The 576,716-nt window shown below is 38.0% G+C and overlaps 3 protein-coding genes and 1 long non-coding RNA gene across 5 annotated transcripts in view; all 4 read right to left on the bottom strand.

Annotated features, from left to right (window-relative positions):
* Positions 1 to 19,143: 19,143 nt before the first annotated feature.
* LOC145978232 (uncharacterized) lies at positions 19,144 to 29,944 on the bottom strand. 2 transcript variants are annotated; one of them, XM_083110707.1, is made up of 3 exons: positions 29,823 to 29,944; positions 22,759 to 22,896; positions 19,144 to 19,471 (listed from the first exon to the last, which is right to left on the bottom strand). In XM_083110707.1, the coding sequence occupies exons 2-3, from the start codon at positions 22,816 to 22,818 to the stop codon at positions 19,184 to 19,186; spliced, it is 348 nt and encodes a 115-aa protein (XP_082966833.1). In that variant the 5' UTR covers positions 22,819 to 22,896; positions 29,823 to 29,944; the 3' UTR covers positions 19,144 to 19,183. The 2 variants fall into 2 exon arrangements, with proteins under 2 accessions (XP_082966833.1, XP_082966834.1); XM_083110708.1 differs by having other exon boundaries at positions 29,898 to 29,940.
* Positions 29,945 to 69,837: 39,893 nt separating this feature from the next.
* LOC145978141 (uncharacterized) lies at positions 69,838 to 74,013 on the bottom strand. Its single transcript, XM_083110581.1, has 2 exons — positions 72,889 to 74,013; positions 69,838 to 69,915 (listed from the first exon to the last, which is right to left on the bottom strand). Exons 1-2 carry the CDS (start codon positions 74,011 to 74,013, stop codon positions 69,838 to 69,840), a joined length of 1,203 nt encoding a protein of 400 aa, XP_082966707.1.
* A 71,845-nt stretch (positions 74,014 to 145,858) lies between these two features.
* On the bottom strand, positions 145,859 to 562,694 carry LOC145978140 (cubilin-like). The gene is made up of 69 exons (XM_083110579.1): positions 562,639 to 562,694; positions 558,811 to 558,940; positions 554,213 to 554,362; positions 551,945 to 552,001; positions 543,909 to 544,049; positions 498,019 to 498,122; positions 496,345 to 496,492; positions 487,992 to 488,133; positions 484,008 to 484,108; positions 479,905 to 480,031; positions 476,573 to 476,800; positions 471,317 to 471,457; positions 468,494 to 468,678; positions 467,198 to 467,366; positions 455,002 to 455,186; positions 449,029 to 449,191; positions 448,300 to 448,490; positions 442,426 to 442,582; positions 439,648 to 439,880; positions 432,519 to 432,684; positions 429,152 to 429,383; positions 424,507 to 424,637; positions 420,339 to 420,525; positions 418,435 to 418,595; positions 411,401 to 411,582; positions 408,167 to 408,326; positions 400,376 to 400,563; positions 393,023 to 393,188; positions 386,057 to 386,238; positions 367,501 to 367,666; positions 360,162 to 360,346; positions 358,153 to 358,314; positions 350,449 to 350,563; positions 344,628 to 344,873; positions 341,809 to 341,916; positions 335,377 to 335,601; positions 333,817 to 334,001; positions 326,755 to 326,950; positions 321,348 to 321,548; positions 317,792 to 317,932; positions 316,618 to 316,823; positions 314,775 to 314,906; positions 305,552 to 305,760; positions 305,285 to 305,457; positions 301,841 to 302,056; positions 298,139 to 298,282; positions 295,974 to 296,152; positions 293,602 to 293,764; positions 285,942 to 286,142; positions 282,423 to 282,511; positions 260,904 to 261,080; positions 259,203 to 259,422; positions 255,573 to 255,757; positions 254,151 to 254,315; positions 249,020 to 249,182; positions 246,813 to 247,004; positions 238,149 to 238,272; positions 228,712 to 228,938; positions 221,448 to 221,674; positions 217,244 to 217,406; positions 210,705 to 210,913; positions 207,598 to 207,681; positions 204,073 to 204,223; positions 185,619 to 185,785; positions 181,777 to 181,939; positions 180,092 to 180,232; positions 176,182 to 176,282; positions 164,074 to 164,183; positions 145,859 to 146,193 (listed from the first exon to the last, which is right to left on the bottom strand). Exons 1-69 carry the CDS (start codon positions 562,692 to 562,694, stop codon positions 146,187 to 146,189), a joined length of 11,181 nt encoding a protein of 3,726 aa, XP_082966705.1. The 3' UTR covers positions 145,859 to 146,186.
* An 11,579-nt stretch (positions 562,695 to 574,273) lies between these two features.
* LOC145978070 (uncharacterized) overlaps positions 574,274 to 576,716 on the bottom strand; it is a 4,570-nt gene continuing 2,127 nt past the window's right edge. Inside the window, exons 2-4 of the long non-coding RNA XR_014440653.1 lie at positions 576,614 to 576,716; positions 576,055 to 576,181; positions 574,274 to 574,441 (exon numbers count right to left, since the gene is read on the bottom strand). The exon at positions 576,614 to 576,716 is cut by the window's right edge and continues 35 nt beyond it. This is a non-coding gene — a long non-coding RNA (uncharacterized LOC145978070). The remainder of the gene's footprint in view (positions 574,442 to 576,054; positions 576,182 to 576,613) is intronic.

Genomic DNA, 576,716 nt, shown 5'->3' with positions numbered 1-576,716 from the left:
ACTCAAATATTTAAATTGCTTCCCACAGTCTAGAACCCATTGAATCTCTGTTTTATTTCTCACACAAAAACAAATCAAACTCTGTAATTTGGCGGAATCTGGGCATCATATCATCAAGTACAGACTTGGATCTAATAAATCGGGATAGGCATCTTCTATCAAAATATGTTTGCATCTGAAATTAGAACAACTCTGAGTCACAATTTGCATGCCGCATCTGCATCTCACATTAAAAAATCCCCACTCCATGATTCTTCCCACACAGTCCAGGCCACAGTGTTTAAATTTGTGCCATATGAAGTACAGGACCATTTCATTCAGTCCAAACAACAAATGTCTAAAATCCTCATAGGTATATATTCTGTCATCCCTATTATGTTGGAAATAAAATCTGTCAAATGATGCCTCACACAACCCTGGAGGATCTGGAATTCATATCAAACATAAATCTGGTGTGCATATATAATCTGTCTGCAAAACAAGATGTAATGGATGGGTTTAAGAAAATGTTTATGGGTGATCACTTGTACTGGGACAGATCTGATTACAAACGCAATTATTCCTCACCAGACAAGCAATTTGTATATGCATACTCATATGATTATCTGGACACTATTGGGGGATCCAAAACTGAAAGTGCAAAGATCAAGTGGCTTTTACAAGATACAGATTTTTCAGAAAGCAGGCAATTCAAAAGGGTGTTTAAAAACCTGCACATTGTTCAGTTTGTTGGGGGGAATAATAGGAAAATACATGTGAGCCTTAGGGATCAGTTGAGACTCATGCTCCATTATAAGATAATACATCCAATTTTGTATAACATCTATAATATCAACGAGCCTGTAGTTCAATTTTTTAGTTTTTAATCTGTATGTTTTGCCTTTTCAAGCAATGGAGGATCCACCACAGTCCATAAAATTTGTTGAGATTGGAGCATCTAGAAAAAAATGGAAGAAAGTTCAGATATACCCCTTCATAAAAAAATTTGATCTCTATTTTGACGACAAAGTTGATATTGAGAAACTCAGGTCTCAACTCAAGCCAGAATTGAAAAAGAAGCTCTCAATGAAATATGGGAGGCCCATTGTGAAACAATATCAAAATGCATACAGATTAAATTTGTACGGTGAGAAATTCCTGCAATGTGTAACAAATGTGGGTCACACTTTTCTCCTCTCCGAATATTATGACATGATCCCAAACACAGAAACAGTCACATGGATCCATTTTGATAGTATCCCCACAGATGAGGATAGGAAAATCCTCAGAGAGAAATTTCCAAATTTAAAATATGTCACTGTGTATCACAGCTTGTGCTCACCAGAAGATATTTGTAATATTCCAGATTTCTGTAAAGATTTGAAGGATCTAGGTGTAAATGAATTATATTTGTACATGATGAATGAGTATCACATCAACCGTGAGGCCATGAGTCTCGGCATTACAGCAGAGGATTATGGAACCTATGGTGTCTGTGTTTAATGCAGTGCATTTTCTTACAGATGATTGTTTTTTCTTGGCTTATACTTAATATATGCAGCCATTCAATCTGGATGTGCCATAGCTCATGCCTTTGATCAGAACAAATATATAATCATGCAATATCAAGTTTCACCGCATTGCTTCAATCAATTACAATAGTTGTAAATTTGTGTCTCCTTATCAATTATGGACATGATGGATATAGAAGAGAGCATATTTATTGCTAAAAACAATGTTGAATCTCTGCTCGCATTGGATGTTTTAACCTATGATATAATGGAGCTCTGTCCTATTAGGTTTAAGATGTTTGCACAGATTGTAAATAAAATAAAATATGCAAAACTTGTAAGGGCAACAATTATAAGCACAAGATTGGATCAATTTAGAGAATTGAAAGACTTCACACAGAACATTGATATATTTTCATTCAGCCAAAATTCAAAAATTATATCCATTCCCATGTATCACCAGTATAGGTCAAATCATGGAATAATATATTACAACCCAACAAATATTATAAACACATCACCTCTTGCTCAAATATATCATGCAAAAGCTGAGATAGACCCGCTTGTAGAATGGCTTCACTTTTATGAACTTCCAGACAGTTTGGATTCTGTTTCAAATTTCAGGAACCTGAAACACATAAGCTTTGGGAGTTTTGTATGCAACCCAGTCAATATAATTTTTCCTACATTTGTAGACAATATATTGCACAGTCCCGAATTGTTGAAGCTCCAATTGCAGTATAATTTTTTTGTTTGATATGGAATCGTGGAAAAATGATTACTCCATGCCATCGCTTGGAATTATGATTTTATGCGGTGCGTGCCTTGTAATGGTACTTGTGATATTAATTGTATTAGAATGGGTGTGACAGAATCCAAGGACTTGACATGTTCCACAGCAATGCCGTACTACAAAATTAATGCTGATCTTAGAAACAACATATTCCCACTCAGGGAACTTGAAATTGTTAGCAAAAAAAATATTGTTAGCACGTCTCTGTGCAATTTTCCTATCCTATCTGTCAAGTGTGATGAGCAAATTAAAATACTCACCCAAAATGTTTCCAGGATACAATACCTGGAGCTTGGAATGGTGCAATTTTCTGAATTTAAAAAAATTGCAGAGATATCAGAATCAAAATACATACATTGTTACATAATTAACACAAACTCATCCCCAGATGACATATGCAGCAATGTTGATGTATTTGAGTTTGAGGTTGGGTCATACATTCCAAATTTAATAGGGTATTCTGTCACAAAAACAAACAATAAAATTTATTATCACAGAGTTGATATTTGTTTCAACCCAATCGACAATGGCCAAGTTCTAAGATTATTTTGCAATGCTTCTCCCGATTTGCTTATGGACTACAGTACAGAATGGATGCATTTTGATCTTGTTGGTGGTTACAAAACTATATACACTAACCTAAAATATTATCCAAACTTGAAATATATCACCATAGGATATAATCTGTATGATTTGAAAGATAAAATCACTTTAAGAGCTATCAATACAAGATACAAGAATGAGGTATTTTTGGGATTGATGTATAGGTTTGGGGTTTATTTTTGATTCTTTTGTAGCATGGATCCATTAACCCGAGCTATTGTTTATTCTTATGAGGATCGCCCTATTAGATTTTTATCTGAAATGCGTGGCATCGGAAGAGGTTTTGTTAGGAATGAAGACACAGAAGAGACATATGTTATGATTATCACAAAAAACAATTACTTCTTCAAGAAATGCACTCTGTCATATTTTAATATTGAACTTGGGGAAGTAATGAGAGTTACAATTTGCCCATCCGAATCTAATTTTTTGATAATAGATGGTCAGGAAGATATTGAATATGAGATTGGATGTGATAACATTAACAATTTTTCAATTGTAGATGCCCAGCAGAGATCCCAAAACACATTTTGAGTTGTATAATAGGAGAGGAATTAAATTAAAATCTTATAAGCCACTAAGGGGATATGGGACAAGAATAATAAGAAGAACAGACAGGAAATATTTTAAAACAAATTATGTAAAAATTTGCATTCAAAACCCAACAATTCACTATATTGGTGTTGAGTATTTCAACAACTGTGTATTTGTAGGTGAAACTATTCACCCGGGCAAGAGCCGTAAAATTATCATACCCAAGGGTATAAGATATATTGTTGTTAGGCTATATCTTGAATTCAGTGGAAATCACAACAATTACATTTATGCTTAATTCTTATTTTCTTGTAGATGAGCAAGTTTGTTAAATCTGAGGAGCTTAGCTATTTTGTTGATGAGTTTAATGATGTTGGGAAGAATAGTGTTGCAACAATAGAGATGAAAAACTAAATATGCTGACCAAGGCAGTAATTTATTTTATTAAAAAACATAAACTAACGTAACGTTTCAACCTTCTAGCAAGGTCTTCTTCAGACTCTGTATCAAGTACAAAAGTAACCAGATACAACAAGAAGGGTAATATATATACACATACATTACTCCCTCCAGACTATTTAGAAAGTTGTTTGGAACTTTCTAGCAGATGACTTTCACTTTCCATCTATAGTGATAGAAAACTATAGTGATAGAAAAGGGAGGTGACAAAATGATTCTGTTTTGCAGATATGTGGACGACTGTTTTGGCATATGGAAGGGAACGAAGAGGCAGCTTGACATTTTTGCCAAAGAAATTCAAGATGAAGAAAGAGGGATATTATTGGAACTTGAAATAGAAGAAGAAGACAAGTTAAGCTATCTAGATATATTGATGAAAAGGAAAAGAGGACAAGAAATTGAAACCGCTTGGCATCAGAAGAAGTGTGCAGCAGGGGTATTCTGCCACAAAAGAAGTGATGTAAGTGAGGTGACAAAAATAAATTTTATAAAGAATATGGAGGACAGAATCAAGAAAATATGCATGAAAGAATGTGAAAAGGAAGGCAAAATAAATAGCCTATGGAAACAGCTGGAAAAGAATGGCTATGAGAAGCAGGATAGACTGGACATAAACAGAAGAAGTAAGAAAACGGGCAGGGGAGAATTGGAAGAGAAAGAAAAAGAGGAGAGAAGGTTTGGAATAAGGAGTATGGGGAAGACCACAGAAAAGATATGCAAAGTGCTTAGGAAAGCAGGAATTAAAACTTACAGGAAGGGAGGGAGAAGCATCTTAGGAATAGCGAGGAATGCTAACAAGAAAAAGGAAAACAGAGAAGAGGAAGAAGAAGGGATTATCTACGAAGTAAAATGTAAAGAATGTCAGAGTGTGTACATAGGAGAAACGAAAAAAAGGCTGAAAGACAGGTTGAAACAACATAGGGATGATGTACGACTTAAGAGAGAGAGAAATGCAATATTTAAACACACGAGAGAAACAGGACATGACATAGAGTGGGATGAGGCTAAGCAGATAGGAAGGGAGAAGAGAATGCTAGTGAGAAAATGGAAGGAAGCCAAGGAAATAGAGAAGAAAGGCGAAGAAGACACAATGAACTGGAATGGGGGACTGAAGTTAAACAAAGAATGGAAGAAGATGTTGGAAAGAGTGGAAAGGACAAGAGAAAAAGAGGAGAGGAGAAGGAAGAAAAATGAAGGGAAAAGAGCGTGAGATTAAAAAGTCCAACCACATTCTATATGGAATTAATTGTGTTTAGCCTTTTAGGTGGAAGTATAGTTGGAAAGTGAAAGTCATCTGCTAGAAAGTTTCAAACAACTTTCTAAATAGTCTGGAGGGAGTAATGTTTGTGTATATATATTACCCTTCTTGTTGTATCTGGTTACTTTTGTACTTGATACAGAGTCTGAAGAAGACCTTGCTAGAAGGTTGAAACGTTACGTTAGTTTATGTTTTTTAATAAAATAAATTACTGCCTTGGTCAGCATATTTAGTTTTTCATAATCATGGAAACAAGGCTTAATGGAGTTATAACAATAGAGAGTATCGGATCTAGAGGAACACACATACAGTATTTAGATTTGGGTAAAATAGCACTTGAAGATTTGTGGCTCTATAATTGTTATTCTGGATATTAGGTTGGGTGTGAAATTGTTGACAATTATTTTTGCCCCGTTATTCTCACACACCTGTTTCCAAAATTTACAAAATCATGTATAAAAACTAAACTGTGGGGAACAACTGGCAAATTTTTAACTTTTAATTATATCCTGGATCATGATGAGTTTGTTCTGGAACAGACAAATTACCCGGGCCTGTCCAAGAACCCAGATGCTGTTAAATGGGTTCATTTTCCATACAAACCAGATCATGACAATATAATTAGGGTTCTCACATCATATCCAAATATTTCATTCCTAACTATAGGATGCAACAACATCTGCTCCCCCAATGATTTCAAAAGAAACATAAGTTTTGCAGACAATTTTGATGTAAGTTCTGACAGAAACGAGATATTTTTGTATCTAATGTCTTGTTTTAATGTAAATTTTTAATTTCTTGTAGAAATGCAGTATGATTATGCCGGAAACACATACACAATATACCCTATTGCAAAGGGGGGAAAAATAGTGAAGAGCTCAGAAAATTACAAAATTTGGCCTTGCAATCCAAGCTATACAGGATAATCACACAAATATTTCCAATCAATTTTGTTTGGCAATGTTGATGACTGTGCAGAAGAAGTATCTGTATGTTTATATGTGAAGTATTGCATGCTATATTCTCTATGGCATTTGGGGCATATTTTTGGGAGTATTCTGCTTTTATCTGGATTACAATTCTTTTGGTGCTTATCCCAATTGGGGCTGGATATATTCTTATTGCATTGATTACAATATTTTTGATTCGGCATTTTTGTTGTTGTTTATTATATAAAATTTCTTGGGGTCCAAATCAAAATTCTATGCTTAATAAAAAATATCAGTTGGGTTCAGCACTGTGCTTTGTATATTTAGTGTGTGTGTGTGTGTGTGTGTGTGTGTGTGTTAATATTTTTTGCTTTGGTATTTATATAAAATTTCTTGGGGATCAAATCAAAACTCTATACTTAATAAACCTATGACAGGTTGTATAAAGCTGATAGCCTACATGCACAAAAATAGAATAAGTACAGAAGCACTGCCCTAGCACAAATGCATGTGTAATACCATGTGTCATGTATAACAAATTAGGGCAGATATAAACCCTTTGTTCAATATATTACAAATATGTTTGATATGAATAATAAAAAATTCTGTATATTAAATCAAATAGATTTGTAATTCAATTTATATAAATTTGTAATATTTTTGTGTTTAAAAAAATATGAGGAGCACTGCAACAACACACCCTTACTCTTCAGCCACTCTCACAATACTGGCTGATATGTAATGCAAAATCTCTTTATATACCCTAAGCATGGATTAAAACATCTGAAACAATGAAGCAATCAGAATATAACACATCATCACATTACGTCATAATTAACCAACCAATCAGAAAACAACACATGCCTAATAATTTATTGCATAATATTGGATAATAATTTGTTGCACAGCATGATGCAAGAGCTCTTGCCTTATAATTTGTTGCATAATATTGGATAATAATTTGTTGCACAACATGATGCAATAGAAATAGCCCGACCCTGTGGCCGAGTGGTTAGCACATCGCGCTGCGACGCCAAGGGTCCCGGGTTCGTATCCCGGTCGGGCTTGGTTGTTTGTAAATGTCCATTCATCAATTTCATCATTTCATCACTCATCCCCATCTTCGCAAATTAGCCAAGAGGCACAAAACGCGAAGTAAAATAAACTAAATCAAATCACAAATCGCAATAGAAATAACCCAGAAGTATATGTGTGTGTGTGTGTGTATGGGTGTGTGTATATGTGTGTGTGTGTGTGTGTGTGTGTGGGTGTGGGTGTGGGTGGGTGTGGGTTTTATGAGCATCTTGGCTTAATTTCAAGTGTATCCAAAACAATATCAAAAGGGGCATATTTTTAACAAGCTTATGGACAACAATCTGGCAGGTGCAGATTTTGTAAGTGTAGGCAACTCAATCTGAGGGGGCTCATCATTTCACGGAAAATTCCCGAGGGCATTTTTACAAAAATCTTGGATTAGACAGAGTACCACACTTGAGCAAAAAGCTCATATGGGCATGTTGAGCTAGTTTTAAGTATAGGCAAATCTGCCTGGGGGGGCTCATCATTTCTCGGGTTTATAATATGGCCTTTTACACTACTATATATATATATATATTGCTAAGATTTCCTTTTTTTTGGTAGTTTTCTGTAACTTTCGTCTTTGTTCTAATTTAACTTATTAACAATAACTTTTAATTTATTTTCTGTTTAATATATTCAGGTTTTCTTATATAGATTATATTTTCTTATTTCCAATACTTTCTGAAACATTTAATTATCCTTCGAATCAGAATTTATGAGTTATCACAAAAAATGCAAGTGTCCGGTTTATTTTGTCCAGCAATGTATTAAACATTCGCAATTGCCATTTAAAAGATCCGTTTTAAAAGTTGTTCAAAGACAAAAATGATAATCGGGGATTATTTTAAGACTATAGTTTTTCCGGAGTTCTTTACTACGTTCATTTAAAAATTTTGTTTTTCTAAAATTTTCTGGAGGGGCTGTAACCCCATCAGCTCCCCCCCTGCGTATGCCAGTGGGTTCATGATGGTTTTGTATTATTTTTGGCCGGGACATAATGCAGGCTGGAGAAGAGAAACTTATTTTAGCTACGAAGAACGAGATTCTTCGAAGGGCAGCATCTTGTTTCTGTCAAATGCATGATATTCAACTTGACATCACGCAGAAAGCATTGTGGGAGAAATCGGGAAAACAGATTCGCATGTGTTATACTGATCGCAGGCACAACTGGCGGCTGACCTACATAGCTCCATCTGTCCACCAATCGTCTTCGGGGGGGGGGTGGCTTGATGGGTGTCAACGACCTCAGTTGCAAAGCAAAAGCTGCAGGGGTAACATCGCTCTCCCGTTACAACGTTGCCAAGCGCAAGTCTGTTTTTGTGAGTTGTTTTTATTAGCTTGTATGTACAGTGATTGGGTGTTTTGTGTACTATTGTACAACTTTTATCCCCAATAAACCTGAATTCTAGTGTACAAATGAAGAATTACAGTGTACACATGAAGAAGCCTCAACAGACTGATTTGGCCATGTGTACTAAAACTGAATCTGTCAGTCTTTTGTGTGTAAGCCTGCTAAAGATATAGTCTTCTTGATATTGTTATGGCTACACTTAAAACTAAGCCAAAAATGCTCATAAAACCCACACCCACACATATTTACTTCCGGTCCACTTCCGGTCTACTTCCGTTCCACTTCCGGTTTACTTCCGGTCCACTTCCGGTTTACTTCCGGTCTACTTCCGGTTTACTTGCCACACCTGTGGGTTTCTCCAATTGATAGCAAAGCCTAATTTCAACTACAGAAGAATTTATGATGACAATATGGGACTTTTTAATATGAAAAAACAAAGATTAAGTTTGATAAGCCTATTTATGTAGGGGCTGTGATATTAGAATTGGCCAAATTACACATGCTAAAGCTCTATTATGATGTGCTGAAGCCTTTTTATGGTGATCGTGTAAAACTGATGTACATGGACACAGATAGTTTTATCCTTGATATTCAGACAGAAGATGTTTATAAAGATATATCACATCCTGCATTGCTTAAATAATTTGATACTAGTGAACATACAAAAATTCAACCCCACAACAAAAAGGTGCCTGGCAAATTAAAAGATGAGACACTTGGTGATGTTATTGTAGGATTTGCTGGGTTAAGGGCCAAGATGTATAGTTTTGAAACATGTAGTGGTGCTGTTGCCAAAAAAGCCAAGGGCATTGGTAGAGTAACTGTGGACAAAGATCTCTAATTTAAAGATTATGAAGATTGTCTCAAATCACAGAGTTTAATCAGAACATCAGAATGCAGAATTCAGAGTGTGGATCACTTGTTGACTACAAATGTTGTAAGAAAAGTGGCTCTGGACCCACATGATGATAAGAGATGCATTTTATCATGTGGCATACATACTTTACCGTGGGGTCATTGTGATTTGAAAAGTGGCAAACAATGCCCAATTACAGAGCATGATTTGAAATAAATAAAACATGCCAATGAATTTATTTGGATTAAAAAAAAGCTATTATGGACTTGCCAACACCAGCACCCTCTTCTGATATACAATCTATGATATCTAAACTAAGTGGTTTGTTAATTATTCATCTGAACAGCATACTTACAGATGTTGATGATAAAACAGGTAAAACATTATACATATTTAATAATAATTTAAATCATTACCAATTACCTGTAGGTGGTCAATTACAATTTTTTACAACTCCCGAGGGTGATGTCAAGATTTCAGTAGGGAGAAATATTTATAGAATTAAGCACTCAAACATGGTTTCTGGCACTGTATATACTGTTTCTGCTGGTGACTGCTTATATATTGAGGTCCCGGGATCCTATGACAAGCTTATACCTTTTTTATAGAATTAAGAATTAGATATTTTATAATAAATAACCACTAAAACAAAAATGCCTAATGATATATTTGGCCATACAAGACATGAAGATCACAGTGATGAGATTCTGATGCTTGATGTCAGAGTAAAAAAATTAAGAAGTGATTTACAAGCTCTACAAACCACACTTAATGCCAGTCTTCAACTAGAGATTACAAATTTACAATCACAATGCATGGACCCTCTTCTTAAAATTGACTCAGAACTCAAATTGCTGCTTCAAAAATATACAGACTTGGCTACATTAGATAATTTTCAAAGTTTAGAGGAGGCCATAGCAGCTCTTCAAGCCAAATTTAAGACTCAGGCTACCAACTCTGAGCAATTGAAACAACAATTAGAAGAGCAGATTAATAATGTCCAGACACAGCTCCAAACAATTGTCAAAAGCATAAAATCACAAGAAGATTTTGATTTAGTAATTTCCACTCTAAAAGAACAGATTCGATCACTGGAGATTCCTAATCTAGACCCTCTGAACAATGCCATAGCTGAGGTTAAAGAAAAAATTGAGACACTTGAAAATTTATGAACAACCTACCATCTTCTGATGCTCTGAGTGCTATAACTCGCAGTGTTGCCAACATTAAGCTGCAACTTGAAACATATGAAGATTTTGGAAAAATTCAGAGTACCATAACTCACCTTGAGGGTACCATAGCAGCAGTACAAAGTGATCTGACAAATGTACAAGAAACTCTAGAATCTCGCTTGCCTGGTATTGTAGACACTTTTGTCAGTGTCCAACAACAAATCACCAAACTTGAAAACCTCAACACTGAATCTGAGCTATCTCATTTTCATCACTTGATCGATGATATCCAAACAAAACTTGAAATTTTACAACAATCAACACCTTCTCAGGCAGACATAACCCTGCTCCAAGATGCTATGCGTAGTGTGGCTGATGCTTCTGAATTAAATGATGTGAAATTGGCACTTGAATCTTTGCAGAATACTGTAGCAAATCTGCCTACATCACAGGAACTTAAAAATATTAAGAGAGCTGTGAATCGCATATTGAAATCAGAAGATATCAAGAATATCCAGACAGAGATCAAACAACTTACTCAGACAGTGGCCACTCTACCAACTAATCAACATATTAATGAACTGCATGCCCTGTTTGAGGATATCAGAAGACAAGTCCATGATCTTACTGCTCAAAATTCAAAATTAGCTGTTGTTGAAAATCTACAGCAAATTGTAGCCAACATCAAGCAACAGCTAGGGACCATGGAATCCAACCAAGCAAATGCTCTGTCTGTTTTTGCCACACAGCTTCAAGAGATTGTACAACAATACAAAATACTTGCTGTGGACATAAGAATCAAACCAGGTCACGATGAGATTGTTAGGACTATCAATGAGCACCTTGAATCTGTAATAAGCAGATTACTTACAGCAGAAAAAGAAATAAATGGCCTAATCGAGAATCCTAAGCATACAGTAATTCTTGAATTGTACAGTATCCCCAACAAAGAATATGATTCACCATTTACACCAGGTGGCAAAATATATATGCTGTCCCCTGCACAATTTTATTACCAGTTTTTTGTTGGGGGCACACTCAGACCAATCAAGATCAAATATTGGCTACAACCACAGGCTCACCACTACCCTACTCTATCAATAACTAATACTGACAACAAACCAAAGGTCACCGGTGTAGAGTTAGAGGATTTTACAGACCCCAATACATTAGAGACAACTTATGCTGATGATGGTTCTCTTGAATTTAAAATACAAATAGGAGACAAATTATATTTAGAAAATCCTGTAGTATCAGCTGCTGAACACCCCATAGTTGCAATATTCTTGTTTACATACTATGTCTAGACAAATTATTGTTGATGAGCTACACAAACCAGCCAGACATAATTAAAAGAGACTGCCAGTGGTTACAAAAGGAATAGATGATTTATGGCAGTGTGACTTGGTTGAGATGGCAAGTGGACAGCTGAAAAACTTAGACAAGATCAACAAAGGCTACAAGTATCTACTCACTGTCATAGACACATTTTCAAAATATGCCTGGGCTGTGCCACTCAAATCCAAGACTGGAGCATGTGTTACAGAAGCTTTCAGGACAATCATCAATCAGAGTGGAAGATCACCGCGCTATCCACAAACAGATAATGGCAAAGAATTCTATAATTCTGTGTTCCAACAATTTATTAAAAGCCAGTCAATACAACATTACTCGAGTTACAGTGATCTCAAGGCCTCTATTGTAGAAAGATTCAACAGAACCCTAAAAAATCATATGTATAAACAATTTACCCTTCAAGGTAATTAAAAAATGGCTTACAATCCTACCAGAACTTCTAGATAAATATAACAACTCAGTCCACACCACAATCAACATGAGGCCCTCTGATGTAACTTCATCTGATGAGCAGCAATTGATCAACACTGTTTACTATCCTAAATACCAGCCAACAACAAAAAAAGCTAAATACAAGGTTGGTGATCAAGTAAGAATCAGCAAATATAAGCACTTATTTAAAAGAGGTTTTACAAGAAACTGGAGTACTGAATTATTTACAGTGGATCAAGTTAAACCTGGGACCCGTAACACATATATAATAAAAGATCACCGAGGAGAAATTCTCAAAGGCAGGTTTTATGAAGAAGAACTCAGCAAAACTAAACAGCCTGACACATATATAAATATATTTATTATATATATATTATATTATATATTTATTTATATATATGTCAACAGCCTGACATATATATAAATAACCATGAAAAGGCCAATCATTGATGATCTTAAATTAAGAGATTATCTTGTAAAAAGATTTAAGGGATGGAAATCAGAGAACCGAGGAATCTATGAACAACACAAGCAAACAGAACAACCTATTATGGATGCTATTAGTGAATTAGGTAAAAATATCAAAACTGTTACAGAGCAAAATCAAAATTTGATCACTGAGCTTGTACCTGTAGCTGCTAGGAATATATTAGATTATCCAATCACCCCACTTTCTAGTATTCATACACCTAGTCCTGTTGCTCCTCGAAGAATTGAAGCTACTCAGGATCCTATTGAATTGGGTCTTCTTGCTCAAAAATATTTAAGCACACCTAAAGACAACAAAGATGAGGTTTTTGGTTTATATGCTTACACAGAGGTTGATGGTAGCATCATACATAGAATTGGCAATTTTAGGGTAACATTTATGGGAGATGATCTAATTGTATATTCAGAATCTCATCTTGGAGAAAGAGGTGCTTTTGTTAAGTATCCTGGCACACCTGGATTGTGGGAACTGATGACTAGGAAGAGACCTGGCAGCTATACAGATCAAGACTATGAGCACTACAAAGAAATATTAATAAAATCTGATGCTTTATACCAGAACAATGATCCCACACAAAAAAGAGTCAAGTCTAGCAGTGGAGCAAAATACAACAACTTAATCAAGCCCATATTGTCACAGATCAAGACAGGTAGTGGGATCAAACAGTACAACACCCTGCCTAAAGAATTTGTCTGGGTTGATGATGTCAGGAAACTTGTAGATAATTTCTGGTGATAGCTGGTGAAGAAAATGCCGGTAACCACAATTTTTAGAATGAAAAGGTTGGAATTATGGACATGATAAGCACCAAATTGTCTAACTTTATAGTTAATGACACTAAGGGCATTGGATATCTTATAAAAATTATTAATACTCTACCACCTAAATTTTGGAATATCTCTGAGGGTCGGGGGCTGGTTGATGACATCATAAACAAGCTGCCATTTGAGCTACACATACCAGGCTATCAGTATTGTGGTCCAGGCACCAAACTAGATCATAGACTAAACAGAGGTGAGCCTGGTGTTAATCCCCTAGATGCTGCTTGTAGAGACCATGACATAGCATACAACACACATTCTGATCTTGACAAGCGACATGTGGCAGACAAAAAATTAGAAGAGGCTGCATTTGGTAGATTTGTAAGCAAAGATGCTTCTTTGAGTGAGAGAATAGCAGCATTGGGGACCACCATAGCTATGAACACCAAACAAAAACTGGGGTGGGGGTTGTAATAAATTAATTAAATGAATTGCAATTTAATTGAACTAGTTAATCCCAGAATATGTATATAATAAACCAACAATGAAGGCCAAGGGTGTTATGTATCAGATACCTTATGCAGGTCTTAAATCTCTTAAAACTATTGATAGTCTTTTAACTAAAAAGCAGCGCAAGAAAAAAAAATATTGTCTTGCCAAGGGCCATGGTATGAAATTATTACTTAGTACCCCCAATTAAAAAAATTACAACAATCTAGAAAAAAATTGCATACAGTGGGCTTTATATTTAGTATCCCTGCTATCTTAGCAGCACTTGGTGCAGTTGGCAGCTTGGCTGGGGGATCAGCTGCTATAGCAAAAACAGTAATAGATGCCAAGAAGAATAAGGCAGAATTAGATGAACTGAAGCGCCATAATCTGGCCATAGAGAAACAAGGCAAAGGTCTTAAGAGAGCCATGAATAAGTTTAAAAAAACAAGAGCCGCTTACAAACCAAGATATTGAAGCTTTAATCAAACCACTGGGCATCAAAAATTTTAGAGGTGTGTACATGTCTGATTCTTTACCAGAACAACCAGTCAACAAAGAGTGTGGCATAGTTAATTTGGATAAGAACAAAAATCAGGGCACTCACTGGATCTGTTATCTTAAATATTTAAACAATGAGGCATTTGTGTTTGATTCATTTGGAGGTGAATTTAGAGAATTTAGTAAAATATCTAAAATCAACTAATCTTTATTACAATAATGACCGTCTTCAAAATTTCAAAGATGTTAATTGTGGACATCTGTGTTTATCTGTTCTTAGATATCTGTCTCAAAAAAATAAACCATCAATTGAAAAGCTTTGTGGTATCTAAAACATCATGGGAGTATTCCATCTCACCAGCCAAAATGCAATATTGAAGCTCAGATTACATGATGATATAGTTTATCCCAAAACAAAAGCTCTCAGAGCATTTTATGGCATGTACTTGATCCCTAATATTACACACCACAACAACACAATCACAGTTGGTGACCAAAAAATTGTAATCACTCCAGGGCAGTATAATCTGTCTACTCTAAATGCTCAGTTACCCAGAGGTATAGTGTTAACTCAAAATTCTGTCACTCACAGAGTAGAGATTGTGTCTGCTACAGAAACTGTAGATCTGGGTACTATAGGAGAGCTGTTAGGATTCCAGAACAACACAAAACTTGAACCAGCCATTAAACACACTGATATTAATATACCTAAATTCTTAGCTATAGAGACTCTGAATATTCACTGTAATGTGGCTGAGGGTATGATCACCAAATCAAATGGCATAGGCACTCACAAACAAACTGGCATCATTGCAACATTCAAGCCTAACTCTGAATTTATGGAGCCAATCATCTACACTCCATTACCAACATTATATTTTCCTGTGTGCCATAATAGAATAGATTATATTGAGTTGATGGTCACTAATGAAAAAGAAGAATTAGTTGATTTTGCTGGAGCCACAACAACTGCTATCATAGAAATTAATATTTAAATAAAAATACATACAAAAAAAATGGAAAATATTGAGAGTTATGAGCTACAATCATTCCCCCCAAACCGGAGGACCTTTGCAAATTTAAATCAAGCCAACACAGAGATTGAGGTTGACCTTGATGTAGGAGATGGCTTTATACACCCTCACAGAGCAGACCTGTACATCAAATTTGATGTTGTCAAGCTCGATGGTACAGATTATCCAGCTAACTCAAATATAAGATTTTAGACAATTTTGTGCCACATCTGTTCTCTGAAATTGAGATCAGAAAACATGGTGTTGTTATAAACAGAGTAGATTACCCTGGTATTACCTCTACAGCTTTGGCCACACTAAAATTATCCAAGACCGAGGCCTCATACTACAAAATAGGTGGATTTGAGGCTGGTGATAAAATAATATCTAAAAGTCACACATTGCTGTTCCCCATGCGCCTGTTGCCAGGATTCTTCTTAGATTATAAAGATATTATGTGGAAGGGTGGTTTAAGAATTACAGTTAGAAGAGCTGCCAAAGATAATAATGCTTTGATGAGGTACAGTTCGTTAAACTCTACTGGGGCAGCTCTGCCTAATACCCTACCTGATGAGGGCAAATGTCTTATTCAGACTATGGAGCTAAGAATTCCAGTTGTTGAATATGAAGCTAGTTATGCTCTTAAATACAAAGTAGATATACTAAAAAATCCACAGGTGTCTTTACAATTTTATACATATCAATGTGTGCAGAAGCCTGCCACTGGTAGCTATTATGAATTTGATGCTACAAACTCATTCTCCAGTATACAATATGACATGCCAGATTTTGTGGTGGTACTGTTTCAGACTGGAAGACACAATAATCAAGAAAAAAATTCAAGTAAATTTGATAGCTGCAACATCAAAAACATATATCTTAAAAATGGCAGAAATGAGGTGTTTCCTAGAGAAAATTATAATTTAAACATGTCCAAGGATGATTTTCTTAAATTATATGAGGCATTTACAGCATACAAAAGGGTCACAACTGGCAATACTGACATGTATTACTCACCAGATAAATTCAAAACACAGAGACCCATGTTTGTCATCAACACCTCAAAAAGGAAACAAGTTGTGGTTAATGACAGAACAAACATTAAAATTATCTGTGAATTCCATGATACACTCCCTGATGACACCATATGTAGTGTTATTCTTATAGGTGAAAAATCATATGTTTATGATGTAAGAAATGAGAGAGTCACAGAGCAATTCTAGAAAACCTCTGCATAATGCATTGTCTTAGTACTAGATATACAAGTTGAGCCTGGTGTCCAATTAAAATATTCGGGTTAACATATTAATACTCTGAACTTAAACCGGAAGTAAACCGGAAGTGGACCGGAAGTAAATATGTGTGGGTGTGGGTGGGTGTGGGTTTTATGAGCATTTTTGGCTTAGTTTTAAGTGTAGCCATAACAATATCAAGAAGACTATATCTTTAGCAGGATTACAGACAACAGACTGACAGATTCAGCTTTTGCATACATGGCCAAATCAGTCTGTTGAGGCTTCTTCATTTGTACACTGTAATTCTTCATTTGTACACTAGAATTCAGGATTCTTGGGACTTGACAGCATAGCACACTTGGGGCAATTGACCCATATGGGCATCTTGACATAGTTTTAAGTATAGCCAAATCGGTCTGTTGAGGCTTCTTCATTTGTACACTAGAATTCGGATTCTTGGGGTTTGACAGCATAGCACACTTGGGGCAATTGACCCATATGGGCATCTTGACATAGTTTTAAGTATAGCCAAATCTGTCTGTTTGTTCATATGAGCTCTTCATTTGTTGCACCAGTAATACCACAAATACCACTACTAAGAGCAGGACTCTTACACTGGCTTTGTCCGAAATGTTAAAAGAGAAGCTTGAAGTATGGTCTTGTCGGAAGTGATGTCACCTAGTGCATCGGAAGTGACGTCATAAGCCCAGTCTAGTTGGCTGCACTTTTTGATACTCGGTGCAGTGCAGGCGTATCCAGTGCCAAGGGTGGTGCAAGGAAATGACGTTCAACCAAGTAGACGTAATGCGGTGTTCAGGTTCAGAATATTCAACAGATGCCTGTCTGCTGCTTTAAATGGTCATTTGATTAGTTAGCACGCACCACGTGACCATACACCAAACATACACCGGTCCGGAAGGTAGTGCAGGCGGTGCAGACACCAAATACACTACTTGACTCGAAAATAACTTTGTCAACGAACTAGACGACTCAGTGTTGCACCGTGCAACCAACTAGACGCTTCGGTGCAAACAGAGTCAAAGCGAGTCAAAAAGTGCAGCCAACTAGACGGGGCTATCGAGTCCGTACCGGTCAGCACACGAGCTTGCAGACTTCTGTACTCGTTATTCACTTGTTTGAAATCGTGGAAAGAAAGTCAGCCAGATGTTGGTTGTAATTCTTCTAATGTGTGGAATGCTAATTCTAATTCTAATTCTTCTAAAATGCTAAGTGATTTATATCGCGAAAAACAAGTGTTTAAAACACAGGAAAAATAAGGCGTTCTTTGCTTTATCTTCCGTTCGTATTTGGCGCTGCAGTCGAAGTGCAATCCGAAAGATTTTGGCTTCCAGTCCAAGAGACTGAACTGCGAGACCGTTCTAAGAAGTATGTTTGTTTCAAGTACGGGTTTGCACCTTTCGGACACGGCCACTGTTTGTCAGGAAGTTTACAGACTAGCCTTTATATTTTTAAAGCGTTGTGTTTGTCTGTGCAGGTCGCTTTACAACCGTTCACTATTAACCTTTGCCAAGGGGTTCTTCACGACCCCATTTTATCTTTAAATGAGGATTTTTCCTCGTATATATTGAAGGGTGTCGACGCATCCACAAAATTTTAATTAATTCTTTATTTTTATCTACTTCTTTAAGAAATTCCGTTGTTCATGAAAAAGGTACATTTCTCGTAAGGGACAGACAGCTGAAACTCGCTAGTTCATTTAATTTGAATATTAGTACTTACGTAGTCTGCATTGAGAAACATTGCTGAAGGTGGTGTCTCGCTTATTTCACGGAAATAAACTCTATTTGCGACATATCGAGTAAGTTTTCTTCGTTTCTTTTTGCCTTCGGTAACACACAAAATGGCGGTCACAGTTTCACTACCGTACTCGGCATGCAGTGTTTCCAACCCAACTGCACCCAAAATTACCTACATAGCCCCACAAACCATTGACGCATAGCCCCACGAACCATTGACACATAGCCCCACAAACCATTTGCGGAAACGTACCTTCTTCAGTTACAAAAACACATGTTTGGAAACACTGACCGGGATTACGTCATCACACACAGGCTACATCCACCTGGAAGTAAATGGTTGCAAGAGCTTTCGTGCATCGGTCACACATTTATATCGGAAAATAGATGATTTAACTGCAAAATTCAATGAACGATGCGAGAAAACACTTCCCCGAACTTCCAGAAGTATAAAGAAACTGCATTCGGTAAGTAATTTCTCCTGTAAATTTGATGAAGTCTGTCCGAGAAATTTACCATGAAAAATATAGTGATATAACTACTTCAAAAGTATTGGGTTACAATACAAAACGAGAGTTTTATAATATTCTCGTTTATTTACAGCACGGTCAAACTTACAGGCATTCATCCATATATTTCAATCTTGAAATCCAAGCCTCGTCCAAAACGTGACACCGCCACAAACTCAAAAGACCTTGGCGTTATACTCATTTGCTGAACATATCCGCCTGTGTCCTCTTCCATCTGGTCTATCACATGTACGACTTTTATGACATCACGTGAGGCAGCATATGCTACGTTACAGTACACATATCCCGAGTAGCTCCAATCAGATTTACAGGTGTTGTCGGTTTTTAACAGCTCCCCGTTGCCATTATCACCGGCCAGAATATCGTTGTAGCCTTTCCTTAACTGTAAAAAAAAAAAAAAAAAAAAAATAGAAGCTGCCATACATATATTCAGGGTGGTATTTGGTATTATGGGGGTTGGCTGGAAATTCACTCTCTGATTTCTAATCTTTTGCCTCTCGAGGGAGTACAGTAGGATCCATGAGTATTACCGTGCAAATTGTCCATCACCATGTTCGTGCACTTTATTTGACCCAATAAGAGCTTTAAGAATGAAATGAAAACTCAAAACAATCTGTTGATAACTTCTGCCCCAGCATACATAAAAATCCCTCACTTAAAAACACACAGGATGTAAGAGAAAAAAATAATGAAAATAGTCATGGAGAATTTGCACTGTAATACTCATGGATCCCACTGTACCTTTAATTATATATAGTTATTATATATTATTATTAGTTCTGAGACATTTGCTTCAGATCTGCCCACCACCCCCAACATATGTTTCTAGATTCATTCCTGATGGTTGAAGACGCACTACGAAGCCAGACACACTGGGTTCGAATCTTGAGGCATGGGGAACTATACAGGGTGTGTCAAAAGTAATAGCGCAAATATATGAAATATTGATTTTTATTATAGGAGATGTTAATAGTCGTACCTTTTGTAACAGGTAAAAGCACGATAATAGAAGCAAAAAAGTCTGAGTAAACATGGTCTGCAAACGAGCCGTTTTCGAGATAATCGTGAATGTGTGATTACAAGCCGCCACTGACTTCATTGTTTGTCCGCATACTCTTCGTTGCTGTAAGGTTCCATTTTCACTACACAGTACAGCACAACTGACGTGACTCCCACAGTACGATTAGACTGTGTACTGATTGTATCCATCCTGTTTGATTACAACGCCACCTCTCGGAAATGTTCTGTTTTGTAAACAGGAGCAAACCTCGGAACGCGCAAGGAGTAAAGCACTAGGTGTTTACAAAATGCAATCAATGACGGCTTGTAACCACACATTCGCACACATTATTAGCATTTTACCAACTAGGACGACGTTTGCAAACAATGAAGTCAGTGGCGGCTTGTAATCACACATTCGAGATTATCTCGAAAACGGTTCGTTTGCAGACCCATGTTTACTGAGATTTCTTTGCTTCTATTATCGTGTACTTTCACCTATGTCAGTTTGCGCTATTACTTATGAGTCACCCTGTATATATAGTTCAATGGTTTGCCCTAACATTTATTTAGTTTGTTTTTCGTCATCATCGTGATTAATCTCTACATTTAGAAAATCAATGTAAAATAATCATAATTGAAATGGTAATATTAAGAAGAATTGAAATGGTAACATTAGGGGAAGGTGAGGGAATGGCGCTCAGCGGGCAATGGCGCTCACCCCTCTGTAGTCGTTACGGAGGGTGTTATTGAAGAGTAACCTGTGCTGACATCTAGAACCCAGTACTACGAGGCACCAAACAAAAGGCGGCACATGTGGAGTTGACTTTTAAGAAGCAGGGTGCGAAAAACGTATTCGTCATATTTTGTTATAAAATTGGGAAGGAAAAAAGTGCAAGGTAAGTAGACGGAACGTTTAAGCTAGAGTCTTGAAAATTTTACAGATATAATAATAGTATTTCCTGTTTATTTCTTAATTATTATAAAGTTAAAATTTGAGGCTCTTCATGAGACGAGAAACAAAGCACATAATATGGCGCCTATCGGGTAATGACGCTCACGCTGTTTGTGATGGGAACATGAAGGGTGCAAAGACGTTTCTCATAATAAGCGTCCATTGTGTGCATTTTTGTGCAAAATTGTGCTCAATTTAATTTGTATCTGCATATTAATAAATATAAGTACTTAAAGATATAGTTTCTGTATAGTACAAAAATGGTATTGATTTACTGTTAGGATGATTACTGAGTGCCATTACCCTACCATAAGGGCAATTGCGCTCACACGCACATCGTTACTTTTTGACGTTTACAGAGATAACTATTAACGACAGGGAGCAAAGTAATACGCAGAGATGTACTACAAACATTGCTTTTTCAGGCCCACATTTTCTTTTTGTTTCACTGCGTACAGTTTTTGAGATTTTTAAAATTTCCCTTAGGTGGTCGCAATTCCCCCACTTTCCCCTAAGAAAAAATGTTAGTTTCTCATTGCAGCAAGAAAAGTATAACTAATAACATGATATGAAAGTAAAGACTAAGAATTCTTTTTACGTTGTAATACAGTTCGCAGGTTCGATTCTCATATTGAAGTTTAGTTCGGGTCTCTCTATAGTTCAGATTAACATATCTGACCAGTAGTTTTTGTGGTAAATTTCTCGTATCGGACAAACGGCTGAAATTTGCTAGTTCTTTTAATTTCAATATTCGTATTATGCATTCAGAAACATTGTTGAAGGTGGCATTTCGCTTATTTCACGGAAATAAGCTCTATTTGCGACATATCGAGTAAGTTTACTTCGTTTCTTTTTGCCTTCGGTAACACGCAAAATGGCGGTCTCAGTTTCACTACCATACTCGGCATGCAGTGTTTCCACCCCACTGCACCCAAAAATACCTACGTAGCCCCACAAACCATTGACGCATAGCCCCACGAACCATTGATACAGAGCCCCACGAGCCATTTCCAGTAAGGTTAGGTTAGGTAGGGTCATGTTTAGGTTACAATAGTTAATATTTGGTTTAGAAAAAAATGCGTAGCCCCACACACCATTCTCGCATAGCCCCACGAACCATTGACACATAGCCTCACGAACCATTGACACATAGCCCCCCAAACCATTTCCGGAAAGGTACTTTCTTCAGTTACAAAAACACGTGTTTGGAAACACTGACCGGCATTGACCGTGAATACGTCATCACACACAGGCAACATCCGGCTGGAAGGAAATGGATGTAACAGCTTCCGTGAATCTGTCACACATTTATATCGAAAAATAGATGTTTTACCGGCAAAATTCAGTCAACGATTCGAGAAATCACTTCCCCGAACTTACACAATTATAAAGAAACTGCATTCGGTAAGTAATTTCTCCTGTAAATTTGAAGAAATCCGTTTGTCCGATACGAGAAATTTACCGTTTTGGTAATATTTATGCAATCTGTATGGGACGTTCTGTACATATACATTATGATTATATATGTGCATACGAAATTCACAATACGATGCTTGCCAAACTTTTGCCAAGAAAACTTACATTCTGACATAACCAGTGTAGAATTTATGAACCATTAATGAATTATCTTTTAGTTTATTTCCAAAGAAAATATTATCTAACTATAACTATTTCAATAAGTTTTTACCTTGTAGAAAGGACTTTCTTGAACTTACCTTCCTAGGCGAAGATAGAGAGCAACACACAAGAAGCAAAATTATAACTTTCAACTTCATGGTATTTAGAAGATCAAGGAAATAATTCCAAATTGTTATTCCAAGCGCAAATCACACAAAATATTCGTCTTAAAAATCCTATAATATAGAAGTAAATATTAATTCACCTGCAGTCAGGAGTTGAAATAAGGAAATAAAGACGACACTTCAATCAATTTTTAATTGGCTTAATGAAGCATTTCAGAAAACATACATGAATCAAATGGGTTATCACTCTATCTGGCAATTTGTGTGCGCCAATAACGATTTTTTGTGAATAATTTTAGAAAAATATATGAAATTACAATTTTGCAAAGTTAAACTCAAGTGTGTTTATTCCTAGGTCCTTAATATTAAAAAACGCCCCCCCTCCCAAAAAAAACCTCAAAGAAATCGGTATTTATGTTTGGATGGAATATACTTTATTACTTTATACATCCCCTTTATCATCAAATAGTAAATTATGAAATGCATTATTAGTGTTATTAGTTAAGATCAAAAGTAAATTTCATATAAAATTATGAAACTTGTTGTTTTCCTTCATAGTTTGCTTCATATAATATATAATCAGTAATATTATAATACAAGAAAATCAATTTGCTGTTATATACGTAATAAATCAGATAAGCTTTAAGTGATATACGAGTTGCAGCAAATGTTTATAAATTATTTTTAATGCGATGAATGTAAGAAATATTCGAAGAAATGACAGAAAACAAAGAAATTAATGTGCGAAAAGTTCACACGTATACCAACCGCGTTACTCTGGGACGCGTATACCAATGAAGGGGTAATGTAGATTGTTTTTGATTGTTTGATTTTGTGTTTTAAGTCCAGTTTATGTACAGTAAGGCTAATCGGGACTGGACCTACACTTTAAAGTAGGATCCGAACCACTATGTGCCTCCACCGGAAACCGAACCCGGGGGTAGCTTTTAATCAGAATGGGTGAAATAAAACTTAATTTCATGACGTGACAACCCTTTGAGATTCCAAGCTTGTCAATATATTCTTTTGGGTGACAAGAGGTTAGTTAGTGCATGAAGGCCCATCGTCATCTAACCTCCTAGACCATGGATGGATGTCAGTCTATGGACATTTTCACTCTTGACTGGAAATTCTACAGTGTGGGCCAGAAGGAACTAGTCATTGAAACTTTGCTGTGTTTTTGTAATATTTAAGCAATCTGAATGAAACCTTCTGTATATATACATTATGGAATAGGATTACATGTGTGCATTCGAATTTCACTTTACGATTATGTTTTGTTATACCGGGTGGCCAGAATTAGTTACTCAACTCAGAGCCCTACTGTAGCCTGTTTGAGGCATCGTAGAACTCTGAAATTTGGTGAATCCACTATGCAGTCAATGAGGAAGAGGATGGCGATATATATAAAAAATAGTTCTATTTTCCGCCACCAGGTTGAAATGTGGCGCTGTACTGCCATGATGGGTTGTAGTAATGACGTAAACTGCTCCAATTGGTTATGGATTTGCCTTTACCTTGCAATCTTGCAATAAACGAGAGATTATTTTCTCGCAACTTCCAGTCACTAACAAATATCTTTCTAATTAATAACTCAGCTAAATCACTTAACGTGATATTCAATATTCATTAATACAGCGCGACATTTCAACCTGGTGGCGGAAAATTGATCTATTTTTTTTTATCGCCATCCTCTTCCCCAACCGAACCTGTGGTCATATGACAGTTCTTGTCTCCGGCCGGATAGTAGTATTTCTACCCTTCACTGCACGCCGCCACCTCTGCACAGCAATCACTGAATTCCAAGACTCGCAGCGTGCCACAATCAAGTGCTTGGTTATAGTTGGTTATAGTACTGAGCAAGACATTATCGTATTGTAAAATTCGTATGCACATATGTAATCCTATTCCATAATGTATATGTAGAGAAAGTTTCATTCAGATTGCTTAAATATTACAAAAACTACAGCAGACCAAGTACGTACATGCCAGCATAGGCGTAACTTGACGGGGAAAGGGATAGCACTTGCCCCCCCCCCAAACTTTTCAGGTTACTAAATTTCAAAATTAAGGATGCTTTTCTTAACCCTCCTCGGACCTGAGAAGCAAGGTATTGAAGAATATATTTTATGATTTGGCTTAGCAAAAGAGTTCTAGACTTTTTACGGGATGGAAAACTTGTCTATCCTGGCTCCCGAAGTCTCAAGTTTAATTCTGCCCCCGATAGTTAAGCCCTAAGTTTGAATCTGCCCCTGAAAGTTAAGTCGCAAGTTTGATCCTGCCTCCGAAAGTTAAGTCTCAAGTTTGATTCTGCTCCCGAAAGTTAAGTACCAAGTTTGATTCTGCCCCTGAAAATTAAGTTCCAAGTTTGATTCTGCCCCTTAAAGTTTAGTCGCAAGTTTGATTCTGCCCCTGAAAGTTAAGTCGCAAGTTTGATTCTGCCCCTGAAAGTTAAGTTCCAAGTTTGGTTCTGCCCCTTAAAGTTTAGTCGCAAGTTTGATTCTGCCTCCGAAAGTTAAGTTCCAAGTTTGATTCTGCCCCTGAAAGTTAAGTTCCAAGTTTGATTCTGCCCAGGGACGGCGACAGGGGTGGGCACGGGTGGGCAAGCGCCCACCCAAAAATTTCTGTGCCCACCCGATTGCCCACCCAATCAAATTCAGTAAGTACATATACTTGGGGATATAGGAATGATTCAATAAATAAGTGTATTCTGGTGTCCATAACATGTACATTTTACTTGTGAATATTATCTATGCTAGAAATGTTCACATATTATCATACCATATAAAGCCAATTTTCTCATTAGAAAGTGAAAGTAATTACTAGAGCTATTGAAACAAAAACTGTAATCAAATTAGTACTTCCATGATTAAAAGCATCTAGTAGGCTTAGGAGGCTCAAAATTATGCAGGGTATGATCAAGATTAGATCAGAATTTAGGGTAAACTTGAAGACTGCAGCTCCGCGCCATCACTAGGAAAGACTGCTTTGAAAAGTACCACATAATGAAAAAATTAGGTACTTCGGATGTGGTAAAAAATATAATAATAAAACATACCATGTAACTTGGCAAGAAGTTATAACTGAAACTGGGTAGAGGGGATTGGAGTGAGGTCTTGGTGCTGTAAGCTTCGGGTCTCCACATACGTACATAAATCCCAGCCTGGGTATGGTTAAAATAATCTCCAAATAAACAAATAAAAACACCATCTTAGCGTTACTTCTGCAGCAACACAATAAATTATTTCGACTTTTTAATTATTATTATTATTATTATTAGAATAATTTAATCAAGAAGACTTAGATGGACAGGCCATGTGACACGAATGGCAGAGGAAAGAATAGTTTACAGGATTCTTGTTGGGAAACCTGATGGTAAGAAGGAAGGCCAAGACGAAGATGGAGGGAATACGTTGAGATGGACCTAAAAGAAATCTGTAAGGTTAAGAAAGATTGGATTGATCTTGCACCGGATAGAAACAGATCGAAGCCTTGTGTTTCTGCAGCCATAAACCTTCTGGTTTAAGTATGCTAGAGAGTATAGTATAGTTTTGATTAGCTCTGCATGGAAATTCCAGAAGTGTCCTTTCTTATTTCATTACAATTTTTATATACCTGTCATCTTCAATTATAAATATGGCATGCGAAATATCAAATTTATATTCGTTCTACTAATAAGAACGAATCGCAATAATCACTACAATACCGAAGTTATGTATGTAAAAAGCTACATAATTATTCAATTGCTAATGAGTGGCTTATCATATTTAGAAATCCTCTTTCGATACACAAATTTTACCACACGAATCAGCCGAAAATGTCGACAGAATCTGTAGATGTAGCTGAAGTAAAGAAAAAAGTTATGTCACGAAGTATCCAGAAGATGATTTTGTTAGTTTGTTTTTAAGCCCACTTTTATGCTAAGATGGGCTAATCGGGACGAAGTCTACAGTTTAACGTCTAGTCCGAACCAGTGTGCATTGTGCTTCCACCAGGAGAGGCGGGAGTCTAACACATGACCTCTTCATTATAATGCGACAGCGTTATGCCATTGGGGGAAAAATATACAGAAAGAACTCTCACCAAACGTGTCATTTTATCACCACAGAGGATGCGTCCATTCTAAGAGGGTGATTGCCTGAGACAAATTGAGACTTTCGGAAAACAGTCATTGTTCACGGAATTAGCTGCCTTGATCCACCAATGAAACGATGTGCAATTGAAACTACCACCTCAACTTTCTAAGAGGTACGACGTAATGGAACTCCATTTTTGGAAGAGTAAGTCGTGGTTGATATATTTTATTTTAAGTCATTTCAATTGTGATTAGATGAAAGTAACGAAGGGGCGAAAACAAATACATTCTGACACTCAAAATACAAACCCTCATAAATTATTACTTTGACAGTGGTTCCAGACTCCAGAGACTAGTTGCCCTGAAAGCATAAAGTTTCCAGTATGCTGCACAGGTTGACATTCTAGTGTATTCGAAATGGTCAAGCCATACAACCCAAGTCATCTATATAAAATAGATGAATTATTACTCTTACGGTGATGAACTTCGATGAATCCCTTGTGTCCTAAATCATTTTGTTGCCTCAAAAAATATGTTCATGTAACCATACGTGTGTTGCTTCTCCCGCATTAGTAACATGACAGTTCAGAAAACGAATAGCAACTTAGCTATTAATCTCTTCAATTCTGAACAGATTTTTCAATCTTACTTGTTTATTACTTATGAGTGATATTTTGTCAAAATAGTCTTTTATTAGCCTAGGAATACTTCATGGACAATGAACAAAGAATTTGTTTTCCGTGTGTGTTTTAAATCATTCCTAATAAGATGTTCATTTTAATCCAAACATTCAGTGGCGGCGGTTAGTAGGAGCGGGAAGTGGGGGATGCAGTTCCCCCACCACATTTTGCCACTTTTTGTCCCCACACTATGGCCTCTTTATGCTAAGCCTTTTCTACCAAGAAAAAGTATATTGTCCTTACCCCTCAAATGTTGGCACCCAATCGCCGCTACTACAAACATTCAGATAGATTTTTCAGTTGTACAAACCTTATAAGCTAAGAAAAGTGACCCCTAAGGAGTAAGAAAACTCTTTCAGTGAAGAACTCAAACGATGAAAATACTATGCTCAAGAACATGCATTTAAATTACGAGAAACTTCACGATTGTCTACCATCGCACTTTCTATCACTGTTGCTCCGGCTCCCGTGGAGGAGTGGTTAGCACATCGCGCTACGACGCCAGGGGTCCTGGGTTCGAATCCCGGCCTGGGCATGGATGTTTGGGAGTGAGTGTCCATTCATCAATTTCAGCATGTCATCACTCATCCCCATCTTCGCAAATGAGCCAAAAGTGGCACAAAAAGCGAAGTAAAATAAAGCAAATCAATCAACCAGTCAAATCAATCTATCACTGTCGCCGAATACATAAAACCAAGTATGTCTTGTATTTGCAACACACGCTTAAGGCGAAGAGGGACAATTACGCATCAGGCATGCATTTATTCCAATATCGTCGGAATGAGCAATGCTACTAAAAAGATCTCCGCCAGAAATGAAGAGTATGAATTTCTCCCCATGTGGCAAGTGGAAGCGGTTTTGCTAAGTTGATTATTAAGCCTTATACGATTTTTGAAAAATATGAGGAATTAGTATTTACCGAATCCCATGTATTCCTTATGGGACATCAACTTCAACTTCAAGTTACGGCTCATCAAATGGGAGTTTCGACTTTTCCTACTATTATGACATAGTTCAACGTGTCCTTTTTCCGTCCAAGTACTTTTCTACGTCATTGGATGTTTGATATTCCCGAGATAACGAATAAAATAATGGTCCCATAAGCCTAGTGCATTTCTCCTTGCCTCCTACGGCCATCCTGGCAGTGTTGCCAAACCTGATGTGCATAATAGAGCTAAATTTCACCATTAATATAGCTAAAGAGGACTTTCAAGGATTTCAAGGACTAGATTAACGAAGGCTGCATAAAGTGCCTACTAGGGTAATTTTAGTTGTCAGAGGGGTGGGGGTGATGGCAATTTATTCTCAGTTTTCACCGCCTAGATTTGGCGGCATCACCCATCTCAATAATCCAATGATGTTAATATAAAATCGAAAATAAAGGGTTCCCGGATAACAAAATTGTCATCTTCATCTTAGCCACAGCGCTATATATAAAAATACATGGGGAGGAAAGAAGAGGTGGGTGACGCAGCCTATAGCTATACGAATATCACGTCACGTGCAAAATGTACACTCATGGCAAAAGTTGCTATTTATGGGCCGGAGCCAGTGGTGGCATCATAGTGGGGCAGAGGGCGGGTGCCACAGTTCACAGTCAAACGAGTGCACGAAAGAGCCAGATCTGGCTCCAAAAGAGCGAAGTTGGCAACAGTGATCAGCAGCTGCCCCAGCGAGAATGACCTAGGGGAAATTGTCCCTCCTCGCCTTAAACCTAATTCACATTTATTTCACTGTATTAACATGCATAGAATGTATGGCTGCACAGGCTAAACACTTCCTTGAAATAATTGTGTCCATCAGAGACAAAGCGAAAGGAAATGGAACAAGATGGGAGGATATATTAGAAAATAATAAAGAGGAAACCCGGATAAGGAAAGGGAAAATAAGTAAGAAGAGAATTGGGAGTGTAAGAGAGAGGGGATACATACGTCTTACATACACGTATACCTATAAATGGTCTTACATTTATACTGCCCACCCTAATCTATCAATATGGCGCTTCTGCCCACCCAGTCGAAAATTTCTGGCGCCGTCCCTGATTCTGCCCCTGAAAGTTAAGTTCCAAGTTTGATTCTGCCCCTGAAAGTTAAGTCGCAAGTTTGATTCTGTCCCTGAAAAGTTTAGTCCCAAGTTTGATTCTCGTGAAAGTTAAGTCCCAAGTTTGATTTTGCCCCTCCAAAGTTAGGCCCGCAAGTTACGCCCATGCATGCCAGATTCATCGCTGGTCGTCAATTGTTACTCATGCAAATGTGGTAACTGTTCGGTTCATAATAACTCACCAATGTTACTTCAACAGCTATGAAGATATGAAGTGAGGTGCCATTAGAAAATAAAATATTTAGTGAGAAGTTTGCCAGGCACTCAGTACAAGCAGGAACCTTCTACTCTCGTTTACAGACAAATCGTTCTAAGCGGAAAAATGTTCTGCCTCCTCTATTTATAATTCACATTGGGAACATTTTGCAATCTTTAGCTTGACCATGAAAATGAACGGGAAGCAAATTATATCATCTGTGACGTTCATCTGGTATCTTTTTTCGATTGTGAACTTCAGAGCACTGGAGGATGTATTGAAGAGAGAATAGTTAATAATAGCGGAATGGAACTGGCAGCTGGATTTCCTGTCTAACAATTCTCCACGTGCAAGAGGAAAAAATTCTCACTCTTCCATTGAATATCTGTTTTCCAAGGAGAGCCCTTCAACGCTAGTATGTGCATGCCTTTGTGCATAAGCAGACAGAATCACGTAACCGTCCATTGCTTATGGCTTTTGATGGATGTTAGAGGGGTTGGGGGGGGGGATTCCATTCTCTAGTGGCAGTTACGGTATGTGATTTTCAGTAGGTGGTTGTATTATGTACTGGGACTGACAATATTTTTTTCGTCGTGTTGCATGTTCATGTCTGCTTGTATTTGTGTTCAGTTTCTCAAAGAGATATGCAGGCTGCTTGTTGCCTAGTACTTTATGTGCTAAAGTTAGTAATTGGTATTTTGCGAAATTCTTGGTGTTAAGGGGAGGAGATACAGTTACGCACCAATTGTACATTTACTTCAATATCGCCCGAATGGACACTGCTACTAAAAATAAACCCTGGGTGTATCCAAGAGTATGAATTTCTCTCCATGTTGCAAGTGGAAGCGTTTTTTTAATGTTGATTATTAAGCTGGATACGATGTTTGAAGAATATGATAATAAAAATTTTCCTTACGGGGAATCAACTTCAACATCAAATTACGGCTAATCAAATGGAAGTTTCGACTTCTCCGCTGGTGAAATGCATCTTCCAGTTAACATATTTTTCTGTTCCATCGGAAGTTTTATATTCCCAAGAGAACGAATCAAATCATACTCCCATATGATCAATGCTTTTCTCCTTGCCTCCTCGAAGTGTTGCCAAACCTGATGCGCATAAAAGAACTAAAGTTCATCTTAAATGGAGTTACAACGGACTTTCATGGAGCTAGATTTACGAGGGCTGCATGAAGTGCCTCCTAGGATAATGTTAGTTGTCAAGGGGTGGGTGCTGCTATTATCGTTAACTCTAAATTGATGACAATTTATTCTTAGTTTTCAATATCTAGATCCGGCGGCATCGCCCATCTCAATAATCCACCGATGGTCGTATGAAATCGAAAGTAAAGGACTCCCTGACAACAATATTATGTCAATTTCACGTCAAACATGGCGATATAAAGAAGTAGCTGGAGAGATAAGAGGGAGTGGGGCGACGCAGCCAATATAACAATATCACGTCACGTGCAAAATGTATAATTATGTGGGCCGGAACCAGTAATGGCATCATAGTGGGGCACGGGGGTGGACGTCCCAATTCACAGCCGAACGAGTGGACCAAAGAGCCAGATCTGGCTCCAAGAGAGCTAAGTTGGCACACTGCCACGGACGGAAGAGCTTGAGAAGAGTGCCGTGGAGACTGCATCGCATGCCCTTAAGCCAATTCAAACTGAACAAGTATTTCGAAATGTGGTTCTTCATTTTTTCAGCTTGTAAATGAATCTTATGTAGCTTTTTTGGCCTATTAGTTATGCAGGCTCTTGCATTGTAAGCAACTGTGGCTCCGTAGGTTAATCGTGATAAAACTAGACTCTCGCCCAATACCTTTTTTAACCTCAATGCCTACAATATTCTTTAAATGATGTAAGGCTCGAAGAGATTTGTTGTTTTGTTTTTTTATCTGCGCTGAAATATGATCTGACCATTCTATGTGGGGATCCATGACAAAACCAAGGTTTTTATTAGCACTCTCTAAATTTAATGGGTGGTTATTTGGGGAGAATCATATGATCTGAGTTTTGGTTAGCTTTTTTATCAGAAATTTCGTTCCTATTATGACAAATTTTGACTTAGTTGGGTTTAATTTTAGTAAGTAGTATGTGCCCAGTCACTTATGGGGTTCAGGTCGTTTTGTAGTTGTGATGCTGCATTTGAGAACTCTTGTATCCTTGTGTGTATGTATATCTGTATCATCAGCATATTGGTGATACTGCGCATGCGAGAGGCTCTTACGTAAGTCCAATACATAAATGGAGAAAGGGAGAGGTCCAAGAATGCTTCCTTGCGGAACTCCATTTCGAATGTTTAACCACCCAGAGGAACAGTTATTTTTGCCTCTGATTTGAACACGCTGCCTCCTTCCAGAAAGGTACGATGCAAATCAATCATTGGTTATGCCTAGGGGTGTGCGGGATCCCGAAAAGTCGGGACCGAAATCGGCAAAAAAAATTTACCGTCCCTATCCCGACTTCGGGAAATGAATTCCCGACTTTTCGGGATCCCGAGCAGTTGGGAAATACCGAATTGTAATTTTAAAAAGTCGTTAATTCTAGGCATTTTGTGGAATGTAAATGTCTGGGACTTATTGGAAATTATTAGTTTTTATTACAAAAATGCAAAAACAACCACTTAAGGTGAAAATGACGTGTAGAATTGGAGATTTCCACAGCTTCGGGAAATTTCCCGTCTGACTACCATGCTAAAGGTCCCGGGTTCGATCCCCGGCCGGTTCAAATCCGAGAACTTTTCTAACGGTGGAAGCGGCCCCGGCGCCTACCCAGCGTCGAATAACATTGGGTACCTGGGAAACCCTGGGGGGTAAAGGCATTCAGGGGCGTGATGCTGATCACATCACCCCCACTCACGACCGGATCAAGAAAGTGTGGGGCGTTACCCCCACACCCCCTATACGCCTTCATGGCGTGGTGCTAAGCACAGGGGAACACTTTACCTTTTTTTAAAGTCTCAACTTTAAACGGCTGTACAGTCGTAAATACTTCTTTCCACGCACCAATTATTTTTATATTCACAATTAGGATCACATAATCTTCATAATTAAAGAAAAAAATTTGAAAATTCGAGGGTGTAGAATAGGGTACCCGACCCGTTCGCCATTGCAACTGAAGAGTCATTAAGTGATCCGCCACTGATGACTGATGCCGATGCCTGAGATTCATTGGATGCATGAGGAACATCTGTAGAATCGACAGAACACGCACTGGGCTTATCAACGGCACTTGCCTCACTTTTTTCCTGATTACATTCTGTATAAAAAAAGAACTGATTTTCGGAACCTTCTTCAGAAATGCTTCCTGCTTTTCACTTTTTGTATTGTGACCCACTGAATCTTACTCTTTGATCACTCATAATGAGCGTAATGACGTTTTAAACTTACCCCAACAAACACACGTCGGACACTGACACACGCGAGACGAGACACACCACCTAGTTCTTGAATAACCTCGAGCAACTAACAGTAGAATAGTACAATGCGAAACCCCTTTAATAATGCTTGCGCAGGCAGTTTAATTCTCAACAATTCAACGCGAATCACATGCTTTTGATATGCGGCCAATGCCGGTAGTAGATTACAACACACAAAAATTTGCCGTTGCGTAGATACCAATTTTCGTTTCGTCTCCCTCTCTCTTAGTATCACGTGTTCTACCCTGCTCGAAAACCTTCGCTATTGTTGCCATATTGTCATTCCATTCTTGGACACACTTGCGGAAACATCATTGAAAACAATTGACTAGCGCTCCAGCTCGCGGTTCACACCGTTCGGCAGGGACGGTAATGTGGCAATATAGCACGGCGTAGTGGTTGCTTCTTTTATGCAGTGCATGTTCATTGGCTAGCTAGTAACTAGTGTTGCCAACTGTAATAATGAAGCACTATTTCTGTCACGGATGGGGAAAGGCAGGTAAAATGACGGTGAGTTTTGTTGGATTGGAAGCACCATATTTTTATTTTATACTAAGTATTTTACCGGTTTGACGTTGTGTGCGTGTATTGCGTGTGTGTATGTGAAAGTGTGTGTTTGTTAATGAACGTTAAATTCCATAATGCCTCCAGTTCTGTCAAAGTTGAAATCAAAAACCTTGCATAGCCAAGCTCGGGAAATTCTAAGCAACGTGCACGAGTTCATGAAGGAGGAAGACAGTGAAGGTGTTAGCATCCCAATACAGCATTTTGGCAAGAGAGCAGCGGCTGCGACTGGAGTTCCTGAACGAACAATCAGGGCTATCATGAACGAAAGACAATCTCTTGAGATGTCAGAAGGCCCCTCCACATCATTCCACACTCCCGGGAAAGAACGACAAAGACCAGCGACCAAATCGTCAGTGGACGCTTTCGATGAAAACGTTATCCGTAGGCACATATAGGACTACGCTCTGCTTGAAAATGAAGTGCCGACATTGAAAAAATTGCATGTCAAATTACAGGCGGACATACATTTTGCGGGAAGTCAAGAGAGTTTGCTGCGAAAGATGGGATTTAGGTGGAGGAAGAGGAGGCTGTCATTTTTGCTGCTTAATGCGATGCATATTGTTTTCTGTGTTAAAATTGCCATGCTTTGATGGGTGACCAAGTTCATAACAGGGCCGGCGGAAGGGGAGAGCGAACCGTGCCACCGGCCAGGGCGGCAAAATTTGAAGAGAAGAAAAAAATAAGCCTATTGAAAACTGTGGTTGAGCGAGATATTATTCTTTTGCGCTTAATAGTATTGAAATAGCATAAGAAGCCTCATTATTTATTTTATATTTTGATGTTTTACTTAGGAATATATTGATTTTCAATTTCCCGGTGCTGCGTAATGGTCGGGAGGGGGGGGGGGGTTCGAAATGGAGCGGCATCTACCGTCACCGCCCAGGGAGGCAAAATGACTAGCGTCAGCCCTGGTTCATAGCAAAAGAAAAAGCCGCGCAGCTTATCGTCTAGAGTCGTTTTCACGTTCAGAAGACACAACGGCGCTTATGGAGAAACCGCACAGTGTTGCCAATACAGCGCTAGCTCATGTCGCCGGGAAATGATGACCTTCCTTCACAATGAAGGTGTTACATATTTTGTATATATAATGATAATTATATGTAATTATTAATATTAATATTATACTGTGAACGTTACAGTTACCCTTTTTACTATGATCCATTGCGATCACTACACACGCTAGTGTAATGCACGAATATGACACTTCAGAAATCACTTAAAAAAGTAAAAATCACTGAGAGCTCACACAACTGAAAACACTTTTTCGGGAGAGGGAAAAAGTCTAAACAGACCAAAGCAGATCTCTCACTCAAGTAAGGGGAACCTGGCACATGGGTTAGATTAAGTTGCAACCCAAACAAACAAATGAGTTATGGCCCACGTGAACTGATAAGACGTGAATGACTCAAGCAAGGCATGTCATATTTCTATCTTGAAGCCCCATATTTTGTGACGTGTTGGAAAGCCTTTCAAGGGTTAATATGGTGTCTATGAATTTATGTATACGTTCGAAACTGAAAGGTGATCTTCATTTCAGTATTAATGTCGACAGTAATGTAAACGAAAACAACGTGTATTTGCGACAGCACTAATGTTGATCACAACAGCAGCATTGGAAATAATTGTCAATTATTAAATTTAAGTAATTTCAATTCTATTATAGCAAACAGCATGAAGTTCATATTTTTACTGAATGGAAATAAAATAACTTGAAAACTTGGTGGTGATTAGCCGGAATGCTGCGGTGAGTCAGCTCAAGATGGCCAGACAACGTCTCCTTACTTCGCGCGCGGTTCGGGTTAAAAAGAAACTCCAAATGCATGGAAGTAATATTTCTGGAAACCTTTGAATGGTTATAAAAAATAATTTCATTATTTTCTCCACAACTTTGTCGCTGGAAGTTTTTACTTGGAATTACAGAACAAAAAATGGCCAGCGACGACATTTTCTACTGCACGAATATAAAAAATCTGCACATACTTTATTTGAATATTTTTTAATGCAAATATGCTTTAAAGTATTGATAAATTCTGAGTACCACCGTCACCTATGACAATTAAAAAACAGTGTCAATTTTTTTCATAATGAAAGCTTCAATTTTACGGCATGTTTCAACGTTAGGAATGAAAACAATGTAAAAATTGTGTTTTCACAGAAAATTTGCGTTTTTAATTTATCTAAAATTATGTAAGCAAGTTACCAGTTTTTTGTGTTCACCATCGTATTCTCTACAAAATTTCCTGCAAAACTGCAGGTACCGATTTTACTTAAGCTAAATTTGTAAATCCAGAAATTTGACAACTGCGCGCTCGTATTTCCCATAAGAAAAACCGCGCAGCTTATCTTCTAGTGGCAGTATATGTTGTCATTGTTTTGGAAGCCGGCATTGTTTGTAAATGTAGAACAAAGGCAACCGACTTTCGCCGATCACAGAGAGGAAATAATAATACTGCTTGAGGAGGAGTGTTGTGGTCCAATTGTCGTGGTTTAACACATTGGCATGTTGTTATCTGCCGTTGCAGTCCCGTACCAGTGTATACGGGTTTTAGGAGTGAACAGTTAGAACGCCACCAGTGCATTAATGCAATGAAAAATAATATTTTTTTTATTTTGTTTGAAATCACTCAAATAAGGAATCGTATGAAGAAGTCTTCTTTGCAGCATTTTTGGTAATTTTACGTATGTGTTAGTTCATATTTTGCGATTTTTAGTCCATATGTATGTAGCTACATACAGAGCCACTTGTTAGTACATATTAATCCTAGTCCTGGTATAATGCATGACGTTTAAAACTCAACGTTAGATAGACCTGAATTCTCTAATTTCCTTGTTGTACGTAACAGCTGTATATCGGCGCACTGCAGCGATTTTTCTATCTGCTCTATTAGCAACACTGCTTCTTTAGTTCTGTCGCGCATCGCACGGCAGAAATATCTGTGCTGGACTCTAACAAGAAACGGCGTTCCTGGAACGCAGCCAAGCTGGTGTTGTCTTTCAAAAGCAAGCGGCAGGCTCCACGTTCTTGCAGCAATCGCCGACCCGGCTCAGCACAATACTGTACATTCGAAACAACAACGTCGGTAATTAAAACAACAAATTAGTAAACTAGTTCCGAGGCCTGCTAGCCTATATCTCTTAAGAAATATTCTTCGTTAACTTATATTTACAATACAACTACATTAAGTCATTCCATTCGTGTGTCCGGAGGAAAAAAGAGGCAATCCAAGAATTAGGTATTCCATATAAACTTAAAACAAACAATCGTGCCGCCCCTACTAAAGTGCCGCTCTAGGCCCAGGTCTATGAGGCCTATTGGGAAATCCGAGCCTGCTAATTGCGAAGACGAGGATGAGTGATATGATTAAATTAATGTAGGGACTACAAAGTAGAGCCATGCCCAGGCCGGTTTTAGAACCAGGGGCCTCTGTTGTTGCAACGCGATATGTTAACCGTTCCGCAAACAAGATGCATCGCTTTTTTTAATGATATAACGATAAAACTTTCAATTACTTTTTTTTAAAAATTTTATTGATTTTGCACATTTTCTTAAGAAAAAGTAGTAATACGATTTGAATAGTACAAATATTCCAAAATAATACATTTTTGTTTTTACTTCCCAGAAGTCTCAGCGTTGCTTCAAGACTTCAACAAGGCTGACTAAGGACACAGAGAAGAATCGAATTCCAGATTGGTCTTCACAACGTCTCCTAAGAAGCCAATGAAATAGGAGAAGAGACAGCAGCACCTGGCGAGAGGAGAACTGTACAAGCAGTAGGTGAGAATCCTTTTTACTATTTATATACAGTAACGGGGAAACGGGGCATGGTATCTCCTAGCCAGGAAAATTGATGCAAAGCACCTCCCACCTGTCCCATGGCTACTGTGTTAAACCATAATAGCATCACCTCCGAGTAGCCTCAAGACCCGAGAAAGCATACTCCCACCTAAATTTTCACTTTAGAGCTGTTTGTATAATTTCACCTATCATTCAGTGTGCAGTCAAACCGGATAGGATGGAAATGAGTTTCTATATACTTCTGAGATCATAGGAGATAAGGACGGCATCTCCAAAATAAATGTCGCTTCAACAAAGAAGATAAAAAATGGATAAGAAGATTCTAAAGACAATACCGAGACCAGAACGATATTTTAAAAATAATGACGAGACCGAGAGTACAAGATAGAGATGTCTGTAAAATTGAGACTAGAACAAGACTTACTCGACACTTCAGTAAACTACACTAGATTCGTGAAAATCCTACCCTAAATCCAAACTGCTTTGCAGTTCGATATAATGTGTGGATTAGATACTATATCACATGATGTTTAATGTTTATACTGCTATTTTTTTGTTTCAATAAGCGTATATTATTTCGACACCCGAAAGATGGGTGGGTATAGAAAGAGATGTTCAAAATCATTGTCTGCAGAGGATCCCTTCGATTGTAGATTTTCACCTTCTACCTATCTTTCACATTTCAAAACTATATCTAAAGCATAGTTTTGGAGCTTAGAGAAGGAAGCTAGCAGGGACTATAATCTCTTCCGCTACTTTGGATGGGTGGGGTAAGTCAACAATTTTGTAGTTGTGAAAACCAGCGTAAATATAAATCTCATTAGTTGACATTTTCACATTAGTTAGATACTTGGGAGGACTGGTGTCGTATTGCATTTTGCATTTGGAGCGCAATTGGCCAAAGCATTTCAAGATGGAGGATGAATGGTCATGAGTTTGGTGTTTCCAAATTCTATGTAGCAGATAAACATCTTAGAGCACCAGTCCAGATTTGCATTTGAGGGAAATGGATTGATGTGTTTCAAATTGACCGACTTTAATTAAATGTCTCGCGACAAAACTTTTATACTTGGCGCGGTTTATGCCAGTAGATTGAAACAAGTGGTAACAATTGAGGACTAAAATTGGTAAACGATGTAAGTGCCAAAAAAATTCAAACCCTGTTTTCCACGTTAAACTGTGAAATGTGCCATGCTTTATAATGTGGTAAACGTGAAAAGTGGCTGGTAGCCCTCTAAGTAGTTCAAAAGGGCGCGTAAAGAGGTCGCTAGTGTGAACGTCTCTGCGGGCTGATTTGGTGAACGATGGAGGTGCCGAGCGAGGTTACTGAAATTCACTAACAATAAATTGAAAAAAAAAATGTTATTATTTCAGGTACCAAAATAGGTTTCACGTTGAGGGTGAGTGAAAATCGTTGTAAGTGCCAGATATGTGGAAAAACAGATTTTTTGCGATTTTTCAACACTTTCGCCTTTGGCGCTTACAACGTTTACCACTTTTAGTCCTCAATTACTGCCATATGCTTCGTTCTTAACAGTGTGGAAGATAACTGGAGGGTACTCTGATGTGAAGCTTCCACTTCCAGTTGTATTTAACTCTAGTTCTTAATAAATAACATCACAGCATAGGTTATTTGTGTCTTCCCTTGTACCTTTCAGAGGCAACGCAGTGACCAAATGCTGCACTTTGCAAGTGGGACCAACACGACGGGTTGGTAAGTACATGTATTTTATATTCTCTGTCCTTATGATAACATAATGTCGATACAAGACACTCAGCATATCAGTGGTGAAACGAGAATCACTCACATCCCTCCAAAATAAATTACACATGCGATTACCTTACATACGTTGACCTCATTTTGGCAACTCTTAAAATCCAACAAACTTCAAAGTTAATTTCTTTCTCCTTTTGTTGAACATTACCATTACCAAGGTTAAACCTACGTAGCATCACTATATTCTGGGATTTTATTTAGTATGATATATTTAAATGTATGTTGTGAATGTCTCTTCTGTGGTTGTATCTTCCCATACTTTTCAAGGCTAATTCGTAAAAAAATGTTATATTTGGCAGCTAATTAAAAATGTCTAATTCAATATTTTAGACATTAGAGGTGAATATACAACTCACGTCTCGTGATGTATTTCATATTTCTGCACTTAATGGTCAACTTGATATTATTGTATTGGTGACGTGCCCAGAGGCGTTCGTTTGGGGATAAATATTTTAATGCTCAACTTTCCTAAACTAGTATTAGATACATGAAAATATTGAAATGATAAGTGACACCCCTTACGAAGTTTGTGCAAACCATTATCTGTAACCAGTTACCTTTTTGAGAAATTCTAAATGAAAATAGCTACTTTTAAAAGTAGCAGTAACAGAGTTGCTTTTTTGCCATATGATTAGTTTAGCGGAAAAACTACATTTGGCAACTATGTGTCTTTTCTGGATGCTAAGGTGAAAATATTTTCGTGGAACTGCTTAATACAAAGAAGCTAGCGTTACGATCTATCTAAGGTTTGTCGGTCGAGGGCTGTTTATTGGAGACCTGAATGGGATTATCTGCCTTAGTTCTTCTTAGATAATTTCACGTTCACCCATAATGGACGACGAGACTGTGGAAGAGTAAATTAGATTTTCAAATGAATATGACTATTCACCTTGTTCATACCAAAGTACCCCACTTACGATGCAACTTAGAGGAAAGGTAAGGGCACTAAAGGGAGGAGGTTACTTGGCTGCTGTTCTCCTTCTGTGGTTCCTGGATAGAGCCTCGGTGCAGGTCGAGGTGCTGGGTGCCGGTCCGCTGGCCGGCCTGAGGTGGCGTTCCTATGGACAGGCCCTGGATTGGCTACCACGACTTCTGGTGGTATAGTCGGTAGGGCGTCTGACTGCCACGAAGGAAACCCGGGTTCGATTCCCAGGGTTGATGATCTAAGGTCGAAAGTGGCTCTGGGGCTCACCCAGCCTCAAATCAATCGGTGCCTGGAGGCAACCCTGGGGGTTAGAGGCGGACGCAGCGTGGTGATGTTCACATCATCTCCAAACACTCGGAATCCAGTGAATTCGTTGCGGTCTTCCACTGGTCTAACTCTGTCTCGGGAGTCTCTGGAGCAAGCAAACGAAAATAAGTTCTCTGTGCAAGTAGGAGTCGAGAGGGCTAGTTCCATGAACGTGAGTGGGGATGAGAAGCCAACTCTCTTTCTCCTCTTCTTTACCGTTATGGACATCCTTGCTCCACATATTCCAGAGACAAAGTGTACTTGTGATCACTGCACTGACGTACGCAGAGGGGTGGCTGACGGGGTTACAGCCCTCTACGAAATTTTGAGAAAATCAATATTTTATAATGAAAGCAGTGAAGAATTCGGAGAAATGCAACCCTTAACGTGACCCCAGATTGCGATTTTTGAAACTAGAAAGTTCTAAATATATGAAATATCTTATTGTGCATATCGTCTCCCTAGAAAGCAGGCATGTACAGTCACCAGCAATAAAAATGAGACAACTAGATTCTGAAATACAATTTAAACACATTTTGTCATCGAGTTTTTCTTCTCTTCTGAGCCTGGGCTTCGCAGATAGCCTGGAATATACGCCTCTGCCTGCGGCACAAGTTTTAAATATACCACTAAAAGGAAAAAAAAACTTCTAACTGGTCACTTCATCACAACTTTTGGATTGTGAAACTGAAACATTGACCAGTTTCTTCCTTTTTTTGTTTAAAATGTCAGTTTTTTTCCTTCCTCTATGTCAATTTTATTTAAGCTATTTTCCACTCAGCTTTGATAATGAACACAATGGGCTGAATCCTGTGGTGGAGTGGTTAGCACAGCACTCTACAAGGCCAGGGGTCCCAGGTTCGAATTGCAGCTTGTACATGGGTGTTCTTTGTGAGTGTTCCTTTATAATTTAACACTCATTCTCACATTCACAATTAGTTAAAAATGGCAGAAAAGCGACGCTAAATAACAAAATCAACGAAATGTATCGAACCGAAGGGACGCGACGAGCTGCACGTTTGGCTCAGATTCCCAATGGCGTGTATTGTGCCGCCTGACACTTGATTTCCCATGCGCGGTAAATGCTTACTATTTATAGACTAAATGGGCCTGTGTCGCTTGTCACTTCGGTGTGAACCACTGCTATCGCGCGTCGCTTCGGTTTGAAACCTTACTAAGAGCCGTTCTTTTCACCACAACACAAGACGCAGATAAGCGATCAACATGCTTGTAACAAAATACAAGTCGTACAAATCCTTTCCGGGTACCAATCCTTTTTCGTTCTGCTTGTATCCACAGGTTTCGTCTTCGGAAAACTACGAAGTGATACTTCACTCAATAAATTTGTTCCCGATCGAACTGTGCAACCATATGCTATGCAGCTGACACGCTATTTCCTTGTAAAAGAATCTCCACTTTACCGTTTCATATTATCGTCCATAGCACCGTAAGCGTAACCGGATGTTCCAGGGGAGCGAGATGAGTGCTCATGCTCCGCAGTAGTTCCGCCTTTAAGGCGAGGAGGGACAATTTCCCCTAGGTCTTTCTCGCTGGGGCAGCTGCTGATCACTGTTGCCAACTTCGCTCCTTTGGAGCCAGATCTGGCTCTTTCGTGCACTCGTTTGACTGTGAACTGTGGAACCCGCCCTCTGCCCCACTATGATGCCACCACTGGCTCCGGCCCATAAAGACCAACTTTTGCCATGAGTGTACATTTTGCACGTGACGTGATATTCGTATAGCTATAGACTGCGTCACCCACGTCTTCTTTCCTCCCCATGTATTTTTATATATAGCGCTGTGGCTAAGATGAAGATGACAATTTTGTTATCCGGGAACCCTTTATTTTCGATTTTTTATTAACATCATTGGATTATTGAGATGGGTGATGCCGCCAAGTCTAGGGGGTGAAAACTAAGAATAAATTGCCATCACTTTAAAGCTAACGGTAATAGCAGCGCCCCCACCCCTCTGACAACTAAAATTACTTTATGCAGCCTTCGTTAATCTAGCTCCTTGAAAGTCCTCTTTAGCTATATTAATGGTGAAATTTAGCTCTATTATGCACATCAGGTTTGGCAACACTGCCAGGATGGCCGTAGGATGCAAAGAGAAATGCACTAGGCTTATGGCACCATTATTTTATTCGTTCTATCGGGAATATCAAACATCCGATGACGTAGAAACGCACATGGACGGAAAAAGGACAGGTTGAACTATGTGATAGTAGTAGGAAATGTCGAAACTCCCATTTGATGAGCCATAACTTGAAGTTGAAGTTGATGTCCCATAAGGAATACATGGGATTCGGTAAATACTTATTAATGATATTTTTCAAACATCGTGTCTAGCTTACTAATCAACTTGAAAAACAGTTTCCACTTACAACATGGAGGGAAATTCATATTCTCTTGCATACTAAAGTCTTTTTTAAATAGCAGTGCCCAATCAGACGATATTGAAATAAATGCACAACTGGTGCGTAATTGTCCCTCTTCGCCTTAACACCGTCTATATTCAGTGCTTCGGCTATCTAAATGGTCGCCAACGCTTCTAAGGGACTTGTGTTGAGCGCTGTCCACATGTGTTTGCGATTGTCACTTCTCATACTTCATCATGGGCTCCCCGATGGCACAGTGGTACCCGATGGAGGCACCTAGTGGTTCGGATCCCACTTTAAACTGTAGGTCCAGTTCCGATTAGCCTTACTGTGCATAAAGTGAACTTAAAACACCAAATCAATCAATCATACTTCATCATATCACCATTCAGAGATGTATCCTTTTTTCTGGAATATAAGTTAAGTTCGTGTTTATGGGGGTGTGGAGCCAAAGTGACCATACATTGGACCTTCGTTAAGGAAATAATTTAGGGGGCGTTGAGGAAATTTTGTGTGTAGGGGGCGGAGTAGTGGGGAGGTGTGGATAAATCAGTCGCCATTCAACCTAATCTTCGCAATTAGCAAAAAGGGACAAGAGACGCGAAGTAAAATAAATCAACTTATTCATTAAATATCGTGGACATGATATCTCGCCGATATCACGACATGGACAAAAATATATCGTATCGTCTGCCACGATATATCGCGATACCTAATTTCTGATATCGTCCATCCCTAATTAGAACACACCCCAAAATTCCGGATAATGGTAGAAACCAAGAGACAGTATATGGTGTAAGGTTGCTTTAAGGGATAAGGTATGAAGAATTTTATCGCCAAACGAAGGCAATTGATGTGTGTAAAGGTAAGGAAACTAAAGTGCTGTGCTTTGCACCTCACCATGAAGGCGTATAGGGACAATGATGTGATCAGCTCACTCCCCTGGCCGCTTCTACCCCCCAGAGTTTTCTCCAGGTACTCACTTTGTACGACGGTGGGTGGGCACCGAAGCCGCTTGAACAGGTGTGCAAAAAATCCCGGTTCTTCCCCGCCGGGGATCGAACCCGGCTCTCTCGCATGGTAGTCAGGCGCCCTAACAACTTTTTTCTTCATTAAATGAAATAGCCCTATGCGGAAGTATTCAACATTATTCTCACGACTTTCACTCATATCAATTGGACTATTTTCACGATTTTTCTCATGACAGACAAACACAAATACCCATGCCTTACCCGTGACTAGATCCCGGAACCCCTGTAACGACTGAGCCACCGCGGCTGTGTGTACAACAATTAAACCAGAAGGTAGCAATAATGAGAATAGCAAAGTATCTGTTAAGAATGGTATTCATGGCAATAAATCTACGAAAATTCCAGAGTAACAACATCTTTTAGCTATAGCTATAAAGTTTTATTCGTTAATATCCTGCCAGAAATATGGCCAACCATCTCCAATTTGGAAAGAGGATTTACCTAACTACAAACACTTCGTCGGATAAAGAAACAAGGTACGAATTTCTTGATTTTAGTGTCCCCAATTATATGCAGGATTGTTTTCGGAGGGGTGTGGAATTTTAAATGTGGACATTGCATAGCAGCTTTCTAGGGGAGGGGCAGGATACACAATGTAATATTTCCTGTCATTTTTAATCTTAGTTTTAAAAGTTGTTCAAAGACAAAAACTGGTAATCGGTTGTCATTTTGTGGGTGGGGATTGCATGCACTACTTGGATAACACTAAGCCTTGTTTTCATGTTATAAAAAAAGACACTGCAGTTGCTGACCAAGGCAGTTTCATTATACACTCATTTGATTTGGTTCTTGTTATTTAACGTCGCTTTTCTGTTAATTCTGGCCAATCGCGACCATGAGGATGAGACCATGATGAAACTAGTAGATGTTATAACACTGACCAGCTGTTCGCTTTTTGTGTTTAGAACTAAATTACAATATTTAGCACTAACTTGTATATATTTAGAACTAATTTATATTATTTAAACTAAATAAACTATTTTGTATGATTATGAGTTTTATAAATATACGAATATTAATTTATGAATAGTGTACAAGGGATGAGGAGACAGGTGAGTGGAGAAGGTTACGCAATTTAGAACTGCACAATTTGTATTCATGTCCAGATATTATTAGAATGATTAAATCAAGAAGACTTAGGTGGGCAGGCCTTGTGGTACGAATGAGAGAGGAAAGAAGAGTTTACAGGATTCTTGTTGGGAAACCTGATGGTAAGAGATCTGTAGGAAGGCCAAGACGAAGATGGACCTAAAGGAAATCGGTAAGGATGGAAAAGACTGGATTGATCTTGCTCAGATGGAGCGCTTGTGTTGCTGCAGCTATGAACCTTCGGGTTTAAGAATGCTAGACCGTTAGTTTTTTTTGTTAGTTAGGCACATTGTAAATTGCTATTTCAGTATTATTTTCCACGAACACATTTTTTCCTTTCAGCAAAGGTAGGGCCCCACCCGTAAAGAAGTTTCTGGTTTCGCCCGTCTTGGCAGCCCAGAGGAGTGATTGCACACGCTGGAACATCTCTGGACAACAATTACGAAGCTTACCTTCAATGCCAAAGCATAGATACGGTAAGTGACATGTGTCTGCATGTACATTGTAATAACAGACGCACATTTTGAGGGAGTGCTGCAACTTGGCGTATGTGTTAACCCTACCTTAGCCGTGACTAACGTTAAACTTATACTTATCTGAGGGGGGACGGATCACAGACGCAGACTTTTTTTCATCACTGAAATTTTAAACAAATATTTTTTTATCGAATCAATATTATTTTCTTCTTTTTGTAAGTTTGGTTATTTATTAATTATAATAATTACAAAAAGCACCATAATTAATAAAATATAATAATCAGTTATTGAATGAGTGTCATACATGTTTTAACATTCACTAAAACTTGCAAAGACCATATAAATTTTTCATCAGAGCATTTTTGTTTATTTAGGTGCAGTTACATATTAATTGTAATAATTACAAAAAATACCACCATTACCAACCAATTGTACACCGTCACTGGCATGAGTGTCTCGAATGACAATTTTCAGTTGAAAAATCTAGAAGCTAGAGGTGGTGGGCGTGACAACCCCCCTTCCCCATCAGGTAAGCTAAGGTTAAGTGAAAGTGTTTCATAACATGTTAATATACGCCAACATGTTAATAGAGCCTCCTCGATGCCGTAGTGGTAACGTCATGTCTTCTAAGCTTGGTCTCCACTCTAATACCCTAAGCAGTTGCGATTAGCCTATCTGAGCATAAAGTGGACCTCAAACAAATTATGATCTTGTTTATTGTTTATGTGTTTATTTAGTGCCTACATAATGAAATCAAAATAAAGTCACACGGAACTGGATTTCTAGTAGGAATGTCCTAGTTGGCGCTGAACTAACTTTCTAGGTAGCAATCATGGCCGCCTGGCTGACTGCCTTGGAGGAATAGGACATGTTCTAATTGCTACTTGCTTTCCTCGATTGGATTCTGTGGAACAGCCAATCAGAGCAAAGTTTCGCCATGTGAAGATAATCTGTGAGTATGCAAAGGAGCGCTTTTGTCTGTGGTTTCCGAGTGTTACTCCAGCAATGTATAACGTATACAGCATGAAAGGCGCGTTGAGTTACACCATCTATGCTGAGTGCACGGTGTTTACATTTGAAACAACTAAAATATTCTTCCATACGTGTACAATAAACGTTGTAAAGTATGTATTTAAGCAGCGCCATTGTTTTGTACCTAATAACGTTTTATACGAAACGTTATTCCTCGCGGTTGAATAGTTATCGGCTTTTAAAAATGTGAAGTGATAGATTGTGTACATCTCACGCGGCCGCCTTTACAACTTCCCTCGTATGGGAACAAAAGTCTATCGACAAGTACGCTGATAAGTATCGTGTGAGGCGAAAACTAGCAAATTGGTAGCCAGTCCAGCGCCAACTAGGGCATACCTACTGGAAATCCAGTTCCGTGTGATGCGGGCTTTACAGGAATCTCTTACCTCAGATTGTTACATGATTTAGCATTTACTTACTATGTTAAGCAGCAGTGCGTCAAATAATTTTTGTCTACACTAATGCAACTCTTTCGAAAACAAACAGCTACGCTTTTCTAGTCAGAATTAAGGTTTTGACGCTGCTCAAGGGATTGGTTACCCAGGATTGCCGCCCCTCTTAGGATCCTAGAGGGAAAAGCTCCCTGTAGAAAGTTGACTGAAGAAGTGACGGACTATAAGACACCAGAAAGGGCCTCCCCGATGGCGCAGTGGTAGCGTCATTGCCTTGTAATCAAGGGGTCCCGGGTTCGATTCCCGGTGGAGGCACATAGTGGTTCGGATCCCACTTTAAACTGTAGGTCCAGTCCCAATTAGCCTTACTCTGCATAAAGTGGACTTAAAACACCAATCCAATTCAATATAACACACCAATTTTTTTTAGTTTTTACTTCTGGGCGCTTTTTTAAATATTATTTTATTATTATTATATATATATATCTTTTTTTTTGAAAATTTAGTTGCACCTTGGATTGGATGGCGTTCAACGACCGTTGAAAATATGATCGTGACCGTTTTTAAAGTGGTAACGGCCATGATATAGTTGCCCTAATTAATGTAATAGGAATGATTCAGTTTTAAACAATATATTTATGTCATGAGCAAGTGTAATTTATAATAATTATTTATCTTTATGCATAATAAAATATTCAAATTTACAAAAACGGTTGTGTACCATTTTCTAAACTAAGAAGCAGGCTGTTAAATCTTTAACGGCATGCATAATTTTTGGAATAAGTGGTGCGCTTTTGTGTACATTAACAAATATTTTTCAACATGATTTTGAAGTGTTAGAGAAAGCGTTTTTGGGTAAACTGGCTACAGGAACGTTCATCTGCATCTGCATACGTAAGGGCAACAGGAGATAGGGTGAGTACTGAGGAATACTGTACTATGCAATAGACACACAAACGTTGTGTTTATAGTATTTTCTTGCAATTTTTACTGTCAAGAATTGTTCCCTCTCAGCGGTGTTCAGAAGTATTGACGCCAATATTCTTTGTAGCGACGAAGATTTGAATATAAGTTAAGATTCGTCACAGTGTGGGCTTTTTGTTAGCTAAGGCAATTACGTTAACTATCTCTAATGGAGACTATCTTTTACTTCTCTGTTCACCCAGTTTAGGCTAGAAATTTACTGTTGTGTGGTTAAAAGCTTTTCAGTCTATTTCATAACGTCAGTGGTTTCGTAAATAAGACTTTCGGCGCTCTAATTATTTTATGTCGCCTTAAAAACATGAAATTTTTACGTCAAAATAAAATATCTCTAGAAGTGTGAAGACGACCCTCGTATACCAAGCCCTAAATACCACTCGTTTCTCTAATATATTCTGATAATGAGGCTTTGGAAGGAATATGAACTGCTTACTAGTTGCTTTCCCTCTGTCATGCGGTATATTCCACACTTGCTGAATTGAAGTCTTCACATTGGCTTAATCTGTGCACGTTGTGGTCAGTGGAATGTGCTCTTCTGGCTAGCGAGTCTACCAACAGTGTAGAGCGTGAGCAAGAGTGTAAGCGATAGGTGCAGGGTTGAGATGACGTCAGCAGCGCGCTTGTTGATTGGCTGTTTCTGGAGTCATGACTCGTTCCCAAGCTGACAATGCACAACAGCCACAGATGTTATCAAAATAATCCCGCCTTAATTTCTTTCTTCCTTGAAAGTACGCTTTGTAATATCATGAGGAGGTTGTGTTGAGACGATAGAAGTCTCGATCGTATCTCAAAATTAGAGTTGGGACCGAGACTGCGAACAATTGGTTGATTTGGTTTATTTTACTTCGCTCTTCTGCCACTTTTGGCTAATCGCGAAGATGACGATGGGCGATGATATGATGAAATCGACTCACAAAGAACACCCATGCTCAGGCCGGGATTCGAAACCGTCTCCCACGGCGTCGTAGTGCGTTGTGTCACTCCGTCACGAAGGTAGGCGCAAATCGAGCCGAGAACGAAATTAAACCCTTCGAGGCTTATTTGAGGAGAGAAGAACGAAGGGTCAGAACAGACTGAACTAATTCTCCGAGTGGTTGTACAGTCACGGACACTTCTGGGTTGCAACAAAGCAATGGAATCGGAGTCCAGAAGTGTCCATGACTGTACATGAATCTGGGTTATTGTTTAAGCTGAAGGTAAACGGATTTTTTTAGACGAGAATGAGGACGATGCAACCGTTTGCAACTCGAGACGTGACGAGATGACCATCCTGATTCACGAGACGAGACGAGACTGCGATAAGTCTCATCTCATCTTGTATAGATGTTGCCCACACCATTATGCCAGCCATAGTCACAATATTAGTTGTTCACCGAAAGAAGAAAAGAAGACGAAGAGAAGAAGAGAGAAGAAATTAGTACTTTAGTATTTCTATCACTGCCTAGTCAGGGCGTAACGGCATGTTTGTTTTGTCCTCTTTCTTTCGAATATCACCCAGGTGCTTTTCGACAGAAACAGTCTTTGATACCAGACAATACCATACTAACTAACTAACTCACTAGCCTTCTTGAACCCGAAGGTTCATGGCTGCAGCAACACAGGCCCTCCATCTGTCGCTAGCCCAGGCCCGTAGCTAGAATTGATCTTCAGGGGGGCTTTGTAATCCAAGTCAATTTTTCAAAAATGTAAAATCTATTTCATGAAGGTAAATTATGTGTGCCCTATTACAACGGCTGGGGATACGTCGGGGTGACCCCCCGACTATTCCAATCCTGGTTGAAAATCTCCATGCTTAGAGGTGACGAAGGAAAGCGTGGGAGGGAGACCGGCAGTCGGTAGGTAAGCCAAATCATGGGCTGTTACGCACCGGAATTTTTTTTTATTATTAAATTATGTGTGCGGCGAAGTGGGGGGGGGGGGGTCGTAAAGTTACATAAAATGTATAAATATCATACAAATACTACATTTTTGTACATCTTGAAGTGTTAATTGACAGATACTAAAATCATCCCTTACACACTCCATACTATTTTCGATGATACAGATATTTATATCACACAAAAAATGCACAATATTCTATCAGAGTACCTCCCCTTCGTTTCCAAAAATTGGGAACTGTTGACCGTTGATGTAGATGGGAAGGGAATTTGCATGATGACTTCAAAGTCACAGATTTCTGTCTGTGAAGTCGCAACGGGGACATAGCTCCCGCATGAACGAATTTACAAAGTCTAGATAATCTTCTAAATACTTGCAGCTACTTAGACTTCAGCTCATAAACAAGATGAGCGAATATAATAGTAATAGCAATAGCTGTTGTTCATGTTCTGTGGATTTATCCTTATCCTTAAAGTTGTGAGCTGTCTAAATTTTCACTCTTCACTGCAAACAAATTATACAAAATAGTTTTACCTAATGTCAAAGGGGATTGATGGAATTGCCAGGGGTGGCTGACGGCAGTTCCACGGGAGGTCTGGCTACGGGTCTGTCCTATCCTGAGCAAGATCTATATACTCTTTTCCATCCCTACCAATTTCCTTTAGGTCCATCTCTACATTATCCCTCCATCTTCGTCTTGGTCTTCCTACTGGTCCCTTACCATCATGTTTCCCAACAAGAATCCTGTAAACTCTTCTTTGCTCTTCCATTCGTGCCACATGGCCTGCCCACCTAAGTCTTCATTTTGACAATACCATACGCGGTAATTAATTTATTTTTATATTTTTCAATTAATTTAATCAATGCATCTTTTAGTATTTGTGGAAGATACTATTTAATATTTTGATTTTCTGAAAAAGGAATTGTATGCAGTCTTTTGTGAGGTTAAGTTGCCAGATGTTTCCATTCTGTTCAGAGCTCCACAATAACTTATTTGAACGTATGCACATTATACTACTTAGTTTTACCGAATTTCCTCAGAAACGATAATACAATTCGTAAATACATTTTTGCATAATTCCAATTTAGAATTCTTAATACTTTGTTCGAAGAGGAATTTCCTGTCGAGGCTGAGGGCTGCTTTTATGCACTTTCCTTACCATATGAAACTAAATTCTACATTTACGCAGAAAAGACACGTTACACACTGTGAGATTGGAGCCAAGAACAAACATGTATTTATTTTCCTGATTAGGCAGAAAATCAAGTCTGTGGTGTGACTCATATTTAATGCCTTCCAAAAATAGCTCTCACTAAGAGTTCCTAAGAATGAACAAATAAACTCTGAAGCTCCTACTTCAAGGAAGAACTAGAAAAAGTCGACGTGGGAACGTAAAAGAAAAATTAAATTACTCGAAAACTGGAGCAATAAAATTCATACACTTTTTCAACTTTATTTAGTGAATTTAATTGCAATAAATGTAGTGAAAATTATTTTGCAATGCTATTAATATTTTTTTTTTCAAAAAAGAAATACCTTATTTATTGAAAGTGTTTGTATCCCCATCTCTTGACAAAATTCAAACTAATCAAACTAAATGTACGGAGAAAGTTTTATATTTATTGAAAGCCTCATTATGCTAGACAAAATTTTAAGTTTCTTGTTCAGTTTTACGAAATACATTGCATGTACTAATATAATTGCTAGGAAAGAGAAGAGAAACCAATAAGGAAAAAATGTTACCAATCTGATATTTTCGTAAATGATCGTTGAATGCAGGGGGTGCTCGTTGCTATGTGAAGTACGTATGCATTACGTCATCTGGGAGGATCGGGTTTGACGGTGCTCATTGCTATGTGCAGTAAGTTTGGTGCGGGGTACATTTAGCTACTAACACGTCGCAAAAATCGGAACAAACAGGTTATTGATTTTGTCGCATTCGATATATTTTTATTGTATTATTTCTCTTGAAATGAGATTGTTTTGTTCATTCCACCTATAATCATGCCTAATTGTGCAGTAACAAGCTGTGAGAATTATACAAAAAAGTAAAGGAAGTGATATAAAATATCATAGATTTCCAGCTGATACTCGTGTAAGTAAACAGTGGATTCGCGCTTATGAACGAGAACATAATATTAATATTAAAAATGCGAGAGTGTGCAGTGCCCATTTTTGTAAAGAAGACTATGTGCGAGATCTAAGAGCAGAACTTCTGTGTTTGCCAACAAAGAAAGTACTGAAGCCAACTGCAGTGCCATCACTAAAATTACACCATATTACTTCAGTGCAAAATAATAGAGAATGTGGTGTAGCAAATTCTCCTGAACCTTCCTCTTCAAAACATGAATCATTTTTAGGATGTGCTGATAAAGACTGTGGAGATGTACGCTACGAAAGGTGTGAAGTTAGGAAGCCTTCCTTAAATAAGCTAAATACTATGTCGCCGGAAAAAATAAAAATAGACGTAGGTACAGAAACTGCTAGCAATGTTTCCTTGTTGGAAAACACTATTCATCGCTTACAGAAGAACAACACACGTTTACATAAAGAAATTAATAAGTTAAAGATTAAGAACAAGCTCTTGCAACTTGCTTTAACCAAAAAAAACTAAACAAGTTCAAAATCTTCAACATAACCTAACCGACAATGTAACAAGAAAACTCACGAATATCTTGGGGAAAGTGTGTAATCAAGAGATTATCACCCTGCAATCTAAACTTGGGCCAAATTACGAATTCAAAGGACATAATTAATTCTTCAGAGAATAGTTTTTCTATTAACTCTGTCCATTTAATTGATAATCATTAATTAGATTTAACTTGATGTTCACTGACATTAGGGTAATAATGTTGATAATTATATTTCTCCCTTGTACATGTGACGTTTAGAACAGGTTAAGATAATATATCTGAAGCATAAATGAAAATATAGCAAATAAGTTACAAGAAATCACAATGAAGGACTGTACAAGGGTATGAATCGTTAAATAGTAAAATTTCATTTTTGGACTTTGTCTTGGATTTTTCCTATTACATTTCCAAATACATTTTAGTCGTCTATAACCAGGAAAAAATATTCTATATGCCGAGCTCGTGGCACAAGTATACAGTACGTCAACTACACTACAAAGAACTTACTGTTTTAAAGAAAATTTTCCACGAAAGGAGAGTATGACATCCATTGTTTACACTGACTAGAAAGGTACAAAATCATCCACATTATATTTGTGAAATATTAAATTGAACGAAGTAGTAAAACTTCATTAATGGGCATTATATTTATTTCATACAATGCTCAATATCGTGTACATAATGTTATAAAACCGGAATATACATTTTATTCAAGAAGTGTAATTTCCTTTACTGTCGTTAGAAGGCAATTACGTGACATTTTACTATCTTGTCTTCGCGATTAGCCCAAAGAGGCAGAAAAGCGGAGTGAAACAAATAAACAAAATAAATCTATGAAACGATTATTTATTTCCTTTTTAACTCTTTCATTCATGCAATTCTTCTTTAGCATGTTAAAATTATAGTATACTATGATTATAGAATGAAGACACGGTAAATGAGAACATGCGCAACTATCTTTGTAACACATCGATCAGAAAGTTTAAAAAGTATGGATTTTCACAATACGTTTGCGAGTTTTCAATTATGTTACTACTAGTGCCTCCCCGATGGCGCAATGGTAGCGTCGTTGCCTTGTAATCAAGGAATCCCGGGTTCAATACCCGGTGGAGGGACATAGTAGTTCGGATCCCACTTTAAACTGTAGATCCAGTCCCGATTAGCCTTTCTGTGCATAAAGTGGACTTGTTGAAACACCAACTCAATCAATCAGTCATGTTACTAATCATTAAAGGAATGCCTCAACACCATCCCGAAGTTTCGATATTTAATAATTCCCCCTCCTCAAAGTAATAAAACACTTTCCCTCTCTGAACCTCGCATAAAAATTATAGCGGCCGTTTGCTTCGGCCAAGCCCCGAACGAACATAACCGAAGGGACACCGAGCATAACCGATCCTCCCACAAGACGTCACGCGCTCGTGCATGATCGGCAATTTTCGGATGGCGCTACCTTATATAAAGTTACCTTGCGTTGAATGCTGTGGATATACTAGATCCACCAAAGGCATTTGAAATCCTGGTGTGGGAGCAGTGGCGCTAGTGTCGCTAGTTAAAGTCACGAGGAAGCCTGTATTTCGCTCTCACATTACTAGAGACATGAAGTTTTCGATTTAACGACAGCACCGAAAATTTGAAGAAAGCATAATAAAATGTTACAAATGTATTAGGGTAGGTACGTTAAGGAGACAAAATTCCGGTGTTTCGGAATCTCGAATTATCACGAATTATGCCATTTTGTTTTAGAATAACCCCGAATTTTGCACTTTAACGCGAGGAAAGCCCCGAAATATGCAATATATAAACTGACACAGTACCGATCTTCAAACCGCGAAATCCCGCAGTGCGAGAGACGGAGAGGTGCAAGACTTTAGGGGGTACTTGCATTTTGCATGTATGGTCTTTATACTGAATATATTTAAAGGTGAAAAGATTTGGTCTTCATTTTAGGTTGACTAGTAGTTCTTTGGTTAGTAACTTTTGTTTAATGTTCCATACTATTAACTAAATATTAAGATTTTCTTCCTAACTCTGCAGTAATTTGCTCCAGTTGAATTGTTCTCTCCTCAAAACAGCTCTCAAAGATAACTTATCAAAGTTTCATCTGCATATAATTGTATGAGAAGTACTGTACAACTTGAAATTGCTAGAATACTAGATTATTATTAATATTACATATGCTTTGATACTACATATTTATGTACATATTTCGAACTTTGAGATTACATAAACATCCGGGATCTAGTTATGATATACAAGGCACTGAGCATTGACTAATTGTATGTGCAAGGGGAATTTGTAACAGTTAGTCTAAAATCGGGAATGTTTGGCGTTTCGATCGATTGATTTTGAAAATATATAACTGTCAGTATTGATTGATAACATATTTCTTAGTGTTTGTGCTGCATTAAGTAGTGTTCTTTCGAGAGTCTACTCTATTTTCTTGTGGTAGCGATTCCCAATAGAACATAGCCGTGGAAACTCAATCGTTAGGGCGTCGGGCTACCATGCGAGAGACCCAGGTTCGAACACGGATTTTCTATGTGGGCCGGAACCAGTAATTGCTTCATAGAGGGCAGGGGGACGGTGGTGTCACACTCGATTGACTGGGACGGTGTCACAGTTCACAGTCAATCGAGTGCACGAAAGAGCCAAATATGGCTCCAAAAGAGCTAAGTTGGCAACAGTGCTCCCCAGCTGCCTCAGAGAGAAGGACCTCGGCAAAATTGTCACTATTTCCATTAAGGTCAAACTTTTAGTGGCATCCACCCCAGTTTTTAAGCCTGACCTATGACTGATTGATTTAGTTGTTGGTGCCTGTTATTAACATTGCCTGCAGGTAAAAGTCACAATTCTGGACTTTTGGAAGGTCTACTATATCATAATTACACCAATTGGTCGTGGACCTCTCCGATAGCGTAGTGGTAACGCCGTCGCCTTGTAATCAAGGGGTTCGATACCCGGTGGAGGCACATATTGGTTCGGATCCTACTTTATACTGTTGGTTCAGTCCCGATTAGCCTATCTGTACATAACGTGGACTTAAAACAACAAATCAATCAATCAACCAATTGGTGGTGGTGTGTTTTAAACTTGGCATGACTATCAATAAACTATAGACAATAAAAACTATCAAGAAGTTCTAAATTCTTGGTACTTGAAGCGACTTTACTTTCATTAAACTATACATGAATTGCCATTTATATTAGACTGTGCTTCGGTTTTTGTTATTCTGTGGGCTTTCACTCATAACACAAGTCTCTACCAACATTCCAGTGATAAAAAAATGTATAGAAAATATAGATGGGGGAAATACTTTTCCTGGTTTGAAAATAAATAATGATATAAAAGTTGGGAAAGAAAATGAACAGACAGGAGAAATTCCCTGGCTTCATCCCCTTTCCGTCTTATAGTAATGCATGCCACATCTTCTTCAATATTCAAATGGCATATTTCTAATTCTTGTTATGTTTTCTATTTGAGGAAAATTCCACGTTAACACTATAACTCCGCCAATCCGAAACTTCCGTGGAAGAGAATCGTATCCAAACATACCACAGAATGTACGAAGCATACATCCCAAGAGAAGCATGACAGCTGTCTACGCAGACGACACAGCGATTTTCATCATCAGCGTCAACGCTCCATACTGCGAGATGTGCATGGAGCGATATCTACAGCAATGGGAAAAGTGGACAACGCAATGGCGCATCCAAGTCAACGCAGAGAAGAGCACAGCAGTCTTCTTCACCTGGGGCCCGTCAAGCATCTGAGCGACGCTTTCTGAGCAAGATTTCGCTCGTTGAGCAGACAGATCATTTACTTCACGCTGTTTGCTCACTGAATAAACTGTGATCAATGTGGCTGCGTCGAGTAGACAAGATTTCGGTGTTTGAAAAGCTGTTAATTATGGAAATAGAATAGTTGATGTGAACAAAACTGTCGAAATTTTCAATTTCACACCCTTCAACATCTTTCCAAAACTACGCTTTATATATTATTTAACACATGTATTTATTATTTGGAATAATCAACACTTTTCCCAATACTGGTCTAAGATCTCCACGCTACAACAGGTGACGGAGGAACAGTGTGGGAGGGAGAACAGCAGTCGGTAGGTAAGCCAAAGCCCTCAAGGGCTGTCGCGCTGCGGGTTATTATTAATCAACACTTTCATTTTAATACAATTACAAAAACTGGAATATTAGATCACCTTCTGTTACTTGAACTTCCTCTCTAACTGCTCTCTAATTACGCTATATTGCAAGCCGTTCATCATAAATATTTCCTCGTTCGTCGCCTCGCCACGCCACTCGCGGCTCGCCACCCTCATACATTTTTCCACTTCTTCCCTTTGCTTCACGAGATCGAAGCAAAAAAAAAAAAACGCTGTATTCTGGCATGATTGTGTGGCTCAAACATGTGGCGAGCAAGGTTAAAGTTCGATCAGCGATCAAGTGAGCAGCGCTCGCGGAGCAACGCCTATTTGGCCGTCAAGTAGCTGAGCGATCATGTTGCTCGCTGAGCGCTCAGATACTTGACGCGCCCCTGAAGAAAGAAACATTTCCGCCCGCGGCTAAGATTAAACCAAAGAACAATACCCCTACAGAACTCTACACGTTACCTCGGAGTCATACTGGACAAAGGGAACAAGGGATCCTGGGAAGCCTCTACCCACTACTACAAAGCCAGGTACTTCACTCCACACCCGAGTAGCACTCTACAAGATACTTATTCACACTTTCATCACATATGCGTGTGTAGCATGGGGACACGCTGCAGACAGATTCGCCAGAAACACTCAAATCCACGACGACCTGGCATGGGAACTCTGCTCGAGTTCATGATGAGGGAGAGAACAAAATTTTGGGCCTTCCAACTCACCACCAAAATCCCACGATCAATTTTCTTGGTCAGGCCAGAAGAACATACAGGACGCTTAGACTACACTAAAAGTAGATATTCAAAGTGAAGCAGTGTCGCGCCTGGTCAGTACTTGGATGGGTGACCGTTCTACACTAGGGATGGCCAGATCCGGATCCTGGCGGATCCGGTTGGTTCCGGATCCTAAAATTTTTCGGATCCGGAATTTTCAGATCCGGTACTTTCGGATCCGGATCCGGAATTTTCGGATCCGGATCCGTTTTGCCATCCTTCATGCGCTTCTTTGGAAAGTAAGAATGTGCTTATAACATATTGTTACCTGCTAATATACATATATATATATATATATAATATACATACATACACACATATATATATATAGTGTGTGTACGCGCGTGCGCGATTTGTAATTAATTAATACACTTACAAGGGAGGTCTAAGTCTCCCCCTCCGATTTCCATGAAACTTGGCAGGTGTATAGAGGCCCCCCCTTCAAATGTCAAGATGAGGAGAAATTGAAGTGGGGATCTGACCCCGAAACCACGTAAATATGGCATAGGAAGAAACAGGGGGCATAGGGCCTCTCTATACACCTGTCAAATTCCATAGAAATCGGAGGGGGACACAGGGGTAAGATGATCCCCACGTCAATTTGTACTAATCTTGATATTTGAGGCGGGTTTTGCCCCCTAAAACAGTTTTTTAGCCGAAACAAAAAAAACACGTATTTCTTCCTTTGGGCCCCTCTATACACCTGCAAAGTTTCATGGAAATCGGAGGGGGACACAGGGGTCAGATCCTTACTTCAATTTGTCCTCATCTTTTCATTTGAGGGGAATTTGCCCCCTAAAACAGTTTTTAGCTGAAACAAAAAAACACGTATTTCTTCCTTTGGGCCCCTCTATACACCTACCACGTTTCATGGAAATCGGAAGGGAACACAGGGGTCAGATCCCCACTTCAATTTGTCCTCATCTTGACATTTGAGTGGGTTTTGCCCCTAAAACAGTTTTTTAGCTGAAACAAAAAAAACACGTATTTCTTCCATTGGGCCCCACTATACACCTGCCAAGTTTCATGGAAATCGGAGGGGGACACATAGGTCAAATGCACACTTAAATTTGTCCTCATATTGACATTTGAGGCGGGGTTGCCCCCTAGAACAGGTTTTTAGCCCAAACAAAAAAACACGTATTTCTTCATTTGGGTCCGTTTATACACACACCTGCCAAGTTTCATGGAAATCGGAGGGGGACACAGGGGTCAGATCCCCACTTCAATTTGTCCTCATCTTGACAATTGAGTGGGTTTTGCCCCTAAAACAGTTTTTTAGCTGAAACAAAAAAAACACGTATTTCTTCCATTGGGCCCCACTATACACCTGCCAAGTTTCATGGAAATCGGAGGGGGACACATAGGTCAAATGCACACTTAAATTTGTCCTCATATTGACATTTGACGCGGGGTTGCCCCCTAAAACAGTTTTTTAGCCGAAACAAAAAAAAACACATATTTCTTCATTTGGGCCCGTTTATACACACACCTGCCAAGTATCATGGGAATCGGATGGGGACACATAGGTCAAATGCACACTTAAATTTGTCCTCATATTGACAGTTTTTTAGCCGAGACAAAAAAAAACACGTATTTCTTCCTTTGGGCCCCACTATACGCCTGCCAAGTTTCATGGAAATCGGAGGAGGATACTTAGATAACCTCCCTTGTTAGTCTTACACTTTGTAATTATATAACACTGCATCGTATAATGTTTTATTTTAATTTGTAAAACTGTAACTGTAGAACAATTGTATAATTTTTGTATAACATTTCTATCTTGTTATATGTGTTAAAGGTTTCATCCTGGAATTGAATGTCTCACATTTATGTATGTTTTCATTTCCAATACATTAGAATGAATACATATTCGTTTCAATGGCATTTACAAAATCACCTCTGACATTTTATGTTAAACAAGTGAGATTATTTTTGTGCACGAGTGTGTTAGCCGATGCCTAGCAAAGTATTTTAGGAACAACACTTGAAAAAAAATTATTGTAGGACTAACTAATGAAAAATTTCTTTGTAATCTAAGATCATAATACCTTTTAAGGTGTGGTAATATTATAATGGGATTGAGATACGAAACTCTCGGATCCGGATCCAAATAATCCGAAACTTTCAGACCCTGATCCGGATCCGTAACTTTTGGATCCGGATCCGGATCCGGATCCGTTTGGCCATCCCTATTCTACACCAGAAGACTTAGTCTTCACCAAGAACTTCTAGAACTTCCACATTCAACTTTCACCCCACTTAACACCCTGATCTAAGTAACCCTCTAGCTAAATATACCTCATCAACTCAGCCAGAAACAGCTAACCCCTTACCCAAAACAAATCATATAGCTCCACCACAAGGAAAAAAACCTTCCATCAGAAGCGTTCACGCACCTTCCCTGCCGTTATCTGTGCTCGAGGCAGTGTTGCCAGGTCAGACTTGAAAAAATCGGGAGATTGTTCCTTGGGAAACCAGAAGATCTGCTACAAAATCCGATGATCTAATGAACGAAGTTCTCGGGGGCGGAGGGGCTGCATAGGCATGCGCACTGGGGGGCAAGGGGACGTCAGCAGATTTCTCCCAGCGAGGGGGAAACAATGTATTTTTATCAGGTGGGTAAAAGGCATATTACTCCGTAATAATGTTGCTCTCTCAGAAAACACCACTTGAGTTTGAAATTATCACGTTCCTACATCCTTATTATAAAAATGGATGAAACTTACTGTGACTGAAATCAACTCATACCTCTGAAATAATAGGTACTTTTATGTCGACATTAAGGGGAGGGGGGGTGCGACCATCCTTGCACTTCCTTCTGGACGTCCATGCCGCTATATAATTTTGTAGAAAATTAAGTATTTAAGTACAGAATAGTATATTAAGGATAGAAAATTAAGTATTTTCAAGCCGATGAAAGTTGGAAGCAACTACGGAGGAGAGGGGGTGCATTATTTCCTTTGTAATTGAACTATGCCGCTTCGTTCTCTAGCAAAGTTCTTGTTATTAACACTCACATGCTTTATTCGTCAGTTATGCTGCCTCTATGTTGCTGCATTTAATATATATACATTATATAACTAACTCTCTAGCCTTCTTAAACCCGAAGGTTCATGGCTGCAGCAACACAGGCCTTTCATCTGTCCCTATCTTGAGCAATATCTACATACTCTTTTCCATTTCTACCGATTACCTTTAGGTCCATCTCAACGTTGTCCCTCCATCTTCGTCTTGGCCTTCCTACAGGTCTCTTACCATCAGGTTTCCCAACAAGAATCCTGTAAACTCTTCTTCCTCTCCCATTCGTGCCACATGGCCTGCCCACCTAAGTCTTCTTGATTTAATTATTCTAATAATATCTGGACATTAATACAAATTATGTGGCTCTAAATTATGTAACCTTCTCCACTCACCTGTCTCCTCATCCCTTTTAGGTCCAAATATTTTTCCAAGGATCTTATTTTCAAATACTCTCAATATATGTTTCTCTTTCAATGTAAGGGACCAAGTTTCACACTCATATAATACTACAGGTAAAATTACTGTTTTGTATATTTTAACTTTTAGTTTCTTAGATATTAAACGAGAAGACAAAAGTTTATGAAGAGAGAAGTAACATGCATTTCCTGAATTAAACCTACTTTTTATTTCCTCTTTAATATAATTTTTATTTGTTAATATTACTCCTAAGTATATGAATTTCGAAACTGGTTCAAATGAGTTGTTATCAATAATTAGATGTTGATTATTACCTAACACCTGGTTTCGGCCTGTAAGCATATATTTAGTTTTCTCTTTGTTCCAAACCTATCTCTTTAGCAGTTTTTAAAAATATTTTACCATTATTCTTAATTGTATTCATATCATCCTCTAATAAGTCTACATCATCTGCGCTAACAACTGAGTCACACCGTTTAATTTTAGTCCTTCGTTAGTTTCTTTTACCTTATATATACATTTACACACGCCTAAAATTACACTAAGGGAATTTTCGATGGTTCCTGACGCTATTTACGCCCCTGTTTTGTACCCACCAATACAATAAAACAGTGAGATGGAATGACGTTTTTCTTTACCGACTGAACATTTATCAAAGCTCTTGCCCCCCTAATCCACTCTACCTCTCCCCTCCATGTTCAAGTAAGATGAGTAGGCCGTTCGAGGTTACATAGCAATAGTTTATTAAGGAATTCTCCCGAGAAATCAATAAGTCTGGCAACACTGACGTGGCCACCCTGAAAAGCTCCTTCCCCTTGCCCTTTTCCCCACCCGCCAGCACGATGAGGTTATGTGCAGGTTTCTTTCCTTGTGGTTCCTCTATACCTATTCCAAGTCCCCTCAGGGGAATGCCTACCATTAGGTTAATCTTTTCGCAGCACACCTGCTGTTACCTTTATACCTTACATTTCTTTAAGCACTACTGTATCTAGTAGTATTAAATCTTATTACCCATCTTGCGCCCCCTCCGCAAAATATTACCAAAGGCCCCCCTCTAGTTACACACACACCACACACACACATATATGTAATGTCTGTGTGTGCAATTCTTGATCTCATGTTGACAAACTCATATACGAGGGCCTACATGGTGATTCAAAAGTTCGGTAACACCCCTTATAAAAAGTAAAGGAGTTAGGCTTAATGTTTATAACGTCGGGCTGGACTCGCGGTGATTGGTTGCTTGGTTATCGTGGAGGATTCGCCTGCAGCAGTGTTAACACTTTTGGCGCTGCTCCCGTTTTTCAGCTTGTGAGGTTTAAACTTTGATTCCAGCAACGTTTCTGCTGGCGATCGCGCTGACGTGACTCGAACCATGTCCCAATTTTATTTCAAATTACCAGGCAAGCAGCTTAGTACAATCGAGGGTGTTTTAATAAGAAAATTCTTATTCTGGAGAACATGACTAATAAATTACTTTGGTTTCTTGTTAAGATGACACGATTCCACGTGTGGTGTTCGTATAATAACAGGTATCCCTTGAGAGACCTGTTAAGCAACTGACGAACTTTAACCTAAATTTCATTAACGGTAGCTAGTGGAGGCTTTGGTAGTCTTATGATTCACTGCAATGATAACAGTTCAGGCAACCTTTGAACCACACATTTAGTCACAAAGAACACCGCTTGTGGCATAGCCACAACCAAACATGAACATTTCACTGTACATAAAACACACAAAAGAGATATAGAAAAGGATTCTGTACTTACATATCAGCCTATTGGACATTATATCTTTCATACCTGCGGGCCACACACACTATTTCACACTCAATAGCCACATCTTGACACCTGGCCATTTTTGGGGTATACACCACTAAAAATTATGAACTTCATACTTCCTTGGAGTGATAAAGGCAGTTTGGGAGTGATGGGTGAGCTTTGCTGGCTTTTCTTGTATGGATGGCTGAAAACAACATGGATATTGACTGATCTTCCATTGATGCTGCTATGGCGTCAGTTTTGATAACCATGCAGCCTGGGCTTTCGCTTTTGATGAGGGATGCAAAACTCGGCACATTGCCGAAATTTGCACTGGGATCCTTGGATGCTGTTGGACACAATATCCCACTTGGTCACACATACTTAGGTCCATACTTAACTATATATGGACCTTAGGTCCCTGTTTCCCATGTAAATCCTTTGTTGACGGCACACACGGCCATTAACACACTGGATTTTGCCAGCAACTTCACACCTGACCTGCTTTCAGGTGGGTTTAGAACACAAGTGACCTGGCACGCCAAGCTCAACACATAATAGGCCATCTGAAAGTCCCCTCTTTGACATCACACCCTTGAAGGCTTCTCATTGGCCAGCTGGAGTCATCTGAGACTTTTTCCTTGTCTGTGAGAGTTCCAATTTCTCCCACCAGATGGCAGAGTTATTAATTGCTTGAAAAGTGTAAACAAAAGTGTTTTTCCACGTTTTCTGGCTTAATTGTGCCAGATAATTGCAAATGAATTTACTTTTCGTAAATTAGGCATTATTTTACCTATGGATAAGTGAAGTGTTATCTTTGATTTTCAATAAAAGATAAAGGCTTTAATAAATATGTGATTTGGAGCACATGGTTTTCGGTATTCAAGATGGCTACTGCCAGCCTAAAAATTGTTGTTTCTTTATAAATAAAGTACTTCTACCCCTCCCATGAGTGTAACAAATGGTTTGTAAACATCATCCATGATTCTAATTGGGTGTGTGTGTGTGTGTGTGTGTGTGTGTGTGCGTTGGTTTACCCGTGTAAACGAGGACTTCCATGTGTTAACACATCAGCAGTCCGAGGACATTTTTTGCCGACCGTAGATGCGAGGACGTCCTCGGATCGTCTCGACAATATATTCAAGCATCCCAATACTTTCTCAGTCTGTGGTCCTTTTCCCAGGCGTGGCTCGGAACGTAGGTCTGGTGCCTGTAGCGATATACACACTCACACAAATGTCCCTATATTAACGGTCTGTAGGCATAAGTAACACATCTCGGATTTCACACTCGGCTCTCCTCAAGGTTACGAAAGCCCGCCAAGGGTCCGGGGCGAGAGGGGGTGAAGTCCTCGGACTGAATGTCGCGTGCTCGTCACAGTACTTCTCTACCGCCCCCACCTCCTCTCCACGCAGGGGATAAAGACCTCCAAGGGTGCACCGTGGACATGTGTTTACTATAATTTCGCCTCGCTTCTGGGAAGAAAGCTTCCACCGAGTCCATGCCCTTTCAGGTTTGCCTTTTGGTCATGTCGACGAAACCACTAAGAATGAGAATTTTCCAGTTTTACTTCTCTTTGTAATCTGTACCATGATTTTTAAAATCATTTTCCCTTTTATACCCTTCTTTGTTTTTCTTTGCTTTTCACTCAGACGCATATGAATTATTCAATTGGATGACACACCAAAGAGGACAAAAACATTCATAACTTACCAGTGGTTTCAACGCTTGATTCGTAGCTCATTAGGGGCGTAACTGCAGGATGGATGGAATGACAAGAGTCCGGGGTCGTGATATGAAGTGAGCCAACCCGCTTTTCTCTCGCTATTTATGTTTCTTTCTTCCCTCCCTTCCTTCCAATAAACCATTTTTAACCATTCAATTAAATACATAGCGCATGAGTTCTAATACCTTACAGAGGAAAATCATTTTCCTACATCCAGTTTTCCGGAAAATTGAAATTAATTAATATAATCTATTTTTGGATATATTATATTTTCAGTAATGTATTTTTCATATGCGTGGCATAGAAATCAATTCAGAACATCTCTTTTGCACGTAAGTGTTGAAAATTCAACGATCTTTCAATTTGCGAACAATTTGTACAAATCAATTGGGGACCTATCTTGAAACATTGGCAGGGGTCTCTAAGTTTGTAGTTAAGCCTCTGTAACTCGTACACTGTACACTTCCATTTCTTCGTGTTCTATATCGTTTTCGTGTTTAGGATTTAATTGTTCTTACTATTCTGCCGACAAATCAGGAAGCCAAAAGCATATATTTTTAGTAATTCTAAAAATTACGCCCTACTGTGACAGTAGATGCTAAACAAGTTGCAGCAGCATTTACAAGGTAAACGCGATACTCCACAGGCCTTTATCAATCGGAAATATCAATATTTAACTCTCATTTCAGATAGACAGACGAGCAGGTCGATATATTATATCCTATTGTAGAAAGTGATACTATTTTTAGTTCATAGAATGTTATCTCTGTATCTGTAATTGATTCCGTTATTTACCTGAAAGAAGGATCGGGCGTGCCAACGAGGACATGTTATCTAATGAAGATTATCAAGGGTCAATCGAGAATATACGAATATATAATGCATCATGTTCGTGTTCAGGAGGTGTTTCAGTATTCTAAATTTCAAAATCAGAAAAGTAATAGTTTCCGCGATATTCAAACGTTAAAAATAACAGTTGTTGATTTTCGGGGGGGGGGGCGTCATCGGCCTTGGTGAGCGAGAAAGGTGAGAGAGAAATGTTATAGGAGAGCTAAGCTACATTGTGTTCTACAAATACGCAACTATACCATACTAACTGAAATATTCATATTTGTTCGATACCATGTGTAAAGATCAGCGCTCGTACTGGAAAATTGTTAGGTGAGAGAAGTTGTTCTAGCCTTGGGGGTATTCTTTGCATAAAATATTCTATTGAGGAGGGGAATACAACTCCCCGAATACACTTAGAGCATTGGTAAAGATATAATAGCAAACACATTTATATTTATATACGTATATGGATATACACTAACACAGGGTGTCGGTGTGAAACACCGACATCCTTCTACAGCATGTAAACGACATCAATGTGAACGAAATTTTTCGATAACATTTTGTTCGTTGAGGTCTTATTTTGACAGTACGAGCCCTCAAAATATACCACTTTTATCCTGTATGCTTACAGCCATGAATCACATGCCGATGCCACTAACATTTTTTCTATTGTAAAACGACAAAATGTTTAATACGCTACTGACAGACAAGGAAGGATAGCCTCCAGGATATGAATATCTCTTAATAAAACTTATAAAATATGTAACGTAAAGGTATCAAACACGTTAAGCAACGTACGTGAATTGAACGAAATTTAAAATCAGGAATGTCGTTCTGTCAGATTCTCTGCTACCAACAGTCAACAAGGGGGTCCAATAAGGAAAAAAACAGGGAAAGCTGGAACAAATTTTATTATCTTCATAAAATGGTTCTTAACAATATATTAATTTTGCACATCTGTACCAGCCCAGATTTGGCCGCCATCTTGGAAATTGGCCCTCAAAATAAGTTTTTTTTTCCAAATATCTAACTTGGAAAGCATTTAGAGCAAAAGAGGTTATAACAAAAATTAATCTACATACAAATCTCTATAAAAAGGTTCTGTGCATTTTTCTTCTAGGATGCGCTGTTTGGGTGCTAGATGAGCTAGAAATTTTAAGTATTTTTTTCCGCCCCGATTTGGAAGTGCGGAGCTCGTGGAAACATGTTTTACATGAAGTTTTGTGGTAATTCTCTTCTATAATACTAGATTTTTTACAGGGCCTCCCCGATGGCGCAGTGGTAGCGTCGTCGCCTTGTAATCAAGAGGTCCCGGGTTCGATACCCGGTGGAGGCACAAGTGGTTCGGATCCCACTTTAAACTGTAGGTCCAGTCCCGATTAGCCTAACTGTGCATAAAGTGGACTTAAAACAACATATCAATCAATCAATCACTAGATTTTTTACATTTGTTCTTTCTCATAGAATGTCATTTATGGGTTCAATTGCTTTTATCACTGCATGCAGTACTTACAGGATATAGTTTAGCGTCCCTGAGTGCAGGAGATAATATATTTTGTCAAAAATAGAAGATAACTTCAAAGGAACATGTTGACTTGGTCCGAAAAGGTTATTTCACAATAAAACGCCCTTGTAATCAAGGGGTTCTGTATTCAATGCCCGGTGGAGGCACATTTCTCAGTGGTTTGGAGCCCACTATAAACTGTAGGTCCAGTCCCGATTGTCTATTTGTGCATAAAGTAAACTTAAAACAACAATTCAAACCACAATAACACGATCAGAAAAGGTTTGGTCTGGGATCTTGTCAGATATGACGATGGAGCCGTCCGTGATGCGCTCCAAGAACAGTTGTGGGGATGGCAGAGGAATGATCAACTCAATGCTAACTAAGTGGATTTTTGGCATGTCTACTAGTTCACAGATAGGCAATTGGGAAACTGTTTGGGAAACCTGATGGTAAGAGACCAGTAGGAAGGCCAAGACGAAGATGGAGGGATAACGTTGCGATGGACCTAAAGGAAATCGGTAAGGATGGGAAAGATTGATCTTGCCCAGGATAGAGACAGATAGAAGGCTTGTGTTGCTGCAGCCATAAACCTTCGGGTTTAAGAAGGCTAGAGAGTTAGTTAGTTAGTTAGTTACCAGTTCACAGATAAAATGGATGAGCTGCATGTCGATGCACGAAAGTCTCGTACATAAAGAGATAAACAAGACTCTCAGTTCTTTTGTCAGTGATTCTCATCTTAGCCACCATTCCCTGCTTTTGATTGATTGTTTTGATTGCATTTGAGTTTTAAGTCCACTTTATACACAATATGGCTAATCGGGACTGGATTAAAGTGGGATTCGAACAACTATGTGCCTCCACTGGGTATCGAACCGGGGACCCCTTGATTACAAGGCGACAACATTACCACTACGCCATCGGGGATCCCTGCTTTTGATTGTATAAAGCCAATAGTTACAAGATTAATAGGGAATAAGAAAACCAATCCTTCCAATGCTCATGATGTTGGAATGTCTTCAATGTTGAGCATTTGGCAAATGTCAAGGTTGAACAAAATGAGAGAGATTCACAGAAGCGATCACTTCTGAAGTAAAAATCAGAGATGCGTTGTATCCAGTTTTAATTTAAATAATATTTTACTAAAAAATCAAGATCAATTCAGAGAAAACTTTAAGTACAAACTTGCCCCGTACCCCTTATAGCTGATGAGGTAAGGATGTGGAAAACGAAGAAGTCTTATCTTTATGATCTCTGTGTAGCACTCTCTGAAAGTATCACATCAGACAAGAAACTGCATAGTCTAAGCTTCTTCGCATTATATTCTGTAAAAGCCTTAAAAGGGGCCTTGTAGCTGTAGGGAAATTGGGCTAAAGTGTTCAATGATCTGTGAACCTTGCAATATATTCATGTGTTCAAAATCCGACACTGTTCTATCCTCTCTGTCCTGGGAATCTCTGGAGCAAGGTCGTGTATTACAGTAGAGTAGGGAAGAAAGCGAGTGGGCGGAGCGAAGCAGTACACGCTCCTGTAAACGGCTAGTCCTTTCAGTTATTTTCCCACGCCACGCAACCCCGTTTCCTCTCACGTGTTCATTCGTCGAGCCCTCTCGAGTTACTACTTGCGCAGAGACTTGTTTTCATTCGCTGGCTCCATAGATTCCCGGGACAGAGTATAGAAGAGACGGAAGCTGCACGTGTCTTTTGGAAACTAATCTTAAGAGATAAATGCAACTTTTCGAAGCAAGCTGCACGTGTCGCTCCAACTGCGCCGTGTTCTCAATACCGTGCATCGTAGCACGTCTGTTGTTCGCGCTTGCACGGGGAATGTTTTATTATAGACTAAAGGGGGACATGTCATCATCACTTCGGTTTGAAATCCCTGGGTAGATTATGGTCTCTAACTTTTGCTTCGATCTGAAAGCTCACGACAACTGTGATGATATTTTTCATATTTCTTACAAGAATTCTTGCTGGTAAAAGACAAGGGATGGTTTGGTTTCTAACAGTAGCAAGAAATACAGACATTATATTCATTTGTTTTGTATTAAATACTATAAAATTATTGTTTACGAGTGATTAATATACATCTATTACCACTTGAAAATACATTTTCAAGAAAGTCCTTAGAACATTTAGAATAGGTATATTAGTACCTATGCAAGTTACAGTGCAAAAACGTTTCCTTGTCTTTCTCTCTTGCAAAGTGGAGTGAGGAAAAAAAAGTAAAATTTCTCTCTCATCTAGCACCTAAAAGGCGCATCCTAGAAGAAAAATGCACAGAACCTTTTTGTAGAGAATTTTATGTAGATTAATTTTTCTCATAACCTCTTTTGCTATGCAATGCTTTCCAAGTGAGATAGATATTTGCAAAAAACCTATTTTGGGCGCCATTTTTTCAAGATGGCGGCCAAATCCGGGTTGTAGAGGCGTGAAAAATTAATATGTTGTTAAGAACCCTTTCAGGAAAGCAATAAAATTTGTTCCAGTTTTCCCTGATTTCTTTTCTTATTGGACCCCAAAATCATCCCTTGTTAACTGGCCTATGATCCCGCTTCATGTCTTTAGTATGTTGGCAACGATGAATCTGCAGGGCATGGTTACATATACCTACACAAGATAAGAATATTATGTTTTTCGAGGGCTGGTGGACCTGAAATAGGTCCTAAAGTAGCAATAGTTATTACGGAAATTTTTTGTCTTGATATCCTCTACACGCAGCCAAATTTCGTTGATGGTTGAAGGGAAATTGAAAGGGGATAATAATTACGCAATATTAATAACTAGTGTGCAGATTTTTGCCCATTTGCCTTTTCTATTCTTCTATAGCATAACGTAGGCTTCAATGTTTTAAGTTCGTTTCATGGCGTTTCTAGTTCAAGAACGCATTTTCATCCTGCCCATAATTGCCTATTATTTTTTTTAGGTTAGTGCCTATTTTGCTTGACCGTGCCTGAAATGCCTATTCTGCAATTTCTGCTTACTTCGGCATCCCCCCCCCCTTTGACTTACCCTGCATTGTAGAAGGCAAGCCTTTGTTTAATTTGAACTGACTGAAATCTGATATTCGACAGATTTGAGGGAATGTCAGATCTTTGCAAATTCCAAATGTCGCTTAATCAGGGTAAGCAAACTGGAAATAGGTTGTTGACTCGTACTCCGACAAAACGAAGCTGGCCCACCACTTCTTCTCCTGTTTTATTTCAAGTGAAAGCTTGTAGGAGTCAAAGTACTCCTTTGTTTTGTTGTGCTTGTAAAAGGATATAAGGTGGCTGCGCTTCAAATTTGTGAAGATATCCTTGGTTTCAAAATACCAAAGGACTAGGCGGCCCAAGGTTCCGCGTGCGATTCCTGTACTCGGTATTTCAGCAATTTCATTTAATAATCCTCCATCCTCATCGTCGCGATTCAGTAAAATGGCGGAAAGTAACGTAAGATAAGAAGCATATGAAATAACGGTTCACAAAGAGTGACAATTTTTTAAAGGCAGAATTTTTAGCCAATTTTAGTGCAATTTTTAATTTTTAATTTTAGGATGCCTTTTAAGTGCCTACTTCAGTACTTTTTAAGTGTATTTTCATCCTTTTGGGCGCCTATTTGCCTGCCTATTTGAGATATTTCTAGTGCCTACATATCCGCACCCTATTAATAATTATGTGAGTTTTAGTGTATAATTTTACGAAGAATTGAAGGTGTATACATATTCATTTTTCAAAATATAAGGGCCTCGCGCTTCCTAACAGCGGCCCTGGCATCGGGCACTGATGTAAGTCAGCCATGTCAAGCTCGCAACCCGCAGCATCTCTTGATGCGGCTCGCCTTGGTCCTACCTACATTTCATGCATAGAGGACTATATATACCGGTACAATTGAAGTTACCCTTTTTTTCCCTCCTAAAACAAGCGTCGACTCATCGAAACTTCACCAGATTAACATATTTCCCTACATTCTTGCATTCCATTAAAAGGGGAAGGAGGCTGCCTATTAAGCAAGTTTATTGACAGGTTGGTTCTGAAGTATAGAAATATGTTGCCGGCTGGTGGAGACGAGCATGGATACTTTCTGTCGCCAACGAGTCAATTGCGAAGGTTTTGCCTTGAAGAAAATTCAGTTTCTGGAAAAGTTTCACACAACCTTGCCGCTGCGTAATACTTGTGGTAGTAAGAAAATGACTATAGAAGAGGAATGTAGAATTTTTCAAACGAAATAGGAGATTGCGTATTTTTGTTGTGAAAAGTGTTGATATTTTGTTTCCTGATAACGTGTATTCACTCAAAAATATTTCTTTGTTACGAAATAAAGTTTTCGACCGCCTTGGTGGAGTGGTTATGTTATCACAGTGCCGCGGTGCGACTCGACTCTCAAGTTCGAATCCCGGCCTGGATATGTGTGTTCTTTGTGAGTGCCCTTTCTTCCATTTCATCATATTGTCACGCATCATTGCCGTCGCCGTTAGACAAAAGTGACACAAAAGCGATGCTAGATAACAAAAATCGAAATAAAATAAAAGGTTAAAATATCAGAATTACAGATGAGGAGAGGATTGGTCACTTAACAAGCTATGTCAAAACGAAGAATTGAAATCATAATTTTATGGTTTTGTTGCGTTTTTGCTTCAAATAGATGAAAGTATGAACGTCTGTGGGCTTGCTCAGTTAGCTGTATTTACTCGTGGATGCGAGTCTCATCTCAGTGTGACAGAATAACTGCTTGTCATGATTTCCCTCCGTGACACAACAGAAATATTTATATTGACGTAGAGATCATTTAGCAAAGATACAGTATTCCTTTATCTAAGTTACTTACTTACTGGTCGGCGCTACAGTCCATGTAGGTCCTTGGCCTTCCTGACTACCTCCCTCCATTTGTCTCGATCCTCTGCTTTTCTTCTCCATCCCTTGACTTCTAATCTTCTTAAGTCCTCCTCCACGTCCTCTATCCATCGTTTCCTGGGCCTACCTCTTCTCCTTCTCCCTTCCGGTTTTCCATTGAATATTTTCTTGACAACCCGTGCTTCTTCCATCCTCTGAACATGCCCAGCCCATCGTATTCTACCCTGTTTGATCTTCACTACAATATCTGGCTGGTTAAATAATTCCTGTACTTCCATATTTGTTCTCATTCTCCATCCCTCTTTATCTCTTACCGCTCCAAATATCCTTCTCAATATTTTCCTTTCCCACCTTAACAACCAATCTTCCTCTCTTACCGACATCACCCAACTTTCTGAACCATACATTACTATGGGTCTTAATATTGTTGTATATATTTTAATTTTTGTGTTCCTACTAACATTTTTAGATTTAAACACATTTTGCAAAGAAAAGTAGCATCGATTTCCACTTGTTATCCTTTCCTGTATTTCTGTAGCTGTCTTGTTATCTGCTGTTATTATTGAGCCCAAATATTTAAAGGCTTCCACCCTTTCATATTCTTTTCCATTTATTATTATGTAAGGTTCTCTTCTGCCTCTTTCTGGATTTCCCATCTTCATATATTTTGTTTTATTTGTGTTCACTTCCAGTCCTAGTTCTTGAGCTTTCTCTTCTAATACTTGATAACTCTCTTCCATAGCTTGCTTACTCCTTGCTATTAAAGCTACATCATCTGCATATGCTACTATTTGTGTTTGTCTATTTAATATTGTTCCTCCAGGGTTGATTGGTAGTTGTCGGATTACTTTTTCCAATGCTAAATTAAATAGTATTGTAGAAAGTAAATCTCCCTGTCTCAGTCCTTTCTCTACTTTAAACATGTTTGTCATTTCCTGTTCTACTCTGACTTTACATTCCGTTGTCTTCATTGTCATTTTTGTCAGTCTTATCAATTTCCTTAGGATCCCAAACTCTTTCATTATACTATAGAACTTATTTCTTTCCAAGCTGTCGTATGCTTGTTTAAAATCGACATATAGTTGGTGAAGTTCTTTTTTATACTCATAGAACTTCTCCAACACTTGACGCAGTAAAAATATCTGGTCCATCGTGGAGCGATTTTTTCTAAATCCTGCTTGGTAATCTCCCATGATTCTTTCCATCCAATCTTCCAATCGTGTTGCTAAAATTTTACCAAATACTTTATAAGTTCCATCCAGTAGCGTTATTCCGCGGTAGTTTTCACATTTAGCTTTATCCCCTTTCTTATGTATCGGGCATATTATTCCTACTGTCCAGTCTCTGGGCATTTCTTCTTTTATCCAAACTTCTTCTATCACTTCATATATGGCCTTCTTCACTCTTTCTCCACCATATTTCAACAGCTCCGATTCTATGCCATCTTCTCCTGGCGCTTTATTATTCTTTAGAGACTTTATTGCATCTTTTACTTCCTTTAAAGTTGGTATTATCTCTTCCTCCTCTTCCTCACTTATTTCTTCCTCTTCATCACTTTTCCCCTCTTCTTTATCCTCCTCATTGGTTCCGTTAAGTAGTTCGCAGAAATACTCCTGCCATCTTTCCATCATCTTTCTTTTGTCTCCAATGAGGTTTCCTTCTTTATCCTTGTAGAAAACCGCTCTAGGTTGGTATCCTTTCTTCAGATCTCTTGTTCTCTCATAAAACTTTCGTATCTCATTTCTATCTTTCATTTCATCTAACTCTTCTATTTTATTTCTCTCAAACTGTCTTTTCTTAGCTCTACATGTCTTATCTGCTTCTCTCCTCCTTTCTCTATATTCTTCCACTACCTGTCTTGTTCTCCGTTGAAGCATCCTTTTTCTGGCATCGTTTCTCTCCTGTATTAATATTGAGCATTCTTCATCAAACCACTGTTCTCTCTTCTTGTTTTGTTTCTTTCCCAATGTATCCTCTGCTGCCTTACCTATTACTGTTTTTAGTATTTCCCACTTACATTCTAGTTCTCCTTTCTCCCATATATCCTTTTTGGTTTCTAGTGCCTCCATAAGTTTTTCTTGGTATTCCTCTCTTACTCTGGAATTCCTGAGTTCCTCTACATTATGTTTCATGTTCTTATTTTCCTTTTTTGATCTTTTCACATCAATTTTCTGTCTATATTTGATTCTCACTAGACGGTGGTCTGTGTCACCATCAGCACCTCTACAACTACTGATCTCCATAATATCTGTGGCATGTCTCCTGTCTATTATAACATGATCTATTTGGTTTTTTGTGCGGCCGTCTGGAGACACCCAGGTCTCCTTTTTTATGTCTTTTCGTGGAAGCCAAGTACTTTTAATTACCATTTCCTTACTGCTTGCAAAGTCTATCAATCTCATTCCGTTATCATTGCTTACTTCATGCAGGCTTTCTTTGCCAATTATGCTTCTGTACATCTCTTCTCTTCCTATTTTGGCGTTTAAGTCCCCTAATATGATTTTTACATCGTGTCTTTGTACATGATTTATTTCTTCTTCTAATTTTGAGTAAAAAGCATCTTTCTCCTCCTCCTCTGCTTCTTCTGTGGGGGCATACACACAAAACATTGTGATATTGAAGAATTTTGCTCTAACTCTGACTGAGCACATCCTATCATTAATTGCTGTAAAGTTAATAATACTTGGTTTAATAGACTTTTGGATTAGGAAACCTGTACCATTATTACCAGTTTCTCCTCCACTATACATCAGTATATGTTTTCCAGACGTTATCATTCCTTGTCCTTTCCAGCGTGTTTCTTGTAATGCTAACACTTTCACTCCATATTTTTCTATTTCTTCTCTTATTTCTCTCAGCTTTCCTGGTCTCTTCAATGTTCTTACATTCCAGGTTGCGAGCATTATATCGGTTTTCCTTCTCATTAACCTTTTCTTTCGCCGGGTCGTCAACATATTATCCAATCTCCTCCGAGGCAATCTTGTGGTATCCGTAACAAGTTCTTTTGACGGGGTAGGGGAGTTAACCCTACGCCCAACCCCCAACCTGGAGGACCAGGATTTATTTAGGGTTTACTCCCCTAGGTAGGTTGGTGTTGCTTTGCCTTCGGAGCCCTTCCTACCCCTTGGTTTTCTGTCAGGGTATCCTTCCCTTAGCCTTTGGGGATCCCTCCCCTCCCTGCAAGGCAGTAGGGGCTGTGCTTATTTAATGGCGGCACTTCTTCGCCATGTCACAGTGCTGTCTTTGGGCATTTCTGGGTTTTAATGGGAGTGATCCTGCCACAGATCACTCCCTCCAGACCCTGGTAGCACTGCCGCCTCGGTCCGGGACTGCTTATTTGGTTATTCGCAGCTAACCATCATATCTGATGGCCATTCGCTATCCGCCACCTGCGACCCGCCCAGTAGCTGAGGCCCGCCCTGGGTTTATCTAAGTTAGTAACATATATATTTTATAATTTACACATACAAGTTATAAGTAACTTAAAACTTGATTAATTTGATTGTTTATCGATTTGCTTTATTTTACTTCGCTTTTTGCTTTTGGTTAAACACGAAGATGGGGATGAGCGATGATATAATGAAAGGGACTCTCACAAAAACATTGATGCCCAGGCCGAGATTCGAACACAGGACTCCCAGCGTCGTAGCGCGCTGTGCTAACCACTCTGTCACCGAGATCGGCATTGATGAATTTGAAAACAGGGTTCAAGGCTTCTAAGGGGAATTTTCTTATTCGCTAATTCCTTTTCCTTTGATGGTGTGTGTGAAAGTCCGACCTTGAAATGGAACTTTTTTAAATACAACGCAACTCCGCATTGAGAGAGAAATATCATCACAAGGTTAGCGTTTCCAGATTTTTCTTTATCTCCCAGAGCAGCATCCTCGAATAAGTCATTTTGATGCTGGAATTTTAGTGATGTTGGAAGCATTTTCCTTTGTGAACACCTGTTCTCCATTATGAAGATAAATGAAAGAGTCCAACGATCAACAATGACTAATACACATTTGTTGTCTGCATTAAGAATTTTCTACTGACAAAAAAAAATTAAAAAAAATAGTACGGACATTGGGACATTGAGAATCTGGTTTCTAAAACAGTGTGGGACATGAAACTAGAATTGTCCCCCCCCCCAGTTTTTATTATTTTTTTTTTGTGTTTTCAGCAATTGTAACCGATGTACGCTTGAAACAAACATGTAAAATACTTTCACTAACTGCCAAAATATACTTCAGTTTGATTTTATTTCATAAAATATATAACCCCACACCCCTATACGCCTTCATAGCGTGGTTCAAAGCACGGGGGAGCACTTTACTTTTTTTCCTTTTTATTATATATAAGAACTAAAATTAAAATATTTTTCATTACAATTACATACGTGCGTAATTATGGAGTCATTCAGTTCTAATCAGGGTTATTTGTGAAGGCGGATGAGGAGGAATTTTTTCTTCTGGTTGTTGCGTCCTCCTCCGGTGCTAATTTTTAGCACCTGAGGGTGGGGACTCTCTATATATTTTATATAATATACCGATGCTGGAACAGTAATCACTAGAATCCTCCCGCCTGGGCCAACCTCCAAGATATGCGGCCCTACTTACAAACTGAATTTGACATGGTTGATGTAAGTGAAAGCTTCTTTCCTCTTTTGTTCGTGGATTCGCCTCTGGCCTCACCCTCGCCATCCCTGTCGAAGCAAACAATGTGTTACCCTCGACAAGGGTGAAATCCGAAAAGCAACACACATTGGCCTGGCTTTACGATGGGGGCTTCGCACAACAATTGCGCTCAACATACCAGAAGAGTTTTCCCAACGAGCCTAGTATTCCAAGGTCTGTGGACCACCCATCCATGTTGATTCAAAAAGTATGTCACCCATGCCAACGGCCAGGCACGTATCCAGAGGGGGGCTTAGGGGGCTCGAGCCCCCCCCGAAAGTTTTAGGTTTACACTAGATAAAATGAGGTTTTTTGTTTCTTGTGGTGCGAAATAAAATAATGTGATAATAATTTAAGGAGAGAAATAATTATCGAGGCAAGATGGAGAATGTTCCGTAACCCTGTTATTGATAATCGCACGTATCCAAGATGGGGCAAAGGGGGCTCGACCCTCTCCCCAGGAAATTTTTCACTTTACGTTAGTTAAAATTAGGTTTTTGGCTTCTTGAATAATGTGAAAATAATTTAAGGAGAGAAATAATTATCGAAGCAAGACTGAGAATGTTTTATACCCCTATTATTGTTAATATCACGTATCCAAGGTGGGGATGAGATGGCTCGAGCCCCCCCCCCCTCAGGAAATTTTTCAATTTACACTAGATAAAATTAGATTTTTGGCGTCTTGAATAATGTGAAGATAATAAATTTATAAATTTGAGAGAAATAATTATCGAGACAAGACGGAGAGTGTTCTATAACCCTATTATTGTCAATAGCACGTATCCAAGGTGGGAAACAGGAGGCTCGAGCCCCCCTTCAGGTAATGTTTCTGTTTACGCTTGATAAAATTAGGATTTTGGCTTCTTGAATAATGTGATGATAATTTGGGAGAAATAATTATCGAGACAAGACGGAGAATGTTCTATAATCCTGTCATTGTTAATAGCACGTATCCAAGGTGGGGTTGAGGTGGCTCGAGCCCCCCCCCCCCCAGGATTTATTTTTATTTTTCACTAGATAAAATTAGGTTTTTGGCTTTTTGAATAATGTGATGATGATTTAAAGAGATAGACAATTATCGAGGCAAGACGGAGAATGTTCTTTAACCCTGTTGCTGATAATATTGCACGTAAACTTTTCTTGCGCTTTCGGTGTTGTTGAAGCGCACTTGAGCACTATGTAGAAACTTGTCACCATTTGGAAGCTGCACAACAAAGGTAGCGCCACACGTAGGGCGATTCGTTGTAATTTCTAATCTCTGGAAGACGGGAGAGGCTACGTTCTTCAATGAGAGAAGAAGTCAACTACTGGCAATATTAACGAATCATTTTATCTGCGGAACGTTCTAGAATATAATTAGGATATAAATACGTGGATTCAGTTTTTCGGTTCATCTCTACAAAGAATCGATTAATGATGAAGACATTGACGACAGTAGAACTAGTTCGGCCCTCGACTAGTTCGGGTCGAGGGCCGAAAAGATCAAGGCGCCTCTCTCTCTCTCTCTAAAGTGAATATTTCAGCAGTACCGGATATTGGAGTGGTTTATTAAAACAGAAATAAGCTGCATAGATCAACTGAAAATCAAAGTTTTGAGTGATGATTTAGTTTTGCCAGAACTAAATTTCGTATATGCAGTCCGAGAATTTCATGGTATAAAAAAATACTTTTGTTTAAGCCTACTGGGTTCAAAACACATTCAAACATTTAACTACCATAAAGAGACAGCCACAAATTTTATGAATGTCGAGAAGAGAAAGCAAGAAGATGTTCCATATGTAGACATTCTAGGCGGAAATTGTAGGCTCTACCAGGACCCGAATCAGGGCTCTACCAACTGAGCCACCTAGCCATCCTTCACTTCAACCGATTTCTCGTTAAAATGTCTACATAGTACATGTCCTGCGTATATCAAATCGTAAGGTGTTGCCTGTATAGTGAAAAAGCACAGAAAATATAGGAGAGAGAAGAAAACTGAGGAGCATTCCCACCGATTTAGGAGAATTTTTTTCTTCTGTGGTTAACAAGAGCTACTACTTCAAGGTGACAATGACAGTGGCCTAATAAGGGAGATTTCACACCGTGCCACCTGAGGATTTCACATGTCGAAATTAGGTTTTTGCGGCCTTTTGTGTCGCTGCGGTGTGAAACGTTGCTGTTGATTGGCCCATTCCAATCGACATGTATCGCGTGTTCCTTTCGGTCTGAAACCTTCCAAGTAAATCTTAAAAATCCAAGTCACAAGGATGGAATATTAGGGCCTTGTTAAGGTTAGGTGTGAAGGCAGGCAGACGACAGCACCCTAAAGCAGGCACGTATCCAGGAATTCCTTTCGGGGGGGCTCAACATCATTTTTTTAAGGGGTATAGTAAGAACCTCACAATTGTATGGTCAAGACCAGTGGTGGCAATTGGGTTTCAAAACCGGGGGGGGGGGGGTGCGGAGGGCGTTGGTAGACAAGGCTTAACATTAAGAGGCCATAATGATGAGGCAAGAAAATAAAAAATGGGGAGCAACTATCCCTTATTAATTCGTCGCCACTGTAAGGCTGTCATTTTAATCAGAACGTGATATCGGAACATTGTTTACCACTCGACTCCTCTGTTTCCATGCATTAACATTGTGTGCCGGAACCATCTCAGTAGGTGTGTTTGTCCGTTTCTTCTCAGGCATAAAAACATCTATGGTGTCTTTTAGTGTTTTTACGAAGCAGTTAACATGCACGGGATGGACAATCCACTCGACAATGCGAGATTCAAATTGTGGGCTGCGAACTGGACGCAGACAGCTCTGGAATATTTCTCTCTGATTCGAGCCTGAACACCACTAACGTGTCTTGACCTTCCTTATTTGCAGCTCTTATAAAAGCCGAAACCCACCAAATTGTTCAGATTCAGGCTTTAGAACTCACAAGTGTTCAAAAATGCCTGTCACAGCTTCCACGAAACAAAGGAAGTCTTCTTGAATACAGGTGGATCACGAAACAATTAATGCACAGTGAAAACTCTTCCGTTCCCAACACATCTAATGTTTCGTCTCCCAGTGTGATCAAATGCTTACTCATTTATTTCCAGTGACGTGCCCAAGGGAGGTTTGGTGAAGTCATAACCCCATTTGACCCAGTACATAGCGTAAGTTTTGTTAATTTTGTTCCTCTTGAACAAAGACAGGAAAAAAATAGCAAAATCAGGACTGACCACCAAAAATACGTAGTATGCGTAACCCCTCTCCCTTCCGAAAATCCTGGGCATGCCTCTCTTTATCTCGGACACATTTCTTAAAATCAACTCACCAGACGTTTTTATCCGTATTGGAGATTGAAGTAAGATGCATTCTTCCTGTAGGTTTGGATATGATCCTTCAGGGTGCTGTCGTCTGCCTGCCTTCACACCTAACCTTAACAAGGCCTTAATTTTCCATCCTTGTGACTTGGATATTCAAGACTTAAGAAGGTTTCAGACCGAAGGGACACGCGATACATGTCGTTTGAAATGGGCCAATCAACAGCAACGTTTCACACCGTAGCGACACAAAAGGCCGCACAAACCTAATCTTCAGGCGACACGGTGTGAAATCTCCCTTATTAGGCCACTGTCATGGTCACCTCGAAGTAGTAGCTCTTGTTGACCACAGAAAAAATTCTTCTCAACAGGTAAGAATGCTCCTCAGTTTTCTTCTCTCTCCTATATTTTCTGTGCTTGTTCACTATACAGGCAACACCTTACGACTTGATATACACAAGACATGTACTATGTAGACATTTTAAAGAAAAATCGGTTGAAGTCAAGGATGTCTAGGTGGCTCAGTTGGTAGAGCCTTGATTCGGGTCTTGGTAGAGCCTGCAATTTCCGCCTAAAATGTATATATATGCAACATCTTCTTGCTTTTTCTTCTCGACATTCATAAAATTTTCGGCTGTCTCTTTATGGTAATTAAGTGTTTGAATGTGTTTCGAACCCAGTAGGCTTAAACAAAAGTATTTTTTATACCATGAAATTCTCTGACTTTCAGTTGATCTATGCAGCTTATTTCTGTTTTAATAAACCACTCCAACACCCGGTACTGCTGAAATATTTACTTTAGAGAGAGAGTGAGGGGGGGTGGGGGAAGCTTGATATCTTCGGCCCTCGAACCGAACTAGCACTACACTGAGGCCCCGGAAGTTCTGCTGTCGTCAATGTCTTCATTCTCGAATCACTATATCTTATAAAGCAACCAGGCGACGCTGACTGATCTGATCACCAATCGACTGTATAAATTGTCACACTTACCTTTGAAATCTCATTAACAGATTCTTTGTACAGATCAACCGAAAACTTAAATCCGCGTATTTATATCCTCATTATATTCTAGAACGTTCCGCAGATAAAACGATTCGTTAATATTGCCAGTAGTTCACTCCTTCTCTCATTCAAGAACGTACCCTCTCCCCCCTTCCAGAGATTAGAAATTACAACGAATCGGCCTTCGTGTGGCGTTACCTTTGTTGGGCAGCTTACAAATGCTGACAAGTCTCTACATAGTGCTCAAGTGCGCTGCGACAACACCGAAAGTGCAAGAAAAGTTTACGTTCAATATTATCAACAACAGGGTTATAGAACATTTTCGTCTTGCCTCGATAATTCTCCTTAAATCATCGTCACATTATTCAAAAAGCCAAAAACCTAATTTTATCTAGTGTAAAATAAAAAAAATTCCTGGGGAGGCTCGAGCCACCTCAACCCCACCTTGGATACGTGCTATTAACAATAACAGGGTTATAGGACATTCTCCATCTTGTCTTGATAATTATTTCTCCCAAATTATCATCACATTATTCAAGAAGCCAAAATCCTAATTTTATCTAGTGTAAACAGAAAACATTCCTGAAGGGGGCTCGAGTCTCCTGATTCCCACCTTGGATACGTGCTATTGACAATAATAAGGTTATAGAAAACGCTCCGTCTTGTCTCAATAATTATTTCTCTCAGATTTATAAATGTATTATCTTCACATTATTCAAGACTTCATAAATCTAATTTTATCTAGTGTAAATTGAAAAAATTCCTGAGGGGGGGGGGGGTCGAGCCACCTCATCCCCACCTTGGATACGTGCTATTAACCATAACAGAGGTATAAAACATGCTCCGTCTTGCCTCGATAATTATTTCTCTCCTTACATTATTTTCACATTATTCAAGAAGCCAAAAACCTAATTCTATCTAACGTAAACTGAAAAATTTCCTGGGGAGAGGGTCGAGCCCCCCGTGTCCCATCTTGGATACGTGCTATTATCAATAACAGTGTTACGGAACATTCTGCGTCTTACCTCGATAATTATTTCTCTCCTTAAATTATTGTCACAATATTTTATTTCACACCACAAGAAACCAAAAACTTCATTTTATCTAGTGTAAACCTAAAACTTTCGGGGGGGGGGCTCGAGCCCCCTAAGCCCCCCCTCTGGATACGTGCCTGCCCTAAAGGATCATATCGAAACCTGTAGGAAGAACGCATCTACTTCAATCTCCAAAACGGAATGATAAAAACTTCTCGTGAGTTGATTTTAAAAGAATGTGTCCGAGATAAAGAGTGGCGTGCCCAGGATTTTCGGAAGGGAGAGGGGTTACGGATACTATTTTTGGTGGTCAGTCCTGATTTTGCCATTTTTTCCTGTCTTTCACTGGAGATAAATGAATAAGCATTTGATCATACTGGGAGACGAAACATTAGATGTGTTGGGAACGGAAGGGTTTTCACTGTGCATTAACTGTTTCGTGATCCAGCTGTATTCGAGAAGACTTCCTTTGTTTCGTGCCGATATGACAAGACAGCGGAAGCTGTGACAGGCATTTTTGAACCCTTGTCAGTGCTAAGGCCTGAATCTGAACAATTTGGTAGGTTTCGGCTTTTATAAGAGCTGCAAACATGGGAGAACAAGACACGTTAGTGGTGTTCAGGCTCGAATCAGAGATACATATTCGAGAGCTGTCTTCGTCCAGCTGGCAGCCCACAATTTGAATCTCACGTTGTCGAGTGGACTGTCCATCCCGTGCTTGTGTAACAGCTTCGTAAAAACACTCAAAGACACCATAGATGTTTTTATGCCTGATGAGAAGAAATGGACAGACACACATACTGAGATGGTTCCGGCACACAATGTTAATGCATGGAAACAGAGGAGTCGAGTGGTAAAAAATGTTCCGATTTCACGTTCTGATTAAATTGACAGCCTCACAGTGGCGACGATTTAAGGGATAGTTGCTCCCCATTTTTTTGCCTCAACATTATGGCCTCTTAATGTTAAGCCTTGTTTACCAAGAGAAAGTAAACTTTCCTCGCACCGCCCTCTGCCCCCCCCCCTACCTGTTTTGGAACCCAATTGCCACCACATACAATTGTGAGGTTCTTACTATACCCCTTAAAAAAATGGTGTTGACCCCCCCCCCGAAAGGAATTCCTGGATACATGCCTGCCAACGGCCATACCACGCATAATGAACGGTCGGAAGAAGGCAAAAACATGACTGAATATAATTCCAGTGGATATGGTTTTGTTTTATTTTATTTTTACCTACAAAGGATGTTGCGAGGGAAGTTTTCAAATTTCTTCTTCTTGCACAAGTATAGATTTTGAATCGTTTCTATAATCAGCATAAGCAGGAAAACTAAATAGGCAACGGTCATATTCGTTCTACTATCAACTAACAGCATCTCAGAAACAAACCACACCTACAAAGATGAAATTTAGTATACTGATTTATTAACAAATTAGTAGTCCGTTGGGATATAAAAGAATTGTAGCTTCCATCGTCTGTCCATAAGGGACAATAATATATCTTACATGATCTATTTGTAATGGCACGAAAATTCATTAAATTCAGAACTTGTATTTTTTCAAATATAAAATTGTCTGCCATTACTTTTCCTTGAAAGATCTCTCCTTGAAACTCTGTTCTTCACACACCCTATACGCCTTCATGGTGTGGTGCAAAGCACAGGGGAGCACTTTACTTTTTTTTTTTTTACTTTTATTCAAGGTGTCCGATGAGAAGAAAATCCCTTCTTATGGACCATTGTCTGAGAACCAATGACAGATCTTAAATTAAGCCTTCATTTTACACTCTCATTCTGTCTTCTTGAAACTGGTTTACGCTAAGAGAAAGTAATTTCCTATTACTTATAGCCCCTACACATGGATTGTCCGCTATTCATGTCCAATGATACGATAATGTGAATTCAATTTTCCCAAGTTGTAGTAACTATTGCAAACACTGTGATGCTAGTTGCGTCAGCTTACGAAGTCCCCCCCCCACTCGCTCCCCAATTCTTAAATCAATAACCGGACCGATGCCAGAAGGCATAATGTCATGTAATCAAATATTCGGAAGCATATTAAGATAATATGATGTAAGGTGTCTAAGACAAAGTAACCATTTATTGTATTAAGGGTAATTCAAATAATACAAAGAAAGAAGATACCTATTTGAGTATCTGAGGCTCAAAGGGTGATCGATATGATTGGATTGTAACAAGCCACCAAGGTAATTAAAGTGACTAAGAGAAAGGTTCAATTAAATTTTGGTAGTTCAACATTAAAATTGTAAAGAGGACTAACAGTTTTCAAACCACATGAACCAGTGGCTAAGTCAGGAATAAATTACCAGAGCGGCCAAGAGAGGACCAGAACGGCAAGTGAAGGAGAGGAGGCACAAAAAATATAGTAAAAAGTCTATTTGTTTTGGCTTCTCTACCCTCATGCAGGACTGTGGGATATGTGTAAATAAATCCCCCGTGCATTGCAACGTGCCCCAGACGCACATGAGACAGAGGATAGGTCTCCACATATTCTCGGCCATAGCCACAGTGGACATTTTTGCTCCATAGAATTTATTATTTATTTGAATTTAATCTTTCCATATTTTCACAATTGTATTTAATATGCTTCCACTGTTTTTAGTGCAACAACAACATGACATCCATTTCAAACTAGCTATTTTTTACTTCATTTGGAAGGAACTGCATATCCATTAGGTGGACCGAAAGGTAACTGATGCGAACGATAGACGGGAGGGGAGGGAAGGGGGTCTGAATACATTTTTCCATGGAATTGAAACGTGGAAATCAGACATATTAGCCGATCTATTTTGATTTCCGGGGAGTTCAAGGCAAATAATACATAAAAACATACTCCGGTTAAGGTTCACCATCATTATTATTGTACGTGTAGGAACAAATAAATATATAACGGTATTATTTGTTTCAACAATAATAGGGCAAGTAATGCATATTAACTTGATATGAGTCACAAACATTTGTATTGTGAGAGCAGCGAGCAAAGCGATAACAATATTAATGTATTGCTGTACTAATACTTTCAAAGTAATAGGAGGTTCCCTTACAAAGGTTTGTATTGCGAGAGGAGTAAGCACAAGCAAATTTGCTGAATTTAAAGTACATTACTGATCTGCTATCATATCTACATCAAATACCGAGCTTCCAATCTATGGTAGCAATTACATCCACGGTTTTCTTAAAGTTACTTTGATCTACGCTGCGAGTTTTGAGTCAGGAAAAGTGTGTGTGGGGGTGGGGAGAGGAGGTAGACGTGTGTCTGGCGCTTTGTGGCCAACCCTGGCCACCCCTTAGCGTTGCCACTGATATGAACACTACGCCACCCCTCCCAAACACACTTATCGCTCACCGAGAATACACATACTTAACATGCTATCATTACGCATCGTTCATGCACCAGCAAAGTAGCAAATACAGTTAAGAAGTGTAATTTTACATCACAAATTGCACAAGGAACGTTTCTCCAAAAGCAAATAAAATACCAGAGCATTTCATCCAAAATTATCCATCGGTTGTCCAATCTATCAAAATATCGCTCTTGTGCAACTGCTACGACAGATGAGGAGCCATCGAGCAATGTGGGCATGTTTGGCCGAAGCAAAGAACTGTTGTACAATACTACTGCAACAACACTGATCACATTGCTTTTCAGTTAGCCAACTATTCCTCTTTCTCAGTTTGGGATTAGTGGAAACATATTCAGTAGACTTAGTTACGTGCTATTTAAATATTTAAAATAAGCGTGAGACAGGATGGAACGAATTCGAAATCCGGATTCCATTCAAAATCCGGATTACCTCCGAAATCCGGATTTTATCCCAAATCCGGATTTTCCGTTTTTACTATCCTGATTCCGGATTTTGAAATATCCGGATTGGGCCATTCCTACTTCAAACACGTTCCTCACATAATTGCACACAAACAGATTCAAAAGCCCTCTCAGAAGTTTTTATGTAGTACTTCATTGCTACATTGACGTTACGTCTGGTGGCAGCTCTATCTTGTTACTGTATCCTATTCTTAATGTACAAAACCGTCAAAACCCATCAATCTTTAATCCTCGAACACTTGTGACAATAGAGTAAAGTTGATATCAAACCAAAGATCCTATTTGCCTCTGCTCCGTGCTCAGCTTGTCTACCACGCTACTTTCAAAGAAGCTAAACCGAAAAACACCTCACACGTAAATCCCACAAACTTATAAATTTCAAGATTTGAAGTAATCTCAAGTTGTAAGTCTGGTAATTTCCAGTTTAATGAGGTAATTTTAGTCTACGTTTTTCTACTCGTAAATGGTGAAATATAACGAAAACCCGTTGATAGGTTATTTTTTTAGTAAATATAAAATTTCTTGAATTGAAAGAACTCTGTATTATCACATTCTTTGATACACATATTTTTCTTTCTCCTGCCAATTTATTTTTTGTAGACAACAATCAGAATTAATTCCCATCATCGATCGTTATGAAAGTAGTCGAAAACTCGAACTGATTGATTCAGGCTATATTGATTACTCACAACTTCTAAAGGCGCAAACAAAAACTGTCTGATGAATGACCTATCAGATATTAGATTCTTATGATAACAACTAACGTCATTGTTTATAAGAAGGTTTCAGAACTAAGTTACGACTTGTCACTTCTTCATCAGAATCTCAGACTATATTTTGCGGCTGTTACATGCGGAAACTTCAACTAGTTTCTTTACATTAAAGTATACCTCGAATCAGTTGATTAAAATTGGGCAGTCAACAAGATTGTTTTTTAAACGAGTTTGGTTTAAATTAGAGTTTAAACCAATGTTTGAATAAAGCTCTTTTTTAACCAATGTTCCTTATTTTTTGTTTTTTCAATACAATTAAGAGAAAGGAAAATGATGGAAATAAATCTTCACTTAAATAATAATAAACTGAGACTAGACTGAGTGGGATAAATTCAAAAAATAATCTGATGAACAAAAGGGAGTAAGCGCAATGGTACTTACAGTCACTGCCGTACGCAGAGGGGGCTGAAGGGGCTACATCCACCTCCGAAATTTTGAAAAATCAACAATTCAAATAAAAGCACTAAAACAGGGTAGGGTGTATACCAAAATAACAGATCATAAAGTTTTGGCATTTTCATGATTTTTTTTCCTTTTTTTTAACATTTATTTAATCGCCCTCTACTTACGTACAGTTGGAAATAAATGTACCTGTATTGTGATTTTATAAAAGATTTGTACAAATATTCAATTATATCAAATGCCAGTACAGGTATATGACAATGTCACTATTCTGTAGAAAATAGCAAAAATTCCTGACTACAAGAATAATTTCTTCTTGACTTTCTTGACCTACTTGTTAATTCCTTGACTTTTTCTTGATTTTCTTGACATTATTGACTGGTAGAACCACGTAAAAACTCGGGAAAAGCCAGAGTGGTAAATGCAAGCCCCATAAAATGACCCCCAGTTGCCATTTTTTATAACATTGGGTTCTAAGTTAAGAAAATATTTCAAATTCTCCTTTCCATGTATTATGATATTAATACATCATACTCGCTATTTTCAATCTGTTATTTACTGATTTCAATACGCAAATACATAATAACAAATATAATAGTAATAACACGACAAATTATAAGGTGTTCTATGTCCCCACGGGCCCCTACAAGTTTGCGCCACTGAAAGCATCCAGTTATTGATTTCCAGCCCCTCCCGAAAAAAAATCCTGCGTACGCCAGTGCTTATAGTACATTTAGACCATTCGTTGTTTCAAAATGAGGGTTTACCTCTCTCCCCTTCTAAGCTACCCATTTTCGAATCAAAGTTTGTTACTAATTTATGTTCCAAGCAAACTTCGAATAAGAAAAAGTACTGTAGTTCCATTGCTTCACAAACGTCTGAAGTCCGTGCGTTATTTTTTAAAAAATAGTTTGCATTGTTTCTAAATGATCAAAACAATATACAACATAAATTTGAAAATTATAATATAAAATTTGTACAGGTTTGATTATTTTTCCGCCTCCGTTACGATGTCATGAGTGTAGCAGGCTTCGACGCCAGAGGTTCTCTGTCATGTTGGAATCCTGGGGGAGGTATTGGATTTGTGTCTATTTAATGATGTTTTTCATCGCGTCATCATTCATCCTCAGCTTGCGATTATCCCAGTCCTTTTTCGCTTGAAGCGGGCGACAAAGGCAGTGGAAGGATGGTTGGCAAAGGGACAAGGTTACTGATGACAGTTTTATGAGGGTCGCGTCAGCCCCAGGTTTCCATTGCCGAAATACTATATACAACACCTTTGCTGTTTCCTGCGTGCGCTTGCTGTCATGGTCATCAATCATGAACCTGATTTCCTGCATTTGCAATATATCATAATATTATATAAAGAAAAAACAATTTGAAAGCTCATTCAGTACACAATTGAATCGTTTATTTAAAAAACCGCCTATCGACCACTTTTGGCCAAAACGACATTTTTACAGTTTCAATTAGCCCTTACCAAGATGCATCATTTGATGTAGAAACCGCTCATATAACCGCATCCGTAACGAAGGTAAGTGGCCTTGAAATATCCGTTTACTGCAGAAACCCCTCAGGTGCCGCAACAAAGAGGCTTTTTACAGTAAAGATGTAACTCAGTTGGTACCAACTGATTCAATCGCACGTTCCGTACAGTTGGCAATACTACGTACATTGTATCCAAGAACAAGTGTTCTCCTGTGGAGTGGTGTGTTTAACATTGTCGTGAATTCAGTGGCGTGCCCAAGGGGAAGGGGAGGGGGGTTGGTGGAGGTCATGCCCCCTTTGGCCCAGCATTCAAGAATAAAAGAACATCAAAAGCAGGAAAAGATGGCAAAATGAAGGCTGGCGACTAAACAAATGTATACGTAAACCCCTCCCCCTTTAAAAATCCTGAGCACGCTACTGCGTGAATTGTTGCCTGACAAAGTTCATCTTCAGCTAAATTCACCAAAAGCCAACAGGAAAGGTTCCCATAATCAGGAAGAAACTGGACGATATTCGTAAGTTGCTGGATTACACACGAGAATATGACAACTTCTACGACAACATTCTGCTGTGGCCAACAACACATGCTGAATGCTTCAACTTGGTCTAGGACAGTGGCGTAGCAGCCGCCCCCGCAAAAACCCTGCAATGCGCGGGGGGCGAGTTTTAGGGGTCCCACTATGTTCCCTCTCTGTCATCCTGAAATTTTATATAATCCCAGAAATTCAGCAGTTACTGTCACTTATTTAAAAAATGGATTTACGAAACAGAAAGTTGGTTGGTTCCCAGTAACATATCATATGACGACGTCTGCGATAATAAGCAGAGGGGCCCGGGCAACTTGACATTATGGGTCTCTTCCGAAATTCAGAATTAAGTTACTTGCTCATAGATGGCAATGGATAGAAGATTCTCTCATCTCATACCTTTATACCTACGTGGTTTTCGTAATAGTAGTGTAGTGTAGTGTAGTACAGTTGTGAATCGAGTAGAAAGATTCAGTTGCTCAACCGGTTGATGTCTTATTGTTACACAATACCTAAACAAGCAAACTTGATAATTTATGACATTTTTATTACCAGTAATATTACGTGATATTTAAAATGTAACTTCCAACCAAATATTTTCAAGCCCCCCAAGCCTCAGTATGAGATTGAAATAAGATACATTTCCCACATTGTCCACACCTATTACATTTTACTTCAGAGGGGCCCAAAAACTCGGGATGTTGAGCCCAGGGGCAATTTTCCCTTTGCCCTTAGGTCCAATAGCCCAAATTCCGCCACGCAGGGTATACAACGTATACAGTACTCGAAGTGCGCCAATCGCTCCAATAGGCATTTCATTGAGTGACAAATTTTCAGTGAATAAGTCCAGTCGCTGCTTAATTTTCTATCTCTCAAGACTCGAGTCCGCCTCTATTTCTTAGCAGCAGATTGCAATTGACCCGAAGATATTAGGTCACCATTGACAATGTAGAGGTCCAGTTCAATCCCCGTAACTGAAATGATAAGTTTGCTTGAGTATATAACTCACTATTAGTATTAGAAGCGTAATGTGAAGGCTCTTACGTTGAATCTTGGCCTGGCACAGCCAGAGGATGGCTTTTTGGGCTGAAGGTGCATCCACCTCTAAGTCCAAACAAGGAGTGTTTACTATCCTTTAAACAATTTACCCAAAAAGCATTTTTTTAAATATATGTGTATTATATGTAACCTACATTAAAGAAAAAAAGCTTCGAACAAAAAATACAAAGGATCACGAACAAAATAGTTGGCTATGTGAAGCCTCCACCCTCCTTAAAAAAGAATCTTGGCCTTCACGTTGAAGTAAGAAAATATTTCTAATTTCTTCATCCAGTTAGTTATGAGAGATTTAGACAACCCTGATTTAGTTTCGACAAATTACTAAATTGATATATAGCCTAAGTTGATGTCGAAAAATTGGAAGGAAGGGTTAATTCATTTTACAACTTTGGAGGGGGGGGGTGCTAACTATTGTGCGTCTGTCCCAGGCCCGTAGCTAGAACTGACCTCCAGGGGGGGCTTATGGGTATCAGGTGGGGCTTTGTGAACCAAGTCCATTTTTCAAAAGTTCAATAGTATTAAATGAAGGTACATTATGTGTGTTGGGGGTCATTAAGTTAAATTAAAATATAATATTTAGAAATATCATACGAATACTACAGTTTTTTTTCTATATATCTTCTAAACATCTCTTGAAGTGCTAATGACTGCCACTGACACCATCCCTTAACACACTCTCCATACTATTTTTCATGATACAAATATTTTCATACATGTTAAAATGTACAATATTCACTTCAATCATAGTGCCTACCGTACATTCCATCCCCGCCCAAAGCAATAAAACTTGGGATCTGTTGACATTTGACGTAGATGCGGAAGGAATGTGGATAATGACATCAAAGTCACAGATTTCTGTTAAACGAGAGGCTGCAACAGGGGCAAGGAAGGTACAGATAAAGAAGGCTCCCTATGAAAGAACATTCTAAAGTCTAGAGAATCTTCTAAACACTTGCCGCTGCTTAGACTTCTGCTCATAAACAAGATGAACGAACGAAGTTGTGAACAAAATAATATATTCTGTCTAAACTTTCGCTCTTCACCTCAAATTAGAATACAAAATAGTTTTACCTAATGTCAAGGGACTGGCGGCAGTGCCAGGGGGGGGGGGTGGCGACCCTGTTAGGGGGGCTGATCCCCCCTGGCCCCTGCCTGGCTACGGGCCTGGTCTGTCCCATTCTGGCACCATCTCGATGTTTATTCTTTTCCACTGAGGGGGCCCCAATATTTTACTTGCAGGGGGGGGGGCAGAGAACTGCGCTACGCCGCTGGTCTAGGAGAAAGATTAGGTACGTTAGATTACTACCTATTTTGTTCTCTGAAAATGTGAATTTTTTAACTGATTACGTAGAAGATTTTTTTCTTTTGTTCCCCTTAAGTTTAGCTCAAATAATTTGGATAGCTAATGATTATTATGAACTGGTCTAAGATCTCCACGCTATAACAGGTGACGGAGGAACAGTGTGGGAGGGAGACCAGCAGTCGGTAGGTAAGCCAAGGCTCTCAAGGGCTGTCGCGCTATGGGTTATTATTATTATTAATGATTATTATGAAGAAAACAATACATTTGTGTTTTCAACCTTTTTCATTTTCTTCACGCTCATCTATTTCATGAATAAAATAAAGTCTTATTGTGATTCGTTGCGATTTTCTCCCTCCATAAACAAAAAATAATAATAAATGAGCATTATAAAATCTCGCTGATAATGGCGCAAAATAAATGTACAGAAGTGGTTCACTGAAAAAAAAAACCTGTGAAATTGGAAAAATAATTATTCCCCCACTACTTAATATCGGAAACATTCAAAAACCATGTAAATGTGTTTGGACAATGGGACTTAATTTTGACCAATTTGTTTTAGTGCACTCAAATATTATGTGGGACAATAGCATTTTTTTTTTGTTTTCTCACAAACGATATTTGTGGAAATACGGGGTTTCTGAAATAAACTATTCAATTTCTGTCTAGGAACATAAACAAGATTTATTAGTTCCTCTTGACAGTAGTGTATTTGAAGGAAAGGTGTCGGGATGGGATTTTTAGAGAAACGTTGCTAGTGCGAACTAGTAAATAAAACTTTTATGACTTTCTTAATTAGCAAGTCAACTGCAAAATTACTCTGGAAACTTTTTTTTTAAAAGGGAGATAAAATACAATGAAAAGTGTAACGAAAGGTGACCTAAGAGAATTATAGCTGAATGAAAGTGAGAATGCATAAATGCATTATCTATTTTTCTTTAATGTCTGCAATGTGTCAGTTGTCAAAGGGAAATAGGAAAGAACATAACGTTTTTTAATGTGTTTAAGGGCCATTATTTTGAAATTCGAACCAAAACGTTATATTTGGATAGTTGTATTTTTTGTTCTCCGTGATTTTTTTATATGTTGAAGTAGGTCATGAGAAATGAATTTTGTGCAATTTTCAGACGCTGGAAAAATTTTCCCTACCCTGTAGAAAATGTCAAAGTTCAAGGTCAAACATGAGTACGTTTGGAGTGCTGTATCTTTGGAAAGCAACAACACCCCGAACTTTTGTTTTGATATACTGTTAGCAAAAGACTGCTTGTATACGTTCAATTGTTTTGATGGGGTATTGTTGCTTTCCATTGTTATGCAGCAACAAAGAGGGTCCAAAATGCAGTTTTTGCCTGTTTTCGGCCCTTAATATCTTGGTTAAGTAACACTACCCCATTTTTTTTTTACTGGGCATGGAAACTCACTATTAGGGTAAGCTACCTGATATAGCACATTACTTGGATATTGACGCAGATTTAAACACTCAAAAACTGCGAAATCGGCAACTTTAGATTTAGGCTTACCTCAAAACAGCGGAAGGGTAGCAAAAAACGTGGTATGCCATCTTGTAGCTGAATACATGTACTAACACATGGAAATAAAAATCATTGGGGTCGTCCCATTTTCGAGGGAAAAAAATTCAAAATGTTAAGAAATGTCAATGTAAATTATCACGCTTCCTCTCCTATCAGAAAGTGGAACGGCCATTTCTCCTCCCTTTCTTTGTTCCAAATGGAACACTCCATGTCTTGAAAAGTTATGGGATAGTTTTAGCTTTTATTTCTTTGATGGATAACGTAGTGGTAATGTCACCTCCTTGCAATCAAAGGGTCCCGGGTTTTATGCAGGGTGGAGGTACAAGTGGTCCGGATTCCACTTTAAACTGCAAATCCCCATTCCCCATTAGCCATCTTGTGCATAAACTGGGTTTAAAGACAAAACTCTAGATACAGTGGCGTACCAAGGATTTACGAAATGGGGGGTACTTATACATTTTTACAATAGTCAGTCATCATTTCGCCACCTTTTTCTGCTTTGACATTCTTTTAACTGGGCCAAAGGGGATAATAATCTCCTCCAGCCCCCATTTTTGGCACGCCACTATATTTTTTTTTGGAATTCATGCGATGAGAGTATGTTTGTAAAAGATGCTGTATCATTATAACAAAGAGAACAGAACTTTCTTGTAAAAGTCTGTACTTGTAACACCATACTGTGTGTGAGATTCCCAAAATAAACCAATATCAATTCAGGTAGGCCTAGGAGCGGACTTCCTTGCGTAGTGGTTTTCAGAGCACGCTACGATGCCAGGGGTCCTGAGTTCGGATCCCTGCCTGGTGTTGATTGTTCTTTGTGAGTGTCCCTTCATCAATTTCATAAATCATCACTCATACTCACCGTCTTGATTAGGCAAAAGTGCCAGAAAAGCGACGTAAGTAACCTAGTATCAAGTAATCTCAAATAGGTCTAGGAAAAGCAGGTTTAGGTTATTTCCATCATCTTAATATTGTTCCTGCAAAAAAAATCAATTTATTTTTGTCATAATCAAGGCCATTGTTTCAAAGGAATTTAAAAATATCAGACACAAATTTATATTTTCGGGTGCTTTACCTTGCAAGCATAATGGTGTACTCTAGATGCGCTTGGTTTTCTTTGGATTGTGATGCGGTGACAAGTTTTTTTTAAAAGAAAAAATAACGTGTAAGTAGGGAGGAATCCAGAATTTTTCTAGCAACATGTTAATACAACCTCAGCGACAACTGTTACCGTTGCACACGGACATTGGATTTCGATTTAGAAACCATTTGTTTTCGTAAATTCGTTTCTCTTCTTTTGAGTTTTGATTGAGTTGGTGTCTTAAGTCCACTTTATTCACAGTAAGGCTAATTGAGACTGAACCTACAGTTTATAGTGGGATCCGAACCACTATGTGTCTCCACCGGGTAGCGAACCCGGGACCCCTTCATTACGTTTCTCTTCTTTTGACTGATGCCAAGTACAAGGGACGATTATTGTGTTGGGGCAAGGGGAGAAATAGTATTTTTCACATCTTTGGTACGGCCTTTAATAGTTACGTACACTCATTGAAATGCGTTTGTAATCACATGTGATTGAAAAATTCAGATGTTTTTCACAGCTTCTAGAGTTGCACTTCATACTCGTCAATGTGACATTTTGTTATTATTACGTGCCACAATCCAACTTGTCAGGTGCAATCTTCGAAATTCGAATATCCTTGAAGATTGATTGATTGATTTGGTGCTTTAAGTCCACTTTATGCACCGTAAGGCTAATCGGGACTGGACCTACAATTTAAAGTGGGATCCGAACCACTATGAGCCTCCATCGGGTATCGAACACGAGACCCCTTGATTACAAGGAGACCACACTACCACTGCGCCATCGGGGAGCCCCTCAATCTTTCAAATAAAAGGTCAAGTAATACCCAAGCTAGACAGAAATTAAGAAGTAGGAGTTGTAATGGTCGGTTTGACCATTACTGGTTTTGTATTATTGTATTAATTAATTGCTGGCCAGCTACAAGGTGTAGTGTTAAGTAATTTGTTTTCCATGTGTGTACTTTTATGATATTATTACGTGTAAGTGTATGTGCTTAATGAATTGTGATTTTTGTTGGATATTAGATTCCACTGTTTTTTAGCTTCCCGGTTTGGGGGAAGCTACGGGGTTTCACGTTCACGGACGTTTACCCCGACTATGAAAAAGGGCCAGTTGGGCTTTAGGGAAAAAAAAACAGTTTTTTACTACCTTCACAACGACGAAGACCCTTCGAAAGTCTTGTCCACTCAGGGTGGCTAGACTGAATGATTGAGAAGAAAATGTAATACTTGGCAAATGAACAGCTTCGAGAGTCTTAGTCCACTTATGGTGGCTAGACTGGTGACTGAAATTAATGTATCATTTGGCCAAGGAACCTACTTCGAAAGTTTAGTTCACCTTATGGTGGCTAAACTAATGATGGAAAATGTATGTAGCATTTGGTAAAGCTAACCCCTGTTTGAAATCCCCAAGATTCCCAATTAGCAAAAGATTTGCATTTGTACGATATTGCCGAGTCGCATCATAATGTCTAGCGGGCTGAATGAGGATGCTGCGTAAGGAAACGCAAAACTAGTCGGAATATCAAGTAAGTCGAGGGTAGGCTACAGTGATAGTTAGGCTAACTCTGTGTTAATGAAAGTACCAATGGTTAGGGCATAGGTACACCTTTGCTTGAATTAAGGAAATTGGTTGATTATTTAAATTCACATAAGTATGGAATCGCTTTGTAAATATGAAATAATAGCAACGTATAATAAATCCATATAATCCTACTAGAAATATTACGATTTGCTGAAGTAACTCCAAGAACTACAGTTACTGTCCATTTTTAACAAAATATTTTTTCACTTTCTGTACATGTGTAACGAACCAGGGACTAAAAATATAAATGTTATGTGAACCCTCCATCCCTTTCGTAATTCCGGCGCAAATATAATCTGCTCGCTTGGCACGCAAGGTGAGGTGGAAGGAGAGATTGAAAGGAAAATACAAGGGAAGGGAAGTGATCCCGAGGGCCGGAGTTAAACCAGGGATTGGGGGGCCGAACTTTCACAAGAGTCTAGTGGTGGTATTTTAGCTGTGTGTTAAATTTAACAATCCCCAAATTTTCTCTCTCTGGCTGTTGTAGTTTCTGAGATACTCACTTATGAGTGTCTCAGAAGCTATGGTTGACACGATGGATCTCGATGTTAATGTAGAACCTAACATAGTGACTTTTAAATCAAGGCTTATCGAGTTTGATCCCAATGGAGGAACGTTGCACAGTGGTTCAGACTCATCATTTCGTTCGTTGCCTCATTGACTTTTCAAATTTCACCCCTAACGATCGAAAAGCAAGTAAATAAAGTAGATTCAAATAGTCGCAATCTCGTATTATATGTTCTGCTGCAAGTGACCCAACAAAGGCCCTTAAAATCTCATGCCAGTGACGTTCTCTGTGCCGTCAAACAAATTCCGGTAATTGCACTTCCGTAATTTATTACTTCATCTTTCTTTCTCATGGTCAAGCGAAACCTGTAAACATTGATGTAAAATAGCCAGAAATATAAATAAATCATGCAATTCAACATTTAGATTTACTATTGTATTGTTAAAGATAATCAGGTTGCACATAAATACCGTCAATATCAATATAATCTTTGTGGCCCTTTGAAGATCGTTGAATATCTTAAAAGAAGCCCCACGAAGTGGTACACCCACAGGGTAAAGTTGGTACCGCCTTTGTTCGTAGAGTGTTTACTCCAAGAAGGGAAAGTGTTAGAACTAACAAGGGAAGTACAATAAATGTGAAGAGAGTGAAGGTTTTCACTTTCTGAAAGGGAGATCTCTTCACTTTCTCTTCGTGCGCCCCAGCCTGCTAACTCCACATGTGTCGTTATGTAACCCCTTAACCATCTGAGGGATGTTTCTCTCATTGAGGCCAATTCTTAAAGGCAGGCTCCTTTTTATTGTGTTTTTGCGAGTTTATGTGCAACACCCCTCTTGTTCTCCATCCCTCTGCACGCTTTCTCTGCCGACCCTTCTCTCTTAAATGTTTTAACATTTTCATCCCTATCACAGCCTCATCAATTTTACCAGAAGGGTTGGACATTCTGGTTCGAAAGATCGGTAATTTATGACAGCTTTCCCCATCTTTAGTGAGTTTTCGAAAATTACTTGATTGACCCCTAACGCATTTCGTTTGAGTCGCACCATTTTTTTCCCCGTAGTTCCATACTTTTCACTGAAAACAATATAAAGGTCTGTCTTCAGTGTCCCTACACTGACCAATCGCATGACTCTAAACTGCATTAGAGTTTCTAAAGTTCTTGCCTGAATTTATTTAAACTAATCAGTATTTGCTCACACATTGGAGTGTTCAGAGGACGGAAGAATCATACGTACTGAAGGGTGAGTATTCTCTTGAATAACCACCACTGAAAATATTCATGTTTTTATATACTCCAGTGCATATGCTATTTGTTCCAAATTGCTTAGCTTTTATTGCTATTTTTATTTAGTCTTTTTTTTTTTTTTCAATTCGCACGTTCAGAATATTTCCTTCTGATGTTTTTAAAGTATCCTAAAGAGTTTTTGCAGACCAATATGAATATGTAAACGGAAATTCTGTCTTCGGTAGTGTTTCTGGTAAAATAGATCCAAACTCTGACAACACGCAGGCCTGTAGCTTGGAGTGATCTCTTGACGAGTCGTTCACGGGTTACTGCTGAGTGGGGGTGAGCTTGTTTCAAACATGTAAAGCATAATACTTTTACTTTCAATAGTTAAACAGAAATGAAACATGAACTGCAACTAGAGATGTTGTTTTCTTTTTTTTTGTTCAAAATGAGAATAGAACTCTGTGCTTCTTGAATTCATACATATAACTAAATTATTCTATCAGAATTGTATTACTTTTGAGAAAAGTTGTTATGGTGGTTTCAAAAGCACTTTCATTGCGAGGGGAGCAAGTGAGAAGATTTTTACTCTTCTTTCTATTTTTTTAAAATGGACAACAATATTAATTTTACCGGTGAGAGGGCTAGTTTTCATAGTAATAAGTATGAAGTTGATATGACTAATATACAAATCAACGTGGTGCTAGCGTATTGAGCAAGAACAAATTACTATTTTTTCTTTTAAAAAAATCGATCATTTAAACTGAATTATTAGTTAAAATTTTGAAATTGAAGGGAATGCATTGTTCCGTCTCACTTGCCCCTAGTAAATGTTCCCGTTTGCGATATAAGAGATGAAAATTTATTGGATATCAATAAACTTATAAATTCTTTCTGACATGCATGTGAAGAAGAAGCATGGAAGGACATCGTGAAATACGATGAAAGGGGTCTCGGTCCAGGTTAGGCTAAGCCTCCCTCACCCATGCCTAGCTACGGGTCTGACAACACGACATTAAAAAAAGTGTAGAAACCCCAGTAAGTGGATGGCGAAATACATATAATTTCATTTGGAATGGTTCCATATTCTATACTGCTTTTCTACTATTTGCTACCTATCCTATAATACGTCGTTTTATTTTGAGAATATCTATACCAAACAGTCAACACCGGTAGCAATGATAAGTTTAATTTTCCTGCTTGCTGCTATCGTGCGATTGTAATAGTCAGTTTATACTCGGCATATGCGTGTGCTAGCAGTGCAACTACTTTACCAAAGTGCTTAATTTCAATTTGGACTTGATCTTTCTTTACGCCGATTTTCTACCAATTTTGACTAATCGCGACGATGAAGATGAATGATCATCTGATGAACTGCATGAAGAGTCAGTAGTTTACGACTTTTGAGGCGAGTTTTGTCACAAATAGGAGTCCCCAAAGAGCCAGTTTCCAATTTCTAAGCACAGGTGAGTTTTCTCGCACTAGTCTAGGCTTTGTAATTATTCCTCTAGTAAATGTATGTGGTGAACAAACATGCTTACCCTGGCTAAAGGAGTGTATTTACACCCTTTCATCTGCATACAGTGCAAATGCACCCCCTAAGCTTGGGTGAGTATAAGCACCCCTCATTTCGCGGGCGGGTAAATGCGCTTCCCAAGTTCATGAAGGAAAACTCACCTTTGTTTAGAACGAGGAAACTTGCCTTTTGTGGACGTCTATTTGTTAGAAACCAAAGTCAACCCTGTAAGGTGAATTTACAGTGTTTGTTTATCAGTATACTCAAAGCGCTCGGCTACCAGGGCGTACTTCATTTCAGTTAAATATCTGATACTACATATAATTGTATGTAATAATAATAATAATAATTAGAAATTAAAATGAACGTGTGTCGTGATTGCAGGGGTTTTGTGAAGGGTGTGGTCAGTAAAAAAAGGTTGGGAACTACTGCATGAATATATCCAAAAGCTTCGGAATCAGAATCATGTGTACATTCTGTTTCTTAATAATAGAACTGGGATGGTGTTTTAAATAATACCATGAACTTTGGGGGAAAAGACCCCTGCCCCCCCTAAATACATAATTTGCAATGAAACCATTACTTTTATATATTATTATTAATGTTATGATTATAAACTTGGTGCATTTCTCTACTCGAAACAGCCGGCCCCCGTGGCGGAGTGGTTAGCACATTGAGCTACGACGCCAGGCGTCCCGGATTCAAATCCCGGCCTGGGCGTGGATGTTTGTGAGTGTCCATTCATCAATTTCATCATATCATCACTCATCCTCATCTTCGCAAATTAGGCAAAAGTGGCACTAAAGGAGAAGTATAATAAAGCAAATCAATCAATCAATCTACTCGAAACACCTGATGAGCTAATATCTGGCATAATTGTATTTTGTCAGATGTCAATGAAGGACAATTTCATTCATGAAATTTATGTTGTTTTATCTTTAACTTTATCGGATTTAATAAATTTGATAAACCCTTTCAAGTAACAATTTCATCATTCATCATCATCGTCGCGATTAAACAAAAAGGTAGAATGGCGACGTAAAATAAGAAAAATATATTAGAAATAAATATATTTTCCTTCTGGCATGCACTACAATGTATTTTCTGATGATTGTAAAGTCTCATACACATCAGTACGAAATAAAATATCCATACAGTGCAAATGAATGGAATACAAGTAGAAAGGAAGATTTCTACTTTCGCTAAAATTTCTATGAAAGTTTCCATGTAATATTTTTGGAAACGGAGAATCCGGATTTCGGAGGGAGTCCGGAATTTGAATGGAATCCAGATTTCGAATTCGATCCATCCTGGCTCACGCTTATTTTAAATGTTTAAATAGTACGTAACTAAGTATACTGAATATGTTTGCAGCTAATTCCAAACTGAGAAAGAGGAATAGTTGGCTAACTGAAAAGCAATGTGCAGTAGTATTGTACAACAGTTCTTTCTTTCCGCCAAACATGCCCACATTGCTCGATGACTCCTTATCTGTCGTAGCAGTTGCACAAGAGCGATATTTTGATAGATTTCAAAAGTAACCGATGTCGTCCGTCACCTGTTGTAAAGCCTCTTGGCTATCATTCCTATCTCTCCTGTCGAATCACACTTTAAACTGTAGGTCCAGTTCCAATTGGCCTTACTGTGCATAAAGTGGACTTAAAACACCAACTCAATCGATCTATCTTTCCTTTGTGAATCTTGATATGGCCTCCCTACCTCTCTCATGTATGAGTCCCTTCCCTGATGCCCTTCAATTGCTCCATTGAGGGTGAATTGTGATAAGATGAAGCAGACGAAAGGACAATCACAAACACACATGGGCAAATCACATAACCACAAAAAAGCTCCACGTAGGATTGTACTGGCTGTGAGTCCAGACGCCATAGTCTTGTTAGTCTGCTAAATGCAGTCCAGGGTGTAGTACGTGGAAGACAGTCTGATATTGGGTTGGTATATTAGAGTATATTGTTAAATTCATGAGACAATTATTGAAAATATGGGTCGAAATCAGTTTCCCTCCAAAATTTGCTTTCTCTCTGTAATCCGTTATCATTCCAGAACCTGTCTTGCTTCCGGTATTCTTCTCGCTCTGAAATCAGGATTCCCTCCGAAATCCGGATGTCATATTTTCCGAATCCGGATTTCAAATTCTCCGAATGAGGATTTTTTTGGCCATCCCTAGAGAAAGGGGGCTGCTTGCAAGTACGATTAAAAGAGAGATACAATTTATTACATAAGATGAATTATATTAAATTAGATTATAATTAGAAACAGTATCACTTTATACATTCTGAGAAGGTTCAGTGAAACTACCTGGACAACTTTTTTTCATGGATCAGAAATTCCATTTCTGGCATTGTTTCTAAAATGGAACCCAGACCCTCAGGAGTCTTTTAAAGTTGTAAGTTTGCTAACCGCAACACGGTTTACTTCAAAGAAGGAAACACGTGGTCTTCATTTAGAACACTTCCCTTCGCGATAGCCACATCCCTCCTTATCCGACCCTCTCCCTCCCCCCTGCGGTGCACCAGCTGCGGCAACATACATACACTCAGGTCCTCATTTCGTTTGTTGCAGAATCTACAGTTCGAGGACATCAATGTCCTCGCATCGTTGATAGAATTATGTGCGATGCGAGGACCTGTGCACACAAAACACAGGTGTACATTTGGTTATACAGATGACCTACAGTTAGAGGACCGTCCTCGTAATGTCTGTTGCATGCCTGTAAGGAGAAAAGTTATCATATCTTCGTTATTATTTAGCCATTTAGTATGCCGACGCGCGTGGTGTTTCATCTCAATAAAACGTCTTTCTTGAGCGCTACTAATTGCAGTTGAGCCATGTCCTCGTATTGTATGTGATCTGCTCATGTCCTCGCATGGTAGGGTAGACAAATCTCTGTCTGTCTGTCTGTCTGTCTGTCTGTCTGTGTCTGTGTGTGTGTGTGTGCTTTTGCAGATGCTACCTTATGGGGACACTCGTCAGTTGTGAATCCACCTTATGGGGACCGCACCGACTTGTGGGGACCAAAATCCGGTCCCCACAAGGAAATCGTTACGAAAATACATTTAGAAGCCTCGGATCACTGCCCTTGAATTTTTGAGGAACGATAATGGAATTACCTAATAGGAAATACTTGCAAGAACCTGATGGATAGCATCCTTACTTGGGAAAATTTGTTTTTCACGTGTCCCCACAGGGTGGCAAATTTCAATGCAACGTGTGGGATGAGCTTACTATTTTCCACACCAGGTGGCAGAAAAATCGCGTCCGCGTTACACACACACACGCTCTGGTTTTATCGCCCTTGTCGGTACCCGGGGGGAAGTGGAGTAAGGGGGGAAGTTTCGGGTGGTGGTGCGGTGAGAGGGGGAGCGCATACACACGATTTCTTTCCGAATAGACCTTGTGGGTACCGGAGAATCACCTCCCGGTCAAAGGCCAAGAAATTGAAGGTGTATCGGCGCTCGTCAGAAGAGGTTGAGACAGTGTCTGGTTGAAGGTCACTTTTTACCCCACAGCTTTCTGGAATTCGATTTCTGAAATACTTTTAATTCTTATTATTTGGCGCCATTACCCTCTATCTAAATCTATGTTTCGCAACCGGTGTTCCTCCACAAAGTCACGGGTGTGCTGCGAACTTTTCTTGTAGTAATAAATTGAATGTAAATTATTTAATCTGACTACCATGCGAGAGATCCGGGTTCGATCCCCAGCGGGGGAGAACCAGTATATTTTCCACCTGTTCAAGCGGTTCTGGCGCCCACCCAGCGTCGTATAAAGTGGGTACCTGGAGAAAACTTTTGGCTAAAGAAGGTGGCCATGGACGTGGTGCTGATCACTTCACCCCCACCTTCGACCGTGATCAAGAAAGTGTAGGGTCCAAACTCCACACCCACTTTACTCCTTCATGGCATGCCTTGATGGCAAGGGTCAGTTTGTTATTACACATACATAATCTCTACAGGCGTTTCGGATCCATATAATCAGCTGCATGAATCGTTTCAATAATAATAATAATAATAATACCAAAAGTACCTATGAGTGCAGTGAATTGTATTATTATTATTATTATTATTATTATTATTAGTAGTAGTAGTAGTAGTAGTAGTAGTAGTAGTAGTAGTAGTAGTACAGTAGTAGTAGTAGTAGTAGTAGTATGATGTGCCGTGTTCAATACTGGATAATTTATGGTATTCTGCGAGGGCAAGAAGGTTGCGGAACATTGCTCAACCTTTACTTTTACAGATGATCGAGTATTTTGAGGGGTTTAGAATTATCAGAAGGAAAAAGAAGGGAACACCATACTTTCGGAGGTATTTTCTTATGCCCTGGTACCTTAAAATTAACTCAGGGCGTGAGTTCCGCGATTTTTCTTTTACGGATTCCCTTTTTGATTCATCCTTTATTTTCCTTATTCTTTTTGTTTACAGTAACTCACTGCGACATTGGCATGAAGAACCAAATTTGTTCGGTTTTCCTGAACAACGTTGGTTTTACAGTATTCTACGAGGAGATAAGTAAGATTAAAATAAACGTTAATAATAGTAGAAGGTAAATGTGTGTTAATGGTCAACATTAATAATATTTATGAATACAGATACGAAATCACATAAGTGTGTAATTGGTTTGGTAATGTTTGTTAGGATAGGTTATATTGTGTGTCGTGTGCCTTAATGTTAGTGTTACTGTCAGAAGGAAGTCATGAGCTAACAAGACGTCCGTTAAAAGTGTAAAGTTAGAGAGGCCCTATCACGGGTAAATACATGTTGTTCAGTTATTTTTCCCACTTATTTCTCTTTGATTCAACCTCGATAGCGAGAAAACATTAAGATTCAGTTGAAGTGAAGAAATTTATTTTGGTACTTAATTACTGCGATGTGTAGGGAGTAAAACCACAGACTTAAAAACGAGGGAAGAACAACGTTAATACCTATTTTGTTCTTTGTTTCTTGACTGTAAACTTACTGTTCTCTAGGACACAGCCTATATATTATGCAAGTTCTGTCCCAAAAGTAATTAGACCAATTCTAGAAAAATCGTTTTGTTGAAGGTACTGGTGTGTTTAAGGGGGCTATCGAATTTGAACCTTCTCAGAACATTCTCTGCACATAAATTCTATCAATTAAATCCAATACCAATTTTTTTTGCCCGACCCTGTGGCCGAGTGGTTAGCACATCGCGCTGGGACGCCAAGGGTTCCGGGTTCGAATCCCGGTCGGGCTTGGTTGTTTGTGAATGTCCATTCATCAATTTCATCATTTCATCACTCATCCCCATCTTTGCAAATTAGCCTAGAGGCACAAAACGCGATGTCAAATAAATTAAATCAATCAAAAAATTAATACCAATTTATGTGATGTAAAAATGTGAATAGAATTTATATATTTTCACATATGCCTTTTTGAATGTAACAATGCTATTGTATGTTTAATATTGTTGCCAAGTTGCTCGATGACTTAGAGACAGTCAAAGACGACAGTTGCTACCACTAAGTTATCCAGATACCTGTACCCTGCACCGTCCCGTTTCAATTTATTCATCATTGTTGCGGCCTACCAGGAAGGAATCCTTGATTCTTCAAACTGTTATAGGTTTTCAGCGACGCATTTATGCGCAGCAACCATAACTTAGCAGGGGAAAAGGAGACACTTGCTCCCAATTTTTTTTTGGTTTATGGAGATTCACGAGATAATGGTACTTTTGTTAACCTCCTGAAACCCGAGGACTACAGTAATCAGTAATTTTATGATTTTGCAAATGTAACACTTATTTATCAAAATAGTCCTGGATGATATTTCTATGAGCTGCAAAAAAGAAAATATTCTGCTCAACCCCCCCCCCCCCATGAGTTAAGCTCCAAATTTTTATACTATAATCTGAGCATACGAAACAAACATTGAATATTTCATTCTGTAAAATAACGTAAAGTTTTATGGTTGACGTAAAAGTGTGGAAGAAACCGAAGGAAAATTAAATTTAGATAAATAACATCATAAAATCGTATCGTCTAAATGTGAACGAAATTAAATAACGTCTATTTCTGCCATGAAATCTATGGCGCTTCCAGAAAATTAGTAAGAAGCCTAATGCTGCTTTTTTACTATTGCAGATGTATTTTCCCAGTATTTCATATTATTTTTGACCGAACTGGAGCTACAAATTCAAAGCGCGACAAGGACAACTTGAAACGTGACCCCATAAGAAATCAAATCCTGGAACCTATATTTACAAGATCAACGTTCTATCGGCGAAGCCCCTACTTAAATTCCTCAGTGTATGTGTAAATAAAATAGAGTAAGTTAGTTACCATATATTTTCAACCGGGGTTGGAATTACAGTTTAATGTGGAATCTGTCCCGGGGAACCTTGATTGCAGCTTCAACCTCTCGCTATCAGTTGTATTACGTTTTTCATTTTTCTTGGTAAAGGATATACGTATATTTACATTTGGATGGTCACTGATTCACATCTCACGACAGCCTAAAGAGTTCTCGTTGTCTTGTTGAGTATATTCGGACGACTGCTGAGATAGTGCCGCTGACGCTTTATTCCCTGCCCTTTATTTTCACTTTTTATACACGTCATCCTCTCGTCGCTGTTCAGTTAATTTTGAGGCCTCCTCGATGGCGCAGTGGCAGAGTCGTCGCCTTGTCATCAAGGGGTCCCTGGCACATAGTGGTTCGGATCCCACTTTACTTCTCTCTCTCTCTCTCTCTCTCTCTCTCTCAATGAAAGAAAGAGAGGAGAAAAGAAAGAAAAAGAAGAGAGAGAGAGAGAGAAAGAGAGAGAAGGGATAAACTGTAGATCCAGTCCCGATTAGCGTAACTGTTCATAAAGTTGACTTAAAACACCAAATCAATCAATCAACCAATTCAGCTAATTGTGCATATAAGCAATGATGAGCAAATAAACAAGCACCCAATCAAAAAATAAAAGATCCTTCAATTTTCCGCTTCTCATTAACTTCATTCATAGTTTCCAAAAACCTTTCAGCAGACGTGAATAAAAAACCGTAGGTCGTTCCCCGTGACGTAAGCATATCAGAATCAGCTGCCTTGTGACTTGAGAAGGAAAGGAGAAACGTGACAGGTTATAAGTTCAGATTGCAATGCCTCGATTCGTGATACCCACACACATGCTTGGAACCGAATGTCTTGTGTTTCGTTGTTGATAGAAACACAGCAGCCCCAGAGAACATTTGTGGAAGTGGCTCACAGCATGTCCACTGCTCCATTTCGACCTTGAGTTTCTTCGCTCGAATCACTTTGAACTGCATCGTGTGATGTAGGTATGTTGGAAGTCAACATACCTACAACAAGCTATGTTGAAAAATATAGTTCTGGCTGGGTAAAGGCTGTGTAATATCCATCTTCATTTTTCATGATTTTCTGTAACGTTACTAAACACGATATTAATTGCCATATTATTTTTATATTATTTTATATTCATTTTAGGAAACTGATTAGCGAATGTGTAAAGCGTTTCTCTCCAAGTCCATCAGCCCGTATGAACGCTCAGTGTCTCAAAGCTACAAATTAAAAAATCTGATAGACCTAACAGATAGTAGGTAAACACATCTCTATCGGACCGTCCGTCTGTTTGGCCGTGACGGACAAGAGTCAATGCGAGGTGAGACATCCATATCACAGAATCTGTTGACGCTACATCCGCAAAAATAAACACAATTTACGAGAACGACAAAGAAAATTCTAAACAATCCCTGTATAAATTATCTCCAATCCAATCCAAAAGTCGGAAACCACCCATATATTTTCTCCAGATATTATATATTTATTTATTTATTTAACAAATGATGCCACAGAACATTGTTCCATTGAGACATACATACATTTTGTGAATTATATATGTGCATTACATATATCTGTGCATAACATAAATTGTTTCACTAATTCCTATACAGACGAACCCCTCACCCCTTTCTCCAATGAGCCAGTAGGACTCTTTTGAATGATTGAAATGACAGACTGGTTATATCAACGCTCGGATCATTTGCTACTACTTCATTATAAGTTTTACCCATTTTCCACATCGGAGATATATTTACATAATTTGTTCTAGATTTTGGTACATGAAACAAACCGGGTTTCGGTCTGCTTCTCATTTGAGATACATGATATTGTAATGCAGATACTAACCCCATAGAGTCTATTTTGTTATTTGCAATTTTATATAACGTGCTCATCAAATTAAGATTAAACTTTTCTTCAATTTTTTCAATGTTAAACTGCGATACAAGCTCAGAGTACGGATTGAATTTAGGATATACTTTGTCTTCTCTATACTTTATGAACCTCAAGAACTTGAACTGAATCATTTCTATTTCCCTCATATGTTTTTTTTTTTCTCCAAGGGCTGCCATATTACCGACGCATATTCTACGAGTGACCTTACTAGGGAGACATACAACAATTATTAATATTGATGTACTTTCTAGATCTTCCCCACATATTTTTATCAATCCTAATTTCTTATATGCTTGGTTAACGATATGATGCATATGCTCTTTAAAACATAGATTTGCGTCATACGTGATACCAAGATCCGTGAATTTAGTGAATTTATTTGTTTTCCTCCCATCTGACACTGGAAGTTTCTTTTTATTTCAGCGTTTGTTATAGACATTACCTGACATGTATCAAGAATACAAGTCTATTATTTTCGCTCCATTGTAGTAATCTATTTACGTCTGCCTGCAAGTCAAGGCTGTCTTCGTCAGAGCAAATTGTTCTAAATATTTTTACATCGTCAGCAAATATGTCAACGTGATTTCGTAATAATTTTCGGGAGGTCATTAATAAAGAGTAAGAAAATGAGTGGGCCCAAATTGGATCCCTGCGGCACCCCAGAAGGCGTAGGGTATTCACGAGATATGTATCCTCTGTAATTGACAAATTGCTTTCGGTCCATGAGGTAAGATTTTAGCAGCATAATTACGTTTTCAGAAATAAATTAAAATACGGTAGTTCCTGAAGTAAAATGTCATCATTTACCGAATCGACCGCCTTGGCCAGGTCAGCATAGATACCTGTTTCCTTTCGTCTAATTCATAAGCTACAAAATGTGCAAATTCGGCAAGGTTTGGGATTGTCGACCTCCGCGATATAAAACCATGTTACATGGGAGATATAGCCGGTCGTACGTTGGCCATTATTCTGTCGTACAGTATTTGTTCAAACACTTTGCAAAAAAACTGAGAGAATTTACACTGGCCTAAAGCAATCAACGCTCTTTGCATTTGCCTCTTTTTGGGAAGGGATTAACTTTAGTGATTTTCCATTTTGATGGGAAGTTGTGATGTTCTAAAATGTTATTGAATATTATACTCCCCTTGACCACATAGGGAGGAATTATGTCCATCCTCACTGCTTTTTTGGCTTTCAACATTTTAATTGCTTCCTCGATATCATTCAATTCGATATACGATGTATCGAGTTGGGAAAGCACTCCGGTTTCGCACTTAACTGATTCAACTATAGAGTACTGTAAAGAATCTTTGTACACCGATAGAAAGTAGGTAGTAAATGCATTTACAATATCGTGCCCATTGTGTAAGATTTCATTGTTGTATTCAAAAGTATTACTACCTGAATCCTTCTTTTTATTTCTAATATACGTCCATACATCATTTACATTTATCCTTATGTTTCTTCACGGATGTACATTTTGTACGCTGCTGTTAGCCCTTTCTTTATCTCTTTCCTAAGATTCTTGTATTTCCCTTCATGATACTCTGCGTTGCAATGACCTTTTCCCACTTTTTGTAATGATATAACTTTGACATTATTTTCCTAATAATGTAACCATTGAACCACACAGCATATTTAGGTACCTTGATGCGTTTCAGTGGTACGCAGTCATTCAAAATATTATACAAAATATCATAAAACGTATTAGTTAGTGTATTGACATCCTCAATATCGCATAGATTTACCCAGTTATAGTCTGTTAATTTTCGATATAAAGACTGGAAGTTCGCTTTTTTGAAGTTTTATTGAAAATTTACATTTTCTGCTTGAGTTGAAACATGGACCATTAATGTAGCCATATGCGTTATTAGGAGATAAAGTGCTTCATCTCTGAGGCATGTTAGATACCCCGTACGCCATATTGGATTCGCCATATTTGATCTAACCTTTCTTCAAACGAGAATAGGGGTAAGTAACACATCAAACATCTTTGACAGTTTTCGAGTTAAGGAGAACCATTATTAAGTACGTAATTTTATATTATGCAGACACTCAAAAACAATTTGTTTGCAGCAAGTTTTGTCACTCATGTTGAGCTGTTAATACCTCTAGTGCATAATGGTTCTATTATTGCAGAAGAAAACTATAAATGAGCCCAGCAACTCATCAATTCCTCCTCTGTAAACGATATCTATTCCTCAAATACAAGTGATAGAAATGCAATAGTTTTGCGTTATCTATGTTGAAAAATGATGGTACCCAGCCACGCAAGAAATGTGGGCTTTAGAAGGGAATTCCTTCAGTATTTGGAATCATGTGAGACGTGGCATCCCCAAGAGTATCCGTGAGGTCATAAACATACTATATAGACCATAATACAATTTCGAAGGTGTTTTTATGCATAGCATATTTAGATCTTTATATAGCATATAAATCCGATCCGCCACATACCACATATAGCACACAAGTATGAGTGAAGCTTCTAGTTCTAATGAAGCTTCAGGCCTCCCCGATGGCGCAGTGGCGCAGCGTCGTCGCCTTGTAATCAAGGGGTCCCGGGTTCGATACCCGGTGGAGGTACAAAGTGGTTCGGATCCCACTTTAGACTTTAGGTCCAGTCCCGATTAGCCTTACTGTGCATAAAGTGGACTTAAAACACCTAATCAATCGATCAATCAATCAAAAATCTAATGAAGCTTCAGTTTCCTTTCTTGACGAGTTGCGTCCGAGTAAAATTAATTTATCATTTTGGACCTATTAATATCATTCGTTTGTTAAATATACAAAACAGCAATAAGGCGAAGTATTTAATGCCCAGTAGCTTTGAGTATACAGTGTATTGGTCCTGAACCTTCGAGGGCAAGAAAGAATGCTCACAGCATCCTGAACTCACGGAGGTTGTCAATAATGTTTTGAACAGTTCATTTCAAATTTGGAAAATGTTCTCGTAAATGTTGTTCCTCACTCACAAGAAAGTTCTGGGTTGAAACTCATGAGCAGTGTTCTTATATTCACACATTCCTGACAGCACATTGAGTTCTGAACTATTTTCTGTCTCTGACATTTTGTGTGTGGAATATACCTCTCTTTCACTCAACACATGATTTGGGGGGGGGGGGACGGTTGCCCGCCCTTGCCTCCGCCAAGTTATGCCTATGGCAACTTCTCTCGGCAAAATGTTCTCAAATGGTTTGTCTGTTTGTAAGTGAGGGTAAACAATTTGACAACATATACCTGTCGATTGCTCAGAAATAATTGCAAATTGGATTGAAAGTAGTCTTAAGTCTAGTATTATGGAATAATTGACATGTCGATAAAATTGTTTGTCTGTCAATGTGAGTTCAACTATGGATATACTACTTTCTGATTAGTACACATAGCATAGAGCATTCGCAGTTACACTGTAAACACCGCTCTATCTTCTATCTTCTACGACGTGACATAAGCATGAATCATGAACTCATGAAATAAGTGGAGGGATTTTCGCACCTGCATGCTTTACTTAGAATTTCAACCTGAGGTCCATGACGCTATGCTTGATCATTTTTACGTACACTGCTGTTATCCTCTAATCAACCAGCCCGAATAATGAAGCAAATTTGCATGTGAAAATTTAAAACTGTGGGTTAACTTTATTCATGTATTATAATTACGGACGGAAAATACATAAAATGTGATCTTTATAGTTCGCTTTTATTAATCGTACCTTCATCAACTATTTGTTTCGTTAACGGAAATGTCGAAGTTGCCAAATTCCGAACATAACTGTGGTACAACTTGCTGCACATGGAAGAAAAATATTATTTAAAGTTCTATGTAAAATGAAATATATAATATATTTCATATGCTAATGAAATTATAGGTGATTATCAATGTGGATTTAAACGTAACAGATCAACTACAGATCAAATTTTTCACATCAGACAGACACTTGAAAAAAAGTGGGAACATAATCAAAATGTCCATCAGCTATTCATTGATTTCAAAAAGCATATGATTCGGTCAAAAGAGATAAATTATATAATATATTAGTAGAGTTTAGAATACCTAAGAAGCTCGTTAGTATAATAGAAATATGCACCAGTGAAACAGAAAGTAAAATTCGTGTGGGTAATAATATGTCTGAGAAATTTACAATTCATGATGGGTTAAAACAAGGAGATGCATTATCTCCATTGCTCTTTAATTTTGCCTTAGAATATGCTGTAAGGAAGGTAAGAGAAACTAATGAAGGACTAAAATTAAATGGTGTGACTCAGTTGTTAGCATATGCAGATGATGTAGACTTACTGGGGGATGATGTGAATACAATTAAGAATAATGCTAAAATATTTTTCAAAACTGCTAAAGAGATAGGTTTGGAAGTTAACAAAGAGAAAACTAAATATATGCTTACAGGCCGAAACCAAGTGTTAGGTAATAATCAAAATCTAATTATTGATAACAACTCGTTTGAACCAGTTTCCAAATTGAAATACTTAGGAGTAATATTAACAAATGAAAATTATATTAAAGAGGAAATAAAAAGTAGGCTTAATTCAGGAAATGCATGTTACTTCTCTCTTCATAAACTTTTGTCTTCTCGTTTAATATCTAAGAAACTAAAAGTTAAAATATACAAAACAGTAATTTTGCCTGTAGTATTATATGGGTGTGAAACTTGGTCCCTTACATTGAAAGAGGAACATAAATTGAGAGTATTTGAAAATAAGATCCTTAGGAAAATCTTTGGACCTAAAAGGGATGAGGAGACAGGTGAGTGGAGAAGGTTACATAATTTAGAACTACATAATTTGTACTCATGTCCAGATATTATTTGAATAATTAAATCAAGAAGACTTAGGTGGGCAGGCCATGTGGCACGAATGGGAGAGGAAAGAGGAGTTTACAGAATTCTTGTTGGGAAACCAGATGGTAAGAGACCTGTAGGAAGGCCAAGACGAAGATGGAGGGACAACGTTGAGATGGACCTAAAGGAAATCGGTAGGGATGGGAAAGAGTATATAGAACTTGCTCAAGATAGGGACAGATGGAAGACCTATGTTGCTGCAGCCATGAACCTTCGGGTTTAAGAAGGCTAGAGAGTTAGTTAGTTAGTTATGTAAAATGAAATACAGTAACCGTCGGTGTGGTCAGCGCCAGGGGCATGAGTATTCTTTCTGAGTATCACTTAATCAATTTCGTCAAATCATCACTCATCTTCATCTTCGCGACTATCCAAAAGTGGCAGAAATGTGAAGTAAAATAAACCAAATCAATCAATCAATCAATCAATGAAATATACTAACTTGAAGTTTACAAAATATATTTACATGTAACTCGTACATAATCAATTTACAATCCATTGATGGAAATATATTTGCTAATTTGCGGTGATTAGAAGACAGTCAAAAGTTTTACTAATTCTTGACTTTGGTCGTTGAGATGTTCTTAAAACGTTCTCATTAAAACTTTGGAAAGCAGATATTTTGATGCATTAAGGAAGATTCAGGCAAAAGCAGATTTCAGAAGAATAAGTAAACAAGAAACAAGTGTAGTTTGAAACGAACATTAAGAAACAAGTGTGACCTTCCACACCGGGGCGACGCAATAAGCAGCTCAGTTGCCTGTAGATTGGGTGACTCTTGGAAAGGTTCGTTTTTTCTATAGTCTAGTTGTACCGTTCACGTGCAGTGAATGCTGCTTTGAAGATTGCAAAGAAGATCCAGGTGTTGTATCCCTTGCATTTTGTTGCTTTGGTACGAAACCCTCTGTTGGTTCAAGCAACTTGCTTGTCTCCTGTACGTACTTGTTATTTGCATATTTTGTATGAAATCTTGGTAACATAAATGTCATAGCCAAGAAAACCTCGGAGCACTTGTAATGGTCGGATTGAGCAATACTGGTTTTGGAAATATGTTAATTAATTGCTGGCCAGCTACAAGGTGTAGGGTAAAGTAATATGTTTTCCATGTGCGTACTTATATGTTATTACTGGATGTAAGTGTATGTGCTCATTGGATTGTGCTTTGCTGGATATTAGATTTCTTTATCACCCCAGTGGGGGAGATGTCTTTCCAAAGACCGTTACAGTGGAATTTTCCAACGCTACGTGGTCCACGTCCACGGACGTTTACCCAGACTATAAAAAAGCCAATTGGGCTTTTATAGAAAACAGTGTTTCCCCATCTTTCGACGACGAGGAATGTCTCCTCGAGTTTAGTCCACTTTTGGTGGCTAGACTATTATAAGAATGTAGCATTTGGTGCAAACCAGCCCCTGTTTGCTGTCCCAAGTCCCCTTTAGAAAAGTTTTGAATATTTGGATATTTCCGTATTGAATAGTTGATGCCCAAAAGAAAGAGTAAAGGCGCAAGGAAACGCATTTGTAATGAACGGAATATCATTTCAGCTGAGGGTAGGCCCGCAGAGATAGTTTTGCAGATATATATATATATATATATATATATATAACAACGTATAATAAACAATATAATCCTACTAGAAATGTTGTTGCTGTTGTTGTTGATTTGGTGTTTTAAGTCCACTTTATGCACAGTAAGGCTAATCGGGACTGGACCTACAGTTTAAAGTGGGATCCGAACCACTATGTACCTCCACCGGGTATCGAACCCGGGACCCCTTGATTGCAAGGCGACGACGCTACCACTGCGCCATCGAGGAGGCACTACTAGAAATGTTATGATTTGCTGAATTAACTCTAAGAACTACAGTACTGTCCATTTTAAACCAGTTGTTTATTCACTTGATGTACGTACATGCGTAACGAACCAGGGACTAAAAATATAAATTGTTATGTGAAACCCCCCTTTCGTATTTCCGGCTCAAATATAATCTGCTCGCTTGGCACCCAGGGTGAGGTGAAAGGAGGGATTTGAAGGATTAAAGCAGGAAGTAATCCAGAGGGCCGGATAGGAACCAGGGACTGGGGGCTAACCTTTCAAAGAGGGGGGTTGCACTTTCACACACTGATCCTAGGTTCTAGGTTCGAATCTTGGGTAATCGATATGTGTTTGTTCCGTCATCTATCTCATCAATTCATCCTTCATCCTCATTGTATTGTGATTAACCTAGAGAGGTAAAAAAAAGGACGTAAAATAACAAAACAGAAGAAAGTAAGGTATGGACAACAACGTTCCTCCGAATAGAGGAAACATAGAAAGATAGAAGAAAAAGGGGGGACCGAAATATTTTTTTAGGAATAGTCAAATTTTATTCCGATTAAATATCGCATACAAAATGCATACTTGAGGTAAAAGTTGATTAAATGACAATTTTTCTTGTAGGCTAAGGTATGTTCATGTACGCATGTGTCAAGCATGTGTACGACCGTGAGGTGCCGCTCCTCCACCCTTGTATTCCTCAAATCCTCAATTGTTTGTTATCATTGTAGTGAACAAAGTTGTAAAATTGTAATCAACAGGGTCGTAACGAGTAGTTTCATTGTGAAGCAATTAATCTTCGTTTTTAAAATATGTTCTAGATTTGTGTTTGAACAAGTTGGAGCTAGGGTTGCAGCTTATCATGTTCTCCATGGGTATCGAGGCATTTAATAATGCCCTGAGTTGTCCTGAAGCACAGCTTCGGACGACATTATGCGGGTGTGTCTACGAAAACCAATCCAGTCAGCAAATCGGCCATCAGCTTGTAGATCCACTGGTTAAAATAGTAGCTTTGACACCACTCGCTTATAGCAGGCAACTGAATGTGTAGATATTTCTGCGACATGAAAGCACTGTTTCTGTTGTTGTGGCAATGTTTGTACAATTCAAGATATCGCCAGAGGTTAGAGTAGTTGCACCAGAGGTTAGAGCAAGTTTAACTTGTTGAAACAAGTTCGCCACTTCTACCCAGTAGAGGCACATAATGGTTTGGATCCCACTTTAACTGTAGGCCCAGTCCCGATTAGCTTTAGTGGACTTAAAACACCAAATTAATCAATCAATCATCAAGTTCGTCACTTCGCCGAAAGAAAAACTAAACATCTCTCAACTTACAGCATTTTGTAATCGCGCAAAATAGCGAAAATCCATTTTCCTCCCGCCTTATCGAAGGCCTTGACCCAATTTTGCTCAAATTAATTATCACTCTAGTCCTCAAAGGTATACAGCGACTGTAAAAAAATCTGCCTAAAAGCTCTAAATTTACAGTAATTACCATCTTAGCAGAGTTGTAAGTTTTCTATTTTGTTCCCGCTCCCCTCCCCTGCCCCCGCTACCTATGCACTCAAAAGTAAATTTCTTCCTGGCAAATTGTACATCTATTGTTTGTTGAGTTTCGATGATTAAGCTCTGAATATTTAGTTCTACAGAGCGTTGCAAATGTCAAAAATGGGTTAGTAGTGAATATGCATAAATATATTTACATACATACATACATACATATGTACATATAGGTAGGTATATGCATGGATGTAAGGTTCAAGTGACGGTTACATCCAATGGCTGGAAGCCCTCTGTTATGCTAAATGAAATGAGGTATGTATCATCAGGAAAGCAGGTCAATATTTCTGCCTAACCTCTCTTTTTGTTGTTCGTGTTGTTGTTTCCTCACTATCATTTCAAGTTTATTTCTTAAAAAATAAAATAATGCGGGTTCAACCTTACTTTACCAAACTTTTCACACCACTAGGTTTCGTGCGAATTCTTCTCTTGTCTTTACAGTTACACATTATTTCACACGCATTTGTTTATGAGAGTTGTGAATTCGTGACAGGGCAGAAGTCGCTAGCAATGCTACGAAGAAAGCACAAACTCCCTTGCTCCTCCAATGTTTGTTTTGATCTGGTGGGGCCTACACAACACTAGGCCCCATCTCATAAACAAGGTGTTCTAGGAATAACCAGAGAGACCCGGGAATTATGAAACATACATTGTCTTTCAAAATGAATGTAAGATTAAGGACATATCTGTAAGTAACTCTCAAATGATCTTGATACAAAGTTTCGTTTATTATACAGATACAGAAGTTAATTATTATTATTATTATTTGAGGCTCACCCTGACTCAAAAAAATTAGTACCTTGGGGTAATCCTCGGGAGTAAGGGCGGCCGGAGTGTGGTGCTGAACACATCACCTCCAAAATGGCCGAGATCAAGAATATATGCTCCCACGTCCCCTAAATTTGCCTCATGCACGGTGCTATATGCGCGGGAAACTTTACATTTTACCTATTATTATTATTATTAAATATGTGAGATATCTATATCCTCTATGTGGCATGAGTTATTTCTTCGTTATTTTACGTCGCTTTTCGTTGGTTCGATGTGGTCTACAGACTGGGTATTGTTTGTCTCTTTCAGTTCGGAATAAACATAACTTGATACGGAAAGCATTGGGTCGCCCACGTCGTCTTCGTGACCGCGTACGTGACTTCATATGTTTAGAAAACAAATTCAGTTTGTTTCCACTTGACCTTGGAAGGGGCGGACTATAATTGTGTTTTGGTTCCATAAAGAATGCAGCGTGCTGTAGAAAATAATTTCTCTTTCAATAGGTCGCCGCAGCACGGGATGAAAGGGAATGCTTCCACCAGTAGCGTACGCAGGATTTCATCAAGGGGGGTGTTATTTAGAAAACTTTCTACAAATACATATTACCATTGTTTTATTATACTTTAATTAATAATAATAAAGACAAATTAATTAATAATTATTATAATTAATTAATTAATTAGTTTAATTACTACTAATGCAGCTGCTATTTATGAAAGAAATACAACAAAATTACATTTCTTTTGTTTCTTTGTTACAAAATAATTGTCTAGTCAACGGTTGTATATGATAAGTGAGACATTTTAAGTGTGAAGAAAATCCATTAAAAAAAGCAAATATATTAAATTTATTGAAATAATCGAAATATGAAACTCATTCAAGGAGCCGCGCTTGTCTAGTTTGACAACTTCGTGGGATATCCGGGTTCGATTCCCGGAATTGGTTGGAATTTATCCAGCCTTGTCTCCGCACCCAGCCTCATAGCAATGGGTACCTGAGAGCAACCCTGGGGGATGAAGGCTGCCGGAGCATGGTGTTGATCATATCACCTGCAAAATAGTTCGAGATCGAGAATCTTTGTGGCCCACCACACCACTACGTGTGCCTTCATGGCACGGTGCTATATGCACGGGGGAATTTATATTACCTTTACCTATGGAACTCGCCCAGGATGATGATGATGATGAAGCGCGAGAATACATGTTGCCAAATTCCACTGAGTCTATGTTTTCGTTGAAAAGTAAGTTTATAGACATTCCAACACATTTATCACTTCTAGGTGATTCACAAAGCACTTCTTCAACATTATTTAATGATGTGGATGTAGACTCAGCATCACTTGAGAGTTCACAAGGGGATGTGAAATGAAGAACGTTTGCAATAAGGTCGGCACACTGCGACGAAGCAAGGAATTTTCACAATTCTCGCGAGAGTAACTACGCGACTTTTTGAAAAAAAAAATTGCAGAATTGAACTTTGCGGCCGCTTAGATTCTGTTTGGAACAGTAGCGTACGCAGGATTTCATCAAGGGGGGTGTAATATGTCGAAAACTTTCTACAAATTCACATTACCATTGTTTTATTATACTGTAATTAATTATTATTAATAATAATAATTCTTATAATTAATTAATTAGTTTAATTACTACTAATGCAGCTGCTATTTATGAAAGAAATAGAACAAAATTACATTTCTTTTGTTCTTTGTTCTTCGTGGGATATCCGGGTTCGATTCCCGGAATTGGTTGGAATTTATCCAGCCTTGTCTCCGTACCCAGCCTCATAGCAATGGGTACCTGAGAGCAACCCTGGGGGATGAAGGCTGCTGGAGCATGGTGCTGATCACATCACCTGCAAAATAGTTCGAGATCGAGAATCTTTGGGGCCCACTCACTACTACGTGTGCCTTCATGGAACTCGCCCAGGATGATGATGATGATGAAGCGCGAGAATACATGTTGCTAAATTCCACTGAGTCTATGTTTTTGTTGAAAAGTAAGTTTATAGATATTCCAACACATTTATCACTTGTAGGTGATTCACAAAGCACTTCTTCAACATTATTTAATGATGTGGATGTAGACTCAGCATCACTTGAGAGTTCACAAGCGGATGTGAAATCAGTACCGGGAAGAACGTTTGCAATAAGGTCGGCATACTGCGACGAAGCAGCGGCCCCGGCGCCCACCCAGCGTCGAATAACATGGGTACCTGGGGAAACCTGGGGGGTAAAGGCGGTCAGGGGCGCGGTGCTGATCACATCACCCCCACTCACGACCGGATCAAGAAAGTGTGGGGCGTTACCCCCACACTCCCTATACGCCTTCATGGCGTGGTGCTAAGCACAGGGGAACACTTTACTTTTACTTTTTACTTTTACTCTACACTGCGACGAAGCAAGGAATTTTCACAATTCTCACGAGAGTCACTGCGTGACTTTTTGCAAAAAAATTGCAAAATTGAACTTTGCGGCCGCTTAGTTTGTGTTTGGAATGTTGTGTTTTTCTTCATGCTGCATGGGAATAATAATTCAAATTATTATTATTATTATTATTATTATTACTGTCGCAGATCTTTGACTGTGATAAATTAGCCATTTTAATATTTTTTCTACAGTATTTTCCATAATATTTCAAAAGCTCAAGGGGGGGGGGTTTAAACCCGGTAACCCCCCCTTGCGTACGCCACTGGCTTCCTCAACTAGCGTTCAGCTTCAAGCCCTGCATTTTCCCTCAGTAATAAACAGATAAGGAAAGAAAAAGGGGAAATTCCTGAACACGCCCAACCTCCACCCGCATATGTTCAGGGGTAGGTGCTTAGTGCCCTGCTGCCTTTAAAATAAACAAGGAGCGTCAGATCAGCGGAATTTCGGTTCTCCCGTTTTTCTCTTCGTCCATATATTGACGGTTTGAATTATATGTATGTACGAGGCACTAAAGGTAAATCTAGATAACGTCTCATGGATATAGTGGACCAAGATTGTTCCGGCGTTCTAGAAACGAACTTGGTTGTAAGATCTTACTTGCTAGTAATTGAATTAAATTAATGGCATCTGCATTGCTAGTAATGAAAACCGCGGTAGCTCAGCTAGCGTCTGACTACCATGCGAGAGACCCGGGATTTTTTCCACCTGTTCAAGCGGCTCTGGTGCCCGCCCAACATAGTGTAGTATAAAGTGGTTACGTGGAGGTTACTCTGGGAGATAAAGGCGGCCCCACCTTCGGCCGTGATCAAGAAAGTGTGGGGCCCTAACTCCACACCCCGTATACGCCTTCATAGCTTGGTGCAAAGCACAGGGGAACACTTTACTTTTTATGTTAGTAATGAAACGAAAGTTCGGGAGCGGGGAGAATGTAAGACAGAGGGGAGAAAGAGTGGTATTTTAGGAAGGTTAATAATTAAATGAGTTAAGCAGTGTGCAAATTAAGCAAAGGGTGTGCTGATGATTTCCCCACCACAATAAATTTTATCCCCTGCAAAAGAAAATTATTTTTATCCCTGCCAGAAGTGTTTTTATCCCTTTAAAGAAAAATGGAATTGAAAGGATATATTATTCCATGTCTTAACTATGTAACAGACACCATTGAAAAATCATTTGTTATTTATGGTTCAGTCATAAGATTTGCCTGCCCCAAAGTATGCAGCTTCGTGGATTAAGGAAGGACACCATTCCGAAACTGGCAACCTCACCGTGCCGAGACAACAGAAACTCAAATTTTCGTGGCATAGTGCTGATATTTTACACTTATTAAATTGTTCACCAGAAACTTGTAGGTATGTAAGATTGGCATTTAGTATGAACTTGGCAATATACAGTTGGTAACGTTTTCGGTGTTAGTAGTTCGATAACTATTTTCGTGTATGAGTTTGGGTTTACTTAGAATCAGGGGGGCCGCCAGGAGGTGGGGAAGGGTGCTTCATCACCCCTTCATTTTCTTCCTCACGCCGTCCAGCATCCCTTGTACAACTTGTTAAACCATGTCATATTCAGCGTAGAAAGGTTTTGAAGTGAGATCGGTATTACTGCATACAACAGGCAAGTCATCGATCTTAATCTGACATCAGGCACGTATCCAAGGGGGCTCGAGCCCCCCACCGAAAATTTTCTGTTTACACTAGATAAAATGAGGCTTTTAGTTTCTTGAATAATGTGATCATAATTTGAGAGTTATGATTATCGAGACAAGACAGAGAATGCTCTATAACCCTCTTATTGTTAATAGCACGTACCCAAGGTGAGGATCGGAAATTTTTCAATTTACTTAGGGTAGACCAGGGCATTACGGATCACAGGGCATTATGGATCAACGTAAGGTTCACGTGACCTGCAAAGAAAACTGTTGCAGGCACGAACTTGAAAAATATAGCCGATCATGCTGCCATCTGTCCGCTTACTCGCTGCCTGTATTTGTTCGCTGTGGCAGTTGGCGCGCGTCTGTGACAAGTGATAGTTGTAAGCAAGTTGGTGGAGACGGTGCAGGAAAAGTACCCATTGTAAGTTTTGTTCGACGTTTGGTAAGGTTGCATTGTAGAATGTAGGGGTTTAAGTGCTCTACAATTTAACATGTGATAAGGTAGGGTGTGTTTTTGCGATGTGCCAGTATTTGATATGACTAACCCTATTTGTTATTATTTAAATGGACATATGTCGAGAATATGCAAATCAGGGCATTACGGATCGGCCAAAACGGGGCAAAACGGATCTCCCACTTTCAGTACGTTTTACTTAACAGTATCTCTTCTAACACGACGCTTTCAATTTCCAGATGGTTCGCGATTATCAAAAGAAGTCCACCAGAAATTCGTGGTCTGTAGTAGGAATGTGTGAAGCTGTGCGTTTGGTGACATCCGGAGAAAAGACTATTCGGCAAGCTGCGGAACTTTGTGGTGTGCCATATACTTCATTGCAACGAAGAACATCTGGTGGATGAGATGACGTTGGTCGTCCTGGTGTAAAGCAAGTGTTTAGTGATGAGTTTGAGCAGGCTCTTTCTTCGAGATTGTGTGATTTAGCTCGAAGAGGATTCGGGCTAACACCCAAAGCTGTGCGAAGATCCGTTTTCAAGTTTGCAGAGAAAGAGAACATACCGCATCCCTTTAATAAAGAAAAAGGGCTAGCAGGTGAAGACTGGGTCCATGGATTTAAGCAACGCCACCCAGAACTCAGCATACGCAAACCACAAGGTCTCTCGCAGGCAAGAGGTATGGCTATGACAGGTGCTAATGTTCAACAATTCTACGAGACATTACACCAGGTAATGACAGACTGTAACCTACAAAATCGTCCTGAATGCATCTACAACCAAGATGAAACAGGATTTCCTTTGAACAATCGCCCCCCGCTAGTAGTAGCGCAGAAAGGCGCCCGTAACGTAGTGTCGATAACAAGTGCCGAAAGAGGAGAAAATGTAACTGTTCTGGTTTGTGCAAGTGCAACAGGAGTGTTTATTCCGCCATTTGTTATATTTAAAGGCATACGAAGGCATGATGAATTTCTTGATGATATGCCTCCGGGTACAGATTTTTGTATGACAGATTCCGGATGGGTGACAGAAGATGCTTTTCGAGTGTGGCTTCAACATTTCCAGAAACACCGAGCTCCTGGAAAAGTTATTCTAGTTCTTGATGGACACCGTGTACACGTAGCACTTGACATTGCAGATACATGCCAAGAAAATAACATTGAATTGTTATTGCTTCCTCCTCACACCACACACATATTGCAACCTCTTGATGTCGTTGTTTTCAAACCCCTGAAATCGTATTATCACCAGTATGCAACTCAGTGGCAACACCAAAACCATAATCGTACTATTAATAAATTTGTATTTGGACATATTTTCGACAGAGCTTGGAGAGAGGCCGCAACAATTGGGAATGGTGTCAAAGCATTTGAGACCACTGGAATCTTTCCACTAAACCGGCGTGCAATTCCAGCACACAAGTTAAATTTAATTGCTAATAGGGACAATTCAGATACAGCATCCAAGGATCAGTTTGATCTCTCATCGAGCAAGACATCAAGTTGCAGTAGAGAAAGCGGCGATGGCACACAAGAACAAGTTCGACAATTATTGCCATCCCCACAGAAAGTGATGTCTACACGAGTACAAAGACAGCGGCGAACAACATTGCACATTACATCTCCACAACACATTTCAACAATGAAGGCAAAACAAAACACAAGCACGGCATCCACTTCCAAAGGCAAGCAGAAAGCAGGGCGTTTCAAAAGTCAGGTCGTACGAAGAAATGTCATGTCGAATGTAGACATGATTGCTAGCAATTCTTGTAGTTTTTGTAACATTTCATATGATGACCCAAGATGTGCACAGATGGGAGATTGGATTCAATGTCAGTCCTGTCGTAAATGGTATCATGAGCGTTGCGTAAATGCTGTCGGAAGAAAACAATTTGCTTGCGGTATATGTCAGATCCCAAAACTGTAATACAGTATACGGTACTTTTTTATGTTTTTTATGTTTTCAATCTTATGTTATATACATAAAATTAAACTGATCCATATTGCCCCGTTAGTGATCCGTTTTACCCCTGCTATCAGGGCAATACGGATCAATTGCAGTGTCTCACAAAATATTTTTTTCTGAATTGTATTTTCAACTTCTGGTTCTTTCAATGCTATGCACATGTAGTAGAAACTATAATTAATTTTTTGGTAGAGTTTTGTGTTGCTAGCCTAATTCCTTGGCCAATAAAAACTGTTGTAAAGAAAAATTGATCCGTAATGCCCTGGTCTACCATATAAAAAAAATAGGTTTTTGTCTTCTTGAATAATAGGACGATGACTTAAAGAGAGAAATAATTATCAAGGCAAGACGAAGAATGTTTTATAACCCTATTTTCATAATATTGCACGTAAACTTTTCTTGCGCTTTCGGTGTTGTCGCAGCGAACTTGAGCACTATGGAAAAACTTGTCAGCATTTGAAAGCTGCACAACAAAGGTAGCGCCACAAGTAGGACGATTCGTTGTAATTTTTAATCTCTGGAAAGCGCGAGAGGGAACGTTCTTGAATAAGAGAAGGAGTCGAACTACTACTGGCTATATTAACGAATCGTTTTCCTGCTGAACGTTCTAGAATATGAAAATATTCATTTCCCGGTTGATCTGTACAATAGAATCGGTTAATGAGACTTCAGAGGTAAGTGTGGCAATTCATACAGTCGATCAGTGTCCATTGGTGGCTTTATAAGATCTAGTGATTTGAAAATGAAAAGTAACGAAGTCTACATCTAGTTCCAGTTCGGGACGACAGCGGAACTTCCGGAGCCTCAGTGTAGTGCTATTTCGGGTCGAGGGCTGAAGAGATCGAAGGTCTCTTTCTCTAAAGTTAATATTTCAGCAATACCGGGTATTGGAGCAGTTTATTAAGAAAGAAATAAACTGCACAAATCAACTGAAAAACAAAGTTCTGATTGATGATTTAGTTGTGCCCGGACCAAATTCCGTGTATGCGGTTTGTAACCTTATATAATAGAAAAATGCATATGCATGTGTGAACCTACAGCAGATACTGATATTTCAGATATTGGCCTTTTTATACTTGTTACCCAGCAAGCCTTGATGAGTTACTAAGAGTCTAATGTTCCCGTCAAATGGAGTAATGGACTAACTTTGTGACGACTGGTGTCCAACTGGAGGATGTTGCAACATCGCGCTACGACGCCAAGGGTTCCGGGTTCGAATCCTGGCCTGGGCATGGATGTTTTTGAGTGTCCATTCATCAATTTCATCATATCGTCACTTATCCCCATATTCGCAAATTAGCCAAAAGTGGCACAAAAAGCGAAGTAAAATAAACCAATTCAATCAATCTTCTAAAGTCTTGAAGATCCAAGTCACAAGGATGGAAAATTAGGGCTTTGTTAAGATTAGGTGCGAAGGCAGGCGACAACACCCTAAAGGATCATATACAAACCTGCGGGAAGAACGATCTTACTTAAGTCTCCAATACGAAATGATAAAAACTTCTGGTGAGTTCATTATAAATAATGTGTCCGAGATAAAGAGTGGTATCCCCAGAATTTTCGGAAGGGAGAGGGGTTATGAATACTATTTTTGGTGGTCAGTCTTCATTTTGCCATATTTGTCTGTGACGTTCTTTTTTTTTAAGGAATACTTTGTTAAATGGGGTTATGACCCCACCAACCCTCCCTTGGGCACGTCACTGTAGACAAGCATTTGATCACATTGGGAGACGAAACATTAGATGTGTTAAGAACTGTGCATTAATTGTTTCTCGATCCGGCTATATTCGAGAAAACTTCCTTTGTTTCGTACCGATATATGACAAGGCTGAGGAAGCTGTGATAGGCATCTTTAAACAGCCGCCGCTCGTGGAGGAGTGCTTATCACATAGCGCAACGAGGCCAGGGGTACCGGTTTCAAATCCCGGCCTGGACATGGATGTTTTTTGAGTGTCCATTCATCAATTTCATAATATCATCACTCATCCCAATCTCCGCAAATTAGCCAAAAGTGGCACAAAAGGCGAAGTAAAATAAAGCAGATCAATGAATCAATCACAATTTTGAACACTTGCGAGTGCCTGAATATGGACAATTTGGTGGGTTTCGGCTTTCATAAGAGCTGCAAACATGGGAGGACAAGACACATTACTGGTGTTCTGGTTCGAATCAGATAGAAATGTTCGAGAACTGCCTGCGTTCAGTTCGCAGCCCACAGTTAGAATCTCGCGTTGTCGAGTGGATTGACCATTCCGTGCATTTGTAACAGCTTCGTAAAGACACTCACAGATACCACAGATGTTTTGATGCCTGATGAGAAGAAATGGGCAAACACGCATACTCAGATGGTTTCGGCACACGATATTAATGCTTGGAAATAGAGGAGTCGTGTGGTAAAAAATGTTCTGATTTCACGTTCTAATTAAAATGGCAGCCTGAAACAGTGGCGACGATTTAAGGGATAGTTGCTCCCCATTTTTTTGCCTCCTCACTATGGCCTCTTAATGGTAAGCCTTGTCTACCAAGAGAAAGTAAATTTTCATTGCACCGCCCCACCCCCAGGTTTTGGAACCCAGTCGCCACCACTGGCCTTAAACATGCGATTCTGAGGTTCTATCTATACTTCTTAAAAATATGTTGTTAGTGTAAGACTTTTTGCTTGTAAATAGTCAATTGTTTTATGGGGTATTGTTGCTTTCCATTGTTATGCGGCAATAAAGAGGGCCCAAAATACAAGTTTCTACTGTATTTTTACTTATTTCGGCCCTTAATATCTTGGTTAAACAACACTACCATTTTTTTTTACTCGGCATGAAAGCTCACTATTAGCACTCACTGAAATAGCACATTACTTGGATATTGACGCTGTTAGTAGATATAACCCTTTAAATATTAAATTATTGCGAAATCCGCAACTTTAGAATTAGGCTTTTCTCAAAACAGCAAAAGGGAAGAGTAAAACTTGGTATGTCATATGGTAGCTGAATATACAGCCTAAGTCAAAATGATGTTCCCGATTTCGTTCATTTCTTATATGAAAGGTAATGAGCTTTTCTTGCATATGTAATTTTTTTATGGAATACAATCTCAAAAAGTTTTCTCTCTCTTTCTATTGAAGACTCGTAGTTGCGCTGTCAGCCACTAGAAGGCAGTTTAGTAGCAGTGAGAAAAATGGCTACCACTGGACAGCAGAAAGCGTTCTTTATTCTCGTTCAGCGACATTTCCGAACAAGATTTGTGGTTGAACCGCCTTCTGGCAAGTCAATTAGAAAATGCTACAACATTGGTGGAATTACGTGAGCGCATCACTGCAGCCATAGCCGGCGTGGACCCTGACATGCTAGGAAGAGTGTGGCAGGAACTTGATTATAGACTAGATGTGTGTCGTGTAACACGTGGATCGCACAGAGAATATTTATAATATGCCAGGAAAAACATTTTGAGTTTTTCAATCTGTGTGTGTAATATCAGTCATTTACGTATGATTACAATGAAATAAATAGACACTGAAATCGGAAGAAATCATTTTGACTTACGCTGTATGTACTAACACATGGAAATAAAAAAATCATTGGGGCCTCGTCCTATTTTTGAGGGGAAAACATAAAAATGTTAAGAAATGTCAATGTAAATTATCACACTTCCTTCGCTATCAGAAAGAGGAACAGACCTTTCTCCTCCCCTTCTATGTTCCAAATGGAACAGTTCCTGTCTTGAAAAGTTGTGGAAGAGTTTCAGTTTTTCTTTCTTTGATGAGTAGCGTAGTGGTAATGCGACCTCTTTGTAATCAAAGGGCTCCGGGTTTAATGTAAGGTGGAGGTACAAGTTGTTCGGATTCCACTTTAAACTACAAGACCACAGTCCCGAAAAGCATTTATGTGCATAAAGTGGGTTTAAAAATAAAACTCTACCGAACTCTACATACAGTGACGCACCAAGGACTTTCGTTAGCCATCTTTTTGCCACCATTTCCTGCTTTAGACATTCTTTTTACTGGGCCAAAGAGGGACTATGATTCCCTACACCAGGAATGTCCATCCCCCTCAAGGTCCTGAACGCAGTCTCCCAAATAAAGAATTTCAAGGCACCAATCATAAGGATAATAGTCCAAAATTCATAACTAAATTAGATCATCATAACCCTCCAATATTATTTTGATAAATATAGTAACTGATTTTAATTTGGATGCAATAGCCTATCAAGTGGTCAGTAGTTATATCTTAAAATGTATATTTTCGACACGCAGAAAATGTCAGAAAATAAATTATGTGTATGCAGTGTTTTTGGCCGGGGAATAGATGTTAAAAAGCCCACAACTGAATGATAAGATAGAAAAATCTAACTGGGCACACCACTTGCATACGCATGATTTTTCGTTTCGGAGGCGGCTGGAATTGTAAAGGTGGATATTACATAGCTGCTTCACTGAGTTCTGGGAGAAGACGGGATATAAAATATTTCATAAATATTATTTTTTGCCTTCCTTTTTAAAGTTGTTCAAAGACAAATGTCGGGGGTTGTTTTAAGGGGAGTTTGCTTTTATCATTTTGCCCTTTCCAGAGTTTTTACTGCTTTCATTTGAAAAAATAATTTTCTCAGAATTTCATATTTTCTCAAAAATTCATAGGTAATTGTGGAGCTACAGCACCATCATCTCCCCCAACCCTTACCCTGCGTACACCAGTGGGGCAAACCAAATATTGGTGCTGCAGTTGTCTTAACCAAAACTTGTTTGTTCGTATGATTGATTCAATTATCGTTTCATACACAGAGCCGTAGATAGTGAAAATAGAATTTGTTGCCTTTGAGACGCTCGATTTGTGGGATGGCGCGTTTTCCTGTTGCAAAAGCACTTTTTGAGCTTTTTGGAAAGTGATTCACCTAATGAACTGCGGCATCATCTTCTAAATTTACTAAAATATTCAATCAACACCAAGAATATTGGTCGTGTCTGGCAATGTAGTAGCCGACCTTCTTGGCCGTGTGATTACCACAGCGCGCTACGACGCCAAAGACCAGAGGTTTGAATTTCGGGCTGGGCATGAGTGTTATTTGTGAGTGTTTCTTCATCAATTTTATCATATCATCATTTATTCTCATCGTCGCGACCAGCTCAAAGTGAAAGAAAAGCGACGCTAAATAACAAAAATGAAATCAAACCGTAATGTAGCTACAGTATAATCATTCACAATCAACTTATCAAGACCCAAATAGGGATAATTGCGAGCGAACCGAGCGGGAAAATTTTTATATCTATTTATTTGCATACTTACAAGAATATTACATTAATTTAATTTTGCGTCAATACTTTCAAAGGGTGCCGTGCTATTTACTCTTTCCCAAATTATTCTCCACTTGCTCATGGGCGCCAAAAACGAAAAGGGTGCATCACTATGAAATGGGGTGGAAAAGTGGTTCAATATCATGTAAATGGTAAGACAAGAACTACAATAATCTTTTCGTATATAATATCACATAATGTGAACCGTAAAAATTGTACCTTTTTTTATTTTTTATTTTTTTTCTGTAGTGGTGACTTCCAGCGCTCTATGCCCCTTTTCTTCAACCCGCTGTTGTACACTGTGTGAAGCACTGCAAGCGAATCGAGAAGGAAAATAATTAGGGCATTAATTAAGAAACCGGCAATAATATTAATTTAATAAGGAGTAAATATTTTCACTTGGTCCCGCGACTTTTACTCCTTCGAAATTGATCTCTTCTTGCTTCTTCAGCACCCACTTTGTTGTCTCTGAGCTCGTGGCGCCCCCGTACCTGATGCTCTGTCAAACCATCTCTCTCACCTTCATTATCCTAAAGAGGCAGAAAAGTAACGTAAAATAACGAATAGTTACTCGTGGATTTCTTATTTAGTAGTCTGTGCTCTATTTTACTTCACTGCATTTTCATGCATCAGATGTTTTATTTAGAAGAGAAGGAAGAGAGGCGGATGGCTATGACACCCACCGCAATGCCGCTTAGCGAATAATCCAGAGTAAAATCCACTTTATACCATACGATCATCAAATGGTGTGGTGTCTAAATAAAGATCATCATACGAATTTTATGCCAAAGCGCTAAATATTGATTGCCCCCCTCCCCGAACTTCAAAGTTCGTTCCCTCCTTACTATGGAAATTCTGTGGCAATCTAAAACTTAACATTGCTATCCAATGTATGCCCTCAAAACGTTGGAAGCCAACTCCAATTTAACCTGACTGGTAACCCGAGAACACTTGTTCGAATTGTGTACTTGTTTAACTATTTTAAAAAATATGTAGGGTACGTACATGTATTCCATTCAGACTTTTGTTATATTAGGATATTCCAGTTAACTATTTCCTTGCTTATTTTGTTCGAGGAGTCTTGAAGAAAATTGTCAAAGGGGGAGGAAAGGGGGGGGGTGGAATTAATGGGAAACCAGAAAGCAGCAAGAGCGAAACACACGAATCAGAAAACATAAACAGAAGCCTGTTAGAATAACGAAAGAATAGGAAACAGAAAATATAGCTGGGAAAGTCTATTGTAAACGCAGAGTATGTACACTGAAACAGAAAGAGCTTTCAACAAACGCCGAATATGAGGATAAATTGGACTTAAAACATACAATGAACATCCATCTCAGAACTGAAAATCTGCGTTTTACACGTAGGTAATATATCAATTAGTTATGATTGTTGACTACAAAAGTTAAGAGTAAAGCTCAGTCTGTAAAATACTATATATGTAATGTAAATATATGAAACACTATTCTGAAACATATAATGCCTAAAATTATTTTCTAAATGGATGCCGCAGGAGCGACTATCACTGTGAAATGCTGTGTGATTTGTTGTTCACACAAAACGTTATTGTGCACCATTGAAATTATTTGCTCATACTGTAGTAATGATATGCCAGTGATATGCTATGCTGCGTCAGTCTGGGCGCATCTCACAGCGCAAAAACAAATCAGAGATAGTCTCAGATCTGTACAACGGAATGTCCTGTTAAGGATCCTCGGAGCGTTTAGTACAACATCCAAGACTTTGATAATAGCTGTTGTTGAAGTTCGACAAAGTGCCGCTTGTTACTGGTGGAAAAAGGGACTAAAAGAAGGAAGACCAGATACTTGCAACTCCTGTTCCTTTGGGAGGCTTAAGGTCTAAGGACTTATATTACTCAATAAATTTACTAGATACTATCATATATTCCAAGTTAGTATTTTATTATATTTTTCATTATAAATTTCCGTAAGATTTTCAAGCTGAAAATAAGCACCAACCAAATCCTTAACATATACAAGTCTATTTAGAAATTTTGGAAACACTGGTCAAACATATATATATGATTTTGTTTGTTATATTTTATATTCATATTCTGTATATACTTTTCCTTTATTATATTTATTCCTCAAGTACAATAATCTTAGAAAACACAAACATATATACACACACCTTGGTTTTATTAATAGGCACCAAGGTCAGAAACTTCTCTCTACAAGTACTAGAATCCTCTTCCATATTCCAATCCTAAACGGAACACTTCCGCTCTTGTAACAGCTATGATAAGCAATCTACGCAAAAGTATACCAAGAGAGAGGGATGCGTAGTGTGAGTGGCGAGAGGAGGCTGGAGGACCTCGTCCCTCAGTGTCCCGATCCATTATTAATGAGTTGGATTAAGTCTTACAGAGGAACTGTGCCAGTGTCTCCGGTTGAAACAAATGAAAACGTTATTTGTAGTGCATTTTGCCAAACAACTGTTCTCTCCAAGGATTTTCAAATGTTCATGTGTTGCTCAGTTGACCACCTCTTTTTCATTCAGGGTCTTGTGCGAGTCGTATGTCGGAAATAGGAAAAATTATGATGGGTAAAAAATAATGAATTTGATAATCTATATTCATTACCAGATGTTATTAGAATTATTAAATAAAGACGATTTTGGTGGGCAGGTCATGAAGCACGAATGGGAGAAGAAAGAAAACTTACAGAATCCTGGTTGGGAAACCTAATTGTAGGAAACTTATAGAAAGGCCAAGACGAAGATGGAATGGCAATAAATAAGACGCTTATAAGGAAACTAGTAACAATGGAGAAACCTGAATTAATCTTACCCATTGTAGGAACGGATAAAAAGTTTAGGTTGCTGTGACAATAAACTTTCCACTTTAGAGTTTAAGTTCGAGTTTGTGTTTTAAGTGCACTCTATGCACAGTATGGCTAGTCGGGACTGGGCCTACAGTTTAAACTGTGATCCGAACCATTATGTGCCTCAATCAGGTTCGAACCCGGGATCCCTCGATTACAAGGGAACGCTCGCACTTTCCGCTTTAGGAATGCCAGAGAGTTAGTTAATATTTTCTAATTACTTTCACTTTCAAAACTTAAAGTTCAACAAATCTCGACTTCTGTGGAATAAAAAGTCAGTGATATTTGTGTCAAGAAGTGTAACTCATTTAGACGCACACGAGAGAGCGTAGAAATACGTCTAAAGTGCAAGCACCTAGCATGGGGTACTTTCAAGAGGATTGCCATGTCAGTTTGTATCACAAAATGGTCGACAAATTAAGTTTCACTCGGGGCTGTCGGACCCCTCGTTACTTTTCAACGTCTAAGATAACGGATTCGTTTTTGGAAGTAGCCGGTTGTAATTCACGCGTTAAGCTTAACGCCCACTGAGACGTTGTTAAACGCGGCAACAGAACGCAACAGACGCGTTTCCGGCGTCTCAGCGGGCGAAAACCTTTAAGATGGACTTCTGGCATGGAAATTCCGTGTATTTCCCTGTAGTGGAAGCAGACAACAGAAGTTCTGTTGCTTTCTGTTGCCGCGTCTCAGTGGGTGTTTAACTTAAAGTTTCCATCGTCACTTGAGACAAATGCTGCGGAAATATTGCATTTATTCTTATTTGTTTACCACATTTTCCGTCACTCTCTTACTTTGTCGCCACGGTTAACCGCCTAGTACAAATTGTCAATTTAAGTTGAATGAATTGAGCAAGGAAGAAGCTAGCAAACTGCTACATGTGAAATTTGTTTGAATTGTGTAACATCTTAATTTAGCATCGACATTCAATTATTCCCAGAGTTGTTGAATGTAAAATTGTAGTTGAGACATCTAGGAAATAGGGTCTGTAAGTTGGGTATGTTATGAATCCTCATGATAATATTTAATTCGGCTTCCCCGATGGCTCAGTGGTAGGGTTGTTCCCTTGTAATCAAGAAGTCCCTGGTTCGATACCCGGTGGAGGCATACAGATCATAGTTATAAACTGTAGGTTTAATCCCGATTAGCCTTACTGTGCATACAACAGGTGTGTTTGTGCTTGCCATTAACTTCATTCCTACTTGATACTTCCTACCCTCACATCAGATTAGCGTAAGGAAATCATTCCCCCTGACGTAATCAATCCCAAACACTCCTATCAAAATGAGAGCGCTTACATCATAGGTGGCACGTAAGCAGTTTACACGTTTCCCTGCACCACCCACGCGACCCTAAATCTGTTGACCTTGAGTTTATTTGTCGACATCAAGTGACCCAGCAACGAAAGATTTAGCGCGAACGCAGCTCACGGGTCGCCACTTTCATTCCGATGCAGTGGCGCGACCACAGGGGGTGGGGGGAGGGGCAGGGGAGGCATTGCCCTCTAACCTTGGACGGAAATGAGTTCTTGGGGGGACAGGGGGGAAAAACATTGACGGCTAAGTGTACCTGCAATTACCGCCCACAACTTGAATTTTTATGCAAATAAAAATACTTCTCGCAAAATGTTCTTGATCGCTCGCTCGCATTACCTGCTTTTCTTAGTCTTCAGTACCGTAGCTAGGGGGCGGAGGGAGTCTGCCCTGGACGCCGAACGACTTGAAGGAAAATAAGTTGTAAAATTGATTGATTGGGTTGTGGTTTTACGTCCATTTTACGAACAGAAATGCTAATCGGGACTGAACCTGCAGTTTAAAGTTGGATCCGAACCACTGTGCCATGTGCCTCCAGCGGATATCGAACCCGGGACCCCCTGATCACATGGCAACGATGTTATCATTATACCATCGATGTGCAGGGGCGGCGCCAAAAATTTTCGACCGGGTGGGCAGAAGCTGTATATTCATAAATTAGGGTGGGCAGTATAAATCTAAGACCTTATATGAGTTTTTCATGCACTCATGCTCGTCCCCCCCCCCCTCCAACATATTCAGGGTGTCCTAAAACAACTTCAACAACGGTTGGATGCTGATAGATAGATATATAAAAAAACAAGAAACTTTTCCTCATACTCATAACCTCGAAAGTGCTTAGTTTCTGATCTATGAGCGCTGAAAATCTAACCTGTATGTACAGTCACGGACACGTCTGGGTTATAACAATCCCATTAACTTTCAATGCAATCATTACAACCCAGAAGTGTCCATGACTGTACGTATACAACCCAACTTACCAAACGATCGCTCTGACGTAACTTCCAGGGACGCGTAACAAGATTGCCACTTGAATTGAAAACAACAAACTTAGGAGTCTTATCTGGCAAAATAAAAAAGAATAATTATTCTTGCTATTTTGTAAGCATAGGTGCGCGCAGAATAATTTATTTGGGAGTCCCTTAAGAGAAGTTTCAGTTACCTACCTGGACATGGCTAGCCTATAGTCGTAACTTCATGTTATTTTCACAGAAACTATTAAGTATACATGACATTTTAACAATATAGAATGAGCATTTGTTATCACTTTAGCACAGGTTTTACTATCACCGTGTCGATATTTTAAGTAATGAAAGTAAACAATTGAAAATGATAAATACAAGGCTAAATCTCTACGGGTACTATCAGCTGAATCACTCTCACGAAGTACATCTGTAGGTTCAGTTTTACCATGTTTTCTAATGCACATTAGCCTACTTCATAAAATATATTGCTGTACCTGGTTACTCGATAGTTAATGTCATGTGTTACATATCATTTTAAACCGTAGCATTCAGATGTAAGCAAAAATCTGAAAATTGATACACTTGTCATTGAATGAGAAGTGAGAGAGCATTCATGAAAGTATTTGAACATGAAAGTTTTATTGGAAATATTATAAGGTTGCATTAACAGACAAGTCGGTCCTCGGGAAAAGAATATTTACGGTCCGATATGTGAAGGGGCTCTGCGATTTATCAAGAAAAAAATAATTTATTTACTACGTGATTACTGATTACTATAGTAAAGGAATATCACATTGTTTTGTGGAGAGGGAGAGACTCAGAGAGAGAGAGAGAGAGAGAGAGAGAGAGCTGGTCATCTCAAATGAAACGAAATTCCTTATTTTTTACCACTGATATTATTTTCATTATTTTAATGGTAGTTCAACATATTTTCTTTATTTTTTAGAAGACGTTTGGGGTAGCCAGGTACCTTTGGCACCTCCGTGTGCACACCTGCCTGTAAGAAGTATCTATAGCATTTACAAACTGGCCAAGACATAGAATTACCAACAGATATGGACTGAAATTCAAGACGCTTCATTCTAAAATGTCCCCATCGTGTTTCGAGTGTCGTGCAGTACCAATAATCGTGAATCGTGAGATACACTTACGACATGTTGATGAAATCGACGAACTGAGAAATGCAAACATAGTGTGTTCGCCACCTTGTTTTATTTCACACGCAGACTGCAAACCCCTTACTAAAAATAATGAATGGTAAAATCTCTTGCAATGAAATGAAAAATATCGTTTAAATCGCAGATTAAAACTAATACATGATAACTGAAATCAATCCGATCTGTATAAGGGTGTCACTACTTGAAGTGTGCTTTCCGAGCGCCCAATACAGCTCAGCGTTTGACATAAGTATGAATAATGTCTTATTAGCAAAATTTAAAAAAAGCAAGAACCCGGGTATAAATCAAATTATTAGTTCATTCTGCATAATATTTACCTAAGCTAAAGAAGGACATTTTGGCAAAATATCACCGAAATGAAATAAACAAAGAAATAAATAAATAAAATTGTATGTATTACGTTATGAAGCACAAAGTTCTAAAATTGTGTCCCTATTCTATGTTAATTAACCACAAGAAAAATCACATGATTACGTAACTGATAGGGAAAATGTATCTGTAAGAAGATTTTTTGCCTTCCTGATGGCATAGTGGTAAAGTCGTCGCCTTGTGATCAAGCGGTCTCGGGTTCAATAACCGGTGGAGGCAGATAGTGATTCGGACCCCACTTTAAACTGTAGGTCCAGTCCCGATTAGCCTATCTGTGCATAAAGTGGACTTACAACAACAACTCATTTAAGAAGATTCCTAATACAATAGCTAACTCATCAAGTCATTACTAATTCTGCAGCTATTTTTCAAACCTACGGAGCTGTTTTATCAAAATCTATTTTTGTGATTGCTTCTTATTAGTAGAATGAATATAAAATTATTATATCTATTTTGGATACGATATCGAAATTAGAAATTACAGGTATATAAAATCGTGATGATGAAAGGGGCGTATCAAATTACCTCTGTCTTAGTATTTCAATATAGACCTAACTAAACAACTTTGTGTGTTGCAGGAGGAAGCAATGCGAAGAAGAGGTTTTTATTTGATTAACAGATCACCTTAATCATACCCAGGCCGGAAGCCCGGAGTTGAGAACATCAAGTCACTCCACTCCACCCCTTCTACACTCAGTTTCAGTTATAACTTTTTGGCCAAGTTATGGCAGACAGTTAATTATATTTCTATATTTTTGCCACTTTTCAAGAATCTATTTCTTTTCATTATGTGGCACATTTTCAAAGCAATTCGATGCATCATCCCTGTGAAGGTCAGAAGCTGCAGCCCTCAGGCCCATAATCTTGTTCTAATCTTGATCATATTCTGCACAATTTTGCTCCTCTCATAAAGCCTCCTAAGCCTACTGGCTGCTTAAGCATACAAGTGGGCATTAGATCACATTTTTTGTTTCAAAAGATTTGGAAATTCCTTTCGCTTTCCAATGATAAAATTAAGGAAGTTGAAAGAAAAGCTTAAATTAATCCCATTCAACTTATTATTTACTCTGACTTTTGTAAACCTATTCACGAAATCAGTGTTTCGGCAAAGCTTTTTATTGAATGATAATATGTGAACTTGTCTGTAATATAGATAATATTCACAAGTAAAATATACATGAAGTGAACACCATAATAAACTTATTTATTAGACCTTTCGCATTCTCCCAAGAGTATATATTTATTGAATTTGATTGGGTTGGCACAGCAATTTTTGGGTAGGCAATTGTCCATCCGTGCCCACCCCTGTCGCCGTCCCTGTCGGGGAGGCACAATAGTTGTAAGAGAGAGAGAATGCATTGGCGTCTCGTGAAATTGTTTGAGCCCTATTAAACCAATATTGATTTCAGCCTGCAAAAAAATTGAATTCAATAATTTTCTTGTTTGCTTTGCTCGCAATATATCATTGTTCTCTGTAATGCATTGTAAATTACCAGACAGAGATATAAGACTTGTCTTAATTGATTTTGTTTTAAATGCATGAAAAATTGTTTCGAGGAAAGGGAGCGTGCAGACAATTTATGTAATTTTTGCTGTTGGTTTATTGTGAGAATGATGAATTGGTTGCCTAATGGATTTAAATAATATAAGTTGTATATAATATGTATTAAATAAACTTTGAATATGCACACAATTTAGTGTCCACATCGCTCCATGTTGCATATATCGTCGGTGAAGGGGCGAAGTGGCTTAACTCGAAAAATTTGATTTATGACTACCTCCTCTGTTACCTGTCAAAATTTCGTGGCTGAATTCCCACTGGTTCCGGAGATTTAAGCACCCTGCAATTGGTGTACCTTGAAATTTTCTGCATAAAGATATCTGCGAAGTTTCTTCAGTGGCTGTTAGAAATGAAGGCGCGTACCGGCGTAAGCTTATATCGGGAAACAAGATATACGATTTACGAAATATTATATAAATTTATATAAGATTTATGAAACAAAGGTGAATCATACGTTAGTCCATGCACAAAAAAGTTAGTTCCAGGGAGAAATCTGAAAGAAAAGTGTGATGGAAAATGTGAAAAGTTTGGTAAAGAATGCTTTAAAATCACAGACGCGGAAAGACATGAATTTTTTAAGGACTTTTATGCAAGTGACGACCTTCAGCTTCAACGAGAATTCGTCAACACATATGTAAAGGTTCCAGAAGGTAAACACAAAACTACGCAAAATGAAGAATCTCGAAGAATAAAAACAAATCATTACTTTTTACCATAGAAGGAAAGAGAAGTAGTACCAGTGTGTAAAACCATGTTTCTAAACCCTTTTTATCAGAGAAAACAATGCGAACTGCTCTAGCCAAAAGAAGATGTCATTGAGAAAGAGAGAAGAGGAGGAAAACTTCAGAGCCTACTGGAAAGGGACAAAATAATAGAGAATATGATGTAAAACTCATAAAGAGATTCCCAAGAGTCGATTGATTGATTGATTGATTGATTTAGTTTATTTTACTTCGCGTTTTGTGCCTCTTGGCTAATTTGCGAAGATGGGGATGAGTGATGAAATTGATGAATGGACATTCACAAACAACCAAGCCCGAGCGGAATTCGAACCCGGTACCCTTGGCTTCGCAGCGCGATGTGCAAACCACTTTTTTATTATTATTGTTTTTTAAAGGAAAGCCCCTATGCGGAAGCTTACCCCATCACACTTCATTCACTCATATTATTTCATTCATATTTCAATTTCAGGACTTTTCAGGACAGACAATCACAAACATTCATGTCCGAGCCAGGATTCGAACCCGGGACCCCCGGCGTCGTAGCGCGATGTGCTAACCACTCCGCCACGGGGGCCGACCACTCGACCACAGGGTCCGGCCCCAAGAGTAGAATCTCACTACTGCAGGAAAGATACAAAAAGACAATATCTTCATTCGGATAGATATCTTGAGGTGGCTATGACAGCAGTCTTTTTTCTTCAACGCCAAATAACTCACGGAACTGACACATTGATAGCAGTTATGCCTGTATGCTCAGGGAAATTCCTTTACAAACTCACGTAGTTTTGTCCTTGTAGGACTTGTAGTCTTGGTCGGTCAACCCTGAATGACTCTTGCAAATGTGCTGTTTGAGAAAATATCAAACTAATTCCGTCTGTATTTTTACGTCGCTTTTCTGCTAATTTAGCTAATCGCGACGACAAGGATAAAATTGTGAAATAGATGGAAAGACAAAAACACATTATGCCTTGACAAAGATTCGAATCCAGGAATTCTGGCGCTACACTTACTTCTCTGCCACAGAAGACTACCTAACTATTTACATTTTTCAAATTATTTAGAGAATATTTTCGTTCACTATAAATTAAAGGAAAGACCAAAAATCATCAGATGAAATAGGTCTACAAGTTAGATAAAACAAAATTAATGCTTACTGGAAGAAAGCAATGTTTCGGTTCTTTTCCTAATGCCTCAGACCTCCCCGATGGCGCAGTGGTAGCGTCGTCGCCTTGTATTCAAGGGGTGCTGGGTTCGATACCCGGTGGAGGCACATAGTAGTTCGGATCCTACTTTAAACTGTAGGTCCAGTCCCGATTGGCCTTACTGTGCATAAAGTGGACTTAAAAAACTGTTTTTTTTTTTTTTTACTTTATGGGTGTGAGTGATCAGAGTTTATGAGTCCGGGACGGGATCGATACGGTATATAAAACTATCCCGATCTTCAGGACAGAAAATTTCACGTATTTCCCGACTAGTTCAGAAACTTTTATGGATGGGTAATGTTCAGAATTTCCTAACACTCCTGAAATTATTGAGTTCCATGCACATTTTGTCCCCAAAGAAATTATTTTCGTTATTTTGATGCCATTTCTAGAAGATTTCCCTTCCCATAATTAAGTATATCCAGAATTCTTATTTCGCGATCATTTTAAATTCCTGACCTATCGGAAATCCAGAAAGTAAGGAAATCATTTCCCGAAGTTTCCCGGGACAGGACTTCTGGATCCCGCAAACTGAAGTCTGCTTTCCGTTGCGACTGGTAGTATGTCAGAGGTCCCAGGTTCGAATCCTAGTCATTGTGTTTGTTCAATCACAATGTTCCTGACGTGAAATAACCAGAATACGTAAACTTTAATAAACAAATATCGTATCCGATGCAGAGGCGGGCTGATTAACATCTGTGCATAAATTGGACTTGAATCTAGGGATGTACAATATCGGAATTTTGATATCGAGATATATCAAGAAAATATCGTCGCAGACGATACGATATTATTTCCGTATCGTGATATGGGTGATATATCGTCTCGCTCTCTACAATATATATCGCAAAAATATCGTGACGATATATCGTCTAGTTAATATCGCCTGGACGATAGTTCCTCAATATCGCGATATATCGCCGATCAATACTTGAATCAGTTGAAATGTCGGTTCTGCCAACCGAAGGCTTCGTGTTTTGATGACGTTGCTTTGGTCTCAATATGTGTTCCTTGCACCCCTAGGACGCGTGGTTTTACCACAGAGAGCAATGTAATAAAAACGGACTCTTTTGAACGTTCGTACCGCCGAAAGGACCCACCGAAGAGAAAAATGACACTTGCATCAAAATAAAAAAAATCATTATGACCTGCGTGCTTTACCCACTGGATCATTCACTGTGTGTGCACTTCCTTCTTCTTCCTCCATGATATGTGGCACCGTTCTTTCCCTTCAACATGTTTACAGTTAATCGGATATCATGAGTAAGCAGTTGCAGTGGAAGGAATCTTCCAAAGCGATAAAAAACAAAACATATTTGTTTCCCCGCCATAATGACTTCACAGTTGCCTTCTCCTTAGATATAACACTGACATAGTGTTGATTGAGTTGGTGTTTTAAGTCCACGTTATGCAAAGTAAAGCAAATTTGGACTGGACCTACAGTTTAAAGCAGGATCCGAACCACTATGTGCCTCCACCGGGTATCGAACCCAGCACCCCTTGAATACAAGGCGACGACGCTACCACTGCGCCATCGGGGAGGCCTGAGTCATAAGGAAAAGAAACGAAACATTGCTTTCTTCCAGTAAGCATTAATTTAGTTTTATCTAACTTGTAGCTTCCTTGACTGAAATATTGATTTTACCCATGTGTTATGTCGCCCCTCCTTCCTTCGAAAATTTTTAAGCCCCCCTGTACTTTTTGAGGACATCATACACTTCCTCAACATAAGATAACAACATTGTGAGGGCGCTAATCACTTGTGCACCAGAAGTAATAAGCCTTGTGAGGACATCATACACTTCATCAACAGAATATAGTAGCCTTGTGGGGACACTACTCACTTTGCATCAGAAGTAATAAACCTTGTGGGGACATCATACACTTCTTCAACAGAATATGGTAACATTGTGGGGACACTACTCACTTTGCATCAGAAGTAATAAACCTTGTGGGGACATCATACACATCTTCCTCAGAAGATAGTAACCTTGTGGGGACACTACTCACTTTGCATCAGAAGTAATAAGCCTTGTGAGGACATTATACACTTCTTCAACAGAAGATAGTAACCTTGTGGGGACACTACTCACTTTGCATCAGAAGTAATAAGCCTTGTGAGGACATCATACACTTCTTCAACAGAATATGGTAATCTTGTGGGGACACTACTCACTTTGCATCAGAAGTAATAAACCTTGCGGGGACATCATACACTTCTTCAACAGAAGATAGTAACCTTGTGGGGACACTACTCACTTTGCATCAGAAGTAATAAACCTTGTGAGGACATCATACATTTCTTCAACAGAAGATAGTAACCTTGTGGGGACGCTACTCGCTTTGTATCGGAAGTAATAAGCCTTGTGAGGACATCATACACTTCTTCAACAGAGGATAACAACCTTGTGGGGACACTACCCACTTTGCATCAGAAGTAATAAACCTTGTGAGAACATCAAACACTTCTTCAACAGAAGATATCATCCTTGTGGGGACACTACTCGCTTTGGATCGGCAGTAATATACCTTGTGAGCACATAATACACTTCAACAACAAAAGGTAAGCTTGTGGAGCGAAAAGTTTCTTAAACGTATATCGAATTTCTATCGCGAATTGAAGCCATGACTTCCTTATTTCAAAGCATCCGAGCACATAAAGTAAATTGATTGAATTTGTGAGATGTAAATAATGCATAAAAGAATAATATATTATCATAAATTAGAAATGTACATAAATCAATAATAATAATAACAGTTACTGTTAGTATTTTCATGGCGTGTAAAGTTACATTTTGGCTTCCTTGAAAAATATATTGACTTTGTCCATGATACACCCCTCCCGCTTGCGCTTGGAACATTTCTACCCTTGAGCGCACTATATATTTCTTCAATGGAAGATAACAACGTTGTAGGGATACTACTAGATTTTCCATCAGAAGTTACATTCCTTGTAAAAGCACTTTTTAAATTATTAACTAATTTAATTTATTAACACCGTTGAGCCTTGTTTCATGCCTTGTTCAGCATTGTAATGTTTAATTAAATTTAGATAAAAATTAACATTTAACTTAAAGCAAAGCATGATTCGAAATGTATATAAATTAAACACAAATAGTTTGTGAGAACAATGAAAGATACTTTGCATATATCACATTTTGCATCGTATCTTTCTGGCTTTTTGGTTAATCGTGACGATTAGATAAAATTGATGAAGGGACACTGGAAGAAAATAATCGAACTCGGAACTTTATTGAATCAATTTCAAGTCCTATATCCCTCTGCAAGATTTCCACATCATATCACATGGTGGTGGTATTATTATTATTAGTATTATTATTATTTTTATTATTATTATCATCATTATTATTTGTAATACGCGTGCTATGTAGCTTTTTACTTTTTGTCTTGATGTTAAAACACAGAAGTTTGCATTTCTTCCCAAAATAGCACAACACTCGTTAGTATACTTATTTTGCTAACTATATTTGTCAGTCATTTAATTACATTCACCGTCAGATGTCTCCTATTTCATGTAACATCTGTTTCTCTTTTCCAGTGATTTATTCTCTCCAGGACAAGTATTTACGATTTTTTTAATGAAAAATATCATAAACGACAAAAACTGCAAAAATCGACAGAGACTAAAAGTATTTCCTCTCTTTTATTCTCAGGTACCAACAGGGTAGCATTTTCAAACTTATTTACACATCGGTCCCCACAGCGTCTGTACAGAATCAATCGTGTGTATGGAGTGTATGTGCAAATTTTCATGTATCTAATGGACCTTGTGGGGACCCGAAGCCACCTGATTTCACAGGCCTTGTGGGTACTGGTGTCCCCACAAGGATAGGAAACGTTTTTCTTGTATAATTTGCTCACAATGTAGGTTACTTTTAATTTTCGGGAGTTTATAGTTTTACTGTGTTATTTGTCACATAATTTCAACAAACACATCAGACTACGACTGTGATTTCCCCCGGTCCCCACAGTGTATGTGCACTAACAGAGTCCCCACAAGGTAGCATATGCACGTACGTACGTACGTACGTACGTGTGTGTGTGTGTGTGTGTGTGTGTGTGTGTGTGTGTGTGTGTGTGTGTGTGTGTGTGTGTGTGTGTGTGTGTGTGTGTGTGTGTGTGTGTGTGTGTGTGTGTGTGTGTGTGTGTGTGTGTGTGTGTGTGTGTGTGTGTGTGTGTGTGTGTGTGTGTGTGTGTGTGTGTGTGTGTGTGTGTGTGTGTGTGTGTGTGTGTGTGTGTGTGTGTGTGTGTGTGTGTGTGTGTGTGTGTGTGTGTGTGTGTGTGTGTGTGTGTGTGTGTGTGTGTGTGTGTGTGTGTGTGTGTGTGTGTGTGTAGGGGGGGGTTATAGGTATTTGGGAAAATAGCTCTCACAAGCTTTTTCTGATGCTAACCTGATGGCCCTTGCACTTAGGTTATGGTCTGTGGTTATTTGTGTGTGGGCATGTATGCCCAATGCTGATTGGTCATAATCACTAACGTAACCATTAGGAAACTATTTGAACGTTAACTGATATAACTGCAGGTGAAACAATACTTACAGCCACTAAATGAAATCTGTACTCTGTATAAGTTCACAGGCAACAGGTATCTGGTGGGTCATTCATTCTTGGTAACTACGGACGAAGGCCACTGAACTCAAGGGTGGCAAGCAGGCATCTGTTGTACGAAATTAGTGGTAGCAGACAAGGGCACGTGTTCCTGTTATCAATGACTTACGAAATAAGGAGGAACCCAGCTCTTATATCAAACTGCACGTATGTTCAGTCAGGTTCTGGAAGTTTTCTTGCTGAGGTTAGGAGTTGCTTCCACAATGTCACCAGAAGAAGATATTTTCCTGAGAGGACAAATAATTGGAAGAGAGAGATATTAGTCATGTCTTTGGAACAGGCAGGAAGAAAGTCAGCTTCCAAGTGGATTTGACGGTGTTTGTGATCATCGACGAAGTGGTCATCCCCGAGCTATTTCTCGCGAGCATGATGATCAGAATGTAGAGTTGTCCACAGCTCAACTATTGACTCCTACAAGCAGGATCCACAGACATTTTCCTCAAATTGTTCTTTTTTTACTATTATCGAACTTCATCTTTTCACTCCCTCTTTCAATACACACAAATCCAGAGTGCAAGCATAACTTCCTATATGTTGTCTACATCAACCATATGTTTGGACGTTCCTTACACATGTTAATTCTGCATCACAATCCTTCACGTTGAGTGTTAGACTTTCAATCTGCTACCGAAAGAGTCCTGGTGTGTGCACAGATGTCCATTTCTGATGCGAGTGTCTTTTCGATAATTTCATCAAATTGTAATTAATTTCTACTGCATGATTAGCCTAAAGAGGAATAAAAGAAACACAATAGATTCAAATGCATTCATTCACTATAAATTCTTCATACATAAGGGAATAACGCTCTGAAGCTAAACGTCCTGGGTTCGAATCCCAGACAATATTGCAGTGGTTCCATTCATAAGCCAGCATTAATACTCATAACTACTGTCAAACTAAGGATGTATGGAACTGACATATACTTACTAAAATACAAGGGAAGAGCCCTTGCCATGGTTACTAAAATTTTTCATTTATTTTGTAAGAGTTAATCATTTCTTGTTTGTTCCATGCAAGTGATTTTTCTTTTCTTTTGAGGCTATTGCTTCAATTATACTCTGGTATTTATCCTCATCATTTCCTTTATTCCAAAAGTGTTCGCTATCAGTAATCGTTGTGTCATACGATATTGATTTAGAGTTAATTTTACTCGTTAGCTACCTCTATTGCCATTCCTTTCACACTCCTTCCCAAATTCTACCACCCCAATCATGACATGCCATTTTTCCTAGGTCTGCGCTGGATTGTTTGTTCCCATTATTGCATGTAGAACACTTCTTTGCCATGGCCTTGAAGTTATCTCAGGGCACTCCTACGTAAAGGCTTCTCTGCAAGAAGATATCTTCCCATTGAGGGGAGAAAAAGTGGATGTTTATCGAGAACATGTGCTGTATCCTCTACTCAATCCAATCTATTCAGTGCAGGTTTTAGGTTATTCTGTTATTTCCCACTGTCTTCCTGCTTATGTTTTTCGTGACAAAGGTTCAGGATTCAATAATATGCACAATAATGGGATTGTGTTGGTTGGTTGATTTGGTGATATGAGTGAACGTTATGTACAGTAAAGCTAATCAGGACTGGACCTACAGTTTAAAGTGAGTTCGGAACCACTATGTTCCTCCAGCAGGTATCAAACCCGGAGCCCCTTGATTGCAAGGCGACAATGCTCCCACTGGTCCATCGGGGATTGCGTTCGAAACGAATTAATCAATTTTGTTGATATGATGTGCAAACATTGTAAGGCTATTGAAATTAAAGCTAAGGAAACCTGCAAGTTTTTGTATTGTGTAAAGGAAACCATAAACATGAAACAGAAGCTCGTATACTGTGAAACCTCACCCTATGGGTTCGAATACTGGCTATGACATGTGTGTGTTGTTTAATTGTAAAATGTATATCCATAGAGATGTAGCAACGTTAAACAACCTATTATAATGTGTATATATACGTCTCAAAAGGACGAAATAAAAAAAAGATTGTGTGCTCTTCCCTGATGGTGTACTGGTAATGTCCTTGTCTTGTAATCAAGCTGGGTACGATATCAGGTGAAGGCACATAGTGGCTCGGATCCCACTTTAAATTGTATCCACTTCAGATAAGCCCATCTGTGCAAAAAGTGGACTTACAACAAAATTTAAACTTACAAAAAAGATTGTGCTAAGGTATTGAAGAATTGGGTGTAACACAATATATATATATATTTTTTCATAGGTCAACAATGACATTGTTAACTAATTAATATTCTTAATTTCAGTTTCAAGATGAAACCGGCTATGAAATAAAAGGAGTGGGTTAATTTTTGTTATGAAATCCCACTTTTGTAGTAGATGTGACATAATAAACAAATCTGACACATTTTCAAAGTATTAAATTGGTATCTATTTTGGAACCATCTTTCAAGTATAAGAAGTTTTAGACACATCAAATCTTAGTATTTAATTCCTGCTTTAGCACCTTTAATAAACCTAATTTGGGGGGGGGGGGAGATGCTGCTTTTGCCCCCACCAAGTTACGCCTATGACAAACAGGAATTGAATGTAAAGGACTGTCCCGACTAAATCAGCACATCTGATACCCTTAACAATGAGATAATCATAACTTATCGTTTAGTTGAAAACAACCTTTTTTCGTATAGCGGACGCAGCTCTACTTTTTCTGCAATGCTAATCAGGAACTTGGGACGTGGAGAAGCACAACACTCCACGTGACCCTCTTTCCCTTCCTGCCATGCTGACGTTCGCATGGAAAAAGTTTCTCGGTGTTAAGACAGGCGATATCACCCGATCATAGAAGGGTGCAATGTGTGTTGCCTACCCTCCTGCATTACTATCTCCTATTAAAGCCTTATGGGGAAGTACCTGTTTCCATAATTGTACACTTAGCACCTGCTGACCACTACCATAACATTGGTGGTCAGTGGTGGAGATTGAGTTCCAAAACTGGAGGGGGTGGGGGGGCAATGACAGTTTACTTTCACTTGGTAGATAAGGGGATGCAAAGGTGGCAAAAAGTGGGGGATCAACTCCCTCCCCCCCCATGCCCCTTTAATCACTGTAACTGTTGGTGGTTACATCTAACACCAACAGCATTTTGTCGACCACCGTGATGGAGTGATTAGCACAGCATGCTACGTCGTCATTGGTCCCGTGTTGGGCATGGGTGTTCTTTGTCAGTATTCCTTTATCAATTTCATCAATCATACTCATCATTGCGATTGGCTAAAAGTATCAGAAAATTGACATAAAATAACCTAACTCAATCAATTCAACAGCATTTCGAATCTTTCCCCCCACCCCAAAATAAAATAATCCTGGGTACAGGCCTGAAGGAATGGAACAATGCAAAGATTTAAATGTCTCCTCAGTCCTCACACTTGCTTCGTGGCAGTTGGAGGTGCTTTATTGTTATTTGTTCATTCTTTATTAAAATCTGGAGTGCAAGGTCAAGAGAAAGACGAAAATACAAGACAAAGTGCTTTTTATTCAATGAAGGAATAAATGGGTAAAAATGTGCAAGCAAGTTATCATGAATTTTTGACCAACCCTGGTTCTAGGTTCCACCTAGAAAAGACTAAGAGCTATTTTTAATAAAGGACAAAGTGTGTTAAGAACTAATTTAAATGGTACACCTATTCGTGTAATGGGTGACTTAGAAACAAATTCTTTGGGTAAAACAACACTGAAGTTTACAAGAAAACATTTATTGACAATAGTTCGAAATACCAGCAATACAAGTATGTACAAATGAAATATACAGTACAATAAACCTTTGTGCCAACTAGTAAATATCATTAATAAGAACTTCTCTTTCATTTTGAGCAAAATTAAATAATTTTAGCCACTATAGTTCTGATTAATTACCTTATTTTTGATTATATACCTTCAGGAGTCAATATGTGAAATATTCCTATAGTTATTTCCAAGTTAGTGATTGACTAGAAATACATTATTTTGTACAAACAAATTTGTTAACTGGCATTTTCAGCATTAATTACATACAGTACAGATGAATGTTTGAAGGTTTAATGCAATGAATTCAGTGTTTTCCTATTTATATTCATGACCTGGAAAAGAAATAGAAAAGTATGATTTAAAAATGTAGTATATGAAGAAATCTAAATTTACAGAATTATTATGAGAGATATTCATGAAGTAGACAATTTCAGAAAAAAACATCAAAATTATAAACTTACCTGCTATGAAGGCACAAAGTCAATGTTTGACTAATAATATTAGGTTCCATAGAAAAGTTATGTCATGAGTGAAACCATTTAGAAATCTGAACTGAAAATGTGGTGTGCATTACTCAACAAGTTTACATTCAGCAGAATAGTGACACAGGCAACCCATCAAGTTTTTGGTGTGGATATCCTGAGAGATTGCAAAGCCCAGATTAAATCTTTGCAAAACTCTAAAAACGTTGGACAAAACACTGTTGTCATCACCCAACAGGGATGGCAAACAGCTGGGAAGATTAAAAGTATGTCTGAGGAAAGCAAAGTTGGCACATTCAATAAGAATATGCCGAACACTTCAAACAACGTTACAAACATGACACATCGGAGGGTCCAGCCCTTGTAGCAAGTGACCGTGGGTTAGACGGCTGTGTCCAATGTGCATCCTGGTTGGAAGAACTTCCTCTCGGCGAGAGGGACGGGACGAGGAATGCCATGCACCTATGATTGGCTTAATAGCGTGGAGCTTGTTCCCGATCACCGCATCCCACTCTTCCTGCCAAGTGTCAAGGAGACTACTACGAAACACATTCTGCAGGTCTGTACCTGGCAGAAGGTGGACGAGAACGTTGCCATCTGCATCAGCAGACTTGGCGGCAGCATCAGCTGCTTTGTTCCCCTGTATACCCACGTGACTAGGGACCCAAGCGAAGCGGACATCAGCATTGGCAGATACGGACACGAGCAGCCTGAAGATAATTTTGAGATCATATCACATTAATTTTTTAGAAATGTAATTTATTTATTAATTTTATTAATTTTCTGATCTCTTTGTGGAATACTTGCAGATGCTTCATGGAGCACCAAGTGTTTCACATAGCACAGCTTAGGAACTGTTGTCTTATATGTTATGAATGACATTACTCATGTACAAGTGTTGGAAACAACTCCCACCAACAAATTACAGAACTATCTGAAGGACCTGATACCAGTGTCCTTAATTTTTTACTCGTTTGATAATTTAACCCTAGCTTACCCGTGCCCTACAAGAAACTTACTTACCTGAGGGGGCTCACAGGCCCACCCTTCTTTATCAGTAACATTCAAGAAACAATTTTGTTATTGAATCGCTGCTTCCTTTGTTGATTATATATGTGCAGTTATTTATTGTAACGAATCTGAGAGTTTAAGATTTTATATTTATAAGAAGTTAAGATTTTTAAAATGTTTGTTATTTCAAATAATGTTCAAGTTGTCACAGATAATTATACTTAGACTGATACAGTTGTAGTTGCAACTTTTATACATGTTTATAAATACGTCAAAATCTGTTCGTGTTGACGTCACTTTCTAATCTCAGCCGAGGAAGTGAACTAACCTGAATGTTCCTCACCTGACGACAGACTGAGTTTGAAAAACAATGGAAGGTGAAGAATAATAAGAACTTGGAAACGGGGAGAATTGAAGTATAGATTTTGCTTTTCGAGTTTTCTTCTTGACTATAAGTTCAAAGTAAACAATTAATTATGTTCTTTGACTTTCGCTTTATGTGAGGGAATTGCCCAACATTAGTATTGAATGTTCTAGTGTTGTACTGGTAAGTGATTATGAAATATACGCGTTTATAAAACTGCGTTTTAACTTTGAAAACCGTGTTGTGTTTCTTTTCGGCCCAGCAAGCCCTGATGATTTGCAAAGATTCTCATGTTCCCGACTAAAGGAGTAGCGGACTAACTTTGTGATGACTGGTGTTCGACCGGGGGGACGTTGCATAGTTATTTTGGCACACCAACGCGGGGCTCGAGTGCACAGTTATTTTGGTACAATCGTTAGGGCTTGAGTGCAAAGTTATTTTAGCAATTAAAACGTGATACCCGATTTAGTGCATACTGGAAGTGTTCGTGCATAGAATTCACGAAGGTGATTGTGAAAGTCCTTGGAATTCACGAAGGTAAAAGTGTGATAGTGAAGTGAAGGTATTAACTGGTAAGAGCCATAGACGGTGTAGTGGAATGGAGAAAGACGCGACAGGAATGAATCTGCGAAGCAGAGGAAGAACGACAATGGATGCAGAAACCAAGTTTGGATGCTGTGATGATCTTACCAATGACAGGGAATTCTTCCAGTGTTGCCAATGTTTGCAGAGGTTTCATAGTAGTTGTGATGGGCAGGAAGTAACGTTGGCATCAAATAAAGAGATGCGATGCAAATCATGCTTGTCATCACCAGAAACAGAACCAGAACCGAACGTTCCTACCAAACCCTCATCAGATCACTGGCTACTTGATTGGTTGATGAAAGATAAAGCAGAGCGAAACCAGAAAGAAAAGGAGGATGAAGACCGTAGACAGAAGGAAAGGATAGAGGAGGAGAAACAGCGTAAGAAAGAGATGGCTCAGGTAGAGAAAGTTCGAAAGAAGGAGATGATGGAGTTTAAGCTAATAGTTGAGTCTATAGAAGAAAAGAGAAGGAAAGAGAAAGAGGAGGAAGAGGAAAGGAGAAAGAAGGAAAAAGAAGAGGAAGAAGTAAAGAGAAGGAAAGAGAAAGAGGAGGAAGAGAGAAAGAGAAAAGAAGACTTAGATATTTTCCGTGCATTGATTGAAAACCAGGAAGAAAGGAGGATACAGGAAGATATAAAACTAAGGTCAGAGTTACAGGCTCTATTCTCTCAACATAAACTTGAACAGGTAGAGAGCGTCAGAGGAGAGATAGAAAAACTTAGTATTAAAGTCACTGAAAAGGTGGACGAAAGGGTAAAGGAAATTGTGGAGGAGCAGCTAGAGTTCTTAACAGTTCGGCAAGGACGGATAGAGAAGGAACAGGAACAATTGAAGAAGAATATGGAAACCTGTCTTGAAATTGTCCAGTCTGGAAGTGAATCTGAATGTGACCCTCCAGAGAGAGTTCAAGAATTAAAGAGTTCTGTAGAGTCTATTAATGTAGCACTAAAAACCTTTGGTGAACGAACAGAACTCATAGAAAATATAGTGCAAGGACAGAAAGTTGAAATAAAGGAAGCTGGAGAAAAGGTTAATTTTCTCCATGAGAAGGCTAAAAAGATGGAAGTATCTCTTCGCCAAGAAATTCAGGAACAGACAGTTTCAATTATAAGTAGGGTCAGTGAACTGCAGGAAAAGATCCATAATTTACAGATTCGACCAGAAACCTCTTCCGATATAGTGCCTGATCCAATCCGAGGACTGAACCCAGAAGCTACTGCCTATGAACCTCCTGTTGTACTTCCAAACCCATTCTTCCCCGGTAATACCACAACTTCTGATAGATGCAAGAGGCCTAGAGAAAAGGATAGTAATGACAGTTTTTCTCCTCGACGCAGAACAGAGTTTAAGATGCCCAGAATGGCTGATATCGCTAACATTCCGAAGTTTAAAGGCGATATCGAAGCTCAATCTGCCGAACGATATTTGCATGAATTAAATGTCAGTTTCGACTTAATGCAAGTGCCTGAGCACTATAGATTGGAATTATTACCTCGGGTTTTCACCGGCAAGGCTGAGCATTGGTTAGCTGGTAATATGGACAACTTTGTGAATTATGCTGATTTCTGCGCACGCTTTAAGGATGAATTTGCATCAGAAAAGGCAAAACAAAGACAACTAGCGGCTGTGAGGAACCGAAGGTATTCTCGCCTGGTCCACGACAACTTAGAAAGTTTTGCCTGGAGTGTCTACGCAGCATATAGAAACCTGGCTGACAATTTTAATGAGAGTGAAGTACTTAATTTGATCATTGGACAGTTGCCGTATCGCATTCAGAATCTTTGTCTGGCGCATGCTCCACGAAGTGTGGATGAATTGACACATTTCTTAAAGGACTTCGATATTTATGATGACCCTGATGCCTGGAAGAATAAAGAAGACTCTAAAAATAAAGAGGCTGCAGGCAATAAAAGTTTTAAGATCCGGAACATCCAGACGGATTCAGAGAGTCGAGGAGGAAATTTCTCACGACCTCGAAGATTCAACAGAGGATTAGGCAGGAGAGGTTTCAACCAAGATCAAAACCAAAGACAGCGAAATTTCTACAGGCCTCGTCCAGAACAAGAGCAGAATTCTCCAGACAGATGGCGTTACGAAGAACGACGTAGCCGAAGTCCGCTCAGACGGTACTCTCCACCACGTAGAGGTGACAATTGTGGTTCCTTCTCACCAAGATATGACGTTGCCTCAGAGCGGGAAGAAGCAGTGGAGACTACCAGAGAGTTTCTGCACAACCAGCGATCCCAATCATGTCAAACAAACGTCGACCTTTTCTAAGTGCCTCCTCTTCGTTTAGGCAAGTGAACTCGACGGGACGTAAAATACAAGGATAATATGTAAATTCCTTTTGCTGACCGAAAATGTATCTTCAGGCAGTCAAGTGCAAAAGGTTCCGAATACAAAACTGGTATAGATTTTCCGGAAGCCTTAAGAAGATAGTGCTAGGTGGTAGACAAGTAGAACATGATATTAGTGGCATGAATTTTAGCACTAAAGTATTCATTTAAGAAGGTTTTGGTTCTGGCCTCCTCTGGCGAATGCTTTTTATAAAAACTGCACCAGACAGAAATAAGTATTAAGAAAAAGGCAGTTGATGTGTTGTTTGTTACCACTCCTGACCAAATGAAGGAGGATTTTCCAGATATATATTTAGTGCGGTACATCCGAAAGGTCCAGAAAGAGGATAGAATCGGGATGTATAAATCCGTAGACCTCTCAGAGAAGGTCCATATAGTAAATATTTGGATAGATTCCTATAAGCAGGAGTTATTATATTGCTGGTGTGGAATTTAAAGGCATTATTCTAGAAGCACAGAAGCAAGAAGAGTGTTGAGTTTGATGTGCTATAGGAAAGTACTGATACAGTTCATTGCTTATCGAACCCTATACCGTTTTCTACAAAGTCTTTCTGGAGAAGAAACTAGATATATGGAATCCTGCTGTTATATTAAACCATCATGGAATAAATCATTGCCTGAATTCACTGTTTATTGGCTGATTAACTATCCTGGATTGTATTCTGTTTTGGATACTACAAACTACGTTCCTTCTGAGTTGTTGTCGAATGAAGAGAAGCATTGGTTGGAGAAGTTGACTTGGTGTCAAGATAATTTCTGTATTTAAAGTTTCATTGTGTATTGAAAATTTTTTCAGAACTTGTAAATTACAATTTCATCAAAAATTTTCCCCGGACGAGGGGCAATTGTAACGAATCTGAGAGTTTAAGATTTTATATTTATAAGAAGTTAAGATTTTTAAAATGTTTGTTATTTCAAATAATGTTCAAGTTGTCACAGATAATTATACTTAGACTGATACAGTTGTAGTTGCAACTTTTATACATGTTTATAAATACGTCAAAATCTGTTCGTGTTGACGTCACTTTCTAATCTCAGCCGAGGAAGTGAACTAACCTGAATGTTCCTCACCTGACGACAGACTGAGTTTGAAAAACAATGGAAGGTGAAGAATAATAAGAACTTGGAAACGGGGAGAATTGAAGTATAGATTTTGCTTTTCGAGTTTTCTTCTTGACTATAAGTTCAAAGTAAACAATTAATTATGTTCTTTGACTTTCGCTTTATGTGAGGGAATTGCCCAACGTTAGTATTGAATGTTCTAGTGTTGTACTGGTAAGTGATTATGAAATATACGCATTTATAAAACTGCGTTTTAACTTTGAAAACCGTGTTGTGTTTCTTTTCGGCCCAGCAAGCCCTGATGATTTGCAAAGATTCTCATGTTCCCGACTAAAGGAGTAGCGGACTAACTTTGTGACGACTGGTGTCCAACCGGGGGACGTTGCATTATTAATTATAATAACTACAAAAATTACCACCATAAATACAAAATGATAACCACATATTGAATGAGTGTCGCACACATATTTTACCATTCACTAAAAGTCACAAAAACAATAATAATTTTTTGTTAAGTCTTTTTTTGTTTATACAGGTGTAATTGTTTATTTATTATAATAATTACAAAAATTACCATTCTTACCAGCCAATTGCACATTCTGTCTCTGATAACACACATTCAAAGATGGCACATGATAGGCTTCCCAAGTGCATTTGACTCCTATTTATATTACATTTATGTCTTTATGAACAAAAGTAATACAAAAATATTGTGAACAGCCTAGGGAACAATGTAATTTATTTAAATTTTTTTATAAAAATGTTCAGTTGAAAAAATAGATGTGGTGTGCCTGAAAAGGCTTCCCCCTCCCCCCAGGTAAGCTAGGGCTAATAATAAACCTGCAGAGAAGTTCACTTTTTATTTTTTTATTTTTCTCTCAGTTACTTTATGTTCTTTTTTTAATCTCTTGGGTTCATTATAACAATGAGAATGAATGATGGGACAAGCACAGTGATAGATCCATGCCTTAACCATCTCCCCCTGCTATGGCTGTGTGCAAAAGATATAAATCTTAATGTACAGGGTCATCCGTTTGGGATGTCAGAAAAGTAAACCTTTATACACAAGAGGTTAACGTACGTATCCCCGAGCAGCTTGTTGTAATATAAGCACAAAGGATGTAAGTTTCGAATGAGTGGAGGTTTACTGACTTCAGCTGCGTGGCGGCAGTAGCGTGCATGGAATACTCGAAAATTTTGCATTCCATATGACGTACTGTGTGTGCTGTTGTGCCGTGATCACCACCTTTGTCACCATGCACATTAGCGCCGCCATGTGGCTGAAGTCTGTAAACCTCCACCATTCGAAACTTACATCCTTTCTGCTTATATTACAACAAGCTGCTCGGGGATACATACATTAACCTCTTGTGTATAAAGGTTTACTTTCCTGACATCTCAAACGGATGACCCTGTATATTCTATGTCAGTGGTTCCCAAAGTGTGCACTGCGGCACCCTGGTGCACCATCGCTGGGTTACAGGGGCATAGCGAAACGTTCCATTATTTTCACTGAAATGATTTGATTGTTCCAAAAATTTGCTTATTTAGTACTTTTTACATGTAAAATGTTTCTGAATTTGAAATGTGTATATTTTTAACTAAGGCAAGAAACCTAACCATACTAACTGAGTGTTGCAACTGTTAGATAGGCCCACATTCTGACTAGGGTGCCACGGAAAAGTCTTGATCAAAAGTATCCACACACACCCCGAAATGTGTGTTTATCATAGAGGGCGACACAGTACTGCCATCTACCATGTGGAACACATGGTCAACGATCTCAGTAGTCTGCAGACAGCGCAAGACAGCAGTTTGGGATGGTCTTAGAAACTCATGGACTTTCAACGTGGCCAGGTGGTTAGGTGTCACTTGTGTAAGAAGTCTGTGCGACAAATTTCCATCCTCCTAAACATCCCTAGGTCCACTGTTTCTGATGTTATAGTGAAGTGGAAACATGAAGGGATGTGTACAACCCAAAAGCATGCAGGCCAACCTCTCATGTTGACCTCCAGAGACTGTCAAGTGTTGAAGAGGGTCATACAGCATAATCGTCAATCATCCATCGCCACCATAGAACAGGAATTCCAAACTGCATCAGGATCTACTCCAAGCACCATGACTGTTCAGTGCGAGGTGCGGCAACTTGGTTTCCATGGCCGAGCAGCTGCCCATAAGCCAAACATTACACCGGCAAATATTAAATGCCATCTCGCATGGTGCAAGTAAGGTCGAAACTGGACCATAGAATAGTGGAAAACCATTGTGTGAAGTGATGAATCAGGTACACAATGAGGCAATCTGATGGTTGTGGCGAATGCCTGGTGAATGACATCTACCAGCCTGTATAGTGTCGACAGTGAAATTCGGGGTTGGCAGTGTTACAGTGTGGTCATGTTTCTCCTGGAGGGGGCTTGGCACCCTTGTTGCTATGTGGCAATGTCATGGCACAAGCTTATGTTGACATCTTAACCACTTTCATGCTGCCTACTGCCGAAGACCAGTTCGGGGATGACCATTGTATCTTTTAACATAACTAAGCATCTGTCCATACTGCAGGGCATATGGGGGAGTAGTTTGACGACAACAACATCCCACTAATCAACTGACCTGCACAGAGTCCTGATGTGAATCCCATGGAACATCTCTGGGTTGTTTTTTAATGCTGACCTCATACTAGACCACACTGACCCACATTGATATGGCTCGAGATGCAGGGAAGAAGAGAAAGCTGTGCGGGGACTTTCCGTCCCAAGGTTTTTTCGATCTATACCTCTTCTCATTTCGGCGCTCTGCTTGGAAAGGGCTGCCATTCCCCAGGAAACCTTACGGCACCTGATTGAAAATATGCCTGCAAGAGTGAAGGCTGTCATCAAGGCCAAGGGAGGGCCAACACCGTATTGACTGCCAATGTTCCCAATGGAGGGTGGCCCAAACTTGTCCATAATTTTCGGGTGGATGTCCAGATACTTCTGATCAGATAGAGTATCTTTGTAAAGAATTATGTGGACCTCTTGGTATTGCCCCCCCCCCTTGGCCCACCAATGAAAATATTCCAGCATCTGTACTCTTCCCACAGTGGTTTTCTTTGGTACCTCCACATCATTGAAGGAAGTGGCAGAACAGATGAAAAAGTAAACAACTGGGAACTGGATTCTATTAAAGTATACACAGATTTTAATGAAACAAGGATGTAGCTATATTTATGCATTTGGCATGAATGAATGGATTAAAATTTTTGGGTGCATCTGCACTTAAGGCCATTTTGCACCCTTCAATATGTTCGGGGAAATATCCCCTTACCTAAAATTCTGACTTAATAGATTAAAACAAGGGGTGTAAAAAGCTCCTTGGAAAAATAAAAGTGCAAGTTTGTAAAAACACCTGCACAAGAAAAACACAACACATTAAAAAGTCAGAAAAAACTAAAAGTTTCCTCACAGATGGTGGAAGAGGCCAGCTCTTCGCAAAAAGCTAAAAACCTTTGATAAAATACTGGTATCATCGCCCAACAGGGGCGACAAACAGCCAGAAAGGTTAAAAGTCTGCAGGAGGTAAGCAAGATCAGCACATTCAACAAGAATATGCCGAATACTTAAAACTACATTACAAACACGACACAACGGAGGGTCCTGCCCTTGCAGCAAGTGTCCATGAGTTAGACGGCTGTGTCCAATATGCATTTGGGTTAGAAGAACTTCTTCACAACGAGAGGGACGGAAAAAGGAATGCCAAGCAGCTACGGTGGGCTTCATAGCGTGAAGCTTGTTCCTGAAGGCCGCATCCCACTCTTCCTGCCAAGTGTCAAGAAGGCTACTATGGACCACATTCTGCAGGTCACTAGCTAGCAGAAGGTGGATGAGAACATTGCCATCTGCATCAGTGTCTTGGTGTCAGCATCGGCTCCTTCATTCCCCTGTATGCTCATGTGACTAGGGACCCGGCAGAAGCAGACATCAGCACTGGCAGATAAAGATGCAAGACGTCTGAAGATGCATTGCCTTACTGGATGCCTGTCTGAAGATGCGTTGCACTACTGAATGCTGGGAATTTGGCGAACCCAAAGTCTGCAACATGCTGGTTGAATCACTGCACACAAGGACTTTCCTCAGACCATTGACGTCTGCAAAGTCCAGTGCCTTTAGAATGGCGTACAACTCAGCCGTATAGATGGAACAGGCACGATGTAGAGAGTAACTGGAACTTTGAGAGTCTAGGATGAATGCGCAACCAACTGATTCGACTGTTTCGGACCCATCCGTATAAAACACGTAAAATTAGGGTGCTTCACGCAAAGCTCTAAAATCCACTGCTGATATAAGACCATTGGTGTCTCAACCTTTGGTAGAGCAGTCAGAGAAAAATCGATAGAAGGTGCAAGAAACCTCTAGGTCGGGAGAGGTGCAATGAATGGAGAGATGCCAGGAAGATCACTGTCAACACCTAATGCTGACAGGATCTCGTCTGCATGAACACCAAATGGTCTAGTGCCACTAGGGTGGAGCCGGTGTGATGTGATGGATGGGAGGGCATCGAGCGAAGATGAAGGAAGTAGTTCACTACGAGCCGCTGTCTTCGCAGAGACAGCGATGGCTCAGATGCCTCTACATACAAACTTGCAACCGGAAGGTACGGAAAGCACCAGAACACACACGAATACCAGCATGGTGGATGGTGCCTAGGATGCGAAGCCTGGATGAGCAGGCAGACAAATACACAACACATCCATAATCCAGCTTCGACCTGTTAAGTGAACGGACTTCTCGAAAGAAAAACTGAAACCACTTTGGGAGCAGCACTCAACCAAACGGTTTATCACAAGTTGGAGTTGACGAGAAGCTGACGCGAGATTCTGTGAGCGACAAAAGATCGTGAGGTTGTCTACATAGAAGAGACCATGTACAGGGGCAAGAATGCTTGCCATAACACTGTTCACTGCTCTGGCAAACAGAGTCACACTAAGTACGCTGCCCTGCAGGACACCATTCTCTTGTTCATGAAGATCCGAAAAGGAGTTCCCAACACGTACTCAGAATGAACGATTGGATAAAAAGTACTGAATAAAGTACACCATATGGCCACGGACACCCCAAGAGTGGAGCTGCTTGATTATACCAAAGTGCCACATTGTGTCATAGGCCTTTTGGAGATCAAAGAAAACTGTTAGTAAATGTTTCTTCTTCAAGAAAGCATCCTGAATGTGCGTTTCCAGCTGAACCAGATGGTCAAGATGTTTCAAAATTTCTTTAAAACAGTTGCCATGATAAAAAAAAGTGCATTGATTATTTGCAGTAACAATATTGAAGTTGATGGAAATATGCTAAGTTGGCTTTCCTAGGCCTATTTGAGATTGGTTGCTTGATATTAGGTTATTTTACATCACTTTTCTGTCACTTCTGGCTAATCATGACAACGAGGATGAGTGATAATATGACACTCACAAAGAACAATCATCCCCAGACCGAGATTCGAAGCCGGGACCCCTGGTGTTGTGGCATGCTGTGGTAACCACTTCACCACGAAGGTCCACTCTTAGGCCTACCTGAATTGAAATTGGTTAATTTTGGGAATCTCGCACACACAGCATAGTGCTACATGTACAGACTTTTACAAGAAAGTTATGTTTTCTTTGTAGAATAATACAGAATATTTTACAAACATACTTTTATCGCAATATAGACAGTGGCATGCCTAAAGGGGTTGGGGGTTTGTGGGGATAATACACTCCCCCTTTGGCCCAGTAAAAAGAATGCCAATGCATCCTCCTCTTTTTTATTTTTTAGCCTTTTGGAATCCAGATTCAAATTTACGAAATTTGTCCCATTCTAGACATTCCTATAATCGCGATTCTACACACCCGTACCCACTACTTACTGTGTCAAACAAAAGAATTACTTGAAATTTGTTGACACTTCGGCGTGGTTGTAATATCTGGCAAAATCTGGAAACGTTAATTCCCTGGGAGGGTTTGAGAGGCAATAAAGTACTTATATCTCCAGATCTTTACTTCTATTTCATCTGCGGGGGCAATACGCCGACCCAAGGTTCTTTGATCTGCACACCGCTTGCCTTGAGAGGCCTATTCTGAAGCCTCTTTTTGGAAATGGATGGAGTTGTAAAGTTTGACACCAGAGGGAGGGAAGGCTGCAGAAGACAACACAGTAACAACCTTGTGTAATGTTGTACTCGAGTGTTCCTTATGTCTTACTTTTGTAGGATTCTCATTTCACATCTAAGTTTGAGACATAAATACTGTCGTCAAGTACAGTAAAATGCAATAGTAAAAAACTGATATTGTTTTCCATGTTTCCTTCCAACAAGGAGTTTCGAAAAATTATTAAGAAGACAAATTTGACGAGGCAAATTCAATTTGACGTTCATTTTTTTTAAGCGCTATTTACAATCTGAAGTGTTTGGAATATCACCAAATAAGGGACAAAAGATTGACGCCAATCCTGTGTTGCCAATTGCTTGCCTAAAAAATCGGGAAATTATTATACATGCAGAAAAGATAAAATGAAAATGAATTCTTGTAAACTGAGGTTTGCTTAAATACTGCAGTCACATTTCAGTGCATAAAAGTGACAGGCAAATTATTGATTGTGCCAGCAATTAGTGTTCCCAAGCTATATTAATACCTACTTTTCTTATTTTACATCACTTTTCTGCCTCTTTAGTTAAATCGTAACGATGAGCATGAATGACGCTTATATAGAATTGAAGAAGGGACACTCTCCAAGGAACATCCAAGCCCACATCAGGATTCGAGCAAGTGCATTTGTTGAGAATTAGATATTTGAATAGTAGGAATTTAAAAAAAATGGGATGATATGAGTGAAGCAAAATAACTTAACTTATCTATAATCTCGAAATTCTTCACAGTAATGCTGCTACAAGCAACTCCATGGCGCAAGAACCGTCTTAGGGGCACAGCCTGCCAATCAGCTTATCTTTGGGTGACCCGTGGTGAGCGCATCGAATCCCATTGCCACTATTTTCTGGTTTTCGAGACTGGAGCCCACTACTGCTTCTTTTCAAGTAGCTCCTGGGTTAACACCAAAATTTTGAGAGTTCGTACTGGGAATCGAATCCGGGACCACTCGCACCAAAATCTAGAGCGCTAAACAGTAGACATTGCGGGAGCCCTCTTCACAGTAATAGGTACGCTTAAATTTATTTCTTTAATATATAGTAACATTCTCCTAATTTCATCTAATCACCATTCATCATCGTCGCCACGGTCAGGCCAGAAAACAGACAAATGCATTTTTTATCCTTTGGGTGCCTATTTGCCTATTTGATTCAGAGGCTTTTGCTGACTACAAATCCGCACCCCTACCCATCATTCTCGAAAACAAGAGCGTTACGTGCTTTGCACTAATGGAGTATTTATTAGACACTCGGTAGATGGTTTCATCTTGCTGCTGCGGTTGTAACCACGAGAGGCTGTAGTAAAGAGCCCAGCGGACCATCAAGGCTTTGATGCCGACTCTTGTTTTCGTCTTTTCGCAGAGAGGCACACCCTCAAATTTGTTGGGCCTCAGTTTCCAGACAAATAACCATTTTATGATGCCTGTCCTCGGTCGAACATTAGGCAGGAAATCAGGAAAAGTTGGAGTCTCAAATGGGTCGTTGATCCTTGTCGGCGAATTTTCACTGGTGGCTTGACAAGAGGGGACATAGTTGTCCGTTACCAGAAATACAACTTTGTTACGATGCAATTTTTCTTTTCACAACAATTATGTTTTTCTTCCTTCTATTTGAGTGCAATCGTGTTTGCACAAAATTTGAGCAAATAAGTGATTTGGAAGCGCGAGGCCCTGTGCGGTGGCACACAACGCACACCCCTAACGGCGGCCCTGGTCAAGACATGGACTGTTCAATTTGGAACAAAAAAATGGAGAAGAAAGGGCTTTCTCATTTTCTGATAGGGTAGAATGTGTGATAATTTACATGGACATTTCTTAACATTTAATTTTTTTCTCGAAAATGGAACGAGGCTCCAAAGTTTTTTTTTTCATTTCCATTTGTTAGTACATATAATCCGCTACAAGATGTCATACTTAGTTCATTTTTTGCTTGATGCTGTTTTGAGATAATCCTAATTTTAAAGTTGCAGATTTCGCCATATCTGCTAACAGCATCAATATCCAAGTAATGTGCTACATCAGGTAGCTTGTCCTAACAGTGAGCTTCAATGTCCAGTAAACAAATCTTTGGGGTACTGTTGCTTAACCAAGATATTAAAGGCTGAAAACAGGAAAAAACTGAATTTTGGACCCTTTTTGTTGCTACATAACAATGGAAAGCAACAATGCCCCATCAAAACAATTGAATGTTTATAAGCAAACAGTCTTATATTAACAGTGTATCAAAACAAAAGTTTGGGAAGTTGTTGCATTGCAGAGGTACAACACTCCAAACTTACCCATGTTTCACTTTTCATGAAAAATGAGGGTATGGCCTTGAACTTCAACATTTTCTACAGGGGAGGGAACATTTTTTCAGGGTCTCAAAATTGCACAATATTTATTTCTCATTACCTTCTTCAACATATACAAAATCAAACCAAACAAAAAATATAACTATCTCACTTTGATAGAATTTCAAAATAATGGCTTTTAAGCTTAAGAAGGTTGTTAGTCTGGCGATCTGTGCTTGTCTGGATGAGGAGACTTCCGTTGGGCAGTTTTTTTGATATCAGGGACATCACTTCCAGAGGCATAGTCTACTTGTTTTTTATAAGGAACGGTGGCAGGTTCTTTAAAGTTGAAGCTCCATTTTTATTGATGTTGGCAGATTCATTGTTACTGACAATGCTAATTACAAGGTAACGTGGCACTGACGTGACGTTACTTGTCTGTTCCAATTGACTAATTGGGCTCATGGGCCTCACACACTTTGGGGGTTTCCTCCTGTTTTAAATGTAGTTTGTACCCATATACAGTAAGGTTTTCTAAGGAGGGTCCATAAATTGTCGCCTCAACATGCTCTCTATGCTGAGTAAGGCCTATCCCAAAAATGAGGGCTACGCAAGGACCAAGACTAATTCCCTGCAGTCACATTTGCGACTGCAACTACCCCTGTAGCCAACACTGTCCCATCGGTACCTTGGGATAGGATCTCCTCTAGTAGGACCCTTAGTTACAGGGAGGTCAATGGAGATGGAGATGAATGAAAGATGACAAACCTCCCTACTAAGCCCCCTCTCACGTGGAGGGGCAGTTGGCATGAGTTTGAACTATGAAAAACAGACACTGAAGTAAGGTGGGGGAAATATTCTTAATGGATACAGTAGGGAAGATCCGAAGAGAAAGAATAAGTAATGATGAGATTCAACAGAGGGTGGGACATTAAAGTCGCAGGACAGAACAGATCTGGCATGGTTCAGGTTGTTCAGGGATATGAAGATTGATGGGGCTGCAGGGTGGCCACTCTAGAACCATGATAAGATTCAAGTATAATTCCCAGTTTTCAAGGCAAACTTTCCAACAATTCAAAGGTACAAGCAGATGTTTTATCTATTTCAACCTTACGTATTACAGTCTCTCAATCCCCCATATACATTAACAATATAAAAGGCCTGTGTGATCCCAACATATCCAAAAATTCTAATTCAATTCAATTAAACGGCCTAAATATTTAAGTTAAGATACAGAGTTTACATTTGCCATTTCACATACTCAGACTTGAAATACATCTACAAACACAAGTCACAAATGTTACGGGGTATAATATTCTACGAAAAATTGTTAATTGTATAAGAATTTCAAACTCAAATTTAACTGATCAACTTAAAGATGCCTTCTTTTGTAATATTCTTCATCTGCCAGATAGATCTTTCTGCAAAGGACACTAACAAAGCAAACAGATTGAGAATTCCTTTTTATTTTCCACACAGCTTTGTTATCCTTTCTCGATAAAAATAAAAGCTAAATTGTGAAAAACCTGCCCAAGGGCATTTATAAATTCAACGGGATATGGATTAATTAAGTTTGATTCACATCTATGCTCAAGTAACACTCAGATCACCCTCCGCTCACGGTGTGGTCAAATATTGTTGAATGATTTTTTAAATAGCAGCATTCACACCTAGCAGTCCGGTCAAGCTTCGATCATGCTCAGCTCGCAGTTCAGTCACGATCAGGTGGAAAGATTAATTGACTGGAGTGTGAGGGGGTGGAGCTTGACTTTGCCAAAACTTGATCATTCATGTGAACATCTGTATCGCTTAACCCACGGTTCAGCCCCATTACAGAGGATATGTAACCCAGTTTTGTGCACAGAAGATGAGTGGTCAGAAGTCAAAGACGTATTTAAACACAGAGAAAGGCGAGTATAGATAAAATTGATTGATGGGGCTTTGCGCGCAAAAAAAAAAAAAAAAAAAAAAAAAAATTCCTCTCAATTCCGTTTGTAAAATATTGGTCAAAATATGTGATTTCATGAACCCGAGTAAAATAAATTTAAGAAAAAACTGGCCGAAACAACCAAATTACAATTACAGTCAATGAAAAAATTCAATACGGAACTAACCACAAACATGATCCATGAGCACTAGATGTAATGACCTTTTTTGCATGAATTAAAAGCCTTAAATCAAAAAGCTAACCTGTTGTCGGTCATATTTTTGCAGACAACAAAATTGTCATTTGTGTATGTGTGCAAAGGGAATCCTTTGTCAACCCTCTGCCAAGGGGAAAAAAATCGTTCTTGATATCTAGCTCCAAATCAAGATTAACAACGAACTAGTTCTTCGTTTACAGAAAACTATACAAATGATTCCTTTTTTTTTTCTTAGTTGAGGAAGACGACTTTTCACATGATGTGCGTAACAATCGGGTCCTAGAAACTAGGCTTAGAACCTGATGTTTATCTGTCACGTGTTGTGTCGAAAACTTTCTGATAAAAGAAATGGTCAACACTGTATATGAAACAATGAGCCCGAAAATGTTCATGTCAAACCTAGACCGACAAAGTAGTGTTTACCACTGTTGACATTATAACCATATGCAAGGTGTACGAGTGTAAAGAAAAAGGAATGTTTAGTTAGTTTGCCACCAGATGGCTTTAATTTGAAAAAAGAGGCATGGCTGAAATTCCGGAGGTCGGAGGAAAGCAAGCCTCGTGTGGGAACTTAACTTCCCACCGATTAGCAGAGGTTTAAGCATGTTAAGTTGAGTTCTCTTTGAGTGTTGAAAAGGGTCATCTCGGAATGGAACAAAGTGCAGGGAGTAGTTATTTTGTAGTGGTTTAGTACTTTAAGTTTTTATGTAGAGTATTTAGTTGGGATTTTTAGTTAAAGCACTGCACTCTTTGTTCTATTCAGAGATAGGTCTTTTGGGGGGGAAATTTAATATTAAAACGAAATTACTCTAATCTCCTTTTGGTTAAATAAAGAGTAAGGAAGTTTTAATTATGTAAAGATTTAATTGTATAATTTAATTGTTTCTTTATTATTTATTGTATTTATATTGGGGGTTTATATTATTATAATCATCATTTATGTAGTCTCAAGCCCTTCAGGCATTATGTTGTTAAATAAACCTCTTTACTATCAAACCTTTTATGTATAATTCCTCTAAACCTACAATTTTACAGCTTTAGCCTTCCACTGCCATATCTTTATATTTCTGCTAGGTTAATGTACCGACTTCAGTTGCAAGCCTTGTGTCGTAATAAAGGGCAATATTTCTTAGTGAATAATTGTAAAGGAAGTGCAATAAGAAGCTGGTCATAACATTTACAGTTTTGCACATTGTAACTGCAAATAATCGTTTGTCGATTTCAAACTGAAAGTATATCAATAAACAGGATTATATTTTAATAGCCGACCTTTGTGGCCAAGAGGTTAGCACAGCAGCATTAGTAGGATTGGAACACAGTGGAAAGATATGATGATGATGACGATAACTTCAAAGCTATTACTTACTTGTATCAGCAAATATTTATACCTGTACTTTTTAAACATTTCACATCCGGGAATGTAAACAAATTTCGATTAGCACTCATGACATTTTATTATCTTTAGATGAATAACAGTTCAATCAAAGTTACAAGAAGTTCTCACTCACATTGAACAACTGCATATCTTAAAAATGGCTTCTATTAATAAAACCAATTATCCTTTACTGTTATAAATATTATTCAAATGGCTGTAGTGAAATGACTGCACCCGAATACCAAATCTGTACCCAATTCAGTGCAAGTAAGCACAGATTAGGATGTTCAACAGTTAATGTGTAACTTATTTTATGGAAAATAACATTAAAAAGTAGCAGTGACTATACAAAAAAGTAACTATGCCCAAAATAAATACCCTTATAAAAAGAACAATTAAAAATGCTTACGGACTGACTGCAGAAAATCTAATGACCCATCCCGAACCCTGATTGTGCACACTTGTTACATAATGTACTCCTACAGCATTACTAGGTCCTTGGTATTCAGCTGGTGTGTCCTGGAAAATAATAATAATAATGTTGAAACTATTATTACAAGATTAAAAACTTAAAAAATAAATTTTAAAAGGTATTACTACTACAAATATAAATTGTATGATAATATATGACAGTTATAATCACACAAATACACAAATAAATCTAAAGAAGGTAAACCTGGCAATTGCCTTAAATTAGGGATGGACTAATGCAGTTCTTACTAGGGATGGGACATCGGTACTCTATTGGTATCAGACGATATAGGTACATCGGTGTATCGGTTTATCAGTAAACTTACCGATTATTTTACCAATTCTGCTATTTTGTTATAATTTTTTATGGATAATCTCCATGTGCTACTTTTTAAAAAAAGTAAATGTCTACATGCAATTTCTTTTGCACTGCAGTCATCTTGAAACATGCATTTATTAGGGAGGTCAATGATCCATTCAGGTTCTTCAAGGATCATATGGAATCTTACATCGGATCGGTAGAATATCAGTTTTCAGTATTGGTAAATTTTATATCGGTAATTTATCGGTATCAGTCAAAATTTCATATCGGCCCATCCCTAATTCTTACCAAAACAGATGAAGTATTGATATAAAATATACACCAATAACTGGTATTCTATCAATCTTATATAATATTATAGATGTTCACTCACATCCTTAATCAGATAAGGGGCCTCCCCGATGGCGCAGTGGCGTTGTTGCCTTGTAATCAAGGGATTCCGGGTTTGATGCTCGGTGAAGGCACATAGTGGTTCACATCCCAATTTAAACTGTAGGCCTAGTCCTGATTAGCCTTACTGTGCATAAAGTGGACTTAAAGCACCAACTCAATCAATCAATCAATTAATCAGATAAGGGCATTTTTTTGTATTAGGAAAAAAGAAACTGCATAATTATATATTAATTTATGAAGGCACATGAATAATATAATCATTTAAAAAATAATGAAATGGCAGAATATGACATGAAATTGTATTCTACTTAAGGAAATAGTAAAATTACCAGCAACTTTACCTAATATACTTATATTGGATGATACTGATTAATCTGCTCCATTCCTACTTTAAATGCTCTGCCTTGTATTTTGTTTGAAATAAATTATAAGTTAGTCAATATAAATATATTGGTATTGGTATCAGAAAGTATTGTGTTACATTTAGGCAGTTCTGCAGATTAAACTGCTTGGCTGCGAGAGGATGTGTGTATGGAAAATGGAATAAATTACGCTCACCGGCTCGTGACAATTGGTTAAAATTTGATTACAGAGCCCAGCAGCCAGAGTACCTGCTAGGGTCTGCAAAATTTTGCCAGATATTTTTGCATAGTCTAATTATCCTGCAACATATGAAAATGCATAGTTTTATCTAATTTTCAATCAAACCAACATGCTATGACAAAAGTGAATTTCAAAATTAAATGATAGTAGTTTTAATATTGGAACTATCCCTTATGTAATTAATCTAATACTTGAAAGGAAAATTCTGGTAGATTGATGTATAATTGTAATGAAATATATTCTGAACACAACTTTTACTACAATATTCAAGCATCAGTATCAACGTATATCAGCAAGAGTACTGACATCACCTGAATCTTCCACACAATTTTGCCAGTTTTACAATATATCGCATGTATCTCATTCAAGACAATATGACGAAAGAATACTTTTAGAATTTAATATGAACGTGAAGGAAGTGGCTTTTCGGAGACATATTCTTCATAACTTGGCAGCAGCTCACCCAAAATATCATAGTAATTTCTTGATTTTCTCCAATAACTGTAAAGAAACATTCTTAAAACTATTACACTCGTTAACTAAATTACACTATTTTGTGTACCCTAGTTGCATGTCTATTAAGGGTGAAAATGCTTTAAGGTCCCAATAACTCCATCCCAGAAAGTCACCGTACTTGATGATTGATTGAGTTCGTGTTTTAAGTCCACTTTATGCACAGTAAAACTAATCAGGACTGGACATACAGTTGAAAGTGGGATCCGAACCACTATGTGCCTCCACCCCTTGATTACAAGTGAAGATGCTATCCCTGTGCCATTGGGGAGGCCTACCGTACTTGATGAATTCAACTAGATATTACATATGCCCAGTCACGTGCCCAAGGGGGGGTTGGTGGGGGTTATAATCCCCCCTTTGGCCCAGTATTCATAAAAAAAAAGAACGTCAAAGGTAGGAAAATATGACAAAATGGGGGCTGACTACCAAGAAAAGTATAAATAACCACTTCCTTTAGAAAATCCTCGGCACGCCACTGCATATGCCAGTTGGAATTGAAACAGTCTCGTTTCCGAATTGGGAAGCATTGCTTCCAAAGAGTCAACGGACATTCATTCTTCACTCTTCAAGCCTGTAATTAATTCTGAGAGCATCTACATTCACCCATGCTACAAGAGTAAAGAAGGAAGTGAAACTTTTCTCTTTACACCAGATGATAGAGATACATTTTCATCAAATAAATTCCACCCTTGCAACTGCGAGGCTCAACTTTCAGTTAAGGTAGGGGGCAATCTCGTTTGTGGATAGCCGGACCCTGTGGCCGAGTGGTTAGCACATCGTGCTGCGATGCCAAGGGTCCGGGTTCGAATCCCGCTCGGGCTTGGTTGTTTGTGAATGTCCATTCATCAATTTCATCACTCAACCCCATCTTCGCAAATTAGCCAAGAAGCACAAAACGTGAAGTAAAATAAACTAAATCAATCAATCATTTGTGGGTAGATGGCACTTTCCAAATCATTAGCACGGCAAGTGGCACTCAAGGCACCCTTAGTACAAATCTAATTTCTTTGATTGCTGGCACAAATGTTGCAAACAACATGCAGTTCCTAGATTTTATCTTGGACCCTGATTTTACACCAAAGTAGGTGTATTTTATGCTGCTTTGTGAAGAAAATGACTCTTTTTCACACATGTAGCATTGATGACTCAACACACAACCTGGTGCCATTCTTCTCTATTCAGACAAATATTACACCAACTCAAACTGTCAATTCCCCACAGATATAACCATTATATCCACATTTGTAAATACTGGAAATTGCACACAAGACTGTACTTCCAGAATAAAAAAGCACAGTTAAGGTTAGAAGCTGGAAATAATCCGACTGTTGGGAATTACATACAATGCTGCCAACCTAATGCAATAATTTCCTATTTTGATGCAAATTTTCCCTTATTTTAAACCAACCTGTGTAAAATGATAATTAAAGCAAATTTTCCATTGCATATTCACTATCAGTGTCACTAATTTGATAAGAATTGCCTACTTTCATTTAATTAACATTTTTTACTGTTGAGCAGTGTATGCTTATATCAGCCAAATATTTCCCTTCTGTTTTACTTCCCATATTATTCTATACAGGTTTAGTGCACTTGTCAAAGTTTAGCAATTATGCTCAGTGCTTCCTCCTTCTCTACTAACTACCTTTTCTGCAGACAAATAATGTTATACTTTTGTCAAAGAGAAGTAGTATTAATATACTCAGAACAAGCACTTACTTTGTCCATGAAATCAACTATGAAAAGTTCTAATTCATTTTGTGGATAAAGATCTTGTTCTGAATATATTTACATGTTGCCATCCTCTCTGTTCCTTCCCAGTAACACGAGGAGCATTTTATTTGGCAACTACTACTTTATGCATTTTCACATTACAGTATTATTTTTGTGTTGTGTATAAAAATTAGACTTGATGAACTGTATCTTTGCAGATAGACCCTGACCAAGCTCACTGCACAGTACCAAAAAGATGAACAAGTGCAAGTTACGAGGGCCACTATTTATATTTTGAGCCTTGGCAACACTGATTCAAGTTAGGTGCGATTTGACATTTGCACGGAATCGTCTGGCATTATTGACCATAACGTACTTCAAATTATAACGGTCAAATATTGAGTGACAAGTAATTAATCTAATTGCCCGTTAGTATGAATTAATTGCAATTAATAATATTAATATCCGTCGCGAATACAGGTGTCTAGCGAACTGCCTTAGCCAGCACTAGCTTGCTCAACCACAGTTTTCCGCCCGAATTCGGATTTACATGCATTCTTATGGGAATATCAAGAAAAATGCAACTTCTAAACCAATGGACCGAATTGGATGAGATTTTCACCAGCGGAAGACCACATCTTGAAAGTACTGATTCCAAGATTTGAGCCTAATCAGAACAGAACTACGGGAGTTATGAATTATTAAAGATTCATCGCCGGATTGAAAGGGAGAAGCTACCCTGCCGAGTTGTCTTTGGTTTTCGTGACTGAATACAAAAGAGGAAGAGTTAGCCTAATCTCTGCGCGAGGAGCTGCTGCCAGAGGTTAAGGACCTGAGTGAGCATTGGCCAAGATAGGAGGACAACGGTCAAAGCACCAGAAACAATAAACAAGCACCTGATCATAGAGGGTAGCGCGTCACTACGTTCAAATCTGGAATAAAAGGGATGATTTGGAACAGTTTGCCACAGTTTTGCCTACAATCGCCACTGGAGTGTGAGCTACGCACGACCGAGCTGCGAGTTGCAAGCAGACTCGAGGTCTGGATTTGTTTTTCTTCGAGTGAGTGTTTCAGAGCCATGGAGTAGAGCAGAATAGAACCAGGGGATCCTCCTCCCCTTGCCGTCAACGCATCCGTGCACATACGTGTGGTTATGTGAGAATAACGCCAGACACGTCCACCCGTGTCAATCGTCCGAAACAACGTCCAAAGTAGTGAAAGTTAATAACATTTGATATCCATGTGAAACCGCGAATGGCTCATCGCGTATGTTCGTCTCATCGCCCAAGTCACGTATCTGTACTTACGAGTGACCGCGAAGAACTGACCTATTATTGCGCAAGTTGTCGTATGGAGTCGACAGTGAACGAGTGAAGCCAGGATCCGATGAGGCCAGATGGAGCCGCCGACCGATCCACTTTCGCCAACCAGGATAACCGCGAAGTGCAACACTGGAGTGCAGATGTCTTCCAGAACTGTAGGACCACTTCCGCCCAACCCAGGTCAGAGGGAATGCAGCTAAGGTAAGATCCAACCATGTGCGTGTGTGAGAAAGATGACGACTATCTACCGCGAATCTGCGTGAATCAAATCATTGCATAACTTAAATCAGTGCTATGGCAACCCTAGACATCTGTTTTCCGGCGGAGTAATCAAATGTTAAAGATGAGAGTTTATGTTAACAGCAAAGAATAGTTCATTGAATATATTTATACCTTCAGAAAAGATAGAAGGGGTCCGCACAAGGAACAATTATTCACTTTATACTTAAAATCCTAAACGATAAATTGTAAAAGGCAATGTAGCCAAGACATAGCAAGAGTATGGTCAAAGTAGTAAATAATCTAACCTTTGTATTTGTCATATTGTCGCAATATGCCATAGAATGAGAGAATGAATGTGAGATCGAGTGAAAGAGGGCAAGATGTACTGTCTATTTATATGTGCTTTAATATATGTGTATATTCAGAAACACCGTAGTATTATGTAACGTCATTTCAGGTATTTAAAATCAAATCCTCCTAGGTTTATTCTCGGTAACTCCGACTGTTAGGCACTTATCCTGACCGTATTATATTTCATGTAATGTTTAATTCGCCCAGCAGGTGAGGCGAGAGATTCTTCGATGTTGCGTTGCTAAGCTCAGTTCAGTTGAGTCAATTGAGTTAATTAGTTATTTATTAAATTAGCAGCCCGTGACAAAATATGGCGCCCGAACAGGGACGAGTAGGTAAAAAAGTAGGCAAGTAAAAATGTTGCCCGAACATTCGACGAGTAGGCAAATAAAATATGTAGGCATATAAAAGTTGCCCGAACAAGCGACGAGTAGGTAAATAAAATATGTAGGCATATAAAGGTTGCCCAAACAAGCGACGAGTAGGCAAATAAAATAAGTAGGCAAGTAAAAAAGTACGCCGAATAATCGACGAGTATGTGAATAGACAAGTAAGGGTGTAAAAGGTAGGCCCAAATAATCGACGAATAGGCAATTAGAAGAGTAGTCAAATAGGAAGCAAATAAGAATTAGGCTCGTAGAACGATGTTACAGGCAGGCTAGTAAGGAACCTGGAGGTCACGAGTATTCTAATTAGTTACTTATCTACTCAATGTGAATTTTATTAAGTTTGATTGTAATGGTTAACAATCAGTTATGTCTATTACCCAAGGGGATTTAATACTTGTTTTTTAAAGATAGTCTTCAGCCTACGAATGTCTACGACAGGGTACCAGAATTGAACGCAAAGGGGGAACTAAGATTTTTTGTTGAAAATTAAATAATTGCAACCTGTAACTGATCATCCTGATAAGAATCTATAAAGACGTTTTCATTTAAAGTATTAATGTGTAATTTGTACGGTGATTTTAATTAACTGAATATGCAATCGATGTGTAGCTAGAACCATTTTGTGTGTTTTTTATGGTGTAATAGTGAAAATACTTTGTCGCGACTATAGCATTTTTCCATAGCAGAATTATTAGAGGATCTTATTATTTTATTAACAATGGGCGTTATTAACTTCGGACGATAAAGGACAAAAGGACACGCGTTATGTCACACGGAAGCAGGTGAGGGGTGCGATCCCCGGGATCTGAAACCAGAAACCAGGAAAAGAATTTTGATATCTTTTTCCTTCGGCGATAGCAAGCCAGCCGCGAGAAGAAGAAGAAGAAGAAGGGAGAGAGGCAAGCAAAGGACTACTCGGCTCCGCCAGAGATTAACGAACAATACCATGGACCGCCTAAGGGTTGAGAATTCTACAGATACAGGCGTTTCGTCAGCCGGCAACGTTGATAAGGATCTAGGGAAAGATCAGTCGGTAACAGGGTTGCCAGTTCCAGAAAATATGGACGTACAGGCCATGTTCTCTCAGCTAATCAGCTATATCCAAGCTAGAGATGAAGAAAGAGATCAGAAGACTAAGAGAGAAGAAGAAGAAAGGCGGAAGATAGAGGCTGCCGAAAGGAGAGAAAGAGAAGAAAGATTGGACCGCCGTTTCCAAGTGCTGCTATCCAAAATTGACCAAATGAAGGATTTCCAAATCACGCAACGGAGAAGAAACGAGGACGAAGAGATTCGCCGATTGGAGACAACGTCCAGGGATGCGAACCCAACTCCTTTGCTCGTCGCAGCAGACGTGACCAACCAGCTGACCTGTCAATCAGCACCAACTTCCTTGGATCGCCAAGCAGCGCGTGACGTCATCGGCCGGAGCGGGAGCTCGCCGAGCTTGAACGCTTTCGCCCAGCAGGAGACACGCAGTGTGTCCAACCCGGAGTTGAGTACTCGCGGAATCTTCTCAAAGGTCAGCCTAGATGATTTCCATACGTACAACCCCGATCACGACGAGACTTTACCGTCAATGTTCATAAGGGACTTCAAGGAAGATTGTTTGTTGTACGGTGTCGATAGCCCAGACTGCTTGAGGCTAATGCGAAAATTACTCAAAGGGAGTGCAAGGATCTGGCTCGAGCAGCGGAATCCACAATTTAATAGCTTTGAAGAGTTTGAACGAGCATTTCTACAACAGTTTCAAGGTCGCCAGCTAGTAGAACGAAAAATCACTCTACTTAGAAATCGCAGGTTTGATGAGAGCCAGAAAATCACCTATAAACAATTCTTTTGGCAGCGAGTGAGTGATTTCCACGCCCTGAAGCCCGGAATTGAGCCAGTTGAAATGTTAGCCGCAGTACGCGCAATGTTTCCGCATTATGTGCAACGTCAGCTAACCGGAGACGCACTTTCCAACCTGGACACGATGTCGATGATTCTTTGCGATTTGGACGCGCTGGAGCAAGAGAAACGAGCATCCTGGGAAAACAAGAATCACAGGAGAAAGTATGGAAATTTTGATGAAGAAAGGCAAGAGGGATGCCCGAAAGTAAAATTGGCAACAAACGATAGTCGGAGACAGAACTCTGGGAGGAACAATAGAGAAGCTTATCCCCAGCGAGGCCAGTACAGCAATCACCGCCCACAACAACAACACTTCCGAGACGATAGGGATGGAGAAAACGCGAGATGGCAACACTGCCGGGGTCAAAACAACCCGAGTCAAGTTGAGAGGAATCGTGCTGTGAATGCGGTTAGAACAGTCGTGTCCCCACAGACTGGTGCTAATTTACCCGACTGGAATAGACCGTCAACTAGCCGTTACTTGGACCCACTCTCCCCGGATTACGAACCCGGACGAAGTAGACTGAGGCAAGAACAGCGATCTCTGGAGCAGATAACCGATATTCAAGGCCCGACGGGAGACTAGAAGACTCCTTTGCCAGTCCGGCTCATGTCAAAGGAGACACTGAAGAAAATATTGCACTAGAGCCACCCCGATTGTAAAGTGAACAATAGGAAAATTAGAGATTATTATTTTTATATTAAATGGCAAAAAATGTAGACCTTTCTTATAATTAATGCAAGAAGTATGCAAACGTATGTGTGAGAGGGAACAAATTGCAAATCAAATATTTACTTATATCTTATTAAGCTTATTATTCAGTATTCACTTATTATGTATAAAACTACAGAGTGTATCCAAAGTTAGTATATATGTGGTAATATGCATTGAGATTTCCATGTTAAAATGTACTTTATATTGTATTCTTGTATACTTTATTATATTCGTTTATATTTTCATAATTATGGTACAATTGCAGAAAGTATAACTTCCTTCTAATGTTGGGTTAAAAGTTATACAGTCCAGGGTTCGAGTCCCTATTCAGACGCCTATGTGTGCGATCACTAACAAATATGATTAATATGTGGTATGAATTTTTTCCTGTCACTCGCAAGTTCGTTCTGAAAAAAATTCATAATTAAAAGGAGGGGAATGTTATAACGGTCAAATATTGAGTGACAAGTAATTAATCTAATTGCCCGTTAGTATGAATTAATTGCAATTAATAATATTAATATCCGTCGCGAATACAGGTGTCTAGCGAACTGCCTTAGCCAGCACTAGCTTGCTCAACCACAGTTTTCCGCCCGAATTCGGATTTACATGCATTCTTATGGGAATATCAAGAAAAATGCAACTTCTAAACCAATGGACCGAATTGGATGAGATTTTCACCAGCGGAAGACCACATCTTGAAAGTACTGATTCCAAGATTTGAGCCTAATCAGAACAGAACTACGGGAGTTATGAATTATTAAAGATTCATCGCCGGATTGAAAGGGAGAAGCTACCCTGCCGAGTTGTCTTTGGTTTTCGTGACTGAATACAAAAGAGGAAGAGTTAGCCTAATCTCTGCGCGAGGAGCTGCTGCCAGAGGTTAAGGACCTGAGTGAGCATTGGCCAAGATAGGAGGACAACGGTCAAAGCACCAGAAACAATAAACAAGCACCTGATCATAGAGGGTAGCGCGTCACTACGTTCAAATCTGGAATAAAAGGGATGATTTGGAACAGTTTGCCACAGTTTTGCCTACAATCGCCACCGGAGTGTGAGCTACGCACGACCGAGCTGCGAGTTGCAAGCAGACTCGAGGTCTGGATTTGTTTTTCTTCGAGTGAGTGTTTCAGAGCCATGGAGTAGAGCAGAATAGAACCAGGGGATCCTCCTCCCCTTGCCGTCAACGCATCCGTGCACATACGTGTGGTTATGTGAGAATAACGCCAGACACGTCCACCCGTGTCAATCGTCCGAAACAACGTCCAAAGTAGTGAAAGTTAATAACATTTGATATCCATGTGAAACCGCGAATGGCTCATCGCGTATGTTCATCTCATCGCCCAAGTCACGTATCTGTACTTACGAGTGACCGCGAAGAACTGACCTATTATTGCGCAAGTTGTCGTATGGAGTCGACAGTGAACGAGTGAAGCCAGGATCCGATGAGGCCAGATGGAGCCGCCGACCGATCCACTTTCGCCAACCAGGATAACCGCGAAGTGCAACACTGGAGTGCAGATGTCTTCCAGAACTGTAGGACCACTTCCGCCCAACCCAGGTCAGAGGGAATGCAGCTAAGGTAAGATCCAACCATGTGCGTGTGTGAGAAAGATGACGACTATCTACCGCGAATCTGCGTGAATCAAATCATTGCATAACTTAAATCAGTGCTATGGCAACCCTAGACATCTGTTTTCCGGCAGAGTAATCAAATGTTAAAGATGAGAGTTTATGTTAACAGCAAAGAATAGTTCATTGAATATATTTATACCTTCAGAAAAGATAGAAGGGGTCCGCACAAGGAACAATTATTCACTTTATACTTAAAATCCTAAACGATAAATTGTAAAAGGCAATGTAGCCAAGACATAGCAAGAGTATGGTCAAAGTAGTAAATAATCTAACCTTTGTATTTGTCATATTGTCGCAATATGCCATAGAATGAGAGAATGAATGTGAGATCGAGTGAAAGAGGGCAAGATGTACTGTCTATTTATATGTGCTTTAATATATGTGTATATTCAGAAACACCGTAGTATTATGTAACGTCATTTCAGGTATTTAAAATCAAATCCTCCTAGGTTTATTCTCGGTAACTCCGACTGTTAGGCACTTATCCTGACCGTATTATATTTCATGTAATGTTTAATTCGCCCAGCAGGTGAGGCGAGAGATTCTTCGATGTTGCGTTGCTAAGCTCAGTTCAGTTGAGTCAATTGAGTTAATTAGTTATTTATTAAATTAGCAGCCCGGTCAATAGCTTCATTTGTGTTGTTTATGTTGCCTTGGAGATTGCGCGACAACAATAAAATGGAATTAACACGTGAACATTTTCGTGCGATGATATTTTACGACTTTCGACGTGGATTATCAAGACAAGAGTGCATCGATCAACTTACTTCCACATTTGGCGATGAAGCACCATCCTTTGCCACTGTGAAACGCTGATATAACGAATTTAATCGTGGCCGCCATTCGCTCACCGACGAGATTCGCGAAGGTCGTCCAAAATCAGTTGTTGTTCAAGAAAACATTGATGCTGTGCAAAACCTAATACTGCAAGATCGTCATGTGACATACTGTGAGATTGAGGCAACCATAGGCATTAGTTCCACCAGCATATATAAAATATTACATGATCATTTAGCTGTGAGAAGTATGTTGTCGTTGGATCCCACACAATTTGACAAAAACTCAAAAAGACGCTCGCGTCAATTGGTGCAAACAAATGCTCAATAAATACAATCGTGGTGCTTCAAAAGACGTATATAAGATTGTAACAGGTGACGAATCATGGATATATGCATATGAGCCGGAACGTAAACAGCAGTCGACTGTATGGGTGTTTCAAGATGAACCCAATCCAACAAAATTGTTCGCGCTCGAAGCACATCAAAACAAATGGTCACCTGTTTTTTCGAGAAAACTGGTCATGTGGCAACTGTGCCTTTAGAGGAACGTAGAACGGTCAACTCTGAATGGTACACAACAATTTGTTTGCCAGAGGTCTTCGGTCAAATACGGAAAACAAACAAACGCCGTCGGATCATTCTTCATCAAGACAATGCCAGCTGTCACACATCTAGTCTAACAACAGACTTTATGAACAGTCAAAAAATCGAATTGATGGGTCATCCACCGTACAGTCCTGATTTGGCACCCAATGACTTCTTCTTGTTCCCGAATGTCAAGAATAAATTGCGTGGACAACGATTTTCATCGGCGGAAGATGCCGTTGATGCGTTCATAAACCATATTATGGAGGTGTCTCAAGAAGATTGGAAAAACTGCTTTGACCAATGGTTCGAACGAATGCAAAAGTGTATTGACCATAAAGGAGAATACTTCGAAAAACAATAAAGCAGTTTTCAATGCCAAATTCCTGTTTTTTCATTGTTAGGCTCAAAATATAAATAGTGACCCTCATATTCTCTATGCATTCTGTCCCTGCTGTCAACCACACAACCGGTGAGTAGGTGGCAGTAATGAAAATGCATTTACAGCTGCAAAGATACAGCTCTTCAACTCTAAGAGTCGCCCATTCTGAACACACCAAATAATCACATGCAGAAGCAGAGATGTACGAATAAGCCATAAGGTAACTTACTCCACCACAATATTTTGTCCGGAATGTTTCTCCATTGGAATCAACATCATACAACTCCAGGTAGTCTGTATCGCAAGTTATGCTTGCTCCCAAATCAAACACTGTAATGAAAATTCAATAAATATAGGATTATTCATAAGTCTGTGAAACATTTGAAAAATTCATAAGATATGAACTACTGAACATAAAACAAACATTTTGTATATTCATAACAAAGATACACTCTCCAAGTTTTGTTTTCAGTATCACAAATGTGTCCACCTTTAGTGATACGGCAAATGTCTATGCGATAAAAAATCTCATTATGGACACGAGTTAGCAAATCACTGTTGATAAGAATGTCATGAATGTCACTATCACTACACAAAACAAGCAAACTTGACAATAATGAATCACCCAAACTGGAACACAACCTACTTTTAATAACCTTTAATCGAACATCAACTGCCGGCCCCCATGGTGGAGTGGTTAGCACATCGGACTATGCCAGAGGTCTCTAGTTCGAATCCCGGCCTGAGCATGGATGTTTGTGAGTGTCCATTCATCAATTTCATCATATCATCACTCATCACCATCTTCGCAAATTAGCCAAAAGTGGCATAAAAGAGAAGTAAAATAAACCAAATCAATCAATCGAACATCACCCCAAGACCGTGGATGCATTACCTCCCCAAAATCGTTCATCATAATTCCCCCCAAATAGTTTGGATGAATAAGTAATAATTTATGTTTATTTGAATACAATAAACTTTCCATATATTTTTAATAGTTCAGTTTCCGAAATAACAGAAAGCTAGCATATTGATTCTTTAAGTGTAATAAGTTAAATTATATAAATATGCATTTAAACAATGTTTGTGAATGGAGAATGAGATTTATAGCACCACATTTTGAGTATTTAACATAAATTCTTACACAACTTAAGATAGAAAATTAACCTAACCGAAACTAATGGCGAGAATTTCATATGGTTCCTCCTTCAAAGAATTCACCCCTTCTGCTTGGAGTAAATATAATTATTTTAGTAATCCATAGCAATAATTACGTGCATCCTATCTTCAGTGCAAATGTCACTTGTTCAAGTAAAATTGTCCTGCGACAAGATGTTTGATATTATTTTTCTGTTTTATCGGGTAACGTGCAAGGTGTTACTGTATGAAGTACACTTAGTACACCTATTACAGCATACAGAGAATCAATACTACTACAATAATACTGTTAATAGCAGTACATCATGCTGCTTTAAATTAAGCAGAATACCAACACTATAAGCATTATATTTTAAGAGGTGATGTTATGTAATGCAGTTATAGTATGAAACTTTAGTAAAATGCGAAACATGCATTTTCGTAACACAGTATTGCGAGTGAAGCAGGCAACAAAATTTTTACAACCATTCATTTGCAGTCTTTCAAGAATATTACGTGGGTCGTTCAATATATAAGTTTCCGTATGCTGTAAAAAAAAATATTTTTAAGATACATTAGAAAACTATACATACATGTGTAGGAGGATCCTTCCTCACTTCTTCACATAATCCCCATAGAGATTCAGGCATTTGTCCCACCGTTGCACCAATTTGTCCATACCCTTTGCAAGATAATCAGGGCTCTGGCTATTGAGCACTATTCTCACATTACGCTTCACTTCTTCATCTGTTTCCAAACGGCAACCTTGCATTTCAGACTTTAACACCGGAAAAAGATGAAAATCACTCGGTACTAATTTGGGGATGTATGGAGGATGGGGCAGCCGTTCCCACCCCCAATTCTTTAATTTTGTGTTGTGTTTGCACTGCTGAGTGGGGGCGACCGTTATCGTCAAGAAGAATGACACCAGCTGGCAGGAGACCTGGTCGCTTATGTCGAATTGCATTTTTCAGTTTATCCAATGTTTGACAGTAACGGTCAGCATTAATTGTTCTTCCTCGTTCCAAAAAGTCCATAAGCAGAACGTCCTTAGCATCCATGCTTCTGAACTCCTTATGACGCGAGTCCGCGTTTTCCGAAGAAGCATTTACTTTTCGCCCTTGAGCACATGCGCCTTCACGTCTGATAACAAATTCATTGTTGTTCCTTGTAGACGAAGGATGGCGCTTGTCAACCATGTCCTTCTTTTTAATGACATTGCTTTATACAATATTTTATAGCACAGGGAAACTTATATATTGAACATCCCTAGTAATTGAATGGGGTTTTAAATTCAAATCAATTTCTTTAAAAAACAGCTCTTGACAAAACCTATGATATTCAGGTTGAATTGAAATTCAAGTATGTCATTCTGTATACAAACAGAACAAGGAAAACAAATTAAAATGTGAGAAATTTATAGCCATGTCCTGCTGATCCCATAACTACTGCATTGCAATAAGTTTTAATTAAAACCCAGCTTACACCTTCTGCCAACATTATTCAGTACATGTCATATCCATTTGGGGATGCTGAGGGCATTGCACTTATTATTTATGGTATTTATTCTGAACATTCACTACATTCTTGGCACCCTGCACCATAAACAGCCTGCTCCCGGTGTAAGTTGGACCAATATGATTTTCCTGATCAAAGAAGCCAGATAACCTTGCATTACAGTTACATTTTCCAAAAAAGCATAAATTGGACAAATTACTAAACATTTTCTACGTAATTTTTATTTTTCAAATTTCTAGCAGCATTGTTGATTTTAGCAAAATAAGAACAACAACAATTGAAAGTCTTATTTAGAGCATTGAAATTAAAAAAAGAAAATTTAAATTGGTTGATAAATAACTATAACCGAGAAACAAGTAATATAAAAATATGAATTTTGCCATTTTCAATCCAACATGGTGGCTACATGCCAAAAATGAAGGCCAACTTAGATGTGCTCTCTCCAATGATGTTCACAATGTTCAAATTAGAAGTGTCAGTTTTGAGATAAAAGCTTCTGAATGTGGGTTCAAATTTATGAATTAAATTTTGGGGGAGGGGGTTTAAGGATGGATAACTCAATAAATATTTGAGCAGGCAGGATACCATTTAAACAGCTTAACAACATGCCCATGGCCAATGAACTAGAGAAACGCCAGCAATTCATTCACTTCCTAAATTTTTGGACAAATTCATTTCAACTTCATATTTGTGGCGGCATTGAAAAAGTGACCATCACAGAAGTAGTCCTGACGCCTCAACTAAACTAGTTGTTAATCTGAAACTTTACACGTCTCCATGTTGGATACGTGCACAACCTGTAGAAGTTTTGTCAAAACTGAAGAGGTTCGAGCAGGAACCACTAGGCCACTTAACATGAAATGACCCATATGATGGTTATTTAGTGAAGGCATGTTTTCTCTTGCTTTGTGAGTCATGTATATAAGATTATGATATTCATTAATATACAATTATATATAATATAAATGAGCCACAGTGGTCTATTCGGTATAGGAAATCTGACTACCATGCAGGAGACCTGGGTTTGATCCCCAGGGTGAGTTATCTAAGGGCAGAATTTTCCCAGCCTTGTTCCTGCATAAAGTGCTCTGGGGCTCACCCAGCTTCAAATCAATGGGTACCTGGGGGTGGGGGGTAAAGGCAGCTGGAGCATGCTGCTGATTACATCACTTCCAAAATGGTCAAGATCGAGAATGTGTGGGGACCTACTCCCATATCCCCTTCATGGCACGGTGCTACGTGGATGGGAACTTTACCTTTACCTTATTATACGTATAACATAAATACATGACAAAAATAGAAAACTAAAATCGAAGCTTTAGCATGGATATTTTAAAGAATATGCAAGGTCAAGGTTTCAAAATTTTATGTACGTAACTATGGAATTGCTCCTCAGTATCATTGACTAGTACTGAGTATTTGGGTAATGCATATCTATTAAAGTGTACAGACATTGCTCTAATTTTAAAGTATTATTAACTCACCATCAAAAACCAATTTAACTACATTTGCTCCTGGTACTTGTATATCCCATCGGCATGATGATGAATTTCTGTAATTCCCGGGATAGAATGGGCTTGTGAAAATACCTCCATAGTTGTAGATTTGTCCTCCGCAACCTTGACCTGAAAATGAAATACAAATTAAAATGATGGACAACCCAGGAGTGTCTGTGAATGTGCATTAACTCCTGTCAATGGCAATTTCAGCAACAGTAAGAATTTTTTAAACCATTAACAACGAAGTTTCATAAAGCAACTCTAATAAGTGATTGTTAACAATAAATTACAAAGGCCTCCCCGATGGCGCAGTGGTAGCGTCGTCCCCTTGTAATCAAGGGGTCCCGGGTTCGATTCCCGGTGGAGGCACATAGTGGTTCGGATCTCACTTTAAACTGTAGGTCCAGTCCCGATTAGCCTTACTGTGCATAAAGTGGACTTAAAACAACAAATCAATCAATCAACAAAATATAATGAAGTTACTGCATTTCAGTTACCATTACTTTAAAAGTAACTGATACTTCTAAACACTGTTTAAAAAATTATGCAAGCAAGATCAATACTGATCACTCCAGCCGACCTCAACACCAACTCAGGGGTTCTAAAAAAAACCTGGCTTCCTGCACTACCTGTCCAAGCTATGGATTTTTTTCCAAACTTTGAAATTTCAGGAATTCCTGATTTTTAAGAATTACAAAATTCCAGAGACCTCAGATTTTTATGAATTTTGATTCTCTTCTCAATTTTAGAATCTTTTAGCTTTACTTCGTACATTCCAGAAGCTAAAATTTCCAGATCTGATTGATTATTCCTATCACCTTTTGAACTTCATTTTTATGAAAAAAAAAAAGGATATTGCTCATCTACACATACATAATTATGGTGATATGGTGACCTCCATGGCAGAGTGGTAAGGGCAGCATGCAACGAAGCCAGGGGTCCCAGGTTTGAATTCCAGCCTGGGCATGGGTGTTCTTTGTGAGTGTCCCTGCACCAATTTCATCATATCATCACTCATCTTTGTGATTAGCCAAAAGTGGCAGAAAAGCGAAGTAAAATAAACAAAATCATTAAACCAGTCAATCAACCGTACACAAGTGCATTGAAAAGTTTAAACCCTACCCTTTCAGGTGCAACAATACTTCCATCTACATGCTATTAACAGTTGACAGTGTCTAATAACAAATCTATACTATTCCAAATCTTCAATTAAAGAAAGGAGAGTGCTAACCCTTCAGCAGCACGATTGTGTCAGTGAGTTAGGAAGGGAAATAAGAAAACAAAGAATTCTTGATGATGTGCTAAACGTGGTTTAAGTATTACATACGTGAAGTTTTGTGTTTCCGCACTGCACAACTGGATAGTTTTTTCCGATTAATATCAAAGGCTCACTGCTCACTGCCTTCGAAAATAATAATAATAATAATAATAATAAAAACTTGTTTCTGCATAGAAACACAAAACTTCACCAACGTAAAACAGAAAGAATATTTCATAAAATACAAGAATGGATCATGGTTGAACCATTACTGAAAAAAAAAGGACAGAATGACCCATCTGGAAAAGGCAGGATGAATAATTATTCATAATTATTATTATGAATTATGATAATGATTATAATCATAGTAGTAGTTAGAAAATTAATATGGAAACTACAAAATGTATCGTACCTTTATCTGTGGTAGTGTATGTGATGTCATAGTGCCCACCATATATGTTTGAACCTTTCCAGCTACGAAGTGTTAATTGTGGTCCACTTGAGAACACTGGATTAGGTCTTGAATTGCAGAATTTTCCTAACAGAGGAGAACTTTCACTCGGCCCATCATGTACCTAAAAATTTAATTAAAATATGTAAATATAAGTACTAAAATTATCCATAATTAAGTGCAGATTTAAAGTTTTTATTGTAGATAGTAAATGTATGTAACATCATAAGTAAAGCATGTAACATAACATGGATTTTTGAAAAAATTTACCATAGAATAATAAGAAAAGCTTGGACTGTTGATGTTGTTGTTGATGACAATTATTATTATTATTAGAAGAGCTTGCAGTATAGTTGAACATAATATAGTACAATGGTATAATTTTTCCATCTTAGTGTTTAAAATGTATTAATATATTAGTCATTTTAGCCAAGAGTAATATATGAGGTGTATTAAAAAAAGAAAGTGCAGATTGATTATATCAAAGAAAAAGAGAAACTGGATCAACATTGTATTAGTGGTCACAAACATATACATATCCACTTCATTTTTCATTACCAGAATTTTCCAAGCACTTTTGGTATAGTGGAACAAGCTTTTTATACCCTCTGCATAGAAGTTCACTGCCTAGGAGTTTAGTCTATGATTAGCATAGCGCACTCGTAGCTCCCAATTTCCTCATGATGGTGTGTTGCCTCTGGTCCTACACACAGGCCCGAAAACCCAGGCAAACTCAAACCCATGCCGTTCCGCATTCGGAATCCAAACCACAGCACCTTAGACCATACGACCACAGAGGAAGATGAGCAAATAGGGTAACCCGGTCTTGGAAAACTCCTATACCGGCTGAAGATTCAACGTGCTGACCCATGTCTCCCTACATTACTGCTTGAAGAACTCCACACTTCTAGGTAGGATTGTGAGAGGGAGACTTGCAGTCAGGAGATAGCCCAAGGCCCTTCTAGGGCTGTTGAGCCACGGATTATTATTTATTATTATAATAGCGAACAGAAAGGTCAATACAGTGTTGCACCTGATAACTGTGCATCTGACTTGGCAGATCCAGGCACCTGTAATCTTCAGCTACAAATGTAACCCAGAGAAGAGGGGAACAGAAGCAACATACATTTAAATTGCTTTCAATAGACATTGGATTAATTATGATGTATTTGCTCTTTTACTACATGTTTACTCAGGCAATTCAAAAGAAACAATACAAACAAGTTGTACCACACTCAAACTTGTGAGCATATATTGTTACTGATATAGTGAGTAAGATTATATCTTTGGGAACATATAATGCAATATTCATAGATGCCAAGAAAAGAGGCAGCCGAACATTTTTCTATTCTCCCAAGAGAAGTTCTGCAGTTCACTAGAGCTTCTTCATATTCACAAATTAAATATCCAATATTTTCAAATATCATAAATCAGTGCATTGCTTTTAGTTATAGTTTTTAACATTTTCTTCTGATAGGATTTTAAATCTTGCATTGCATTGATGGAACCAATATTCTTTTAACCTTTTCATTTGCCCGGTGAAAAAGCTCCTTTCATTTGTCTCAATTTTCTTAGCAAATGAAACATTTGAACTCATAGTAGCCGACATATGTAAAATACAATACTATGCTATCTGGGATGGGTATCGGCCTGATTATCCAATTCACTACACAAGTAATTTCAGTGATAATGGTTTGTCTATATTAAAATTTACTTGTCAAATTATTTTGCAATTTTTATGCATTACAATTAATTACATTTAATTTATGTCAAGGAAACACTATGTTGGAAAATATTATTGATGGCCAAATGTGACAGGGATCCATAATATGATGCATATATTAATTGTTAAATAACACAATACTTCTTACAATATTACTATGTAGAACACCAATGCTTAAGGCTGAGAAAGTAATGGTCCTATTTCTCTCCACCTCCAATCCATCTTCCTTCCCCTACTGATTTCTACCTCACAAATGGGTTTGCAAACCCCAGATATGATAGGCACTGTCTCTTAATGAGCATATGGCAGCATTGCACTCTATGGGAACCTTTCACACAGTGACACATGGCACAGGGGTATCTCACCAAAGGTGCCAGTGACAAGGTATACTTCAGCTTAAACTACACACTCCTGATAGCCACTCTTTCCTCCAGTCTGGGAAAATATATTCACTGAGCATGTATGGCAAACAGACCAAGAAGACAGTGTTTCTCAACCGCTGGGATACAGCCAGGTGCTGGCATCAACCTGAAAGGTTCTCCTGAAATATATTATTATAGTTTCCCAGCAATTTTCATTATTTATATGAGGGTCATTCGGAAAGTAACTTCCGTATGGGTATAATAGAGACACCAGGACACTGTGAGAGTTTTTATTATATACAACTGAAAGAAACAACTCTAAGCTATTTTCTACGTAAGCACCGTTTCTGTTGAAACACTTATCATATCGGCGAACAAGGTTTACAATACCCATGTCAAAGACATCTGTCGCCTATGCATTCAGCCATGCAGTATCACTGTCCTTGAGCTCCTGGTCATTGTTGAAGTGCTGTTCCCCTAGCCACTTCTTCATTTGTGAAAAGAGGTGATAATTGCTAGGGGCCAAATCTGGGCTGTAAGGAGGGTGGTCAAACAATACCCACTGACAATGTTGGAGAAGATCCTTGGTTCGAGCATTGCTAGAGAACAACCATTACTCCTTACAGCCCAGATTGATTTTCCGATGCCTCATGTCAACAATTCCAAATACTTCTAGTGAACATTAACCTAAGCCTGTGTACAAATTGAAGAAGTGGCTAGGGACACAGCGCTTCAACAATGACCAGGAGCTCAAGGACAGTGTTACTGCATGGCCGAATGCACAGGCGGCAGATGTCTTTGACATGGGTATTGTAAACCTTGTTCGCCGATATGATAAGCGTCGCAACAGAAATGGTGCTTATGTAGAAAAATAGTTTAGAGTTGTCTCTTTCAGTTGTATATAATAAAACTCTCACAATGTCCTTGTGTTTGCCAATAAACCTAGATATAATCACAAAAATATTTTTCTTTATTGTTTACCATGTATGTTGATATTTAATTTCAAGGGCACATATTAATTAATGCACGAAGTTTTAAAAATTGCAAAGGCATTTACAAGTAAAATTGTTGGGATTGGAGCATCGACTTTTAAAAAAAGAATCTACCGGGCCATGGTCTTGTAAAGATTGAGAACCACTGCTCAAAGGAAAACAGCACAGTCCAAGTGACAAACGACAATCTGCAGTATGTTACATCACTCTGGCATGAAAGTCAAAGTTTGTTTTGCCAGCCCCTTGATGGAGTGGTTAGCACATTGTGCTATGGCACCACGGGTCCCGGGTTTGAATCCTGGCCTAGGCATGGATGTTTGTGAGTGACCATTCATCAATTTCATCATATCATAACTCATCTCCATCTTCAGAAATTAGCTAAAAGTAGCACAAAAGGTGAAGTAAAATAAAGCAAATCAATCAATCAATCAATCAAAGTTTGTTTTCAGTCCACTTCTTTCTCAGACAGGCTAACAAAACTGGCCCTAGAACTCCTTGATCCCAACATGAAGGAGTTAGCACTATGCCATTAGGGAGGCCCTCTAGCCCACTGAACATGGCATTTCAATATGTTGGCTTTTTGGAACTGATTGAAAGTAAATGTTTAACATTTGTGTTGATTTTGACAATACACACACACACATATTTTATGAACTTCAAAGGCCACACAGAGAAAATTTCAATGCTGTTAATAGTTGTAATCAGTACTAGATACTCAAATTTTACCTCAAGAGCACCCGCGGTACAATTTCTAGCGTAAGAGATTCCAAGATCCATGAAATAAAGTGAGATGGTTCGATTCTGCTCTGCCTGTATCATTACAGTACAATTCTGAAAGCCTTCATGCTGCTGAAAAAGCCTGCCTTGACTTCTTGTATAATTCCTATCACACCCTAAAAAATAAATAAAGAAATTGATGAAACAGCATGGTGATATAGAGCCACATAATACAACTTGCATGTTGTCATCCAACAACCCTCCAACATACTTCTCATGTACATACACCAAGTTCAACTCAACACACCAGTTTGTTGAAGATCTCCCCACTCCTGCTTTGCCTAGTCAACATAACATCAAGGTACAGCACAGCATAATCACAATATCAACAGCCTTTGTACAGGGTGTCCAAGAAGTCCCTTCACACTGTATCTTGCCCAGTTGTACGAATATGTTTGTCACGAATATTACTGTATTTTACCCGATTGTACAAAATACATTTGTCACGAATTTTAAACGGGCCTCTTCGAGGTGCAACTGGAAACATTGACTACAGTGTTGCCTCTGGCAGCAGAAAAAAAAACATACAAACATTCTTCGAGTCATGATTGCAGGCAGAAGTGCTTTCACTGTGGAGGAGCATTTGGTGGCTTTTTTTATCCACATACATGAGCGTACCCAAAAGAAACCAAACTATTTTTTTTGTGAACTTATTTATTCACAATTTAAGTACAAACCTTTAATCCCCTTAAAAGTACTCTCCACTTGCATTAAGACACTTGTCCAATCTTTGATTCCATTTTTCAGAACATTTTTTAAAGTCATCTTTTGTGATGCGTGACAGCGCCTCCGTCGTTTTTTTCCTCACCTCAGCGTCATCAGCAAAACGCTTTCCTTTCATGTCTCCTTTCATTCTAGGAAACAAAAAAGAGTCGCATGGGGCAAGGTCGGGTGAGTATGGAGGGTGAGGAACAGGGGTCATACCATTTTTGGTCAAGAATTTTCATACAGACAGGGCTGTGTGAGCCGGGGCATTGTCATGATGGAAAAACTAGTCACCCGACTGCCACAAATCGGGCCGCTTCCGCTGCACAATGTTGCGCAATCGTTTCAAAACTTCCAAGTAGAAAGCCTGGTTAACTGTCTGACCCTACGGAAGAAACTCTGAATGGAAGACTACTCTCACATCGAAAAAACAAAGCAGCATTGTTTTAATGTTTGATTTCACCTGACGAGCTTTCTTGGGGCGCGGCGAACTTAAAGTCTTCCACTGGCTTGATTGTTGCTTCGATTCGGGATCGTAAGCATAGCACCACGTTTCGTCACCTGTGATAACTTTTGAAAAAAAAGTTTGGATCATTTTGGGACTCTTCTTTCAAAGCACGGCATGCTTCCACGCTACCTTGCTTTTGTTCAGCAGTCAGCAGTCATGGCACGAATTTGGCAGCCACCCTTTTCATTCCCAAATCGTCTCAAAATTCGCTGCACTGAACTCCAAGTCACTCCCGACAGCTCCACAATTTGTTCAATGGTCCGTCGTCGATCTTCGTTGATGATTTCACGAATTTTTACAACATTGTCATGTGTTTGGGCCGTGGAAGGACAACCAGAATGAGGTTTGTCATCAATTGACATTTCACCATTTTTGAAACGGGAAAACCACTCAAACACTTGAGTTTTCCCCATAGCATCGTCCTTGTACGCCATTTTTAACATTTCAAGAGTTTCTGTTCCACTCTTTCCAAGCAAAAAGCAGAATTTCACCACCGCACGCTCTTCCCAAAAATCAGCCATTGCAAAAAACCACGATCACACAAAACAGCTGGCACTTGGCTTACGGTTCGCTCTATGCGCTCTTAGCGGTAAAACATGGTACTACAAAAGCTCTGCCCACCACAAAATTAATTCAGTTTCTTTTGGGTATGCCCACGTACTTTGAATCACCAGAAAAAGAATGGAGGACATCATGAACAATGAGTGTGATATTTATCTCAGCTCACACAATTGGAATGTATTTTTCTGTGAAAAAGAAATTCCATATTTTGAGGAAATCTAGCACAATCTGTTTCACATTATTGTTTGGGCAGGAATGACAGCAGGATACCTGCTTGGTCTTTATTTTTTTCATGGCTTTGTTAATCAGCACAGATATATAAGAATGATCAATGAATGCTTGGTTGCGTCCACGGTTGATGGAAAAGTTTATGACCAATCAAAGATTGGGCATACGTGCTCAGACACAAACATCCACAAACCCAACCAAAGTGCAAGAGCTATTTTCCAATGTCTTATATTTTCCCACAAATAGAATCATGAGTAATGATTAAAAATCATTTTCTACATCCATGGGATGGATAGAAATGCTTTATTCATCAAAAAGTAACAATTTTCAGGCAAACAGCAGCCATCTTGAATACAAGAAACCATGTGCTCCAAACCATATATTTGGTAAACCCCATATTTTTTATTAGATGTAAAAGTTAACACTTGTGCATAGGTAAAATCATGCCTAAATCATGAAAAGTTAACTCATTTTTAATTATCTGGCACAAATAGGCCAGAAAAAGTGAAAAAATACCTTTGTTTACATTTTGCATCCAGGTATTGTTCACAACCATTTGATAAGTCTGCCATCTGGTGGGAGGAATTGGAACTCCATTCCACACGCCAGCAAAAGCCACATGTGACCTCAGCCAGCCAATGAGAGGCTTCCAAGGCTGTGACGTCACACAGGAAGTGGTCAAGTGTTTTATTATCTTCTGAGCTTGGCATGCAAGCTCACTTGTGTAGCAGGTCGGAGGCTGTGTTGCCAGCCAAAACCAGTGCGTTAGTGGCCGCATGGCCCAAGAACACAGGGAATAGGCATCCCTTGACTATGTATTGGCAACCCTGCCTAATATGCAGGTAACTACAGGAAAAAATCTTCTAACCTCCGACCATGACTCACTCGACGTCATGATGCACCTGCCTACCACGAAGAAAGACAAGGAATCCGTCAAGCAGAACCAACCCCCCTGCCACCTATGGCGAAAAGCTCCATGGAATGCCATCCAGCGGGCGCTCAATGTCTACCCTTGGTTTTTGTTGATGGAAGAGGAAGTGAACGAAGGCGTTGAGAACTTTGTCGAAATTCTGCATGCCACGATAAAGGACTTCGTGCCCACTGCGAGACCGAGATCTACCAAATACCCCAGCTGGTTCGACAGAGAAGTTCTCTTTATGTTAAAAAATAAAAAACAGGCTTGGTACCTATGGAAGCAGCACCCTAATGTTCACACTCACGGTACCTATTGTGACATCAGACGTCATTCAAAATACCTACTCAGAAAAAAATATAGTGAACATATAAATAACATAACAACCGAATGTACTACAAACCCTAAGAGATTCTTCACTTTACTAAATTCAAGAAAACAAAGCCCACGTATAACTAAAGAAATTGTTCACAATACTGATATTGCTAGTGGAGAAGAAAGAGCCGAACTTTTCAATGTTTTTTTTCATCAGAACTTCTCACCTCCCTCAGTTTCCGACCCTCTCCCCCACTTAAATGCTCTCTGTCCTCACACACTATCTTCAATCAAAACATCCTCCGAGGAAGTAAAATACCTTCTCGCTTCATTGCCCCTCCACCGGTCCCTAGGTCCAGATGAAATACCCACAATATTCCTTCGTAAAACTGCCGACTCCTTGGCTCTTCCTCTGTCTGCCTTACTCAACAAATGTTTCTCTAAGGGTGTGTTTCCGAAAAACTTCAAACGGGCCAACATTGTGCCCATTCACAAAACTGGAGATAAAAAATGTGTAAAATCCTATAGACCAATCTCACTTCTATCGCCACTATCAATTATTTGTGAAAAAATCATCAAAAACAGGTTACTTCAGTTTACGTCACCATATATCAACATAGCACAACATGGTTTTCTTCCGGGCAGCTCTTGCCTAACAAATCTTTCCGTCTTACTTTCGCATGCTGCCAGAGCTATTGATAATAACTCCCAACTTGACACTATATATTTGGACATTTCGAAAGCCTTTGACAAAATTAATCATAAATTTCTTCTTTATAAATTATCATCCAGATTTAACATCCATGGCAAATTTCTCTCTTTACTCCAGGACTACCTCCATGAGCGTGAACAACGTGTTGTTCTTTCAGGTACCTCTTCTAACTTTCTTCCCGTTTTGTCTGGAGTTCCCCAGGGGAGTGTCTTAGGGCCACTCCTATTCCTTCTGTACATGGATGACCTCCCTGAAAAACTGTCCTCCCTCCCTATCAATATACTTTTGTTTGCGGATGACTGCAAACTCTTTAAGGAGATCTCATCGCATCATGACATGATGATTCTTCAAAATGCTCTCACAGAACTTAAGTGGTGTCGTCACTGGAATTTAGAACTAAACCCTCAGAAATGCTCTTTCCATACTTATTCCCTAAAAAAGAACAAAGTGGTGTCTACTTATACTATTGAAAACAATCCAATCCAAAACGTTTCCACCCAAAAGGACCTAGGTGATGAAAAACTCCTTTAATTATCATATTATTGCTACCACTAAAAAAGCCATGCGCCTTCTCGGTCTTCTATACAGATTTAGCGAAATTCAAAACCCATCATCTCTTGCTTTATTCTTTAAATCTTTCATCTCGCCCATCCTCGAATACTGTTCCCCAATTTGGGCGATGGCCTCAAAAACCAATCTCACCAGAATAGATTCTGTTCTCAGTTTCTTTCTTGCAATTGTTCGCCATAGAATACCTTCCTTTCGACATGTATCCAAATCAGACACCACGGCTGCTCTGAATATTCACACTCCATCCTTTTGTCGTGATCTAGCTGACATGAAATTTTTATACAAGATAATAAATGGCAAACTCAGAACAGATCTCCTAATCAGTGAATTCACACTTAGGGTAACCCAAAAGCTAACGCGCAACCTGCAACTCTTCCACAACCCGACCACTAGGCTATCCCTTCTACAACGCTCCTTGTTTTACAGGCTCCCAGAAATCTACAACAAACTTCCCCTGAATGTAGATGTTTTCCTTCCAGAACGAAATTTTTGTATATTACTGACGAAGAACATGTAAATCTATCCCATCTTGTTATTGTTTTTATCTTTTGTTATTTTTTGTTTCTACTTTATGATGTTTCAGTGTAAAATGGCCAAATAAGACTGTATCTGAAACTCTGAGTAAATAAATAAAAATAAATAAATAAATATAAAGTTGAATATGAACCAGGATGAGTGCTACCATTGAGGAAATGGCAGTTAAAGCGTTACTTGAAATTCTCAGTGCTATTTTCACCAGTGTAGTGAAATCTGTGTGTCCCATATCCAAATAGAGAAAGCCAGACCACATGGCATGCAAAATGGAACTATGGGAGCATCCTCCAGGAATCCGTAAGCATCCATAGATATACGAGGGTAGGCTGGAAAGTTTCTGGTCTGAAACAGAAGGAACCATTTTCGGTTCATGAAATTTTTGTATGTTAGAGAGTAGTCCTTATACGGATGCCCTACAAGGTTACATGTTCTAATGTTGAGCCGTTCCTTTTCAGCAGGTGGAATTGTGAGCCAGGATGGAGCCATCTGCGACTGAGCAGTGCATCGCCGATCGTGCAGTGATTCGGTATCTCTTCCTGAAGGGTTGGATGGCCAAACAGATTCATGAAGAGATGCAAAACACCTTACAGGACAATGCCCCATCCTATGCAACAGTGAAGTGGTGGGTGAATGAATTGAAATATGAACGACAGTCCCTCAGTGATGAACCTCGAACCTGGTGCCTGCGGAGTGATTCCACCGATGACATCACGAAAGTGCATGATATGATCATGGCGGATCGCGGACTGATGCAACGAACTATTGCAACATGTCTAGGCATTTTGAAGGTGCAGATGCATGTCAATATTCGTGATCATTTGGAAATGTGCAAGGTGGCTGCACATTGGGTTCCACGAGACTTGACATTTGACCAAAAACACACACGAGTGAAGCTCTCATCTGCACATTTGCAACGCATGTGTGAAGACTTTCTGAACAGGATTGTGACTCAGGATGAAACATGCTGTCATCATTTCGACCCAGAGACAAAACAACAGTCCTGTCAGTGGACGACACACCTGAAGGGCAAGCATTTCTGCACAGATGATGATGTTATGGATGCTGTTAATGTTGGTTACACACCCAGGACGAAACTTTTTCTTTCCAGTGGGTTAGAAAAACTGGAGCAACGCTGGGAAAAGTGCATTCAAGTAGAAGGGGACTATGTAGAACGCACATAAGATTTCAGCTCGCTACCGCATCTCCTTCCCCCTCAGGCCAGAAACTTTCCAGCCGACCCTCGTATTCATCAATCCTTCCTTGATAAGCCAGGAAAGTGCACATATTACCTCCCAAGTTCTTTGTCACATGGAGGAATCCTTTTGTTTTGTGTGCCCCATCAAATGCCAAGTATTGGGATGTGGCGTGAGAGTGTCGAAAAATTTTTTTTTATTATTATTATTATTATTATTCGTTGTTGATTTGGTTATACTCCACCAAACCCTCCCCATAACAGAGTCACTGAATCTCTAAGAGTAGAATCATAATCGCCAACACCATTTGGTTCCAGCACATTGGCACATTTTACTTTCATTGTCTGCAGATGCCCCTGGATGAAATTTTCACAAATTGCTGGATTGGATGTGGATTAACAGAATGTCCATACATTGCCTTGACCTGCAAGAAGGCCTGACATCAGAACACCTGACAATGCACTCTGGGGCTTTGTGGAAGAAGATGTGCGGAAACACCGATACTCCAACAACAAGCAGCTGAAAGACAGTTTCTCAGTTTCAAAATGTCACCAGTGATATTCAGTTGTGGATGAACAATCGTACATGGAGGCGCATAAGGCTATGCTACGGACATGGAGAAACCCTTACCAACATTTTGGATCCATAGGAGGAAAGCTGTGTACATGACCACATAATTCAAATTCAATGTAAAGGGTCTTTCTGGACACCCTGTAGGATATGTTCTACCTTCAGGAGTAATATCTCTTTGTGGAGCACAGTATTTGCCAATTTATTATCTGCCTTTCCTTACTTAGGAAATACATTAGTACACTAAATGTTAGGAGGATTAGCAGTACATAATGCCACCTTAATCAGCTTCATTGAAGGAATATTTGATGGAGCCACTGGCTTGCAAATTAATATTCGAAATTTGATTTCATCCCAGATCTATTAGAGAAACTAACTAATCAAACTTGAATATTTGTGTTACAACCTAATAGGCAATGACCATTATATGGCAACAACCATTCAGGGGCCAATGAATTATTACCACATGTAAGCAGCACTGGAGAAGAAAACTTGAAATTAGGGCTGAGCATATACCAACACTGATGTATTGCTATCAGTCGATACCAGTGGTATCGGTATCGGAGAGTATACTTTTGAATGCATATACCGATATGGGATGATACTTTCGCAGCATATTGGTTTTCCACAGGGTACGCAAAACTGTCATGTGACACTTTTCTAGTTTAATTGACTCTTGAATATTACAAGATATCAAATCATTTGTGGACTGGATTTCGGTATGATGCAGGCTAAATTTATGAATATGTTAAAGGTATTTAAATATTAAATAATCGAATTTTTATGACGATTGGATCTGTTGCATTGGGTTTCCTGTAATTATATTTTTTACCAATGTTTATAATGCATAATTTGTATGATTCAGGTGAAATGAACACTAGGGCTGAGCTGATGCCAGCATTTGCCGCCAATACCAATGCTGATATTTGCCCTAATTCCAGTTTAAAATAACAAAGGCTAGTTACGAGTCATACTAACTGCTACCGATACTTGCCCTAATTCCAGTTTAAAATAACAAAGGCTACTTACTGATTCATACTAACTGCTGCTGATAATTGCCCTAATTCCAGTTTAAAATAACAAAGGCTAGTTAATGAGTCATACTAACTGCTACTGATACTTGCCCTAATTCCAGTTTAAAATAACAAAGGCTAGTTACTGAGTCATACTAACTGCTACTGATACTTGCCCTAATTCCAGTTTAAAATAACAAAGGCTAGTTACTGAGTCATACTAACTGCTACTGATACTTGCCCTAATTCCAGTTTAAAATAACAAAGGCTAGTTACTGAGTCATACTAACTGCTACTGATACTTGCCCTAATTCCAGTTTAAAATAACAAAGGCTAGTTACTGAGTCATACTAACTGCTACTGATACTCGACCTAATTCCAGTTTAAAATAACAAAGGCTAGTTACGAGTCATACTAACTGCTACTGATACTTGCCCTAATTCCAGTTTAAAATAACAAAGGCTAGTTACTGAGTCATACTAACTGCTACTGATACTTGCCCTAATTCCAGTTTAAAATAACAAAGGCTAGTTATGAGTCATACTAACTGCTACTGATACTTGCCCTAATTCCAGTTTAAAATAACAAAGGCTAGTTACGAGTCATACTAACTGCTACTGATACTTGCCCTAAATCCAGTTTAAAATAACAAAGGCTAGTTACTGATTCATACGAACTGCTGCTGATACTTGCCCTAATTCCAGTTTAAAATAACAAAGGCTAGTTAATGAGTCATACTAACTGCTACTGATACTTGCCCTAATTCCAGTTTAAAATAACAAAGGCTAGTTACTGATTCATACTAACTGCTACTGATACTTGCCCTAATTCCAGTTTAAAATAACAAAGGCTAGTTACTGAGTCATACTAACTGCTACTGATACTTGCCCTAATTCCAGTTTAAAATAACAAAGGCTAGTTACTGAGTCATACTAACTGCTACTGATACTTGCCCTAATTACAGTTTAAAATAACAAAGGCTAGTTACTGAGTCATACTAACTGCTACAGATACTTGCCCTAATTCCAGTTTAAAATAACAAAGGCTAGTTACTGAGCCATACTAACTGCTACTGATACTTGCCCTAATTCCAGTTTAAAATAACAAAGGCTAGTTACTGAGTCATACTAACTGCTACTGATACTTGCCCTAATTCCAGTTTAAAATAACAAAGGCTAGTTACGAGTCATAGTTACTGCTACTGATACTTGCCCTAATTCCAGTTTAAAATAACAAAGGCTAGTTACTGTCATACTAACTGCTACTGATACTTGCCCTAATTCCAGTTTAAAATAACAAAGGCTAGTTACTGAGTCATACTAACTGCTACTGATACTTGCCCTAATTCCAGTTTAAAATAACAAAGGCTAGTTACGAGTCATAGTTACTGCTACTGATACTTGCCCTAATTCCAGTTTAAAATAACAAAGGCTAGTTACTGTCATACTAACTGCTACTGATACTTGCCCTAATTCCAGTTTAAAATAACAAAGGCTAGTTACGAGTCATACTAACTGCTACTGATACTTGCCCTAATTCCAGTTTAAAATAACAAAGGCTAGTTACTGATACTTGCCCTAATTCCAGTTAAAAAAATAACAAAGGCTAGTTAATGAGCCATACTAACTGCTACTGATACTTGCCCTAATTCCAGTTTAAAATAACAAAGGCTAGTTACTGAGTTATACTAACTGCTACTGATACTTGCCCTAATTCCAGTTTAAAATAACAAAGGCTAGTTACGAGTCATAGTTACTGCTACTGATACTTGCCCTAATTCCAGTTTAAAATAACAAAGGCTAGTTACTGTCATACTAACTGCTACTGATACTTGCCCTAATTCCAGTTTAAAATAACAAAGGCTAGTTACTGAGTCATACTAACTGCTACTGATACTTGCCCTAATTCCAGTTTAAAATAACAAAGGCTAGTTACGAGTCATAGTTACTGCTACTGATACTTGCCCTAATTCCAGTTTAAAATAACAAAGGCTAGTTACTGTCATACTAACTGCTACTGATACTTGCCCTAATTCCAGTTTAAAATAACAAAGGCTAGTTACGAGTCATACTAACTGTTACTGATACTTGCCCTAATTCCAGTTTAAAATAACAAAGGCTAGTTACTGATACTTGCCCTAATTCCAGTTTAAAATAACAAAGGCTAGTTAATGAGTCATACTAACTGCTACTGATACTTGCCCTAATTCCAGTTTAAAATAACAAAGAATAGTTACTGAGTCATACGAACTGCTGCTGATACTTGCCCAAATTCCAGTTTAAAATAACAAAGGATAGTTACTGATTCATACCAACTGCTACTAATACTTGCCCTAATTCCAGTTTAAAATAACAAAGGCTAGTTACTGATTCATACAAACTGCTACTGATACTTGCCCTAATTCCAGTTTAAAATAACAAAGGCTAGTTACTGAGTCATACAAACTGCTACTGATACTTGCCCTAATTCCAGTTTAAAACAACAAAGGCTAGTTACTGAGTCATACAAACTGCTGCTGATACTTGCCCTAATTCCAGTTTAAAATAACAAAGGCTAGTTACTGAGTCATACTAACTGCTACTGATACTTGCCCTAATTCCAGTTTAAAATAACAAAGGCTAGTTACTGAGTCATACTAACTGCTACTGATACTTGCCCTAATTCCAGTTTAAAATAACAAAGGCTAGTTACTGAGTCATACGAACTGCTGCTGATACTTGCCCTAATTCCAGTTTAAAATAACAAAGGCTAGTTACTGAGTCATACTCAGTTTGAGTGTCTTTCTTGTGCTTGTGCGTTTACTATTTCAGTATTTCCTTTTCCAATCCGACATTGAATTAAGGAAAACAGATGGTATATTATGAATGAATATGTGCGAGAATAGAGGAAAAAGCATTGGAATACTGTAGTGTTCATGCTCTTTGATAAGCCAGTCCCATTGCAAAATAATGTAACCTGTTTCTATCATGAACAATTGTACACAACCTAAATTCATTACCTTTCATAGGGGGTCTTAAAGGACAAAAAAACGTTGCTTAAAACACTGACATCATCACCCAACATGGATGACAATTCCTTTGGAAGGTTAAAACTTTGTCTGAGGTTGTTCAAATCAGCACATTCAAGAAGAATGTGTCGAACAATTAAAACAACACAACTATGGCACAACGGAGGGTCCAGTCCTTGTAGCAAGTGGCCATGCATTAGACGGCTGTGTCCTATATGCAGGCAGGTAAGAATAACTTCTTCTCGCCGAGAGGGACGGGACGAGGAACGCCAAGCATCTATGGTGGGCCTAATAGCGTAAAGCTTGTTACCCGTTTTGGTATCCCAGTCGGCCTGCCAAGTGTCAAGAACGGAACAATGGAACACATTCTGCAGGTCGCTAGCTGGCAAAAGGTGGACGAGAACATCGCCATCTGCATCAGCAGACTTGGCGACAGCAGCTGCTTCATTCAACTGAATGCCCACGTGGCTAGGGATCCAACAGAAGTGTACATCAGCACTGGCAGATAAGGACACAAGGCATCTGATTATGCTTTGCGTTACGGATGCCGGGAATACGGCGAATCCAGAGTCTGCAACATGCTGGTCGAATCGCTGCATACAGGGACTTTCTTCAGACCATTGATGCCTGCAAAGTCTGCCTTTAGAATGGCGTATAACTCTGCCGTATAGATGGAACAGGCAGGATGTAGAGAGTAACTGGAACTTTGAGAGTCTAGGACGAAGGTGCAACCAACTGATTCGACTGTCTTGGACCCATCCGTATAAAACACATTAAAATTGGGGTGCACTTCGCACGAAGTTCTAAAAACCATTGCTGGTATACAACTGTTGATGTTTCTGTCTTTAGAAGGGCAGTCAGAGAAAAATCGATAGAAGGTGCAGGGAGCTCCCAGGTCGGGAGAGGCGGAATTAGTGGAGAGACGCCAGGAAGATCACTGTCAACACCTAATGCTGACAGGATCTCGTCTGCACAAACACCAAATGGTCTAGTGCCACTAGGGTGGAGCCGGTAGCTTGCCAGCCTATGCTCATCTGAGACTGTGTGATGTGATGGATGCAAGGGCATTGAGCGAAGATGGAGGAAGTAGTTCACTACGAGTCCCTTTCTTCGCAAAGACAGCAACGGCTCAGATGCTTCTACATATAAACTGGCAACCGGACTGCTATGGAAAGCACCAGAACACACACGAATACCAGCATGGTAGATGGTGCCTAGGATGCAAAGCCTTGATGAACAGGCAGACAAATACACAACACATCCATAATCCAGCTTCGACCTGATAAGTGAATGGTACAGGCAGAGCAGTACCATTCTATCAGCACCCCAAGAAGTATGAGATAAAACATGTAAACGATTGAGAACTTGGAGACAAGAGAACTTTAACTGGCAAAGGTGAGGTAGCCATGTTAATTTCTTGTCGAATATGAGGACCAGGAAGCGGACCTCATTCACGAAGTGCCGGGGAGATTTCCCCATGTACAGGTCAGGATCAAAATGACATGTACAATTGACGACAAAAGTGGACACACACAGATTTCTCGGATGAGAAGGTGAAACCTTGTTTGGGAGGACCACTCAACCAAACGGTTTACCGCCAGTTGGACGCAACATTCCGTGAGTGACAAAAGATTGTGAGGTCATCTATATAGAGGAGACCATGTACAGGGGCAACAACAACAATGTTTGCCATAACACTGTTCACTGCTATGGAAACAGAGTCACACTAAGTACGCTGCCCTGCGGAACATCGTTCTCTTGTTCATGAAGATCGAAAAAGGAGTTCCCAACACGTACACGGAAAGAACAATCTGAGAAAATGTTCTGAATAAAGTATGCCATATGGCCATGGATGCCATAAGAATAGAGCTGCTTGATGATACCAAAGCGCCACGTTGTATCATATGCCTTTTGGGGGTCAAAGAAAACTGCAACTAAATGTTCCTTGTTGAGGAATGTATCCTGAATGTGTTTCCAGCTGAACCAGATGGTCCAGTGTGGAACGGTTGGAATGAAAACCACATTGAAAATTACTTATCAAAGAGTTTTCCTTCAGAAACCAGGCGAGATGCTTGTTGATCATGTGCTCCATCAACTTGCACACACAGCTAGTTAAGGCAATTGCCCTGTAACTTGAGGCTGTGGTGCGTTCTTTACCTGGTTTCAGGATGGGAACAATAATAGCTTCTTTCCAGGAGGTGGGGAAAGAGTCAACCAACCAAAGTCTGTTGAATACCTCCAGAAGGAAATTTTTAGCTCCAATGGGCAGATGACAAAGCATCTCATAGTGGATCTTGTCCACTCCAGGAGCTGTATTCTTAGAATCTCGAAGCGCCTGATCGAACTCCCGTTCAGTGAATGGAGAGTTGTAAGGCTCGGTGTTATGACTTCGAAAAATTAGAGGGCGTCGTTCCTGACGGTCCTTCTCACGGCGGAAACATGGTTCATAATTTTCCGAGTTAGACGCATCAGAAAACTTCGTGGCCAAGATATTTGCTATGTCTCCGGAATCAGTGTACAATGTCCCATCATGCTCCAGAGCACTGAGAGGAGTAGATGCACCCCCTTGGATGGGACATACTTTGATCCAAACGGCTTTCAACTAAGTCTGCTTCGTCAGAGAAGACACGAATTGGACCCAGCATGCCTTCTTTCTGGCTCGAATGAGCCAAAGGGCACGGGCAAGCATGATGCGGAACTGCTCAAGGTTTGCGGCAGTGTGGTTCCTATTGAATCGATCCAAGGCACGATTGCAGTCCTTGATGGCTGCACTGATATCCGCAGTCCACCACGGGACTGGGCGTTGCCTCGCAGGTCCACTGGGATGTGGAATGAAGGTGCGTGCAGCATCATGGACTCGTGACACAAAGATATCTAAGGCGTCGATTGCTGCCAAAGTCGAGGCAAGATCGACTTCAAGGTCCACTGCATGCTCAAACACACCCCATTCAGCCCAACTGAGATGCCAGTAAGGGTGTTGTTCACTTGAGTGCTGAAGATGTTCAAAAGTAAGAACGAGTGGGAAGTTATCACTCCCACAGAGATCAGTGTGAACGCTCCAAGAGGTGGTAGGAGCAAAGCTGGGACTGCAGAAGGACAAGTCCAATGCAGAGTATGTGCCTGAGGTTGGACTGAAATATGTGGGAGTCCCATCATTCAGCAATGTTAAACGTGACGCCTCACGTAATTGATCTACAATTTGGCCCCTGGGCTATGGAGACCCACAAACGATAGTAAAAATTAAAATCGCCCAAAAGTACTACAGGAGAAGGAAGTTGTTCGAAAACAGAAAGGAGGTTCTCAAGAGAGAATCGCTCCTCCCTTGTGATGTATACACAGCACACAGATATTGGCTGTGGTAGATGGACCCGCATGGTGACAGCTTGGAAAGGGGGGGGGGGGGGTGAGAAAGATTGGCATTAAGTGGATGGAACCTCGAACACCGATTGGGACACCACCGTGAGCACGATGACCCTCACAAAGCTTGTCTGTTGATAATCACCGATTCATTTGAGCGAAAATGAGACATATGATGGCAGGGTAAATTCGGATATTAAAATTTGCAGTTCCTCTAGATGCACACAGAAACTGTTAAGGTTCCATTGGAGACAGGAGGCCATGATGTAAGGTTTAGTGTGACCTTCTAAGGCATACTCTATTCGATATCCCTGTTACCTTTGTAAATTCCTCATCCGCGGCATCGTACTCTATCATGTCCTCGGGTAAGGACACAGAGGGCAAAGGGAATGGGGAAGAGGGTTGGTGGCAGTTTTTAGCTGCACTTTAAGCTTCAGGGTGGTGGCTGTCACCCTGACTAGAGAGCTAGTGGACTCCAGAAAATATTCTTTGTTATGAACCTGCTTGAATTTCTTCTCTGCGGAGCGAGTAGTGGTTGCTGGTTTCCTCGGAGCGGGGCGAGCTACTCCGGGAAGCGATGTTGTCTGGGTGGACACGTCACTGGTTTGAACGCCAATACTGCAACGGACAAAAGCATTAGTAGCAGCTGTAACGAATGGCACAGGTAAAGTAGTGCATACACTTTCACGGATACGTCATTTTGCTTCACCGGCAGAGATTTTCTTTGTCATGACCAACTCTCGGATCTTTTTTTCTCTTGGAAAGTGGGGCAGTCATGATGCAAGACTGGGTGCTTGCCTTTGCAGTTTTCGCATGTGGGACCAGATGAGCAACGCTCTGTCCAATGATTGGGCTCACTGCATTTGCCACAAATGGCAATAGTGGCCTTGCAAGAAGGCTGAGTGTGCCCAAAGTGCTGGCATTTGAAACACTGCATCAGTTTTGGGATGTACGCCCGGACTTTGAGGTTGTAATAACCCGCCTGTACCTCATCCGGGAGAGTGGTCGTGTTAAAGGTGAGAATAAGCTAAGCAGTCGGTACAAGTTCTCCGGATTTTTTGGTCTTGATTCGCTGCACTGCTGTCACATGTTGATCAAAGAGTTCTTCAAGGATTTCTTCTTCTGTGCAGTTCAAGAGATCCCAGTGGCGTATAACACCTTTACAACTGTTCAGGTGATGGTGAGGTTCAACCTGAACAGGAAAGTCGCCAAAGGTCTTCAGCTTAAGAAGGTTGTTAGTCTGACGATCTGGGCTTGTGCTTCTTTTATAAGACAGTCTCCGTTGCGCAGTTTTTTGATGTCAGGGACATCACTTCCAGCGGCATAGTCTACTTGCTTTTTTATAAGGAATGGTGATAGGTCCTTTAATGTTTTAGCTCCATTCTTCTTTTTGATAGTAGACTCATCATTACTCTCTGTCCTTTCCACAATGCTAATTACAAGATAATGTGGCATTGACGTGATGTTACTTGTCTTCCCAAAAAACTCGTCGGACTCAAGGGTCTCTGATGTTTTGCCCCCCCCCTCCCCATTAAAAGGGGATTTTGTTCCCATAAACAGTAAGGTTTTATTATGAGGGTCCATAAATTTTCACCTCAACATGCCCTCTATGCCAAGGAAGGCCTAACCCCTCAAAAATGAAGGCTACGCAAGGACCAAGCCTAAATCCCTGTGGCCACGTTCGTGACTGCAACTCCAATGCTGTCCCATTGGCACGTGCAACTAACACCTTGGGATATGTTTTTTTCGAGGTTTTCTCCTCTAGCAGGACCCTTAATTATAGGGAGGTCAACGGGATGGAGATGAATGGCATTATGGAATGGTGAAAATGTGAGTTATGGATATGAAGGATGTATGAAATGATGAGATGATGATAATGGCCTCCCTACTAAGCCCCCTCGCCCCATCAAGGCAGACCTACATGGAGGGGGTGTGTACAGTTATTGAGTAGTAGTGTATGTATGACATATAATTTTTTTTTAAAAATTAAGACCCATTTTTGAGAAAATGACTACCAAAGTTTTCTCAACACCACTATCGTTTATTTATCCTGATACAAGCATCTAATATTTTGAGTGAAAGAGCCCTTCAAGACCTTCGCAACGCCATCTAAATCACTTGTACAGGTGCCCTGATTGCCAAAATATTACAATTTATAGTTAACAAGATGTTGAAAAACAATGGTTAAAATCGCAGATTTTGCACCACTGTAATTTCGGAAATACAAAAGATATTTCCTCAGGTGGGCCTTCCAGTATGTCAAATTTCAAATAAATCAAAACATGTGAGGTTGAAAAGTGGCTCTTCATTGGCTGATTTCACGTGGAAAGTCCCAAGGGACAAATCTTGAGAAATTAGGGTTTTTTTTGGCCGCTCTCCTACCCGTCAAGATCATTGGTATAGGTTGATACTGATACATCAGTATTGGTATCTGTTCAGCCCTAGCAAATACCTGAATTCTTTTGTTGTTACAGTTAAGTAGTAAACTTGTTCTGTCAGCAAGATATGTGTACATATGCTATGCATTATACAGGTATGTGAATGTGTGTGTGTAAAGGAGTCAGGAGGGAAAGTTGGTGAGGGAGAGTGTGTGTTAGGTGCATATATGGATCCATGTTATAAATTAAATCTAAGTATCACAGAAACTACCTTCTGTAATTGGAGACTTGTCTTTGTTGAGGATGAATAGATAAATAAATCCTGAAAACTATGCAATATTTTGCACCAGTTTTGTGTAAAAAACTGGATTTTGTGATTACATGACATGCATTTCAAATTCTGATGTAATTTTTGAATATACAGGGGTGTACACAAAGTTCTTGAATATACAGGGGTGTACACAAAGTTCAGTAACACTTTCAAAAATTTATTGCAAATAAAGTATTAGCATTACAAGACGTTGTTTTTTTTGGTTTTTTTTAGTAGGTGTTCTGTTTAGTTGTATTTCTCTCCGCTAGATGGTGGCCAATTCAAGATGGTGCTTTCTGGAGCTGAAAAAAAAATGTGTGCCACATTTTGAAAAAAAAAAAGTGCGATAGATATCAAATGGAAATTTAGGAGCAGATACAGGAAAGAAGCACCAAGCAGGATTGGCATCAGAAAATTGTTACAACTGGGTGCCTGCATGCAAAGGAAAGGAGCCAGTCATGAGTGAAGGTGACAAGTGAGGGAAGCATTCACAAGGAGCCCGAAGAAATCTACACACAGATCTTCACGTGGGATGGTTATGCCACCACTGACTGTGTGGAGTGTTTTGCGTAAAATATTGTGTATGAAACCATAGCAGCTACAGTTAGTGCAAAAGTTACATCACCAAGACAAAGAAAGGCAATAACAGTTTTACTGTGAATTGCAGCAGAGAGAAGATGAATTTGTGGATTTGTTGATTTTCAGTGATGAAACAACATTAGATTGCTTTCCTGCTTGGTGCTTCTTTCCTGTATCTGCTCCTAAATTTCCATTGGACATCTGTAGCACTTTTTGATTTATCAACACATAGTACACAAAATATTTTTCAGCTTCAGAAAGCACCGTCCTGAATTTGCCACCATCTAGCAGCGAGAAATGCAACTAAAGGGAACACCTGCAATACAAGAAACCTACAACTTTACTCGTTCAACTAATGTACTGTGTCACTTAGTAATGCTAATAGTTTCTTTACAATAAATTTTTGAAAGTGTTACCAGACTTTATGTGAACCCTGTATTATAGCAAAATGCTTGATAAATTGATACATATAATTGGAGTGGAATACTTTCACATTAATATTAACCAATTTGTTTTAACAACTTTTAATTATTATAATTCTCAATGGTGTTGATATGGGTAACGGCATAAGTTCCAATAGATTAGCCCTGCTTTAAATATAATATTATAGTTGATTCTTTTCAATTGTTTACTCTGGACACAGAGTCCTGGTCTACAATAAACAATACTCAGGCAGTTTTCTTTTTGGTTCACCATTACATGTGAATGAGTATGTCAGACTCTACCTCGAGCCTTGGCCACTATTCAATAATCCTCTTAAGTATTTCCTTTCTCTTAAATCCACATTGGCCACTTCACCAAGAATATATGATTGCATTCCGAGATCTGAAATACCTTATGTTGTATACAATACTTTCTACAAGCACTCTCATAATTATTCTTTGTTATTGCATTTCTGTAAATATCTTAAAGCACATATAATGGAGTTAAAACCTACTAAAGATACAGACCTGCATAATTATATTCCAACTTGAATTTCTTCCCAGGTTTATCAGAGGAACCAACTAATCTCACTTGAACACTTGTTCTTAAACCTGATATATAATCACCAGGATGTCCACTTCCACAATATGTTGCTGTATGTGTAGGGTATCGACCAACCTTTTGAAATATAAAAATTATGTTATTTCTTCCATTCTGTATTTAATTAAAAAGTGAGGCATATAAATTGATCAAATGCAATATAGGTCTAAAATTCCTTTTCGGACAAGTAGAAGTCACCTTAATTTTTTTTTTTTTTTTTTTTTTTAAAAAAAAGCAGTACAAACATGATGATAAAAATTCCAATTAGGGAGATTTCACAACGAAGCGACAAGCTGCAAGTGACATGACATTCAGTCTAAAGAAAAAATTCACCGTGCATGTGCGAACAACAGCACGAGGCAACATGATGCACGGTAGTGACAAAACGGCCCAGTCCGAGCGACAAGCAACACGTGCAGCTTACCATGTTTCTTCAGTTTGAAAGGAAACATTGATTACTAAGTGTTCGCTTCTAAGTGACATGTGTCGCTTGTTGCTATGGTATGAAATCTCTCTTAGAACTAAACTGATAGAACATTGAACCAACATTGATAATTCTACTGATGAATGATAATACCAGTTTTATCAAATATTTGTACAGCTTTCTCAGGTAGGATTCCCACTGTAGATAGAGAAGGACTAATAAGTGTGCAAACTTGTGTGTCTCCCAGCCTATAAGAAGTGGGTCAGGGGAAATCTTTACTCAATGCCCCTCATACAATTGTAGGAGAAAACAGTGGTAAGGACCACAAGTTCAGTGGGACAATGAGTACATTGAGAACTAACAGTTGGGCTGAAAAGTTCGTAGGCTGACTCATAGATGGCGTTACTAGAATTAAATCCATGTGATTTTTACTTAGTACTAACTTTCAAAAGATACGTGTATAAATTTCACAGCTGCCGGATAATTAGTTTGTGAGATATAGCATTGTGAGTGAAGCAGCTTTTGTTATTGTGAAAAAATGGATAAAAAAGAATTTCGAGTGTTAATAAAGCATTGCTTTTTGGCGAAAAAAAATACTGTTGAAGCCAAGGCTTGGCTTGATAAACATTATTCGGACTCTGCACCAGGAAAATCAACCGTTGAGAAGTGGTTTGCTAAATTTAAACGAGGCGAAATGAGCATCGAAGACGATGCACGCAGTGGACGCCCCAAAGAGGTTCTTACCGACGAAAACATCAAAAAAGTTCACAAAATAATTTTAAATGATCGTAAAGTGAAGTTGATCGAGATAGCTGAGACTTTAAAAACATCAAAGGAACGTGTTGGACATACTGTGCATGAATATTTGAACATGCGAAAGCTGTGTGCAAAATGGGTGCCGCGCGTGCTCACAATCGATCAAAAGCAACAACGTTTTGATGATTCGGAGCAATGTTTAGCGATATTCAACCGTAATAAAATTGCTTCCCCATCCACCATATTCTCCAGATCTGGCCCCCAGTGACTTTTTCCTGTTTGCAGACCTTAAAAGAATGCTCGCTGGAAAGAAATTTAGCACTGATGAAGAGGTAATCGCCGAAACTGAGGCCTATTTTGAGGCTAAAGAGAAATTGTACTATAAAAATGGCATCGAAAAATTGTATGACCCCTATAATCGTTGTATCGTCCTCGAAGGCAACTATATTGAATAATAAAATCGAATTTTGTCAAAAAAAATATTTTTTACTATGTTAGCCTACGAACTTTTCAGCCCAACTGTTAGGTGGAATAACACATGGAGTAAAGTGAGAGCATGGTGGGATAAAATTGGAGTAAACTGAGAACTCGCAGATAGGAATACTTTTGCTCGAGAATGTGCAATTTCCATGTAAGCTTGCTGTCAAAAGATTAAACCCAGAAAGCTTACCTCATTCACATAAGCCAAACGAGCATGCCCCAGAAGTGAAAACAGTTGGTTTTCATGGATCAACAACAAAACCAAGTGCATAGGAACCATTAACAGAGATGGCGTAACATCACCTGGAGTTGACGGGTTATAGAGTGGAAGTGTTTTGAATGACAAATAAAAACAACAAAAAAACATCAAGATCATCTGCATTGGGGGGATGGGGGTGGATCAATGACATTGCACTGTTCACAGAACAGTGTTGCACTCTTAATGCAACCCTGAGGAAATCCAGTTTCTTGTATGTGCATCTCAGAGAGTGCATTTCTCACCTGAATGTGAAGACTAGGATTGGTTAAAAAATTGCACTAAAAATTTAGGCAAATTCATATAATAGGCTCCAGTCATGAAGCTGACAGGTTATACTGGGTGTCCCAGAAGTCTTTCCCTGATTACAAACTTTATTCATATCTGCTATATGCAAGGTAGAGATGTGAAAGTGGTGCCAAAATGTTGGAAAACTAACCAAGTTCATTTGTTGCAGGTTTGAGTAACGTGGCTATAGTGTAGCAGTGTCAGTGCCCAGAAAACCAGAAATGTTCACAAATCAGGAAAAAGCTCAGCATGTCCTCTGGTATCACGAGACCCGGTCACCAATAACAGTGCAGAGGAACTTTCAAATGTACAGAATTCTTTCGTCTAGAATATCTGCCATCAATAAGTTGTTATTTAAAAAATGGAATTTATCTTCATTCCCAAATCCTGTCAAGCCCAAGAAACATTGTATGGAAAGATGCCACCCGATGTCAAGAGCATTAATTCCGGATTCCTTGGCACTGACACTGCTACACTACAGCCACATTACTGAAACCTGCAACAAATGAACTTGGTTAGTTTTCCAACATTTTGGCACCACTTTCACATCTCTACATTGCATAAAGCGGATATGAATAAAGTTTGTAATCAGGGAAAGACTTCTGGGACACCCGGTACTATAAGGCCTAAAAGTGTCATAAGCCTTCTCAACATTGATAAAGGTGGCAAAAGCATATTCTCGGTAAAAATATGCATCATGAACATGGCTTGTCAAGGTAACTGGATCAGGATGATAAAACTGACATTGAAAGTTACTGAGGAGGTGCTTGTTCTCGAGGTACCAGACAAGGTGCCTGTTAGCTAAGTTCCCCGATAGATCAGACACCACCTTAATGGGTCTGTAGCTGGATGGGAACTTGGTGATTTGTCCTTTTTGGATGGAAATGATGGTTGATAGCAGTAAGAGGGAAAGGTACTCTCTGACCATATGTGGTTACATACATCTAATGAAAACAGCTTTACCATCAGCAGGAAGATGGCATAACATTTCATAATTTACAAGACCTTGGCCAAGTGAAGCGTTCAAAGATATCTGTAGCAACTCATTAAATTCGTCTTTTCGTGAAAGAAAAGTTTTGACTTTCATCTATTAATGTTCAACTTTATTTTTTCAATTTGGTCAATTCAATTAAATGTATCAGATAGAAATATGTACACTCTTTCATCTATAATTAACACATTATTTTCATTTAAATATATAAGCAATACATGTTACATAATAAAACCAAATTCATTTACTATACTTACATAAAAAGGATGATAATAGTTTTCTCCGAGAGAGCCACTATATATAAAATTTTCTCCAAATCCCTCGTCAATGATATTTGTAGCCTGTAATGAAAAAAGGTGTGAATAAAGATACCAATAGCAGTGTACATAAACAATGTACAAATAAAAAAATACATATTTGACATCTGCAAAAGTTCTACCCACTCTAAATGACGTATGTTCTACAAAAAATAGTTATGTAATAAGTGCAATAAGAGATGGGACCAAACTGAGAACACTAATAAAGGAGTAATTTCATTAGTAGGTCACCTTAAGTAACATTTGACTGGGTATGATTGATTTGGTTTATATTACTTGGCTTTTGTGCCACTTTTGGCTAATCGTGAAGATAGAGGATGAGTGATGATATGAAGAAATTGCTGAAGGGACACTCGCAAACACCACACATGTACAGGCCAGGATTCGAACCCGGTATCCCTGGTGTTGCACCATGGAAACCACTCTGCTATCAAGGTCGGCAACATTTGACTGGGGAGTTCCTTCTTATTATTAGCCATTAAATCTAGGCAAGCTCAAGTACCTAGCACCTTGCTGAAGAGTTCATTCCCTCAGAACTTCTTTATGCATTTGTGGAGATGTTCACATGAAAAATTTGAAATAACACATGTGTTTGCTATTATTATTATTATTATTATTATTATTATTATTATTATAACATCAATCACATATTGTATTTTACCTGATGCTTTAGGGTTTAGTTACAGTGCATAATATAGTATAAAGTAATTATCAATATTCAAGCTATGTGCAGTTTTTGCAATCAACCAAAAATACTGATATTGTGCTGCCATCTAAAAAAAATAAAAAATAATACAAACAATGATTTTTTTACTCAATTTATAATGTCTAAAACATGTGTTAGTTTGAGATAATGGGCTGCACTCATGTCAAAAGTGTATAGTGCATATTTTAAGTATCCTAAGATATACCACAACCATTTGATATGAACTAACAAGTTTTAGGAAGAAGTTTTCTTCCACAAATATGGTGTGTTGCCCAGGAAGCTTTTATAGGAGACTTCATACCAAAATGGCAAGCAACACGTGTTTGTGCAGCCTGTCATGTCACAGTGAAACATGGATGTTAATTGACTCATTCCAAAGTGACATGTGTTTTGCATGTCACTCATCGCTTTGGTTTGAAAGTTGCCTCACTTGCACATTACAAGTATTTGATGTGGACACTGTTGGTCTAATAGCATATGTCAAGGCAGTAGTTCAGTACTACCTACATGCATTTTCACAATATTCTTGGATATTAATATCAGAAGTACAATATAATATATATATATATATATATAATGGATAAAAGCAAGGAGGGCCAAAAGGGCTAAGTAAAAATCAAATAAGGTAAAAGGAAACACTCACCGGACAGTAGGAAAATTCAAAATTTTCGCTAATTTATAGCATCATCGGTGTGAGAAGAAACAGAAGACGGAACCGGGCCCGGTTCCGTCTTCTGTTTCTTCTCACACCGATGATGCTATAAATTAGCGAAAATTTTGAATTTTCCTACTGTCCGGTGAGTGTTTCCTTTTACCTTATTTGATTTATATATATATATATATATACTATGAAATACTTACGTTTCATGAGTATCTGTTTTGCGAAAAAACGCTGTTTCGGGATCCTACTGTTCCCTTCTTCAGGTTTTCGTCTAGGCCAGTACGATCACAACATAGTCGCACCAATTAAGGCAAGGATTGAGGTGACAGGTAAAACTGGTTAAAAAGGATGAAAAGTTTACTCCATACACGTAAAACATTCATGTTCAAATCCTAACTTTAAAAACTCCAAATCTGAAACGGCCCTAAAAAACTTTAAAAAAAAAAACATGTTAAAAATCCCTTCACACTGCCATGCTCTCTGTTACGGAGTATTCATCGAACTAATATGGCTTCTCGTGGAATGCCAGAAGTTGCTTGGATCTTTCCCTCTCCCACTTTTCCCTCCCCCTCCCGTCAATCATACTACATCATATCTATTTCGAAATCTTTAACCTCGAGAGCCACGTCGATCACGGCCGGAGTGACTTGGAAACCAATCTTTTCCTTACTTATATCCCATCTCTTAAACATTCTAATCCACAATTCATCGACATTCCCATCATCTCTGTGTAACGTATTGCTCCTATCCTTACAAATGAATGCCTCTTTATATACGTTCCTGCTCATCGGTTGAAAATCTGAAGAAGGGAACAGTAGGATCCCGAAATGTTGTTTTTTCGCAAAACAGATACTCACGAAACGAAGTATTTCATAGTATATATATATTTTTTTATATTGTACTTCTAATATACATAACGTGAGTAAGTCGCACATGCCCCAAATATGAGTTCTTGGATATTAAATTCCAAAACATAAAGATCCATGCATGGATCTGAACCACTTAAACCAATTCCCAATTCAGTTCCCGTTTTGGTCTGAAAGTGTCACTGCACTGCCACAGCAGCCTTTGCTCAATTCCATCATGTATAAGGCCCTTCTCCTGCTTTCATATTTGCCATCGTAGCCATGAAATTAGGCAGGTGGCAAAAGTTCGTGCTGTTGCCACGTCGGGGCATAACCCCGTGTGTTCGGAGGTTTAAGACAATGAAAGATCTCGTTGTAGAGTTGGTCCTTGTAATCCACGCGATACAAACTGACAGTATTTGCTTGAAAGGTCAGAGATGACTCAAAAGTGCCCCATAGAGAGGTCGGTATGACGTTCGAAGTAGGCAATGCAGACCAGTTGACATTGCCACACAGTCCGCGGGAACCAGCAACTTTTGTCCCACTCTCGCTTTGCTTTTCCATATGTGACACTAGCGCAATTCTACCCAGCCGCCTATTTTTATGGCCTGTGCTTAGCAATGGTTACATACACATACACGCACAGACAAAAACATAAGGTATTTCTTCTTCATTTCCTTCTGTAAGAGGCAGGTTACTGTTTTTACCAATATCAATACAGGCCTTTCTTTTAGCACTATCCTGTTTGAATAATCCTGAATGTTAATTCATGTAAATGCATATATATAATCTGGAAAATGATGTAATTCATCTATATTTCTAATATTATAAATACCCTTGTTTCAGAAAGCACCAGATGGTCTGTTGCACAGTTAGCACTGTCTGGAATATTCATCTCAGCAAAGTGAATCCTTATTCGCACATAAGACATTGAACTTATAGTCCAGGTACATCTTATAGTGGTGGGATAGTTGTCTGGATAGTTAGGTGATGTTAGTGCCTTCATAGTTCGATTTGCGGTCAACCCAGGAGATCCACACTGAGCTAGAGAAATATACATAGACAATTCAATGCAGGTAAAAACAGGAGGTGAAACCAGGGTTGGCTAGGTAGATGGCTTGATTCACATTAGTGCTCAAGTAACGCTCAGGTCAGGGTTCACTTTGTTCATGGTCTTGTCATGATCAATTGAAAATATTTGACCAGAGTGTGAGCAGAGTGAACCTTATTCAGTTGTACTACTATGAAAATCCTGAATTATATTATTCGTTGTTTTATACATTATCTGCGCATTTGTGATAATTTTTGAAAGCAAAAGTAGTTTTCTTGATGGATGTGGTAAACGCAGTTTAAGTATTTCCTGTGTGAAATTTCGAGTTTCCGCGTTGCACAATTGGATAGGTATTTCCTATCAATTTCTAAGGCTCACTGCCTTCATTCACAAAGGGTACAGTGTCTGGAGCGGAGGTGGTAGCATGTCACTTCTTTGTTGGTTCCCGGCCAGCAGTAGTTGCATTTTCTCCCGTTTGGTGGTGCTGGTGTGTGTTTCCTGGTTTGCATCTTCTGCTATGCTTTCTGCTTTCCATTGTCGGATGGCGTTACCAGGTGGTGGTTGGGGAGCTGGACTGTTTGCTGCATTGTGTTGCTCGGTGTGGTGTAGTTCTTGTTCCTTGTGTGGGTGGAAGGCGATCGAGCAGGGGCACTGCATCTTTCTCCACCCATGCCAAGAACAGGAACTGCACCACACCAAGCAACACAATGCAGCAGACAGCCCAGCCTCCCAACCACCACCAGCTGGCAATGCCACCCGACAATGGAAAGCAGAAAGCACAGCAGAAGATGCAAGCCAGGAAACACTCCAGCGCCACCAAATGGGAGAACATAAAATTGGAGTTCTACTGTAAATCTCTCGTCTTCTGTCTTGCAGCTTGCACTAATTGCATGAACTCAAAGCCATTTCCGTTTTTGTAATTCTATTTGTCTTTTGTAATTTTCTTCTAATGTTAGTGCTTTAACAGCCAAGTCCATCGTTTGAACTAAAAACTCTTGAACATTGTGGTCAGCACAATCAGCAGGTGCTTTTTACCAGGAAAATTGGCACACACTGTCAAGCATCTAACACTGGCGATGTTTGTACCTTGACTGGCACAAAATTTGAGTGCTAGTGTGGATACACCTGACTATGAGCTGAGTGTTAGGTGTGAATCAAGCCTATGCCCAATCCAAGTCCTGGCAGTCTGCATATTTCACTAAAATTTCTACAATATACAGAGCATTTCGTGACATTTGCTACGAGACTCGGCGGCAAGCGGCCCGTTGCTGAATGTCACGGAATGCTCTGTAGATTATTTTTCTTAGGGATGGGACAGATTAATTGGTAATCTATCAGTATCTGCCGACATAGGCACATTAGTGTATCAGTAAAATTACCGATTATTTTACCGATCCGACATATTGATAAATATCTTATAATTTAGTGCAACATCCTGTCATTTTGTTGTAATTTTTATGGATAATCTCCATACCCTACTTTCTAAAAAAGTAAATGTCTAAATATTCAAATTCTTTTGCACTGTAGTCACCTCAAAACACACATTTATTAAGGAGATCAATGAGTATATCAGGTTCTTCAAGGACCATGGTTATCAGTATCGGTAAATTTTATATCGGTACTTTATCGGTATTGGCCAAAATTTCATATCGGCCCATCCCTAATTTTTCTATTGTTTCCAAACCATTGAAATATCTTGTTCCGAAATATGCCCATTCCTCACATCCTCCCATCCTCAAATGCAACAAACAGTGTAAGAATTGTCCAATTCTCATCAGCTTTACCACTCTACTGATTCACACTCCAGCAGGTAGCTTTATCCTTCACCTTAGGCCAGACTTACACTCCTCCAATGTGAATAACCATACCTACCAACCTCAACCTCCAAATCAACAGCTCCTCCACTCAAACATCCATATCTTAACCAGGGTTTGAAGATGGACCTTTGGCTTTGTAGCATGTTATTTTGACCTTTGGCTTTGTAGCATGTTATTTTGACCACTCCACTACAGAGGGCAGAGAGCCATTTTTGCAGTCAACCTTCTCAATATGGGAGGTTTTAAATTGCATGTCTTTTAAACTTTGACAACACACACACACACACACACACAAATCGTAAGAGGATAACTACAACATATTTATCAGAGAGAGTTGAAGTTAGTATTGTATTTTAGATATGGAAATAAATTGGGTTCTCAGGGAAAAACAAAGCTTTCTTCCCCTCTCTTTTTCAAGGGAAGCAACCGTCGTCTAGTCGGTAGTCGGTAGGGCATCTGATTGCCATTCACGGTTCGGTTCCCAGGGTGGGTAATCTACGGTCGGAATCTTTCTAGCCTTGTCCCAGTAGAAAGTGGGCCTGGGGCTCTCCAATCCTCAAATAAATGGGTACCTGTGGGCAAACCTGGGACATAAAGGCAGTCAGAGCATGGTGCTGATCACATCACCTCCAGAAAATGGCTGAGATTGAGAATGTGTAGGGCCCTATCCCCCACATCCCCTAAATGTGCCTTCATGGCACTGTGCACGGGGAACTTTACTTTTACCTTACCATGCCAAAATTTCACTTCCCACACAAGGCCAGTCCTTTCCTAGGAAAGCAGAACTAACTTCAATTCTCCCTGATAAATAGCCATCTTTCTATGATATATTTTCGACATGGAAAGGCATGATCTTTAAACCCTATCTTCCTTTACAAAAAAAATAATTGAAAACACAATACACACACTGCAATGCATGCGCGCCGACTACGTGGGTGCTCCGGGGCTCGAGCACCCACATAAATAATCTTGTGGGTGCGTCGCACCCACAAGATTTTTAGTTTGATAAAAACAAAATAAAATAAATATTTCTCACTTGCCATTATCAAAAAATAATAAGCAATTAAAACATTGAGATGGAAGTTAAAATTTCTAACCTCTAAAACATAATTGTTTCAAAAGTGTTTGTGCAAAGGCAACCAAGCAACACATTTCCCCCTTCCTTGCCTGTCTCTGGCCAAGTCAAAGGCAGTCCCCACAATAACAATGGAAGTATATTGTATTGTGAATAGAATTCCGTCTTTTCCGCTTGCTTTGATGTTTCCTTACAAGTGACACACTACAATACGCCCACTCCATTCGTCAAAAATTGTTTTAAAATAACTACTTGCCGATATTGAGCACTAATAAAGAATAAACCGAAACACAAGGAAGCCGATTGTGACCGACTACCTCAATAGTTGATTTTTTCTTCTTTTGTTTGTTTCAATCAGATAAGAGCTGCGTGGTTTACGATTTCAGTGAAGTTGTTTTCATGTAATCTGGATTGTTATAGTTTTGTTTGTTCTCCAAGAGACAATGGCTTGGAAGGACGCGGGAGCTTAGATTGTAGACTGGGATGTTCTCATTTTCAGAAAAAAGGGGTGTTACCGTGTTAATAGTTAGTACAAAGAAGAGGGTCTACTGACCGGATGCGTGGAGCAAAAGCTCTTTGCTGGGCAAAAATTTTCGTAATTTTCAAACATGGCACGGGATGCGTGTGGAAAGCTGAAACACAATATTGAGTATTGCTTCTTTATATACTTTCGAATTCGAACAGTAGTTTTGCTAGTCGCTATGGATAAATTCGCCATACGTTTGTCGTCATCATCACAGGTGGATATTACTGAAACTGAACATAGTGAAAAGCATGTTCAGTCAAAAAATAAGGAACCCGAGAATGTGTCTTCTGCCTGGTCCTGTAGTACATTAGCAACAAGTGGCAAGAAATCGTCAGGCAGGTCATACTATGAAGGATGGAAAAAGACATTTCCTTAGATTTATTACGACAAAGAATTGGACAAAGTGTTCTGTAGTGTGTGTAAAAATGCTTTTGATTCCAGTATAGTGCTTCTGTCGGCAACTGCTACTTCTGCAGACAGGGATTCGTGTAATGCATTTGTTCGAAATGGATTTTCCCAGTGGCAAAAGGCAATTGAACGTTTCAGGGTTCACGAAAATTGTACACTTCATCGTTCGTCCGTGACTGCTCTGGCAACTACGAAACAAGGAACCAATGTGTCATCTCTTATCTCAACACATAAATTAGGAGATATGAAAAATGCACGCAAGGCGATTTTAAAGATAATAACGTCCCTCCAATTTTTAAGTCAGCAAGGAATAGCAATTCGGGGTCACACCCATGAAGCATCAAATATCCATCAGTTGCTGCTGCTTAGAGCAGAAGATGCTCCTGAGTTGAAATCTTGGCTGCAGCGAACTACATATAAGTGGGTTTCTCATGATATATTGAATGAAATTGTCTCTTTATTATCCAGCGATGTACAGCAAAATATTGTGAAATCTATTAAGGTGGCACAATATTTTACTCTCATTGTAGATGAGACTTCCGACATATCAGTGAAGGAACAAATATCCATATGCTTCAGATTTGTTGATGAAAATCTGCAAGTTGAAGAAGTGTTTATGGGCTTCTATGAAGTAGCTTCAACAAGTTCTAGGACATTGTTTGAAGTCGTCCAGGATGTCATAAGACGTTTACCTCTCGACATAAAATACTGTCGTGGTCAATGTTATGATGGCGCGAGTAATGTCAGTGGACATTTAACAGGATTACAAAGTAGGATTACTCAGTTGGAGCCGAGAGCTATATTTGTTCATTGTTCGGCGCATAATTTGAATTTGGTAGTGCAAGATGCGATGCAAGGTATCAGTTATGTGCAAGACTTTCTGGTGATTCTTCGTGAATTAATATCATTTGTAAGACATTCACCAAAGAGGCTAGCAGTGTTTCAATCGCTACAAGAAGACAACGAAGATAGTGTTGTAAAAAACATTCCCAGACTGACTTTGTGACCATTCTGTCCCACAAGGTGGTGTGTGAGGGTAAAATCACTACAATCGTTGGAAAGTAATTACGACGTTCTCTTAAAATTTTTGGAAGATTTGTCAGAAGAAAAAAGTGAAGTCAGTGGGAAGGCTAGTGGATATTTTTCAAACCTACATTAATTCAGATTTCTTATTTTCCTGAAAATGTTAATTTCAGTTTTCGGCAGGATTGAACAACTTCATTCTTCTTTTCAGAAGAAATCATTGTCATACCGAGAAATCAAAACTTTGGTGGAAACTTTGTCTGCAAGTTTAGCTTCACAAAGGGATAAATTTTTTGAGTTGTGGAATGAAACCATGAGGAAAGCGGAGGAATTGAACATTGATGAACCAGTTTTGCCTAGAAAAAGGAAGATGCCAAAACGCTACAACAAAGGTAGTGATCCTCATACGTATCAAACGCCGGAGGAAATGTACAGACAAATATTTTTTTTGAAATAATTGATGTGGCTGTGGATTCGCTAAATCGTAGATTTCAAACAAAGGTTTTGGAACTTATTTCACAACTTGAAGCTTTTGCTATCGGTCAAATTGGTGCTGATCGAATTCTGCAGTTCTATGGGACAAACTTTGATAAAGACAAGCTAACATTGCACAGGGACATGTTTCTAGATGTGTGCAGAACGAACAAAGAAAAAGTGGCCAACTTGTCAGACATTACAAATATTTTAAGTAGAGAAAACAGTGCGTGAAATGCTCACAGAATTTGAAGTTTGTACGGGTGATTTTAACTATACCTGTTACTTCTTGTACCTCTGAGCGGTCATTTTCAGCACTTAGACGATTGAAAACGTTTTTGCGGTCAACAATGACCCAAAAAAGATTGAATGATTTGGCAGTTTTGCATGTTCATAAAGAAATGACTAAAAATATTGACTTTACCAAAATTGCAAACAAATTCATAAGTGCAAATGACGTAAGAAGGAATGTGTTTTATATTGAAAGTTAACATGTCATGATTATTATTATTATTATTTGGTACATAAAGTTAGTCATTTTGTAGTTTCTGTTCACAACAAAATCCTTGCATAGTTCTTTCTGCAATACAATTAAAATTATTTGCATTTATGAAGAATTTTTCATTTTAATTTGTATGAATGTGGTATTTTCTTTTAGTAACGTGTTGATAATATCATTGCCTCTTGCAATCATTGTGCATGTAAGTTTAAAGTATACAATACTTGATGATTACAGATCTAACCGCCATTGATATGCACCCACAGAAAGTTTGGAAAGTCGGCGCCCTTGCTGCAATGTAATTCACATATGTCAGACATTCATATCATGTAATCAACAAACAAAAAAGACAACAGGAATGGAATATCAACAGTTGCTCAGAGAAATTATTTGAATATTTTTGTCCTGTGAGTAAAGAGTCAGATGACATATTTGCCATATACTGTTAATGGAAGCTGAAACTATCATTAGGAAAAAAAAAACAGATTAAATTATACTTACATTCTGTTCTAGTGATTCGAGCAATAAAGCCAGAACCAGTGTCTGTTCCATCAGAGACAAATTTTATCCAAAGCTTATTACTGGAAGAAATATCAGCCTGAGGGATTGAGGAACCACAATATCTTCCTATTTTGTAAGATATTGGACCAGGTCCATCATACACCTTAGAAGGAAAAGGAACATAATATTACTTGATCTGAAACAAAAAATTAAACACTAACTGGGGGTTAATCCATTTTAACTCTTAACACTGTTAATTCAACACACACACAAACACACACACACACATGCACACACACACACACACAAAAGATAAAAGTTTTAGCACCAATGCTTCAGTTTTAATTTTGAAGCCTTCATTGGGCTAAACAATTGAATGATTGATAGTTTATGGTTGCCATGGGGAATACCAGAGTTCGATTCTTGGGGTGGGGGTTCTGAGATCGGAATTTTAGGCCTAGTCCCTGCATAAAGTGGGGCAGAAACGCAAACGACTTTAAAGGAAAAAGTTGAAGTCATCAACATCTACGAGAAAGAGAAACTTAGTGTTCGAGACATGGCCGTGTGGTTTGCTGTTGACATCCTTAATTTGTGGACTGGAAATGAAAATCTTTCTGGTAAACGCTCATTTCCAAATATACCGGGCTTGAAAGTTGACAACTTAACATTTGAATGGTTTTGTCATGCTCATAGCAACAACAAACCTGTGAGTGGATCTCTTATTCATGAAAAAGCACTAGAATCGCTAAAGAATTAGAGTACCATGAGTTTAAAGCATCCGTGGGCTGGCTTGACAAGTTCAGGATTAGGTACAACAGTAAATTTAAATTCACCTTATGTAGTACCTAGACTTACCATAAATACTGTCACAAAGTTTTAAGTGAATTGACACAAAATGCTGAGAGATATTGTAATATCCTAATAACATTACTGAAATGGATGCATGACAAATCAAAATCACAAATCAATATTCATAATGGCCGCCCTTAGCACGCCCACATTCCGTAAGTCTTTGTGGCCATGCATTAATTGAATTACGCAACACATCGACTGGAAAATGAGAACTGCCTTCAGAAGAGACCGACTGCTTTAAACTTTCAATATTGGGATGTCTCTTCTAACAAGGCATCTCCTGAAGCTTGGACCACAATTTGTAGTCCAAAGGGTATAGGTACGGACTTCCAGAAGGCCAATCTGAAGTGGAAATGAAGTCTGGAACATTTGCTATGAGGGAACGCCCCATTTCTGTGAAAAAGGGGTAAAAACATCAGCCAAAGTGTAGCAGCAGACAGTGCTTGAGAGACTAGTCAAGAATGTCAACAACACTCTCTTCCATGGTCAGAACTGGAGCTTCTAGCAAGATTCAGCCCCAACATATGGGGCCCGAACAACACAGCAGTGGCTGGAGCCAAATGTACCAGACTTAATTTCCACTTCAGATTGGCCTTCTGCAAGTCCGGACCTATACCCTTTGGACTACAAATTGTGGTCCAAGCTTCAGGAGATGGCTTGTAAGAAGAGACATCCCAATATTGAAAGTTTAAAGCGGTCGGTCTCTTCTGAAGGCAGTTCTCATTTTCCAGTAGATGTGTTGCGTAATTCAATTGATGCGTGGCCACAAAGACTTACGAAATGTGTGCATGCTAAGGGCGGCCGTTATGAATATTGATTTGTCATGCATCCATTTCAGTAATGTTATTAGGATATTACAATATCTCTCAGCATTTTGTGTCAATTTACTTAAAACTTTGTGACAGTATTTATGGTAAGACTAGGTACAGTATTTTGTTCCTTAATGTAGGAAAAGAAACATTATGTTCGTAAAGTACGTACTGTAATATGCTTATCCTTATCCTACACTTTATTCTGAATAGCGGACACTTCTTAAAAAAGGACATTTTATTGAGAAGTTTTACTGTAGTTAGTTTTTTGCATTATTTACAATGACACAAATTTGCAGTTGCATCAATATATTAGCCCTTGTGGCCCTCCTTCCTTTTATCCTATAGATATCCAATGCTAATCCTCCAGACATACACCCCAGTCTCCTCCAATTCTGGCCCCTCCCCCATGATCCCCCTCCCTTCCCCAAAACCACCCCCTCGAAAGATACATCACCTCTGTTGTCAACAATGTTTCCGACAGTACATACCTCCAAAACTCCTCTTCCCACCACAATCTAACTCCAGCCCAGCACCAAGCCCTCCAATCCCTCCGCAACAACCCAGACATCAAAATCCTCCCCGCCGACAAAGGATCCACCACAGTAGTCATGAACTCCTCTGACTATGCGGCGGAAGCTTCCCGCCAATTCTCCGATTCATCCACCTACAAGCCCACCACGGTTGATTCATCCACCACACACCTAGATAAAATTCGGGATTTTGTCCTCTCCCGAGGACCTCCTGAAGGTCTATCCAACTCCACCATCTCCTCACTCATACCTGACAACCCCCGCACTCCCACTTTCTACCTCCTCCCAAAAATTCACAAACCAAACAATCCCGGGAGACCCACTGTGTCCAGCTACAATTCCCCCACTAAATGCATATCAGCCTTTCTAGACTCTCATCTCCAACCCCTTGTCCAAGCCCTGCCCTCCTACCTCCGTGACACCAACCACTTCCTCAACATCATCCACAACTTACCATCTCTACCACCAAACACCATCCTCACAACAGTTGATGTCACATCTCTCTACACCAATATTCCCCATGCCCATGGCCTCCGTGCCACGGAATCATTCCTTAACAGCCGACCCAAACCCCACAATCCCAGCACTCACTTCTTGATACAACTGGCCAACCTTGTACCTTTACCTGCAACAACTTCTGCTTTGGTGACCAACATTACCTGCAGATACGTGGCACAGCATGCCAACCTGTTCATGGGCAGGCTGGAACAGGAATTCCTTGACTCCCAGCAACTGAAACCACTCCTCTGGCTAAGATTCATAGATGACATTTTCCTACTCTGGACACATGGCGAACCCTCCCTCACCACATTCCTAAACCAACTGAACGACTTCACTACCTTCAAATTCACCTGGATCCACTCCAAAGACCAAGTGACCTTCCTAGATGTGGACATCCACATTGCGGAGACCACTTGGAAACTTCCATACACATCACACCCACTAACCACCTCCAGTATCTGCACTACTCCAGCTCACACCCCTACCACACCAAATAAGCCATCCCATTTTCCCTTGCCCTCAGAGGCCAGCACCTCAACTCATCCCCCTCATCCCGCCAAAACTACAATCTACGCCTGCACCAAGCCCTAACCAACCGTGGCTACCCCTCCACCCTCATCAACAAACAAATCGCTAGAGCCACCTCCCACAACCGCACCAAACAACCCAAAACCAACTCTCCAGCTCTGATCACCCAATACCACCCCCACATTACGAAAATCAGACATACCCTCCACTCCCTCCTCCCCATCCTGCACAGTGATCCTGACACCAGGGACATCTTTCGAGATAAACCTAGGGTCGTCTTCCGTCGCCTCCCCCAACCTCAAGAACATCTTGGTCCAAAACACTCCCACCCCTTCCACACCACTCCCCCCAGCTCACAGGTGCAACAACCCCAGGTGCAAGACCTGCCCATACTTATCACCTCCCCACCCTCCTGATCCCCACAGTGGCAGGTGAGTTCACCCTTCACCCTAAGGGCAACTGCCACTCAGAGCCCTACGTACTATAGGGCAAGTTGCCACAGCATTATTAATAGTATTAGTTTATTTTGCATTAATTTTCTGTCACTTTTGGCTAATCGTAACAATCGAGATGAATCGGGATAGGATGAAGGAACATTCACAGAAACACATATGGATGACACAAAACAAATTTCCACAAGTATAATACTGGCCGCCAGAACCTCATTAGCCTGCAAAAATGCAGCCTCAGGTGTACTATGTGGAAAAGAGGTTGACATTTCAGTGCCTTCACACAATGTCACCTCGTGCACCTTGAATGCAGTTTAAAGAGTGTTATATGTGAAAGTGATGTTGACAGAAAGGTTAACTTTTTAAATACAATTAAATTAACATTTAACTGTAGTAAATGATTGTTGTTATGCCAACAGTAACAAATGTGGGAAATGAAATCAAATACCCCAAATGTATATTTAGTAACGCTGTTACTGAAACCTCATTGAACATCTGTAAAATGTTTTTTAACAAATTTTTGAAAACTTACCTCCACATAATCACAATTGCACTGTGAATTTGTTTGATTGGTCTGATTGCAAACCTTCAAATCCATACTTTGAAACTCAAGCCGAAGAACAGAAGATTCTGAACCAATAACAAGCCAGTGACATTCCACAAAAGGTTCATATTTGCCATCATTGTTCGCATCAAACGACCGGATAGTTTGAGCTTCACTTGTTATATTCAACCTTCCACCACATCCTTGCCTCTCACCTTAGAAATGAAAAGTATATTAATATTCAAAATTTAAAAACACACCAAGTACATGGAAGGTTTTAGGTGGACCTACTGCAAGTAATTTCAGTACTACAGCAGATTTTATATTAATAGGAAGATAATTAATTTAGACAAAAATTAGAAAGAAAAGACTAAACTCAGCACAGAAAACAATTGTTTAAGTCCACTTTAGGCTCAGATAGTTGATGTTGATTTGGTGTTTTAAGTCCACTTTATGCACAGTAAGGCTAATCGGGACTGGACCTACAGTTTAAAGTAGGATCCGAACCACTATGTGCCTCCACCGGGTATTGAACCTGGGACCCCTTGATTTCAAGGCGACGACGCTACCACTGCGCCATCGGGGAGGTTAGGCTCAGATAGGACAGGGGATACAGTTTGAAAAAATCTGAACCACTATACAACTATGCAATGTACCTCTAGCACGGATGCTCAAACTCAATATTAAAATTTATAGAAGACATACAAGCATGGATGGAATAGATTAATCATTATCAGCTGGTGTAACTACTTTTGCAATTTTTGTGATGTCATTCTTGAATATTCCCATTACCCCTGCTGAAAATTCTGTCTATTGTTTTCGGTAGATCTAAACTTGTTTTGAAACATCTACAGATATAATACAAATTGTTAATAAGGAGGAGTAAAATGTAATATTTACAGCCAGCATCTTAAGCTAAACACACTACATGCATATTAAATATAATATTGAAGAAATCATTTTCACTTGTAATTTCTCTATTGTATTGTTTTCAGTAGATCAATAGGTGTTTTGAAACATCTACTGTGTTTAGACTTTGAAATAGATGTAACAACAAAATCTTAATCAGAAGGAATGAAAAGTTATATTTACAGCCAACATGTTGAGCTACACACACTATATACTACATGTACATTAGGCCTACTGAAGGTGTTCAGTAGAAACCATTGAGTTTCAGTAGATTTCCGAGAACCACAGTAGAGTACAACTGATAACAGTAGAAATTTCCTGCTAACAACACTTTCTAAGAAGGAACAAAGATATTGGAACATGGTTTAAATTAAACTGAACTTCATGGTGAAGCAGCCCTCTGAGAGCTAGGGACTGCCAAGTAGCTTTTTAACTGGTTGCTTCATAGTCAGTGTACAGAGTCCCATCGTCAGTATTTTATTTCTTTCGAGAAAGAAGTACTTCCCCAATGACTGTCACCATGATGCTGGGTAAACACTGACAGTTTGGGAGATCCTATCAGGCATGCAGAACTTGAGAAGTGAATAATGTGAGATATTGCCTCTGGTTATACATTAAAAGTAAACACACATAACAACCAGAAAGAGAGTAATGTTCCTGTTTTATAGAAATTGCTGGTTGTTATCAGTGTGTGCCCAAGTGTAGGAATGGCACTGAGACGACATAAGATCAGACAAGATTTGGTAGTGTGTCAGTCTTGAGTTGTAAATCATATCTTGTTGGTGTTGTCTCGATTTGTCACCTTAGTCTCGAAGGGCAAGTGTCTGCCTTGACTCAAATAATCTAGTATAAACAACATACGAGGGATGTTCATAAAGTAATGATTATTGCTAAGAAAGAATACAAGTTTTGTGAATGAATCAGTCTTTTTTCACATCAAGTCCAGCCAGAGTGACAGACTTCTCCCATCGATGTACCAACTTGTGGATGCCATTGTTGTAGAAGTCCTGTGTCTGGCTGCCAGGAAGTCATTCACCACAGAAATGACGTCATCATCATCATCATTGAAGGCAACGCAGGGTATTCTTCAATTCTGGGAAGAGTAAGAAGTCGCTGGGTGCAAGGTCCAGGAAAAACAGAAGGTGAGGGAGAATTTTGAAATCCAAAGTGGCTGCATGAGTCACCGTCTTCTGAGCAGAATGGGCTGGAGAAGCTGCACTCCCTTCACCAAACTGACCCCTAATTAATGTTCACCTCTCTTACGATGGCTGCAATGGTAATGCGATGGTCTGCGAACACGGGGGACTCCACTTTCTTCACAATTCCGGGTTCCTCCGAGAGAGGAATTCTTCACCTTGCAGACTTGTTGCACCACACTGAAACCTTCTACACCATCTCAACACTGTGCCATATGATGAAGTATTCCCTTCATTCACTGCCACAAGTTCATTGTGGATTTCTTTTGCAATTTTTCCTTTCAAGAAGGAAAAGCCAATCACACCTCGGAACTTCAGCTGGCTCTATAGGCTGCACTATCTTGGTTTTCTGGCCTATATCAGTGTTCTGCAGAACTACTACGCACAGAATATGTACCAATCCGATAGCTTAAGGACCAAAGGCTTACCCACAGTGCAAATTCTTGAAACAAGCTTACAAGTAAGAAGCAAATTCGGACATATTCGGATGTCGAATATCGATATATTGAATATCAATATCGAATATTGACATATCAAATATCGATATCAACACCGGTATTTAAGATATCGATGCTTCGATATTTCAAAAATATTGACTCTACATCGATATATCGAAATATCACACAGCCCTAGTTGTATGGTGTTTAGATGTTTGTTTGTTTGAGTTGTTGTTTTAAGTCCACTTTATGCACAGTAAGGCTAATCGGGACTGGACCTACAGTTTTTTAAAGAGGGATCCGAACCACTTGTGCCTCCACCGGGTATCGAACCCGGGACCCTCTGATTACAAGGCAATGACACCACTGCGCCATGGGGGAGGCCCGGTGTTTAGATGTGTTCTAAATGTGACTGCTCCCACCAAAAAATATCCATGACCCTCTGCCTCCATGCATTTTTTTTTTCTGATGCCATCACTTACGCGAGCCTTTGAAAAATTGAACTTAATCCTGAATATGTGTGCATCCAAGTAAAATAAGTTTAAAATGGTCAGTATGATTTGGATCTGTAACCACCATAAACAAAATATGGGAGAATAAAATACCCAGGTAGAAATCTCTTTGCTATGGTGGAAGAAACAGCACAGTAAAGTAAATTTCTCACACCAAAGACTCAGTCTTGTCTCAAGTTTACTGAGGTCTGTCTCATACCCAGTCTCGTCTTGAAGGGTCTGGGCTAGTTCTAATCTTGATTTTTACAAGGCGACCTCAGTACCATCCTGCCAATTGGGAGGCGGTTTGTAGAAGTCAAAACTTACCCTCTTTTTGGCCAACTTTTAAAAGAGAAAATCAAATGTGGGAAAAGATGAAAAAAATAGGACGTATCAGGGCATGTCAATAAAAGGGGCTGTTTGGTTATTACAGAGAATAAAATGAAGCGAGAAAATTTGTATTTTGATGTTATGCAAGTGCATACCCTGGCTATTTTTCTACATAGTCACCATGACGCTCCAAGCATTTTTGGAACCATGGAACAAGTTTACGTAGACCCTCTGCGTAGAAATCTGCACCTGGGATCTCAGCCAGTCGAGAACTGATGTCTTGAGAACTTCACTATCATCGAAACATTTCGAAGCAAGCCAGTTTTTGAGATGAAGGAACAGAAAGTAATCACTTGGAGCAAGATCGGGACTGTATGGTGGGTGATTAAAATGTTCCCATCAGAATTTTTGAATTGTTGCAACAGTACGGTCAGCTGTGTGTGGGCAAGCATTGTCATGAATAAGCAGAATTCCAGACCTTAACATTCCTCTTCGCCGGTTTTGGATGGCACGTCACAGATTAGACAGTGTTTTGCAATACACATCTGATGTGATGGTTCGTCCTGGTTCCAGGAATTCTACGAGGATTACACCTTTTTGGTCCCAAAACATGGTTGCTATGATTTTGCGATGTGATGAGGTTTGCTTGAATTTCTTCAGTTTTGGTGAACCGGAGTGACACCATTGCATGGATTGCTGCTTCGACTCACCAGTGACGTACGATATTCAGGTTTCGTCTCCAGTCACTATGTGAGAAAACAAGTCATCCCCATTCTTCTCCCAGCAGGCCAAAAAATCACACGCTGATTTCATTCTTTCATCTTTGTGAGTGTTTGTCAACATATTTGGTACCCACCTTGCACACAGTTTGCACACAGAGACTGTCTGTTACAATTCGGTGCAATATTTTATCAGACACTTCAGGAAACTCCTTGCCTATATCAGTAATGGTGAAACGGCGATTGTCCGTCTGAACACTAGGCCTGCCGCTCCGCTCGTCATCATGAACATTTGAACATCCTTCCCAAAAAGCACGGCACCATTGTCTTACCTTCCTTCACTCATTATTGTTGGTCCATAAATGGCACATAATTCCCGATGAATGTCAGCTGCACTCAGTCCTTTTGCGTTGAGAAATCTAATCACCGACCTCACCTCGCATTTGGCGGGATTTTCTATTACAGCAGCCATTTCAACTTCCTGCTACTTGCACGTACACATCTCCACCCTGAGAAATATACCTCTGTTGCAGGCACAGAATACTAAAGCATGCTTCTGCGCACTTGCAGCTTCATCAGTGTTGCCAGTCCCAAGTAAAAAAATTATCGGCCCTTTGATTGACATGTGCCTTGTACTACTGAAAAGAGAACACACAACCACTTTAGGACAGTCATAGAGCAGTCGCTCCCTTACCAAAATACAATTTGGGCTTGGAATCATTGTACCTTAGTCCAGAGGAAGGCCAGCAACTTGTAACAGCTGTGATAGCGAGGATGTAATGGGTTGCTCTTACCTTGCATCCTAATGGACCTGCAAAGAGCTGTGTAACACGAACAGAAGGAATTCATGGTGTGAGTGTATGTGTCTGCGAGAGGGGGTGTAACAGTTTCATATTTTTAATTTTCTTGTAATTATTGTCATCAATTCTTAATTTGGCTCATACAGTACAGCATTGTGATGATGTACAGTATTCTGATTGATTTGTTGTTTAAAGTCCACTTTACACACAGAAAGGCTAATTGGGACTGGACCTACAGTTTAAAATGGGAATCGAACCACTGTGCCATGTGCCTCCACCAGGTATTGAAGCCGGGACCCCTTGATTACAAGGTGACGATGTTACCACTACACAATTACAATATTCTGGTCGAAACACATAGCAACATGGCATTTTTTGGTTACCATTGAAGCTTGTACCTAGTGTACAGCCTCAGTGTTGCATGCCATGCTGATAATTCAAGCACTTTACATTGAAACCCACATATTTCCAATTTTCACCTGTTTCCATTTTTTGCTACGTGCACTAATAATGGAACTGTCATTATTTTTTAATCATATGCGTGCACACACACATACAAGTATACGAGGTGTGATTGAAAAGTTCTTAGACTGGGGCTTGTAATTTCCAAATGACAGTACATACAGGTCATTGTGATATATCACCTTCAAAGTAATCCCCTCCTGATTGAACACACCAAATCCAACAGCATTTCCACTTTTGGAAGCCTTCCTGGAAGTCTCCCTTCTTGAGGGTGTTAAGACACTTTGCAGTTTTTGCCTGGATCACTTCAAGTTACTCAAACTGCTTTCCTTTGAGCAGCAATTTCAATTTGGAAATAGGTAGAAGTCTGCTGGGTCTAGATCTGGAGAATAGGGAGTTGGAGAAGCACAGGGATTGGGAATGCACGATGAGCAGATGAGTTATTGTGGCGCAGAATCCAGTTCTTGTATCGCCAGAGTGATGGTCTATTCTCCCGCACTTTTTCATGTAACTGCGTAAGAACAGTTTTGCAGTATTTCTTGTTGATTGCCTGCTCCTGAGGGGCATATTCCTCGTGCTATTTAAAAAACGATTAACATTGTCTTCACATGCGACCGACATTGCCACGTTTGCCGGTCATCTTTCAATTTACTATACCAGTTAAAAACACTAATATAACAGTAATTAATATTAACTGAATTTTAATATCAAAGGGTAGTTTAATTAGAATATTATACACATGTATCCCCGAAAGCTATTTTCAACAGTTCATAGGTTTCTGAAGCTGATATTCCGGTTTTAAAGCAAAATTTTATGCATATCCATTGCCATCCATTGTTCTGCATACACAATAATCGGCCGACAACACTACACACATCCAAACTCAACAGGCTGTAGCTCGCAACTAAACAAATATAGAGCCGTGACCTTTTCAGGATCCTTCAAGGATGAAACAAGCTTTCTTTTCCTCACACGCGACCACTGAAAACCTAACCAGTTAACAGTGGCGGCTCCTGTCTAAGAACTTTTCAATCACACCTCGTATGTATTATATTTTACATATACTTTAGACATACATACATACATGTATATGTGTATAAAATATATGCAAAATATAATACACACACACACACCATTCTAATTCAACATTAGATCACACATCATTCATACATTCATCCATTCACTGCAAAAACAGGGTGTCTACAATTTCATAAAAACAAAATTTCCTGACTTTTCAAGGTTTTTTTAGACCAAGAACCAAAATTTTTCACAATAAAACCATAAGGGTAATTCATATATTTAAACATGTGTGTGTGAAGGTGACAATGTTTTAGCTAACACAACAAGTCTTTAGAATATTCACTTCACATGTAAAAGTGATAACAGCAGGACTGACTATGGTGGACAAAGAATTATTTTTATATATATAAAAAAATCATAATATTTATAGCATAAATAACACATAATTAAAGTAAAATTTAGTAATAAAATTTGTATTAATTCTAATATCTACCTAACACAATCAAAACAGAAACAAGAAAGTGAGATATGCAAATAGCCACTTTCTGTAGTGAATTTATATACAAAAATAGTTCAAAACATGACCTTTGTCTAGAGTATATAATATACAATTTCTACTTTAACTACTGGTAAAATCTCAGTATATTAAATTGAAGTACAGTTTGTCAACAACAAATTTAAAATTTCTTGCTTGTCCTTTTTTGCTTTGTTCAAAATTGCCTACTTTAAGTGTACTACTACAAAAATGTTAATTTTTCCACAAACCCAGTAAATCTTCTGACATTTCAATGACTTTTCCAGTAAAAGTAAATTCCCTGATTTTTTCAGGATTCCAGGTTTTCTAGATTGGTAGACACCCTGAAAAATATAAATATTATAAGTACTTACCATAAGTGAAAGTGGTGTATGCTTTGAAACCCATATGATTTGATGATGAGTCTGTTCTAAATTGGACAACCATTTGATTTGATACAGATTTTGTGACAGGCATTGGTAGAGTCTGGATGTTACAGAACTTTGCAAGTCTTTTACTGTCATTTAGCACAGGACCATCGAATATAGCAACCCAGTCATAGAAACATATTTGTGTTCCTTCTAAGTGAAATACTTCAAACCTGTGAAATCACAAATAAAAAAGCAATGAAAGGTTTTTTGAAATGAAAAAATCAACATGCAAAATTTTTACATGTTGTTCTTGTTCATGTAAAAAAAATGATTTTGGATAAAATACTAATATTAATAACGGTGAAAGCGGCCCCGGCGCCCACCCAGCGTCGAATAACATGGGTACCTGGGGGAAACCCTGGGGGGTAAAGGCGGTCAGGGGCGTGATGCTGATCACATCACCCCCACTCACGACCGGATCAAGAAAGTGTGGGGCGTTACCCCCACACCCCCTATACGCCTTCATGGCGTTGTGCTATGCACAGGGGAACACTTTACCTTTTTACTAATATTAATAAATGCTCTTCTAATGTCATTCAAAATGTTAACATTTAATATACGTTGATTGTAAATTTAAAAGTGGCAACACTGTCAGGAAGAGATGATAACACTGTACATGTGCTATCAGATGATGAGCATTGTCAGTTGGGATCCCTGTAGATCTGTGGAGTACCAAAAGTGGTCGGTGCAGAGAGTGTTGTTGTGTATGTACACAGTTGAAATGAACACCATTTTGTTCACTGCCCTAAAATGAAGACAGCGATTTTCGATCAGAATCCAGGTGACCTGTGGCAAAAAATGCATGAGAATGTCATCAATACTTGTATGAAGCCTGTAGCAACAATACCTAGCAGTATCTGATAGTTGCACAATGGGTAAGTGCACTTCTTGAGGAGGTTGGGATGTGTCAGTGAGAACATGAGAAAAATTGCATCATGCTGTGTTCCCTATTTTGTCACCATAAGAAAAATTATTTCATTTTTAATAAACGAAATATGAAGCCAGTATTTTGAACGAAAAATATATCAACGGCAATTCTATTCTCACCGACTTTCTAGGATGATACAAATTTGTAATTGTTGTGGACATGATGGATATCCAGATTTTCTGAATATCTACATAATTATAACTCATATTTACATATTGAAATTGTTTAGCCATCCATCAATAAGACTGAACTGAACTGATTGAATTATGTTATTTTTATGTAGCTTTTTTTTGACACTTTTGGCTAATCGTGATAGTGAAGATGAGTGATGATATGGTGATATTGATGAAGGAACACTCACACAGAACACTCTATGCCCAGGTTGAGATTCGAACCTGCGACCCCTATCATTGGAGTGCTCTGTGTTAATCACTCTGCCATGGAGACCAGCCACGTCGGTGTGTGTATTGGTCAGAATCCGTGAAGGAGTGGTTAGCACAGCACGTTACGACGTCAGGGTCCCATGTCCGAATGCAGACCTGGGCATGGGTGTTCCTTGTGAGTGTCTTTTTATCACTTTTATCATATCATCACTCATCCTCATCGTTGGAATTAGACAAAAATGGCAGAAAAGGATGCTAAATAACCAAAATTAAATCGTCGGTGTATCGGAAAATACTCTACCAAGTGGTTGAATGTAGGATGCTGCTGCTTTGAGGACGTAATGCATCTGCAAGAAATGGATAACTCATTTTTGCACTTCAAATTCTGAGATATTTGTGTTTGACACAGTTATTAATGACTCTTTGCTGTTGTTTACACCATAGACATCCGTAGGTTTTTTCCAGGGAGGGACAAGCAAGGCATTTTCTTCCGGGGGTGCAATCAAGTCATATTTCCCCCCATAATAATGCTGCTTGCTCCAAAAAAACACTGTTACCAAGATGCTGCAATGCCCTTACAACAATTAAAATAAATTACTGAGAACGAAATGCGATTACATGTGGCAAGGAGAAACTTTAGGTACACACTTATTTTCTAGGAGGTTGCACCTTCTTACACCACCCATAGGACAGCCATGGCTTGCACTAAGTGTATGGGTCGAGCAGAAAGCACTGCACACCATCATGAGCAGTAACATCAGGCCAATCAGAGGACGTTTCTATTTCAGTGACATAGGGTGTGAATTTCAGTAACGTTTGAAGGCATATTTCTCAAGAACCAAAACATATAGTGTTGAAATATTTTGCACATCTCATTTCGGTATCATTATCCATAAAATTAAAGAACTTAAAATATATTTGATATTCGTAGTGGAAATGCCCATTCGAAGGGTGGAAATCTATATGTGTGCTGATATTTTTACGTGAGTATCTGACAATAGGATTTTTCATATATTTGTCATTAAGAATATTTATATCATTCAAATTAACAAATTATCATGGTATCTGTCAATGGCAGACAGGATACTTAGTTATTTGTTAAACAATGCATCCACATAATGGTTGATATCAGAATCATTCGGTTACAAAATAATTAAATTATGCAGGTATCTGTAACTGGGATATTAGGAAACCTATCATCTTGATTACCATATTTACGTGTGTGTAATGCATGTGCATGAATAATGAATGCGCAACCTGGTTTTTGATAGGGAAAAGTGAAAAAAAGTTATATCTCATATACAGGGTGGCTCAATAAGTCACTTAACACCCTCAGTACAAGGCCACTGCAGCGCGCAACATGGAAATGGTGATGATCAATCGTTATCAGGCCAAGGGGGAACCACATTGACGCCACCCACATGGTCGGCGGCCATCTTTATGTCCGCCATCTTGAATTCAACTTCAGAATTTTAAATGGGAAGGTGGTCGTGCGAAATATCAAAATGGGCTAGAATTTCACGAGAAATGCAATGGTGAAGGTTTTTCCGACGTATCTTTAACCAGTAAAAAGTTATGACTGAATTCTTGTACCAATTTGCTCCTTTTCGAGGTGTTAGAAAAATGCCTTAAAATTTGTTTAGCGCTTCGGTAATGCATCGAGATCAAAGTGACGTCTATGGAGAGACGTTTGCATGCCATTGCACATTATTTTAATCGGATACATCCATGAAGAGCTGTGCATTATGAATGGTTGTCGCGAACAATTTACAGTGTGACGCTTCCATTGAATTAAAAGTCCTTCACAGTGACAAGGCTAATGTTTATGTTCATAAGGAAGTTTATAAACAGAATATGTGACCCTTGTCATATGATAACTAACTTTGGACAAAAACTGGTTCATAACGTTCCCATAAGTGTTCTGGTGTTCTTCCCTATTGAAAAAACTCTGTAAAAAGTACCTTCTTCCATAAGCAAGGATGAAAAAAACTGTTTATTTAACAAATCCAAGTAGCCCTAAGCATTTAAGGTTCCGTTGATGGAAAATTGACTAACCAATCGTGTTCCACACAGCACGCCACACCATTAACTTACCAACACTAACCATTCAGCTTTGATCTGTCGAAAATGGGTTATCAGATAAAAATCATCGAATATTCTGTTTATGAACTTCCTTATGAACATAAACATTAGCCTTGTCGCTGTGAAGGACTTTTAATTCAAAGGAAGCATCACACTGTAAATTGTTCGCGACAACCATTCATAATGCACAGCTCTTCATGGATGTATCCGATTAAAATAATGTGCAATGGCATGCGAACGTCTCTCCATAGACGTCACTTTGATCTCGATGCATTACCGATGCGCTAAACAAATTTTAAGGCATTTTTCTAACACCTCGAAAAGGAGCAAATTGGTACAAGAATTCAGTCATAATTTTTTACTGGTTAAAGATGCGTCGGAAAAACCTTCATCATTGCATTTCTCGTGAAATTCTAGCCCATTTTGATATGTCGCACGACCCCCTTTCCATTTAAAATTCTGAAGTTGAATTCAAGATGGCCGCCGACCATGTGGGTGGCGTCAATGTGGTTCCCCCTTTGGCCAGATAACGATTGGTCATCGCAAATTTCAAATTCCATGCCGCAGTGGCCTTGTACTGAGGGTGTTAAGTGACTTATTGAGCCACCCTGTATAATGCGCAGTACAATCCAGGTTCAAGAAATGGCTTTCTTAGTTGTAGGTCGTAAAGCTGTTGCTATTCAGATCAAGAGTGAATGACATCATTCCTATTCAATGAGTCACCTGTTACTATGTGGAACAACCCACGGCACCTCCCACTTCTCCCTCCACTGTGTTTATCATTCCTAAACTTTTATTCTTTAACCACCTTATTTATTCTGTAATAGTAGAAGGCAAGATCAAGATCTTCTCACAATTGTTCTTAATTGTAAAATGTATATTGCTTCATTCATATTTCTTGTTAATTTTCTTAGTTATGTTCTTGTTTATGTAATAGTGTCATCAAATATTGAATACTGTAATTGGGCATGCACCTGTTGTGTTTCAATTAAATAAATAAATAAAATTACGTTATGGATTTGCAGTGCTCAGGAAGTTATTTTCTGTTATTTCTCGCCCAACAAATACCACTGATATGCATCTCATGCATGCTTGAATTCTGCCAGAATGGCACTGCTTTTTTTTGGTGTCGCAGAACATTACATTACAAAGTGAAAAATTGTGGGACAGGACCATTAAATTTTTTATACATGGTTTTGCTCATTTCCTCTTTTCATTTTAAAAAAAAAGTTCAAAATATATACTTATTCCATGACTAATGTAATATTTATACGAGGCACATTCAGGACCCCCAAACTAGCAGTTAGCAGCACAAGATTTCTTCCATTAAGGCATACATTATTATTTTATTTTTCCTTATATTTTTACATCCAAGGTACTATAAAAATCAGAACATTTCTTCATTTAGTGATGAGCTTACTTCAACTGCATTGCACATTAGTGGAATTCTGTTGCCATATTAAGAAACTAGAGAATTCAATTTTTACAATGATATATTTAGAGCCCGGAAGTTCAGGCATTTATTTTCGTTAAAATAGGCAGGCAAAAAGGCATTTATAATGTGGAAAATAGGCACTAAAAATGAAAAAAAAAGGCAAAATATCCGAAAAAAGGCATATTTGGAAGTCACTTACTTTTATCTTTAATTTTTGGTAAAATGTTAAAATCTACATTGGGAAGAGCATCTCAGTTTTCTCCGTCTTGATTGCACATAACTACAACTTAAGTTCTCAACATTCATTGATAGTCGTCTGTCAGAGAGAATGTTTTTCATAATAGAAAATGATCTTTCTACTTCGACAGAAGTTATTGGAGTATACATAAAACAAGCTAATGTAGCTGGACTCATTTCGGTAACAACATTTTCAGCTTTTAGAATATCACGAATTGTTTTCAATTGTTTCAAGTTCTCATTTGCACTCACTACCCGTTTCCATCATCTGCTGCATAGATTCCTCGAAGATTTTCATAGACGCTATAAGAGTCTCACCTCTTTTTTCTAGCTTTGTAATTGTCTCTGGCAATGCACCATAATGTGCAAAACTAAACGACAGTTCATTCCTCAGTTCTGAATAGCACAGGCGTTTTTTTTCACTTCACGAATTGAAGCAGCTTCATTTTCTGGAAGAGCATCGATCACCTCACTGATTTTTTCAAGGTTGTTAGCATAATATATAGCTGCTGATATCCAGGTTCCCCATCTCGTCAAGACTGGTTGCGGAGGTAAACTAAGTTCAGGCGCAACTTCCTGAAATTTTGGAGTTCGAGAGGGAGATTTCAGAAATATCTTCTTTGTGTTCGAAATCAACCTGTCCATTTCTGGGTGCAACACTCTAACTTCTTCGGCGATTCTGTGCATTGCGTGGGCTACACATGTGATATGAAGCATGTTCGGGAAGAGAATTTTCATTGCTATGGCAGCCTTCTTCATATAGGGAGCTGCATCACTGATAAAAAGTAACACGTCATCATGATGTACACCATCTGGCCAGAGCAGAAGTAGGGAATTTGAGAATAACTGAGCTATTGACGAACCATTGGCTCTCTCTAGTTGTTCTGACGTGAGAAGAAATGACGAGGATTCTCTGCATGTTGGTTCCATAGTTCCTAAGATGACGTTGTCTATGTAGCGTCCCATAGCGTCAGTACTTTCATCTATTGAAATCCAGATCTTCTTTCCAACAACTTCAGCACCAGTTCTTTGCAGACCTTCTTCCTAGCAGACGCTTAAATATGTTTTCCGCAGCATAGATTCCGACGGCACCGTTTCTTTAGTGTAGTTCTCCAGGAATTTCCTCAGTGACTTGTTTTCCACTTTCTAGAAAGGCATTCATTCCTGCTTCCATGAAGGCTTTGCACAGTTCAAGAGAAAACTGAGATTGCCTGTTGGATGAAGTGCCCACTGTTGAAATTAGGGATATCTTCTTCTGCCCGATCATTTTAGCAGCTGCAGATTTATGTTTTGCTGTTGACACATGCTGAGATATAAAGTATTTTTTCTCATGGTTGATTGTTTTTTCACATATCTTGCAGAGAAGAATTGTACCGTCTGTTGAAAATGTGCTTTCACCAAATTCACGCACGTAACCATGTAACTTACCACTTAATGGCACACTAAATTTCGGCATGATGACAACAACACGATCCTTTCCCTCCAAAGTGTAGAACTAAACTAAAGATAGAGAACTTGATTTTGGAATCCATGCAAAGGCCCTTGGGCATTAGTGCTGTTTCTTGTCAGTAACCTCCTGACACGGACGCTGGACGTGATGACGTAATTGTGAAGGTGTTCTGCAACAGGTTTTCAGCAGTCAATCATGCACAAGGAAATGTTAACCGAAAGGCAATATCCTAACTCAGCATGAAATACTTTTTTCTCACACTTTTCTCCTTCAGCAATGTTGAAACATGCGTGAGTTCAATATTACTTAAATAAGGCGAAAATTATTCACATAATAAACGGAAGAAAAATAAATGCCAACAACGTTTTTTGGGAGAAAAATAATTTATATACACATTTTTTTTTAAAAAAAATGGTCAAATTTCATTGAAAAAGGCAAAAAAAGGCATTATAATTAAAATAGGCAGTGAGGTCCCAAATAGGCAAAATAGGCAAAATGAAAAGGCTTCTAAAACATTCGAAACAACATGAAAAACGTATATCCGGGAAAATTTTATCAATATATGCAGTAGATAAAAAGAGGCATTTTGCCAAACTTCCGGGCTCTAGATATATTACATGATATGGTTCCGTAAACATGAAAAATCAATGCAAGTGCCACAAAATCATGGAATGACCCTGTACGGTTTCATGTTGGCTGTCCGAAGTATTCCGTGTATAATATGCATCACAGTTTTTGGGGGGAAATAATTTTGGAAAGAAGTGCGCATTTACATGAGTAAATACAGTATTCGTATTGCCATTATCTTGTAATATACTTGCTGTTTATGAACCTCTTCCACAAGCAATTTTTGAACCTGTTACCACATTAAAAAAAAAAAAAAATAATTTAAAATGCAGAGAAGAAACAAAGCTGTAGCGAAATCACTTCTACTTGAATATTCCTTTGATTATGCTTCAAAATTGAAACAAATTATTACTTAAGATGGCAGTACAGTACAAGTATTACAATATTTTGTCCAAGGCATAATCATTACTTTTGACAAAGGACAATCAAATGGTCAAAACCATGAAAAGCATCATTGTTTGAAGTACAATTTATACTCAGATAGTCTAACCAGGACTGGGCCTAAATTTAAATTGGGATCCAAAGTGGTGTGCAAAGTGCTCCCACTGGGTATCAAACTTGGGATTCCTTCAATACAAGCAAGACTGTTACCTTTATGCCATCAGGTACCAAAGCAGAATATGAAAAGATTTACACCAATTTCTGTGTCAGATTGTTAGCATCCTAGAACACTAGATTTGCACATTGAGCAAGAAATATGCATCTTATTACATGTATAAATGAAGATTAAAATTAACATGAAAACAGATCATTTTTTATGTTCTGGTTTGCCAATTTAACATATTAAAGATACTCTCAGAGTTTGTCGTGAGGAGAATCTTCAAAATTACTACTTGTTGAATTATAGTTTGTAAATAGGTCCTTCAAAACATACTCTTACGTGGTCTGTCTAAAAAGTATGTTGGGGGGAAAAGTCACTTGCCTGGTGTGGTTCACGTCCTAATTCCCTTCAAAGCAGGTCCCTCAGATTTCTGCTTAGCCCAATGAGCCTGCCATTGCAGGAAGCACCCCTGGAATGGCTCTCAACTCCGCTGTCGTGGTGTGCATAATATCCTCTCGGCTGTCAAAATGGGATCCTATCAGTGGAGATTTTAGCTTCAGGAACAACCAGAAGTCACATGGAGCCATGTCAGGAGAGTAAGAAGCCTGGCAAATGATTGCAATGCCTTTGTTTCCCACGAAATTCTGGTTCAGATGTGACAAATGAGATGGGGCATTATCGTGATGCAGCTGCCATTGTCGTGAGATCCACAGGCCCTGTCTCTTGTGACGAACTGCATCACAGAGCTGGCGGAGGACATCTTGATAGTATTCCTTTGTTACTGTTTGACCTTCTGGTGTGTACTCATGATGCACCAGTCACCAGCACCTTCACTTTACTCTGCACCTGCCATGCCTTTTTGGGCCTTTGCAAGGATGAGTGCTTCCACTGTGATGACTGGACTTTGCTTTCCAGGTAATACCTGTGCACCCACGTTTCATCTCCAGTTGTCATGGTGTTGAGAAACTTTTCATCTCTGTTGACAGTCTCCAATATTGATTGTGTAATGTCACATCAAAGTTCTCACTGTTGGGCAAGCAGCTTTCAGCTTGGGCACAAGTTTTGCTGCTACCCTGTGCATGCCTAAATCATCCCGTAAAATTTAATCTTTGCTGATACCAATGTCATCAGCAATTTTCCTGACTGTCAAACCATGATCTTCCACTATCAAGGACCTCACTTTCTCAACGTTTTCTGCATTCCTGCTTGCTGATGGGCTCCCAGAATGCTGATCATTCCTGCCGATGTGCGGCCATTTTTGAAGATGTTGCACCAGTCCTTTATTTGGGTTACCCACAATACATCATCGCCAAACGTCTCTTGAATCTTGCAAATTGTTTTCGTTTGTGTATCCCCAAGCTTCTGGTAAAACATGATGCAATATCTCTGCTCCACACATTCTGTCATTCCAGCAAACAAGAAAATGTGACTTTACACAGAAACATTACCTCACTCGCCAGCTGCCTCTCATCAACTTATGGGTCCGACACACCCAGCAACATGTGTGCATGTGCATCAAGGTTCCCTTCACCTCTGTGCATAATGCAGCCAACCTACCATAGCTATTTTTCGCAGGAAAAGAAAAGGTTGGATACTTTTAGACAGGCCACGTATTTCTTAATTGATTCAGGTAAATCATTGAGAGGAGATCTGCACATTTTGATAAAGTAGCAACATGCACTGAGAATTCAACTTACGTTAAAGCTACAACTTGATTTTCTGGTGCAGTTATTATCCATGTGCAATTCATGTTAGAGTGATAAGTATCAGGATGTAACGGTGATTGTATTAAACCAGGGCTTGTTATTTGTCCACCACATTCTGAAAAATTAGAGAATGGAAAATAATATTAGAGAAAAGAGTATTAATATTTTCATAATAATTCATTTTCTATACTTTATAATATCATGTAATTATATTAAAAAAAACACATTTCTGACATCACTGAACTGATGCACACACACACTCACTGCAAAAACATTGTTTCAACATTGGACTAATATGAATTTTTTATTGATACCAACAAAATATTTACCAATAAGAATAACTGATGTTCTATTGATCCAATAGCATTTTGAAAATAATCCTTGAAGGACATAAATGTTTCATTAACCTCTTGATTGAATGTATGTAACAAGATGACTGCAATAGGCTGTGCCTTGTGAAAACAGGACTGTAATTTACTTTATAAAATTAAGGTATATATAAGGTGCGTCTGAAAAGTTCGGTGAATGGTCTCAGAAAATAAAGGAAACAAGAGTTACAAACAAAATACCTTTACTGGTCTTCAAAGTAATCACCATTAGCTACAACACATGTCTGACATCGCAGGAAACACCGTGGTCACGCGTTGGATATCCGCAGCGTCTGCGAAGCGGAAGCCTTTCAGGGCTAATTTAAGGCAGGGAAACAAAAAGAAGTTTGCCGGCGCTAAATCTGGAGAATACGGAGGGTGTGGAAGAACAGTCACCTAGCGTTGAGCGAGAAAATTGACCACGCGGATCGCAGTGTGCGGACGGGCATTGTCGTGGAGGAAAGTCCACTGTCCACTCCGGTACAGTTCTGGCCGAACCCGCCGGATGTGTTGCAGCAGCCGTTTCAAAACTCCCTCGTAAACTTCCGTGTTGAGAGTTTGACCCGCGGGTAGAAATTATTGATGGATCAAGCCCTTGCTGTCGAAAAAGGCGAACAACATCGTCTTAATCTTGGATTTTGTCAGCCGACTTTTTTTGGGAGGCGGGGAAGACGATGAACACCATGCCATTGACTGTCGCTTGGTCTCTGGATCGTATTGGTAGCACCAGGTCTCATCTCCAGTAATGATGGTTTCCATCCGAGTTCGCTTCTGCTCATCTTTCAGCGTTTGCGGTATAAACCGGGCACAAATCTTTCGCTTTTTTAAATGTTCGTGAACAATAGTGCGCACACTGTCTTTGCTTATCTGCAACTCTTCTGCCATCATTCTCAACGACAGCCGCCGTCATCCGCAAGCATGCGTCTCACTCGTTCGATGTTGTCTGGGATTGTGCTTGTTGACGGTCGACCAGAACGCGGCTCATCCTCGACACCTTCTTTCCATCTCTAAAGCATTTAAACCACTCAAACACACACTTTTTACTCACTGCTTCAACACCGTACACTTGCACTAACATTCCATGAGTCTCCGTCGCAGTTTTCCCTAATTTGAAGCAAAACTTCATGTTAACGCGTTGCTCCATTTTGCGCTCCATGTTGCAATGACACAAGTTTGCACACTCACCCCGTTAGCTTTGTCGCAGTGTGCACCACTGCTTCACTTCGGCGATTTGCACGATAGGGGCCGCTTGTTGACATGTCTCTCAATGCGCATGCATGGGTGCATCATCCTAACCAGCGCGGTTTTTCAAATATGGGATCATTCACCGAACTTTTCAGACGCACCTTGTAAATTATATGATTATATCCATGAAAGTAATAACAAAACGGCAGGATTTGGCACTAAATTACAGGATATTTATATATATATTGGACTGGTAAAATTACCAATTTTAATAAACTGATACACTAATATGCCAATATCAGTGATTAGAGATATAAGTGCATTGAATGCAGGGTGGAAAAAAAGCATGATTTTTATTTAAATAAAAATCATTTTTGATGAGTTTTTTTTATTTAAATCAGACTTTTTATTTAAATCGATTTTTTTTTAAAAAGCATGCTTAAAATTGCTAGTATTTTTTTCCTGCCATACATATAGATATGTTTTTTTTATAGAAAGGCTTTCTCTGTTAAACAGCCCTGAAAAAAAATTGAACAGTTTGATTAAAGCCAAAAAAAAAGATATGTCAATGTGTATTTTTCTGTTTCTGATAATGTACATATGAACGTTAGGGTGTTTCATTTTGTAAGGCAAAAAATAAAATGTAAAATTTTTGCAGACTTTGCTTACGCCCCGAGTCTCAGTGATATAAAAGATATATATGCCAAATTTCAAGAAGATTGGATAATATTTAAAGGTTTCACACTTTGTTCAGTTTTGTAAAAGTAGGCTAAAAATACGATTACTAGAAATAACAAACTTAAAATAATATTAAAACTAGACACTAAGATTAATAGGTATTATTTTCCTGTAGTTTACGGTTATTACAAGCATAAGAAAACAGTTTTTCTTTGTGACGTTTCAGGAGAACACACAAAGAAAAACTGTTTTCTTATGCTTGTAATAACCGTAAACTACAGGAAAATAATTCTATAATGCAAGCAATGTGTACATACAAGAAAAACGATTAATAGGTAGTATGATAGGCAAAACATGTGTTATATTAATCAACTTTGAACGATGCAATCCCTTCTTTTGTTCGCTTGGTGACGTATTTTCTGTGATGCTCGACTACCCTCAACAAGAATTGTTTTTCTTGTTCGTCCCTGACTGCTTCGTTAAACTTTTTTATCAGAGCAATTCCTCTTTCTGCGGTATCATTGACCATCTTAAGAGCGTTGACATGGCTTCTTAGAGAATCACTGCAGTATTCTGTCACGTCGTGGATCCCAAACAATTCAAAGAACGTCTTTGTTTTATTAGTAACGAAATGGCTCCGTCTTTGTTTTATTAGTAACGAAATGGCTCATGACTTCAGTCTTTTAGGACATTTTGGATGTAGTTAACCATTTTCACTCGTTGTTCTTCTAGAAAGCCTTGAACGGAACTTTCTTCATCCAGCATTGTCGTATATGACTTCTTATCAAGTGAAGCCCACAGACTTTGGAACTTCCGAAAAATCTGGATGTCAGGACCACTTGATGGTACGCCACAACACTCCTCAAACACTCCTTTCAATATTAGTTCATGGGTGTGATGACGGCAAGCCAACCACAACAATGTTCGTCCGAATTCCCTTTCAATTCTGGTACATGCCCCTTGGATCAGTCCTGTATTAGATGCTGTAGTATCAAAAATATACCAATGATATTGTCACGTAGCCCAAATCGGTCCACTTCCCGAATAACTACTTCAGCCATCTGCTCACCAGTGCTTTTCAGGGCAACAGGTACGCCAAGAAAATGCTCAAAATCTTTGCCAGTCACTAGAACTGCAACTTTATCTTCCAAAGTTTTGACACTCCCATGGGCAACTGAGGGCAACAGTTTACTATCCCAATGCAAGACCAAATGAGGAGGATTTTCAAAGAGTGACTCTTCGATTTTCTTTGCCATTTTACTTCTATTGATCGCCTGAGCTCGATAAACGGTAGCTGGAGATACGGCAATTTTTGAAACATCGTGGCCAAGGCTCTTTGCAGTTGCTATAAATGAAGTACTTGCTTGTCGAATAGAGAGCTGTTCTCGATCCCAAGTAGACGTGAGTGTCTGATCAAGAAGTTTTAATCTAGGACTTGAACGTAATTTTTTCGTTGCTGGAGGCGAAAACTCAGCCTCTTCGTCACTAGGTGCCGATGATGATGGAGACGAGTCTTCCAGTATAACTGTCTTATTGATTTCAGCGATAGCTTTGTAATGTTTATTCTTATATGAATCATTTTTGTCTTCTTTTGTACACTTAGTTCTTATTTTCGAGGCGAAAACCTTGTCTACTCCACTCATTGACGAACTCATACGATCTTCTCTTTGTGACCAAAGAAATTCTTTATCTTCTTGTGATACGCTAGTCATGTCCATCACATTTTGCCGGGAAATGTCAAATAACTCGACGAGATCACCTTTCCAAATCTGCCGTTTCACATTTGCTTTATCCGTGTTTCTCGATTTCTCTTTACCCAGATTTTGGTATTCTTTGTACAGCTTCTGTATACCACCACGGATATTCTCCTCCGTCTTAACAGGCATATTTGCTTTCCTCCACACTTCCTGTAGTTTAGTACTGGTAGATTTAGCAGCATCCGAAAGTGTTTCTTTCATTTCCTTGTGATGGTAAATAAAAACTTAAAGTTCTTGTTCCTTTGAAGGGAGCCGAGCTCCTAAAACCTCACCACTAGGCACCTTTTCTAGCAGCCAAATTCCTCTTTTGGTTCCCATTTTAAAGTTCAATTACCTGCAAAAGATGAAAGAAATACACGAGAAGCCCATTAGTACAAAGCACTTCAATATTAGAAATTTTACTAGTTTGAGATAAAAGTGATCAATGTGTGCAACCCCTAAATATTATCCAATCTTCTTGAAATTTGGCATATATATCTTTTACATCACTGAGACTCGGGGCGTAAGCAAAGTCATATGAAAATCACATCTTTGGAAAAATGAAACACCCTAATGAACGTACTATGGAAATGTTTGTTTACTATAATAATTTCAGTAAATTTTCTTCCAGTGAAAATAAAACATTATGGATGAACTACAGTATACAATTGTAACTAAAAATATTTTTATAGTCTTTGTAGCTTAATTTCGGCAATTTTTTAACAATAGTTTGTAAAATATCAGCTGCCATGTTTATTGACAGTTTAATGATAATGACACTATTTATGGTTTAACATGATTAATATTTTGTTTGTTATTCTACAAAAAAAAGTTTGTTAATTTTGCCCATAAAAATTATTGAATTTTAATCAAAAGAAATTTCAGTGTGTTTACATATTAGATTTCCTTTCGTATGAGCTTCACCACATCAGTACATATATTTTGTTTCCTTTATTTTCCTTTCTAAGAGCATAATAAACACCATTAAATAATTTCTAGATTAATATACTTTCAATAAAAGTGATTCTGATCTTTACAAAATCCTTATATACATTATCCTATGAATTATTCATTAAGAGTGATCTTTTTAAAAAAATCACTTTGATTGAAAGTATGATTTCAATCTATCAAGAGTTTTGATATGAGAGTAGGAAAGTAGCTGTCACCCAGGTACTAATGATATTTGGATTCCATAAAAGTGACAGGATTCTAGAACTACTAAAATGTACCTGGAAGTATCAATAATTAAATTTCAACTGCCTCTTATTGGGTACTTTTGTTTACAAATTTATAATCAATTGTAATTAAGTTTAATATACTTTTGGTGAAATATTTATATTAAGCAACGCGTACATACAAGAAAAACTATTTTGGTGAAATAGTTTATCAATATTTACTGATAACAATTATTAACTGATTTGTAAATTGCATCAGTGTATCCAACCTGAATAAAAGTTAATGTCAGTAATACAATATTTTTCACTAATTTTTAATATGGCCCTGAATGTTCCCTATGCCTTTATGCATCTCTCATCAACCTTGTGCAAAAATAAACAATCTCAGTTTCAATTATAAGTTACTTTTATGCATATATAGGTTTGATCGTGACGATGAGAGGAAAGTCGTATCCACAATTTGAACTTTGATAATAATACGATAATTTTTTAAAATTATTTTTATTTATTTATACAAAAGTTTGTTTAGCCATTTTTTATCATATAAAACCTTCAATTCTTTTTATTGTGGTGAGTCGACTCTTGGAAAAAGAATCTCCATTGGATGTGAGGAGATTAGTGGAGTCTCTGTAAATGTTGCTTCAATATTATTGGTTTATTAACCTCCTTGATTAATACATGTAACTATGAGACTGCACTGGGTTTTGCTTTGAAAATAGAAGTATGTAAGAACTAGGACATATGATACATTTATATTGATAAAAATAATAACAAAATGACAGAATTTTGTCCTAAATTGCAGGTAATGTATGCACATATCAGACTGTAATTTCAGTGATTTACCAGTATGTCAATATATTGATACACAACGATGACCGGGTACAATCAGTATTAAATTTAAAGTTGTGCATTTGGATACAGATATCAATAACATCACTTGATACCAAGGCGAATTGATTTAAATCAGGTGATGTCTTTTAAAAAAATCACAGATATAAATCACTTGAAATAAATAATTTATAAAATAATGAACATAAGGATTTTGACGAGAATCACTTTTGGTGAAAGTACATTAATCTCGTAATAACTTAATGTTTATTAGGCTCTAAGATAGGAAAATAAAGGAAATAAAATATACTGATGATGTGCAGCTCATACGAAAGGAAATGTAAACACAGGATTTCTCTTGATTTAAAATTCAATAATTTTTATGGCAAAAACAGCAAATATTTTGTGTGCAAAATTTACAAAATACTAATCCCTCAACAGTGGAAAGAATCCATAATTGTTCCTGTGTTTAAAAAAGGTGATAAAATGAACTGCAATAATTACCGTGGAATTTCTCTACTCTCAACAACATACAAAATATTGTCTAACATTCTTTTAACAAGACTAACACCATATGCTAATGAAATTATAGGTGATTATCAATGTGGATTTAAACGTAACAGATCAACTACAGATCAAATTTGTCACATCAGACAGACACTTGAAAAAAAGTGGGAATATAATCAAAATGTCCATCAGCTATTCATTGATTTCAAAAAAGCATATGATTCGGTCAAGAGATAACTTATATAATATATTAGTAGAGTTTGGAATACCTAAGAAGTTTGTTAGTATGATAAAAATATGCACCAGTGAAACAGAAAGTAAAATTCGTGTGGGTATTAATATGTCTGACAAATTTACAATTCATGATGGGTTAAAACAAGGAGATGCATTATCTCCATTGCTCTTTAATTTTGCCTTAGAATATGCTGTTAGGAAAGTAAAAGAAACTAAAGGAGGACTAAAATTAAATGGTGTGACTCAGTTGTTAGCATATGCAGATGATGTAGACTTACTGGGGGATGATGTGAATACAATTAAGAATAATGCTAAAATATTTTTCAAAACTGCTAAAGAGATAGGTTTGGAAGTTAACAAAGAGAAAACTAAAAATCCGGGAACTTTTCTAACATTGGAAGCGGCCCCGGCATCCACCCAGCATCGAATGACATGGGTACCTGGGGGAAACCCTGGGTGGTAAAGGTGGTCAGGAGCATGATGCTGATCACATCACCCCCACTCACGACCGGATCAAGAAAGTGTGGGGAATTACCCCCACACCCCCTATACGCCTTCATGGCGTGGTGCTATGCACAGGGGAGCACTTTTTTTTTTTTTTATTTATTTACAGGTCGAAACCAAGTGTTAGGTAATAATCAAAATCTAATTATTGATAACAACTCGTTTGAAACAGTTTACAAATTCAAATACTTAGGAGTAATATTAACAAATGAAAATTATATTAAAGAGGAAATAAAAAGTAGGCTTAATTCAGGAAATGCATGTTACTTCTGTCTTCATAAACTTTTGTCTTCTCGTTTAATATCTAAGAAACTAAAAGCTAAAATATACAAAACAGTAATTTTGCCTGTAGTATTATATGGATGTGAAACTTGGTCCCTTACATTGAAAGAGGAACATAAATTGAGAGTATTTGAAAACAAGATCCTTAGGAAAATCTTTGGACCTAAAAGGGATGAGGAGACAGATGAGTGGAGAAGGTTACATAATTTTGAACTACATAATTTGTATTCATGTCCAGATATTATTAGAATAATTAAATCAAGAAGACTTAGGTGGGCAGGCCATGTGGCACGAATGGGAGAGGAAAGAGGAGTTTATAGGATTCTTGTTGGGAAACCTGATGGTAAGAGACCTGTAGGAAGACCAAGACGAAGATGGAGGGACAACGTTGAGATGGACCTAAGGGAAATCGGTAGGGATGGAAAAGAGTACATAGATCTTGCTCAAGATAGGGAAAGATGGAAGGCCTGTGTTGCTGCAGCCATGAACCTTCGGGTTTAAGAAGGCTAGAGAGTTAGTTAGTTAGCTAATCATGTTAAACCATAAATAGTGCCATTATCATTAAACTGTAAATAAACATGGCAGCTGGTATTTTTCAAACTACCACTAAAAAAGTCTCCAAAATTTAGCTACAAAGATTATTAAAATTTTGGTGTTAATATTTTAAGTTACAATTTTAGAGTATATTCAGAATGTTTTATTTTCACTTGAAGGAAAGTTACTTAAATTATAGTTTCATTAACACCCTCAACAAACATTTCCACAGTAGGTACTGTACTAGAAACAGAAAAATGTATATTTACATATATTCTATTTTATTAGCTTTAATCAAACTGTTCAAATATTTTACAGGGCCGTTTACTAGAAAAAGTCTTTCCATAGAAAAAACATATATCTTTATGTACGGTGTCAGAAAACATACAAGCAATTTTAAGCATTTTCTAATAAAATATAACGAAACAAATTTAAATTTAAAAAATCCAATTTAATTAAAAAATAAACAACCCTGGTTGATGCCAATATACAGGTATCAGAAACAACATAAGCCTAATGTAAACTTCATATACAATCTTAAACAAATAAACTATATTTTTTTATGTATGTACCTCAAAGACAGGAACAAACATAAAAAAATTTAATGAATATCTATTTACTTACCTTCAACTTTATATGACAGGAGAAATCCTGGATAGGTTACAGAAATATCAGTCAAGAAGGTTAATTCTATTTTGTCCTTTGATACAAATGGTGGTGGTTTATCTTGTGCACAATAAGGTCCATATGTTTGAGAATAATAACTATATCTCCATGTTACAAAGGTGACATTATCGTAGATACAAGATGGAGGACCTGGAAATATAGTGATTATATTACTACCACTAGAAACTCATTTATATTCAATTGTGATTTTTTGTGACCATGCTGAAAGGCCCAATGCAAAGTGTGGCATAAAAATTGACTCTTTTAATTGCAACGAAACTAATACTGCACTCTGTTAGACAAAAATACAAACACATCAACTACAACATTACACATTGCCATTTGCAAAATATGCACATTCACAGTCAGAGTCATTTTCATGCATAAAAGAGTAAAAAAGAAATAATTGATTGATAGGTTTTTTTATTTTACTTGGCTTTCTGCCATTTTTGGCTAATTGAGAAGATGAGGATGAGCGATGATATGATAACATTGACGAAGGGACACTCACAAAGAACACCTATGCCCAGGTGGGGATTCGAACCTGAGGCCCTTGTCGTAGCATGCTGTTATAACCAATCCGCCGCGGAGGTCAGCATTAAAAAGAAATAAATACCAAGTGACCATCAAGTGATTGATTTCTTTAATGCGAGAAACATGTACAATACTATTATTGAAGTAGCAAATAATTTTTGCAAGCAGCTTTAATATAACAAATGTAAGAGGGCTAGGGCCTGACAGAACGGCTTTTTCATTGGGTGATGCATGGCCAGAACATAGAGTCCCATCGTCACTGTTTTCTTACCTTCGAGACAGAAGCACCTTTATTCTCAGATATCTAATCGAGACTAGATTAAAGTAGAATCTGAACCAATGCCTCCAGGGGGAATCGAACCTTCTACTTCTTGATTATAAGGTGAGAGCGTTAATCAATACATTATCCTTTACAATCTCAATCCTGGCTTTTTCGAACAGCAGTAGATGAGATTCAGGCAATATGTTATCTTTTATTTTCTAGGGGCTATAACTTAACATACTACTTTTTAAAAAAAATCACAGCTCCCCCTCCCCCCATCCCTGCTCCATTCTGTGTCTACCCTAACAGAGACAGCAAGCTTTGCCACTAGATTTCTGTAGGTAATGCTCTGTAGGATGTATGCTAGACTCCATTCACCATATTTCTCTCATTCTGTATAATTAATATCAAATTTAAAAGTCTCACATTCTTTGAACCTTACATTTAGAAAAAGAACCCTCCTTAAAGTAACAGCTCTTCAAGAACTAGAACTTGCCAAGCAGTATTTTACCCCAGAGTTCAATACTATTTCTTTCAAGTAGCCCCCCCCCCCTCAAACAGTTGCAGTAGTAAGCTAAAATTTCTGCATTTCTGAGGAGAAAAAGCTATCAGTTTACTAATAAAAGTAGATTTTTTACAAAATTTAATATTTCCATTATAACTTTGCTACTTTAAATCCAATGTTAACTTTGGCTTCATACACAGAATGGTAAGATTTTTTCCTTTTTAAAAAAATATTCCTTGAGGTTTCTAAGATAATTGATAAAAAAAAGTGAGAAATCAAAATCTTTCCAAAATTTTATATTTTTGCAAAAGAAACAAAAAAAGCACATTAGTTGTACATGAAAATAAAGAGAGAAAATTACAGATCATTACAAGTGGAAAATTTCAAGAGAAAGTTTATCTGTCGAGAATGGATAGTAGCTAAGATATCGTGGTTTAGAGATTTGTCACGTGCCATTTTCTTCTTGCAACATTTTAAAAACTTTCTTAAGGAGTGCCTTTCATGCGACAACAGTTTCAGCTTTCCCAGCAGAATATAAGAGCATCCTTAAATCTGAGGTTCTACCCATGAAATGGGATCAAAATATCCTTGTGAAGTTATGTCAACACCATTTTGGATGTGCTAGGGGATCAAACCTGGGCCTCACTTACAAAATGCATTAATCATTTGGCTGTGCAGAATCCTTCCTTAAATTGTTTACTGACTGCATTTCTGAAAGAGACCCTACATTCAGGAGTTAAAACTTTAAATAGTCACAACAACAGATGTTTCTTTTCATATTTCAAATCAGTTGAATTAAACGTAAGAGCTATTGATAAGAGCACTGATTCATTGATATGTTGGTATTAAAGTTAAAAGCCTTACCTTCCAAATTAAATGTCTGAAATTCAGCTTTTATTAATTCACCAGGTATATCAATTATATATTTACAATTCAAATTATTTCTGTATGACAAGGGGTATCCAGGCGAAACGATGTGTCCACTTCTTTCAGTTAAAATTCCACCACAAGCAACTGACCATTTTGCCTGAGAAATATAAAGAAAATGTATATCTCAAGGAAATGATAATATACAAAACACAATCAATTTTAATACTCGCAATATTTAACAAAGAGCATAACTATTGATTGATGAAAACATAGGATCAGATGAATGCTCCATTCTGATTGTTTGAACCCATCAAGATTCTGACTGAGTTCTTTTTTTACCATGGGCAGAATTTTTGCTTCAGTGAAGTACTAAGTACCAATAAGATCTTGACCTATGAGACTTAACTCTTAAAGTACTTTTGATCTTCTCACCAAAGTTACCAGGTCTGAGCATGGGTGTTTTTTGTGAGTGTTTCATCATCAATTTCATCTAATCATTACTCAACCTCATCATTGTGATTAGCCAAAAGTGGCAAAAATACAATGTAAAATAACAAAAATACAAATACAAATTAACAGTAATGGAGACCCAGCAAACACAAACATACGAAAATAGATGACATTTTTTTCTATTTTTATATAAAAGACTTTATCTGAAATGCAATTCTTTGATATTTCTTGTAGCATATTAGATTACGTTTACTTTCATACAACAGTTTCTATCTACCTTACAATGATAATGTGTAAGGTATTATCCAGAATTCTTGGAACTGGCACTTTCATCCGGAGAGCAGCAGTAGTAGCACCATGCAATGGTAGATTGTGTACTAACATATCTTGAGCGTCAGTGTACAAAATTTCACTTCCAAGGGAAATTAATTAAATTCTTACTAAATATTGTGTGTGATAATTTAGTTTTGATATGGAAATAGAAAAACAGCTTGTATTTATTGACAACTATGATATTTAATTATATAATAAGAACATGGTAAGAATGGCAGAAACAACCAAGAAGAGATTTAGCGGGGGTGCTATATGAGATTCTGCGCATTTTCCCTTGTTAATACTTGTTATTATAATGGTAATATGTTAAAAATGGTCAAAGAATCAATTACAGATAAATAAAGAAGCTAAGCACAAAGCAGATTTATAACTTAAGGAATAAACCCGCTTCACTTGCGTATATAGAAGCTAGGAATTCTGGCTTCAAATCTGGACAAGGCATGAATGGCTTTGTTATGTTTGTTGCAGCAACTAATTCAACAATCTATCAGTCATCCTCACTATCAGGACTAGCTTTCAAAGAGAGAAATAAAATAACCAAGATAAAATAATAAATCAGAAACTGTATCATCAAACAAATAAGAGTAAAAATGCAATGTCAAATGATTCAAGGAAAAGAGAAGGAAACATGGAAATTTCCTTTTGCAGTTGTTTGGTCAACTTTACAAAAGAAGCTATGGTGAAAGAACATGAAGACTGATGAAGGAATGAGAATGTTTGTTCACTGGTAATGTAGTGAACATTTGTTTTCAGATACAGATCTGGTTCTCAACAGTTTTCAGTCCGGGCAGTGACAAGAAGAACAGAGCCTTGTGTTAGCTGGGAGTCTAATGCAGTGGTGTTGTGTTGCCTCACGGCCATCTTGAATCTGAGGGAGGCCGGAGCCTTCAATTTGGCAACCCTGTAAACTGTGACATCAGCCGGCCAATGTTCCTCGGAAAAAACATTAAAGAATGAACGTCCAAAAGTAACAAAAGTCATAATTTTATGTAGCCTATTCATCATGTATAGGCACCACACGCTAAGTGTTTACATGTATTAAGTACAAGGATTAAATTACAACACTCAAACAAGAATTCGTGAAACAATACAAACTCAAACAAACCTGTAAGAGCATAAAACTGCGTAATCTAACAAAAACATTAGAACACAAAATCACTAATTCCTTCACTGTAACATATCTCCGCAAGAGAAAAACAACGAAAATGTAACATCTTCTAATTTCTAAGCCATGCAAAATTATGAACTTTCTCGCAGTCTCACATAGTCTCCAGCACATGGCATTTTTTCATTTTTTTAGTCTTGTACATACATGGGCTATATGTTTATGTTTGTACATCTTGAGAACTTTAAGGCCAGTGTGTTAGATCTTACATCATTTAAATATTTAGTTGTTAGATTCGAATGCATTCCGAAATGCTAGCAAATAAAATGAGGGCAAACTACACATTATTGGAAAGTTCCATACTGACTGCGTATGAATGCAAAGTTGGCATTGTATTTTCTGCTTATTTCAAGTTATTTAACAGCAAATTTACATTTCTATTGTTAATGCATGTTTTCCACTTACAGTAAAAGTCAATCTTCTGTCCAGATTTGGAAAAAGAAAAACATTTTACACAGATTCCCATGTTTCTTTAAGAGTCAACATCAATTTTGCTATTCACGCCCATGCTATGTAGCTGAATGTTTAGGCCAGCAAGACAGCATTGCCACATTTCAGGATTCCGGCATTAATAAAGTTGCCTCCATGTTTTTGAAACAAGAACAGAAGAGTTGGGATAAGGTTGAATTTTGCCAGAGGTTGTACAGCACCACAGTGCATCAAGGTCTGCAAGAGGCTTGTGGGAAATCAGCATTGCCTTACAGACCAGTGGTGAGTTGCGTAAAAGCCTTCAACACAGGATGCCAAAATGTGGTTGACATGCCAGGTTGTCCTAGTGTCACTGACTAAGAAGTGCAACCTGTTGCCACATTACTGGCGACAAATCAACACCATTTGATTGATGAGTTAGCCCAAGTGACAAAATTAGAGCATACAATTGTGCTGCACATTCCAAAAGAATGCCTGGGCATGCAAGGGCAAAAAGAAGCATTACAATGGGTTCTGCATGGGAATGCAGAAATGGCTGCAATATGATGCTGCTCATACCCACTTGAAATGTTGTGAGCTCCAATGAGAGGCTTTCTTATGTTGTATCATTATGTTATGGATGAGACATGGAGCAAATCATACAAACCACAATTGAAATGCCAATCAAATGAGTGGCGTTATTCAGGTCTACACAAACATCAACAGTTCATCAGTCACACCCAGCAATATGAAAGTAATGGTAATTTTCATTTATGACTATGATGGTGTTATTCTAATGCATACTGTATCCGGCTTTATTATTGATTTTGGAACACAACCTGCAGTCCTCATTGAGAATGAAGAGACAACACTTTCTGCAAAACCCATCCATCATTTTGCATGATAATGCTCTGGTGTATGAAGAACAACTGTGGATAATTTGAGTGCTACCTTTCCCCATACCCCCCCCCCCCCCTAGACTTGAGCCCATGTGATTTCGACATGATTCCTAAGATGAAGGAAAAAGGAAACACTTCGTGGCTGTCACTTCTGAACTGTTCCAGAAATTCTGCAGACAGTAGACTGCTCCATTCGAACTATCTGTGACGCTACAGATATCCTACGCCTTCTACATCATTGGCAATGGGTTGCACATAGCATTGGTGCCTGCATCCAGGGACAATAAGACTTTGAAATATGTATATATTTTGTATCACTTGTAAAAAAAAATAATAGTTGCCACTATTAAAGTTCCATCCTATGTATTAAAAGAGGAACATAAATTAAGAGTATTTGAAAATAAAATCCTTAGAAAAATATTTGGACCTAAAATGGATGTGGAGACAGGTGAGTGGAGAAGGTTACATAATTTAGAACTTCATAATTTGTATTCATCTCCAGATATTATCAGAATGATTAAATCAAGAAGACTTAGGTGGGCAAGCCATGTGGCATGAATGGGAGAGGAAAGAAGAGTTTACAGGAGCCTATGTTGGGAAACCTGATGGTAAGAGACCAGTAAGAAAGCCAAGATGAAGATGGAGTGATAATGTTGAAATAAATCAAAAGGAAATCAGTAAGGATGGAAAAGATTGGATTGATCTTGCCCAGGATAGGAACAGATGGAAGGCTTGTGTTGCTGCAGCCATAAACCTTCAAGTTTAAGAAGGCTAGAGAGTTAGTTAGCTAGTTCCTACGTATGTTTGTGTATTAACTGATACCACTGGAAATATTATCACTATATATTATTTTCAAATATTTTCTGCAAAATGTTTTAAAGCCTTTAGTTTATGAGCATGGCCGTAGGCAGAAAATTTTTTTGGGGGGGGTTCATTCATAATTGTTCCCAGAGCGTCACCAGAAATTTGAATAATAGCAATAATAATAATAATTGTACAATAATAATTAAAATGTCATAATAATAAAACAATTTTATTCCAGAATAATAATACTAATAATAATTATTATTATATTATTGTTATATCCTTGAGGGGGCTTACTCAATTCAGCATATGAGTGAATATCCAGCATAAGTTTCTTTTTGTTTTTTTTACGTTTCATACAGTGTGTACTGAAATGCACAATTATTTTACTTCGTCATTAAACTTTAGATACCTTCAAGAAAAAACTTTAAAAGTTAGATGGAAATTTTAGTCATAAAGTTTTTGTTGTTTGACTTTAAAATTAAATTTTTGGAATTTTGAAAAGTGTGGAACCAGTTATTCTCTTTAAAAGATTAGCCTGGTGCAAGGATTGTAACCTATATCGCGAACGTAATGCGCTACGAAACTGGAGGTACTAGGTTTGAATTCCTATCAAAGGGGATTTATTTTCGACTTTATCGGACGGGGAATTTAAAAGCTGGAAAGTGAATTTTGGGACAATCATAAGGGAATCTTCAGTCTATATCCCTTGTGACGCAGGAACAACACTGGAAAGATGACAGCAGAAGTGATAATGGAGGGGTCGCCGATGGGCTGCGATTCCGAGAATAAATCCTGTTTCACTCAACTTTCAGAATTCCATATGTATGAAAATTCTAGCTCGATCGTTTCAACATTGTCTCCTTGTATTTTTGTGATGCTTCGAAAAAACAATTGAAAATTTGTTACAGATTTTGGTTTCTGAACATCAATTAATCCAACATGTCAGAGGTTTCGGGGGGGGGTTTGAACCCTAGAAACCCCCCCTCTAAATACGGCCATGTTTATGAGTTCATTAACATGTAAGGATGCAGTTAAAAAAGTTGAATGCACTTTGAAAAATTACCTTGAACCCATCAGCCATAGTATCACCATCTGAATGGAAAATTAGTTTCAATAGATTTCTGGTGGAATTAATAGCCGCTGGTGTTTGTCTCCCACAGACTTTACTAATTGAAACCCAACTGCCATTAACAAAATCAAATGCCTGAAAATATAACAAACAAATTATCTACATACACTTAAAGTGTCAAAAAATATAGTGCTGTAATCATAATAAGTGAGAGTGAATATGAAACTTACCTGCAAAACGCCACAATAACATAGACTGAACTAAGGCACAAATCATTAAACTGTTCATGACTAAATAAAAAGTATGTACAATGTGGAAAGGTGGTTTTTGTATCCTAGTGGAATCTGGATTTTTACGTTTTGAAAGGTACCAAGATTAAACTTAAGATGCAAGAAAATGTAAAACCTTGGAAATGTTTATAACATTATGCTCTATTGGGATTATGAGTAATTAATTGTATAATGGGGGAAAATGTAAAATCTTGGAACTTAAAATTGGGGTCTCATTATAGTTCACACATTATTTCTCTGATATTTCATTCTTTTTTTTAATACTCATGTACAGCATATTGAATTAGAATGTAATATATTCACTAAAGGCTGTGTTTGTGCTATGAAATTAAACTGATATGTTGTGTATCTATTCTTACTATTTTGTGAAACAGCAAAATAATAACAACAATACACTAAAGTTGCTGACTAACATCAACCTCATGAACATAATGTGTTTGTGTGTGATTAGACACCCTGCTATGTGTCTAATACTTTCTGGTTGTGTATTCCATCATTTTAGTTTAGTTCTTCGTCTGAGGTAGACTCTGATACAGGGTAGAAACGTTACGTGTAAAATGCCCTTAATTTTTAATAAACTACCTTGGTCATCAACTTTAGTGTATTTAAATGAAAATAATAATAAGTCTCTATTAATTGATGGTATAATATGATGGCGAGTGAAAAGGATTATTTCGTTCATAGCTATTTATTTATACATTCAACAGATGCACAATGTAGGATGTATCTTCCTGTATTCAATAATATGTCTTGTTTCTGAAATTTGCTATTTATTGTTATTGTTATTATTACTATTATTAACATAGATCTTAGTGTGATATTAAAAAAGATAAGATAATAAAGAAAACAAATGCACAAAATAAAATCCTGTACAGAATCATCAGGATACAGTCTTCTCCACTTTTCCACAGCTCAAAGTAAGCTTCCGACAAACCAGCATGTTTCTCGCGATTAAAAACCATCTTGCAATGCGCGGTCAACAAACAGCCACTGCTGCAGTTACAATGCCAGCCTCCCTTTCAAAATAGGCTCCTCCCCTTCCCAAGGGTTGTCCAAACAAGCCATGCGGGTTATTACACAAAAAACATAAAGTTACTAACATTTTTTACCATTCTGTTATACACACCTCAAGATAGTCTTTTGCACAGCCATTACTTTGTTCTAAATGGAATCTCTCAACAAAAGACAGAGAAACATGGAACCCTGGTGAAACTCTTATTTCCCATGTGCAGTCTCCATTAGTCGGATACTGACCAGGAAAATTAGGCGATGATACATATCCCTCATCAGTATGATAAATACCACCACAACCTGTTCATGAGAAATAACAAGAAGAAAGTGTAAATGTTCCTAGCAAAATTGAAACATATAAAGCACATGTGAAAACACTCACACATATAACAAAACAGCAAAAGAGATCACACAAAAACTTCTCTCTCTCTGTGTGTGTGTGTGTGTGTTAGTGTGTGTGAGAGAGAGTATGTTTGTGCATGTGTGCAGAAGATACAGTGGAACCTCAATTTTACGTTTTTTCAGGGGACCAAGCTGAAGAAACTTAATATGCGGGAAAATGTAAAATCGAGGAAACTCTCTTAACATTTTACTATGTTGGGATTATCAGAGTTGAATGTATAATGTGGGAGAATGTAAATTCGAGGAACATAAAATCTGGGTTCCATTGTATATCTTCTTCATGGAAACTTCAGACTTGGGAAATTCTGTGTCTTTTGAGATGCTATTTTATCGAATTTATATTCTACTACTTAAAACATCACAAAACACAGGACCAACATTATAAAAGACACTTTGAAAGTTTGTCCAAGTTTCGACTTCATCTCAGAGTGATCATCAGGGCTGGTCGAGACAGCATAGATGACACAGTCGTGGTTCCACTGACACATCAGTGGATGATGACTCCGAGATGAAGTCGAAAGCTTGGACAAACTTTTAAAGTGTCTTTATCATGCTGTTTGTGTGCTATGTGATATTTTTAACTAGTATGTTGCCGGCACATGACGTAAGAAATTTTTTTATTGTCATATTACATTATTATTTCTCTGGTAGTCATCTATAGTTGTTACGAGCATAAAAACATGGTTTTTGTTCGTGAAGTTTCAGATAATATGCTCCCTTCATCAGACATTAATTTTATTTATTAATAATATATATATTATACTGTAGGATTTATTTTGTGTGCATGTATGCCACCCCCCCCCACACACACACGAATATATACATAAATGTATTAGGGCTCAGCTGATACTCATAATGATGTCGGTATTCTTACCAATTCCCCTTATATTGATGCTTCAAAATCAAAGCAATAAAGTTGTTCAAATATTGATTCATACATGTAGTATTTCAGGTGTCACATAGAGCATGCAAAAAAAAAAAGTCAAGTAACAATTTCACAGATTCTTCAATAAATATCCTGAAAATTATGAAAAAGGCAAATTTTCTTTTCAACAAAAATGACGAGAAATGGATCTTGAGAATAAATGATTATCTCATGTGAAATTAGGAATATTTTAAATAAAAAAACTGATAGATGGAAAAGTTATGTACTGTATTAAAATTTATTATTAGACGTAAGTGACTTATTAACTTTTTCCACAGAACTAACTTGTAGAGGTTCTATTAATTTCGATGGGCTCTGCCACCATCCGCTTGGAAACTCGTTGCTTCACTTCTGGGCTGGCTTCCGGTTTCTGTCGTTTCCCTGTGTGCCACTAGGAGTGCTAGTGTAGCCAGTTCGTCTGTGTGAGCCGAGTTAAAGTTCTCGCAGTAGCTGGAGCCAAATATGATGCACCTAACCACTGTTGATGTTTAGATCATGTGAAAAGTTCATAATTGCATGCACCACTTTGATTTTGGTGTCAAACATCATGTGTGATGTATGCCTAACTGAAACTTTTTTGATGGAACCACATAGTGGTTCGGATCTCACTTTAAACAGTAGGTCCAGTCCCAATTAGCCTTTCTGTGCATAAAGTGGACTTAAAACAACAAAACAATCAAACTTTTTTGATATTGTGTTTGTTGAACTAGAGCTGCTTTGCTAGTCTAGTAGTTGGTTGGGATATTTTTGCATCAGGCAAGTGCAGTTGTATACGCTCATCAATAGTTATGATTGATCTGCCAATGTAATGCGAATTGCACTCACACTGAGCATCATATTCTCCTGGGTTGTCAAGGAGTGAGAGGATATATTGTTTCTGTTTGTTCAGAGCACTGGCTATTTTGGTCACTGGTTTGTGTGCTAACTTGATGTCGAACTGTCTCAGGATCTTGGCAAGGCAGTTGGATGTGGTATAGTGGTAAGGAAAGGCAATCCATATCATTTAATTTTGATGGTTAGCTGGTGATGGTTTGGCTGTTGAAACCGAAAACAGAGATGCAGGTTCTACAAGTAAGTTTTGTGGTAAAAGTTAGTAAATCATTTACGTCTAATTATTATCAGCCACGTCTATTATTCCCCAAACATGAATAAAGTTTATAATTGAACTACATTTTGCAGTTAGGAGGCAAACAGAAGAGAACAAATGGGTGGTGGACTCTATCAAAGCATTCGAAGATTAATATGGAACAGAGATGTGACAAATGTACCCTTGAAAGTGTAACATTGAAAAAATTGAAGAAAGGTTTAATCTAAATTTGATGAGCATGTTATATAAAATTATAAATAACAAAATAGACTATATGGGGTTAGTATCTGCATTACAATATCGTGTACCTCAAATGAGAATCAGACTGAAACCCGGGTTGTTTCATGTACCAAAATCTACAACAAATTATGTAAAGATATCTCCGATGTGGAAAATGGGTAAAACTTATAATGAAGTGGTAGCAAATGATCCGAGCGTTGATATAAACAGTCTGTCACTTCAATTATTCAAAAGAGCCCTACTGGCTCAGTAGAGAAAGGAGTGAGAGGTTTGTCTGTATAGTAATTAGTGAAACAATTTATGTTATGCACAAATATATGTAATGCACAAAATGTATGCATGCCTCAATGCAACAATATTCTGTGGCATTACTTGTTTAATAAATAAATAAAAATAGTAATAAAAATATATAATACATACTATGTACCAATACTTAGGTATGGAGGAGACTTGGACAATGACAGAGAGAGACAAAAGAAAGATGCAGGCAGTGGAGACGAAATTTTTAAGGAGTATATTGGGGAAGACTAGAAGGGATATGGAATGAGGATATCCGACAGACAGTGGGGGTGGTGAAGCTTCAGGACAGATAGATCAGGTAGAGATGAGATGGGTCGGACACATTAAGAGGGTGGATGAAGAAAGACTGCCAGTAAGAGCTTACAATGAACAAGGAGTAGGAATAAGGCCAATGGGGAGACCAAGATGTCGGTGGACAGAGCAGATAGTGAAGAGTGGTAGGAGAAGAGGACAAGATTGGAGCACCGTGGAAAGAGAGGAATGGTGGAGGACCAGAGGAAAATGGAGAGGCTTGACTTCTATGCCGACCCAGCCGGAGGCAGGAAACGGCAAAGGAAGGATAAGGACAAGGAGGAGGACTTTTTGCAGTTACAATTTTCAAGGATCTGTATCAGTAGGAATTGGTAGGGGTACCAGAACGGTCATCGGTTCAAAGTGGTATCATCAGCTCAGTAGGAGAGAAAGAAAGAGAATGGAGGGGCTCAACTTCAATGTTCACCTGTTCAGAGGACGGAAATGTTTCCTTAATAAAAACAACACAAAATTCATGTACAAATGACAACACAGCTTACCATCAGTTTTGCCTTCTAGGGCTATCTTGAATCCCATTTCTTCACTTATGTCATTTGAGTGGAATTCAATCCACAAGTTGTTAGATGCTGACGTAATATCACTTGGTTTAATATTTCCACAGAATTTGCCTATTTCAGGTGACAGTGGAGATTTACCATTATAAACAACCAAGTAATCATTATCACAATTTCCCTCCAATTTGAAGTCAGTAAATTTCACCTATATAAGAATAAGACATGTTAATTTCAAGTAAAAGTCTTGTACACTTGACGTTAATACACACACAAACAATTTCTTGAATCGTTACTCCAAAACATATTACTCATATGCAATCAGGCTCTGAAAAAATTAACACTTCAGACTTTTCAGTTTACATTTACGGTGCCTTTTGTAGCCTAGGTGTCCGTGGACTGGCAGCTAGCATGGCAGAAAGTAAGATGGCTTCTGCCAGCAAACTGGATGCAACATCCAGTTAACTGGAGCTGCTAGCTATGTAATGAAATAATCTCATACAATTACAATTAAAATGACCATGTACCTTGTTACAAGAGATGTTAGAAATGATGTATTTTTATGGAAACTGTCACTAACATGTATCAGTTCCCCTTCCGAAATTGCTTCAATTTCTCCCCTGATATTTTTTTTCAATTTTTCTAAGGTACGTTTCAGGTTTAAAAGCTTGGTAGCTCGCCACACAGACGCCATGCGAACGTCTGTCTTCTTGTGCAAGGCCCGGAGGGATTTTTGGAGTGTATGTTCCAATCATACTCAAATGTCGTCTGCTTTCTCCTTAGTAAGCACACAGCGTTTCACCCTTCACTTTTTATCAAGAACAGACCCTGATTCCAAAAATTTGTGCACAAGTATCCGAAAACTGTCTCTGTTTGAAAGAGGTTCCTCTGGGAATTCTGCTGCAAAATGTATTTTAACTTCCCTACAATAATCTGTAACAATGTAAGAGTAGCACATAAAAATGCATTGTTTCAAATTGTACGGATAGTCTGGCATTATTAAACTGCAGAAAAGCACCAGTAATACATAAACTAAAATAAAATAATCTAAAACACTTGTTAACACCTTCCCACATTTAAATTCACTATAACTTTGTAACGATCAGAGATATTTCAGTGAAATAAAGTTTGTGCTACACAGAAGTTTTTAAAGTTTTACCTGTCAACACTGCACGTTGGGAGAATCATGTGATCACCAATCAGGTGATTACAAGATGGCATTGATTCAGGAGAAAGCAGTGCGTTCTGTGGTATGCAGAGCTGAAATCGTGCATTCTGGTGCATCGAAAGTTCAGCAGCGTGAATCACACAAAGGTAATGGACGTAAAAAGCATCAAATAGTGGCATGGAAAGATTCTGGAGACATGAAATGGCCGGTCAAGGACAAGTGAAAGGACTGTTGACCGAGTGAGGGAGAGCATTGGAGGAGCCCAAGAATGGCATGCACTTCCAGCAAGACAGGGCCCCTCCCCATTGTTGCCAGGTAAAACTTTAAAGACTAATGTGCATTACAAACATTACTTCACTGAAATATCTCTGTTCGTTACAAAGTTATAGTGAATTTAAATGTGGGAAGGACTTCTGGAAAACCCAGTATATCTGGTATTCTTTCAGTATGTCATAATTACATATCCTGAAGTCTACCTGCATATGGATATATGAACTAAAAAAATGTTACAGAATACATACACTAATGGTTTGCCCCTCTGGATATGACAAAGCCCAAGCACAATGCAGATTTGGACCATAATTGTTTGGATAATTTGGGCTTGAAATCACAGAATCTGTTTCACCTAGTACACCGCCACATGGAGAAACTGAATATTGTGCTGTAAAATTCATTCCAGTGTCATAAGAGGCAGAATCCTGAAATAAATAGAATATGGACAAATTAAGGTTTATAGTGCATACAAAGGAACATGAAAAGGTTTTGAGGAGTAATGTTCTGGATTTCTGTGTCGCTTCCTTTGTGTCATCTTATTACTTCTGAAAGATTTCTTCATTCATTAACATATGTTTTAGCATCTGGGATGGAGATGGTAGTGTGCAAACACAAATTTCCCAGAACTTCCATTTACAAACTTTTATATAATACGAGGGCTGGGGAGTAAGTCATGGCAACCTAGTAATAATTTGACAGTCGAAGGATGTATTAAAAATTTGTTATAAACAAGTGAAAGTGTATCCATTATGGATATTTTTGTTGGTAGGAATCATGAAATAAAACCCAAGCAACCCTGCGAGATACACATGTATTAATGTACAAGTTACAAAAACCTGTCTGACCCTGTGACATACACATGTGCACATGTTACAAAAACTTGTCTGATTATGACAAACCTTCGAAATAATCTCCCGCATTGTCCACAGCACGCTGCCATCGATGTGGAAGAGTTCCTGCAGCGACATCTACGACGTGCCATTAGGGAGAAGCATCCGGATCTACTGCATAATGCAATCATACTCGACGATAATGCAAGGCCACATAAGGCAGCTTGTGTACAGGACCTACTGCGCAGCGTGCTGTGGACAATGCGGGAGATAATTTCTAAAGTTTGTCATAATCATACAAGTTTTTGAAACATGTGCACATGTGTATGTCACAGGGTTGCTTGGGTTTTCTTTCATGATTCCTACCAACAAAATATCCATAATGGATACTCTTTCAGTTGTATATAACAAATTTTTAATACATCCTTTGATTGTCGAATTATTACTGGGTTGCCATGACTTACTCCCCAACCCTCGTATTATATTATTATATTGCAACATTAATGCAAAACACCCCAATGAAGAATGAAAGAAACTGTTCTGGGCACCCAGAATAACTACAATAAAACTAACTAACTAACTCCCTAGCCTTCTTGAACCCAAAGGTTCATGGCTGCAGCAACACAGGCCTTCCATCTGTCCCTATCCTGAGCAAGATCTATATACTCTTTTCCATCCCTACCGATTTCCTTTAGGTCCATCTCAACATTATCCCTCCATCTTCATCTTGGTCTTCCTACTGGTCTCTTACCATCAGGTTTCCCAACAAGAATCCTGTAAACTCCTCTTTCCTCTCCCATTCATGTCACATGGCCTGCCCAAATAAGCTACATTAAAAGCTGATATTAATTAATTTTCACCCAGTAACAACTACGAAATATGATAACCTTAACTACAAACCAAAAGATAATGATTGATTCATTGATTGATTTAGTGTTTTAAGTCCACTTTATGCACAGTAAAGCTAATTGAGACTGGACCTACAGTTTAAAGTGGGATCTGAATCACTATGTGCCTCCACCGGGTTCACCAAAAGATAATGATAAGGAAATTATTAACATTATTAAACATTAAGTTTCACTACACACTAATTGTACATTATTAACTAAATTAACTAATTACACAGTACTTAATACTGTTCTGGCCTCCAGAACAGACAAATTATACACTAAACAGTATAATTATAAAAACAATGTATCTTGTAGTTTTCTTTTGATTTATTTTTGTGCTAATTATGTATATATAAAGGCACATATTTTTGGTTAAAAAAAAATCAAAATATCGGTACAAAAACTGAGTCAATTTCGAGTTCAAATGCTGTAAATAAAATAAAATAAAATTTCGCTGTTACGAGGGCTGCTGGAAAAGATTCTGAAATCAATATGGAAAAAAACATGTGAAATTCTGGGAATGGCTTTATTGTTTTTCAAAGTATTCACCCTTAAGATAGATACACTTTTGCATACGCTCAAACCAATTTTGAAATCATTTTTTTCACTCTGAAGCTGACACCTCAGAAACCACTGTTCAGAATGTGTCAACAGCTGCTTCAGGCGACACAAATCGCTCACCATGCATCTTATTTTTCACGTGTGGGAACAAAAAAAAGTCATTAGGTGATAAATCAGCTGAGTACGGACAATGAGTCATTTATTCGACATTTTTACTGGACAAAAAATTAACAGTTTGGTGTGCTGAGTGGGAACTGGCATTGTCGTGGTGAAGAATAATGTGACGATTTGGGTTTGTTTTACGCAATTCATTGATGACCTCTGGCAAATAAATTGTTGTATACCACTCAACATTTACAGTTCTTTGATCTTCTAAAGCTATTGTTGCCACATGTCCGGTATAACCGAAGAAACAAGCAATCATTTGCTTGGCAGCACTCCTCGAACGAACAACTTCTGTTGGTTTCGGCTCACTTCTAAACACCCAAACAGTGGATTGCTGTTTAGTTTCGGGTTCATATGAATAGATCCAAGTTTTGTCCCCTGTAACGATGTAGTACACCAAATTTGACTTGCCTCAGTTGAATTTTTTGAGCATTACTTTACACCAATTTACACGAGCCTCTTTTTGAGCTTCGGTCAAGTTGTGTGGGAACCAACGGATTGAAAGTTTCCATTCGTTCAGATGACCATGCAAAATCGTATGCATTGCTTTCATGTCAATGCTCAAGGATACTTGAATCTCATGGCATGGTATGTTACATGCCGATCTCTCTCAATCATTTCACGCACAGCATCAACATTACTGGCAACAACAGACGTGGATGGACGATCTTCATGAAATTCATCACGGAGAAATGTGCGACCACGGTGGAATTCGGAAAACAAATTGTACACAGTCCTATTGGATGGTGCTTAAATCCCAAAAGCCAAATGAAGTCGCTTGATGCATTGTTTCGGTGTTAAACTACATTTGAAATCATAAAAAATCATTGCCCGAAAGTGTTCATTCACGAGAAATTTCCATTTCTCACACGAAACTACTACTTCAAACTGCTGTGAAAAATAAACGAATAGGCTTAAACAAACAATCAAAGATAATTTAAATATAAAAAAGGTCTACTCTTCCGATTTTCATAATAACGGAACACTAGCGCCACTGTTGGTGGTAGTTTGCAGAAACTTTTCGAGAAACCCTCGTATAGTGGTTAGCTGGCCCCTGTGGCAGAGTGGTTAGCACTTAATGCTACAATGCCAGGGGTCCCGGGTTCAAATTCTGGCCTGGGCATGAATGTTTGGAAGTGTCCATTCATCAATTTCATCATGTTATCATTCATCCCCATCTTCACAAATTAGCCAATAAGTGGCAGAAAAAGCTAAGTAAAATGAAGGAAATTAATGAAATCATTGAAATGTTAGAGCAGTGAAAAAAGCGCCATATTAAATGACATTTTGGTTATCAAAAATGTGAATATAATCCTAAATTTGATTTAAAAACTGCACTTCTTACACTAAATAATCATATCCCTTCTAATAGCACAATTATGTCATTACCAGAATATTACGTTTATTCCTGTATAAAGGGGTTCATTTTTGCTTCTCAAATATTTGCAGCAGAATAATTCAATTTTCTGTGAATTGCATAACTCACAGGATAATTCTGACTTCAGAAAGTGTCGCGTTGGTAAATAAACTCTAAATTTAGTGTTTAAGAGTTTATTTTGAATTAATTCGTGACAAAACAGGGGAGGAAAATGCACCTCACACCTTTCAGAAACGTGAAATATTACAACGCGTTATTTCACATTTCATATTTTCATCAAAAACGAAATAATCATGCCTCTATGTATATAATAAATAATTGAATAAATAAGAGAGAATAAAAAATTCAGAGCAACTGACGTCCTGATTTATAAAAAGGTACCAGGATACAAAGTGTGTAACCTCGAATGTATGTGGGTGGAGGTGGGCTTCCTTTGGGGGTTCCCTCCATCCTTTTGTAATTTGTGTCACCATCTACATCCCAGATGCAAAAACCTGTGTTAACGAAGGCAGAGATCCTTCAAAATTAATTGGATAGAAAAAAAAACACGGAAATACAGAAACTTTACCATGCAATAGTTTCGTTACATTAAGACACCACACCATCAATGTACATTTTTCTCAATTATATATGTTCTCTCAAATGGTAGACTTCTTAAAATGATGTTTCAATCATTTTCCCAATGAATTGGTTCATTTTACTTCCCTTTTCTGATGCTTTTGGCTAATTGTGAAGATGAAGATGAGTGATGACATGATGAAACTGATGAAGGGATACTCACAAAGAACACCCAGGAACAGGCTGGGATTCAAACTCCAGACCCCTGGCATCATAGCGCACTGCAGACCACTCCACCATGGAGGTGAATGAAAAAGGTGTATGAGTTCACCCACTCAAAATTAAGTGAAAGTGTGACATGGTGTGAGGTGCACACATGGACACTCCCACATAATTATGTTTCTGAGATGCAGAGATTGCAAAATGGTAAATACCCATTGAAGACAGGAATTTCCATCCACCAATTGATCTGGATAAGAAGGAAATGGACAGTAAAGATAAATATTGGAGTGCAATAAATAACGAGAGGAATGGAAAGAGCAAACACAGTTGAAATTAATAATTTCCAAATGTTGTGATCTGAACACATCTAATGGTAAAATGTGTTTCTAAATGTAACGCATGTAAAGTCCATGTTATCAAGCATTTTCTTTCATGGTACCACCCACCAGTCTTCATAGTGTCAGATAATTGAGACTCTACTGTATGTTGCCATGTGCATATGGAAAATAAGTCTCTCACACTGAACATGACGATAATGTAGCCACTAAAAACAGTGCTGAAGACAACACCTGCTGCCACACCATGTTGCAAAATTGGTTGGTATTTCAGGGAAGATAATTGATTATGCAGAAGAGAATGCATCTGTATAATAAGAATCCTGCCATGAAGTTTTACGACACTGCAAGACATCTGATACATTCATTCTTCCAGTATCCTTGTGAATAATTTATATTGTTGAACAAATTACATGTGGACTTACTGAGCTCTTATAGCTTTGCATACCTATTCTGGATCCCAATACATTTGTTGTAGTTTAATGCCATCAAAGCGATTGTGATGTTCTGTAATTCCTGCATTGGCATAGTATGTCATTTGCAGTATTACGTCAATGTTTCATACACATATGAGTGGCTGAAGTTACAGTACAGTACAGGGGAACCTTGATAACTCGAAACTCAACATCTCGAATTCCTTGAAGATGCATTTTTTGTAATCCCCTTGAATTGTCCATAACACTCAATACTAATTTTACCTCAACAACTCGAATGAAACCTTGATAAGACGAATTTTGGTACAGTTTATGGGATGCCATTCAAGCTCAATAACTCAAAGGTAGACTATGAAAAACATCTATGAATCAAAGTTAAATTCTAATCACCTCTATAACTTGAAGTTTTAATTCATATTTTGGATGCGTGCGACTTACTCACTATCATATGTAAGCGCAAAATCAAAATTTGTTATTTACTTACGTACAGTGAGTATATACTTGTCAAAGACAACACTTCAGTGGCAACTGCCCCCTTCTTCATGTCAAGAAGTTGGCTTTACGGAAATCCACAAAGCTTCGTCATTTAGAAAGGATATAGGTTTTTACATGGACAGGTTGAATGTTAGGATAACAAATTACTAAAACAGGACTATTCCCACATTTTAAAATCCCTTAAAACTCATATAAAAACTGTTAAAACCCATGTTACTATCTGATCACAATTCACATGTTGACTGGAACTGGTATGTACTCAAATGCACAAGGTTGCGAGGGAGTCACTTTTCCTCCTTCCCCTAACTTCCCCTTCCATTACGTCATTTCAAACGAGAAGTCGTGTATGATGCTTGCCTCCCATTCAATGTCTGGATTAACCTTGAATCCGATTTCTTTATATTCACGTTTTTCCCATTTTTTCAACATTCCTAGCCATATTTCATCAATATTCCCATCTTCTCTATTCAGCTTGTTCTCTCTATTTTTACATATAAATGAGGCCTCATAAACATTCCTACTTAATACTTTGTCTTCCTCGCGTATAACTTCCCATGTGACTATCTCATGTTCCTCTTCCAATACATGCTCGGATAATCCTGTGCGGGGGTTTTCATCTTTAATATCCTTATCATGTTCTTTCCATCGGACCCCTATACTCCTACCAGTTTGCCCTACATATTCTTTCTTACATTGACATTTGATTCTGTATACGTTGTCTTTGACAAGTATATACTCACTGTACGGAAGTAAATAAATTTTGATTTTATGCTTACTTGATGTTTTAGTTGCATGGACCTCAATACGTCGAAGTGTAGGGTGTGGTGCATACGTACAATGTCGTATTAACTTAAAATGATGCTACATACGTTATACGCATACGTAGTACCGACTTTCAGAAGGGTCAGTAAACTTTAGACCTCTATAACTCGAAGTCGGCGATTTTGGCCCTCAATAACTCGAACCTTGGTAAGTTGAAATCCTTGATACCTCGAATTCTTTCTTTTTCCCCTCAAATTCGAGTTATCAAGGTTCCCCTGTATAATGAGAGAATAATAAATATAAAGAGACATATGGCACTGCACTTTACATGCCTTAATTTGAAAATAATAATAATACTTTAACATTCAACTATTACTTACAAATCAATATACGCACTACATCCATGCATGTCACAATACCCTTATCTTCTTTTACCAGGGTGGCCATTCTAGGACCATGATAAAATTCAAGTATCATTTCAGGTTTTCAAGGTGAACTTTTCAAAAATTCAAGGGTACAAGCAGATGATTTCTCTATTTCAATCTTACATATCACCGCCTCTCAACACCCCTTCCCCCCAAACACAAATATATTAACAATATGAAGGATCTGTGTGATTCACATGTGTTCAAAAATCTTATTCAATTAAACGTACATACATTAAAAGTAATTAATTTAAGGTGCTGAGTTTGCATTTGCCATTTCACATATTAAGACTCAAAATACATCTCCAAACATAAGTCACAAATGTTATGGGAAAAAATGATTTACGAAAAATTGTTAATTATATAACAATTTCAACTCAAATTTAACTAATCAACTTCAAGATATCTTATCTTGCAATAATCCTCCATCTGTCTGATTGTTCTGCACAGGGCACTAACAAAGTAAACGTATTGAGAGAATTCTGTTTTATTTTCCACGCAGCTTTCTTATCCTTTCTTGATAAAAATAAACTGTGAAAAACTTGCCTCATATGAATAATTTCAAATAGGATTTAGATTAACAAAAGTTTCAATATTACACGTCTACGGTGAAAGATTCATGAAGAATGCATGCATAATTCTCAGAACCAATAATTCATGCATAATTCCCGAAATTCAAGGAATTTCCGATGAGTAGCCACCCTGTTTACAGTTAAAATCAAATTATTTATATAGTCTAGAATCCAAGAAAGATAAGGCAAATACTAGGATTGAACTAATATGTATTGAGGCATACAGATATCTGTGTTGGCTGATATTAGCAATTATTGATTAAATTAAACAACTGATACTAGCTATAATTTCCATTAATTTGAACCAACATGAAAATGGACTTTTTATAAATGACAATTAATATAATGTTCTGATTATCTCAAATTTATAAGTATTTTGTTCTCACTGGCTTCACAGTTGTAGTAATGCAAATTACACTGATCGGCATGAAAATCCTCCCACGAGGATGAAAGGGTGTACCTTATAGATTTCGAGTCGCTGATTACGAATATCGCATTGAAAAAGTTCCAGCACGTAAGGTTTTTTTTAGGGGGCATTTTCCATAAAAAATTACCGAAAAATTGTATTTTTGTAATGAAATTGTATTTTTTATGCTTGGAATGCATAATTGTGTATTTTTACCTCAATCCAAGAATTGTTACTATATCCTAGGAACATTCTTTCCCCTGCCCCCACAAACCCCCCCCCCCCAAATAGAAGAAAATTCCAAATACACCCCACCCACTCCAAAAAAACAGTGAATTCTCCCACAACACACATTTTTTTGAAAATTCCAGATAAATGTCAAAACAAAAATGTGAATAATATTGCATTTTAACATTACTACTGGAAGAAATATTTTCACGATGTCCCATGAGCCATAAGTGACTGGCTCTAAAATGAATGGTATCTTACAATTTTTAACTGTGTGAGACAGGCTTATTTGTGTACATTGGAGTTCAACGTTTTATTTTCGTTACACTCTTCCTACACTGTCACCTCGGCTTCCTTCAAGGTAAAAGGATTCGTAATCACTTGTGGTCATTCGTTGGCACCCCCTTGTCTAGACGACAAACAGGATGTGGCTGGAAAAAGGTGCCAAGACATCCACCTCGTTGTCCCGTGAAGCAGATATTTTACTTCCGAGGTGATCGTGGTGTAAGAGAGTCGCGTTACTCTGTGTCTGTTTATATCGTTAAGGAAAAATATTTCTGCGTGAAATATTGACATTTGTGTTAAACCAACATGCCACGAACTTGCAAAAACTCGGTAGATTCATTCTGCTACATATGTGGGGAAGTGGTCTTCAAGGAGCAAAGTAGGGCATTGTCACCGTTCCTAAAGACAGCGTACCACCTGTACTTCGGGTGCAAAGTCGGCGACCAGGATCGCGATTGGGCTCCCAAACAAAGTTGTAACTCGTGTGCGCGTTCTCTAAAAGGATGGTTGAAAGGTACACATAAATCGATACCATTCGCTGTACCTATGGTTTGGCGCGAGCCCCGGGATCATGTTGCAGACTGTTATTTCTGCCTGACCAATATTACAGGTTTCTGAAAAGGCACGAAGCATAAAATACAGTATCCTGACTTGGATTCCGCGAGGAGACCTCTCCCACATGATGTTGTTCTGCCTGTACCCGTACCACCAGACTCATACACACTGAGCAGTGTTTCATCCGACGAAGAACCTGCGACTTGTCAGGATGTTGCACAATCTTCGAGTACGCATTCAGATCCCAATTACGCCCCAGTGTCTGACACTAAGGAACCACATGTGATAAGTCAGGAATAACTGAATGATCTGATCAGAGACTTAAACCTTCCGAAGACTAAGGCCCTGTTGCTTGCATCACGACTTCAACAATGGAATCTACTTGATCGAGATGAGAATATATCGATGTACAGAAAAAGAGAGGTGAGCCTAGTTCCTAATTTTACAAAGGATGGTGATTTGGTGTATTGCAGTGACATTCCGTCGCTTATGGAACAACTGAAATTTGACTACATCACTGAAGAATTATCTCGGGAATCATAAGTCACCTAATTACAAAGACATTGTGGGCAGGTTAATTACTTCATTTCGTACCATGGGATTTAATATGTCCCTCAAGTTACATTTCCTGCATTGTCACTTGGACTTCTTCCCTCAACAGTACAGCTTGGGTGAGGTCTCCGATGGACACGGTGAAAGGTTTCATCAACAAATAGCTACCATGGAAAGGCGCTACAGTGGGAAATGGAGTGTGAATATGTTGGCCGACTTCTGTTGGAATGCGACACGCGAGACACCCTGTACAAATTACAAGAGGAGCAGGAACACCAATTGACATGCAAATGTTGAACTTTTACTCTTTATGTAGTTGTATCTGCTTGTTTTATATTGAAATTCTGATGATAGCATGCAATTTTATATGGGGGGAGAATAGCACCTTTGCATGGTAATTGAAACCCGCCCCCACCCCCTCCCTCAAAACTGGTATGTCTTGGAGAAAAACGGGTTGCGGATTCGAACTCAGGAGCTCGAAATCTATAAGAATCACCTAATTTGGTTCATGGGAGCGACAAAAAGTTTAATTTTGCCGAACAGTGTTATTAGCTCATACAAGGTTGTGGGCAATGTTGGCACATGCACGTCATCCTCAGCATACACCCAAAAGAAGAAATTGCATATACAATCACCCAACGAGGATGTGTGTGTTTTCCATGCATCTATCTATTATACACTTTAATTGGCCACACTCTATGACACAACAGTTCTTTGAGAGTTAAGTCCTATGAAGTAGCTTTTTGTTGGGTGACTTATGGTGAGTATATTGAGTATCATTGTTGCAGTTTTCTAGCTTTATAAACTTACTTCTTTTCAAATATCTTCTCACAATGCTGGGTCAACACTGAAATCTTGGGAGTTCTACAGGGACAGGGATTTGAAACTGGTACCATTTGCATCAAAGGCTTGAGACTTAACAATTTGGCTACATGGAAGCTCACAACTTAACTTAAAAAGATAAAAGTGTGGGCTGCACCATGACACAAAGGCACTCAGAGGAAGTGAAGGTAGGAACTGACACATTCTCCATCTTGGTCAGAGTGGGGGTGATGTGCTCAGCACCACAGTCTTACCTTCTTACCCCCACCACACACATTTTTTAGAGGTTGAATGAGCCTCAGAGCTGCTTCATGCAGAGAAATTATTTGAAAAATTCCCACCCACCTCACAAATTGAACCTCCCACATAGGATTGATTGATTGAATTATGGTTTTAAGTCCACTTTATGCACAGAAAGGTTAATCGGGACTGAACCTACAGTTTAAAGTGGGATCCGAACTACTGTGCCATGTGCCTCCATCGGGTATCGAACCCGGGACCCCTTGATCAGAAAGCAACAACTGTTACGTACCCAATAGGCCTAATACTTGTAAATAGTTGCTAAAGTGAAGAAGATGGCAGCACAATGTGTGTAAAAAAGAAGATCGCTTATATTATAAATAAATGATAGTGTAAATAGCCATAAAAATTAATTAGAAAGATAAACAATAATAAAATACAATGTAAGAAAAAAAAGAAAATATATAAAGGTGACCAATTAATAAAGATACTTGTGAAATTAACAATGTACTCATATGCAAATAGATAAGAAATGTAAATAAGTGAACATACCAATATAAATATGTCTCTCCTGTTGGATTATTACGATCCCCTTGGTGGAATTTTTGATTACATCAGTGGCGGCGTGTTCCGATTGTGACCCACAGCACTTTTTGGCTATGAGTCATGATTGCTGCACTGATTTGGGAGCGCTTTGTATAGTGGTGGCACATTCTAATCGATGCCCTAAGGTGGGTTACTAGATTGGACTTGATATCAGTATTGGGAAAAGAAAAGACAAAACTTTTGGGGATTTAGTTGACTTGAATAGGGCAAATAATAAAGCTAAAGATCTGTTATACGAGGGTCACTATTTATATTTCGAGCCTAACAATGAAAAAACAGGAATTTGGCATTGAAAACTGCTTTATTGTTTTTCGAAGTATTCTCCTTTATGGTCAATACACTTTTGCATTCGTTCAAACCATTTGTCAAAGCAGTTTTTCCAATCTTCTTGAGACACCTCCATAATATGGTTTTTGAACGCATCAACGGCATCTTCCGCCGATGAAAATCGTTGTCCACGCAATTTATTCTTGACATTCGGGAACAAGAAGAAGTCATTGGGTGCCAAATCAGGACTGTACAGCGGATGACCCATCAATTCGATCTTTTGACTGTTCATAAAGTCGGTTGTTAGACGAGATGTGTGACAGCTGGCATTGTCTTGATGAAGAATGATCCGACGGCGTTTGTTTGTTTTCCGTATTTGACCGAAGACCTCTGGCAAACAAATTGTTGTGTACCATTCAGAGTTGACCGTTCTACGTTCCTCTAAAGGCACAGTTGCCACATGACCAGTTTTCCCGAAAAAACAGGCGACCATTTGTTTCGATGTGCTTCGAGCGTGAACAACTTTTGTTGGATTGGGTTCATCTTGAAACACCCATACAGTCGACTGCTGTTTACGTTCCGGCTCATATGCATATATCCATGATTCGTCACCTGTTACAATCTTATATACGTCTTTTGAAGCACCACGATTGTATTTATTGAGCATTTGTTTGTTTGCACCAATTGACACGAGCGTCTTTTTGGGTTTTTGTGAAATTGTGTGGGATCCAACGAGAACATACCTTTCTCACAGCTAAATGATCATGTAATATTTTATATATGCTGGTGGAACTAATGCCTATGGTTGCCTCAATCTCACAGTATGTCACATGACGATCTTGCAGTATTAGGTTTTGCACAGCATCAATGTTTTCTTCAACAACAACTGATTTTGGACGACCTTCGCGAATCTCGTCGGTGAGCGAATGGCGGCCACGATTAAATTCGTTATACCAGCGTTTCACAGTGGCAAAGGATGGGGCTTCATCGCCAAATGTGGAAGTAAGTTGATCGATGCACTCTTGTCTTGATAATCCATGTCGAAAATCGTAAAAAATCATCGCACGAAAATGTTCACGAGTTAATTCCATTTTATTGTTGTCCCGAAATCTCCAAGGCAACACAAACAACACAAATGAAGCTATTGACAAAACATTTGAAGTACGTTATGGTCAATAATGCCAGACGATTCCGTGCAAACGTCAAATCGCGCCTAACTTCAATCAGCGTTGCCAAGGCTCAAAATATAAATAGTGACCCTCGTATAAGAAGATAAGTCCAGATCCAGAAGGAAGTCCAAGCCCGGATCTAGAAGGAAGTCCAGATCCCGAAGGAAGTCCAGATCAAGAAGGTAGTCCAAGTCAAGGCCCAGATCCCGGAGGAAGCCCACACAAGTGAATGTGAATGTGAAAGTGACAAAAAGCAAATAAGAACTATAGCAATTGAAATTTCTGTAAAAGTCTGATTATTTCTATGTGAATATATTCTCATGTGTTCTCAACTATAATCTTCATGTACAAAGTACGATATAATCGATTAACTATCTCCATTGGTAGGCTTACTGTCTGATTTCATTTCTAACAAGAACCCTACCCTGTAGATACTAGCCGAGGCATAAATATAAAGAATTGCACCCACCAAAGGAGGTTGCATATAAGTGGCGCTCACAACTTGGAGCCATACACTAATAGACGTGGCACGACGTTACCACTATACCATCGGGGAGACCCTCTCCCACATAGGAGTTGGACACCTTACCAACTGGACCACCACACAATAATTTATAAAATAAATTATACAATAAATTATATAAATTTATATCAACAATGTTGTGAGCATGTAGCACAAGTAGGTGTCAGTGCAGCCAAGATATGACAATTCAGCAGCTAGCTCAGTTAGTTTGAAGCATGGCACTAGCTATGCTGGTGTAGTTGCAACTTGCACCAGTTCAGAGTTGATTGCAGACCCTGATGTGAGATAATTATTCTCATTTCCATCAATGAGATCCAGATCTGCAGAAGACAAATGGGGAAGCAACAAGATTACTACTTCTTCTCACCTTAAATTGATTCAGCATCAGCTGAGTGGAATTTTGGGATATTCTTGTCTGCCCTGCATTCGGCCAAGTAATGAAGTGTAGACATCCTGCACCCTTTTCTAACTGAACCTGGTCATTAGACTGTGTGGAAACTTTATCAAATCTGTCTATGTCTGAGCAGAAATAACTGAATTCTTTGATCGGCTGAGGGTGCAGACATCAAGTACTTGACTACAGTGGCTTTGGAGCCTTGTGACAGTTTAAGACCATGTGCACATAGGAGATAGCAAATTGGTAAACAGCGATCTCTTGAAGGGATTGAAAATCCCATAGCCAATGCTTCCAATGGTGGATATCTCGCTTACAACAGGATCCTGATCAATGGGTTATAAAAATCAGCCGTGAATGTCTACAAATCTGGAGCTATTGTTCTAATATCCAACAGGGATCTCTCCCATGCTATCAAATGACACTGTGCAAACTGGTCAATAATACAAGGTTCGTTTAATGTTGACCGATACATTTGTGAATAAAAAAGTGGTAAATAGCTGGAGAATGATAGAACTGGCAGAGGATGTAGCTTCGTGAGTATTGTATGTTTGCCCCGATGTACTTGGCGCATGCACAGTAGTGTTAGCAAAAAGTGTGGCAAGTAGTGTGTCTGTAGCTGTGGAGCAACAGTGTGTGATTAATTCCTTGTGAAAGAGAATCTAAAACCAGCTGAAATTTTGAGAAGATTGCAAGCACAGTATGAGTACAGCACCTTGAATACGTAGTGTGAAAAATGGCACTGTTTTGGGCTCCCTGGTGGGTTCCACTCGAAAATGATACCGCTAGAGGCACTGGTGTTGGTCCCGCTGCATGGTATTCGTATGCTTATAATGGAAGTAAATGGAGTTTTCACTGCAACGTCAGATTCTTTTACATGAAGCATTTCTATTAACATGATAGTTGCTATAATATTTGGAACAGTGGTCGGAAGTAGCGTGCTACGTGTAGCGAACTACAAAATTTGTAGCTGTAGCGGCCCTATTTGAAAATTGTAGCTGTAAGCAAAGCTACAAAATTCCTGTAGTTGCAGCGAAAATTTCGCTACAGCTACATTTCTTCTCAGTATTTTGAGCCTTTGAGGTAAATTTTGAATGTAGCAACATCGTCCAAAAAAAATTTTAAAAAATTAATAATAACTCGCTTACTTTTGCAGGAGGTTCATAATGTCAAAGTCTATTACATGGAAACACAGATCATCTAGATTATAAATATATTGATATCGCACATTACAGATATCCACGTAATTTATTTCACTAGTATCTGAATACTAATTCTAATAATCAGAGAACTAACTGATATATATATAAATATATTCCGGTTAACAGCTACGTTTTGTTGAGCACAGAACAGTGCAAAAACGAGCTATCCATTTTCCACTACAATGACAAAGCAATAGTGCTAGCAATCAATGGCTCAGTACGTTAACAGCATTGATCATTGTCAGTATGTAGGATCTCACTAGCAAGAGATTATTAAATACGGAGAAACTAGTACTCACTTTTATCCGCGAAGCTGTTTTTTCTTCTTTTTCGATTAATTTCAGTGGCCACTGCCACCATCCTCGTTGGAACTTGCTGCGCTGTTGCTTGGCGTGCGTCTTTTGTTCGTAGTTCTCTGGCTGCCGTTAGGTGCGCTGTTCGTCTTGGTACGTCGTCTGCTATTTCCGGGCGATAACTGCTGCAGTAGTGGAATCCAAGTATGGTGCGCTTGCCCGCCATCGATGTTTAGTTCGTGCGGGAAGTGCATTATGGCGTGCGTTTCCTTGATTTTGGTGTCTATGAGCGTGTGGGCAGTGTGTCTGACTCGAACCTTTTGAATTTTATGGCTATTGTATTTGATATGTCTAGCAAGACCAGTAGTGGGTTGGGCTTTTTTCGCATCTGCTAGGTGCTGTTGGATTCTTTCATTGACAGATCTGATGGACCTGCCGATGTAATGAGCCTTGCACTCACACTCCGCATCATATACACCTGGGTTGTCAAGGGGGGAGAGGAAGTACCGTTTGTGCTTGTTCAGTTTGTCAGTTATTTTGGAGTTGGGTTTGTGCGCTACTTTGATGCCAAATGGGAGAAGGGCTTTGGCTATGCGGTTGGAAGTGGTGGGATGGTAGGGGAAGGCAAACCATTTATATTGGTCGCTGGGGGTTGGTTGTGGCTGGGTTGCTTGTGGATGGGTTGATTGTGGTAGGTTAGGGTGTCTGACCTGTATTTCCGCCTTACTGCACCAAGTGGAGAGTTGTGATTCAGTGTAGCCATGCTTCAGAGCTATTTCTGTGATGGTGGCTATCTCCTCTCGTAGATCCTCTTCCTTGCCACAGTAGGAGAAGGCTCTTCGATAAAAGTTTAGCCACACATTGGCTTTTTGCTTAGGGGGATGGCTAGAGAGAGCATGTATGTACTGGTTGCCTGCATCCGGCATCATTACTTTCAATTTGAAGATAAATTCTACAACCAATCCGAGGGCCTTGCGATGGGCAACCCGCTATCAGCTCCTTTAGCCAACATCGTCATGCACCTGGCTGAAAAAGAGATACTCCACACTCCAGAACTACAACACATCAGATATGGAAGGTACGCGGACGACACAATAGTTGTATATAAAAAGGCAGAAGAACTCAACCTCCTAGTGAACAAACTAAATAGCATCCACCCCAGGCTCAACTTCACCGTAGAGCATGAAAAACTTGGTAAAATCAACTTCCTGGACATCACCATTAGCCGTGCACTTAACAAATTCACAACCACCGTCTACAGAAAACCGGATGCAGGCAACCAGTACATACATGCTCTCTCTAGCCATCCCCCTAAGCAAAAAGCCAATGTGTGGCTAAACTTTTATCGAAGAGCCTTCTCCTACTGTGGCAAGGAAGAGGATCTACGAGAGGAGATAGCCACCATCACAGAAATAGCTCTGAAGCATGGCTACACTGAATCACAACTCTCCACTTGGTGCAGTAAGGCGGAAATACAGGTCAGACACCCTAACCTACCACAATCAACCCATCCACAAGCAACCCAGCCACAACCAACCCCCAGCGACCAATATAAATGGTTTGCCTTCCCCTACCATCCCACCACTTCCAACCGCATAGCCAAAGCCCTTCTCCCATTTGGCATCAAAGTAGCGCACAAACCCAACTCCAAAATAACTGACAAACTGAACAAGCACAAACGGTACTTCCTCTCCCCCCTTGACAACCCAGGTGTATATGATGCGGAGTGTGAGTGCAAGGCTCATTACATCGGCAGGTCCATCAGATCTGTCAATGAAAGAATCCAACAGCACCTAGCAGATGCGAAAAAAGCCCAACCCACTACTGGTCTTGCTAGACATATCAAATACAATAGCCATAAAATTCAAAAGGTTCGAGTCAGACACACTGCCCACACGCTCATAGACACCAAAATCAAGGAAACGCACGCCATAATGCACTTCCCGCACGAACTAAACATCGATGGCGGGCAAGCGCACCATACTTGGATTCCACTACTGCAGCAGTTATCGCCCGGAAATAGCAGACGACGTACCAAGACGAACAGCGCACCTAACGGCAGCCAGAGAACTACGAACAAAAGACGCACGCCAAGCAACAGCGCAGCAAGTTCCAACGAGGATGGTGGCAGTGGCCACTGAAATTAATCGAAAAAGAAGAAAAAACAGCTTCGCGGATAAAAGTGAGTACTAGTTTCTCCGTATTTATATACTACCGCGTCTCTCTTTTCCCAATCATGAAAAGAGATTATTGTTACAAGAACAATAGCCATGCACTTTCTGGAATTAAATTATTTTCATCATAATATTTTTTAATAAATTTTAAGATTACAACATGCTTAACACATCACTTTTATGAATTTTATGATACTGTACAAAGTACGTACGAGTTATTGACTTTCGTGCAGGAAAGACAATTTTCATTAGTCAATAGACAGTAAAGTTTCCAAATTTATGTATTTCCCTACCTTTATGTCATTTTTCTGTAACTTTTGCTAATCATGACAATGAGGATAAATTATTTATTTCGTATCTCTCTTATCTAAGAGTCGCTTTCTGTCACTTTTGGCTAATTGTGAGAGTTAGGAACAATGATGAATGATGATGAGCAGTATGGGGATTGGAGGAGCAGGATGTTCCCATCCTCCCAACTAGGCGTCTTTCTTAGTTTTTGTTTGGAGTCCATTTTATGCACAGATAAGCTAATTGAGACTGTATCCGAACCTCTATGTGCCTCTGCTGGGTATCAAACCTGGGGCCCTTTGGTTACAAGGTGAGAAAATTTCCACTGTGTCTTCATAGAAGCATTCTCAACAGGAAAACTTACATAAAGCATTTCTCCATCAGTTTCTCATTTATACCATAGAAGCATGACCCAGCTATCCCCAAGGTTCGAGCAAACATCTCCCCTTCCCTTCCAAACTAACATTCCGTTTAAGGACTAAAGAGAACAAATTGACAATATCACATTTTTAACTTATTCACCTTTTGCACATGTGAACAGCAGGAATATTTAAAAATAAAATTATAATTACAATGCATAGGTCACCCTCCAATTCATGCTCCTTTTCCCATTATTTCATTATTTAATTCTGCACAGATGGTAAAATTGCTCCAAACATTGTCTTTCAGTAGGCATAGTAAAATGGACTCTCGAAGAGCAGACGACAAAAGAGCCACAGACCAGCAGTGTATCTACATGGTGGAAAGTGATTTGAGTGCCCTACTGGCCTCAGGCGCAATTTTGGATGTCTCGTTTCTTACCTTAAATTGGACGGACGTAAACCGAGAATGGACAGGGGTCATGTTTCTATGATGTAGTTTTTAAAATTGTTGCATATAAACTTTTACTGGAAATGTGAGTTATACTTCCTTCATATCAGTCTATTAAAGAAAATGAAATATTTATTCTCAAGAAAAATAAATAATCATACAAAATTTTATTTGTGTGTAGTTGTAATCATTATGAGAATTATGATAATAAATGATAGATTATATTTTCAAGTAAGTGCAACTATCATACTAGGGGTTTGTTTTGCATATCCATATGGTTGTTTTAAGTTTCTTATGCAGAAGTAGCGAAAAAGTAGCAAGTAGCGAGCTACTTCTGGTAAATGTAGCTGTAGCGAAGCTACAATTTGGAAGTGTAGCTGTAGCGAAGCTACTTATAAAATGTAGCATTCTGATCACTGCGAATATATTAACGAACATTCTAGACAGTCGACCATGTCCTGTTATCATTACTTTCATTAATAATAAGGGAGAAAATATTCGCATGGAATGCTCTTGAAAACTAAATTATTGTGTATGAATTAGGTTCATTATAATTATTATCATCATCATCATTTCTTTTAAAGATATACACACAGAAGCATTTGTATTTTTGATATAAACTGTCTCTATTCTTCCGCTTAAAACTAATCACGGCAATGATGCTAATGATGATTGCATGAAATGACAAGCAGAAACCTACAAAACTTCCTCAGTGCCATTGACATGAGTGTAAGGAAACTTTCAGACCAATGGGGGGGGGGGGGGCAAGCAACACAGGATGTTCACACTGATGTGACTAGTGACACACACACTTCCAGACTGTAAAATAGCATTCATTGCGCATGAGGGCCCAAACAGCAAATGACACATTCAGCACATGTTCATATGTCATATTCACATGCTACTTGTTACTTCGGTCGGAAAGCTCCTTAAAGGATTGGGTAGTCACACCGAAGCAACGGGCCACAGGGTGAGTTCCCAACTAAGTGACAAGCGACATGAAGCCTTCAGTCTATTAGCAAGCGTTTGCTGCTAATTGTGCGAACAACAGATCTAGGCAACCCGATAAACCACATGCTACAACAACAGATCTAAGCGATACGTTAAACCACACGTTACAACAACATATCTATCCGACACGATAAGCCACACATGGCGCTTTGTCGCTTGCGTGTTGCTCAAACTGGGCCATTTCCTCAATAGCTTGCAATGTGTTGCCGTGGCTTGTTGTTCATGCATCCTCGATGCAATGAGTGTCTTGCTTTAGGGAGACTGCGCACCAAAGCAACAAGCGGCACCCGACACTTATCGCTTGAGGATTTCACCAACCGAACGCTGGCCTTTGCAACCCGTCATGCAGCTACGATGTGAAATGTTGCTCTTGATTGGCTCATTTCCAAACGACATGTGTTGTGTGTCGCTTTGGTATGAAAGTTGCCTTGCACAGAAGAACCCATGTCGCTTTGCTGTGAAATCCCCGTATCGTATTTTGCATGTCGTTTTGGTCTAAAATCTCCTTGAAGAAATGGTGCATTCAGAGCTTGTGTTCCTATGGTTCGAAAGGCTAAATTGATTACCGACTGCTTGCTTCCAAACGACACTTGTGATTTGTTGCCTCGGTATGAAATATCTTTCGGGATACTATTTATATTCTAATAACATAGAAAAATAAAACTCTAGTACACAATCCAACACCTGACGTCCGGAATCACATTGCGATGTTTCTTCTTATGCCTGCTATTTACTTATTAATTTTATTTTACTTTTTTTTCCAAATTAATACCATTTCGTGACTGCAAATCACTCCACAAATATAACTTGTTTCCATCAATTCACGTACCGCATTTCAAGACAAACAGATCTGCATAATATATTCCAAAAACTAACTAAGCTGCATTACTTTCATAAGAAAATTAGCAGCGATACTGATCGTACTGCCATCTATGTTGTCATTCCTCTCACGAACCAGTTTCTTGGGTCGTTTTCCACACTACGTGTTCAAGGCATTGTAGTATGGGGAACAAACGATGTCACAGGCAAGAGTGTACAAATGATATCAACAGTTTGGCAAAGAACACTAGTTGCTGACGAATGAACTGCATTGACACATTTGTCCGACTGGGACATGCAAGGTGTTCTTTATGTGGATTTTTTTTAAAAAAAGGATCATGATTAATACCCAGTATTCCTGCACATTGATGAAGGGTGATGTACGTAATGGCATTCACAAGAAACGACCAAATGTCATTCTTCACCATGACAATGCACAGTCTCACATGGTCAATTTGACAGCACAACTCTCCGAAAGGGTTTTGCTCCAAGTTCTTACACTCTGGACTTAGCCCTCAGTGATTGTCAGATTTGTTTGAGCCACTTAAAGAGCAAATGAGAGGGAAGAAATCGAAGACAGATGAAGCACTGCAGTATCTACGACAGCAGTCAACTTCCTTCTCCCCCAAAGAACTCAGGGAACTGACATAATGATGGCAGCGGTGCCTGGATGCTCAAGGGGGTTCCTTTGAAAAACTCACATAGTTTGGTGCTTGTAGGACCTTCCAAGTTGTTCCTACAAATAAAAGTATCTGTCAACCTTGAACGACCCTTGTCCTTGTAAGATACAAATGATAAATTACATGGTCCATGCTTTTAACAAACCAATTGTTTTTGTGTGCATTTTCCAGAGCTGAGGTACCAAGCAAGTCTAAAAGCTACCTGTATGTATGGGCCATTACAGTTACACATTTTATGGCTTTGAATGTGCATATCCTTTTGCCAACCAGCTGTCAATTCAATATCTCTTATGTACCCTAAGAATAAATGTCATGAATTATAGCAGGAATCCAATGTGCCTCAGGCAACACACTACTGAGGAAAATAAACGGATGGCTACCATCTTCCCCAATATTTTTCTTTTCAAATGTAGTGACATCATGTTTAGTAAAAATAAATGTATCCAGTGTGGTAAATTCACCTAAATGCAGCTTCCTTTGAGTCAATAAACTGCCAATAAAGCAGTGTTAGCATCTTTACTATCTACTGCAGTGCCAATGCTCTAAAACTGCTAAGAAGTGCAAGTCTTTCAGCACCGATAAACTCTTCCTCTCTCTAGTCATTTAATGCAAACATTATGTCAGTAATACACATCTCACAGCAATGTTCTTAAGCTCTCTTTTATTTGCTGTATTCCAAATAAATACATAACTGATAGAATGGAATTATACTAATCTGAAATTGAATAAATCACTTTGAATAACCATGGAGTTAACTCTATTGTTTATAACTATTCTGAAAAATAGAATGGAAAGAAGGATAGGAAACATACTTACAGCAGTAATTTTTGTAACTAAAAATGGACTTGCCACAAGAGAAATTATACGATTGGTGCACATTGTGGATATCACAGTGGAGTCATCACCTAAAAGCAAAAACTGTCCATTATTTTAAATTCAGATTATAACATATTTTAGTAAAATAAAACTGCTACTCTTTAGAAATGCCTAGAGGACCATTAATTATGTCTCTATATAACAATATGCCAATTCAAATGCTTAAAATCAAAGAAACAGTGAGTGAGGATTTGAGTGTGTGTCTCCATCACATTATAAAATTAACTTTGCATCCACATCATGCACAGATAGGTTAATCCAGACTGAAGTTTAAAATGGGATCTGAAATTCTGAGTTGTACATCTACTGAAAATTGAGACAAGGTGTTCACTATTGTATTATCTTTTTGTCTTTCGGTTTCAGTTTATCTTATTTTTAACCTTCGAGCGGGCGCGCCTGCGCAAAATTTACGCCAAAAGTAATTTTCTTTAATTTTCTTGTGTTTCCTTTCAATTCGTTGACCTATGCTTTTTATGTATTCCTCAAAGTGGTATTTTGTGTTGCATATTAGCAGTCATTGTTACTAATCCATATGTTATACTCTGTCAATTGTTGTTTATTTCAGATCAGAACACCATGTCGTAAAGTTTGCGCTGCGCACTTGCTCCTGTTCAGTAATTTTTTTGTCAGGTCATTGTTGAAAATGAGTCGACAAAACGTAGACGTGAGCGAAATTCAGCGTATCCTTCAAGTTTCTTCTGATGAAGAGGGATAACATGAATTGGACAGTGATAGTGACTTAAGTGAGGAATATATAGAAGTCAATCAATATGACAGTGAATCGGAACAAGAACTTCCTGATACTGAATATGAGTGTTTTTCAGTGGACAGTTTTTTTGTTGGTAAGGACAAATGAACTAAATGGAGGCATAGAGCATATGGACTGGGTTCAAAGACTAAAGCCATGAATATTGTGAAAATACTGCCAGGTTTGAAACAATGTGCTAAAGATATTGAAAGTGAGGTAGATGCTTTTTTGAAATTGATAAACATTGATATGGTAGATAAAATTGTAAAATACACAAATATGTATATTGATAATCACAGGCTTGTGACTAAATATGTGTGTGACAGAGACTGCAAAAATACTACTCGATGTGAGTATACAACCATTGATGAAATGCTGCATCCGTTCCAAGGCCGCTGTTCGTGGATTCAATACATCCCCCAGCAGTCCTGCCAAGTACGGGATAAAAATGTATGCTTTATGTGATGCAAAAACATTCTATACTTCAAACATTGAAGTGTATTGTGGAAAGCAACCAAGTGGCCCTTATTCTGTTTCAAATTCAGCGATTGATGTGGTGAATCGGATGGTTGAGCCAATTGAAAATTCCAAACGTAATGTTACTACGGACAATTACTACACAAGTATTCCACTCGCAGACTACTTACTGGAAAAGAAAATAACATTGCTTAGAACTATCAAGAAAAACAAGAAAGAAATCCCACCTCAATTTTTGCCCAGTAAGGAGCGAGTTGTTGGTTCATCCATTTATGGTTACTTTCACACGTCACTCGTAAAAACAAAGCAGTTATAGTATCATCCACTCTACATGACACCGCAGTAATGTGCAACAATAAACCAGAAATGATACATGATTATAATACTACAAAAAGTGGTGTGGATGTTGTTGACAAATTGTGTGCTTCATATTCAGTTTCAAGAATTACAAAGCGTTGGCCTTGTGTCATCTTTTACACTCTAATGAACATTGCAGGAATAAATGCTCAGGTACTCTATTCTTTCGCAAAAAATGATGTCATACTCCAACGAAGAGTGTTTCTAAAGAATGTAGGTGTCTCTCTCATGAGAGAACATTTGGAGCAACGAGCTACAATTACATCGCTTCCATGTGACATTTCAGCATTTTTGAGAGTCAACTATAGGTGGCCGCAGTAGCTCAGTCGGTAACGTGTCTGACTACCATGCTAAAGGTCCCGGGTTTGATCCCCGGCCGTTTAAAATCCGGGAACTTTTCTAACGTTGGAAGCGGCCCCGGCGCCCACCCAGCATCGAATAACATGGGTACCTGGGGGAAACCCTGGGGGGTAAAGGCGATCAGGGGCGTGATGCTGATCACATCACCCCCACTCACGACCGGATCAAGAAAGTGTGGGGCGTTACCCTCACACCCCCTATACACCTTCATGGCATGGTGCTATGCACAGGGGCACTTTACCTTTTTTTTTTACCTTAACTATAGGAAGCAACACGTAAACGACGAAAGTTATGCAGAAAAACCACCACTGAAAAGAAGATGATGTCGCCTTTGCGCTGCAGAAAAAAGAAGATCTTCCGCATCCATGACATGTAATTCATGTGAGTCATATACTTGCAAAAAGCATTCAACAACCAAAGTTATCTGTTCTCAGTGCAGTGTCAACGATTCTGCATCAGACTAAAATACAGCACAAACAAGTATAACATTTCATGTAGTGAAATTTAAACAGGTAAACTGTAAATACTTTTAACAACAAGTGAGGTTTCTTGAACTTGGAATGTAAAGTGTTTGTATATATACTTGTAACATTTAGGTTTTCAGCAGGAATATTTGTCGTAAAAAGTACGACACGCGCCTGCTGATGAAAAGTGTGGTGCGCTATAAATATGTAATAAGTTACGTACTGTATTTTTAATTTTTTTCAGCATTCTAACTTGTATTTCAATATGTTTCATTTATATTAACCTCAGATATGATATAAATAAATGTAGACCCAAAAAAAATTTACGTTTATATTATAAAAATCCTTGCTCATAATGAATGATACTAAATTACGTAAAAAATGCGTCACGCGCCCGCTGGTGACACGATTATGAACGTGCCCGCTAGATGGTTAAGATCCATTTCTTTGCACACTGACAGCAGAAAAAACAGGGCACCAAAACTTTATCAGGGAACAGCGATGTTACGCTTTCCAACTTTTACACTTTTTTCTTGTTTGCCCCTCTGTTTTAGTATGCCTTGTTGGTAAAACTTTCAAGGTGTGGACAACTGTGCCATGACAAACTGGTGTTATGTTATTTTCCTCATGTACCAATCGTTTGGCAGAGCTCAGCTGGTTCACTCCACTTGCTCATGTTCTGAACTTGAAGGAAAGGGGGAAAAAAACTATTTTATATAAATGGATGAAATTTCTATGCAGTTATTTGCAATTCAACATGTTATGGATTTGAAAAGGCATTACTGCATTGTGTGATACAAATATGATAGATTTAGAAATGTTTACGTGTTAAGCATGTCCAAATTTCACTTTTAGATACATGCACACAAAAATATGATGAAAGAATGACATTGCATTTAAAAATAACCCTATTCAAGGTATCCATTGATTAGTAGAATATTGTCCAAAAAAACTCTCACATAATGAGAGAAGTCTTGTCTTCAAGTGACAATTTATTGTTCACAATTAACACAATGAAAAATTCATGTAATACATAAAGAGGCATATACTTACCAGATGCAACTATTATTGCATTACCCCACTGACAGTCTGAATAAGATCTGTTTCCTAGAGTATCAATTTGAAATTTGAATGCAAATGTGCTATTTGCTTGGGAACTTTTCGTAAATTCCCATTCACAAGAAACAGTTTTGTTAAAGTTGTCTGTTGGAAACTCTAAAACTCCTGATGTATCAGTTATGGGTCCTCCACATACTAAAATGAAGATCAAATTAATATCGGAATGGCTGTAGGTAAAGTTATCACTAAACACATTAACATGAAATCAATACTGGACACCCAGAACAAACACGTGAACTAATACAATTTGAAATTAAATCTTCAATACAGAAATTCTTGTAGCTTGTCTAAAACAAGGGCTGATACCAGTGGTATCAATATCGGTAAGTATCGGTTCAAATTTAACCAGTAATGCAGCTGATACTTTTCCCAAATCTGGACATTAAGCAGGGTTCACAAAAGTCAATACAATGCTGCCTCTGTGTCATATTATACTAGAAACTATGCCAAAAGTTTTATTAATTTTGCACCAGTTTTGCATGGCAAAAATAGGTTTCATAATTAAACATGTATTTAGTTTTCTGATTATCTAGTATGTTATTCCATGAACATTTTAAAAGAAAGTTCTGGTACAATGATATGGTATATTTTCAATAAAAACTTAAAATTGTTACAATGTTCAATTACTGGTATGGATATATGTGGTAATCAGTGTTGGTTCAGTGGTATTATCTCAGCCTTACATAAAACAAATACAAAACTTTGAAATTTATTAGGGATGGGACCGATTAATCGGTACTCTATATCGGTATCGGCAGATATAGGCATATCGGTGTATCGGTAAAATTACCGATTATTTTACCAATCTGATATATCGATAAATATCTTATAATTTAGTGCAAAATTATGTCATTTTATTGTAATTTTTATGGATAATCTCCATGCCCTACTTTCTAAAAAAGTAAACGTCTAAATATTAAACTTCTTTTGCATTGCAATCAGCTTGAAACCCACATTTATTACGGAGATCAATGAAAATTTCAGGGTCTTCAAGGACCATTTCTAATTTTATATCGGATCGGTAGAATATCGGTTATCGGTATCAGTAAATTTTATATCAGTACTGTATCGGTATCGGTCAAAATTTCATATTGGCCCATCCCTAAAATTTATTCATCTGTCATTCAAACAAAAACAATGACTACTAAAATTATTGAAGGAAAAAATAACAGGTTGCAAAGATAAAAAAAACACACTGTATTCGAATCTAAGGTGCAACTGTGGTTTTGAGAAAAAAATTACTTCCAATTTACGGTGCACAAATATACTCAATACCGATACATTATTAGATTGATTGATTTGCTTTATTTTATTTCACTTTCTGTGCCACTTTTGGCTAATTTGCAAAGATGGGGATGAGTGATGATGTGATGAAATTGATTAATGGTCACTCACAAAAATCTATGACCTTGGACTCCTGGCATCATAGCATAACTTTATTATAGTAATGCCGTTGAATTAAATTTACATTATTGTTAAACTTATCGTTCACAATACTACCAGTATCATTAGCATTTACATTTGCCATTTGTATAATAACAGCACATTACACTATTACACTAGTGCCGTGGTATAAAAGATGGAAAATGCATTTTAGACTCGACAATGTTATTACATAAAGTTACTATAATGAAATTTTCCAACATTGAAATTTATCAATAAATTGTCCCTTAATTTTAAATTTTCCACATTTTAAGTTTCTTCATCTTTGTCCCCTGTTATTACAATTTGAACCTATGACAGACTTGTTATTTAATACAAATATGATGGGCCAACCACAGGAGCTCCAGCCACTACCCCACACTGCCCTCATGGTTAGTGCTTGAGATTTGTAGTAATAAAAAAAATGACTGTTGTAGGTTCAATTTCAACTACTAGCAAAAAGAATATTGTTCAACTGAAGCTGAGAGAAGACATGCTCTCTTGACACAATAGGTACAATACATATAATACCCTAGGCAATAAATACAGCATGTTAATGAAACACCATTGTCACTAACATTCAGAGAAATATTAGATGTAATTATTGACTAATGAGGCATGGTACTAGAAGTTTTCTTTGTTCTTACATGTCATAGAACACCAAAACAATGAAAAACACGCAGCCCATAATATATACGAGATATAAAAAAAATAAGATTTTGGTATTCCAATGGCCTCACACTAGTAGTGTGTTTTATATTTATGCTAGTCTTCTATGATAAGAAAAACTCAATTATTTTTAGCTGTGTTCTTATTAGCTCAAAACTGACTTTATTGAGCCCTAGTATGTTAATTCATAATTGGGAAAAGAGATGCGGTAGTATATAAATACGGAGAAACTAGTAATCACTTTATCCACGAAACTGTTTCTTCTTCTTGGTCTATTAATTTCAGTGGCCACTGCCACCATCCTCATTGGAACTTGCTGTATTGCTGCTTGGCATGCGTCTTTTGTTTGTAGTTCTCCGGCTGCTGCGAAGTGCGCTGTTGTTACCTGTACATTTGCTATTTCCTGGTGTTAACTGTTGTAGTAGGGGAATCCAAGTGTGGTGTGCCTGTCTGCTATCGATGTTTAGCTTGTGTGGAAAGTGCATTATGGTATGTGTTTCCTTGATTTTGGTGTCTACGAGTGTGTGGGCAGTGTGTTTGACTTGTACCTTTTGAATTTTATGGCTATGGTATTTGATGTGTTTCGCAAGACTAGTAGTGAGTTGAACATTTTTTGCATCTTATTCACCTGGGTTATCAAGGGGGAGAGGAAGTACCGTTTGAGTTTGTTTAGTTTATCAGCTATTTTGGCATTGGGTTTGTGCACTACTTTGATGCCATATGGGAGAAGGGCTTTGGATATGCGGTTGAATGTGGTGGGATGTTAGGGGAAGGCAAACCATTGGAGGTTGATTGTGTCTGGGTTGCTTGTGGATGGGTTCATTGTGACTGGTTAGGGTGCCTGACCTGTATTTCCACTTTACTGCACCAAGTGGAAAGTTATGCTTCTGTGCAGCCATGTTTCAGGGCTATTTCAGTGATGGTGGTTATCTCTTCTCGTAGATCCTCTTCTCTGCAACAGTAGGAGAAGGCTCTTCGATAACGTTAAAAATTCAGCCACACGTTAGCTTTTTGTTTGGGTGGATGGTTAGAGAGAGCGTGTATGTACTTGTTGCCTCCATTTGGTTTTCTATAGACAGTGGTTATGAATTTGTTAAGTGCATGGCTGAATGTGATGTCCAGGAAGTTGATCTTACCATGTTCCTCTTGTTCTAGGGTGAAGTTGAGCCTGGAATGGATGCTATTTAGCTTGTTCACTAGAAGGTTGAGTTCTTCTGCCTTTTTGTATATGACCTAGCTCTGCATTCAGTTGAAAGGTGGCTGACAATAAACAGAATCCCTGCTCTAGAGGTACAAGAAACAACCAGGCTGTTGGAAGTTTGTTTTAAACACTACTACTTTCAGTTTGAGGACTAATTCTACAAACAGTCTGAGGGCCTTGCGATGGGCAATCCCTTATCAGCTCCTTTAGCCAACATTGTCATGCACCTGACTGAAAAAGAGATACTTCACACTCCAGAACTGCAATACATTCGATATGGAAGGTACGCAGATGACGCAATATCATACACAAAATGGCAGAAGAACTCAACTTTCTAATATAATTAAGCCTTGTTTCCATATATTAAAAAACACTAAGTTGCTGACCAAGGCAGTTTATTAAGATATAAAAACACTTAACATGTAACATTTCATCACTGTATCACGGTCTTCCACAGACGAAGAACTAAACTAAAATGATGAAATATACTACGCACAGAAAGATTACATACACATAGCAGGGTCATTAGCCACATAAAAACAAATCAAGTTGACAGTCCTTATCTAGGAAGATTTATCTAAAGGAATTTAACATATCATGTCTTGGCAGTGGACTAATGGGTCTACCACACTGACAGGTGATTGTCAGGTCAAGATTAGCAAGAGACTGGAACCACCTGTTTACCACTCACCCATCCCTCCTGCCTTTTTGGATATGGGTGAATACCTCCTCCTCTCGTTGTCTTCTTTTCTCTTCTCTTTCTTCCTTGTTCATTCTTCTTCTTTTTTCCCTCATTCCTTTTCTTCATCCTTTCAACTTTCTAAACACACTCTTCCATTCCTTGTTTATCTTGAGTCCTCCATTCCAATTCATGATGTCTTCTCCTTTCTTTTCTATTTCTTTGGCCTCCTTCAATTTTCTCACTAGTTCTCCCTTCTCTTTTCCTATTCGCCTAGCCGAATCCCAGTCTACTTCATGTTCCATTTCTCTAGTGTGTTTTAATATGACTTTCCTGTCTCTCTTCAATCTCACATCATCCATTTGTTGCTTTAACCTGTCTTTAAGTCTCTTCTCCGTTTCTCCTATACATACACTTTCACATCCTCTGCACTTCACCTCGTAGATAACCCCTTCCTCTTCTTCGTCTCTCTTTTCTTCCTTCTACTTGCTGGCTATACTTAAAAAACAGCGCATCCTCCCTTCCTGTAAGTTCTTATTCCAACTTTCCTCAGCACTTTGCATATCTTCTCTGTGGCATCTCCCATACTTCTTATACCAAACCATCTCTTTTTTCCTTTTTCATCCTTCTCTTCTGGTCCTCCTTCTTTAATTTCTTTCCTTCTTCTGTTGATGTTGTGTCTGTCTTTCTTTTCATAGCCATTCTCTTCCAGTTGTTCCCACAGGCTATTAATCTTGATTTCTTCTTCCCCTTTCTCTATGCATATCTTCTTTATTCGGTCTTCCATGTTCCTTATAAAATTACGTTTAGTTGCATCACCCACATCATTTCTTTTGTGGCAGAACACTCCTGCCGAACACTTCTTTTGATACCATGTAGCCACAATCCCCATTCCTCTCTTCATTTTAATATCCAAGAAATTTAATGTTCCTTCCTGTTCCATTTCGAGCTCAACGAATATTCCTGCTCTCTCATCTTCTATATCTTTAACTAGCTTACACAGCTACCTCTTCGTTCCCTTCCATATCCCAATACAATCATCCACACATCTACAAAAGAAACTTATCTCCTCCTTTCACTATCACTTCCTTCTCCCATTCATTCATAACTAATTCCACCAGCACAGGGCTCAAGCAAGAGCCTATATTCAGGCCTTCACTAATCTTAATGACTTTACTCCCCACTCTGCTGTATACATTGTCCCAAATGGTTTCCAGTGCTTGTGCCACTCTCTCAGTATCCCATTTCCCTATAATGATTTTCCCCATTTTCTTTCTCACTATATCCACAACGTGTCCCCTTTTGATGCTCTGGAACATGCTTTTCACGTCTAGGCTAAACATTGCGGTTTTATCCCAGACTCCTTCAGACCTTTTATAAGGTCCACCACCTGCTCACTGTTTTTCATGGCTCTGCTTTCTTTTTCTCTCACTAACAATTCAATTACCCCTTTAACTTCTTCTCCAATGGTTCCAGAATATTTTCCCTGCAATCAATTGCTAATCTTGACCTGCCAATCACCTGTCAGTGTGGTAGACCCATTAGTCCACTGCCAAGAGGTGATATGTTAAATTCCTTTGGAGAAATCTTCCTAGATAAGGACTGTCAACTTGATTTGTTTTTATGTGGCTAGTGACCCTGCTTTGTGTATGTAATCTTTGTGTGTGTAGTATATTTCATCATTTTAGGGGTTGAATGTTACCTGTTAAGTGTTTTTTATCTTAATAAACTGCCTTGGTCAACAACTTAGTGTTTTTTAATATGGAAACAAGGCTTAATTATATTAGAAGGTTGAGTTCTTCTGCCATCTTGTGTATGATATTGTGTCGTCTGCGTACCTTCCATATCGGATGTATTGCAGTTCTGGAGTGTGAAGTATCTCTTTTTCAGCCAGGCATAACAATGTTGGCTAATTAGCTGATAGGGGATTGTCCATCGCAAGGCCCTCAGACTGTTTGTAGAATTAATCCTCAAACTGAAAGTAGTTGTGTTTTAAACAAACTTCCAACAGCCTGGTTGTTTCTTGTACCTCTAGAGCAGGGATTCTGTTTATTGTCAGCCACCTTTCAACTGAATGCAGAGCTAGGTCATATACAAAAAGGCAGAAGAACTCAACCTTCTAGTGAACAAACTAAATAGCATCCATTCCAGGCTCAACTTCACCCTAGAACAAGAGGAACATGATAAGATCAACTTCCTGGACATCACATTCAGCCATGCACTTAACAAATTCATAACCACTGTCTACAGAAAACCAAATGGAGGCAACAAGTACATACACGCTCTCTCTAGCCATCCACCCAAACTAAAAGCTAACGTGTGGCTGAACTTTTATCGAAGAGCCTTCTCCTACTGTTGCAGAGAAGAGGATCTACGAGAAGAGATAGCCACCATCACTGAAATAGCCCTGCAACATGGCTACACAGAAGCACAACTTTCCACTTGGTGCAGTAAAGTGGAAATACAGGTCAGGCACCCTAACCAGTCACAATGAACCCATCCACAAGCAACCCAGACACAATCAACTTCCAATAACCAATATAAATGGTTTGCCTTCCCCTACCATCCCACCACATCCAACCACATATCCAAAGCTCTTCTCCCATATGGCATCAAAGTAGTGCACAAACCCAATGCCAAAATAGCTGATAAACTAAACAAACACAAACGGTACTTCCTCTCCCTCCTTGATAGCCCAGGTGTATACGATGCAGAATGCAAGTGCAAGGCACATTACATTGACAGATCCATCAGATCTGTCAATGATAGAATCCAACAGCACCTATTAGATGCAAAAAAAAGCCGAACCCACTTCTGGTCTTGCCAAACATAGCCATAAAATTTAAAAGGTACAAGTCTAACACATTGCCCACACACTCGTCGAAACAAAAATCAAGGAAACACCTGCCATAATGCACTTTCTGCATGAGTTAAACATCGATAACAGACAGGCACACCACACTTGAATTTCCCTACTACAACAGTTAACACTGGGAAATAGCAGACAACACAGACACAGACGTACAGTTAACAACAGTGCACCTAGCAGCAGCCGGAGAATTACAAACAAAAGACGCACGCCAAGCAACAGTACAGCAAGTTCTAATGAGGATGGTGGCAGCGGCCACTCTAATTAATAGACCAAGAAGGAAAAACAGATTTTGCGGATAAAGTGAGTACTAGTTTCTCCGTATTTAGTATGTTAACATAGATATGATCAAACATACAGCCAACAGCTGACATAATTTACTTTTGTATCCCAAGGTGCCGAAACAAACAAGTTAGAATCACACTCACCCTACATTGCCAAACCCACTGTAAGTGCATAGATTCCTCCCTCATGAAGCAATTGTAAACACAAGGATTGCTAAAGAGCTCTGTTACAAGTGAGCCTCATGAGCATGGGGAAAAAACAGTGATCGAAGGGCACAAGCAAATACAGGATTATGCTTGGCAACATTGTCACAGGAAGTTGATGTCCTTCCTACAAAATGAACTTTGCAAGTAGTTGCACCCACTATATGTAGCAAGAGCTCCAAAGCTCAGCTGTCAGTTGAAAATATATTCACTAATTGTGTCTTCCACTACTGGTAAGTAAAGATTATACATTAGGCACTACTTACAAACAGGAAGATCAGATGTATATTGAAGTTTAAATCCTCGGTTTGTACCAGAAATTTTATTCCAATAATACACAGTTAAGGCATATGTTGTAGATTCAATACTATGGGGATTATGATGACCACAGAATACTTTCATAAAAACTCTGCGAATACCCTGATTCATCTGAAAAATAAATATGAAAGGAGATTTTTCAAATTATAGTGTGTGTGTTCAATTATGAAATAAATGGAAAAATAAACCAACACAGTTCCATTATCTTTGAGGCCAAACACAAAATATGAGGGATGATCGAAAAATAAAATACAAAGGATGTAAATCCCATTAGGTATTTATTAGACGAATATGAGCAGACTCACATGAAAGGATACTTCATTCACTACTTCTCAACATAGTCTCCTTCCCAGTTCAGGCATTTATCCTAGCGCTTCACGAGTTTCATGATGCCTGTCGGAGCCAAGCCCTTACTTCTTGCTGCACAACATCATCCGAGTGAAACCAGTGTCATTGCTGCACCTATGAGCAGCAATTCAGAAAAAGAGTTCCGGACTTCTCACCACAGAAGTCGATCCGCTTCATGACAATGTGACTCCACACATGGCTCACAATACACGTGACATCCTAGCAGGTTTTGGGTGGCATGTGTCCCAGCATCCACCATACATCCCGTACCTTGCTCCAAGTGATCTCTCTGCTTCTTTGAAAAGCATCTCAGAGGATGCTGGTTTCACTCGGATGATGTTTTACAGCACGAAGTAATGGTTGGGCTCCGACACCAGGACCCCGAGTTCTATGAGACAGGCATCATGAACCTCGTGAAGCCCTGAGATAAATGCCTGAAGCGGGGAGAAGACTATGTTGAGAAGTAGTGTATGAAGTACCTTTTCACGAGAATCGGTTTGTATTTGCCTAATAAATACCTACTGGAATTTACAGGCTTTTAATTATATTCTTCCATCATCCCTCATCATGACTATTAGAATAGAATAGAATAGAATGGTCTTTATTTAAGCAGGCATGTTTCGGCCTTGTGGGCCGTTCTTACAACCAACCCTTTTCAAAGATACAATAAATGAATAAAAACATAGAAAAAAAAACACATTGATCATGATAATACAATAAAGATAATATAAAAATTATACAATAATAAAATGATACATTGAATTGATAAGTATAAAAGATAAGTAATAAGTCTTCAGTAGTTCATTGTGTGTGGAGGGGGGGGGGGTGTTAGGTATGCATTGTGTGATGTGTAAGTGCAGGTGCAATTGTTTACATATGAAGGTTAATGTTGGGACAGTAGTAAGTTCTTTAGTTGTTTCTTAAAACTTTGATGGCAATAATGTTAGTCAATGGTGCAGGCAGTTTGTTCCATTCCCTTATCCCTGTAACAATGAAGGACTTGTTATAGGTGGCGGTTTTATGTTTGGGGATTTTTAGATTGTGTTTCTTGTGAATATTATGTTCGACCGAAGTTCTACGAGAGCAGATCTTATCAAATAAATATATTGGGGGTCACTCTTAAGTATTCTGTGCATCAAGGTGAGTGTTAAGTATTTTCTTCTATTGTTAATGTTTAGCCAAGAAAGTTTCTTTAAGTAGGGGGATACATGTTCTTTTCTTTTTAGGTTAAATATGAAACGTATACAACAGTTCTGAATTTTTTGAAGTTTATAGTTTAGGCCCTGGGAGATATTACTGTACACTGGAGCGCAATAGTCTTACTGTAGATAGAATGAGCGCTTGCATAAGGCGATCTTTAATATTAGTGTCCAGAGTATGTTTTAAATGATACAAAGATTTAAGTCTCCCCATACAGCTTTTCACAATACATTCTACTTGTGCCTCCCAATTTAAGTGTCTATAGAACACAATCCCCAAGTTATAGACTTCCCAGCATGCAACAACTGAATTTTTCATTATCAACTGCTCAAACTGGTGACTGTGTTGGTTTATGAAGTGCAATGTTGGAAAATACAGTACATTTTTTCTGTATACAGCAACATAATGTCAGACAACGTGAAGCCATAGGATTTTAAGGTTTTTTATTTAGTTGTATTTCACATAAGTGAAACCTTGGAATGTACTATTAGAATATTATTTGTATGTAATAGGTGTGTAGTTTCTAAAGACATTGAGAGATGTTACTCCTCATTTTATCACTGAAATGTCATTTTATATATCAGTTTTGAACCCAAAATTTGCTCAGGTTAAGTACCAAAATTATGATGTCTTATTTGCCATAAATATGTGTCACTATTTTTTTTATCTTTTAATCAGACTAAACAATTCCAAATATCATACCAAGTCCTTTAATATCCCTTGTTGATACATATACTATTCTAATAATCTTAATGAGAATTGCTTCACTTACATATATATTTGAGCCACATTCCTGCTCGCTGCCCATATCGAAATCTAAAAAGTCAATCTTGATTCTCTGGGTCTTGGGAACTTGTATTGTCCACACACAATACCTATATCTGTGGACTCTGTTTGGATAGCCAGGACTTTGAATTACTCCACTCGCGGCTGTCAAGTGGCCTCCACAAGCTGAAAATAAATATGAAAAAACACTATAGATTATTTTTATAATCCAACTATACAGGATGGCAAAAATGTATGAATATTAGAACTGAGCTGATACCACTTTGAAGAGATACCCACACCAATATACCAGTTTGATACCGATGCCATTGCTTGAAATTTGTAATAACCAAAAACTGTTCAACATACTGATTACTGTCAATGTGTAAGTATTCTACCCTAATTGTATGCATCAATTAACGAAGAGTTTTATTTTAAAATATTCAAGAATTACATCAGAATATGCACTGATGCAAATACCACTGCCAATACTCTTACTGATCCATAGATGTTATTGAAAACTAACAATTTGAAGCAGTGCAGAATATTTGTAAATTTGAATACTGTATTTATTCATGTATAATGAGCACTATTTTTCCAAAATTTTTGTCCCCAAAAACTGTGTGTGTAATATGCACTTCGGACAGCCCACATGACATGAAACCACGCACGTTTTCACTATGTCGCTGCATTTAACATGTATGTATCAACAGGTGCAAGTACAAATGACCAGGTTGGGTTTCTTGAGCAATTAGTTACAGTAAAACCTCGTTAATCCAGACTAATGAGGGGATAAGTTGACCAGTCCGGATAACTGAAATAACCTAAAAGAACAGTAGAAAGTGCATTAAAACTCCATTTATAGCAACAAAACACGTTTATTATGGTGTATTTAAAGGGCATAAGCCTAAATACACTATACAGTACAGTACAAAGTCTGCGGGGAAACAGAATTTCATCAGTGGTTGACTGGCACCGTTCTTTGGGAAGTTCTCTTGTTGACTTCTAGCCACATTTAAAACCTTGCGTTCTGTTTTTTTTTTTTTTTGCCTGTCCAGATTAAGCAAAGTCTGGCTTATTGGGGTCCAGATTAAGGAGGTTTTACTGCAATTATAATTTTAACAAAACACACGTAAAAGTTTTATGGGCTGTTTTCAATGATTTTTCACTTCATAACAGAATATTTTGCGACACCGAGACAAGTACTGCCTTTTTTGCAGAATTCGAGCATGCCCAGGATGTGTATCAACGGTATTTGTTGGGTGAGAAATAATAGAAAATAACTTCCTGACTGCTGCAAATCCGTAATGTAATTTTGATCTCGCTTTCTTCTACTACAGAATAAACAAGATGATTACAGAAGTGAAAGCTTTGGAAAGCTAAACACGGGGGGGGGGGGGGGGGGGGGGCAAGGTACAATGGGTTGGTGACTTATTGCATACACAAGACAATATTCTCTCAAGGTCCACATAGAAACAGGTGACTTATTGAATAGGTATGATGGCATTCGCTCTTGATCGGCATAGCAACAGCTTTACGACCTACAACTAAGCCATTTCTTACCTGAATTGCACTGCACATTACATAAGAGACATAATTGTTTTTATCTTTTCCCATCAAAAACCAGGGTGTGCATCATACATGCACATGCATTATACATGAGTAAATACGGTATATAAATTTTCCATTGGAACAATACCTCAGTGATCTACCCCAGTTCTGCTCGTATTTTGAAATATTCACAGTTGCACACGAGAATAATTTAATCAAAAAATCCATGTATTCCCACCATTTATTTAAAAAATAATGAAATTATGCATTTTGCATAATTTCTAGTATGTTGACTTAGTGTAAATATTGCGTGGCATTTTTGCATTCGTACTGATACATCGGTATCAACTCAGCTCTATTACTGATACTACTGGTACATCAACATCAGTATTGGCTCAGGTATAGTTTCATTATTTTGCAATACAATATAATGGTATCTCACAAGACAAAAGAAAGCACACTTGCCATATTTACACAACACTTCAATCATGTATTTTCAAATGTATCACCATTTTTTTGAAGACTGAACATCAGATTTAAAAAATCGTGAATAAGGTCACCAGGCCAATCTTATAACCTGAAATCTTATAAGTATTATATAAATTTACAAAGAACACTCACCTTCTCTTGACATAGAAATTTGGAGATTAAAGCCATTGTTACTCTGGGAAATGGCATCAGAATGGAAAGTCAAAGCAGCTTCACTGGATGCAGATGAAGGAGCAGGAGGTAGTTCATTTCCACAGAAAGTGCCAATAATATTTTCTGTACAAAGAAGAAAACATAAGGAATGATGCAGTCCTGTTTTTTAAAAAATGGCAAGTCCTACTTTATGATTAGATCTTGGAGTTTTAGGTTCTAAAAAATGTACTTTTAGGCTCTAAAAATCCTAAAATAGGTCCTAAAAATCCTAAAATATTAAATTAGCCTTTAAAAATCCTGAAGTAGGTTCCAAAAAACTTAAAATGGTTCAAAGATCCTGAAAAATACTAATTAGGCACAATTGTTAAAAACAAAATTTCAAAGGAAGTGTGAGAAATTTTCATAGATATATGTAACCATCAAAAATATTAATTTTCTAATCAAATTTTCATTTCAATGCATCATTTTTACAATGATCCACAAATTATTGTAATACTAATACTTGTACTGTTAGCAAAAGTTACTAGTCGATATGATAAATTAATTATGTATAATTTCCTGCACAATACATAACAATATTTTTCACATTATCCTCAGACAAAACCCTGCCTTTTATCTGTGAGGATCATCTTATATGCTGAAAATGATCTTTAAACAGATGCTTAGTCAATGGTGCAAATTTGAATGTTAGAAAGCACCAAAAGTGAGCGGATCAGATCACTTTGGACTGTCCAGGCAAAAATGGCACCAGACATTTTGCTTTGTTTAGAGCTTCGAAAAACATTATGGAACTAGAGGGAGGGAAATTGGCCGAGAGTATGTTTCAAACAAGTTCGTCATTGAATTTTTTTATTACCAAACAGAACAAATACCTCTGTATGATGTAAAAATAATGTAAAACTTTAAAAAATATATAAAAACCTAAAAAAAGGTTTGATTTAGGCACAAAAACCTAAAATAGGTTCAAAGAAGTAAAATAGGTTATTTTAAGCAATATAAAACTTGATCAGTTGCATTTTTTAATGAAACGCTGACATAACTTGTTATTTCTTATTTACCTGCAAAGGAAAAAGTAGGTAAAAAACCTAAAATTCGAGGTCTACTTATGATAAAGTGTGAGTTATAAATTCACTCACTAAACATCTTAAATGTTCTCTAATGAGTGAGAATTTAATCAAGTTCTTGCAATCATGTTTGTTGCCTTCATGTAGACATCAGAGTAATACTCAGTTTCTTGCTAAAAGTGACCAATACTACAAACTCTGCAATTTGTTACTTTATCAGAAGCCAAACCCACTCCATGAATCATGTTTTTAATGTTCTTCAATTTAGTGTCAGTATCATAACCTTACTGGCAAGTGGCAATGGAATACCACTTAGATATTTGCAAGAAAGCAAAGGGAAACCACACAAATCTGACATATGCGTGTCAATTAAAACATAATCAGTTTTCTCTCACTAGGTGAGAAACCTTATCACAATATACTGGTGGCATCTATCTTAATTCCTGTTGATGGTATGGTTCATGAATGCAGAACATTTGCTGATGTAGTTAAAATTCGAATAAATGTGTGAATTGGTAATAATGTTCGATTATCAACATCTAATAGTTGGAATGAGTTCGTATTTATTTCATTTATTGGGATTATATATGAATCAAATTCTGCTTTTATGAAATCTGAATATTCATAACTTCAATATCCATACATTACCTAGTTCTTTAAATTAATTAATTAAATATACTAATATTATTATTATTTCTAAACAAATTCAATTAAAACAAATAATTAGGTAAATTAACCAAATTCAAATAAATTTTTACTAAAAACAGAAATTATCAGAAAATTATAGTGTAAATTTGTATTTTAAAAATAATAAGGCTATTTCACTGTGACTTGTAAGCATAAATAAGTTTAAAAGTAATCCTCTTTAAGATAAAGAAGACAACTAGAATTCAATTAATATTTGCTTATTTTTGTTCAAACTAAAGTTATATGAAACAAGTTAGTAATACTCCAAAGGTTGTGAACATGAATATAGACCAGTCAAGGTCACATGCTTTCAGAGCTTTCCCTTGCCTCCTCCACACCCCTGGCCCTCTACTACCAGATTAAAAATTATAGATACTAGAGTTTGGACTCCAATTAAAAATTAACCAATAGACCTATATTAAAACTAGTTACATCAATATTTAGCTTATTCAATTCTGCGTTAATCTATGCTACCCAAATATTTCTCGAGTATGCCTTATATATTTTAACATCTTGAGAACAAAAAAGGACCAGTTTGATCTCGCCACTGAAGTTTACTGGTTTCAATATTTTCTTCAACCCTCTTGTATCACTGCTTCTATATTTTTTTTACAGTTTGAAGTAAAAAAATAATTTTCCTTGTCACTTTCATGGAAATATGTTTTAATTTTTTTCTGAATGGCCAAGAAAGTATTTCAACTTAAAAAATGCCTCATAATGTTATTTCCCTTAAGTACTATATTCTAGCATTTTTCTGGAATTATTACTGAAAGTTGAAATTGTTGCATATTAGCAACACTGTAGGTAGGTGGCATGACCTTGGCAGCACTACATTCATGCCACTTACTATAGTCTGGATATCTTGAAGGAAATACTAAATCTGAATTTAAATGTGAGCCAATATGCAACAGAGCTGATATAAAATTACAAATATGCCTTGAAGAACATGAAATGTTCATTTTCAACTACTATAACACTGCAATAGATTTTGCTTTGAAAAAGAAACTACATATTTAGATATTTACTTCATAAAACAATAGCACAGGAATTATATTTTTATATCCATAAAAATAATAACAAAATGACAGAATTTTGTACTAAATTGCAGGTTATTTATTGGTAACCTACATGGACTACCATGAAGATGGTACATGAGGACAACACAACTCACAGTTGCCAATGGTACTGAGCCAAATGATCATGATTAGGAATGTAGCAACTGATGATTAATACTTTACTGTGAGTGAGTGAGTGAGTGAGTGAGTGAGTGAGTGAGTGAGTGAGAGAGTGAGAGAGAGAGAGAGAGAGAGAGAGAGAGAGAGAGAGAGAGAAATATGCTCTCTCTCACACACACACACACAGGAAGTTGCACATCTAGCAAGATACATACTTTCAGCACATATGTGATGCTGTTGATGAAAATACTACCAGATCCTATTCCTCTGATTCATCTCATTCAACAGGGCCCAATCCTGGTATCTTCTCTCACGAGTTCAACATGAGATATGTTGTACCTCCCTGACAACGAGTTTTTTTGCCCTATTCCAGCACCCTAAAACTGCTTCCAGCACTTGGTCATTGATAAACTCTCTCTAGTCATTCACTGCACCCACCAAGTTAGTATTATAGTTTATCTTGGATCGATAAACTTATTGGTAATTTTACTCATACAGATAAGCCTACATTTATTAATACTGATAGTGTACTCATTAATTATGAATTATTAAATCAGGTTACAAAATCATATGTGCATTACTTACGTGAAATTTACGCCGTACCCTTTTGTTAATGAAGTCAGTGGATCTTCGAAATTAATAGGATTGAACAATTAAATTGTGCAACGCGGAAGTACGAAATCTTCTAAATTTCACGTAAGTAATTTCAAACCGCGTTTACCGCAACCACCATGAATTCATATGTGCATATTTACCTGTGTCATTAAATAAGTTTTCTCCAATTTGTAAGTAATCTGAATCCGTGCAATTATTACTGGGTGGAAGATCAAAATGCAAGAAATTAAATTCTAAGAAATGATCATCTTCTGCTTCTATAGTCCATCGGCAATTAAGATTATTATCATATGTTGAGGGAAAACCAGGAGATGAAATGTGAAACTGGGTACCTCTGAACAGCCCGCCACAAGTTTCTGGAAAAGATCAAAGTTGTTCATTTTATTTGATGTAACTGTACGTATGATTAAAGATGAAAAATTTACAAAAATATTGGTATATTTCTATTCAAAGCAGTAGTTAATGCAAATGCTTAAGTTTTTCAGAACTGTCAATAAAACCAAAGTTTAATTAGTAGTAGAATGACAAAGACAATATATATATATATAGTTGTTTTCCACAGGTTGCATTGTGCTATAGAGGCCTATACTATCTCGATCTTGGTCATAGTGCAGCACCATGCTTTCATTTAACCCTTAGGATCACACTCAGGTAATCACTGATGAGGTTGGGTGAGTCCCAGAACCACTTAAAGCAATAAATTTTGACCAGTTTTCTTAACTCAGTTTTAATTTCCTCCACTAGACATATTCCACGAACAGGGTAGGATTCAAAAGTAATGAGCCTTCATTCAAAAAGACATATTTATTGAGCTGATCAGTACAACTGACTAATAGTCTTCAAAATAGGCACCTCCTGCATCAATGCACTTCTGTAGGCAGCTTTTCCATGACTCAAAGGCGTCCCCGAAGTCCTGTTCTGGGATGGCTGCCTTGACATTTGCTTTGATGTCCTCGATGGAGTCGAAACGTTTTCCTTTCAGCACTGATTTTAAGCGTGGAAACAAGAAGAAGTCAGGAGGCAACAAGTCCGGACTGTAGGGAGGCTGGGGTACCACAGGAACGTTGACTCGGACCAGGTAGTCGTTGACGATGAAGGTGGTGTGGCTGGGGGCGTTATCGTGGTGAAGCTTCCAGTTGTCCTTGATGTCCCTTCGCTTGCACGCGATGCTTCTTTTCAGCCTTTTCAGGACTTCCTGGTAGTAAGCAGCGTTCAAGGTCTGTCCGGGTGGGACAAACTCGTAGTGGACGATCCCTGTCACTCCGAAAAAGGTGATGAGCATGGTCTTCGTTTTCGATTTGCTCATCCGTGCTTTCTTGGGACGGGGTGAGTTTGAGGTGTGCTACTCAGCGCTTTGTCATTTTGTTTCTGGATCGTACTGAAAAGTCCACATTTCGTCACCGCTTATCACTGTTTCAAGAATGGCAGGATCGCCTTCGCACAATTGCAGTAGTTCTTCACATCAGAGCACTCAGTTCTGTTTCTGTTCTGCAGTCAAAACTCGCGGCACAAGTTTCGCGCAGACTTTCCGCATGTGCAAGTCCTTGGTAAGAATGCATTGCACCGTTGTCTCCGATAAGTTCAGGGCTTCTGCTACTTGGTAGAGACTCAAACGCCGGTCCGTGTTCAAAAAATCACGCACTCGCTGCATATTCACGTCAGTTCTGGCCGACGACGGGCGTTCAGACCGGGGTTCGTCAGTCACCTCTTCCTGGCCCTGACGAAAAGCCTCACGCCACTTTTTGACTTGAGAAGAGGACAGACACTCAGTCCCAAACGCCTGTTGAAGCATTGTGACCGTTTTGGAAGGAGACTTGCCCAACCGGACGCAAAATTTGATCGCGTAGCGTTGCTCTAACGAACTTTCCATATCGCCGTGTCACGCACCACCGTATAGGGGCTACTGTTAAGGCCGATGTTACCGCTCCGAAAGCTGGGAGCCAACTGACACACATTGCGCTGCAAAGCCAACACTCACCACCACCGTTCATGTCAAGCGGAGTGCGCTGCAGGGTGCGCACGCATCAGTATAAAGTATGAATCCTACCCTGTAGTACTTAAAAGAATAAGGCTACTAAGAATAGACATCAGTATTTGTATTTATCAATCAAAATGTTTATTCTCACAGTACTCGATATTCAAAAATGATGTACAGTGGAACCTTGATTTTAAGTTGATTTTAAGTTTTTCAGGGGAGCAAGCTGAAAAAACTTAAAATGCAGGAAAATGTAAAATCGAAGAAAATTTTATAGCATTCTATGTTGGGACCATGAAGATTGAATGTATGATGCAGCAAAATGTAAAACTGAGGAACATAAAATCAGGGTTCCACTGTATGTGTATGTGTCCGATATATTTAAAAACATTCAAGGGAATGAGAAGGAACTCCACATTCCTTGCGCTGCCATGTCCTCTCAATTTACCCCTTCTTGTAATTTGCAAGGCACCTCGTTGCTTGGGTTTTCATCTCTGAAGCTGGGACATGATACTGAAAGTGTACCCAGTTCTTTACCTGTGGTGTTAGGGGTTTTACGCCTGCTGAAGGCTTTCCATCAGTGTTGAGGATAATTTAATTTTGAAGGCTCACTGCCTTCATTCACTCGGTGTCTGGAGTGAAATTAATCGGAAATAACCATTAAATTGTGCAACGTGGAAATACAAAATTTCACGTAAGTAATTCTTATACCGTGTTTACTGCATCAAATCCATCATGAATCTGTAGAAAGATTCGAATCATGTCCAGGGGAAAAAAAGGTTAATAGCACAGCCTTTGCACAGGGGCAGAACAAATAGGACTGGAGAAAAATCAGGGTATCAGTCAAGCTAAATTATGCTGACTTGAGCTACGATTTGGTAGATCTATCAGTCCCCAAAATTTTATCTTTATAGTTCGAGAGATTTGGACACAAACAAATCCACACATGTGCTACAAAAGAGTAATTTTGTTTCAAATTACTGAGCAGCATCCTAAAATTCATTACAGTCATGGAAATGCTATTGTTGTGCATGAGGATGAGAATGGTTCTACCATGGGCATCAGGGGGTTCAAACCAATCTGTTGACCCCTCATTGATTTCATAGAAATGTTTGGAGTAAAATATTTTATTGAAAAATTAGGCATCGTAAAAAACAGTTATCTATGCCAAGTAATTTTTATCCACATAATTTGGCACAAACAGGTGATATACTACAAACCTAAGTGAAAAGATCAAAATCACATTGCAGTATCACTAACAGACATAATTTCACACCAGTAAAAGAATGGAAATGAAAAATCAGGTGAAACCAGGGATAGTTCAGTTGGTACAGCAATAGCACAGTATGCTAGAGTCCCAGGATCGTGTTCTCGTGAAACCTGTTTTTTTTGTTTTTTTTTGTTTAAATATCTACAAAAAACTAGACGGACAAATACAGCTACATGTTAACATTATACAGCCAGCCAGTGGTGAATATCAAAACTAATATTAATAATCATACTGAACAGCTGCTATACAATATACAGTTCAGCATGGTTATTACAATAACATGCTGAAATAAAGTGCTACAATCATTAACACAAACATATTTCTTGACATTTAACATACCTATTGATATCTTAGCCTTAAATCCATTGTTTGGATCTGTAATGTTTGTAAAATATCGAATGTAGATTGTATTTTCAGTTGTTGCCTGGCTGTTTGGTGGTTGACAAAAACGACCAAGTAAGTGTGAGCTTCTGGATCCACCATCGCGAACTTCAACATACTCTTGTGAACAACTAGAAGAAAAAAATAAACATTTCAATATTTTATATTTGGGATCAACATGAAATTTTAATGATATGAATAAAGTTAAGGTAAGGTATTACTTACTCAGATGACATATGAAGGTCAAATCGTCCAATGAAATCTACACGAAGCCTCTCCCCACCAGGTGCCATTAATACCCATTCACATTCGCTATAGGGAGGGGGAATGTTAGGGTAATTAGGAGATGATATTTCTGTTGTATTCACGTCAGAAGTAAGTATAATCCTGCCTCCACATGCCGTGGTTGCTTCTCGGAATGTCAACTTAAAACCCTGTAATGGGACAAAATCAATATAAATTATATAAATTAAAGAATTTTCACTTTAGAGATTACAGCAAATGTGAAGGTTGGTTCAAAAGTTTCTGAGTTAATACGTTAAAATGATTGCAAGTGGCAATGCACCTGGTGTCACATATATCCATCCATGTTTGAACAAATGGAACTCTTTCAACTGTTTACCTCTGGTAATACTATGATCCTGGTCATTTGAGTTGGACATGTGGTGAAAAATTACCATCTCGCTTAAAATTGAGTTTGTCTTCAACATGATACTTCACTAGTTCAATCACTGGCAAAGTCACTGTTAAGGAGAATAAACATCCACCTTATAGTCCATACCTTGCCCCAGCAATTATTTCCTGTTCTCCTAAACTAAAATCTGATGACAGAACTCATTCATGTACTCTCTCTGTCTGTCTGTCTGTCCTTCTCCTTTCTATTTGTATGGTATTGGCTCAGCTCCAATTTTTTATATTCTAAAAAAAATCTACAAACAGCTTTTTATCTTTCAAGGAACTATATAGGATACAATCAAAACACATATTTAACCTTTAGACACCACTACTTTTAATGAGCACTTTTTCAGGAAGTAGATTCTTTCAAGGTAAAATATGCAATGTTATTAAAAACATGAAATATAAATTGTTTTTTTTTCTTTTCAACCAGCAATTTTTTTTATATAAGTTTTAGATACACTTGCAATAGTGGTAAAAATGTAATAAGGAAAATTGCAATGAATTTATTGTTTTTCAATACAATAACTTATGCAGAAATTATATTTTTTCTTGGAAGTTTTGTAAATGTAAACTACAGCACTTGTAATTGCATGTGTAGGTTGAAAACCTGAAAATACATTGACCTGTATTTATTATTTATTTCTTAGTGCCAGCAACATGTGTATTAGGGAGAGGCATCTGCAGTGGCGTCAATAACACCCCCGCAAACTCTGTGGTGTGGGGGGGGGCAAGGGCTTCGGGGATGCAGTAAGAATGATAAATTAAGAAAGACCGATAGTTCAAAATAATTTTTCTTTCGACGTTAAAGTATATTTTCAACCAAACAGTTTTATTTTTATGCCCTTACAACAGCAAACAGAAAATGTTAATCACTAGAAAAGTATAAATAAATTACCAGATTAGAAGAAAAGTTCCATTAGCTGAATAGTTCAAGTAATTGATTACATCATCAAAGGGTAGACGACAGGCAAGAAAATGCATTTTTTTCCTACAGTACTTTGGATATTCTAGTAAAGTAAACAATAGATTTCAGAGCATGAAACAAATCAAGGAGACACCTTTTTAATCTTTAATAGAACACACCGCAAGACACAGTTAGTGGAATCCGCTACTAATTTCCGGGAGAAATATGAAGAAGATGTATCTTGCACTGTAGCTACAGAAATTGTATGTTTTCGGAATGTAGTGTCAACTCAAACCAAAAGGAGAAACATGTCGAAGATCAGTGAAGTTGCAAACTTTCTCTTGATAGAAAACAAAATTTTAGCTAGTAGCATTCCTGGCTATGCACTGCTTATATGTTGTATTTGACCTTACTTTTGATGTCGTCATCAGCTGAGAAGTAGTTTTCTAAGCAAAAATTGACAAAAAATTACTTGAGAAGCACAATGACAAGTGTGGGATTGAGTGGATTGACGCTGTTAAGCATCGAAAGCAATCGAGCTCCAAAAGTGGACTTGACCAAAATAGCACAAGAATTTGCTTAAATCAAAAAATAATGAGGACTGATGATGGGAATTTAACAAAATCGTATTTTTTGTAGCAACAGTGTATTTTCACATATAATTATAACATATACATATTTTACTGTTGTCTTAACCTTTCTTACTAGTTTTTTCATTGATTCAAATTACATGTATGTATTCATATTTGTACATATCTAATATAAATGTAGGCGTGAATTAATATTTTAGAAAGGAAAGCTTAAAAAAAAATAAAAAAATGAGTAGGTGTGCATAACTGAAAGTTGTGGTGGGGGGAGGGGGCACAGAGCATGTTAGTTACTCTACTGGGCATCTGCACACTAGCACAACTAATTTTATTAAATAGTAAGCCTAAGTAATGTGAAAGCTATTGTTCCACAACAAGAGTTGAAGAAACTTCTAAATTGTGCCTTTATGCAAAAATATGGATGGCTTGCAAAATGTTGTTAAAATGACAGATAAGTGCCATAAGGGATTTTACGGCACAAAGTAAAATCCAATATAATCTAAGTGCACTGAAATTATTTATAGTGCATAAAAAACACATTTTCTTACTTTGAGAACTGAGAGAAATGTGATTGAATTATTATTTATGAATGAACTTGAATTACTCTGATGTTCACATCTAAACATAGAAGCAACTGCATTATCATGTGAACAGGAATAAGGAAGTCTTTACATTAATTGGACATTTTAAGGAAGTATTGAGCTCGCATGTTGCAGAAATTAGTATAGTTCTTCTTGAACTGGGCATTTTGGAACTTAATAACATTATTTATTTAATATTGATGTGTAATATATGTCATTGAATATTGTCATGTAATTTGACAGTGTTTTACATTTTGAATTTAACTATATACACACATTATACAGGGTGTTTCGTAAGTTTGTTTACAACGCTTGGAAGGTGATTGTAGGAGTGACAATAAGGTGGAAAGTTCATGTAACGGAATTCTGGAAACGGCTTTGTTGCTGAGTTATTGACGTTTGAAAATGTGGGAAAATGATTTTCCAAAGTGAATAATGGAAAAACGGGTAGAGAGAAGTCGTCGGTGTTGGGCGGTCCACTAAGAAATTGGGTACACTCTTGTCAAAAAATCATGCGGCAATGTTGTGCAATGTCAGCGCAAGGGATTCCCCAAAGGATGAGAACGAAGATGTTGATGAGAGTGGGGTGGGTGTGCGTTCTGCGTGAACTGGTATCAATGAAAATTGGCATGTGTGAATGGCACTAAAAAGACAAAGAAAATTTCCTAAGCGAAGGGCACCATGACGTAAAATCGAAAAAATGAACTGTCATAGGTTGCATACCCTGAAGGGCACACAGTATGCTTAATGGACATGTGAAGGGAACCTCATCACAGACGGTTTTCAAAGTGTCCACCATGTACTTCCAAGCAGAGGCGACAACGGCAAATCAAGGATTGTCTACTGCGACCCAACAACCCCGGCGTATCTGCTATCGATGCTGCAGCTACATTGATATGGGCAACGAGGTCCTCGGCTGACACAACAGGTGTTTCATAAACGAGGCGTTTCATCTCTCCCCAGAGGAAGAAATCCAGGGGCGTAATATCAGGCGATCGAGGTGGCCATGGCACAGACCCTCCCCTGCCAATGCACTGGTTGTGGAATATGGTATTGAGGAAATGGCGCACATTCCGATCGAAATGTGGGGGTGCACTGTCATGTTGAAACCACAGTCTTTGTCTCAGTGCCAAGGGCACGTCCTCTAGTAGTTCAGGCAAAACCTCACTGAGAAATGCTTGATAAGTGGGTCCACATAGGCGAACAGGGAGAATGTACAGTCCAATCAAATGGTCATGCAGTATCCCGCACCACACATTCACTCCAAATCTGTGCTGATGATGTGCCACTAGCAGTGCATCTGGATTTTCATGTTCCCACACATGACTGTTTTTACTATTGAACACACCAGTTTTCGTGAAGATAGCCTCATCAGTCCATAGTACCGTATTCTGAAAATTGGAGACAGTTTCAATTTGATGAACAAACCATTGGCAAAAGTCCTCACGTGGGCCAAAGTCCCGAGGTAAAAGGTCTTGCACTTTTTTTCAATTTGTCCGGGTGCATCCCCTCTTCTGCCAAGACTCGCCACACATTCACATGGGAGGTGTTTCGTTCGTGGGCTAGTGGTGCACACGTACTGGTGCCTGGATGATCCATCACTGCAGTTAGCACATCTTCCACAAACCGTCGTGTTCGCATGCTTAACGGTCGTCAACTTCTTGACGAGGTGGCAACACTGATCCTGTTTTCCGAAGTCGAGTGTCTACAGTTTGAAATAAGGTGTGCGATGGTAACACCCTATTTGGAAAACGTGCCCCATACAGACGCCTTGAAGCACGGCTATTACCTCCAGCCTCCCCATAAATCAGATGCATGTCCGCCAGCTCTTGGGACGTGTATGCAGCCATCCCTTACACCGGGCTACAAGTGTTTATGGCCGTTAACACTAGTACACTTCACAGAACAAGATGGGCTGTGGCTAAATTAACACGTAACACTGCTAGGTCCAATGTTTGCCCAACACTACTGTCCAAGAACCTCACGTCTTTCCATTCAACCGTGAATGTTGAACAACCTGCTGCTGGCACAGCACCTGAAGCACGAATGGCACAGACACGTGCACTCCTTCATGAGGAAACCTACACTGCTGGTGCCCCTAGCGGGAAATGTGGTACTTAACGTCAGATCACACGGACACCCATCTGCCCTTCAGGGTATGCAACCTATGACAGTTCATTTTTTTCATTTTTATGTCATGGTGCCCTTCACTCAGGAAATTTTCTTTGTCTTTTTGGTGCCATTCAACACATGCCAATTTTCGTTGATACCAGCTCACGCAGAACACACACCCACCCCACTCTCATCAACATCTTCGTTTGCGTCCTTTGGGGAATCCCATGCGCCGACATTGCACAACATTGCCACGTGATTTTTTGACAAGAGCGTACCCAATTTCTTAGTGAACCACCCAACACCGTCAACTTCTCTCCACCCATTTTGCCATTATTCACTTCGGAAAATCATTTTCCCACGTTTTCAAACGTCAATAACTCGGCAACAAAGCCGTTTCCAGAATTTCGTTACATGAACTTTCCACCTTATTGTCACTCGTACAATCACCTCCCAAGCATTGTAAACAAACTTACGAAACACCCTGTATAACTATACTTTCAATACAAGAATTTAACAATTTTACAAACATTAATCAAGTATCCTCTTTCAACAATAATGGTCAAGTTACCTGCTGTGTTACCATTTCAGTAATGCATTAATTTCATATCTGATTGGGATTATTGTATCTTGAAAGGTACTATTACAAGTGATGAACCATTTAGATAGCAAATTTTAACTGAGTGCATTACAACTGAGGCATATAGGGTGACAAAAATCTGCTTAGTCCATTTTCACTTTTAACCATAGTAATGTTGACAAAAGGATAGGCAAGTTTGGGTCACCTATCTTCTGCTCGTTTCAGTGAGAGCAACATAATAGTGTTACTTATTAATTGTTTGTTTGAAATTAGTTTATGTGGTGGCCGAAGTGAGCTGCCAAAGTTACATTTTTGTATAAAATATCATATTATTCTTTTTCTTAACTATCATTATTGGGAGGAAAATAAATAAATTTCATTTCCCATGAGAGGCCTGTCATACAGAAGAAAGAAAACAATCTCATCTCTCTCTGATAAAAACTTCTGCTATGAATTATTTTCAGCACGTGCCTGAAAAGGTACTGTACGTTGATTCATTTGGTTTATTTTACTTCGCTTTTCTACCGCTTTTGGCTAATCGCAAAGATGGGAATGAGTGATGATAGGATGAAATTGATGAAAGGGCACTTGTAAAGAACACCCATGTCCAGACTGGGATTCGAACCCGGAACCACTAGCATAGTAGAAAGATGTGTCACGGAGGCTGGCTGGTATCGTATATACAAACTTAAATGCAGGAGAGGCTATTGCATGCTAAACATTAAACAAATGTCACAGCACATGAGACATTTATGAAGCACAGTACTTTTAGATATATACATCTTGGAAGTTAACCAAAAGGATACGATGAACCAACAAGGTCATTCAAATTCCCTGAACTTTTCTGAATATTTTGAGGTCTGTCACTAAGATTTATAATGGACAATGACCTTTGGTAGCCATGAGAAGTTTACAATAAATTTGCACTTTTGATCAAATGTGATCATTAATCTGTCTAGTGCATGCTCATATTTATGACAACAAAATTCAATAACAATGTTTGTTATATGGCATTAGGCATAACTCAGTTGGCTTCCCACCACTCCATGTTAAGTCACATTGTTGCTGATACACTCGCATTGTCAGCTTAATTGCAGAAGGAAGCAAGGCAAAAACCCGAACATCTCAACAAGGGTTAAAAGGTGTATAATGTGTTTATGCGATTCACACCTCGTACCTTCAACATACACTCCCAAACATTTTTTACGTTTGTCCCTACGTTCAAAAAACATGCAGTACCTGAAGTTCTGTGGAAATATAGCACTAACAATTGGCAATATGCCATCTCGTGGGATTTTCCAGAACTAATCTATGTAGGATAGGAAGTTGGTTCAAAGTGGTTCAAAGCATGGTAAATGTTTGAAAGAATGAAATTTTGGCCGATACCGATAAAGTACCGATATAAAATTTACCAATACCGATAACCGATATTCTACCGATCCGATATAAAATTAGAAATGGTCCTTGAAGAACCTGAAATGTTAATTGATCTACTTAATAAATGTGTGTTTCGAGGTGACCACAGTGCAAAAGAAGTTGAATATTTAGACTTTTACTTTTTTAGAAAGAAGGGCATGGAGATTATCCATAAAAATTACAACAAAATGGCAGAATTTTGCACTAAATTATAAGATATTTATCAATATATCAGATCGGTAAAATAATAGGTAATTTTACCGATACACCGATATGCCTATATCAGCCGATACCGACAGAGTACCGATTAATCAGTCCCATCCCTAAAATAAATCAAAGAAAACATAATTGATTGACTGAAGATTGGCATTGGGGATAACATTTAAATGCAGCAAGGAAATTAGGAAGAATGCACGAGTCTGTTCACTTTATTTTCCAAAAGATGATTCTATTACCATGAAAGTAAAGTTTTTAAATTGTTCTTTATGAATAAAACTTTTTTTTTTTCGAAAACAATGTATTATGTATGAAATTTGGAACAGGTGCAAGTAGCGAGTCGATTAAGTGCGAAGATGAAAATAATTTCAGAATTAATTAATGTCTGTAATCATAAAGGTAGTTTTTCTTTTTTCTTGTATGTACGCATTGCTTGCATTATAGAATTACTTTCCTGTAGTTTACGGTTATTACAAGCATAAGAAAACAGTTTTTCTTCTTTGTGACTCCATACTGGATCTATGTTACCATTTTCATTATTTAATTTATTCCAGTGTTCTTCTGCAGTTTTCTTTTTCACAAATGGAGTAAGCCACCATCTTTAAAATTTAATGTAACAGAAAACATCAAGAGACTTTGTGAAAACAATGATGAATTTGAATTGCCTGATGATATTTTGGATTCATAATTTAAATAAAAATAAAACAGACTGTTTTTTTCACAGTTAAGTTGCTATATTACAACAATGTAACATTGACAACATCCATTATATAACAGATTCTTTTTGTTTAAAAATTACTAACCATTGTTATAACTGTATCTTTAGTCAAAATGAAAATAAATGTCTGATGAAAGGAGCGTGTGTTCTCCTGAAACGTCACAAAGAAGAAAAACTGTTTTCTTATGCTTGTAATAACCGTAAACTACAGGAAAGTAATCATAAAGGTAACCAGAAAAAGAAAATCGACATGCTAATGTTGTTGTTTCATTCAGTAAGCCCTTTCTCAGTGAAGAGAACCTCGATGAAATTGTGAATTGACTTCTATTATCATTATCCTGTGTTATTGTTAAATCAGCCTGCCTCTTTTGGGGAAGAACTGCAAAGGTATGTTTACATTTTTTTCCTAACCAAGCCTTGCAAATACAGGTGAATTGCTTTATTTTCAAATCATTTTAGACAGTCCCAGTTAGAACTTAAGGTGCAGATCAAACAGCACTGGTTTGCGTATACATTAGTTTTGTCCGTGTTTTCAATGTTATTTTTGCCTATCATAATTAAATGCTTCATTCTCAGCACAGCTTCACCTTCGTTACAGTTCCTGGAATTCACATCGCATTCGCAATATTTAAAAATATTGCGTAATTGAAATGTTTCTTCCATACCGACCACAACAAGCTGAATGTAAACAAAGATTTATCCTAAATAGACTGGCCATATTGAAAGCAACACTAGCACTCAAGTGGTAATTTTAATCGCGAATAGCCAGGTAATTCTTGAAATCATCATAATGTCCATATCCCTTTTGATATATTCATACTTATTTGTTATAAATTATTTACATAAGAAGTTAAAACTTCATATTTTCACCAAAAATGCATGAAGAGGCAAAAATAGACCCCTTTACACAGAAATAAACTTAATATTCTAATAACTACATAAATGTGCTACTAGAAAGGAAATTTTTATTTTGTGTAATAAGTTCAGTTTTTAAATCAAATTTAGGGTTTTATTCATCATTCCATTTTAACACCAAAATGCCATTTTATATACCACTGTTTATCCTGAAATGTGCCTAGTTTTCATACCACAATTTAACTAACCTAACTCTCTAGCATTCTTAAACCCAAATGATTATGGCTGCAGCAACACAAGCCTTCCATCTAATCCTATCCTGGGCAAGATCAATCCAATCCTTTCCATCCTTGCCGATTTCCTATAGGTCCATCTCAACGTTACCCCCCCCCCCCATTTTTCACCCTGGCCTTCCTACAGGTCTCTTACCATCAAGTTTCCCAACAACAATCCTGTAATCTCTTCTTTCCTCTCCCACTTGTGCGACATGGCTTGCCCACCTAAGTCTTCTTGATTTAATTATTCTAATTATATACGAAAATCTTAATCTTTTATTCACCATAAATTTGTGGCCTTGCCTGTAACCATATAGACAGGTGATTGATAAGCCAAAATGAGCTGATAGTGTTTTTGCTGTTGCCAGTAGAAATAATTGCTGTAAATAATTAAGAAAATGTTGCAATGAAGAAATTACTATTTCATCTTTGATTTCTTCAAGAGTGTGAGGAAATGCAAAGGTATATGATAACAAGAAAATGCAATTTAGGACCAAGGTATAATTTGAAAATTATATTAACTTACTCTATCGCCCATCTCCCATTTATACTTTACATATAAAGCATTTCCTACGGTCTCTGGAACTTGTGGAATTGACGACCCACAATATTTTCCATTTCCTAAAAATGGGGATTCTCTTGAAGCTCCATTTCTGAACTAAAAATAAAAAGACATGAAAGTTCAATGAAATTTAATTTGTTAAAATCAACAAAATAAACACAAGTTATCACAGAAGCAGATTGGTTACTTTACCGTAGTTCTGTTTTTCTGCAATGCATTTCAAAGGCGTCAGAAGTGGCAAAGGCAAGATAAAAATACATTTCATATAGAAATACATTAATGTACAAGGAAATATTAGCAGAACCAGATTGGTTAATCTGTCAATTGTAGCATATGACACAAAGACCAGTTCTCTTTATCCACATTAGTTGTATATGGACAAATTTGTAATGCTTATGCAGAAATATTTCTTGATTTCTTTCATACTTCATAAAAAATCTACCAATAAACTAAATTACCTGCAAAATCATTGTTATTAGGTCATACACCATTAGGTGTGCCATATCGCACCAGACACAACAGTGACAATCAATAATTTTAGTCTCACTGGTTCTTCATTGATATCCAAAATATTGTTGAAAGAGCAGGTGGTGTAATAGTTGATCAATGACAGACCTACACAATGATGTAACTTAGTTGGATTCCAGACCACTTCCCCTGACTTACTAATGCACCAATCACTTGTTCCTCAATTTGACATTTGTCTGCATTATACATTTTACTTTCCTGGTTCCAATAAATAAATATGCTGTAAATTATCCTGGAAATTTAGGATTTTTAGCATTTTTAGCCACAAGCCCATGGGAAAAAATGCACATTCTAAGCTCCATTGCATATCAGTCTGGTTATGAACTGTGTTTGCAATGTTTGTAGTGTATCGGTATACTATAGGTTATAGTTATAAATAGTTACAGTTAAAAAATGCTTTCTTTATCTATCGGCAAGTCAGCAGTAAATTTAAACACAATTTTGTTTATTGGCCATTTTCCCAGAAAGTATTGATGTTTATTTTACTAGGAACAGAAACTGGATAGGAAGTTCAAATTGACAAATGTTCATAACATCTGGTATAGTGGTGCCACAGGCAAAAGAGCCTGCACAGACCCGCAACTCTTGTTCATCGTACTCTGGCATGGAGGGGAGGGGCAGAATAGAGCATGCTTCCTTATAGCCCGAGTTGAACCAATAGAGGGGAAGGTGCATGCATGGAGACTTTTAGCTCAAGGTCCCTTTCCTTGTGGTTGCTCTGCAGTAGATCAACAATAATAAATGTGAGATTAAAATCAACAAAGAACGTACATAAGATTCTGTGACAAATGTTAATTTCCAATATTGCATAAAAGAAAAAAATATGATAAAAGTTGGAACTGTAGAACTATTTAGTTTGTTTTGTCTATTTTTTCTTTCAATGTCTATTTTTTAGAAATTTTTAATTATTCTAGACAACATAAATGCATTAATTTCCGAGTCCAAATTGTCAGAAAATAATAAGAACACTGTTACTTATGTGAAATTTTGAAATTTCGTATTTCCGCGTTGCACAATTTAATGGTTATATCCTATAAATTTCGAAGACCCTCTGTCTTCATTCACTAAGGGTATGGCGTCTGGAGGGGAGATGGTACTGTGTCACTGCTTTGTTTGTTCCCAGGTGGCGGTAGTAGCAATTTCTCCCATTTGGTCCTGGTGTGTGCATCCTGGTTTGTTTAAAAATTTCACGTAAGTAATTTTAAATCGTTTACCACATTCATCATGAAGAACACTGTTGTTGCCAGTAAAAAAAAATCTCATATCTACATACACTTACCATTACAAACCTACTTTGACAGGAGCTCTCTGTAGAAGCAATATTGAAGTATTCAAATTCCAATGCTATTTTCCTTCCTGGTCTAACAGTGATATTCCACTCACAAAAGTAACCATAGTATGGATATGGCAGTCCTCGAACATATGATACAGTTATATTTCTTGCATCAATGACTCCACTTTGACCATTCAATGTGCTTCCACAAACTACATGAAAAAAAAACAGATAAAAAAAGAGCTTTAAGATAAAGGCAACAAAATATTTTTAAAAAATTCTATTGTGGGATACAGTTGTACATTTGTAATTTAGTATTTATTTTCCACCACTTTTCTGCTACATTTTGGGTAATTGTGATGATGAGATTGGATGATGATTCGGATCAAATGGATGAAGGGCACTTAAATCACTCAACCCCCTTTTCCTGGCTAGGACTGAAAGCTGAAAAGTTCACTAAAGGGTGGGTGAGAAGTAACTAGGAATTGAAAATCTACTATAGTTTTTGTAATATTTAAGCAATCTCAATGAAATTTTCTGTACATATACATTATGGAATAGGATTACATATATGCATACAAATATTAGTAACAACTATTCTCAAAATTTACAAATAAAGACATAATGTAAAAATGTGATGACATTTTGAATAGTACCTGACAATATTGCAAGGGTATGTTTGGCCCATCATATCTTGCTGGGGAAACATGGTGAGCTTGTTTTCATGCAAGACGGCGCACCGCCATACTTTGCACTTCCTGTAAGGGCCTGGTTGGACAACAATATGTAATTCAGCATCTATCTTCAAGACAGTGCAGTAATTGGATCAATTAGGCTAGAAGTGGTTGATTACCTCCCTTATTCCAGCGATCTAGCCCCACCAGATTCATATCCGAATCTAAAAATTCACTGAAAAGGTCCACACTGCCAGGATAATACTGTTACCATTTACACTGTGAGCAAATGGTTTCAGGAGCATGACACATCATTTTTTTAATGATTAAATTTGTTTCAACGTTGTTGTAAGAAAATACTTTAAATTTAACCCGAGTTGCTTAACCCACAACTTAACAAACCCTCATCATATACTGAATGATGAAAGAGACTTGCATAATTAATATCTATTGAATAAACAATTCCATCTTTAAACAGCAACACAATAAATTAGTATTGTACTTACCCTTAGTGACCTGTGCACTGAAGCCTGTTTTGTTTTGAAATCTATTTGTTTGAAATACGACTTTCATTAAACTGTTCGTTTCCACTGCAGGTTCACTTGAACTATTTCTTAGACAAAATGTTCGTAGCAGATCATTTTCTCCTAGAGGAAAGAAATAGATGCATATATTTTTTATTTAACTTGTATTCAATAATATCCATTTGGATAAAAAGATTTTAAAAAGTGCAGGAAAATGTAAAAACTTCATGGTATGTCTATGATGGGGTGCCTGAAGTGTTTCCTTCGTTGCCTCTTATTTTAATTTGTAGGAAACAAATTTTGGTATGGACGACAGTGCATAAATAGATGTCCAAAAACTGGTTTCACATACATTTGCATGATTAAACTTGTGTGAAACAAGCTAGTATTTGGAAAATACCGCACACAAAAGAAAATGAATATGTAACATTTTGATTCCTTAGTTTTATAGTCCCAATGTTGGCCATCTGTGCTTTTACAAAGCATGAAGTGGTTCATAATGCCTTTTACCAGTGTTAAAAAATTACAAAAATCTGAAGAACCAAAATAAGCCAAAGTTTGTTTCAAATCCACTTTATGAACAGACAGGCTGATTGGGAATAGAATTACTGTTTACAGTAAGACCCAAACTTCTATATAATGTGAATAGGAGATAATAGTTTATGATTACTCATATGACTACAGTTTCCCATACTAAAAAATGTTTACTACAAAATTTGGTTCAAATTAACACAAATATTTATTTCTTTTCTTTTCTTCCATACACCCTTGAATCAAAGGGCAAGGAAAACATCAAGATACAGAATAGTATTAGGGTGGATCAAATGAAAATGAAACAGGGGCCACAGAATGAAATCAACAAGGTTTATTTCAAACGTAATCTCCAAAGTTACACAAGGACTTGTCCCACGGTTTCACCAAGCGGTGAATACCCTGATCGTAGAACTCCTTTGGCTAAGATCGAAACCAGTTGCGAACATTGTCCATGACGTCATTGTCCGAGTGGAAGCGCCGATCCTTCAATGTCTTTTTCAACAGACCAAGGATATGGAAGTCGCATGGTGATAGATCAGGACTATATGGTGGGTGTTCCACCCAAAAGTCGCCAACGTGTTCTTTGTAACAGCTGATATATGTGGCCACACGTTGTCTGGCAGTAAAACCACTCCCGAGGACAACAGGCCGGGCCGTTTGGTCTTGATTGCTGCATGCAAACGGTGGAGGGTACTGAATTAACAAGCAGCGTTGATCGTTTGATCATGGTGCAGGAACTCAAGAAGAGATCCTTCATGATCGAGAAAACATGTCAGCATCACTTTGCCACTACTCTGCAAACATTCCGCCACCGCAGGTGAAGCACTGACTGACTGCCTGCATGCTCGCATTCACTGACGATACTGCTGCCTGACCGCCTACGCATATCACATGCTCACGCGCAACTATCTAGGGTGAGTCCATTATGCAGTAGGGGTTTCCTTCCTTACCTCCCGCTCTACTTCCACACAGGGTTGTTGCCACGCACGTACATAAATATAACCCAATACATCCACTGTTCCCTTTTCATTTGATCCATCCTAATATATAGTTATTACAACATTAAAACAAAAATACAGAACCCATTTTTTAGTACATTGACTTTACATCATTAAAACAATAATAGAAATAAAAAAACATATTATTTGTTTGTTACATTGGAACTTAAAGCAGGGAGGCTGTGTCGCTTTCATGAGAGTTAAATGTGAAGTGAATGCAGATTGAGCATGCCAATTGTGCATGTTTTTAAGATACATTAGCATCTTCCATGAATTCTGCAATTGAATTTCGGATTGTATTAAAAACTATTTTTCTTATTATTATTTATTATTAAGTCATGTGAGGTTAAGTACTGTCTCTCATATTATGTATGAGAGCTATAAAGACAAATATAAGTTACCTGATATCTACCAAATTACAGTTCAACGCAACATAAATGAACTCAATAAGTACATCTATCTGACCATGAAATGCAACAACTGATCTAAAGTAGCCCGTTGATACATTAAAAACTAGAAATTGTGAAGAATATAACGTTTCTGCCTAATTTAGTAATACAACATTTAAAATGTTGAATTGCATACGCAACACTTTTCTCATATTATGACATGAATTCTGTTAAACTACTAAATAGTTATTGACTAACATGTAAGTTTATTTCAGGCTGTAAGCAGATAGTAGCTTCTGAGAGAGATTACGATGCATGCTGATTCAAAGATGTATGGTTTCTGTTTTGTGGGATTTGGACAAGCGTAATTAAAGAAAAGTTATTTGAAATTAATATTGTTACCTGCTTCAGTGTTTTTAATTTTAAGCGTAAAGTATATTGAACTAATTTCAGTCAAAACTGTGTTAGTGCTGATATGAGGTGGTATCAAAAAGTTTCGAGACTAGCTCAGATTACAAGAAAGTACTTTATTTATCTACGTTTACACACTATAACCTTCAAAATAGTCCTCTTGCACAGCAATACAGTGCTTCCCAGCATCCCTGCCACATCTGGAATGTGTCCTGGAAGTCTTCCTTTCAAAGCATGTCAAGCAACTTCTACGATTCAAGCTGGATCTCTGCAATGAAGTCAAAATTGTAACCTTTGAACTGGATCCTCATCTTCGGGAATAGAACGAAGTCCGCAGGAGACAAATCTGGTTCCATATGACACACCAACAATGGCAGCAATGCTCTGGATTGTTCTCAGATGATCCTCATGCACAAGCTGCTGAACAGTCTCAACATTTTCGTGGGTTGCGCTCGTTGAAGGTCTTCCTGATGTCTCGTCATCTTCCAGTGATGTTCTTCCATTCTTGAAGGGCGCGTGACACTCAAAAAACCTCGAACGACTCATTGCAGCATCACCATAAACTTGCCAAATCATGTCCAGCATCTGTGGCAGATTTGCCCAGTTTCATACAGAATTTCATGTTCGCTCATGGTTCTAACTTGCCGTCCATGATGAAATCACAGATGTAACGCACATGGTCAGAATAACACCAGTTGCACAGCTCCCAATGTACACAGGACGATGTCTCTTGGCACACTTACTCATGAAGGTATGCTCCCCTTGACTGTGCATGCAGGCTTGTGCTGCCATCTGTTGGCATGTTACAGAAGTAGTCTCGACACTTTTTGATAGCACCTCATATAAAGTGCTTATGATATTTCCTCCATTTTTAAATGCTTTATCCCACATCTGAGGTGGCCTGAGCGTGGGCACTAATGTCTTCTTGTTCTCCACAAAATGGGGAATGTAAATTCTTACAGTGATAAAGCCGAGCAATGTAACAAGACCTAAAAATTGTTCTAGCCAGTTATGATTAGCACCCACAAAACATCACAGTTGCACAGTAAATGCAACTCCAACTTCTTAACAACATTTTGGATTAAAAATTTGCTGAATACAAACAGCCTTTTGTTAACAGATTCACATTGTAGACATACAAATTTACAAGTTTCATGTTTTTACTCAATTTATATTCCATTGGCAATGATAGAGAAAATATCATACCTCCATATACTTTCACTTTATCAGCCCAACATCCATAAGCTTCTTCTAAGTCCATAGTGTTTATTACAAATGCCAAATGCCAATCTGGTGCCGATTCAAAAGTCCATTCACATAGAAGATTATTAGCATATCCATTTGGAAATCCTGGACTAGTGAATTCATGGGTCATATTTTCACCCATGCTGATAATTTCCCTACATTCTGTAATGAACATAAAACTATTATAATTATCTTAATTTTTCTATGTATACAGCAAATAAGCAATAAAAAATTTAAATTGCCAATTTAAAGGAAAAAAATTAACTGTATTCCATAAACATTATTTCTAAATTTGTATCAAGTGAATAACTATATTTTCATGTTTTGGGCACTAAAACATGTGGTAGTAAATTATGGTAATACAGGGTGGGCACAAAGTTGCTTTCCCCAATAAATGAAGAAATCAAAGAGACTTTGTGCCCACCCTGTATATTAAAAAGAAGAACTTGCTTATCTGTGAAAGTACCTTTTTGGTGTTCTAATAATTTTGGTGGCCATAAACTTAGGAACAGGTTTACGAGAGGATGGTGGCAGAGAAGACAGAAATTTATAGGACACCCAAAAAGAAGAAGAAAAAAACAGTTTTGTGGATAGGTGAATACTTCCTTTTAATGTAATAACTATTCTTTTAGTACATAGTATTCAACTAATAGAATCATCTTAGCTTTATTTTGGTGGTGGTAGTGATTATGATTGCACATGTTTATATATGAAAGCATAATACAGGGTCTGACAACTAAACCTGATGGCTTTTAATTGCAAATAGAACAAAACTCTTTCTTTCGTGTTTTCGTCAAAACCGAAATATAGAAATAACACATTGTAATGATAATTTTTCATGTTTCTGAAAGGTATGAGATGCATTTTCCTACTCTGTTTTGTCACGAAATGAACTGCAAAATGCGAAATACTCTCAAACACGAAATTTAAAGTTGATTTACCGACGCAACACTTTCTGAAGTCAGAATTATCCTGTGAGTTATGCAATTCACGGAAAATTGATTAATTCTGCTGTAAATTTTTGAGAAGCAAAAATGGACCCCTTTATACAGGAATAAACTTAATACGTATTCTGGTAGGAACATAAAATGTGCTATTAGAAGGGATATGTTTATTTTGTGTAGTAAGTGCAGTTTTTAAATCAAATTTAGGATTATATTCACATTTTTAAAACCAAAATGTTATATTATATACTGCTTTTTCAACATTATAACAGCAAAATTTTATTTTATTTACCGCTTTTGAACCTGAAATTGACTCAGTTTTTGTACCGAAATTTTGCCTTTTTATTTACCAAAAATATGTGCCTCTAGTAATAATTAATTGTTAAAATGCTTTGTTTTCTTGCATCTCTCTGTACATCCCAAGTAATCACAACTGTTGGGCCATCGTTAGTTTTTACATGGGAAAGATTGGCTTTATGTTGGTTGGCAAATTGCCATTGGTCTTATGTTGGCCCAGTGGTGGTTGCCAACGTTTGCCCAACCATGGAAAAGTGAGTCAATATCCAACCTTCTGATATACCCTCATCTCGTACTTCTCTCACCCACCAACTCAACTACTAACAATAGTCAATATATTGCTCTGGTTACCTGAACGTCGGATCTCGGGTATATGCATCATATGCAGTATATGATCACATGTAAAGCATTGTGAATGTCAACTTTTGCACCATGCACATTTATTAATTTTTATTTTTATTCATTGTATTGTATTGTACTGAATTATGAAATAAAATTAAAAAAAGATAACGAGGAAACCATACAAGTCTGTGAATATGATGCCCTGGTTTATTTTAAAGACACTAGGGCACTGAGCGCACACCCCTGAATGTATGCAGGTGGGGTTGAGCTACTTCGGGGGTTCCTCCCCCTTTCAATTATGTATATGGTATTAAATTCAGAAAACTCTTTTTAAAAAAATTATATAATTTCTGCTATTACAGGGAAAATCCTACATTACAACATTTTGATGATAGATAACAAAAAATGCTCACCGATTGCAGTATGGCATCATTCAGTTTCTGATTCAGCACACGATATTCATCAAAGAAAAGCAATAATGGCGTGAGATTTTTAAAAGTGTTACCGGTTATCAGTAGGACATTTAAGGAAGAAGCCGTGAGACTTGGGCGCCTCCCCACCTCATGCCCCCCACCATGTCTTCCAAGTAGTTCATATAATATTATTCTGGTATGACTGCAATTCAATACTAACTAACTAACTCTCTAGCCTTCTTAAACCCGAAGGTTCATGGCTGCAGCAACATAGGCCTTCCATCTGTCCCTATCTTGTGCAAGATCTATAAACTCTTTTTCATCTCTACCGATTTCCTTTAGGTCGATCTCAACATTGTCCCTTCATCTTCGTCTTGGCCTTCCTATAGGTCCCCTACCATCAGGTTTCCCAACAAGAATCCTGTGAACGCCTCTTTCCTCTCCCATTCGTGCCACATGGCCTGCCTCCCTAAGTCTTCTTGATTTAATTATTCTAATAATATCTGGACACGAATACAAATTATGTAGTTCTAAATTATGTAACCTTCTCCACTCACCTGTCTACTTATCCCCTTTAGGTCCAAATATTTTCCTAAAGATCTTATTTTCAAATACTCTCAATTTATGTTCCTCTTTCAATGTAAGGGACCAAGTTTCACACCCATATAATAATACAGGCAAAATTACTGTTTTGTATATTTTAACTTTTAGTTTCTTAGATATTAAACGAGAAGACAAAAGTTTATGAAGAGAGAAGTAACATGCATTTCCTGAATTAAGCCTACATTTTATTTCCTCTTTAATATAATTTTCATTTGTTAATATTACTCGTAAGTATTTGAATTTGGAAACTGGTTCAAACAAGTTGTTATCAATAATTAGATTTTGAGTATTACCTAACACTTGATTTCGGCCTGTAAGCATATATTTAGTTTTCTCTTTGTTAACTTCCAAACCCATCTCTGTAGCAGTTTTGAAAAATATTTTAGCATTATTCTTAATTGTATTTATATCATCCCCTAATAAGTCTACATCATCTGCATATGCTAACAACTGAGTCACACCATTTAATTTTAGTCCTTCTTTAGTTTCTTTTACCTTCCTAACAGCATATTCTAAGGCAAAATTAAAGAGCAATGGAGATAATGCATCTCCTTGTTTTAACCCATCATGAATTGTAAATTTGTCAGACACATTAATACCCACACGAATTTTACTTTCTGTTTCACTGGTGCATATATTTATCATACTAACAAGCTTCTTAGGTATTCCAAACTCAAGTAATGTATTATATAATTTATCTCTTTTGACCGAATTATATGCTTTTTTGAAATCAATGAATAGCTGATGGACATTTTGATTATATTCCCACATTTTTCAAGTGTCTGTCTGATGTGAAAAATTTGATCTGTAGTTGATCTGTTGTGTTTAAATCCACATTGATAATCACCTATAATTTCATTAGCATATGGGGTTAGTCTTGTTAAAAGAATGTTAGATAATATTTTATATGTTGTTGAGAGTAGAGAAATTCCACGGTAATTATTGCAGTTCATTTTATCACCTTTTTTAAACACAGAAACAATTATGGATTCTTTCCACTGTTGAGGGATTTCTTCTTTATTCCATACTAAACAAATTAATTTATGAATTTGACATATTAACGAATTTCCACCATATTTAATTAACTCAGCTGGTATTAAATCAATGCCAGGTGCTTTGTTTTTCTTTAGCCTTTTAATAGCATCTTTAACTTCAGTCAAGTTAGGTTCTGGAACTAAAGGTTCTGCTGTGTGCACTTCATTTACTTCTGATTTATCGCAATTCAATAATAGATTTTGGTAAAGTTATTAACAAGCGGTGTTAATTACTTTGATGTTTCTGTAAGTATCAAATTGCGTATTTCTTTATTAAGCTAATGTTTATTGTGTCAACAACCAATGTTTGCGATTTCACTTCAGTGCTTATGCCAACATTTTTTACCTGATTAATTAATTGACAATGCCCGAAAACAACAAAAGGATGAAAGACACCACTCACAAAACTTGCACTACACAGTCCCTCCCGCCAACCGTTGTTTACTTTTGTAACATGTGAAGCACTCCTTGCCCCCTCCCATCTCAGCATCGGCGCTTCCCCAATAGCCAATATTTTCTTCAGAACCTTACACTGCAAGAAGTCCAGTTCTACTACTGTTGCCATCTTACTTCTTTTGGAACCAGATTTGCCAAAATCGCGAAACTTTTCGTTTCAAATAAGACGTATGTACAGTAGTTGTAGTCTTCATCTGTTTCCTAACTACTCCCACTCCCAAGTTTTGCTAAATGCACAGAAATCTCATTTCTGACACCACTACTATTTCATATATTTTACGTTCCTTGCTACCTTTAAGGCTTCCGCTTTATAGGACAATCCTAATCGTGACTATGAGGATGCTTGGTGAATTATTGAAATAGAATTATTATTATTTTGTGTATTAATTATTAATTTTTATAATTATGTAAGTAAAAGAATAACAACAAACATTGAAATAACCATTTCTTGCTGAGGATTCGAACCTGCGACACCTGACACTTCAGAGCATGCTAAGATAACAATCAGGAAATTATGCTTCTAAGTAATGTTTTCACCCAAAAACAGTGCTGCTACCTCAAAAAACATTGCTTCAATCCGAAATTATCGCATTCCTGTGACAACATATGTCAATCTCAATCGGCTCTTTCAACAATTATCACAAATTCCTGTAACCGAAATAATATATGTGTGAAATATAGAATTTTAGGTTGACATTTTTAGAAGGACAGCGGACCCCTTGACCATCCCCATGATGTCGAAGAAGGACAAAGAGGACTTTTGTAATCGCTGATATTTAGAGTAAATACAAAATATCACTTGGTAGTTTGCTTTTCCCCAAGTGTGAGTGGACACCTTCAGAGTAAGATAGACCCGATTAGGCGACTTAGCTCTTTTCTGTCAATTGAATATGGCATTACTGATCTGTATCCGGTAAGGATCACCGGCAACTGTGGCGGCTAAACAGGCATGGCAATAACCTGCCTCCTCCTCCTGCCGTAACAGTCTTTGTTGCGACGTGAAGTCTTCCTTGCGTGGGCTCAGGGCCCTTTCCTCATGTTGCCTGAGGAGGGTACTGGAACAGTCCTGCTCTTCGCTTTTGCCGGTGTCAGAAAAAATGTCAGTCTGCAATATTTACTTTACGACAATATTACCAGTTTATGTATGTAATAATATTTTAAGACAGGTTCTTCAATTCGTTATATTTTGTTGTTACCTGTGGTAACAGCGGTTACATGCCTCTGCTATACTTCAAGGTTCACATGCAATTTTACGCTAGTGGAAGTAGTTGTGGATTACCTGACACAGAAGAATTTTGAACAAACTGTGGACCAGATCTTGCGACTTCACTCCATTCCAGATAAAATAAAGAATCCGGATAAGTAACATGCATGACAATGTATGCAACATTACTAGTTGTAGTGATAGGGTCGGGAATGCTTAATCCACAAGCATGAAGCAGCGATGGCGCTGTGTTGTCATATCCATCATATATCTGAAAAGACAGAATTACTTATTTTCTGTTTATTCTGCCACTGGAAGGGAGTTCTGTAGTCGCCTGGTAGATGGCAGTTGCATCGCAGGCTTGTGTGAAGCAGTGCCGAGTGTGAGCAGTGTGAAGTGCAGACTTGCAGGGACTTGCCGTCCGTGTCAAATGACAGCAGTGTATGGGGAACATTGTATATCTCTGTCGCGGGTGAAGGAGTGGGGTCGGAGATTTCGTGAAGGATGATCCACAACCTGGAACATCTGTCATTGTCGAAAATGATGAAATCATCCAATGTGTGAATGGCATTATTCAACATGATCAACAGTGTACAGTGTTCTTCTTAAGCTCACGCTCACACTGCTTCACACAAACCTGCAATGTGACTGCCATCTACTGGGCAACAATGCAACCCCCTTCCAGTGGCAGGAGTTTCCTAGAGCAGCGGCATCTACACGTCAAGATTTATGAGGTGGCCTGTTTTCCACTGACTGACCCTTATACTAACATTATAAATCCAATTTATTTCCTATTGTCAATTTTTATGGTTGTTTTGGTGAGCATGTGGAGTGAATAATTCATGCACTCCCACTTAAAAGCAAATGACAGATTATAATTAATAAAATAAGAATTTCAGCTATTCAATGGTTGAAATTCTTTTAATTATTTGCTCTTGAAAAATATGTATGTGCAGTAGATCATAAACGCTGACTACATTAAAACTTTCAGCTAGCCACTGAAGGAATAAAAATTCTTCTTAATATTAATTATAAGATGAATGTGGCTACATGGCCCATTTGCAAGATTTACAAAAATATTTGGTACGGTCAATAAATAACTGGAATGAACGTTGTATGGACTTACTTACTTTTTAATACTGGTCGGCATACTCCCCTGCCTTGTTGAGGCAGGAATCCCACCACATCACCAAATTTTTGATCCCCCTGTCCCAGAAGTCCTGTGGCTGCTGTGAGCACCAATGGAATACCACATCCTGCAGTTGTCCATCCAAGACAAAGGGGATTCCACGTAGGGCACCTTCCAGTGGGCTAAACACATGAAAGTTACACGGGGATAGGTTAGAGCTGTAGGGGGAAAATCTAAGCATTCCCAACCCATTTGTGCGATCATGTCCATACTGTATCCAGCAATCTGGGGATGTGCATTGTCTTGCAGTAGGATGACACTTCTTGACAAGAAGCCACGCTGCTTGCACCTGATTGCAGGTCTCACCTCGTTTCGCAAGATGTCAGAGTACAGAGCAGTGTTCATTTTCTCACCCTGCCGGAGGAAGCGACCGAGAAGTGGACCACGATGTTCAAAGAAAAACACGAACATCACCTTGCGAACAAAGTAGACTTGTCTGCTTTCCTTGGGTCGTGGGGACTAGAGGTGTTTCCACTACTTTTTGTCGTGTTTACTCTTTGGCATATACCGGCTGAGCAAGATTTCGTCCATTGCCACAATGTGCTCGAGGAAAACCTCACCCTCTGTCAAGTACCGCAGAAGATGTGTGAGACTCTTCCCCATCCACGTAGCATTTTGCTCCTCTGTGAGCATCTTTGGCATCCAAGCTGCACACAGCTTCTGGTATTGAAAGTGTTCATGAACAATAGTGTATGCTTAGGGTTACCAGACGTCCTGTTTTTCCCGAACATGTCCTACATTTTAGCTTTATGTCCGGCATCCGGGAGAAATTTGAAAAATATCATAAATGTCCTACATTTTGAGCATCACATAATATTAATTAGGAAAATAGGTAACAGAAAAAAATCATGCAAGTTACAAGTCTATGGACTGTGCTTCCAAACTCAATAATGAAATTTATTTTGATTCAGTCATTGCCCAAAAAGAAAAAAAACATTTGTCCTGCTATTAAACAAATGGGAAAATGGAAGCAATTAATGAACAAAGTTTTAAGACCACTTTCTGATAACGTCACTGTTAAATGCCTGAGCAGAATTTCTTGCCTTAGGGTTTATCCTGATGGGACAAGGTGTTACCCATTCTTATTCAATATAATTTGATTGTAAAGCAGGGGTATAGAGACCAAAGTTATTCAGGGTGTCTGCCAGTCAAGAAAGTCATGGAAGTCAAGAAAAAGTAAAGAAATCAACAAGTAGGTCAAGAAGTCAATAAAAAGGCAATAAATTATTCTTGTGGTCAAGAATTTTTGCTAGTGATTGGTTGATTTAGTTTATTTTACTTCATTTTTTCTGTCCCTTTGGCTAATCGCGAAGATGAGGATGAATGGTGATAAGATAAGATGGATGAAGGGACAGTCACAAACATATAGGGACAGCCGACATAAGCCCCTGGCTTAGGCCCGCTTTAGACGAAAGCATTTTCCTTAGCAGTTTTCTTAACATTTGTGCCATGACCAAAATGCTACCGTGTAAAGGGAGAAATGTTATGGCATTTCAGATGCCATAAAATCTTTCATGGCATTTCTCAAGGATAGAACCCGTCCTATTTCTGTAGCATTACCAATCAGAAGCATCATCTAGGTCACGAGTGAAGTTGTAATGGCGGCAGCGTGAGATGTAAACAATGTATCACTTCACATTTTCAAAAGCCGATAACTATTCAACCGAGAGGAATATTCGTATAAAACGTTATTAGGTACAAAACAATGGCGCTGCTTAAATACATACTTCACAACGTTTACTGTACACGTATGGCAAAATATTTTAGTTCTTTCAACTGTAAACACAATGCACTCATCATACATGGTGTAAATCGACATGCCTTTCATGCTGTATATGTTATACATTGTAATCACAAAAGCTAGTTGAAAAGTTACATGAAATGTTTGTGTGTAAAGTACTAACTGCTATAAGATTTTTTGAAGCATTTGCATAGCATTTATGCTAGCAAAAATGCTAAAGAAAATGCTTTCGTCTAAAGCCGGTGTTATACTGACTGAGTCCAAATGCCAAAGCCTAGCTTGTCTGCCAAACACAGTTCAGGATGCATTAATACGAGAAAGCAGATCTAATTCTCTTCTTAAATTCAGCTTCAGTTTTCATCTTAACTGGCCCTTTGGTAGGGATTTTCATTAAATAAATATTTATTTTCTTCATTACTAATTTCCAACTTTACCTAACTAGGGGTCGAATAAATAAACGTTAAGAAAAGAAAAAAAGTCTACAAAAAATCAAGAATTCTGGATGTGTTATCTTGGTAGACACCCTGTTATTTAACTAAAAACTACCCACGATAAAACTTCTGCAACAATTTTAAATTACGGTAATTGCTGAATATTTGTTTGCCATTAAAAGAAAAAGGTAAAGTGCTCCCCTGTGCTTAGCACCACACCATGAAGGCATATAGGGGGTGTGGGGGTAATGCCCTACACTTTCTTGATCCGGTCGTGAGTGGGGGTGATGTGATCAGCATCACGCCCCTGACTGCCTTTACCCCCCAGGGTTTCCCCCAGGTACCCATGTCATTCGATGCTGGGTGGGCAACGGGCCCGCTTCTGACGTTATAAAAGTTCCCGGATTTGAACCGGCCAGGGATCGAACCCGGGACCTTCAGACGCGTTACCGACTGAGCCACCACGGCCACTAAGATAATAATGTTAGCAGACTCATGAGAAAAAATATTTTTTCATAAAGCCTATAAAATGTTTGGTACTGGTCCCTATAACAGCTGCGGTAGCTCAATAGGCCATCTGACTACCATGTAAGGGACCCGGATTCGATCCCCGGCGAGAGAGAACTGGGATTTTTCTCACCTGTCCAAGTGGCTCCGGCATCCACCCAGCATCGTATAAAGTGGGTACCTGGAGGAAACTGAGTGGGGTAAAGGCAGCCAGGGGCATGTTGCTGATCACATCACCCCCACCTTTGGTCATGATCAAGAAAGTGTGGGGCCCTAACTGCACACCTCCCTATATGCCTTCATGGCATGGTGCATAGCACAGGGGAGCACTTTACTTTTTTTTTTTTTAATTATCCCTATAATTTCAAAGAATTTGACTGTCCACTCTAACATGAATATAGTTTGACTAATTATTTTCCTGTAGTTTACGGTTTACAATGTAAGATTGACAACACCCATTATATAACTAACTAACTCTCTAGCCTTCTTAAACCCGAAGGTTCATGGCTGCAGCAACACAGGCCTTCCATCTGTCCCTATCTTGAGCAAGATCTATATACTCTTTCCCATCCCTACCGATTTCCTTTAGGTCCATCTCAACGTTGTCCCTCCATCTTCGTGTTGGTCTTCCTACAGGTCTCTTACCATCTGGTTTCCCAACAAGAATCCTGTAAACTCCTCTTTCCTCTCCCATTCGTGCCACATGGCCTGCCCACCTAAGTCTTCTTGATTTAATTATTCTAATAATATCTGGACATGAGTACAAATTATGTAGTTCTAAATTATGTAACCTTCTCCACTCACCTGTCTCCTCATCCCTTTTAGGTCCAAAGATTTTCCTAAGGATCTTATTTTCAAATACTCTCAATTTATGTTCCTCTTTCAATGTCAGGGACCAAGTTTCACACCCATATAATACTACAGGCAAAATTACTGTTTTGTATATTTTAACTTTTAGTTTCTTAGATATTAAATGAGAAGACAAAAGTTTATGAAGAGAGAAGTAACATGCATTTCCTGAATTAAGCCTACTTTTTATTTCCTCTTTAATATAATTTTCATTTGTTAATATTACTCCTAAGTATTTCAATTTGGAAACTGGTTCAAACGAGATGTTATCAATAATTAGATTTTGATTATTACCTAACACTTGGTTTCGGCCTGTAAGCATATATTTAGTTTTCTCTTTGTTAACTTCCAAACCTATCTCTTTAGCAGTTTTGAAAAATATTTTAGCATTTTTCTTAATTGTATTCACATCATCCCCCAGTAAGTCTACATCATCTGCATATGCTAACAACTGAGTCTTTTTTTTTTTAAACTGAAAAGTGTCATTTTTCAACTATTTTCTATAGAAATATGTATTATTTATTGAGAATGTGTTTTGTCCTACATTTTGACTTAATGTACTACATTTTGGGACAGCATGTCCTACATTTCCCTTACAGCGATCTGGTAACCCTATGTATGCTGTACCATGACTAATGCCGAGTTCGGTTGCAATCTGGTTCAGACTAATCCTTCGACACTCCCGTATGAGGTCATCAATGGCAGAAATAGACTCATCCGTAATGGCACATATAGGGTGCCCACTACGTGCCGCATCAGACACTGTTGTGTGTCCTGCTTGAAACTGACCTGCCCACTTATACACTTGTGTTTGGGACATGCACTCACCACCATACACAGCAGTCATACACTCGTAAATGTTCTCTGGTGTGTTGTCTTCTGCCGTCAAAAACTGTATCACGGATTGCTGAACCTCCTTTATGGCACCTTACACTGAAAACACATTGACTCACCTCACTGAATGACTGACTGGCACCTTGGAGGCAAATTGCACATACACAACCTCCCTTCCCTGCCAGTGCTGCCACGTAGCCACGTGGTCTTGAATTCGCCTTGCAGACATGGGGCGTACCCCAGCCTGGCCTACATATCCCGTAAGTTTCATCGCTCTGTCACTTTATTTTTCTTTTCACGGCATTAATCCGGTTATTTATTGACCGTACCAAATACATACTATATAAGAGATTTTATCAATGTAGTTCTCTTTCCTTTCTGCAGATCTGTCACTGTCATTTTCAATATTATTGTTTTGTTTTTTCAGTTATTATCCATTGTATTTTACACTGATTGAAGAGACACCAATAGCTGAACATTGTAATAATTTAAAGTTGTGCAGAATATTTTATAAATGTTAATAGTAATCTATTGTACATGTTTACATAAACCGAATTTCAATGTTAAAATAATGACCATTTAATTTAGTGATGTGACGAAGCTGAAAATTTACGAATGCCGATAATTTTTGGAACCAATACTGATGCCGATATTTAACTGATTCCGATACATTAGATTATTCACAGAAATGGAATGTTTTTGTAGCCTTGATAAAAAGAAATTTGCTATGCACATTTCTATTGCATATATATATATATATATATATTTCTCAGAGAGTTAATATTAGTACACAAGCAGTTCTTTGAAATGCAAAATGAATTCTTGTTCATAATATTGTAAATTTAATGTTGGAAGATTCAACTTCAGAAACAGGAGTTTTTGAAGCACTTCTGGAAGTAACCTACTTCTTCTCTTATTACAAATCAGTCCAGCAATACTGAATACTGATGCAGCAGGTATGTCCAAGTATTTTCTCAGCACTTGCTTCAGGTTTGGATACTCATTTCTGAATTTCCAATACAACAGCAAATCCTGGTCATGTGGAATAGTTGGTTCAGCAATGTACTGTTCTATTTCTGATTTTGAGGTAGGTTGATCCTCTGAATGAGAGTTTGCAATAATTTTATCACAAAAACTCCACAGTGATGAAGATCCATAACCTAATTTTCAATAAATCTTATAAAATTAAAATATCAAACTTATTAGAAGATAAAACTCTAGTATGTATTGGTACAGATTTAATCAATTTCTGGCGATATTCATAGATTGGTAATTGGCTTCAGCACATCACTAATTTATTTATAAAATCTACCTTTGGCAAATAATTAATGAAAATTACATATTTGGATTAATTTCCAATTAAAAATGTAGGGATGCTGCAAAGATGGTATGCTTACCTTGTAAAAAATATAAAAAACAGGTGAAACTTGTATCTGGCTTTGGAACGTGACTTCATCAGCATGTGGTACCAGATTTATTTCAAAAAGGAAAAAAAAAATTCTCACTGGGATACGACATGAGGACAATATTACATTACAATAAGTAGACTATATTCAAAAGTTTAAACTTGCTTGTTAAAAACTTACATCAAGATAGCTGTAGCAATCAGATGTGAAACCTCGTGTCAGCATAAAATCCTTAAATATAATTGAGATCGCTCTTCCAAAGGCTACAGTTATACGCCAAGAAAAGGTTCCTGAATTCAGATATGTCAGTGGGTACATCGGTGATGCTATTTCTCCTCTAGAGCCAGACAACTCATTTCCATGCACTGTTTCAAGAGAAGAAAAATAGATAATTATATTAGTGTAGCAAACATGTACCGGGTGGTCAAAATTAAAGTTACCCAACTCAGAGCTCTCTGTAGCCTGTTTGAGGCATCGTAGAACTCTGAAATTGGGTGAATCCACTATGCAGACCATGGGGAAGAGGATGGTGATAAAAAAATATTAAAAAAATAGTTCAATTTTCCACCACCAGGTTGAAATGTGGCACTGTACTTCCATGATGGGTTGTACAAATAATCACATTAAGTGATTTAGCTGAGTTATTTATTAGAAAGACATTTGTTAGTGCTGGAAGTTGCGAGAAAATAATCTCTCGTTTATTGCAAGATTGCAAGGTAAAGGCAAATCCATAACCAAATGGAGCAGTTTATGTCATTATTACAACTCATCATGGAAGTACAGTGCCACATTTCTACCTGGTGGTAGAAAACTGAACAATTTTTTATCGCCATCCTCTTCCCCATGGTCTGCTTAGTGGACTCTCCAAATTTCAGAGTTCTACGATGCCTCAAACAGGCTACAGAGGACTCTGAGTTGGGTAACTTTAATTCTGGCCACCCAATACCATGAATTAAACTTTGCAGACTTCGATTATAAAATATAATTCTATTGTATACATCATCTATTGTTTTTAATAGGGATGGGCCGCTATGAAATGTTGGCCGATATCAATAACCGATATTCTACAAATCCAATATATAAAATTCCAAATGGTCCTTGTAGAACCTGAATGGCTCATTGACCTCCTTAATAGATGCTTGTTTTGAGGTGACTGCAGTGAAAAAAAGATCAGTCCTAATAATTATCTAAATCACAAACAATTTGTCTTATTTATTACACATGGTGTGCAATAAAAATGGGCAAAATATGCAAAATCCCGTTCATGTGTTCCAAATTACGTCCTATGGGTGACCACCATTTTGTCACCTACACTTGGTCAATCTGTGATCAAAATCGTCCATGGCACATTCTAATATATGAATAAGAATGCTTCCACTTCAGTGCCCTTCCCGTAGCATCAAAGTTCTTCAGGCATATACTGATTACATTCGCTGATGTAATACGATCATGTCCCTGAGATTTAAATAAGATCGATATTCTAGTCTCGAAGTGGTAACAGAGTCACCAATTTTATACAATGCCCTCACAGTTACAGCACGTTGAGCTCCGCTCCAGTGATCCATGTCTGCAAATGACATACATTGGTGATGCAGATAATCATCATTAAGTATTGCCAACAGCACTACAGAAACTCTCCCAACAAAAACTAATAAACCCATTTTTATGTCACACCCTGCACTATTTCATTGATCTCACAATCCAATGGCCAAAAATAAAGATAACAAATATAATACTTACCTAAACTATAATCTGCAATAAATCCATTTCCCGTTTCTTCAGCATCACTCCTAAATTTAATCCACAATTTATTTGCTGCTGTAATGTTTCCTGGCAAATCATTACCACAATACACTCCGATCATTTCACCAATGGCATTGTTCTTTCTTATTTCAACATAATCCTCATTGCAATTATCACTCAGTTCCAAGTCAAATGATCTGAATGAAATCAAGACTTTATTTCCTAGAAAACAGAAAAAGTGAACTAATGTAATAAAAATTTGCAAGTTTGAAATAATTTCATATTCTAAAAGTTTCAGAATCTTATGTCAATATCCTTATGCTGTGGGACACATTAATCACCATATTATTAGTATCAGCAGATAAAAAAACATACAGGTGTATTAGCAAAACTGGAAATACATTTACCTACCTGATACTTCTATCAATAGCCTATAATTGAGTGCACAACTAGGGCAACTCAAAAGAAAGTGAAGTGATAAAAATGAACAAGCTTATGATAATATTTATGTGAGTTTTGAAAGTAGTAAATGTAATGAACAGGAAAGAGATCACAATTTATGATCTTACCTGTAGTCAGTCATGCACCATAAACTATAAGTCTAAAACTAAATATTTTACCTACTGACAAACTAATTTGTAAATGTGGACTGTAAATCATTTGCTTTTTCTGTTTGGCAAAGAACATATATGAGGGGCATACTTAAAGTAATGAGAAACAATGTTTCATGAACAGAGTTTTGGTTTTATTAAAGAAAAAGACACTACATCATAATCAACACTTTTCTTTACATTTCAACAAAGTCTCCATTTCTTTGTATGCATTTTCCCTACCATTCTGGAAGCTTAAAAATACACTTTTGGTAGAACTCCGTTCCAGCAGCTCGGAGACACTGACACACTGCTTTCTGTATGTCCTCCATCATCTCATAGCATTGGCCTTGTAACTGTTCCTTTACAAAACTGAACAGATGACAGTCGGAGGGTGCAATGTCAGGACTGTAGGGAGGGTGAAGCAGAAGTTTCAATCCCATTTTCCCAATTTCCTCCTGGTGAACTGAGCAGAGTGCAGGTGTGCATTATCATGTTCAAGGATGATATTCTTTAAAGGACGTTTATCCCGCAATGCATGACGGAGCTTGTAAAGTATTTGGATATGAAGGCGAGCAAATATGTTTACCCCAGGTTTAATAAATTCAAACAGAATAGACCCCTCTTCATCCCAGAACACAGTGCCCCATAACTTTGTCAGCAGACAGCACTGTCTTCTTTGCTTTCTTTTTTGCCAGCGATGTGGAATGGTGCCATTCCATTCTCTGCCGCTTTGTTTCCAGTTCATAATGATGGAACCAGCTTTCATTAGAAGTCACAATACTCAATAAAATTCATCGCCTTCATCGTGACATCTCTGAAAAAGTTCTTGAGTAGTGTTTTTTCACTGCACTTTGTGGTCTGCCATCAATAAACATGGGACCCAGTGGAAACAAATTTTTCAATAGCTTAACCTTGCAATCATTTCCAGCACTGCACAGTCCGATAAAGCCTATTTTGAATTTCAGCAGCAGGAATTCCCTCTTCAACAATAAATTCAATCACAGCACATTGTCAAAACAAAACATCACTGCCAGCCATTTTGAAACAGCTGCCTGCGCTCACACAATCGAAGCTAATGTCATCATACTACCTTGAAGCATTCAGTGAATTTGTTATTTTGCAATGATTTGCAATGAATTCTGATTTTTTTTAAAAATTGATGCTTATTACCTTCAGTATGGTCCTCACGATTTATGAGTAATTCTACAGAACATTGAAAGTGTGGATGAGAATCAGAAAGTTTTAAATTCAACAGTGTCAAATTAAAGTTTTAAATGTCTGAATGTGTGATCAAATTGGAATATACAAGTAGAACAAAAATGCATGTTATTTTGGATTGAACTGGCAAAGCATCCACTACTGAAATCACAAACACATGACCAACTTTTGGAGAGAATTTCATGAGAAGATGATATGCAAGCTAGGACAATGTTACTAAATTTTACAAATGATAGCTAAAATTACTGTGATTAATGTATAATTAAGCTCCAATGATTAGACGTTTGTGTTCGATAAGGTTTAAGGAAATGATGCACTGTACAGTTTAGCTGTGGAAGCACAATGTTGAGCCTTGTTCCATGATGGGAAGCAAAACACAAGAGATAGTGAGCTGTATTACACTGAGTTAATTAATTGTGTGACAACCCCACATGGATACAAATTCTCAAACAAGAAGATTAACATTTCTTTATGTTTAAGCATGATTGTTTTTGTATGGTTATGATGGAAATATAATTCATGTTATGCATGTCCATATTCAATGCATGGTAGATCCATAAAACTGATATTCTCTTCACAAAAAGTGGAGCATTTATACATATTTTAATAAATTTGCAGATGGCATCAGATATTATAAATTAGTCAATCATATCAGGAATTTGATCAGATTTGCATGAAGTAGCATAAGTGAGTAGCATAACAAACATAACAGCTTGAAGCATAATTCTATTTCTAGTTGCACAAGAATTTTACTTTGTATTCAATAGCTTGATTTTTGTTTGTGTAATGACATTATTTGAAACATGTATGGTGACAGTCTAGTCAAGTGGAATCTAGTTGTGCTTGGAGTGTTTGTGAGACAGTGTGTCCCGGCGTAAGTTTTGTTGCTTTCAAGATGCATCCTTCATTACAATCTGAGTACCAAGGTGGTGCATATTTGGCTTCAACACCCAAATAGCTGTGACTCATATTCACACAGATATCTAGAGAATTATGTGACACTATGATACAAAATATCAGAAAAAGATTTTTTGATCTAAAAGAGTGAACAATTTAAAATTGATGGTCTGGCAACATTACAGATACTTCTAACTTTCTATCCCTATTATTTGAGCGAAGAAGAAAGCATTCTGTTAGTATTTTCAAGATATAAGATAACAAAAAAACATGAAAACAAGGCTTTGTTTACTTGGAAACCCAGTTTAGTAGGGCAGCTTATCATGAAAATGTGGACACACCGGACAAAAGCACCAAATTTTTTTTCCAGGTACTACTTAGGTGCTTAGCTTTCAATTTTTGATAGGAACCAACTCCTCCGTCGGCCATCTTGGATTTTATAGCGGCCATTTTGAAATATAGGTATATTATCAATATCTCGGCTTCTAAATCACTTAGGACCACAAACTTGGTGTCTAAGTATACATATTTGGGGTCAGGGAATACAACTACACAATTTTTAAATGTATCAGACTATATATTTATTCACTAATATATGTACCAATTACAAACTATTCACCGATTAACAGTTTGGAAAATTAACAAATTTATACATTCGTTTGAAAGAAGTTTAGATGCGGTATTCACTACACATATTACTAATGATATGCTACCATTTACAAACTATTCACCAATTCAAATAATACATGAAAAATGACATAAAATACATAATTATACAATTAAAATACAATAAATCGTATTATGAAATCGTATATGAAAGATGTTGAATTATATGAAGGATTACCGTTATATGAATTGTTTATGTCGTATTCAATCATTGACATTTGCACAGTTTAGTACAATTCCAAGGAGCAATTTTGCAAGCACACCTAACAGTGCACCCTCTTTGACTCTTACAATTACATGTAACCAATTCAGTACATGCCTTTGAAGCAATAGGTAATGTGTCCATACAGGAACCCACGATGCACTGTCTACTTTCTGAGTCCAGCCCCAGCCTTCCGGATTAGGAGCATGCTGTTGACTGTGCTCACTGGTACACCATACTCCTGCCTGATATACAGCCCACTTGGAGTGTTGGACTAGTGCGTCCTTCATTGGTGGAAGTTTCTCCATTGACTTACTCTTCTGACAAAACAGCTCCTTCCTGGCTTCATTCACATTGTCTAAATCACAGTTCTTATCATACAATATCACGGTGAAGCATTCTAGTAGTTTAAAATTTTCATTGTCAATATCAAGTTCTGTGTAAGGGTGGAGTGCCATGTAGGTAAAGGCATGTGTCACTTGATAATAACAATTCCATGCCTCCCATGCAGATTTCTTACCTCGTCCAAAAAATGATGATGTGGTATCACATCCAGTGAAACTGTGGAATACAGAGGGCCAAGGATTTCTCTACACCCAGCTTCTCGTAGATAGCATTAATGTCAATATAAGTAAATGTTTTGCCTATACCAAAAGCAACACAAATCTTCAAATCTGCACACGAGGTGATCAGGTGATGGAACTTGCCAATGAGGATCACCACTACATCCGTGTCAACAGTACGCACCATACAGTTACTACAGCCATTCAAAAGTGCATCCTGTAAGTGGATAATCAGTCTGGTGTCCGCTTCCTCATGGTCACATGATGGCATGGACCTATCAGTTCCTCGGAGAATAACTTCGGCATCACATGTAACGACAATTACCTTGCTTTCGGCACATTCAACATTTGTCAATTTGTTTGAAAGGAATGCAAAAAGTTTCTGTTTGTTGGTGGGGTCTTTTAAGAAATCGGTCCACTTAATTGGGAGCTTGTTCCTTCCTTCACACTTTCTCCTAACATCCGTACCTCGATTTTCTCAAGTGTCTTCTTTGAGGCTTGTCGGAATGTATTTGTCTCACACTGCATCATCTCGTTTGCAGCTTTCTAATTGTTTATTGATGTGTGGAATCAATACGTGATCAGCATAATCATCAAATGTGACAATGTTGGTAGTTGGGGGAGGAAATGCACAACAGCGGCTCCATCGAGAAGTTTCACATCAACATAATCAAGAGGATCATTTGGGGAATCCTTGTTCAGAATGTTCATAAGATCTGACTTCTTTCCAAAGCGCAGACTTCCATCGTCAGATAGTGAAGGGGGAAAATTATGATTCTCATGGCTGAAGAATGTAGTCATGTCACTCTCCCTATGCTGCATCACTATGTACAGTTGAGAGAACAGAGAAACATCAGTCTTAAGTAATGATACATTTCCCTTATCTTTTGTATAGGAGTTCTGAATAAAGGAAATGTTTTTTTTTATTATTGGTTCATGAATGGAGCGAGTACAATCACTGATAACTGATTTGTAATACTTGTCATACTGATCCTGGCCTACACTCTGAACTGTCCACACCGTATTTACTACACTTTCATCTAAAACATTTCGTGTGTCAAGAGTCAATAACTCATCATTGTCATCCATAAAGGGATTTCCAAAGTCTTTTATGACTGTATATAGACTCAATGATTGTTCCTTAAAGGTTTTCTGTGTGGCAAATCACTCTTCATCATGATGATAACTTTTGTCTTGATTAGGGATGTAGTTATCTTGAAACTCCTTCAATAACCTAGCTTGTTCAGGCTCAGGACCATCCATTTTCTGAAGGCTGAAGGATTTTCGGTCAGACCAACAGCGACCTCCTAAACCCTTGACGACCTTATTATTTTGCTCATGTGCTTGGTCGATTGGTATACTTGAGAATCGGTTCTTGGTTTTGTGGATTACCCAGTGACCCTGCTGCTCAAACTATTCAAGAATGGAAAGTGGAAGATTCTCCAAATCTCGGATGTGTATTGGGATCCATCGTGCATAATTCTGATGGTCGAGAGCAAAGAACCAAGGTGCCAGGGCCTTGAGGCTTTCCACATACAGATTAAAATTCCCCTTATGCTGCGATCTGATGAAAATGAGGCCCAGGAGCTCCATGTTAAGAATCGTGTCCCAGTACTGGAGTGTAGGACTCTTTTCTACCATTGCTTTTCTCCATGAAATCTTGGTTTCATCATCGTGTGGTCCTTCAGTGAGTAAGAAAGCATCCTTCTGCAGTTTTTCCAAAGCCAATGCTGTCACTTTGTGAGAATGTCTTGTTCTAGTCACATGCGAAGCCGAAAGGAAAGAGTCGGTTGTGCCTGATGAAGCAATACCAGGCACATCAGCTGCCAAAACGGGTGTCTGTCCAGAGTTTAGATATTCTGTAGCCCAATGCACGACATTCATCCCATGGTTCATCATGGAGGCCGTAGCTACCTTCTCATAGAAAAGGTGAATAGTTTGTAATTGGTACATATATTAGTGAATAAATATATAGTCTGATACATTTAAAAATTGTGTAGTTGTATTCCCTGACCCCAAATATGTATACTTAGACAGCAAGTTTGTGGTCCTAAGTGATTTAGAAGCCGAGATATTGATAATATACCTATATTTGAAAATGGCTGCTATAAAATCCAAGATGGCCGATGGAGGAGTTGGTTCCTATCAAAAATTGAAAGCTAAGCACCTAAGTAGCACCTGGAAAAAAAATTGGTGCTTTTGTCCGGTGTGTCCACATTAACGTGAAATTCGACGTTAAGCTGCCCCACTAGTTATGTCTACAAGTGAAATATATATATAAAAGTCTTACCTGGAGATGCTGCTATGTTCCACACACACTCCATATGCACTGAGTAACTGTGAGGAAAATTTGGTGTAGCAAAAGACCCATGTTCTGAGGTGTAATTTCCACCACAAGCTGGAAAGAGAAATGCTTATTGCAAATGAAACATACAACAAACTAATCTTAAATTCATCATTAAAAAATAAGGGTCAGACTTCCAAGACCTTATTTGTTGAGGTACCATGGTGGGAAAAAAACATTAGAAATTGAATTATCTAGATTTGCAATGCTTCATTAAAATAAAAGTTTAAATGTAACATACATTACTTGAGAATAAGATATATTTCTCTCCTCTGTGGTTGAGTGGTCAGTTAATACAGTTATGAAGCCAGAGGCTACACGTTTGTACCAGGTCAGGTATTGATGTATAGAGTAGTCAGTTAATACAGTTATGAAGCCAGAGGCTACACGTTTGTACCAGGCCAGTTATTGATGTATAGAGTGGTCAGTTAATACAGTTATGAAGCCAGAGGCTCCAGGTTTGAACCAGGTCAGTTATTGATGTACAGAGTGGTCAGTTAATACAGTTATGAAGCAAGAGGCTCTAGGTTTGAACCAGGTCAAGTATTGCTGTACAATGTATCATTTCATCATTGATCCATATTATCATGATTACCCAAAAAGATAGAATAGCAACACAAGATAACAGAAAAAAAGAGGGGAGTAGTCTTGGATCTTTTAAATCCACTTTATGAGCAAATAGGATAATCGGGACTGGACCTACAGTTGAACTGGGATCCGAACCACCATGTTCCTCCACTGGGTACTGAACCTGAGATTCCTTCATTACAAGACAATTACATTATAAAAGACAAGCAAAGAGACTAAATGCTGTCTGCACTCAAAAAGCTATATATAGAAACAATACCTTCTCTTTTGAGTATTGATGGTTTCATTTTTTTCAGGTAAATTTCCTAAATTTCAAAGTTAACTGTTGTAAAAAAAATTCATCCCATTAATTTTTTAGAACATTTCCAGCACAGAAGATCTGTCAAGACTGGCCTTTGTCACACCTCAACCACTGATTCTAATATTACCACAATTCCTATACTACATGGTTCATTCTCTTTATTAGTGCATAGGGAGATGACGTACAGCTAAATGCAAAGATAATAGTAGGCAAATATTCCCGAGGGCGCAGTGGTAGCATTGTTCCCTTGTAATCAAGGGGTCTCAGGTTCGATACCTGGTGGAGACACACAGTGGTTCGGATCCCACTTTAAACTGTAGGTCCAGTCCCAATTAGCATTAAGCTGGCTTTAGACGAAAGCATTTCCTTTAACATTTTTGCTAGCATAAATGCTATGTAAATCCTTCCAAAATCATATAGCTGATAGCAATTTACACGAAAGCATTTCATGGAACATTTCGGTTAGCTGTTGAGATTACATTGTATGATACATACAGCATGATAGGCACATCGAGTTACACCATATATGGTGAGCGCACGGTGTTTACAATTAAAAAATTAAATATTCTTCCATACGTGTACCACAGTGTCAATATTCATCTTAGCGACCCCAAAAACTATATATTTCACACTAATATAGGTCGTTTTCGATTATTTTTACATGTTACCCCTCCTTACCCCACCCCTAGGGGTGCTAGGGATGCCTTACCCCCACAGTATTTCTTTCCAGATTGGAAGTCATAGGTGTAGCAAGTTTGGTTGAAACCGCTCCAGGCATTCGAGAGTTATGCCGGAACAAACAAACACACACATATACATACATACATACATTTTTATATATATAATAATATAATATATATTATAAGAAGATAACATAAAATACTAATAGAAAAAGGCTGCTATGGTATCTCACTGCGAGTCAGAAACACATGCTGGCCTCTCTGGTAACAGGTGCAACAACGCAAGTAATTGGCATGTATTCTTAGAACTTATTTGAAATACAGGATAAATAATGTACAGGTTAAGCAATACAAAACTATTCTAGACACTGAAAAAAAAAGCAGCTCTGTGCGATTGACACAAATCAACTTTCTGAAAAGACAGAAGAGTTTCTGCTAGCCCTAAAATCTGCAAATGGACTGGTCCTTCCCTTTACCCCTGCACACCATCACCCCTCATTCGGGGATCTTCTCGTGAGCTGACTGCTGCACTTAAATCATATTCCATGTAAGTTTTGGACACACAGTTCTTAAAAATAATACAAACTTTCAAACCATCTGAGTTGTTCTTCAGAGATTGAGAATGGAATAATGTTAAGTTATCAGAAATAAGGTGCTGCTGTTCATTCCTGCACATTAGTCCTTTATTCTACAGGGTGATGCGAAAGTCACGTTACATAAGAAAACAAATACATCTATATAAAAACATGCACATGATTGATATGTAAAGGTTACAGTTAGAGCTCAATATCCACACCATCTGTTTGAATGCATGCTTCAATTCAATGCTCCAGGTTGTGTAGGATGTCTACTAGTGTGGTGGGGGTGATTTGAGAAATGGCACCAATGATCCTAAAGGTGGTCCAGTGGTACAGGTTCTTAGTGTACACGATGGCCTTTATGTATCCCCACAAGTAAAAATTTTGGAGTGTTAGATCTGGCAAGCGTAGTGGCCATTCACACATGTAACCTGACTTTTGCCCCACCCTGTTTATGCTGACAACATATGGCGTAAAGTTCAAGCACTTTACAACAACAGGTATGGTTAAGTAAATGGCTAACGTAGAAATCAACATATTCCAAGCTTCATCACATCACTATCGCAGTAAAGAAATGAAAACCATCCTACTTTTCATAGACAAACTAAAAGTACTTACATGAAGTTAAAACTGAGTATGTTGCTGTAAATCGACCATGCCGGCCATACTGTGCTACCAAATGAATGAAGAGAGCCGGTCCGTAGCTGGTTAAAGGTGGTGGCACTCTGTTTCCACAAAACTTTTCCCTTAAGGGAGCTTCTATATCATCTCCATCTCGAATCTCAAGGAACTTATTAGCACACTCTCCTGTGTCAGTGGCAGGTGTTAAATCTAAGTGTGTTATAGTCAATATAACATGATCATCTGAAAATGAAAAGAATATAAACACCATAATCTAACATTCCTCAGCATAATAAATATAACTTGTACAAAAAGTCAAGAAGTTACACATATGTTCAACTTCGTAGGCACTTAAGAGGCATCTAGCATCATCTTTTCACTCTTAAGATACAGGGTGTTTCAAAAACAACAAATATTCTGAAATTTGCAAAATTTGAAGTTGTTCGACTTCTGTTTTGGTTTTACTTGGAGTTTTATTTCTATTACATCTAATTAATATACAGCGTGTTTCAAAAAGAATATACGTATTTCACATGCATATATTTATTAAACTTTAAGACATACGAAGATGAAACTTGACACACATACTTACGAACCTCTCAAGTTCAGATTACAGATGTTTAATATGTCCTCCAGCAGTGACACGAACAATATCACATCGATACTCAAATTCCTCCCATACTCGGGCAAGCATGTCCTTCGTCACTGATGTTACGGCAGTACGGATCCGGTTCTTCAACTCTTTCAGGTTCTGTGGGAGTGGTGGTACATAAACATTGTCTTTAATGAAACCCCACAGAAAGAAGTCACAGGGTGTCAAATCCAGTGACCGTGGAGCCCAGCTGATACATGCTAAGTCGCCAGCTCCTTGACGACCAATCCAACGGTTCGGTCGAGTTTCATTCAGATAATCACGCACTTGGTGACTCCAGTGAGGGGGTGCCCCGTCTTGTTGAAAAATGAAGTTGTCTTCGTGCAGCCTCGGAAACAACCAGTTTTGTAACATAGAGAGATACTGCTGACCGTTAACAGTGTTTCCATCAAAGAAGAATGGGCGTAAACAGATGATCGGGATATCGTGCAAAACCCATTCACTTTGGGCGAATCTCGTACATATTCAATGAATGCATGTGGGTTCTGTAGGCCCCAAATGCGAACATTATGTAAGTTTACCTGACCACTGACATGAAACGCAGCTTCATCACTAAACACGATGCGTTGTGCGAAAGTGTTGTCATTGTCAATAGCATCAAGAATCTCGTTACAAAATGCCACACGTTTGCGTTTGTCATCAGGATGCAGAGCTTGTACGGCTTCATAACCAGCCGACGTCTCAAAACACGCCAAATTGTTGTTGTAGGAAGTTGTAACTCCCGACTGGCACGACGAGTTCATTTTGAAGGGCTACGTTGGAAAGCAGTTTGAATTCGTGCAACATTTTTTTCAGGAACACGAGGGCGGCCAGGACTCTTTCCTTTACATACACATCCTGTATCTACAAACTGTCGATACCATCTGTGAATGTTCCACCCATTCGGAGGATCAATTTGGTACATCAACCTGAAACGTCTTTGCACTGTAATCACGGAATTGCACTTCGCAAACTCGAGAACACAAAATGATTTCTGCTGCGGAGTAGCCATTTCAAACAACTGACGGTTACCAAGCAAAACAGAACACAACTGACATCTAGCGGCTATTATATAAACTAGACTATGTATTCGTTTCTCTAATAGCCGAGCCGGGGCGCAGCGATCGATAGTTTGGACAAAATAATACTTTGTAATACGTATATTCTTTTTGAAACACGCTGTATAATACATATATACAATAAATAAGAATTTTTCAGGTCCAATTTTCAGAATACACTACTAGCTAACAGATCTCTTGGCAAAGAGACATGTTGATGTTCACATAACATTGTTGAAGGATAAGCACTTACACAATAAATTGTGAGATTTTTGCCAAAAAATATTAGATATTACGATTGGTCTATGATTATAAATATAGTAGCTATCAATGCCAATGTTCAGAGATATGCGAGTTCGATAAATATGGGTTAGAAGATGTGCAAACAGTGGGTTGCAAGCCTTAAAATATGAAGGATATCAACAAATAAGTTCAATTTGTAAATATTGCAGCTCAAGCACTGCAGTCACAATATGTGAGCTGAGTTTTATGATCCTCTGGCAAGGCACAGACGCCATTCTAACAGCATTTACATATCATGCTACATGTTTATAATGTTGAAGCAGTGGTGTCACGTGCGGTTCACATATGGGTGTTCACAATAACATTTTTATACTGAATGGAGATTTACTCCTCTCCCTTGTAACTTCATATTCAATTGAAAAAGTAAGAATAACAGTTCAACTTATTTTCAACTATTTCCCACAAAAATCATGCTATATTTGAAGTCATACAAGATTTTTTATTCAATTAACACCCTTTTAATTACGCAATTTACAATTAGTAATGGCTAGTGAAAACTAATTAGTATAACATGCAATCTCAGGTAGGTACAATGCAAGACATCCATACTTCGCAATCTACTTTCTATTACACCGACCATATATATACATTTAGCCCACGAAATATGCTTTCTATGTAGGTACTTGTGTGTGAATGTGTGTGTGTTTGTGTGTGTGTGTGCATGTAGAAACTGTATTGCTTTTATTTTTAATTTCTTCTAAGCTACATTTTTTCATTGTGTTAGTAAAAATAATGAGCAATGTACGTAATTAATGGTTAATCCAGGGCTTGACTGCTCGTATTCAAACTGTATTGCTTTCATTTTTTATTTTTATTTTACTTTCATTACTTTATTTTTCTTTTATTATTTTATTTTCATTTATCTTTTTTAATTTTTTAATTGTATACAATTTACTGCAAAGAAAAAAAATGATCCCTGTAATTAATGGTTAAGTGGAAGAGAAGGCATTAATGCCTTAACTTCGCCATGTAAACAAAGTCGTAAATAAATATATTAACCAATGACATTCATTCAGCATTGAAAGCACATGCATCGTTAGCGGGACAGAGGGGAGGACGCGTCCAGTCCAGAAAAAATATTTTGTGTATGTAAGATATTTAGGTATTATACATAATGCACTCGCCCCGCCCACAATAACTCGGTTGGGATGCTTATGATTGAAGTTTGGGAGTACTTACCTCTTGTAAAATGCATAGGTCCGGTTGGTGAGGGGCCATCCTTTTTACTTCCGTTCGTGCGTGTGTGCGTGTGCATTTAATATGTACGTAATTTAAAACATATAGATGAGTGTTCACGTGCTCATGCGAACGTTATCACGCGATACGCTGCGCCTGTGTTTAAGAAAATCGAGAAGCCTCCTGTATGCGAAATACAGTCTACACTTAATTTCTTAAATGTGAGGAACATGAAGCCAGATGAAATGTATCATCAACTTTGTGAAGTGTATGGAGAATAGGGATGTGTCGAAACCAATTACAGATGTATGAAAATTGGCAGAAATTGACATATCGGCATCAGTAAGAATCCGATATTTAAACCGGTACAGATAATAAACAGTTTTTACCTTCTAATAAGTTTTACATTTTAATTTTGTAATATTTATTGAAAATTGGATTATGATTCTTCATCATTTCAGAGTTTTTGTAATAAAATTATTGAGAGGATCAACCTACCTCAAAATCAGAAATAAAACAGTACATTGCTGAACTAACTATTCCACGTGACCAGGATCTGCTGTTGTATTGGAAATTAAAAAATGAGTATCCAAACCTGAAGCAAGTGCTGAGAAAATACTTGGGCATACCTGCTGCATCAGTATTCAGTATTGCTGGACAGATTTGTGATAAGAGAAGTAGTAGGTTACTTTCAGAAGTGCTTCAAAAACTCATGTTTCTGAAGTTGAATCTGCCAGCATTAAATTTACATTAAGAACAGGAATTCATTTTGCATTTCAAAGAACTGCTTGTGTAATAATGTTAAATCTCTTGGGAATCTATGTTCTTCTTAAAGGTTCTTTTTGTAGATGCAAATGTACATTTGTATCTCATGAGAATATATATGTATATACATATGATATGCAATAGAAATGTACATAGCAAATTTATTTTTGTCATGCTGAAAATAACATCCAATTTCTGTTGAATAATCTTATGTATCGAAATCGGTTAAATATTGGTATTGGTTCCAAAAATTATCAGTGAGTACATCGGCATCGGTAAATTTTCAGCTTCCTCACAACCCTAATGGAGAACATAACATGAATGATTCAATACTATGGGGATTGCTGCAACTCTTCAATGAAGGATGAGGAAATGTTCATGATGATCCATGGAACCACCGACTGACCATCTGTTATACATGAAGATATGGTACATGCAGTTGAAAAGAAGACATTATGATGTCACTTTCCCTGTATTAAAAAAAAAAAAAATCAGTAGCTTCTTCACAAAAATGTGTTTAATACACTTCAGTTTCAGAAACTGTGTGCATGCGAGGTGCAAAGATGCTTACAGAACACAATGAAAGGACAGGGCAGTGTGTTCGTGGCATCATTCTATGAGGAGATACAAAAACTGGTGCCCTGCTATGGCAAGTGCCTCCACAGTGGTGGGGACTATGTTGAAAAGTAACTTACAGTGTGTCCATGAAGTGGCAATATAAATTGTTTGTAAATACACATTGATTCAGAATTGATGGTGCAAGAAGAAAGATCACTAGCGAGAATACTAAAAATGGTAAACGGCCAAGGTCATACATTTTTGTGTGAGGTAGTGTAGCTAAACATCGCTAGGATTGCTAGTGGTGCAGTCTCTCAAGATGGCGACATCGAAACAAGAGAAAGCATTTTGTATGTTGGAATTTGCTTGTACAGAGTATATTGTGAAAGTGCAATGGTTTATTTTTTGGAGGGGTGGGGGTATATAAGTGACACAGGGTCTCCCCTATGGCACAGTGGTATCATTGTCAGTTTGAAATCAAGGGGTCCCGGGTTCGATTCCCGGTAGAGGCACATAGTGGTTCGGATCCCACTTAAACTGTAGTTCCTGTCGCGATTAGCCTTACTGTGCATAAAGTGAACTTATACCACAAACTCAATCAATCAATCCTATGCCACAAAACCTTGACGAACTCAAGCAGCGCATTTCTGTAGTAGTGGAGTCAATTTCTGAGTATATACTGGGACGTGTCTGGGCAGAAGAACTTGAGTACTGTCTTTATGTCTGCCGTGTCAACAATGGCGCCTATATCGAGCACTTGTAATGAGGTAAGAAACTTGGATAATTGTATTTTGATCTCATATCAATATGGTTGCCGTGTGTCATTTCCTATCGTAATATCTAAGACTTCATTTTACACCATTACTTCTGAATCACCCTGTATATTTTTTTCTCTTAACAGCCCGGTGGAACTTACTTCTTGGATAAACAAGATAACAAGATACCAGAATGGCCTTTAGTTCTTTAGGCAGTCAACAATATCTGTATCTGCAATTTATGGTGGTAGAATAGTAACATTGCCATAAGAATTGCTTATGCTATTAAAGATCTTAGAGAACTGATCCTGAAAAGTTTAAACAAAATCAAAATTATTATTAAACATAAACCTCCATAATTGTATTTGTATTCTGTTGATATCTGTCCAAAAACGGTTTTAATTATGGATGAAGCAGAAAATAAGTTAATTAGAATAATGATTCATGAAATTTCTTATTTTGCTCTTAGATTACGCAAAATTATATACCTGGCACAAGAAGTAGTAGTGTCTTTGTTATTATGAATTTATGCATTAATGCTCAACAATTAGACATATCTATTGTAAACTTACCAGGACTTTTACCCATGATAATCCAAGAACAGTTTTCATTCTGACCATTTAGGTTTAAATCATATGTATCTGAAATGACGCCTGTATCTTCAGTAACAATTCTTGCACCACACGACTAAAAAGAAAATAATACATAAATATATTGGGTATGAAAATGGAAGATGTAGATTTAGACATTAGTTACATTTTAAATTACGTCACTGTTACTGTAATAGAATTACATTTGAAAAGTTACCGTAACTTAGTTACTCTGTCTTTCGTAAGAGCCTTCTAACCAAGGGGTCCCGGGTTCGACACCCTGTGAAGGCACATAGTGGTTCGGATCCCACATTAAACTGTACGTCTAGTCCTGATTAGCCTTACTCTACACAAAGTGGACTTAAAACACAAAATCAAGTCTTTCCTACGACTGAATTTAGCCCATAAAATACTCAATTGTGTCAAAGCTAGAGATGGACCAACATGAAATTTTTGTCAATACTGATAAAGTGTCAATATAAAATTTACCAACAGTTAATATTCTACAGATCCAATATAAAATGCCAAATGCTTCATGAGGAATTTTAATGGTTCATTCAACTTCTTAATTAAAGTATGTCACATGATGATTGTGGGTCCTGCCCTGTGGCCGTGCAGTCTAAGGCTTCATGCTTTGGCCCATCTCCTGAGATTTTGGCCTGTGTATGAGACTGGTGGCCACCCACCAGCATGAGGAAATTGGGGAGCTACAAATGAATAAAGTAACCCAGTCACAGAAACCTACAACAATGACTGAGGGTTCGTCTTGCTGACCACACATCAGCCAGCAGTCGGTAGGTAGGGCCTCGCCCTCACAGACTGTTACACCACAGGTTATGTTGTTATAATTATAATAGATGACTGTAAGAGATATTTCCTTAGAAAACAAATTGTGTCTTCTGATATTCAAAAGTAAAAGGTAGTAAAAGGATAGTGACATGGTGGTTCTCTCCAGCCCCTAGGAAGACAGGAGTCCAAGCATCAGCAAAAAAAGGTCCTGCTGACAGTATTGGATTCAAATAGGCATAATAACTGATTATCAAAGAGTAGAATAATTACAAGTCCCATTATGTCAGCATACTCCAAAAATTATTGAAGAAAATCATAACATGTAAGTTGATTGATTGATTTTTATATTGTGGTCACACCAGCACATAGGCTACTTTTGCTCATCACACAATACGAGGAAGACCCCGTTAACTAAGAAAAAACTGAGGACAGGGCCTTAACAAGAGAATAAGGTTGTGTCCGAAAGGTGCAAGACCGTACCTGAAGCAAACATCCTCCGAGAATGGTCTCATGGTTTGGTTTTCAAGTCATGGACTGGAAGTGAAAGTCTTTCAAATTGCACTTTGACTGCAGCGCCAAATACGATCAATAGATAAAACTGAGGACACGATGTTCTTCCCACATTTTAAATACTTGCCTTTCACCACAGAAATCATATATCACTTTCAAATGTTCTTATACATACATTTCCACACATCAGACAAACTTCAACCAACAACTTGCTGGCTTTCTACCTCCGTGATCAAACAAAGGAAGGAGTGCAGGAGTCACATGATCAAGCCTGCAACAAAAGTGCTCCATGCTGTGGTCTCGATTGCTCATTTAAGTGGCACTTTTGAACTGCATTTAGTGACGTCACTTCCATCAAGAATACTTCAAAGACTGCTCTTTGCATCTTTCAGACACAGCCTAAATGATTTCTGTTAAAAACTTCCTCAGTCAATATTTAAAACTAATACAATCATAGAATTCTTAACAAGAGCTTAAACTACACTGTCTCTGAAGAAAAATCCCCATGCCTTAGTTAAAAGCTGAAGCTGTAAAGGGGCAATCAGCACACAGAAGAACAAACGCAGGAAAACACACACCACACAGAATTATACTAGCTGTGGGTCCAGTTGTCAGAAACTCATTGGCCTGCAGGACTACATTTACCAGGATGTATTATGTGGAAGTGAGGTTGACTCTTGGAACTCATTGGCCTGCAGGACTACACCAGGATGTATTATGTGGAAGTGAGGTTGACTCTTGGAACTCATTGGCCTGAGGGACTACATTTATCAGGAAGTACTATGTGGAAGTGAGGTTGACTTTTGGAACTCATTGGCCTGCAGGACTACATTTACTAGGATGTACTATGTGGAAGTGAGCTTGACTTTTGGTGGCTTCTCAGGTCACCCCTTACATGCCCACATAACATGTTAGTGTAGGTTGAGACTGCTTCAAGACAGTTCCCCAATTTAAATGTATGACACTGCAAAAAGGTAAGTGATCACTTGTGACTATGAAACACTGTCTGAGCCTACCTACTCATCTGGTCTTGCACAACCAGACTACTTCTAGTTTCCTTCAGTCATGTCATATTTTCAGGTGACCCACCTACCTGAAAAGACACCCATTTTCTGCAAGAATCATGGTTCAAAGAGAAAAAACCCAAACTTCTACAAAAACTGTACCTCTCACCTTATTCATTGATTGGTCGTTTTGTTTGAATTGTTGTTTTAAGCCCACTTTATGCACTAGGTTAATCAGGACTGGACCTATAGTTTAAAATGGGTTTGATTGATTGATTGCTTTGTATTATTTTACTTCGCCTTTTGTGCCACTTTTGACTAATTTGCGAAGATGGGAATGAGTGATGACATGATGAAATTGATGATTTGACACTCACAAACATCCATGCCCAGGCCCGGATTCAAACCTGGGACCCTTGGCATCGTAGCACAATGTGCTAACCACTCTGCCACAGGGGTCAGCCAGTTTAAAATGGGATCCATCCAAACCACTGTGCAATGTGCCTGCACTGGATATTAAACCTGGAACCTCTCCATTACAAGGTGATGATATTACTATTATGCCATCAGGGATGCCCTCATTCATCAACGGAAGAAAATGTGTAAATCTGCACTGTGGCTATGTACAGAATGAGTAAAGATTGTGCCAAGAATCAATTGGGAAGTACCTTCCCAAATAGTTTACAGATATTCCTTATTATCATAGGTCATTTTTTCGAAATTCTTAGCTCATCCAACTTTCGAGCCAAGCTTACACTGGATGTTTGAATGGAAAGTCACACTCTTTTTAAAAAAAATAGCTTCAACTTTTGTAGCTGTAGTGGTAGTTTACACTAAAAAGTAGCATTAAATGTTGGGAGTTTGAAGCAGATGGAGACAGATAGCATTGACGTTCTCGTGTTTACTTTTCAGTTCTAATCACAAGCATAAAAATACTGAATACAGTACCATAGTGAGTGCATATTACAGAATTACAGCCTTACCAATTTCATTATTGCCATACCAAGGATGCATGATGGTTCTGTAGTTGGTACAGAAAAATGACAGCCTAAAGAATTATCATCATGCTAATTTTATATCAAAGTGCTAAATATTGCCCCCCCCCACCTTCAAAGTTCGATCCCCCCTTACTATGGAAATTCTGTGCCAATCTACGTCCTAACATATCCAATACCAATATCTGGGTATCCCCCTTTCAAGAGTTCCTCCCCAATTTAATGCTCAATCTTCCCCCCTAATAGAATCTCATGATAATCTGAGACTTTACGTTGATAGTCAAGAGTTTTATAGTGCGACCCCCAAAATAATGCTAAGTCTCCCCACAACAATTTACCTGACATTTTGAAACTTAATAAGAACTGGACACTGTCCTCTCCCCCCACATAATACTTATTACCCATCCCTTAGCAGTATACCAAGTGATTATTACATGTTAACCAAGTTCAAATTCTATCCAATGCTGAAATTTTTATTCAGCCAAATTTCAATCGCAAAAAATAAAATTACAAAATCCCCTCCCCCCCAAAAAAAAATTTGGGTGGACGTAACCTGCATCCTCAAACCCGCCTATGAGCACCCCTGCCCTGGACTGCATTCTGCAGACTAACGAGACTTTGGCACCTGGACCTGAAGTGTGTCAGGGTCATGGAGCTCAGATCACTGGTGGATGCCAACTGCAAAGTACCTGGTTCCTGGGGTGCATACCTAGACTAACTTTTCCAACCAGGCTCCTAAAAAGGATCTCCTTAAGGTGCTGATTCCCGGGTTCAAATCCTGGATGACTCTCCCCCAACCAGGGCCTGAAAATGGATGTGTCCACCTTAATGTCCGGTTCCCAGATGCAACTAGGGCGAATCTCCCCAGCCAAATCTTCCCGTCCGTTCCCAATAACAGGTGCTCTAACGGACCTTCTCCTCTCCTTTTCTTTCTAATTCCCTGTCCGTTCCTGGTAACACGGGTGAACCTATAACTAATTCCTTGTCCGTTCCTGGTAACATGGGTGCACCAACAGGTGAATCTATAACTAATTCCCAATCCGTTCCTGGTAACATGGGTGCTCCAACGGGCAATCACGCTCTCTTATTTTCTTTCACATTTTTCCCTTCCTTTCTTTTGTTAATACAGATGTTCATTGTTTTGGGGCATCTTAGTTCGAGTCCCTTGACATGTATTAAGATAGTTATATTATTTTAATAATATTATTATTTAACTCGGGAGTAAGTCTCTCTCATTTTAAATAATTGCAGAGCATTGCTTTTACAAGAGGGCATTTCATTTAATAAAGTTTTGGAATAACTGGTAAAGATAAGTAATACTATAGATTTAACAAATGTATGATAGGAAGAGCTGACCCTGGTAATGTTCACTGTAAAATGTTCTGTACATTGTAAAAGTCGAATATTTGAATATTTTGTAAAAGTTCTGTACTTATACTGTAAAAGTAGTTCTTTTAGCACTGTAAAGAATTTATATCTAAATACCACCCACTGTTACCTGTAATTGGTTACTTGTTTGCCTTTGTAACAAACATGTTAAATCGAGCTTCAGTTGCTGCATTCACTGTTTCAACCCAGCAAGCCCTGAGGTAACTATTCGTGTCTTTATGTCTACGACTGTACAAAGCTAGAATTTAGGGGTGAAACTTTTGTGACTTCTCTGTTCTCACAGTGGGGAGAATGTTGCATGGTGGAAATTATAATAAATTCCCTTGAATTACAGATATACAGGGTAATTCAAAATGAATGGTGCAACTTTACACAGTTATTATGACGTTACTATTTATGATAGAAAATCAGACAAGGCATCAAGAAATCTGGAAGTTTTATTCCCACTTAGCTAGCTTAGTCTGCTTACCCGATGCTCCACCAGGGTCGCCAGTGTCACAAAATGGCTAATGACCAGTAGAAGGCATATTGTGTGTTGGAGATATCGAGAACTGATTCAATCACAATGGTGCAAAGACATGTCCGCATGCTTTTCGGTAGTAATGCATATGTTTCAAACCTCCGAAAGATTTGCCAAAGTTACAGCTGCAAAATGTTAGTGCCTTCAACTGTTGACAAGCAAGTATTTGATTATCGTTTGGACCTTTTCTGCATTACACATGGTTCCCATGTTGATTATTTACAATGTGACTAAAACTTCCAGATGTCTTCTTTATATTGATGCCTTGTCTCATATCTATCATAAATGGTAAGGCCATAATAACTGTGTAAAGTTGGACCATTCATGTTGAATTACCCTATATTATATACCATCCCAAAAGAGCTAAAACTTGAGGTCAGAAGGAATAATTCCTATCAACCTGCATCCCCTACAAATATCACCTTAGATCAGTCCAATACTCTCCTACTCTGCACAAAGATTTGTGACTAAATTCTAGTCAGTGAGCTCCTCTCTAAATCAAGTCATAATTTCATGCTCTGAAAATACGACAGTCTTATCTTTTCAAAATAATTCATTGCAAATACACCATCAACATCATCATCATCATCCTTTGCTGTTTCCTGCATCTGGCAAATGAAAAACTCAATAAGCTGACCAAAGCAGAGATTTATTTTATTATAAAACATAAACTAAATGTAACGTTTCAACCTTCTAGCAAGGTCTTCTTCAGACTATGCACCAAGTACAAATGTAACAAGGTACAAAACAGGACGATTTATATACACACAAGAATTACTCCCCTCCAGACTATTAGAAAGTTGTTCTGGAACATTCTAGCAGGTGGCTTTCCCTTGTCAATTGTACTTTCACCTGAAAGGCGATTTACCTAAACATTTTCATTCATCTGGAATGTGGTTGGACTCTTTATCTCACGCTCTTTTCCTTCATTCTTCTTCCTTCTTCTCTCCTCTTTCTCTCTTGATCTTTCCACTCTTTCTAACACCTTCTTCAATTCTTTGTTTATGAAGAGAGGACAAGAAATTGAAACCGCTTGGCATCAGAAGAAGTGTGTATCAGGGGTATTCTGCCACAAAAGAAGTGATGTAAGTGAGGTGACAAAAATACATTTTATAATGAATATGGAGGACAGAATCAAGAAAATATGCACGAAAAAATGTGAAAAATTGATTGATTGATTGATTTAGTTTATTTTACTTCACGTTTTGTGCCTCTTGGCTAATTTGCGAAGATGGGGATGAGTGATGAAATGATGAAATTGATGAATGGGCATTCACAATCAACCAAGCCCGACCGGGATTCGAACCCAGGACCCTTGGCGTCGCAGCACGATGTGCTAACCACTCGGCCACAGGGTCGGGCCAAAAAAATGTGAAAAAGAAGGCAAAATAAATAGCCTATATAAACAGCTGGAAAAGAATGGCTACGGGAAGGGGGATAGACTGTACATAAACAGAAGAAGGAAGAAAAGTAGCAGGGGAGAATTGGAAGAGAAAGAAAAAGAGGAAGAGAAAGAAAAAGAGGTAGGGAAAGAAAAAGAGAGGAGGTTTGGAATAAGGAGTATGGGGAAGACCACAGAAAAGATATGCAAAGTGCTTAGGAAAGCGGGCATTAAAACTTACAGGAAGGGAGGGAGAAGTATCTTAAGAATAGCGAAGAATTCAAACAAGGAAAAGGAAAACAGAGAAGAGGAAGAGGAAGGGATTATCTATGAAGTGAAATGTAAAGAATGTCAGTGTGTGTACTTAGGAGAAACAAAAGAGAGGCTGAAAGACAGGTTGAAACAACATGAAAGACAGGTTGAAACAACATAGAGATGATGTACGATTTAAGAGAGAGAGAAATGTGATATTTAAACACATGAGAGAAACAGGACATGACATAGAGTGGGATGAGGCTAAGCAGATAGGAAGGGAGAAGAGAATACTAGTGAGAAAATGGAAGGAGGCCAAGGAAATAGAGAAGAAAGGTGAAGGAGACACAATGAACTGGAATGGGGAACTGAAGATAAACAAAGAATGGAAGAAGGTGTTAAAAAGAGTGGAAAGGACAAGAGAGAAAGAGGAGAGAAGAAGGAAGAAGAATGAAGGAAAAGAGTGTGAGATAGAGAGTCCAACCACATTCCAGATGAAAGAAAATGTTTAGGTAAATCGCCTTTCAGGTGAAAGTACAGTTGACAAGGGAAAGCCACCTGCTAGAATGTTCCAGAACAACTTTCTAATAGTCTGGAGGAGAGTAATGTTTGTGTATATATATCGTCCTGTTTTGTACCTTGTTACATTTGTACTTGGTACAGAGTCTGAAGAAGACCTTGCTAGAAGGTTGAAACGATACATTTAGTTTATGTTTTAGAATGTAATAAATCTCTGCCTTGGTCAGCATATTGAGTTTTTCATATCATGGAAACAAGGCTTAATGGTGTTATAATTACACATGCAAATGCACACAAAATACAACACAATATGTTCAAAGAACTTACCGCTGAATAATTAGCCATAAATCCCTTAGCAGAATTTGTCCCATCAGCTTTCATACGAATAAGCATTCGATTGCCAGTAGATTTGTAAACAGTTTGAGATAGAAGTTGGCTCCCGCAATGGTTCAACAGCAATTCTGCATCTTCATTATCACCATCATAAACCTAAAATGAAATAACACATTTTACTAATTAATCATAAGAACAGGCCTCCCCAATGGCATAGTGGTAATGTCATCACCTTGTAATCAAGGAGTCCTGTGTTTGATACCTGGTGGAGGCACATAGTGGTTCAGATCCCACCTTAACATTTAGTGCATTGATATATACAAGGGTTATTTTTTAAGTAAGGTCCATTTTGCAAAAAAAAAACAAAAAAAAAATGAAGTAAGTAAATGCTTTTCAAGAAACCATTTATTTTGTGGATTTACATACACTTCTTTATTTTTCTACATAATTTCCTTGCTGGTTTAAACATTTATCATAACGAACTACGACTTTTTGGATACCCTCCTCATAGAACTCTGCCGCCTGTGATAATAGCCAGGTACTAATGGAAGCTGAGTTAATTGTTGTTCCTTGCAGCAAAAAGTCCACTAACAAAACACCCTGCCTGTTCCAAAACACAGTTGCCATGATGCTGCTCAAAGAATGCCGGGAGCCTGCGCATGCACTCATTCCCACACTCACGTGCAATTTTAAATGGTATTCACAAACAGACCTTGCACCTAGCAACTACCACCTCTTCCACCATCTGAAAACCTTCCTGGGCGGCATGCATTTAGACACTGATGAAGAAGTGAAAACGACCTTGAGTAACTGGCTATCGTCACAGGCGGCAGAGTTCTACGAGGAGGGTATCCAAAAACTTGCAGTTCGTTACGGTAAATGATTAAACCGGCAAGGAAATTATGTAGCAAAATAGAGAAGTGTATGTAAATTCAGAAAATAAATGGTTTTTTGAAAAACATTTACTTCATTTTTATTGCAAAACGGACCTTACTTAAAAAAATAACCCTCGCATATCCTACAGTCGGTACACCTGTTAAGGACAGATCGACACCACATAATTAGCAATTAAATTGCCACTTCTTGAAAACTACACATGATATTTCAATTCTGTCTTTTTTGTTCATTAGTATACATATGAAGGTATGACATACTTGAATTACAAAACAATATATCCATTGAAATAATTCTTGAAGCTTTCCTGGCAGCAAATATTGAAGAGATTTTCTCGGGCAATCAGCCAGGTGATTTCTGGATAGGCTTCCAAGCATTCGAGAGCTAACGTCACTCTCATCTTCAAGGATTGAAGTGCAGAGAATAGTTAGAATACGGCACCTAATTGGCCTGCCAACTACACCGTACCCCTCCCACATCAAATACATATAACCATGCCCTAATTTATCTCTGCACTTCAATCCCTGGAGATGAGAGTGACGTTAGCTCTCGAAAGATTGGAAGCCTATCCGGAAATCACCTGGCTGATTGCCCGAGAAAACCTCTTCAATATATCCATTGTTAATATTTACAAGCAGACTTTGAAGAATCCTTTGGTTCCCTCTGTTGTATTATGGGATAGATTTTATAAAATAAGCTATAACTCTTCAATCGCCACTTATTTCTGATATATCACTTTTACATGTAACAGTGAGAACACTTAACAATGAGCGACAATTGAGGATCAATGACAAAGGTCCACTTTTCGAAAATTCCAGAAAATTACGGCTTTTGAAAATGTTATATAATGTACAAATTTCACCTCTGATAAAAACCCTGTCTTTAAGAAAGAAAACAACCGATTTCATCTCTGTACGACAATTACTTATAGAGGTTGTTTTCTTTTAAATTTTTGACAAGTTTGAAAAAACATGTGCTTGAAAAGGTGCTGGCTTCAATGGGAATACACTCGCACGAGGTTCTGTCCGCTAAAGGTTAAATACTGACCCTTATTGCACTTTTGTAACGATTATTACTAAGCATATGAAGTGGTAGGTTTCAATACTTACATTAACATAATATGCAGAACAGTTGGTACTGGATCCAAGATCAAAATCAATAAATGTTAAATTCACAACTTGTGTTGGGTTAACTTCAATTAGCCATTCACAGTCATCATTTATTCCATAATTTTGATGGGGATAGTTTCTTGAAGCAATGCTTCCACTATGTCCAGTAAACTTTCCTCCACAATCTGAAAAGTGGAAATAGTTAATTATTGAAAGCAAGAGTTGGAACTTACCACTACCTAAAATTTTACTTCATATTATTTCAACAAATAATAACATATACCAGTCAGTGTGACCAACCTAAAGAAAATTATGTAGAAAGTGCGGATAATTTTCACAAGTATCTTCGCAAAAAATTTGAGAAAACATGTATGGTTACAGTATTGCAAAGTGATGTGACAACAAACTTCTTACACTAACCTTACCTTACAATAAGGTCTGCTAAGCCTAGTTAACCCTCTGATTAGAGATGTGCCGAAGCCGATTACAGATATATGAAAATCGGCAGAAATTGACATATTGGGATTGGCAAAAATCCGATACTTAAACCGGTACAGATAAGACTAGAGTTTACCTTCTAATAAGTTTTATATTTTAATTTTGTAAGATTTATTGAAAATTAGTTTAGGGTTCTTCATCATTTGTAGAGTTTTTGTAATAAAATTATTGCAAACTCTCATTCAGAGAATCAACCTACCTCAAAATCAGAAATAAAACAGTACATTGCTGAACCAACTATTCCACGTGACCAGGATCCGTTGTTGTATTGGACATTCAAAAGTGAGTATCCAAACCTGAAGCAAGTGCTGAGAAAATACTTGGGCATACCTGCTGCATCAGTATTCAGTGTTTCTGGACAGATTTGCAATAAGAAAAGAAGTAGGTTACTTCCAGAAGTGCTTCAAAAACTCGTGTTTCTGAAGTTTAATCCGCCAGCATTAAATTTACAACATTAAGAACAGGAATTCATTTTGCATTTCAAAGAACTGCTTGGGTACTAATGTTAAATCTCTTGAGAATCTATGTTCTTCTTAAAGGTTCACATAACCACTTTTATTTTTTGGATGCAAATGTACATCTCTTGAGAATATATATGTACAGTCGGCTCTCGATTCTATGACCCCGGATATAATGACCCTCTCGAAGTAACGACCCTTTTCTCGAGAACGATGAAAAATTTGAAGAAAAGTTGAAAAATTGAAGGAAATTGGCCAAAAAATACATTTGTTGCACTCATTCCCTTCACGAGCTAACTACCGCTCGCAAGTGGATCTGATCTAAAGACACCACCACACCATGCTTGAATGATATCCAATAGCACTTGACCTCTGCCCTCCCCTTCCCCAAGCGTGCCAATGTTATCCCGTACCCGATGGCCCCTATCCAATGTGCTAGGTTTATCTTGCCATTGTGATTTCGCTTTCTCTAGGATACGGGAGAAGAGAAGATCGAATGTGATCGGATGTTATTTTAAATCGACCTTGACTTGTTTTCTTGTCCTAAGAGCTGCTGACAACTCGCGAGAGGATGAGAAGGAGCCCAAAATGACTGCTGGACTTGCAGTGTTTATTAATGTGTATGGCAGCTCAAGCTCTGTCATCGATAAATGCACCACCTTGGAAATATTCACCAGTGTCAAATTGAGAAATGCGAGATAAGATCGCAGGAATGTTCCAGACACATGTCGTCTGGAAGTCTCTCCCATCTATCCAGCTCTGACCTAGAGTTCAAAATGTTCCCATGAGTGAGTAACTCTTGGCCTTATAGCCAACAACTTCCAATAACCGCTTTCATTCCTAACGTGTTCTTTGTTCCCTGTAACACTTCATAAAAAAGTGAAACTGGTAGAGATAATGAAAGCCACGTAGGCCAACTAAAGATCGTCAACCTGCTTAATACGTTGTCATTCAGGTTTCCGCAAAAGTTTACTTCGATCTTAGGTGCATCATAACTCCCATTTCCCACTTCTACGTTTTCCTAACTGTGCCGATGCCAAAAAAGTGTTCCGTTAGCTGAGTGACTTCTCCCTCTTTTACTGTCAGCAAACGTGTAGGAGGGGGAAAGGAGGAGTGATGCTGATTCTTTCAGTCACGATTTCCTTGCTCGTGTGTGCACATGGGCTGATTACAGGTGAGGGTGGAAGTGGACTCCTCCTCCTTTCCTTTGACGTCTAAAATGGAGCAACCAGTTCTGGATACATTCTTGAAAATGAACAAAAACCATAGGACAAGTAAGAAAAAAAGTGACCCCTTCCTTTCCCAGCTCATTCTCCGCCACTGTTGTGTACCGCAATGTGATAAATGCAAAATTCAGGTCCTTTTTTTTTTTCTGTTGTCTGCATAGGAAATATTGCCCGTATTATTGTATATTGCATGCAGTGGCATGCCCAGTATTTTCGAAAGGGAGGGGTTATGTATACTTTTCTTGGCAGTCAGCTCTCATTTTGTCATATTTTCCTACCTTTGACGATCTTTTTTTTTTAGGAATACTGGGACAAAGGGAGAGTTATAACCGCCATCAACCCCCCTTCCCCTTTAGTACACCTATGGTTGCATGGTAAAACATAAAGCAAGGATCATTTCTTTCTTCTTCACACTGCTGATAAAAGTTCCGTCTTCGGCAGTTGCGTTGCCTTTAAAATGCAGAGGATTTTCTCTTTGACCACCTGATGCTCGAATTTCCAGCCGGTCTCCTTGTTTTAATGCTGCAGCTCGCGCCAGTGTTTTGTCTAGCATCTGCAAAGCTGTCGCTTGCTGATAACAGCAATGACTCATCCAGCGCAAAGGAAAAGTCATTGTTTTGAATCTCTCGAAACGGTTTTGATTTGAAGATAACAAAATTCGATCTCCAGAAAGAAAACCAACAGTTAAAACAACTTCATCTTCCGCACCTTCTGATAAGCAAAACTGTAAATTTTATTTTGCACCCCACACAAGAATAAACTTCTTGAACACTTCTTGGAAAAAAATGCACACAATGTCGCTGCTTTTCTTCAGAACCATTCATGTGAAAAAAAAAGTGCTCAATGTAGAAATGGACGCTGAGACTGATTAAAAAAAAAACATTACTCAAGAGGAAAACGTTTGGCAGAGTGGATGTTTGACATCGAGAATACTTCTAAATCCAATATTAAATCGTCAATTAATGTGAGAGTAAATAATGATCTCCCATTTTGATATCTGAAAATGCACAGGTTTCATAAAGCTTGTTTTGAGTTCATTTTATGCTGATGGGCTAATCGGAACTAAATATACAGTCTAAAGTGAAATCCAATTCTAAATCCGAATGATTATTGAGTGCAACACTGTTTAATGTGTCCTAGGATACACAATCGGTGAAAACAGATCGCAAGTTCTGTGTTTCCTTTTTCAGGTTGGATTATAATGCAAGTCGAGTAAGAGTTTGGACTGCTCCCTTTAATGGAGGAGGGGGATGAATATGAAGTTGGTTGAAGCAAAGAAAACGTGACTTTTGTGACATTTTTACGATGTATTTTACACAGCCGAACCAGAACAAAATTTACAGTCCCGCTTATTTTTTTTTTTTTTTGTCTGGTACCTAGAAAGGTTGTGTTGTCTCTCTTGAGAGATCTTATCTTACCAGTTAACCCTGTAACAGACAATGCTCTAGTAGACCTAAATAAATTCCAACATTCATTCTGCCCGATTATCTCCAGACTTTTGCTGACGCCAGTGTGACTGGTGTCAAGATTCTTCGAATTTGGCTTACAATAAACGAGAGATTGTTTTCCTTTTTGTAGGTCTCCATGTAAACAGGGTTCTCATAAACTAGAATTGTAAGAATTTCAGGGAAGAGCAACGACTGTGCAGAATTAAAAGAAATAACATTATTTAAAATCCTTTTATGTTAAAACGTTTCCGTGTTCTATTTTCCTTCTCACAACACGCATCCTGAGCATAACAAGTTGTATAACTACACAGGATAAATGGTGTTACCGTCTCCTAGGATTCTTTGTGACCGTTTGAGCTCAATTAAAGCTGAAAAATAATGATCCTTCTCCCGGGAACTGTGAAAGGTCGTTGTATCGAGAGTTGATCATATATGCATATGATATGCAATAGAAATGTAATAGCAAATGTATTTTTGTCATGCTGAAAATAACATCCAATTTCTGTTGAATAATCTTATGTATCAGATCGGTTAAATATCGGCATCGGTTCCGAAAATTATCAGTGAGTACATTGGCATTGGTAAATTTTCAGCTTCGTCACATCCCTACCTCTGATGCATGACTACTTCTATTTCCTTTAATGGGATAAAAAATAGTCATGCACCAGACATCATTTGCAAACATCACTTCAGTTTATCCAGAATTTTCCATCTGAAGGGGTGTAAGTAAGCATTTAGGTGGGCTATAGGTATTTGGGGCCAAAATGATTTGAAATTGTAATTTGTAAAAAAAAAAAAGGGGGGGGGGTTGAGTAAATTTTGGAGTTTTTTTTTAGCGTCTTAACACTGAATATTCTTTCAAATAACGATTAAAATTAATAAGGGCTTTGCATACCCACGTTATGTAATAACAGGATACAAATAAAAAAAGTAAAATTTCTCTGATAAATATCAAGTAAAGAACAATTAATTCCACGAAATAAGTTGAAAGGTTTTCTTCTTAGATGTCAGAAGAAATCAACCATCTATTGTAAAAAAATAGTTTATTTATAACAATTTATTTACTGTGCAGGCCCCCCAGATGCATGTCATGTACTACCAAACACTGACACACATGAATGTTTAAGAGACTTCTGTCTCAATCTTCAGACAGAATGAATTTCTGAAACATTAGTGTGCATATACAAAAAAACAAGTACAATGGTAAAAAAAGAGTTCAAATAATTCATCATGAATCAACCACTTCTTATAAATATTAAAAACAAGTATTTAATTTTTCATTGCATAAACCATATTTCAGCAGAGAAATGTACCTCACATAACATTCACTAAACAGCTTCAACTAATTTGTAACTAAATGCCATGTAAATGCCTTAAATTAAAGCTTATAAAATACATTTAAAAAAGATAATGAAACACGTTTTGCAATAAAATGGCCCAATATTAGGTAAATGAAATTAATATTTCTAATCTTACTCTTTACATTTAGAAAACTAACAATAAATGTCTAAATGCTTTATACAGCGTGTCCACGCTAGAGGGATCGAGAAATAAATGCTTGCCATTTAAAACCAGATAAGGATATTGCTGTATTTTTCATATGACAGGAAAGGGAAACTCTCCGAGATTGTGCAACACTGTTTTCAGACAGCTACACGGTCGCGCATGTGCGTCAATAGCTTTTGTCTCGAAAGGAAGCCAGGCGCCATTCCGATCGCGCAGTGGAAAACATGTGGACACCGCAACAGAAAGTTCAGTGCATATTATGGCTAGCAGAAGAGAAATCTGTTTCTGGGGATATGTTAAGGACGTTGTTTATCAAGGAGACAGACCAAGAAATTTGCAGGAACTGAGGGGCCACATCACAAATGCAGTAGCGCTTGTGACTAGATGCTAGAGAACACTTGGCAGGAAGTTGAATACCGTTTAGATGTGTGCAGAGCCACCAAAGGTGCACATATCGAGTTGCATTGAACATCATCTGAAACTCGGTGAGTTTTGTATCAAGTAAAAATAAAAGTTTATGTTACCAATACATTCTGTTCACTAGAAATTATCACTTATTTCTCGATCCCTCTAGCGTGGACACCCTGTATTTTATTCAATCCGCAGTGGAACTCGAATTTTATGTTCAGAGATTTTACATTTTCCCATATCATTAGAGGCACATATTTTTGGTAAATAAAGAAGCAAAATTTCGGTACAAAAACAGAGTCAATTTCAGATTCAAAAGTGGTAAATAAAATAAAATGTATATTTTAGAGGTGAAGAATCGGATCAAAAGCAGTATATAAAATGACATTTTGGATTTAAAATTGTGAATAGAATCCTAAATTTTTAAAAACTACTTAATACACAAAATAAACATATGCTGTCAAATAACAAATTTACGTAGTTACCAGAGTATTAATTTTATTCCTGTATAAAGGGTTCCATTTTAGCTTCTCAAATACTTACAGCAGAATTAAACAATTTTACGTGAATTGCATAACTCACAGGATAATTCAAACTTCAGAAAGTGTCGCATTGGTAAATAAACTCTAAATTTCGTGATTAAGAGTCCATTTCACATTTTTCAGTTCATTTCGCATCATTTCATGACAAAAGAGAGTAGGAAAATGGACCTCATACCTTTCAGAAACATGAAAAATTAATTAAAATGTTACATTACAGGTTTTCGTCAAAAATGAAATATGTATACCTTTACACAACATACAATCAATCTTGAGGGTCTAAACACAGAAAACTGTTACAAAAATTACCTCTATTTCACATTTTCCAGCATTTTAAGTTTCTTCAGCTTGGTCCCCTGAAAAATGTAAAACTGTGGTTCAACTAATAGTTTACAGAAATCTTGGCTCTTTTAGCTCTTCTTAAAATAAAACAAAATAGTAGAATTGGTTCACTGGATCAAGCGATACTGCACATTAAAGAGAAGGATTAAAAAGTTCAATATGGCAGCTGATCAGGTCGAGCAACTTCACACCAGGCAAACATATGAGTGGTATAGATTCAGTGCTTTGTCTTGCATATAAGAATCCAGATGAATTTTGATGCTAATAAACCCCACTAAATCTGTGACAATGCATTTTAGCTGTCAACAGAGCAACAGAGTGCCATCTACTATCAAATAAATACATTTATTGTTAGATCTTGAGGGGTGACTAGGTGCATCTTGATTAAAATTTAACTTGTATTTTTGAACCTAGAGGTAATTTCTAACCAGATAACCAGTTGTTCTATGTTTATTGTAATTTTAAACCATGTAATTAAATTATGTTTGGGGGATTAAGACACGGTAGTATTATCAGTACACAGAAGCAAATTACTAACTTTTCGATGCAACTTAGTTGTAAAGGTTCTATTACTTTCAGCAGGCCCTGCCACAATCCACGCAGGAACTTGTTCATATTATGGGAAAGAGACGTGGTAATAGATATTGATTGATTGATTGAGTTGGTGTTTTAAGTCCACTTTATGCACAGTAAGGCTAATCGGGACTGGACCTACAGTTTAAAGTGGGATCCGAACCACTTGTGCCTCCACCGGGTATCGAATCCGGGATCCCTTGATTACAAGGCGACGACGCTACCACTGCGCCATAGGGGAGGCCGTGGTAATAGATAATTTAGGAACATGTCGTTACAGTGCAGTTTAAAAGTTAGTAATTTGCTTGTGTGTGTATATATAAGTAAATCAGATTACTTACTAGACTCGACTTCCTTGTATGTGGCTCTAAACCCTCTTCCATTATAAACAACATCACTGTGAAACGTAATAAACATATGATTTCCTGATGAAGATACAACTGTCTTTGTATTGTTGGAACAAAACTGTTGCAGAAGTGGAGATGTCGCATCTGGACCACCATAAATCTAAAGCACAAAGAGATAAAGTAAGAATCATAACACCTCCCCACCCCTGCAACATCTACATGTATTGCATCAACAAAAACTTGAAACCAAGTGCAGAAAAAAATTGGCATGCATCCTATTCACAGATATTCAAATATTTTACCACCACCTGGTGACAACATCAAAAGACATAATAGAGCTTCAATTAAAACAGATTAAAGCACGGTTAGTGAAGTAGAACTGAGTGACAGAATCTACATGGAATGTGAAGAATTTAAAATTAACTAATATACAGGGTGTTCTATTTGAGATGTCAGAAAAGTAAACCTTTATATACAAGAGGTTCATGTATGTATCTCTGAGCAGTTTGTTGTAAAATAAGCAGAAAGGATGCAAGTTTCAACTGAGTGGAGATTTACAGACATCAGATGCATGGCGGTGCTAGCACATGCATGGTAGACAAAGATGCATGGTTGACTATTGATTGAATTGTTGTTTTAGTCCACTTTATGCACAGAAAGGCTAATCAGGACTGGACCTACAGTTTAAAGTGGAATCCGAACCACTATGTCATGTGCCTACACCTGGTTTCGAACCCAGGATCACTTGATTACAAGACAACAACGTTGCAACTATGTCATCGGGGAGGCCCTAAGGTGGCGCTAGAGTGCATGGCAGACAATGATAGTGGTCACACCACAACAGCGTGCACAGTAGAGTGCTGCAGGGAAAAGATTTCGCTCGGGCACCAAATAGTTTGTACAGACAATGCTACACTATCATTAGGTCTTACGTTACATCTTAAACCTTGATTTGTAGTAATGAACATGTTGCTAATTTGCAGGACTCAGCAACTTCAGCTAATTCCTTCCGTAACGATGTACTCAATTCGTGGAAGTCAAGGTTGAGTAGTTGCTGTGAATTTTGAATTTGCTGTTGAGATTCCCTGATTTTTGTAAACTCAAACTGTTGAGACTCTTGAGTTTCCCTCATCTTTGTAAACTCAAACTGTTGAGACTCTTGAGTTTGCCTCATAGAATCTTGAGTTCCTCTAATTTTTGTAAACTCAAGCTGTTGAGACTCTTGAGTTTCCCTAATTTTTGTAAATTACACCTGTTGTGACTCGCTGATTTTCCTTAACTCTGCAAGTAGATCAAACATTTGAAAAGGAACATTACTTGGCCCCGTTAACGTCTCGGCCAACACAGAAGGATGAATGTTAATTTCTTGAACATTTTCCTGACTTCTTTTCCATTGCACAAAAGCTTCAATACTGAACGGATCATAAGATGGATCACAATCGTTACAGAAATAATTTTCATTTAACTGTAGATAGCATACGGAATTGAGAGATTCTTTGCTCGAGCAAACAGGCAAAACCAGATGTATACACTCGAAGCCCAGGAGTACATGTATAACTGTAATTTATCTGTGGTAGTGGGCCTTCAAATATGGATTGTGAACTGAAAGACACAGTGAAATTGAAACTTAAGTAAACACAGTCATCATCTTCATGTTAAAATGGAGTTTAGTCTATTTTACCAATACACAGCGATAGGAAAATGAAATGGGTGATTGTTGGCTGAAACTACAAAATGGATGATTGTTGGCTGAAACTACAAAGATGGATATTTTACATATATGTGTGTATGATTATTGTCACATTAAAGATATTCCATTGTAAAGGGTGTTTCATAAAGTGTGCAGTTTTTGAAAATGCAATAACTCAGCCAAAATTGCATGAAAGTTGACATTTTTATTTTTATTATTTTACACATTCACTACGATTTAATAATTGAAGAGTGAAAAGTGTCCGGCATATGCCTGTATGCGATTAAAAAGTGAAAAATTATGTCTGGCATATGTCCACCTCCGTTTTGTAAGCAGGCAGTAACTCAATCTGTGAAGTTCACCATGACACTTGTGCAGATGTCTATGTCGATTGAACCAATTACCCGTTGGATTTTCTTCTTCAATTCGAGGATTGTTTGAGGTTTGTTCATGTGCACTTGTGACTTCACATAACCCCATAAAAAGAAATCACATGGGGTGAGGTCACAAGACCTCGGAGGCCACTCCTGGTCACCATGAAGTGAGATAACGTGGCCAGGAAACTTTTTTTGCAGTAAGGTTATTGTCTCGTTGGATGTGTGGCAGGTAGAAGGGGCCAATCACACCTCCTGACGAAAATCCACACCAAACTGTGACATGTAGTGAATGCATTTGTTTTTCCTGGTCACTCTGGGTTTTTCTTTACCCCAAATACGGCAATTCTGTTTGTTAACAAAACCTGAGAGGTGGAAATGTGCCTTGTCACTGAAGTTTACTTTTCTTGCAAAATTTATTCATTTCGCATGATCGGTTGCTTTGATCTCTTGCGTCAACTGATAAGGGTGTATATGAAGGTCTTCTTTCAGTATTCGTTGCACTGAGGATACCAATATTCCCAACTGCTGTGAACGACGGCGAAGTGACTTCACGGGTCTAACATTCACACTGTCTTGCACTACTGCAATGTTTTCATCTGTGCGACGACTATGTTTTCGCCCAGGCGAATTTATGGTTGCAACTGACCCGGATATCTCGAATTTCTTCACCAACCTCCCAAATGTTGTTACAGTAGGGGGATTGTTACATCCGAAGATCGTGCGAAAATTACGAACTGTCTGTGCATAAGACTCTCCGTTTCTGTAATGTGTTTTCAAGATAACGCGTTGCTCGATAGTGAACCGCTCCATGGGAACTAAACTGAACAAATGCCAACAAATCGCTCAAGTAATAATCGGAGTGATCAAGGTTATGAAAATGATAAGAACAGTGTTGCCAACCTTCAAACAAAAAATGACAAGCGATATAAAAACTGCACACTTTATGGAACACCCTTTATATGCTCCAGCATAACACACTTAAGGGTGGAAGATTTGAATGAGTACGAGTGAGCAAAAGTGGTCTCATTCAAGACTCTAGCACACAGTGTGTCGTATAGTATGCAAAAATTTTCGAGTGTTACAAGGTCCCAGGAAGCTTTCAGACAACAACACAACTGCCACCATGCCCCTTTACATCGGGACATTGTTAATTCACACATGTCCATGGTCCATGTGGTATGATCTGTGCCATGTTGAGTGCTTATATGCTGGAACACGAAACTTGTGATTCTCATACACATGTACCGGGTGGTCTGAATTAAAGTTACCCAACTCAGAGCCCTCTGTAGCCTGTTTGAGGCATCGTGTAACTCTGAAATTTGGTGAATCCACTATGCAGACCATGGAGAAGAGGATGGCGATAAAAAAAAAAAGTTCAATTTTCCACCACCAGGCAGGGTTGTTAATGGTCCAGGAACCCATAAATTCTAATGGGTTCTATTGGGTTCCGCTACAGGACCGGAACCTTTTTTTCTCGCACAATTTAAATTTGATCCAAGTTGCAGATTGTTACATTGAAAAAAGGTTCCTGGGCTGTATTTTAATTGTTCCTGAAAAAAAAAGGTTCCTGGATTGTATTTAAATTGATGTGGGAAAAAAAAGGTTCCTGGACAAAATTGAAATTCTTCCAGAAAAAAGGTTCCTGGACCGAATTGAAAAAAAATCATTCTGGAAAAAAGGTTCCTGGACCATATTTAAATTGATCCGGAAAAAGGTTCCTGTACCCAATTGAAATGTTTTAAATATGAAAAGGTTATACACTGTCTAGAACTCATTTACGTTTGCTGATTTTCTCTTCCAGTCCGGAATTGAAATTATTTACAATTCCTGGGCCAGGGTTGACCAATTAAAAGTTGCCTTCTAAAAATGTCCGCAAGTACGTTTTACATTAAAATGTCACGCTGCTGTTGTAGAAAGCATAGCACAGGGAATAAATAATATCGCTGTTGTTCTATCGTGGACCAGGTTCAAAAACTCCCTTGTCAAAGAGTTACTGTACATAATGCAATGGACTATATTAGCGTGGCATCACATTGAGCTCAAACAAACCCGTTACGTGTTGTTCTGCCATCCGATCCAGGAACTGCAGCCAATAGGAGCCACCCAGCAGATATCACAACAGGGACAGGTAGTGTTGCCAGAGGTGTTGCTACAACCAAGTTAAGGAACACACACGAGAGGATGGGGCTAAATGAAGAGGGGTAACGTAACTGCAGCATTTGCATTTCAACCATTTCTACCTTGTACCTTAGATTCTCAAGGCAGTCAGCACCTGGATTATTCTTTCATGCTCACAAGTGGATAATTGTTTATCGTCAGGTCCGTAATCGATCCAAGTTGCGTATTGTTTCATTTCAATACGGAACTTGGACCTTATTTAAACTAATTCGGGAAAAAAGGTTCCCGGACCATATTTAAATTCATCCAGAAAAAAAGGGTTCCTGGACCATATTTAAATTGATTTGAAAAAAAGTTTCCTGGACCGAATTGAAATATGTTACAGATAAAAAGGTTCTTTACGGTTCAGAACCCATTTACGCTTCCTAATTTTCTCTCCTGGACCAGAATTGAATTTATTTTAAATTCCTGGACCTTTAACAACCCTGCCACCAGGTTGAAATATGATGCTGTACTTCCATGATAGGTTGTAATAATGACGTAAACCGCATCAATTGGTTATGGATTTGACTTTACCTTGTAATCTTGCAATAAACGAGAGATTATTTTCTCACAACTTCCAGCCACTAACAAATGTCTTTCTAATTAATAACTCAGCTAAATCACTTAACGTGAGTGCTGAACAAAAGTTCGGAAGTGATCACCATGCCATTAAATAAGAAAGAACATGCATTGCTGGTGAAGTTGTTTTATCAGAACAGTAGTAATAGTGCAGTTGCACTGCGAGGTTATAGTCATGCGAAAGGACTTTGAAAGGGGACCATGACGATGCATGAGTTAAAAAAGATGATGAAGAAATTTGAAGAGACTGGATATCTGGATGTTGCAGCAGGAAGGGGCCGCCGGCCGATTGCAGAAGAAGTTGTCACTAAAGTGGCTGTTGCAGTGGCAGATAGAGATGGCTGTGGATGACATGTGGCCTTGTAATATTCTGTGGACAAATAAGGCGCACTTCACCCTCAATGGGGTGGTAAACACACAGAACTGTCACATATGGGGTGCCTTGCTGCCCTGTGTGTTGCAGCGACAACAATTGTATTCTGATTACATCACTGTCTGGTGTGGTTTCACTGCTGATTTCATTCTGGGTCCGTTTTTCTTCGAGGAGCAAACACTGCAAGGCCCAGTCCGATGTTCCATTACAAGTTGTGACGTTTTTTCCTACGCTTTGCGTACAAAAATGTATTACGTAATAATTCCGCGTGGAAAAAGCGTCACACTTCCTCATTCTTCGTACGCCTTGCGTCTCGCTTGTCTTTGTTGATTATAATAGCCCCCGCTAGAGGTCTCTATGGACCTCTCGCTCGGCGTTCGCTTCTCGAGCAGACACACACAAAACATCGGCAGTCTCAGTTCCGACTTGGCAGACCTACGCGAAAGCTGTCAGCGTGACTTGGGTCACGAGAGGAAGACAGGCAGAGAGTATGGTGTTGGTTTAAGCGTGCAAGTCGTCTCGCGGGCGAGACTTTAACTTTATTCTGATTGCGTTTGCACGCTCCGTTATTGTTACTCTCTATGAAGTTCGGCACGTCAACGCGAGATAGAACTACCTTTTGGACGGATCTCATACGCTTGCAAGGAAGTTGCATTTGATTGGAGCGAGAAGTTTAACGAGGCCCTGTTAGATTTCGTCAGTTTCCCGCAACGTGGACCTGTATCCAGAGCTATAGTCGAGGGACGGATTTGATGGACGTTTCCAGACGTTACCCCAATATTCAGATACCAGAACGTGAAAGAAGGCAGAGTTCCGTTTGACTGGCCGCCCCTTGCAGTGTTGAATTGGAGGTTGGAACATTTTGGAAGAGATTAATGGAGGTATGTACAGTGTCGATACGTTCTCTTAGTTCTGCGAAGCCCAAGTCGCGAAACTGGGTTAGAATCCCGTTTCTTTATTACGATTGAGTCAAAAACTTAAACGAGTAAACGAAGTAAGAACGGGCGACGAAAGTTTAAACTATTCTTGATTGCAACTATACATGTGGGACAATTAATGTGACACCACTAGTTGAATATATTGTGATACGACAATGAAAATGATGGAACTTGCGACGTTCACGTAACATTGAAATTTAGCGAGGCGTACGAATGATAATTCCCGTCCATCGTCGCGAATCTTTAAATGTTGGAATAATTAACGTTAGGGTGGCACAACATTAAATTAGATTAGTGGGAGCATCAAATGTAAAAAGGGGAGAATTGTATAAATTATTGTGACAAAAGCATAACAGACCCAAGTGAGTCATTTGTTAATTAATTGTAAATATTCGGTTTGATGTCCAAGTGGATTTTACAATGTGTATAAAGGAAGGGATTTAATCGTGATTGTAATTCATGTTGCTGTTAACGTCTAATTTTGTAATACGTATTCCTGATACGTTAAATGACGGGTGGTAAATTGTAAGAAAGGTTTGTTAAAGTTTCAATTGGAGAGATTTTCTAAAATGCAATTAAATTGGGTTTGTTCATGATGAAATGTTTCTCACATTGTTGATTATTGAGATATTGATCGTTTCTTGTTCGAAATTGAATCTAATAAATTTTTGACTCAAGTCTTTAAAATCTGAATATTGTTCTATACATTTTTGTTCACGAACCTTCCACATAAGAAAGTGAAGCTGCGAAGTTGTTATTGGTAAGAAAGGAAGTTATGAACTTCATCGAGTAGGATTGACCCTGCAGTGTTTTCTTATGAATAGTTAGTGTGTATTTTTGTATTGCAGGATATTTTGGAAGAATTGTCAAACCTGAGTGAAATGTTCCACGATATTTTGTGAATGCCATTGCCTGTTACTTGATTTGATTGATTTAAAGGTGGGGACCAGTACCGAGAATTATATTTTTCTTTATTCTTATGCACAGCCTTGTCATTGGTTCTCTATTGAGACTGAGGTGGCGGCGTTAAAGCGTTGGCCAATCACCTCAACAATTTGCGACTTGTAACTGTTGGTTGTTGCTTAATTTATAGCGCGTACATTAATTGATCCCGGACCTATTTCTTCACGCTTCCCATAAGGCTTTATTGTCCCTTTTTTCAGTGCGCAGCCAACACGTTACAAAGTTCCTGGTATCAGAGCAGGTTTTATTAATTTATATACAAGAAATAATCACAAAATTTTTTTCCCTTCCTCACACTACTATTTTTGGTAGTATTGGTGATACCAACATTCCGATTTATACCTTTTTTCTTGTGCAATAAATTCCCTTGTTGCCATACATTGTTGGTGCTTAACAATTTTTTTGTTAACTTTGGAGCCCCCCCCCTTATTTTTTTTTTGAGACATTCCCGTGCAATTTTTTTTTTGTACAGATTCATACATAAGAACTTTTGTTTATTGATTCTAAATATTTTACAGTATATCTTGATGTTGCATTATTGCACTTACCTTGTATTTTGGATATTGTTAGTCCCTTTTTTGTTTTGGCTATATTTTTTGGCACATTTTGGATATCCTCATCGAGGAACAAATATAATGTCGCTTCCCTTTCAAGGCCATTTGCCTCGGGTTGGGTCGACTTCTTTTCCTTTCCCCCCTGTTAATATACAACCTTCACCTTTTTTACAGACCCCAAACTTACACACACCCAGAGAACTTTTGTTGCCTCCCGATTATTCATATATAACAAATTATATTAGATATACAACCGTTGTCGATCTTTTACGGGTTTTACAACCGACCGATGGTTTGGATCCCGACCGGTTGTTCTGTTTTTTGTTGAACCTTCATAAAATTTTCAAGTTAAACCTAATAGATTTAGAATCTTTACTGTTGATGGCATTTGCGTCCACACAAGGACCTCTTAGAGACACTTGGTATGATGCTCTTCACGAGAAATTCCCATGGCCAATGTTTATACGTGTTTTGTGGTATCGCTTCGTTCCTTATTCCACAATGCAAATGTTGCTAGATAAATACCTCCTTCGTCCTCAGCGAAGTGGGGAATTTCTCTCTACTTATTTGAATGAACTTTATGAGGCTTATCACGTGTTACCTACAAATTGGCCTGAATCTAGTCTATTGGAATTCATGCTATTCAGTTTACAAGAGAGCACCCGTTTGAATTTAATGGGCTTTGATCGACCGACTTCTATCGCTAATTTTATTTGTTTATCGAGGGAGATATGGCCATTAGAGCTACATCGGTATGAACAACTAGAGGAAAAATGTGTCTCGCATCCTATTGATTCTCAAACCCCACAACCTCTCCCAACTTTACCGGTTTTTTCTCCTCCTTCCTCCTTGTTGGATACTGTAAAGAATTCTGAAGATTTACCTTTTACGGTCGCCCCACATCACAATACTAAATTATTGCACATTGAGCCTTCACATGTTGATATAGAGCGATCTTTACCATCAGAAACTACAATTGTACCTCGTATAGAACATCCTTTGACAATTATTGACAAGGTTATGCCTATTATACATGCTACCTTGAATTCTACACCGAGTCGTCTTCTTGTCGACTCTGGCAGCTCTGTATCATTAATTGCGAGAGGATTTTTGGCTACCTTACGTCCTATACCACCTACTCTTCACGACAATGTTCGTACGTTGCAGACCGTTAATAATCAATCTATCCATCTCGATTCACGCGTGATTTTGACGTTGAAATTACAGGGCTTGTCATGGAAATGGACCTTTTGGATTTCCGAAGCCTTGCCGTTTCCCGTTATTCTTGGTTCTGATTTCTTTTCTCATTCCAAGGGTACTATTTCCTTTGACCATTTAGTGGTTTCCTTTCCCTACTCTCATGATTCCATTCCTTTCGCCTCCTCTGTACCTCCGACAACAAAAAATCAGGCACGACTTGTTGCCAAGGTTAATCACTCTCCAGCAAATGACTTGCCGCCCAACATTACTAGTTTATTACGGGAATATGATGATGTGGTCACTGAACGTGTGGGTACTTGTACGCTGGACCCTGTTTCCATTCCACTAATCACTAATGTACCTTTTCGCTCCAAACCATTCCAGCTAAATCCCACCCAAACAAACATTTTACGACAACAAATTCAGGAGTTGTTGGACCAGAACATCATAGAGGAATGTGCCTCCGCCTATGCATCCCCGTGTTTTCTTGTTGAGAAGAAGGACGGCGGTCATCGTCTTGTCTGTAGTTACAAGCACCTTAACCGTCTTATTGCCTATGACAATTTCCCACAAAGCCGTATAGATTTGATTTTTCAGCATTTACAGGCTGCTAAAGTGTTTTCTTGCTTAGATCTTTGCAAAAGTTTTCACCAACTAAGGCTAGATGAACCTAGCAAAGACTTAACGGCCTTTGTCACCTCCTTTGGCCAATACCGATATACAAGGGTTCCCTTCGGTATCAATCTTGGTACCCAACTATTGACTCGTGCTTTGGACAAAATTCTGGGCCCTTTTAAATACAAATTCCTGGTGACCTATGCCGATGACGTTTTGATCTTCAGTCCCGATGAAAAGACTCATTTGATTCATCTCAAATTGGTTTTGCAGGCTTTTCGCGAGGCCGGGCTAACTGTAAACCCCGTTAAGTTTAAATGGATGCAGACTGAGGTTAAATACTTAGGATATATTTTATGTGAGGGACAACTTGCTTTAGACCCCGACCGTATTTTAGCCATTCAAGATATGCCCCTTCCTAGGAATGTCAAAGCTGTTCAATGCATTTTGGGACTATTGGGCTATTATTCGCGCTTTATTCCATCCTATTCTGATCTTACTTCCTTTTTAACAGATAAAAAGAAAAAGGGTCTTCCCTTTACGTGGTCTGGCAGCGATCAACAACAATTTGATAATCTCAAACAAGTTTTTCTCAAACATACCGTTTTAGCTTTGCCTGATTTTTCAAAGGAATTTGTTTTGCAATGCGATGCTTCAGGATTGGCTCTCGGGGCTACCGTGAACCAACGTATGCCAGACGGGGCATTGCGTCCTATTGCCTTTGCCTCTCGCAAACGAACAGATATAGAACGCCGACAATCCATATACGAGGCTGAATGCTGTGCCATTGTTTATGGATTCAAAAAGTTTGAAACATATTTAACCGAGAAGCACTTCACTCTTCAGACGGACAACCAAGCACTTTCTTGGCTTTTACGCCATCCTGAGCAATACGGCAAATTTGGTCGTTGGTTGCTCTATTTGTCACGTTTTTCTTACTCTGTTGAGCACATTGCTTCTCGATTGAATCCCGTTGCGGATTGTTTGTCGAGAATGTATTCACCTGAGGAATTCCAGGTTTCTCCTCAACCTATTACCTCTCTTGCCTGTGCTGCTCCAAAATTTCAAATTATTCCTTTTAGTAAATCTGATATCCTTGACCTTCAGCACAAAGACTCAGTTTTATTTCCAATCATTCAGAAATTACAAACGGGTCAATCCTATAAACATTATGCTCTTTATAACGACTTACTTGTCTGGCAACCTCCACATTCTAAATCCTCATTAGTTGTCGTTCCGCATACTTTGCAACATCTTATCTGTCGTTACTATCACGATACCCCCGTGGGAGGCTCCCACTTAGGTGTTCAAAAGTGTACTAAGAAAATAATGACTATATTTTGGTGGCCATCATGTATTCAAGATATCAAGACATATGTTAAGTCTTGCGATACGTGTCAAAAAGCCAAATTAGCTATACGTAAACCTCCTGGTTTTTTGTCATCCGAGATCATCAAACTTCCTTGGCGACGACTGTATATTGACCTGGTTGGTCCCTTGGTACGTTCATCCAAAGGGCATACATATATCTTGGTGGTTGTTGATGCATTTTCTAAGTGGGTTTCCCTTTATCCTCTTCGGGGACCCACATCTAATCACATAGTGGAAAAACTTCGGTCCTTGTTTCTGGTGTTTGGGGCGCCGTGTGAATTGGTGTCTGACAATGCATCATATTTTCGATCTCGCTATTTCAATTCCTTTTTATTTGAGTCTCGAGTCAAACATATCTATACCAGCGCATACTATCCTAATCCTTCCCTGGCAGAACGTTTTATCCGTAATCTCAAGCCCTCCCTGATTGCCTATCATTCGGAGGATCACACCAAATGGGACGTTCATTTGAACGCAATTTCGTTTGCCTTCAATACGGCAGTCCAGGATAGTATACAAACCACCCCAGCACAGATTCTGTTTGGACGGGACATCGATAGACCCATGAACTTCTTTTGGGAATTTAAATCTGATTCCGAATTGGCTGGTCCTCCTTCCGCGGATCGTGCCAAATGTTGGGCGCAAGCCTTCCGTCATTTACAAAAGGCATGGTTGACAAGACGTAATAGATATGACTCTAAAAGGCAACCTTCCTCCTTTAAGATTGGAGACTTAGTTCTCTATAAAACCTTTCCCCAAAGTAATGCCTTTCAGAAGGTCACTGCAAAGCTCCAGCAACGTTGGGCAGGTCCTGCTAAGGTTTTTAAGGTTTTGGGTCCCGTCACGGTTCTTTTGGTCGATCCGGAAACAGAAGTTTTCCTCCGGAAAGTCCACATTTCTCATATCAAACCCTATCTTCGAGAAGAATCCTCCTTAGAGGTGGATTTATCCGACACTCATATGGCTTCACTTCTGTACCCCACCCGGGATAATGCAGAGTCTTGTTTGTATTTGACTCAGGTTTGAACTTTTCTTTGTATATTTGTATTAGCATTATAAGAACTATTGAAGAGGTATTTATTATGTACAAATTAATTGATGTGTGCACGTTTTTCAATGAGTACTATATTCACATGCTTAATATTATGTATCTTTTTTCTTATTTTGTGTGTAATATTTGGGCCTTTTTTTTTGCCTCTCATTTCATATCAAGTTGAACCATCAAATCTTTGACGATAATATGTACAGTATATAATCTCCTGTACTATTTGGCTATATAGATATATGACGGATGTTTGCTTACATCTTTCACAAATTAATATTGTAATTGATGCTCCTAATTCTTATTTTTTATTCCCCTCCCTTAGGTTTCCTCGCCCCTTTCCTATTCCTTTTTTTATCTTCTATTTCTTCTTCTCTTCTAATTCTCTTTTTTTGTTTATTTTTCATGTTTTCCGAGGGAACTTATGTGTTGAGTGTGCCACCCTGGAAATCATCGTTTTGTGCATCAACCAATGCAAAAATAAGTAAAACCAACATATTGTTATTTAGGTCTACCCATTGGATAGTGCATCGTTTCTGGTATTATTTCTCAAAATTCTTTCGCCACACAATGTTATATGGACATCTTATGTATCTGGTATCTTTAAGGTCACTGTATGATCAAACTGGTGTTTGAATTCATGTAAATGTTCCCCCCTTTTTTCTTCGACTTTATGTTTATACCCATTGTACGAGGGTAATCAAAATTGTCATATTAACATTTCACCCCATGGAGTCATTTCGATTGCAATCGATTCTTTTTCATGCTTCATTTTTTCAGGATTATCACGGTATCATATTTATTATGTACATTATTTGTGTGTAACTTGTTTACCACTCTGTGTCTAGTCAAGTTATTATTATCTTCTAGTCCTAATCATATTATTTGTGTGTGCTTATATATATATATCATTATTGGTACTTGTTTGTCTACAGTCACATATTTATGGTTCTTTTATAAAGACTATTAATTGTATAGGTGTAGATCCGATGCTCCCAGCAGGTGTTATTGAATGTTGCTATAGTCCATGTACCCTTTACTTAAATTTTGCGTATTCTACTTGTTCTATAATAGGCATATATTTCTTCTTTTGCTACGTGGGGGAGTTTGTGACGTTTTTTCCTACGCTTTGCATACAAAAATGTATTACGTAATAATTCCGCGTGGAAAAAGCGTCACACTTCCTCATTCTTCGTACGCCTTGCGTCTCGCTTGTCTTTGTTGATTATAATAGCCCCCGCTAGAGGTCTCTACGGACCTCTCGCTCGGTGTTCGCTTCTCGAGCAGACACACACAAAACATCGGCAGTCTCAGTTCCGACTTGGCAGACCTACGCGAAAGCTGTCAGCGTGACTTGGGTCACGAGAGGAAGACAGGCAGAGAGTATGGTGTTGGTTTAAGCGTGCAAGTCGTCTCGCGGGCGAGACTTTAACTTTATTCTGATTGCGTTTGCACGCTCCGTTATTGTTACTCTCTATGAAGTTCGGCACGTCAACGCGAGATAGAACTACCTTTTGGACGGATCTCATACGCTTGCAAGGAAGTTGCATTTGATTGGAGCGAGAAGTTTAACGAGGCCCTGTTAGATTTCGTCAGTTTCCCGCAACGTGGACCTGTATCCAGAGCTATAGTCGAGGGACGGATTTGATGGACGTTTCCAGACGTTACCCCAATATTCAGATACCAGAACGTGAAAGAAGGCAGAGTTCCGTTTGACTGGCCGCCCCTTGCAGTGTTGAATTGGAGGTTGGAACATTTTGGAAGAGATTAATGGAGGTATGTACAGTGTCGATACGTTCTCTTAGTTCTGCGAAGCCCAAGTCGCGAAACTGGGTTAGAATCCCGTTTCTTTATTACGATTGAGTCAAAAACTTAAACGAGTAAACGAAGTAAGAACGGGCGACGAAAGTTTAAACTATTCTTGATTGCAACTATACATGTGGGACAATTAATGTGACACCACTAGTTGAATATATTGTGATACGACAATGAAAATGATGGAACTTGCGACGTTCACGTAACATTGAAATTTAGCGAGGCGTACGAATGATAATTCCCGTCCATCGTCGCGAATCTTTAAATGTTGGAATAATTAACGTTAGGGTGGCACAACATTAAATTAGATTAGTGGGAGCATCAAATGTAAAAAGGGGAGAATTGTATAAATTATTGTGACAAAAGCATAACAGACCCAAGTGAGTCATTTGTTAATTAATTGTAAATATTCGGTTTGATGTCCAAGTGGATTTTACAATGTGTATAAAGGAAGGGATTTAATCGTGATTGTAATTCATGTTGCTGTTAACGTCTAATTTTGTAATACGTATTCCTGATACGTTAAATGACGGGTGGTAAATTGTAAGAAAGGTTTGTTAAAGTTTCAATTGGAGAGATTTTCTAAAATGCAATTAAATTGGGTTTGTTCATGATGAAATGTTTCTCACATTGTTGATTATTGAGATATTGATCGTTTCTTGTTCGAAATTGAATCTAATAAATTTTTGACTCAAGTCTTTAAAATCTGAATATTGTTCTATACATTTTTGTTCACGAACCTTCCACATAAGAAAGTGAAGCTGCGAAGTTGTTATTGGTAAGAAAGGAAGTTATGAACTTCATCGAGTAGGATTGACCCTGCAGTGTTTTCTTATGAATAGTTAGTGTGTATTTTTGTATTGCAGGATATTTTGGAAGAATTGTCAAACCTGAGTGAAATGTTCCACGATATTTTGTGAATGCCATTGCCTGTTACTTGATTTGATTGATTTAAAGGTGGGGACCAGTACCGAGAATTATATTTTTCTTTATTCTTATGCACAGCCTTGTCATTGGTTCTCTATTGAGACTGAGGTGGCGGCGTTAAAGCGTTGGCCAATCACCTCAACAATTTGCGACTTGTAACTGTTGGTTGTTGCTTAATTTATAGCGCGTACATTAATTGATCCCGGACCTATTTCTTCACGCTTCCCATAAGGCTTTATTGTCCCTTTTTTCAGTGCACAGCCAACACGTTACAAAGTGCACGTTACGCTCAACTCCTTGCACAGTACGTAGTTCCTGCCTTGCAAGAATGAGGATGTTTAGCGTCCACAATCTTTATGCAAGATGGAGCAGTCCCACATATTGGTAAACAAGTAACGGAACTTCTTCGGGACAACTTTGGCCCTGATTGTGTCATCTCAAGGGGTTTTCCCGATGCTTAGCCTTCCCGTTCAATGGACTTGATTCCGCGTGATTTCTGGCTATGGGGATACCTGAAAGATCGTGTGTACCACGAATGTGTACAGATGCTGCCTGAGCTGAAAGCAAGCATAAACCGGCATGTCACTACGATTTCCAGGGGCATGTTTCGTGCAACTGTTGATCATGCTGTGCTACACTTCCAACAGGTCATTCACACTTCTGGCATGCATATTGAACACTGCTGTACTGGCCGAAACCAACAATAAAGATTTGTACACCTAGCTTATGTTTTTCCATATTCATTATTACAGCGCCACATTTCAACCCAGTGGTGAAAAATGGAACTACTATTTTTATTGCCATCCTCTTCCCCATGGTCTGCATAGTGGATTCGCCAAATTTCAGAGTTCTACAATGCCTCAAACAGGCTACAGAGGGCTCTGAGTTGGGTAACTTTAATTCTGGCCACCCGATATGTACCACTAACAGGCAATAAATTCAAATGTATTATAGTATATGACAGTTTACTTTTGTTTATGCCTCGAACAGATCAACATGTAAAATCAATAACAGACTAATATAGTGGCAAATATTTACATCAGAAATAAAATTTTATTGTACATGAAGAGAAGAATATGAACATTAAATGGCAATGATAACAAAGAGCAAGACAAAGGGAGTGAAGATGCGAGAGGAGGAGGAGAGGTTGAAGAAGAAAGGAGTCAAAGGAAAAGTAGCTGAAGCAGGAGAAGAAGCTGGAAAAGATAACAATGATGGTGATGAAAACTGAGTAAGAGAAGATCTATTTTCAATTAACTAGTCTTAAGTTTACATACTATAAAAAATATTCTAATTGACTTTTCTGTTTTTAAATGATATTGCATCTCCCTCAGTATCAATGTAAATTGGAAGGTGTAATTATATATTCTCACACACAGTGTGGCAAAGGTTCACTGGGAGAGAATTAAACTCTTTAGTGATTACTGCATGTAAGAGGAGGATTAGATAAGTTTCCGGCCTAACACAGAAAATGAACTCATATTTCAAAATCCTTTTAGTATGTTATGTAGCCATGTCTTAGGAGGATGTTTTGCCTAAAATCATAAATGTAATCCTAATAGTTGTCTTGTGTCGCAGGTTTGAAGTGACCATGGTGGAGCTGCATGTGACTTTTACCAAATGTGAGAAGAGAGCAGTCATCAAGTACCCCTTCACAAAGAATATGGGAGCAATGGAAATTTTTGATGAATTGACACAGACAATGGCCAATGACTGTGCTTCATATAGCACAGTGAAATCGTGGGTGGCAGAGTTCAGGAGGGGGAGGATGAGCACCGAAGATGAGGAGAGGTGTGGAAGGCCCAAAACAGTGGTGACCCTGGAAACTGTGGATAGTGTCCAGGACATGATCCTCGCAGATAGGCGAATTGGTCTGTCATGTATTGCAGAGACCCTAGGGATCAGTGTGGAGTATGTGCATTACATCGTTCATGAAGAACTGAGTACAAAAAATTTTTCGGCCAAGTGGGTGACAAAACTTCTCACAGCTGATCACAAGCGGGCAAGACCAGACTGTGCACAGAGTGTGTTGGGCCATTTTCCAGCGAGTGCTTCCAACTTTATTAAACAAATTGTTACTGTGGATGAAACACTATTACATGAATATGATCCTGAGACCAAAACTCAGTCCATGCAGTGGTGTCATAGTGGGTTACCAAAGCCGAAGAAATGTCACAGACAAAAATCCACAGGGAAAGTGATGGGTGTCATTTTTTTGGATTGTGAGGGGGTAATACTTAGCAAATATCTAGAGAAAGGAACTACATTGAATGCTGAAAGATATGTGAACCTTCTGGACAAATTGCATGCCGCTTTGAAGCAAAAGAGGCGAGGAAAACTGTCCAAATGCATCACCTTCTTGCAAGACAATACTCCTTGCCACAAGACAGGCCTTACGATGCAAAAACTGCATGAATTGAAGTTCGATATCATTGACCATCCCCCTTATTCTCCAGATCTGGCCCCCTCAGACTATCATATTTTCCCAAAATCAAGATGCACATGAAAGGTACTGAATTTAGTGGCACAAAAGATGTCACAGCAGCTGTAGACGCATGGTTTGCAGCACAAGACAAACTCTTTTTTTATTATAGGATAGAATTGTTGCAGGATCGCTGTACCAAGTATGTCAACCTGAAAGGGAACTACGTTGAATAAAATGCTAACTTGTTCTATCTGTGAGGAGCATTTTTGGATTGGTAACCTTACTGAAAATCAGTGAGATCATTACAACCCAGAAGTTTCTACGATTGTACACAAATCCTTCCCATTCAAAGAAGAGATTGGCCAAGACCTTGTCTGCAAGTGGTGCAACTTTGAACTTCTTCCTTGCAGGCAAAGATGGATAGAAGCTCCCTTTATTTTAGGTAGTGAAAGTAGGAACCCATGTTTCATCACCAATGATGATGTGGAATACTGTTGAAGGAAACAGAGGGATGGTTGACAATGAACAAGGCACTTATCATGAACACAATTTGCAGTTCTCCGTGGCTCCAGAAGATAAGATTTCTATCATCATGGAATCAAATAGACAAGCAAAACTAAGGGACCAAGTGGAAACATAGTGAATGGTATCCGTATTCTCTTGAATTTTAGTGCACACCTCAACACATTGACCTACAATAGTTGGGTGTATATTGTTCATTGAATCACTTGTACTCTCTGCAAAAGTCCTTGTTTTAATACTAAAAGATATTAGAGATGGGACAGATTAACCGGCATCCTATCAGCATTAGCTGATATCGACTTGTCAGTAAATTTACTGATAATTATACAGATCCAATATTTATTAGTGTAAGCTTCTACTATTTCGTTATTATTTTTATGAATATCAAAAGTACAATAATTCATTTAGTCTAGTTATGTAAGGCAAATGCCAGAATACAAAGTTTGTTTTCTGAGGCAAAATCCTTTAACATCACCTTTTTATTTACATTGATTACGGTGAATGAACCAGTCAGGGATTTTCATGGAACATGAAATTTTATTGAATTGGTAGAATAACAATTGTCAGTAAAGGTAAATACGAGATCAGTACAGGCAAAAAATATCATATTGATCCATCTCTAAAACATCTCATGCAGTTCATGAAAGAAGCTGTAAATATTCCTGACCATACACACATACGGTTAGTGGGCCTATATTAGCATTGTAGAATTGTAATGTTATTTCCCTTGTAGTTTACAGTTGTTACAAGCACATAAATACAATTTTTGATGTAACGTTTCAGAAGAACACACACTTCCCTTCAACAGACATTTATGAAGGGAGTGTGTATTATTCTAAAATGTTACATCAAAAATTGTATTTATATGCTTGTAAGAACAGTAATCTAAAAGATAAATAATTCTACAATGCAAGCAATATGTACAAAAACACTATAATGACTGAATGCATATACAGTATAGTAATACATATTCTCTGCAACTGAAATGCTTTTACTTACTCTTAGATAATCATATTGGCAACTCCTTGCAACTTCCAGATCATACTCCCATATAGTTAATTCTATGCTATGGTTCCAACTAACTGTAATGAGCCAATCACAAGAAACTCTTTCAGGATATGGTCCAGGGTAACCTGGTGATGTGAATTCTCCAGACGGATGAGTAAACTCGCCACCACAACCTGTAAAACACAAAGGTCATTGTTGTGATTTTTCATTCTTGTCAACACAAAACACATAAACAGCATGATAAAACATACTTGAAAAATAAACTAAGCTTTCGACTCCCGTCTTGGAGCCTTTCTCAGGGTTGGTCGAGAGCCTGAGAATGCAAGTTGTTTAAGCTTGGACATATTTTTAAAGTGTGTTTATGTGTTTTTGTGTTGTGGACAAAACTGCAAAACACTACACTTGCTAATCAATATGATTGATTATACACATAACTTGCTGCTTCTTCATCCTCTCAGTCTCTTGTCCAGCTTTGAGGATTACTCAAAGCCAGAGTCAGAAGCGAAGACATATTTTTGTAGTGTGTTTTCTGTTATGAACAAAAATATCTTTATCAGCACATGGTGAAAGGAGTTTCTTATTGTAGTGTTATCTTTCAGTTTTTACCTGAACCTTTGATTCGATGGATTTCTATTATTGCAGGTACAGTTTGTGTATGAAATTAACTCCAGAATATCTATGTTCTTCTTAAAGGTTCGCATAACCACTTTTTATAGATGCAAAATAATCTAACACTGATATTTTTAGTGGCTTTTCTTTTATTTTATCTGCGACATTTCGTTATGGTTTCCCAGAACTTTTTCAAGCTACACTAAGATATACATACGAGAAGGTATCAAAAAGTTTTGCCTGTTGAGGCACAATTTGTTTAATAATGGAAAGATTGAAACAATGAACATACATATAGTTTGCCTGTAAAAAGGTAAAGTGTTCCCCTGTGCATAGCACCACGCCATGAAGGCGTATAGGGGGTGAGGGGTTGTTTCTCCCCCTCCCCTCCATCCATGCTTTTTTTTCAGTGGAAAGTAAGTTGGTTAAGATTCCTGAGCCACCTTCAATTTTCTGCACAAAAATGGAAGATTTTAACTTGCCAGATGAGTTAAAGGAGAAAGGGAAGGTCAGTGTCAATAGAAGGAGGAGGGGAGGGAAGACAAGAAGAGTAGGTTACAGGATGGAGGGAAAGGGGAGAAACAGCCAGCTATGACACCTGCAAGGAAAAACCAGTTTACCTAGGAGGAAATAAGGACACACAGATATTTATTCCTTAGAAGTGTAGAGTGACTAGCCATGTGAGGTTGTGTTAATGTATGTATATCTTAGTGTAGCTTGAAAAAGTTCTAGGAAACCATAACGAAATGTCACAGATAAAATAAAATAAAAACCACTAAAAATAACAGTGTTAGATTATTTTGCAAATTAACTCCAGTTCAGTAATAGAAAGTAGAATTCCTTTCTCCTCATGCATACAAGGCCTATTTGGAAATTAACATCTTATAATTTAACATAAATTAACAATTTATTCACTGGTCAATACTTTGCAGGAGTTTGGATATTACACAGGATCCACAAAAAATGCCATGCAGCACTTTTGGGAAGTTTGAAGGGTTTAATTTATTTTGCACCAGCATAGCACAAAGAATCTGCAGTAGCTCAGTCATTAGGGCATCTGACTACCATGTGAGAGACCCGGGTTCGATCCCCTATGGGGGAGAACCAGGATTTTTTCCAACTGTTCAAGCAGCTCCAGCACCCACCCAGCGTCCCATAAAGTGGATACCTGGAGAAAACTCTGGGGGTTAAAGTTGTGCTGATTACATCACCCCCACCTTCGGCAGTGATCAAGAAAGTGTGGGGTCTAACTCCACACCCTCTATACACCTTTATGGCATGGTGCAAAGCACAGGGGAGCACTTTACTTTTTTTTTTATAGCACAAAGAAATTAATTTTGTGATTAAATGACAGCTATTTTAATATCCTGGTGTAATTCTTGAATATTTTAAAAGCAAAACTCTGAAAAATGTATACATATAATTGCAGTGAAATATTTACATGTTAATCTTTACGAATGTTTTGAGCAATTTTTAAATATTACAATTTTCAAGCACTGGTATTAATAAGAATCAGGAAGAGTATCGGCATCAGTATCAATAGAGGTTGAAAGTGGTATGTGCTTAGCCCAAGTAAAAAAAAATTAATGAATGAAAAATTTTGATGCATGCAAATGTTATCTGCATGCCTATGTTGATAACTGATGTTTATCCCCTTGGATGTTCAGATATTTGTCATATTATGGAAGAAGTTTCTGTACCTCATCAACAAAGAAAGTAGCCAGTGGTGGACACTGCCCATTAACTCTTCAATTTATGTGAAAGCTTCGATTTCCCAGCCAGGATTTCATGTGGGGAAAAAATGGAAATCAATGGGAGCAATGTCCAAGCTATAGGGTGGTTGTTGTGTACACATCACAAAGAAAACACCATAGCAGCATGCTCATGCTTGCAGTTGCATGGGAACATGTGTTGTCATGAAATAGAACAACATCTGTGGGTAACATTCCTCTTTGTTCATTCAAAATTGCTCTATTTACAGTTTCCATATTTATCACTCATGAAAAGGTGTACTCATGCACAGATAGACTAATGACAAGTGGACCTACAGTTTAAAATGAGATCCAAACCACTATGTGCCTCCACCAGGGATCAGACCCTGGACTGTAATGTACACAGTGTTAATTTGATAATGAATTTCAGCTGCGATGTCCCCTTCACCATGCAAAAAATGGATTACTCTAATAATTTTGTATTTGGTAGGATCTTTCATTACATCATGTATACGTATAGTGTCTCACATTTCATAGAGGAATCAGTAGAATGACACGTGAGCCACCTGACTACTGGTTAGGTCTGTACATTTTGTCACATTTTACATCCTTTCAGACGTTGACTTCCACATATCCATATGAGGAGAGCCCAGAATTATCCACATGTGACTTATATTTTTTTTATGTTGGCAATGCTGATTGTTTATATCGAAACACCTAATGATGTGTTTCACGTTGTGCTCAGTACAAATTACAATTGAGGCATTGAATGAGAGAAGGGGTCAAGCTACAAATCTATGAAAATTGAGTTACAGTGAAACCTCGATTTTACATTTTTTAAGGAACCAAGCTGAAAATACTTGAAATGAGGGAAAATGTAAAATCGAGGAAACTTTTACAGCATTTTCTATGTTGAGACCATCACGATTGAATGTATAATGCGGGAAAATGTAATATCCAGGAACGTAAAATCAGGGTTCCACTCTATATGTTGGAATGCATGAGCCTGCCAACATCTTTTCATGTTCTATTGATACAAGGCTCATTCAATATATAACCGGAAATATGTTGTAACAAATATTTATTACAAGAACCAAAAGAAACTACAGTACTATGTTTCAACACAGTCCCCCCTAGTTCAATGCACTTGATAAGGGCACTGATTCAACAGGGAAAAAAAATCTTTTGGAAGTGTGCGTAACCACTCATGCACAGCTGACTGGATTTCGTGGTTATTCTGGAACCTCGATCCACTTAAAGTCCGCCCAGCCAAAGAACGGACTTGAGGAAACCCAGACTTTTCACCTCCAGTTCAAGGGGGAAAAAACAGTGTTGCTACCAGTTGCTACATGCCTGATTTTTGTCCAGTCGTACACGACACCTCTTCCTGTCAACATACCCACTTGGCTTACATTTCAGGGAGAGGCAGGAAATCGGAGACCCATTTGCTTGCTACGTGGCGGCAACCATTAGGCTTGGCCTTGTTGAGGGTACCACCTATTTAAAAAACTACTCGAAACGAAAAATTTGGCAACTCAGAATACCACGAGAATTCCCCCTCACCACGGCAACTGGACAAAGCCAAATGGTTAAGTGGTTTATGTGACCCTTCCTCACATTTGACAGAAAAAATAAAAATAGAATTTCCAAGTCCATTCTTTGGCCAGAACCACTGTAGTTCTTCTTTCAGTGGGCCAAAGGTGTGGAAATCCGAAGATGTGAGATCGGGCAAATATGGAGGGTGGGGTAAGCACTCAAACTTTAGGCCATCGATGGTAGACAATGTGACACTAGCAGTGTGTGGTCTCGCATTGTCATGGAGCAAAAGAACACCAGTGGACATCAGACCACATTGTCTCTGCAGAATGGCTGGTTTGTTTTTTGCACAAAAGCTTGGAGTAGGTGGTACTGTATACATTATAGCCTCTGGGCATTGTACGTATGAAGTAATGGCAGAGAAAGAGAGGCAAATCATCTCCCATATCAAGTCCTCCACTTGAGCAATGTTGCTTTTCGTGACTGCAGTGACAGAGCGACCTGGACGCAAAGAATCTTCAACACTGGTTATGTCCTGTTTGAACTTCTCAGCCCACTCATACACTTGTGATCGACTCATACAGTTGTCATAATACTGAACTGTCATGTGGTGATGAATTTCTATCGGTTTCATGCCTTTACTGAACAAAAATCTCACGACACTTTGCTGCTCCAGCTTGGAGCACTCCCGTAAGGGTGTCTCCATCTTGTGTAACTGTTTCCAAGCATTCCATGCATGAGGCAGGCATGCCAGCCCCAACTATGAATAGCTTAAAGATGCCTTCACAAAATATGAAACATATAACAATCACGGTCTTATTTTAGATTTTTTATACTACTTTTCCAGTTATTTATTGAATGCACCTTGTATTTTCACTAACAGTAGCTTCATGGCTTGGCTCCACAACCATGTATTGACTACTGACCAAGATTAGAAGGTGGGGAGTGTCAGTGTGCAGCCTTAGGAGTGAGAGAATGGATGAAACCACACGTGGCTTATCTACTTCTCTCGTTCAGTTCCTCAATTGATACAGCATTAAAATGGGTTAGAAATAAATTAAGGTGAGGTGTGATAATTTCGCACCAGGCATGCATTTATTTCAATATCATCCGAAAGGGCACTGCTACTAAAGAAAATATACGCATAATTTGAGAGTATGAATTTCTCCCCATGTTGCAAATGGAAGCAGTTTTTAAAGTTGATTATTAAGCTAGATACTGTGTTTGAAAAATATGATGAATAAGTATTTACAGAATCCCATGTATTCCTTATGGAGAAACAACTAAAAATTCAAGTTACGGCTAAACAAGTGGGAGTTTTGATTCTCTCTTGCGAAAATATCATCTTCAATGGATCCTCTACCCAATCATATGATTTTTTCCGCCATCGGAAGTTTAATATTCTCAAGAAAACGAATAAAATAATTCCCCCATAAGCATAATGCATTTCTCCTTGCCTCCAACCGCCAATCTGGCAGTGTTGCCAAACCTGATGTGCATAAGAGAGCTAAATTTCACCTTAAATTGAACTAAAGTTGACTTTCAAGGAGCTAGATTTAGGAAGGCTGGATAAAGTGCCTTCCATGGTAATTTTAGTTGTCAAGCTGGTGGGGGGGGGGGGGCCCACCGCTATTACTGGTAACTTTAAAGTGATGACAATCTATTCTTAAATTTCACCGTGTAGATCTGATGGCATCACCCATCTCAATAATCCACTGATGGTCGTATGAAATCAAAAATAGGGGATACCAGATAACAATATTGTCATCTTCACCTCAGCCATGGCGCTATATAAAAGTATCTGGGGAGGTAAGAGGGGGTGGGGTGACACAGTCAATACAATCATCTCACGTCACGTGCAAAATGTATATTCATGGCAAAAGTTGGTCTATGTGGGCCAGAGCTAGTGATGGCACCATAATGGGGCAGGTGCCAAATGAGTGCACGAAAGAGCCAGATCTGGTTCCAAAAGAGCTAAGTTTGCAACAGTGCTCCCCAGCTGCCTGAGAGAGAAGGACCCAGGGGAAATTGTCCCTCTCCCACTTAAAACTTAGAAATCAATAGAACTAAGGCTCTGCAGGACAGGAAATTTTGGTTGGGTTGTGATCAAAATAGTAAATTTTTAAAATCTCGAAATTCCGGATGCAAAGAAATTCACCATATCTCAACTAAGTCATATTTGGGATGAAAAATGTTTGAAATTTCCTGGCACAGAAAATTACGAATTATACACACTATTTCCACCTGAAATGTTTGTTTTCACATTTCTGGAATAAAAACTGCTTTTTTAAAGAAACTTCAGGCACTTATAGTGCAGAAAACATTGAGAATTAACCAGTTTTAAACATGTTTATTTGGAATTTCTCAACTGTTTGGCATCCTAAAAAGTGATGAAATTATTTCCCAAAGTCTGAATTCGAATGGGAATTGTTTTCCCAATCCTGGTACCAACTTTCCAGGATCCTGCACACACCCAATTTTAACCCATACCAAGCACATATCATAACTAGAACTGATAATAACACTTTGAACCAACACCAATAGTCTTTCCAAATTCTACTGATGATAATACTTGAACATTGTAATAATTTAAAATAGCCCAGAATAGTTACAAATTTTAATACCTAAATATTTCATTAAAATTAGACCATATCATTATCCCATATAATTAAATTAATATAATCATATAATTTCCAGGATATTAGATTCTGCAAAAGGGCACATAGCATTTTGCCGAACCCAAGAGATACCTGGAATCCAGAAAGTATCTGCCAGAATTAGATACTTTCCAGTAGCGATACATCTAAACACATCAGTATAAGCAAACAGTGTTGGCAGCGTAAGAAAAAATAATTACAACACTGCAGATAATTGACTCTCCCTTAGACAGGAAATTATATGGTTGATTGTAAGCAATGTCATGTGTATCTGCAGTGTATTTCTAGTTATGTGTTTACAATGGTGAAAACTGAGGTTGGTGAATATATTCTCTGAACATCATCAGCCATTTCTGTTCACATAAAAACTCATGCTCCATTGGAAATTAATGAATAATAAAAACAATAATTTTATTTAGAAAAAAGTTAAGACTAATACTTACCATGAATAACCCATTCAAGATAGAATCCATTGTGGGCAACTGAATGATCAGACACAAAGTGTACATAAAGTCGATCATGAGTTGATGTTATTGGTGGAGGTAAGTTATTACCACAATATTTCCCCAATACCGTGCTTGCTGGCTGATTACGTTCTCCTTCCTTGACCTAAGAGATAAAAATAAATTGCCATAATTTAACTGTAAATTACTTATAATATTAATAATTTATTTTTATAGATACAGTTGAGACTGCTTGATACGTAACTCAGTTCTGCGTATTTCTGTTTTATACGTACATTACTGTAGGTCCTGGCAAAATATAATTTAAAAACGTGTTAATTAAATCTCATTTGTACGTAATGCATTGATACGTAATTTGGTGTTATATGTACTAATATTTATAAAATACACTTGATTTGCACGTAATTAAGCTATAACAATATCACAGAATTATACATTTCTTGTTTTTACAATAGGTGGGCATGACGATTGTTACCTACCCAATAGGCCTAATACATGTAGATAGTTATGGCCATTAAACATAGATGGCAGCACTAGACATAATATGTAAAATTAAAGATATTGTTTATAAAAATGTGAAACTAGAAGAAACTGATAGCTAATATCGATTAACATGAAAAAGATAGGAATGAATGGAATGATAGATATATATATGTGAATATTACCATTCAAATTAAAGTTCTCTTATGTAAAAGCTTGTAAGAAGCTAAAAGACTGAGAGAAATTAGTCTTTCCTTACGGCATATACGAACCCAGAATGAAAGTTTTGATATACACAGTTGGGCACGCGTTCCAATCGCAGCATCAAAGCACTTTAGGCTGCATGTCACAATCGCGGCACCAACTCGGCTCGCGCATTCCAGTCGTGGCACCGAGTTCACACTCTGTGGTTGTTAAAAAGTGTAGTTGGCGGTGCATTCCAGTCGATGTCCCAAGGGATGGGAAATTCTAATTTAGCTAAATGCCAAAAGTCAGAGGGAAAAGAGCTGGCAAAGGAGTTATGGACTTTATAACAAGGAGAAGAATCGAAAACGGAGGGTAAGTACTGACATCTCCTATTTCCTCACAAGAACCATTAGGACGTGTGCGAGATATACAGTAGTGGCATTAATTCTGGACACTTTTAGTAAAATGTTATTTTTTTTAAAATCTCGAATGTAGAAACTATATTCTGTATAGAAATATTAAACAAGTTTAAATGACATCGTTCAGTAACTTCAATAATTGCATCTGAGTGCAGCATTGTAGTCTGATTATAATTGTTATTGTTATTTTCAACCAACATAACGCTTGTGTGCGATTGTTGTATAGTAGGTCAACTTCCCAACTGCAGCAAACAATGAAGCTCACACTTAACCCACAGTACAATAAAGAAAATACCAATAATCAGAGAACAATGCTTCAGTAAGATGAAATTCTTGAAGCTACTGAACAATGTACAACAATGATGCTCCCAGTTGACCTACTATACAACAATCGCACACAAGCGTTCTGTTGGTTGAAAATAACAATAAAAATAATAGACTACAATGCTGCACTCAGATTCAATTATTGAAGTTACTGAACAATGTCATTTAAACTTGTTTAATATTTCTATACAGAATATAGTTTTTACATTCGAGATTTTTTAAAAAATAACATTTTACTAAAAGTGTCCAGAATTAATGCCACTACTGTAGTATTAGAAAGGGTCAAGGAAAGAAGACAATATATCTTGAAACCTTTGGATCTAAGTTGTGGCGGAAGAAGTATATACGAGGGAATTACAATAAGTGATCCGAAAGATCTTCGCACGTGTGTTTCACAACCAAGCCAAAGAAGGAAGGAAGTATGGGCCAGAGAAGGAAGGAAGTATGGGCCAGAGAAGGAAGTCTGTTCCAACCAGAGAAGAAAGGAAGTCCGTTCCAACCAGAGAAGAAAGGAAGTCCATTCCAACCAGAGAAGAAAGGAAGTCCATTCCAACCAGAGAAGAAAGGAAGTCCATTCCAACCAGAGAAGAAAGGAAGTCCATTCCAACCAGAGAAGAAAGGAAGTCCATTCCAACCAGAGAAGAAAGGAAGTCCATTCCAACCAGAGAAGAAAGGAAGTCCATTCCAACCAGAGAAGAAAGGTAGTCCGTTCCAACCAGAGAAGAAAGGTAGTCCATTCCAACCAGAGAAGAAAGGTAGTCTGTTCCAACCAGAGAAGAAAGGAAGTCCTTTCCAACCAGAGAAGAAAGGTAGTCCATTCCAACCAGAGAAGAAAGGAAGTCCATTCCAACCAGAGAAGAAAGGAAGTCCATCCAAACCAAGAAGGAAGGAAGTCTTTCCGAGGAAGAATTTAGGAAGTGAAACTGCTTATAATAGTGGAAAAAGACTAATGTCATATAGAAGTATATATCTAGAAGATATCAAGAATACTTAATTACATTGAATAAGAAAGCTATAAATATTCCTGTTTCCAAAACAAAAATGATATTGTAAACTAAGTTATCATAATATAATAAGATTTTTAATCTCCATTGGAAGATCTTTGCTTGTTCTGATTCATAATTATAAAAAGAACCCATTACCCTAGAGATATAGCTGTGGTAAGGAGTTGCACCCAAAGGGAAGTAGCACGATGGTCGGTCTCGAGTTGCGAGAAAGACAAGTGTGGCATGTTGGTGTCACAGAGAAGGTGGCGTGTGGCATGAAATCAGAGGGGAAAGATTTGCTGCAGTTGTTCAGAACATAAGATGCATTTCATATTGAACGTAATCACAATACAAAAGTACACTAAACAGAACAGCGGTTCTTTTAGTGCTACTTGTCAGCCATGGAGAACAGAAAGAGAAAAAGTTACACACTTGACCAGAAAGTAAAATTTATACAGGAAGTGGACACTAATCCACATAAAACTAAAACTAAAATAGCTGCAGAATTAAGCATCACTTTAGTAAAAGAAATAATATTTTAGACAGATTTTTAAAACTGAGGAGTATAGTACATCAAAAAAAATGCAGCCATCAACAAGAGGGAAGACATGCACATTTGAAAAAAAAAAGTTCTTCTTAGCTGTATTTAAGAATCAAACTTTTAGATTCGTTAATTTACCACTTTATGACAGAAATAACCTGTATTACGTATATCTTGTTCCTCAAAATAGATACAATTACAGTATTTTAATAATGATATGACATAACATGGTATCTAATTCTGATTTGTTAGTAATTCTCAATTATACATATTATTTCCTCTTTACCTTGACAGGTTTGACTGTATATTGGATCAGCAAAATATCAGTAATTATACTGATTATACCAATATGTCTATAGTGACCAATATTAATAGAGTACTAATCTATCTCATCAAAAACCGCAATAGGGTATTTTGATTTAGCTTATTGGATAATGCATGATTGTATGAATTTCTGAAAAGTGTGCTCGCAATGAGTGCCCAGAGAAATGAGAGGAACACAAATGAGCTGATGCATCTTTAATAATTCTTCAAGCTTTCCTGGCAGTGAATACAGTAAAACCTCGTTAATACGATATTGGTTAATACGAAGTACCCTTTAATCCGAAGTTCTTCCCATTCCCCAGCCGATAAGATAGGATTTATAATGTATTTCAGTACGGATAAATCGAAATACGGATAATTTTTAATACGAAGTTGTTTACAAGACCCTTCCGCAAAACTGGTTTCGCTTAATTCGAAGTAGACACCTGCGTAAGTCGACAAGAGAAGATCGAATGTGGAAAGAGCTTGGACGTTATTTTAACTTGACCTTGACATGTTTCCTTGTCCTAAGAGCTGCTGACAACTCAAGGGAAGCAGCCAGAAATGCCCGCTGCACATTGACATTCTTTGTCAATATGCATGGGAGGTCAAGCTCTTTCCCCGCTAAATGCGCCACCTTGGAAATATTCACCAGTGCCAGATGAGAAATGCGAGATAAGATCGCACGAATGTTCCAAAATACAAGACGCGTGGCGCCTGGAAGTCTCACCAATCTGTCTAGCTCTGAGCTAGAGATAAGCAATTTCCCGTGAGCGAGCAACTTTTGGCCTGGTAGCAGACAACTTCCGGTAACCACTTTCATTAAAAGCGTGTTCTTTGTGCCCTGTAGAACTTCATAAAAAAGGGAAACTGTTACAGATAATCAAAGCCGCATAGGCCAACTAAAGATCGTCAACCCGCTTAATGCATTGACATCTAGGTTTCCCGCAAAAGTTGACATCGATCTTACGTATGTTGCAACTCCAGTTTCCCGCTTCATACGTTTCCCAACTGTGCCGGTCATAAAATTTGCCAAAACAGTGTTTTGTTGTCTGAGTGACTTCTCCCCTTTTGCTATCAGCAAACTGGGGGGGGGGGGGGTCCGTTGCTAATTGTTTCGGCTACGATATTCTTGCTCGTGTGCGCACACCGGCTCCTTTGGCGTCTAAAAAAAGCAAACAGTTCTGAAAACCTTCTTTAAAACGAACAAAAACCGCATAAGTAAAAGAAAAGTGACCCCCTTCCTTCTACAACAGCCCATTATCCGCCACTGGTGTGCATGGTAATGTGATTTTTCACACTGCTGATAAAAGTTCCGTCTTCCACAACTGCGTTATCTTTAAAATGCCGATGATTTCCCTTCTGCCACCTGCTGCTCTAACATCCAGCCGGTCTCATTGTGTTTACGCTGCAGCTGGCGCCAGTGTTTAGTCTAGCATCTGGAAAGCTCTCCCTTGCCGATAACTGCAATGACTCATCCAATGCAAAGGAATAAGCTTCATTGTTTTGAATCTCGCAAAGCCATATAATCCCCGCTTTTCTTCAGAATCATTAGCGTGCTGCTGCTAAAAAAAAAAAAAAACCCGCAATGCTCAAGGAAAAGTTTTGGCGGAGCGAGTGTTTGACCTCCAGAATACTCCTGAAACCTACAATAAATTGTCGATTAATCTGAAAATAGGCAAGTTTCGTAAAACTTGTTTTTAGTTCATTTTATACTGCTGAACTAAGCGGGACTAAATATACAGTTTAAAGTGGGATCCAAACCAGAGTGATTATCGAGTGCGGCACTGTTTAATGTGTCCTAGGATACACATTGGGTGCAAACATCGCAAATTGTGTGTTTACTTTTTCAGAGTGGATTACAATGCAAGTTGAGGAAGAGTTTGGATTGCTCCCTGAAAAAGGGGAGGGGGGCGAATATGAAGTTAACTGAAGCAAAGAATACGTGACTTTTTTTTACGATGTGTTTTAGACAGCCGAACCAGAATGAAATTTACAGGCCCGATTCTTTTGTTTTGTTTTGTTCCAGGGAAAGGTTGTGTTCTCTCCCAAGAGAATCTTCTCTTACCAGTTAATCCTGTAACGGACAATGTTCTAGTACATAAAATCCAATATTCATTCTGTCCGATTATCTCCCATCTCTTGCTCGCGTGTGACTACTGTCAAGATTCACTTCTTGCAATAAACGAGATTGTTTTCTTTTCCGTAGGTCTCCGTGCAAACTGGTTCCTTATGAACTAAAATTGTAAGAATTTCGTGGAAGAGCAACAACTTTGCCCAATTAAAAGAAAATACCGTTTTTTATAAGACTTTTTGCCACAACATGCATCCTGTGCATAACCGGTTGTATAACTAGGCAGGATAAATGATGTTAACCGACTCCTTGTAATCTGTGTGTCCGCTTTAAGCTCCCTTTTCTCATTTTGTGTAACATTTTTTACACTTCCTTTAAAACGTACAATATTATTATATAGTACATATAAAGCTTATTTTCTGAGCTACCACCAAGTATAAAATATCCTTTGTGGGGCTAATTTATACTCTACTTTATTTACACCTGAAAACAGGTGCCATCTTGAAAAGTTTGGATAACTCGAAGTCGTTTAATACGAAGTTGACATTTTTTGGTCCCTTGAACTTCGTAGTAACGAGGTTTTCCTGTATTGAAGTTTCTCATACATTTTTAATTAATTTTCTGCAAAGACAAATCATGCTTAAACTTGCAAGTGATGAGGAATACAGGGTAAGTCAAAATGATGGACCCGATTACAGAAATTTATTCTGTGAAATCTAATAAACATATGTTATTGTGAGACATGTGCTTCGAAAGGTTAACTTTCAAAGTTTGGTTTCCACGCAGTGTTTCCACTTTCTATCGCTAGGAGTCAGCAGCGAGCAGGAAAATGGTGTTGACTGGAGAACAGAGATCTTTCTGTGTGCTTGATTATCATGTGAACAAGTCTGTGATTAGCGTGCAACTGCATTTCCGTACCAAATATCGGAGAGAACCACCTATGGGGAAGGCCATTCGTAAGTGGTATGAACACCTGGCCGTCTGTCGACTGGGGAAGAGACAGTGGAACGAGTGTGCACATGTTTCGTGCAGAGTCCACAGAAGTCCACCTACCGGGCAGCGAGAGAATTTCAACTTCCACAGAAAACTGTCTGGCGGGTTCTGCGGAAACGTTTACAAATGAAACCCTACCGCTTGCAACTAGTTCAAGCCTTAAAAGACACTGATTATGCTGTTGCTACGTACTTCTGTGCTGATTTCCTCGCATTAATGGAAACAGATGGGTTCTCTGAGAGGTTAATTTACAGTGATGAAGCAACTTTTCACCTTTCAGGGAAAGTGAATAGACACAATGAAAGGATTTGGGGAACTGCTAACCCCCATGAATTTGTGAAACACGAACGCGATTCTCCCAAAATGAATGCCTTTTGTGCCATTTCCTATGAAAAGATTTATGGGCCCTTTTTCTTCAATGAACGTACTGTGACAGGACATGTGTTCCTTTATATGCTGCAACTATGGCTCCTTCCACAGCTTGCAGAGGATAGCGCAGATTTCATTCTCCAATTGGATGGTGCCCCTGCGCATTACCATGGCAGCGTTCGGGACCATCTCAATGGAGCACTGGAACAACGTTGGATAGGCTGTGCATCTCCGGAGGATCGACCTCTCCTTCATTGGTCACCTCGTTCCCCCGACTTGACCCCATGTGATTTCTTCATGTGGGGTTTTGTCAAGGATCATGTTTATGTACCACCACTTCTAACAACATTGGATGACCTGCGTGTCCCCATCACAGCAGCCATTACTGATATTGACTACAACATGCTACACAAGGTTTGGCAGAAGATAGACTATCGGCTTGATGTGTGCCGTGTTATGTGAGGTACTCACTCATAGAACACTTGTGATTTGTTTGAAAAAACTTTGACAGTTTACCTTTCTTAGCACATCTCTCACAATAACATTTGTTTATTATATTTCACAGAATAAATGTCTGAAATCGGGTCCATCATTTTGACTTACCCTGTATAATAACTTTCATGTTACTTTGTATGACAAAATACAAGTGGCACCAACCTCCACAAAATCATAAGAGCAATTTCCACTAATATGGTCCTCAACATCAAAATATACAAAAGTTAGATTGATTTTATTTCCCAGAGGTGCTGCTATAACCCATGTACAATTCCTATTATGAGGATATGGTTCTGGATAGTTTGGACTCTCAATAACACCTCGATAGCCTTTCAATTCTGTGTTGCAATCTAGAAAAGATAAGAAAAACAACACAAATAGATTATCACATACTGTAATAATAATTTATGCGACTCAGAAAATTTTCTTCCAGTAAATTCAAAACTCATCTTCCATGTTTTAAGGAAATAACTTCATAGCTGTTCTGGAAATAGCTACTTCTCCCTAGCTAAATTATTCCTGCTATCAATTGCAAAAATGCACATATCATTAATTTGCTATTTAGTAGGGCTGAGCTGATACCAATACTCTTACCGATATTGATCAATATTGGTGTGTAAATATTCTTCTCCAATTATATACATCAATTTAACTACCAAGAAATTTGCTTTTCAATATTTAAGAATTGCATCAGAATATTAAAATAGATATTATGTTATCACAAAATAAAGTTTTTCATGCAAAATTGGTGCAAAATAAAAATGATGTTTGAATTTTGCATAATTTCCAGGATAATTACACTCGTGAAAGCATCGTGTGGCATTTTTGCTAACCCCATTGTATCGGTATATGAATCAACCCTACTATTTAGTTGTACCAGAAAGTGCTACTTCAAATAATTTCTTGCAACTATTTGAAAATGAAAAAGGTCCTAAGCAATTATAATTATTTAACTTGTACAACTTTAAGATGGTCCAAACTTTAATACAATTCACTTTACAAATGATTACAGAATAATGTGAAGATTAATCACATAAAAAATTGGAGATTAAAATAAGTAACAAAATACATTACTCAAAAATAGTATGCTCCGAATTCAAATATGCTTTGTTTACATTAATTTAAAAATAACATAAATATACTGGAATTATATTAACATATACATACAGATCACAACTGATCTAACAGCTATGTAAATGTATTTGCAAATACGTAAATTTAAGTTCATAACACAAATACAATTCACTTCTTACACAAATCAGATTCACAAGTTACATGGAATACAAGGTGATTCATAATTTCCTCTTGGGTTTCAAATGTTTACAGTACAAGAACAATAACACATACAGCAAAAAGGTGCTTATCGGTATATAAAGAATCTCTCCAAGTTTGGTTCGTCGTACCTTACAGATGCTTGATATGTGCACCCCTGGTGACGTGGCAGACATCAATCCTGAAATCATGTTCCTGGCACACACAGCCCAACATATCACGATCAATACCAGTAACTGAATGCATGATCCTTTTTTGCAGCTGTGCTAAATCACGTGCCAAAAGGGGCATGATCACACGATCTTTGATGTAGCCCACAAGAAAAAAATGCATGCGGTTATGTCAGGTGAATGTGGAGGCCATGGAAGAAAAGGAGAGTCATCTCAAGAAGCACGTCCAATCCAACAACTAGGAAGTTTTGCACTAACGTAAGCACGGACTCCGTCATGAAAATGTTGGGGAGCCACATCTTGTTGAAAAATGGAGGCCTCGCTATCTTCCTGTAATTGTGGCATTAGCCACTGTTGCAGCATATGTAGGTACGTACACTACAACCACAACAGTTGGTTCTGCAAAGAAAAATGGCCCATACGCTTTTGACAAAGAAGCTGCACAAAAACATTCACTTTAAGGAAATCACGGATGTGTTGCACAACTACATGAGGGTTTTCTGTGCCCCAAATACACACATTGTGATGGTCCACCTTTCCATGCAGATGAAACTTGGCCTTGTCACTAAAAATCACTTTCTCAGCAAAACCTTCTTGCTTCTCTTAGAAATCTAGAGAGATCTGGAAACGACAATTGTGATCCTATGGACTCAACACCTGAAACAGCTGCACTCGGTATGATTTCACATGAAGACGTTTGCATAGAATATGCCACACAGTTGGCTGCGACATCTGTAATTCCTGACTCATGTGACATGTTGACTTCTTGTGGCTCCTGGCAAATGTTTCTTGCACAAGGATTACAGTATCAGCAGACAGTCCCACCTGGCCTGTTCGTTTTGCAACACACAGGCAGTCAGTCTGCTTGAACTGTTCTACCGTGCACGAATTGTCTTGTCTGTAGGTGCTTCTGTTCGATATTTCATATGAAATCTCCCTTGTACCATCAAAACCGATTCACATTTAGTGAATTTTAAGATGTGGAATGCTTTTTTTTCCACAGTCCATGCCATGTTTGCGGTAACTGCATTATACTGTCCCCTAGCAGCTGAATCTACAATTATGTGATGGGGCTTATTGCGAGTGCAAACTTGGAGAGATTCTTTATGTACTGATATGCAACTCTTTGCTGTGTTACAGTTCTTGTTCTATAAACGTTCAAAATCCCGGAGGTAATTATGAGTCACTTTGTATATTTATGTAAGAAGTAAACTGTAAATACGGAGAAACTAGTACAGTCAACTCTCGATTCAACGACCTTTCACAGTTCCCGGGAAAAGGGTCGTTATTTCGAAGGGGTCGTTATAGGAATTTGCACCAATTTTCAGCTTAAAGGGATCTCAAACGGACACAAAGATGCCTAGGAGATGGTAACACCATTTATCCTGGTAGTTATACAACCTGTTATGCACAGGATGCGTGTTGTGAGAAGGAAAATAGAACATGAAAAAGTTTTCACAAAAGAGAATTTAAAATAATGTTACTTTGTTTCAATTGTGCACAGTCGTTGCTTTTCCAGGAAATTCTTACAATTCTAGTTAATGAGAAACCCGTTTCCACTGAGACCTATGGAAAGGAAAACAATCTCTCGCTTATTGCAAGGGAAACTCGAAGACAAAAGTCGGGAGATAATCGGGCAGAATGAATGTTGGATTTTATACGGGTTTACTGGAGCATTGTCTGTTACAAGATTAACTGGTAAGATTAGATCTCTCGGGAGAAACAACACAACCTCTCTAGGTACCAGACAAAAAAAATAAAGGCAGGGCTGTAATTTTCATTCTGGTTCGGCTGTGTAAAATACATCGTAAAAAAAAAGTCACTTTTCTTTGTTTCAACCAACTTCATTCACCCTCCTTCCCCATTCAATGGAGCAGTCCAAACTCCTTCCTTGACTTGCATTGTAATCCAGCATGAAAAAGGAAATGCGCAACTTGCGATCTATTTTCATCCAAAGCGTATTGTAGGACAGGTCATTAAACAACGTGGCAGTTGATAATCATTCGGGTTTGGAATTGAATTTCACTTTAAACTGTATATTTAGTCCCGATTAGCCCATCAGCATAAAATGAACTGAAAACAAGCTTTATGAAACTGCGCATTTTCACATATCAAAATGGTAGATCGTTATTTACTCTCACGTTAATCGACGATTTAATGTTGGATTTAGGAGTATTCTCGATGTCAAACACCCACCCCTCCAAACGTTTTCCCCTTGAATAATGTCTTTTTAATCAGTCTCAGCGACCATTCCTACATTGAACACACTTTTTTTTTCCCTCCACATGAATGGTTCTGAAGAAAGGTAAATTAAATTTACAGTTGTGCTTATCAGAAGGCGCAGAACATGAAGTTATTTTAACTCTTGTTTTGCTTTCTGGAGATCGAATTTCGTTATCGTCAAATCAAAACAGCTTTGCGAGATTCAAAACTATAACCTTTTTTCTTCGTGCTGGATGAGTCATCTCTGTTATCTGCAAGCAAGAGCTTAGCAGATGCTAGACAAAACACTGGCGCCAGCTGCATCGTAAAAACAAAGAGACCCGCTGGAAGTTCGAGCAACAGGTGGCGGAAGAGAAAAGTCCCAGCATTTTAAAGATAACGCAACTGTCGAAGACGGAACTTTTAACAGCAGTGTAAAGAAGAAAGAAATGACCCTTGCTTTATGTTTTACCACGCAACAGACAATAATACGGTCAATATTTCCTATGCAGACAACAGCATTAAAAAAATATATAATAAATAAATTTAAAAAAACAACTGAATTCTGCAATTATCAACATTGCCGTGCACACCAGTGGCGGAGAATGAGCTGGGGAAAGGGGGGGTCCCTTTTTGTTTTACTTGTTCTATGGTTTTTGTTCGTTTTCAAGAATATATCCAGAACTGGTTGCCCCATTTTAGACGTCAAAGGAAAGGAAGAGGGGTGGATCCTTTTCCACCCTCGCCTGTAATCAGCCCGCATCAGCAAGAAAATCGTGGCTGAAACAATCTGTTGCATCGCACCCCCCCCCCCCCTAAGTTTCCTGACAGGAAAAGAGGGAGAAGTCAGTAAGCCAACGGAACACTTTTTTAGCAGATATTACGACATCGACACAATTAGGAAAACATATGAAGTGGGAAACGGGAGTTATGATGCACGTAAGATCAAAGTAAACTTTTGTGGAAACCTGGATGACAACGCATTAAGCGGGTTGACGTTCTTTAGTTCACCTATGTGGTTTTGATTATCTCTAACAGTTTCGCTTTTTTTATTTAGTGTTGCAGGGAACAAAGAACACATTTTGAATGAAAGCGGTTACCGGAAGTTGTCGGCTACAAGGCCGAGAGTTGCTCACTCACGGGAACCTGCTGAACTCTAGGTCAGAGCTGGACAGATGGGCCAGACTTCCAGGCGCCACACATCTGTATTTTTGAACATTCCTGCGATCTTATCTCTCAAGGTGGTGTATTTATCACTGAAAGAGCTTGACCTGCCATACACATTGGCAAAGACTGCAAGTCCAGCAGTCATTTCGGGCTGCTCCCACCCTTCCCCGCGAGTTTTCAGCAGCTCTTAGGACAAGGAAACAAAAGGTCGATTTAAAATAACATCCAAGCACATTCGATCTTCTCTTCTCGCGTATCCAAGAGAAAGCGTGGCAAAACAAGCCTGGCGCGTTGGGTAGCGGCCGTCGGGTGCGGGGTAACATTGGTGCGCTTGAGGGAGGGGAGGGCAGAGGTCAAGTGCTATTGGACATCACTCAAGCATGGTGTGGTGGTGTCTATTTTTAGTTCAGACCCAACTGTGAGCGGTAGAGCGCTCGTGAAGGAAATGAGTGGGGAAAAAAACAATGCATTTTTCGGCCGATTTCCTTCAATTTTTCAACTTTTTTTTTCAAATTTTTCTATCTTTTTCTAAATTTTTCACGGTTCCCGGGAAAAGGGTCGTTACTTCGAGAGGGTCGTTATACCCGGGGTCGTAGAATCGAGAGTTGACTGTACTCACTTTTATCCACGAAGCTGTTTTTTCTTTTTCAATTAATTTCAGTGGACATTGCCACTATCCTCGTTGGAACTTGCTGTACTGTTGCTTGGCATGTGTCTTTTGTTTGTAGTTCTCTGGCTGCCGCTAGGTGCACCTTTGTTAACTGTGCGTCTCGGTCTGTGTCGTCTGCTATTTCCGGGCAATAATTGTTGTAGTAGGGGAATCCAAGTGCGGTGGGCTTGCCCACTAACAGCAGCACACCTAGCGGCAGCCAGAGAACTACAAACAAAAGACGCACGCCAAGCAACAGTACAGCAAGTTCCAACGAGGATGGTGGCAGTGTCCACTGAAATTAATCGAAAAAGAAAAAACAGCTTCGTGGATCAAAGTGAGTACTAGTTTCTCCGTATTTATATACTACCACATCTCTCTTTTCCCAATTATGAATAAACTGTAAATATCTTAAAAATAAAGGGCAAAGTTATCACCTATGTATTTCACTTCGCTATGATGCAGTATTTGAAATTAGCAGATGTGCATCGTAAAATGTCACTAGAATTTTTGGTATGCAGATTTTTTCAAGTCACCACTCAATCTACAGCAGTATCCAAAGTGGTTCAGTAATTCTTTACCCACTGCCTTTGTTATTTTATGCACATTTGAACCAAGGAAGTGGTAAGGAGAGAGATATTCCAGAAACCTACATCTCTGTTGGGTCAAGATCTTTCGTAAATCTAGCAATAAAGTGGATATAAAAACTCTCATTATAATGAAAAAGTGCCTTCCTTCATTGCCTTAATAGACCACTTTGTAGCCCTCTACAAAAATGATAGTTTTGAATAAGATCAGGGTCAGCAAGTGGCCTACATCATTTTGAGTCTCAGTAAAACATAATCACAGGAGTAAACCCTTTCAATGACACTGCAGAAAATACTGGTAGTAAAAACAAAACTGCAATCAGATAGGTTCTGTTTTAAATTTCATCAGTTTCAATACCATTAGTACAACAGTGTCTGAATGTGGCTTTAGTCAGCAACTTCAATTAAATAAAAATTGCTTGCAGAAATTAATTGATCATCAATTCAGTGGATGATCTGCTTACGATCAAAATCTAGTGAGCTTATAGGAGTCATGTGGTTAGACATCCTGTTGTGAAATGTTACCACTACATAACTTGAGGTAGTTTATTTTTTTGTGCTGATACATATAAACGTGCCAAATTCTTACTAAAATATTATGCATTTTTTTAAATAAGCAATAATCTTAATAAACTGCAAATTGTATGGGTTTTATTTTTATAATATTAAATCACTACCGAAATGAAAAATTATAAATACAGAGAAACTTATGTGCTTGCTGTTCTATTAATTTCAGTGGCCACTGCCACCATTCTCATTGGAACTTTCTGGAATCTGGTCCAGGCCACATACTGCTACTAAAAGCCACTAAAACTAATTGCTAACAGCTCTAAACCTAATACTCCCTCTGTCCCATAATTATTGTCTGGTACACTTTTGTTTGTGGTCACAAAATACTTGTCCGATATTCAAACTGTGACACTTGTGTATCAGAAGAAGAAAACGAAACACGGGAATGAGTCATACAATGTTATTACTCAAGGATCAGTACAAATTGGCCGATCAAGTATCCAAAAGAACATAAATAAAAAGTTACCATTTTGGCATACCGGACTATAATTATGGGACAGAGGGAGTAGTTTTTCTTGTAGGTACACATTGCTCGCAATGTAGAATTATTTTCCTGTAGTTTACGGTTATTACAAGTATAAGAAAACAGTTTTCCTTTGTGACGTTTCAGGAGAACACACGCTCCTTTCATAAGACATTTATTTTCATTTTGACTAAAGATACAGTTATAACAATAGTTAGTAAATTTTTAAACAAAAAGAGTTTTCTTTTTCACAAATGGAGTAAGCCACAATCTTTAAAATTTAATGTAACAGAATACATCAAGAGACTTTGTGAAAACAATGATGAATTTGAATTACCTGATGATATTTGGGATTCATAATTTTAAATATGAAATAATGTGATCAAAATTTTTTATCTGAAATAAAAATAAAACAGACTGCTTCTTTTCACAGTTAAGTTGCTATATTACAACAATGTAACATTGACAACATCCATTATATAATGGATTCTTTTTGTTTAAAAAATTACTAACCATTGTTATAACTGTATCTTTGGTCAAAATGAAAATACATGTCTGATGAAAGGAGCGTGTGTACTCCTGAAACGTAACAAAGAAAAACTGTTTTCTTATGTTTGTAATAACCGTAAACTACAGGAAAATAGCTCTAAACCTGGTCCTCCTAACCTAACAATCCATAACCTATATTTCTGCTCAGATTGAATAATGCATATGTGGTTAGTGACAAATGATGAGAGGCTGGAAGTACTTTTGCTGGAATATAAACTGAAAAATTTCCACTTCAACAATTTAACCTTGATCTGCTATGTGGCAGTCAGATGCTCTACCAACTGGACTTAACGCTTCCAAGTTCAATAATGGTTAGATCATTACCTGCATAGTAACGTACTGAAAAACCCCTCCCTTGGTAGTCCACATCAGATCTAAATTTTAACCAAAGGTAATTTTTTGACGAAAACAACTGTGGAGGATGATTATTTGCTGAGCAGTACCTTCCCATCAACTTTGAGTTTGAATTACGGCCATCTCTAACCTGTAAAGAGAAGAAGTATGTGTTCAGTAACAAATGATTGTATGATTAACACTAAAGAAGGGATGGAACATTTTAATTGTCATTCTATTGGTACTGGCTGATATCGGTACTACTGGTTATTTTATTTTCTGATATATCTATGAATAGTCTGCAATTTAGTTCAATTCTGTTGTTACTTTTATGAATATAAAGATGTACACATCCGCTGGTGAAGTAAAAATAAAGCTCCCCGTGCACATAGGCACATGTAGGGGATGTGGGGGGTAGGGCCCTACACATTCTAGAACTCGACCATTTTGGAGGTGATGTGATCAGCACTATGCTCCGGCCACCTTTACGCCCAAGGGTTGCCATCAAGTACCCATTGATTTGAGGCTGGGTTAGCTGCATAACTGTTTTATGTGGGGACAAGGCTGGAAAAATTATGGCCCTTGATCACCCACCCTGGGAATCAGACCTGGGTCTCTCCCGTCGTAGTCAGATGACCTGACTAGACCACTGCATCTCATCCACATCCCCGTTTTCTTTCTTCTTTTTATGTTAACTTATGCAATTTCTATTTCTGAATCAAAGGCTATTACAGTCAGCTGGTTAATGAACCTCTTAAGTGGAGGATGTTTTATGAGCCTTGAGGTTAACTGTGAAGGGGAAAGGGGGGGGGGTGCCTGAATGTTCTAACACTGTGGCCATGAATCAGTGGAAAGGATGCTTTATGTAAATTTTGAGCACTGGTTTTGTAAAACCTCTCATGATCACAGAAATATATGTCTATTAATATTTGAATATGGAATGCTATGAAACTAATTTGTGTTTGCACTTAAATATCATACAAAACAGAACCAATTCAATATCACGATGAGATTTGCTTCAAAAAATTGTTGAGCGAACTGGAATTTGTAATTTTTATACTTCGTCACATCACTGCCAGTAAGCCATATCCATTGCCAAAGGGGCATTGGAGGAAGTTAAATAATGAAGATATAAACACTGATCCTGTACGTTGTATATAATCTAATATATTTGCAGTGTAACTGCAAGTGTGCAACGTGAGTGTCATGTTTCTTCTGAGAAAATGGAAACCACTTGCTTTAAGTCTAACTGTCTTCATTAAGGCTAAGCTGGTACCACTTTGGAACTAAAACCAAAACTAACAACTAAATGTTTCCTGATTCTCACTGATAACGATTCTGATGTTTGTAAATTATTATAAAAAGTTTGGTCAAAATATTGATTGATATTAACATAAAAGAATCAATTTACCAAAGTTTGCTTTAAAATATTAAAAAATTCTAGCAGAATAGCTAATTCACTCTAATAAGTTCATATTTCATTTCTCCATGCAGGTTTTGTTCAAGATGGATTTCGCCACCTGTCTTGACCACGAACAAAAACTCACCGGAAAAATTAAATGTGAACTTATTCGAGTGAATTTATTTATTTATTTAAACGTGTTTATACTGCCGTGAACAGCCTTTGTGCCTTAGTACAGCAGTTTACAAAATTATATTGACATGCAGGTTTTCTCTGTGCAGCCGCCAAACAGACATCTTTAAATAAAATCAGAAAAGCTGTCATTTAATCAAAAAATCAACATTGTCACCAAATGATGATAAAATATGAAATAAAATTTCAAATTTTGTGTAATTTGATACCATTGCATTGGCTGATACTCGTACACTGTCATTGGTATTGGCTCAACCCTAGTCGAAAAATACCTCTAGAATATTCTCTAGAGTCAGAAATATGGCTACATGTTTGAAGTAAATCTAGTGACTTTCTGTACCTTGTAGAGGAAAACGGTGAATGGTATAATAAACTTGAAACTTCATTTTTTTCATTTCAGGTAAGTGTCACGCAGCTGAGCTTACATCATTAGCCAAGATCACACTGAACATGGAGCAGCAAGTTACAGTTGGTGGGCAATTGCATATCAGAATGATCGTAAGGCTGGGAGACTAGCAAGACATGATTTTAACATAACATTGTTGCCGGTGTAAGTGGGAAAGTGGGGAAAATGACTGCTTATAATGGGAAACATCCATAAAGAAAACCTTCTGGAAGGTCTTGCAGTAGCACCAATGCAGCAACATCAGTAAGGTTTGTGGAAGCATTCACAAATTGCCCACAGAAATTGACCTGCCAAGGTGCACATGAGCTTGGCATCAGTCCTGTGTTTCGAGATGTAACAGCTACCATCCCCTTCAAACTGATACATGTCCACGAAGTGAACGAGGATGACTCTGACAGGTGGTTGGAACTGTGTGAATTTGTTTTAAGGGAATGTGAAAATGACAAAATTTGGTTTCGCAAATTTCTGATGAAGCTGTTTCATGTGAACGGAAGTGTTAATGGACACAACTGTCATTATTATGCTTCAGAGACTCCTCGGAGTTATTGAAGACACACGTTCAAAATGCGGATCAGTCAGAGTTTGGGCAATGATTGGATGGGAAGGATTGTTAAGAATGCAAATCTTGGAGGAGACTGTTAATGCTGATTGGTACTGTGAAATCCTTCATGAACTTGTGGTGCCGGTGATGCAAAGAGATGAACACGAACATTGCTTATTCCAACAGGACAGTGCACCCCCTCATTATGCCATTGTGGTGAGGGAAATTCTGGCTTGCAAATTACCAAATAGCTGGTTGGGAAGGAATGGCCATTCCGCTCCCTCAATCTCACAGCCTGTGAATATTGGCTGTTGGGTTATTTGAAGGAAAAGGTTTACGCCCGAAAACCACAAGACATCGTCATGATGAGAAAAGCAATTGAGGAATAAATTCATGCCATTCCAGTGGTCCTGTATCATAAAGCAATCAGTGACTTTTCAGAGCATTGCCGATCATGCTTGGATGTAGACACCGAGCAGTTTGAGGTAATAAAGTGAGTCTGGTTGGTATTGTTGTGTATTGTACTTCAATTTGAAGAATTGACTTTCCAAGTGCACTCTCACTTCCAGTAACAACAATACTACTATCATCATACGATGCAATCAATCATGTAGCCATATTTCTGACTCACCCTGTATATATAATTGTACATACACAGTGCATTATTCATAAGCTAATATTTACCTCAAGATAGTCATAATGACAAGCAGCGTGCTGTTCCAAATCCAAATCTACAAATGCTAATCGAATGACACTTCCTTTGTTAATTATTATCTTCCAGAAGCATTCAGTATTCCAGCCATAGCTGTGGGGATAGTTTGGAGAGTTGATTATTCCTGTTGGAGTCTTCAGGGTGCCACCACAACCTAATTAACGAGAAGACAAGCATATCAAAATTAGTATTTTGTAGAAACTGAATTATTATAAGACAAGCAAGATTTATATGAACATTGTAACTTCATTGTCATACCCAAAACTATTTATTTTATATGTGTGCTTCCATTATTGAAATGTCTTACAGCTGGCATGTATAATAAAGTGTTACAAAGCAGTGGTGTATTCTACCATGTAACCTTACCTGATTCACCATTGATAAGCCAACTATTTTCACATATACCGGGTTTTCCTAAAGTCCTTCACACATTTAAATTCACTATAACTTTGTAACGAACAGATATATTTCAGTGAAATAAAGTTTGTACAGCACAGCAGTCTTTAAAATTTTATCTGGCAACACTGCATGTGTGTCATCCTCAGCGGCGGCACCAGGATTAATCATCTAGGGGTGCTGAGGGGGTGCAGAAAGAAATTTAGGGGGTACGATGCTGAAAATAAGGAAAACATGAAACAGGCATGCAACCTTTCAAAACTGGGGGAGCAAGGTGCCAAAACTGGGGGGTGGGGAAGGGAGCAAGGACACTTTACTTTACCTTGATAGATAAGGTTTAGCATAGTGCGGGGCCAAAATAGCAAATATAGCTCGACCACAAGGAAAAAAAAACCTTCCGTTAAAAGCATTCGAGCATCTTCCCTGCCGTTACCGGTGCTCGGGGCAGTGTTGCCAGGTCAGACTTGAAAAAATCGGGAGATTGTTCCTGCTACAAAATCCGATGATCTAATAGTAGTAGATGAACAACGTTCTCGGGGGCAGCATAGGCGTGCACACTGGGGTGCAAGGGGACGTCCGCAGATCTTTCCAGCGAGGGGGGAAACAATGTATTTTTATCAGGCGGGTAAACGAGGCATATTACCCCGTAATAATTTTGCCCCCTCAGAAAACACCACTTGAGTTTGAAATTATCATGTTCCTACATCCCTAATATAATAATGGATGTAAATTATTGTGACTGAAATCAAATCATACGTGTGGAATAATAGGTACTTTTATGTCAACATTCATTTTCCACAATCTTTCAAGTCGAATGCTAACAATAACAAATTAATTTGCCTTCTGCTGGTGTTCGGTATACAGCTATCGTTAGGGGTGGACACGCGTCCTGCACCATAATGAGAAAATGCATTACGTATGAGAAATATATTTGGTGAATTAGACAGCATGTCTTCCTCAATAATTAAAGATAGCAATGCTTATGCTAGGGTGCCACCTATCTTCCCCATCTGCTAGAAATACACACACACACAACACCCACACCCACACCCACACACATGTATAAAATAATTTGCCCACGCTACGAAGTCAGTGTTCCTAGTAAGGCAATAACATTTCACTGTGTTTGTGTCACTTCATCCATTTCATCAGTTTTTCATTCATCCATATTGTCGTACTTACCCATAGAGGCACAAAAGCGATGTAAAATAACTAAAATAGAAATAGATATTCGGGTGGGATAAAATACAACCATCTAAAAATAGTAATGTAGTAATAGTAATAAAATAATAATAATGTCCTAGCACAATTGAGAAATCGTTTGGCATAATTTCACAGTTCAAACAGCACTTTTCATGGCTGAGTGGAGTTCCACTCTACCTCTCCCCTCCATGTTCAAGTAAGATGAGCAGGAAACATGTTTTTGAGCATGCCATTGGAGGTTCCATAGCAATAGTTTATTAAGGAATTCTCCCAAGAAATCAATAGGTCTGGCAACACTGACGTGAGCCACGTTGAAGGCTCCTTCCCCCCTGTCCTTTCCCCCACCCGCCAGCGCGGTGAGGTTCTGTGCAGGTTTCTTTCCTTGTGGTTCCACTATAGCAGGATCAACAACACCCCTAATCGCCGACACTGATTAACATAAATTACTGACTAAAATTACATTATAAGTGTGAAATATATAACTTTAGACTGACATTCATTTTCCAGGAAGCCTGTGCCCCCCCCCTCCCTTGCCCTCCCCCTCGATGTCCATGATGATATGTATTAAGTCTTAAACTCCTAGAAAGTGGTCATACAGTGTAAACATTCAGATACACATTACAGTCTTATTGAAGTATGTAGTGGAATACAAAAAAAGAAATTATCCTTGCCTTTAAGAACACAATATTTGATCATTTTCAATGTAACCAGTGGAGGTACAAATTACACAGTACATTCTACATAGTGCATAAAAGGCGATGTACCTTCCATCTGCCACTTCAGGACAAAATGCAAAGTCCACAGCAAATTCGTCTTCGTTAAAATCCTTTCTGCCGCACTATCCCCAACAACGAACTGAAAAGTTTCCTCGTGAACATTGGGCCTCTTCCTAACTGTTTTCGAGCGTTTTAACAGGAAAACTACCCTTAACGTCAACAACTCCCAGTAAATAATTTCCTGAGCATGACCTAGTGATGCCATGAAAGCAGCTGAAATGTTTGTTCCAGTACGAGGAAGAACTAGTAGGTGAAAAATAAACCGTTTATCAACAATGCAAAAAAGAAAAAGAAAAAAACAACTCACATTAAGCTATAGGCAATTATCGAAAACCATCAACAGACCACTTGAAGAAACAAAGCAGAAAACATTCTAATAATGCTGACAAAAAAAAAACGGCCCCTGATCTTTATAGAGATTGCCGTCTGTACAGAATAGTATGTATATCGGGCATCGGCATCTCTTTTAGTGCTTGCCTGTTGCATACAATAATAACGGCCTTACTTCAGTACCTAACATTTGGTGCTCAATATGACTACTATGACAACATGGCATAATATGACACTCTTAGGGTTAGTGCTTTCAGTTTAACATAGGGGGTGCTGAAGGGGGTGCAGATGAAAATTAAAGGGTGCGCAAGCACCCCCTTGCACCCTCTGGCACCACCCCTGGTCATCCTTATCACCACACCTACAACTGGGAACCATTCACATCAATGGGTTCCTGCAATCTCATCCTGAAATGCAGAATGGCTTTCCGGGGTTGATAATTTGAAATGTCTGCAATAACTGCAGATATCTTTGCTTTAAGGTCGTCCAGATCTCTTGGGGTTTCTGCGTACACTACCACAGCCAAAAGTCACGTGGAGCCAGGTATGGCAACCATTCGGGCCATGATGTGGGCCCTCTGCGGCCAATCGACGTGCCTCTGAATTCCTGATCCATGCTGCAAGAGCAAAAGGGGAAGTGCATGTCATCCTTCATACCAAATGCAACCAGCTGGGGAAGGAGAAATGTCTGTAGCAAGTTGAGTTAAGTAGCACCCGTCACGGTAACTTAGGTGATCCATCAACACAGTGCACCACACATGCTACTTCTTGATGCTTTTTACATCCGGGTCCTTTTTCTGAAACACACTGCTGAACCTTTGATGCAGCAGAATGCACAATTTCAGCTCTGCACAGAATGCATTGCGTTCTCCTGAACCTGATTGCTTGCAGTCACGTGATCCTCTCAATGTGCAGTGTTGCCAGGTAAAACATTAAAGACTGCTGTGCAGTACAAACTTTATTTCACTGAAATATCTCTATTCGTTACAAAGTTATCGTTAGTTTAAATGTGAGTAGGACTTTTGGAAAACCCTGCTTATAGAAAATGCCATAAAATTTGAAGATATCAGACATCTGCTTTTGTTTTACTTGCATGCCTACATTGGTGTTTTATTTCTATTATATCTAATTATTATATAATAAATATAGATGATAAATAGGAATTGTTCCTGTAAACCAGGTCAAATTTTGAGAATAAGTCACTGCTACAAAGCCAGAAATCCCAGATTCGAACCTATTTTAAGGCATGGATTTATCATTACGTTTGTCTTAAATTACCAACTTACATAAATCAACATAAAATTTCCAAAAATAAATGTTTACTCACACTGTTCCAGTTTGTAAATAAATATGAGTCTCAGTCAATAAATAAGGAGGCAGAGGATATTACACCAAAACTGTGGTAGTTAGAAATGGGTCGACATGCCCGAAATGGAGGTGCAGGTGTGACAAAACTGATTCTAGCATGTTTTCCCACTATATGGCGTTACGTGTCTGGCAAGGTATGCACAAAGGCTGCTAACAGCAGCAGCCATGTCCAGTAATTCCGTAAAGTGTGTGCTCAATGGGTCCCGCATCAGTTGACACCGGAACAAGAGGCCTGTCGCATGGACATGTCTCTTGAATCTCTGCAGCATTACAATGACAATGGGGACGATTTCCTCTCAGAAATTGTTACTGGCGACAAAAGTTGGTGCTACCACTTTCAGCCCAAGTCGAAACGGCAAAGTCGTCAGTGGAAGAACACAGATTCCCCTCCACCAAAAAAGCTCAAGACCCTCCACACTAGTGCCAGCAAGGTCATGCTTTTGTTCTTCGATCGCAAGGGACCTCTCCTCGTTGACTTCCTGGAGCATGGAGCTATGGTCAATGCCCAGCGGTATTTTGAAACATTAACGAAGCTCAGGAAGGCAATCAAATCGAAACATCCCGGTCACCTTTCTCATGGTGTCGTCCTACTGCACGACAACGCTAAACCACACACAGCCAACGCAACAAAAGGAATGTCTGAAAAAATTCAAGTGGGAAGTCCTGAGCCACCTCCCCTATAGTCCATATCTGTCACCGTGTGACTTCCACATCTTCGGTGAGCTCAAAAAAGCACTGGAGGAACAACGGTTTCAGTCGGACGATGACGTCAAGGAGTATTTGCACAATTGGTTCCAACAGCAGCCAAAGGAGTTCTACAAGCATGCCATTTTGCGACTGGTATCACAATGGGATAAATGCCTAAACAGTGGCGGACAATACTTCTGATGTTCGTTACGTAAGTACTGTGAAATATCCTCTGCCTTGTTATTTATTGACTGAGCCTAATACCTGAGTAACGGCCATCTTGGTAATATATTTTATACATATTTGATCCAGTAGAGCAGTAGAATTAAATCTTGAAGACATGTTCAATATTACCATGTACTGTTTTGGTACTAACAGTAGCCCTTGGATGCAAATAATGCCGTAGTGGTAACAACTTCACCTTGTAATCATGGGTCCTTGGTTCGATACTAGGCACATGTCACAGTGGTTCGGATCCCACTTAAACTGTAGGTCCAGTCCTGATTAGCCTTTCTGTGCATAAAGTGGAATTAAAACAATAATTCAATCAATGAAGCAAATAACTAAAACTATGAGGACAGTGGAATATTGATTTTATATTCCCTCATTTTACGTATCCCCACATTCACCATTGTAGACTGTCTTCCTATGGGGGACAGAACAGATTAATCTGCAGTGACGTGCACTGAGGAGTAGCTAGTCTAGCAGAGATAGATCAATCAATCTCACATCTCGAATTATATTCAAATCACAATATTTATTGTCTTGTTAAAGCCACCACAGCTCATATGCAACACCTTCTTTTCCACGCACTTCTCGTCCATCGGTGTTCTCCGCGGGCAAAGCTGGCTGGATACCCTAGCTCGCTCTTCTTCAGCCAGGCCAGTTTCCAGGTAGAAATGGCCGGCCCAAGGAAAAGGAAGATTTCTACCTCTACCTCTCTTGTCCCCTCGCCCCCCGCTGCAATGGTTGAAAGCCCAGGCTTTCAGGTCCCCCAGTCTATCTCCTATAGGACAGATAGGGGATTGGTTTCTCATAATTTTTTTGTAAATCCTCTAAAGAACACAGGGTAAAATTTTCTGCAGTACTTATGTTCTCTGTATTTACACAACCTTTTACACGTTGTACAATATGTGTGTATGTATAATATGGGATGTAGTTTTATTATTTATAAAATGGGAACGTGTTATGTGCAGACAATAATGTTATGCTTTCTTTCTTTTTTTCTTTTTCAAATATGGAATATATAATGATTAAATTACAAATATGTGCTCTCTGACTCTCGTTTTAGTAGTGTTTTATTTAAATATACTAATATATTGGCCTGTAACAGTCATAAATACGGATGTATTTATTTGGGCAAGAGAATGCGTGTTCATATTGTTGTTGGTTTGGTTTATTTTACTTCGCTTTTCTGCCACATTTGGTTATCGCGAAAATGAGGATTGAGTGATGATATGATGAAATTGGTGAAGGGACCTCATATGAACAATCCAGGCCAGGATTCGAACCCGTGATGAGTGCGCATTCTTGTCCTATGTGTTGCAGTGAATAATGAAATAATTTGGAATGAAAAAATGTATCTCAGAACTCAAAAAGTCAAATGAATATCATTGAAGAAACTACAAAAAAGTGTGTTGTGTTTTGTTTCCTGTCACCAAATCAACCAAGCGCGGGGGAGTGGTTATCACAGTGCGCTACGACACCAGGCGCTCCGGGTTCGAACCCCAACCCGGGCATGGGCGTTCCCTATGCTCGTCCCTTCATCAGTTTCCTCGTATCATCTTCACAATTTACCAAATGTGAGAAAAAAGCGACGTTAAGTAACAAAAATGAAATCAAATCATTGATTGATTGCTCAAATTGGTTTATTTTACTTCGCTTTTCCGCCACCTTTGGTACAACAAAATAGATGAAGGAAAACAAACGAAGAACACAAATGGCCAATCCGAGATTCGAACCCAGGATCTCTGGCTTAGAGTCAAATCAAATAGTTTTTTATTTTCGAATGTGGGTGGGGGTTACGTGTACATTTTTCTAGTACTCATTCATAATTTTGCAATCTTTTCCTGTTATTGACATTCTTCTTTTTTGAAGGAATACTGGCCCTAAAGGGAGGAGGGGTGTGACTCACACCAACCCCCCCCCCCCCTTGAGCACGCCACTGACTGCTACCCCAAGTGTCGACGTCACCGCACGTCACTGTTAATCTGTACTCTATTTGAGTAATACTGCGGTAATACTAACCTCTTGCAGTTCCATCCCAGAATATTCTAAAACCTCTTGCGCTTTGGGAAGAATCTGTCTGAAATTGTATGTACAGCTGATTGCTCATTGATGGAATTAAGCGAGGAATGCGGTCTCCACAAAATTTGCCAATTAATGGTGAAGATGAGTACCCTCCATTTCTGAAAAGATGCACAAGGCACATACCTCGGAAATCATTATCAATCATTTGCTAAATTAACCTTTATATATACTCAGAAGGTTGGATCAAAAATGGCACTTCTAAACCCTTTTTTTTTTTTTTTTTTTTTCGAAATTGAAAACGGTCTAGTGTGAAAAAGATGTATAAATACATATGTAATAAACATACAAAATTTTGTTCGAATAGGACAAATATTTCTCACATGATGAACGAAAATAAGGTTCAAATCTTGTAACAACTCTTCTGACTCAATACTTTTAGTTATAAAATCTGTTTTAATGGTAATTGAGGGTCAAGATGGCAAAATCTTTTAAAATAACAGAGTTGTAGAGGAATGCCAGTTTTTGGCAGGTAAAAAAATCTGTGTGCTTGACCTTACCAGATCTTGCTCTGTGTTATTTTTTTTAATTTCAAAATCAAACTTGTACTTATGGGAAACAGTTTCACACCAGTAGAATAGATCCCAAGATAAATTAATCATCTCCTGAACAACCTAAAAGCTCTTTTTTCCAGTTGTGGCAGAATTGGATGCAGATGTTTGTGTGTGACAGCTGACAGGAAATAGTTTGTTTGCAAAGTGACAAGCCACAAGCAAAACCATTATAACTTGGAAACGAAGCTACACAAATAAATGCAAACTCCTGTACAGGAATGACATGGAAATCTGTGTCACATGTTGTTTGCATGTTACTCTGATTGGTTTGTTTTATCAATAGCATGTTCTCAAGTGCATCATGTTGCCTCAGTCTGGTGGTCGCGCATAAGATGTGACTAAATGGTTTCTACAGATTGGAGAGGTCTGTGTTGCTTGTGATATGTCACTTTGTTGTGAAACCCCCATGTCACACGTCACTTGCAGCTCTCCACTTTGGTCTCAAAGCTCCCTAATGTGATAAATACGAGGTCTGGCTAATTATGAGACTGGCAACCCTGTCAGAAGTATACGTGCAGCAGTGGGAAGTGCATGCATGAGAAATAAACCTTGAAGCATCAAGAAGCTGACGACATAACCCTGGGTCACTGTGAGTAGCGCTTGAAGGTGGAGGTCTGCAATTGTGTTGCCGTAAAATGGTAAATATGAAACTTGAGTAGTGCATTAACCTCAAATTACTTGTGAAATTCAAGAAATCACTGGATGAGTGTGTGAAACTGTTGCAGGAGACGTGTGGTGATAATGGGATGTCACGTGCACGTGTGTTTGAATGGCACAAATGCTTCAGCGGGGGATGCAAGGACATTGAAGATGACAAAAGACCGGATCGTCCTGTCATGGCATCAACAAAAGAAAATGTGACAAAAATTATTGACAATATTCAGAATGATTGCAGGGTCAGGATTCAAATGATAGCAGACATGGTGGGCACTGATAGAGAGTTGGTGAACACTCACTCTGTGGTTTCTTCAATTTCATTAGTAATTTGAGGTTAATGCACTGCTCAAGTTTCATATTTGCCATTTTATGGCAACACAATTGTGGACCTATACCTTCAAGCACTGCTCACAAACTAACTGTGGGTGACAGCGATCCAGGGTACTGTCGTCAGCTTCTTGAAGCTTCAAGATTTATTTCCTGTGTACGCACTCCTCACTGCTGCACATATACTTCTGACAGGGTTGCCAGTCTTGTTCGTTTTAGCCAGACTTCGTACAGCGAGATAGATCTCATTTTGTTTCTCTTGTGTCACACCATCTATCCTTGAAAATACTAAGATAACATGCTTACCTTAATTCAAGATAATCATAGTAGCAGTTTGTATGATTCTCCAGCAGAAAGTCAGTTACATTTAGCATTATATATTGGCCTGAAGGGACTTGAATAGTCCAAGTGCACTGTTTGTTGTGAGGGTATCCATTTGGATAATTTGGTGATTGGATTACCCCAGTTAAAGTATAGTATGCAGCATCACAAGCTGTGAATAAAATACAATAAAATTATGACACTGTATTCATAGAAAAAACAACAATTTCTTAATAAGCATTCAAGTTTTTCATTCTGTTTTATTATGCTTTTAAACCAGACATCCATATGTTGTAACTGCTGTGTATCCTAACATACAGAGATTATACTTAAGGTGTCGAGTTAACTTCAAAAGGCATGCACTACATAATCACAATCATGCATAATTTATTCCTTAATATAAAGTCCCTTTACACATTTGTAACAACTCCATATTAAAAATAAAGCACAATCTTCACGATGGATGAGGTAAACGTGGTTTAAGTATTATGTATGCGCAGGTTTCATGTTTCCACATTGCACAAGTGAATAGTTTTATCCGAGTAATTTTGAAGGCTCACTGCCTTCATTCACTAAGGGTACGGTGTCCACTGCAAAGCGGAAACAAGAAACCTTCAAGTAAGCATAACACAATTTATTAAACAGCTTTCCATTTCCTTAGGTATTATATATATTAGTTTATTTTGTATGTACGTATTGCTTGCATTGTATAATTATTTTCCTGTAGTTTACGGTTATTACAAGCATAAGAAAACAGTCTTTCGTTGTGATGTTTCAGGAGAACACACGCTCCCTTCATCAGACAATTATTTTCATTTTGAACTAAAGATACAGTTATAACAATGATTAGCAATTTTTTAAACAAAAAGTATCTGTTATGTAATGGATGTTGTCAATATTACATTGTTGTAATATAGCAACTTAACTGTAAAAAGAAGCAGTCCGTTTCATTTTTATTTCAGGTAAAAAAAATTTGATCACATTATTTTTTATTTAAAAATCATGAATCCTAAATATCATCAGGTAATTCAAATTCATCATTGTTTTCACAAAGTCTCTTGATGTTTTCTGTTACATTAAATTTTAAAGATGGTGGCTTACTCCATTTGTAAAAAAGAAAACTCCAAACTGGATGTATGTTACCATTTTCATTATTTAATTTATTCCAGTGTTCTTCTGCAATGAACGAAGCTTCCCAGACATTCAAATCTATGTTTTCCTTCACTCTTTTTAAAACCCTTCTCTTTTTAATCAAATGCTTCTCTTCGATGATGTGAGCTGACAAACCTGTTCTTGGGTTTAGGTTTATAATGTCCAAATCGGGTTCGTGCAACCTTATTGCCATTTTCCTTGCAGTTTGCCCTACATAATCCTTTGAACATGAACAACTTATATTATATATTCCTGTTGTTTCCACAGGAGATTTTCTCATTTTGAATTCATTAAATGTACATTCCAAACTTCTTGGTGATCTAGAAACAATTTTGAAATTAAATCTTCTAAAAATGTTTGCAATTTTATGTGAGAATCCCTTGTGGAATGGAATGCACACAAATTTCTTTTCAACAGATTTTCATCTTTTCTGTATTTCTCTTTAGTTTTCTTGCGACTTGTTTTTTGATTTGGTTTATTCTGTTAGTGTGAAAGCCATTTTCTTTTGCTATATTAAAAAGCCTTTCATCTTCATTTTTGATATCCTTATTATTAGAACATAGTCTTTGTGCTCTCAGGAAAAAAATTAAAAATATATTATCCATTGTTATACCTGAATGTTCTGAATTAGCATGGATGTATTTTTCCCCTGCTAATTTTTTCGTATGGACTGATGTTTGAATTGTTGTGTCAGTTGTCTTAATTTGCAGATCAAGGAAAACATCAAGAGACTTTGTGAAAACAATGATGACTTTGAATTACCTGATGATATTTGGGATTCATAATTTTAAATAAAAAATAATGTGATCAAATTTTTTTATCTGAAATAAAACTAAAACAGACTTCTTCTTTTCACAGTTAAGTTGCTATATTACAAAATGTAACATTGACAACATCAATTATATAACAGATTCTTTTCATTCAAATAATTGCTAACCATTGTTATAACTGTATCTTTAGTCAAAATGAAAATAAATATCTGATGAAGGGAGCGTGTGTTCTCCTGAAACATCACAATGAAAAACTGTTTCCTTATGCTTGTAATAACCATTAACTACAGAAAAATAATTATATATATTGTGCAGTGCATTTACATGATTGACCAACTCAATGCCACATACAACATTTCTCCACATTTGTTACTTGAATGAAATTTGCATCTGCAAAATTTTATTTACTTTATTTGTTCATTTGTCTTTTTAGTAATTTGAAAGTGACTTTCAGTTTGTCCATTACTAGCAGGATAAGCCAACAAATGCATTAATTAATCCCCAGATCTTTCTTGAATCAGTAGATTGGAAATATGGACAATTTTATCCGTGACTGAGATATAAAGTTGATTATACTTAAAATCAGGCTAGACATACCTTACAGCAATGACTAAATCCAATTAATCATAGACAAAACACACATTTTGGTGCCATTTAATACTTCTGTCATGTATCCTAAAACACACAGATTACATTTAAGGTGTCAAGTTAAATTTCAGACATGCACCACATTATCGTGCATCATATCTTCCTTAATATAAAGTGCTACTAAAAATGTATAACAAAGTTCCATGAACATGAAACAACATGAAAAACAAAATACAATATATTACTATAAACAGCTTTCCATTTTCTCATGCTTTATATATTGCACAGTCCATTTACATGGTTCACCAACTTCAGTGTCATATACAACAGGTTACTGCAAGAGGGTTGAGTTGTTGTTTTAAGTTTACTTTATGCACAGATAGTGTAATCGGGAGTGGACATACAGTTTAAGTAGGATCTGAATCACTATGTGCCTCCATCAGGTATTGAACACGAGACCCCTTGAGTACAAGGATACAAGGTTACCAATAGACCACTTGGGAGGCACACTGCATTGGGTTTGGCTTAGAAAAAGAAGCTGTGTAATATACTTTATGAAACAATCTTCATATTTGTTGTTTTGTGTAATAGCTGAAATTTGCACTAAAATACAGGCAATTTATAGAAATATCAGATTGGTAAAATTACTGCAGGGTTCCTATTCATTTTGTCAAAATAAATTCTGTGGCTTTTCAAGTTTTCCAAGCATTTTTCATGATATCTGTATGATGTTTAGGAAACAGTGTGTTGTTTATATATAAAAAGTTAATAAAGTGTTTTTCAGTACAAGAAGTAAGAGAGTTTCTACTGTTTGTGTTAAATTCCTATTAACTGTTAAAATATTTGGCTTCAAAAAGTCTCATACTCAAATATGTACAGGGAAATTTCTCATGATGTTATAGTCTGTGGATTGCCTTAATTTTTGTTCTTCTTCTTTCTCAGACTTTAGAAATAAAACATGTAGTTTTCAGTTCAGTTCGGCATATTCCTTTCTGCATAGAGTATTCAGGTTTGAACAATACCTTAAAAACATTAACAACAGGTTTTCCATTTTAATTCCCAATTAAGGACCAATTTTGAAGTTTCAGTGAGTGCATAAATCATTTCTAGTAATTTCTTGCCTATGTATTTTAGACCATTTTAATCCCACATGTCACAGATTTAGTCATAAGGTAAAAAAAGATAAAAAAAAAGGTAAAGTGCTCTCCTGTGCTTAGCACCATGCCATGAAGGTGTATAGGGGGTGTGGGGGTAATGCCCCACACTTTCTTGATCCAGTCGTGAGTGGGGGTGATGTGATCAGCATCACGCCCCTGACTGCCTTTACCTCACAGGGTTTCCTCCAGGTACCCATGTCATTCGACGCTGGGTGGGTGCCGGGGCCGCTTCCACGTTAGAAAAGTTCCTGGATTTGAACCGGCTGGGGATCAAACCCAGGACCTTTAGCATGGTAGTCAGACACGTCACCAATTGAGCCACCGTGGCCACATTTTAGTCATAAGGTATAATAAACTATGTCAAAGTGCAATAAAATTCCAAGCATATATATGTACTCAATTAATATATAGCGTTCTGTAATAAAAGTGTTTATTAATTCAACTTTCCAGAAATAAGGTACAGAAAAGAAAGAAACCAGAACAAACCTTGAGAGGCATCAATCATATGGTAAGTTGCCATGAAGCCATCCCTTGCTATACTGTGATCTGTGTGGAATACCACAGTCATTACATTGTCAGTTGTAACAAGCACTGGGGGCAGATTTGAACCACAATACCTGAAAAGAAATTATAAATTAGATATTAATAAATTAAGTTTACCTTGAGTTTATAATAAAAATTAAACAGAAATAAACTCTGACTATTCACAGGCAAGTTTCGAAGACTACAATCTGCTAAATGTGTGCATTGCTCACAATAAGAATACACCAAGGAGGATTAAAAATGTATTTACAGTACGGAGTTCCCCACCAAATGAATGCATACCTTTCAAAAAACACATGATTATTTCTACAAGACACACTCGATTTTGTTTGTTCACATAGTACAAAGCTTCAAATGTTGATCTTGGGTGTTGAAAGAGGTACCCTGTCATAAAAGTGATTAAATTTACAATTAAAAGCATCTGGAGATCCCCAGACTGGAAGTATATTTTTAATTTTTCTTGGTGTAAAAAATACAAGCTGAAATGTTCTTTAAACTATTGCTTGCTGAATGCTGATTTTCAGTATCTCCACTTTTCATCGGAAATGAGTTGATAACGTTATCATGTTCCTTACATGTTAATGTGTCACTTTCCAAAACGATGTATCTGGCTGTCACATGGTGTGAATTATCAACATTAATAAAATTCTTGCACAAACCTTGTAGTGTATTCAAAATCCACATTTGTCAAACTTCAATCAGCTTTTCTGAAAAGTTAGTGCAGATGGACATAGGATAACATAGTATTCAGCTGGCAATATGTAAAATGTAAATGTAGCGGAACGTTGATTTTAAGTTTTCCAGGGGACTAAGGGCACTAAGCTAAAAAAAACAAAAACTTAAAATATACGAAAATCTAAAATTGGGAAAAATATTATAACATTTTGCTACGTTGACACAAGATTGAATGTATGATGTGGCAAAATATAAAATCTGAGGATGTAAAATCAGGGTCCCGCTGTACTTTTAATGCCGTTGCTCTCACCTCCTCAGAAATTTCAACAAAAAGTAAATGTGTAATATATTTCAAGCATTCTTATTTTCTTAGGAAATGGTTCTGAGTAGAGAACTGCATGGGACCACCTTTGCTCAGTAGTACTCGTTCCAGTCCTGAGCATGCTACTGTCAAGCATATACAGGGTGTATCATAAGGAATAGCGCAAACTGACACAGTTGAAAGTACATGATAATAGAAAGATAATAAAAAGGCTCAGTAAACATGGGTCTGCAAACGAGCTGTTTTTGAGATAATTTCGAATGTGTGGTTGGTTACAAGCTGCCATGACTTCATTGTTTGTAAACGTCGTCCTAGTTGGTAAAATGCTAATAATACAGTAATAAGTCATTGGAGATCTCATTGCTTTTATTGAACATTCTACTTACTTTAAGAAACGTTAGTATGTTACATGTTACAATTACTGTACACTCGTACCTCTTAAAGGACGTGTTCAAAGTGTCATCCTTGCAACTGGATGCAATACTGTATGCGATTCCGCATTGAGATTTGAATTCTTTCGAACACCCCCAGTTCATTTCAGAATTATCACAAGAACGTACAATTCTCTGTACTGATTATATTCATCCTGTTTGATTACAACGCCACCTCTCGGAAATGTTCTGTTTTGTAAACAAAGAACAAACCTCGGAATGCGCAAGGAGTAAAGCACTCTGTGTTTACAAAATGCAATCAGTGATGGCTTCTAATCACACATTTGCACACATTATTAGCATTTTACCAACTAGAACGACGTTTACAAACAATGAAGTCAGTGGCGGCTTGTAACCACACATTCCCAATTATCTCAAAGATAGCTTGTTTGGAGTCCCATGTTTACTGAGACTTTTTTGTTTCTATTATTGTGTACTTTCAACTGTGTCAGTTTGCGATATTACTTATGATACACCCTGTATAATGGAATATCATTTTTATGTGACAATAATCGTAGACACATAAATGTAACATATCCACCTTGGTAGTTTCAGCCCACAATCATCTATTTCATTTTCATATATGACTGTGTATTGCTAAGATAGTTTCCCATTAGAAACTACATTTTAACATGGGGATGACTATGTTCACTTAAGTTTCAATTTCACTTCATCTTTCACTTCACGATCCACATTTGAGAGCCCACTACCACAGAAAAATTATGGTTATACGTAAACTAGCTAGCTTAAAGTGTTACCACTTGTTTAGCCTGTTCAAGCGTTATTCGCTTGAGCTAAGAAGCTCTTGAGTAGGTGCAATATCTAGCACAGTTCATGCAAACTATTTGGCGCTTGAGCAAAACCCTCTCCCTTCCCTGCAGCACTCTAGTTCTGATACTCTTCAAAAGTTGGTGTGCTAGAGTAACACAAGTGATACATGTGCAAAGTTAATAATAACAGGTAGGTCTGAGTCAATACTGATATCATCAGCATCAGAGGGTATTGGTTAGAATTTAATTTCTTGAAGAATTTGCAGAAATGTTGCACAACACTTTCGTCGCACCTACATATCCTGGAAATTGTGCACATCAGTGGAGTTTGGTAAATAACGGGTGACCCAGAGATGTATACCCATTTTGGAATGAACATTACACAGTTAATTGTACACCAAACTCTATTATTTTTGTTGTATAATGTGTGTGATATATTGCCATTTATTTTACATTTATTTATTTATTTATTTATTGCAGTCACCATAGAGTCGTTGTCGGTGGAACATTGCGTGTTCACGTATGATGCCTATGTGACAAACGGCGACTCAGTGGTTGCAGCTCAGAGGTTATTCTGCCGGCACTTCTATGTAAGGCGGCATGGATCAGTTCCAACATGCAAAACAATCTTAAAATGAGTTAACAGGTGCTGAACCTCTGAGCTGCAACATAGGCATCATACATGAACACGTGCCATCGACCACGACTCCATGGTAACTGCAATAAATAAATAAATAAATAAATGTAAAATGTAAATAAATGGCAATATATCACACACATTATACAACAAAAATAATAGAGTTTGGTGTACAATTAACTGTGTAATGTTCATTCCAAAATGGGTATACATCTCTGGGTCACCCTGTATAAATGGACATAACACCATGCAGTGGTGTGAACTCAGCCCTAACCACCAGGCTGGATAAAATTCATGATTTTTATTTGAAAAATCATGCGTAAAATTGCTTGTATGGTTTCTGGCATCATACATACTGATATATCTTTCTTTATAGAAAGGCTTTTTCTAGTAAACGGCCCTGAAAAATATTTGAACAGTTTGATTAAAGCAAATAATAAACTATATGTAAATATACATGTTTCTGTTTATGATGTCATATATATGAACCTACTATGGAAATGTTTGTTGTGTGTGCTAATGAAACTATAATGATTATTTACAGTTTAATGATAAATATATTATTTACAATTTAACATGATTAGTATTTTGTATATTTTTCAACACAAAATGTTTGCTATTTTTGTCTATAAAAATTATTGAATATTAAATCAAGAGAATTGTAAGTGTGTTTACAGTTAACATATTACATTTACTTTCATATGAGCTTCACCCCACCAGTACATATATTTTGTTTCCTTTCTTAGGCCTATTAAACACCATTAAATGATTATGAGAGTAATGTACTTTCAGCAAAAGTGATTCTGACATCTACAAAATCCTTATGTACATTATTCTATAAATTATTTATTTAAAGTGATTTAAATCGCGATTAAAATCAATCCATCTTGCTAACAACACAGCTCAGCTCTAACAAAAGCTACTTAAATTCTATGGTATGGTCCTAATGATTGTGCATGCACATTTTATTATTATTTATATCTTTTTCCATTACCGCAAAACATAATTCATCTCGGCCATGGAAATTATGCCAGTACCAGACAAAAAGCATAGGTTTTAATAAAATATGTTGACTTAGACTAATATATTTCAGATTTTTTTTAAAACTAAATATTTACAAAAAATATGGGTGGGGTGGAGCACTGGGGTACTGGCCATAGAGAAATATCAGCATATCAGTTTATTTGTAAAATTGATGATAATTTTAATGGTATCATATTTCTGTTCTGTAACTTAGCGCAAAATTGTGCCATCTTGTTATTATTTTTATGAATATAATGCACAATTATATGTAATGAATAATTCACATATCCTTCTATTGTAAAGTAAATGTCTAATTATATTGTTTCCAAATCTGAATAAAATTTTATCTGGATATTGGATATACAATTACTGAGATATCCAAATTATCAGGATATGCAGATATCCTATGTTCGGATTATCCAAATTATCTGGATATTTGGAATATCCAAATTATCTGGATATAATGTGTGCATTATGCAGACAGTTTTATCATTTATCCATTTTACAGGCTATCCACATATTCTTTTATTCATCATTTTTGTATTTCACTGTACGGATTTTCAACAAATTCTTCATAAAATCTGTTCTATCCAGACATCTGAATTATCTGGATATTTAGATTATTCATTGCATCCAAAACGGATATCAGATAATTTAAAATCCAGATATTCATTATCTGAATTCTGTGGCCATCCCTAATTAAAACTAAATAACCATAAAAAAAAGTTACTTTTTCCCCATCAGTCCTCCAGTATTGGGCAATGATGAATTATCATAAACTGCAACATAGTCGTATGGACAGTTCTGACCCGGTTCTAACGAGAAGCTAATCCATGTTAAACGAATCACACTTCCTGGAGGTGCAGAAATGATCCAAGTACATGTCACACCAGGAGGATAGGCATCAGGATGTTGCGGCGATTGTATTGTTCCAGTTTGGTCTTTAAAAATACCACCACACACTGGAAAAAAGGGAAAAACAATTTTGAGACAAAAGTTAACCCTCTCTGTATAGGACTTAGAATATCGAGTTTACCCCAGTTGTCACCCCTGTTTTTAAAAGAATCATATAAAATATTATATGTTGTTAAGTGTGTTATCATTTAACATTTTTTTCTAAAATCTACAACACTTCCTCTTACTACAGATATATAATATGTTACATTTTATATAAATTTTCTCACATTTATGAATTTCTTCTCTGACAATTTTTTGAAAGTATAAAAAATAATAATATTTCATAAAAATTACTGAAAACATATTTTGAATAGGTAACATAAAATTAATTCATGAAAGTTAAAATTTTCCATTAGGATCAAAATCATTACTGTGAAATCCGATGCGGAATTATTGTAAAAAATTTCCACAATGTGGATATAAATTATTAAATGCTATTTTGAAGAGTATGAACAAAAGTGCAACTTAATTCAACATGTATAAAATTCACAAGTACAAATTCAGCAGCGAACAAAACGTGACATCTAGTTTTTGAAATTTGAAAGAGGTGGTTACAACACTCGTGCACAAGAGACACAGTGTGTTCATTCACAATTGAATTTTGTAGTGAACTGCTCATCTTATTGGACAGAAAATGGACTACACGCTATGCACATCGCTCATCCAGAAAGGTATGCAGTATCTTGTCACCTGATTTGTGAGTAGCAGTGTAGTGTGGCATTGTTGATTTTGTTCTAAGTCTACTTTTATGCACCAGATGGCTAATTGGTACATGGCCTACAGTATAAAGTTGGATCCAAACCACTTTCTGCCTCCACCAGGTATCAAACCTGGGACTCCTTGATTACAAGGCAATGATGTTACCACTAGTCCCTCACCGTGGCTGTGCGGTCTAACGCATCATTCTTTGGGCTCCGGCTACAGGACACACACAGGTTCAAGTCTCCTGGAACTTTTCTCGTAAGATTTCTGCCTGTGTATGGAACTGGTTGCCACCCACCATCAAGAGGAAATTGGAGAGCTACGAATGAGTAGCGTAAGCTGGTCATGAAAACCTACAACAACAACTGGTGGTTCTTCGTGTTGACTACACGTCACCCTGTAACTGGTTGGATGAATTCCCCTTGGATGAGTGAGTAGAATCTGGTGGGAGTGAGACCGGCAGCCGGTAGGTAGGCCTGGGCCTTCAATGGGCTGTTGCACCATGGGTTATTGTTACCACTATGTCATCAGAGAGACCTGCAATGTGGGATTTTTATCATGGCAGAAGAAACAGAAGCACGTAGTTTGACCATTCCTGTTCTGCTGCTTACTGACCTTCAAATGCAGTCTGCAGGTGGGAGATTCACACCGTACCGAGTGTTTGCCAGGCTACACAGGTGAAAGCAAGTTGTTCAAGCCTGTTCTATGTACAGTAGTTAGGTATAGAAAAACAACTTTATGGTAGAGTATTCATAAATGCTTCTACTTCCATGTCTACAAAGTGCAGATTGAGCAGGATTTAAAGCAAATGATAAACCCCACAGTTTCCAATCTGTTCAAGATATTTTCTCAAAAATTGAAGGAGCTGATGATAAATTACCTGCTGCATTTTGTGACAAAGCAATGTTTGGAGTATAGGTGAAAAATATGAGGATCAGAAAAACCTCACTCTATCTGGGGATGTCTGGTGAACTTCGTCATGTTTGGAAATTTTGGGGCCTTTTTGAATTTGTAGAAAATATAATGTGGTGACTTGTTTGGACACGTTGGAAGATTATCAAATAAATGTGATGTTCCAGCATGATGGCTCACCACCGCTTTGTTCTTAAATTGTTCCTAGTCATTATACTGAGCATTGTGAATTAATTCCGTGGCCTTCACACTCACCCCATTGACAAAACCACTCAATTTCTGCCTGTAGTATTACATTAAGAACACTTTTTACAAGGCTAAAATTGTTGCCATGAAGGAAACAGTTACACTGCAACAGCTGAGGAACATTTTGATGAAAAATTATTTTAGCTTGGACATCTTTTGGCAAGTTGTTTAGCATTCTGCAGTGAGTTATCTGAGTTACTCTCTCACATACTGAGAGCAGTTTTACAGGGTGTCTACAATCTCGTAAAAATAAAATTCCCTCACTTTTCCAAGTTTTTCCAGACCAAATCATTAGAGTGATTAGTGTACAGTAGAATCCGTGAGTTTTACCTTGCAAATTGTCCATGACTATATTCATTAATTTTTCTCTTACATCCTATGTGTTTTTAAGTGATGGATTTATATGTATGCTGGTCAGAAGTTGTCAACAACTAGTTTTGAGTTTTCTTTTAATTAATGAAGCTCTTATTGGGTCAAATAAAGTGCACGAACATGGTGATGGACAATTTGCACAGTAATACTCATGGATCCCACTGTACATGAACATGCCTGGGGGAAAAATCACAATATTTTAGCTAAACACTCGCACTTAGAATTCCACTTAATAAAGTGCTGGAATATTTACTTCATATGTAAAGGTAACAACAAAAAGGGAAAATCACCAGCAATTGACTGTTCGATATGGGGAGGGAAGTAAGTATAAGGGGTGAGTTTTTAGGGGTGATACTTGTATTGACTAATGATTAACAAAGAAGTATTTTTTTATAAGAAAACATAAACTACTGCATAAATACTACATAATTACATATAGTAAAATTTACCATCATATGTATTGTTCCTGTCTACCAAACACACACAAAAAATTGCAAGAAGAAAGTGGTAAATTTCAAAACCACCTTTCATAGTAATTTCTACATAATAACAGTTCAAAATTAACATACAACTTTTATTGTAACTACTGATAATATTCAGTATATCAAGCTGAAGTATAGACTGCCAACAACAAATTTGAATTCCTTGTTTGTACTTTCTTTCTTTGCTCAAAAACCTGGTTTTTAGTGCACTACTACAAAAAATTCTGACTTTTACAGAAACAATAAATTTGCCTGACATTTCCATGACTTTTCCAGGATTTCCAGATACCCTGGTTTTATTATGTTGTTTCCAGGTTGAAAACTATAAGCTATGGAAATTGTGACTAATTTTCAATCAGATTGTACATCTGCTGACATACAAATTGTCATACTTTCATTCTATATAAGGATTTCTGTAATACTCACTTGTATCAATAGTTGTATAGTTAGCCCAGAAACCAATAGAATGAACTGACTCATCAGTAACAAATTTCATCCACAGATAATTGTGTGTTGAGAATATAGGTGAAATTATGTCATCGCCACAAAATTTACCAATTAGAGTTGAATTCTGGTTGTCTCCATCATGCACCTATAAAAATATATAAAAAATTAGTACATTCACATGCATGGTTATATTAAATAAAGTAAATTAGCAAAACTAATCATCTAGCTCACATTTTGTCAGTCAACTTTCCACTAAAAGAAAGAAAATAAATGGTAATGTGCCTTGTGAACCCTATGCACATGATCATCTAAAATATTACGCTAAAGTTCTGCTGGATGTTGGACATGTCGTTGACTTTTCCAGTATTTACTGGTACTTAAAAAAACTTTCTAGACCACTCTAATGATTTAACATACTGATAAATAAATGTTATTTCTTAAACTTTGCAAGTTAAACAAAGTAATTAAGTTTATTCAGCATTGTTGAAAATAAATTATGAAAACAAAGTTAGACATTTTTATACAAACAAAACTAAATTGTATGGGGAAAAAAGTGAAATATGTTTTCAGTTTCCAATCCTGGTAAGCAAAATAAAAAATTACTCACTTTTCCAGTTTCTTGAAAATCTCTACAAAATTCCCTGACTTTTCCATAATTTCCAGGTCTGTGAGGACCCTATCTTGGCATTGAGTTTTCCAAAAGTATATCTCTCATTTCTAAGATTAACACTGATATTCCAAATTCAGGCAAATTAGATCTATCTACAGGGTATCTGATAAGTCAATACCTATTTTTAAGTTGGTAGTACATAATGAAGAAACCATTATATAATGGTAACTATGAAAGGGAATGAAAACTTATTCTGTACCATTTATGTTGGAGCTAACTGAACATGCCACCAACGTTTAGCAGAGCGAAGAAAAATTACTGCAAGGTACAATGTATGGAAATTGGTAGACGATTATCTTCTTTCAATCTGACCAATTTTTACAAATTCCATGCGGTGGTCACAGCCCTCGGGAAAGATTTGCTGAACGTAATGAGACTTCCAGGAATGAAATTTTTTTTTTTTTTTAAAAAACAGTCTCAAAAAACAGTGGTATAGCATGTTAGCCTGCTCTACTGGCGACCTGACCGATGGACGTTTTAGGGCTTCTCTCAAACATTTCCTGCATGTCTGATCGTGATGTAGATGGTCGACCAGTACATCATGCATCCAACACAGAACCTGTTCTCATCAATTTACTGTGACATTTTTTGATGATTTTTGGTTTCAGTATTGCATTTCGACCATTCTCAGCTCTCCACCGGTGCTGGACTTGAACTACCAATTTCCATACCTTGTACCTTGCAGCAATTCTTGCTTGCTCTTCTATGCTAAGCATTGGTGGCAAGTTCAGTTTACCTGCAACACAAGTGGTACAGAATTAGTTTTCATTCCCTGTGATAGTTACCATTATACAGTGGTTTCTACATTATGTATTACCAATTTAAAAATATATATTGACTTATCAGTAGACCTCGGATTTTTAGGTCCTAAAAAGTGTGCTTTTAGGTTCCTAAAATAGGCTCTAAAAATCCCAAAATAGGCTCTAAAAATCCCAAAATAGGCTCTAAAAATCCTAAAATAGTGTCCCCAAAGTGTCCAACAATTGAACTTACCCATTCTTGCTCCAAGAGAACCCACTCATTATCCACGAGGATGTGGACTTCCAGATGTGTTGGATATCTTGATATATCAAGGTGTAAATATTATGACTGCTCCCTATATTATTCATGATCTAGACTCAGACCATCAACCAATACTCTTTGAAATTGTTCATCATAATTTATTGAAGCCTCCTCCTCCCAAATATCATGTTACAACAGACTGGGATGCTTACACTCGACAATTATTGCCTATCATTGTCTTGCATTTAGCTTTAAAAACCCCAGCCGAAATTGATTCGGCTTTACAAAACCTTACAGCAGGCATACAAACGTCTTATCTTCATTCCACTATCAGAACCCCGCAGTTATACAAATGGTATGGTCTACACACCAGAGGAAAAGGCTGAAGTGTTCTCCAAACATCTGGAGGACCAATTCCACACACCAGATCAACTGCATAATGGCAATTATATCCAGAATATTCAACATCGACTGGAACAACTATATCATGAACCACTCACAGCTTATCCACTTCTCACAACCCCTCAGGAGGTCAAAGGTGTTATAAATCTTCTTCGACCTGGTAAGGCACCTGGCTTTGACACTATTACCACATTACAACTGAAGAACGGCCCCAGAAAATTGCTAGTTTTTCTAGCAAAAGTCTTCAATGCTATATTCCTTACCGGCTATTATCCATCAAGTTGGAAACTAGCAAAAATAATCCTCTTGCCAAAACCAGGAAAGAACATTCTTCTACCACAGAATTATAGACCTATAAGTCTTCTGAGCCATGTTAGCAAAATCTTTGAACATATACTACTCAGACGATTACAAGCTGTGGTGGATGAAAAAGGCTTGCTATTGGACAATTGTACCCAGTTTTCCGAAATCCTACCTTGGGACTGATGACTCGCTTGCATGTGTATAAGATGATGGTACATCCCACACTCCTGTATGCAGCACCAGCTTGGGGTTATCTCTGACCTTCAGTCATAAGGAAATTGCAGATTATACAGAATAATGTTGCTGGACCTTATTACTGGTCATAGCCGAGATACTCGTATCTTACAAATCCATGAGGACCTTGAAATAAATTATGTTCAATCTGCTATATATGCCATGTGTTACAACTTCTTGGCCTAGATACAACAGCACCCAAATCCAGCAGTTCGGGGCATTGGAACTCGACCACAGGTCCGGATGTCCCACTCCATGCCCCAAAATTTTGAACAAATCTAAATTCAAAATGCTATTGTATTATTATGCTGTGTGTTACATATACTCCCTGTTTATAAGCACTTCAAAGTACTGTTTTCAATGAAGCAGATTAGTGTTCCTTGATAGTGCAGCTATGAAAGCACAGATTGTGATTTTGTTGTTTCTTTGTTACTTATTGTTACTTATATATTGTTATCATTATTATTATTCTATGTGGTTATATTATGTTTAATGTGTCTTTAAAGTGATGTGCAAAACGTAGTTTGTGAGTAGAACTTTTCATCAATGCACCGAACTATTGTATGGTTTGAAAAATAATAGTGATTATTTCCTGCCTCTGTCAATGCAAAATTATAACAAGGAACTCAACAATTTCAAATTAGAAATAATACAAATGAACTATTGTCCAAATCTCGGTAGGTCTCCCCGATGGCGCAGTGGTAGCGTCGTCGTCGCCTTGTAATCAAGGGGTCCCAGGTTTGATACCCGGTGGAGGCACATAGTGGTTCGGATCCCACTTTAAACTGTAGGTCCAGTCCTGATTAGCCTTACTGTGCATAAAGTGGACTTAAAACACCAAATCAACCAACCAACCAACCAACCAAATCCCAGTAGACAGTCGACCTGGGTTATAGCAATATAAATGTTGTACATATACTACTTTGTAAGGACATGATAGTAAGTCAAGGGCACAATGGTCCCAATACTTACAGAAAACCTGTCAATAAAGCATTGGCATTGGCATTGGCATCACTCATCCCCATCTTCGCAAATTAGCCAATAAGTGGCAAAAAAGGTAAAGTAAAATAAAGCAAATTAAATCAAATTAAATTACGCATGTATAATTTGCTGCACAATACCTGGGTGGCAACTCATCGGGAATTCCTTGAATTCAGGGAATTCTGCGTGAATTTTTCTTCATTACGAGCAAAAATCCACCTTTTATTAATCCCATTGAATTGATACATATTTATTAATTCCCTGAGACAAGTTTTTCACATTTGTGACTTGTGTTTATAGATGTATTTTTGGTCTGAGTATGTGAAATGGCCAATGTAAACTCGCACCTTAAATTAAATATTCTAAATATGTATACCGTATAATTGAATTAGAATTTCTGGATACATAGGAAATGCACAGATCCTTTACATTGTTCATATATTTGTTTGCATGTGTGTGGTTGGTGAGAGTCGGTAATTGATTGATTTGATGTTTTATGTCCACTTGATGAACAGTAAGGCTAATCGGGACTGGACCTACAGTTTAAATTGGGATCCGAACCACTATGTGCCTCCACCGGGTATCGAACCCGGGACCCCTTGATTACAAGAGGACGACGCTACCACTGCGCCATCGGGGAGGCCCTGAGAGTTGGTAATACGTAAGGCTGAAAAACATCTGCTTGTACTCTTGAATTTTTGGAAAGTGTTCGCCTTGAAATCCAGGAATTATAGTTGAATTTGATCCTAGAGTGGCCAACCTGAATACATAACAATCTTTTTCGTGTTATCCACAGTCAAATTCTGCCTTTTGTCTGTGTGGATCATCTCAAATGCTGAAAATGATCTTTCAACAAAAATGCAGTCAGTGGTGCAAATTTGAATGCTAAAACGTTACTTCGCAAGGTGTGAATGCCAGAAAGTACCGAACTGACGCGAAAGTGAGTAAGACTACATGAATCACAAATTTGTACTTTGAACTGTGCAGGTAGCCTAACAATGGCACCAGAAAATCTTGTTTGTTTAGAGCTTTGAAAAAACATTATGGATTTAGGAGGGAGGGAAATCGACTGAAAGTATGTTCCAAACACGTTAGTCAATGAATTATTTCGGTACCAATCCTAGCAAATACCTGTGTGAGATATGAAAATCCTGAAAAATCTATAAAAATCTAAAAAAAGGTTTGATTTAGGTGCATAAACCTAAAATAGGTTCTAACAAGCAAAATAGGTTATTTTAGGCACTATAAAACTTCACCAGATGTTGCATTTTTTAATGAAACATTGATGTAACTTGTTATTTCTTATTTACCTACAAAGGAAAAAATAGGTTAAAAACCTAAAAGTGATATCAGCTCACCCCCATTTTTAAATCAATGAGAAGTACTGCCATTTAATAGTCAGCAATATGTTTTACACAGGCTATTAACTCTTCTTAGTAACAACAATTATAATAGTGATATATATGCTGTAGTAATCAGAAAAAATATGAAAATCTTTACAATTTTAAGTATTAAAATAATGTAAAATTGCTGAAAACTTACTTTGAATGAACATTTGTAAGCATTTCTCATTATTTAAAACTTATGCTGGAACATCTCATTCACCAAAATAATGATAGTCAGTTTCAAAATAATATTTCTTGCATTAATTTGTAATGACCAATAAAATGTTTGAGTTAACAACTGAAGTATGGTAAGTAGATAGTATATCTGCAACTATTCAATTTAATGTTACATTCAGCCATGGAATATTATGAGTGAGAGGAATAATAATTAGTATATCTGCAATACTATTCAATTTAGTGTTACATTCACTCTGAAAGATTATGGGTGGTAGGAACAACAGCGAGAGGCACACATTTTTGGTAAACATAAAAGCAAAATTTCGGTACAAAAACAGAGTCAATTTCAGGTACAAAAGCAGTAAATAAAATAAAATTTTGGTGTTATAGCGGTGAAAAATTGGATCAAAAGTGGTATATAAAATGACATTTTGTTTTTAAAATTGTGATTATAATCCTAAATTTGATTTAAAAACTGCACTCATTACACAAAATAAACATATACTTTCTAATAGCACATTTATGTAGTTAGCAGAGTATTAAGTTTATTCCTGTATAAATGGGCATATTTTTGCTTCTCAAATATTTACAGCAGAATTAATTAATTTTCCGCGAATTGCATAACTCACAGGATAATTCAAACTTCAGAAAGTGTCGTGTTGGTATTTCACGTTTAAGAGTCTATTTCGCATCATTTCATGGAGATGTCCTTTTGTGTCATTTAATTTGCAAGGTATGGTTCTGCTGTTTCAGTTCAGCGACCTTTTCGACTGCGATAACAACATTCGTCGATTTTTTAATAAGTGTCAAACTGGGTATGTCACCAAAAGGAAGAGCTACAAGTGAGTCGAACAAAAGTGTCGAGAAGCATTGAACTACCGGATGGAAGTGTGCAGTGTCACAAAAGATGCTCACATTGAACATTTATAAGGTACACTATGTAAACTTGTTGAGCTGTTGTTTACTCCCATATAAGCTTTGTCCTTGTACCCCATATATAAGGGAAATTAATGACTATGATACCTGGATAATCATTTTGGGACATGCTGTTGTAAACAGTGATCATATTTCATCGCGATAAAATGCTAAAAATCTCATCTCCTATCTAGAAAAATCAATTAAAAATACACTCCTCACAAAAAGTTGGGAATATTGTTACTTTAGACAATAGGTGACAGACATCACCTTGGAATGCAACAACACAAGGTATCTGTCTGGTGGATGTTCTCGTCTTTTCGCTGATATATGCCACAGTGCCTATCAGCTATTACCTAATATAATAATATTCCAAACTTGTTGTGAGGAGTGTATAAATAATTCTAAGATCTGTTGCAACACATAGATTGGATTCATTGACAAGAACAGACTGGAGGAGAATGTATTATATATTTTCAGAAGGAAAGTGCTAACACAAGTATTTATGGACCTGTGAAATTTAAAATAAGAAATAATGAAGAACTAGAACAGATACTAGACATAAGAAAATTCTGTGGAAGAATTGATTCATTGAGTTGGTGTTTTAAGTCCACTTTATGCACACTAAGGCTAATCAAGACTGGACCTACAGTTTAAAGTGGAATCCGAACCACAATGTGCCTCCACCAGGTACCGAACCCGGGACCACTTGATTAATTCTGTGGAACAGAGTATGCAAACATTCAAGAAAGTGTGAGATACTAGAGCCTGAGAAATGTGGTAATCTTTGTCATGAAGATGGACCTAGAACAATGTGGAACACATGACTGAAGGAAGAATGAGGAAGAAAAAGTTGCATATGGCAATGACACGAAAAGAAGAAAGTGAAAAAAAATGCAAGATTTGGAAAAGGGACTGGAAAGCATGGGGAAACAGAAATGGTTAAGAGGTGTGGAGATGAAAGGATTCAATTAACACTAGAAGGTAAATATGTTTGAAAGTAAAACTAAACCTCTACCAGTGCATGTAGCATACTTACTTCCAAATAGTCATACAGACAAGGGCTTGAATGAAGGTGACTTGATAAAAGTTGCCCTGAATAAAGGTGTCCTAAATCATAGTGTTCTGTGAGAAAATCTTGAAATTCGAGCTTAATAGCTTTCCCAGGCTGTTGTTCAATAACATATGTGCACACCTTGTTTCCAGGATATCTGTCTGGATAGTTAGGTGAATGTAGAACTCCCGTAGGTGATGTGAATTCACCACCACAAACTAAAATATAAGCAGAATAGTATTTTAGTAAAACTTGATTTTGTTCATATGATCAAGCAATGAATGATGAAAGCACACATGAATGATTGACTGATTGATTTAGTTTATTTTACTTCGCTTCTTGAGCCACTTTTGGCTAATTTGTGAAGATAGAGATGAGTGATTATATGATGAAATTGATAAATGGACACTCACAAACATCCATGCCCAGGCCAGGATTCGAACCCGGGACCCCTGGCATTGTAGCACGTTGTAGCACGATGTGCTAACCACTCTGCCATGGGGGCCAGTGAAAGCACACATGAACAAAAAAGAACATGCATTAGAGTGTGTGAAATATTTATGTTTATGTTTAAATACCTTTTGTCAAAAAAGTACCGGGAATTTGTAATTTAAAAGACCCGCGCAAATGATTTTTTAAAAATATTGGTATAAGTTGGTAGCTCTGTACTTAATTACTATGCCAAACATGAGCGCGATCTGTCAACCAGTTTGTTTACAGCAGCAGGTTGAATCAGTCCACTTCAGTAGTGCATCACGATTTTAACAATGAACGAAATTATTGAACAAAGAGTTTGCCTTAAATTTTGTGTTGCGAACGGAATTTCGTGTTCTGACTCGCTAAAAATGTTAGAAAAGACTTATGGTGAATCAGTTTTATCAAAAACACGGGCTTACGAGTGGTGCAAAGCGTTCAAGGAGGGCCGAGAGATCGTTGAAGACATGCCTCGTTCTGGACGACCTTCGACCTCTTCAACCGATGGAAACATCGAAAAAGTGAAGGAAATTGTGCTCGATAATCGCCATTCCAGCTTAAGAGAGATAGCTACTGACCTTAACATCTCTCACGAGTCTGTTCGTTGGATTTTGGTGGATATTTTGGGCATGAGACGCGTCACCGCACGTCTTGTTCCAAAAGAGCTGAATTTTCTTCAAAAACAGTACTGTGAGCAGGTCTTTTTAGACATGCTGGATCGTGTCAATCCTGATCCCACATTCATGGAATGCATCATAACTGGTGACGAGACATGGGTTTGCGAGTTTGACATGCAAACAAGTCAACAGTCATCAGAATGGAGGACAAAAGACGAGCCAAAACCGAAAAAAACATGTCAAAGTCGCTCAAAAGTCAAGGTGATGCTCATTGTTTTCTTCGATATTCGTGGTTTGGTGCATCATGAATTCCTTCCAGAGGGACAGACGGTCAATAAAGAATAGTATTTGGCCATATTGAAGTGTTTGCGTGAGAAAATCTGTCAGAAACGGCCAGATTTGTGGACGATCAATTCGTGGATTTTACACGACGATAATGCGCCATCGCATAGAGCGACAGTGGTGACCGAATTTAAGGCCAAAAACACAATAAATACCATCGAACAAGCACCATATTCTCCAGATCTTGTGAGACTTCTTTATATCTCCAAAACTAAAATTGCCGCTCCGGGGTACCCGCTTTTGATTCAATTGAAGCCATAAAGCACAATTCATGGAAGGAGCTGAAGGCCATACCGGAAAGTGCCTATAAAAAGTGTTTCCAAGACTGGAAAAAACGCTGGCATATGTGTGTTGCATCAAATGGGGCCTACTTTGAAGGTGACAAAATAAATAGTGATGAATAAATTAAAATTGTGCATTTTATTTAACAATTCCCGGTACTTTTTTGACAGAATATATATGTGTGCCAATTAGGAACATGTACAGTGGGACCCTGATTTTACATTTCCGGATTTTACATTTTCCCAAATTATACATGCAGTCCTCATGGTCCAAAGAAAGTAGCATATTAAATAATTTTCCAAGATTTTATATTTTCCTGCATAATAAGTTTCACCATCTTAGTCCCTTGAAAAATGTACCGCTTTCTCTGATAATTAGCCCTAAACAAGCCTTATTCAGTTGGGCAGATTAAAAAATAATAATAGTAGGTTATATCTATAGGCCTTGATGTTTTGGTGCTATTATTTTTCCACTTTTTTCAGTGTTACTTTTCCAAAAATTTGCATTCCGTCAAATATACATAAAATTATATTTTCATTGTTATTTTAAACTAGTATTTTAATTTGTATATCACATACATGTTTGACACAGTGTCATACATTGGAAACCATTTTTGAGAAAGTTCTTTACAATTATTTCTCGTGTGTCAAATACTAATGTTACAGCTCTGATGTGATGGTAAATAGAGGGAAACATCCATTTACATGTGGTTTCATGGTTCTTTTTGTGACACAATTTTGAAAAAAGTGCACGCTTTTAGATGCATAAACATGGTACATTATATTTTTTAAACCTAATACACAAGACTGTAGTATTGTAGCATTTTTCCTTTCTTAAGCCCAGAATGTGTTGAAATTCACAAAAAAGGTCACAATTCACATTTTATGCAAAACTCGCATTATTTCATTACTTTGAATGCATGAAAAATGTTTCTGAACATATCACTGTACATATATACACATTTTTCTGCAAGGTTATATCCAATAAATAACTTTTACTTACACATCAATAATGATTTTTTACAAATGTAAAAGAAATATGCACTCACCTAGATCATATTTGATGCGAAACCCTGCAGCAGAAACAGAATAATCAGAATGAAATCTGATCAGAAGTGTATTGCTTTGGGAACGATATGATGTTGGTATATCAGGGTTACAATATCTCCCAATTAATGGGCTATTAGGACTGCTGCCTTCTCGAAGCTGGAAATGTAATATAATATTCAGGTACATTCACACACACTAATCTTATACTACATGCTGAACAGAACATACTGTATTTTCCTTACCAGTGTAAAACTATAAAATAATTTTAAAATTAATTAATTATTGGATGAAATTTATTATTTTTTAATATTTAATTAGATAAATGAAATATTAATAATTGGGAAAGAGACACGCGGGAGTATATAAATACAGAGAAAACTAGTACTCACTTTTATCTGCGAAGCTGTTTTCTCTTTTTTGATTAATTTCAGTGGCCACCACCACCATCCTCGTTGTAACTTGAAGTACTGTTGCTTGGCACACATCTTTTGTTTGTAGTTCTCAGGCTGCCCTTAGGTGCGCTGTTATTAACTGTGCGTCTCGGTCTGTGTTGTCTGCTATTTCTGGAAGATAACTGTTCTAGTAGGGGAATCCAAGTGTGGTGCACTTGCCCGCTATCAATGTTTAACTCGTCGGGAAGTGCATTATGGCGTGCGTTTCCTTGATTTTGGTGTCTACGAGCATGTGGGCACTGTGTTTGACTTGAACCTTTTGAATTTTATGGCTATTGTATTTGATATGTTTAGCAAGACCAATAGTGGGTTGGGCTTTTTTCACATCTGCTAGGTGCTGTTGAATTCTTTCATTGACAGATCTGATGGACCTGCCGATGTAATGTGTCTTGCATTCACACTCTGCATCGTATACATCTGGGTTATCAAGGGAGGAGAGGAAGTACTGTTTGTGTTTGTTTAGTTTATCAGCTATTTTGGAATTGGGTTTGTGCGCTACTTTGATGCCATATGGGAGAAGGGCTTTGGATATGTGGTTGGAAGTGGTGGGGTGGTAGGGGAAGGCAAACCATTTATATTGGCTGCAGGAGGTTGATTGTGGCTGGGTTGCTTGCGGATGGGTTGATTGTGGTTGGTTAGGGTGTCTGAAGCACAACTTTTCACTTAGTGCAGTAAAGCGGAAATACAGCAGATGCGAAAAAAGCCAAACCGACTCCTGGTGTTGCTAAACATATCAAATACAATAGCCATAAAATTCAAAAGGTTCAATGCCCACATGCTCGTAAACACCAAAATCAAGGAAAAACATGCCTTAATGCACTTCCTGCACGCCATAATGCACTTCCTGCATGCCATAATGCACTTCCCGCTCAAGCTAAACATCGGTAGCGAGCAAGTGCACCACACTTGGATTCCCCTGCTACAACAGTTATCACCCGGAAATAGCAGAGAACACAGACCGAGACACACAGTTAACAACAGTGCACCTAGTGGCAGCCAGAGAACTACAAACAAAAGACGCAGCCAAGCAACAGTACAGCAAGTTCCAACGAGGATGGTGGTAGTGGCCACTGAAATTAATTGAAAAAGAAAAAACAGCTTTGTGGATAAAAGTGAGTACTAGTTTTCTCCGTATTTAAATGAAATAATTAAATAAAACATTTGGCTAGGTTCCTGCAGTGTTACTCCTTCACCTTCCATACCTGTTTCTTTATCTCCTCCTCTTCTTCCAAGTCAGCAGGAAGCCAGTGAAATATAATTTTTTTTAAATTATCTGTGTGCTATGGTTTATTTTACGGACCTGGATTTGGACAAGTAAAGCAAAAATTATTATGCTTTTTATTCTGTATTCCAAGGTATCAGTGATTTATCCAGGCACCAAAAACAACTCAAACTTTTTGTGATACTGCCTGAGATTATTTATATACTCATTTGGAACAAAAATTTAGCTTTACATTCCTCCTAAAAACACCCTTACTTTCATTCAGATTGTATATTGTGGACAAAACTTGCATAATATAGCAATGCTTGCCTAATGACTCAAGTAACCACAATCATTGGGCTAACATAAATTTTTATGTGGGAAATGTTGGCTTCACATTGGTTGAGAAATTGATGTTGGTCTTACGTTGGGACAATGGTGGTTGCCAACGTTTGCTCAACCATGGAAAAGTGATTGAAAATCAGTTTTAAAAACAACTTTCTCACGTTAAGACAATTTTCAAGAGCATGCTGTAAATTCTGGAGTGTAAAATATATTACATGTAACAGTGTTTCTTTACGAATATTTCAGTCACAGCACATGCGGGAAATATATTATTATTTAATGAAAATAGAAGATATTTTTAACTTGTAGTCACTCACCAGTCCATTGTCAGCCGCCATGGATGAAAGATGTGTTGGGATCATTTCACATCAAATCAACGCAAAAAAAAAAAAAAACAAGATTGTGTTGGGGTAATGCCCCACACTTTCTTCATCCGGTCGTGAGCGAGGGTGATGTGATCAGCATCACGCCCCTGACTGCCTTTACCCCCAGGTACCCATGTTATTCGATGCTGGGTGGGCGGCGGGACCGCTTCCAACGTTAGCAAAGGTCCAGGATTAGAACCAGCCGGGGATCGAACCCTGGACCTTTAGCATGGTAGTCAGATGCGTTACCGACTGAGCCACCATGGCCAGTTTTGACCCTAAACTTCAGTCATTTGCATTAGATGTGGTGAAAAAATGTACGGAACATAAAGTGTAGCCTGAAATGTACTGAAAACAATGTTTTTAACCTCAGATTTCTATCATTTTTCTTAGCTGAGTTATGATAATTATCGCAACTGTTTGCAAAGGCCAAAAATGTCACATTCATAAAACAAAATTGGCCACCTTTTTCAAACGAAGTCTAGTTTTAGAAAAATAATGCGTTTTGAACTACACTTGTACAGAGGTTACAACAACAAACAAACAATTTTTTTAAAAATGGTCGAGCGACCAGTGCTGGACCCTTTGGTACCAATTGACCCTGAAATTTTATGCATTGTTCAAAAAATGTAAACTTTTTATTAGAAAGAGTAAAAATAAAACATAAATTTCATTCCTTGTAGAGAAAGATCACGTCTCTGCAATGATTTTCAACATCAAGAACATTTGGTTCCATCAAGCCCACATGCAGAAAATTCAGGTTTTCGCAACCTGTTAGTCTTTTTATAGGCTTTTGTAAAAATTTTTGAGTGCTGATGTATTTTTTTCTGAAATCCTCATTATTTCATTGAATTATGTGTACAATTTCAAAGAGATCTGGATCATTGGTTAAGGAGAAAATAAATAAAATGTCAGCAAGGGTATCTTGTGTCGAGGGTCTCAAGAGTGACAGACAACACAGGCTTAATGACATTTCGAAGTGCTGTAAAATAAAAACCATTTGAGATAGTGACCAAAAAATTTTTTTTCTTTCAACCATAAGGGAACGGTATACCAAATTTCATCGAAATCGGAGTTAGTGGGTAACATGACCTCATTGAAATGTCAGTGGAATGACCCATTGGTAATTGGTTATTGTTTCTGTTTAGCTGTAGCAGAACAAGAACATTCATACAGGTATTCTTGTGAAAGTGGTTAAACAATGTTACATGCAGACTAAATCCCACGAAAGGTGAAAAACTATGTAACTAGAAAGTTTTTGTGCTACCACTTGAAGATACGGTGCTATCAAAACAATGATACCATGTGACTGAGAAAGTGCTGTATTTTTTTTTCATAAATAATTTGTACTATTGTTTACATTTGGTCTCTCAATAAATTATGTATATATCAGAACACAAACCTGTCCATTCTTTAGTTCGTCCAATGTAAAACCATACATTGGTTTAACGTAAAAACCATGCGTTGAGCCAACGTTGGAACTACAGTCAAAATTACCGATGCCCAACGGTATGTTCTTACATTCTGCCAATCATTTTCAGTACGGTTCGCCCAATGTTGGGCTAACTTCTTTTGGTTACTGGAGGATCTTACAAGGTAATGTGTTTAATATGAAAGATTAAATCTGTATATGTGAAGTCAGTTCCTTGTTTTCTGCACTTCTAGCATCCTCAAGAAAACAAGGCAACAACTGTTTAAGTACCAGAACCGGTGCATTTCTTGCTACATCAAATAATTTCTTCCATTACTTTGATCATGCTACCTATTATACAGTGTGTCCGGCTTAAGCGTCCAATAAAAGAAAAATTCATAACTTAAGATGTATTTGAGATATTTCTACAGAGTTTAGTTCTACAAATACAGTAACTGAAATGTTTTTATCTGTGTGGTTGCTCCACACATATGCATGCACATAACCACATTGTTTGAGAAATCACGGCAATGCATTGTTTGCGACAAGCACAAACATGCCAGTAGCAATGTAGACTCCACAACAGAAGGTTTGCTAGCTTTCGCCGAGCTTAAGCCTGTAACACTTGTACAACATCGTTTTTGGCGTGAGTATCAATTACGACCAACTGACAATGTTCCCACGTTTAAAGCCATCAAGAAATGAGACAAACGCCTTCGGGAAATCGGGAGTGTGCAGTCAATGTCACGCCACCACACAAAGCATGCCGTTTCAGATCAGAGGCTAGTGGTGAAGAAATTCAGACGTCCTTCCAATGAAGCCCTAGCAAGTTTGTCCGATGAGCAAAGTAAGAAATTACATGTACCTAAGTCGACAGTACATGATGTTCTCCATAAACTGTTGTGCCTACGGGTATACAAATTGCAGCTTTGTCAGAAACTCAAAACTCAGGACAAGCCGCTGAAGAAAGCATTCGCGGAAGAAATTCTAGCTAAAATTGATGAAAATGAGGCTTACCTTATTCACTTTGTTTTTCAGATGAGTGTACGTTCCACACTTCCAGGAAGGTGAATAAACACAACTGTAGCATCTGGGGAACGGGGGGAACGGAACCACCCCGTGTATTGAGAGAACACGAACGTGACTCTCCAAAAGTGAGTGTCTCATGTGCATTGTTGAAAAACAGGGTTATAGGGCCAGACTTCTTCGCGGAGCATACCATTAATGGAGCAAATTACCTGGATATGTTGGAGTTGTACGTTGTGCCACAACTTCCTCGTGACATGATATTCCAGCAAGATGGCATGCCGTGTCATTACGCAGGAATTGTGAGAGATTTTTTGGACTGTGAATTTTCTGGGCGTGGGATTGGTAGCCATCCAATTTCTTGGCCCCCTAGAAGCCCAGACATTACGCCACTTAATTTTTCCTTTGGGGAATTGTAAAAAAATCAAGTGTATCAAACACCAGTTCATGATCTACGTGATCTGCGCCATCACATTCGTGCAGCCATCAACAATGTTACGCCTGCAATGCTGAACAACACGTGGAGAGAGATGGAATACAGATTAGATGTCGGTCGTGCCACAAATTGTGCACATATTATAACATACTAGGTATGTAAATAAACATTTTGAGCTACTCTATTTGTAGAACTAAACTCTGTAGAAATATCTCAAATACATCTCAAGTTATGAATTTTTCTTTTATTGGATGTTTAAGCCAGACAGCCTGTATTGTATTTCAGTGGAGTACAGAACTGAGATGTAAATATCAATAACAATTGAAGGGGTCGGGTGTAAAACATGGTAAGTGACAATTTGGTCATTTCGGAGTTCATTAAGAAAAAAGGTTATTAGAAGCTATACTACAGATAAATTGTTTTCATGTTGTGTTTACCAATTTCAGAAAAGGCTTCACTGAGTCCAATGCAAATTGTATGACATGGCAATTTCACTCGAAAATTGAAGAATGACACATTTTACTTTGTAACTCAAAAATTACTAAAATGTCACTTACCATGTTTTACATCTAAAACCTTCAATTAATATGATGGAAATACATTTATCATAAAATTATAAAAGTAATATAATACATACCTCAACATAATCAAAAAAACAATTATTTGAACTTTCCAGTTCAAACATTTCAACTGTAAGTTGTATCCTTTCATTTGCTGGGCCCCTGATAACCCAGTCACAATCTAAATTATGGTGGTACCTGTCCGGATGATTAGGAGAAGAGATGTAGCCTGTTACAGATGTCAAGAGGCCTCCACAACCAGGAACACCTTGCAAAAGCACAGTCATATGTTTATGTGAAAATATTAAAAAATATATATTCAAGAAAATCATATTCTATATGACCTTACTCTAAATGCATTCTGAAGTGGGATCAATACACATTGAAAATTTTTGCAAGCGAATCCACAGCTGTGTTTTATACATGATTATTTTTACTTTGTACAAGAACTTTTTTATACCTTAGTAACTTCTTTCCGCATACTGAACATTCATGTAGAGCACGATTTTCTTGATCATTTTTTTTTTAAAATATCAACATAGATAAAGTTAATACCCAGTGTTAAGTTTTGTGTCTCTATCACATGTTGTACAAAAATTATGTACATTCAAAGTCAATTATGTACATTCAAAGCCTTAGTTCTTGCATGACACCCTGTAGTATATTATATCCACTATAATAACTTCAGTAAACTTAAAACACTGTACATTCTGCTTCAGATAAATTATGAACTGTAATACACCTCATTAAACTTTTTAAGTTCAATATTTAATTTTACACTATTAACAATATAATTCATAATGTACCTGGTACAGCTGCATATGTGATTAGAAATCCATTGTCTGTTCTTGACTCATCAGAATGAAAATGAACCAATGCATATGGACCGGATGAAGTCAAAGGAGCAGGACTAGTAGAGTTGCAATATTTGTCAAGAACTGAGGCACGTTCACCCCAACCATCACGAATCTACAGCACGAAAAGAGTAAAATGTATTTCATAAAGTGAATTGTTGAACTTCAGCGCAGATATTTCCGTAACTTGGTACAAGGAGTAACAACACGTGCTAACAGTTAATTAACACTTTATTAGTGTCTAATGCGACCGACCGCGATGCGATGTACATTGCTACATTCTTGGTACAATACAAACTTCTTGGAGAGCATTCTCCACAGACTACTCACTACAGAGCAAAAACAAATGATAAGTCAATTTGACCATGTTGGGAAAGTGTGTCTTTTGTACAATGTTTAACACTTCCCCTCAAAAACAACTTTCACAAGCTTCCCTTTATAAAAAACATTGTTACACTTTAACATAACAATAAGCACACTACTTTTCATTTCCCACTCCCATTAAGCCACATAATTTAGCAAACCTGTTCCACATTTAACATTTTTTCCTGAAACTTTTCTCTTACAAAATAATAACGCACTGCAATATGTTTTGAGCGTTTATGAAATTCAGGATTTTTTACTAACTTAATAGTACTAGCATTGTCCACCAGCAGTGTGGGCATTCCTGTCAGATGAGTGATCTCATCCAATACTCTTGTTAGCCATATCACTTCCTTAGCTCCCTCGCTGGCTGCCACAAATTCAGCCTCTGTTGTTGATAGAGCAACCGACTTCTGCTTCCTGCTCATCCAGGATATCGCTCCGCCTGCATACTTGCATAGAACTCCAGTTGTTGAGCATCTTGTTGTTGGATCTCCACCATAATCTGCATCACTGAAGGCTTCCAGGATCCCAGGATTACGATTTGAATTGTAGCATATTCCATAAGCAGTGGTTCCTCGTAGATACTTGAAAATTCGTTTCACTGCTTGCCAATCAGATAGTCTTGGACTGTCCAATGCTTGCGACACTAATCCAACAGCATAGGAGATATCTGGCCTAGTGACTGTAGCCAATTACATCAAGCTGCCAACTGCTTCTCTGTAAGGCACACTAGTGTCTACTAACTGCCGTGTGTTTTCTTCCCCTGCATTTACACTTCCCTTTTCAGCAGGTGTTGACACAGCATTTGCTTCACTCATGCGAAATTTCTCAAGAATTTTCTTTGTATAGTTTTCTTGACATACAAAAATAGAACCATCTTCCTTTTGTGTTATTTGTATGCCCAAGAAACAATCTAATGACCCAACCACAATTTCAAATTCTTCTTTTAGAGTTCCGAGAAAACTGTTGATATCTTCAATATCATTGCCAGCAACCAAACCATCATCCACATAGATGGCTACGATCATTTTCTTTCAATTTTTCTTACGAATGAACATACTGGGATCAGCTTTGCTGCATGTAAAACCATGCTTCGACATGAAATTCACAAATCGTCTATTCCAGCAACGAGGTGCTTGCTTCAGTCCATAAAGACTCCTTTTTAGCTTACACACACGACCAGTCCCGTCATCAAACCCTTCAGGTAGACACATATAGATTTCCTCATCAAGTTCACCATAAAGAAAATCTGTTTTCACATCAAATTGAGCTAACTTCAACCCTTCACAAGCTGCAACACTCAGCACAGTTCGTACAGTATCAAATCGAGCCACTGGACTAAAGGTTTCATCGTAATCAATCCCACTCTTCTGTAGATAACCCTTCGCTACCAGTCTTGCTTTAAGTCTGTAGATACTGCCATCTGCTTTGGTCTTTACTTTTAGAACCCACCGATTATCAATAACTTTCTTATTGCTTGGAGGTTCAACTAGTATCCAAGTATGGTTCTTAGCCAAAGAGTGCATTTCATCTTCCATTGCTAATTTCCACTCTGCAGCATTTCTTGATGACGTGGCATCTTTACATGAGCGCGGTTCTAAGCAATCTACCTGTAACACATAACCATCTTGCCACACTGGTTTCTGCACCCTTTGACGATCTCGCAATTCATAACGTGGTTCACTTCCACCAGTTACATCTCCTGTGATGCATCTGTTTCCTGTATCATCGTAGTATGCAGACTCACTACCAGGGCTATCAGGTTCTTCCACAGTAGATTCAAACGTTACTGATTTTTCTGGTGAAACAATTTCAAAAGACTCTTTTACTGGCAAAATTGTTTCCGTGCAAAAAATAACATCACGACTGAGCAACACTTTATCAGTTTTCTGATTCCAGATGCGGTAACCATCTTTTCCATCACAGTAACCAATCAGAAGACCCTTAATGCTCTTTTTGTCCCATTTCTGTCGCTTTTGCTTTGGTACATGAACAAAACACTCTGTTCCGAAAACTTTCAAATGATCTACACTTGGTAAGTCTTTTCCATACCAAAGTTCATATGGTGTCTTCTTCTCTACAGTTGTTGGTCCAGTTCTGTTCAGAACATACGTTGCAGTATTCACTGCTTCAGCCCAAAGTTTTACTGGAAGACCTTTTGAATGCAACATCGAGCATCCAGATTCAACCAATGTTCTGTTCTCACGTTCTGCAGCTCCATTCTGTTCAGGTGTATAAGGCATGGTGGTTCTGAAATTGATCCCCTTTTCTATCAACAAAGCCTTCACTTGCGCATTATCAAATTCCTTCCCACAGTCAGTGAGCAATTCTTTTACTACATGACCTGCAACACTGACTTCAGCTAAAAACTGTTTTAGTCTTGCAGCAACTTCAGATTTTTGTTTCAGAAAAAACACACGTTGGAATTTTGAAAAGTCATCCTTGAAACAAACAAAATACAGTGCACCACCCAATGATTTTGTTTGCATTGGTCCACACACGTCAGCATGGATTATTTCACCTGGTTTTTCTGCACGAGTAACCCGCTGTCCAAAACTTTTACGATGTTGCTTGCCAACCACACAGCCTTCACAAAACTGATCATCAGTTTTTACATCAATTCCGTGCTGCACTAGAAACTTCCGAACATGTTGCTTACCTTGGTGTACCAATCTTTCATGCCACAGCTGCAATGTATTGGAAGCTGACACTAAGCACACTTCAGCAGGATTTTTGGGGGGTAATGCACGCATGTGCATTTGGGTCAAACCACTTAAAGTAACACTTCCCCATGCATGTACCTTACCATTCTTTTTTAGTAAACACTTCATGGAGTCTGCACAGAATAGAAAACCTCTTTTTGTAGTGGAGTTCACAGAAAATAAATTCCTACTGATATTTGGCACATACCACACATCACGAAGATGATTTTTCACCCACCTACCATTGACCAACATTTCCACATTCACTATACCACTGCCATGTGCTAATATGATGGCTTTATTTCCCACCTGTAATTCCTTTGGTGCTGGGAATTTTTGGTACTGTAGAAAGTAGTCCTTCCGGTTCGTCATATGTGCTGTGCTTCCAGTATCTGCAATCCAAACTTCTGAAACAGGACAGTTCGATTCAAAGCTCACAAATGCTCCTCCTTCTGGAACATGGTCACTTCCACTGGTTGAAGATCTATTTAACACCAACTTGCATTGTTTGGCAAAATGGCCTACCTTGTGACATTTAAAACACTTTTTCGCTTTTTCTGGACGTTTCTTGTGTTTCTTCGGATCATCACTTTTCACCACAAAAGCTGTTGTGTCACTACTCTTGTTGGGAAGTCTCATTTCAATTACCCTAAGTCGTTCAGTTAGCCTGTCTACAGTACGCTCTTCCACTGGAACTGATTCCCATACACTTTTGAATTCAAAATATTCACTAGGTAAGGTAGACATGATTCGACTCATTAGAAGCAGTTCTGGAACCTTGGACTTCGTGAGACGTTCCATTTCGTCATTCATTTCACGAAAATTTCTCTGTAATTTGGACACGTATGTTGCAATGTCTTCCGCTGCATCTTTGGATTGATTGAAGAACTGCTCTGACAATCGATCCAAACGCTGTGCTGAACTTTGTTCATATACTGACATTAGTTTGTTCAAAATTTCCTTAGACGTATCACACATGCTGGTAAGTTCCGAATTTGCATCATCCATACTATTCACCAATATCATTTGTGCCATAATGTCCGCCTTCTGGAACATTTTACACTCTGCTTCGTACTTACGTCGATCTTCCGTAGTACACTCAGCACCAAGTTCCTGTGGAGAAGTACACGTGCCATCCACAACTTTTAGGACATCGTGGTGTCGTAAAAGCAGCTCCACTTGTCGTTTCCATCTCGGCCAGTTCTTTGCACCTTCCAGCTTGTCTACTGTTGTCTTGAACTCCATCTTCAGCAGCAAACGAAACACGCTTCTTCCGAAAGTGTAAAACTCTCACCAGTCCGGTTAGGAAGACAAGGGACACTTCCTGTTGTACTCCAAAGAACGACACTTACTGTTGAACTCCAACAAACTACCAAATCTCACGGGCGCAGTGGGAACGTATCTGGGCCCATAACCTGTTGAACTTCAGCGCAGATATTTCCGTAACTTGGTACAAGGAGTAACAACACATGCTAACAGTTAATTAACACTTTATTAGTGTCTAACGTGACCGACCGCGACGCGATGTACATTGCTACATTCTTGGTACAATACAAACTTCTTGGAGAGCATTCTCCACAGACTACTCACTACAGAGCAAAAACAAATGATAAGTCAATTTGACCATGTTGGGAAAGTGTGTCTTTTGTACAATGTTTAACATGAATTACTTTGATTGGCATGATGCTGCTAGTATAGTTACAAATATATACATTTTGGATGATTAACAAAGAATAAACTAATTGAAAAATATAGCATCGTCCCCCACATGTTGCCAATATGATTAACAATAAAATGAACAATGCACAGCATGCTGGTTGGTCAATTACAATGCATATCTAGAATGGAAGTGATAAGGAAGTGGCTGGAAGCTTCCATGGCCTTCAATCAAATTAAGATACCAGCACCTGCCTCAAATGATTGAGGAAAACTTCCACAAATCCTAGTAATTCAGAATACAGTGGAACCTTGAATTAATGTTTTTCAGGGGACAAAGGTAAAAAACTTAAAATGTGGAAAATTGAAAAATCGAGGAGAAATTTATAATGTTTTACGATGTTGGAACCATCAAGATTGAATGTATAATGCGGGAAAATGTAAAATCAAGGTTCCACTGTATACTCAACTATAAGAATATTGTTCCTTGAATTGAAACTTCATCTTGTCATCATTAATATTAGAAATTAGGGATGGGCCGATATGAAATTTTGGCTGATACCGATAAAGTACCGATATAAAATTTACCGATACTGATATTCTACCAATCCGACATAAAATTAGAAATGGTCCTTGAAGAACCTGAAAGGTTCACTGACCTCTTTAATAAATGTGTGTTTCAAGGTGACTGTAGTGAAAAAGAAGTTGCATATTTAGTCATTTCCTTTATAAGAATGTAGGGAATGGATATTATCCATAGAAATTACAACAAAGTGGCAGAATTTTGCACTAAATTATCAGATAATCGATATATCGAATCAGTAAAATAATCGGTAACTTTACCGATACACTGATATGCCTATATCGGCTGATACTGATAGAGTACCGATTTATCGGTCCCATCCCTATGAGAAATACATTTATGATCATACGCAAAACCTGAATTTGCCCTCGTTCAATTTCTCCCAATGCCATGTGACACTTGCCACTTTTCTCTTTGGTACATAAAATAAGTTTGCTTTAAGTCAGCTTTATGCAAAGATAAGCTAATCAGGACTGGATCTACAGTTTGAAGTGAGATCTGAAACACTGCACAAGTTGCCTCTCCTGAGGATTGAATCTGAGAACATTTGTTTGCAAGACAACAGCATTACCACTGTACCTTCAGGGTTGCTTTGGTGTGAAACCTCCTGAGACTCACCTCTACGTAATCATAACTGCAATTTGGATGTTGTTCTAAACCAAGAACGCCAAAATGAAATTGAATCCTTTTGCTCAGAGCAACTGATATTCTCCAGTAGCAGTCCCTGTTGTGTGGATAAGAGCCTGGATAACCAGGAGACATAATTGATCCATGAGACTGCTGTGTAAGAAACCCACCACAGACTGCAAATATAAAACACAGTTAATTAACATACAGCAATTTCATTACTTCCTTATTTGGACTTTAAAAAAAACTCCCATTGGCTAACTGAATCATATCTCAATTTTTTCGAGTATTTAAGCACCTTTTGTGCTCATCCTAAGAAACTAGATACACATAAATTATATTTCCACACGGGATATACAGCATAAATCTGAAATCTCTATGTAAAATTTGTAAAATTCTTTAGCTTTTAATTACATGAAATTTTAATTGATATGAATAAGGTACAAATGTAAATATATACTCATATTAATATTCTAAAGATCCAGTAAAAATGACAAACCTATGAAGTTCAGTGATTTATCCAGACACCTCAACAACTAACATCCCCAAAATTTCCTCAACAACCCCCTAAAATTTTCAATTTCACCATAAAATTATATTTGCAGGCCCCTACATATCAACTTCATCCCGCACTGTGGCCGTGTGGTCTAAGACATCAGGCTTTGGGCTCCAGGTACAAGACGCATGCAAGTTCGAGTCTCCAGCGGAAAACTTAACAACTTTTCTCCTGAGTTTCTGCCTGTGTATGGGACCGGTGGCCACCCACCATCGTGAGGAAATTGAGGAGCTACGAATGAGCAGTAATGGAAACTTACAACAACGACTAGGGGGTTCATGGTGCTGACCACACATCATCCTGTAACTGATTGGATGATCCCCCACCTCTTCAGGTAGGTAGGCCCTGTCTCTCATGGGCTGTTGCGCCATGGATTATTGAAATATGAACTTACACTTCCCAGATGGAAAATTCTGGATAAAGCCTTGCATGAAAACAACAAATGTATGTATCTAAATAGGTTCTTATAGTGCTGAATTAATAAGGACACTGATGTATCAGTAGTAGCAGATACCAGCAATGACAAGACCCCCGGTGGAGGCATATTGCACAGTTGCTCAGATCTCTGTAGATTCAGTTCAAATTAACCTATTTGAGCATAAAGTGGACTTAAAAATAAACCAGTGTGTTCAATATCAAAACGTATTGGTTCAAATTTAATCACCAAGACTAGGTGATACTTGTCCACGGAAATGCCATGTGAAATTTTCATGGAGTTTGAATTTTCTGGAATTATGCAAAACCCAATTTTTAATTATTTTTTTTAACAAAATTGTAGGGAGAAATGAATAAATTATTATCTTGTGTGAAATTATGAATATTCTAAAAGAAAACATCTGGTGGATTGCTATGATATAAAGTGTATGTCACCGTAGGATCCGAGCACTTCGAGTTCTGTCGGTTGCAGGGCTTCTTGAGTCAGTTTTGAACATGGTGCCAATCAGAGTTCCTTCCTGCCTGTAAGTGTTGCCACCTATGAATTTGAACTTTGTCAGCATCATCAGGTTCTTCAGCCTGAGTGGCAAAAGACATGTTGTACGGAGGAAAGTTGAAGTGGAAAATTGCCTTCTTAAATACGATGAAACCTGTAAAACATCCACAGATATTTATTCAGGAGTGGTCCCTCTGATAAAACATGAATATTCTCAAAATTCTTCATACGGACTGCGTAAAACATTGTAATATTCCAAAAATGAACCTGCTCTGCAACACAAATAAAAATGCCTCATTAAGTAATCAACAAATAAAAATGCTTCAGTAAGTAATCAATGTGCATTTGTTAAGTTTGTAAGTTCAGCATGGCACTATATTTTCAATAATGCTGATGGAATAAATCAATAAAGTTTGTTAAATGATGACGACTCCATACCACAAGAATATAATTATTCTTTATGGATATCTTCTATAACGGCTGGGGGTTCGACGTGCTGACCCTACATCACCCCATTACGCATTGAAGATTTCCACACCTCTAGGTAGGATTGTGGGAGGGAGACTAGCAGTAAGGCGATAGGCTAAGGCCCTTACGGGGTGCACAGTCGTGAGTTATTATTTATTTGTAGATGCTTAAATATATGTGCAACCACACATCCTTCCAGTGACTTATTTCAAGGGTTGGCTATTGTACTTGACTCAATAAAATAAACTTACTGCACAAGGAAGATTCATATAAACCAAAATAGCCAAATAAATAAATAAATAAAATAATTTACCAAAAAAATGACAAAACTGTATTTACTTGCTTAAATTTTTGATTCTTGGAAAAGTTTCTTAAGGATTTGAGTTGAGTTGGTGTTTTAAGTCCACTTTATGCACAGTAAGGCTAGTCGGGACTGGACTTACAGTTTAAAGTGAGATCCCAACCACTATGTGCCTCCACCATGTATCGAACCCGGAACTCCTTGATTACAAGACAATGACGCTATCACTGCGCCATCAGAGTGTCATCATTTGTTAAGGAGGATTCACTAAATCAGTGTTCACGAAATCGAGAAAAATAATATGAGACTCAAGAAATGTACAGTTTGTGAAGATAATTTCTTTTAACATGGGTTTTTTAGGCTTGTCTCAATAGTAGAATTGTTATTTGCTGGAAAAATACTACTTACTTGGAGATATGATAATCTACATAGGCATCCTGCCACCATTATTCATATTTTAGTGTGTATTGCGCTCTGATTCGAGACTGCTTAAAACTGTTTGCATATATGTGGTTTACCGCTGCACAAGCAGTCATTCTTCTATCCGGTGACAAACTACCCAACCCTGCCTGTTGTTGACCTGCGAGGGTTGGAAAGGCTGCTCCCTCGAAATTCCGAGAAACATTGAAGTCCTCGGTTACTACACTGACATCCAGTATAGTTTATTTATTTATTTATTTATTATCCTGCGCACAACAGGCATCTGCCCTTTTACAGTGCACAGTAAATGTCTTACATAGGATTTATACACATCAAAATAATATTTATACACATTTCAGATATAAAAAAAATACATATAGGGGTTATATATATCGTCCTTAAACATTACCGTGGATAAAAAAATGAATCAAACCTTATACAATTACATTCATATATGTATGGGTATATATATACACATAAAGAAGGTAAAAATAATAATAATAGTAATAATAATAATAAAAAAATAATAAAAATTAAGCAAGAATGTTGTCCATTAAAAAGCGTTTATACTCAGAAAATTTAGCATATATGTCCAAGTGTATGCCCCTCTCTAACCATTCATTATACAAGCTACACATTCTTCGCAGGGGAGCCTTTCTGTGGATTTTGTATGGGTGCGGGAAATTGCAACTTTGGATGGGGGACATAGAAAGCTATTTTTGAAAGCAGAGAGGAAGAATCCAATTTGTCGTTAAGAAGTTTGAAAAGAAAAAGGAGCTGATGTATGGTTCTTCTGTTTGCAAGGGAGATAATGTGTAATTTAATTAGTAATTCATTATAAGGTGTCATTGGTAAACATCTTAAAATTTATAAATATTCTGAACTACTTTCAACAATTATAATTTTCGAGTTGGTATCTGTATCCATGCAAATTGGCTCGATCCCAGTTCTTTACTTCAGAAAAAAAAAATTAGCAATCAGAAATTTGTTCTACAAAAAAAAAGTATATGAATTATACTTTTATATTAGGGATGGACCCAATTAATCGGTACTCTACCGGTATCATCCGATATAGGCATATCGGTGTATCAGTAAAATTACTGATTACAGATCCAATATATCAATAAATATCTGATAATTTAGTGCAAAATTCTGGCATTTTGTTGTAATTTTTATGGATAATCTCCAAGCCCTTCTTTCTAAAAAAGTAAATGTCTAAATATGCAACTTATTTTGCACTGCAGTCATCTTGAAACAATTTATTAAGGAGGTCAATGAACCTTTCAGGTCCTTCAAGGACCATTTATAATTTTATATTGGATTGGTAGAATATCGGTTATCAGTATTGATAAATTTTATATCGGTACTTTATCAGTATCGGCCAAAATTTCATATCGGCCCATCCCTATTTTATATACCTATAAAATAGGGCTCAGCCCTAGATACAATTCAGGTATTTTTTTAAAAATTTTCTTCAAATTTTGCATTGGTTCTGAAGAGAAATTTACCAGTGGCACTGCTCTCATCTCAATGATATGATAATGGTTAACTAAGGTTAAGGCGATACTGATATCAGTGTGTGTGTGTTGGTACTGATGTATCCATATTATCTGATATCAATGATATCTAAAACTATATGTTTCAATTTAATTACAGATACCAGCTGATAGTTTACCTATAGTTAAAACTGAGCAACTATTTTACAATATAAGACTTGGAAATTCACATTTATATGTACTAGGGATGGGCCGATATAAAATTTTTACCAATAAAGTATAGATATAAAATTTACAGATACCGATAAAAAATATTCTACCAATCCGATATAAAATTCCAAATGATCCTTGAAGAACCTGAATAGTTCATTGACCTCCTTAATAAATGTTTGTTTCCAGGTGATTGCAGTGCAAAATAATATTTAGGCATTTACTTTTTTAAAAAGTAGGGCATGGGGATGATCTATAAAAATTATAACAAAATGGCAGAATTTTTTACAAAATTAAAATAGATCTATAGATATATCAAATCAGTAAAATAATAGGTAGGGACATTGAATTTTCGCGATGCGCGAAATCGCGAAATGTGAAAAAAAGATGCAATTTTGAACATTCTGCACGTAACTACACCACCAATGATGAAATATGCATGAGTTTTATTCACGAAGTAATGCGAAATGTGTGCTTTTCCACGAAATGAACGCTTTTTCGCGAAATAACCGTGAAATATCATCAAATTAAGTAGAAAACACGCAAAAACCGGCAATCGAGGTTGTGCGCGCAAACTGTCGATTTGTAACGTAACGTTTGCCTAAAGTTTCCTACCACTTGCAGCTGAAGAACGTTTTATCTTCGATCACATCAGGAAGACGCTGCAAATTGGGATTTCCCATGCACATAATCTGTTCGAAAACTTCGCTCCCTGTCAAGCTGCATTCCTTTCTTACCCCGAATGTCTACTCAACTTCCAGTTTCATTGAACTTGCTAGCTGTAGCAGCGATAAGATTAGTCTGTTCCCGCACATCAAGGGAAACAATGGTGTCGTTTGTGTTCAGTCATGAATGAATTTTGTTTATCATCATGTGATTTTCAACATGTCTTTGTGTATGTGCAGTAGTGATTATTTTATTTGTTGGACAGCAAGGATATCCTTTAAATAATTACATACAATGAATAAATCACTTGAGATATGCAATTTAGAAATGAAGTGATTTTGTGTTGATGTTTTATTTTTGGTTGGACAGCTAAGTACTTGTGTATGTGTACAGTATATAAAAATGAAGAAATAGTTTATCAATTTATAGCTCTTTTGTATGTTGTTTCCTCTCATGATGAAAAAGTGTGTGCCAATTTTTTTTTTCCACCGCTGGTATATACCGCTGATCTAACATTTTATTTACCGCTCTCCTCAGTTTTTATTTACCATAAATTTGTGTCCCTAATAATAGGTAATTTTACAGATAAACTGATACACTAATAGCTCATCAGCCAATACCAATAGAGTACCGATTAATCTGTCCCATGCCTAATACGTACCAGTATTGTTTGGGGAAAAAGGGAGTTTGTTCTTAAATGATATACAGTAAAACCTCGTTAATCCAGACTAATGGGGGGGGGGATAAGTTGACCAGTTTAACGAAAGTCTGGATTAATTGAAATAACCTAAAAGAATAGTAGAAAATGCATTAAAACTCCATTTATAGCAACAAAACACATTTATTATGATGTATTTAAAGGGCATATGCCTAAATACACTATACAGTACAGTACAAAGTCTGCGGGAAACAGAATTTCATCAGTGGTTGACTGCCTTTCCTTTGTGAAGTTCTCTTGTTGACTTCTAGCCACATTTAAAACCTTGTATTTTTTTTCTTTTTTACCTTTTGCCTGTCTGGATTAAGTGAAGTCTGGCTCATCGGGGTCAGGATTAATGAGGTGTTACTGTACTTTAATATTCTGATCATCTCATACATGAACTTAAGAAGATTTTAAAATGAAACTATTGTAGATTGATATGGTATTCTTGCAGTGGAATTGTCAGTTCTCGAAGTGAGAGTGAGTGCATCCAGTGCCTCTCAGCTTAACACTAGAACGACGGGAGCGGTCATTTTGACCGTTTTCAATTTTCTTTTTTTTCATGTTCTTTTACTTTTTGCACAAAAATTCTCAATGTACTTGACTTTTCATAATTTTATATCTCCTTTCGATGGATGTAAGCAGTTTTAAAAAAAATTCCAAGATATGGGCTGTATGAGTACATTACTCTAGAACGACGATGAACCGTCATAAGAAAATCATTGGAACCTGATTGTAGGCTTGTGTTATTGTTATTTTCATTGTTTGAAAGCTAACTTCTCATTCTTTACATGTTTGTACATGTGCAATGATTGTTACTTCATTGTTGGTCGCGGTTCCTTTTACTAGTAATGCAGGTGTTTCGATTTGAGCTAGCAAATTGCTTTGTTCTTCGATCTTACATTCATCAGTGAGTACTTGACTTGAGAAGATGTTGTGTAAGCGTGGGTTGTCTTCCCAGCAAATTGAAAGCTTTCTCGAGCTATCTGGGGAAGAAGGGGGGGTACTCAAGTCAAGATTCTGGAGGATCAGGTCCAGAAATACTACCCTATCCTCTATCTTTGGATGACGATGCAGTGGCGTGTGACCGAGAAGATGACATGCCCATTGAAACAGTTGCAACAACGTCTTCAAACAGCAGCGAAGAGGCAGGAGGAGATGCTAGGGTTAGTGAAAAGGAGGTTTGGTTGGGAAGAGACAGTTCTGTTTGGGAGATAGTCAAGCAGTGGCGGTCCCTCCATGGAACAGAGGGAACAGGCTGTTCCCTCCTACTTACTGCGCTTTTGGGCTATTTAAATTATTTATATTAACATAATAAGAACACTTCTTTCTCCCGAAATCAACGTTTCCAAAAGTAACACTGAAGAAAATCTTTCACCGTGGCTGGTCGTTTGTTGACGTCACCTTCCCAACGCATCATGGTTCTCACCCCATGCTCTACCATGGTCTCTTAGTATCATGCCCTCTACTGAAGCCGAGTATTTCCGACCACGCTCGAAGCTAAACGATCCCCACGGCACCACGGAAGCTGAACACTCTAGCTGTTCCCTCAGAGAGATATTGCGGATTCGCTTTTCTTCCAGTTTTTGCTATGTGCTGAAGTTTAATCGCGTCATAAGTGATACTTTTGAGTGTAGAAAGTCCATAACTTCCTAATCTCGTTGAGAACTTGCGTCTGACATTCATAACGAACTGAAAAAATCTTCTACAGTCTAAGCGTCTGCTAAATGCCTTGGCTAAACGCTGCGAAATAGCTTCCGAGGGAACAGCTCACATCCATCTGTTCCACCAACCCCAAGACCAAAGTTCCAAGGCACGCAGCTGCAGGACAAGAAAGCGAATGTTGCGAGTGTTGTATGATCGACCGGCTGAGTACGAAAGCCTGTAGTTCATTGAACTTTGCAGAAAATACAACAAACCAACACACATCCTAACTGAATTAAAAACTAAAACGAAATCATACACAAGGCATTTTCAAACGAGTTACTATAACTCTGTAAAATGATTAACTGGATATTCTTCCAGTGGCAAATTATATTGTTGTCCTTGTTTAATCCTGAGAAGGGAGTCTGGAACAGGTCGGGTTTTGTCACATTAACAACTTCTACTAACAGGGTGGCTACTCACCGGGAATTTCTTGAATTCCGCTAATTATGCGTGAATTATTGGCTCCGGGAATTGTGCGTGAATTCTGCTTGAAATTTTCTCCGTAGACATGAAAAATTGCAACTTTTTAAAATCCCAATTCCATTGAACTTATACATATTAATTAATGACCTAAAACAAGTTTTTCACAGTTTAGATTTTATTTTTATCAAGGAAGAAAAAGAAAGCTGCGTGGAAAATGAAACAGAATTCTCCCAATCCGTTTACTTTGTTAGTGTTCTTTGCGGAACAATCCATCTGATGGACGGAAGATTATTGCAAGATAAAATATCTTGAAGTTGATTAGGTAAATTTAAAATTCTTATAGAATTAACAAATTTTCGTAGATTACTATTTCCCGTAACATTTGTGACTTGTGTTTGTAGATGTATTTATAGTCCCGAGTAGCAGTGGCGTGCCCAGGATTTTTGTAAGGGAGGGGTTACCTATACTTTTTCTTGGTAGTCGGCCCTCATTTTGTCATATTTTCCTACCATTGACGTTCTTTTTTAGAAATATTGGGCCAAAGGGGGGGGGGGTATAACCCCTACCAACCCCACCCCCTTGGGCACGCCACTGCCGAGTAGCTATGTGAAATGACAAATGTAAACTCTGCGCCTTAAATTATATATATGTACCGTCCAAGTGAATTAGAATTATTGGATTCATTGGAATCGCACAAACCATATAAGCCTATTGTTAATATAAGAATTTGTTTGTGTGTATGTGTGTGGGTGGTGAGAGACGGTAAAACCTTAGTTTGAAATAGAGAAAACATCTGCTTGAATTTTTGTAAAGTTCGCCTTGAAAACCGGGAATTATACTTGAATTTTATTATGGTCCTACAGTAGCCACCCTGACTAATCTAGCGAACGTCATGAAAAAACTCAACCATCTGTGTGCCATTATTGCATTGAGGACGTTTGAATTACAAGAATACTCAACTCTATGAAAAAACGTCAACTTAATCTACGAATAAAGAGATGAAACAGGTCACGACAAAATATTATTTTCTTTCTCTGATGACTCATAAATTTATATTATCAAATTTTTCTTTGTTGCGCATCAACAATTTTATTTTTAATGTTTTCTTTATATTATATCACATTTGCTTTAAAATTATTATTGTCATATAATTTTAACGTGCCTCATGTTTGTCACTTCTGACATTTCAATAAGGGTTGAATTTTACTTGATCTATTGTATTATATTAAGACACCCATACGAGGGGGAGCAAGTGCAGGTGACCTGTTCCCCTGCCTGATTTATCACCGCACGCCACTGTAGTCAAGGGTCATATTCCGGTGACAGGCAGGAAATCTGCCATGAATGTACTGAAAGAACATGGTGGACCTACAAGCTATGCCGAACGACGTATTTGTGCAGGGAAAGTTTCAAGTGCTTTTCGCCTTTTCTGTCTGATGAATCCATGTTACGCCTAATCCGAAAATGAACAGAAATACAGGCAAGACGTCAGCTTGGAACACAGGAATGGCGCCTAACATTGGAGGAACTGGAAGCTGCAATCTCTTTGATGTATGTAACAGGTGTTTATTGTGCAAAAGGAATATTAGTCGAAGATCTGTGGTCTCAAAGTTGGGGAGTCAGCTTCTCCCGAGACACAATGCCAAGGGATCGCTACAAGGAGATACTGAGATACTTTTCGATAAAAAGTCATCTCGAAAGGAAAGAATCTTGACCAACAAATTTGCGCTCGTGTCAGAAATTTGGAGAAAATTTATCAACAATTGTTTGAGTTGTTACAGACCAAGTGAAAATGTAACAATTGACAAACAGCTTTTACCCAGCAAAATGTGATGCCGCTTTACTCAATCTATGGGCAGTAAACCTGATAAATATGAATTAAAGTTTTGGGTTACAGTTGATACTGAAACAAATTATGTTTGTAACTCCTTCCCCTATCTTGGAGAAGAAGAGAATCGACCAGAAGGGCAGCACCTTGGGGAATAGGTTGTATTGCGGCTTATGGAACCCTTCCTGAATCAAGGTCGCAATGTTACAACGGACAGTTTTTTTACAACACTCAAATTGGCCAAGGCACTAAAAGAAAAGAAGACTACCATTGTGGGCACGATGAACAAATCGCGCAGAGAAGTTCCTGATGAAGCAAGAAAATCAAAAGAAGAGCTTTATTCCAGTGTTATTCTACGTCACGAGGACATCACGATGACTGTGTACCAAGGAAAGCATGCTAAAAATGTGATTGTTCTCAGTTCCTTGCACAGTCAGGTCTCCATTGTAGCTTATCGAAAAAAGAAACCTGAAACAATTAAATACTATAATAAGACAAAATTTGGTGTAGATATTTTTGACCAGATGTCAAGGAAATACACAACAAAGGCAGCCTGCAGACATTGGCCTGTTCACGTTTTCTACAAGTTGTTGGATATTGCAGCTATCAACCATCATATTTTATACTGCAAAGTGACTGGGGAAAAAATTGAGAAGAAAATAATTCATCAGGAAATTGGCTGAAGATCTGCGACAGAACTTCCTGTGGCAAACCTCCAAGACAGAGAGAGGAATGAAGAGTGTGAGAGACAAGGTGGATATCAAGAAAAGGAGGCAGTGCCAAATTGGAAGATGCAACCAAAACAAGACAAATATGGAGTGTGTGCGATGTAAGAAAGCTGTCTGCGGACCTTGCGTCGGCCAGAAGGACGTCAATTGCTACCAGTGTGTGTAGAGTGTGAAGAAAATAAAAGGTAATGTAATATTATAATACAACAAAATACATGTATTTCAACATTTTGCAGCTGTTTATTTCAAAATTACATTAAAATCTTATGGCGGTAAAAATGACCGCCCTTCGTTGTTGTAGGGTGGTTAATTTTCTCGTCGTTCTAGTGTTTAAGCATTCTTCTATCTACTGTCTAGGACCCACCAAGCATCCACACTGAGAATACTTAAGTGTTAACATATTCTGAACAAATTAAATTCTTGCAAAGTTCAAGTATCAATAATTTTTCTTGTATGTACGCATTGCTTGCATTATAGAATTATTTTCTTGTAGTTTACGGTTATTACAAGCATAAGAAAACAGTTTTTCTTTGTGACGTTTCAGGAGAACACACGCTCCTTTCATCAGACATTTATTTTCATTTTGACTAAAGATACAGTTATAACAATGGTTAGTAATTTTTAAACAAAAAGAATCCGTTATATAATGGATGTTGTCAATGTTACATTGTTGTAATATAGCAACTTAACTGTGAAAAAAACAGTCTGTTGTATTTTTATTTGAGATTTTTTAAATTATGAATCCCAAATATCATCAGGCAATTCAAATTCATCATTGTTTTCACAAAGTCTTTTGATGAAAATGGCAATAAGATGGCACGAACACGATTTGGACATTATAAATCTAAACCCAAGAACAGGTTTGTCAACTCATATCATCGAAGAGAAACATTTGATTAAAAAGAGAAGGGTTTTAAAAAGATTAACGGGAAACACAGAGTTGAATGTCTGGGAAGCTTCGTTCATTGCAGAAGAACACTGGAATAAATTAAATAATGAAAATGGTAACGTAGATCCAGTATGGAGTTTTCTTTTTCACAAATGGAGTAAGCCACCATCTTTGAAATTTAATGTAACAGAAAACATCAAAAGACTTTGTGAAAACAATGATGAATTTGAATTGCCTGATGATATTTGGGATTCATAATTTAAAAAATCTCAAATAAAAATACAACAGACTGCTTTTTTCACAGTTAAATTGCTATATTACAACAATGTAACATTGACAACATCCATTATATAACGGATTCTTTTTGTTTAAAAATTACTAACCATTGTTATAACTGTATCTTTAGTCAAAATGAAAATAAATGTCTGATGAAAGGAGTGTGTGTTCTCCTGAAACGTCACAAAGAAAAACTGTTTTCTTATGCTTGTAATAACCGTAAACTACAAGAAAATAATTCAAGTATCAAGTAAAAAGAAGTAACATTGCACAGTGGCACGAAGACACATAGGATGTGATGTTCTCAATCGCAGTCATAGTGGAAGTGATGAGATCAGCACCATGCTCTAGCTACCTTGTTCCCCCTCCCACCACCACCACAGTACCTACTGAGAGGTTGAGTAATTTTCTTTGTGGAATGGTATTGTCCCAAGTAGCAGTCAGATGCTCTACTCACTGGACCATTGCAGGTCTCCAAGCATCAGTATTAGCTGAACATGACATCACGTTGAAGGTTCAAGGTTTTTCACAGCTAAGGTAACTACAAAAATATGTTAATGAATTTCAACAAAATATAATAATACTTACTGGGGTCAAGAGTGGTCCAGTGCACTTCAAATCCATCGCTGACAATGTTATGATCAGAGTGAAACCAGAAATACATGGCTGAGTGAGTAGAAGTGAAATTCCTTCCATTCAACTGAGTGCCACAAAAACGTCCTAATCTCTGATATTCTGAACTACTTCCATCATGGATCTGAAATTTAATGTTTCACACTAAGTTGATAAGCCACTACAAAAATTACTAGTTTAATGCAGTATACCGATAGCCAGAACTGGCCCTACTAGAGTTTCGACAGAAACACAAAATGTGAGATTACCCACTATAACGTTTATTTTTTAATTTTCTAAAAGGTATATGGCACATTTTTCTACCATATTTTGCCAAGAAATAATGCAAAAATCAGGTGCAAAAAAAGTTAAATAAGTCCTTAAACACAAAACTTAGACTTTATTTACCAACACAGCACTTTGCAGTCTACATTATCCTGAGAGTTATGCAAAATCCAAGAACACTGATTTATTCCACAACAAAATGTGGAATGGAAAACCCATGTCTTGAATCAGGTATTAGCCAATACTAGCATAGTTCCAGAAATAAAAATATTTTGATTTATTTTCTCATTATAAATGGCAGGATTTCTTTTAGCAGGGAAATTATTATTTTATGAATTGGATGAGTGTACAGAATAATAGTTCTTGTTCCAGGAATCTAAACCTCACCTCTCCACAGATGCTGATGAGCATGTAAAGGTCTACATCATGATGGAAACATGGCTGTTAATTTCTAAAACACGGGTGACAGTTGTTATGAAACAACAGATGGATAATCATTAGGGGCATGCATATTTCGTATTTGACGAAAACACGAAAAGTGAAATAACACATTCTGACGTCAATTTTTAATGTTTTAAACATGAAATTTAGAGTCTATTTACGGACACAACACCTTCTGAAGTTTGAATTATCCTGTGAGTTATGCAATTCACACAAAATTGATAAATTCTGCTGTAAATATTTGAGAAGCAAGAATGGACCTCTTTATACAGGAATAATCTTAATACTCTGGTAACGACATAAATGTGATATTAGAAGGGTTATGTTTATTTTGTAATAAGTGCAGTTTCTAAATCAAATTTTGGATTATGTTTACAATTTTAAAACCAAAATGTCATTTTATATACTGCTTTTGATCCATTTTTTCACCACTATAACACCGAAATTTTGCATTTTTATTTACCAAAAATATGTCCTTCTTTTCAGCATTGCTCAAGGGAAATTCATATGGTTATTTTATGCTTCACTGTTATCTTATAACCTTACCTGAAGATAATCGTACTGGCAGCTCCCACCTTCCAAGTGGAAACTAGTAAAAGTGACATTCAGGACTTGAGTACGATTTGTCCATATAATCCAAGCACAGTCGATGTTATTAGGGTAAGTGGTTGAACCTTCTGCATGAGGGTATCTGAATGAACCTACAGGGGTTGTAAATACTCCACCACAGCCTAAAATAAAGGGTTCAGAGTTAATGGCAAATAAAAAGTTGAAACTTATTCAGGGTTGCTATGATTTTTTGATCATAAAATTCCCTGACATTTCCAGGTTTTCCAGTGAAAAAAAAATTAAATTTTTCCATTCATGTTTATCATCATGGTTTTTGCTTTTGAACCTTGTGCTCTTCAATTATATATATCATCCATTAATTGTTATGAACATTCATTTTCACAACTTTCTTTTTTAGCAAATTTCATTCCACACACACAAGAACACATGAAAATTCGAAGAGTAAAATGTAAAATTACAATCGGCATGAAATATATTGGGTGCTACAATCACGTGAATCTAGCCTTCAGGCTAAGATAACAGATGTACATTATTTCACCATAACAGATCTCCACAATATAAAAAGAGAAAAAGTTCATAAACCATACACAATTTTTCATTTTCTGGCATATTTATAGTGCCTTAGAAAATGCTGCTTTTTTTGCTTTTTATAAGTACACAGCATCTGGAGAGATTTTTGTTGAATATAGGAATTCTATAGGATATGCCAAAAAGAATAAGATCTATAAAATAGAAAATAACGTCATCTTCACTAGCCTTTCCAATAATTATGATCATATTGTCAATGTACTTTATTTATCAATCAGATATCTGGACTGCTAGTTTTACTTTGATATTCTTTCTAATTTCTAGTATTATAAAAGTGAAAATTTATTACAAAAATTCGAAGGAAACATAATTTTGCACAAGACTGAGAATCATAAGAACAAAAGAAACAAGTTTCTAAATGAATATTTTTTGGGAGTGGAATCACAAGAACCAAATCCAGAAGTGGAAGTGAACTGCTTTCTCATGGTGCAACTTTTTCTCTTGCAGACTCCAAAATGCACGTAAATTCCAGACAATCTGCAAAATTCCCTGTTTTCCAGACAAGTAGCAATATTGTCATTACTAGAAAGCGGTATTTTTCCTACTTGATGTTACACTGATAAATGTCAGGTCAATGTGTGAGGATTTTAGCACACACATTTAGCATGAACTGACAAATATTACAAATGTACATACAGCAACTGTAACATTGTACAAAAGTTAGGGATAATCACAGGTGTTCACTAAATTTAACAAATTTACTTATATTCTGATAACTTATTGTTAGAACTACAAAATGCAAAATAAACTCTTCAACACAAAATTTACCGACACAACACTTTCCAAGGTCTGAATTATCCTGAGAGTTTTGCAAATCATGGAAAAATGATGAGTTCTGCTGTAAATACTTGAGAAGGAAAAATGGACTCCTTCACACAGGAATAAACTTAATACTCTGATAACTACATACATGTGCTATTGGAAGTGAAATGCTAATTTTGTGTAGTAAGTGTAGTTATAACTGAAATTTATGTTTTTATTCACGATTTTAGCACTGAAATGCCATTTCATATACCGCTTTTGATCCCAAAATACTGTATTTATGTGTGTATAATGTGCATGCCTGTATAAAGCACATCCTGGTTTTTGATGGGGAAAAGCGACAAACAATTATATCTCATATTAATGCACAGTATAATTCAGGTTTAAGAAATGGCTTTCTTAGTTATAGGTCGGAAAGCTGTTGCAATGCCAATCAAGAGTGGATGACATCATACCTATTCATTGTGTTGCTATGTGGACCAACTCAAATATATCATCTTGCGTATGCAGTCACTAACCCACACCACCTCCCCCCTCACCCTCCACTGTGTTTAGCATCCCAAAGATTTCACTTCTGCAACCACCTTGTCTATTCTGTAGTACAGGGTGGTCACAAATTGGGACTACCCCCCTCCCCTTTATTTTCAACACTACGAAGGTAATAGTTGGATTACTTGATATGATTGATGTCATTGATTAACCACCTCTGGGACTTTTGGATGCCCTTCAGAATGTTATTGAGGGGAACGTCACCACCCGGAAAAATGTCTTATTCACACTTGCATCGCGAAGTGTGCCAAAATATGGTGCAGAGTTCGGCCATGCTACGAAAAAGACTGTCTCCATACCGATGTTCCGGACACTTAAACCATCAGTTATGTGTTCATAACAAGCATTCAACCATAACCATCGTAGTGTCGAAAATACAGGGGGGAGGGGGGTACGCCCACTTTGTGACCTCCCTGTAGAATAAAGTGACATCAAAATTATGTTATAGATTTGCAGCACTCGGGAAGTTATTTTCTATTGCTTATTGCCCGATAAATACTGCTGATACACATCCCATGTGATGGAAGGTGCATGCTCGAATTCTACCAGAAAAGTGCGGCGCTGTTTTCTTCGTGTCCGAATATGTTGTGTTACAAAGTGAAAATGGGGAAATGGCCATTTCACTTTTATAGTTTTTTATTATTTTTTAAAAATATTATTACTAAAGAAATCCAACTTGGTAATTTGTATTTGCACCTGTTGATATATACATGTTACACTCAGTGGCATAGTGAAAACATGTGTGGTTTTAACGTTGGCTGTCCAAATTATTCCGTGCATCACAGTTTGTGAGGTTAAAAATTTCGGAAAAAAGTTTGCATTATACATAAGTAAATATGGTATGTCCAGTTTCTGTATCTAAATCTTATGTCTCTCCTTACTGTCAGTAGACAAACTTACTCTGTTGCTCAGTCTGGCAGAGGTCTCCCGTATAATCACTGCTGCATTCACAGATGAACCCACTCTGCTGCTGTATACATGTTCCTCCATTCTGACAAGGATTGCTGTTGCATGGGTTGATTTGAACATTACATGTAGGACCTAAAAGCAAAGGAAAAGGATATTTACATTCATACAAATTTACACAAACATGCACACATGTGAAAGTGCACACACACAAACACCAGAGAGAAGGGGGGGATCCCAATCAATTTAAAATACAGTTTTACTTTTTCATCTATAGGAATGTACTGGGATATTAAGTGGTAGACTACATTGAGAGAGATAGGAGAGAGGATATGTTGTAACTATATACTATTACAATACAGCTCATTAAGAAATATACAAGAAATAGGGATGGGACGATATGAAATTTTGGCCGATACTCATAAAGTACCAGTATTGATTGATTGATTTGGTGTTTTAAATCCACTTGATGCACCGTAAGGCTAATCGAGACTGGGCCTACAGTTTAAAGTGGGATCCAAACCACAATGTGCTTCCACCGGGAACCCTTGATTACAAGGCAACGGCACTACCACTGCACCATTAAAGTACCGATATAAAATTTCCCGATACTGATAACCGATCTGATATAAAATTCCAAATGGTTCTTGAAGAACCTGAATAGTTCATTGACCTCCTTAATAAAAGTTTGTTTCCAGGGGACTGCAGTGCAAAAGAAGTTGCATATTTAGACATTTACCTTTTTTAAAGTATGCAGATTATCCATAAAAATTATAACAAAATGGCAGAATTTTGAACTCAGTTATAAAAGATATTTATATATTTATCAGATTGGTAAAATAATCGGTAATTTTACCGATAAACTAATACACTTATATGCCTATATTGGCCGATACTGATAGAGAACTAATTAATCTGTCCCATCCCTTACAAAAATTGAGGGGTTCATAACAAACTGAATTAAGGAATGAGTTGATTTATTTTGCTTCGTGTTTCTGCCACTCTTGTCTAATTGCAAAGATGAAGGGTGATAAGATGAAGTAGAGTTTAGTTGTTGTTAAGTTGAGTTGGTGTTTTAAGTCCACTTTATGCACAGTAAGGCTAATCGGGACTGGACCTACAGTTTAAAGTGGGAGCCGAACCACTATGTGCCTCCACCGGGTATGAAACCTGGGACCCCTATATTACAAGGTGAAGATGCTACCACTGTGCCATCGGGGAGGCCAAGATGAAATAGATGAATGGACAATCACAAATGCATATGGACAGCAAAAAACACATATGCCAGAGCCTTGCTAGTCTACAAAAAGTAGTCCATCCCCAGTCGTGACTTATTAAGAAAATTTCAGTTACTTTATTCTAAGCAACAGTGACTTGATTCAAATATATTATCTTCCTCCACATACCTGCCAAATGGATATCTTTAGATATAACGCAGTAAGTTTGACCAGCATTGCAAATGCAGGACCTTGATAAAATTCAAGTATAATTCCAGGTTTTACTTTAAAAAAATTCAAGGGTGTTTTCTCTATTTCAACCTTGCGTATTACCTCCTCTCACCACCCACATACACACTCACAAATATATGAACAATATAAAGGGTCTGTGCGATTCCATTTAAGCTGTGGAGTTTACGTTTGTCATTTCACATACTCAAGACTCGACACAAGTCACAAATGTATAAGAATTAACTAACTAACTAACTAACTCTCTAGCCTTCTTAAACCCGAAGGTTCATGGCTGCAGCAACACAGGCCTTCCATCTGGCCCTATCCTGAGCAAGATCTATATACTCTTTTCCATCCCTACCAATTTCCTTTAGGTCCATCTCAACGTTATCCCTCCATCTTCGTGTCGGCCTTCCTACAGGTCTCTTACCATCAGGTTTCCCAACAAGAATCCTGTAAACTAATCTTTCCTCTCCCATTCATGCCACATGGCCTGCTCAGCTAAGTCTTCGTGATTTAATCATTCTAATAATATCTGGACATGAATACAAATTATGTAGTTCGAAATTATGTAACCTTCTCCACTCACCTGTCTCCTCATCCCTTTTAGGTCCAAAGATTTTCCTAAGGATCTTATTTTCAAATACTCTCAATTTATGTTCCTCTTTCAATGTAAGGGACCAAGTTTCGCATCCATATAATAATACAGGCAAAATTACTGTTTTGTATATCTTAACTTTTAGTTTCTTAGATATTACACGAGAAGACAAAAGTTTATGACCAGAAAAGTAACATGCATTTCCTGAATTAAGCCTGCTTTTTATTTCCTCCTTAATATCATTTTCATTTGTTAGTATTACTCCTAAGTACTTGAATTTGGAAACTGGTTGAAACGAGTTGTTATCAATAATTAAATTTTGATTATTACCAAACACTTGGTTTCAGCCTGTAAGCATATATTTAGTTTTCTCTTTGCTAACTTCCAAACCTATCTCATTAGCTGCTTGAAAAATATTTTAGCATTAAAAAAAGGAAAATTATGACCACAGTGTAAAAACCCAACTAAGTAACAGAAACGCAACTACTAGTAACTATTAAGCTGTCTGGACATGTTTCTTATTTTTTTATATCTCTTTCTTTGATCTGAAGTTGCTGGATGGTTGAATATGGATGTTATTTGTAACAATTTTACCCAAATTTACTGTTACATTGTTACACTACCCCCAAAGAGCCAAATCTGCCGAAACTTTACCCATTTTTTTACTAGTACAACCCTGTCTCCTAAACTGTTTGCTGTGGAACGCACATTCCATCAAAGCAATAAAATAAAACCCACATCACATTACAAGTTCTGACATTAAAAATTCCAAAATACATATGCTTTTTGAAATTGAAATAAGAATATAGCACTCAAAAAAATTGTGCCCAATAATGGTCCATACTACAGCTGTTTAAGATAGATATGCGTAGTACTTCATTACCTCCAAAATTCATAGTGGGGGTACATTATTCTTAATTGTATTTATATCATCCCCTAATAAGTCTACATCATCTGCATATGCTAACAACTGAGTCACACCGTTTAATTTTAGTCCTTCGTTAGTTTCTTTTACCTTCCTAACAGCATATTCTAAGGCAAAATTAAAGAGCAATGGAGATAATGCATCCCCTTGTTGTAAATTGTAAATTTGTCAGACACATTAATACCCACACGAATTTTACTTTCTGTCTCACTAGTGCATACTTTTATCATATTAACAAGCTTCTTAGGTATTCCAAACTCGACTAATATATTATATAATTTATCACTTTTGACTGAATCATATGCTTTTTTGAAATCAATGAATAGCTGATGGACATTTTGATATATTCCCACTTTTTCTCAAATGTGTCTGTCTGATGAGAAAAATTTGATCTGTAGTATATTTTTGTTACGTTTAAATCCACATTGATAATCACCTATAATTTCATTAGCATATGGGGTTAGTCTTGTTAAAAGAATGTTAGATAATATTTTATATGTTGTTGAGAGTAGAGAAATTCCACGGTAATTATTGCAGTTCATTTCCTTTTTAAACACAGGAACAATTATGGATTATTTCCACTATTGAGGATTTCTTCTTTATTCCATATTAAACAAATTAATTTATGAATTTGACATATTAACGAATTTCCACTATATTTAATTAACTCAGCTGGTATTAAATCAATGCCAGGTGCTTTGTTATTCTTTAGCCTTCTAATAGCATCTTTAACTTCAGTCAAGTTAGGTTCTGGAACTAAAGGTTCTGCAATGTGTATTTCATTTGCTTCTGATTTATCTCCTACATGATCATTTAAGAGGTCATTAAAGTAGTTCTTCCATCTATTTAAAATATCGCTTGGATCGGCCAAAAAAATCACCGTTTTTATCTTTTATCAAGTTTACTTTAGGTTGCCACCCCTTTCTAAATTCATTTACTTTTTTATATAAATCTCTGATATTTTTGTTTTTGCTGTTTGTTTCAATTTCGTTAATTTTGCTTTTCAAGTAATCTCTTTTTTTACTTCTAAACGTGCGGTTAATTTCTCGCTTTATTCTATTATAATTGCTTAGATTTGTATCATCAGAGTTATTTAACCACCTAAGTCTAGCCTGATTCCTTATTTCTATTAGATTATGACATTCATTATCAAACCATGGCTTACTTTTTCTTGGTTTATGGTATCCTATACTTTCTTTAGCTGCTGATTCTATTGCATTATGTATGTGCTCCCAATTCTTATTTACGTCTGTTTCATTTATATTTTCATCATAATTTAAATCCTGCAAAACATCAAATCTATTTGACAGTTTAATTTGGTAATCTTTCTTAATTCTTTCATCAGCAAATTTTCCTGTATTAAATTTTATAACTTTTAGATTTTGTTGCTTATGATTTATCACTGCAAGTCTTTCTCTTAATTTAGCAATTACTAAATAATGGTCACTGGCACAGTCAGCACCTCTATGTGAACGAACGTCAATTATACTAGTATGCCTTCTCTTATCAATGAGAATATGATCTATCTGATTATGGGTTTTACCATCTGAAGAAGACCAGGTGTATATTTATGGATATATTTATGTTTAAAAGTGGTACTTTTCACAATTAAATTCTCTGACATTGCAAAAGTAATTAATCTTATACCATTATCATTACTTAATTCATGAAGACTTTCTTTACCAATCGTGGGTTTAAATGTCTCTTCTTTACCAATCTGTGAAATGTATGAGAATTTCACACTCAAATTTACCTATCAACTCCAACATGTCTTGCAATAATCTTCTGTCTGTCAGATAGATTGTTCTGCAAAGGACACTAACAAAGCAAACGGATTGAGAGAATTCTGTATAATTTTCAAAGCAGCTTTCTTTTCTTTTCCTTCCTCGATAAAAAAATAAAGCTAAACTGTGGAAAACTTGCCTCAAAACATTAATAAATATGTATAAATTCAATGGGATTTGGATTAATAAAAGTTGCAATTTTTTACGTCTACGGAGGAAAATTCAAATAGAATTCAAGTATAATTCCCGAAGCCAATAATTCATGCATAATTCCCGGATTTCAAGGAATTCCCGTTGAGTAGACACACTGCAAATGTCACCATGTTTTTACTTTCTCCTGAAAAATCACAACTTTTGGCAATACATTGTTTTTGATATGATCCCCTCAATTTTTCTTTTACAGAAGAAATAAATTAATGCTACGAAAAAGTCCTACAAAATGTAGCAAAAGAAGATAATACACTTTGCATTTATCTTTAAAGTATAAATATTTACCAGTGAATCCCGGTAAGCAGTTGCATATGTAGCTGTTTGTGCTAGTTGCAGTACATATTCCATGTGCACATGGATTAGTGGCACAAGGATTTATACTGCTACCACCACCGCCACCACCTGAACCTCCTCCTCCACCACCTCCTTGTGAGAATATGCAACCATTTGGACCAATTCCTATTCCAGTAAAACCAGCAGGACATATGCACTGGACATAACTGGCACCAATTGCTAAAAAGAAAAATAATGTTACTGATGGATGGGGTAGCGATAAAAAATTATGCTGTATAGAACAAAATAATATGACTTGGTTGATGCCATCATTAATATATCAACATGGTTGTGAGTTTGGTTTCCGTGTAACCAACAGGTTTGAGTGAACATCCAGGGTACTTGTCATTTAGAGAAACTTTTCTACCACTTTTGGCTACACTGCAGCAACAAGGATCAATGGTGATTTGATGACACTAATGAACAGACTCTCACAAAGAAACACCCATGTTCATGCCAGGATTCGAATCTGTGGCTGCCTGTGATGAGATTGTGAGTCCAGCACTCTGCTCAGTTAACGAGGTGACCTCCAGGATTAGGTGAGGGCCCCAAAAACTTTGATGTTGAAACTGTGAGGACAACTGGGAGTTGCTTGAAGTGGTGAACTCTTAGTTAAGCATGCCAGTAACAGCAGTGACAGGACTATGCCTTGCCAAACAAAAAAGGCTATTGCCAACCTGTCACCTTAAAAGGCTGTTCTTTCAAAAAATTTAGCTTTTAAAATTGTTTTTATATACAAATTATTTTAGAAACATTGATTGATTCATTTGCTTTATTTTACCTCGCTTTTGTGCCACTTTTTGACTAATTTGCGAAGATGGGGATGAGTGATGATATAATGAAATTGATGTATGGACACTCAAAAACATCCATGCACAGGCCAGGATTCAAACCCAGGACCCCTGGCATCGTAGCACGATGTGCTAACCACTCTGCCATGCGGGCCGACTAATTTTGGAAAGAATTGGTTCAAATTTCGTCACAGATATCGTTCAGCAGTTGGTTTTCATTTATTTTTGCATAGTCAGTCCACTGTGTCCCATTGAGGCTATTTTCTAGAAGCTGCATATGTCTAATCAGCAGAGCAGAGATGACTGCTATTGCTTTCAAATAACTCCACAATTGTCCCCGCAATACTGAATCACCAATGAAATTTTGGAACTCTGGCCAGGAATTGAACCAGGACTGCTTGCACCAAAGGCAAGAATGCTGGCCATTAGACTATGTGGGAACTCTGGAAATAAATGACCTCTATAAATAACAAATATGAGTTGGTTATTATTGTAATCATCACATACAAGTACAAATTAGGAATGGCCAAACGGATCCGGATCCGAAAAATCCGGATCGATTCGGATCCGGATCCAGATCCAAAAGTTACGGATCTGGATCCGGATCCGAAAGTTCCGGATTTCGGATCTGGATCCGGATCTGAGAGTCCCAGATCCGGGTCTGAAAGTTTCAGATCCGGATCCCAGGGTTCCGGATCCGAGAGTTTCGTATCTCAATCCCATTATAATATTACCACACCTTAAAAGATATTATGATCTTCGATTACAAAGAAATTTAGTCCTACAAGAATTTTTTTCAAGTGTTGTTCCTAAAATACTTTGCTACGCATCGGCTAACACACTCGTGCACAAATATCCGAGGTGATTTTGTAAATGTCATTGAAACGAATATGTATTCATTCGAATGTATTGGAAATGAAAACACACATAAATGTGAGACATTCAATTCCAGGATGAAACCTTTAACACATATAACAAGATAGAAATGTTATACAAAAATTATACAATTGTTCTACAGTTAGTTTTACAAATTAAAATAAAACATTATAATATATGCAGTGTTATATAATTACAAAGTGTAAGACTAACAAGGGAGGTTATCTAAGTGTCCCCCTCCGATTTCCATGAAACTTGGCAGTATAGTGGGGCCCAAAGGAAGAATTAGGTGTTTTTTTTGTTTCAGCTAAAAAACGGTTTAAGGGGGCAAAACCCCCTCAAATGTCAAGATGAGGACAAATTGAAGTGAGGATCTGACCCCTGTGTCCCTCCGATTTCCATGAAACTTTGCAGAAGTATAGTGGGGCCCAATGGAAGAAATACGTGTTTTTTTGTTTCAGATAAAAAACAGTTTTAGGGGGCAAAACCCCCTCAAATGTCAAGATGAGGACAAATTGAAGTGAGGATCTGACCCTGTGTCCCCCTCCGATTTCCATGATACTTGGCAGGTGTGTGTATAAACGGACCCAAATGAAGAAATACTTTTTTTTTTGTTTCAGCTAAAAAACGGTTTTAGGGGGCAAAACCCCCTCAAATGTCAAGATGAGGACAAATTGAAGTGAGGATCTGACCCCTGTGTCCCTCCCATTTCCATAAAACTTGGCAGGTGTATAGTGGGGCCCAATGGAAGAAATACGTGTTTTTTTGTTTCAGCTAAAAAACGGTTTTAGGGGGCAAAACCCCCTCAAATGTCAAGAGGAGGACAAATTGAAGTAAGGATCTGACCCCTGTGTCCCCCTCCGATTTCCATGATACATGGCAGGGGTGTGTATAAATGGGTCCAAATGAAGAAATACGTGTTTTTTTGTTTCGGCTAAAAATCTGTTCTAGGGGGCAACCTCCCCTCAAATGTCAAGATGAGGACAAATTGAAGTGAGGATCTGACCCCTGTGTCCCCCTCCGATTCCCATGGAATTTGACGGGTGTATAGAGAGGCCCTATGCCCCCTGTTTCTTCCTATGCCATATTTACGTGGTTTCAGGGTCAGATCCCTACTTCAATTTCTCCTCATCTTGACATTTGAGAGGGGGGGCCTCTATACACCTGCCAAGTTTCATGGAAATCGGAGGGGGAGACTTAGACCTCCCTTGTAAGTGTATTAATTAATTACAAATCGCGCACACACACTATGTATGTGTGTGTGTGTATGTATGTGTGTGTGTGCACTCCCGACTGCCAGTCTCCCTCCCACAATCCTACCTAGAGGTATGGAGATCTTCAACTGGTAAGGGGTGACATGGGGTCAGCTAGTAGTGCCCCCAGCCGTTATAGGAGATATCCATGACCGGGTTACACTACTCACTCGTAGCTCCCCAATTTCCTCACAATGGTGGGTTGCCACCAGTTCTATACACAGGACGAAAACCCAGGCAGATTCAAACCCATGAAGTCCCGCAGTTGGAGTCCAAAGCACAGCACCTTAGACCACACAGCCATGCAGGAGGACACTCAAGTACCAACGTCTCAATGCTTTAATTACAAGAAAACCTAATTTACCTGGGTTATCTATACATTGAGCAAGTTGACTGCATCCTCCATTATTCACTCTGCATGCCCCCATAAATTGGCAAGTTGTTCCATCACCACTGTAGCCAGGTGGACACGGCCCACATGCTCTTGAACCCTGGAACATATGCATAACACCATACGTGCAATATAAGTCAACACAAATCAAAAATCTAAAAATGGTGTATGCAGACTATATTAGGTTTCTTCTTCAGGAAACTGGCTAGGAATTCTAAAATTACATTTATAAACACTGCAGATTGCTAACAAAACTCGTTCACAAGCTGATCTGGGACCGTGATCCACATGAGCAACTAAACTTTTCTTTGAACTTTCTTTAAGGGATGGGATCGATTCATTGATGTTTTATTAGTATTGACTGATAGTTTAAAGTGTGATCCAAACCACCATGTGCCACCACCAGGAATCAAACCTGGAACTCTTGATTATAAGACACTGTTGACACTACACCATCAGGGAGCATAGGTTTTCTAAGTTAAAACCAATTGTACTCATTTGATTACAACTATTAGCAAATCAGATGAATGGGTCTCCAGGGAACATTTGCAATTTTATATTGGATCAGTAGAATATTGGTTATCTATATTGGTATATTTCATATCACTACTTCATTGGCATCAGCAAAAATTTCATATCTGTCTAGCTTTACTTTTTAGTAACTTCAATGTTTTAATTTTTATTCCTTCACTGTAGAAGAATGGTAGGTTCCAGACTGAAGTAACATGCAACATGTAACATGTGCTACTTTTACATGAACCTTTAGAAATACTGAAGTGACATGACATGACACATGTTGCTTGTTGCTTTCACAACAGCATGCACCATGTTGCCTCGGTCTGTTGGTCGTTCATCTGCAGTGAATGCATTTTAACATATTGGAGGGCCTGTGCCACTTGACACTTTGGTATGAAACTCCCTTGTCACTTGTTGCTTGTCATCTGCCACTAGTCACTTTTGTCTGAAAGTTGCTTTACACACAGAAAGTGCAACCACATATACTCATATCTTCACATTTTATACTATGGGAATGAGAGACGCGGTAATAGATAATTCAGGTACTCACGTTTTCCACGAAGATGTTTTAAGTAATTTTCTTTCTATTAATTCCGTTAGCCACTGCCACCATCCTCGTTGGAATTCGAATTCAGAAAACGTGAGTATCTGAATTCACATTTTAGATGTTTCTATTTGAACTGAACCTATACTATCAGTGCTCACATGGATACTCTTCCAGATTATTTATAAATAGAGGCATGCATATTTCGTTTTTGACGAAAACATGAAATGTGAAATAACACATTGTAATGTTAATTTTTCATGTTTCTGATAGGTGTGAAGTGCATTATCCTACCCTGTTATGTCATGAAAAAATGCGAAATGAACTGCAAAATGCGAAATAGACTCAAACATGAAATTTAGGGTTTATTTACCGACGAAACACTTACTAGTCAGCATTATCCTCAGAGTTATGCAATTCACTGAAAATTGATTAATTCTGCTGTAAATATTTGAGAAGCAAAAATGGACCCCTTTATACAGGAATAAACTTAATATTCTGGTAACGACATAAATGTATTAGAAGGGATATGTTTATTTTGTGTAGTAAGTACAGTTTTTAAATCAAATTTGCGATTATATTCACACTTTTAAAACAAAAATTTCTTTTTATATACCACTTTTTCACCGCTATAACAGCAAAATTTTATTTTATATACCGCTTTTGAACTTGAAATTGACCGTTTTTGTACCAAATTTTTGCTTTTTTCTTTACCAAAAATATGTGCCTTTATTTATAAATGTTCAAATATAAGCATTCTATCAGTATTATATCATATTAATATCTGAATTTTTCTTTAAAATTTTCTCAAGTTCACACATGAGATAAAGCTGTCTAATTATGAAATAAAAATTTCCACGCAGTGTTACTGCAAAAATTAATGACAATTATACATTCTGGATCATTTTAAGGGTATTTAGGAGGGAAGTGCAGCATCCTGAAATGTCAATAAATTCTCATCCTTGCTTCAGGAAATAATTTCACACCTTTGAGGAATCTCATACAGTTGGAAAATTTCAAATAGTCATGTATTAAAAAAGCTTAATTCTTGAAGATTTCTGCACTGTATGCATAGAAATGTAGAAACAATCGCTTCAGGAGTTAAAAATGTGTAGAATTTGAGATTTTCATGGTGTCAGGAAATTCTGAAAATTTATGGTCTCTAAATTTGATAATTGTCAGGCATTGGTGAATATTTCGCATCCCCAACATTAGGCTATATATATTATTTCCCTATTCTGGCCCTATCCAGCACACCCCTAATATTTACACTCCATTGATTGAGTTGGTGTTTTAAGTCCACTTTATGCACAGTAATGTTAATTGGGACTGGACCTAGAGTTTGAAGTGGGATCCGAACCACTATGTACCTCCACCGGGTATCGAACCTGGGACCCCTTGATTGTAAGATGACGACGCTACCACTGCACCATCGAGGAGGCCCATTACACTCCATGGAATACTCACATAATGAATGTAGAGGGTAATGATTAAATTTCAATTAATACTTTCCCATAGTAACACCAGTATTGGCTCAGTCCTACTTTCTACATTTTTCTCATTTTAAGTGAGACATTGTGAAAACAAAAAAGAAAGTCTCACAAAAAACATACTACAGCATTCTTAACCTTTAAAGTCCCGATCGGTCATGTGCTGGCCAATGGCATTTTTTCCAATGTCCCGGTCAGTCATGCCTTGACCGATGGAACAGAACCTTTTTCGTCACCTTGCAACCCTGTTAATTTTCTATGCTCATGACTCGAAGTGCGAGGAACTTGAAACCAAGAGTCGATATACATCGACAGCAATGTGTTGCCAACCCTTGTCGAAAATAACTCATGCACTTCATTGTGCGTGTTGCCAACCCTTGTCGAAAAAAACTCATGCACTTTGCTTCTTTTTCATTTTTTCCCTTCGGATGGCAAAAGGCATTAGGAACAAAATAAATATTTAATTATAATGAAGACATATGGTTGCAAATAGGACATAGAATTTGTTCCTGTCCCATGTCTCAACATGGAGGGGCAAAATTTAGTCTTTTTTTCAATGTTCACATGTGAGGCCACGAATAATAACAAATACATACAGATAGCAACACTTCGTATTTTCTATGTCAAAGTACATTTTGTTCTTAGTAAAATGTTTCTTGCTTCACTAAATTATCTGCCATAGGAAGGAAGCTATAACGATTTTTGCTAAACTTAACAAAACTCGTTTAAATGACCTGGGACAGAGGTAAAAACTATATAATTGTCACGGGACTTTAAAGGTTAAATACGATGGACATTTTTCTTGTAGTGGCAACACTGTTGGTATAGGATTGTCAGTTTGTCGCTGGGACAAAAGACGATCGGATCTTGTACTACAAATCGTGTGTAGGTGTTTCATGTTGAATAGTACTGTGGTGTGGTAGTTAGAAGTGTGTATAATACCGCACTGATCAATGTTGATGTCATACATAAAGTAATAGTCTGCATTCACTGTAACACCTTGTCGAACACTATGTGCAAGGAAAACCCCTTCAGTTCATTTGCTAATTCACTACATGTCCAACATCGATCATTCTCCAGCAATCTGCGAAGTGCCGTGCGAGGATGCCCTCCACCATGTTCTTTCGCGGCTGATTGAAATGCCTTGGCCCATCTGGCAACGGTACGATACAGTAAAAAGTAGTCCCCACATGCCTCACGTAAGCCCTTGTGAATTTGCCGTGCATTCCTTCCATGTGCAACCTGAAATTTGATGAATATTCTCTGTTCTTCATGTGTGAACATTGTTCAGGGCAGTATTATACACACAGTTCACTTTGACGTCTTCTATCACACAACAGTACTATTCAGCACCAAACACCTACACACGATCCGTAATACAAGACTAAACAAGACCCGATCATCTTTTGTCCCAACGACAACCAACAAGCATATACCAACAGTGTTGCCACTACAAGAAAAATGGCCCTCGTACGTTTAAGGAGTAAAGTGCACAAATTATAACTTTCATGTAAGATCCTTCATACCTGTGTATTAATGCACTGCACCAATGGATTAGAGCTGCATCCACCATTATTTATCAAGCATTCGTCTATATCTTGGCAGTAATAGCCATTACCAGAATAACCTGAAAATGAAGGAGGAAAAAATTATCAAAATGTGTATATTAAAATATAAAAATTGTTCACAGTTAATCATTGCTCTATCAGTCTCGGGTGATATAGACATGGTTATCAGTAAAATTGCTGGCCAATCAATATTTCTACAATTAGCCTGTAACTTAGTGCAACAATTTGCCGTCTTGTTGTTATTATCTGAAAAGAAAGATACTATTCATGTACGTGTATATATGTATGCATGGAAAGTTGATTGATTTGATTGATTTGTTGTTTTAAGTCCACTATACCTGTATGCACAGTAAGGCTAATCGGAGCTGAACTTACAGTTTAAAGTGGGATCCGAACCACTATGTCCCTCCACCGGTATCGAACCCGGGACTACTTGATTACAAGGCAACAACGCTACCACTGCACCATCGGGGAGGCTCGCATGCATGGAAAGTAAATGTGTATATATAGTACTAGGAATTGGTCACATTAGTTGGTTGGTTGATTTGGTGTTTGAAGTCCACTTTATGCACAGAAAGGCTAATTGGGACTGGACCTACAGTTTAAAGTGGGATCTGAACCACTATGTGCCTCCACCAGTATCACCCCCGGGGCTCCTTGATTACAAGGCAACAACGCTACCACTGCGCCATTGGGGAGGCCCTCATGCATGGGAAGTAAATGCCTATATACTACTAGGAATTGGTCACATTAGCTTGTATTCTACTGGTATCAGCTGATGTAGACATACTGATTTTCTGATTAAATTACCAACAATTTTACTCAATTGTTTCAAAAAGCCTTTAATTTTCATTATTCTACTGCACTCTACATTTTCTAACATAAAATGTAAAATATAAATAAATGAAAAAAAAAAAATTCTACAGAAAACCAATAACAGTAACTTGGTTAGAAACAATAATTAAAGAAGAGAATGTACCGTTCATGGCCTTCATACTATATTTACAATTTTATATAGGATCTGTAGAATACTGGCTATCAGTACCAGTAAATTTTATATCAGTACTTTATAGATATGAGCAAAATTTTCAGATCAGTCCATCCATAGTAAATAAAGAGATTCTCTTAATTTTCATTATTCTACTGCACTCTACATTTTCTAACATAAAATGTAAAATATAAATAAATGAAAAAAAAAAAAAATTCTACAGAAAACCAATAACAGTAACTTGGTTAGAAACAATAATTAAAGAAGAGAATGTACCGTTCATGGCCTTCATACTATATTTACAATTTTATATAGGATCTGTAGAATACTGGCTATCAGTACCAGTAAATTTTATATCAGTACTTTATAGATATGAGCAAAATTTTCAGATCAGTCCATCCATAGTAAATAAAGAGATTCTCTTTCTAAGACAAAATATATAGAGGTCAGCTGGTTGGATACTTTTATTAAGGAGGAGCATGAGTAGAGGCATGCATATTTTGTTCTTGACGAAAACACGAAATGTGAAATAACACAATGTAAAGTTAATGTTTCATGTTTCTGAAAAGTGTGAGGTGCATTTTCCTACCCTGTTTATTCACGAAATAATGCGAAATGAACTGCAAAATGCGAAATAGACTCCTAAACACAAAATTTAGTGTTTATTTACCGAAGTGACAGTTTCTGAAGTGTGAATTATCCTGCGAGTTATGCAATTCACGCCAAATTGATTAATTCTGCTGTAAATATTTGAGAAGCAAAAATGTACCCCTTTATACAGGAATAAGCTTAATTCATTGGTAACTACATAAATGTGTTGTTAGAAGGAATATGTTTATTCTGTGTAGTAAGTGCGGTTTTTAAATCAAATTTAGAATAAGAGTCACAATTTTAAAACCAAAATGTCATTTTTATATACCGCTTTTGATCCGATTTTTCACCGCTATAACATCAACATTTAATTTTATTTACCACATTTGAACCAGAAATTGACTCTTTGTTTTTGTACCAAAATTTTGCTTTTTTTATTTACCAAAAACATGTGCCTCTAAGCATGAAGCACTCAGATTCATTAAGGAACTTTAGCAATTTTATATTAGTAGTAGTAATAGTATCAGTTGACTTGATTGATTTGTTTGATTTTACTTTGTTTTCTGTCACTTTTGGCTAATAACGAAGATGAGGATGAAAGGTTATAAATGAAATTGGTGAAAGGACAAACACACACGGACAGGACAAAACACAAGCCTCTGAGAGGACTATACAGTGGAACCTCACCCAATTTTTCAGAGGACTAAACTGATAAAAAATTAAAATGCAGGAAAATGTAAAATCGGGGGAATTGTTTTAACATTTTGTTCCGTTCGGACCATCAAGATTGAATGTTTAATGTGGGAAAATGTAAAATCCAGGAATGTAAAATCAGGGTTCCACTGTACCAGCTATGAGTCCAGATGCCAGAAGAGGTAGTAGAAATAGAAAAGGAAAAGATTGGGTTGGCCCATAAGTCCTGGCATGTTTTTTTTAAGTGAAAATTTTGTGTGAAAAATAAAATGTGTTGGCAATGCGTTTTATGTTATTCGATAGAGAATTATGTGCTCTACAAAATAGTGTGTTTAGATTTTTATGTTGATATACTTTTTGTTCATTTCAGGTCATTAAAATGGAGTGTCAAGTCGACAAAAAAGAGCATTTCCGACACCTTCTGCTTTTTGCGTTTAATCGAGGTGCCAAAGCCACAGAAGCTGATCGAGAGATTTTTGAAGTGTATGGCGAAGAAGCGATGCCTCTTAGGATGGCTCAAAATTGGTTTAAGCAATTCAAAGATGGCAATTTCGACCTCAAAGACATGCATTGCACCGGACGCTACGTTCAGTTTGATGAGGAGCAACTGAATCAGCTTATTCACGAAGATCCACGCCAAACGACGAGGGAATTGGCAGAGATAATGGAATGCTCCCACAATACCATAGAGCGTCACCTTCACTCGATTCAAAAGTTGGGTGCATGGGTTACGCATGCTTTGAACAACAACAACAAAAATCAACGAGCCATGCTCTCCGTCGGTTTGCTTGCCCGTCATCGGTCAACTCATAGACACAAGCAGCGATTCCTCTACTGAATTGTTACCGGCGACGAAAAATCGTGCCTGTACATCAATATGAAGCAGCGCAAAGAATGGCTTAGCCCCGACAAACGGGCGACACCGCGAGCAAAACAAGATCTTCACCCGCGCAAAACGATGTTGTGCATATGGTGAGACTGGGAAGGCACTACGAATTGCTTGATCGGAACCAAACAGTGAATGCGGAACTTTACGTCCAACAAATGCAACGACCTGATCGGCGACATGGCGTTCTTCTACAATGCCCGCCCTCACACCGCCAATATGACCAAGGAAGCCCTTCAAATGCTTGGCTGGGAAGTGCTACCACATCCTCCGTATTCTCCCGACTTGGCACCTTCGGATTTCCATCTGTCCCGATCCCTCTCGAATGCATTGCGTGGCGTTTCGTTCAATAATGGCGTGGAATTGCAGGCTTGGCTGGACGATTTCTTCGAGTAGAAACCAGGTGATTTCTACCGTCACGGCATTGAACAGCTTGTTGAACGTTGGGAAGAAGTTGTAAACAACAACGGAGAATACATTATTGATTGATTTGTTGTTCATTTCTTGTTTATTTTTGTGGAAACCTAAAATTACAAAAAAAAATGTCAGAACTTATGGGCCAACCCAATAAAAGAAGTAGAAAAAGGAGTGGTAAAAAAAGTAGAAGTAGTGAAAGAAGAAGAGGAAGTAGTAATAGAATTAGTAGTAGTTATAATGTCCTGCCATTAAGAATATTAAGAAATTGTACTGTTTAAGTATAAAACAAGTAATTTTTATTCCAAACTGCGTCACATAAGTCATTAAAACATTGCACAGGAAAAATAAACTAATTTAACTTCCTTACCTTGGGGACAATGACCACAATAAAAAGAACCTGGTACATTAATGCACTGCACAGCTGGATTACGTGAACATGAAGGCGTACTAGAAGTGCATTCATTAATATCTGTTGTACAAGCTCGACCAGTGCCATTTGTTGTCCAACCCTGTTGAAAAATGACAATTAAAATGTAAAATGTAAATGCTATCATACTATACTATCACAATCATATAATCAAACATTAACCCTTAAATGCATGCCTGGGAAGTTAAGTTTCCAGACAATGTATAATGACTTTGGGAATGTCCTGTAGCATAGGTAATGTTTCGGAAATGAACTTATTTTATTGCTGAACAAGTCTTGAAGTGTTTCACTAGTAATTTGATTGTAGCTATATCTGTTTGTGCCTGCACACAAATGTGCTGTTTCTCCTCAGAGCAGATGGATGATTAGATACCTCGTCGAAATGCCAAAGGAAACTCGCATCATCATAGGATATTGTTTAAAAAGTCTGGATGGCCCTCTTGGTGCATCTATCTATTATCAAAAATGTTAATTTTACTTTGGAAAAATATTAGGTTCGTTTCTCCGAAAGTAGGCAGAAATTACTTCCGCAACGGGTCTTACAAACCAGTCGTATTTAGCGACTTTTTTCTGAAGGTGGCAACTGTGTCGTGTCAACACTGCGAAAGTTTCCTCGCCAGGCCGGGCTAAGATGGGCATGGTTTCTTATGAGCTAACCCTGCCCCCTGCCACTTTGTTCTCGGCTCATGGTGGAAATGTTCCTCGCTGAGACTTCTTCAACCCTCTGCACGTGTGTCAACTTGGTTAGGTCCATGGGTTAGGCTAGCTCTTCGGCAGCACGGACTGTTGCCTCATGAGGGTACGAACGAAACAGCTGGCGATGCAGTGAGGAGGTTGGGGTGGTCGTCACGTCAGTCAGCTTGACCGATTGCAAGATTAGAATCTCCTTGTCTGTAAACTATCAATGTATTCATTTAACTTTACTTGGCGACGTATGAATTTCTTCTGAGGCTAGTGCCATGGCACGACCGCTCTACCCCTTGAACCGCCGCTGCCAAAAATTTCACATGAACTGGTGGAAACTGTGGGAGAACAGTGACATACCATAGTGTGCGTCTCTTTTCTTCCTGTTCTTTCAGACTTGTAAATACATGTGGCACGATGCTATCTTTAAGGATATCTTCTCGCTTCCCTATCCCACTCCTTGTACACTAGATCTGCACTGTTCATACATTCCACAATACCATACACTGACCCCTTTCATTTGTATGTTTCATATTTTCGAGCTGGTCCTGCATTCTCACGGGAAAAAAAATGTTGCCATGACTTTTGCTGTAACCCTTGTATATAGGTACCAGAGACATTTTTCTCAGAAACAAAAGAAAAAAAGGTCATTTTTTTGCACGATAGTGACACATGTCAGATCGACCAGAGTCTCTAGGTCATGGTTTTTTGATTTGGATGAAATTTGGCATGAAGGATCAATCATGTCTGTAAAACTTGTATTCCAAATATTAGGTTCCTCCGATAAATAGTTCTGGGGAAGAAGGTGCAACAGAAATGTGACCCAAATCTGGGAAATGAATCTCAGAGCTAACTTCATGACTCCATAGCTTTAGAACTATTGATCACTGCCTAGTGATATTTACACACCAAACCAACCTCTCACCAAGAAACACGTGTATTGCATGAAAATACCCTCAGCCTGTTTATGATAGCAAATAAAATACCCCAAAATATGCCTTAAAAAGCCTTATGCATAAAAAAATAAATATCTTGTGTGCCTGCTGTTACAACTGTAATCCAACCAGGAAGGTGGCATTAATTTTTCTAGTAACCCTGATGTGAGCTCAGTATGCACACATTATGTCGTCTTCATATATATCACCCAATCCATATTATATGTGGCTGAATATGCAAGAAATTGAAAAATCACTGGAAATTGGTGGATTTTGGAAATGGAGTAGCACAAAAGAGACAAGAGAGATCCAAGCCAAGTTGCATACACTACATAACTAGACCTTCCTCTATGTGTGTCAAAATTTCAACTTGTTACTGCAAGGCCCTAGTGTACAGGCCCAGGGCGTTTTCAGTGGGAAGTTTAAAATTGCGCAAGGGTTTAAATAAAGATTTATATCTCCATAACTACAAATGCTGGAGTTACAAATTATAGCTTGTTTCTTTCAGTGCAATCTCAACTACACGCCTATTGTTGAAATAATCACATTTGCACTAACCAAATAAAAGAAGAAGAAGAAAACGAAATTTAATCTTATTTTTTCATTACAAAATTTCAATTTCGTCGGTCTCCCACATAGGCAACGCCAGGACGTGAGGGTTCAAAATAGTTCCTTCGTATTGCTTGATATGTATTTCATTCTTGTAGCAAGAATTGTGCACTTACTGATGATACTTTTGTAGAAAAATATTTTCGAATATAAAAGTTTTGCTTTTTAACGGGAAATTCAAAATTCCAGAATTTGTTATCTCGGAAACTATGAATCCTAGAGTTAAAACTTATAACTCGTTTTCTTCCGTACACACTAGACAATATGCCCATGGTCGAATAAACTTAATTTTCATTTATCAAGTAGAAGAAGAAGATGAAAGTTAAATAAAACTATATTTTTAAGAAATTTAAATTTCATTAAGCCTCCACATAGGCAACGCCGGAAAGTGATGGTTTAAAACGGAACCTGCATATTGCTGGATATGTTTCATTCTCGTGGCAAGAATTGCGGACTTGCTTCTGATACTTTCGGAGAAAAATATAATTTTTAATGAAAAAGCAGTAATTTTTTTTTCGGGTGAAGTTGCACTCACCCCCCCCCCCCAATATATTCATAATCATATTGAACTTTACTAAATACTAATAGGATGCTTAAGGCTCTTTGTGTGGCACTCAAGACATGTACCTCTTAACATTGCCTGAGTCACAGTATGCTCCAAAAGTCGAAAAAAACAAATGTGACACATTTTGCGTCTCTGCTTTTATGGTTTAAAAACATATATTGGAACAGATGACCACTTTTTGTGACAATCCCAAAATTGAGCTTTAACCTCGCAAAAAATTACTAGAAAGGAAGTAGACGATTATTTACAGTTCTTTAGACATACATTAACAGGTTGAATTGAAAATCATAGGACACCCTTTCATTTCAGAAAAGGAATGGATAAGCTATACAAGGATACAAGCTATAATTTGTAACTCCAGCATTTGTAATTACGGAGATATAAAGCTTCATTTAAAACCTTGCGCAATTTTAAACTTCCCACTGAAAACGCACTGGGCGTTTAAGGGTCTACCTTTACTGTGCACTAGGGCCTTGCAGTAACAAGTTGGAATTTTGACACACATTAGAGGAAGGTCTAGTTATGTAGTGTATGCAACTTGGCTTGGATCTCTCTTGTCCCTTTTGTGCTACACCATTTCCAAAATCCACCAATTTCCAGTGATTTTTCAATTTCTTGCATATTCAACCACATATAATATGGATTGGGTGATATATATGAAGACGACATAATGTTTGCATACTGAGCTCACATCAGGGTTACTAGAAAAATTAATACCACCTTCCTGGTTGGATTACAGTTGTAACAGCAGGCACACAAGATATTTATTTTTTTATGCGTAAGGCTTTTTAAGGCATATTTTGGGGTATTTTATTTGCTAACGTAAACAGGCTGAGAGTATTTTCACACAATACACGTGTTCCATGGTGAGAGGTTTGTTTGGTGTGTAAATATCACTAGGCTGTGATCAATAGTTCCAAAGTTATTGAGTCATGAAGTTAGCTCTGACACTCAATTTCCCAGATTTGGGTCACATTTTCTATTGCGCACCACCTTATTCCACAGGCTATGACTCTAGAACTATTTCTCGGAGAAACCTAATATTTGGAATACAAGCCTTCCAGACATGATTGAACCTTCATGCCAAATTTCATCCAAATCAAAGAACCATGACCTCGAAACGTTTTTGAAAATTGTCCATTTGACATGGAATGACCCATATGTTATACAATATGTACAAACTCTTTTCATCCTTCCTGTTCTGGCATTGTCTCCAAGGGGAATGGACAATTTTAAATTTCATGGAAAAAATTGAAAATATTTTTTCTCAAACAGTACAAAAAAAAAACGTAATTTTTTGAACAAGAGTGGCACATATATCATACAATACACAGAAACCCTTTTCAACACTCCCAACAACTGCAAAAAAAGTCTTTATAACTTGCATCATCTCTCTTCTTCTAAATACTAATGCACCATTATTTTTATCAGCATGTACTTACAGCTTGACTATACTGAACAAAAAGGGATATGATTTGAATTCTACCATTCGTAGTTTCTAAGATATTAACTTTTAATTGAAGCAATACACAATTTCAAATTTCATGCCAAAACACCCTGTGTGTTGAGGCTAATACTGTGTAAACAGCCTGTACATTTAAAGGTTAAAACTGATTTTTACACCATAGCAACTTGGAGGAAATAGTCAAATATCATCTCTCATCTCATGCAATGTTTGATTCATGGTGTAGTGATGCATACTCCACCCAATGTCAAACCATTTCTGCATCAGTTTGAGTAGTGGATCTAGTGAAAGATCACTCAATCTTACAACTTTCGTAATTTGTAAACTGCAATATTATCATGTTATTAAAGTCTCAGTTCATATGTGCCACTGATTTTTCACACTGCTTCTTCATCTCTTGGTGTGGCTATGCAAACTGGAAATAGCTCCCCCCCCCCCAGCTGCCCTTTCCTCCCCTCTACTGATTGAGTACCTAGATAAAGGAAGAAGTTTCTTTTTTTGTTTCTTTGACCTGACAGTAGTCACATTCTCTCATATAGATCAATTTGTTTTCAAATATTCTCCAGAAAATCATCTGTTTTGAACTGTCTACTACAGATATCACATCTAAAATGTTTTGAATGACATTGTACCAAAATTTGCTGAAAAAAATTTAGGGTTGATGTTTAGGGTTGGTGCTACATAGCTTTTGGAAGTATCAGGAACAGTCTACTGCATGTCAACATTGACAGTCAATATGTGTCTTCACTTTCAAATGATAAAAAGGGCTAAGAAAGATTCTGGTTATAAGTGCAGAAACAACATCTGTCAACATTAGGAATGGTCTGAATCAATACCAAAACCAGTGGTCAGAAGCAGCATGCTACTTGTAGCGTCGCTACAAAATTTATAGCTGTAGCTGTAGCAACGCTACATTTTGAAATTGTAGTGGTAGCAGTAGCGAAGCTACAAAATTCCTGTAGTTGTAGCGAAAACTTCGCTACAGCTACTTTTTTTCTCAGCATTTTGAGGTGAATTTTGAATGTGGCAACAGCATCAGAAAAAATCGACAATAACCCTTCATTTTGCAGGAGGTTCATAAAGACAAAGTCTATTACATGGAAATACAGATTATCTAGATTGCACATTATAGATATGTGCATGTTATTTAATTAGTATCTGAATAATTCAGATATCCAGATAACTAACTGACATATATGAATACATTCCAGCTAACAGCTACATTTTTTTGAGCTGCATCACTATTTTGGGGAGAAACATGCCTTGTTTGCTGCACCGCTGGAAAAAAGTGCCTCGTTTGCATCATCCCTGAAAGAAATCCTGTGGATATCCATGGTGTAAGAGACACCAAAATGTCATTAATTGCTGTGTAAAACACAACTTGCAGTGAAAAAAATGAGTGATGGATTTTCCACTGCACTGACAAAGGAATAGTGCCAGCAATAAATGGCTCAGTACGTTAACAGCATTGATCATTGCCTGTATATAGGATCCCACCAGCAAGAAATTATTCTTACAATTGATTGATTTGGTGTTTTAAGTCTACTTTATGCACAGTAAGGCTAATCGGGACTGGACCTACAGTTTAAAGTGGGATCCGAACCACTATGTACCTCCACCGGGTATCGAACCCGGGACACCTTGATTACAAGGCGAGGATGCTACCACTGCGCCATCGGGAGGCCAATTATTCTTACAAGAATGATAGAGTTTCTGGACTTACAATTATTTTCGCGATAATATTTGTTTACAAATTTTAAAATTACAATATGTTTAGAACACTCGAGTTTACACGACAGTTTCCTCAATATATTGTATCATATTGTAAAAAGTATGTATGAGTTATTGACTTTCCTGCAGAAAGGACAATTTTATTTAGTTAATATACATAGTTTTCAAATTTATATATTTTTCCTACTTTTGCGTCACTTTTCTGTAACTTTTGCTAATCATGACATCATCATCCTTCCCCGTTTTTTGCCTCTGACTGGGTTGGCACACATGTCAAGCCCCTACATTATTTCCTCGTCTTCCACCACTCCTCTTTTTCCACAGTGTTCCAATCTTGTCCTCTTCTCCTAACACTCTCCACTACCTGCTCTTTCCACCAACATCTTGGTCTCACCCTTGGCCTTATTCCCACTCCTTGTGCATTATAATATCTTACTGGTAGTCTTTCTGCATCCATCCCCTTCATGTACCTGAACCATCTCATCTGTGCATGATCTATCCTGTCCTGAAGCTTCACCACACCCACTGTCTATCGGATCTCGTCATTCCTTATTCTATCCCTTCTATTTTTTGTCTCTTAATGTCACGTAATTATTGGCACATAGTATGTGCATTTCATAGGTACATCCCTGTTCCATATTAATCTTCAAACGCTTTGATATAGTCCACCACCCATTTGTCCTCTTCTGTTTACCTCCTCATCTATTCTTCAACTTTTCTCAATCATGACAATGAGGATGAATGGTTTATTTAATTATTCTCTTATCTATAGTCGCTTTCTGCCACTGTTGGCTAATTGTGAGAACGAGGAAGAACGATGAATGATGAGCAGTGTGGGGAATAGCATCTTTCCTAGTTTTTGTTTTGAGTCCATTTTATGCATAGATAAGCTGATCGAGACTGGTTCCGAGCCACTATGTGCATCCGCTGGGTATCGAACCTGGAGCCCTTTTGTAAACAAAGGACCCCAGGTACTTTTAATTCAAAATGCTGCCTTCATATCAGTCTATTAAAAAATGAAATATTTATTTTCAAGAAAAATACCAAATTTCATTTGTGTATAGTTGTAATCATTAATTTGGGTAACACCCTAATTGCAATATTCATATATCACATTTGAATTGAAATGCCACTTGCATAGGTATGTTATTCTCAAAAACTATAGTAAAAATAAGTAACTGAAGTAACACTGCTATCAAAATTATCGAATGACGGGAATCATGATAATAAATAACAGAATCTATTTACCAATAGTAGGGGATTTTTTAATATTCACATGGTTGTTTTTAAGTTGTTTTCTATGCAGAAGTAGCACAAAAAGTAGCGAAGTAGCGAGTAGCGAAGAGGAGTAGTGTAGCAAGCTACTTTTTGGTAAATGTAGCTGAAGCTGTAGTGAAGCTACATTTTGGAAGGGTACCTGTAGCTGTAGCGAAGCTACTTTTAAAATGTAGTGTTCTGATCACTGACCAAAACCAATACTCTCACCCATTCCCACCAGTCAGCCCCTGTGGTGGAGTGGTTAGCACATCGCACTAAACACCAGGGGTCCCGGGTTCGAATCCCAGCCTGGGCATGGATGTTTGTCAGTGTCCATACATCAATTCCATCATGTCATCACTCATCCCCATCTTCGTAAATTAGCCAAAAAGTGGCACAAAAAGTGAAGTAAAATAAAGCAAATCAATCACTCACCCATTCCCACCAATACAGATTCCAACACTGATACTTGAAAATTGTATCAATTTAAAGTAGGTCATAATATTTAAAATTTTAATATACATTTTCCGTTTGAACTATTACATTGATTTACCAAAGCTTTACTTTTTTAAAAAAATGTAATTTCACAAACACATAATCACAGATTCTATCTCCTCATATTGTTGCATAACAAAATTTATTTCCAGGATATTTAGACTCAACAAAAGTGTCATGCAGCATTTTTACAAATACTGGAAGATAAATACAGAGAAACTAGTACCCACTTTATCGACGAAACTGTTTTTTCTTTGTTCTATTAATTTCAGTGGCCACTGCCACCATGCTCGTTGGAACTCGTTACAAGTTTACTAGAGTATAGTTTCTCTGTATTTATCTACTACCGCGTCCCTCATTTCCCAATTATGAACTGTGAGATATGTAGGCAGATTCCAGATTAACAGATGGTATTGGTGGATTATCTTCTAACTGGTACATTACTTCTAACTGGTACATTGTTATCTGTATCAGCACAGTCACAGGCAAAATGAAAGAGGATATGACAGAAGACGTAAGTTTAATATACTTCCAATAACAATGTAAACAGACCTGATTGCAGAGGCATGTATGTCCCTGCTGCCCCGACTGTAGGCTGATGCATGTACCATGGCCACACAGCTCCTCTGAGCTTCCACTTGAACAGTCATTGCTCCTCTGCATGCAATGAACTCCAAAAAATCCTTGCCTACACAAGCACCTGTAACATAAAACAAAAATATCATTAGAAGCTAACTGAAAATCCATTATTCTGAATATAACTAATTACCTAGGTGTAATTCTGGTATTGACTCAGTAGTTTGAGGACAACTGGGGAACTATTTGAAAACGACTCCGATCTCGAAAATCACGAAATGGTGACGATGGCACACAATGCACTGACAACACATCATTCAATGAAAAGGGAATTGACAGGCCTTGGCCCTTAATGGACAGTTTGCATGGAGTTCAGTTTACATGTACAGGGTGTCCAAAAAGTCCCGTGCCATAAGCAAAATGGTAAAATTGTGATAAAATTAATTTTGTTGTTCTTTGGAGCCGTCAAATGGGCCCCATGCTCGCCATATTTGAATCAGATGCACTATGCTTTTTGAGGTTATGTTAAATCTCTGGTGTACAAAGTGAAAATGCACGATATGGCTCATCTTCGCACAAGAATCAAGGACGTATGTGAAGTCATTGGCCCAGATTATGTCCCCCGTGTGCTCAACAATTTGCGATTCTGCCTACAAACATGTGTGGAACTCAACGGAAAGCACATTGAACAAATACTGTGATTTTGGCTATGGTGCGGGACTTTTCAGACACCCTGTAGATATTAGGGATGTGATGAAGCCGATTACTGATATATGAATATAGAACAAAATTGACATATCACAGTTGGTACTGGCATTGATAAATATACTATATTTAAACTGATACTGGTACTACATTTCTTCTACTGGAAGACTGCATCACTGAGCAAAGTGGTGTCATTCTGGTGAGGATCAAGTGTGAACTCCCGTCATACAGAAGCTGAATCAATGGTGTTTCGTGTGAGAAATAATTGAAGATTACTTCCTCAAACATCATTTCCACATTAGAAACTTGTCACAAACAGATTCTAGTGACTCCTGGGCACTGCGTAAAACACATATATATAAACAGGAGTAAATACAAATTATGTCCACAGGTTTTTCAATATTTGCAGAAAAACACCATAAACAACTTCGTTAAAAATTGTTTCCAGAGTGTAAAACATTTACTATCAGATGTTTCCACCAGCCAAATTGCATTTCTTTAGCATTAATATTTTTTTTAAAAAATGTATAAAAGTGAAATGGCTGTTCCTCATGATATTTTACCTTCTATGGATATGTTTTGCATCAGCGAGCAAACCGGCTCCATTCTGGTAGTGGTCGTGTGCATCACACAGGAGCCATATCATCCATATTTGTTGTGAGAAATAATGAAAATTAACTTCCAGATCGTTGTAAATCCATAACATAATTATAGCTGCTGCTCCACTTCTGGATATTTGCAATGCTTCCCCTGGAAAGCCCGCTTCTTGGATGGGGCTGCCTTCAGCTTTTTTTCTTGCAACATGCCTTACTTGCATTAAAACTGCTTTCAATTTCCTCTTAAATTGTGTACATTTCCTTTGAAATACTGTATAACATACGAGCCTATCAGTTCTCTACATCATAACTGCAAGCAAATATTTAATCTGCATGTATGTTTACTTACTCATAAGATCCTTGTGTATTTCTGCATGTAGCTCCATTCTGACAGCCCAGGCCTGTTCCAGCAAAATGGTAGCATTCATTAACATCCTCATTGCACAAGGAACCCTGAAAAATAAATATTTAAATTTGTAACATGCACAAACTGGTTTATCAAAGAACATTTACATTGTTCATATAAATACACTTTGAACATCTAATATATTAAAAGCGTGCATGCGTGCGTGCATGTGTGTGTGCGTTTGCAGATTGGTCGATACGGGGAACTGCATGTGCTTACACATCTTTTTTATGGGGAACCAAATCGTTTCTGGGGAACTGACTGCAGTTCCCTGCAAAAAAAAAAAAATGCCCAAAAACCATTGCAAAATGACGTTATAATACCGTGGGAAAAGTTTTACATGAATATTTGATGTTCCCCAGAAAATCGATTTTCAACGAGTTGCCTGTGTTAACCGTGTGTAACTTTTAGTTCATATTCTGCTATCCAGAGGTCTCTGGAAATGCTGCTTGGCATGTGTCTCAGTATCAGATGTGTTTCGCTCTGCAGCACGGCCAGCTCCGTGACCGCAGACGATGGATAGAGGGAATTTCCTTTGATGGAGAGATTTTTTTTTTTCGGATGGAAGAAAACTTGAAGGGGCAATGAAACAGTGTGAAAGGAAGTAATAGTCCTCAAAATTCTGCTCTGCAACATCTGAGATGCTATTTCGCTTCATTACAGCTTTATCTGCGAATGTTCTGGCGATCCAGACGATTTTAAAATGCTTCAAATTGAGGGATTGTTTTCAAATTTTGTGTGGGATTTCGTGTTTCTCACTTCGTCCGCTCTGCTCATGCCGCGTAGTTAAGCAGCTGGATTGCTTTTCTTAAAAATGGACACGAGATCCAAGAAAAGAAGAATAAAAGAAGGTAAGTTTTCTTTATTAATTTAGGTTTGTTCTATTAACATTTGGTCACCTGTGTCTTTACATTTTAGTGCAGCTGAACTTGATTTGTTCGACAAGACTGAAAACAAGTAAAAAAATTTACAAACGTTCATAAATTTTTGTATGTCGTGCACATGTGTTGGAATATTCGATTTTAATAATACGTTTTAACACTCACAGGTGGCACATTTTTTACAGCGGATGTTAATTTAAAGAAAAACATTTGTTCTTCAGCAATACAGATTACAAGGTAACTTAAACAAATTACGTTAAAATATATAATTCGTGCTCGTGGATGAAAATTCCAGTAAATTTATTTGCTTTCTCAATATTGTAAGCAAACACACGATGTGAACATTGAAAAAGAAACGAAATTTCAGGGCTGTTTACCCACCGTACCCCCTCTAGAATTACGTTGGAATTTATATTAATCGACAGATTTTGATGTTCTTATGTAATATAAAATTAGTTCCAGTGCGCGGAAAACACAAATAACGGAGATATTCGATCATAAAGTATGACCCGCGTAAGCAAAAACCTAGTGCTTTCACCGCTTTTTATTAATAAAACCCTTTGTATGCACACTCAAATAGCGAACGAACACGTTTATAATAACTATTGGCACCAAACTTAACAATCCTAAGCTAACTACGTAAATTTATAAATGCTGTTGTGAAATGTCGTTTTGGTTGCTAGATTCACTTGTACGAAACTTTCGAGCTGTACTTCACTGTAAAGTAACATGTTAAGATAACAGACGCACTTTGCTTCACAATAACATTTCCGCGAGTTAAAATCAAATGAAAACTTTCATAAACAACAAAATCTTCATATACCATGCGCAATATTTCACTTTCTCTATGGATCAAGGGTACCAAATCATCTTTCACTTTTGCTTATAATTGCTGGTAACTATGTATGTTTAATTCCTAATTTATCATGGTCGACAGTTTTTTGATTTCTAATTATGTATGCTACCATAAACTTGAGAGTCTTGGTGATAACGTACTGTGTGTTTTCTGGAGAACAGTCTGTTTTCCTTCCGCATGTGATTGTGAGCAACCATTCATTTACTGCCATTCAATTCATGCGCTTGAGGTGCTTTCCTTGTTAGGTTAGGAGGGTCAGGTTTAAGGCTCTTAGCATTAAAATAATGCATCTACTGCTTTGAACACCTGATAATATAATATCTGATCTGGAACACAAAAGCCCTTGAGCCTCCTATGAAAAAAATTAAAAAAATAATTGTCTGACTCGACCAGAAACCAAGAACTCCTGCTCACACAAGTTACATTTCAATCATAATTTCTCAAGCAAATAATACTTAGCGAAGCTTTTAATTTTGCTAATTAATTTGCCCAAGCTTCGAACTTGCTCCCACAATCATTTCTAGTATTCTAAAGCACTTAATAATGCTCCTATAAAAATTGCAAAAAAAATGATTAGGCATTCGGAACTTATATCCTTTATGTGTTAAAGTTAGTAAAGTGTAAACAACACATACTTTTAATGGCTTACATCTTTTTCATAATTGCTATTTGTTTCGATGCGTGCAGTGTTCAATCGTAGGATTAGTCTTCCTTCGCAAATACTATACTTACGATTTTCCCTTATGCCAGGCAAACACTGGAATGCATGTATCCCATTAAAACTGGTAGATTTCACTAAATTCTATTACAGATTTTGTTGTGTGTGTTGTGGAACATATTCAAATATATGATGTTACGTAAAGACTTGTTCAGAGCTGTGTATCTTGAATCAAGTTGTCATGTGTCTATTCTTACATTCACACATTCAAAATACTTATAAGCAGACAGTTGCAACTAGCACCCTGCACAAGCAAGCCTCTTTCTGTTCATAGCAGGAGATAAATATGTTCGCTCTGCAATATGTCAGCTTTGAAAAGCAGAGTTTCTGCCTCACAATGAAAAATGCTCAATCAGTTATGATTGTTACATTTATATTATCATGTGATGTACGTATTAACAAATATTAAATACATTTAAAAATTGCTCTTGTTTTTGAAGGAAGAATATAAGTATGTCACACAGAATATAGGCATTTACAAAATACATATCATTTATTTTTGCACAAACATTGTTGAAAATAAAGGACAAAGTTAATATTTCTATTATCAGTAGGATTTTGTGATATTTTATTTACCATCAATGATAGCAGGCTTACTTATTTTTAATTAATTATTTTGAAGAGTGCATTTTCTGTAATTCTAAATGCAATACAAAATGCTTAGTATGAAAGTTTTTATTCACAATACTAAGCACATTGTTTTCTATTTGGTTGAGGATTGCAACATGTTGTTACATCCTACTTGTTTCTGTATAGCAGGATACACTTCGTATTACTTTGCCATCTTACTCAGGAAGGTGATACACCTCCATAAATAAGGAAATAAGGGACAATATTTGGCAAATTGAACATTTCTGTGACGACCCTGCCATATTATATGTTGGATGTGCATGTGAATCATGAATCGTTTAAAAACCAGACTGTCTTATTTTAATATGAAATTTCATTTTTATCTCTTACAGATTGCTGGACTCTAGTCCAGTACTCGGAAGATAACATTTTACAAATGTGTCCCATAGACTTGGAAAAAGACTGTAGAGAATATAAGCCAGGATTAACAAAAATTGATAAAATGGCGAAACGGAAGAAAATACCTAGTAAAGATTTTAATGGTTGGATGTAAGTAACTTGATGATAAACAATTTTTAAAAATCCCGCTGCAGGAAGAAATATGGTATATATTTAATATCCATTAAGAAGATCACATAATGAAAATTGCCATCTTGTACATGTTGTATAAGTTTATGTGCCTAATCATGTTGTTTAGAACATTGTTTATAATTTATGTAGATATTATCATTTCCATTATTATCAAATATTACATTGACTTAAAAAAAAACATTTCAGTGCTAGACTTTTGTGAAAGCTCCTGATATAAGTATGCTTTCCTCATAGGTACCTACATAAATTTGATTTAGCACACAAATGATCTGTACATGCACATGAAAGCTGTATATGTCACTACCTAGGTGCATTGTTCTCTGTAATGAAAGGAGAACTGGAGAAGTAAAAAGAAATGTCTACATTTTTTATAAGGACTTGGAACTAAAAATTCTTCCATCATAGTTCAATGTGGTAACCACTGATGCATGATACCAGCAAGCAGCACTTGACGTTGATTTATTGAGCTCTGTATCTAACTGGGGGGGATTCTTCTAAGGTTTATCATGGTGACAGTGAGGCAGTCTGGGTTATGCTTTGTGAAAATTTTGTTAGCTGAGGAGATAACATCCCCACCTGCACATCCCCTCTCACTTAGAGCACTGCAGCAAGAAGAACATAGAAGAGCATACTTGGTTTCAGTGGATGTGTTTCAAGAAATTGCTTACAGTTGGGTAGAATTATATTTTTTGTGTAAAACTATGTTACGACCTTACTTATTTTGTAACTTTGCAATGCCGTGTTAAAAAGAAAAATTGATATAGTCTTACCTCAAGTCATTGTTAATGTCCGTGATACTACATGTTGTGACGCAAATATGAACGCGCCAATCAAGGCGTTGTTGAACTAATGTATTCACCTTTCTGTAACTATCAAATGAAGACAGCTCGCTTAAGACAACGAGCATTTATTAAGATGTAAATATAGATTTGCCAATCAAAGATTATCCATGTTTGATGAACTAACCTAATTGTAATTAAATAATGGCGGAACATTTAAATTTGTATATTTCCAAAATGTAAGATTTTATCAACGTTAAAGAAATAATTGTTAACTCAAATGAATATGTAAACTTTCTTTGTAAATTATTAATTGCCAAACTATGTATTTTTCAAATATCTTTCTGTTGTAATTTAGAGTATTGTAATAAGAAATTACCTAAAGACAGGTGTTCGAGGCTGGAACTTTGGGTATAAATACGAAGGAATTTGGTCCGTAAAGAGGTCTGTTCTGGTGTCAGTCTAGGTAGAAGTGAATAGGTGCAAGCCGCTCTTCTTTAAAGACCTAGACTGGCCAAATAGGAACGGTCTAATCTAGGAAGAAGTGAATAGGTGTATGCCGCTCTTCTGTAAAACCTAGGTTAGCCGAATGGGATATAAGTTCCAATTTAGGAAGAAGTGAATAGGTGCAAGCCGCTCTTCTGTAAAAACCTAAATTGGCAATCTCAGGTGATAACTCCAAGTCTAGGAAGAAGTGAATAGGTGTATGCCGCTCTTCTGTAAAACCTAGGTTTGGGCCACCCTAGTTTGACCTTTCTAGTAAGTTCGAAATTATCTATTAACAATTGACCTCCAAGTTCCAGTTACGAGTTACCTAACCTCTGGCTGTAAATACTCAAGCAGTAAATAAACTTTTCATTAAAACTTCACGACGTTGGTTGGATTTGTTCTGCACCTACCCTGAAGATAGGTTTCAGTGTAGACCCTTAGAGACTCCATGCTCCCGACTATAGGAGTAAAGGGTGAGGAAAGTTGCTAGGAACGTAACAGATCCTTTTTGGCGCCCATCGTGATGGCCACGACAGTTTAGAACTTCAACCACCGACGTTGGATACTGGGCATACAACGTAGAGGCTCGACAATTGAAGAATCCAGCCAGACGACTATTACGGAAGAGGTCCTCGTTAGAAGCGAAGTTGCAGTAGCGCCATAGAAGCTGAAGAATCCTGACCGCTGCAGTTGAAGAAGATGACCAACGACGAGTAGAAGATTACTATAAGAAGCAATAACTTAAAGACTTCATTAGTTTGGAAAATATTCTTCAAGAAAAAGGACTTACATTTTAAAAGTGTGAAAACTCAAATATTAGTATTTAGTCATGTCTAAAAGGTATTTAAGGGGGGAACAAAGAAAATTAAACATGGCGACCTTTAAGTGCTGCACTGATGACTCCAAGTCCGAAGAAGGAACTGTCAAATGTCAAGAATGCGAGTGTTTGTTCCACTTGAGTTGTTTGAATATGGATGCCACGAATTAAGATGTTGATAGAACTAGTTTTAAATGCCAAGGTTGTCAAAACAAATTTGAATCTGCGAACCAAATGATAGATTTATTGAAAACGTGGAGACAAGAAGATGAAGAAAAGAGACAGAAAGAAAGACAAGAAGATGAAGAGAAAAGACAGAAAGATGAAGAGAAGAGACAGAAAGAAAGACAAGAAGATGAAGAGAAGAGACAAAAAGAAAGAGAAGAAGATAGTAAAAGGATGAGAGAGTTAATAGAGGAAGTAAGATTAGAGTGTAAGATCAATAAGAATGAGTTACAAAAAACTGTAGAAGAATGCCAAAAGGGAATGAGGGCCGAAATGGAAGAATTTAAACAAGTAATGAGTCAAGAAGTGAAAGATCAGATGGAAGCAACCCAGAAAGCCTTATTGGAAGAAATAGATGAAGAAAAAAGTCAGAGGAAAACAAAAGAAACGGAATTAACAAGCTTATTTGAAAGTTTAAGGCTTGAAACTACCAAGAGCTTGATGGAAGAAAAACTGCAAAGAAGAAAGGAAATGGAAGACGAAATAAAGGAAGTACAATGGCAATTTCACAAAACTTCTAGTGAAATAGATTCTTTGGCCATGAAATTAGAACGTCTACCTTTGAGTGCTAATTCAGTAGACCAAAGTCAGAGGATTCACTCTGCCAATTTGGCCACTCCTATCGCTAGTGTATCTAAGAGGAGGTATACTGAAAGAAGTAACCTCTCATCCTCGAGTGCTACGTCCGACGAAGGTTCGGAGTTGAATAGAAGCCGACGCTCAAAGAAAGTGAAGAAGTCACAAGAATTCTTCAATCACCTTTCGGAAGAAGAGACTAACAACAGAGTTAGGAAATCCAAGTGTCAGAATTTTAGACTGGCAGATATAAAAGCCTTAGAGAAGTTTTCTGGAGAAATAAATTCAGTCTCGGCCGAACGATACATCGAAAGTTTAAAGACCTATCTAGATATAATGGAAGTTTCAGAATTTTACAGGTTGAAAATTTTACCTTCCTTAATGACAGGAAAGGCCAAATCCTGGTTTATAGCAAATGAAAGGAAGTGGAAGAGTTTTGATCAGTTCTGTTATGCATTTCGAAAGCAGTATGCTTCCTTAGAGGCTAAACAACGAGAAATGCAGCTGTTAAGGAATAAGAAATTTCAGAGGTCCCTTGGATTAACGTTAGAAGAATGCTGCTGGGAAGTCTATGGAAACTACTGCAATCTGGTGGAAGTAGTAAATCAGGGTGAAGTCTTGCATTTGATAATCAGCCAACTTCCGGTGAAAGTTCGACAACTAGTATTGACTCGTGATCCAAAAACCATGGAACAACTAGCAAATTATCTTAGTCGATATGAAGCTCCCAAACAACTGGAGATAAGTAGGGGAGATAACCCCAAGGTGGAAGACAGAAGGCCGTTTCAACCCAGAGTTAGGCAGACTAATATAGTCTCGTCTAGATTTAACAACGAAAGTGAAGGAGCGACCAGAACACCTCAGAATCCTAATAGGAACAATAATAGAAACCAGAGGGGTTACCAAGGGCGGAATTTCTATAGCAACGGCAATAGAAGTCAACCTTATAGACGACCATGGAACCAATCCCGTTTCCCCAACAACCACTTCAATAGAAATTCTAATACAAAGGAAATCTCCTGCCAAACTGAAGAAGTCCCGACTGAGTTAAATCCTGTCGCTCCAGCTTGGGAAGGTTCAATGCTCCCAAATCAAAATTTAAACCAACCCTCGTTGTAAATGAAGCTCTCTCATTTACAACGGAAGGGAAAACTGCATCGGCGAAAAATGAGAGTACCGACAATTTCCTCACTGAAGATTTTTTAGAAGTATTGCATTTAGAATTAGAAATCGAAAATGAGGAATGGGAAAAAAAATAGAAGAACCTGAACATAGCGGAATATTGTTGTCCAAGAAACCAGAAATTATCGCCCGAATTTTAGGATTAAAAATTAAGTGCACTATAGATACAGGGAGTGAATGCACTATAATGAAATATAAAATTTGGCTTAAGTTACGGGACAGGTTACCCGGACTTAAACTTCAGAAATGTCCCGGAGTGAAACTACGAGATTTTACTGGAAAGGAAAGTTCTAGAATAGTAGGATGTAGAAGAATTCATTTTGAAATTGGGGGATGTGTATTTGAAGATTTGGTCTATGTAAGTCGGAATTTAGATGCTGACTTATTGATGGGCTACCCATTTTTGGAGAAATATCAAGCAAATTTAGATACAAAAAACCAAAGACTGTACTTAATGAAAGTGGAAGAAGAATAATTAGGAAGAAATACCTTGACGGGAAAAAATACGTCGGACTTTGAAAACTGTATTAGTCAAGTAATCATTGATGCCTGGATGGCCAATGAAGAAGAAATAAGACAGAAAGCCTATTCTCCTGAGATACTCAGCTTTGAAAGGAGAGAAGAATTGATGCAGTTATTATTGGAATACCAGGAGATTTTTTTCCTGCAAACCGGGACTAGCAAAAAATGCTAAATGTACAATACCTCTGACGTCCCAGGAACCAGTATATTCTAGTCCGTATCCCATTCCGATGGCAAAAAGAGAGAAGTTGGAAGAAGAATTGGAACTATGGAAGGAGTGGGGTGTAATTCGGCAATGTCAGTCTCCATATCTAAACCCTTTGCTGGTGGTCAATAAACCTGATGGTTCGGTGAGACCGTGTATTGATTTCCGAAAGTTGAACAAGTTGATAATAACTCCAAAAAACACGGTACCAGTTTTACAGGAAGCCTTACAAAAATTCAGAGGAAAAAAGTATTTTAGTTGCCTAGACTTAGCTTCCGGATATCTGCAAATCCCTATAGACGATAAACATCAAGAATATACAGCTTTCTCATATAAAGGACGTTCCTGGTGTTTTACGAGAATGCCTTTTGGATTATCGAACGCTGTGGCTGTATTTATGCATGCCATGCAATCTTTGTTTGAACCTCACACTGAAGAGTTCCTAACCATCTACATAGATGACCTGCTGATCTTTGATGAAACTCTGGAAAATCATTTCCAGCACATAAAGTGGGTTTTATCCAAGCTAAAGGCCGAAGGATTTACAGTAAAACTGAAAAAATGCCAATGGGTGAAATCAGAGATTAAGTATCTTGGCCATATTATATCTGGAAGTTGGGTTCGAGTCGACCCTAAAAAGGATGAAGCTATCTTAAAATTTCCTAGACCTCGAAGTAAAAAGGATCTTCAACAGTTCTTAGGGTTATTAAACTGGAGAAGAAGGTTCGTAAAGGATCTGTCTCGAAAGACAGCAAACTTGGAGAAATTATTAGTAAAAAATGTCAAATGGGAATGGACTAACGAAAATGAAGCTAGTTTTCGAATTCTGAAGAAGGAGTTAGTCCAATTACCTGCCCTAGCGCAGCCTGATTTCACCAAGCCTTTCTGCCTGCTATGTGACGCGTCCCTGACTGGATTAGGAGCGGTGTTGTTCCAAGCGAAATTAGAACAAACTCCGGACTTAGAAAACATCGCCATCATACAGTATGCCAGTCGGAAACTAAAGGGATATGAACGAAACTATACCGTACAAGAATTAGAATGTTTAGCAGTACTTTTCGGAATAGACCATTTCAAAGTCTACTTGTATGGCACCAAGTTCTACGTTTATACTGACCATAAAAATTTGATATGGCTAGAGAATAGCCGTGACTGGAGTGCTAGGTTAACCCGTTGGGCCTTAAAACTTCAACAATTTAACTTCTCCATTTTTCATATTAGTGGGAAGCAAAATGGGATAGCCGACGTCCTAAGTAGATATCCTCAAGCAGAAAATTTCCTGGATAACGATCCTGAAAATGAAGTCACTTACTCAGTGGGATTGACGAGAACACCCAGTTTAGCAGGAGAAGAACTGCGAGAGTGGCAGAACGCCCAACTTCAAGATGAATGGTGCCGTAACATCTCTGAAGACGTTCTATTGCAACCTGATTCCGGTTACCTGCTACATGAAGGCTTGTTGTTTTACAAGGATCAGAAGGGACGAGGAACTTACCGATTACTAGTTCCAGACATTTTAGTTCCTAAGGTAATGGTCGCCGAGCATGACGAAGCGGGACATTTCGGGTTCACCAAAACGTATAAAAGACTAAGACTTCATTTCATCTGGCCGAAAATGAAAGAGAAGATTGCGCAATATGTGCGGGAATGTTTGGTATGCTCCCGAAACAAACCAGACAGGAAAGGAACCTGTAGACAACAATTTAGCATTATGAACAAACTTCCCCATGAAGTATTGTCTATTGACATAGTGGGAAAGCTACCTAGATCCGGGACTTTTAACTTTATCCTCACCATGGTGGATGTAGGCAGTCGATACGCTATAGCTTACCCTTTAAGGACTGCTAAAACTGAAGAAGTAAAAAATAAACTTGAACAAGGATATATGGCTCATTATCCTAAACCCAAATATGTTTTATCAGACAGAGGGACTCAATTTACTTCCCATAAGTGGGCTAATTTCTTGAAAAAACATGGGATAATTCCGTGGTTCACCACTCCCTATCATCCTGCAAGTAATCCCGTAGAAAGGGTAAACCAAGAAATCGTAAGGTTGCTGAGGACTTTCTGCTCAAAACAACATGATTCTTGGCACAAATACGTAAATAAAGTATGCTGGCTGATTAATTATTCGGTATCCGAAGCTACAGGATACACCCCAGCTGAACTATTTTATAACAAGCCAGTACCTTCTAATTTATTCAAGCATTTAGAATGGCCCGAAGGAGACGAAGGAAAGATCAAATGGGAAACCAAATTGTTCCTGCCTCATATAAACCAAGAACTCAGAAAAAGAAAGGCGAGCAAAGCGGATATATTTTGAACATCTGAGATTTAGTGTTAAAAAGAAATCGTAAACTGAGTTCGGCACCAAACAAAGAAATCGCCAAATTTTTCGAATATTTCCTAGGTCCCTATGAAATAATAGAAATAGGGAATAATGTGGCTTTGCTAAGGGATCCCTGGACGAAGGAAGTTTTAGGAAAGGAGAATTTCCACAACCTTAAAAAAATTAATTGTTCAGCCGAACGTAGAAAGGAATTGCTGGAGAAGTGGAGCTCGAGCCGAGGAGGACTGGAACCTAGAAAAACATAAATTTAATAATAGTGCAGAACCTGAATGAAAAGAAAGACCTTATAAACTAATCACAGGGAACCGAGGATGTTTCCATAAGCCGAGTAAGCGTTATTGCTTGGTAAGCCAAGGAAGGGCTACCAGGGGAAAAGGTTGATTCCCTTACTCTTCGAGGATAGAAGAGAAATTGCTGTAACAATTTAAAGGAAGAAATTGTTATTTTAAGAGGCTGAGTCCTCATAGCGTTAGCAAAGATGGCTTAAATTGTAAACGTTTATACGAGAGGTCAAATAATAAGGAAGAGTGAGAAACTCTAGAATTAAAAGGTTCTACTGAGAAAAAGAGAGATCAATAATTATTACATAAAGGTCTAGGTCTGGCTCGAAATTCTTTAAAAAGCGAGATTATGATAAACGGTCACGCATTACGTATCAAGATTGTTAGAGAACTAACATGGCTGAACGACAGAGCTCTGCTATTCAGATACCCAAAGAGTTAAGCTTAGCAGAACTACAAATTGTGGAGGAGTTCGACAAGTCCTACAAACAGTGGTTTCAACAATCCAACGCTTGGACTTCTGACAATGAAAGATTAGAGGGATATTTAGAGGATCTTACCAAAAGTTTTACCTCAATATTGATCCAAACTAGGCGAAAGGAAAACGAACGACTACAGGATACCTTTAGGAAGATCGAACCTGAGCAGAGGCAGCATAGGGCTGAACTAAGAGACATACTAAACAAATTTTCCTCTAGTATTGAGGCAGTCTCTAAGGAAGTTGGGAACGACAAAAACGTTAACAAACTAACCTGTGATGAGCTAGTGGACGACCTTCCTGTTGAAGCTTTGATAACCCTAGTGCGCAAGGAGTTAGTAAACGTCCCTGAACTAATTAATGACCATTTTTATGACGATCAACCTGCCCCGCTAGTTACTAGTCCCCTGAAGGAAGACAAGGTTCCTAAAAAGGATGTCCCTGATTGGCAAGGATGGTTCCTGGAGCTAAGCCCGGAAGTGAAAATGAACAAGAAGATTTTCCTCCAACTCTTGGCAAAGAAACTAAAGTTAAGTCGGAATGGTGCCAAGCAAGAAATGAAGAAATTGTTTAGTTGGAACGGGATGCGGTTTATTTTAAAGAAAACCTAATTAAAGAAAAAATGGTGATCACTGAAATAGCTTATAACTGAACATCACCTTTACAGGAAATAATTAATCAAGCAACAAATTCTTGTTTAACTAAATGTGTGTAACCTTGATATGTTGTATTTGTTTGTTAATTCTTTAAAAACTGTTGTGTTGAATTGAAAAAAAAAATATATATAATAAAAAAAAGAAAGCCGTTTAAAAAGTTGTGATCAAATATTATCATTTGAGAATTGTATGATATGTTGATTTAACAGTTTAAAATTTGAATATAAAATTGAATTTAAGACATGTACTTAATTGAAATCAAACCATATAATTTCTAGTGTTGTGTTATAAATGTTGATAAAGCATTAATATTTGGGAAACAATATGATTATTAGTTGTACTGAACTAATCATTTAATTTGAAATAATAAACGCAATTGGTGTGTATATATAAAAAAATGTATAAGAAAGGCAAAGAGTTTAGAGAAAGAAAAATTTGTTTCACTTTCGTTTCTCAAATTTTCATTTAAACTACAGAGGGGGGAACCTGTTACGACCTTACTTATTTTGTAACTTTGCAATGCCGTGTTAAAAAGAAAAATTGATATAGTGTTACCTCAAGTCATTGTTAATGTCCGTGATACTACATGTTGTGACGCAAATATGAACGTGCCAATCAAGGCGTTGTTGAACTAATGTATTCACCTTTCTGTAACTATCAAATGAAGACAGCTCGCTTAAGACAACGAGCATTTATTATGATGTAAATATAGATTTGCCAATCAAAGATTATCCATGTTTGATGAACTAACCTAATTGTAATTAAATAATGGCGGAACATTTAAATTTGTATATTTCCAAAATGTAAGATTTTATCAACGTTAAAGAAATAATTGTTAACTCAAATGAATATGTAAACTTTCTTTGTAAATTATTAATTGCCAAACTATGTATTTTTCAAATATCTTTCTGTTGTAATTTAGAGTATTGTAATAAGAAATTACCTAAAGACAGGTGTTCGAGGCTGGAACTTTGGGTATAAATACGAAGGAATTTGGTCCGTAAAGAGGTCTGTTCTGGTGTCAGTCTAGGTAGAAGTGAATAGGTGCAAGCCGCTCTTCTTTAAAGACCTAGACTAGCCAAATACGAACGGTCTAATCTAGGAAGAAGTGAATAGGTGTATGCCGCTCTTCTGTAAAACCTAGGTTAGCCGAATGGGATATAAGTTCCAATTTAGGAAGAAGTGAATAGGTGCAAGCCGCTCTTCTGTAAAAACCTAAATTGGCAATCTCGGGTGATAACTCCAAGTCTAGGAAGAAGTGAATAGGTGTATGCCGCTCTTCTGTAAAACCTAGGTTTGGGCCACCCTAGTTTGACCTTTCTAGTAAGTTCGAAATTATCTATTAACAATTGACCTCCAAGTTCCAGTTACGAGTTACCTAACCTCTGGCTGTAAATACTCAAGCAGTAAATAAACTTTTCATTAAAACTTCACGACGTTGGTTGGATTTGTTCTGCACCTACCCTGAAGATAGGTTTCAGTGTAGACCCTTAGAGACTCCATGCTCCCGACTATAGGAGTAAAGGGTGAGGAAAGTTGCTAGGAACGTAACAACTAGTCCGGGACACACAACTCTTTCTAATAGAGGAATGAGAAGTTTTTGAAAAAAATACTCCACAACAACATTCTTTACCATAAATACAGCGTGTGTAATCTTTACCATGCTCCAGTTAACTTTATCCCTTAAGACAGTGGTTCCCAAAGTGTGTTGCACCGTGCCCTTGGTGTCTGTGGCCACAATGTCACCATTCCAAAATATTCCAATATTTTAACTGAAATGATATATGATTGTTCCAAATATGTGCTTATTTAGTACTTTCTACACATAAAATCTTTCTGAATTTAAAATATATATTTATTTTTTAACTTCAGGCAAGTGTTAGATAGGGCTACATTTTGACTTTGGCACTGTGAAAAAATTCTGAAACACTAAGGGTGTCATGAAGCAAAAAATTTTGAGAACCTCTGCCTTTGGATTAAACTTCAGGCACTGGAATAATTTTAGTATTTATCATAATCAGCCATTAGTAGAAACAACTATTCCTTATTATGTGAATACCAAATTCCATTATGTTGTGTGACTAAACACAAAAAATATAAATGATTTTACAGCATTAAATACATCAATTTAGAAAAAGTTTTCAATTGTAGTTAGAATTTTCTAAAAACCTAAACCTTGAATCCATGCCATTTCAAGGAATAATCCCAATATTAATTTAGATGCAAATGTTTGCTTGTTAACGTTTCTCACATGGTAATAAACGTCTTTTATTATTTATATATTTTTATTACATTGTAGCTAAGCAAGAAGTGCATCTTGCTGCAGGGAACCCAAACATAATGGACACACTTGACCAGAAAGAAGATGGTTACGTTCCAGGTGGCTGTGCAAAGAGAAAAAGTACTCCTAGTGGTTTAATTTTAGTAAATGATAACAATGTGAGTGAAGTTAACGCAGGAAATTCTTGTCGGAATGGACTTTCTGCTTCAGAATTTGCATCTACTGGAAAGCAGGTAGAAGAGAATGCATACAAGTTCAAAGAGAAAGAAAATGGTTTTGTTTCGAGTGACTGTTGAAACACAAAATTTACTCCTAGTGGTTTAATGTTAGTAAATGATAACAAGGTGAGTGAAGTTAACGCAGGAAATTCTTGTCGGAATGGACTTTCTGCTCCAGAATTTGCATCTACTGGAAAGCAGGTAGATGAAAATGCATACAAGTTCAAAGAGAAAGAAAATTCTTAAGTTCTTCCCTGATAGTGCACAAAACAAATTGCAGTTCTTGCAGTTTTGATTCCTCATTCTCCAAACTTCAGCATGATGAATATCACGATTTTGTGTTAGCTGAGATCAGGTGTTTCAGTGTATGAAGAAGACACTCAGTGCATGTGCAATTTAAATTTACTCTCTGTATTTAAAGGACTGAGTTTGTAAATCATTTTATCTAGCAAAGTATGCCACTATTATTTACATTATCACAATTTTCATGTTTCCATCTTCTGATCATGATGCTTTTTTTTCTTTAATAAAACTTGTAAAATTATTACCAACTGAAATAAAAAAAGTTTCTTAATGTAGAATTTGATTTGAACTTACAGGTAATCCATTTTATAATATTTAGCATACATGAGGCAAATTAATAATAATATTTGTTGGAATGTGCGTGTATTATATATGCACATGACTAAGAGTTGGTTGGTTCGTAATTTAGCCAACATTTCTTGTACCATTAGGTTAACTGAGACACTTGAGATCATGATTGAAGGAATTGGACAAAGAAGTGTACATGGCTATCATTAAAAGTTTTCCAGCATTGTGTCTCTGTTAACCGACGAAAACATTGGTAAAATCTCATCTAGATGGCTGCAAATCGATTTTGGATTCCAACTTCCCAAATGTAAGTCCAAGTGAGGATGAGCAAGAAGAAATTTGAACCAAGGAAGAGTTCATAAATTTCTCATTGTTCAAATGTGTGATGAATATTTTGTCACCTGTAGTATGTTGAAAAAATACAACAAACTCAAATTGACTTGATCATCATTGTAGAAGTAGATTATGTTTCCTTCAAACATAAGTATCACTGACAACAATTGGAATATTGCATAAACTACTTTTGTTTTTTCAACAAATCCTGTACCATTAAAATGAATGTTTAGTCGTTGAACAGCTAAAAAATTCTGATACAAAATTTCTGAAAACTTCAGCTTGAGTACAGATGGATAGCATTTTATCTCTTTCTTCATGCTATGCACTCTCCTTTCCCTAAACTATCTAGTGTCAACAGTGATGCATATGTAAAAGTAAACAACATTCTACTTGTAACTTACTTAATTTCTTCTAGTATTTCAGTTGTAATAGACTAGTACTCTGAACAAGTGTTAAGTGAATACAAGGGAACAATTTGGATCAAATTATTTACGGGGTACTGTTGCCCCTTCCAAAAATTTAGAATTATACAGTAGACCCCTGTTCCTGCGTCACGGTTGGCATATCTAAATGCACATTTATCTATATTGTATATGTTTATCTCTTAAGAAAAGGATTTTCAGCTCCAGAATCTTGTGGTTTCCTTGCCACATTGATGTAAATGCTTTTCACTTACGGCAAAACCCTAACGCAAATAACTCAAGAATGCTGCTATCAAAATATGACACATATTCCACACTTAGCTGTTTGACTTAGCTCACACAGAGTTCAAAATCCACCTGTTAATGTAGTGTAAGCACATTGGATATACTCATGGGCGTCCGGAAGGGGGACAATGGGGGGGGGCGTTGTCTCCCCCACTGGAAAATGAAAGTTAACCAAAAATTTTGTATCTCACACATATAATTGCATTCTAGCCACAATAATATATGTTAATTATTGCATGAACACCATAAATTCAAAATTAAGCAATGTTTTTTTAGGGGACAACACTATTTTTGGGGAAAATGTGCCTTGTTTGCCCCCTGAAAAAAAAATACCTTCCTTGCCCCTCCCTAGAAAAAATCCTGCGGACGTCCATGGATATACATATTAAATAACTAAATGTTTCCCAATTTAAATGTTTGTCACACAGTTCCCCACATAAGAAGTTCCCCGGTTAATGGATTCTCACCACATTGAATACACATATGAAAGTAACACAAATTCCCCAGTTGGACTTCCAAAGTTCCCCACTTTAGATGTTTAAAAAGACACAGTTCCCCGTTTGGCAGAAAGTTCCCCTCTTGGTGGAAATGAACCTCATTAATTACACTCATCATCATAGTTCCCCATTGGATAGGTTTTAAGCTTGTAAGTTCCCCAGTACACTGGTTTAAAAACAGTTCTTGATTTCTCGTGAAAATGACATTTTTCATTCATATTTTAAAATTTGAAGCATCAATTCGACCTCAAGGATGTCAAATATCATAGTAAGATATCAATATTTGATGGTCCCCACAACGAGGTTTTCCGATAGGTTCCCCACATTGACCTCCCTGCAAACCATGGTGTGTGTGTGTGTTTGTGTTTGTTCCGGCATAACTCTCGAACGCCTGGAGCGATTTCAACCAAACTTGGAACACGTATCACTAACAATCTCGAAAGAAATACTGTGGGGGTAAGACACCCCTGCAACCCTAGGATTGGGGGTGGGAGTGGGTGACATGCAAAAATAATCGAAAACGACCGATATTAGTGTGGAATCCATAGTTTTCAGGGTCGCTAAGATGAATAGTAACACTCCTAATACTGTTCCACTTCAAGTTCATCATTATCGAGATGGGGGTGAGAGGGGGTGAAAATTAAAATGTCAAAAATGACCAAGATTAGTGTCGAATCCATAGTTTTTGGAGTTGCTAAGCTAATTGGTGACATTCACGATGACCAAATTTGGTACACATATGACTTACAATCTGGAAAGAAATACTGTGGGGGTAAGACACCCCTGGGACCCCTAGGGGTGGGGGTGGGAAGGGGTAACATGTAAAAATAATCTAAAACGACCAATATTAGTGTGGAATCCATAGTCTTCGGGATCGATAAGATGAATACAGACACTTCCAATGCCATTCTACTCCAAGACAGCCCTGGCACCCCTAGGGGGGGGGGAAGGGGGTGACATGTAAAACGACAGACATTAGTGTGGAATCCATAGTTTTCGGGGTCGCTAAGACGAATAATGACACTTTCAATGCCATTCTACTCCAAGACAGCCCTGGCACCCCTAGGAGTGGGGGCGGGAAGGGGATTACATGTAAAAATAATCAAAAACGACCGATATTAGTGTGGAATCCATAGTTTTCAGGGTCGCTCAGAGGAATAGTGACACTTCCAATACCGTTCAACTCCAAGACAGCCCTGGCACCCCTGGGGTTGGGGGAGGGATGAAAGGGGGGTAACATGTAAAACGACCGACATTGGTGTGGAATCCATAGTTTTCGGCATTGCTAAGATGAATAGTGACACTCCCAATGCCATTTAACTCCAAGACACCTCTGGCAGCCCTAAGGGCTGGGGTGGGACGGGCGTGACATGTAACAATAATCGAAAATGACCGATATTAGTGTGGAATCCATAGTTTTCAGGGTCGATAAGATGAACAGTGACACTCCGAATGCCGTTCAATTTATTTATTCTTGCTCTTGGAGGTGGAACTAAAAATGTTTTTCATAAATTGTTGTTAAATTTATATTATAGTGAATTTGTAAAAGATATTACTTTGTAATTTGTATACTGTACTTATACTTCTAAATACCTGTAAATAAATTCAGTTACATTTTACGTTATAGTTAGAATTTATTAAACACCCAGGCAACACCGGGTAATCAGCTAGTTGAATGATATAAATTTGTGGAAGAAATCAAATTGGCACTGAAGAAATCTTTGAACCTCAATTATATTACGATATAAATGATCTTCAGGGACCTAAGGTTAAAGATCTTATAATGCAGGAAAATGTATAACCTGGGGAAAATTTCTAACTTTGGGGGGGGGGGGTCTAAAGAGAAAAATGTCAAATACAGGAATATAAGCGAGATTATACTGAATAAATGCCCTGGAAATGTTATATAAACTGAGACAAACCTATCAATACTTGAATGTACAAGACATTGCTTGTATTGTAGAATATTTTCTTCTAAAAAAAATTAAATACATTTTTTAAAATTACCTTATCAATGCCATTTACCACTTAAAAGTTACATCTACAAGACAAAAATTATTATTATTATTATTTTTAGAAATTCTGCTTTTATTCATATAAGATAATGATCACATAACCACTAAAAAGGTTTAAAAGAGAACAATGAACTACGCAGATCGGTATGATTGATGATAAAGTTCCAGTGGCGATGCTAGATAAAGGGCAACTGCCCCACAACAATTGTAACATAAAAAGTTCATCTGAAGAGACGATCGGTATATTACTAAAAATTTTTGTTTTTTCTCCTCAACTCCTACGTTGCTGCAACCAGACTTACAGGGTGTACACCCTGTGCGAGGCTAGAATTTCTGCATCCTGTTGGAGAGAGTCCGATCTCAGCTCTGCCCTGGGACCTGACGTCACTGACTGATCCTAAGATTTAAAGCATAGGCAAGGGACGATATCCCCTCAATGGAAAAGCACAAAATTCGTAGCAGATATCCGCTTACTGTCATCTTGGATACTGACTGCTGCTGCTGCTACTATATCATATGACATGAGGTGCAGAGGGACATTACATTCCTAATGCTTCCATTATTAGGTTAGGTGAGGTAAAAATCTGATATTCCCCGGACACCTATAACTTCTTCGTTTTGTCAATTTTTGACATTTATACTTACCTATCTGCTTCGCGGAACATTCCTTAAGGTGTATTCACGTTTTTTTGATCAAAGTAATTGCAATTTTTCACATAATTTGAACTATGTTTGCCTAACCTAACTGAAACTAACCTAACCACACATCAATGGTTCGTGGGGCTAGCGTCAATGGTTCACAATTATTTTGCAATTTCTACATCCTGATAATACCACGACACGAAATTTTAACTATGTTTGCCTAACCTAACTGAAACTAACCTAACCACACATCAATGGTTCGTGGGTAGGAGAATTAATTTTCAACAAAGAACATGAATTTCCGCTATGAAACATTCCCACATCACACAAAACACCTTCCAGTTGTTAGACAGTGCTACAGGAACTTATTACCGTAAGTAGTTTCTTCTGTAAAAATGAAGAAATCTGTCTGGGGAATATCAGATTAGTACCAAAAAGGACATTGGTTTTATAATTGGACGCGATAATTAATCACATATCAACATCCTTTATGTATTCTCTATAACCTAAGGTGAATATTTTACTTTCTTTCGATTTGAATGTTAAAACATGTACAAATATATGCTGGTGAAGTTCCACTTCAGGGATCAACAGTTCGGTACAATTCAACCCAAAAAGGAATTAAAATAACTTTTGTGGTAACAGTTTCATAGATCGGAGATGCATTAAAATCTCATATTTTGTGTTTCGCATGGTTTGTACTTACCAATTGTCTATTATAGAACATAGTTCAAGGTGCCATTAAGCTTTTTACACGAAAACAAACGCATTTTTTCACATTCTAAGTGCTTTTTTTTATTCCTTTCTTCGCTTCCAGAACACACAATATGGCGGGCACATCTTGACTCACATTGTGGGTATGCAGTGTTTCAACCTTCACCGAAAAATACCTACTATCGTGTTCGTCACCGGTGGAAATTATACATTATGCACGGGTATCTGACGAACCATGCATGGATAGCCCCTCAAACCATTCACAGATAGCCCCATGAACCATTCACGGATAGCCCCACGAACCATTTCCGGTATAATTTAACAATACAGGGAATTTCTCCAATTTGTTTGAATTTTCGGTTACTTACTAATTTGGGTCTCCTAATCACGAATCTGCACTTAAAATTTGGCGCTCACGTATAAATTTGGCGCTTATTTGGGGGCAGGTGAATCCGGCCACTTTCTAACATGCCCTTAACAGGGAGTCTATACATATAGGCGGGGCCGCGATAGCGGTTGGGGGCGGTAGGTCGATTACCCCAGGGGCGGAGCCCGGAACCGGCGGGAAATTTGGAAATCGAGGGTGTGGAAATAAGAACTTAATTTCGATTATTTTGCTATTTCCACGTGTGAGCGCCAAATTTTGACTGCAGATTCGTGATTAGGGGGCCAAAATTAGTGAGTATGCCGAATTTCAAACAAAATGGAGAAATTCCCTGTATTGTAAAATCGCTCCCCATTTCCGATAAGGTAAGGTTAGGTTTGGTTGGCAAGCATAGTAAAAAAGGGGGGGTTGAAACACTGACAGGAGCTTACATCATCAAACATACGCAGCATCCGGTTGCCGTAGGGCAAGCAAATGAAAGCAATGGCAATTGTGTGTCGGTGATATATTTCTCTTGAAAAATACATGATTTCCTGGTCAATATATATATTCCACGATGAAAGAAAATACCTCGACGAACGTTGTAAACCTTGGAGAAACTCATTTCCGTAAGTAGTTTCTTGTGTAAAATTGAAGAAATGTGTCTCCGATGTATGAAACTGTTACCAACTTTTGTTATAGTTTAACAAATTTTTCAAATTATGTTTTTAATTTTCGAAGAATAAAAACAATCAATTTAGGTTTTTTCAGTGTAAAAAGCAAAATCCCACGTTCAAAAATGATACCCTATGCATAACAGGTAAGTACAAATGTAAATAATTAGGAAATAAACGAGTGAAATGTGTTTTCACTATACCATACTGTTACCATTACTTAATATTTTTGACAGTATTCTATGTAGAGAGGCGTACACATCAACCAGTGCAAAATTTGCCCCCGTGTGATATCTAACTATGAACATTTTAGCCGGACACACACAAAAAAAGATAATTAAGTGTTCACTTACTAGTCAGCTAACAAAATTCACTGTGATAATATCCAGTCACCAATAAAACTAATTCAAATATTTTTCATTCTCGCAGGAAAAAATTAAATCATGTGCCAAATACCAGACACGCGCTTCGATTTTCATTTGTTTTCCCTTTCCACTACAGGATGACTCCAAAGTCTTTGACAAAATTCTTGATGACTACATATGATGACCAAAAGGAATTTTTACCTCGTCTTACGTTGAGATATTTTTAATCCTTTACTTTAATTGTCAACTCCATGAAGTAAGATCTAGTAATTATTTAATGACACTGGCCGGAAGTGCTACGAGGAAGCGGAAGAGTCGACCGGCCTGGGTGCCAAAGTGTAGAAAACACTTTCCAAAGACTTTTCAAGCAATTATATACCTAAACAAAGCTGTGGGAAAATAAGAGAGGGAGAGATAGTTGACAGTTGATCTATTTTCCAAAGCGGCGCTGCCTCTCAAAATACGACTTGAATATAAAATTCCAGCTTTCCTGCAATGAATATGTTCTTGTAAAAATCATTCGTGGATGAAATTAAGTTACACGCATGAAATATGCCATTTTCGGTTGTCATTCACGCTCTAAGCATAGAGGAGTTAGGGAGTAGAGGATTACCCCACATTTAAACCTCGCTGCGCTTTGAAATTGCATTTCCATCGGTGGCCAGTAGATGGCGCGGCCGTCTTCTTTTGCTGTTTCCAGCACAAATTGGGGGGAGAGCTCTTTCGGTGACAGTCACGTGGGTTTCAAACGTCCTTATTGGTCAAATCTCTTGTATCCCAGCAAGGCTGTTACCAATGGCAAGGGCTTTCTTTTTCGCTGGTTCCCTTCCAAGCACCGCTGTTAGGGGTGGGGTGAAGAGATGGGATGGGTGATGCCTGCGTTTCCGCCACCGCAAAGTTCTTCGGAATCTTTTACTCGAAAGTAAGGTTGCCTTTCCTATGCAATTGTTAACAGATTCTTTGAGTGTTTATTTGAAGGCGAAATTGGGAATGTAAAATGTAGACATTTTCAACTGGCGCCTGAATTTTCAAATTCAGTTCTCAAAAAACTAATTTTTTTAAAAAAAATATATCATTTTCGCTTGTTGAAATAACGAGTACAGTGTGTGTTTTTTCTATATCGTGTATCATTAAATCAGAATAACAACCATACCAATAAATTCTTCAGATTTACTTGAAAGAGGCCTCCCCGATGGCGCAGTGGTAACGTCGCCTTGTAATCAAGGTGTTCGGGGTTGGATACCCGGTGGAGGCACATAGTGGTTCGGATCCCACTTTAAACTGTAGGTCCTGTCCCGATTAGCCTTACAGTGCATAAAATGGACTTAAAACACCAAATCAATCAATCAATTTAAAGTAAGACTTCGACCATATCGCTAACACTAAACCCCATGGTTTCAAGTGCCGGACCCAGTGGCCGAGTGGTTGTCGGACCCTGTGGCCGAGTGGTTGTCGGACCCTGTGGCCGAGTGGTTAGCAGAGCTCGCTGCAACACCAGGGGTTCCGGGTTCGAGTCCCGGGTAAGGCATGGGTATTTGTGTCCGTCCAGATAATAAGAAATGAAAATTGAGCTAAAATGAGAAATGAAACACAGTGAATAAAAGTGAAAAACAGCGAAAACTACCGCTTAGGGATATTCCTTCAAAAAAAAAAAAAGTGGTTATCTCATCGCGCTGCAATGCTAGGGGTCCCGAGTTCGAATCTCGCTCAGGTTTGGATGTTTGTGTTTGTCCGAATAATGAGAACCAATGTGAATACAGTGAAACTTGACATGTGTAAAAGATTGTGAAAAATGTGTGAATGACGGGGGATACTGCCGATTAGGGGCATTCCTTTTTTTTTTAAAAAAAAGAAAATGAATAGCACATCGCGCTGCGACGCCAAGGGTCCCGCGTCCGAATCACGCTCGGGCATGGTTGTTTGTAAATGTCCATTCATCAATTTCATAATTTTATCCCTCATCCCCATCTTCGTAAATTAGCCAAGAAGCACAAAACGCGAAGTAAAATTTAAAAAAAAAAACAAATGAATCAAATCAACCATGGTTTAAAGTGCATCGCCATTATTTTAATTTATCAGTCGTGGCGAAGTCTGAAACGTTATTAAAGGTAGTAACAGTTTTTTGAAGACACCCTTCTGACTTTTTAAAACATATATCTTTTTTCCTTTTCTTCTAGCCTTTCGGAATCCCGATTCAAATTTACGAAATGTCCTTCGTTCCCTAGATATTTAATTTCTTCATATAATTCCGATTCTACGCATTCGCACACACTACTGTCTCAAACAAGAATGACTCGAAAATTGTTGGCACTCTGGCATAGTTGTAAAATGTGGCAAAATGCCCCTTCCCCGTCTGCGGGAAACTTCATTCTCCTAACCAAGTAATTTGCACTGGAATTCCAAATGATGAAGGCCCTCAGCAGCACTGAACAAAAGGAAAAAATGACGATAACTCATAACTGAAGTACAAACTGGTGGCGGCGACCTCTTTCACCGGCGGAACAATCATTTATTGACTGCAACAATCTTTACTCGCCTCCGCCGCACAAGAAATGAAAATGAAAAGAATAACGTGATTCACATAATTTTTGTCTCACTTTGCTCGAAATAAAATTATTTCTTTAAGATAGGGTGACCATTCGTCTCGTTTTGATCGGGACAGTCCCGTTTCATATGCGTGTCCCAGTTGTCCCGTTTATAAAAAAAAAAACACTATTTATCCCGTTTTATAAAAGTCAAGGAGTTAGCTTGAAAACCAAGTTCCTGTGTCTTGACAGAAATTCAAAAGACAAATCCCGCGTATCGTGTTAGATATTGATAAGTGATGCAACTTTTTCAGGGAGTTCTGCAAATACTTCTGGCACTCGTCTACTTCAGCGTAGGACTAACATCAAAGGTTGATCAGAAGAGTCCAGAAACACTATGTAGTCAAACCGGGATTATAAAAATTAATAGCTCTAGACAACGAGAGATCATATTTTACATATATATTGTTCATGATGTATCATTTATGTGATACATACTATAATAAATAATAAAAAAGGTAAAGTGCTCCCCTGTGCTTTGCACCATGCCATGAATGCGTATAGGGGGTGTGGAATTAGGGCCCCACACTTTCTTGATCTCGGCCGAAGCTTGGAGTGATGTGATCAGCACCACACCCCTGGCCGCCTTTACCCCCAGAGTTTCCTCCAGGTTTCCACTCTATACAACGCTGGGTGATCGCCGGAGCCTCGTGAACAGGTGGAAAAAATCTCGGTTATCCCCCACCGGGGATCGACCCCGGGCCTCTCGCATGGTAGTCAGACGCCATACGGACTTTTTTATACGCGTATATAATAAAGGAATACCCCTATTCGGTAGTCTCCCTCGTCATTCACACACTTTTTCTCAACATTCATACATATCAGTTTTTCCCTTAATTCTCGGTTTCTCTCAAACATGCAAGTCCTAGCCGGGATTCGAACCTGGGACCCATGGCTTCGTAGCGTGCTATGCTAACCACTCCGCGAATACCGACTGAGCTACCGCGGCTACTATAATAAATTATAATTATAATGATACGTTAATGACAATTAATGACAATAATTTTATAATTAGTCCTAACCAATTTTTCAGGAGGGGGTAAAGTGACCGCCTTGGAATGTCTCGTTCTTGGGTCAAAATATTACAGTAACCCTACTTTAAGAGCAACATCAAAACGTAGTTGACCATGTTTTTATGTTTAAATTTTTGCAGCTTTTAAAAATTACGATATACCTACTATTGATGAAATCCTGTGAGCAATACTTGTAGTTTCCTCGACCACTATAAATTTTTAATTCACCATACTCCTAAAAACTTGTAAAATTATTGCTTTTTTATTTTATGTTATTTATTTTATTTTCTTGAAGAGTGTCAATTGTCAATTCAACCTGTATGTGGAGTGAGTTGACTATATGTTCAGGGTCGGTTGACAATACTTGTCAACTTACCTTTGAAATGCCTTAAAATTACAGATTGCAAAAATGTGATCTAATGAACAGCATAAATGTTCCAAACCAGGGTTCGAAATCCGGGAGGACGGGGGGGAGGGGAATTTCCCCCACCAACGATCTTGTCCTGAAATTTCCCCCAATTAGTTTGAGATTCGAATATACATGACTGGAATAATATCGAGAACATACAAAAAGAACTGACAACAAAGAGCCTTATCTCTAAGGACACTGAACCCAGCAATCCCCAGAACACAGAAATTGGACCGACTTGTTACTTCTTCTCCATTTCTCATCGTCTTTCGTTAGCAACCACGAAGTATATAGATATATTAATAAGACACGTAATAGCATTTATATGTGAATTTTATACAGGAAACTATTATCTTCTTAATATCTCTTAATTCTTGTCCTTCCTCCCTTACGCAAATCATTGTTCGTCAATTTGCAATTACATTTTGAATGAAAGACAGTATATTTTATAATATAATTTGATTACTTAATAATTGACACACATTTAATGACATTATATAGTATATTGTGTGTGTGTGTCTGTTTGTCTGTCTGCTCCTTCCCCCCCCCCACCCCACCAATCTGCAGTGATTTCACACCCTGTTCCAAACTAAAGAAAAAAATAACGATTACTACTCAATTTTTTACCCAGTGTTTTGACGCATATTCACAGAAATCTGCAATGTTGCCCATTCTCGTCTGGTAGGAAAAGGACACAATTTGGAAACTCACCCCAGTCTCCCCCACCCCCTACCTACTGATTGATTTCATTTTTGATTTTGATTTGCTTTATTTTTCTTCGCTTTTTGTGCCACTTTTGGCTAATTTGCGAAGATGGAGATGAGTGATGACATGATGAAATTCATGAATGGACACACTGACTTATAGAAAACACTAGAAGTGATAATTAAATGAATGAGCATTTTCTGAAAAGGCAAAACTGTGAAATAATTGGTAATCATTTTTATGAAGTTGTTTCCTGCTATAGCTGTATTTATTACGAGACAAGAAGTATTCTCATCATTGATTATTATAGTGTCAGTTATTAAATAATACCTCGCTGTCGTATCAAAACAACTCACAAAGAAAACATTATAGGAAAAGTTGTTCTCCTTGATGTTGCCTACGAGTTGAGAGAGTTCAGTTATGTTATATTCTGCATACGTCGCTTAAACGTAACTTTAAAACTAAACTAAACTTCGCGACGCAACAGCCCTGTACCCGGTGGAGTAACATAGTGGTTCGGATATATCTTTAAACTGTAGGTCCAGTCCCGATTAGCCTACCTGTGTATAAAGTGGAGTTACTCAAACTCAATCAACAGTCCTGCTTGGGCTATGGCTGCCAGAGCGTTCTTCTGTTCATTCGCTGATGCGTGGTCAGCTCATCGAGTCCCATCCCCGCTGTTTTCTGTTATATTATTATTAATAGAAAGCAATAGTTAAATAAAATCTAATTCTTATTAAAAACATTTAACCTATCATTTGATTTCTTGACATTTTAAACCAGTTGCTAAAGAAATAATATTACTGATTTACATGAATAAATGTACGAAATTAATTTCTTTATAAATATTTAATTATTTAATAATTGATGTATTACATGACTATACCTATAATATACATAGTTTCGGGCTTGGCCCACCTCCTAAAAAATCCTGGATACGGGCCTGACGTAATAAATCATGGGCACGCCACTATTATTTACATTATGAAACCAAGATTCCTCAATGACTGCAATACGAAACCAACCATATAAGGTAGCATTTAGCGTTCCACCCGCACCGCAAGATCTGGTCCCTTTTCGCTACCACTGAGCAGAAGGACAAAAAGACTTTGATTTCTTTCTCCAACATCGGGCTTTTCTGCAGCCAGTCAATGTCTCAGGCTTAATGAATGTCTTAGGCTAAACCCCATGGTTTCAAGTGCCGGACCCTGTGGCCGAGTGGTTGCCGGACCCTGTAATTGTAAACAGGAGAATCCACTTCACAGCAGAATCGTTGCTAGGTCTTTTGCCAAAATATTGCCTGAAGTACTTTTAACAGATAGTGTTATTTGTCCAAAACAATCAAGATTTTTATTTTTTATTTTAAAATTTTGGGTGCGTCAGCACTAAGGCTATTTTGCACCCGTCACACTATACGGGGTCCAGCCCCTTACCGTTTCACATAACAACTCTAACGTTGCTTAATTAAAATCATAAAATATTAAAATGTTCTGACTTTCGTTAAAAGCCGAGACTGCAAGGAACACTCAGCACAAATAAGGACAAAACACAGGACAACACAAACAAAATTATACTGGCTATGGGCCAGTCGCCAGAGCCTCGTTAGTCTTCAGTCCAGGGTGTACTAACGTGGAAGTGAGGTTGACATTTGGGTGTACTACGTGGAAGGTCACCCCTTACACTCCAAAACACTCAAGAAATTAAGTGTAATATGATTAAAGAGATTCTGTCAATCGGAATATATTTTACTGCTACTTTTCTTCATTTCTATTTGTACTTGTCTTGATCATAAATACACACGGGGTGCGACCGTACAACAGTGACAACTTTCACAGCGTGTAGAGGATATGAAGGTGAAACAATTCTGAAAATGGCATTTTGTATCCCCCATGCATGCAATCCCATTCAATAGCTTCTTGGTTGCCACTGTCATTTATTTTTACTGTAGAATTAGATTCTAAAAGCGAAAATACACCATGAAACGTTATTATGCCAACGCACACACTGCCAGAAAAATTCATTTACAGGGGTCGCACTGGCCTGAAAATCCTGGATAACTGGAGAAGTCAGGAAAACAAGGCTAGGAATGAGATGATCATTGGAAACACAGAAAATTTATTATAAGCGTTCGAAACCTGGACTCGGGGGAATTTTTATTGCCATATTTGGTAACCGAAAATACATTTCGTTTTATCTTACATAGTGATTAATATATTTACAACATTAATGAACATAATGCCCTTCTCCAGAGAAAATTTTTAAATTCCACCTATGGGTCTGCCCCCTCCCTCCAAAAAATCTTGGGTACGAGCCTGACCCGTGCCGTACCTACCAACCGACTGCTGGCCTCACTCCCACCAGAAGTTGGATATCATCAACCAGTTACGGGGTGAGGTGTGAATTGAAATTGAAATCGTAATTTTGGGTGCGTCAGCACTTAGGTTATTTTGCACCTATCACATTATACGAAGCCCAGCCCCTTACCATATATAAAATATAACTAACATAACAATACTATAATGTCAGAGGACTAAAATATTCTTACTTGAGTTAAAAAAGGGCAACACAGGATAAATCACCTATCAGGAGAATGTGTGAACTGTACAACAGATGTTCCGAAAGGGAACCAAAATTAGACATATTTCACATGCCTATTGGGACATTCAAAAATGTTATTCAAGGAATGGAAGAATAAATGTCAACAATGTAAACATAAACGCAATATTTGTAAATATATATTTCTTTCGTAGTTTATACTCAATTACATATATGTACGTACTTTCTAGTGTGTCAATTATTTACAGGGCATTTATTACACACATAATTAATATATTTCTTTAATGTAAATAACTTCTATCCTTGATTTATCCTTGCTTATTTTATTTCCATATTTTATGTAATTTATAATATATTATATCTGTATCTTATATATATTGTACATGGTGGTAAAGATCTGATATACTGAGTGTAAAGATAAATAAGAAATGTAGAACACTGTAATTGGGCATTCGCCTGTTGTGTTTAGTAATAAATAAATAAATAAATAAATACTGGCTGTAGGTCAGCAAAATGCGGTCCAGGGTATATTACGTGAAAGTGAGGTTGGCAATTGGGTGTACTACGTAGAAGGGGTGACGTGTGGTCAGCACGACCAACCCCAGTCATTATCGTAGGTTTTAATGACCAGGTTACACTACTCGTTCGTTCAATTTCCTCACGATTCTGGGTGGGTGACCACCTGCCACGACCGAAGGAGATGCGTCCAGCTCCAGACGCGTGCCCAATGGGGAAGGGGGCTTGGTGTTGGTGGATGTCAAAATATAGTGCAGAACTACTAAAAAAATAAGATGCAACACCTTTCGAAAACCCTGGGCACAGTGGCGCAGGAACGGGGTGGTACAGGGGTACATTGTACCCCCTAAATTTTTGAAGGGGGGTACTGTACCCCCTAAATCCGTAAATCGAGTTGTACCCCTTGTACCCCCCATGTTAAAAGAACCTATTTTCAGTTCGCCCAATAAAAAAGTGTATATTGTTTATAACAAATAAACGTTATCTTCCTTAACACAGAAATTCAAACCATTCTAAACTTAGTCTACTATGGAGCGACCACAAGGAAAAAACCCTGGACGAAAAGTCCCCGCTTTCCCTTCTTCCATTCAGCTCGGGCCATAAGTAAGCATGGTCCACTCTCCCCCACCCCTCCTCGCAGGAGTCGCGGGTGTGCACAGGTTGTTTTGCTTATGGTTCCACTATACATTGTGGTTGCTACTAGTTAGTTCATTGACCTAAGTTCTTGGGAACCTCTTTAAGGAGATGAAAAGTGTTTAAAATGTGTATGGAACGATGGAATCAGATTTGCTCTCAGAAAATCACGCTGCAGACGAATGCACATTTTCTAAAGAAATCTTCGAAGATAAGATACAAATCTTCATCAGAAGGGTATATGACTGATCCCATTTTCTTTTGAATATTTAAAATGGAATTTTCCAAAACGAAATACTTACACGAACGAGACGAGACACTACAGACCAACTTGGGGGGTACAATGTACTGCTGTACCTCACCCATATTTTTGATAACTTTGAAAGAGGGTGTTCGGAAACTATACTTAAACCTATATATTAAGAGATTTTGAAAATAGAGTCCCGATTAGCCTATCTGAGCATGAAGTGAATCTAGAATAAGTTTTAATGACTTCCGAGTGGAAACCGAAACAAAAATTAACACAAACAAGAACAAGAAGGACCTCGCCACACAGGAGACGAGATGAGGCTGTGACAATTTTCTACTCATTTCATCGCGATATCATTCCTAGGTGAAATGAAATTTTTACCAGACATTCAAACAAGGTGCAATTTGCGATATTATCAGAGGGGGGGAATTATTTTTACCTATGTATTAGATATACTTATAATTGGACATTAATTGCTTAAAATCTAATTTTGGTATCAAATGCCACACAAACACAACGCCATTTTAAGTTAAACCCTAAAGTCAATCTGTACGAAAATTACATTAGTCAGATGAATGCACGAGATAAATGAAACGCACTGCAGGTTCTATTGGTAGATTTTGGATTTGATTCGCAAGGTCATTGAGTGAGATGAGAATGTTTGATTGATTTATTTGGTTTATTTTACTTCGCATTTCTGCCACTTTTGGCTAATCGCAAAGATGAGGATGGGCGATGATATCATGAAATTGATGAACACTCACATGCCCTACCTCTGGCGTCAAAGCGCGCTATGCCAACCCCTCCGCCACGGAGGCTGTAGAGGTGGGAATGTTTTGGATTTTCCTTGTAAATGCGAAAAATCTTTAACTCTGACGCGCACATGCTTTTGCTTACATTAAAATTTACCTTTTCACATAAACGAGAAATTGACATGTCACCCTAAAACACGCATGTATCTGCATTTAGTACTACCACTACATACGAAAAGAGACCTTGGGCGGTTCTTCATATTGTCCACCAAAGATTTAAACTAAAAAAAACAAAAACATTTTGAGCGTATGCCTGTCCTTGCTTCCTCTGACATCTGAAGGATTTCGGTTTTGCATATGTAATGATAGTACTTTCAGTGCTTGAAGAGTGTCATTAGGTACAGCTAATTATATAACAAATAAATACTTTGTCAAATGTTTCACAATATTTCAAAGTTAGACTTCTTACGAGTTGGTCGGGAACCATCTCAACTCAGTTTATTTCTTTTTTTAATACAACGCCCTACAGATGTCTGAGTAAATACCAAATACATGGCTTCTAAAAGACATTGGCTGTGGTACACATATGCCATAAATTCTTTAAAGATATTTTTATGCGTAGCTATGGGAATTTAAAATTAGAATGAACTGAACTGAAGTGGAACTCTATAGGTATGATATATTCATAATGTGGTTTCTATATTCAGTGGGTGGGAGCTGATTATTCCTGGTTGGGGTGGCTCAAGATCCTCCTCACCCCGTTTAATCTCAACCTGCATTAAAATGAATAGATGTATCTTTGTTCGCAATATTCACATTTCGAACTCCTGATTTTCCGTTCCGTTAAATTCAAATAAGGCCAGAACGAAGTCCAGAGCTTTATATGTTTCAGAATTGTTATCTGGTTTTAAAATCTGTTTAAAAAAAACAAATTCTAAGAAAAACAAAGAAAAATAGTTATGCAAATTTTGCATTAAATAACAGGACATTCGTGTGTGCTGTTCTAAAATAGAATATTTCCCATGCCTTCACATTATACCTAAGTATCAAAGACATATTTAGGAGGGGTCCGGACACTCCCCCGAAAGACTTACCAGGAAGTAAAAGTAAATAATCAAAATATAATTGTTTAGCATTTGTTATATAATCGGTGGTTATTTCCGCTGAACTTATTGGAAGGCAAGGAATTTGGCTCATACGGCTTTCAAGGGTTCCAAAAGATTTATGCACACAACTAATGATAATATCCATAAAATATTAATCAGAAACTTTACTTTTCGTTAATTGGATCTAACTCCCTGTTTGTTATTCAATAAATATTCAATTATTTTTCTATTTGACATTAAATTCCTTGCCAGGGCAATTGTTTTTTATACAAATCTTGGCGATCTTAACTACACGTAAGTTAGATAATGAATATATGCTTTTATATCTCCATTATTTTACTATCTCTTACCTATTCATGTAATAACAACAATACAATATTAATTAACTTACATATTTAATTAATATTTTAATTTAATTAAATATAATAATTATAATTATTTATTATTATTATTATTATTATTATTATTATTATTATTATTGCAACACTTGGTTGGACCCCCGAAATGTATTTCTAGGTGCAGAAGCATGTGTGTTTATACAATATATATATGGGAGGCTGAATTTTGTACCCCCCAAATGAAAAACGTTCCTGCGCCACTGCCTGGGCACACCATTGAATGCGTCCCTCCCAACCAAGAGAAAGCCTACATCACGCAGGAAAATGACAGCACGGAGACGCACGACATCACTATGGTCAATGGATTCGTTTCTCCCCCAACTTTCCCTTGCTCAAGGACGACTGGTCCCATGGGGTTCCTCTATGCTTCGCAAGAAGTCGTCCCTTCTCCCCGCAGGCAAGTTCCGTCCTGTTCTCTGCCTGAGAAAGCACATTTTTGCAAGGCTAAGGCGCTAAGGCTTTTGTTAACTAACCCTCGCGGTCTGAAAATTCTGTGACGTCATCGTCGAAGGTCCAAGAACTTGCTCAATTGAGTGGAGGAGCAAGCTACTTTTTACCAGATCTAGAAGAGTGAGAAATCTTTGTTTCTAGTGCGTCTCTTAAAGCAAACAACATAAGAAGAACTGAGTAATTAGAAACTTTATTGAGTAATATTAGTTTATTTCAGTGCGTGAGCTTTGGTAGTAATCTTTGGGAAAATATAGACTATATAGCACCAATCTTCTGTTGTAACAATTAATATAGACAAGTTCATTTTTTTCCGGATTGCAAGTGCAAGAATTTTGTTGCAAAATATTGTGAATAACATTAAAAAAAATGCTTTCACATATTGCTTTATTTGAAATTGTAGCGATATTCGATTCACTTTTCGTTAATGTTGAGGGTCAATCTAACTTCGACGCTTTGAGAAAATGCAAACCACCTTATGACTATGAAATGCGAAATGTGAGTTTCTTTTATTCCACCTTTTTAACGTGATCATCTTGTTATGGTAACAGTTATTCCCAAAAGTTCACACCTGCAAGAGACACTATTCACAACGTCTAATGAATAAAATTTGAGACATTAGTATCCATAAAAGGAGAATTCCACGAAAAGAAGTCCTTCTCCATGAAAATAAAATTATTCTACCTGAAAATTATTCTTTCTGATTTCGAAGAAGGACGTGTTTCGGAAGGGGTCCAGGGAGTCCTGAACCCCTGAAAGGCTTACTAAGTAAAAAAATGAAAATAATGAAATAATAAAATAACTCAAATTAAATAATGAAAGTATACTTATTGCTTAATCGAGGGTTATATATTTCCTCCGAACTAATTGGAAGGCGAGGATTATATTGCAATCATACGACTTTGAATTACAGTTCCAAAGAAGAATTGTGCAAGATCTATTACTACTTATAAAAATTCACAGGAACTTTACTTTTCGATAAGTAGATTAATTTATCGTATTTTGATATTCAACAAATATTCAATTCTTCATCTATTTTACATTACTTTCCTTGCCATGGCAGTTGTTTTTTTTCTTTGTACAAATGTTGCCGACCTTAGTTACACGTAAACTAGATACCTGATGAATGTATCACTATCCTTAAACTGTCAGATTACCTGTTCATCTTGTCAAAATATAACATTAACTAATTTGGATGTTTGAATTAATGCTATTATTAATTATAATTAATTTAATTTAATTATTTAAATTATTATTATTATTATTCTTGTGAGACACTTGGTTCGGAGTTCCCCCCGAAATATATTTCTAGATATGTGCCTGATTGCAATAATGTGTAAATGTTTGATTGATTTGGTGTTTTATGTCCACTTCATGCCCAGTAAGGCTAATCTGGACTAGACCCACCGAGTATCGAATCCGGGACTCCTTGATCATAAGGAAACGACGTTACCAATACGCCACAGGGAAGGCCCTGGTTTACATGTTTTGAAAAAAATGCATAGCTCCTATAATTTTCATTATTTCACCTACAAAAAATACTATTGTCTGTAGCCCATATGCTTCAGAGACAAAATTAAAAACTTTGCTACATTTTTAAAGCGTCACACACGTAATACATTTGCGTTAATGCATTTAGATTATGTCATCACACTAAAGTTGTTTTCTTCTTCATTCGTTATCAGACACCACAATGTTCTTTGTAATTCTATGAACTTAGTTCGTTATGAATATATTAATCCAAGCAGGAGTCCCCCAAAATCTGTGGCGACGATGCGGTTCCAAAACTAGGGGTGAAGGTGTCAAAACTGGAGAGGCAAGAACAGTTTACTTTCCCTTCTTAGATAAGGATTCGCATAGTGCGGGGACAAATGTGGCAAAAAAGTGGAGGATAACTACCCCCTCGCCCTCCTAATTGCCGCAACTGTTCAAAAAAGATAGTGTATTGTTTTCATTAAGTACGAGAAATTAGCTTAGTTTCACCTTAGTTAATTAAATTTTAAACTGAGAAGTGTTATAGGAAAATTATAAACGGTTAACCAATATGTTATAGGAAGAACTGGACAAACGAAAACGAACAATTTAAATAATCAGTTCTGAACGTACCTGGGTTATTTTTCCTGCACATTGTAGCCGGTCCATCATTCATTCATGCCGCAGTTTCTTCAGTTTTTGGTTTTCCTTTATTCCTGACCTTTTCTTCTTTCCAGGGCTGCATTTCTGTGCGTGTTTTATATCTCTCGAAAGCCATTTTAGGTCATTCCTAATTTTAGTCAAAATAAATTTTTGTAGCATGAACCTCCGATGAACTGAGCACGGCCCCGTAAACCATGATGCATTCGTCTTAATTGTTGCCTCTTCCAAAATTTTCGTCATTTTGTTTACAATGTTTGTAAGATGCCGAATGGCAGGATAATTAGCATCGAAGGAAACATTTTGTGGTCTTACAACACTTAGTAAGGACTCAGAACTTCTGAGTCAGAAGGCGCATGAAGGTTTCCCAATTCTGCTCCTTCATGGGTTTTGAATGCCTTCCAAAAGATTAGCAATTCGTGATTGGATTCCATCCTCTTGTTGTCTTTTCTTAGGTAATGTGAACATAAATTGCACCCAAACTTCTTTATGGTTATAGAAGCAACATAACCAGCAACATAAACAGTACTGCAGGATTGCAGATTAGCGAGGAAATTGGGGAGCTACGAGTGAGTAGCGTAATCCGGTCTCGGAAATCTCCTATAAGGCTGGGGATTCGACGTGCTGACCCCACGTCATCCCATTACCGGTTGATAAACTCCAGACCTCTAGGGTAGGATTGTGGGAGGGAGACTTGCAGTCGGGAGATAGGCCTAGGGCTGTCGAGCCACGGATTATTATTATTAGAGGCTAATCAGGACCAGAGCTAAAACTTCCAGTGGAATCCGAACCACTTCATGAAATGTTACCTCCACAGGGGATCGAAACCGGGACACCTCGATATCAAAATAAACGTTTTATCGCTAGACTATCTGGGCTGGGAGCCCAATTTTAATATTTCGAATTCTTAGCATTTCAAAATTAGGTAGTTGTGTACTCTTTGATTCCTTAACATCGTATTTCTCCCTCTCGAATATTTGCAGCGAAAAGAATAGATATAACGATGAAACCAATGAGGGAGCATCGCTAACACTCATGCAATTGTCAAAACTGGAATGAGGAACTAACGAACAGAAAATGAATACTGTATAACGTTCTTTAGATTTTGAACGTCGTCATAAATATTAATTTTTTATGCTTGTTAGACCTACTTCGAAATATACTGATACGATTTATAGAGGCTAATAATGCCCGAATGGAAATTTTATAATGGAAAATGTAAACTTCTACTTTTTAAGTTTTCGGTCCGCAGGTTGTTGCCCCAAAGATGTTTTTCCCTGATTGTACATATTATCCGTTTGACAATAAATAACATCATTATAATGTATAATGCATATGTTTAACACACACGCATGTAGGCTATATATACTAATTATATTTTACATTGCAAAGGTTATGTGCAAATGTAACTGTTGATCAGTGTGTGATTGGGTTCCAAAACTAGGGGGGCAAGGTGCAAAAAGTGGGGGAGGGGAGGGCAAGAGCAGTTTACTTTCCCATGGTATGTAAGATTTGGTATAGTGCTAGGGTAAAAGTGGCAAAAAGTGAGGGGAGGGCAACTGTTTCCCTAATCGCCGCCACTGCTGTTGATACATAAACAAAATGAAAGATCACGAAAAACAAATGGAAGAAGAAAAATCTCTTTTTGTAAAAACTGTGACTGACGACTCATTGCGAAGGTAATTATTTAGCCTACTCTAGGCCTATTGCGAAAATAGTTTTTCAAATAATTGTTTCATTAAAAATAGCTCAACATTGTTTGTAATAATATAGTATATTACAATTATAGGACAACCTATTGCATTTGCTTTTGTGATGCAAAAATAAAAATAATAAACAATGAGTAAAAAAAATAAGTATATTCTTCCGACTATAATCTTTTTTTCTTTAGTTTGAAACATTTATTTTACATATTATGCTGTTCATTAGATAACATTTTTGTAATCTGTAATTTTAAAGGCAGTGTATTGTTTGTAATAATATATTCCAAACCATATCAAGGGTAGAACTACAAATATTGTCAACTGACCCCGAACATATGGTCAACTCACTCCACATACGAGGTGAATTTACATTACTGACACTCTTCGAAAATAAAGACAAACTCATACAAGTTTTAGAAGTATGGTGAATTTTTAATTCATAGTGATCGAAGAAACTAGAGGTATTGTTTGTTCATAGCATGTCGTCAATAGTAGATCTTATTTTTTAAGAACTTCAAAAACAGAAGGGTACCTTAGAAAAATTGTTAAATGTTTCAAATTTCGCCACGACAGATAAATGGAAATAATGGCGATACACTTGAAATCATGAAGTTTATTGTTAGGAATATAGTCGAAGTCTTACTTTCAAGCAGGGACGTATCCAGAGGGGGGGCTCAGGGGGCTCGACCCCCCTCCGAAAGTTTTCGATTTACACTAGATAAAATGAGGTTTTTGGCTTGTGTGTGTGAAATAAAATATTGTGATTATAATTTAAAGAGAGATATAATTATCGAGGAAAAGCGGAGAATGTTCTAGAACCCTGAGGGAAAACCCTGTAGTTGATAATATTGTATGTAAACTTTTCTTACTCTTTCGGTTTTGTCGCAACGAACTTGAGCATTATTTAAAGATTTGTCAGCATTTGGAAGTTGCACAACAAAGCACTGTTGAAGGCAGTGCCATGAGTCGGGCGATTCGTGGGATTACTAATTCTCTGAAAAGCTCGAGAGGGAACGTTCTTGAATAGGAGGTGGAGTCGAACTACAAAACATTTTATGTGCGGAACATTCCAGAATATAATATGGATACAAATATGCGGATTCAATTTCAGGTTAGTCTGTACGACATAATCATTCAATAAGACTTCAGGAGTAAGTGTGACAGTCATTTAGTGATCAGTCAGTGTCCATTGACAGTTTTATAAGATGTAGAGATTAGGGGGGGGGGAGAACTAGTGACACAATTTGCTGGAAAGTGCTGAAGTCTACCACTATTACAAGTTTGGGTCCAAAGCTGAAGACATTGCCGACAGTGTAGTGCTAGTTTCGGGTCATGAGCCGAAGAGATCGAAGGTCTCTAAGTTAATATTTCAGCACTAATAGGCATTGGAGCATCATCATCATCATCATAAAAAAAAAAAAAAAAAAAAAAAGCTGCACAGATCGACTGAACATCTAAGTTTTGAGTGACGATTTGTTAGTGACCGGACCAAGTTCCTGTATGCAGTCCGAGAGTTTCGTGGGTTGAAAAAGGACTCTTATGTCAACTGTTTTGGAAAAACACTCAAACACTACCACAAAGGGGCAGCCATGAAGGACGAACATTTTATGAATGTCGAGAAGAGAAAGCAAGAAGATGTTGCATATGTGGAAATTTTAGCGGAAAAAGCAAGCTGGACCATGACTCCAAAACCAGGGTCTGTGGCATATACCGTGCCATTCTTTGTTCTACCAAGTGAGCTACCGAGTCACCCTTGGCTTCGCTTGATCTTTTGCTGTCGCTGTAGAGCAGTGGCACGGTATGCCTGGTAGAGCCTGCATTTTCCGCTAAAATTTTTGCATACTGCATCTCTTGTGAATGTCCAACCGTAAGATGTTGCCTGTTTAATTAACAAGCACAGAAAAAGGAGATAGAATAAAACTAAGGGACATTCCCACCGGTTGACAAGATATTTTTCTTCTGTGGTCAACACGGGCTGCCGTTTCAAGGTGACAATGAGATTGACCTACCAGGTTTCACGCCGAAGCTACAAGCTATACGTGTCGCTTGAGGATTCCACAAATCGAACACAGACTTGTGCAGCCTGTCGTGCCGCTACGGTGTGAAAAGTTTCTGTTGATTGGGTCACTCATTGCAAACGACGTGTGTGTGCCTTCGGTCTGAATTCTGCCTAAATCTTGAAGATCCAAGTCACAAGGATGGAAAATTAGGATTTTTGTTAAGGTTACGTTTTGAAGGCAGGCGACAGCATCATAAAGGATCATATCCAAACCTGGGAGAACACATTCGAATGGGCCGGACTCTGTGGCTGAGTGGTTAGCACATCGCGCTGCGACGCCAAGGTTCTCGGGTTCGAATCCCGCTCGGGCATAGTTGTTTGTGAATGTCCATTCATCAATTTCATCACTCATCCCCATCTTCGCAAATTAGCCAAAAGTGGCACAAAACGCGAAGTAAAATAAAATAAATCAAAACATTCGAATGGATTGTCCATTGCATAACAGCTTCGTGAAACGGACACATACACATACTAAGATCGTTTCGGCAGAAACACAACGTTCGTACATTGCAACAGAGGAGTCGAGTGATAAAAAATGTCCCGATATCACGTCCTGAGAGAAAGAAAAAAAACAGCAGCTTAAACAGTGGAAAATTTAGGAGACAGTTGCTCTTCATTTTTGGCCCCGCACTATGGCTTTTTAATGCTAACCTTTGTCTCCCAAGAGAAAGTAAACTTTTCTTGCACCCCCCCTGCCCCCCGTTTTGTAACTGAATCGCCACCATCGACCTTAAAACTTGCGAGGTTCTACCTATAATGATGTTAAAAAAAATGTTTAGCCCCCCCCGAAAAGAATTTCTGGATACGTGCCTGCTTTCAAGTAACTTTCAAGAATTATATGGCACGTTTGTTATTCTGATTTAACGATACAAGTGTTGCAGAAAACACATGCTGCACTCATGGCCGTCCGGAAGGGGGGCCGTGTCCCCTTCCTGGAAAATGAAAGTCAACCAAAAATTATCTATTTTTCACATATAATTTCATTTCAGCCACAGTAATATGTGTTAATTATTGCATGAATATGATAAATTCAAATTTAAACAATATTTTTTGAGGGAACAACACTATAATTGGGGAAAATGTGCATTGTTTGCCATACCCCCTGGAAAAAACTACTTTCCTTGCCCCTCCCTGGAAAAATACTGTGGACGTCCATGGCTGCACTCCATATTTTAAAAATGATAATGAAAATTTCCATAAGAGAACTTGAAATATTAAATATATATATATATATATATATATATATATGTATATGTGTGTGTGTGTTTGTGTGTGTGTGTGTGTGTGTGTGTGTGTATGCATATATATTTAGAACTGAATTTGAAAATTCAGGCGCCAGTTGAAAATCCCTACATTTTACATTACCAATTTCGCCTTAAAATAAGCACTCAGGGAAGCTATTATCAATTACACAGGACAGGCAAAGGCAACCTTATTTTCACGTAAAGATTCGTACACCCCAACCCAGAGCTATAGATCGACCACAAGGAAAAAAACCTTGGGACGGGAAGTCCCCGCGCAGCTTTCCCTTCTTCCCTCCACCTCGGGCCATAAGGAAGCATGGTCCACTCTCCCCCTCTCCTCTCGCGGGGGTAGGGTGCACAGGAGTCGCGGCTTCGTCGGGTACAAGAGATCTGACCAATAAGGACGTTTGAAACCCACGTGACTGTCACCGAAAGAGCTCTCCCCCCAATTTGTGCTGGAAACAGCAAAAGAAGACGGCCGCGCCATCTACTGGCCACCGATGGAAATGCAATTTCAAAGCGCAGCGAGGTTTAAATGTGGGGTAATCCTCTACTCCCTAACTCCTCTATGCTCTAAGCACGGGCGCGTGTGTAACAAAATTTCGTGTCCCCAGCTTAAGCCTCTATCACACGGAACTAGATTTCTAGTAGGAATGCTCTAGTTGACGCTGGACTGACTACCCATTTGCTAGTTTTCGCCTCACACGGTACTTGTTACACCGTACTTGTCGATAGTCTTTCGTTCCCATAATGGCGGCCGCGCGAGATGTAAACAACGTATCACTTCACACTTTTAAAATACGATAACTATTCAACCGAGAGGAATATCGCGTCGTATTAAATAGTTTTGGGTAGAGAAGAATGGCGCTGATAAAATACATACTTTACAACGTTCACTATACACGTATGGAAGAATATTTTAGCTTTTTCAATTGTAAACACCGTGCACTCAGTCACCATAGATGGTACTCGACATGCCTTTCGTGCTGTATGCACTCGGGAAACCACAGACAAAAAACGCTACTTTGCAAACTCACAGATTATCTTCACATGGCGAAACTTTGCTCTGATTGGCTGTTCCACAGAATCTAGTCGAAGAATTAGTAGCAATTAGAACATGTCTTATTCCTCCAAACCAGTCAAGCAGTCAGCCAGGCGGCCATGATTGCTACCTAAAAAGTTAGTTCAGCGCCAACTAGGGCATTCCTACTAGAAATCCAGTTCCGTGTGATAGGGGCTTTAATCTTCATTCTAAGCGCGGACGCTCATGCATGTATATTAATTTCAAATGCAAGGAGTATGTGATTTTACGTAGAATTTTCTTATCTCTAAATTTTAACAATGAGCTTCATTATACTTTAATAAAAATTAGATTATCGTGTAGAGATCAACTCGCCATTAGAGACATCTGTCTTGCTTTCGGTCCCGTCTCGACAAATCTCGATTTTTTTTTATCATAAATTGTGTTGTAGGATTTCGGAGGGATATACCACAGACCTTACGACTACAAAAGTTACAAATGAAATTGTATATGGGGGGAGAGAGGCACTATGATGTCTTCCCCTGCCTCCGGAAAAAATGTAAATCCGGGTCTGCGTAAAAATATAGATTGAGGAGGAATAGGGGAGATAAGAGTCGGAAATAAAGACAGAGAAACAGACAAATAAAGAGAAAGAAAAGATTTAAAGAAGTAGAGGGAGAAAGATAAATAATAAGGAGGATACATATAAATCGATAAAGGAAGAAATATAGAAGTTCGAACTGTAGTGAGTCCCGAGTTCCATACTCGGTTGAGGCACATAGTGGTTCGGATCCCACTTTAAAAAACTGTAGGTCCAGTCCTGGTTAGCCTATCTGTGCGTAAAGTGGACTCAAAACAAAAACAATTAAAACAAGCAAAATCACAGAACATTGATCCCAACAGCTCAATAGGGCCTCCCCCATGGCGCAGTGGTAGCGTGATTGCCTTGTAATCGAGAGGTCCCGGGTTCGATACCCGGTGGAGGCACAAGTGGTTCGGATCCCACTTTAAACTGTAGGTCCAGTCCCGATTAGCCTTACTGTGCATAAAGTGGACTTAAAACAGCAACTCAAAACCAACAGCTCAATAGAAACATACATTGGGGACAGATCGCATTACATACGTACATATAGAAGGTAGGTGACAAGTAGATGTACAAATATACGTTACATTGATTCTTCCAAAGCTTTCGTCACAGACCAGATTAACCTATGGGCAAATGGGGCAATTGCCCCGGGTCCCCCACCAAAAGGAAGCTGTGAAGGGCCTCCACCAAAAAAATATTTTAACCAGCTGGCTATGCTTGTGAAAAATTACATAAGAAGTTGTATTTTAAAAATCAAAAGAACTTCAATATTGTCGTATGTCTACACTCTTCTGGATCCAATTGTAGCACAGCTCTCAGTCGATCTGTTTCTAGATATCTGAAGGTCAGTATAGTTTATACCATGGATTCATTTGGCTGTGGTGCGGAAAAAACGCACACTTATTCAAACAATCAATTCTCAGATACGATTAAGATAATAAATAATCCTACGAAGTACATAACTTTCTTTCGTTAACTGTGAGTTCTAAGCAGTAGCAATGTCAACATCAGGAAGACATCCCAATGGAACTGTCTATGCATAATGTTAGAGGCACATATTTTTGGTAAATAAAAAAGCAAAATTACGGTACAAAAACAGAGTCAATTTCGGGTTCAAAAGCGGTAAATAAAATGAAATTTCGCTGTTATAGCGGTGAAAAAGCGCCATATAAAATGACGTTTTGGTTTTAAAAAATGTGAATATAATCCCAAATTTGATATATTACACAAAATAAACATATCCCTTCTAATACGTAGCACATTAAATCATTACCAGAATATAAAGTTTATTCCTGTATAAAGGGGTCCATTTTTGCTTCTCAAATATTTACAGCAGAATTAATAAATTTTCCGTGAATTGCATAACTCACAGGATACTTCAGAAAGTGTTGCGTCGGTATATAAACGGTAAATTTTGTGTTTAAGAGTCTATTTCGCAGTTCATTTCGCATCATTTCGTGACAAACAGGGTAGGAAAATGCACCTCACACCTTTCAGAAACATAAAAAATTATCATTAGAATGTGTTATTTCACATTTCGTGTTTTCGTCAAAAACGAAATATGTATGCCTCTAAAATATTGTATGTAAGGACCCGTTCCGCAGTACATTTCCCAATGTCAAAATTCTCTTTAGAATGTATTTGGTCTTAATGGTAAGAAACTGCAGCGTAGAAAGATCTTTCTCAAAAATGAAATTACTCAAAAACAGGCTTCGTGCTGCCATGGGACAGGATCGCTTATCCAAGCTTTGTTTATTAAGCATTGAACATGAACTTCTTCGGGAATTGAACTTCGATGATATAGTAGATGAATTTTCGGCGAAAAAGCCAAGAAAACTGTGTCTACTGTAAGTGTTATGCCTTTGGGAATGTTCTTGAAGAAAGTGTAGTCACTACAATTTCCACAATGAACCTGTCGGTAACTGTCCAGTAGATGGACCGTGCATATGTAGTGACATATTTACTCTTAATTGTAAATAATATCATTTATAATAAATTATGTACGTAAGTACAGTCTACTGCTCAGTTCTCTGTTTCTGTCTGAAACCCCTTAGTATTTACTATATATTGTAGTTACGGTGTTCACTCTTCATAATATACTCTAGACATTTAGACGCAGAATTTTACTGCTGTTATAGCGCTACAATTTTCGTCCTGTAACTTTATTTTACGGTGCTATTCTCCCTGCAAACCTATCTGCGATATGTTTGTGAATGACTACTGAATCTGAAATCACGTCTATCATTTGAACTTCTGAAAATTGGTGGTTAACATATTGAGCTAATAAAGCTCCTAGTAAAAAATAATAAAAAAAAATGGGGGCCCCCCACAAAACATTTTGCCCAGGGGCCTCCACAACCCTTGATACGGCCCTGGTCACAGTAAATCACGACATACTATTAAGTAAACTATGTACTTTCAATTTCTCCCTTCCCGCAAGGAAATTCATAATATGGTACTTAATAAATAAGAAACAACTTGTCTCGCATAAAGACCACACTCTTATGAAATGTTATTACTAGAGACCGGATGTTTAGGCACTAAAAACTTATAAAATAGGCAGGCAAATAAGCACTTATAATTTTCAAGATAGGCAGTAAAATAAGCATTTAAAATACAAATAGGCAATAAAAAAGGCAATGAAATTTAACTCAAAATAATGAAGATAGTAATAAAAAAAGAAATAGGTGTTTAAAAAATATAAAACATACCTGTACATTCTTTATGGTTGCTTAAAATAAACCAGGAGCTCATCATTAGAGACAGCAGTCCAATATTGTACTGCAAACAGGAGTCATGTCAGCCCAAAATTTTCCATTGTATAATGGCTACAGACAATAGTGTGACAAAAGAAATTGTTGGCTCCTTCCAACCAGTACGCAAATTATTTAAATATACACTTTATCACTGCACAGAGGGTTATTTCAGGTATAAAATTTACACTATATATTCCACACAGCAGTTCGAACTAAGAAACTGTTTATATGCATTTCAAGTTTGTACTGTATGGTTTGGCAGTCTCTGAAAAAGAAGCACTAATTGCGGTTGCACATCACAAGGTATTTCTTCAGGTGATCAACCGACAAGTTATGTCTGCGATCGGACAACACATTTTTTAGAACTGAAAAAGATATTTCAACTTCCACAGATGTTACCGCAGCATACGTAAAGCATGCGAGAACATGTGGATCTAACTCAGTTTGTATATTTTTAGCTTTCAGAACTTATTGAATTGCCCTTAATTTGTCCAAGTCCTTATTAGCTGCAATAACTCGCTGACATTTCTCATGAACAACCTGACCTTTAGAACCTGGTACAGCACAAATTTGGTCAACTGCAGAATGAAAACGGTTCATAGAATGTATCAGTGTTTCACTTCTCTCTTCCAGTAATGTTATTGTGTCTGGCAAATTTGAATAATGGGTAGTGATGAATCCTAAGTCGTTTTGCACAACAGAATTGTTCAAAAGACGCTGTTTACACGAATTGATGTTGCATCATATTCAGATAGGGAATTAATTACTTCAGCCACGTAATATACTGCATCAGATATCCAAGTACCCCATCTAGTTAGTATTGGCTGTGGAGGCAAAGCAAGTTCAGGGGATGTTTCTTTAAACAAAAGAACCCGGGATGGTGCTTTGAGGAATATTTTCTTAGCATTGGAAATTAAAGAGTCAACTTCAGGAAATGAAACACGAATTTCCAATTTTCTCCCAATTTTAAAGAAAATGCCTAAAATAGGCAATATCTGGCATTTATGAAATAATATAGGCAATATCGTATGAAATAGGCAAAATAGGCAAAATTAAATTGCCTTTAAATGAAGCTAATCCCTCCCCCCTGGCCTTCGCAACATTCGTTTTCATCATATCTCTAACAGGAAAGAATAGGCATTTTGCCTAACATCCGGTCTCTAGTTATTACGTTTCGAATCACCTCAAGTGTTCAATATAAGCCTCTGCTGTTGTCAACACAGGGCAAGATTGTCAAGCAGCTGTTACCTACGCTCGCTGATAATCGAATTGAGCTGATAATTGACGACAACGCCAGTTGTTTTTTTCTTCTTGCTAGAGCAGTATCGAAACGGAGTGCACCTGAAAACCTTGAAAACCAAGAAAGTTAAGAAATACTTACTTCCCAGTTTGGAGTACATCGACAAATGAAACCATTGTATGTATCCTCGCAGGTCCCCCCATTTTGGCACGGGTTGCTAGAACATTCATTTGTCTCAAGTTTTCTTTTCAAGGTATTCACTTGTCTTCGTAGACCGGAGATCTGAAAGGAAAAGGGGGGAAATTTAAACCACATCTCTCTCATCTTGTGTCTAACTTATTCCCGTCCATTATGCTAATGATTGTATTAGATTTGCATTTCCAATTATGGTACCCTTTTGCTAACCTGGCTCCACTGTGCGAATTAAGCTTTTTGCTTTTGGACGGGGGGATGCCCGCTCAGTGCCGTACTTTTAATTTCATTCTGGGAGGTTTTCTTTTGTGTGTTTACAAATTTGTGTATATGTTACTAGTCAGCAAACTAAATTATTGCCTTGCGGTTCTAAGAACCTTGCAACATTGGCTGTAACCTAATAGTAGGGTAACAAACTGGCCAAAACTTGTCACTTCGGAGGAACGTCACTACCACAAACGGCAACAATATTTTTCTGAAAGAGGTCATCATGGAGAGTTAAAAAAGTGGTTGCGAACTTCGTAACCTGGGTCAGTGGCCGCTATATTGGATTGAAAATGGCGGCACGTCAAATACACTTAGCTTGCTTTTTTCTCATGATAGAAACGTTACTATGCTGCACAGACTTGCAAAACTGGTGTCATTCGAAAGAGAAAACTCCAATGAAGTATAAAATTTCCATTAATCTTAAGTTTTATCGTTACCCGTTGAATATAGAAACCAAAAACTTTCAAAGATAAATATTTTTCTTGATCTCGAAATTGTATTTTGTTTCATAACATGGTAAATATCAATCAGATCGAAAATATGGTTATGATAAAAAGTAAAGTACTGTTTCTCATGATTATGTTGCAAGTTGTTTGAGAAAGTTATCTCTCTTAGTTCAGAATTTATGAATCAAACCATATTTGTCGGCGTTGTTTTATAACGCAGATATTAAACCTGGCATTTCAAACTCTTCAGTTCAGTTTACCAATATATAAGGAAGAAGACATATAACCTTCATGTACATTTGAGAACATATTTCATTCGTAACGATTTACAGTTTTTGAGATGATATTACTTTAAATTGATGTGCGAGGGGTGTTTAAAAAGTAAAGTTATCTATTTTCTATTGCGAAGATAAGCAAGGTATCATGTAGCCACAACAATTGGATCTGGAATATGCGCAACATCCAGGATATTTTCTGATAATACTGCTCTGTTGAAATAAATATAGCGGACAGTAATAACACTTTGAAGGTTGTAGATGTTCTAGAACGTTTATCATGAGGGATGTTGCAATCAATCCATGCTTATCGGAAATAATATGATAGTTTATTAAACTGCAAGAAAAAGTAATCTCGTAAAGCTAGTGCTTTTAAATATACAGGGTGGCGCACGATATGATCCACCATTTGTTTTTTGTTTTTTCAGATCTGAGATGAAGAATGACGTCATGTGTGCCAACAGCAGTTGCAGTAGTCATTGGAAATATCGTGTGATGAAAACTGAAGCGTAGTGCATCCACATATCCCCAGGAGGCTAGAGTATACAACATGCCGGACAAAGGAAGACTTACGACGGAACAGCGATCAGCAACTGTGCTATTTTTCGCCGAAACAAAGAGCATTGTGGGGACTCAGAGGCGCTTTCGTGCACATTTCCAAACTCGGTGGGCCCCCTCGAGTAAAACGATACACAAACTGCATGAAAAGTTTCTAGTGGAATAAACAGTACTGGAATCTAAGCGCGATCGTCGTAAACCTGTGCGTTCGCCTGAGAATATTGATGCCGTCCCCGTCGCTGTGCAGAGAAGTCCTGGCAAATCGACCAGAAAAGCAGCAACACAACTTGGGATATCAAGACGTTCTGTTCAGAGGATTTTTAAAAGTGATCTCCCCGTGTATCCGTACAAGATTACCGTGGTGCAAAAACTCACAAATGAACAGAAACAGAAGAGATTGATCTTCGCTAATTGGGCCGACGGTAACAATGCAACACTGTACAACGTGTGGTTTTCTGACGAGGCGCATTTCCATTTGGATGGTGTGGTTAACAAAGAAAATGTGTGCTTTTGGGCAGCTGAGAATTCACGAGTGCTTCATGAAAACGTTAGCCATGCACCGAAGGTTACGGTCTGGGCCGCTATCTCCAGTCACGGTCTGATCGGACCCTTGCAGACGGTGCAAGGCTACACACAGCAAATATTGTGTTGGATTTTTTGCAAGACATTTTCAATCTTCGTGTAATTTCAAACAGATTTCCTGATCGTTTCGCTGGTGGACAATCCTGGCCCGCATATCTCAACCCCTGTGATTATTTTCTTTGGGGTTTCTTGAAGAACAAGATTTTCGGAAAAAAAACCTCAAGATTTAATGGATCTGCGAAGACTTATTGTTCGGGCTTGCAGTGAAATTACGGAACCCATGTGCCGTAGGGTAATTGAAAATATTAGTGTTCGCTTGACTCAGGTTAAAAGTCAAAACGGTGGCCATATTGAGCATGTATTTCAGTAGTACGTGTTTCCAAAGTGTAACCTTTGTGTCATTTATGTTTCATTGAGAGATTCTTTATAATATAGTTTTTATCCAACAACAAAATGGTGGATCATATCGTGCGCCACCCTGTATATTTCAAATGGGGCCTCCCCGATGGCACAGTGGTAGCGTCGTCGCCTTGTAATCAATACCCGCTCGATACCTGGTGGAAGCACATAGTGCTTCGGATCCCACTTTAAACTGTAGGCCCAGTCCCGATTAGTCTTACTGTGCATAAAGTGGACTTAAAATACCAAATCAACCAACTAATCAAATGGAATGAACAAGTACTACTTTCAATAAAATTTAAGTGTGTACATATTATTGTTTCTTTTGGGGGGGGGGGGGAAATTAGCATATAAATTATTAACTACAAAGTTGAGATGACAACATAACAGAAAAATAAATTAAAATAGTTGCCCGTTTATTGATTGATTTGGTTTATTTTACTTCGAGTTTTTGCCATTTTTTGGCTAATCACAAAGATGACAATAAAGGGTGATAAGAAGAAATGGATGAAGGGACATTCACAAACACAAATAGACAGTTCATAAGATAAGTCCCATAGAGGATTCTACTGGCCATAGGTCCAGACGCCAGAGCCTTAATAGTCTGCAAAATGCAGTCCAGGGTGTACTACGTGGAAGTGAGGTTGATATGTGGGTGACTTGAGGAAGGGTCTCTCTTACACCCCTAAAGTTGCCCGTGTATGTTCATTGTAGCACTCTTTTCCATAACAGTCACAACCTGGATATTAGGGGAGCTTTGCTGATGTGCAAGAGCATAATAATCATTTAGTGCATTTGCAACATGTCATGCTCAGTAATTCGTTGGGAAATGATTTACGAGTTGCCACGATCGGCATATATAATTATGTTATCTTAAAGTTTCCATCCATCTTCTGGCGAAGAAAAATATTTGGATTGGTATGAAATGTATTTCTCCGAATAAGAGCTTGATAATTGGGTCGTGTTATGTGCAGTCAAAGTCGAAGAACATCTTGGGTAGGAGGAAGTTGTCCCATAAAAACTCCCCACACTGACGTTTTGTATGTCCTCTATGACTTACAGTATCACACAATCAATCAAGAAGCTATGGAATCCTAATAACAACATAACCCTAATACAACATCCCGCGAGGGCCAGGGCCTACCCACAGACTGGCGACCGGACTCCAACCTGCCGAGGTGGGAGATCACCCAACCAGGTACGGGGTGCAGTGTGGTGAGCACGACGAACCCCAGTCGTTGTTGTAGGTTTCCATGACCGCGTTACGCTTCTCATTCGCAGCTCCCCAATTTCCTTACGATGCTGGGTGGCCACCGATCCCATATACACGCCGAAATCTCAGGAGAAAAGTTGTTACGCTTCTCCCAGAAGAATCGCACATACACGCATCTCGTAGCCGGAGCCCAAATCATGACGCCTAAAGGCGGGCATACACAGCCGTAAAAACACGTCGAAGTCATTAAATTTTGCACGCAACGTAGAAATCCGACAGTATTTGGGGACTTGCGGATGGTACGCACAGTAATTTCCGTACGCGCTCCCGTAATTTTCCTACGGCCCAAAAGTTTAGGAGGCCTTAACATTTCTGCGTATACGCGTGCGTAAAGGCGGCTGGGGATGAAATGGCAGGTTGGGACTGGAAGGAACCAGCGGAGATAATTGCCCTGCTCTTCCTTCGGCCAAGATCCAGCTATTGTAAACAACGGTAATCCGTGAGGTACCACCGCTGAAAGGTCGGTCCCTGGGGACCCCCTTTGTAGAAAGCAGGTGTACGGGACTACCTTAGCTTGTGCTTGGAAGAACTGGGCTCCGAGGGAAGAGTGTACGGATGAAAATATACGTCGTAGTGTAAATTTCTGCAATCTAACGTAACGTACTCGCAGCGGGTTTCCGTCCGTATTTGCACGTTTGTATTTGGGCCACTTTAGACCGCACGGCCACTGTGCGGGACAGAATCCTAATATGACTGATATTTTTCAGGCAGATCTACTGAAATCTTATGAATGGGCATTATACTTCAGTATTGCTCCTTTTCAACCATACTCCAAGAGCTAGATTATACATGAGAAGATCAGTCAAGACATCGGTAATGTCACAAGAAAAAACAAGTGAAGTGCAACTATGATCACGTGCATGCTTCCCGTGCAGTATTATTCTTGTGTCGGCGTTTTATTGTTGTGAATGAAGTCCATCAATGCTTACTTCTCGGGGGAGTTTTCAACCTTTCCTACTGAAAACCATACTGCTGATAATTCTGTGAATAGGTGTAGCTCTTGCATGGCTTTATTGATGGTGAAACATACTGAGCGAAAACATCAACTCTGTTACTTGACGGGTAAAAATAAGACTCTTTCTCTATGAAGAGTCCGCATGTTCTCCTAAACATTGTGCTGCTTTTGATTTTCCAATCCTTTGGACAAGAGCCATATCATCCACAACTGAAAATTCTCAGTAGTTATGCAGTGAACAATATGTTGTCAAATAAGTATATATGAAAGAGATGATTTGTAACCAAAAAAGGAGTGATCCATCAGGCTTGAAAAGCAAATCTGTTGGTTTTATATCCCCGAAAGTCTTTGGGTTAAGTTTGGTATTTTGTCATCGTAAACTAGTATCAGCATTACGGCCAAGAATATGCTATAACATGATACTGGTGAATTTGTTCGGTGCCTTGATCAATGTAAAAATTGAGCAAGTGTTATTTGAGTGAAATTGAATTGCCGGTGATGGTTTGCAGAGGTAGTTCTTCCATTCAGAGAGAAAAATCTGTTTCCGTTTCATTCTTTTGTCTACTTAGTAGACACTCCTCTTATATCATCGTAAAACGGACCTTTAGTATCTTACGAAACATTTATAGGAGGTATCTCCAACCAAGAACTTATCACGTATCTTGTTCTTATAATGAACGACCGAATTGGTAACTTTCCTTTTTGACCACCCCTCGCATATCAAATTAAAGTAATATCATCTCAAAAACTGTAAATCGTTACGAATGAAACATGTATTAAATGTACATAAAGGTTATGTGTCTTCTTCCTTATATCTTGGTAAACTGAACTAGAGAGTCTGAAATGCCAGGTTTAAAATCTAAGTTATAATACAACGCCGACAAATATGGTTTGATTCATAACTTCGGAACTAAGAAAGATATCTTCCTCGAACAACGTGCAACATAATCACGAGAAATTGTGCTTTACTTTTTACCATAACCATATTTTCAATCTGATTGATATTTATCATGTTATGGAACAAAATACAATTTCGAGATCAAGAAAAATATTTATCTTTGAAAGTTTTTTGTTTCTATATTCAACGGGTAACAATAGAACTTAAGATTAATAGTAATTTTATACTTCGTTGGAGTTTTCTCTTTCGAACGACACCAGTTTTGCAGGTCTGTGTAGTAGCATAGTAACGTTTCTATCATGAGAAACAGCAAGCTAAGTGTATTTGACGTGCCGCCATTTTCAATCCAATATGGCGGCCACTGTTCCAGGTTTGCGAAGTTGGCAACATCACTTTTATAACTCTCCATGATGACCTCTTTCAGAAAAATATTGTTGCCGCTTGTGGCGGTGACGTTCCTACGAAGTTAATTTCTTGGCACATTTTCGAGGAAAAGTCGCCCTACTATAAGCCATTAAATCATATAACATTTACATTTAATTTAGAATCACTCACTATATTTACATTCTAAGAAAACCAAAACTGAAACGCAAAAAAGGAGCTGTCGAATTAATAATAACGAAAACTTGACAACGTCCATCTACCATACCAACAAGTTTCGTGTGAACACTTTAATACATGTAAAATATCAGCACTTTGCCACGAAAACGTAGTGAAAAACAGTCTGCTGTTGTCTCAGCATGGTGAGGTTGTTAGTTGCAGAATGGTGTCCTTCTTTATTCCAGAAGGTTGCATACTTTCCTGCAGGGAAATCCTTAATGACTGGACCATTAATGGACACGAATGATTTTCCAATTGTGTTTGCTTCATATTTAAGAAATTTAATGCTAGTATATGCTTCAAATTCAATTTTCTTTCAGGGAGATAAAAACGTCCCTAGCAGAGATAAAAATCATTTTCTTTTGCCTGGGATAAAATTTCTTATGGGGGGAAATCCCTGGCATCACTCCCGTTAATTCGCACACCGACTAGCTCTTAATTATGACGTTGGAGCATTTTTCTAATCGAACTCGTAGTTAATGTTCAAGAATTCTTATTTACTATCGGATTAAAAAGTATGGATACCCGAATTTGTACTCTAATTAAATATTAACCAGCAGACCTACGTAGAAACGAGTTCCATAAAAAAAATAGCCTATTTAATTTTGCGTTAATCTATGGTAACCATTGTTTTCGAGTATGTGTTCTATTTTTTTTTATAGTCGTGAGAACAAAAAAGTGTGTCGTTTTGTGTTTTCCAAACGACCGCTCTCTTTGAAGTTCTATAAATAAAAAAAACTTGTGGTCCGATCGTGATAAAATTGAAATGCAGTGCATGTAGAAAGGTTTTAAACACAATTCTTAATTTTCAGATTTTTCTTAAATCGGCCAAAGAAAAGGCTCTTATCAATTTTGTGAAACAACTTTTTCTTGGTATTAGTAAATCCTACAAATACGATCTTGGTATTGTTTTGAAGCTCCTTGCAGCTGTTTTTCAAACCCATTATCAACGTCAATTCACATTGCAAAACAGATTTTATACAGATGTATATTTTCAGTGCAGTCTCTAGAACTAGATAACTCGCAACAACCTGAGCGAAGGATGAATTGTTGAAATAGATGAGAATACCCAAGAAGCTCTTGTACTGTAAATATTGATTTCTATGAGATCGTTTTATTGACCCACGGTTCTCTAATGTTCAGCGTAACGTGATGTCAAAAATGTAGTAGTTGAAAAGTACTAAATTACACCTAAATTGGGGATAAAATCCCTTTAAGAAAGAAATTAACTAAAACAAAACAACTTTTTTTTTTGTGTCGTAGAGGGGATAACTCTAAGCAAAAATGGGAGGAGGATTTATTGAACAACTAATATGGATATTGAATTGAAAAAATTATACCACAAACGCAGAAAAACGGTAGCAACATTTTTCAAACAGGATTACATTAGGTCAGTAAATATTTTTTCTAATTATTTGAAGGGCTCGGGTGTAAAACTGGTAAGTGACATTTTGGTCATCTGGGTTCATATGAAAGAAGGTTATTAGAAGCTATACTGTAGATAAATTGTTTTCGTGTTATGTTTACCGATTTCACAAGACTTCACTGAGTCCAATGCAAATTGTATGACATGGCAATTTCACTCCAAAATTGAAGGATGCCACATTTTACTTTGTAACTCTAAATCACCTAAATGTCACTTACCATGTTTTGCACCCGAGCTTTAAGAACAACTTAAAACTATTTCAGTAATGTGATTTAAACTAGTTATTTTACACACTTTCCAACATACCTGCGCACTAATCCTCCGTAATTGTCTTTGCAGTCTTCGATCCCCTCTTACATCCCTCTGTGAAGTAGAAAATATATGAAAAATGTTAGAAAGCATTAAGAATATAATAATTTAAATATTTATAAATGTTTCATGATTATGTGACGCTTCAATCCTTCTTACTTCAATTTTCATATTGCAGTGTCAATTCAATTCGATCTTTCAGATACATGACATAGTGTTGTTCCCAGTAGAATTCTCCGCCTTGAGACATCACTAGGATAAAAGTTCGGTAGGATTTTTACATACACATTGTAAAAATATCTAAGTATAATATCAACTAACTTCCGTCTCCTCACTTCCATGTTGCCTACGCAGGTGAAGGTAAAATTTTATAAGGGAGGCCGATTCTTACACATTTTCTTTGACATTTTCTCTTCGGCCTTGTTTTTAGTTGTATCTCTTCATACTAATTGCAATTGAAAGCATTAATTCTAAACTTCATTCCTTAAAAAATCCAGTACCATTCCTTTAACAGTTTTCGTTTAATCACATTAATGATCAGTGTAATATGTTATAACGTCAGATCCAAGCTTAAATCCAGGGCTGACAATGACTTGTCATTGTGATTGTGCAATCACCATTCCGTCATTTATTCCCATCGTCACAATTAACAATCTGCTTTATTAGTGTATATGTGACATTCTACCCTGTTATACACGACTTACTTTCATTACAATATCATAAGTGCCTTTATATTCCTATACAAATATGGGATGGAGTAGTTGCTTAAGGCACCCGGCTTGTAGTAAAATCACCGTTTAGTTATAGGTTCGATCCTGCAACCGACAAAATAAATATTTTCGCCTGAAGACGGGAGAAGAGGTGCTCTGTTGAAACGTGGTGGGTTAAGAGATTGATAATACGTATAGGGACACAAATTTATGGTAAATAAAAACTGAGGAGAGCGGTAAATAAAATGATAGATCAGCGGTATATACCAGCGGTGAAAAAAAATGGCACACACTTTTTCATCATGAGAGGAAACAACATACAAAAGAGCTATAAATTGATAAACTTCTTCATTTTTATATACTGTACACATACACAAGTACTTAGCTGTCCAACCTAAAAGAAAACATCAACACAAAATCACTTCATTTCTAAATTGCATAACTCAAGTGATTTATTCATTGTATGTATTTAAAGGATATCCTTGCTGTCCATCAAATAAAATAATCACTACTGCACATACACAAAGACATGTTGAAAATCACATGATGATAAACAAAATTCATTCATGACTGAACACAAATGACACCATTGTTTCCCTTGATGTGCGGGAACAGACTAATCTTATCGCTGCTACAGCTAGCAAGTTCAATGAAACTGGAAGTTGAGTAGAAATTCGTGGGAAGAAAGGAATGCACCTTGACAGGGAGCGAAGATTTCGAACTGAGATTATGTACATGGGAAATCCCAATTTGCAGCGTTTTCCTGATGTGATCGAAGATAAAACGTTTTTCAGCTGCAAGTGGTAGGAAACTTTAGGCAAACGTTTAGTTACAAATCGACAGTTTGCACGCACAATCTCGATTGCCGGTTTTTGCGTGTTTTCTACTTAATTTGATGATATTTCACGGCAGTGGCGTGCCCAAGGGGGGGTTGGTGGGGGTTATAACCCCCCTTTAGCCTAGTATTCCTAAAAAAAAGAACGTCAAATGTAGGAAAAGATGGCAAAATGAGGGATGACAACGAAAAATAGTGTACGTAACCCCTCCCTTTCGAAAGTCCTGGGCACGCTACTGTTTCACGGTTATTTCGCGAAAAAGCGTTCATTTCGTGGAAAAGCACACATTTCGCATTACTTCGCGAATAAAACTCATGCATATTTCATCATTGGGGGTGTAGTTACGTGCAGAATGTTCAAAATTTCATCTTTTTTTCACATTTCGCGATTTCGCGCATCGCGAAAATTCAATGTCCCTACGTATTGTCAAAATAAGGTTCATGCTAGTAAATATACTTTTGTGAGGAAATGAAAGTGCAGTGTATATATTGCTTCAGTGCTTTCTTCTTTCCCTAAAAATAGAGTGCACATATATTTCACGTGTTCAAACACCCAGCAGACAACTTCTCCCTCAAAGCAAAAATTTAAATCTTACGTTGCACGTGCGTGTTGACTAGTTAAAACATCCCAGCCCCACTTAACGTACAGTACTAGAACCATATCCGGTGTACAGATTGCAAATAACCTTACTTTCACAATTATATTTAAAGATGGCGTACCTGTGCACTAGCATTGCCCGACTGATTCTCCAGAAGAATTATCCTTTGGGTATTTCCATTTAAGGAACTGGACAGGCTGTCTATTGTATTTGTCAGAGTGTCAAATACGGTTCTCTTGATGTGTTCCACATGGGCTGATGCATTCTTTGCCTGTGAAATAAAAAGAAATACTAAGAACATTAGCAATATTATTTATGTGCAATCGGTAAATAAGTAATTACAGTCCAGAAACACAATTTAAACCAATAATTCCAGTTCTTCTATCGAATCTATTCTTAAATGTTATGCAGTCCTGCATATTTACAGTGCAATTTGAGTAGCCTACTTATACGGGTACAGACTGAGAGTTCAGTTTTCATCTAGTAATCTGCAACGAGTTTTAAAGGAGAATTTGCAAGACTGAAAACAAAAACTTGTAAAACTAATATAGTGTAAGGTTGTTATAATGTAAACTAAAACTAGAATTAGTGAAAGATGGAGATTGTCGAAGGCAATAATAAAATTTGCTACATGTTTCAAATACATGTATTCAGAGCGCCTGAATGATACTTATTGGAAGTGAGGGGAGAATATGACCACCTTAAGGCAAAGTTGCTAATACTTAAGGGATATAAATAAATAAATATAAGTTTCACATTGAAAAATGAAGATCAGTCTTTGCACTGTATCTGGTAGTACACATGAGTAAAAATCTCTTTCTGTAAAGGAACAAAAAATGCACAAACAAAAGTCTGCGAAACCCATATTACCCCCCTCTCCTCCCCACTGATAGGGGTAATATGGGCACACTGTTGGGGAATAGGGGAATATGAGCAGTTATGTTTGATGGATACATTTAAGAACATATACACGAAACAATTAGTCACAGGATAGCACTGAATGAATGTATATAAAACCATAGGCATTCGTACGGGGGGGGGCAAGTTGCCCACTTTTAATACTCTCACTTAGAAATTTAGTGTAAATGAATCTTATTGCCGTTATTAAACAATATTATTCTCCTTACCCGCGATAGGTCGGGGGTGAGCGCCGCGCTCACTTTAAATTTTAATGAAGTGCCATTTTAACAGTGTTTAAAATATTAGCCTGTGGTGCTCTCTAGCTGACTTTTAGTGTTTCACGAGCGACCTGATCACATTTTTATGAGATGACGTAAACGGCATTATTAGAGAGACCATTGTTTTGGAAATAGTGTTGTCAGAGTGAGCGCAGAGCTCACACGCAATGGATTACGTTATATATTTTTTTTATTTACATTTGTGCATTATTTAGTCAATAGGTCTATCCTGTTTCTAGTGAGTTTTCGTACCTATATGTTCTTGTCGTGTTAATAGAAAATTCGAAAAGTGTCTCTGATTTTATATCATATCAGATTTCTGGAGATCAGATGGAACTACCTCAGAGGAACATGAGCTTTTTGTTAACGCTGAGGACTTGTTGACTTCGACTACGCTGTTTGGAAACAAATAAACATTTTAAAACAAAAATGTAACGAATAGGAAGGATTATAATAAACAGATCATTACAACTACAAAAAAAAAATTAAAAAGAAATAAAATACGGTGAAATATGCCTGAAAAGCGACTGGCGACGTGACTACAGCGAGCGCGACAGTATTTTAAAATCGACGAAAGTTCCAAGGAAGTACGACGGGTTTATTTCCTATGTAATTGGACTATCTCACTTCGTCCTCCAGAAAATTACTTATTATTAAGACTCGCGCATTTTATTCGTTAGCCTAGTAGTGTTACACATATGTGTATATGGAAATATTTTGCTATTATGGTTGACGAAATTTGTGACATATCCATCCGTGAACAATTGACATTTTGCATTCGAACTGTAAATGAAAATTTTAATATTTTTGAGGAATTCATGGGCTTTTACGAGATTCCGAACACTGAGGCCAAAACTTAAAAAAGGGAGGGAGTGAGTCATTCATTAATTTATTTCAGTGATCAAAGCATCCCCCCCCAAATAATTTTGACAAGTCGGCACCCCTGGTGTTGAGACGTGTTGTTTCCCAGTTTTTCTTCAAGAAATGTTAACTCCGGCTGTAGGCGACGGAAATTTATGGAACTTCGACAGTCAGGTTCAAAATGTCTTGCAACATCTTATGATGAACCTTATAGTGTCGAGTTTTATGAAAATACAGAACACGGCGCTTAACTTGCGCGCCGCAGTTTCCTAACTGTACAACGTTCCACTCCTGCCATTGGCTGCTCGCCACGGACACGACAAACTATACTGCAGGAGGCCTTAGAAAGAGCGCTTCGCAGGCTAACAGCAGACGTCGCTCGCACACTGTTGCCGATACTCTCGTGTCGTCTGCTCCTCAGCCGAACAAACAGGCCGAGGTTCGAGGTAGCAAGAGGCAGAGGTCACTCACCCTTCCAGAAGGGTGCAGCGAGCTATCTGTGGCAACCGGGCTCGCTCATTCGCGGACCTGGTTGGTTCTTGCAGACACGCCCCCATATTGTTGTCTGCTGCAAGCCCGCGAAGCGATCTTTTTAAGGCCTCATGGAATATAAAACATCAAATCAATCCGAAAAAGCCATATCCAGAGACACAAGGGGTAATTTCATAGTTTATGTAGCACTCTTCACGCTATTTGAAGGAGCAAAGTGCATTGCAAATGAACATATTTCCGAGATACGTTTGTTCTTCTTTTTCTGCATCAGGGTCAACATCTGTGATACAAGAGCACGTTTGCAAGTAGAGGAAATGATGGAATTTAATGTGTTAGCACCAGGTATCTACGAAAAATTCTGCAATGGACGCAAAGGCAAAGTGGCCGGTTTAGAACCTTATTTTACCATATCGTATTAGTTCAATTATAGACAGTGGTGGCGATTAGGGGTGGAGGGAGCATGGGGAGCAGTCCCCCCATACACACTTTTTGTTTCCGCACTACGGTCTCTTAATGCTAAGCCTTGTCTACCAGTGATTTGACTCATAATCAATCATCTGCCCGAAATACATTTTAAATACGATTCTTTCTAATTGGATTAAGTAGAAAGTGAACTTTCCTTGCCCCTCTCCCTCTCGCTCAGTTAAGACACCTAATCGCCGATACTTGTTTACATTTTTGAACTACAAAAGCAACATGTAACACACTCAAGTGAACGAAACACTGCAGAAATCAATATATTACGTTCTCGCCAATATCATAAGAAATGGAACACGTACAAATTTAGGGAAACACATGACACTGCGTTAAACTACATATCTCCGCAACCCCAGACTCTAAAGGCACGAAACAAATACCAATCTCTAGAGAAAATCACAAGCAAGGATTTTGGCTCAGTGACTTTAGGACGTAAATTACATAGTTCTTATGTATTTTCTGTTTTCGTTTCAGAGACCAACTTTTACGCTAATTCTAAAACTTAAAGAAAATATTTTAATTTTAGCTCTATCAAACAAACCCCATAATTTAGCAAATTTTCTGCTCTTTATTCTGGATATCTTCACTTTTTGTGTACAATGCACCGTTTTTGATATATTATTTATTTTTACTTTTAAGGTGAATTTTTGCCGCCATTTTCCAAGATGGTGGATTTTCCCCAAATATTTGGATGGCGGATTTTTAATATATTATTCACTATATCATTCCGCACAATCTGGCACAAAAAAACATTTGTGTTGCAATTATTTCCGGGCGAAATCGTTTATTTCCTCTACTATTTGGTTACCCTAAGCTATACATTGGTGCGTGATGCTTTGTGCTATTCAAACGCTGTTTTCACCGAAGCACCAGTTTCTCGCTTAAATTAAGCCGGCCTTTGAAGCTGAGTGAAAATGATGGTGTTATAAGGCTAAAAAATAAAATATACTGCCTTTGCCCCCCCCCAGTTTTGACACCTTGCCCCCCCCCCGGTTTTGGAACCCAATCGCCGCCACTGGTCATCGGTATCGGTTAAAAGTGGTATCTGCTCAGCCCTAATATTTATCATTGTACATACACTATGTCCTCTGCAATAATTCAATGTTTGAGTACAGTGGGATGCTTAAGTATTACCAAGCAACTTCTCAATCAACATATTCATTCCCTTTGTTTTAGGTAACTAGAGGTTCAAGAATTAAAACAAAATTCCATACAAGCATCTGACATCATCCGCACCAGCATATGTAAAAATCCATCTCTTATAACCACATAAGCTGCAAGAGAAAATTTCATGATAATAGTCATGGACAATTTGCCGAGCAATACTTCTGCATCCCACTGTACGTTCTCTTCGTATTATATAGATATTTCCCTTAAACGTTCCTCCATTTTTCTTCATCTGCTGTACGAACGTAAGATGTTATTGTTAATATATATATTCTTCTCGACAAATTTATGTATACAACTAACCATGTCGAAAAAAGTAATATCTTGTTAAGAAAAGTCAATTATCAACAACTATGAAAATAAAAATATAATCGTACCGAATCATTATTCTTTAATGTACAAAATCACAACAATAAAGCACTAAAATTGACACTCACGTAAATAAATTCGGAATATTCTTTAGGTTTCAAATGAGAGAATATGTTCGCAAACTTATCAATCTATTCTGCAATAACTTTCTATTAAATCCTAGTATATATCTTACCATGTAAGCAATGTGCACGAGGTTGTCGTCGTTTACGTTGATGTAGCCAGACCCTCTGGTTCTCAAAGTGATGTTGTGATTCTCTGCTGTCACCAATATTAAATGTCCATCCTTGGTCGTTATCTGTGGTCTGAAAACAATCATAACAATACATTCATCACTATTCACATCAATTCAGAACAAAGTGAGAAGACAAATTGATTTCCAATTAGCAGTGTAGGAATAAATACAATGTAGTCTGAAATTTTCATTTGTACAGCGGCGCCTCGCCTAACGAACGCAATCCGTTCCAGGACTTGTTCGAATCGCAACAATTTCGCCTAATTGCTTATCAGCAGCACCTGTCAATCAGATTTGACAGCTGACCGCAATTTTAGGCGAAATGGGATATCTAATCCCATCTGGCCTAAACTTATTGGAAATTGAAATATTGCAAGTGATAGGGGATATCCCGTTTCGCCTAAAATGGTGGCCAGTTCATAAATCACATTATATTGAGCTGATAAGCAATTAGGCGAGAGGGAATTAGGCGGAACGGCACTACAGACGCGTTCGTTATGCGGGACACTGTTTCCCGCGAGCCCGATTTAGAATCACGAAACATCGTGAGAAGAGGAAAATATATACCTGTAGAAAACAGTACCAATGCTGGAAATGCTAGGAATTTACTAATTCAAAAGTTACAGAAAATACAGTCCGTATGTGCAATACACTTATAAAATTACATACACCACAGTATTTATGTAGAACAGAGTCTATCGTCCATTGTCATTTCGGCTTCTGCCACACTTCTTCATCATATTTTCTACAATGTTTTCTCCTGTCATATACTCTCTCGGTCTCTAATTTCCATTATTTCTGTTGGTTTCTACTTTGCTCTTCGCTCGCTCCTGCTTCCTTCTCTCCTGCTCACTAGTTTCCTTTTCATAATTTTCACTCACTTTCATTTTTCTTTTCCCTCTCTTTCACTCAGTAGCTTGTTTTCCTTTCTTTTCCTCTTACTTACTTTCTAATTTCGTTTAAACTTTTATTCTCTCTCTATCTCTCTCTTGCTTCCTTGCTTCTCTCTCTCTCTCTCTCTCTTTTTGTTCTTAATGTTCGTTTTACTATCTCTCTTCGAGTGTTTTTTCTTTCTTTTGGTTCATATCTCTTCTTTTTTCTTCCCACGTAAAAGGCCTCTATTTCTGACGACAGGTAAACACTACGCCAACATTTCCCGCTAAGTAAAACCTTTCCATTTTAACGCCCATTAGAAGATTGTCTGTCGGTGCTCTTGTTATTGTCTTGTCCCCAATAAGACTTCGTTGGGGAAGGTCATGTGATATTTTGACATAGTGATCTACATGGTTGTCAAATCGTGTTCATAACTTAAATAATAATAATTATTATTATTATTATTATCACTTTCATCATCATCATCATCAGTGCTCTTTTTCTGGAAAGCAGGTTTCAGTCCTCTTAAAGTTGGTTTGTTGTTATTATTATTTGTTATTGTGTTCATCACAAGAACTACTCTAAATATTATGGTATGTTCCTAAACGATTGTGCGTCCATGTAGATACGCACATTCCTTTCCTTAAAATAAAACGTTGTTAAAATATTATTTTCACCTATAAGAAGATTATTATTAAAGTGTAAAAGTGTTCCCCTGTGCATAGCACCACGCCATGAAGGCGTATAGGGGGTGTGGGGTCACCTATAAGAAGATTATTATTATTATTATTATTATTATTATTATTATTATTATTATTATTATAGCATCAAAACTCAAAAGTAAATAGGGGAGAGTTGCCGAAATTGGATCAGTTGGTACTATTTTGATTCTGCATTAAAAACAAGACACAGAAAAAGAAAGAAATTGTAGGTACGAGAAGAACAAACTATGAGGTTTCACTACATATACAGTGATGGACAAAAGTAATCATACAGTGGAACTGAAAGGAAGAAAGGACGAATTGCAGCAGCTAGGAAAACAATAAGGAAGTCAAAACTGTTAATGCTGTACCTAGTATGCACCAAACGATATATTGACAACAAAAATAAATATCAGATGCTGCTTGTAGAAAAATAAAATACAAAACATTCTCAATACCTGCTTCTTTGGCTGGACAAAAGTATTCATACACCAACATAAAAGTTCACTTTGAAGAAAAGAAAGAAACAAATACCATGTCGTCAGAATTTAGTATGCATTCCTCTGTTATGGAGAACATCTGTCAGTCTCTTTTGCATAGAATGAACAAGAGGCATGGTTATTTCAGATGTAATATTGTGCCGCTCATGCAAAATGACCTCTTTCAGTCTATTCTTGCTTGTTATGTCATGTTTTCGGAGTCTGGTTTCCAAATGGCTCCAAAGATGTTCAATGGGGTGAAGGTCGGGGGACTGAGGTGGAGTTTTGAGTGTTTGTGGAGTATTATATAACAACCAAAGGTGGACAATCTCAGCTGTATGTTTATGGTCGTTGTCCTGCTGGAAGTAAAAATCATTCCCAAGACCCAAATGATCGATACTCTGCTGCAAATTGTTCTTCAGAATATCCAAATAAACAAATCTATCCATAGTTCCCTCAATAAAGACGAGTTCACCAACACCTGAGGCTGACATAGCCTACAGCCCCAGATCATAACGTCACCACCTCCATGTTTAACTGTAGCCAAGAGATTTCGAGGCTCAAGCTCAGTATTGGGCTTTCTCCACACCAAAATTCTACCATCACTATGGATAATATTAAATTTGCTGTCGTCCGTAAATAACACTTTATCCCAGAAGTCCAAACTTTTACTCATATACTCCTTTGCAAATGTTAATCTGGCCTTCTTGTTCTTCTTACTGATGTATGACTTTCTTCTAGGTACACTAGCTCTGTACTCTGCTCGGTTGAAAAGCCTTCTAATACATCTCGAGGACACTTGTTTTCCCAGGTGTTCGTGAACATGTGCCGACACTGCTGACGATGTTAATTTTGGGTTTTTCTTGATCATTCTCAACAGTCCTTGTTTCTCTCTCGAAGTAAGTTTCTGAGGATGCCCAACCCTTTCCCTATTTATCAGCACTTTTATGTCTTTATATCGTTTGATGACACTTTATACAGTCGCACGACTTCTCCCAACTATGTCTGCTATTTCAGAATATGATTTCTTATTGTGGTATAATGATATCATAATTCTCCTCTCTTCGATCGTGGTTTCCTTCCCTTTGCGGCCCATTTGACTTCCTGCAGCACGCCAACACCAAACCAACCACTTCCTTACACAGGTGCAAGTGCAGTAAACAAATATCTGGCACTGAATGATGGAAACTGTTGTTTCACGAACTTTTTTGGGGTTTATAACCTGGCGTATGAATACTTATGACCATACAGAAAGCAGTTTATCTAAGGATTACCCACATTTCTCATGACAATTTCAATTGTATGCACACAATTACCTTGCGTTTCTATTCTTGCCATTCCAATGGAGCATATGTGATACAGACTTGACTTGCCTTTACGGTCTTCTTTGTATAATAACATGTTTCATTCAGACAATGCCTTTGTATGAATACTTTTGTCCATCACTGTATGTATTTCAACAAAAAATGCAGGAACCAATAGGTTGGACCGCTCACGAAAGGCATGTACGTATGTATGTCTACGGTATCTAGACACCTGCAGCACTCACTGCACACACCATTGTGGTATTTACTCCACGTTCGCCGCTTGTATCAGAACCTACCTGTGATTTTCCTTTCTTTGCTACAATATTTTGTGGACGTTTCTGGACTGTGGTGAAACCTGACTCATCCACGTTGAATATTCGGTCAGCTGTAAACCCAAATAAAAAATACCTTCGTTTACACTCGTTCAAGCCATACTCCCCATTATTGTATGCTGCTATAGCCATTTGCAATTCCATCTCTGTCCACAGCCCATACTTTCCCCGGTCCAATTTGGGAAACACGAGGTGGTCCAACTAACGCAATTAAACCCCGTTAATAAAAATATGACGCTACACGAACATACGCAACTAAACCATAGTTTTACCACATGTAGTTAGTGGTTAATGAATGGCACTTTTATAATATACTACAGGACATTTGATTACTTACCCCTAGTCTATACAAGAGCTTAAGATCCGAAGCACAATAATTGCAACACGAACAATGGAAACACAATAACAGCACTCCTACTTCGTCGAACGTCTCTAGTTGACTGACCATTCAGTCATTTGTACATGGCACTGACGACAACCAGTAGTGCCAACTCACCTGTTTCAAATACTCATCTATAGGCAAAAACAAAGGCGGTCCAACATAGGCAACGGTCCAATTTCGGCAACTCTCCCATATATATATATATATATATATATATACAGTGATCAGAACGCTACATTTTAAAAGTAGCTTCGCTACAGCTACAGCTAGTCTTCCAAAATGTAGCTTCGCTACAGCTACAGCTACATTTTCCAAAAAGTATCTCGCTACGCTACTCCTGTTCGCTACTCGCTACTTCGCTACTTTTTGCGCTACTTCTGAACAAAAAAACTTAAAAACAACCATGTGGATATTAAAAAATCCCCTACTACTGGTTATTTATTTTCATGATTCCTGTTATTCGATAATTTTGATAGCAGTGTTACTGCAGTTACTTATTTTTACTATAGTTTTTGAGAATAACATACCTATGCAAGTGGCATTTCAATTCGAATTTGATATATGAATATTGCAATTAGGGTGTTACCCAAATTAATGATTACAACTATACACAAATGAAATTTGGTAGGATTACGTAATTATGTTCACATCAACATATTTTTCTTGAGAATAAATATTTAATTTTTTAATAGACTGATATGAAGGCAGCATTTGAAATGAAAAGTACCTGGGGCCCTTTCTTTACAAAAGGGCTCCTGGTTCGATACCCAGCGGAGGCACATTGTGGCTCGGATCCAGTCTCGATCAGCTTATCTATGCATAAAATGGACTCAAAACAAAAACTAGGAAAGACGCCAAGTTGGGAGGATGGGATCCTCCTGCTCCTCCATTCCCTACACTGTTCATCATCATTCTTCCTCGTTCTCACAATTAGCCGAAAGTGGCAGAAAGCGACTATAGATAAGAGAATAATTAAATAAACCGTTCATCCTCATTGTCATGATTGAGAGAAGTGGAAGAATAGATGAGGAGGTAAACAGGAAAGGACAAATGGGTGGTGGACTATATCAAAGCGTTCGAATATGAGGAATATGGAACAGGGATGTACTTATGAAATGCAAGAAGGTAATATATAACACATACTATGTGCCAATAATTACATGACATAGAGAGACAAAAAGAAGATGCAGGCAGTGGAGATGAAATTTTTAAGGAGTCTATGGGAGAAGACTAGAAGGGATAGAATAAGGAATGAGGAGATCCGACAGACAGTGGGTGTGGTGAAGCTTCAGGACAGAATAGATCAGGCACAGATGAGATGGTTCGGACACATGAAGACGATGGATGCAGAAAGACTACCAGTAAGAGGTTATAAAGTACACGGAGTGGGAATAAGGCCAAGGGGGAGACCAAGATGTCGGTGGAAAGAGCAGATAGAGTGTGTTAGGAGAAGAGGACAAGATTGGAACACCGTGGAAAGAGAGGAGTGGTGGAACACCAGGAAAAAATGGAGAGGCTTGACTTCTATGCCGACCCAGCCAGAGGCAGGAAACGGCGAAGGATGATGATGATGATGTCATGATTAGCAAAAGTTACAGAAAAGTGACGCAAAAGTAGGAAAAATACATAAATTTGAAAACTATGTATATTAACTAAAGAAAATTGTAGTTTCTGCAGGAAAGTCAATAGCTCGTACGTACTTTTACAATGATACAATATATTGAGGAAACTGTCGTGTAAACCCGAGTGTTCTAAACGTATTGTAATTTTAAAATTTGTGAACAAATATTATCGCAAAAGTAATTGTAATTCCAGAAACTCTATCATTCTTGTAACAATACTGACAATGATCAATGCTGTTAACGTGCTGAGCCATTTTTGCTGGCACTATTCCTTTGTCAGTTCAGTGGAAAATCCATCGCTCGTTTTTGCACTGCTAGTTGTGTTTTATACAGCAATTAATGACATTTTGGTGTCTCTTACACCATGGATATCCACAGGATTTATTCCGGGGGTGATGCAAACTAGGCACTTTTTTCCAGCGGTGTAGAAAATGAGGCATGTTTCTCCCCAAAATAGCGATGCATCTAAAAAAAACGTAGCTCTTAGCTGGAATATATTCATATATGTCAATTAGTTATCTGGATATCTGAATTATTCAGATACTAATTAAATAACGTGCACATTTCTATAATGTGCAATCTAGATAATCTGTATTTCCATGTAATAGACTTTGTCTTTATGAACCTCCTGCAAAATTAAGGGTTATTGTCGATTTTTTCTGACGCTGTTGCCACATTCAAAATTCACCTCAAAATGCTTGGAAAAAATGTAGCTGTAGCGAAATTATCGCTACAACTACAGGAATTTTGTAGCTTCGCTACCGCTACAACTACAATTTTCAAAATGTAGCGTCGCTACAGCTACAGCTACATATTTTGTAGCTAGCTACTGTAGCGACGCTACAAGTAGCGCGCTACTTCTGACCACTGTATATATAAATATATAAAAACACACACACACACACACACACACACACACACACACACACACACACACTAGGGCTGAGCCGATACCGATACCAATGCTTGAAAACTATAAAAATTAAGTTACTCAAAATATATTTTAATCTTAGTAATTAAGTATTCCAGTCTAATAATAATTATAAACAACCATTTTCTAAGATTATTACTTCAAAATATTTTAGAATTACATTAGAATTTTGAATTACATGTTATGTTATCACAAAATTAAGTTATTTGACACAAAACTTGTGATTTTTTTCGAAAAAACTCGAATTTTGCATAATTTCCAGGAGTTTGTATGGTAGGTAATATTAATTTCTCCTCACATCACGATAACCGGTATAGAGGTAATAGGTCCAGTGCAATAGGTCCAGACTTTCTGCTCATTTACTACAACGCCTGTCCCCACAGAATTGCTCGCACATTGAAGAGAGGGGGGGGGTGGCATTGAGCTAATGGCATGGCCTACGTATTCGCCGGACCTGAATCCCATAGAACATGCCAGGGGTACTCTCGGAAGTCATGTTACGCAGAAGAAACCAGCACTCCGGACTCTCCAGAAACTGAAAACTTCATTAACGGAAGAATGGAACAGCATTAACAACCTTGTATTACAGAATATGGTTGTACACTTTTTGAGCGCTTGTTTGCTGATTGTTGCAGCTTTCGTTTGTGTACATGATGCCACTTGTTACGTAGTCTAAAGAATACTCTATTCTGTTGTATTTTTTATTCTGTTCAAAGAACTTCGATTCTCTCCAAAACCGTACTTTTGGCTTACGGCTCAAAATCTGAATCGTACGTCAGTCTGAGATGAGATGAAATTCCGGACTAGGGCTTCAGTTCCTCGATTGCTTAGTGGTGGCGTCGTCGCCTGGTAACCAAGGGATCCCGGGTTCGATACCCGGTGGAGGCATACAGCGGTTCGGATCCCACTTTAAACTGTAGGTCCAGTTCCGATTAGTCTTACTGTGCATACAGTGGACTTAATCAATCAACTGCCGTACGGTGTACACATTTCAATAGAAGAATACTCTGCATTAATGATAAACCTGCAATTGCCTCATTGCACCTCCCGTGAATCTGTGCCTGCTTCACGTTATTAAGTACTTTAATTGATTATTATGTATGATTTGTTGATTATGATTGAATTGTTTGAATTAGATTGTAGCTTTAGGTCCACTTTTGCACAGATAGGCAAACCAGGACTGGACCTACAGTTTATATTGGGATCCGAACCACCATGGACCACCACCGGGTATCGAACCCGGACCCCTTGATTACAAGGCGACGACGTTACCACTACGCTACCGGGGAGACCCAGTAGCCCAGTGAGTAATAGTGACAGTGGACAGATGCTACCAATACGACATCAGTGATTCGTCAAATTGTTCTCCTGTAAAGTGTCAGACACTTTAACCGTTAGGTTAATGAATTGACGAAAATCCTCTACGGCAAATGCAAAACTTAGAATTATGTTAAGTCGCATATGGCGCATATTAATAACAAATTTCACGGATAGTGTTCCCAGAATTCAACTTTTTCTGCCTCCAGCGAAACAACGTGCAGGGCATTGGATGATCGCTCACTATTTTTTATGTATATGAGCGCTATTTTTTAAATTATATATGAACAATGAACAATGGTGGCGATTGGGGGGGGGGGCGTGGGACGCAAACCCCGCCCCCCTTTTTTCCACTTTTGCCCCCCGCCCGCACTATGCTAAACATGATCTACCTAGGGAAAGTAAACTGTCCTTGCCCCCTAGTTTTGGCACCGTACCACCCTCTCAGTTTTGGAACGCAATCATCACCACTGGCAATGGACAGTGCAGTGTCCAAAGATACCTCAGTCTATTTTTGAGAGAATACTATGAAAAAAATAATCTACTAACCAGGAACCAATCCTGTGCAAATTTCTTATTGTACTACACACTTAACTGTAGTTTATACTTAAATGTAAACCTCATACTCCTGTACACTGGGCTCAATAAGTATTTCTTTACCTTGCCATACCTCCGAACCGAGCCTCGGCTAAATGAAAGCCAGCCAACGCTGATTGGAGCAACAGACACACTTCCTTATCGCACTACTGTAGCGTGGCGCACGTCCTTGAGACGAACACTCCTGGATATCGAGAGCAAATGAAAAAGGAAGCTTTTTTTTCTTTCTTTTTCCTTACATTCTATGACCTGTAATAAGGAGCAAGTCAATACGCTTCCTTTACTTGAGAGCGATAGCGATTCCCGCGGCGTGATATGAAATTATTAGGGGGGAGGGGAGCACGCGTTGATCGAAATGTAAACATGCATATCAAACTCTTGATCCACACTGCTGACTTATGTGGCGGAGTGGTGAGCAGAGCACACTACGTCGCCAGGTACCCGGGTTGGCTTTCCGGCCGCCTGGGAATGGGTGTTCTTCAGCAGTGTCCCTTCATCAATTTCACCATATCATCACTCATCTTCATCTTCGTGATTAGCCAAAAGTGTCAGAAAAGCGAAGAAAATAAACAAAAGCAATCTTGATCCCCACAGACCCTTTTCTCATACGTAGCACCAAAGAAGTTTCGACATGAGCCCCTCCCGCTTTTTCAGGTCTTGTGATGATGGCTGAATATTTTTCAAAACAGAAAAGGATAGCATGAATAATTTTCCTATTATATGCGTTTCATGAAGAGAGATGTGCAACAAGTTTATCAATCAGTTAACACGCAGGCCTCCCCGATATTGTAGTGGTAACGTCGTTCCTTGTTTCGTCCCGGTTTCGATGTGGATGCACATAGTGATTCGGATCCCACTTGAACCTGCAGGTCCCGATTAGTCTGTCAGCATAAGAAGTAGACTTAAACAAAACCCAAACAAACCAATTTATCTGCTGTAGTTATTAAAATTAATATGTGCCTAAGTTTGCAATTGTGTCCATTTGTTTTCAGATGTCTTGATTTGGCTCGAGTGGCAACATATCTTTTTGTAACAAGATCAACAAATGCTGTTTTCGAACCGAAACTAACTCATTGAGAAAAGGTGAGCGTGTGAATGCACACGCACACAAAAACAAAGAGATAGACGCATATGTCACTATCACATAGAAATCCCAACGCACACAGATACACGTAGATTATTTATGCCTCGTGTTGCATTTGTACAGCAGCGTTTCTTTTCCTAATATGGTGACATTACAATGAAATGATCCTGTATTGAACTGTAGATCAGTCCCGATTAATAGATCTGCATGAAGTAGGTTTCAGATTAATAAAAAAAAGTTGTTATTATATTTGATGTATTCTTGCCGGTACGCATGAAATAAAATCAGAACACATTCACGGGCACAAGTAAAGTGAAATACGATAAATGTGAACATGTGAAAATCGAAAGTCGACTACGTAATGCCTTCGGCTATCGAAGAGGAGTCCATGCTTCACAAGTGAATATCAGAATATCAGCGAACCTAAACATTCCCTCCCCCTTCCTCCTGTTACTTCTATCGATCGAGAACATCCAAGTCTTGTTTGCATCGTGTTCAAGCGATAAGCAGGTGGCAGGTCTGGGTGGAAGGGAGGCCTCTAACATGTTTTCTTACTAGCCAGGACTGCATTGCGTAGCACGGCATTATCAGATTAGAAGCAGCAACACTACGATTTTCTCTGACAGTACTTTTTCAGGTGGCTGTACAAGAGTTCTCGGTTTCAATAAGAAAAATTGGTATCGTCGTCGGCTTGTAATCGAGGGACCCCTGGTTCGATACCCGGTGCAGGCGCAAGTGGCTCAATCGAATGTCACACTCTAAACTGTATGTCAAGTCACGATTAACCTTCCTGTACATAAAGTGAACATAAAACCACACTCAATTATCTCGGATGTCAAAAAGAGACAAATATAAGAAAGACGAACTAATAACACGACTGTTTTTAAGCTGAGCGAAAATGTGCTAGCTAGAGAAACGTCTTATCTTAATTATTAGGGAACATTATTGAATGTTTCCTTCCAAAAAAAAAAAAAAAAGAAAATTATGAAAATATGCACCATTAAACTTACACCCATATCAGTGATAAACTTCGTAAGCTTATTTGTAGCAGAGAATGTAGCGAGTTCTTGCAAGAAACAAAATTAATTTACTAAATTAATGTAATTGTGAAAAGGTAGTAAAGGATTTTATCATTATTTTATTGGAAGTATTAGAGTGCATCAGAAATAGAAATTATTCTAATAGTTCCTTGTAAATCACTTAATTAAGGTAAGTAAAAAGTATTAATAATTGTGCTGCCACCTTCTTCTTCTCTTCTTCTTTTGCTCTACAGCCCTTGGTGGGCTCTGGCATCCCAAACAATCTTCCTCCACCTCGTTCTATCTTGAGCTACATTTTTCCAATTGCGTATATTCATCCTTCTCAAATCTTCCTCAACTGAATCGATCCATCTTCCTCTCGGTCTTCCTTTTGGCCTTGTTCCCCACAATTTCTGATTGAATACCAGGCGTGGTAGCCTATCCTCTTCCATTCTCATCAGATGTCCTGCCCATCTTAAGCGTTGAGATTTTATATATCTCACCACATGTTCATATTGGATCAATCCTTCTAACTCCATGTTATTCCTAATTCTATAGGATCCATCTTCATTCCTAACGGGGCCAAAGATCTTACGTAATATCTTCCTTTCAAAACACATTACCTTGCTTTCTGCTTTAGATGTAAGTTTCCAAGATTCTGCACCATATGCTATAACTGGTCTAATAAGTGTCCTATACAGTCTTAATTTTGTGTTCCTAGAGAGGTTTTTTGACTTAAATAATTCTATATGTGCATAATACTGTCTATTTCCAGCCTGTATCCTTTGGTTAACAATTTCTTCTTCTTCTATGTTGTTATGTAGAAGAGCTCCAAGGTAAGTAAAAGTGGGTACTCCCTCAAAATGATATGTACCCACATTCAAAGCCAGAGAGTTTCGTCTGGCTGGCGATCTAGACATTCTCATATATATATCTTGTTTTAGTTTCATTAATTAATAGTCCTATTTCTCTGGATTTACTATCCATCTTTAAAAAAGTGCTTTTAAGATCTGCAAGTGTCCTTGATATTATCACAATATCGTCAGCATAAGCAAGAATCTGTGTTGTTTTGTAGAATATACTCCCCCTTTTTTGCAGTGGACTGATAATATCATGTAGTACAATAATGAAAATTAGGGTGGACAGAGCATCCCCTTGCCTCACTCCTGTTTCTATGTTAATGGTTGGTGAGACTTCTCCCTGCACCATGACTCCCGCTGTTGTATTTTCCAAGGTTACCTTTATCAATCTTATTAATTTATCTGGAAATCCTACTTTCTTGAATACTTTCATGATCCCAGCTCTGTGTAAGCTATCAAATGCTCGTTGATAGTCTATAAATAAAAAGTGTAGATCTATATTTTGCTCATAAAATTTTTCCATAATTTGAGATATGGTGAAGATGTGATCTATGGTAGATCTGTTTGGACGGAATCCACATTGATATTCCCCTAGGATTTCTTCTGCCTGCTTAGATGCTCTCATATATAGGATATTGGAAAATATTTTGTATCCAATATTTAATAGTGTTATCCCCCTGTAGTTGCCACAATTCCTTTTATCACCCTTTTTATGGATGGGGAAGATAACTCCATATTTCCAACTACATGGTATTTTCTCTTGATCCCATATCATGCAAACTAGCTCATGAACTTTCTTCCAAAGTGTTTCTCCACCCTTTTTAAATATCTCCGCAGGGAGCAAATCTTCTCCAGGTGCTTTATTATTATTTAATTTTAATATTGCACACTTTACTTCTTCAAACGATGGTCTTTGCACCTCACATTCTGGAACTTGGGTTTGGTCTTCATCTGCATTATCTATTATATTAAATTTAGATTCATAGAGCTCCTGAAAATATTCTGACCATCTTTCCAGACATTTGGCTTGATCCGTAATAAGCTTCCCATTTTTGTCTTTACATAGGTTTAACCTTGGTTGATATCCAGTACTAAGATTTCTAACAGCTTTGTACATTTGTCTTGTATTACCCTCTGCCTGATGTTCCTCTATTTTCCTTACTCGCTCCTCCATCCAATATGTCTTTTTCCTCCTACAGATTTTAGTCGCTTCCTTCCTGGCATCTTTATATGCATTCATCGATGCTCTTGTTTCTCTTTGAATCATCTTTTTCCGTAACTCATTTTTCTTGCCTATTAGTACTCTACACTCTTCATCATACCAATCTTTTCTGTTAGATCTCTTCCTTTGCCCTAATATCTCTTCTGATGTTTCAGTCAGAGTTTTCTTCATATCATTCCATATTTCCTCAATGCTATTATTTTCATTCTCATCACTTAATTGTTGGTGTATTTGTTCCTGAAAAGCTCTCTTATCGCTGTCTTTCTTTAACTTTTCTATATCCCAACCAGTTCTCCTTTTTCCCTTGATTTTGCCTATATTAGACAATCGTTGCCGCAATATAGATTTGACTAGGAAGTGATCACTGTCACAATTGGCCCCTCTGCGTGTTTTAACGTCTATAACAGATGTGGCATATCTGCTGTTCACCAGAACATGATCTATCTGGTTTATGTATGTTCCGCCGGGAGCTCTCCAGGTATACAGTACTGTATTAATCTCCAACCATTCTCACTGGTGACTGAATGTAAAGAATTATTTCCTGCCACTTCTTTGACTTCAGATTCTCTTCCAATTTTTGCATTGAAGTCACCCATGACAAGTAGTATATCATGTCTACACTGTAAAAAGTTGACAGTAAAAAAAACGGTCCAAGACCGTCAATTCTCGCTGCCATCCAGATACCGTAAAAATTACGGTGACCGTAAATTTCTTTTTACGGATACCTGTATATTAAACGGTAATATACCGTAATTTTAACAAGTTTGTTTTTTAAAAAATACGGCATAATGCCGTAATTTAAACAATAATTGGCTGTATTTAGATGGAATACCTTTTTGCATAATGTAAAAAATGATACCTTTTTGGCCAGACAATGTCAAAAAGTTATTTTCACATTACATATTGATGATTGATTTTGTTCTGGCATAGGTATAAAATTTCCAATTTCACTGCCAATGTATGTGCTTAAAACACTCCTTGGCAGCACAGTTCATCGTTTTCCACGATACTAAGGCATTTAGAGAGAATTTTACATTTGCACAACACACAATTGATTTACGTACCCTTGCACAGGTCGACAGTAGTTAGAAAGTAAAAATTACCTGTTTAACTAGGGGGAAATACTGAACTACGAATTACGTATTAGAGTCCCCTTCTGGCTTCTGTAGTGGACTGGTGAGCTAACGTCCCATAAAGCTACACGTGCCAGGTATGAAACCCAGTTCATACATGAGTATCATTGTATTTATTATACCCATTCCGTCATTTATAATCATTATCACATTTAACCCAATATGCAGAAAGAAACAAAAATACCAAAATAATAATTACAACTTATAAATAAAATAGCATTTCTATGGCATGCACCAACTCCATAACCATCAATGTCATACATTTTCATTGGACAAAATTAACATGTTCTTGAAGGCAATGTTTTAATTATTTTATTAGATACTTCCAGGCCCTCTGATGGCACAATGCTATTATTCTTACCTTGTGATCGAGTCCTGAGTTCAATACCCTGGTGGAGGCATAATGCAATGGTTTGGATTCCACTTCAAAACTGTAGGTCCAGCCCCAATTAGCCTATCTGAACATAAAGTGGACTTGAAACTATACCTCTCCATTTACTACAATATGTATGTGTGCGCGAATGCATTGTAAGGATATGATACATTCACAAAGAAAAACAGTTATGAGGAAAAGGTGAAATATGTTTAAAATCCTTCCAAGCAAAAAACAAATTCTCAGTGTTTTCAGATATTCAGGAATCCTGTGAACATGGGCGTCCAGAAGGGGGCAAGGGGGGCCATGGCCCCTCCCTGGAAAATGAATGTGTACCTAAAAATTATATATTTCACACAATTTCATTTCAATCACAGTAATTTATGTTAATTATTATAAATTCGTTGAAGAAACATGATAATTTCAGACTGAAATATTGTTTTTTGAGAGGGCACCACTATTTTGGAGGAAAATATGTGTCCTTTGCCCCCCTGGAAAAAATTACCTTACTTGCCCCTCCCTGGAAAAAATTCTGCGGACGTCCATGCCTGTGAATAACATAATAGAAAGCAGAAAGAAAAACATAGCCCTCAAACCTTAAAATTTCAATGTTTTAGCATTTATGGAAATACATTTCCATAATGAGACTACTTTGTTAGTACAATAATTATTATTACTTAAATTAGGAAATATTACAAAAATATCTGTAATTGAACTGAAAAAAAATAATTTCACTTCAAGTTCCTCACAATGCAACAAGTAAATCACAAATTGCACTCATAAACACACACAATACTATAATAAGCCGAAGTTTTTCTGTAGGCAAATGATGAAAAGATTCTATCTCCTTGACCACATGAATTCTACAAAAGTCTGAGAAGTTCCTAGATCTGAATTTATTCTCATCTTCAGGGTAAAGGTAAAGAAGTAATTCTAGCCTGAAGATAGTGGCATTATTCTCAAAAGCTCAGAAACAGTTGCAGAACCCACTTGATCGATAGCCCAAGAGAATCAATTCAACATAAAAAATTAATAAATAAATAAGTAAAATAAGATTTTAAAAAAACCTGGATTTTACTGGCATTACTACCAATCTTCCATCCCTGCTATTGGTGCAATCCTCAAATACTTTTCAGTTTTAAAAATGGAATTTTCAAATGAGATATAATAATTCAAATAATATAAATAATTTATTCAAATCAACCAAGTACATAATTATAATTTACTTTTTATTTATTTTCACTTTACACTTGTTTCTTTGCATTTTGTCAAATAATTACTACATTGCACTTGTGCTTTTTTCTTCTTAACTTAGGACCCTTCTGCTGGATTAAATCACCTGGGAAGAAGAAATATACCATTAAGGAATTTGATACAAAACCAAATGCTATTGCAGCAGCATAAATTTAAAATTTCATTAATTCTCAAGTAACAGAATAACATTGTCAAAGGTGTTCAGTGGTGCGTAAGCTCAGTAGTAGTTTCCCACTGATACAGTTCCCTCAAAAAATAAATACATATGTGGAAAGGTGGCAGAAATTGTCACCATTCCATGAAGGCACATGGTTCCACATTATCTACTGGCTACAGTGGAGATGATGTGATCAGTACCATGTTTCAGCTGTCTCACCCCCTCCCTTCCCAGTTACCCATAGAGTAAACTAATTTGAAAAAGTAACTATACTAACTTAGCTACTAAGCCAGCCCTGGTTTATTTCAGTCTGTAGAGCAATGACATGGTATGCCAAAGAACTTGGTTTGTGTCCTGGTCAAGCCTGAATTTTCTTTGCAAAAATTTCTACGCAGTACATCTCCTATGTGAACCATGACAATCCAGTTAGTTGGATGTCTTTACTGCCATGAGACAATTGAAGTCTGCATTATGTCAGTTCAAAACAAGAAGAGAACTTCTTATGTACGTTTTTGCAAGTTTTCATTTTCAGTGTCATTACGAGTATTATTAAAGTGGTTAACAGAAAACAAAACTAAAATTCAAAAAAGCAATGAAACAAGAAATGGAGATACAATAACATGCTATACTGCAGCCTGCATGTTGAAATGCAATCATGAAAATATGTATTCCATATTTGTTTTTATTTGTAAAATGACATATATCATCATCATCATCAGTATTCCACCACGTTTTCCACATTTTTAGAGAAGTTTGCAGATTTCATCCATATATTTAATAGAAACATAATCCATATTTAATGGAAACATGGTCTCCACTTAACGTTTCATGAAATTTAGTGTATAGCTGTGGTAAATTATGGTATCACAGCACTGGTGGGGCCCAACTTCCACATTGTGCTGTGCCTTCATGTCATGGTGCATGATGGGCTTTACCTTACTTCCGTTCCGTGTGTGCCAAATCATATGGTAAACCCAGTACTGCATTCAGTGTTTAAACCATTCATCTTTTAGATCTAAGAGACAATACTAAGATGAGAAATGACCAATATTATGATTAAATAATAAATGGTACAGTGGGATGCACAAGTATTGGGTCAGCAAATTGTCCATAACAATTTTCATTCATATTTCTCTTGCTTCTTTCGTGTTTTTAGGGACTGACCTTTTATGTATGCAAGTGCTGGTGTAGAAATTTTCAGCAGCTTGTTTGACATTTTGTTTCATTCTTTTAAGCACTCATTTCGTAAAACAAGGGCAATAAACATGGCGATGGACAATTTACTTTGTAATTCTTATGCATCTCATTGTACAACAAACCACATCCATACTGACAAGAAGACTCAAACTCTGAATGTTTGGTGATTAAAGTATGGGTCTAGCACTAAAACCACATTGCCACTGACCCAACCACCTGTTTTATGCACTGAATTGATGTGAATATTTCAGGAGAATTAAAAATATTTGAACTACAAATTTGGAGCTTTTTAATTATTATGTGAAAGTTTGTGCAGTGTTCCATTCACACATGATACAACATACCTTTTGCCAAACTCCAATGTGTTGCATGCTTGAAATGGATACTGATATAGCATTTAGGAAGCCAAGCATTCTATCAATTCTTGCTCAATTGAAAGCATAATTTCCATGCATTCTATTAGGGACGATCCTGTAATAACAATAATAAATTTAAGAATCTCATTCAAAATATCAAATATATGAACAAAAAAAAAAACAACTTGCATTCAATACACGTAAGGGTTATTTCAAAGAATGTCAATTGGCCCACTTTTAAGGAAAGCCCACTCTGACCTTAAATAGTTACAGGAGTTTGTATGATAAATTGGCATCATTTTTTAAAAAAGTAGGCCCTGTGTGTTAGTATCAATTCAAGTAATTGTTCAATTCCATGACCCACTCTTTCCACATACAGCCATTCACATGGGAAGTAAAGGTAAAGGGATTGAATAATAGTTGTCAGAACACAAGATTGAAAACTTTCAATAACCTTTACCATGATTTATTTTATTTATTCTAATGGGAGGAGGGGTGGGTATTTTGTTGCTTCCGGTTCTAGTTGAAAACATGAAAAGCAACTTACTTGTGGATCTTGTCCAAAAGAGGTTCCAATGCAGTTTCTAGGACCTCCCACAGAAATTTCACAGCTCACTACCCATTGGCACAGTTCTTGGCATATCTTTTAC

The sequence above is a fragment of the Lepisma saccharinum genome, chromosome 24 (genome assembly GCF_977018435.1).
Source record: "Lepisma saccharinum chromosome 24, izLepSacc3.1, whole genome shotgun sequence".
Taxonomy (NCBI): Eukaryota; Metazoa; Arthropoda; class Insecta; order Zygentoma; family Lepismatidae; genus Lepisma; species Lepisma saccharinum.
Note: the sequence above shows the minus strand (reverse complement) of the source record. Positions and strands in the feature narration are given on the sequence as shown.

What these genes read in the sequence shown, in the direction of transcription:
- LOC145978232 (XM_083110707.1), bottom strand. Translation starts at nt 22,818, where the DNA reads ATGAAGTTGAAAGTTATAATTTTGCTTCTTGTGTGTTGCTCTCTATCT. An exon ending in CTCTATCTTCGCCTAGGAAG is followed by an intron (nt 19,472 to 22,758) that starts GTAAGTTCAAGA and finishes TTTTTTTTACAG; the next exon opens with TTAAGGAAAGGCTACAACGA.
- LOC145978140 (XM_083110579.1), bottom strand. Translation starts at nt 562,694, where the DNA reads ATGGCTATAGCAGCATACAATAATGGGGAGTATGGCTTGAACGAGTGT. An exon ending in CAGTGCACAGGTCACTAAGG is followed by an intron (nt 316,824 to 317,791) that starts GTAAGTACAATA and finishes TTTTTCATGTAG; the next exon opens with TTTGTGGAAGCACATTGAAT. An exon ending in GTCAAAGTAGGTTTGTAATG is followed by an intron (nt 314,907 to 316,617) that starts GTAAGTGTATGT and finishes TTTTATTTTTAG; the next exon opens with TTCAGAAATGGAGCTTCAAG.
- LOC145978141 (XM_083110581.1), bottom strand. Translation starts at nt 74,013, where the DNA reads ATGTACAGAAGCATAATTGGCAAAGAAAGCCTGCATGAAGTAAGCAAT. An exon ending in AAATGCCCAGAGACTGGACA is followed by an intron (nt 69,916 to 72,888) that starts GTAGGAATAATA and finishes GAAATAAAACAG; the next exon opens with GAGAAGAAGTGGTGGGCCAG.